At 47.7% G+C, this 576716-nt stretch overlaps 1 protein-coding gene, 2 long non-coding RNA genes and 1 pseudogene across 9 annotated transcripts; 3 read left to right on the forward strand and 1 right to left on the reverse strand.

Annotated features, from left to right (window-relative positions):
- Nucleotides 1-28141: 28141 nt before the first annotated feature.
- On the reverse strand, nt 28142-296904 carry LOC140421923 (homeobox protein Meis1). Of its 5 annotated transcripts, none has more exons than XM_072506913.1 (13): nt 296114-296887; nt 295612-295838; nt 294830-294971; nt 294188-294238; nt 293154-293204; nt 292028-292180; nt 256903-257011; nt 210083-210228; nt 140111-140187; nt 66203-66342; nt 32561-32650; nt 32142-32237; nt 29439-29598 (listed from the first exon to the last, which is right to left on the reverse strand). In XM_072506913.1, exons 1-12 carry the CDS (start codon nt 296123-296125, stop codon nt 32179-32181), a joined length of 1257 nt encoding a protein of 418 aa, XP_072363014.1. In that variant the 5' UTR covers nt 296126-296887; the 3' UTR covers nt 29439-29598; nt 32142-32178. The 5 variants fall into 5 exon arrangements, with proteins under 5 accessions (XP_072362997.1, XP_072363005.1, XP_072363020.1 ...); XM_072506928.1 differs by having other exon boundaries at nt 66284-66342; nt 296114-296873; XM_072506896.1 differs by lacking the exon at nt 32142-32237 and having other exon boundaries at nt 28142-29598; nt 296114-296885.
- Nucleotides 296905-297048: 144 nt separating this feature from the next.
- Nucleotides 297049-380739, forward strand: LOC140421945 (uncharacterized). Of its 3 annotated transcripts, XR_011947175.1 has the most exons (5): nt 297049-298555; nt 334117-334438; nt 346861-346933; nt 358265-358433; nt 379255-380739. It is a non-coding gene; the product is annotated as an uncharacterized lncRNA (long non-coding RNA). The 3 variants fall into 3 exon arrangements; XR_011947176.1 differs by lacking the exon at nt 358265-358433; XR_011947181.1 differs by lacking the exons at nt 334117-334438; nt 346861-346933; nt 358265-358433; nt 379255-380739 and adding an exon at nt 300460-304608.
- Nucleotides 380740-430878: 50139 nt separating this feature from the next.
- LOC140429815 (uncharacterized) lies at nt 430879-517686 on the forward strand. Its single transcript, XR_011949306.1, has 4 exons — nt 430879-430928; nt 440231-440348; nt 441304-441500; nt 517498-517686. It is a non-coding gene; the product is annotated as an uncharacterized lncRNA (long non-coding RNA).
- Nucleotides 436991-437661, forward strand: LOC140429268 (translationally-controlled tumor protein pseudogene; annotated as a pseudogene).
- Nucleotides 517687-576716: the final 59030 nt, after the last annotated feature.

The raw sequence follows: 576716 nt of genomic DNA on the forward strand, positions 1-576716 counted from the left end.
GAAATCTTTGGATCCTCGCTGTCTTCAGGGGATGTCCCGGAGGACTGGAGAATAGCCAATGTTGTTCCTCTGTTTAAGAAGGGTGGCAGGGATAATCCCGGGAACTACAGGCCGGTGAGCCTTACTTCAGTGGTAGGGAAATTACTGGAGAGAATTCTTCGAGACAGGATCTACTCCCATTTGGAAGCAAATGGACGTATTAGTGAGAGGCAGCACGGTTTTGTGAAGGGGAGGTCGTGTCTCACTAACTTGATAGAGTTTTTCGAGGAGGTCACTAAGATGATTGATGCAGGTAGGGCAGTAGATGTTGTCTATATGGACTTCAGTAAGGCCTTTGACAAGGTCCCTCATGGTAGACTAGTACAAAAGGTGAAGTCATACGGGATCAGGGGTGAACTGGCAAGGTGGATACAGAACTGGCTAGGCCATAGAAGGCAGAGGGTAGCAATGGAGGGATGCTTTTCTAATTGGAGGGCTGTGACCAGTGGTGTTCCACAGGGATCAGTGCTGGGACCTTTGCTCTTTGTAGTATATATAAATGATTTGGAGGAAAATGTAACTGGTCTGATTAGTAAGTTTGCAGACGACACAAAGGTTGGTGGAATTGCGGATAGCGATGAGGACTGTCTGAGGATACAGCAGGATTTAGAGTGTCTGGAGACTTGGGCGGAGAGATGGCAGATGGAGTTTAACCTGGACAAATGTGAGGTAATGCATTTTGGAAGGGCTAATGCAGGTAGGGAATATACAGTGAATGGTAGAACCCTCAAGAGTATTGAAAGTCAAAGAGATCTAGGAGTACAGGTCCACAGATCACTGAAAGGGGCTACACAGGTGGAGAAGGTAGTCAAGAAGGCATACGGCATGCTTGCCTTCATTGGCCGGGGCATTGAGTATAAGAATTGGCAAGTCATGTTGCAGCTGTATAGAACCTTAGTTAGGCCACACTTGGAGTATAGTGTTCAATTCTGGTCGCCACACTACCAGAAGGATGTGGAGGCTTTAGAGAGGGTGCAGAAGAGATTTACCAGAATGTTGCCTGGTATGGAGGGCATAAGCTATGAGGAGCGATTGAATAAACTCGGTTTGTTCTCACTGGAACGAAGGAGGTTGAGGGGCGACCTGATAGAGGTATACAAAATTATGAGGGGCATAGACAGAGTGGATAGTCAGAGGCTTTTCCCCAGGGTAGAGGGGTCAATTACTAGGGGGCATAGGTTTAAGGTGAGAGGGGCAAAGTTTAGAGTAGATGTACGAGGCAAGTTTTTTACGCAGAGGGTAGTGGGTGCCTGGAACTCACTACCGGAGGAGGTAGTGGAGGCAGGGACGATAGGGACATTTAAGGGGCATCTTGACAAATATATGAATAGGATGGGAATAGAAGGATACGGACCCAGGAAGTGTAGAAGATTGTAGTTTAGTCGGGCAGTATGGTCGGCACGGGCTTGGAGGGCCGAAGGGCCTGTTCCTGTGCTGTACATTTCTTTGTTCTTTGTTCTTTGTTCTTTGAACTCAAGCATCTCAGCGATGGCGGCGAACCCCGCTGCCCGGGCATCCTGGTGGGCTCGGTCCACATTGAAATAGATGTTTTGTGCCGACTGGGCATATCGGGCCTCCATGACGGTGCAGATGCACCTGTGAGTGGAGCTCTATGAGATCCCGGACTAGTCGGCACTCGGCACCTGGATGTAGCCCGTGGCGTAAAAGTTCAGGGCGACCGTCACCTTGTCGGCCACAGGAGCGGTGTCCTCCCACATTCCCTCGCAGTGCCGGGTGCGCCTTGTTCTGGCAGGTATGCCATACGGTCCCTCTGCTCAGCTGGAGTCTTCGACAGCATGCCCGGTCCAGCAAGTCCTCGAATGACAGGCATTGTCAGTACACAGGAGGCCTCTTGCTGTGCCTCCTTTGCACTTCCTCCTCCTCAGCCTGTTGGGCAGTCAGCTCTCCATCCTCAGAGGCTGCCTCCTGTTCCTCTGGGGCACGCTCCACTGCTGCAGCTTCCTCCTCCTTGAGTAGGTCCAGCTCGTACAGCCGCAGGGCATCCCCCAGAGCTGTGGCGACGAGGAAGAAGTTCACTATTGCTGGTTTTATTCCAACATCCATTGTCTGCAGGAGGTGAAAGGCCGACACGGTAGCATGGTGCGTACCCGCATGCCCAACCAGGTCCAACGGGCTGCACGGTGCTTCTGTTTGGTACTCTGGACTCAGCCCCGCATATCCCCCCCTCCTCCATCCCCACACCCCTGGCCCCGTCAGTGCCTAGCACCGTGGGTGCCTCTGGTCCTGGCGCCCGTCCCTGCTGCCAGGGGTACCATCGGCTAGCGCTACCCATGCCAGCGGTACACTCCGCAGCTCCCGTCCAGCTACCTCTTGTAGGGACTACTGTGGCCGTTGCCCTTGGACGGGCCGCGTGATGCCTCGCCTGTGGGTGGGGCAGGTTGGGGGGGGGTGATATGGAGGAGGGTGGCAGTGTGGTGCGCAGCAAAATAGCTGCCTTGCAGTCCGTGGCAATGGCGGTCCATGCATGGACACTGCCCCAGCCCCTGGGCCTGTCGAGACAGCAGAGAATTGCGATTTGGTGTAAAACTGGCGCCCGCCACGATTTGAGCGTTAAAACCGATTCTCCGTCCAATCGTGTTCCCGACTCCTCCGTCAACCGACAGAGAATCCCGCCGGGTTTTTGTGCCCTTTAGACTGGGATGGATATTAGTTATGTCAGTTTCTGCTCCATGGTGTCTGCACTGCCTTTTCCAATGGGATCCTGGGAGCCTCCTGTGATGCAAACATTGATGCTGCCTGGAGCCCATTGGACTGAATTTGAATAAGGAAAGTTAATACCTGTGACTTTTGCTCTCAACCCATGACTTAGGATTTTTGAACTTAAGAAATATCAAATGACTCCTTAAGCCTCCTCCATTAATTAAGATCATGGCTGATCTTGCACTTTTACCATACCTTCCCACCTTACCCCCATATCCAGTGATTCCCTTAGTCTTTATAGAGACTCCACCCTCTCTTATCTACTAGCTATTGGCACCAGGGCTACAAGCTGTGTTTTCATAGTCCCTGAATGCCACACCTCCAATGAAGCTGCCACACTCCATTGATGCTTGCAATGAGAAAATGCCTGCCCTTGTATGAGCAGAAAATAAGGGATGTTGTTTTCAGAACTGACAATTTTTTGGCATTGATGTAACATTCAAGGCAAGTACCTGTGAGGCTGGAAACATCTTTGCAATGGACAGACTGCTCCACTATACCCTCTCGCATGATGGTGTCTTTCCATTCGCTCTAGCCTCTTCCTTCTCTGTGAATCAACCATGCTGCATCCTTGCATATACTATCCACTTTTAATTGAGAGAAAATAAGACCATAAGACCATAAGACATAGGAGCGGAAGTAAGGCCATTCGGCCCATCGAGTCCACTCCGCCATTCAATCATGGCTGATTTCAACTCCATTTACCCGCTCTCTCTCCATAGCCCTTAATTCCTCAAGAAATCAAGAATTTATCAACTTCTGTCTTAAAGACACTCAACGTCCCGGCCTCCACCGCCCTCTGTGGCAATGAATTCCACAGATCCACCACTCTCTGGCTGAAGAAATTTCTCCTCATCTCTGTTCTAAAGTGACTCCCTTTTATTCTAAGGCTGTGCCCCCGGGTCCTAGTCTCCCCTGCTAATGGAAACAACTTCCCTACATCCACCCTATCTAAGCCATTCATTATCTTGTAAGTTTCTATTAGATCTCCCCTCAACCTCCTAAACTCCAATGAATATAATCCCAGGATCCTCAGACGTTCATCGTATGTTAGGCCTACCATTCCTGGGATCATCCGTGTGAATCTCCGCTGGACCCGCTCCAGTGCCAGTATGTCCTTCCTGAGGTGTGGGGCCCAAAATTGCTCACAGTATTCTAAATGGGGCCTAACTAATGCTTTATAAAGCTTCAGAAGTACATCCCTGCTTTTATATTCCAAGCCTCTTGACATGAATGACAACATTGCATTTGCTTTCTTAATTACGGACTCAACCTGCAAGTTTACCTTTAGAGAATCCTGGACTAGGACTCCCAAGTCCCTTTGCACTTCAGTATTATGAATTTTGTCACCGTTTAGAAAATAGTCCATGCCTCTATTCTTTTTTCCAAAGTGCAAGACCTCGCACTTGCCCACGTTGAATTTCATCAGCCATTTCTTGGACCACTCTCCTAAACTGTCTAAATCTTTCTGCAGCCTCCCCACCTCCTCCATGCTACCTGCCCCTCCACCTATCTTTGTATCATCGGCAAACTTAGCCAGAATGCCCCCAGTCCCGTCATCTAGATCGTTAATATATAAAGAGAACAGCTGTGGTCCCAACACTGAACCCTGCGGGACACCACTCGTCACCGGTTGCCATTCCGAAAAAGAACCTTTTATCCCAACAAAATGCCTGAACAGGGTTGTAAATGTGAGAATGCAAGTGCCCCAGGGGTTGACCTTGAGGGGTTTGAGCCAAAGGAATGTAAGGGCATGACTTGCTCCAAGAACTCTTGTGTTGCAGGATCTTCATGGCCCTCCTCCCCTTCTTTGTCATTCCATTTGGTACATGGGAACAGGATTAGACCATTCAGCCCCTCAAACCTGTTCTTCCATTCAATGAGATCAATGCTGACCAGTGACCTAATACCACACTTTCCCCTTGTCTATTAATACATTTGGTTAACAACAATGTATCAATTGCAGTTTTAAAATTAACAATTTACCTAGCATCAATTGCCATATGTGGGAGAGTTCCAAACTTTTACCCCCTTTTATGTGTAGAAGCATTTCTTAATTTCACTTCTGAAAGGTCTGGCTCGAAAATTTAAGTCTGTGCCCCCTAGTCTTGAATTTCTCAAACAGGAGAAATAGTTTGTCTCTGTCTATCTGATCTGTTATTCTTAATATCTGGAAAACTTTGCACAAATTATCTCTTAACCTTCCAAATTCAGGAAACTCAATCCTAGTTAGTGCAACCTCTCCTCCTGATTTTGTCCTTGGTGTCCAGGTGTCATTCTGGCAAACCTATGCTGTAACCAAGAGAGAGTAGCCATTCACAAATCGGATAGAATGTTGAACTACAAACCCCAGACTGCACAATATAAGTCAGGGAAGATAATGATCAAACTGTGTAGTGCTGTAGTCAGGCGACACCATGGACAATTCATCCAGTTATAGCCACCAAGAAATAGGTGAGGCATTGACAATTACCAGAGGTAGGTGCGAAGAGCCAAGAGGTCACTCTCAATATCAGTACTGTGAGATATAAAGGAAGTCTGGGGAGACATGGATCTCACATAGAGACCTCACCAGGGCACCATTTCATTCTGGTCCACTATTATGATTCCAGACCAGACCCCAACAGTGGCCAGGGTTCTGAACTGAAACCCGAATATTTTAGTTTATTTTAAGACTGCGCAGAAAGAATGATTCGCTGCTGGAGTAATTGCATGAAAAAACAGGGCTTTGGTATATCTAAAACAAAACTTTATAATGAATGCAATATTAAATATTTAACTTCACACCCAAAAAGGGCAGCTTACAATTATCCCTTAACTCAATGATATTATTTCCCATTAAACAACAAGAAAAAAAACCATGCAGTTCTTAATCCAGCTTAAAATTAGCAGAGCATAGAGTAATGCTTGCTTTGCAAAACTAATTTGGCTCCGGTTCGAGCCACTTCAGACTCTGGCTGACAATCTTCAAAAAACTGCTTAAACTAGGTTATTTCAGTCTCTTCCTTGTTTACAGACAAGACTGCTCTGCCTTACAATATTATTACTCTTTTTTTAACTATTCTTCTTGGAATGAGTTGTGGACTCAGAGTCAGGCAGGTCAGAACTCAGGTCCGCTCTCTCTTAAAGAACCTCCAAAACTGCCTCTCTCCACAGCTTCTCAAAATGTCTATCTGCTTTCTTTGGCTCCACCCAGCCATGACTTCATGTCCCCAAGCTAAAAATAAAATAACTTACCAGGAATTGAAAGCACATGAACTCTTCAGGGACTTCTTCAGGCAAACTACTATGCATTCCTGAAAAACACATTCCTGCATCAATTTAGCTGGCTGCTAAAACCACTCTGTAAAACAGGGTACTCAGGTAGCATTGCCAGGGTGCTAGGCTGGAATGTATAATAAGTGATAAACAAATGGCTGAGCAATTGAATACAAACTTTGGTTCTGCCTTCACAAAAAAGGGCACAAATCCAAATCATATACCAGAAATGTTGGAGAATGAAAGGTTTAGTGAGAGGGAAGAACTGAGGGAAATCAACATTAGTAGAGAAATGGTGTTGGGAAAATTGATCGGATTGAAGGCGGTTAAATCCCCAGGGCCTGGTAATCTGCAAATCCAATCTGCTGACTGGAGGGTAGCTCATGTAATTTCAATATTCAAAAAGGGAGGTAGAGAGAAAACAGGGAATTATAGACCAGTAAGCCTAACATCGGTAGTGGGGAAAATTCTTGAATCCATAATCAAGGGCTTTATAGCAGAACATTTAGGAAGCAGTGGCAGGATCATTCAGAGACAGCATGGATTTATGAAGGGGAAATCATGCTTGACAAATCTGTTGGAATTCTTTGAAGATGTAACTTGTACAGTTGACAAGGGGGAGCCAGTCGATGTGGTATATTTGGACTTTCAGAAGGTGTTTGACAAAGTCCCGCATAAGAGATTATTGTGCAAAATTAAAGTGCATGGGATTGGGGCAAGTGTATTGAGGTGGATACAAAACTGGTTGGCAGAGAGGAAACAAAGAGTAGGAATTAATGGGTCCTTTTCAAATTGGCAGGCAGTAACTAGTGGGGTGCCACAGGGATCGGTGCTGGGACCCCAGCTATTCACAATATATATTAATGATTTGGATGAGGCGAAATAGGATGGGGACTCTGGAGCAAAGCTCTGCATAGGGTCAACTCCACCTCCATGTGCGCAAGGCTCAGCCTGATGCAACTAAGAGTGGTACATAGAGCCCACTTAAGAAGAACTCGTATGAGTAGGTTCTTCCCAAAGGTGGAGGATAGATGTGAACAGTGCCAAGGAGGCCTGACCAACCACAACCACATGTTCTGGTCTTTCCCCAGACTTGCGGGGTACTGGACAGCCTTCTTCGAGGCAATGTCCAAAGTGGTGGGGATGAGGGTGGAGCCATGCCCGAAATTGGTGGTCTTCAGGCTATCAGACCAGCCAGATCTATTCCTGGGGAGGAGGGCGGACACCCTTGCCTTTGCCTCCCTGATCGCCTGCCGTAGAATCCTGTTCGGCTGGCGGTCAGCAGCACCACCCAAAGCTGCAGACTGGCTGTCCGACCTCTCAGAATCTCTCCAAATGGAGAAAATCAAATTCGCCATCCGAGGGTCAGATGACGGCTTCCACAGAACGTGGGAGCCATTCACCCAATTGTTCCGGGACCTGTTTGGGGCCAACGAACAAGCAGAAGAATAGCCAGGTAGCCAAGACTCAGGGGAAAGTAGCCGAGGCAGGAGAGGGAGGTATAGACCGGGGGGGGAGGGGGGGTAACAGGTAAACCTAAGAGAAAAGAAAGGCGAACCACAGGAGAAGGGGAGGGGGGAAGGGGGCATAAGGTGGGGAGGGACGGGGAAGAGGGAGGAGACAGGGAACAATAGAGGGGAACCAGAGAGGTGGGGGGGAGGCAAGGGAATGACAGCCGGAAGGAGGGTACGGGAAACGATAACAAACTTGCCATCTACAGGAGCAGAGAACAAGGAGAATACAGGCGAAAGACGGGACGAACGGCTGAAGCGGAGGTGAATGCGAGACGACAACGGCAGTGAAAACCGTTGGGGAGAAGCAAGCGACAACACCAACACCAGATCCATTCGCGTATTGCCCTCTGTAATTGTTCTGTAATTGTTTCTCCGGCACCCAAATGTATATGTACCCCCCAGTTTCCCCGCCCACCCACCCCCCCCCCCCCCCAAACAGATGCCTACGTATGTGTTAAAAATAATATTGCCAATTGTACAGAGTTGTTGTTGTTGAGCTAGTGCATAACACCCTACCAGTTATTTCATTCTATTTTTTTTGTGCATGTTCCCTTCTCTTCGATGTATATATATTTTATTCTGTGTACTTAACGGTAAATATACTTTGTTCAAAAACCCAATAAAAAACATTTATATTAAAAAAAAGATTTGGATGAGGGAACAAAATGTAACATCTCAAAGTTTGCAGATGATACCAAATTGGGTGGGAGGGTGAACTGTGACGAGGATGCAGAGATCCTACAGCAAGATCAGGACAGGATGGGCAAGTGGGCAAATCAATGACTGAAGCAGTATAATTTGGATAAGTGTGAGGTTATTCACTTTGGAAGCAAAAGCAGGAAGGCAGATTACTACCCGAATTGTTGTAAATTGGGAGAGGGGAGTGTGCAGTGTGACCTGGTGTCCTTGTGCCCCTGTCGCTGAAGGTGAGTATGCAGGTGCAGCAGGCGGTAAAGAAGGCTAATGGAATGTTGGCCTTCATTGCGAGAGGTTTCGAGTACAGGAGCCAGAATGTGTGGTTGCAATTATACAGGGCCTTGGTGAGGCCACATCTGGAGTATTGTGGGCAGTTTTGGTCTCCTTCTCTGAGGAAGGATGTTCTTGCTCTCAAGGGTGCGCAGTGAAAGTTTACCAGACTAATTCCGCGGATGGCAGGATTGTCATATGAGGAGAGATTGACTAGGTTAGGATTGTTCTCGCTGGAGTTCAGAAGAATGAGGGGGGATCTCATAGAGACTTATAAAATTCTAACAGGACTAGACACGGTGGATGCAGGGAAGATGTTCCCGATGGTGGGTGTGTTCAGAACCAGGGGTCACAGTCTGAGGATTCAGGGTAAACCATTGTGGACAGAGATGAGGAGACATTTCTTCACCCAAAGAGTGGTGAGCCTGTGGAATTCATTACCACAGGAAGTAGTTGATGCTAAAACATTTAGTGTATTCAAGAGGCGGCTGGATATAGCACTTGGAGAGAATGGGATCAAAGGTTATGGAGAGAAAGCAGGATTAGGTTATTGAGTTGGATGATCAGCCATGATTGTGATAAATGACGGAGCAGGCTCGAAGGGCCCAAAGGCCTCCTCCCGCTCCCATCTTATATATATCTATGTATCTATGTGTCCAGGTGTCAGGTTGCCCGTGCCAGGGATCTTGCCCATAAGAGGTGGCGTGAGGAGGGACTTGAGGGCCCTGGAAGAGGTGAGTTGGGTGCAGTGGGGGTCCAGAGGCTGCGGTGGGATCTCTGAAGGGGTTCAAAAGATTGCGGCAGCCTTTGAAATGGCACTCCAATCCACAAGCAGTCTTCCTGAACTGCCGAGCTGAGTTCGCCAGCACAGGAAATGACTAAAGTGCTGCCTCGAGAGGCATTCCCTGCCAAGGCCAAAAAAGCAGCAAAGTGCCATTGAATAGTTGAGTTCTTCTCGACACTTCAGCCGCCAAGGAACATCCCGTTAAACCCACCAAAACAGGACTGTGTTTTGTCCCGTCGAATCGGGCCCATGGAAAATGTTTTCCTAGAAAATTACTTTAAATTAAACTGCCAGATTAGAGCCAGATTTCACAGGTTCGAACGAGGGAAAGATAATTTCAACACTAATATAAAGAATGTTCATTAAGAGTGATGGCTGTTCCAGGGGAGAAAATTCTTTTAAGGCTCATAGAGTAGGGAAAACATATTGTAAGACCAGAGCTTGTGAAGCCTTAAATCACAGTCCAGGGGCTTCGGGTCCCTCCACATTAACAGGATCCGTCTCCGGGCTACCGGAGAGGCAAAGGCCAGAACGTCGGCCTCTTTCACTACCTGAACTCCCGGGTCTTCTGACACTCCAAAGATCGCTATCTCTGGACTTGGCACCACCCGCGTGTTAAGCACCTTGGACATTGCCTTGGCAAACCCCTGCCAGTATCCACCAAGCTTCGAGCATGCCCAAAACATATGGACATGGTTTGCTGGGCTTCCCGCACACCTCACACATCTATCTTCTACCCGACAAACTTGCTCATCCTCGCCGCCGTCATGTGTGCCCGGTACCGGTACCACCTTAAACTGTATTAGACTGAGCCTGCCACATGATGAGGAGGAATTAACCCGGCTTAGGGCGTCCGCCCACAGACCAGCCTCTAACTCCCCACCTAGCTCCTCCTCCCACTTGCCCTTCAGTTCCTCCACCGGGGTCTCCTCCGCCTCCAACAACTCCTGATAGATATCCGACACTTTCCCCTCCCCCACCCAGGTACCGGACACTACTCTGTCCTGTATCCACCGTGGCGGGATCAGCGGGAAAGCCAACACCTGTTTCCTCAGAAAGTCCCGCACTTGCAGATATCTGAAACCATTCCCCGGCGGCAGCTTGAACTTGTCCTCCAGTCTTTTCAGACTGGGAAAGCTCCTGTCTATGGATAGATCTCCCATCTGCCTAATTCCTGCTCTCTGCCAACTTCGGAACCCACCATCTATCCTGCCTGGCACAAACCTGTGGTTATTGAAAATCGGGGTCCAGACTGACGCACCCTCCACCATCTTATACCTCCTCCATTGCCCCCAGATCCTCAATGCCGCCACCACCACCGGGCTAGTGGAGTAACAGGCCGGTGAGAATGGCAGAGGTGCCGTTGCCAGTGCTGCCAAACAGGTGCCTTTGCATGACGCCGCCTCCATCCACTCCCATGCCGACCCCTCCCCCACTACCCACTTCCTAATCATCGCTATATTCGCCGCCCAGTAGTAGTTGCAGAGGTTCGGCAGCACCAACCCACCCTCCCCACGACTACGCTCCAACAACATTTTCTTCACCCGCGAAGTTTTATTTGCCCATACAAAGCCCAAAATAATCTTGTTCGCCCGCTTGAAAAAGGCCTTAGGGATGAAGATGGGGAGGCATTGGAAGACAAACAAAAATCTGGGGGGCACCATCATTTTCACGGTCTGCACCCTCCCCGCCAGCAAAAGCGGTAGCATATCCCATCTTTTAAAGTCCCCCTCCATTTGCTCCACCAGCCGGGTTAGGTTGAGCCTGTGTAATGCCTCCCATTTCCGAGCCACCTGTATTCCCAGGTAGCGAAAGCTCCTCTCTACCACCCTGAGCAGCAGCTCCTTCTGTCTCCTCTCCTGCTCCCTTGCCTGGATCATGAACAATTCACTTATTCCCATGTTCAATTTGTGCCCCGAGAACCTGCCAAATTCCCCCAAGATCTGCATAACCTCCCCCATCCCCTCCACCGTGTCCGAGATCTATAAGAGCAGATCGTCCGTGTACAGCGAAACCCGGTGCTCCACCCCACCCCGAACCAGCCCCTGCCACTTCTTTGATGCTCTCAGCGCCATGGCCAGCGGCTCTATAGCCAGAACAAACAGCAACGGGGAGAGGGGGCACCCCTGCCTCGTCCTTCGGTGTAGCTTAAAGTACCCCAACCACAGCCGGTTCGTGCACACACTCTCTACCGGCTCCTGGTAGAGCAATCGCACCCAGTCGATGAAGCCCTCACCAAACCCAAACCTTTCCAGCGTCTCCCGAAGATACTCCCACTCCACCCGATCAAAAGCCTTCTCCGCGTCCATCGCAACCACCACCTCCGCCTCCTCTCCATCTGAGGGCATCATAATGACATTCAAAAGCTTCCGAACTTTAGCATTGAGCTGTCTACCCTTGACAAATCCGGTTTGGTCCTCCCCTATCACCCCGGGACACAGTCTTCTATCCCAGTGGCCAACATCTTAGCCAGCTGCTTGGCATCTACATTCAAAAGCAAGATCGGCCTATATGACCCACATTGCTCCGGGTCATTTTCTCATTTAAGGATGAGCGAAATCGAGGCCTGCAACATCGTTGGGGGGAGGATTCCCCTCTCTTTAGCCTCATTAAAGGTCCTCATCAGCAGCGGGCACAACACCTCTGAGAACTTCTTGTAGAATTCTACCGGGTAACTGTCCGGCCCCGGAGCCTTGCCCGACTGTCTGCCCTCCAGTCCTTTAACAATTTCCTCTGCTTCAATCGGGACTCCCAGCCCCTCGATCAGGTTCTCCTCCACCCTTGGAAACCTCAACTGATCCAGGAACTGCCTCATTCCTTCTACACCAGGCGGGGGTTCCGACTCATATATATTGCTATTAAAAAAATTTAAAACGTCATTCACCCCACCCCCCCTGGGTCCAAGACCATGTTACCCTCCCTATTCCTTACTCCCTCAATTTCCCTGGCCGCTTCTTTCTTCCTAAGCTGGTGCGCCAGCATCCTGCTCGCCTTTCCCCCATATTCGTAGATCGCTCTTCAACTGCTCCACCGCCCACCCCATGGTCAACAACTCAAACTCTGCGTGTAGTTTCCGACACTCCCTCAAGAGCCCCGCGTCCGGGGCCTCCGCATATCTTCTATCCACTCGAAGTATCTCCTCCACTAATCTCTCCCTCTCTGCTCGTTCCACCTTTTCTCTGTGGGACCGAATCGAAATTAGTTCCCCTCTTACAACTGCCTTCAGAGCCTCCCAAATGGTCGCTGCTGATACCTCACCCGTATCATTTGTATCCAGGTAATTCTGAATGGACTTCAACCGCCCGCAGACCGCTTCGTCCGCTAACAACCCCACATCCAGTCTCCAGAGCGGGCGCTGCCCTCTCTCCTCACTCAACCGCAAATCCACCCAATGCGAGGCATGATCAGAGACTGCAATTGCCGAGTATTCAGTCCCCGCCACCTTCGGAATTAGCGCCCTGCATAGAACAAAAAAATCAATGCGGAAGTAAACTTTATGGACATGAGAAAAAAATGAAAACTCCTTCGCCCTCGGCCATTCGAATCTCCATGGGTCTACCCCCCCCCCCCCATCTGCTCCATAAAACCCCTCAACTCCTTCGCCGTGGCAGGCCTCCTTCCAGGCCTGGATTTTGACCGGTCCAGATCGGGATCAATGACCGTGTTGAAGTCTCCCCCATGATCAAGCCATGAGACTCTAGATCCGGGACCTTGCCTAACACCCGTCTCATAAATCCCACATCGTCCCAGTTCGGAGCGTATACGTTTACAAGCACCACCCGTAAACCCTCCAGCTTCCCACTCACCATAATATATCTACCCCCCCCTTATCTGCCACAATTCTTCCAGCCTCAAACGCCACCCGCTTGCTGATCAATATCGCTACCCCTCTGATCTTTGAGTCCAGCCCAGAGTGAAACACCTGACCAACCCACCCCTTTCTCAATCTCGTCTGATCAATAATCTTTAGATGTGTCTCCTGAAGCATTGCTACGTCTGCCCTCAGCACCTTTAAATGCACGAAAATGTGAGCCCTTTTGACCGGCCCATTCAAACCCCTCACATTCTGGGGCTGGTTTAGCACACTGGGCTAAATCGCTGGCTTTTAAATCAGATCAAGGCAGGCCAGCAGCACGGTTCGATTCCCGTACCAGCCTCCCCAAACAGGCGCCGGAATATGGCGACTAGGGGCTTTTCACAGTAACTTCATTGAAGCCTACTCGTGACAATACGCATTTTTCATTTTTTTTTCATTTCATTCCACGTAATCAGCCCAGACGGGGGCCGCCACCACCCCCCTGCCGACTAGCCATAACCTTTTTTTGGCCAGCCCACCAGCCCAGAGCCCGCACCCCCCGCTTCCCCGAGCTCCCCCACAATCAGCAACCGTCCCCGACCTCCCTTGTGTTCCCCGATAATAGTCCCTCCCCTGTCAGCGAAGCAGCCTCCCCCTTCCTCCCCCACCCCCCCACAACAGCCCCCGAAACCTAATCCCCCAGGTCAAGCACCATCTTAGCACATGTGCACCCCCAAGAGTCAGCTGACCCATGCTGACCCCGACAGCCCCCGCCCTTGGAGCCAAACAGTCTGGCTCCCTATTGTTCCAACCCCTCTCCCGACATGCATAAACCATTTAAAAACATTGCAGTCCCCAGTAAGTTAACAACCTCAAGTAAAAGAAATTAACATAAGCCAATGCAGAAACAATCGCTTGAAACCAGACCCAACCTCCCACAGAATCGGGGCCCCCATCCGCATCCAATCTTTGTAAAAACAAAGCAGCCTCAAACCACCACCCCAGCCCAATACTTAACCCAGAACCCGATACAAGCCTATTTGTACCGATACAAGAATTACAAAAATTACAAACCGCCACCACATAACTCCTTCAAGACTTAATTGTCCTTTAAGATGCTTCCAACTTCTTTTCCTTGAGAAAATAACATATATCAGCCGGTGCCTCAAAGTAAAAATGCCGGTCTTCGTGCGTAACCCACAACCATGCTGAATACAGCATCCTGAATTTCACCCCCTTCTCGAAGAGGATCGCCTTCACCCGGTTAAACTCAGCACATCTCTTGGCCAGCTCCGCTCCCAGGTCCTGGTAGATGGGCACCTCGCTGTTCTCCCATCTGCTGCTCCGCCCCTTCTTGGCCCACTACAAGACAAGTTCTTTGTCCAGAAAACGGTGGAAAGCCACCACCATGGCCCTCGGCGGGTCATTCGCCTGAGGCTTCCTTGCGAGGGCTCGATGCGCTCCGTCCACTTCCAGGGGCCGGGAAAATGCCCCGGGCCCCATCAGCGTCTCCAGCATACTCGCCACATATGCTCTCGCATTCGACCCCTCAATTCCTTCGGGAAGGCCAACGATCCTTAAGTTCTGCCTCCTGGACCTGTTCTCCACGTCCTCCAACTTCTCCTGCATTCTCTTGTGTCGCTCATCCAACACCTCCACCTCATGTTCCAGCACAGTTAGATAGTCCTGGCTGGACAACTTCAGCTCAATTTCTTGTATCGCTTTCCCTTGGGCCGCCTGATTCAAAACCATTTGATCGATCGCAGCCTTGATCGGGTCCAGCGTTTCCTTTTTCAGCTCAGCGAAACAGTCCTCAAAGAACATCATCTGCTGCTCCTTAGAGCACTGAGCCACCGCTCCCTGCTCCTGACCCTCCGCCCCCTGGTCCTGACCCTCCGCCCCCTGGTCCTGACCCTCCGCCCCCTGGTCCTGACCCTCCGCCCCCTGGTCCTGACCCTCCGCCCCCTGGTCCTGACCCTCCGCCCCCTGGTCCTGACCCTCCGCCCCCTGGTCCTGACCCTCCGCCCCCTGGTCCTGACCCTCCGCCATGCTGCGCCGCGGTCCCAGCTCCAACTGCTTCACTCTATCTGGGCTGAGTCTTTTCACACGGCCACTTCTAGTCCAATTAGGCATACATCGGAGGGGGAATCCTTCTTAATATTGTCCACTTCACCGACCTATCCCATAAAGTCCGAGAAAAGTCGGGGAATAAAAGTCCGAAAGTCCGTCGCAGGCGGGAGCTATCGAATGTGCGACCCACTCCTCCATGGTCGCCACCGGAAGTCCATCGCCACATCTGTTTTGTCATGCTTCTTTTTGTCCTATATCCAGTTTTAGATGAGAATAATTTTCCACCAATTAAATATTGGGAAGAATTAAGCCATTGTTTCCACAGCCTGCCACAATCTATGTTCACGAACCCTAATTCCATTTCTCTCCCCGCCCATTGTCTAAGGCTGAAGCAGACCATTTGCAAACTTGTCTCCTATTTCACCATGAACCGAGTTTCCAACTTCTCCATCACTGCTTGTTCCCAGCTCCAAATAATCATCCCACCACCCTCATCCCAACTCATCTGCTTCTTAAACCCTTATCCATGTCTTAGTTACCTCTTGATTTACCAATATTCCACTGCCCTCCATCTTCCACCCTCCATGAACTTACAAACATAAAAGGAAGGAAGTCTGCTCTGCCATTTAATAAGATCATGGTTCATCTAATACTAACCTCAAATCTGCATCCTGCCCATCAGTGCGGCACAGTTAGTACTGCTGCCTCACAGCTCCAGGGTCCCGGGTTCAACTACAGCCTCAGGTGATTGTGTAGAGTTTCCACTTTCTCCCCGTGTCTGTGTGGATTTCCTACGGTGTTTCGGTTACCACCCACAACCAAGAGGTGTGCAGGCTAGGTGGATTGGTCATGCTAAATTGCCCCAAAGGGTATGTAGGGTTACTGGGTTACAGGGATAAGGTGACTGCGTGAGCTTAAGCAGGGTACTATTTCCAAGGGCCGGTGCGGGCCCGATGGGCCGAATGGCCTTCTTCTGCACTGTAAATTCTGTGATTCTGTGATCTCCATTTTAATGAGCAACCTCTTAATTTTAAACAGTGGCCCCTAGCTCTAGATTCTCAACAACAGGATACATCCTCTTCACATCTACCTGTGAAATATCACAACTCCTGTGAAATGACGAGGGGTGTTGTACTACATTAAAAATACTATATAAATGCAAGTTGCCATTGCTTGCTGATCATGATATCACACATTGTCTTTTGTTGTAATCCTGTGGCTTTAATGTATGGTAAAAGCCAACATTCAGGGAGTACACTCCACAACACAGCCCAGTTGCATCACACTGTGTTTACTGGCAGCCACAATGGCCATTGCAGTGTAATTTATCCTTGACTAGCGAGTTTATGTTTTAGTCAGTACTCATGCATGGAAACCACAACAAAATAATAATAAAAGAACTGTGCAATGTTGCAGTGTTTTTTTTGATGACATGTAGCACACTTCAATATCCTACAGCAGGTAAATCATAAAGTCTTACACAAAACTGGAGACAATTGTAATAAATGCAAACTGTGTGTATTATTTTACATCTGAGTGCAAACATAATAAAGAAATGGGAGGACTGTAGGAAGTTCAGTTTATCCCGCTCATGTCTGGAAACTTAACTTTATAGACTCTTCATATATGGGCAAGCTGTGTATCCCACTGTTCTCTGTTATATATCCTCCATATCAGATAGCCATATAAAGGGATTTTACTGCACTATCTCCAAGAGATCTTCTGCAAATTTCACTCATTTCATTGAAGGCTGAACAAATATTTCTCTGGCAACAAAGGCAGGTTTGTAACTCGTCTGTTCTGACTTTCCTTATCTCTCTGGATATCTGACCATTACTAGCATTTTTTCCACTGATAATATAGCTTCCTCGTCAGCTGAAAATGTGATGCATTTACCTGGGCACAGAAATAAAGGGATTCTATGTTGTCCAGCTTGAGGTTGTTGGAACTGCAGTTAATGTCATTTCTATGTGCATTGTACAAAAGTTTTGGGGGTGGAAATGGGTGGACGAGAAGAGGAGGCAGAGTAAAAAAATCACATATATGTCAAAACAGATTACAGTCAGACTAAAAATAAAGCTATTCATTATTTTTTTTAAAATTACTACTTCCTTCAACTAATGAAAAAATATTTTGACCCAGAACATCTGTGTGACAAAAATGGATTAAATTATATTGGTCATTCTGAATTTTTAACCATAATATATGCCTGTATGGGAAATCTCCTGTGATGATGATTCAATTTGTGCTTGGATTAGTTGACACCTGGCTCCAGTTTTTAAACTGTAAAAATCCTGAATATCTGTCTGAACTGGGAAATCTCTAGTCTGAGAGACAGAAACAATCCCTTCATGAAACCTAAGTAAAAATGATCCATTGTATCAGAGTGTGTCACAACCAAGAAAGTATAATGTGTAGTCTGAATCTAAATTAAATCTTTAAGTTCCTGGTGTTTCTCATTTATTTGGACCATTATTCTGTAATATTGAAAAATTCAGGAAGTGATGCACACAAATCTTCACCAACAACAAAAGAAAATATTAAATAAATTATAAATAAATGAAAGCCGGTGCTTACATCACTTTTTATATATAAGCTTGTGTCCCTTCAGTAGACAAACAGGCTGATAAATGGGGCTGCTAGCCTTTCATGACAGTTGTTTGTTTAAGTGCAATGCAGGCAGAACATTCAGATCAAGATCCAGCAAAAAAAATATTTCTGTGTACATTCTCTCCTACCCAGCACTATTTGTTACCAGGCCTCTACTCGCCTAATCTTTGCCTCTCCCATAAAGTGTCCAGCTTCTTCACACACTGATTACGCTGCTGGAATTGTTGAGTGTGGCATGTATTATGTTTTCCCTGTTCTATTTGCATTTACCTGATAGAAACCTTAATTGCCCTCTGAGCTGGAGGAAATAAAACAAATATAGTATAGCCTGACCAATTCCGTGAGTAAAGTGATTTGGCCAAAGCGAAGCCGAAGAATTCTATTCCTCAGCCCATGTTTTGATATTATTTTGTAACGCTTGAATAATGTTAACTTCCAGAACTGAAAGACAAATTATGAACACTGAACGTCTGTCACCAGATCTTTACAATTTTTATAATAAATCTGCTTGTAAAAGTTACAATCAAGAGCCAAATTTCACATATTCCTGGTTCTACATTTAGTTTATTTTCTTTTGTTTAAAATTAAAAGATTAAATATTGAATGCACAGTGTTTTTTTAAAATGTCTTATCTGTTTGGCATTCGATTGCTTTTATCTACTTTACCCAAAGGATTCAGCTGTCACATACCATTTATTGCAGCATAAAAGACTTTCACAAAAATCGTTTGAGATGATAATTTATGTGTTTATGATAATCATGGAAACAGATATATTGTATTATCAGATAAATCTGCAGGATCTGAAAGGTACTGACATTGTGAGACACTAAACTGAATTGTTCTCAATGAAGTTCACCCCATAATCTCATCCTTCATATTAACCACAGATATAGAGGGTCCTGTTTCTTTCTTCACATTCTCTCTTGAATCAAAACTCACTGTCAGGTGCTCTTCCAGGACATACCTGGATCAAAGAAGGCCAGAACATAAGTGGCTATTGTTAGTCTGAAACACAATCTCCCAGCACAAGAGAATGAAGAGGGAAAGGACGGTTGTGCTTTTTTGACATTCTCTGGAACTGTTGGTATTACCGCAGAGAGCAGGTGGAGGCCGATAAGCTCTCGCAGGGCGCCTCATTAAAGGCTAACACAGTGACTATTATTGGATCAGATCTCATCAGGTGGAGTGGAGCTGAGCTGGCCTAGCATGTGCTGACACCTGAGGCAGCCTTGTCTGCTCTGACCTTGGCAATCAGCTGCCAAGGTCAATCTTAATTCCTTCTGCTGGCTGAAGAAGATCTCAGGACTCAGAGAAGAATGGGGGTTGGAGAGAGAGAGAGACAGACAGACAGAGACAGAAAGACAGAGAAGAATAGCTGAACAGGTACAATGCATATAGCCACATTTTCTTTCCCGGAATGTTGCCACACCTGATGCCACTCCGAACAGAATGTGTGACCTCAATCAAGTAATGAAAAACTTTCTCCCAACAATAGCTCATTTTATTATAAAAACACAAAACAAAAGCATACTGGTTGTTTTATGATTACAAGAATTGGCCATTTTAGAGCTAATGGTATTAGAATAGCTAGTGGCTGATAGGAAATAATCAGTGAATGGATTAAATTTGCAATGGCAATGAGACCAGTAAACTAAAAACTGAGGAGCAACATGAAACAATTAACATCCTCACTCCCGAGATCCAGTCGGCCAGAATACTGCAGTGATCAAAGTTGTTCATTTTTATCTTTGAATTATTTGGATGTTTTGTTCGAATTTTCAGCCAAATATTTTATCTCCCCCCCCCGAAAAAAAACGCGGGTCTCGTATTCTTTAAACGATGTAAGCATCGAATTAATTATGTCTGGGAGAGGCTTGTCCAAATCCTAAATCTAAATTTGCCTTGGTGAAAGGGTTAACAGTAGATGATCTCATTAAAATAAATAGAAGGGAAGCAAGAGACAAGAAACCGTGCAACTAAATCAGAGATGCTCCTAATTTGCACACACTTGAAAGAAGGAACGTTATAGGGCATGGTCCAGCGTGGCAATGGCACTGCTGCCCAGCAATCAAAGTGCAATCGCTTGATAAGGCCAGGGGCAACATTCACCCATCTTCAAACCCCCTGCTACTTTTCACACGAGTGCGGAGACAATAATTAAACAGAGTGCATCGCGGAAACTTCACCTTTGCCATATGTACTCTGATACAGTTTCATTTAGACAAGTTACTGTGGAAATGCTTGTCACATTTTTTTAATCCACCATGTTTGACAACAATAGCCAAGACATGTCATTTTACTGCTTGTAATTGCAGCTGTCCCACACTGATGTGCACAGATTAAATCATCCGGCAGCTCAGTAAATGAAGATGGGGTTTGATTGGCTGAATTAATGAGGAAATTCTGACCGAAGCTTATGCATCTGTCTTCCTTTAACCCTGTTGCAAGGAACGACTTCATTTTAGAACGTGATCTTGTGCGTGTATATATTTATACATATGTTTGTATTTCTGGGACTAAAATTAGCCAAACAAAAACTGCAGGAACCATGCAGCGATGTGCTGGGAAATTCTCTGCCATCTGCTTTAGTTCGAATGCTGACCTTTGCAGTGAGTTTACTGAGTTTAAACAGTTCGCCAGTAGGGGGAGGTCGGCCGCCCCTTCGCAAACCCAGCAAATATCCCAAATTCCCTGGAATCACTCCTCACTTCTTGTGTGACAAAAATCCCTGAATTTATTTTTCCTCCACGTGTACCCCCTTTTTCCTCCTTGCTTAACTTTGACGCATATCATCCCTCCCTCCTCTAATCTTTGCAAATGCATCACTGTTCACCACTCCTCTCATCATGAACCTCCCTCTGCCTACCGCCTCCCTCTCCCAAATCCTCTGCTCCAAATTTGCTGCGTTTCAGATCTTCGGGAAATTCGTGTCTTCCGCCCATCTCGCGCGACACACCTGGATCTCACTCTGATGTTTATATCTTTTTTTTTCAACATGACGGTCCCTGAATGGATTATATAGCATTTGAGGTTAGGGTTGGGGCTGATTTAAACACTCAACTGGAATGAGCACCGACTCGTTCTGAGGACATCCTGACAATTGCGATGCTTCCTATAGAACTAAGACTATAACTAAACAGAAATCTAATACACGTGTGTTAACATCCTTTTACAGAGCAACTGACCAAAGAATGTGAACGCGCAGAGAATCTCAGAATGGAAATATTGTCTTATTTATTGCAATGAAATATTTGAAATATGCCTCCTGTGTTCCTGGAAATCGATGTGTTTGTAATTGTTGGGTTTAGAATGTCTGCACGGTCGCCTTCCAGCACTTTGATTTAATCATCTGAATATTTACATCAACAATTTGTTGATAGGTGCCTTTCTGGAGTCGGAGTAGCGCAGTGTCCTGGGATGGAAATATTATTGGCTTGGTAATTTTTCAGCGCCAGTCAGGGATCATCACTTGCATTCGCTCCCTCTCCCGGCGATTGTTTTTTACTCTCCAACTGTTCCCTGAACGAACTCCTGGGAATTAGTCGAAACAATATATATTTTGTACGCGTTTGGGACCCTCGAACAATCTGTTAACAAAACCATCGACAGAATGTCTACGGCAGCGAGGGATGAATAAACCAGACAGACTTTGTCCTCCTCAATTTCGTTCTGAACTTTCGACTTTTCCAAAGTTCGGTTCTTCATTTTTAATCTCTGAACGAGATTAAATTTTCAGCCATTCCTTCGAGACGCAGTCCCCACTCCCCCCCCCCCCCCCCCCCCCACCCTTCCAACCCCCCATTTAAAAATCACTCGCTCGGAAAATGTGTTCCCTAATTCAAACCATTTATTGATGTTCTCGGCATTTGCCTGGAAAGGAAATAATTTCGATATGCTCCGATTAATGGCGACTCGGGGAGAGCTCAAACAATTATCAGTGACACAGACATGAGATTTAAAATGATCATTTGTTAAACAAACAAAATAAACGGTAAATTTCAAGCGGACGCTAGCCCTAGAGCCGAACAATTTAGAAAGCACCGCCCCCGGTGTTTTGCCTTTGAGATCATTTAAGTTTCTGATCAGGGTGACATGCAGGGTGAAATACTTTCACTTTGTTTTGTGTTAAACAACCTGTGTCACGGTGCAGCCTCTGCACTGAAATAACACATTTTCGTTCCAGCCGTTTCAAACCGGGGGAGGGTGGATTCGCGTTTCTCCCAGTAACGGTCCCGATGTGATGGTTAACATTCGATTACTTCTGACCTGCCTTCGTTCCCGCTGCTTTGGGGGACAGACAGCTTTTGGATTCTGGGGTAAATCAGATCTCTGTATCTAAACGCAAAGGTAGTAACATATCACCTGTTTACAAATAAAAAATAGCCAGAGAGAACAGCCCATACTAGCAGCTGAGGGATAGTGTGACACTCCCAAGTATGAGGCAGAGAATGTATTTACTGTACATCCCCGCGGGAACGATGCACGGGACTCAGAGAGGATTACAACCAAAAAAATAATCAAATGATCTGTCAGAAGGAATAAGCGATTTCTATATTTACTGAGAAGCTCGTTTGAAGGAATATTTTAACCAGCCCCAATCAAAGCAATTATGTATTCACACATGTTTCATTCTGGAGTGCATTTCTACGTAATATTGCAAAGTATATTAAAGCAGCGTTTGCCGCTGAATTGAGGGGTTGCGAGATTAAAGCGGCCGAAACCCGGGGAGCATTTACCTCAATGTGATTCTACTGAAGAGAGGGTTTCGGATGAAATACTCACTACTGTTCCAAATATATATTTTAAAGTATCAGACACACCCAGTGCAGCAAGGTGAACCAGTGTTATGTTGGTCACCGAATTGTTTGAGACAGAAATTGAAAGGAGAGGTGGGTGAAATTGAAAGGAGAGGTGGGTGAAATTGAAAGGAGAGGTGGGTGAAATTGAAAGGAGAGGTGGGTGAAATTGAAAGGAGACTTGGGTGAAATGAAAGGAGTTTTAATTAGGGGGCACAATCTCGGAGAGTGAAGGTAATATTTGGAGCAGCTTTTTTGCATTGCAGTTTTTGCATTTAACCCCGCTTGCAGTTTAGTTGCAGTGCGGGCGACAGTCGGTAAAGTCAAAACTTCAACAGCAACAAAAAGTTGCAACAACTGGGCGAGAACTGGTCGGTGTAACAGAAAGCGGCCGGTTAATATCTCCAACAGCACCAGCCGTCCGAATGTAGTCATCTTGGGAGTTTGAACAACCACCAAACAATTCAATGCATCTTTTTAACTAAACCCGTGAAGGAGAGCGGGGGGGGGGGGGGGGGGGATATTAGGACTGGCACAAATACATCTCACTTTATTTTTTGAATTTAAAAAGTCACATTTCGCGCTGAAAAGAGAGAGTAAAATAAATAAACTTGACATCAGTGCGAGGTCGTAACCTGTTCGCAAGGAACCAGTTGTGTCGAGGTGACTGTGTCTTAGCGACCTGACACTGCAAATGGTTGAAAGGTGGAAAAAGGGAGGGAGGGAGAACGCGAGTAAATTAAAATGCCTTTTACAGTGCGCCATTAATTTTTGAAGTGTTTTGCTTTCACCGCTTCATTAAACTGAAAAACCTGTGTGTGTGTCCCCGATTGGATCTTGTGAAAATGGTGCTTGGTGTTATATTCAGTTGAACTTTCAACATGTGAATTGTGCTGGTTGGGCGGTTGGTGATAGTAATTGTTGGCCAATATTGATAATGAACTTTTATTCTTTATTCATTGCGAGTGTAACTGCGACCCATTCGACTCCCTCTCTCCTTGCCTCTCCCTTGTTAAGAACTTAACCCTCTGCTGCCTTGTGCCTGGGGTGCTGGTCGCAATAACTGAAAAGAATGAGACGCTTTCGAAAGGCTATCTCTCCATTCTCGCGGCACGGACTGCAAGCTCCCTCCCAGACCAAAGCTCTTATTGATCGGCCCTTCCCCTTCCTTCGGAGATAACGCAATTACATACATCAATAAGAAGCTGAAACGGGAATCATTATCTCCTGACAGTGATAGATGAGGGCCCAGAAATAGAGTCTCTCTCCCTCTCTAACAATCTGGGAGCCCGGGGGTTTTGGGCTGTATTACTTGTCACCAAGGAAACCGATGACATCCAAAGCCATGGCAGCACGGGGGTGTGGGGGGGAATATTAACATGATCTCCTGCTCAACCCCTTCCTCCGTCCCGCCACCGCTTGACATGAAGACAACACACTCACCCACACAAACACACACTCACAATCACACACACAAACACACACTCACACTCACACACTCACAACCACACACACTCGCACACACAGACACACACTCACAATCACACACACAAACGCACACTCACAATCACACACTCACAATCACACACACACAGACACACACTCACAATCACACACACCATTACACACACTCACAATCACACACACAAACATACACACACACAATCACACTCACTCACAATCACACTCACAATCACATACACACACACACAATCACACACACGCAGACACACACTCACATACAAATGCACACCCTCACGCACACTCATAATCACACAGACACTCACAATCACACACACACAGACACTCACAATCACACACACTCATACACAGACACATTCATAATCACTCACAATCAAACACACACTCACAATCACACACACAGACACTCACAATCACGCACACACACACAATCACATACACACTCACAATCACACACACATTCAGAATCACATACACACACACACACATACTCGCAATCACACACACACTCATAATCACACACACACTTACAATCACATACACACTTACATAGACACACAATCGCACACTCAGCAACATGCATGCACTCATACACAGACTTGCAGACAGACACACTCATAATCACATACGCACATACATACACACTCAATCACATACATACACACTGAAACACACCCAATCACGTACATACACACACTCAAACACACACAAAATCACATACATAGACACACGCTCACACACAATCACATACACAGACACACACTCATGCACCCTCACAACGACATGCACAGACACACTCATACGCACTCAATCACGCACACAGACACATACACGTACTCACATACATGCACACATACACACACAGACACATACAAACACATGGGCACCCATGCACACATACACTCATACACATACATAGACACATACATACACTCACAATCACACAGACATACACACACTCATACATACTCATAATCATACACATACACACAGACACAACACTCATACACACAATCACAGACATAGACACACACACTCATACACACTCTCCATTACATACACACGCATATGTACACATGCTCATACACACTCTCCATCACATACACATGCACACTCATACACACTCTCCATCACATACACAGAGATACACACACGCACTCATACACACTCTCCATCACAAGCACACAGAGACACACACTCACAAACACCTAATTACATGCATTCACAAACACACAAACTTACTCACATACACAAACATACATACATTCACAAACTCACACATATATATATATACACAAACACACTCACAAACTCAAGATTCAACTCATACAAAAGCACATACAGAAACACATTCACACTCATACATACAAACATGTAAAAACAAAGTTGCCATAGTCCCAGATGACCATAGGCTGCTGTCTCCTGTGAGGGGGAGAGCTGACCGGTGATGATTTAACTTGGGGCTCACCACACCTCAAGCTGGGGGCAAGGTTGAAAAGGCTGGGCCTTCATGAATAACCTCAGCCGGTACAGGGACAGAACCACAGCCGGTACAGGGACAAACCAGCCGCCCAGCCAAGTGAGCAAATCCAGTCCACATAAACACGAATATACACACAAACACACGTACTCACGAACATACATTCACACTCACTCACATTTTCACACACGCTCCCGCACACAAACACTCCGGGCTATCCCCCAGCAAGCAGTTTCAAAAGGAGACTTCGTCCCTCAACCAACAGCTGGATGTATTTCCCCCTGACGCACACAATCCCGGTGAAGAATTGTCACCAGAGCTCCTCTTATTAAATTGTTCTGTTTTTCGTTTTGCGCCAAAATAAGAGCACTGCTGAAAATAATCATACCCCCCCCGCCGCCGCTCGAATGGCTGAGTGGAGCCACCGGGGGGGGGGGGGGGCTGAACACACAGCGCTGGGCATTTCGCAAGAATCATTCTTCGACCTTCCCAAGAGATGGCAGTCAAACCTGAGAAAGATTGCTGGCTGCCTGAAGGAGGGATGGAGTGGCTCTGGGATTATTCTGCAGGCACCACGCTAACAGAGCCTTTATACAGCGCAAACTTTCTCAGCGCATTCTTCTGGGGGTCTTTGTGGGGGTTTTTGTTTGGCGGGGGGGGGGGGGGGGGGGGGAGGGAATAGGCGGAGCGAGGCGCTCTTTAGCCCACCCTCCGGACAGTGAGGGGATTCAGCGGCCCCTGAATTATGGAGGGGAGAGGGTGCCCACTGCGACCTCGCTTGGGGTGGGATGGGCTGGAGGGGTGTGTGTGTGTGTGTGTGGAGGGGGGGGGGGGGGGTACTTTGGATCTGGTGTAGCTAGGAAACGGCAGGCAGCCCCGAGAATACGGTCTCTCCACCAACAAAATGTACTTAACGTGTCCATTCAGAGAGTGCAATAAGGCATGACTGGGAACTAATCTCTGTATTTAAATGTTTGTGGCAATTTTATCGAAATGAATTTTAATGCAAAAAGGAGCGACCCGTTTTCCACACGACTACGGTCTTCTGTATCCGTGCATTTAGTTTGGATGGGAAGGGGGAAGGAACATTTCTGACACTAACATTTATTTTCAGAAAGTATTTTTATTGTTACATTTCGGCCATTTGAGCTGATGTGAACATCCAGCAACACATGGACCCCTTTCTCTTGTTAATATTCTTTTATAAAGCATTCCGCTAGCACCTTCTGATTCCTGTGGTGGGCAAAATCCAGCAAGTTGAAGCAAACACTTTGCAAAAAAACAAAATATATAAATGCACGGTTTAAAACAAAACAGAAACAATAAAGGGACGGCAAAAATGCATCATTTTCCAAAGTTTATCAGGAGAAATTATCGATTGCACTTTTGGTAACTTCTTTCCAGGGTACGCGGTAAACCTCAAAGTGTAATGAAATGTCTGTGAGGAAGCACGGTGGCACAGTGGTTAGCATTGCTGCTCCAGGGAACCGGGTTCAATTCTGACCTCGGGTCACTGCCTGTGGAGTTTGCACTTTCTCCCCGTGTGTGCGTGGGTTTCCTCCAGGTGCTCCGGTTTCCTCCCACAGTCCAAAGATGTGCGGGTTAGGTGGATTGGCCACGCTAAATTGCCCTTAGTGTCCAGAAATATGTGTCATTTAGAGAATTAATCTAAAGGGGTTGGCGGGGTAGTGAGCTTGGGTGAAGTACACTTTCAGAGGGTAGGTGCAGACTTGATGGGCCAAATGGCCTCCTTCTGCACTGTAGGGATTCTATGAAAGGGGGGATTATTTGTTGTTGTTGTTGGGTGTGTCAACTCCACTTGGGTTACAGCTGAACAGCGAGCTGAGAGTTTGACAGTCTCATTATAGAAAAGTGGTTTCTCTTTTACAACCTCAGGCGCCCGGACAGATGTGAAGATGTCCTGGCGCTGCCGACATCTGAAATCAGCCTCCCAACATCGGGGGTCATCACTCTCCCAACCTCGGGGAACAGCCCTCCAACCTCGGGGAACAGCACCCCCCCTCAACCTCGGGAACAACCCCCCCCCCCCCCACATCAGCTCCCAACCTCGGGAGCCCACCCCCCAACAGCAGGAATGAGCCCCCCCCCACATCAGTAATCAGCCCTCCCCCGACACATCAGGAATCAACTCCCCCCACATTAGGAATCTGCTCCCCCACACACATCAAGAATCAGCACCCCCCCCCCCCCGCCCACCCCATAGACACACACATCAGGAATCAGCCCCTCCCCCCACACACATCAGGAATCAGCTCCCCCCACATCAGGAATCAACCCCCCACATCAGGAATCAGCCCTCCCCCCCACATCAGGAATCAGCCCCCCGACATCAGGAATCAACCCCCCACATCAGGAATTAGCCCGCCCCACATCAGGAATCACCCCCCCCCCCACATCAGGAATCAGCCCCCCCCCCCCCCCACATTAGGGATCAGCCCCACCCCACCCCAGCCCCTCCTCCTTTCCTAACATTTTACGAGCCGGATAAAGCGAGACTGCGATTGGCGTTGTCACTTGCGTCAGTCCAAAGGATTTGTTTGAACAAAAAAGAAAAGCACTGACATTGGTGGAAGTAAAGAATGGTATTCCCCAAACAAGAACAATCAGCATGACAAAAATAATTTTTATTTTATATTCAGATTTCATGACCGCACACAGTTAAGGAAAACTACAACAATTGACTCCGTTATGTTACAATCCAAACCGCTTCGATCAGAACTCTAAGACTCTGTGTGCGATTATTACCATTAACTTCTTGCTTTCTTGATAGAAAAAAATGCTATCCACAAGCATCTGTTTAGAACCACAATAATAGGCATTAGCTCATCCCATTTAGTAAATTTTATGCATGCCAACTCATACCAAACTGCTACTTTTACAAAAAAAAATTTGCAATAATACATTTAATTATTTCCAGTCCTTTTTTTTTGCACAAAAAAGAATTGTATCTATTTACAAGGTTTACACAAATTCTCCCCGGATTGATCACCGAAATGGAAATACGCTCAGACGATAACATGTTGGTGTTCTTTGTTGTTGTTGTTGAGAATAAAAGAATAGTGTAAACATACTTGTAAAGACAAAATGTCTTCAACCGGTCCATGGATGTTTTTAATTGCATCAATGAGAATGTGATACGTGTCCGCGTTGTTGTGCGGAGTCTCTGATGTGACAAGAGCACTCTCCTTAAGACACTGCCTGGAAACCGCTGATTAATCATTGTTGATGGCTGCAGTTTTCCCATCCTACCCGATTTCAGGCCAATTCAAATACGGTGAGTAAATGAATTAGACATGCAAATTCAAGCCGTAGGCTAGAGACTGCGTGACTGAAATCCTGCCTGGGCAGTCTTCTGCCCGACATACGTAGCGTCGTGTAAAAAAAGAAATCCTGATAATAACGGTTTTCAGTCATTTGCAGGGCAATATGTAAGGCTGCCTTCGCACTAAGGAGGATATTGCAGGAGGACTGGGGCCTTGGAAACAACACACATAGTGTGGAAGAAAGTTTACATAGTATTTTTTTAAATCTACAAGAAACAACATATTATAGGGACAGTACAATCCAATGTACAAGTTATAACCAGAGCAGTCTTCTCTCTCTTATCGTCGGAGTTGATTCTCACATGACGCTTCCTGATCTGAGGATCCCTGTGAAAGATGTCCTATTCCGGTTGGTCCACAGTAGATGTGAAGAACAGAGCTCCTATTTCACTGCTTTAGGAATCAGTGTCTGAAACTCAGGTCACCATTGTGGATGCAATTTCCCTTCAGCTACTGGGCATGGATGTCCATGACTTGTCCTCCCATTGTTGGGTCTCCTGGGTTAAGCATTGTGGGGCTAGATGCTGACATTGGCATTCCAGGGTGGGGTGGTGGTCCTCCATGCATCATCATCGCTGGGTGGTGAGGGTGTCCAGGAATGTAGGAATGCATGGGAGGTCCATGTCGTAATTGGGCAGGGTGAGGGGGCATCTGGGGAGGGGTGTAACTTGGCTGTCCCATGCTCATACCCATTGGACCACCCTGAGATACATAGTCCCCTGGCATACCTTGCAATCCTGCAAAAAAGCACATGGAACTCTTTAGCAAAACAAAAGAAGTGCTTCTGAACCTACTTAAAACTTTAACAACACATACAGTCAAAACAAAGAGGGAGTTAGGAAAGCTTTAACTGGTAAATAAAGATCTTGTTCAATGTATAACACAAACACATTTGGCTACACTGTGTTTCGCAAAAACAATGGGAAGTTTAGACCAACAATAAAATAATAGTCTAAAAAACTTTTAGAAGTTTAAGTCATTGTAAAGAAAAACATGATCATGCAAGAAGTAAATGTTGAGAGTAACATTCGAAATGTGTCCCACAGTTTGAAATGAGTCCCTCATTATTGTAGGAAAGGTTTAGTCCAAACTGGCCGTGGTGCAATTAAAAAGAAATTTCTAATTACACTGTCCCGCTGGCGAAAACTGGAACAACATACCCCCTATTGTTCAAAGACCACGGGGTCGCAGCAATTTAAGGGAAATCTTAATCAGCGATCATTTTTATTACGGAAAATGGAAAGATTTTGAGCAAAAGAAGGGGGAGAATCATGACCTTGTAAAAAGGTCAAAAAACTTCTGCCTGGTAATTGGAGGGTGGATTTCCTAACAAAGGCCTCCAAGGAAGCCAGGGTGGTGGGGGCTGGGGTCACTAAGCATGCTTACTAAGCCATACCTGTGAGGCTGCTTGGCACATGGGAGCAAATCAATAATGTTCATTAATTAAATCTTTCTCTGTGATCACTAATGTCTGAAAGGCAGAATTTGAATTCAGGCCACCCTTGGCTGAGTTTGGATGGAAACAAAAAGAAAAATGGGGGGCTAAAACAATGAGCCTCCCGCTTTCTGTGGGCCTCTACCTTCTGCATGGGTTGCCATGGTTGATGGGAACTGACAGGTGTATTGTTTCTAAGAGCTATAAGCTCTATAATCATCGGGGTTGGAAAGCATAGCGCTCTCACTAAGTAGGTTCAATTGGCTTTGCTTCTGAGTAATATGGCTCTGTGACTGCTACAAACACCTTGGATTCAGGTCTCAGGCTGTTCAGCAAACGGCTGCTTAATCTTGCCTAAAGGAACAATTGTGAACTAATGAAAATTGCTTATAAAATATACTGTACCCACAGCTCCATAATCAAATAAGCCGATAATATTTTTGTAATAACCTATTAATTTAATTGGTCATGAAGCATATAATACATCATTTAAATTTAATTGACCTAGAAACTAAGAAACAATATTTAAATTAGCCAAGCCAGAAATTTCCATGCTAAGGTAATAAGTCTGTTGCATTTCTCAGCTCAGTAGAATTTTTTCACAGCTAATTGTCAGACTGATCTTTGATTCCACGCAGAGCACATATCGAGAATTCACTTGGCCCGGAGATCTTAAAAAATGTGTACTGCCACATGAGAGAGGACAATCAGAAGAGAGTGCTTTCACGACTGGAAACAACCAGAAGGACGTCAATTAGTGCCAACCTTCGGAAAAATTGTAGTGGAAGGGAATGTGCCTTTTCTGTGTGTGCTGCTGTTGGTTGGTGCGGTTTGGTGTTTAAATGGAATGGAGCACTACAGGAATCTACAAAAAATGGTTTGTTTAATTAAAAAAAAGGAGGATAACGCTCATTTATCATCAAGGGCAAGGGCAGTAGAATGCAGCAAGCTCACAAGGCTTTGCTTTACCCGGACCAACCATTCAGGATTGCATTAATGATCTCTATTTTTGTATACTCCAAAAGTCAAATCCATTTGTCACACTGCACGTGATGGCATACTTAATTTGGATGTGCGCAATTAGTCTGAGCTGAACTCCACACACTGCTGCACCCTCCTCCATTTTGCCTGGCTTTTCAAAAAAAAAATTAATTTTCTGCAACCCCCCAAAAAATGCTTTCACGGATGGTTTGCTTAAAACAAAAAGATAAATCAGCACCCTAATTGAATATGTAGGGATTTGTCTCAATTCAAATTATATTCAATGCTCCTGTTTTCTTTTGCTGTTCGAACATTGTCCGATTGCCTTTTTGGTGTCTCCCAGGTTAGTGTATAAATGTAACTCATGCATCAACTGTGGCTAGACAGATTTATGACACTTTGGGGACATGCTCTTTCCTCTCCTTGCACTGCTGCAGACTGCTTACATTTTGCCAATCAGTCTGTTGCTATGGCGACACACTCCCCCCTCTGGCTGGTTCTTGTTTTTGTCATGTGGCTCTCACTCTGTGTTACTGCGCATAGTTCCCGATAACGGCATTAGGCACAAATGTTCCCTAAATATATATGTATATACATATATAAACACACACACATATATATAATATATATATATATATTACATACACGTGTGTGTTCTTTTAATAATCTTCATGTCACTGGTGGTGAATTCAAGCATTCATGAGTAGGAAAAAGAAAACAGAGAGCCCAAGAATAGTTTGGAAAAGAGTGAATGAAGCATGAAGTTATGGGCGGGAACAGCAAAAAAAAAAGAAAAAAAATGTATGAAGAAAAAAATATTCTCCAAGAACAAGATGTAAAAACAAAGACCCTATTTGTACTTACTTCCCCCTTGCTTTGCGATTGGTTAACTAGATGAAGATTACATGTAGTGCCACTGCCCTTCCATGCCCATATTCATGCCCATTCCACTCATAGGTCCTAGAAGGGAGATAAAAATCCAAGAAGATTCCAGAAAATGAGCAAAGTTAAAAAAAAAACAGATAGTGCCAAAAAAGACCCTCTTTTTTCTTAAACATCAGGATCTGAGGGTCAAGCGGAGTAATGGGTTTCTGCAACAAGAGAAACCAGTTTCCCCTTTTTAACATTAGGTGCATAGAAGACAGGCAAGGCAAGGCAGGCAGTTGAAGTGCAGCAAAAGATGAGGGTGATAATCCTGAAAAGCACTCTGAATTGTGTGAATGAAGATGTAAACACTAGTGAGCATGGATCATGAAAAATATACACACATATATAAGTCTTACCAGGAGGCCTGATTCCCATATGTTGCTGGCCATCCATCACAAAGCCTCCCATTGGTTGACCGTCTGGGTTATAGGGTGCACCTTGGCTCACTGAGGATTAAGAACAAGTCTGGATATCATTTTCTGTCGACAAAGCTCTGATCTGATTCAAACTCTGGAACACGCTGTCTGGAGAAGTTCAATAATACAAAGCATATGAACATAATTTCAACTCACTGACTCGCTTTTCACACAGCCATCTTTAAACAAATACTTGCCTGACTGATGTAATCTGGCCAAATGTATTCAACCTTATGAGCTCACTTTCACTTCAAATGCTAAACTGCTTATTATTAATTGTTGCTTGGTATAGGCCCAGGATATTTTTATCATTGTTACAGAGAAAGGCTACTGAACCAGTTTTGCTTTGGTTATTAATGGAGGTAGCTAGTTGGCACATCATGCATTTCCCTCTGTGTACACTGACTAATGGCACATCATGCATTTCCCTATGTGCTCTGAAGGTAACGCTGCTAAAATATATGGAAGGTTCAAGATGGTCTTTGTGGCATAGTACTTGTCAATTGATTTGCGATCGGTTACCACTGTTTCTCTAGTATCTTTTGCATAATACATTCTCTATCATTTCATCTTCAGGAGCTGTAAGGAAATCTTGTGTTCGCCAGGGCCCAGGAACTCTTTGCTTCCTCCACTTGGAAAATGTGACACAGAATATTACATCAGCCGTGGAAATTTCTCACTGCCGCTGATCAGTTCCCTTGTATTACAGTAAAATTAAAAATAAAGTGCCCTTTCTGTTCAGCAATGACTCCAGCAGTGGGTCCGTGGTTGTTTTGAAATTTTTCATTGAATCCCTGAATGATACAACACAGGTGGGAGGCCCACCCTCTGCTTTTGCCAGCTCTTAGAGAGATATTCAACTAATTCCATTTCCCTGCTCTGAACATTTTCCCTTCAAATATTTACCCAATTCTCTTTTGGAAGTTATTATTGAATCTGCTCCCACTGCCCTTTTAGGTAGCGCCTTCCAGATCACGGGTGGGATTCTCCGGTCCCCCAGCCGTATGTTTCCTGGCGGCACGCCGTTCGCTGGCAGGGGAATTCTCTGCACCCGCTGATTGTCAATGGGATTTCCCATTGAAGCCACCCCTTGCCGCCGGGGAACCATTGAGAGGCGTTGCGCTGCTGGCAGGAACACAGAATCCCTACGGCCCACAACAACCCGCTAATGTAAAATAAATACTTTCTTTGGGTGATCCCTTAAATCTGTTTCCTCTGGTTACTGACCCTCCTTATAATCAGTAATGGAATCAAGGTTTCTGGGGATAAGGCGGGAAAGTGGAGTTGAGGATTATCTTTTCAGATCAGTCATGAATGATGGAGAAGATGTGATGGGCTGAATGGTCTATTTCTGTTCCTACATCTTATTGCCTCCTGCCATTGGAAACAGTTCCTCTTCAATTATTCTCACCAACTCCCCATAATTTTGGAGCTGTCCCCTTAACCTTCTGTCTCTAAGGAGAATAATCCCAGCTTCTCCACATAACTGAAGTCCCTTATCTCTGGGACAATTTTAGTAAATTTCCTTTGTGCCCTCTATAAGGCCTTTCCATCCTTCCCAATGTGTGGTGCCTAGAACTGGGACACAACACTCTAGCTGAGGTCTAACTAGTGCTTTATCAGAGTTTTGCCTAATTTATTTGCTTTTGTGGCTATTTAAATGCAATCTTAAAGCAAGATCATTCTTCTTGGAGAGCAGTAGAACCTTTCCGGTTTGTTCTGTCTTCCCTGGTTATACCGGGTTATAGGACCAAAAAGGTAAAAAGTAGGTTGGGCAGAGACAATGAATAAACATGCCAACAATCGACAATAACAATGCTTTTAAAACACCATTGTACTTAATTACAAATTGTAAAAAAATTTAAAGGCTGGGGGAAGTATTTCACTGTGTAACAAAATCAGAAACACGGTTATAAAGAACATGATTATGTTTTAGTTACACACATCCTGTGGAGGAAGTCTGCACACATTCTGTCCACATTTCAAAATGTCCTACTATTAAAATCTTTCAGCTAGAGAATTCCACTCTACAGAATTCCAAGGCCTCAGGTTAAAATTAGTGCCATTTTAGACAGAGGGTGCTTGAATGGTTTCTCCATTAGATGGTTACAGTGGAGGTCACCGCCAGAGCTCAAGGCAAAATGACACAACGTCACCTCTTAAATATCACCACAGCCATATTGCTAATTCACAGTGGAGAGGGAGTAAGGCACAAAACAAAATTACCCCCGCAATGTGATTAAGTGTTCATAAATGTTATATTTAGCCTTTCTTTTTTACTGTTTAGAGTCTGGTTTCTTCTCCATGCTGGTCCTCTTTGACCATCTATCTTCTATGGATGAGAAGCTTGGCTAGCCCCTTGCTCACAATGCTTCATTGATATCACTCTTGCATTAGCTGCACAGAGATGTATGACAGTGGCTCAATGATGACTATCCTTGCACCTTCCTAATCCCACTTCGGAGAAGGCTCCACTCAGCCCAGCTACGTTACACTGCTTAGTACTTTATCATTCTATGTTTGTTTCAAAGCCACAATGATGTAAGAGGAGACATAAATGTTGCTTTGTTTCTTGTGTAGATTGAGAAAGGATAATGGACAGCCATTGGGTCACGAGCATGTTGATCACATTACAATTGTTCATGGTTTATTTGAAGTGTTAAACAAAATGAACAAAGGAAGTCTCCCAGAATTTGGGGTCTGCAGCCAATGTAGGGTCTTGGTGGAAGTAAGTTGTGGAAGCTGATATTTCCCTTCCCTAAATCATTCTGTTTGTCTCTCTTCCTTTATGACTTTCCTCGAAACCTACTTCTTTGACCTATTCTAATATCGCCTTTTGGTGGCTTGGTGTCAAATTTTGTTTGATAACTCTCTTGTGAAGTGTCTTGGGTGGTTTACTAGTTTAAAGAAGCTATATAAATACAAGATCCTGCTCTAAAAGAAAATAGAAAGACTTGCATTTCTTTAAAAAAAAAATTTAGAGTACCAAATTCTTTTTTTCCAATTAATGGGGCAATTTAGCGTGGCCAATCCACCTAACCTGCACATCTTTTTGGGTTGTGGGGGTGAGGTGCATGCAGACACGGGGAGAATTTGCAAACTCCACATGGACAGTGACCCAGGGCTGGGATCGACCCCGGGTCCATGGCGCCGTGAAGCAACAGTGCTAACTACTGCGCCACCGTGCCGCCCTAAGAATTTATGTAACACTCGTCACAACCACTGGATGCCACAAAGTGTTTTACACCCAATGAACTGCTTTTTAAGAGTAGTCACTGGTTTAATGTTGGAAACACAGAAGCCAACACATAACAAGATCCCAGACATAGCAATGTGATAAAGAGCAGATAATCTGTTTCTTGTAATGTCGCTTTGAAGGATAAATATTAGCCAGAACACCAGGATAAATCCCCTTCTCTTCTTCGAAATAGTGCCATGCGATTTTGTATGTCACTTGAGGTGACAGACAGAGCCTCGATTTATCACCTCACCCAAAGCAATACACCTGACTGCAGCACTACTTCAAAGCTGCAATACAGTGTCAACCTCGATCATTTTTGCTCAATTTTGGGTGTGGGGGTTTGAATCCGGAGCAATGTTAGAAGCAAGAGTGCTACTGACTAAGCCACAGGAATGCCACTTTTATAGAATCTACAGTGCAGAAGGAGGCCATTCGGTCCATCAAATCTTCACCGGCCCTTAGAAAGAGCATCCTAACTAAGCCCACGCTTCCACCCTATCCCCGTAACCCAGTAAGCTCACCTAGCCTTTTTTGGACACTAATAGACAATTTATCATGGCCAATCCACTTAACCTGCACATCTTTGGACTGTGGGAGGAAACCGGAGCACTCGGAGGAAACTCACACAGACACGGGGAGGAAGTCCACGCAGACAGTCACCCAAAGCTGGAATTGAACCTGGGACCCTGGAGCTGTGATGTAGCTGTGCTAGCCAATGTGCCGCTGTGCCGCCCCCGATTATAGCGACACTTCTGCTTGCCCATTGCATGATGATTGGTGAGCAGTGATCAGGGCTTCTTGCTCTGAATTTTGTGCCCGATTTATGACACGTTGACAGAAGAAGGGTCAGCAGATTAACTCACTGACAAGTGATTGGCTGTAACACAGCGATGCCCTGTCAAAAAGCCTAAAGGATTTCGCTTGGAAGGTTAACGGCAGGTTTACAGAAGATTCCAGTGGGTAACTTGTCACTATAATATTGACATGCAAAATGCACGAATTTCCAAAAATCTCAATTCATTAAATTGTTTTCTGCTCAGAAGCAGATTTACTTTTTGCTGGAAAATTCAATTACATTTACACGAATAAACAACCTACACAGAAAATGAACAACATTAAACACCTTTAGTGTTGGTGTAAATGAGCATTTTGGATCATCCATTTTGAATTTGTCAGACTAATAGCAAATGTTAAACATAAACAGATTTTTAAAAAAAATCAAAGATGCTGAAAATACCCAGCAGGTCAGACAGCATCTGTGATATTTTAAGTCAATGACTTTTCATCACAGACCTGGTGGAATTTTACTGCCCCTGCACAGTTTTGCTTTTCGTATGTAAACAAATTGTTATGTGCACAATAACACTAGTCTAAATTATACACTTCCTCTTTTAAATTTACTAATTAAAAAGGAACCCCACTGTTTCAGGTAAAGAGTGTAGAAGGATTGAATCTCATTTTCACTCACATGCAAACAATGCAGCGTTGGTTGCTCTTGTTATGAATTATGCTTTGCACAAAGCAGATGACACCTTTGTGTTAAATGTTGAGAAATATTGGAATGTTCTGACTGTGACTTACAAAGATGAAAATGCCCTTTTAATGAATTATGAAGTGCTAAATGACTCAACTGCACCCATTATCACACTGAGAACTGCATTAATGTTAAAGCAGAGAATAAAGCATATCAGATGTATTCCTTAACAAGAGAGTAAGAAATAATGGGGCCTGGTTGAGATACACTGTCCCCAAATCATAGAATAGTACAATACAGCACATGAGGAGCGCATTCGGCCCATCAATTCTGTACTGGCACTTACATAGATCATTCAAAATCTCCTGGAGGGTTCATTGTGATTCTTGATGGAAAACTACAGGGATTTCCCCATTGGAGGAAAGGTCCTTGCTGCTTCTAGGAGCTCTAAACCTGCCTTGCCAGAGGCAGGACCTCTGCCCATCCCTTACAAAGCCTACAATGCCAAAGGGGTGTGGCAGGGGCAACAGAGGGAAAAGAAATTACTTTGGGTTCAGCAGTTCCTAATTTCCTCACTTAGTCACAATCCAGGATATTGCTGGGAGACCACCTGCTGTGGGTTGGTCCCATCAACAACAATTTGACTTTACCACAGCAAAATATCCCCAGGTGCTTATCAAACAACATTCAACACCGGCCCACCCACACACAGGGAGATATTAGGGCACGTGCCCAAAAGCTTGGTCAAGCAGGTGTGTTTTAAGGAGTGTATTGAAGAGAGAGAGTGAGACAGAGAGGTTTAGGGAGGGAATTTCAAAGCTTTGGGCCCAGGCAGCTGAAGGCACAGCCACCAATGGTGGAGTGAGGGGCTCGAATTTGAGAAGGCAGCTTGTAGGACTGGAACTGTTGGGGAGGGGTGCATTCCATACAACCTTCCCTCTCTAGCTTTGATGAAGAGTCATCCAGACTTGAAACGTTAGCTCAGTTTCCTCTCCCCACAACTGCTGTCCGGCCCGCTGAGATTGACCAGCACGTTTCGTTTCAGATTCCAGCATCTGCAGTAATTTGCTTTTAACTTCACTTCCATCCCTCATCCCCAAATAATGCGTAGTGTCCGGAATATCTGACTGTAAAGGATCACACAGTTGTGTCTATGGTGATGCATGTGCCCATGAACACCATGTAGATTAGGCACCCTTCAGATCCTGCAAAATCCAGCATGGTTAGCACCGGAAAGGATTGGTGAGAGAAATATTGGCAATTATACTTGATCATCTCCCCTGGATTCCGAGGACCATTAGGCTCTGAACCCACCGTATCAGAACAAGGATCGGACCTGTGCTGTTGACACCAATCTGATCCACCCTGGCTGTCCAAATAACTGAACCAAATATTTCCCTTTGGGGTATGTGTGTGTGTGTGTGGGGGGAGAGCGTGGTGGCAGGGGTGGAAGAACCTTAAAATGAGGGCCAAGCCCTTTGTTCGGCAAGAGTAAAAGGGTGATGGAAACAAGGTGGTAGACCGAGTTAATATCCAGATTACCCATGATCTAACTGAATGCTGGAAATGTTCCTAGCATTTACCCAATTTCCCATACTGCAGAAAGCAGTGGACAGTGATCAAGAATGGATGCTTCCTCAACACAGGGACATTGAGATAGTTGTTGCTTGTATACCACTACTTGACCAAGACCAAAATATATTCACCACTGACTGGGGCATGGGCACGGTACCTGGTCTGTGTAACAATCTACTACCCTAGTCAACTGAACCATCAGAGGACGATAACTGGGATTTCCACATCGGATAACAAGAGCTAGGCTTGAATAGAGGCCTGGACCTGATAAAGCATCAGCTTTCCACAGGAAGAATCAAAGATAAATATTTTTGATATTATATACCACTGAAATTGTTCTTCTATTTTCACACTGGCCCCGTTCTCTATAAATACCCTCTAAATAATTTAACAATGATAATGCTCACTAGTTAATCTGCAAAAGACCATGCTTTCCTTTTTAATGTCCGCTGCCTCCATCTTAAAAATAAACGTTGGGCTGTGTCCTTAACAACTCAAACAATCAACTACGCAGCCTGAAATGTTTGCTGCTTTTAGCCCATGCATGTAAATACTGCTTTTAGCCCATGCATGTAAATACTGCTTTTAGCCCATGCATGTAAATACTGCTTTTAGCCCATCCATGTAAATACTGCTTTTAGCCCATGCATGTAAATACTGCTTTTAGTCCATGCATGTAAATACTGCTTTTAGTCCATGCATGTAAATACTGACGACCACCCAATTTCTGATTCTAGATTACAAATTTTTATCTGTTAAAAGTAGGCGGTGTACAAGATTGAAATTCATACAGACAGGAACTCTCGTGGACACAGCAATGTATTCACTTGTTCATGGTATTGCTCCTTAAAGCCATCGTTATGCTCCAATATATAGGCCAGATGGAGATTTATGTGCTGCTGCAAAGCTTGCTATTCGAGCAACGGTCTTACGTAGATTATTTTTCAAAGTAGAAGAATGTGGCAACATGTCTGGATTTTAAAATGGTTGCAACCCAATGCTCAGAGGTCAACCAAGCAAAAATGGAAATTCACCAAGTTCAAAAATTGCCTTTCCGAGAGATTGTTGGCAAGGCCCTGATTCTCACATCCTTCAAACGACTGAAAAGGAGAATTTCCCTTACTGTGATCAACCCAATTGCAATTCAGACTGGGACAAATCTGGTTTCCATCTAGTGTGAACCCAATTACCAACTTAAAACAAAACTCCTGTTCTCCCCTCCCCCATATCTGACCTGACCTGCCCGAGCACTAAAGATGTAGTGGCACAGCTTGCAGCCAGAGAAGTTAATGCAGGAGAACATGCCATACAACACCGCGTTTGGGCTCTGAATCATGCAGAATAGGCTCACAATTCTCGGTGAAAAGTAAAACTTTTGATCTATTAAGGTTTTCAGAAGGAAAGCTCTTAATTAAACACAAACAATAATATTATGAAAGATGAACAATTGTATTTATCCAGCATTTTCCATGACTTAAGGATGCTTCCCAGTCAATAAGGTACTTTTGAAGTGTAATTAGTCAACGTTGTAGTAGGGAAATTTGGCAGCCAATCTGTGCACAGCAAGCTCCCACAAACAGTAATGAAAGAAATGGCCAGATGATCTGTTTTAGTGATGTTGGTAGGGGGATCAATGTTGGTTAGGACAACTCCCTTCCTCTCCTTTGAATAGTGTCACAAGAGTTTTTATGTTCACCTGAAGGCGCCTTGTTTGAACAGACTCTTGTACAAATCAGTGCAGCGCACCGTCCCTGCTACACCTCTGTCTCGAAGGTGAGATTGCCAAGCCAAAGTTGACCCACGAGGAGGTTGGTTGATAGGCACCATTCACTGAGCTTTCTAAATATTTACACTCAGTCAGATTTATATAAGGGGGAATGGTGACACATTCCTATTTTGTATTCCTTGTCAACGTTCAGCGATATGCTGTTGGGAATCTCATTAGACTGCAGGCCACAGCTTACTAATTTGAATAGAATTTAAATACATTAAAAAAAAACACAGCTCCCTGTGGGATAATATCAATTTAGTGAATGGATGCAAGTTGGGCTCAATTGAGTTTGACATCATGCCCATTTATGTGTCACTAAGGGAAAACTTGCTTGGCCCAAGATGTTAGGAATTACGATTTATAAGCTTGGAATTTTACTGTCAAATTGGGAGTGCCACATGGGACTTTCTTTTGCTGTTTTTCACTTTTTTTGGGTGCTTATTTTCTGGCAAGGCCCTGAACCTCTCTAAGACTATCTTCCTTGGGCCATACATCAACTATCTGTTGTCAGAGTCATGTAGGACATAGGATTACATTAGATACATAGGATGCTAGCACAGAAACAGGCCACTCAGCCCAACCAGTTCATGCTGGTGTTTATGCTCTACTTGAGTCTCTTCCCACCTTTCTTCATCTAAATCTGCCATTGTAACCCTCTTATTTCCTTCTCCCTCAAATGCTTGTCTAGTTTCCCTTCCAAAGGACTGGCAGAAATTTGAAATTGTGGAATGATGTGACAAATTGAAACCAAGTAAGTCTTTTTTTTAAAGAACTGTGCACAGAATCAAAGGTCATATTTACAAAACAAAGACCGCAGGAGAAAATAGGGAATGCTTGAGATGCACATATTTTATGTAGAGTATTAAGTATGTGAAACAGATTAGCCGCATAGAAAGACGAATTTTGATGGGTTTCAAGAAGGACGGGGATTTGTTTTTCTTAATTAGCAAATGGGATTTTGGTTTGTTAGTGATGTAGCAATGGATTGGTCAGCTAGATGGACCGAACAGTTTGTTCTAATCTGAAGCAGTTACTATAGGCTTACATGGACTGATGCCCCGCCTGATATCCAACCCGAGGCGCCCGATTGGGCGTGGGCCTTCCCAATGATAATTGACTGCCCTCCTGCAATTCGCCACCTGACACTTAGTTAGCTGTATTGGGACGGCAGGGGCAGGAGTGAGCGCCCCCTCCTGGGGCGCACTTCCCATTCCACCTCCCGCGTGGAGGAATTTACCGTTCCAACTCCCTCACCCAGCCGGAAAGTGTTAAATCCAACCCGTGGCTGCTATGGTTGCACCAAACGGTTGGTTTCCCAAACTACAAGGGAGCACTGATTATTGTGACAGTAGGCTTTACTCATAGAATCTCTACAGTGCAGAAGGAGACCATTCGGCCCATCGAGTCTCCACCGACCCTTGGAAAGAGCACCCCCACCTAGGCCCACGGCCCCACCCTATCCCTGTAATCCAGTAACCTCACCTAATCTTTTGGACATTAAGGGGCAACTTAGCATGGCCATTCCACCCAACTTGCACATCTTTGGACTGTGGGAGGAAACCGGAGCACCCGGAGGAAACTCACACGGGGAGAAGGTGCAAACTCCACACAGACAATCACGCAAGGCCGGAATTGAACCCGGGTCCCTGAGGCAACAGTGCTAACCACTGTGCTGCCCCATTAATACATGCATTAACAATACTATGACATACCCCATCTGAATGGGATAGCGCCATAAAAACAGATAAATAATTTGTGACCCTCACTACAAAATGCAGTTGAGAGTGCATTCTGACAAAGATCACTGTAATTAGTCACTATAATAGGACATAAAACCCAATCACTTATCACACTGTATAATTTTGTATTGGACATGTATACTGACTGTTGCTTTAGGTTATGAATTACATACATACAATTGAATTATGTTCAAAAAATTATACTTCCTTTTCTGCACTAGAATATAACCAAAAAATATGTTTTTCTATTCTATCTTACTTACTTTCCTGACTGAGTCTGCAATGGGGTTTAGGTCACACTTACCATTGCAATTTGTGTAATTGTGTGTGCGGTTTACTCCTGATTGAGGAGTTAGCTGTGATGGTTGACCAATGAGTTAACTGGTGAGCTAGTTATCAATGATTCAAGAGGATTTCTACCCTCATCTACAAGTAACTTCGATATATCTTCATTAGTGCCTTGTATTGAAGATGCTGTGGGCAGGAATCCGAGGCAGTGCCAGAAGGCACTCATGTTGAGTTTGTGGAACAGCAGCTGATATTATCGTCAGTCAGCTGTTTTGTTGCTTCTCCGGGCAAACTACTGCTGAAAGCCATCATCTGCCAGTGCCCACTGATCTGAACATTGGGCCTCTGTGATAGCTGCTCGCTAAGCATTCTCCAAATGAGTTAAAGAGGGTTCTGATTGGTTCTTGGACTTTTGGATCAAAATCATTCATGGCAGCATTAACAGTTACTGTGACACTTGTGTCTATGATCTCCAGTAAGGTGATTACCACTGCAGTAGCCACTTAATTTTCATGTCTGTCCTTCAATTCCATCTTACTCCTGACCATTTTTGCACCAGAAATTCGTTAATTTCCCCGATTATTGCATGATTTTATTGGTATCTTTAACAACTCAGATGTAAATACAACACCCGTATAAGTCCCTCAACAGCTACTTGAATTTAAACAGATTTTAACACAGTGAAATGTCCAAAGGCACTGCACAGGAGCATAATCAAACGCAATTTGACACTGAGCCACAAAGGAGATATTAGCGCAGATGACCAAAGAATTAAACTTTAAGGCATGTCTTTTGGAAGGAAAGAGGGGGCAGGGGGGCTGCAGGGGGACGGTTTCAGGAGGGAATACCAAGTTTTGGGCTCCTACTACTTATGGTATTATGGCCCAAGCAGCTAAAGGCCCGGCCAACAATGGTAGAGGGTGACCAAAACTGGGAATGTGTAAGAGGTCAGAAGGGCAGAGCACAGAGGTCTTGGGAGAGTTGTAGGGCTGAGGGAGATTACAGAGATGGGGAAAGTGGTGGTTGCAAGGCCCCGGCAGGAACTGAAAACAAGGATGAGAGTTTTAACTGGGAGTCAATGGAAGTCAGCGAGCACAGGACCGATGAAAGATGGTTTAGGGTATGTTGCAGCAGAGATTTGATTTCGAGAGAGCAGAACTGGGCAGCACGGTAGCACAGTGGGCGGCACGGTAGCACAGTGGTTAGCACTGTTGCTTCACAGCGCCAGGGTCCCAGGTTCGATTCCCGCTTGGGTCACTGTCTGTGTGGAGTCTGCACGTTCTCCCTGTGTTTGTGTGGGTTTCCTCCGGGTGCTCCGGTTTCCTCCCACAAGTCCCGAAAGAAGGGGTGAATTGGACATCCTGAATTCTCCCTCTGTGTAGCCGAACAGGCACCGGAATATGGCGACTAGGGGATTTTCACAGTAACCTCATTGCAGTGTTAATGTAAGCCTACTTGTGAAAATAAAGATTATTATTATGATTACATGAGAGACCTACCAGGAGTGTATTGAAATGGTTAAGTCTAGAGGTAACAAACACTAGGATGAGGAATTCAGCATCAGATGGATTAGCCTTTAAGATATGGGTACAGCCAGGCAATATTACGGAGGTGGAATCAGGTGGTCTTAGTGAAAGAGTGGCAAGGTGGTGGGAATTTGATTTCAGGATTAAATATAACACCAAAGATAACTATCAAAATGAACGTGCTCCCGGGGTTTTTATTTTTCTCTCAGTGTCTCCCCAAATCCTTTTTATCAAGGTCAACATATTGATATCCTCTTTTATTTGGTCAGGGATGACTTCTAGAATCCGTGTTGTTCTGCTCCAAAGGGATCACCAGTCAGGGAGCTTGGCCTTCCCCAATTTGTTTTATTAGTGGACAGCTGACATTCAAAAAATGTTGTTGTGGTTTAGCGACCCTGGGTCCACTTGGGGACAAATGGAAGCTTATTCCTGCACTACGTCTACTCTTCGTGCAATAGTTACTGCACTGTTGCCCTTTTCCCCTGTTAGATTTTCCTCAAATCCAGTGGTGGTTTCCGCCCTTAGAATTTGGAAGCAGTTTAGACAGCATTTCAAGCTCCTTTTCCTGTCATTAGTAATAATCACCTTTTCCTACCTACTGATTTGGACTCAGCATTTAAATCTTGGGAAATGGGATTCTCCAACCTCCCGCCGGGTCGGAGAATCCCCGGGGGACGACGCGAAGCCTGCCCTGCCACCCCGACGCCGGCTGCCATATTCTCCAGCGCCATTTTTCGGGCCGTGGCGGGGTTGACGCCATGCCGGTTGGAGGCCGTTGGCAACGGCCACCCGGCAATTCTCCGGGCCCCGATGGACCGAGCGGCCGGCCGTTTTTGGCCAGTCCCTCCGGCGTGGGTTACGCATGGTCCCACACGGCGGGACCTGGCACGTAATCGGCGGCAGTGGTCCTCGGGGGGGGGTGGGGAGGGAGGTTGCTGGGGGATCCGACCCCGGGGGGGGGGCACGGTGGCCTGGCCCACGATCGGGGCCCACCGATCTACGGGCGGGCCTGTGCCGTGGGGGCACTCCTTCTTTCTGCACCATGGCCGGCACGGAGAAGAGAACCCCCAGCGCATGCGGCAAAACATGCCAGCGGTTCCGCACATGCATGGGATCACGCCGGCCCTGTGGCGCATGCGCGAACTTTCGCAGTCCCTTCGGCACCGGCTGGAGTGGCGTCAATCCCTCCAGCGTCCACCTAGCCAATTCTGCACTTTCAGAGGCTGTTGACGCCGGAGTGGTTGGTGCTGGTTCTCCCGCCAACGTGGGGACTTAGTCCCCAGAAGAGAGAATCCCGCTGTCTCTGAAGCGGTTTGGGGACCAGTTCATGGAGGAGAGGTTTGCCGGTTTTAGGGAGTTAGCTGATAATTTCCAGCTACCCAATTCCAGTCTTTTTAGGTGTTTCCAAGTCCATGATTTTTCGAGTAAAGCTTTTCCTTCCTTTCCTTTGGTGCCACCCTCTTCCCTGATGACGAAGGTTCTGTCTCTGGCTCGGCCTGGTGTGGTGTCTATTTCGGACCTATATGGTCATATCCTTTCAACGGATTCTGCTCCGTTGAGTGGTGTGAGGGTGAGTGTGAGGGCAGCACGGTAGCCTTGTGGATAGCACAATTGCTTCACAGCTCCAGGGTCCCAGGTCCCAGGTTCGATTCCGGCTTGGTTCACTGTCTGTGCGGAGTCTGCACATCCTCCCCGTGTGTGCGTGGGTTTCCTCCAGGTGCTCCGGTTTCCTCCCACAGTCCAAAGATGTGCAGGTTAGGTGGATTGGCTATGATAAATTGCCCTTAGTGTCCAAAATTGCCCTTAGCGTTGGGTGGGGTTACTGGGTTATGGGGATAGGGTGGCGGTGTTGGCCTTGGGTAGGGTGCTCTTTCCAAGAGCCGGTGCAGACTCGATGGGCCGAATGGCCTCCTTCTGCACTGTAAATTCTATGATTCTATGATAGAAATGGGAGGGTGAATTGGGTCCTTAATAGTGAGGTGTGGAGTGAGGCCCTTCATAGAGTCAAGTCCAGATCTTCATGTGCTCGGCTGCATTTGATTAAGCTTAAGGCATTGCATAGGACGCACTTGACCAGGGCTAGGATGAACAGATTGGGTTCTTCCCTGGTGTTGAGGGAGATGTGAGCGCTGTTCTCTTGGGCTGGATAACCATATGCATATGTTCTGGTCCTGCCCCAAACCTATAGGCCTCTGGGCTTAATTCTTTACACCATGTTGGAGATACTCCATGTAGATTTGGATCTGTGTCCGCTGGTGGCCACATTCAGGGTGTCGCTGGTGATACACTCTGGGGTAAAGGCGGATGTCCTTGCCTTTGCCCTGTGGGTAGACCAGAGGCCAATATTGCTTGGTTGGAGGTCTCCCTCTGCTTGGTTGGGTGACTTAATGTAATTTCTGCATTTGGAGAAGGTCAAGTTCATCATTTTGGGGGTTGGTGGAGAGGTTTTACCTTAGATGGCAACCATTTATTTCCTTTTTAAGGAGTTAGTCACGGTCAGTTGTTAGAAGGTTTAGGTTAGTTTTTGTCTTTAAATTGTGTGTATTGTTTTTCCTTTTTTTTGATTGTGATGTTTTTGCCCTTTTTTCCCCCTGTTTGATTGTTTCGGGTTGTATTGACTATTATGAAAACATTCTTAATAACATATTTTTTTAAAATAGCACCAATGATGTGAATTGGCTAGTTCAGCCTCGAACAGTTGGCAGGGATACGGTTGGAGTCAATGTCGAGAGAACAGAGTTTGTGGCAGCGGCTGAAGACAATGACGTGCCATCGGTCTTCCCAATATGTAGTTGGTAGAAATTTCTGCTCATCTAATGTGTATGTTGGATTAGCAATATAACAATTTTGAGACAGTGGAGGGGTTGAGAGGGCTCATGGTGAGGTAGACTTGGGTATCGTCAGAGTACATGTGGAAACTGACATAATAGTCACGATTGGCCAGTTTGCCTCTTATTTTCCCTATCTTGTTACACACAATCATCTCTCGCAAAATCATGTGCAACTTCCATTCTGCAAGGAAAGCAATTAACCACAAACAAAAAGGAAATCTGGCTTTTAAGGCTTATTATTCAATGGAAGTCATAATGCACTTGAGAACCCTTCCAATCGAGCAATGCTTTCCTGTGTTCAGTTTGGCAGCTACAATACAGTGGAGGGTGAAAGTCGACTGTTACACAGTCACTCCGGAGTTTTGTGGGTGACCACAGAAACTCACTTTGTTTTGTTTCTTTAATTTCTGAAAAAAACTCTTTGTAGCCTCGTACGTTTGCTTTCTAAGAGTCTCCAGAGGCTCCAGGCTGTTCCATATTTTAACCCCCAACCCCAGGGAGAATTGGGGAAAACTTGAGATGATATCAAATTGTTAACCATTTGGCCTGGAACGAGGCTGAAAGAAAATGTCAAATACAACATGCATTATAAAAATGAAATGAAATGGCAAACAGCCAAGAAAAATAATCAGGCAGCCCCTTTTGTTAGAATGCATCCTTGTATTAAATAACAAGGCGGATACACTTAAAACAATACTTGCTTACTTTAGCCCTCGTGTTTGAAATGTTTTCCTGAAAATATCACAAGACATTTAGGATGAGGAAACCCATTCAGCCCATTTTATTTCACCAAACCAGGATAATCCTAAAGTCCCCCCCACTTTAACAAACAACTGATTCAGATTAGATTCCAGGGAATCTGTTCCAAGTGCTAGTGCCAGAATTTCCTAATATCAGTGCTACGTTTTCCCTTTTATACCCGTAGGTCCTTGTCCAGTCCACACAATTTAATTTCTAATATTTTGGTGAATTTACGTTTTCTATACCAATTATTGTCTTCCTCGAAGAGATCACCTCTCAGACAAGGTTAAACCTTACTGATCCCTTCGCCTATTTTAAATCTCGAACATTAGGCATCAGTGTTCTTGCTTCTCTGCGCTCGTTCTCATGCTTTAATACCCTTGTGTCTCAGAGACTAGGAATGGACAAGCTAGTCCCAGTGTTCGGACCAAAGAACTATACAATTTAATTAAGCTTCCCGCTGACTTGAATTCCATTGCATTGGAACTATTGATCAAGGTTCCATTGGCTTTGTGGTTTTCTGCCCTGCATGGATAGAGTAGTTTTGAGTGTTGAGTTTTACTCATACTTTGAAATGTCTTTCAATGTCATTTTCAGTTCAATCAGTTCCTGGGGATGGGCTTTCAAAAGAAGGGGACCTGATGCTGGTGAAGTTAAGAATCAGAGGTCCAGGGGATCTTCTCAGGATCTTGACACCTTTCGGCATGTTTTTGAATTTTGAAAGTGCGTCCAAAAATGCCGTCTCCTTACAATTACAACTCCAAAGATTCACATGGATCTGTCTCCCTCTTAAACTGGTCAACACAAAGATGCCAGTTTTGTTTAGCAGTAATACCAAATTTGGTGAAGGATTAAACTCAGCCACACACCCAATATAGTTGCATAGCCTACTGACATTCCCTGTAACATGCAGACACATAGTAGTTATGAACATGTAAATATGTCCCACTGAGTTCACAAAGATAATTGCCTACTAAAAAGATCATTCAAGCAATAAGATCCATCCATGCACAGAAAGTGAATTTAACTGCCCCTTGAACAATTCCAGAGTTTTCTTTGCAACCACTACAGGAGCCCATTTCTAGTGATTGATCACCCTTTGTGTCAACCAGTTGCCAATTCTCCTGAACTGGCCTGGAGTTTCCAGATCTCACAGTCATATCCCTATGACACTGCTCTGAGCAACACCTCGGAGAATAACCATTGGGCTATTCAAAGGAAAATATGTACTTCTTAATTTTCTTTTATCATCTGTTTTTAAAAGTACTGGAGATAGGGCAAAAGGCTATTTGACTGTGCATCAGGCATCATCCAATGTGGTAACCAAGGGGAAGAATTTGCCCTTTTCATCAGGACCCTGACATCAGGGTAAAATGGGTGTCACAACCCCAATGTGTGTGTAACAGAACCCGGCAGTGGTTTTCCCCAAATCAGCCAATTTAGCGCCCAGGGGGTGAGCTCACCAACCTATTAAAGCTGGTGGTCAGACTTTTGAAGTTGGGGGGCCAATAGGGGCCGTTCAGGTAAGGGAGAGAGTGTGGGGTCGGGGTGGGGGGGGAGAGCCTAGAGACCACTCCCACTACAGGGAGCTGGCATTGTCCCTGATGTCTCATGGGGCCCGCAGGCCAATTGGAAAATTTCTGTCGGCTTCTGATAATAGGACCTGATAGGCCTTTAGCCGACTCAGTTTGCTACCTGTCAGCTGTGGATGGGTAGCCCTGCCGACCCCTGTTCCCCCATTGGGACAGGAACAGATTGATGCCAAAAAAAATGACTCGTAGGCCAGCAGTGCAAATTTCCACACCCGCCCCGAGACGGCCAAAACCCCTGCCCATTGATCAGTTTACCTTCCAATTGACTGTGGGAAGGAAGGGCACCATAAGGGTGGAATTCTGAACTGACCAATGGTGGGAGTGTAGTGGGGGTGGGGGAGAGGCTGTTGGAGACAGGTAATGTGATGAATTCTCCTAGAATACATTCAGAGTTGACAACCCACCGCGCTGCGTTACAAGCCACAAAGTGGCATTTACCAATTTCTACCTCCTGTCTCCCTTGTCCTATAATTTAACTTAAAAACATGCCACAGATTTCAGTAACCTATTTTGCTTAGTATGCATCCAAGTTTCCTTCATATTCACCTCCTTTCAAACCTAAAATGCACAAGGGTTCAAGTCCGGCCTTCCACTAGCTCTTTCATCTCTCCACAACTCAGTCCTCTGCCATTGGGTAGAAGCCTTGGCCCAGCTTCCAGTGCCTGAATGTAACCTACGTGGCTAAGTGATTAGAAACAAGCACACAATACTCAAGCTGCAGTCTTTATAAAATAACTTATAAGCACAAACTCCACACTTCGGATTTGTAATCCACTTGAACAAGCAATTATACAATGGCAAACTATCAATGACATTTATTCTTTAGGAGTAAATGCTTAATCTGCAAGATTTCAGAAGGATTAGATAAGACAATAATTCATCTTGTATTCGGACATTGTAGAATTCAATTATATCAAATTCATAAATGGAAATGTACATGGAAAATAGAAGCAGGAGGCGGCCATTCGGCCCTTTGAGCCTGCTCTATCATTCATTATGATCATGGCTGATCATCAAGTTCAATACCCTGATCCTGCCATCCCCCCATATCCCTTGATTCCTTTAGCCCCAAGAGCTATACCCAATTCCTTCTTGAAATTAGGCAACGTTTCAGCATCAACTACTTTCTGTGGTCGCAAATTCCACAGGTTCACCACTCTCTGGGTGAAGAAATGTCTCCTCACCTCAGTCCTAAAAGATTTACCCTTTATCCTCAAACTATGACTCCTAGTTCTGGACACCCCCACCATCGGGAACATTCTTTCTGAATCTACCCTGTCTCATCCTGTTCGAATTTTATAAGTTTCTATGAGATCCTCTCTCACTCTTCTGTGAATTATTCTGTTTTAAGGATTCATTTGGCCTCTTCTGTCTCTTTTAAAGATTACTTTATTTAAAGTTTCCTCCTGCCACATAAGCAGATATCAAGCGACAACTCTAGCCCAATAAGAAATGCATCTGCATTTATATAGCACTTTACACATTCTCAGAACACTCCAAAGAACATCACAGCTAGTGAAGTATTTTTAAAGTGGAGTCATTGTTAACACAATCCCAAGTCAGTTGGTGAAACCTGGAACTAAATGCAAGTACTTTTCCTGATAATATGGGGTGCGATTCTCCCAAAAGGGAACAAAGTCCCCTAGTGAGGGCGTTTAGCCGCCTGTTTCCCGGCGCTCGCAGTGCCTAGAAATACATGGCTATTCAACGCGACTCGGTATAAGGGGCCTGAACGGGGAATGCGTGGCCGAGGCTGCACATAGCCCTGCTTTGTACAGTGGGGAGTTCCGCTCGCCTGAACCTGCCGGTGTAGCAAGAGATTGGGATGCCATTAAATGGCGTCCTGACCTCTGAGGCCGCCAAAGCGATCCCCGACCTCACCCCCACAGCCCGGACGCACTATGGGAGGGTCCCCCCCCCCCACCCCCCACGCCCCCCCCCCCCCCCCCCCCGCCTAACACCCACAACTCTCTCTTTATAATGCTCCAGGTATTGAAGTAAACAATGCCCCTAACCTGTGTATCTTAATAATACAATTAACACATCATTAACAGTCACTGTTGCAATGTTGAAAGTGCAGCAGCCAATCTGGGTATAGCAAGGTCCCACCGAGAGTGATGCGATCACCTGCTTTGGTGTAGTTGGATGAAGGGAAAATATTGGCAGACATGGCCTCAGTTTCATGTCTGAGCTGATAGACAGTGATTTTGAAAGGGTAGTATTCCCTCAGTAATGCACTGAAGCAGAGTCTACATTTTGTGCTCAAAGCTCTGGGGTGGGACTTGAACTTCTGACACAGAAGCGATTGTGCTACTGCTGAGCAAGGACTGCCTGCAGGAAGACCTACAGAGAAGTAGTAGAATCCTATTTGTATGTCCCTGTGGACCATGGTTGGTGAGAAGGTTTCACTATTTCGGAAGCATTTTTTATCATTTAAATTATGACCTTTCATCTACAGTATTTTAAAAATATGCTGTTTTATAGACCACTGAGAACACTGAAAATAATACCTGTGAACGTGCTATGTTCCACATTAACAGTGCTCATGAAGGATTGTATGGACAACAGCATATATGGCACTGTTCACTGTGGACTTGTGTTGACACCAGAAAGGTGGGGCGGAATATCAAGTGCCGCGCAGGCACATATGTGGCCACCATTGGGCCTTTCCTGGAATTCAGGACCTCGGTGGTGGAAGCCCACTGGCCGAGAGCTGTGAACAGTCAGGGGCCGGCAACTATTCATTGGCCATCATTATAATAATAATAATAATAATCTTTATTGGTGTCATAAGTAGGTTGACATTAACACTGCAATGAAGTTACTGTGAAAATCCCCTAGTTGCCACACTCCGCTTGTTCGGGTACACGGAGGGAGAATTCAGAATGTTCTATTCACCTAACAAGCACGTCTTTCGGCACTTGTGGGAGGAAACCGGATCACCCGGAGGAAACCCACACAGACACAGGCAGAATGTACAGACTCTGCACAGAGAGTGACCCAAGCCGGGAATTGAACCCGTGTCCCTGGCGCTGTGAAGCAACAGTGCTAACCACTGTGCTACCGTGCCACCCACTAGCAGCACTGCCAGCTGCTAGTAATGCACCCTCCAGAGACCCATGGTCATCGTAGGAACCCAGGCTAAAGGTGAGTGAGGGCAAGATGCAACTGGGTGGAAGGAGTCGAGAAGAGATAGCGGTGATCGGAGACAAGGGCAGGGAGTAGCTTTGAATGTGTGTGTGTCCCCCCCCCCCCCCCCCCCCCGGGATGGCACCGGCAAACTTGACAGTGTTTGCTGGGTGCCTTTCGGGAGATGTGGGAATTCCACCATTAAATTACAGTGAGTTCAGGGATAATAGGTGAAAATTGGCACATTAATGAACCTCATTGACATCCTGCTATTGGCGGCCTGGAATCTCCCGTCAAGCTCTTCCACCCTCCAACTTAATCAGAACGTCTTCCCTAACAGCACCGTGGGCGTACCTACTCCACAAGGACTGCAGTGGTTCAAGTAGGCAGCTCACCACCACCTTCCCAAGGGAAATTAGGGATGGGCAATAAATGCTGGTCTAGCCAGCAACACCCATGTCCGGTGAATGAATAAAAAAAAAGTAAGAATTTGAAGTACTGGGTGAGGTTTTGCCACTTCAGGAAACTGAAGTGGGGCCTCGCCTATCATTAAATGGGCCCAGCACCATGGTTCCTGCCGCAATGGCCTACACCAAATTCCATCCTGAGTAAATTTTAGAACAAGTTGCTCTTAACTTTTAGTGTGAGGATGGTGTTGCTTCTTCCTTAGTGGGTTGCTCAAATATGAATGTTGTTTTGATATTCCAACACGAAGCAGAAAAATGTCAACCTGTGACCACGCACAAATTAAAGCATTAGTGCCTAGCTTTGGAAATGCTTGCACGCAGAAAGGGTAAAATAGGGATCATTATATTTCAATATAAAGATGGTGACTGATGTTGCGCTCGGTGGTGCCAAAGAGCTCTGATCTGCAAAAAGTGGATTATTGTGGCTGAAGTTACTAACAGGAGGCCTAGACACAGCAGAGGTTATCCCATATAGCAGCAAAAAGTAATTTGGCACGACTGCTTCAGAACACTGCAGTCAAACTGCTGTATTAAGGTCAAATCTCTAGGACGGAAAAATTGTTCATCTCCTTGATTAAGCAGGTTAAAGAGTATCAGCAATGTGATAATGTTTGATTGTGCTGTCATTATGCAACGTCTCATTCATTGTTGGAGAGACAATGGCATGTAACAATGCAACAGATGTGCAAAACATGCAAAATTGCATTCAGAAAACAATTCACTGAACGTCTGTCAGTTCAACCAACTATTCCAAAGCTGAATGAAATCTACCACAGCGTAAAAAATGCCTTTGAGGTAGTCTCTCCCAGTGGTATGTAGAAAGAAGTGGGTCTTTTTTAATAAACACATATCTCATTCTTCCATCATATTTGTTATGGGTACTGTGTTTGCTTATACCTGGCTTGCTACAAACTGAGGGGATAATCAACTTCAACACTTTCACAGTATAATTTAGTGATAGTGTTGCTCCAAAGATCATAAAGAGAGCCAGTTAGGTTCTACTACCAAACTATAAATGTATTTTTGTAGTTCAAAGAAATGTGTTTGCTAAGTGGATGATCATCATTCTCTGAATAAAGAATCGGAATCTTCTGGTCCCATCCATGGCGGATCCCCCAGCGCTGGGAAGGGCGAGCCGTAAAAAACGCCATAAACCTTGGCAGAACCGGAAGATCCCGCCAGCGACCAATGGTGAGCTTCCATCATTTGTGGAAAACACGCCACGGGGTAGGCCGGAAACTCCCGGTCAAGGTGTTCTTCAAACCATAAATTAGGTCCTGCAGTTGGCAAAGTACATTGGGGAAAGTATGTGCCTTCCTCTTTGCATTCGTATGAACAGGTGGGATTATCCAGCCCTGACACCGGCAGGAATCTTCGCAGATGGGATGGGAAAATTTGGACAGCTGTTAAAAGTCGACGGTGCTCCAAATTCTCCTTTCCAGCCCCACGATGATACCTACCAGCAATTCCCAGCCTGCATGCCAAAGACGGAGAGCGTTGCAAGTTGACCTGTGGATAACACCAGTTGGAGAACAAGATGGGCGCTATTCTTCCCCCCCCCCACGTGGGAGAATCGCCAGGGCGCGCGCGAATCGCGCCACGCCGCCCCGACCCCCACACGCGATTCTCCCATCCCCCGGAAACCAGCAGCGCGCGATTCGCACCGGGCCGCTCGGAGAACCGACGAGCGGCGATTCTCCGGCCAGATGGGCCGAGCGGCCGCTATGACACGAAAGGTTCCCGCCTGCGCCATCCATCCCTGGACGCTGCCGGCGGGAACACTGCGGGAACGCTGGGGGGGGGGGGGGGGTGAGCTCCATCACCGGGGTGGCCTCCGATGGGGTCTGGACCACGATCGGCGCCCACCGATCGGCGGGCCGGCCTCTCCCCCCCCGGGCTTACCTCCCTCCGCGCGCGGCCCCAGAACACCGGCTCCATGTTGGTGAGGGGCTGGCGTGCGTAAGACGTTCCCCGTGCATGCGCCGGATGGAGCGGCCCAACTGCGCATGTGCAGGATTGTGCTGCCCCAACTGCGCATGCGCGGGTTGGCGCGGCGCCCATTTGGCACCGCGTAAGAACGCTGGAGTGGAGTTAACCTCTCCAGCGCCATGCTGGCCCCCTGTGGGGGCCAGAATATGTCATGTCCGGGCCCTATTTGCGCCGTTGTGAAACGCGACGGCGTTCACGACGGCGCAAACACTTGGCCTCAATATCGGAGAATCGCCCCCCAGATTCTTGGCATAATATCAAATATTCCTTTCATCTTCCAATGTGTTCAATCCACAAATTGCTACCACTGCTGAAATGATAATAATCTTAGACCTCAACTCCAAGTGTAATCTATTAAAACTTTTCAAAATATCATCTCCATTTGGAGGTGCAAATTTGAAGCCAAGTGGTGGAATTTTCTTTTCATGGATGTGCACATTTGCGTTTATTGCCCATCCCTAATTGTCCTTGGGGAGGTGGTGGTGAGCCACCTTCTTGAACAGCTGCAGTTCGCATGATGTAGGTACACCCACAGTGCTGTCAGGAATGGAAATTATCCCAGTTGAGCTTTTTTATTCTTAGCCAGGTCCTTTAATCAAAATCATAGTAGTGACCCCTTATTGGCTTGACTTAAGTTGCAAACTGATCTCACATCGCATGGAAGAATGTCTTGTTTTTAAAAATTGGGATTTGAAGAAATGCTGAAATGCTTTTGTAGGTTTCACGAACTAGCTTTTTATATTTATCTCTCCTATTTCTTCATCACTCACATATCGCAGTCTGGAAGTGCCAATGGTTTGAGCTACAGGACTTTTCTCCACTTTACTCCATGAGTGCGGTTCGACACCATCCAGTACAAAGCAGCCCACTTGATCAGCACCCCATCTACCTCCTTCAACATTCACTCTCTCCACCATCAATGCACGTTGGCAGCAGTGTGTACCATCTACAAGATGCAGCAACTCACCAAGGCTTTTTCAACAACACCTTCCAAACCCGGGAATTTGATCACCTAGACAAACAAGGACAGTCGGCACACAGGAGCTCAACCAGTTGCAAATTCCCCTCCAAAGCTTTCCCTTGACACACCATCCTGACCAGCACATACATTGACGGTTTGTTCACTGTCAGAATCCTAGAATTTACTACCCCTCAAAAAGATGACAGAACCTGCAGTGGCTGGCTCACTACCATCTTCTCAAGGGCAACTAGCCATGTCAGTGACACCCATATCCCAAGAGCAAATAAATAAAAACAAAACAATTTTTCAACAGGTGTTGTCAGTTGTGTTTGATGCCCACCTAGTTTGAGAAGTTATTCAGCTTGCGCAAAATGATCTACATCAGTTGTTCCATCACCCTAAGACACGACTGTCTTCAAACCATGGTCCAGTTCAAAGTTCAGAAAATTCATCCAATTACAGCTGCAACTGGACTATCATTGAGTCATGTGACTCTAATTTGAGATCTTCCAGCTGGCAATCAAGGGATCATATTGACTCAGTAAAATATTGCCTCCTTATTTACTTGTTCAAAAGAAATAAAACTCCAACCGTGATCTCAAATTGATATGTTTCTTGAATCTGGGAAACAGCCATGACCATCTCCTCTGACAACCCTTTAGTGAGAAACCCAAGCTAATTGTAAAGACTTGCCTGCCTGCAAGTGTGAAGATGACAAAAGTTAATTATCCGCATCTGCCATTCGCTGCCACTAACCAGGACCATGGCTAGATCACAAGACTAGCATCCGCACGGACACTGTTACAATCAATTGTGAGAATTTCTCATCTTGCATTGAACCCCCACTCATGAATCCCTCCTATGAAGTTGAAAATTAAAATATACATACACCCCACTAAAAATTAGATACCGCCTTGGGAATCGGGCGGTACGGTGGTGCAGTGATTAGCACTGCTGCCTCAGGGCGCCGAGGACCCGGATTCGATCCTGGCCCCAGGTCACTGTCCGTGGGGAGTTTGCACAGACCCAAACCCGTGTCTGTTTGGGTCTCACCCTTACAATCCAAAGATGTGCAGGATAGCTGGATTGGCCATGCTAAATTGCCCCTAAACTGGGAAAAAAAATTAAAACTCTGATGGGAATCCCAGATTACCAGTAATAGCTTTTGAACTTGCGTTGTCTCCACCATACTGTTGACATAAGAAAGAGAACCTTTCCTGGTGCTATTGTAAGCAGCTCATAATGGGAGGTTCCTCGGAATCATGTTGATTAGGAGTGCCTCTTCTCTGTTGTCCCATGGACATCAACCCGAATAATTCAACAGCCAGTTCATCAAGCTAAAGATGGATAAGACAGGCCAGGGTTCCCTTTCTCCTGTGATCAGCCCTATTTTCTGCATAGTCATCACAATTAATTGGATCCTTCTCAGGTAGAATTTCAGGCTTGAGTATCGGAGCTGATTTGGTCAAGCAGCAAGCATTCTTTGCTGTAAACATTACCAAACCTCCCAAAAACAAAGCGTTATGGAAAGTGTTGACTGTGCATTAGAATAATGTCAAACTCATCAATGAACAGCTCTGCATCAATTATCATTGAGTCACTGAATGATACAGCACAGGGAGGTCACCATTTGGCACATTGTGCCTGTGCTGCCACATGGGAATATTGTTCATGTTTTGGGGAGAAGAAGATTAAGATAAGATATGAGAGAGGTTCGTAAAATCAAGTAAGGTTTAGATAGAAAGATCTACTGTTCCCAATGTCTGTTGGTTCAATAACAAGAAGATACAGATTTAAGTAATTTGGCAGAAGAGACAGTTAATACCTGAGTAAATAGGTTTAATGCAATGACTGATTAGGATTTGGAATGTAAGATTATAAAAAATAGGAGCAGGAGTGGGTCATTTGGGCCTGCTCCGGCACTCAATAAGATGATGGGGGATCTGATTGTGGCTTCAACTCCACTTTGGCATTTGTCCTCCATAACCCTAGACTCCCTGGTCTATCAGAAATCTGTCTAACTCAGCCTTGAATGTATTCAACAACCCACAACCTCTACTGCTCTCTGCGGAAGGGAAAGGCAAAGCATAATGACCCTCAGAGAGAAATAAATCCTCCTCATTTCTGTCTTAATTGGGAGACCCCTCATTTTGAAATTGTGCTCCACATTCTCGGTCCTCCATGAGGGGGAAACATCCTCTCAGCATCCTCCTTATCAAGCCCCCTCAGAATCGTATATGTATTAATAAGATCAACGTCCTACCTAATCGGATTTTAAAAATTCATTCATGGGAGGTGGGCATCGTTGGCTAGGCTAGCATTTATTGCCCATCCCTAGTTGCTTTTGAGAAGGTGGTGGTGGGCTGCCTTCTTGAACCGCTGCAGTCCTAGTGGTATAAGTACTTTCACAATGCTGGTAGGGAGGAAGTTCCAGAATTTTGACCCAGTGACAGTGAAGGAACGGCGATATATTTCCAAGTCAGGATGGTGAGTGGCTTGGAGGGGAACTTCCAGGTGGTGATGTTCCCATGTTTCTGCTACTCTTGTCCTTCCAGGTGGAAGTAGTCACGAGTTTGGAAGGTGCTGCCTAAGGCGACTTGCTAAGTTTTACCTGCAGTGCATCTTGTAGATGGTACACACTGCTGCTAATGTGTGTCAGTGGTGGAGGGACTGAATGTTCATGGAACGGCTGCCAATCAAGGGGGCTGCTTTGTCCTGGATTGTGCCAATCCTCTTGAGTGTTGTTGGAGCTGCACTCTTCCAAGCAATTACACTCCTTTGTAAATGGTGGGCAGGCTTTGGGGAGTCAGGAGGTGAGTGACTTGCCACAGGGTTCCGAACCTGTTCTTACAGCAACACGATTTACATGGCTAGTCCAGTTCAGTTCTTGGTCAATGGTGCTATATGAGAGTTGGTGAGTTGCTGCAATGTATTTAGTGGATGGGACACACTGGTACCACTGCATGCCATTGGTGGGGGGAGTGATTCTTTATGTGGGTCAAGTGGGCAGTTTTGTCCTGAATGTTGTCAAGCTTCTTGAGTGTTGTTGGAGCTGATTCGGGAGTTTTCTATCACACCTCTGACTTGGGCCTTATTGATGGTGTAAAGGTTTTGGGGAGTCAGGAATTCACAGCCTCTGATCTCCTTTTGCAGCAACATTATTTATGTGACTGGTGCAGTTCAGTTTCTGGTCAATGGAAACCTCCAGGATGTTGATAGTGGGGGATCCAGCAATGGTGATGTCATTGAATGTCATGGGTAAATGATTAGATTCTCTCTTATTGGAGATGATGACTGTCTGTCACTTGTGCAGTTCAAATATCAGTTGTCACTTATTACCCAAAGTCTGAATGTTGTCTAGCTCTTGATACATGTGGACACAGACTGCTTCAGTATCTGAGAAGTTGTGATGGTGCTGAACACAGTGAAATCATCAGCAAACATTCCCACTTCTGGCCTGATGATGGACTAAGGTCACTGATGATGCAACAGAAGAGGTTGTGCTTAGGACACTCCACTGAGGAACTACTGCAGTGATGTCCTGGGATTGAGTTGACTGGCCTCCAACAACTACAACCATCTTCCTCTGCGTGACTCCAACCAGCAGAGAGTTATCCTCTTTATTCCCATTGACTTCGGTTTTGCTGGGATCCTCGATGATACACTCGGTCAAACGCTGCCTTTGTACAAAGGACAATTACTCTCACCTCACGTCTGAAATTCAGCCCTTTTGGCCATGTTTCAACCAAGGCTGTAATGAGACTTAGACACTTGCCAATTCGAATTAGCCATTGCTCTCTCTCTCTGTTAGTCATCCTCCAAATGATAATCAACCACTAGGAAATGGGATGCCATTGAGGTATGGCATTATGTGAAATGTGTGGTCACCTCAAAGCTTAACACTGACGCCCTTAAAACTGGTAAGAACTTGGGGGGAGGGGGCACCTGTCAGCCTGCCAGCAAAAGTTATTAATGTCATAATGGAAAAGATCAAGCAAAAGAAACAGTAATCTCAGGGCCTTCACTCCCAGTTTCAAATTGTCAGAGTTGGCCACAGGAGGGGTGGTAAACAAACACACATCATTCCTATGGCAAATATCACCCCCTTTCACACCCAAAATGGACCAGATGTTTTCCAATCCTTTCAGCGCAGGTTATTTTGGTATTTAAAGGAGGGTGAGAAATATAATTTTAAATTTGGGCAGGTTCAAATTATGCTCTCAAAATGAAGCTATAAAATAGCTTGGCTTTACAACTTTGTTCACTTATTGCCAATTTTTGCTGTTAAAAACTGTGCGAACCCCTCTTAATTGTCAAATTGTGGGCATTTCCCAAGATGAGTAGCCTGGAAAAAGAAACTCAGATTTCAATATTGATGTTATAAAATATCTGTTTCAGGGCAGCACGGTGGCGCAGTGGGTAGCATTGCTGCCTCACGGCGCCGAGGTCCCAGGTTCGATCCCGGCTCTGGGTCACTGTCCGTCTGGAGTTTGCACATTCTCCCCGTGTCTGCGTGGGCTTCGCCCCCACAACCCAAAGATGTGCAGGGTAGATGGATTGGCCACGCTAAATTGCTCCTTAATTGGAAAAAATGAATTGGGTACTCTAAATTAAAAAAAATATATATATATCTGTTTTAAAAAATGACTAGTTCAGTGCAAAGGACTTGGCACATGAGATGGCGGAAGCTCCTTTCTATACACTGAACTCCAGACTTCAGTGGTGCTACACTGAGGAGATGTTTAGCCATACTCCACAAGGAAGGAAATAACTGATGGAATAACCCTGGGCAATAATCTTACACATCATAGCATCCGGTTTCATTAGTGGCCCAGTGGCCTGGGAGGACATTAGCAGCCTGCCTGTCCACTTGCTGATGTTTGCAAGGAATCCCAAGAACGGCAGTGGGCCTGATAAACTGCTGGGAAAAAAAATGCTAAAATCGCTTTTACTCTAAATTCTCTAATTCTTTTTATACTTGAGAATGTAATGTTATGTGTGAGCATCAGGAGGAATTGCAGGCTTCCTCTGATTCCTTATGACAACTGAAAATGCACAGAAACCTTTGAAAGATATGAAAACATTCCCTTTTGGCTTCCGTCCTCCCCACCCCCAACCTTGATGATAAAAGCAGTGAGTAATTAAGTCATACAGCAGGTACCAGATTGGATTACTGATCACCGTGGAGCTAGCTTGATGTGTGCTGGGGTGGTGGTAAGAGTTCCAGAAATGGTAACAGAGGCCTTGGGGTGAGGAAGAGAAAATCAGCAAGGGTTCCTGTTTTTGATTGCTATTCATTAACTTCTGTTTGGGCACAGGTTAGCTCAGGGTCAGTGCTGTGGCATCCGAAGCCTAATACAGCTCGGAGACTCTGTAAGGTAATGAGGTTGCACAAAGGGCCATAGGCACCTCTCTCCATCAGCGAGAAGATTGGTTTGAGAGGCACCACTCCACAAACAGGAGGCGAGGCAAGGCAAGGAGGCAGGCCTCCATGAACTTCCGTAGCTGGTACAGGAATTGAACCCATGCCATTGATGTCATTCTGAATCACCTGCAAGCCATCCAACCAACTGAGATTACCCAATATGTGCTGATTGGGCAATTTTGTTGAGGTAACTAAAAGGCAGCCCATACCTACAGGGTGCAACACCATCAAGGAGCCATTGAACACCAGCTCCAAACTGGAGCACACATGGTGGCTGGGGTGTTAGACACATTTATACAGCACCTTTACCAGAGTTAAACACCACAGAATCATTATCAAACCAAATCTGATGCAGGGCAACAACTGGAGACATTCGGATAGGTGACCAAATGCTTGGGCTAACGGATGTGTTTTAAGAAGCGTCTTCAAAAGAGATAGAGGGTAGAAAAGAGGCTCAGAGTGGGAATAACAGAGCTCAGAGCCTAATGTGTGTGTGTATATATGACAGGCAATCAGGGTGGGTTTAGCTTAGTTGGCTTGACAGCTGGTTTTGGGATGCAGAGCGAGGCCAGCAGCGTGGGTTCAAGTCTCGTACCAGCTGTGGTTCTTCACGAAGGCCCTGCCTTCTCAAGCTCGCACCTCGTCTGAGGTGTGGTGATCCTCAGGTTAAATCACCACCAGTCAGCTCTCCCCCTCAAAGGGGAAAGCAATCTGTGGTCATCTGGGACTGTGGCAACTTAACCTTCCTTATGACAATCAGGACCCAAGGGAGCAGAGGTAAACAAGAGGTGAGCTGTGATGGGCATGGCATTGTCAGGCCAGCAGAGGGCTTGAAAATGTGCGTGCAGCCTGAGTGGACATCCAGGGCAGGATTCCCTCAGCCTGGGGCCGGGCCGGAGAATCGGCGTGGCCGGCACGAATCGCGCCCAGGCGCCCCAACGTGATTCTTCAGAGAGCGGAGAATCGGCGCCATTGGCCCTGGCACGGCGCCGGTTGGGGGCCGCTCTATGGGCCCCCCCCGGTGATTCTCGGCCCGGGATGGGCCGAGCGGCCGTAACAAAAAGCCCGAGTCCCGCCGGCACTGTTCTAATCTGCTCTTAGCCGGCGGGTCCTCGGCGTGGAATAATCCGGGCGCAGCCTGTGGGGGGGTGGGGGTGGGGGGTCCGACCCCAGAGGGGGGGGGGTCCTCCGTTGTGGCCTGGCCCGCGGTCGGGGCCCACTGATCGGCGGGCCGGCCTCTCGGGCTGGGGGCCTCGTTTCTTCCGCCCTATGCCATGTTGCGTCGGGGCCAGCGCGGAGAAGGGAGCCACTGCGCATGTGCGCGTTGGCCCCAGTGCCACTGCACATGCGCGGACCCCGTGGCACCTAGTTGACGCAGGGATCAGCAGCTGGAGCGGCGTGAGCCCCTCCAGTGCTGAGCTGGCCCTGTGTAGGGACCAGAATTGCTGATCCTGAGGCCATGTTGACACCGTCGGGAAACGCGACGGTGTTTCCGACGGCGTCAACACTTATCCTCAGGATCAGAGTATCCACCTCCCCCCCGGTACTTTGTCTGTCGTGACTGGCTCTTGGGATGCAGGGGCTGTCCCATGAGGATAGGTTGAGTGGATTGGCTGATCCTTTCAATAAGTTCGAGGAATGAGAGGTGATCTCACTGTGTAGCATGGTGGCCTCACAGCGCCAGGGACCCGGGTTTAATTCTGGCCTCGGGTGACTGTGTTGACTTTGTACATTCTCCCTGTGCCTGCGTGGGTTTCGTCCGGGTGCTCCGGTTTCCTCCCACAGTCCAAAGATGTGCAGGTTAGGTGGATTGGCCACGCTAAATTGCCCCTTAGTGTCAAAAATGTTGGGGGAGTTACGGGGATAGGGTGGGGGTGTGGGCCTACGTAGGGTGTTCTTTTGGAGGGTCAGTGCAGACTTGATGGGTTGGATGGCCTCCTTCAGCACTGTAGGGATTCTATGATTCTATGAAACATATAAAAGTCTAAGGGTCTCCTACTGAGAGGCTATCTCCCCTGGCCGAAACATCGAGAAGGTGGGGGTCACGGTCTCAGGACAAAGGGTCTCCAATTCTGGACTGAGATGAGGAAATGTTCTTCACTCAGAGGATGAAGTGAATCAGGACAGTCACCTGCCCCATTTCCTGTTGTCGATGGAATGAGCAGCAGCTGCAAATCATCCCCCAGTTCCTTCCTGAAAAGTGGAGGAGGGAAAGGGGGAAAATACTGGCTAGAAAATCACCCTCACCAAAGACTATCCGTTCTTTCCTGCATGTTAAAAATCTCACATGTAAACTGCTCTTCTACTTTGTTTTAAAAAGCATACGAGGATTGTGTTATATCTTATGATTTTGAATTAAATCAAATTTGGGTAAAATATAATTCATCCTGAGAAAACAATTAGGGTTAAAATAAACCTTATTGTCTTCCCCTCCTTGTACCTTTTCTGCGAAAACTGCTAAGATGAAGAGACCTGCTAGCAAGATCTACCGGTCCCGCCATCGCCAACGGGATTTCCCATTGACAGCACCCCTCGTCGTTGGGAAACTCATGTGCCGATGTGGGATTGGAATTTCACGCCGACGTGAACAGCCGTTAAATTCCACCCATTGGCTGCAGAGCAGTTCGGGACATATGAAAGATGCTATGGGAATGCAAAATTTTTCATCTTTTCCACTGGTGTTGCAACAGGGACAGCACATTTGGCTTCATTCCCTTCAGGGTGGAGAGGGGAAAATCAGTTCAGCTTCCCATTCCTAAAAAGTAACGATAACCTTCCTTGGAAAGTCCACAGATATGTATGTAAAAAAAAAAAAGACTTGCAATTATATTGCACTTTTCATAACCACCAGCCACCTCAAAGCGTGTTACAGCCTATATTGCTGTAATATAGGAAACATGACAGAACACAACAAACGCCCCAAAACAGCAATGTGATAATGAGCACACCATCTGTGGCCCGAACGTTCGGGAGAACGGGACTTGTATCTTCTACATCCACCTGAGCAAGCGGGGGGGGGGGGGGGGGGGCCTCAGTTTAACATCTCATCTGAACGTCAGCACCTCTAAAAGTGCACCACTCCTTCAGCACTGCACTGGAGTGCCAGTAGACATCTTTGTGCCCAGAGCTTTGAATGCAGAATGCCGTACCGGCGCCGAGGAGTGGCGTGAACCATTCCGGCGTCGGCCCGCATGGAAGGTGTGGACCTTCAGAGGCTAGGCCGGTGCCGGTGGGGTTGGCAACGCGCCAGTTGGCATCAAAGGGCTTGGCGCTGCTCCAACCGGTGCTGAAGGGCCTCCGCCGGCCAGCGCGAGTTGGCACATGCGCGGGAGCGCCAGTGTGTGCTGGCATCATCCCAGCGGATGCGCAGGGGGGTTCTTCTCCGCGCCGACCATGGCGGACCATTACACCGGCCAGCGCGGATGGATAGAGTGCCCCCACAGCACCGGCCCGCCCGCAGATTGGTGGGCCTCGATCGCGTGGCAGGCCACCGTGGGGGCTCCCCCTGGGGCCAGATCTCCCCGTGCCCCCCCCCCCCCCCGATGACTCCACAGGCAGCCCACAGAGCCAGGTCCTGCCGGTACGGACCTGGTGTATTTTACGCCGGCGGGACCTGCTGAAAACGGGTGGCCACTTGGCCCATCGCGGGCCGGGGAATCGCCGGGGGGGGCGCGCTGTTCAAGTGGGGAAGCAAAGAGCCTCAAGATTCATGAATACCCTCATTCTGCTTGATTAATATTCTTTAAGCCAACACATCAAGAACCGTACGCATATCAGTTGGCTAATGCTGAATACTACCAGGCAGCAACATTCAGAGTGTTGGTGGTTATTTAAAACAATTCCCCTTTGGACAACAATTCAAATATAATTTGGAAGGGATTGCCAAAGATAAACAATCGACTTTTCAGTCCCCTTTAAAAGAAGTTTTCACAGGTCAGTATGCCACATGGCACTAGTTTACAAATGCTAACATGTTTCCCTGAGATTCCCATCTCCACTACTAAATAGTACAGGCGTTAACTGCTTGAAATAAATAGCTTCACACCTCCACTTAAACAGAAGAGAAAATAAATTCAGACAAAACATTATTATTCTTGCATGGTGCCCCATGGCATAATGTTAAGTGCCAAGATTTTGTTTGGCTCCAACTTAAAATTGTTATTTCTAAAACACGCAAGTTCATTTTTTAAACTATTTTCCTTAACCTGAAAGTTTAGAGACAAACATTGCCAAGATTGGACCATAGTAAAGCCAAACATATTCGAGCTGGAGAGAGAAGTAACCCAAGTTCTTTATTAACAAGACATAGTTTGTTAAAATAAAAATGACAGATGAAAAATATTGCAAAGGTGTTTAGTAATGAAAAGAGAAACTCATTTGTCCCGTCTCACCTGAACTCCAAGCCTCAACCAGTTAGTTAGACAAGCATCTATTAGTGACTTAGGCACATCGAGCGCTATCTTAAAAAGTAACTTCGAACCTTGCTGTATTCCCCAAGCAATCCCAACCTCTTGGCCCCTCTGACAGGTAATCAAAGTCTACAGCAAATCCACACCAAGCCATGCACCAGGAAATTGTCACAGGAGCAGAGAGTAAAGCTGGGAAGAAAAACTCTCTAATTCAATCAATCAATAAATATTAATGTCTAATTCATCTTTTACTATAAAATGCCCTTAAAGCTGGGCATCAGAACTACAGGTTATTAATAATAAAAAAAGTCTAAGAAGTTGGAAAATATCACGTAAGGTAAACTGATTAGTTTGGTTACAACAGGAAAGTCCTATTTTAATTTAGTGGTCAGTCACTCCCAGCATTCAGTGTCAATTTATTTACCAGGTAATGGCTCTCCCAGTGAATGGCTTGAGGATGATTTTCGCCTGCGCGACTTGAATACAGTTACTATTGGGGACTTGCCTGCTCGATTAGATTGGTCAATCATAGGCTGGACTATCCTTCTCCTGGCATTTATGAACCTGTGCAAAAGGAGGAAAAAGAGAAGTTACATTGACACAGTTGATCAAAAAAAAGCCAAAATGGTAATAATCTTCAACAGCGATGAATGGAATGGGTACATGCAGATTGTCTGAACAACACGTGAGCCTTCTTGGCCTGAAATTTGCTTCAACGTCCGCACTGGACCCCTGTAACCTCTGCTGACCTGCTGCGAGTGCAAGCTCAGGAGTGCGGTTTTTGATTTATGTCCTTCTGTTTTTTTGCCACAGCTGGGCATTTCCATTTCATCTTTTAGAGAGGGGGATAATTAGACATTCCCAGAACAATACCCAACACTGCTCTCTTTTCTCCTTTCAAGACAAAATAATTGCGGCTGATAAAGAAACGTGGCTCATATGAGCATCTGTTGCCTTACCTAATTAGTGAAGAATCTCCCCTTTGTTCCACTCGCTTACAGTCTTCAACCAACCCTCCCCATTCCTTCTAGGCTACTAACTCCATTTTAAGGCTTGTGTTAAGAAAACGACCTGTGGTGGTGGTATGCCATCAAAAAAAAAAAAGGAGAATGTCTGGAGTTTTTATCACCAGTAACTCATACTGCTGAGGGAGACCAGCGCGGAGCATTCCATTTAAAGCTTCTGTCTTTTCCTCCCCTACCCTTTATGTAAAGTTTAGGGTCAAACAGAGGTCACTGCTATACAACCACTGACCTTCCAACTCCAGTTTTCAGCAAAGGTTTACAGCCCAGGTCTACAAAAAAAAAATCCCCATAAAATCTTTCTGGGGAGCGCTTATGTGGTGAAGGGGCAGAAATAAAAAGGTTTTAAAAATGCAAATGAGTGAGCACATTTGGAGGAGCCTTTAGTGTATCAGCTGTCACAATAATCAGTGGAAAACCTGCTTTTCAACCTTATGTCAAACTCTATAGGAGCAGCAGTGGGCAAAATGCCTGGTCAAAGGAGCCAGAGTCCATGCAGGGAATTCAAATTGACTATGTTTGTGGAAGAAATTCAGCTTTTGAATAACCTTCTTGTTTTGCAATATTTGTCTTCATTCACTCACTCATTTTTCTTGACCTGGACTAGAGGAGAGCAAATGAACAATTCCACGTTGTCAGAACACTGTCCCAGCGCGCAAAGTGTTCAACATTGTTAAAGACATTCGACATCAGTGGGAACACTGTGGAATGGAACTCACAGCTAAGAAATCATTTAAAAGTAAGAACATGGAACATAAGAATAAAGAGCAGGAGTAGGTCATGCTGACCCTTGAACATGTTCTACCATTCGTCTCTGGATGAACTTTTACATTGACTCCAATTTCCCAGCTATACTCTGAGGAATATAAGAACTAGAGGAGGCCATTTAGCCCCTCCAGGCTGTTCAGCCATTCAATGGCACGATGAAAAGAAATCATTCAGTTCAGGGTAAGTGGATTTAATCTTCACTATTCACTAACTTTAATCCCGATTAATTGGCCTGGAATTTGCAGTTGTAATATTGACAAAGCTTTCAGATTTGACCATCATTGCAACTACGAAACCGACAGCAATGTCTGGATCCATACATATGCAATGAATCTCGAAAATCCAGGAGTTGCTGTTGATAATACCTTACTCCTCCACAGGGTGCGCCATTGAGATCCCACACATGTCAATCTTTAGAAAATCACTTGAACTGACAAGAACTCCTCCTTTTACAGTCCTCACCGTCAAACCTCTTGAAAAAGTCATGCCCTCTTGAATGAGATGTGACTGGATTTTTAACAGCATGTTACATAATTACTGTTTGGCCCTGAACTAATTTTGTATTTGTAAGATTTCAAATTTCTCCAGTATGATAAAAAAATCCCATACATTTTTAAAATAACAAAATATATATTTTAAAGTTTGTTCGGTACATTTCAGTTTCCACCATAACCCCATGTACATGTCCCAATCACTATTTAACTCTCTGTAAAATTATTAGAATGTATGGTATTTCCTGGTTTGCTGTCTGTGAGAATTCTTCAATGTGGTTGGCTGCTTAGCCTGTTTGATGGTATCCCTGCTGCTGGAATCCTGGAGGTCCCCTTGACGTGGTGCCAGCTTCAAACTGATGTTGGGGAAGGGGACCCACGTCCCAGGGATCGCCAGGTCTTTGTGGGCAGCTTTCTTCAGCGTCAGGTGTGAGCATTTTTGCTTCACCACTGACTGCAAAATGCACATCAATATATTTGAAAATGCTTCTGTCTGCAACAACTGTAACAGTTTTAAAATAATGCAGGCACTAATTCATTCAAATGCATTGACCTGTGCACTGGATCAGAGTAGCAGAGGAAATAAAACCCACAAACATTATTTACACAATTTCTCATAGAGGAATCTCTTTTGTAAAGGAAATGCCATGATGTATTACCTTCCCTTTCCAATTGTACAAACGTACTGTGCCTGGTGCTATACTAATGTGCTGCTTGTGGTGTTGCTTGCAAGACCAATCTACATGTCAGGGATTGGATTCTCACTTCATTGCATCTGTCTGCAAATAGAAAGAACCCACTTGTCTAAAGGGACAGTGGCAAACTAGGTTGAGCGAGTTTTGTCACCCGGGCACACCTTATCTGGTGAGGCAGCCTAACCAGCCCACTCGCTTATTCAACTGAATATACACCTTGTACAGGTGTGTGTGTGTGTGTTGGAATCTACAGAGGGAGCCATTTACAAAAAAATAAAAATAAAAAGGAGAAATTATGGGGAATGACTGATCAGAGCAACCACACCACATGGAAGAGTAGTTAGAGGAATGGTGCTACAATAAAGGGCACAGGCAGATCCCTTGTGGCACAACGTTCCACTTCTCAGTCACTAATAGTAGTGAAAGGGATCTTTTTATTTAACAATATGAATAAAACCTGTGCATGCAAGGCTTACTGGGGGTAATGGAAATCACAGGGTTGGCCATAATAAAATCTCAGCTCACATCTCCTAATCTTCCAGTAATAATAATAATCACTTATTGTCACAAGTAGGCTTCAATGAAGTTACTGTGAAAAGCCCCTAGTCGCCACATTCCGGCGCCTGTTCGGGGAGGCTGGAACGGGAATTGAACCCACGCTGCTGGTCTTGTTCTGCATTACAAGCCAGCTGTTTAGCACATTGTGCTAAACCAGCCCAACAGTGCACTGTAGTCTAACTTCTCCAATTGCATTTTTAAAAAAGTCAATATTCACTGCAGTCCCATAGCAACCCTTACTTTTGTTCCCTTGTCAACATGGCACAGTTACTCTACGCGAGTCAGAAATAGGGGACGAGACTCCCCTCAATATATAACATCAGTCATATTGAAGTAAAACATTCTGTGACTCTCCAGAAACAAACAGAGGAGTGATTAAGCCTCGACTGACCACTTCTTCTCTGGCTGCACCTAACTCGGTGGAACCATTAACTTCATAATACAATCAGTTGGAAAAAAAAGTCTTTCCAAGTATAATCCTTTTGGCAAAATGAATAATAACATTCAGTTAAAAATTTCACCTTGCTGGTATGTATAAAACTTAAAAGATCAGTCAGGAAAACCAGCTCAAGTGATTAATATATTTCAAGAGTTTTGACTGGTGAACAAACTGCTTTGAAATCAGACATACTTGGGAGCAACATTCCCTCTAAGTTGCACGATGGTGCGGCAACCTTAAAGGGGCCACTCAGCAATGTTAAAGGGGCCGTGCAGTACAAAAAATTGACTGCGCATACTAAAGGGATTTTGGAGGGAAAATCTTTGAGACGTTGTTACATATAGCTCCAAATGATACAGAAGGCAGCTCTTAAACTGTATTAGTCCCAAGATGTAAATTCGTAACAGTTTATCACAGAATTCCTGTAGGGCACAAGGAGGCCTTTCAGCCCATCGGATCTGCACCGACCCTCCGAAAGAGTACTCGCCCTATCCCGTAATCCTTTAACCTCACCTATCCTGCATATTCTTGCACAATAAGGGCAATTGAGCATGGCCAATTCACCTAACCTGCACATCTTTGGACTGTGGGAGGAAACCCATGCAGACCAGGGGAGAACCTTTAGTATTTTCTTTTTACACTAAAGTGTGATGTTTATCGCATCCGAGGCAGTGCAAGGTTGATTAGTTCGTTCCTGTTATTGAAAGGTACAGGTGTACAGCGTTCACTGTACAAGATCATTATTTATTTTAAAAAGCTGCTTCTTCATCAGCTCCCCTTGTTCCACAATGATTCAGCATTTAAAAAGAATAAACATCACAGGGAAGAATTAGCCGAGGATGGTGAAGGTTATCTCTTTTGCGTCTTTCGAAACGCATTTTTGTAATCAACGGAGCTAATGGCCTTTCATCTGTACAGACCTACAAGCTAACATTCCTCTTCCATGCCTACATACAGAGTCCTCCCCACCCCCTTCCATGACACACCGAGTCTTCAGAATTCCTATCCTAGCAGGAAGCCAGTGCAACTAAAGGTTTCCTGTGAACTTCTGAAACCAAAGCACAACTGTCACTATTTTCTATGGCATTCTCCTAACCCTTTTATCCCAGAAAATGCAATTACATTGTGGCTGAAAAGGACAATGCTCTTTAAAGGACGCGGCAGTACATTTGGTGTTGGAAAATTATGCTGAGCCCGACCTACTGGCAATCGCAGAAAGTTTGGCAAGAAGCAACAGGCTGGATGAACATCCAGCTCACATTTTTGCCAACATTTGTTAAATCAACAACTTATCGCAGTGCACTCAGTATTTATTTAGCAATAACCCATTGGGATCACTTCTACCTCCGCAATGTGTAGGCTACAGCAAAGACACAAAGAGACTTCCCGGCTGGTCCACGTAATAAAATGACAGAATGTCCTTGCTCCACCCACAAGGGTTATTCTTAGGTCAGCTTCTCATCCCGAGAATAAGTGTTTAAATAAATTGGTCCAGCTGTTTGTTTCTGCAGAGCCCATTAGTCTTCTGGTGCTCACTCTGCAGCCATGCCACAACATGCCTTGCACACGGCTGCAGTCACTTCAAATCCAGCCTTTGAAACAGGACGACCAGGTTAAGCTGTCCAGAATGTGACTGCTTCAAGTGTTGCAGCACATTTAAACTGATATGAAATGAGCAGCAGGAGGATGCAATCATGTGCCAGCAATGTTGCTGCAACAAAGTAAAACTGCACTATCATTCTGACAGGTTCTCCCACAATCTAACAAAAGTCAGGAGAAAACGATGAAATATCTTTCGGGCGCAGAAGAGCATTTTGATACCTTCCTAATAAAAACTGCATTCAGGCAGTATGATTTGGGAGCTTTCTTTCTTTGCAAATGGAGCACTCAAATTTATCCACGTATATAAATGAAAACATGTTACGCGTGTTTATTTTGTTTTGGATATCAAATAGAAAACATAAATCACAATGTTCTGTATGAAAGTTCTGAATCAACGCTGATAAAAGCAAAATACTGTGGATGCTGGAGACCTGTAGTAAAAGTAGAAAATCCTGGAAATCCAAAGTTTTGAAGAAGGGTTATGTTTATTGCTCTGTTTCTCTCTCCACAGATGCTGGCAGACCTGCTGAGTTTTCCCAGCACTTTCTGTTTCTCTTTTTCAAACAAGTTATTTTCCTTTATTGCCATCATCATAAATTTGAGCTCAACAATTTGTCAAGTTTGTGTTATAATGGGAATAACACTTGTATTTGAAGAATGCCCTTATCATATCAAAACAGCTCAGATATTTCACTTAATACGTTTTTTGCTTAAAAGTCGAATGAATTGGTGTGTTGGCCAAGCAGGACAGCCACTTCAATATTCAGCGAGGGCCACAAATGCCAATTCAGTGAATAACCTGTTTGTCTGTTTTCAGTGGCATTGATTAAGAGAGGGGTTTACTGGGAAAACTCTGCCATGGGATCTTTAACATCCACTTGTCCAGGCAAATGGGATCATTGTCCAAAGCCTAATGCAGTGAATTGCCTCCAAACATGGAGCAGTCAGTCCTTCAGCCCCACACAGCAGTCTAGATTTTCCATCCAGTGAAGTCAAGTGATCTGGCACTATCAGCACATGGGGATTTAGTAAATGTGGCCGTTTCCACTGATTGATTGAATGACATTTTGTGAAGTCTAAACAAAGCCACAGAGATCTAATAGACACACTACTAGAACAACAAGAGACCGCACAAATCCCAGTGTCAGCAACAGGATCTGTAGTTTCACAGTATGAGCTCTGCATTGAGGCAACAGTTGTAGCTACTTAGCAAAGCAAAGAATTTCCTTTTATGTCCTGCGATATTTCACAAAGATTACCTTTCTTAGTCAATAGTTTACATAAGGATTGCTGCTTCCAACAGGCATGTATTCCTCCACTTACAATGAAAGATTTGGGCAGGCTGACAGTTGGAAAACTTCCACCCTCATTTTACCAGGTGCAAGTTGCGTTTTAATCCAATTATCTGGCCAAACAATTTGTTTCTTCTTTGTTATTTATTTTTGTTTAAAATAAAATTTCAATTGTTTTTTTTCCAAAATGACATCAGAACAGAGGGTGTTTAATAATGGTGGGGTTTACCCTCTTTAAATATTGATTCAAGTGGGAGTATTTAACCACCAACAAAAATAAAACATTTACTTTAAATTGGCTCTTTAATCCGAAGTGGGCAAATGATGAAGCAAATTTGAGTTCCATGGTTAAAATAGCATTTTGCAAAATTGAAGAAGGACACTTGTTTAAAATGGGTTTCTGCCATTCCGTGTAGTCAAAAGTGCTTCTGAAACAATGGGCTGCAACAGCAACTCCCTAAAATCAGGTCAGGTGAGATGTTAAAGCTAGGAGCGCGATTCAGCTAAATGTGAACAAAGTCCCATAATGAGCACATTTAGCTGTGAGTTTCCCATCGCTCGCAGCGTTGAGAAACAATGGCAATAAAATGCCACGAGGGTTACATAAGGAGCCTCAGTGGCGAATGCGCGACATAGCCCTGATTTCTACACTGAGGAGCTCTGCTCGCTGGAACTCCTCAGTGTAGCCAGAAATCGGAATGCCATTTTTAAATGGCATCCCGATCTTTGAGGCCCCCCATCCGACCCTCCTAAGCCCCAGCACACTATGGGAGGATCCCCGGCCACCCCAACACCCGCGCAGGGTACCTCCGGCCCGATCGCCAGCACACAAAAAAATGCCAGTTTGGCACCTTGACTGTCACCTGTCAGTGTTAGCAAAACATCTTGGCAGTGTCAGGCTGGCACCCAGGTGGCACCAGCAGTGCCCGGATAGCACACTGTCCAAAGGGCATGCACGTGGGGGCCTTCAATCCCCTGGGAGACCCCCATAAGTGCTGTTCCGTGTGTTCCCCGTTTATGGGAACCAGTGCTGAGCGGCGCTTGCCCAAGGTCTCGGAGGTGAAGGGGATAGATCCCAAGTCTCAGGTACCTCGAGAAACTGCATATTTCAGTGAGAATAGTTGTCTCCCTCTAAAATGCAGATTTGCTAAAAAGTGATCCTGCCCACAATGGGCAGGATTTACATCGCAACGTCTCATAAGATCACGTTAGATCTCGCGAGGCATTCCGAGCGGGTAGGTCCCGAGAGCAGGGTCTCCCGGCTTCTGTTGCCCACGCTGCGGCACGGTGTGCTGCTTTATGGGCATAGCATGGCCGTTGGGTCGCACCCTAAAATCTCACACCCATTTTAAAAAATATCAATTTTGAGTACCCAATTATTTCTTTTTCCAATTAAGGGGCAACTTAGCGTGGCAAATCCACCTAATCTGCACATCTTTGGGTTGTGGGGGTGAAACCCACGCAGACACGGGGAGAATGTGCAAATTCCACATGGACACAGTGACCCAGGGCCGGGATTCGAACATGGGACCTCAACGCCACGGGATGCCCCCTCACACCCATTTTGCGGGAGGACAGGAGGATAGGGCCAATCTGCTCCTCGGAGGTAGGTTCACGTTTACATATTTTACTGAGACTACCAACCTCTGCTTTAGCCTGCTTTACATATAAAGCTGCACAGCTGGCTTTTGACTGGACAGTCCAATTATTGATTAGGATGCTGAGAAATGTATTAATAAAACAAATCTGACACCATGGGGTGAGTCTCCATCTCTACTGCTCGGATGGTAGTCTGGCAGATTAGGTCAACAAAATGGATTTCTGGCAAACAGTCAGAAAGCTCTCTCCCATGATGAAAATTTACCTCCTCAAAAGTCTGATTTTTAAAATGCCACTTGTACCAGGTTGGCCTTGGTTTCTAAGCTGCTGAGTTGTTTTAAAGTTACTTCCCAGCATGAGTGGAGAATCCCAGCCATGGTTCAAGTGTACCCAAGCCCGGGACACATCAAAGGGAACCGATCCTACAGGCCAACGATGGAATCTGCCCCTAGTTTCCATTCTTCAAAATAGCAAATACGGCAAAATCCCCAATACGTCTCCAATAATGGAGGTAGACCAACCAGATTATCCAGTACAACCTCAGTTTGTTGAAGATGCAGCTCAGTTGAACAGGACCCAACCTGCCAGTTTTCTTTTGCTTCCTTTCCTTGAGACCAAGTACTCTGTTACCATGCTGAGCCTCCACCTAGCAACGCAGAAAAGTGCTGCTATAACTTGTCCAAATGTTAATTAAGGCTGAAATCTGAACTCACGACCTTTAGGTGGGAGTCCCACGTGATGAAGCCTGGCTTACTAATCACCTGGAATGGATAAAACCTTTTAAAGCTTCGACATGACCTGCAGACACGTTCCACAATTACAGCAACAAAAAAAATATCTTTGCAAGGAATCACTTTTATTTATTGAGGTTGTGGCTGCCACTGTTTAATTGGCACAAACAAAAATCTTAAGATCAATCAAGCAATCCGTGATTTTGCCATTAACCTAAAACTGAATGGTGTTTATATTTGAATTAAGGCTAGCCTGTCACTTTCTTTACAATAAGTAATTGTGCAGTAGTATCAAAGACAAATCCTGAATGCAGCAGTGTTTATAACGCATATTCACAAGCAGTCCGCAAAGGGCCTTCAAACAGATGACACTCTTGTCTTTAACTCTTTGGCTACGCAAATGGGTAAACTGCTGCTACTGCCCCTCAACGAACAGCTGCTAAAGACCCTGAATTACGTTCTCTTTACGTCCTGCACTGAAGCTACAAGACATGTAAAAGTTGCTTCATACTGAAGCCAAGTTTCATGAAGTCATGCTTGGCAACACTTCTCAGTTCGTTACTCCTCCTCCTCTGCAAGAGTACAGCTGAGCTGTAAAATATCACTTGTGAGCCAGAGAGCAGGATGTGCATTGCAACTCACCCGCTTTAGAAGCACAATATGGAATATCCCCCGAAACTCAGCAAGGCCAAAAGAGAAAAGAACAGTTTTACTTCCGTTTTTTTGGGCGGTATTCTCCTGCTTTCCAGCCGCGTGTTTCCCGGCAGCGGGAAGCGATGTGCCGTTCGCTGGCAGTGGGATCCTCTGTTCCCACCGCTGTCAATGGGAATTCCCATTGAAGCCGGGAAACCTGTGTGAGGGGGTGCGCTGGCGGTGGAACAGAGCATCCTGGATCAGCTAACGGCTGGAGAATTCTGGCCTTGGAGTTTAGTGTTTATTTCTCATTTGTACAAAAATACTTTTAGTAGCTGCTGTTTAACTAGTGAGGATAGAAATAGCTTTGATTTTAAAATCTTAATCCTTTTTTCAAATCCCTCCATGGCCTCAACATTCCCTATCACTGTAACCCCTTCTCGCCCACAACCCTCCAAGATCTCTGCACTCCTCCAACTGTGACCTCTTACGTAACCCCAATTTTAATCGATCCACTATTGGTGGCCTTGCCTTCAGCTGCCTTGGACCAAATATCTGGAACTCCCTCCCTAAATCTCTCCGCCCCTCGACCTCTCCCACCTCCTTTAGGACAATCTTAAAACCTATCTCATTGACCAGGCATTCAGACTCCACTCTAATGTCTCCTTATAAGGCTCAATGTCAAATCATTGTTTGATAATCACGCTTGTGGTGTGTTACTGTGTTAAAGGCACGATATTAACATAAGTTGTTGTTGTAGCTATACAAACTGCACATGGAAAAACAGCTTGGATGGTAACCTTTGAATTTCCATGTTTCATTATGCGTTTGCATCTTACCTGAAGTTGCTGTGGCATTTACGCAGACGAAATAGCAATATAATTTGTACGCGGGCTGAATTAGAAGTTGGAGTGGGTGACTCTGGTAGAGTCATGGAGATGGCCGGTTGCGTAGGTGGGATGGGTAGAAAGCCTGCCTTCGAATGTGGGAATGTGTCCAAAATTTAAAAATAAAGATGAAAACTTATGACATCCCACCAGCCCTAACATCACACCTCACACCCAACTGCACATTCCCCATGCTTCATCCATGTCATCTTATGCCACCACCCACATCACATGGCCCTTCATACCCTCCATGCCAATCTATTTCTCGAAACCACCCCTTAGGTCCCTCATGCCCCCATGACAACATATGTCCCTCTACCCATCCTCCATTTTTAAATTAATATTTTTTGTAACACTCCAGACATTTTTTCAACCATTGAAAGGGCAGAACATTTAAATGCCTTGGCGGTTTGAAGCTCCCTTTGTCACATGTTTTTGACTGGCCCTCTTGACAGGTGCTTCTGATTGTTTTTGCAGTTGACTTTGACAGTTTGTTGACTGTTCCAATAAGTTTGACAGTAATGCACTTTCTGTGCACATTTATATTTACTTTTAACAGTTCCAAAGGGTTCCGTACCTCCCGAATGGTACCTGACCCACCCTAAAGGGTTGACCTTCCCTAAAGGTGTCCCAGGTCCAGATCCAAAGTGGGACCCTGGCTATCCAAATGAACCACCAAATTCAGACCTACTCTTAACAAGTATAATGTCCACACTTAGGGATTCACACCCATGGCTACCAAAATCCACTTCAATGAAGGCAGCTGATGATTTAAATGTCCAGCTGCCTCCATCAAAAGCACATGTCCAAAATGTGACTTGGCCCCATTCCCACCCCGGTGGAAATGGGAAATGCCATCTTACATGAGGGACTCATGGGGCAGAATTCTCCATTTCTGAGGCTAAGTGATGGTGAGAACGGAGAATCTGCGGGAGTTTGACGATGGGAAATTCGTCGTGAACCCCTCACCAATTCCTGTATCAGTGAGGGACTAGCACCGGCGCCGCGTGAAAGGTCCATGGGTTGCGCGTAAAATGGCCGCAGAATCACCAGGTCCCGGGCCGCGCATGTGCAGGGCTGATGGCCTGCACCGGTTTTGCCGGAAAACATGGCGCCGGCCATGCTGGAAGCCTAACCCACCCACCCCGACCCCACAGCCCACCCCCTGGCCACCCCCCACCACTCCCCCCAACCCTGGCAGAAGCCCCTCGGCCAGCGGCACAGGTCCCGGATGAGTGTGGCGCCGCTGGACACTGTCCGCAGCCGGCACACCAGGTTCCCGACCGTTGGGACCACACGTGGCCTGCGCCGTCGGGAACTCGGCCCATAGGGGGTGGAGCATTGCGGGTGGGCCGGCTGATAACGCTCCAACGACGTTGCAACTGTGCACGGCGCGCGTCCCGATGATGCCGATTTGGAGGGATGGAGCATCGTTGACTGGCGTCAAACCGGTGCCTGCCCCGGATCCAGCGTCGGAAGCCATTCACCGCTCGATCGCTGTTCCCGATTTTGTCGTCCAGCTACGGAGAATCCCGCCCAAGATTTTTGGACAGTTCCACTATTTTTACCACAGTGATGGGGCTGTCCGCCAGGGCAAAGACCTGAGTGCCAGCTGTGAATCTGTGGGCAGCACTCTCCCCTCTGACTCAACAGGATTCATATTCCACTCTAGAGAACTGAGCACAAGATCCAGTGTGACACTGAGAGAAAGTGTTGCATTGTTGGAGATGCTGTTTTTTGGGTGAGGTGTTAAACTGAGACCCATCTGTCCTCTCAGCTGCCTTGGAAAGATCTTCTGAACTATTTTGAAGAAGAGCAGTGGAATTATCCCTGCTGTTCTGGTCGATCTTAATCTTTCAATTGTTCGGCCTGTTATGCCCCCACTAGTTCTCTGGAGGAGCTATTCACCTAGCCCCATTCCCCTTTATAACCCTGCAAACGTTTTTCTCTTCCAATAGTTATCCAATTTTCTTTTGAAGTCTTCAATTGAATCTGTCTCCACCACACTCTCAGGCAATGTACTTCAGATCCCAACCACTTGCTGTGTCATTTGGTTCTCAAACTTTCCACCAATGATCAACATCATAAGAAGAACAGAAGAACTGGGAGCAGCAGTAGGCAATTCAACCCTCGAGTCCGCTTCGCTATTCAATATGATGATGGCTGATCTCCTGTCGGCCTCAACTCCACTTTCATGCCTGTTCTCCATAACCCTTCAACTCATCGCTCGTTAAAAATCTGTCAATCGCCTCCTTAACTTATCTCAATGTCCCGGCATCCACCACATTCTGGGGCAGTGAATTCCACAGATTCACGACCCTTTGAGAAAAGTAATTTCTCCTCATCTGTTTTAAATCTTATCCTGAGACTATAACCTCTCGTTCTAGATTGCACCACGAGAGGAAGCATCCGCTCTACGTCTACTTTGTCAATACCTTTTATCATCTTATATACCTCAATTAGATCTCTTCTCATTCTTCTAAAGTCTCGAGAATATAGGCCTAAACTGTTCAATCTCTCCTCATACGACAAACCCTCATCTCTGGAATCAATCCCGTGAACTTTCTCTGAACTGCCTCTAATGAACTACATCTGTCCTCAAATAAGGGGACCAAAACTGTACACAGCACTCCACGTGCAGTCTCACTATTGCTTTGTACAGTTGCAGCAACACTTCACTACTTTTATACTCTATTCCTTTAGCTATAAAGACCAAAATTAGATTTGCCTTCCTTATTACCTGCTGTACCTGCATACTAATTTTTGGCATTCGTGCACAAGGACACCCAGATCCCTCTTCACTGAAGCTTCTCTCCATTTAGGCAGTAAGTTGACTTTTTATTTTTCCAACCAGAAAACATATATTAACTGACCAGCATCACGTTGCTGTGTGTGGGATCTTACTGTGCGCAAATTTTCTGCCACGTTTTCAACATCACAATAAAGCCTACACTTCATTGATACCATTGGCTGGAAAGCAATTTTGGGGGGGGGGGGGGAGGGGGGGGGGGGGGGGGTCCTGAAGTGGTGTAAAGTGTTGTCAAAAGCAAGTCTTATTTATTATATCTGGTTGGCTTAGCCAAACATAAGAGACAGGAGCAAGAGTAGGCCATTCGACCCATCGAGTCTGCTCCGCCCATGAAATAACGTCATGGTGATCTGATTGTGGCTTAAAATCCATTTTCCTGCCTGTCCCCCATAACCTTTGAGACCCTTGTCAATCAAAAATCTGTCTGCCTCAGCCTTGGACATTCAGTGACCCAGCCTCCACTGCTCTCTGGGGGAGAGGATTCCATCACGAATGACTCTCTGAGAGAAGCTTTTGAGAAAACAAAGAATTACTTCACCAAAATTGACAATTCAAATATCAAGGTTGCCAGTGTTTAATTGCCACACTGTGACAATATAAAATGCTCATTGCCCTATAGGCCCTGATAGCCTAATTGTGTTGTAATGAAGACTGACGTCTCTAAGGACACAACTTTCAATTTGTTGCCTTTAATTTTGTACAGTTAATGCATCTTCCTGTTTTCACAGTTGTGTGTACAATACAGGTGCAAATCAGGCTTATGCATCATGACATACCAGAGAAGCAGATTGCATATAAATAGCGCTAAGAAAACTTTGATGTGAGTAAGCTATAATTCTCCAAAATCAGGCCCTGCAAATGCGGACAGCAGGACATAAATATCACAGCCACAGGTTTCTCTGGTGTAAAGGACTGTGCTGGTGACACAATAGCTCAAGTGGTTAGCCACCTGCTGCTGAAGACTTGAGCCACAGTCTCATTTATGATTACAGAGAACATACAGCGCAGAAACAGTCCTTTGGGCCTTATAGCCTGTGCTGCTGCTAATACTCCACATGAGTCTCCTCTCATTCCATCTACCTCATCTCAGCCTTTCAGCATATCTTTCTATTCCCTTTTCCCTCATGTTCATGTCTACTTTCCTTTTGAAAGTATCTAAGGTATTTGTCACAACCACTTCCTGTGGTGGCAAGTTACTAATTACTCTTTGAGTAAAGGAATTTCTCTTTATTTCCTGATTGGATTTATTAGTAACTTTCTTGCACTTATGGCCCCAGTTTTGTATTTACCCACAAGTGGAAACATTCTCCCCACATTTTACCCTGTCCAACCCATTCAGAATTTTAACGGTACCTCTCAGGTCACCCCTGAGTTCTCTGTTTTCTAAAGAAAAAAGCCCAAATCGTTCCTGATAGCTGTAATCTCTTGGTTGTGGCACCGCCCTCTCTCGGTCAGGGTTCTAGCTGGGCGACTTCAAAATGACTGCCATAGAAAAGCCCACTGTTGCCATGAGAAACCCGGAAATTAAACTCTCTGCCAACATTGAAAGTGACTGTGGAAACTTAGTCAGCCCAAACGTCCCAAACTCAGGCCGATTTGCACAGGGCAAGTGGCGTTCCAAACATTGAGAAACATACCTTGGCAAAGAGAGAGGGAAAAAGAAGAAATATGAGTTCAAAAACCAAAGGGATTATTGATGGATAGCAATCTTTAGATATTTAAGAAGGTAGCAGTTTGCCATCAAATTCCCTTTCAAATCCGTAAGATCAATGATACTCAAGAGCTATTCGTGCAATTCCACAAAATACTTCTCTCTTTGCCACGTACTAAAGGATATTTACAATTCCTTTTTGCCTTGATTTAACCAACTCGTGGATGACATAGCTGAGATCGAAACAAATGGTTATAAAAGAAAAGAAACAACAGCTGGAATAAGCAAAATCTCAAAGCTTGAAGCACTAAGGGCAGAGTTAGAAGGAATGTTTCATTTAAATAGGTATTGGGATAAGATGTAGGTTACCATGAGCAGTTGTTGAAGTTGAGTCCATCGTGGTATTTAAGGGAGAATTAAGCAACCGCTTGAAGAAGTAAAATGTTAGCTCTTATGAGGATCAAAGTTTGTACCTGCTGCGGGAGAGCTCACACAGGAGGGGTACTGTGGCTGAGATGGGTCTGCCCTGAAATATCTGGAGTCTGCTCATGAAGTTGAATTGCTGGGACCCAGCACAGTCAGAATAAAGTGAGAAAACAATTAACTCCTGATTCTGAGGGCAGCACGGTGGCGCAGTGGGTTAGTACTACAGCCTCACGGCGCCGAGGTCCCAGGTTCGATCCCAGCTCTGGGTCACTGTCCGTGTGGAGTTTGCACATTCTCCCCGTGTTTGCGTGGGTTTCGCCCCCACAACTCAAAGATGTGCAGGCTAGGTGGATTGGCCACGCTAAATTGCCCCTTAATTGGAAAAAATGAATTGGGTACACTAAATTTAAAAATAAAAAACTCCTGATTCTGTGAGATGTCACTGCACATATTCTTAATGTGAGAAGCTTTTGCTCCTTTTTGCTTTTGACACTGAATCCCAGTTCTGAAAAGAATGCACAGTTAAAAAGAATTGTTCCCTGAGTTACCACATAGACACCTTCATGCTGATATTTAAAATTACAGACCACCTTGTAAATGTTGAGGACTGTGTCCGCTTTGTCAGTCTATATGGATTTGAACGTTAAAACTACAGGAAATGAAATCCAGATAACATGCTTTACAAAAATACTGCAGCTTTCTCAAAAACGCCTCGTGCAGCTTCAGTGAAAATTCACTTCAGAAGAGCACTATTTTTTCCACAAGCTTGAAACGATGGTGTTGGATATCTGCAGTATTTTTATTAATAATCCAAAAATGTCTTCAATTGACTCTTACAGCTCCGGTTACTGTGTTTGCTGGAATAATCCCGTGGAGCATGTTTATTCAAGAGGGTAAGGGTTAATGCAATGAGCTTTAAGATTAAAATAAGTTTAAAATGGGTAATTATGAATAAAAGATCATTCTGCAGCTTGGCCAGTTCATTGAAACTATCACCACAGGACAGCTTTGTATTTTCAAATAATAGGAAATAAGAGTTTGATCTTGCAAACGTCAAAAAGCATTCGGTGATGAAAGTGTTACTGTACAAAATATTTCTTTCTCCGAACAGAGCTTTTTCTATTGGAAAACTAAAACTTTGCAGACAAGAAGAAACATACCTTAAAAAGCCTTGAAACTCACTGGCATGAAATTACCTGATGCTTGCTTGATTCAATGCCTTTTGTTTTGCTTTGTAGTGTTACCATGTCCAATGCTGGCACACGTCCAGGATTGACTGAGCCTCTGTGCACACCAGGGAGTTTAAACCAGTTCAGATTGATCTGACTCAGTTTCACTTTGTAGACGCTAAGGGCAGAAACCAGTTCGGGCAGACCTGTAGGACTTCATGGGATGTGGTTTATGGCTAACTCGATCAAGCTATTCTCTTTCCCTTAACTAATGTGTACAGAAGAGCACTTTGGCATATCTGTGTATTACTGTTTCAGGGAGTGATTAAAATTATCTTTACTTTGCATATTGAGGCCAAGAAAAACCTGCAGCCATTTTTCAAACTGCACTTGGGCAACAAATAAGTTGGATTCAAATTTCACTCCAACAGTCTAATGGAAACATTCACTGTGCGGCTGTATCGACACAGGACAAGCCTGGATCTGCACATAATAAAAAATCTATTAGCTATATTGATTCTTACTGGACATTTTATTGCACTTATGTAGTGAAAAACTAATAAAGTAAGTAAAAATTATATTCCAAATAATTCATGTTGCTGATATTAGCAGATGGATATTTAGGATGTTTATGTGGCATTCACTATTTTAACTGCCATTGGGGGATGTTGTGCGATATAGGTATTCGTCCGCCAACTATTGATCAATTCTTAATTGTAAATCTGAGATTGGTCGAGTTTTGTTAGCCAAAGGTATTAAGGGATATGGGGCAAAGGCGGGAATCTGGAGTTAGGTTACAGATCAGCCATAAGCTCACTGAATGGCTGAACAGGAGGTACTAAATGGCCTCCGCCTGTTCCTAAGTCACAGATAGGCTCTTGTGGAATGTTTTTCTTTCAATGTAACAGCGCAATGTAAAGTGGCATCATGCCACATCTGCAATTGATATTCCTGAACTAAATAAAAGAAGTATAAAAGGGCTCATGAAAATAATTCTGTTTCTTTGAAAATATTGAATGTGTTATGAATAAGGTAATCCTCTGCAGCTTGACCTATCCATTCATATTGTTGCCAAAGGATAGTATTATAGAATATGTGACAATTGGCAGTGTGAGATGTCAAATGGTTTTCCATTGAACCATTGTCCAATTTGTGATATCCCTTCATCTGTAATGGTGGTTAAGTTTATTTTGCCTTATCAATGTGACTGCAGCCCTACACATCGCGCTACAAGCAGATCTTAGTTCTAACAGAAAAACATCAGTGAACATCTACTGTTAACTTTGATGACTATGGTGCCAAGTGATTATGGCACTGGATTAAAACAAAATCTAAAGGTTGTCAGTTCAAATCCCTTTATAGCGAATTGAGAAATTAAATTCCTTAAATCCCACTTCCTTGCCAATGTGACTGATTCTCACCTACCCTTTGAAGTTGCCAGCAAGCCACTCAGTTGTATCAAACCAATATATCAGTTCAAATAGGCAGCCCACCACCAGCTTCTCAGGGCGACTAGCTTAGATAATAAATGCCGGTGTTGCCCATGTCCTGTTGGTTTGCAAAATGATCTGATGAATTGTTCTCCAGAAAATGACCATGAAATCTACTGGGTTGTCATAAAACTCTGGTACACTAATGCCCCTCAGGAAAGGGAACCTGCTTCCAGTGCCTACTTTGACCGACAGTCACACACTGAGGGCGAGATCTTCTGGCTGTTCATGCCGGCAGGGTCTTCTGGCCCTGCTGATGACGCTCCCCCGCCGCAGGTTTTCCAGTGGTGTGGGGTGGATTTAATGGGAAATCCCATTGACAGCAGTGGGACCATAAGATCCCATTGCTGGCCAATGGCATGCCGCCTTATACAGCTGAGAAATATGCCACGGGGAGGCCAGAGAACCTTGCCCTGAGTGTGTGACTGTTAATGTCCTTCAGGGTAACAGGGTAAATAGAAATGTTATAATTTTAACTTACTGTTTGAATAATGTGTCTCATGCTTACATATTTTATATTCTAAGGTTTATACTAAGAACATAAGAAATAGGAACAGTAGAAGGCCATTCAGCTCCTCGAGCCTACTCCACCGCTCAACAAAACCTTAGCTGATCTGTTTGTGTTGAGTTCCACATTCCCATCTCCCCGCAATAACCTTTCATCCCCTTGTCCAACAGGAGTCTCTCTACTTCCACCTTAAAAATATTCAGTGCCCCTGCTTCCACCGTTTTCTGAGACAATTGGCGGGATTCTCCACTCCCGCGCCGAAGTGGCCGCGCCGTCGTGAATTCCGTCGAGGTTCATGACGGCGCGAAACGGCCCCAATCCCGACCGATTCAGGCCCTGACAATGGACCAGAATTGGGGCCGCGTCATCTACACGCGCCAGGCCTTGTCGCCCGTGTAAAGGCGGTGCCGCATAGATGACGCGGCCGGCGCCACATCACGGGCGTCATCCGCGCATGCGCAGGTTGGCCGACGCCAACCCGCGCATGCGTGGTTGCCGTCCTCTCTAAGTCCGCCCCGCAAGAAGATGGCGGACGGATCTTGCGGGGCCGCGGAAGGAAGGAGGTCCTCCTTCAGAGAGGACGGCCCGACAATCGGTGGGCACCGATCGCGGCCCACCCCACATTTCAGGTACCCCCCGGTGCAGGATCCCCCCCCCCGCACGCCGCCCCCCCCAGCGTTCACGCACCGTTCCCGACGGCAGCGACCAGGGGCGTCATTCTCTGACCCCCCGCCGGGTTGGAGAATCACCGGGGGCTGCCGTGAATCCCGCCCCCGTCGGTTGCCGAAGTCTCCGGTACCGGATATTCGGCGGGGGCGGGAATCAGGCCGCGCCGGTTGGCGGGCCCCCCGCTGGATTCTCCGGCCCAGATGGGCCGAAGTCCCGCCGATAAATTGCCTGTCCCGCCGGCGTGGATTAAACCACCTTTTGAACGGCGGGACAAGGCGGCGTGGGCGGGCTCCGGGGTCCTGGGGGGGGGCGCGGGGCGATCTGACCCCGGGGGGTGCCCCCACGGTGGCCTGGCCCGCGATCGGGGCCCACCGATCCGCGGGAGGGCCTGTGCCGTGGGGGCACTCTTTCCCTTCCGCCTCCGCCACGGTCTCCACCATGGCGGAGGCGGAAGGGACTCCCTCCACTGCGCATGCGCGGGAAAAGTTCAGCGGCCGCTGACGCTCCCGCGCATGCGCCGCCCCGACATGTCATTTCCGCGCCAGCGGGCGGGGCAACAATGGCCGTTTCCGCCAGCTGGAGGGGCGGAAATTCCTCCGGCGTCGGCCTAGCCCATCAATGTTGGGGCTCGGCCCCCAAAGATGCGGAGCATTCCGCACCTTTGGGGCGGTGCGATGCCCGTCTGATTGGCGCCGTTTTGGGCGCCAGTCGGCGGACATCGTGCCGTTTCGGGAGAATTTCGCCCCAGGTGTGGACGGCGCCGGGGGGAACCCGCCGTTTTGGCCTGGCCGCTCGGCCCATCCGGGCCTGAGAATAGCGGGGGTGCCGGAGAATCGCCATTTTGGGTGTCTCCGGCGATTCTCCGGCCTGCGGAACTCGACCGAGCCGTTCCCGCCGCTTGGGAGAATCGCGGGAGGGCGTCAGACCGGCGTCCTGGGAAATTCTGGCGGCCCAGGCGATTCTCCCAACCGGCGCGGGAGTGGAGAATCTTGCCCAGAGAGTTTGAAAGTCTCAGAAGTTCAGAGAAAAATGTCTCTTTATCTGTGTCTTAAAAGGGCCACCCTTAATTTTAAACAGTGTCCCTCGTTCTGGACTCATCTACAAGAGGAAACATCCTTTCCATGTCCACCTTGTCAAGACCGTTCAGGATTTTGGACGAAATTCTCCGGAAACGAGGCGATGTCCGCCGACTGGCGCCCAAAACGGCGCAAATCAGACGGGCATCGCGCTGCCCAAAGGTGCGGAATGCTCCGCATCTTTGGGGGCCGAGCCCCAACCTTAAGGGGCTAGGCCGGCGCCGGACGAATTTCCACCCCGCCAGCTGGCGGAAAAGGCCTTTGGTGCCCCCCCAGCTGGCGCGGAAATGACATCTCCGGGCGGCGCATGCGCAGGAGCGTCAGCGGCCGCTGACGGCATTCCCGCGCATGCGCAGTGGAGGGAGTCTCTTCCGCCTCCGCCATGGTGGAGACCGTGGCGAAGGCGGAAGGGAAAGAGTGCCCCCACGGCACAGGCCCGCCCGCGGATCAGTGGGCCCCGATCGCGGGCCAGGCCACCGTGGGGGCACCCCCCGGGGCCAGATCGCCCCGCGCCCCCCCCCCCCCCCAGGACCCCGCCCGCGCCGCCTTGTCCCGCCGGTAAGGTAGGTGGTTTAATTCACGCCGGCGGGACAGGCATTTTAGCGGCGGGACTTCGGCCCATCCGGGCCAGAGAATCGAGCGGGGGGGACCCGCCAACCGGCGCGGCGCGATACCCGCCCCCGCCGAATCTCAGGTGCCGGAGACTTCGGCAACCAGCGGGGGCGGGATTCACGCTAGCCCCCGGCGATTCTCCGACCTAGCGGGGGGTCGGAGAATCTCACCCCTTATGTCCTTCAATCAAGTCACACTTCACTCTTCTAAACTCCAGTGTAAACAAGTCCAGTCTGTCCAACGTTTCCTCATAAGACAACCCACTCATTCCAGGTATACATAGTAAATCTCCTCTCAGCCACCTCCAATGTATATACATCCCTCCTTAAATAAGGAGGCCAAAACCGCACATTTGAGTTGTGGTCTCAGCTGTGCCCTGTATAACTTCAATATAACATCCTTACTTTTATCTTCAATTCCTCTGGTAATCAAGGATAGCATTCCATTAGTCTTCTCAATTGCTTGCTCCGCCGACATACTAACTTTGTGTGAGTCATGCACTAGAACACCTAGATCCTTCTGCACCTCGGAATTCTGCATCGTTCTCCATATAATTATCACTCTGCTTTTTTATTCTTCCTCCCAAAGCGAACAAATTCACATTTTCCCACATTATACTCCATCTGCCAGATTAATGCCCACTCAGCCAACCTTCCTATATTCATCTGCAACCTCCTTACGTCAATTCCACAACATACTTACCTATCTTTGAGTCATCTGCAAATTTAGCTGTCGTATCTTCACTCCCCTCATCTAAAGTCACTTATTCCACGAATTGTCAATAGTTGAGCCCCCAGCACAGACCCCTGCAGGACTCCACTCATCACATCCTGTTCCAGTGCAACAAAAGAAGTGAAAAGATTTTCTTTTTATTGACTTAGTATTAAGCATTTGGGCATGGTGCAATTTAATACTGGGCACAAGTCGACAGACACTGCCATAGATATGTTGTCCCTTAGGTTTCTGCTTGCTGCTCAGGGCTCTGTACATGCAACTCACACTGACAGGTTCATCAAAGCAGACTGCATGTCATGTAGCTAGCTTTCAGTTCAAAGCCCCCTATATCTGATAGTTTACAGTGCAACAAGACAGCACTGGAGCTTTTGTTCTGTTTATATTACAAGTTCCTTGTAAATGCACTTAACGAAAGGGTTCATTAAATATTTGTGAATGCGCTTGCTGATAGAGTGGATTAATACCACCAGCTCCAGGCACTCAGAAAAGGTCTCCAATATTCAGGGCTGATTTTAACTCCCGCCCCATCAGCCTCCTGCTCAATCCTGGCATTAGGAACGTTGTGGGACACAGGGAGATATCACCAGGTAACCTGAAGGAATTCTCCCCCGCACTGCCCAACACTCTGGTATGTGGCTGGAGGTGAAAGGGGAACACAGAGGCAGAAGAGATCCCAGGATTCTGTGTGGGGTCTGGAGACACCCAGAAAGAATCGTAAATAGAGAAAATGAATTGGCCTTTCTTGACCGCTTGTAACCCCCGTCTCCTCATGCTGCTAGCTTCACTTGGAGGAGGAGCCAGAATGGTTTTGTCACACAGGCCTTTGATGAAAATTGGATCAAGTCCCAATAACATCATCATTGGCTGATCTGCATATTGCCTCGTTCCTTGTGCTCACTGACTGGCTTTGGTTCACGGTCTGGCTGCACCTCGATTTTGAAATTCTCAGACAGATTTTCAAAACCCTCCATGGCTATGCCCCCTCCCTATTTCTGTAATCTCCCTCAGCTTAATGGAGGTCTCTACGCTCCTCCAATCCTGGCCTCTTGCACATCTGCTGATTTTTAAAAAAAATTCCCAATTAAGGGGCAATTAAGCATGGCCAATCCACTTACCTTACACCATCCTTGGGTTGTGGGGGTGAGACCGATACAGACACGGGGAGAATGTGCACACTCCACACGGGCAGTGACCCAAGGCCGGGATCAAACCTGGGTCCTCGGCGCCGTGAGGCAGCAGTGCCGGGATCAAACCTGGGTCCTCGGCGCCGTGAGGCAGCAGCGCCGGGATCACACCTGGGTCCTCGGCGTCATGAGGCAGCAGTGCCGGGATCACACCTGGGTCCTCGGCGCCATGAGGCAGCACTGCGCCACCATGCTGCCCTCGTCTGCTGATTTTAATTGCTCTGCAATTGTTGCATGTGCCTTTGGCTTCCTGGGCCCAAAGCTCTGGCATGTATTCCCTGAACCTCCCCACTTTTCTCTCCTTATTTCAGATGCTCCACCAACCCTATCTCTTTGGCCAAATCATTGCTTACATGTCCTAATATCCCTTTATGTGGCTCCGTGCCAAATTTTGTTTGTTTATGCGCCTGTTTCCTCCCGCAGTCCAAAGATGTGCAGGTTAGGCGGATTGGCCATGCTAAATTGTCCTTAGTGTCCAAAAGGGTTGGGTGAGGCTGCTGGGTTACAGGGATGGGATGGAGGTGTGGGCTTAGGTAGGATGCTCTTTGCAGGGACCGGTGCGGACTCGATGGGCTGGGTGGCCTCCTTCTGCACTGTAGATTCTATGATTCTATGAAGCCCCTTGGAACTTTCCCTAGTGAAATGTAAGTTGCTGTTAAGGGGGATTTACCTGCTGTCTGGTAGGTATTACGCCTGCCACTCGAAAGAGAATGTTAAGATTGGAGTGTGTAGAAGGGGAATGGGATGGATATAAATAAGTGTTGTCTTTACTTCAACTGCCCACCAATTTCCACAAGCAGCCAAGGTTAAATTAGTTTTTTTTAAACTGGCCGTAGCCACAAAATGATTTCCAGAAACTGTGATTAGCTGGCTAACACCTAATGAACATGTGAAAAAATAATCTAATGAATACATTCTGATCAACAAGTTACTTCCAGCTCAGCAGTGTTTTTACTGCTTTTAAGTTTTTATCTTCCCCACCTCCCCCACCCCCAACTCAAAACACCCTCCAGAACCCAGCAACATTATTGACTCTGCAACAATCAATTGTTATCCTTTACACGCCAAGATTACGGGGTAAAAGTGGAAAGTGGTCAATGTGTGAAATCTGATCATTTGCTATTGATCACAAATTACTGGAGATTACTTAAGAGAGAAAGGGTCATTTGAGAACTAGTTTGGCAGGTTCAGCAGTGGAAAATTGGATGCTATTGATGAGGGCACAGGGTGGGGGGGGAGTTGTCTAAATTCCAGTCCACATTCCCTGTCACAGTGAAGAGTCCATTAGCTTTTTTGTCGGTTAAAATGAGGGAGCATGCAGTATGAACTACAACAACTTGCATTTATATAAGCACCTTTAACATAGTAAAAAGACCCAAGGTGCTTCATAGGAATGTTTATGAGAACAAATTTAAGACAATGCCACATGAGGACATATCAGGAGAGGTGAACAAAAGCTGAGCAAGGAGTCAGGTTTTAAGAAACATCTTAAAGGAGAACAGAGAGGCTCTGGGCGGGAATTACAGAGCTCAGGTCCCAGGCAGCTGAAGGCACGTCTGCCGATGGTGGAGCCATTCAACCAGGGGATGTTCAAACGGCCGGAATTAGAGGAGTATAGCAGTCACTCAAAATAGTGCAAGGGGCTGTTCACAATCCTCTTATCAGATAATTACAAAGGAGCACCTGCTGTCAGTCATAAACAGAATAAAATCTTGCCCTCAACCCCAAAAGGACAAACTATGACACAAGTGGAGATCCAATGGGTTGTGTGAATTGAGTAATTGAAGATGACTTAAAGTGTCTAAAGCTAGCAAGACTAACAGCTGCCTCAGTGTTTGCCATCTTAATGATGTAATGATGTTGGGCATTGGCCAATTTACCTTTGCTTATGTAGTCTTTGTATGTACTGTCATAACAAGATGTCTCGCACAGAACAAGCACACATTTAACCCGCCGAGGAATAAAACTTGTTCAAAACAGCACGCCGATTCCTCTTCATAAACTGACTTCATCCGGCACACATGGCCTATATCTGACACAGCTCACATAAAAGCCCTCAGGACAGATTGTCAGATCTGCCTCTCAGGCCAGACTCTGTTGCCTGTCAAGTCATGATGGGTTGGCTCTGTGGATTTGACTTCTTAAATCGTGGGCAGAAAATAACGAACTGGGAGAAACTCTAAAATAAGCATCTTGAATTTATGGCTGTAGAACAGGTAAGGAAATAATACGGGAATAACTGCGACCAAAAGACAGCAATCATAATTTGTAACAAAACGATAAGAAGAGTAAAATAAGTGCACTTCAAATGGCAATTATGTTATGTTGGTGAGCTAGGATTAAATCTCACTTGTCAAATGCACCCTTTGTTGTAAAACTGCTTTAATGTTCCGGGAGGTATCTGGCTCTCAAGTCAGTAGATAGTTAAAGGCTGCCTTGTGGCATATTTTACAGAATTCAAAATGTTCCTTTGAAAATCGATGATTTGCCTTGCATTTAAAATTTAACAGGTTAAAATCCGATTTGGGAAGCAGTGGTTTCGGTAGTGCAGAGCGATGGGATTTCTAGTGACCCTTTCTCAAATAAGCAGAGGAGATTCACTAGGTTAATCCCAGAGCTGAAGGGGTTGGATTACGAGGAGAGGTTGAGTAGACTGGGACTGTACTCGTTGGAATTTAGAAGGATGAGGGGGGATCTTATAGAAACATATAAGATTATGAAGGGAATCGATAGGATAGATGCGGGCAGGTTGTTTCCACTGGTGGGTGAAAGCAGAACTAGGGGGCATAGCCTCAAAATAAGGGGAAGTAGATTTAGGACTGAGTTTAGGAGGAACTTCTTCACCCAAAGGGTTGTGAATCTATGGAATTCCTTGCCCAGTGAAGCAGTAGAGGCTCCTTCATTAAATGTTTTTAAGATAAAGATAGATAGTTTTTTGAAGAATAAAGGGATTAAGGGTTATGGCGTTCGGGCCGGAAAGTGGAGCTGAGTCCACAAAAGATCAGCCATGATCTCGTTGAATGGCGGAGCAGGCTCGAGGGGCCAGATGGCCTACTCCTGCTCCTAGTTCTTATGTTCTTATGTTCTTATAAGACAGTTCAAAAATATAAAGACTTGCATTTATATCACACTTTTCATGGCCACCAGACCTCTCAAAGCTCTGTACAGCCAATGAAGTATCTTTGAAGTGTAGTCACTGTTGTAATGTGGAAACAAAGCAGCCAATTTGTACACAGCTGGATCCCACACACAGCAACGTGACAATGACCTAAACATCTCTGTTTCTGTGATGTTGATTGAGGGGTAAATATTGATCAGAACACTGGGGGAAACTCCTCTGCTCTCGTTCGAAATAGTACCATGGCATTGTTCACATCCACATGAGAGGGCTGATTGGGCCTTAGTTAAACAACTCATCTCAAAGGCAGCACCTCTGACAGTGCAGCACCCCTTTCATACCACACTGGAGTGACAGCCTGGACCTTTGTTTTCACAGTAACTTCATTGAAGCCTACTCGTGACAATAAGCAATTTTATTTATTTTATTTATAAGTGTCAGAGTGGGAGCTGAACACGAAGTGAGAGTGCTCATAACTGAGCTACTGCTAACACTTATTATTGATGGGTCATTGAAATTAAAAGAGGAGGGATCCCGACCATTTACAGTGTTCCCGGGTGCACATGCACTGAATGGCAAGGGGAATCAGAAGATGAGGGGGATGATGAGTGGGTGGACACAAGGAAGGGGGTCATTAGGCTAGACGGGCTAACATGCCCATGGGTGAAATTTTAATAACAACCTCTTTGTCTTACTTTTACTGCTTTCCCAATGGCAATTGCGTGCTCTGAGATCAAATGTTGTTTGGAAATGGAACTGTGGGTTCTTCTCAAAATACTTTTATGGCACATACTCATGCATCAGGGGCCAGTTAGCTCAGTTGGTTCGAAGGCTAGTCTGTGTGGATCAGAATAATGTCAAGAGTATGGCTTCAATTGCTGCTTGGGCTGAGGGAGACTTGAGAACTGCCTGCTAGCCTGTCCCATGCTCGGTGCAGAGTGGTGCCCCTCAGGCTATACAACCAATTGTCTCTCTCTAATAAAAAGAGGTGTATACAATCCCTTGTGGACTATGGCTAATTTCCTACTCCTGCATTATTAAAGGCTGTTTGTTTTCCTTTGCTGTATTCTGGATGGAATTGTTCAGAAATGTCTGTAAGTCTTGCCTCTCTGATTGACTCTATTTCTGGAAGTTAAATCACATTATCTCCTGCCTTATGCTGCATCCTTCTGGACACACTGCTTCCTCCAGGCCAACTGGAAACTCTTGGAGTTGGATTTTATCTGATGTTCTGGTCTGACACCACCATTTTCTCGGTGCTCACAGAATTTAGACAGGTTCATTGACCCAATCGGAAGGCCAGCAGCTCCGGAGGTCTGGCAGTGCCACTGGGAGGTGCGGCTGAGGTAGGTTGATGACCACGAGGGCTTCTCATGGAGGCCCTGTCGGAAGTTTGCATTTAAGTTAGAATTATCAGGGGAAAGGTCATTTGGTTCCTTGAAGTAGAGGGGAGACCTGTCCCGGTGAATTTTACCGCAGGTGTGGTCTTTCTTGCTGGCAGCTAACCTTTTGATGGATGGAGCGTTCAACTCTAATGGACCCCTGTTCTGCCACAGGGAGGATCGAATCCACTACGATGTCAGCCTCTGAAGGAAGCGGGGAAGGGAAGGGAAGCGGTGACAAAATGCTAGCGTGACCACAAAGCTAGACTTAATTTCCTCATTTAGTCTGGATTTGACTGCATGCCTCCAGTCTCCCCACCACCACCATGGGAAACTTTCCCAGCAGTGGGAATGTGTCCGGGACACTTTAATTTCCCAGATGTCGCAGAAAATCATGCCCACTGTCCCTGCCTTCGGGTTAATACTGCTCACTTTTTAAAAGAGCGTTTCGCAGGATATTTGCAACAATTCAAACTATCCCTCGAGAGCATGAACTGTTCTTCAGAACATAAATGCCCTTCGAACCAGCTGCATCATTCAACAAGATCATGGCTGATCTTTCAGCTCAACTCCACCTCCCCACAGTATTCCTAGATTCCTTGATTCCCTTAGTGTCCAAAAATCCATCAACCTCTGTCTGAGCATCCAGAGCTCTCTGGGCTGGACAATTACAAAGACTCGCAACCCTTTGAGTGAAGAAACTTCTCCTCGTCTTAGTCCTAAATGTCATTATTCTGTGACTGTAATCTGCTTGTTCTAAACTCCCCAGCCAGCAGAAAACACCCTCCCAGCGTCTACCTCTCAAACCCCTTAAGCCTTTTATATGTTGCAGAGGGATCACCTCTCATTCTTCTAAAGCTCAGGGGATATAGGACTAGTCCACTCAACCTCTCCTCATAGGGCAATCCTCTTAGCCCAGTAACCAGTCTGGTAAACCTTCACTGCACTTCCGCTAGGAGAAGTATATCCGTTCTTAGATTCTTAGATATAGAGACCAAAACTGTACACAGGTTCATTTAGTCTGTTTGGAATGCGATTCCCAGTCTTTGAATGATGACTTGGTTATTTTATTTATTTTGGCTAAACTTCATGCAGCATCACATCTGCCTTGTGCACATTTTGTACAGAACATCAAATCCTTTATTATTGCTGACAAGAGACATGCTGCTGAAGCTTTTCCTCTTGCACTGATAGGACAAACGCAAAAATACCAAATTTCAAACAATCACATCTATTTATACCACAGACGAAAAAGACACTGGGTGGGATTTATCAACATGGCGGTGAGGGCGACACGCCATTGGCCGGGGGTGGGATCTTCTGGTCCGCCGTTGTCAACAGGGTTTCGCATTGAATTTTCCCCCAATATCTGAAATTTTCTGGCCGTTCCCGCTGGCGGGATCGCCTGGTCTCACCAACAGCACCCCCCCCCCCCCCCACCCCCCACCCCCTCCCCCCCTTGCCCCCCACCACCACCTCCCCCGACATGGACTTCCCAGCAGAGGGTGCAAATAACAGGGAAAGCCGCTGACAATGGCGGGACCGGAAGATCCTACCGCCTGCTGACCAATGGCGCGCTGCCACCGCACCGGTTGGTTAAGTCTGCGCTACAAAATCCTTTAATCGTGAAATTGCTGAACAATGTGGAGAAATCAAGGTCAATGATGTGCAAGATATCATTTTGAAATTATTGTTTTCAAACTTAAGGCTTGGTCTGTAGCAGTGAAATTGTCAGCAGAGCTTTTCTCCATGAGTGTCCTTCTCTTTTGTTTACACCAATGCAGCATTTTACTCTGGAACGATGAGTAGATGATAAGAAATGTGCTACAGGCTTCAAAGGTAATTTAGCACTAAAAGCACAATTTACGTTATATACTTATCAAGGGAGAATTTAAGGCTGCCTGCAATCAGGATGATTACTACTGTCCAATTATTTCTTTATGAGTGTTTGTTAATGTGAGCCTGATTGATGAATAATACTGAGGTAACAAGTCCAGAGCTGTCCCCAGCAGTAAATGGTTGAAGGATAGGACACAGCGTTTGTTTTGTTAGGGAAGGAGAGAAGATGAATGATTTTCTATTCATCCCAAAAACAACACACAAGCATAAAAATGTTCTTGCAGCGTGACATGTAGCTGTTTCTCTGCGTGCAAAAAAAAAAATGGATTAAGAATTTGAGGGGAGTGGGGAAGCTGTAGCTGAGGGGCCTTATGAAGTAGTGCTTGACAGGAGCTGGAATTCGCAGAGACAGAGAAAAAGGCAGCAGATCAAATGAGAATCTTGGTGATCTAAGAAATGCAAGATTAAACAAGCAAAAAGGATCGAAAGGAAAGTCGACAAGTTAAATAAAAAAAGAAAAAGGATCACAATCCAAGGAGAAACCCCTCGGGAGAAACACAGAATAATGGATCCCAAACCCCAACCTCACGATCAACACAAATATGCCGTTCCATCCAGAACTACAACAACAACCTCTATTTATTTGGTGCCTTTATTACAGCAAAACAACCCAAGCTGCTTCGCAAGAGTGTTATCAAATAACATTTGACCAAGCTTTTAAGACAGGTGACCAAAAACCTGGTCAGGGAGGTAGGTTTTAAAGATTGTCAGAAAGGGGGAGATGAAACTGCAGAGTCAGAGAGGTTTAGGGAGAGAATTCTAGAACTCGGGGCCAGGCTGCTGAAGGCATGGCTGCCAACGGTGGATTGATGAAAACTAGAAATGATCAAGAGATCAGAGTTGATTAGAATAACCTTACTATGAGATTACCCACTTTGGATCCAAGAAAGCCAATCAGAAAATGTTCTTAATGTCAAGACATTATAACACATTGTGGAAGAGCATTGGGATTTAATTGCCCATGTGGACAAATCAGCACAAGCCACTGGGGAGGAGGACAAAAGAAATCAGAAAGGCTGCTGGAATCTTCGCCTTCATCCCAAGGGCCGAGAATATAAAGAACAGGGATGAATCTTTCTGTTAAACAGAGATTTGGTCAGACCCCACATGGTTTAACTATGCTCAGAATTAGGCACCAAACCTGTGGAAGGATATACAATCCTCGGAAGGGACACGGATTCACCAGGAGCTTAAAGTATTGAATCATGAGGGCATGTTATTTGATATTAGATTTTATTCTTTTGGCTTTAAACGGTTGAGGTGTGATCTATGGTGATGTTCAACATGATAAATGGATTTGACAGAGCAGGCTGTTTCTGCTGGTGGGGAAATCCAGAATAATCTTAAAACTAGAGCTTTGTCATTCAGGAGTGAAATCAAGAAGCACTTTCTCAAAGGGTAGTAGAAATGAAAAATTCTCTCCCCAAAATGAGTATTGATTGCTGGTGATACAATTGAACTTCCAAGACTGACATTGTTCGCTTTTTATTAGGTAAGACTATTAGATAACACACAGAGGAGGACTTCCGGTGGCTGTCATGAAGTGAGTGGTCGCACACAGGGCAGCTCTGGCTCAAAGGCGTTGGTTTGGGCATTTTATACCCATTAGCTGGGTAGCTCCGGCACAAAAGTAGTGCGGAAGGTGTAGAAGATGAGGTTCTGCCCAAGATTGGCTTGTCTATTGGCTACCAGACCCGGCAGAAGACAGTTAAAGACCTGGCTAAGGAGTTGGAGGAGACCTATGGCGCAGCAACAATTGCGAGAACGGTGGAGGCGGAAGGTTTGCCGTCAGTGGGAAAGGCCCAGATGGAGCTGTTAAGGTCTTCATCGAGGAGGAATTTTGCCAACAAAAGAAGGAGATGCACTGGTTGAAGGCGATTGAGGGAGCAGTGGCACCTCTGCAGGGGTCGCTGGACCAGGTGGAGAAGAGGCGCAAGGGGCGACGATACGAGAGGGGGGGAAGGTGGTGTCTGACCAGAGCAATCGGATTGCGTCTTTGGAGGCAGAGGTGGGGATCCTGGGGGATTATGCAAGTTGCTGCAAGTGAAGGACGAGGAGCAGGACAACAGGCCCAGGCGGCAGAACTTGTGAATTTTGGGCCTGCCAGAGGGTGTGGAAGGAACGAGCGCCACAAAATATGTGTCGAGGATGCTGGCCAGGCTAGTGGAGGAGAGGGTGTTGGACAAGGCTCCAGAGGTGGACCGGGCTCACAGGTTCTTGAGGCAGAAGCCGAGAGCGGGGGAGCCGCCGCATAGGTGATTGTGTGGTTGCACAAGTTCATGGAGAAGGAGAAGACCCTATGGTGGGCCAGGGAGAAGCGAGACTGTGAATAGAAGGGAATCATGTCCGAATATATCAGTGCATTGGCGCAGAGCTAGCGAAGAGGCGTGCTGGATTTAACAGGGCCAAGGCGGTGTTATACAGAAGGAAAATTAGGTTTGGGGTGTTGTACCCGGTGAAACTGCGGGTCACATTCGAAGGCCGGGAGTACTATTTTGAGATGCCAGTAGAGGTCAATGACCTTATAAGGGACGTTAAACTGGGGGAGAACTGAGAGTTGATGTGAGATGGAGGGGCTATATCTGCAAAGGTTGGATGTCATGGCTGTTTTGCGTTGCCGGAAGGTGGGGGGGGGCGGTTCTGTGGGGGGTTGTAAGTTTGAAAGGGGGTGTTCACCCCCCCCCCCACCCCTCTGCCATTTGTGGGGGGGTTTCTTTGTAATTTTGGGTGTTTGTGTTACAGGTAAGGGATGTGGATGGTGGGGCCTGTTGGGTTGGGTTGCTAGCTGAGGGGTATTCAGGTGGGTAGGAGTTCCGTTTGCACAGGCTAAGGATGGACAGTTGGGTGAAGGGCCCACAGGTCTTTGAAGCAGAAGCCAAGAGCAGGGGAGCCACCGCGGGTGATGATTGTGCGGTTGCACAAGTTCGAGAATAAAGAGACGATTCTGAGGTGGGCCAGGGCGAGGCGAGACTGTGAATGGGAGGGGAATCATGTCCGGATATGTCAGGCCATTGGTGCGGAGCTGGCAAAGAGACGTGCTGGATTCAACAGGGCCAAGGCTGCGTTGTATCGATAGAAGATTCATTTCGGGGTGCTTACCCGGCGAGACTTTGCTTTACATTTGATGGCTGGGAGTACTAGTTTGAGATCCCAGAGGAGGTGTATAACTTTATAAGGGACCATAAACTGTGGGAGAACTGAGAGTTGGTGTGGAAGGAGGAGGTGATTTTTCTACAGGATACGCTTCTCCGGGTGAAGGATCAGGTTAGGTTGAGGAACGGATGGGTGGGACAAGTATTTCACGGGGGGTGACCATTTTGTTGAAAAAAAGTACGGAATTTGTGGGGGGGCAGGGAAGTGCGGGACCCGGGAGGAAAGTATGTGATGGTGAATGGGGTACTGGAGGGGACATGGTGGTGCTAGTCAACGTATATGCATTGTATTGGGATGATGCTGGATTTGTAAAGGGGTTATTGGGAGCGATCCTGGACTTGGATACGCACCAACTGATTATGGACGGAGATTTTAATTGTGTAATGGAGCTGAAGGTGCATAGGTCAATGCCCGAGGCGATGGGAATGTCAAGAGATGGGATGGCGAAGGAATTGGGAGGGTTTTGTAACATATGGGAATGGTCGATCAATGGAGGTTCAGGAACCCGGATCCCTGCTGCTGTGAAGCAATAGTGCTAACCACTGTGCTACCGAGTTGCCACATGTGACTCCAGACCCATAGCAATGTGGTTGACTCTTAACTGCCTCTGAAATGGCCTAGCGAGACACTCAGTTCAAGGGCAATTAGGGATGGGCAACAAATGCTGGCCTTGCCAATGACACCCACATCACATAAACGACTACGATTCTCCGATCGCGGGACAGAGTGTCCGCGCCGTCGTGAATGCCGTCACATTTCATGACGGCATGAAACGGACGCGGGCACTAGCGATTCTGGCCCCCACAGGGGCCCAGCACGGCGCTGGAGCGGTTCACGCCGCTCCAGCCTCACTTCCTGGCGTGCACTGGGGGCGGCGCCAACCCGCACATGTGCAGTGGCGACGCGCCAACCTGCGCATGCGCGGTGGCTTTACGGAACGCGCCGCTCCCAACGCAACATGGCGCGGGGTTCTGGGGCCGGACGCGCAACAAAGTAGGCCCGGAGGAGGAAAGACCAGTCCGCCGATCAGTGTGCCCCGATCACGGGCCAGAGCCCATCGGAGGCCCCCCCTCAGGGGTCGGAGACCACTCCCCCCCCCCCCCCCCCCCACAGGCCGCCCCCGACCCTTCGCGCCGTGTTCCCGCCGGCAGCAGCCAGTTGTGGACGGCGCCGGCGGAACTCCGCTTTTTCCGCGCGGCCGCTCGGCCCATCCGGGCCGGAGAATCGGGGGCCCGGTCTCGTACAGCAGCCCGCGACCAGCACCGCGCCAAAGCAAATGGCGCCGATTCTCTGCACCTCGGAGAATCTCGCGCCGGCGTCGGGGCGGCGTGGCGCAGTTTTGGCAATTCTTCGGCCCGGCACGGGGCTGGGAGAATCGTGCCCATTTTTAAAAAATGGATCAGATCAGTGCAGGTTAAAATGGTTGGACACAGAACTTAGGTTCGACAATTTTCTACTCATTAGTATTCATAACAGAAGACAGTGTAAAGTGTGCTGATCTCATGTCTGAATCCTTGACTGACACACCAACATGTGAGGCTCCAGGCAAGGAGATCTCCTTCATAAAATCCAGCCTCATGGTCTAATACAAGTCATCACCTTCCATGTAAACAAGGACTGAAACTGACTAGAATAACCAATTTAAAGGAAAAATTCCATCCATCAGAGGTTCACTGGTCATTGAAGCAAAGACCCAACTTCTCAATTTGTAAACTGCATAGCGATTGGGAGGGTTGTCGAGGTTGGAGGTGGTTACAGAAATATTGAAGGTTGTAGGGACTGGAGGACGTTACAGAAATAGGGAGGGCTGGAGGGACTGGATGAGATGTAGCGGTTGGAGGTGCTTACAGAGATATGGAGGGTTGTAGGGACTGGTTGAGGTACCAGAGATAGGAAGGGTTTAGAGGCTGCAGGAGGTTACAGAAATATGGAGGGTTGTTGGGGCTGGATACGGTTACAGAGAAAGGAAAGTTTTTTGAAGTTTGAGGTGACAGAGATAGGAAGGTTGTAGGAGCTGTAAGTGTTTACAGGGCTAGGGAGCGTTGTAGAGGCTGGAGGAGGTTACAGATATGGGGCGAGCTGTAGGGGCTGAAGGTGCTTGCAGAGCTTGGGAGTGTTGCAGGGGCTGGAGGAGGTTCCAGAGATAAGGAGGGCTGTAAGAGCTTGAAGTGGTTACACAGATAGGAAGGGTTTTAGGAGCTTGAGGAGGTTACAGGGATAAGGAGGGTTGTCGGAGTGGAGTAGGTTACAGCGACGGGAAGGGTGTAGAGGCTTGAGGAGGTTACAGATATAGGAAGGGTTGGAGGAGATTACAGCATTAGGGAGGTGTGTAGGGGCTTGAGAAGGTTACAGAGATAGGGAGGGGTATAGGAACTGGAGGAGGTTACAGAGATAGGGAGGATTGTAGGGGCTGGAGGAGGTTCCAGAGATAGGGAGGGTTGTAGGGGCTGGAGGAGGTTCCAGAGATAGGGAGGGTTGTAGGGGCTGGAGGAGGTTCCAGAGATAGAGAGGGTTGTAGGGGCTGGAGGAGGTTCCAGAGATAGGGAGGGTTGTTGGAGCTGGTGGAGGTTACAGAAGTGGGAAGAAATGGTTTCATGCCAAATCTGTGCTAACTTACTTAATGTCCAATTAGTGCAAGTGAAGAGGGAAGAGCTGTCTCTCTGTGAAAAGATTGACACCAGGATAACAAGGGGAAAGAGCATAGGTGTGGCGCTAATTACATATCTCTTTCAAAGTGCTGCCACAGGCTCGGTGGGCCGAATGGTCTTTTCCGTGCAATATGATTCTATATATGAAGTACAATCTGAGAAATTATCTGGTGGATGTGGCCATTCTATAAGTAATCTATGATTTCAGCCGTGATGCTATCACCCTGCTCGATCACTCAGGTTCTCAGCAACTGGTATATATTCTGTGCCTTTTCACACAATCATTCCTTTGTCTGCTTTTCCCTTCCCACCAGTCCCCACACACAATAAAAGTAGCAGGCCATCTCTTATTCCTGTCAACAACTTGCGTAGCATGTTCACAAATAAAAACATGTCTGTCCCAGAGACATTTCTCCCACTTTAACAGGATAGTAATGGGAAATAGAATGTTAAATTAACAATAATCAATCAGATGTTTTGAAAAATGGCTGAAGATTCTCTTTAGCAATAGCATGATCAGGTTTCCCTGTGGTTAAATAAATTGCAACAGGGTGCTGTGGTTCTGAGTCATTCAATTCTACAGAGTCACAACCGCAACAACAAATTGCATTTATATAGCACCTTTAATGTGTAAACCATCTCATAGAATCATTAATTCCTTTTAGTGAAGAAGGAGGCCATTCAGTCCATTGAGTCTGCATCGACCCTCTGAAAGAGCACCCTATCTAGGCCCACTCCCTCGCCCTATCCCAATAACAACACCATTTACCTTTGGACACGAAGGGGCAATTTATCACGGTCAATCCATCTAACCTGCATATCTTTGGACTGTGAGAGGAAATCAGAGCACTCGGAGGAAATCCATGCAGCACGGAGAGAAAGTGCAAACTCCACACAGTTTCGGGGCTGTTTCTAGAAAAAAGTCCAGAGTGATTCACGCCCGTTTTCCCGCGGGCGTGGGGGCATAGCCCCATTATCAGAGAATTCCGCCCCAGGAATCTGCACATTACAGTGAGACTAGCTATCTCTCTCTAATATGCAGATTTGCTAATAAGTGATCCCACCCACAATGGGCGGGTTTTACGTCGCAACGTCGCACAAGATCATGTTGGATCTCGCAAGGCATTGTGAGCCGGATAGATTCTGGGAGCTGGGTCTCTCGGCTTTTATCGGCCGCAGCAAGCTGCTTTTCAGCTGCGTGACCATTAAATCGTGCCAATAATGGCTGTATAGGATAATTGAAAGAGTTCTCCAATTACTCCCTCACCCCTGCTCTTGCCCCAATGAGCCACAAACCTTTCATTTTCAAGTATTTATTCAATTCATTTTTGATTGTTATTGTTGAATCTGTTTCCATTAGCCTATCAGACTGTTCATTCCAAATCCTAACAATCTGTTATACGAAGTATTTTTCTTCATGTCACCTCTGGTCCTTTTGCCAATTATCTTAAATCTGTGTTCTCTGGATAGAACGCAAGACCAGAGGATGGGGCACAGTGGCCCATTGATTAGCACTGCTGCCTCACGGCGCTGAGGACTCGGATTCGATCCCGGCCCCAGGTCACTGTCCATGTGGAGTTTGCACATTCTTCCCCTGCCTAGCAGGGTCTCACCCCCACAATCCAAAAGATGGGCAGTATAGGCAGATTGGTGACGCTAAATTGCCCCTTAATTAGAAAAAAAGAATTGGATACTCTAAATTTATTTTAAAAAGAAGGCAATACCATAAGGAATAGGGGCAGGAGATGACAATTCAGGCCCTCAAACCTACTGCCCCATTCAATAAGATCATGGCTGATCTGGGGCGAAATTCTCCCCAAACGGCGCGATGTCCGCCGATTGGCTCCCAAAACGGCGCCAATCAGACAGGTATCGCGCCGCTCCAAAGGTGCGGAATGCTCTGCATCTTTGGGGGCCGAGCCCCAACATTGAGGGGCTAGGCCGACGCCGGAGGGATATCCGCCCCGCCAGCTGGCGGAAACGACCTTTGTTGCCCCGCCAGCTGGCGCGGAAATGACATCCCCGGGCGGCGCGTGCGCGGGAGCGTCAGCGGCCGCTGACAGTTTCCCGCGCATGCGCAGTGGAGGAAGTCTCTTCCGCCTCCGCCATGGCGGAGACTGTGGTGGAGGCGGAAGGGAAAGAGTGCCCCCACGGCACAGGCCCGCCCGCGGATCGGTGGGCCCCGATCGCAGGCCAGGCCACCGTGGGGGCACCACCCGGGGCCAGATCGCCCCGCGCACCCCCCAGGACCCCGGAGCCCGCCCACGCCGCCTTGTCCCGCCGTTCAAAAGGTGGTTTAATCCACACCGGCGGGACAGGCAATTTATCGGCGGGACTTCGGCCCATCCGGGCCGGAGAATCCAGCGGGGGGGCCCGCCAACCGGTGCGGCCCGATTCCCACCCCCGCCGAATATCCAGTACCGGAGACTTCGGCAACTGGCGGGGGCGGGATTCACGGCAGCCCCCGGCGATTCTCCAACCCGGCGGGGGGTCGGAGAATGACGCCCCTGAACTCAACTTTTCTGCCTGTTCCCCGTAATTCCGACTCTCTTATCAATCAAGACTGTCTTTAACTCAGCTTTCAATAGATTTAATGGTCTCTGAGGAAGAGAGTTCCAAAGATTAACAACCCTCTGAGAGAGGAAATTCCTCCTCATCTCCTTCTTAAATGGGAGAAGCTGTATTCTTGAAACCGTGGCCCCCTAGTTCTAGTTTCCCCTACAAGGGGAAACATCCATGATGGGTTAGCACTATGGCTTCACAGTGCCAGGGTCCCAGGTTCGATTCCCGCTTGGGTCACTGCCTGTGCGGAGTCTGCACGTTCTCCCCGTGTCTGCGTGGGTTTTCTCCGGGTGCTCCTGTTTCCTCCCACAGTCCAAAGATGTGCAGGTTAGGTGGATTGGCCATGCTAAATTGCCCTTAGGTTAAATGGGGTTACTGGGTTACGGGGATGGGGTGGAGGTGTGGGCTTAAGTGGGGTGCTCCAAGAGTCGGTGCAGACTCGATGGGCCAAATGGCCTCCTTCTGCACTGCAAATTCTATGATCCACTCAGCATCCACCCTGTCAAGCTCCTTCAAAATAGAACATAGAACATACAGTGCAGAAGGAGGCCATTCAGCCCATTGAGTCTGCACCTGCCCACTTAAGCCCTCACTCCCACCCTATCCCTGTAACCCAGTAACCCCTCCTAAACGTTTTGGTCATGAAGGGCAATTTATAATGGCCAATCCACCTAACGTGCAAGTCTTTGGACTGTGGGAGGAAACCCTCGCAGACACGGGGAGAACGTGCAGTTTCCGCACAGACAGTCTTATATGTTTCAGTGAGATCACCTCTCATTCTTCTAAACTCCGATGAGTATAGATCCGATCTGCTTAATCTATTCTTGTAAAACAACCCCTTCATCCCAGGAATCAGCTGAGTGAAACTTCTCTGAATGCTTCCAATGCATATATATCCCTGCGCCAATGCTTCAGGTACCGTCTCACCAATAGCCTTTATAGTTGCAGTAAGATTTCCTGGGCGGAATTCTCTGTCCCGCCAGCCCCTTTTCCCGGCGCCAGCTGGATCCTCCATTCTGGCAGCCGGCCAATTGGGTTTCCCATTGTGGCCATCCCACACCAGCAGGAAACCCACGGGTGTGGGTGTGCTGCCGGCGAAACGGAGGATCCCACCGGCAGAGAATCCCACAGCCCTTCTCACTTGCAATAATAAAATCTTTATTATTGTCACAAGTAGGCTTATACTAACACGGCAATGAGGTTACTGTGAAAATCCCCTCGTCGCCACACTCCGGCGCCTGTTCAGGTACACTGAGGGAGAATTCAAAATGTCCAATTCATCTAACAAGTACGTCTTTCGGGACTTCTGCGAGGAAAACAGAGCACCCGGAGGAAACGCACACAAACACAGGGAGAACGTGCAAACTCCGCACAGACTATGACTCAAGCGGGAATCAAACTTGTAACCCTGGAGCTGTGAACCCAACATTCCATTTCCTTTCTAATGAGCTGCTGCACCTGCATGTTAACCTTTTTGTGTACCTATTCTTCTGCCAGTGAAAACAGTTTCTCCTTATTTACTCTATCAAATTCCATCTTGATGTTGAGCACTTCTATTAAGTCTGCTCTGGTCTAAGGATCGGGTGTGAAAAATTGCTAGGCTTGGCCCGCATCAGTGCCTACCGATCGTCGAGCGGGCTGGTTCCGAGGGGGCCTAATTTACTCCGTGACGGGCCCCTGTAGGGCTCCGCCATATTGCCCGGGGCCGGCGTGGAGATGGGAACCCCAGCGCATGCGCGGAAATACGGCGGCTGTTTTGTGCATGCGTGGACTTGCGCGGGCCGTTAGCCGCCGGCTGGGGCTGTGGGGACGACTCCGGCGGCAACCTAGCCCCCCAGAAAGGTGAGGATTCCTCATTTTAGGGGGCCGTTGACGCTGGAGTCGTTGGCGCCGGTTTTCACGCCGGCGTGGGGACATAGCCACATTTTTAGAGAAACCCGCCCAATATTCTTGGAACCCAACTAAGCACCATAAAGGCATTTGGCAAGGAGCTCCATATTCTCAATAGAAATGCCGCCAAGTGAGGCATATTACAAGTCTCTCTAGAACTTGATGAAGCAGTTGAATGAGAAAATAAGCCTTTAGATGTTGCTCGGAGATGTAATTTATAACCTATGTTGATTTCATAAAATGACCCGATCAATTTATATCAGAAATTATAATGCAATAAAATATTTTTATGTTTTGTGATAAGATCTTTATAATAAGTCTATGAAAAACTGGTTTCACTCTTTTACAGTGAGCCAAAGTTACTTGAAAAATTAAAAAATATTGATCGTATCAACGGTAGTTTTAAGTGCATTCATTCATAATGGGAACTGTGTGGGAAGATATAGTTTATCATAACTGTAATCAGTACCATTTTTCACATGAGGGAAGTCAAGAAGTGGGGGGAAAGATTAAACCAGCTCGTACCTTCATGTGAATGTAATGAGAGAGTTATCGCGAATGCAGACAAGGCTATTGAAAACACATGACACGGTACTGAAGCAGTGTATATTCTAAATGGCAAAGAGTGTACCAGATGCAAATGCAATCTTACATTATTTCACTCTGATCTGTCAAACCACCTTAAGAATTCTAGTGTATAAGGATTTTCTCATGAGGTAGCAAGGCACTGTCTGATGCATAAACATAGGGATAGATAACAGGCTGTAAAGAAAACATTATATCCGGGTGAAATTCTCTTGCACATCCATTGCAGACTCCATCTTTAGTTTTCAGAATAAATAAGTGTCAGTCTACTTTTCTGTTGGTTTATTTCTCCGGTCAGTTTTCTACACACTTATAGTGGTACAAGATGCCCATCTGATCATAGGAATGTGGCATAAAATATGCAGAGGTGGAGAGAGAATCAAACAGTCTCTCTGTTGTAACAGCGGGGAGAAATGAAGATGAAAAAGTACTAACTGGGCAATGTGCTTTTATTGGCAGTGAGTTTGCAAACAGTCCGTATGCTGGAGCACACATTTTTGAATTTTCACACCCCCTCCGTTACCAATGGGAGCCAGTGATGTGGTCACACAGGGAGGCACCACAATCATGAGAAGGTCAGCTTCACAATCTGGCACTGGTTTCCTGCACCAAAACCTTTGCGTTTGTGCAACACAAGATTGGGATAAGGAAAACTTTAACAATGTTCATGAGCATATTCCTGTGCGGTACTTAGGAACAGAGTCCATGAAAATATGGTTTCCCTCTCTTTTTAAACACTTATTCAGAAGCCAAAACATATTAGGGATATACAAAATACTTGAATACATTTCACTCAATAGCTTAGCTTAAACAAATGAAGTGGAGATGCCGGCGTTGGACTGGGGTGAGCACAGTACGAAGTCTTACAACACCAGGTTAAAGTCCAACAGGTTTGTTTCGATGTCACTAGCTTTCGGAGCGCTGCTCCTTCCTCACCTGAGGAAACAAACCTGTTGGACTTTAACCTGGTGTTGTAAGACTTCGTACTGTAAACAAATGAAAACAGTAACAGGGCTGTGAAACCTACCTAACCCATATGTTGGATATGACTGCTCGACCGAGCGAGTGCCTGCTTTTTCTTTTGTTTTGTTTATGACGCAGACCCAGAACTGTCTCTCACTGCTGTTTGTGTGATCACTTTCTGCTGTGAATACATCATGTTACATTGGGTTCACAGTGCAGAAACAGGTCATCGGGCCCAACAAATCTATGTCAATGTTAAAGCACCACATTCGCCTCATCCCATCTTGATCTCACCCTACCAGCACATCCTTCTATTAAGGGCGGCACGGTAGCACAGTGGTTAGCACAGTTGCATCGCAGCTCCAGGGTCCCAGGTTCGATTCCCGGCTTGGGTCACTGTCTGTGCGGAGTCTGCAAGTTCTCCCCGTGTCTGCGTGGGCTTCCTCCGGGTGCTCCGGTTTCCTCCCACAGTCCAAAGATCTGCAGGTTAGGTGGATTGGCCATGCTAAATTGCCCTTAAGTGTCCAAAAATTGCCCCTTAGTGTCCAGGGGCTGGTTTAGCACAGTGAGCTAAACAGCTGGCTTGTAATGCAGAACAAGGCAGCAGCGCGGGTTCAACCGGCCTCCCCGAACAGGTGCCGGAGTGTGGCGACTAGGGTCTTTTCACAGTAACTTAATTGAAGCCTACTTGTGACAATAAGCGATTATTATTATTATTAAAAGGTTGGGTGGGGTTACTGGGTTACGGGAATATGGTGGGAGTGTGTTTAGGTAGGTTGCTCTTTCCAAAAGGGCCGTTGCAGACTTGATGGGCTGAATGGCGCTGTAAATTCTACGATTCTATTCAATTCTTTCTCATGTGTTTATCCGGCTTCCCCTTAAATGCATCTACCACTCCCTAGGGTAACAAATTCCTCCTGCCCTGACTGACATATTTAATTTATTAGTGACTATCCTTTTGTTCCATTCTTTCCTGGGATATGGGCATATTGCCCATCCTTAATTTCCCCATGAACTGAGTTGATTTGCTAAGCCAGTTAAATTGACTTGCTAGGCCATTCAGAAACCAGTTAACAGTCAAACACATTGCTGTGGATCTGGAATCACATGTAAGCCAGGCTGGGTAAGGATGTCAAATTTAGTGAGCTGGATGGGGTTGTTCAATGACAATCATCAATGAAATTCAGATTCCACCAATTGCCATTGTGAGATTGAACCCATGTCCCCCCGGAGCCTGAGCCTCTGGATTACGAGTCCAGAGACATTACAACGATGCCACTGTCTCCCCATATATATTCATGGCTCCTAGTTTTGGTCTCCGCACAAGGGGAAGATCATTATTCATTATTTTAAAGACTCCTCAATAGTATGTCTTTTGGAGAAATGAGACCCAGCATTTTCAATCTTCCGGATGCGTATAACCTCTCAGTTCTGGTGTTCTCCTTGTGACTCTGTTTTACACCTTTCTCAGTGCCTCACTATTCACTTTATTTATGATCCAGGAAAACTTCACCCTCTCTGATGTTGTTAAGTGTTGCCAATAACTGATCAAGCACAAAGCTTCCCTGCTCCAGACTCTGACATCCAGGGCAAGTGTGCAAACCTGAAATATGGAGGGTCACTTAGGTTCCACACCTTGCATTCCAATATTCACACACATTCTGATCTCTTTACGGGCCACTATCAGCATCCTTTTTAGCCATGATCACTCCCATTTACATTCCCTTTGTCTTTCTGTCCATGACAATCTTTCTCAATCTCCACCTACCACTGGCCCTCTGTGCAGCACCATTGCTCCATGAGCCCCCCCACAACAGTATAAATCTGACCCTATTTCCGTTCCCTCCAGCTTTGACAAAGAATCAACCAGACTCAAAACGTTAGCTTCCTTTTCTCTCCAGATGCTGTCAGACCTGCTGAGATTGTCCAGTATTTTCTGTTTTGCTTCAGATTCCAGCATCCACAGTAATTTGCTTTTATCTTCACACACATTGGGTGCGATCTGCTGGCTGGTTTGTGCCTTAAAGGCGGCACTGTGCGGCCAGTAGATGCTGGGAAATCCCTCTTCCGGCATCCAACATGATCTTGCGAGACGTCGGGATCTAAATCCCACCCATTGTGGGTGGAATCACTAATCTGCAAATCTCTCCCATGATCTACCCGAGGCGTCGGGATCTAACCCCTTCACCTTGGAGACCTTGGGCGAATGCCATTCAGTGCTGGCCTTCACAAACAGTCAGATGGAATGGCCTTCGTGGGGTCTCCCAGGGAATTGGATGCCCCCAGGTGCTTGTCCTCTGGCAGAGTGGCACCATGGCACGGCTGGTGTCACCCAGGCACCTTGGCAGTGCCAGCCTGGCACCCTGGCAGTGCCACCTGGGTCTTAACCTGGAACTGCCAAAGTGCTCAGTTGACATTGCCAGCTGGCAGGGCACTGCCAGAGTATCAGGCTGGCAGTGCCAAGGTGCCAAGCTGGCATTTTTCCCACGATGGGGAACGGGCCCTGGGGGTGCCCTGCGCGGGTGCAGTGGGGTGAGGGAGTGCATTTGGAGGGCCGAGAGATCTGGCGTCCCGATCTCCTCCTGCACTGAGGAGCTCCGGCGAGCCCCAGCGGCGCATTCCCCGCTGAGGCCCCAAATAGAACCAGAGTGCCGGTAGATAGCATTGTGTTGCTCAACGCTGCGAGTGCTGGGAAACACCCGGCTAAATGCACTCTTATGGGGCTCAGTTGCCATTTGTTTACACCGCACCTTTTCTGCCCACACTTTATGCCCCATTGTTCAACTTTAAAAAGGCTAAAAAAAATCCTTTAGAAAGGGTCAGTGGACATCGCCATCCAACACCAGCCTTTAGTAAGGTTGAAGTTGAAGTATGGAAGGCAAAAATGGAAACCCAGAGAATAGGCATGAATCTACAGGTGAGTGCCAGAGCGATCCAGCTCTACTGGATGGCTGCTAAAGTGAGCAATGAATGAAGCAGGCGTGAAAGGGTACTGCTCCTCTGTGCCAATCCACTGTACTAACATTACTAATGGCATTATGACAGGCCTGGTAGGGGCTGGAGGCAGATTTGCAGGCACAGATAATGACTACAGTCATTGTTTGCACCAGCATTATACTATGTGATAACCTAAGGTGTCCTTGCTGTCGATGGGCACAGCATTCTGTCTGCCTGCTGAGACATACCATTGCAGGTAGCTGGGGCTGTCAAAACCATCTTGTCAGATGTGTCCCAACAAACAATACTGACTACAGATCACTCTGACATGTCTTCATTGAACTGTGCCGGAGTAGACATCACACACTGTGATTTACTTGGAAATTATAGCACAGAAACAGGCCACACAGCCCAACAGCCCATGCTGGTGTTTATCCTTCACACAAACCTTCTCCCACCTTTCTTCATCTCACTCTACCAATATAACCTTCTATTTCCTCCTAGCTCATGTGCTTATCTAACTTCCTCTTAAATGCATCAAGACTCACCGCAACTACTCCTGGTGGGAGCGAGTTTCACAATCTTATCAATCTCTGACTAAAGAGGTTTTTCCTGTGTGCCTGTCGGATTTATTAGTATTTTATATGGTTGGTCCCTAGTTGGGGTTTCCCCCACTAGAGGAAACATCTTCCCTGCATCGGCTCTATTAAACTCCTTCATCATGCTAAAGACCTCTATCAGGTCACTTCTTACTTTTCAATCTATTGTACAATTGTTGTTCAGAAATTGTTAAAGTATCCTTATGTTTATAATGCCGTGTCCTTAGCATGACCTCCTCCCTTACTGCCTATCACTCCAGGTACTCAATACAACAGATCCAATGCTTGCAAGATGGTGAGTGTCCTGTACCTCCAGAGTCATAGCGAAACTAAGCATCCGTCAATGCTTCAATCAACATTGGTCGTGCTCTCTACTAAAGCATCCTACAACAATATCAATATCAACTTGCATTTATATAACATCTTAAATGTGGCAAAATATCCCAAGGTGCTGCACTGGAACAGTATCAGACAAATATCATAATGGGCTGCACGGTAGCACAGTGGTTAGCACTGTGGCTTCATAGCTCCAGGGTCCCAGGTTCGATTCCCGGCTTGGGTCACTGTCTGTGCGGAGTCTGCACATTCTCCCCGTTTCTGCGTGGGTTTTCTCCGGGTGCTCCGGTTTCCTCCCACAGTTAATCTCCCTGCACAGATCTGCAGGCTAGGTGGATTGGCCATGCAAATTGCCCTTAGTGTCCAAAAAGGTTAGGTGGGGTTACTGGGTTATGAGGATAGGGTGGAGGTATGGGCTTAGGTAGGGTGCTCTTTCCAAAAGGGCCATTGCAGACTCGATGGGCCAAATGGCCTCCTTCTACACTGTAAATTCTATGAAAATTTAGCTTCGAGACACAGAAGGGGATATTGGGAGAGATGACCAAAAACTTTATTAAAGAGGCAGGTTTTAAGAGGTGTTTTAAAGGAAAAGAAAAGCAGAGAGGTTTAGGGAGGGAATTCCAAAGCTGTGAGCACAGAAGGCTGAAGGCACGGCCACCAACGATGGAATAATTGAAATTAGTAATGTGTAAGAGACTAGAATTGGAGCAGCACAGATATCTCAGACGGTTGCAGGGCTGCAGGATGTTACGGAGATAGGGAGAGAGCGAGGTCTTCGAGGGATTTGAAAACAAGGATGAGCACTTTAAAATCAAGGTCTTTCCAGACTGGAAGCCAATGTGGATCAGCGAGCATAAGGTGTCATGTTGAATGGGGCTTGGATTCAAGCAATGCAAACACACCACATTCCCACTAGGGAAGAACTTCTTTCCATATTCAGCCATCACACGGTGTTAGAAATGTGGGAAGTTAATGAGATTAACAGTGAATTTGAGAAGATACTAAAAAAACAGAAAACTAACAAGACTAGCAGACATCTAGAGGAATAATGAGATGCGATTTGCCCAGGAACAAGATTAGCAGGTGTCTAGTGACACTGAGGTGTGAGCAACCATATCAGAAACATTGTTAAGCAGATATCAGTGGAGTTATATAAATGATAACTTCTAACGTCAAAGATTTTGGGAGAGGTAGACAGCAGAATCCCGAGGCAAATATCAAAGAGACTGAACCAGTACAACTGCTAGCACCCTCATTGGGAAGTAGGCTAGTTCTCCATCCAACAGTCAGACAGGCCAGTTCCAGCTGTGATTTGAGCCATGGAGGCCTGTTCCAGCGAACATTTAGAGCCACAGCAATTTGCAGATATTCTCCTCTGAAAGACAGTTTTGTGCGATTGCTGAAGCACGAAGAGACGTCTTTCCAGACTTGGGGACCTAAGCGGTATTGTGTGGTAACTATTAGCTGGATTTGACCTATAGATTGGATGTTGCTTTGAAACTCAGTGAGTTTAGGGAACAGGAGGAAACTTCTGATAGTGCAGCATGTTTAGTTATTCATATACTTAAGTGGTTATATTGTATATTAGTCTTTTGTTGTGTGTATTTTTTGTTGTTTTCTTTTAATAAATATTCATTATTAATTGTTTACATAATGACAGGACTGGCTCTTCTCTGGATTGTACCTTGTTCCTCACATTATACCAAACCGATTTACACAACTAAGAACCAGTGTTTCAAGTTATCCTTCGGGGTTTTGACAAACTCTCGCAGATAACATCAGCAGGGTTCTTAACAAATGGATGACTACAGAGTAATGTTGTTGGGGACCTTCAGAATATTAAACAATGTCACTCTGTGCACTATTATTCAATCTTTCTGTCTGCCATAAGTTTCAACATGTGCATGCATATTCACCATTGGAATATTTCAGTTTGGGACCAAATATCCAAGATAACTGAAAACAACACCACACCATGTGAAGAAGTTATATTTAAAAAGACTCAAAGGAGAACTTTAGGACATAGGAAATAGGGGCACAAGAGGACCACTCGGCCCCTTAAGCCTGCTCCACCATTCAATATGATCATGACTGATCTTGGGTTTCAACTCCATTTTCTTGCCCATTTAGATTTCCCATAATTCCCTGAAACACTAAATATTTTCAATGATGGAGCATCCACAACCCAAAGATTCACAACCCTTGGAGTCAAGTAATTTCCCCTCAATGCAGGCAAATGGGGTTAGCTTAGGTGGGCTTTTTGGTTGGCATGGACCAGTTTGGGCTGAAGGGCCCGTCTCCATGCCGTAGATTCTATGATTCTATCTCAGTCTGAGATGATCGACCCCCTTGTCTCAAGACTGTTCCCCCGTGTTCTAGAGCTGCATTATAAATAAATGACGTGCTAAACTCTACAACTGAGCCGGCCAAATCTACCATATCCCTTAGTTGTTCAGACATTCCTTTGCGGCTGTTGGGAAAACTCTGCCTGTGTCAGTATGTAAAATATATTGAGACTAGTAAGAGGTTCAGTCTTGTAGAGCCAATCAGTCGTGCATATTAAAGAGCAAACATCGATAGGAACAAAAACTCAGCATTTTTCACCAGATCTTTAGACTAATAGTGCTCAATTAGCAATTCAATCATATATATATTATACAACAAAAATGCAGAGAGAGGGAATTATGAAAAATAAGATTTGGGTCAGGAAAGCAAGGAATAAGGAATGCCTTTTAAATTAACTCATTCCATGTAAAAAACATCCTATCTTGGATTCTATCCACCAAGCTAATCCCACGAGGGAAAGTGTTATTTAAATACTCCCTGGACCCCAAAGGTAATCAAGGAAAACTCCATAGTCTTCATTATTATTCTAATCCACACTATTAAACCCCAATCAGGAGCTTCCTATAGGAAACACTTGCCCTCATGCTCTCTGTGCAATACAGGGTTAAAGTAGGAGGGGGGGCAACTTTATTCCAAATAATATTAGTATACTGGCTATTTCTAGGAGAATGCAGATGATATCCGCACCCCTTTCCACCCTAACCTCCCTCCCCCAACACAATATACTGGAATCCAATTTCGATTTTTGGCATGGGTTTTAAAAAGTTGCATTAATTTGAATTTTCGTGACTCCCAGGGTTGGCTGTTAAGCTGGGACAGATGTAGATTGCATACAATAGGGAGCAGGAAATGGCAGAAATGAACATCATTTAAATTTAAAATTCCATCGAGCAGACTGCCCCAGTCAGCGTGTGACTTTGGAGATGTGTTAGTTGAACTCTCAAAATAATTTCATCCCCCTCCTCTTGTGGAAATGCTGCTGGTTCACCAGAGAGTAGAGAATGGCACACTAATTTACGGTGCACGTTTTCTTTGCTCAGTCTGAAACCTTCTCTCTACCAATGTTACACCTGGTTTCGACAGGCAAACAAAGTTCCTGCATAAAGGAATGTTGCAAGCCTTTGCAGTTTCTGAAATCCATTTACAAGGGGTGCATGGTCTGCTCTCTGCCTCCAGTGCCCTTTCATGACCTTAAAATATGCGCAAGAGTTAACTGGAGCAGGATGCACAATAGGCCTGCAATTAAAAGATTTGAAAATACCATATGGGGATAAAATTGGTCCAGTTTCAGGGACGGACCAACATCCTGCACCTGAAAGTCATGTGCATTGAAATTGGGTCATGCTTTTTCAGGCGTCCCTAGTGTTTTCCTCCTGATAGTCAGTTTGTGAAGGAAAAATCCAAAGCCAGTCTTTACTTAAAATACATTTATTCACAGAGTGAAACGTGACGAGTACATATCTCCTGACTCCTGTGTGAGTAAGTGTCTCTTTGTATGTACTCAGGTAACCATCCAATCAATGTCCTCTACCAGTGTGTACCTAATTCCAATTGTTACAATTAACACTCAGTAACCATTTAAAATTGTTGTTAGGACCCTTCTTATGCAAATGAGGGGCCCAAACTCCTCTTTTGGGCCTCCTAACAAAAACTGGTTTGCGATGCAATGGGGGGGAAGGGTATGGAGTGGCCAGCAAAAAGGCTTTTGTTTTTGAATTCCAAAACTGCTGTGCGGCCATGAGGAGCAGGTGTTCGCCCTTCAATGCCTCAGTACTTATAAACCATCAGTGCGATAAGCAGGCAAAACAGCGCGCTGCATGTGGAGTTATAACTCTTGCAAAAGCTTTCCCAAGTGAAGGAAGCAAGGCTCAGGATCTGGTGAGTCTCAGCTTTCCTAAATAAGTGCACATACTCTGAGCGTACTTTGGATTATAAATTTTAAAATGGACCACAATTAATTTAGACAACACCAGCCCCGCCTGCTACCGCGTCCCTCTGTCCCCAGCATGTATGTCCAAGTATTTTGTGATGGACACAGCAGGACACAGTTATATGCAGAACCGGGATCTTTTGCTTGTGTTTTTCATTTTGTTCAGAAGGAAATCCCCATATTGCCTCTGAGTAAATGCAAGCAAATTGAGTCATGTTCCAAAAGGGTTTTAAAATGATTGCCAGATGTACAGTTCCATATGAAGCAAGAAGCTGCGGACTTTAATTCCTGGTCAGTGCTGTGATGGCTCGTCTCATCCAGGCATTGAGTGCAAAAATGTACCTGGACTGTCAGTAACACTCTTGGATGAATTCTTGGCATGTTCCTCTGTGAGCTATCTTAACTTTTTCGATAAAGCAGTTAGATGCATTAAGTACACATTCATTAATGTTGCCAGCTCTAATTCCTAGTCTCATATCTTGCTATATTTTATATTCAAATGTAACTAAGGTAATTTGCCACAGTCCATGAAGTGCCATAGGTACATCTCTCTGTTAAAGAGAGAGAGACAAATGGTTATAGCTTGAGGTGTGTGGTGGTATGTATTAGGGGTATTACGGTACCCTGTGATGCCGAGAGGCTATTGGTGGATAGACGCTGGGCCCCGATTGGATCAGCCGCCTACTGGCTCCACCCAGTCAGGCGGAGTATAAGAGCCCGGGTTCTCCCAGCAGCCGCATTCTGTAACTGTGCTACTGGGGAACAAGTCTGCGTAATAATGCCATCGATTGACTCCATCGCTTCTCGTCTCGTGAGTGATTGATCGTGCTTCAATTTATTCCGCAGACTTAAAGGACATGGAGCTCCGAATCACTCCGGAGTGTCTGCGAATCAGCCCCCACGCGGCAAACTCAGCGGCCACTTTTAAACACTGGCTAGCGTGCTCGAAGGATGCCTCTGAATGGTCACCTGCGTGACTACAGAAGACCAGAAAATGCAAGTCCTGCATTCCAGGGTGAGTCCGGAAATCTATTTTCGGTCCGTCAACCAGGTCTACGCACGCCACCAGCTCGCGACGAGATGGCAGATCCCCGGGGAATCGCTGGACGAATTCTACAATGCACTGTTCATACTGGGGAGAAACTGCAACTGCCCATCGGCTTCGGCTAATGAACATACGGAACTACTAGTTCGGTATGCCTTCGTAGCAGGTATGCTTCCGTCCCAAATTCACCAGCAATTGCTGGAGAGAGATGCACTAGGCCTCAAGGAGGCACGGGCCCTCGCTGCCTCGCTTACGATGTGGCGTCACAGAACGCCCGTGCCTATGCCCCCGACCGCGCGGCTGCCCCTTGGGCACCGTGGACCCCCGCCACGAACGACCCCCCGGCACCCCCCACAGGCCTGTGCTGCCAGAGCGCCAGCCCACCCGGGGGGGCCCCGCTGCTACTTTTGCGGGCAAACGAAACACCCCCGGCTGCGCTGCCCAGCCCGCTCAGCACTTTGCAAAGGGTGCGGCAAAAAAGGGCACTTTGAGGCGGTGTGCCAGGCCCGGGGGGTCACCGCAATCTACCGGGGAGAACAAGGACCCCAAACTCAACCCCCCCAACAATCCATGTGCGGCCAACGGGCGCCGCCATTTTGGGTCCCGGACTCCATGCGAGAGGGAGGGGCGCCGCCATCTTGGGTCCCGGTCTCCATGCGGGAGGGAGGGGCGCGGCCATCTCGGGTCCCGGACTCCATGCTCGAAGGATGGGTGCCTCCATTTTGTGCTCCCCTGGCCACGTGCAATCAATGGGTGGCGCCATCTTGTCCATCCCCGACAGTGTGCGACCCGTGGACGCCGCCATCTTGGCTGACGTCCAAGGACCCCGGAATGGACGACTTCACGGGACCTGAAGAAAACGCCCTTATATAGCAACTGCGACTGGCTTTGGTGACCCTGGACCAGTCGCGGCCCCGAACGCTCCAAACGGCAACAACGACGGTACTCGTCAACGGGTACGGGACGCCCTGCCTGCTCGACTCTGGGGGCACGGAGAGTTATATACACCCCGATACAGTAAGACGCTGTTCTCTTCCGATCCACCTGAGTAATCAAAAAATTTTCCTGACAGCAGGATCCCATTCCGTAGAGATCAAAGGGTTCTGCATCGCGAACCTCACGGTGCAGGGGAGGGAGTTCGAGAACTACCGGCTTTACGTCCTTCCCCACCTCTGCGCTGCCACACTCGCTGGGGTTGGATTTTCAGTGCAACCTCCAGAGTTTAACGTTCCAATTCGGCGGCCCTATACCACCACTCACTATCTGCGGCCTCGCGACCCTCAAGGTCGACCCGCCTTCCCTGTTTGCGAACCTCACCCCGGTTTGCAAACCCGTCGCCACTAGGAGCAGACGGTACAGCGCCCAGGACCGAACCTTTATCCGGTCGGAAGTCCAGCGGCTGCTGCAGGAAGGCATAATCCAGGCCAGCAATAGTCCCTGGAGAGCTCAGGTGGTAGTTGTAAAGACCAGGGAAAAGCAGAGGATGGTCATAGACTATAGTCAAACCATCAATAGGTACACACAGCTGGATGCGTACCCTCTCCCCCGCATATCCGACATGGTCAATCGGATTGCACAGTACAAGGCCTTTTCCACGGTGGACCTTAAGTCCACATATCACCAGCTCCCCATCCGCCCGAGCGACCGCAAATACACTGCCTTTGAAACAGATGGGCGGCTCTATCATTTCTTAAGGGTTCCATTCGGCGTCACTAATGGAGTCTCGGTCTTCCAACGGGAGATGGACCGAATGGTTGACCGGTACGGTTTGCGGGCAACGTTCCCGTACGTCGATAACGTCACCATCTGCAACCACGATCAGCAGGACCACGACGCCAACCTTCGAATATTCCTCCAGACCGCAAACGCCCTGAATCTCACATATAACAGGGAAAAATGCGTGTTTAGCACCGACCGTCTAGCCATCCTAGGCTACGTAGTGCAAAATGGACTTATAGGCCCCGACCCTGAATGCATGCGCCCCCTTATGGAGTTCCCCCTCCCTCACTGTTCCAAGGCCCTGAAACGCTGTTTGGGCTTTTTCTCTTATTACACCCAGTGGGTCCCCCCTACACGGACAAGGCCCGTCCGCTAATCCAGTCCATGGTCTTTCCCCTGTCGACAGAGGCCTGCCAGGCCTTCAGCCGCATCAAAGCGGATATCGCAAAGGCCACGATGCACGCAATCGACGAGTCCCTTCCCTTCCAAGTCGAGAGCGACGCGTCTGACGTAGCTCTGGCGGCCACCCTCAACCAAGCGGGCAGACCCGTGGCCTTTTTTTCACGCACCCACCACGCTTCAGAAATCCGCCACTCCTCAGTGGAAAAGGAGGCCCAGGCCATAGTGGGAGCTGTGCGACATTGGAGGCATTACCTGGCCGGTAGGAGATTCACTCTCCTCACTGACCAACGGTCGGTTGCCTTCATGTTCGATAATGCACAGCGGGGCAAGATCAAGAACGACAAGATCTTGCGGTGGAGGATCGAACTTTCCACCTATAACTATGAGATCTTGTATCGTCACGGAAAGCTGACCGAGCCTTCCGATGCCCTATCCCGCGGCACATGTGCCAACGCACAAGTGGACGGTCTCTGAACCCTCCACGAGGACCTCTGCCACCCGGGGGTCACTCGATTCTATCACTTCGTAAAGACCCGCAACCTGCCCTACTCCATCGAGGAGGTCAGGACAGCTACCAGGAACTGCCAAATCTGCGCAGAGTGCAAGCCACACTTCTACAGGCCAGATAAAGCGCACCTGATAAAGGCTTCCTGTCCCTTTGAGCGCCTCAGTCTGGACTTCAAAGGCCCCCTCCCCTCCACCGACCGCAACACATACTTCCTGAACAAGATTGACGAGTACTCCCGGTTCCCTTTCGCCATCCCCTGCCCCGACATGACCGCGGCCACGGTCATTAAAGCCCCCGGCACCATCTTTACACTGTTCGGTTGCCCCGCCGACATACATAGCGATAGGGGGTCCTCCTTCATGAGCGATGAACTGCGTCAATTCCTGCTCAGCAAGGGCATCGCCTCGAGCAGGATGACCAGTTACAACCCCCGGGGGAACGGTCAGATAGAGAGGGAGAATGGAATGGTCTGGAAGACTGTCCTGCTGGCCCTACGGTCCAGAAGTCTTCCAGTTTCCCGCTGGCAGGACGTCCTCCACTCCATACGGTCGCTGCTTTGTACAACAATTAATCAAACACCTCACGAACGCCTCCTGGTCTTCCCTAGGAAGTCTTCCTCCGGAACGTCACTTCCGACCTGGCTGGCAGCCCCGGGACCCATCCTGCTCCGAAAACATGTGCGGATGCACAATTCGGACCCGTTGGTCGAGAGGGTTCATCTCCTCCACGCAAACCTTCAATACGCCTACGTGGCGTACCCCGAGGGCCGACAGGACACGGTCTCCCTGCGGGACCTGGGGCCCGCCGGAGCTCCACACACCCCCTCCCTTCCACCGACGCACCCCACAACCGCCCCGTCCGGAGCTCCACACACCCCCCCAACACCAATCATCCTCTCCCTCTCACCGGCGCACCACACAGCCGCCCCCATCCCTGGTGGATCGGTCCTCCCCCCATTCGCGATTAGGGGTAGTGGAGCAGGAAGAGGCGTCGCTACGCTCCCAGAGACGACGGTGCCTGGGCCAGCGCCTGCACCACCACCGGGGCTGAGACGATCGGCGAGGACGACCAGGGCACCCATTCGACTCATTGAATCCGTATAACAAAGCAAGAAATGCCTCTGTAAATAATTCAGTTGCCCAATAAAAGTGGCATTGTAAATAGTACTGGTAGTTTGATATCAGAGCATAGCCGCCGTGTTAGCGGCATCCTAGGTACCAACTCTGTAAACCCCTACCACCATACGGCCCACTACCCCCGCCGGGTTCTTTTTTAACAAGGGGTGAATGTGGTGGTATGTATTAGGGGTATTACGGTACGCTGTGATGCTGAGAGGCTATTGATGGATAGACGCTGGGTCCCGATTGGATCAGCCGCCTCCTGGCTCCACCCAGTAAGGCGGAGTATAAGAGCCCGGGTTCTCCCATCAGCCGCATTCTGTAACTGTGCTGCTGGGGAACAAGTCTGCGTAATAAAGCCATCGATTGACTCCATCTCTTCTCGTCGTGTGAGTGATTGATCATGCTACAAGGGGCATCACTCTGCACCAATCCTGGGGCAAGCTGAGGAGGCAGACCTCCATGAACCAGAACAGCTAGCCCGGGGATTGAACCTGAACTGTTAACTCCACCCTCAACTACACTCCAGTTGTCCAGCCAACTGAGCTAACTGACCCCAACAAATGTAACTAAATTTAACTGATAATTAGCTGATAAAGTTCCATGAAACTAGGTGCTAAGGTACAAGGGTCTAACCCCAAATGTATAAATAAAAAGATGGATTTGCATTTACCAAGCACCTTTCATTAATTCAAGATGCTTCAATGTGCTTTACAGCCAATGAAGTATATTTTCAAGTGTGGTCACAATTTTACTGCAGAAAAACGTGAGGCCCAGTGCAGCCCTCCTGCCCTTGCCTCAGTTGAGGCCTTGGGCCACTTCCCAGCCTCAATTTTATAGTCGGTGGGAGGGGTTCAGGTACCTGGGAAAGCTTGGCGGTTATGTCTACTCATGCCATGGGTGGAAAAGAGTGAGGGTGCCTCCATCACTGGCCCTCTTTTCTGATTGTGCCCCTCTACAACCTTCACCAACAACTACAGCTTCCCCCCCCCCTACTTGCCAGTGCTTCCGCCTCTATCCCTCAAACCACAACCCCACCACCCTCTAACCCTGACCCTAGCTCCCCACCACGGGATCCTTGGCTTACCTTGTCCTTTGCACTCTGGCACTTTAACTCTGGGGAAAGCCTGCATTCCTGCAGTCCCAACAGTGGTCACAGCTCCCAGTTGCATTGCTGGGACGACAGAGCTGCCAGCCAATCTGGAACCTCCGCCTGAAAGAAGGGCATAAGTCTTCCCTCCAGCCAATTAAGGTTCCTCGAGGTTTAAAATGACTGTGGGCAGTGTGATCTGCTGGGATGTGTTCCCCGCCCATTTCTCCAGGGTGGTGATGGGCAGCCCACCATCAGTAAAATTCTGCCCCTGCTTTTTGGCAGTCAGAGTGAAGTCTGAATTCATATGAAATATTGTGAAGTTTAAAAAGCTTGTGTAATCAATAACATATATGCAATTGACCTTAATCTGTATTTATATATTAAAATGTTGCATTAAAACTGTTTGACTCATAACTAGGAAGCAACATGCAGAAATGATTTTATTTGTCAGTAACACCGAAGTCACTCTCTTTGGCTTGTGCCTATAACTCATTCCTATTGTTTGATGTCCATCAAGCTCATGAATGCTACCTCAGGCTTGGCCGAGAGACACTGAGCCTTGGCTGCTTCCTCCGTCGTGAGCTGAACTGCTTTCCCGATCTTCAATTCTCCACTGAGACTGATTTGTTTCACCTCAAAACAAACTGGCTACCTTTTCACTCCCCCACCGCTGACAAGATTGTTTTTCCTGCCGTTACCCTCTTGAAGCTTGACTCCTGCAATAATTGACATGCAGCAGCCAGACTCCAAAAGTGACGGCTTATCAAGAATGAGACGTGCACAAAGACCTTCAGCAGCCCACCCATCATACCCACCATAACCAAACTCCGCTGGCTTACCATAACCCAATAAATTGATTACAAGATCATCAGATCATAGAATTGTAGAGTGCAGAAGAAGGCCATTCAGTTCATAGAGTCTGGGCGTGAGTCTGGTTTCAGGCAAGTTTCTCGGCCACGGCTGAGCTCAGCTCACTCGTGCAAGAAGACTACTCGTGGATCGGGGGTGCCATTTTTAAAGGCAGCTCCGATCTTTCAACGCCCTTCGGCCACCCTACCGTGGCCTACCTTGGCCAGGGTGCCAGTGCCAAGGTGCCTGGGTGCAACCAGGACTGCCAGGGTATCACCTTCCCTGTCCTCGACCACCTAGGGGTCTCTAATGGCCTGCCCCCCCCCCCCCCCCTCCGGGTGCGTTACGACTGGTCCACGTTTGTGGAAACCAGTGCTGAAAGGCGCCCAGGCGAGGTATCCCAGGCATGGTCTAATGGCTCTTTTAAATATGCATAACTGGGGACTTCCGGGTGCGGCGATGACCAACTGAGTCGCACATTTCAGCAGCTCCCGGTGGAACGGACTTTTGGGCTCTTAATAAGAGCCCCAACGGCAATTTTAACGGCTAAAAGTACTGTGCGGTGAACCAGAAGGGAATCCCCCCGGATACGGATGAAAAAAGGAGAGGAAGGTGGCCGGATTGCGGTGGATCCTTTAGAGCAGCGGCAAGGAAGGCAAGCAAAAACCAAGATGGCGTCGGAAGGTGGCAGTTTAATATGGGGCCCTGAACAACACGAGTTTTTGAAACGCTGCGTGGAAGAACTCAAAAAGGAAATGAAGAAGGAGCTGTTGGCCCCGATATTACAGGCGATCGAAGGGCGAAAGGAGGAGCAAAAGACCCAGGAGCGGGAGCTTCGGGTCGTGAAGGCAAAGGCTGCCGAGAATGAGGACGACATACAGGGCCTGGTGGTGAAGACGGAGATGCACGAGGCACACCATAAACGATGTGTAGAAAGGCTGGAGGCGCTGGAGAAACAACGCGAGGAGGAACAACCTAAGGATTCTTGGTCTTCCTGAAGGTGCGGAGGGAGCGGACGTCGGGGCATATGTGAGCACGATGCTGCACTCGTTAATGGGAGCGGAGGCCCCGGCGGGTCCGCTGGAGGTGGAGGGAGCATACCGAGTGATGGCGCGAGGACCGAGAGCAGGAGAAAGTCCTAGAGCCATAGTGGTGAGATTCCTCTGTTTTAAGGATAGAGAGATGGTCCTTAGATGGGCAAAGTAAACTCGGAGCAGTAAGTGGGAGAACGCGGTGATCCGCGTATACCAAGACTGGAGTGCGGAGGTGGCGAGAAGGAGGGCGAGCTTAAATCGGGCCAAGGCGGTGCTTCACAAAAAGAAGATAAAATTCGGAATGCTGCAACCGGCAAGACTGTGGGTCACATATCAAGGGAGGCACCACTACTTCGAGACGGCGGATGAGGCGTGGACTTTTATCGTGGAAGAAAAATTGCAATGAGCGGGTTATTAAAAAAAAGAACGTTTGAAACAAAGTGGTGGGGCGAGTATGGGGGGGCGAAGAGGGGGTAAAAAGGGGGGAAAGAGGAGTTTTATGTTATTAATCCTGCGATGTGGTAACTTTTCTCTCTTCCACAGGAGGTGGTGGGGGGAGGAAAGGAGGTGGAGGAGATGGGGCGTTGGCCATTGGGGGCGGGGCCAAGGGGGAAGCGCGGGCTCGGTTCCCGCGCTACGATAATCATGGTGGGAATAGGGAAGCAGGAAGGAGGGGGCGTCGCACGGTGCGAGCCGAGGTCACGGGGGGAAGCCGAGGTCGGCCAGAGTTTGCTGACTTCTGGGAGCAACATGGGGGGTGTAACTACGCTAGTGGGGGATCTAGCGGGGGGGGTGGGGGGTGGGAGGGGGGAATTATTGGGCTGCTGCTGCGGGGGAGAGGGGGGAGCTGGCATGGGGTGGGATGGGCGGGGGGGCACCGCCTGGGGGGGACACAGCTGCATGGGAACCAGGTGAGGAGCTGGAAAAAGGGGATGGCTAATCGACAAGGGGGGGGGGGGTAAAAAGCCCCCCAACCCGGTTGATCATGTGGAACGTGAGAGGGCTGAACGGGCCGATAAAGATGGCACGGGTACTCGCACACCTTAAGAAACTTAAGGCAGACGTGGTTATGTTACAGGAAACACACTTGAAACTGATAGACCAGGTGAGACTACGCAAAGGTTGGGTGGGGCAGGTGTTCCATTCGGGGCTAGATGCGAAAAACAGGGGGGTGGCTATATTAGTGGGGAAGCGGGTAATGTTTGAGGCAAAGACTATAGTGGCGGATAGCAGGGGCAGATACGTGATGGTGAGTGGCAAACTACAGGGGGAGACGGTGGTTTTGGTAAACGTATATGCCCCGAACTGGGATGATGCCAATTTTATGAGGCGTATGCTAGGACGCATCCCGGACCTAGAGGTGGGAAAGTTGGTAATGGGGGGAGATTTCAATACGGTGTTGGAACCAGGGCTGGACAGGTCGAGTTCCAGGACTGGAAGGAGGCCGGCAGCAGCCAAGGTGCTTAAAGATTTTATGGAGCAGATGGGAGGAGTAGACCCGTGGAGATTTAGCAGACCTAGGAGTAAGGAGTTTTCGTTTTTCTCCTATGTCCACAAAGTCTATTCGCGAATAGACTTTTTTGTTTTGGGAAGGGCGTTGATCCCGAAGGTGAGGGGAACGGAGTATACGGCTATAGCCATTTCGGATCACGCTCCACATTGGGTGGACTTGGAGATAGGGGAGGAAACAGAAGGGCGCCCACCCTGGAGAATGGACATGGGACTAATGGCAGATGAGGGGGTATGTCTAAGGGTGAGGGGGTGCATTGAAAAGTACTTGGAACTCAATGATAATGGGGAGGTCCAGGTGGGAGTGGTCTGGGAGGCGCTAAAGGCAGTGGTTAGAGGCGAGCTGATATCAATAAGGGCACATAAAGGAAAGCAGGAGAGTAGGGAACGGGAGCGGTTGCTGCAAGAACTTCTGAGGGTGGACAGGCAATATGCGGAGGCACCGGAGGAGGGACTGTACAGGGAAAGGCAAAGGCTACACGTAGAATTTGACTTGCTGACAACGGGTACTGCAGAGGCACAGTGGAGGAAGGCACAGGGTGTACAATACGAATATGGGGAGAAGGCGAGCAGGTTGCTGGCCCACCAATTGAGGAAAAGGGGAGCAGCGAGAGAAATAGGGGGAGTGAGGGATGAGGAAGGAGAGATGGAGCGAGGAGCGGAGAGAGTGAATGGAGTGTTCAAGGCATTTTATAAAAAATTATACGAAGCTCAACCCCCGGATGGGAGGGAGAGAATGATGGGCTTTCTGGACCGGCTGGAATTTCCCAAGGTGGAGGAGCAGGAAAGGGTGGGACTGGGAGCACAGATTGAAATAGAGGAAGTAGTGAAAGGAATTAGGAGCATGCAGGCGGGGAAGGCTCCGGGACCGGATGGATTCCCAGTTGAATTTTACAGGAAATATGTGGACTTGCTCGCCCCGCTACTGATGAGGACCTTTAATGAGGCAAAGGAAAGGGGACAGCTGCCCCCGACTATGTCTGAGGCAACGATATCGCTTCTCCTAAAGAAGGAAAAGGACCCGCTGCAATGCGGGTCCTATAGACCTATTTCCCTCCTAAATGTAGACGCTAAGATTCTGGCCAAGGTAATGGCAATGAGGATAGAGGATTGTGTCCCGAGGGTAGTCCATGAGGACCAAACTGGGTTTGTGAAGGGGAGACAGCTGAATACGAATATACGGAGGCTGCTAGGGGTAATGATGATGCCCCCACCAGAGGGGGAAGCGGAGATAGTGGTGGCGATGGATGCCGAGAAAGCATTTGATAGAGTGGAGTGGGATTATCTGTGGGAGGTGCTGAGGAGATTTGGTTTTGGAGATGAGTATGTTGGATGGGTGCAGCTGTTGTATAGGGCCCCAGTGGCGAGTGTGGTCATGAATGGACGGGGATCTGCATACTTTCGGCTCCATAGAGGGACAAGGCAGGGATGCCCTCTGTCCCCATTATTGTTTGCACTGGCGATTGAGCCCCTGGCAATAGCATTGAGGGGTTCCAAGAAGTGGAGGGGAGTACTTAGAGGAGGAGAAGAACACCGGGTATCTCTGTATGCGGATGATTTGTTGTTATATGTAGCGGACCCAGCGGAGGGGATGCCAGAGATAATGCGGACACTTCGGGAGTTTGGAGAATTCTCAGGATATAAACTGAACATGGGGAAAAGTGAGTTGTTTGTGGTGCATCCAGGGGAGCAGAGCAGAGAAATAGAGGACTTTCCGCTGAGGAAGGTAACAAGGGACTTTCGTTACTTGGGGATCCAGATAGCCAAGAATTGGGGTACATTGCATAGGTTAAATTTCACGCGATTGGTGGAACAAATGGAGGAGGACTTCAAGAGATGGGACATGGTATCCCTGTCACTGGCAGGGAGGGTGCAGGCGGTTAAAATGGTAGTCCTCCCGAGATTCCTCTTTGTGTTTCAGTGCCTCCCGGTGGCGATCACGAAGGCTTTTTTCAAAAGGATCGAAAAGAGTATCATGAGTTTTGTGTGGGCCGGGAAGACCCCGAGAGTGAGGAAGGGATTCTTACAGCGTAGTAGGGATCGGGGGGGGCTGGCACTACCGAGCCTAAGTGAGTACTACTGGGCCGCCAATATCTCAATGGTGAGTAAGTGGATGGGAGAAGAGGAGGGAGCGGCGTGGAAGAGATTGGAGAGGGCGTCCTGTAGGGGGACTAGCCTACAAGCTATGGTGACGGCCCCATTGCCGTTCTCACCGAAGAAATACACCACAAGCCCGGTGGTGGTGGCGACTTTGAAAATTTGGGGACAGTGGAGACGGCATAGGGGAAAGACGGGAGCCTTGGTGGGGTCCCCGATAAGAAATAACCATAGGTTTGCCCCGGGGAGAATGGATGGGGGTTTGGAATATGGCAAAGAGCAGGAGTAACGCAACTGTTTGTGGATGGGAAGTTCGCAAGTCTGGGAGCGCTGACCGAGAAATATGGGTTGCCTCAAGGGAATGCATTCCGGTATATGCAACTGAGGGCTTTTGCGAGGCAACATGTGAGGGAATTCCCGCAGCTCCCGACGCATGAGGTGCAGGACAGAGTGATCTCAAAGTAATGGGTGGGGGACGGTAAGGTGTCAGATATATATAGGGAAATGAGGGACGAGGGGGAGATTATGGTAGATGAGCTGAAAGGGAAATGGGAAGAAGAACTGGGGGAGGAGATTGAGGAGGGGCTGTGGGCGGATGCCCTAAGTAGGGTAAACTCATCGTCCTCGTGTGACAGGCTAAGCCTGATTCAATTTAAGGTATTACACAGGGTGCATATGACTGGAGCACGGCTCAGTAAATTTTTTGGGGTAGAGGATAGGTGTGCGAGATGCTCGAGAAGCCCAGCGAATCACACCCACATGTTCTGGTCATGTCCGGCACTACAGGGGTTCTGGGTGGGGGTGACAAAGGTGCTTTCGAAAGTAGTGGGGGTCCAGGTCGAACCAAGCTGGGGGGTTGGCTATATTTGGGGTTGTACAAGAGCCGGGAGTGCAGGAGGCGAGAGAGGCCGATGTTTTGGCCTTTGCGTCCCTAGTAGCCCGGCGCAGGATACTGTTGATGTGGAAGGAAGCCAAGCCCCCGGGGGTGGGGACCTGGATAGATGACATGGCAGGGTTTATAAAGCTGGAACGGATTAAGTTTGTCCTAAGGGGATCGGCTCAAGGGTTCACCAGGCGGTGGCAACCGTTCGTCGAATACCTCACAGAGAGATAGAGGGAATGGAAAAGAAGAAGACAGCAGCAGCAGCCCAGGGGGGGGGAGGGGGGGGGGGGGGGAGGAACCAGAAGGAATCTCAGGGTTGTTAATATATATGTATAATATGTATAGGTCGTTGCTATAAATAATTGTATATTGGACTGTTAAATCATATTTTTGGAGAGTGTTTATCTGAGACAAGGCAGTTGCCATTTACTTTTAGTTTTCATTTTTGTTATATATTATTTATTCTTTGTTTATAAAACAGGTCATTGTTATTTATACTGTTATATTATTGTGTAAAGGATACACAATGTACTGTGATGGTTGACCAAAAATTTTAAAAAATATTTAAAAAAATAAATAAATATGCATAACTGGATCAGGCCATTGAGGGCCAGATCCAGATAGCAAAGTCTCGCGAGGTTCAGCTGAAGCTCACGAGATGCCCTGAACATTGCGAATCCCGTCAGAGCACTCTCGCGACATTCAACCGCCTCATCGCGACACCAAGCCAGGCACGACGAGGCTGGTAATGAAAATGAAATGAAAATCGCTTACTGTCACAAGTAGGCTTCAAATGAAGTTACTGTGAAAAGTCCCTAGTCGCCATATTCCGGCACCTGTTTGGGGAGGCTGTTACGGGAATCGAACCGTGCTGCTGGCCTGCCTTGGTCTGCTTTCAAAGCCAGCGATTTAGCCCTGTGCTAAACAGCCCCTATTCACGCCCTGTGCATTGGCTCTTTTAGCGATAAATCCAATTAATTTCTCTCCCCAGCTCTTACCCCATATTCATGCAATAGTTGCTTCAAGCATTTATTTAATTCCCTTTTGAAGGCCACTACTGTATTGAATTTCTATCTAAGACCCTATCTGGTGGTGCGTTCCAAATCCTAACCACTTGTTGGCATAAAAAATATTTTCCTCATGTCTCTCTTGTCAACCACCTTCAAATCTGATTGTCAACGTTTCAGCCATTGGAAACAGTGGGCTGCATCTCTGATGCACCAGCCGCGTGTTTCTCAGCGGTGCACCGTTTGCTGGTGGCATGATCCTATCTTCTCGCTGCTTGTCAATGGGATTTCCCATTGAAACCACACCATGCCTCTGGGAAACCGATGGGCGGGGATGTGCTCCGGCGGCAAAAGTGAATTGCAATAGCCGGAGAATTCCGGCCAGCTTCTCTTTATTTAGTAAATCCATCAAGATGTTAAACACTTTTATCAAATCTCCTTCTAACCTTCTCTGTTCGAAGGAGAAAGTACTTCAGCTTCTCCAGTCTATCCTTGTAACTGTAAAGATCGCATCCTTGAAACCATTCTAGTAAATCTCTTCTGCATCCTCTCTGATGCCTTCATTTCCTTCCTGAATTGTGGTGCCCAGAATTGTACACAATGCTCCAGATGGGGCTGGATTTATAAAGGTTTAGTATAACTTCCTGACTTTTGTACTCCGTGCCCGTTTATAAAGCTCAGGATCATCATCCTGCTTTACAAATCACCCCTACCTGTGATCTACGCTAAGTCACCATAAGTACCTGCCATCCTTTGCTCCCTCTAGTTCATTATTAGTAGCTGTTCTTCGAGCCACCCAGCTTCACCTCTGTAGCTCCAGTAATAATCGTTTTGCCTCGTTATTCCCCCATTTGGTTTGAAAATTCTCCCCCAACAGCCTTCACCTTAACCAAACCATTTTTTCTTGCCCCAATGTTTGTATCCCTTTTCTGCCCAGACTGATGTCCAATGTTTTGTCCCTCCGGCCCTGTAAAGTGCTATGAGAAATGGTTTTCTGACTGGAAGTTACTCTAGAAAACTAACATGCCACCTTCCGTTGATCTTTTGTGATGTACTTAACCAAAATAGCATAAATGATTCTTGATAGAAATTGCTTATTCTAAACCTGATGCAATAATGTATTATTGTTTACTTCTGTGAGCAAAAGTTCAATTAACCTTGCACCATCTAAAAGCACATTAAAGAGGAGAATGGAAATAAATGCATCCTGAACTGTGACCAGTTCGGACCCTGTCTGGACATTTCCCATCTCTCTTTTGCAAGAGTGGGCACTCTCCTTCCCCCTAAAACCCATTTGTTGTGCACAGTATAAACAGCCAGTGTTCTACAAGACGAGCATTTATGTTAGTATTTGTATTTCATGTATTCCCGCATGCTGTGCCTCTGCCAATAATTTATGACTGATCTGTGCCCAACCTGCCCTTCAGCACTTTTATTTAATCTCTGCAACACAGATTTACAGCAACTTGTCATTAATAATTCGAAAATGTGCATGTGCCTTAACAAATTTCACAACATAATATGTGGTAATGCATTTTGGGCAATTGCACAGAGAATTTTTACCAATGTTCTCCAACACACTGACAATTATCTCAAGTGTTCATTTCCTTCCTTTTATTGACTTTTTAAAAATGTACTCCGCCTAGAAAACCTCAGAAGAAGCCTCCAAGTAAGTATTCCTTCCCACAGTTTCGAAATAGATAAGGTGAAAGTTGTACTTTCAAGTTCTGGATGGTCAGATTATACTGGTGAAAGATACTCTCCGACATAGATACATAGAATACTTACAGTGCAGAAGAAGGCCATTCGGTCCATCCAAGTCTACTCCGAACCCCTGAAGGCGTACTCTGCCTAAGCCCAATCCCCCACCCTATCCCCATAATCCCACATAATCTTTGAACACTACACAGCAATTTAGCATGGCCAATCTACCTAACCTGTACACCTTTTACACAAATGCTATGTTGTCAGCTAGTTTCACAAACATGCATATGAGCATCCGAATTAGGAGCAGGTACAGGCTATTTAATGGCCCCTTGAGCCTGCTCCGCCATTTGCCTCGACCATGGCTAATCTGATTGTGGTCTCTACTTCCCTGTCTACCCACTCTACCCTTGTCAATCAAGACTCTATCGAACTCAGCCTTGAACATGCGCAATGACCCAGCCTCCACTGCTCTCTGGGGAAAAGAATCTCACAGACTGACCACCCTCTGAGAGATAGACTTTCTTCTCTTCTCTGTCGTAAGTGGAGACCCCCTAATTTTAAACTGTGCCCCTTGTTGCAGTCTCTCCCATAAGGAGAAATACCCAGTCAGCATCCAACCTATCTGGTCCTCTTAGCATTAGATATGTTTTAGTCAAGGCACCTCTCATTCTTCTAGACTCCAATGAATACAGCCCCAACCCATTCCAGGAATCCGATTTGTGACAGAATTATCACAGCGAGGAGAATAATCGAAGCAGTCAATTACTCTAAAAGTTAACGGGAACATGGCTCCTCACTCAGGGTCAGCTGATTTTCATAAAACAGAAAAGAGAAACAGGTCTTTGATGACATATTATAAATGTAACAATTATACTTAGGTAAACGCGATGAAACAACATAGTTTCCTGTGAAATGTAACAGTAAATTGGTAGCTAGATTAAACACTTTTTTAATCTACAAAAGATAAGTTCAAAACAGAACTTAAAATGGTGTGACTCCTTCCCTTTAAATATAACCATATACTCCCTACGTTAATGAACATTCAAGGACACAAATACGTGTGCAGTCGAGACACTCTGGCCTCCCCCGTGGCGTGTTTCTCGGTGGCGGGAGGCAGCCCGCCATTGGCCAGTGGTGAATCCACCCAACGCCACTGGGAAACCTGTGGCGGGGTCACGCCGTTAGCACGATCAGAAGATCCCGCTGGCATGAACAGCCAGAAGATCTTGCCCGGTTAGATTTTCCAGGAAGGAGTTATATCACTTGGATCTTTCCAATGCCTCTGTGTAGGATTCAAGGTATTAGTTGTAACCAGAATGTTGCTGCATTTATTAGAATTCAGTCTGCTAATGTACCCCTGCCTCCAGTTTGGAAACTGTGGCCTGACAATATGTGTTCTGCTTGGACGATACATGCATTCAAACTGCAGTGGCCTGCAAAGAACCATGTGCAATCCTTCCCTATAGGCTGTGTGCAAAGTGCTATCCCATTATCCCCTACTGCTCCCCCCACCCCCTAGACAGTTAGAGAAATCGATTGTGCAGGGTTGCTGTTAGGTCAGAGAAATTGATAACCCTCACAAGCTCCAGTCATGTTAGTCGGCCTGTGTCTACCAGATAGTGCGCTTTGTAAATTAAACTTCTAAAGGCAAATATATTGTAAGTAGCTAGTTATCTCTCTGGTACTGAAATTGAACAATGCCAGGATTATGGTGACAGAAATTACATTTTCTGTAATGGGGTTTAATAAGATCACAAATCTCTCCTCTGGGCTTGCTCCCTCCCTTGTTAAGTGAACAGGGTTTGGTAACGCAGGCGATATCAACACGGAAGCCCAATTTAATCACTAAAATGGATTATGGTTGTAATCATAGCTGTAAAATATTAATCTTTGACACTTATTTGAAAGAACAAATATTTTTTATCTGCTAACTGGCAACCTCCAGAACATTGTGAACCAGTTCTTGCTATTTTCTGCTTTTACACATCAAAGAGAGTAGAATTTCCTACTACAAACATCCATCTAAAATATTTAGACAATTAATTAGATACAGTTAGTTTTAATGGCTATTGAATTTCGATCTCCAGCAGAATGTCATTGCTGCAACTATATGAAGTCTGATTTACAGTGTGCTGACATACAGCAACAAATCATGCCTTGTTACAAGGTTTTATCGCATGGCTCTACATTTTGAACTGAAAAGGGTTTGCTTTATCTGTTGGAGATGATTGGAAAAAATACGCCATTTTAAAGGATTGAACAGATGGCAGTCAACAGACTAAGTAACGACTGTAGCAAACACCTAATGTTAATCTGAAGTTAATGCAACCCGAACAACTCACATGGTACCAGAGCTGAGTTACATGGACAAGTTGGAGAGGTGTGGGTCATCAAACGCCCCCCCGATGTACTACACGCTTTCTGTTTCCATAAATACAAGTTCTTTACTTTTCTTCCTTCAAAGCGGCATCACATTTTCTTTCAATCGTCCTCCAAAACGAAGACAAGTTCCGCTCAATGATTCATTCCTCATAACCGGACTGTAGCTATAATGCCTCTTCCATATTGATACTTCATCAACTTCATCCACACAGGAATGTCAGTGTAACTCAGCAGACAGGTTCCAATCAGATTCCTAAATATGTTAAAGCTAACCTGGCATGTTACCACCTGGAGGACATAACTTCACATGCTTTCTTTGCCCTTGGCTCTTAGCTCGTTTCAAATTGGGTTTTCAAATTCAGAGTTGCACCCCCCAGTCACTCGATAAAGGGAGCATTGTTTTGTTTTAACAAGAAACGAGTTCTGCCAGTCAACTTGGTACAAACATTAAAACCATAACCATCACCCCGTGTTTGCGTGGCTTTCGCCCCCACAACCCACAAAGATATGCACGGTAGGTAGATTGGCCATGCTAAATTGCCCCTTTATTGGAAAAAATGAATTGGGTACTCTAAATTTAAAAAAAACATAGCCATCACAGTGCAGTTCTGGGTGTGTGCGTGGCATAACCCCCTAGACTGACAGGTGTTGAACCCCAGCTACAGCTAACCTCAGATGGCCTTCCACACTGTGCTTCATAATCTAGTGTAATTGCAACCTAAATAGGCCAGTGCAGAATAGCTCATTCACTGTGTCAAACACAGTGCCTCTACTCCATACATCCTGGAGGCGATTTGATGTTATTGACGACTTCCTGCACTCACAATTTTGGGATGACTAATCTATAATTTCCAGGTTCTTTTCTATTCTTCATGTCAGAACATCTTTTACATCCCATGTCAGTCATTTTCCAGGTCTTTCAGGTTGAAAATCACTGCCAAATTCTGGGCACTGTTTTGGGGATTTGATGTAAGATTGCCCAACTCACGTCAGTTTGAAATCATTAGAGAAAAGTGTGAATGGCCAAGTTCCAAATGAGAAAGAGCAGTGTTCTAATTCCTCCTAATCCCTTACTCCTGCTGTGCGTAATTTATTTAATACACTTATCATTCTATTTCCACTAAGTTAAACTTAATATCAATAATCTGGAATACTGGTATCATGAAGTAATAGAGCACGGAAGAAGGTAATTTGGCCCACCATCACTGTTCTGGCTTTTTGAAAGAGCTGTCCAATTAATCCCATCCACTCTTTTTTTTCCAGAGCCCTGAACAAATTTCTCCTTCAACTATTTGTCCAATTTCCTTTTAAATGTTGTTACTGAAACTACTTCCCTGTCAGGAAGTGCCTTATCGATCACAACTCATTCAATAAAAAAGTTTTCATTTTACCCGGAGTTCTTTTGCCAAACAGCTTTGTGCCCTTTGATTACTGAATCTCCTTCTTAATCTGTCGAAATCAAGTCTTCCACAATCTTGAACACCTCTGCCAAGTCTCCCTTTAACCTTCCCTAGTCTGTCTCTGCGTTGACTGAAGAAAAGTTATTCAGCATAATCCCGCTTTCTCGTTGCAACTGTAAGGAATCAAAATATATCGGGTCCAATTTTAACATGACTCACTATGTGTGTGTGGGAGGGGAGAGAGGGTGGGGGGGAAGAGGGGCGTCGGGATGGGGGGTGGTGAGGGGTGGTGAGAACACACAGGACCAAGTGAAATGCTGGTACTATAACCTGTCCAGTTATTGTCATTTTACCCCCCCCCCCCCGCCGTTAGGCAGCTGTTGGGATTGGTCCTAATACTGGTTTTTATACCGCACCCGATTGTACTCTCTATTAAAGTCAACAAATAATATTGGGTGAGTGTAAAACCGAAGTTCCACCTGATGCTGTGCGCTTTCCAATTGGCAAGTTACGATATAATTGTCCACTTTAAATCCATAATTCATCATATGACGGGAACAAAGATGGGTGGCATGGTGGCGCAGTGGTTAGCACTGCAGCCTCACGGGTTCGATCCCGGCCCCGGGTCACTGTCCGTGTGGAGTTTGCACATTCTCCCCCTGTCTGCGTTGGTCTCACCCCCACAACCCAAAGATGTTCAGGGTAGGTGGATTGGCCACACTAAATCACCCCTTAAGTGGAAAAAATGCATTGGGTACTCTAAATTGATTAAAAAAAAAAAAATAACTGGCACAAAGATAACTTAAAAGATATGGTGGAAATGGAATTAATGGCAAGGTTATTTTTTGCACTATAAAGTTGTGGTATTATAGGTATTACGGTACCTGAGAGGCTGAAGTACCATTGGTAGAACCTATATGCTTGCTATTGGCTAGAGAGTATAATAGCTCTGCCCTGATAGGCGGGGTATAAGAACCTGTGCCGTCCCAGCAGCCCTCATTCTGTACCTGAGCTGCTGGGGAAAACATCTAGCTTATTAAAGCCTTCAGTTGTACTACAACCTCGTTTTAGTGGTCATTGATCGTGCATCAATTTAATAAGCTAGATATTAAGAAGAAAGGCTGGAACTCCGAATCAAACCGGAGTGTCTGCAACTTAGCCCCCACGCGGCAAACTCAGCGGCGATCTTTAAGCACTGGCTGGCGTGTTTTAAAGGGTATCTTGAGACGGCAGAAAACGCACCCATGGGAGAGCAGAAACTGCACGTCCTGCACTCAAGGGTGAGCCCGGAAATCTACACCCTCATTGAGGAAGTGGAAGACTTTGATGCAGCAATCGAGCTGCTAAAAGGACACTATATTCGCCCGGTAAACCAGGTCTATGCCCGGCATCTGCTTGCAACAAGATGGCAAACCCCTGGGGAATCGTTGGAAGAATTCTGCCGCGCACTCCTGGTGCTGGGCAGAAGCTGCGGCTGCCCGTAAGTTTCGGCGAGGTAACACACGGAACTCTTAGTCGGGGGCGCTTTTGTGGCAGGTATGCTTTCATTTCAAATCCGCCAGCGCCTGTTAGAGAAGGACACCCTGGGTCTTAGGGAGGCACGGGCCCTTGCGGGGTCCCTGGACGTGGCCTCCAGGAACGCCCGCGCCTACATTTCCGACCGCGAGGCAGCGTGGAACCCCACAGCAGCCGACCCAGAGACTTCTCCCCTTCCCACGGAGGCCTGCGCTGCAACGCGGCCTGCCTCGAGGGGCCCCGCTGCTACTTTTGCGGGCAGGCCAAGCACCGCCGCCAGCGCTGCCATTCACCTGCAGAAGTTGCGGCAAAAAGGGCCATTTCGTGGGGAAAAGTCAGGCCCGAGCGGTGGCCGCGGTCTCCAGCGGCGAATCCGGACCGCCACCACAAGCGTCTCCACGGGCCCCGTGTGGCCAGCGGTCGCTGCCACCCCCATATCCCAGAGCCATGTGCGGACCCCGGGTGCAGCCATCTTGTTCCACGGACGCCACGCTTGAGGGATGGGCGCCGCCATTTTGTGCACCCCCGGCCATGTGCGACCAATGGGAGACGCCATCTTGGATGGGCCCCCAGGACCCCAGCTCGGCCGACCACACTCTGCCTGGACAGAATTCTCAACTACTGCGATTGGCCTCGGTGACTCTGGATCAATCTCGACCTTGAACACTCTCAACCACTACGACGACCGTTTTTATCAATGGGCACCAGACGTCCTGCTTAATTGACTCTGGGAGCACGGAGAGCTTCATACACCCCGACACGGTAAGGCACTGTTCCCTCCTCATCCACCCTGTTAATCAAAAGATCTCACTGGCCTCCGGTTCCCACTCAGTGGGGATAAAGGGGTTTTGTTTAGCAAACCTCACAGTCCAGGGAAGGGAGTTCAAAAATTTCCATCTCTACGTCCTTCCCCACCTCTGCACGGCTACACTCCTGGGTTTAGACTTCCAGTGTAACCTTCAAAGTCTGACCTTCCAATTCGGCGGCCCTATACCCCCCCTTACTGTCTGCGGCCTCGCAGCCCTTAAGGTCGACCCGCCTTCCCTGTTTGCAAACCTCACTCCGGATTGCAAACCCGTCGCCACCAGGAGCAGACGCAACAGTGCCCAGGACCGGATCTTTATTAGGTCAGAGGTCAAGAGGCTACTGAGGGAAGGGGTCATTGAAGCCAGTAACAGTCCCTGGAGAGCTCAAGTAGTGGTGGTAAAGACTGGGGAGAAGCATAAGATGGTCATCGACTACAGTCAGACCATCAACAGGTTTATGCAGCTGGACGCGTACCCCCTCCCCCGCATATCCAACCTGGTAAACAGGATCGCGCACGATAAGGTGTTCTCCACGGTGGATCTCAAGTCCGCCTACCACCAGCTCCCCATCCGCACTAGTGACCGCAAATACACTGCCTTCGAGGCAGACGGGCGGCTCTATCACTTCTTAAGGGTTCCCTTTGGTGTCACTAACGGGGTCTCGGTCTTCCAGCACGAGACAGACCGAATGGTTGACCGGTACGGTTTATGGGCAACATTCCCGTATCTCGATAATGTCACCATCTGCGGCCACGACCAGCAGGACCATGACACCAACCTCTGAAAATGTCTCCAGACCGCTAAAATCCTTAACCTAACATACAATAAGGATAAATGTGTGTTTAGCACCGACCGTCTCGCCATTCTCGACTACGGAGTGCAAAATTGAGTTATAGGCCCCGACCCTGAACGCATGCGCCCCCTTATGGATTTCCCCCTCCCTCACTGCTCTAAGGCCCTAAAACGCTGCCTAGGGTTTTTTAGCTACTACGCCCAGTAGGTCCCCAACTACGTGGACAAGACCCGTCCCCTGATCCAATCCACAGTTTTTCCCCTGTCGAAAGAGGCCCGCCAGGCCTTCAGCCGTATCAAAGCAGACATTGCTAAGGCCACGATGCACGCCATCGACGAGTCCCTCCCCTTCCAGGTCGAGAGCGACGTGTCCGACGTAGCTCTGGCGGCCACCCTCAACCAAGCGGGCAGACCCGTGGCCTTCTTCTCCCGTACCCTCCATGCTTCCGAAATCCGCCACTCCTCAGTCGAAAAGGAGGCCCAGGCCATAGTAGAAGCTGTGCGACATTGGAGGCATTACCTGGCCGGCAGGAGATTCACTCTCCTCACGGACCAACGGTCGGTGGCTTTCATGTTCGATAATGCACAGCGGGGCAAGATAAAAAACGACAAGATCTTGCGGTGGAGGATCGAACTCTCCACCTACAACTACGAGATCTTGTATCGTCCCAGGAAGCTAAATGAGCCTCCTGAAGCCCTGTCCCGCAGCACATGTGCCACCGCACAAGTGGACCTCCTCCGAGCCCTCCACGAGGACCTCTGCCACCCAGGGGTCACTCGTTTTTTCCATTTTGCCAAGACCCGCAACCTGCCCTACTCATCGAGGAGGTCAGGACAGCCACCAGGGACTGCCAAATCTGCGCGGAGTGCAAACCGCACTTCTACCGGCCAGAGAGAGCGCACCAGATAAAGGCTTCCCGTCCCTTTGAACGCCTCAGCATGGACTTCAAAGGCCCCCTCCCCTCTACCGACCACAACACGTACTTCCTGAATGTGATTGACGAGTACTCCCGGTTCCCATTCGCCATCCCCTGCCCCGACATGACCGCCTCCACCGTCATCAAGGCCCTCCATAGCATCTTTGCACTGTTCGGGTTCCCCACTTGCATACACAGTGATAGGGGGTCCTCCTTTATGAGCGACAAACTGCGTCAATTCCTGCTCAGCAAGGGCATCGCCTCGAGCAGGACGACCAGTTACAACCCCCGGGGTAACGGACAGGTAGAGAGGGAGAACAGAACGGTCTGGAAGACTGTCCTACTGGCCCTATGGTCCAAGAACCTCCCAGTCTCCCGCTGGCAAGAAGTTCTCCCGGATGCCCTCCACTCCATCTGGTCACTACTTTGTACAACCACCAATCAGACACCTCACGAACGTCTCCTTGTCTTCCCTAGGAAGTCCTCCGGGACCTCGCTCCCGACCTGGCTGGCAACAACCGGACCCATCCTGCTCCGAAAACATGTGTGGGTGCACAAGTCGGACCCGTTGGTCAAGAGGGTCCACCTGCTCCATGCTAACCCCCAGTACGCCTACGTGGCGTACCCCGATGGCTGACAAGATATGGTCTCCCTACGGGACCTGGCACCCGCTGGAACTCCACGCACATTCCAGCCACCAGTCCCACCCTCCACTGAACCGCAGCACCTTACAGGAGGATCAGTCCTTCCGCCGCCCCTGCCTAGGGCCCCCCACCCACCGACGCCCCCCCACAGGCGCTCCCTCCCCAGGTCAGCATTTTTCCCCACCAGCGCCGTCTAGGGATGCCGAAGCTGCCATGGAGATTGAAGCCACGCTCCCGGAGTCACAGACGCCCGAGCCTCCACCGGAGTCGCCACCGAGGCTCCGACGATCACAGAGGACAACCAGGGCCCCCGATCGACTGATTGCTTCATTTTAACCGTAATCTGTAAATATAAAACACCGAATGTACATAGCTATCAGAATTGTAAATAGTTACTAAACACTGTACGGAGGCATTACGGTACCCCCATAACTAATTATACCATGTTGTCATGTTTTGTAGTTGCTGGCCACCACTCCCGCCGGACCTTTTTTAACAGGGGGTGAATGTGGTATTATAGGTATTACGGTACCTGAGAGGCTAAAGTACCAATGGTAGAACCTATATGCTTGCTATTGGCTGGCGAGTATAATAGCTCCGCCCTGATAGGCGGGGTATAAGAACTTGTGCCGTCCCAGCAGCCCTCATTCTGTACCGGAGCTGCTGGGGGAAACATCTAGCTTATTAAAGCCTTCAGTTGGACTACAACCTCGCTTTAGTGGTCATTGATCGTGCATCAAAAGTGTTCTCCCACTTCTTTCTAATATAAGTTAATTCAACTGCTGCAACTGCTAAACCTTGTTAAACCGACACTTATAAAGTGTGACTGCAACACTTCAAATTTAAAGAGCCCATCGCATTTTAGTTTCTTTTAGATCCAGTGGCAAAGAGCTGAGAAGGAGGTCTATCTTTTTGTTATATTTTTGTTTGCATATCTCTGTTCCAAGGCAGTGTTGATGACATCATTTAGGAATTGGCCAGAAGCATCAGGGAGCTGAACTAACAAAGAGCTGAAATGACAAGAACACTAAAGCACTCTGGGTTAATGACCGTATCTACTGAAGGTAATTCCGTATCCTCACACATCTCAAGCTCAGCGCCAGAGACTGCTCCAAGCTATTTCCCTGATGATGCCTTTGCCAATCAGTATTTGAGCAGAATGATATATCTGGACAGTAATTCTATTGACCAACAATAGAAAAAAAAGTTGATAACACATTACCATTATTTGCCATTTTCCCAGCAGGAAGCCTCAGCCTAATTATTTCATTATAGATGTCTTTATAAAAATCTACTTCAATTCAACTTACGCACACATATTCAGAGGACAATAAAATCAAAGCATAAAATCAGAATAGTCACTGGATTATCTACAGGGAACACCTTTCCTCTTGAACTGTTCCAAGGGAGCACAAGGAGCAGAAAGGTGTGTTGTCTTCGAGCAGATCATTAGCTGTAATTTGCCAGAGGCTGTGGTGTTGTCTGTATGTAAACAAAATCAAACTACCTACCAGTTGTTCACTTGTAAAATTGTAAGCCCTGTATCCTGCGCCAGCTGTTTCTTCTGTTCTTCTGATGGATAAGGGTGCTGAAAGATGCCGAACCAAAGGGGCACAGTTAGGATAAGGCAAGCAGGTAAAAGAACTTAAAAGCACTGTGAAAATGTACCAAGTTGGAATATGTTCATTAATTAACGTTAGTAAGCTGAGGTACCGTAGTCTCCTAAGCATTAGTGGGATCTGAAATCATCTAATTAATGGGAAACCAATTATAAAGTTAACTGAAGTGTAGAAACAGCTATATTAATTAAGATGCTGGCTGTACCTGCTCACTCAAGTTTATTAGAGAACTAGACAGGCAATTTCACAGAAGACCATAAAAATTAATTAGTATCTGCTACCCATTTATCCTTCGGGTATGTGCTATTATAAAATTCAATTTTTTAATAAAACAACAACCTGGGAATCTCAGGTCCATTAATTGGAATTTTCTGATGACGCCATTCCAAAAGTTGGCAAATAATAACAAAATGGATCCTAATGCTATATAACAGAACCAAGGCAGATGACCAGAAACTGAACTGGACACAGCATATGAATACTGTGGCTACAGGAGCAGGTCAGAGACTAGGAATCCTGCAGCGAATAACTCACCTCCTGACTCCCAAAGCCTATCGACCACCTGCAAGGCACAGGTCAGGAGCGTGATGGAATACTCTCCATTTGCCTGGATGAGTGCACTCAGGAAGCTCAACACCATCCAAGATAAAGCAGTCTGCTTGATTGGCACCCTGTCCACCACCTTAAATATTCACTCCATCCATCTCCAGTGCACAGTGGCCACAGTATATACCGTCTGTAAGATGTACTGCAGCAACTCATCTAGATTTCTTTGACAGCACCTCTACCTTTGGAAGCAGATACATGGCTGCCTCCCCAAGCCACACATCATCCTGACTTGGAACTATATTGCCATTCATTCAGTGTCACTGGGTTAAAATCCTGGAACTCCCTCCCTAACAGCAGTGTGGGTGTGCCTACACGACATGGACTGCAGCGGTTCAGGAAGGGGGCTCACCACCACCTTCCTGAGGGCAATTAGGGATGTGCAATAACAGCTGGACTTGTCAGCAATGCTCACATCATATGAATGATTAACGAATGGCTTTGAATACTGCCTAATGCCATGCTGACAATTGGTTGTCATCAGAGTTAGTCACCTGGAAAGAATTGTATTTCATTCAAGGTGGGGAAAATTCTCTGCACTGTTCTATTATAAATCTAAAGAAAAAACAATAATGTTTTCTGTCTTCCTTCAGTAGGGGAATAAAAAGTAGTTCTTCAATAAAAACACATTAAATTCTCAATTCCCTAAAACAACATTCAAAAAAGCATTCCTGCTGTGCGTTTCTTACTTTGGCTTGAATAATTGATGACGTGATCTTTTTCATAGTTTCCCGAATTGGAGAACATAACATAGCTACCACATTGCACCTCCAGCCTGAAAATGGCAGGTGTAGAATGCATTGTAAATGCCAGACCAAAGTTATACTGTCAGCTGCACATTGCTGGTAGTGAGTTCACCAAGGCAGTGTATGGGGTGTATGTCTTTGGACATGCATCAATAACTGCTCCTTCCCTGATCAATTCTTTATCTTTTGAAAATGTGAACATGGGGCGTCATTCTCCGACCCCCCGCCGGGTTGGAGAATCGCCGGGGGCTGCCGTGAATCCCGCCCCCGCCGGTTGCCGAAGTCTCCGGTACCGGATATTTGGCGGGGGCGGGAATCGAGCCGCGCCGGTTGGCGGGCCCCCCCGCTCGATTCTCCGGCCCGGATGAGCCGAAGTCCCGCCGATAAATTGCCTGTCCCGCCGGCGTGGATTAAACCACCTTTTGAACGGCGGGACAAGGCGGCGTTGGCGGGCTCCGGGGTCCTGGGGGGGTGCGCGGGGCGATCTGGCCCCGGGGGGTGCCCCCACGGTGGCCTGGCCCGCGATCGGGGCCCACCGATCCGCGGGCGGGCCTGTGCCGTGGGGGCACTCTTTCCCTTCCGCCTCCGCCACGGTCTCCACCATGGCAGAGGCAGAAGAGACTCCCTCCACTGTGCATGCGTGGGAAACTGTCAGCGGCCGCTGACACTCCCGCGCATGCGCCGCCCGCGAGTGTCATTTCCGCGCCAGCTGGCGGGGCAACAAAGGCCGTTTTCGCCAGCTGGCGGGGCAGAAATTCCTCCGGCGTCGGCCTAGCCCCTCAATGTTGAGGCTCGGCCCCCAAAGATGCGGTGCATTCCGCACCTTTGGGGCGGCGCGCTGCCCGTCTGATTGGCGCCGTTTTGGGCGCCAGTCGGCGGACATCGCGCCGTTTCGGGAGAATTTCGCCCAAGAAGTCCATGCAAAAAAATTCTGCTCAATGGGCTACAGGGAAACTGTTCAAAAACAGTTTTGCACTGGGCTCAAGTCATACTGCGCTCTGTGCACTAGGAGTTGGAGCACCACTCCAACTCATCCATCATAATACCTAAACTTCCATTGATGTCGAGTGGAAATGGGCAGGTTACTGCAGCTTTAGGAGACAATGTATGCAATGTTATTAATCATGGAATTATCATGAGTAAAACACAGACTTATTTTGTTTTACCTTGCAAAACATTCACTACTTATCATGCCTTTCAGTTACTTGCAAATGCCACAAAGATACGAATATTAGACCTGCACTGTTGCTAAATTTCAAAGCTGGCGGCTCTCCCACATTCTACCCTCTGTAAACTTGAGGTCATCCAAAACTCTGCTGCCCGTGTCTTAACTTGCACTCATCACCTCCATGCTCGCTGATCTACATTGGCTCCCGTTAGACAAAGCCTCAATTTTAAAATTCTCATTCTTGTTTATTAAATTGCTTCATGGCTTCACCCCCTCCCTATCTCCAACAGCCACACAACCCTCCAAGATTTCCACAGTCCTCTAATTCTGGTCTCTTGAGCATCCATGATTTTAATCAATCCATCATTGGTACCCATGTCTTCATCTGCCTGGGCCCTAAGCTCTGGAATTCCCTCACTAAATCTCTCCTCCTTCCTTTTAAGTACTCTTTAAAATCTATCTATTGACCAAGCTTTTGTTAGCTGCCTTAGTATCACCTCATGTGGCTCCATATCAAATTTTGCTTAAGAGCACTCTTGTGAAAGAAGAGAATCGTGAGTCTCTGGAATTCCCTTCCTCAAAAGGCAGTGGAAACAGAGTCTTTGAATGATGTTAAGGCAAATCTAGATGTATTCTTGATTGACAAGGGGGTAAAGGATTGTTGGGGATAGGTGGGAGGTTACAATCAGATCAGGCATGAATATTGACTAGCAGTGCGGGCTCGAGGGCCTGAGTGGCCTACTTCTAACTTCTATATTTGTATGCATACAAGATTTTGTTGTTCAGTCAAATGGCAGGTAGGTTAGTGAATTCTTTATACTTCACCCATCTGAACTGCTCACTCAGCAACAGGATACTGGAAATCCAAAGTTCAGAAACACCAATTGTTCGGAATTTATTTGGGTAGACCCACCAACTCGCCATTTGACTGCTTGGTTGATGCAACAAATTGAGAAAGCATTGGCTCACTGCTACAGTGGCTGTGTGGTGTGGAAAAATGTAGCACGCGGTTACAAAGCCGCTTGATTTCCCTCTCTGTCGATCTCTTGCTCGTCAGTCCATTTCTCCATATCTCTCTCTCGGTTTCTGTTGGTCTTGCTCCCTCGTTCTCTCTTTATCAGTCTATTTCTCCTTCTCTCTCTCTGTCTCTTGATTTTCTTCCGTGGCTATTTATCTGGGTCTCTCTCGTTCCGTTTCCCTGGCCTCTCCTTTTGAAGCCATGCTTTTGAGCAAACCCAAGCATTCTCAGGGTGTAGTTTGTTTATTTTTAAACCCTCACCATGACATCTTAGAAAAGTTTAGGAAAATGTCAGGGTGATAAGCTAACAGAATTGGAAAAGGTGGAAAGCATAAAGAAACTAGATAAGGGTGCCTCAGTGAAAACATTGCGTGAGATGTATGGTGTGGGTGTCTCAATTGTTTATGGCATCAATGAGCAGCTTGAAAACATGGCAGATAGAGCATTTGGAGAAGTTAAACAATGTTTATGACTGCTTTATAATGTTTTACCATTCTTTCATGTTTCAGGTAAATACTTTTATCTATGGTGTTCATCGGCAGCAACCCGGTGGCACAGTGGGTTAGCCCTGCTGCCTCACGGCGCTGAGGTCCCAGGTTCGATCCCGACTCTGGGTCACTGTCCGTGTGAAGTTTGCACATTCTCCCCGTGTTTGCGTGGGTCTCACCCCCACAACCCAAAGATGTGCAGGGTAGGTGAATTGGCCATGCTAAATCGCCCCTTAATTGGAAAAAATGACTTGTGTACTGTAAAAAAAAAAAATTTTAATCTATGGTGTTCATATTTGTGGTTAGGCACTCTTATATCATTCTAATATCCCGAAATGACTTGATCCCATGCATTCTGGACTGGAGAGGCTACAGTGTGTAATAGATTTTGTCCTGTTTGAAAAAGTTAACTTTACAACACTAAAGCAAAATGCTGGTGGTTAAAGGCCTGTCAATGATGTTAGTAGTATATGAAACAATTTAAAGTCATGAGAATCACACAGAGTACTGGAATAACATTACAGAATACAAATTTGAGCCACAGATCGGTGGTAGTTTTATTTTGCTATTCCACAGACTTGAGCACTGAAAGACGTGCTATTAGGTGAATTGGAAATTCTCCCTCTGTGTACCCAAACAGGCGATCGTTTTACGTAACAACTCCATTGAGGTTCTGTTTTTTGCTATTTGCCAATTTGAATCTTGCTCTTCATGTTTTCTTTTTCAGTTCATTATTCCGCCATTCATGCTCACTTTAGACAAATCCCCCCCCCCCCCCCCTCCCCCCCCTCACAGCACGGAGTGCTTTTTGTCAGCGGAGGCGGCTTGCTATTGGCCACCAGTGGGGCTTTCCGATCCCTCTGATGTCCACGGTGTTTAGTGTTGTTTACCGATCATGCTGCTGGGGAACCCACCATCAGCGGGACCGGAAAATCCCATCGGCGGAATGGGCCAATAAATTCATCCCTTTGTTTCTTTACTACAACCATTATAACTCACTTTGCCTTTCATTCCAAGACATCTTTATCATTTAATGCTGCCAGACTTGCTGAGCATTTCCAGCACTTACTGTTGTTAAAGGAGTACCACCTGGCAGTGCCAGGATACCAGATTGGAGTGCCATCAGCAGTGCCAGGGTGCCACCCTGCCCAGACACCAGACACCCAGGGGCCTCCGATCGTCTGGGAGGCCCCCTCCCCCGCCCGCAAGTGCCGGTACTCCTGATCCCGTTTGTGGGAACCAGTACTAATTGGCGCCCAGCTGGAATCTCCTCAGCGAGGCCGGTAGGTCCTGGAAGCCAGTTGAATCTGGCGAAGGCAGAGTTAGGTGAGTTTTTAAAATCTCTTAACTCTGCGAGACTGGATCCAGTGGGCGGGATGATCTTGTGAGATATTGCGACCATCGGGAACCCGGGAGAGGGCTCTCGCGGGATCTACTGGCCACGTCCTGTCCCGATTCCGGCGGGACGCTGCTGGCAAATTGCGCCCATCATAGAATCAGATGAAAAATTCTGTGTTTATCACTTCCCCCCTTAACATACAAATCAAATAATAACTCTATCCGTTGCACGTCTCGTTATCGCCAGGCTCTGAAAAACTGCAGTATAAAGAAAATCTAGCATACTTTCTTAAGCTTTCTAGTTTCTTTAGCAAATGGTTAGATATGACAACTAATTCCAGCACTGTTTTTCCACATTTCCATTACCTCATGTAACTACAGATTGCAGGATTCTGAGAGTTTCCTGTTACTTGTAAGATTAACATTGTGTTTATTGCAACTCCATCAGGGTCTTTTCCAAGAAAGCTGAAGCGTACAAAATAGAACATTTTATATGTACCAAAGATTCCCTTCATAATCATTTTGAATTCTGGTCTAAATCGGCCAGATTGTAGGATCATCTTCTGAGTTCAAGAAAACCTCTTGTTTACGCTTTCTACAATTGTTGTTAAAGGATTCCAGATCAACACAGTAAACCATTTTATAGTGCCAACTGGCAAACTGAGTCTTCACTACACAGCTAAGCAGTCACCCCTTGCTGTGTTAGCAGAAACTGCCCTGTGGTCCAACACTGTAAAACCTATTACACTGCGAACATTATCACCATAATAGCAACATTAAAATTAAACTCTGTGTTGCGCCCAATTTGAACCGGTGCCTTAACAGTCCCAGCTATTTGACTTTACTAATTCCTGATTCATCCTTTGTAGCTCTCAAAGATGATTCTGAAGTAATCATTGTATCTCAAAAAGATGTGACTCAAACCTTTAATGTTCGAGCAGGTGACGTTATTTCTAAAGATATCTTTGGAGTCTGAGAACCTCTCAACGTCTTTCACGAAAACAACAGTTTTAAAAAAAAATCTTCAAAGTAGTACGATAAGCAGTTAATTATGGGCAGTTATGATCCATACCCATTCAATGGAACATTGAAAAAAATTGACAGGCCAAATCATAAATAGTCCTCTGCCCAAAATCTGCCTCTTTGTCTGTTCCAAAACTAATTTGCTGCCTCTCTTTCTCAAAAATAGATAAAACCTCCTTGTTTATTATTTGATAATTGTTCTCAAATCTGTTACTTGTCATGTGATTTGCTTTTTAGATAATTGCTATAAACCGAGTCTAATATGATGTGCTAAATCTTAATTGATACATTGCCTCCAGCTATTGGGTTTCAAGAATTCTGTCTCTGGTCTGAAATGGAAAGTTTTTGGTGGTTCCTTTCAAAAAGGCAGGATTGGTCGACAGTTAGAATTAAATTAAATGACAGAATAACATGCCCACACTAAAAATAACAACAAAAATGTCGGGAGACATCAATATGTGGGACTTCAAGCTCTCAAGATCAGCCGATTTCTTGTTTAATGTGGGGCCTGATGCCTGCCAGTATGACTTGTGGGATTTAGAAATGAATAATAATTCCTCCAATCACATGAAAACCATGACTTCACATAGTTACCCACTCCCCCCAAAGCAAAATAACAAAGAGAAAAGGAATACACATTTTAAAAATAAATTGATGCAGTATTAAAAGGACTCTGAAAGCGAAACTCTTGTCAAATTAGAAGAAGTGAATGACTTACTGTCCTTGATAGAAACCCATGACTTCACAATCAACCAACTTGCCACAGGCCAGGCTACTATACAAACATTCCATTTAATGTTGCCTTCCACCCACAAGCAGAGCAAATCCTGTACCATAGACCCAGGCAGACATCACATCATCATCCGGAGATAAGCAAAAGGACAGATTTCAAAGCTGCCAGTGTCGTTAGACAACAGGAGAATTCATTCTTAAATACGGAAGGTGAGGGCAGCACAGTGGCGTAATGGTTAGCCCTGCTGCCTCAAGGCGCCGAGGTCACAGGTTCGATCCCGGCCCTGGGTCACTGACCGTGTGGAGTTTGCACATTCTTCCCGTGCTTGCGTGGGTTTCACCCCTACAACCTAAAGATGTGCAGGGTAGGTGGATTGGCCACGCTAAATTACCCCTTCTTAATTCTAATTGCTTAATTCTAAAAAGTGAATTGGGTACTCTAAATTTATAAAAGAAATACGGAAGGTAGCTATCTCTTTAAACTCCTGCATTGTGGATCCAATGCATCGACTGACCTTTGAGCTTGACGCTTTATCCCCTTGCTCTTCCCACAGTCCCCAGCATGCAACCATTATTATCTAAATATTTGGCGAAAGATATTTGTAGTCAAATATAGTTTAATCATCAGGGTCAACTCATTCGGTCCAGGTGCATTTCGCATTGTACAATGTATTATGATCTGGATCTCTAATTTGCCATGCACATTTGTTTCAAACCACTATCCCTTAAAAGCTTAATTATTTGCAAACAATCAATTTGAATGGAAATTTGAGAATGGATATGCCATAGGCCGCTGGGAAAGCTGCAACACATTAGGAGTGCAAACAAAATTAACTTCAGATCTTACAATACAAATTAACGATTAGAGCAATGTAGAGATGGTGTTGTAATGTTGTGGCCCTGTAGGGAGTGCTTTCTATTTGATCTGCTTTAACACCTCAAGGTCCAGTGAAGAGCCATCAGGCAGCAACTACAGAGAAAAAGCCCCTGGGCGGAATTCTACCCCCCCCCCACGCCAGGTGGGTGAATCGCCCGGGTGCCGCGCGAGTCCCACCACGCCGTCCCAACGCCCGCACGCGATTCTCCCACCCCCCAAAACCGGCGCGGCGCAAATCACGGCTGGCCGCTCGGAGAAACGCCGCTTGCCGTTGGTAATGGGCGAGCGACGATTCTCCGGCCCGAATGAGCCGAGCGGCCTGCCCAACACGACAGGTTCCCGCCAGCGCCATCCACACCTGGTTGCTGCCGGCGGGAACAGCGCAGGAACGCTGGGGGGGGGGGGGGGGGCGGCCTGTGGGGGGGCGAGGGGGGTTCCTGCACCGGGGGGGGGGCTCAAAAGGGGTCTGGCCCGCGATCGGTGCCCACCGATCGGCGGGCCGGCCTCTCTGAAGGAGGACCTCCTTTCCTCCGCTGTCCCTCAAATCGATCCGCCATCTTCTTGCGGGGCGGCCGCAGGGAGGACGGCAACCGCGCATGCGCGGGTTGGCGCCAGCCAATCCGCGCATGCGTGGATGACGTATTTACGCGCCGCCGCTTTTACATGGCGCCAAGGCCCGGTGCGCGTAAATGACGCGGCGCCGGTCCTAGCCTCCCGGGAACAGGAGAATAGGGGGCTGGGAACGGCCTCCAACGCCGGAGTGGAACACTCCGGTTTTCACTCCGGCGTCGGGACTTAGTCTCCCGATGGGAGAATTGCGCCCCCTGTGTTACCTTTGCAGAATCAATCCACTCATTACTGGTGCGTCCCAATTAAACTGACCAACTTGGTTGCTTAATCAAGAGTCCTCCTTGCTCACCAAGGTGGGAAAATAACACATAAGAACAAAAGTAAAGTAAGGCACGTGTTTAACAAATCACATTGAGTGGGTGTGTGTTATTGGTGTAAAATTGATACATGCTTCAATGAAACTCATGTTAAAACACACATTTAGGGAAGTTTTGGGAGGGAATTCCAGAGTTTAGAGTCCTCGCAGCCGAAGGGACGATTGCCAATTGTGGAAATTCCAGTGTCATACAGCAGGAGTATCACACTGTCAGAGGTGCTGTCTTTTGGATGAGGCATTAAACATGTCTTTCCTCGGGTGCATGTACAAGTTCCCATTGCATTATTTTTGAGAAGAGCAGGGGAGTTTTCATTTGTGTTCTGAGCTCAAATTTATCTCTCAGTCAGCATCAGAACAACAGATTTTCTGCTTATTATAATATCGCTATTAATGGGAGCTAGCTGTGTGTGGATTGGCTGCCATTTCCTACAATAAGGTAGTGACTACTCATGAAAGGCATTTAATTGTGTGGAAGGCGCTTTGAGATGTTCCTCAGTCATGACAGGCAATACACAAGTATCAATCCTTCTTTCGTTCAATGAAAATTGGTGATTCACAAGAGGCTAGAATTAGAAGAGTGCAGCGATCTCTTGAGGTTGGAGAGTTAGACCAGCTTAACGAGATAGGGGGCGGGATTCTCTGATCCTGAGGCTAACTGTTGACGCCATCGTAAACGTCATCATCTGGCCCCTAGGATCAGCGATCCTGCGCCGCACAGGGGACCGGCACGGCACTGGAGAGCCTCACGCTGCTCCAGCTGCCGATACCGGCGACAGAACGGGCAGCGCGGGTTCGCGCATGCACACTACGGCCGGCGCAAGTTGCCTTCTCCGCGCCAGCCCTGATGCAACATAGCGGAGAGCTACAGGGGCCTGGCGCAGCGGAACATAGACCCCCACCAGAATAAGCCCGCCTGCCAATTGGTAGTCCCCGATCGCGGGCCAGGCCACCGTGGAGGCCCGGATCCATCCCCCACCACCATCAGGCCGCCCCCTGCAACATGAATGCCGAGGTCCTGCCGGGTAGGACCATACGAGAACAGCGCCGGCGGCACTCGGCCTAACTTGGCGGGCACTCGGCCCATCGTGCGGGGAGAATCGCCAAGGGGCCACTTTCAACAGCCCCAGACCGGCGCTGCACCGACCTCACCGGCACCAATGGCCCGGAGAATCGGCGGCGGAGCGGCGCCGCATGAATCGCAGCCCCCCTGGCAATTCTCCGACCGGACGGAACTGGAGGAACTTGAAAGCAAATTTTAACCAATGTTTTGTCAGACTGAGGGCGGTATTCTCCGTTGCGAGTCAGCCTTGCTATCACTGCCAGTGAGGACGGAGAATATGGCACTCAGACAAATCTCCATTCGCTGCAGCGGGAAAGGAGAATCCCGCCCGAGTGAAGGAACCGAGTATCAAAATCTGAGAGTCAATATAGGTCAGCGAGTACAGTGTTCGATGGGTGAACAGGACTTGGCGTGAGTTAGGGTAAAGTTTATGGAGGGTTTAAGACCAAAGCCTGTCAAAGTCTTTTCAATAGTGGGATCTAGAGGTAGCAGTGGTGAGGTTAATCAGGTATACTCGAACACTGTTGTGATGTGATGATATACACCGTTAAGGCGACATATGTTAAACTGCCATCAATCATTGCACACCTTGACAGGAGGTGGTGTATTGGTCCCATTACTTGTAGTCAGTTTGCAAGCAGCAGGGTACAGATTTGATATTCCATACTTAGCCTCACAGTGAACATTGTCCATAGTCTTCAAATGAAGAACGCACCTTATTGTTTTACCAATCCTGTTGTATGATTGGTATACTTATGCCTAACAAAAAGGTTGGATGTAATATGGTGGCAGGGTTGATAGTACGGTTTTTGAAGTTTTGAATCAAATATACAGGCCTCAACTCTTCACAAGCAAGGCCTCAATTCTTCCCAAGCAACAGAAGGAAAGAGCAGCGTGAAAGTGAAACAATTCATTGTGTGGAACGATTCCACAGTTCTGTAGAGATTCTACACATGTGGAGTGCAGGATTTACTGGCTGTTCACGGCAGAGGGAAATTCTGGTCGCTGGTGCACACGTTTCCCGGCGGCCAGGGGTGTAGTCAATGGGAAATCCTATTGACAATGGAGGGACTGGTAGACCCCACTGGTGGGCCGCCTCCGCTGCTGAAAAACACGTGGCGGGCTGGGGAGCACGGAGGCGAGCGGGTGGTGAAGATCAAGGAGAAATGGGAACCGGTGTTGGGAGTGGAGATCAATTGGGGTGTATGGAGTGAGGCACTGCGAAGGGTAAACGGGACATCCTCTTGTGCAAGGATGAGCCTGATACAGTTTAAGGTGGTGCAGGGTGCATATGACTTGGGCGAGATTGATTGGGTTCCTCTCGGGGGTAGTAGATGAGTGTGAGAGGTGTGGGCTGGGGCCAGCGAATCATGCGCACATGTTTTGAGGTTGTGAAAAATTGGGAAGATTCTGGGCAGTAGTGTTCGCGCGGTCTTAGCCAGGATAGTGGAGGAGGGAGTGGACCCGGACCTTTTGGTGGCGATATTTGGGGTTTCAGAGAAGCCGGACCTCATGGAGAGGAGGAAGGCCGATGTCTTGGCCTTCGCCTCTGATTGCACGGCGACGTGGCCGTCGGCATCGCCACCGGGGGCAGCAGCATGGTTGGGTGACCTGTACGACTTCCTGCGGTTAAAGAAGATAATGTATGAGTTAAGGGGCTCAGCGGGGGAGTTTGAGAAAAGGTCGGGGATGTTTGTGACCGTGTTTGAGGAGCTGTTCGTCATCGGGGGGGGGGGAACAGAAATTGAATAGCAAAATCTGGAGGGTCTCACTGTGACCAGAACATTTTGACTGGAGAGAGTCCATTATTGCTGCTACTGGGGGCGTGACATCCTCAGTCTGGGTTGGGAAGAGAAATCCAACGAGTATCAGCCAGAAAAAGCCAGTAAAATAGTTTTTTTCCCTGTTTACTTAAATTTTTAAAATCCGTTTGCTGTTTAAATCACTGCTTCCTTGGTGGAAGTTAGAGCGAAACCCAGAAAAAACAGAAAGAGCTCAACCTAGGCTAAGGCAGTGACCACTAAAGATGTATGTCAGAGCCAAATTAACTTTAAAAGAACTGGAGGAAACTTGCATTGCTGTCAAAAGCACCAGACAACATTATTAATCTGGCAAAAAGCTAAAAGATGACCACAAAATCATATCTCTTAATTGAATTTACTTTGTTCTGATAATGCAACAAGCTGTGTTTTCTGGATTTCATAATTTCCTAACCAGGTAAACAAGCCATTAAAGTTAAAATTGCTAAAGGCAAAACAGACTGAAAACATCAGACTTGTCCAACGGCCATCTTAAAAATCCGAACAAGACATGGCCAACACTCGCAGATCAATTGCCAGTGAAGCTCAATTTCCGATACACCGGGCACGATTTCACGGAAATGAAACAGAGTGCCGTGTCGGGCACGTTTATCATAGAATTTACAGTGCAGAAGGAGGCCATTCGGCCTATCGGGTCTGCACCTGCTCTTGGAAAGAGCACCCTACCCAAGGTCAACACCTCCACCCTATCCCCATAACCCAGCAACCCCACCCAACACTAAGGGCAATTTTGACACTAAGGGCAATTTATAATGGCCAATCCACCTAACCTGCACATCTTTGGACTGTGGGAGGAAACCGGAGCACCCAGAGGAAACCCACACACACACGGGGAGAACGTGCAGACTCCGCACAGAGAGTGACCCAAGCCGGGAATCGAACCTGGGACCCTGGAGCTGTGAAGCAATTGTGCTATCCAAAATGCTACCATGCTGCCCGTTTAGTCAGGTGTTTCCCAGCCCTGGCAGCACCGAGAACGATCCCACTATTAAACAGGACTCTGCTTCATTTATGGGCCTCGTGAGGAATGCCCCACTGAAGCCACATTTAGTCCCAGTTCCTGGGCTAACGAACTCCGCTTCCCAATGCAGGAAGAGATCGGGTCTCATTTTTAAATGGCAGCCCAATCTCAAGAACTCCCACCGCAGCCTCCTGACAATCCCCCCCATGCCCCAACTCACCAGGGTGGGCATCATCGAGCCCCCCTGCACCACACCTCATAAGGGCAGGGCATCCCCGGGCCTGATCCCCAGCACAGGCATGATGCCACCTTGGCACTGCCATCCTGGCATGGCCCATGTCAGCACACTGCCAGGTTGGCATTTGGGTGGCTCTGCCAGGGTGCTCATGTGGCACTGCCAGAATGCCAGATTGGCAGTCCCACCATGCCCATGTGACTTGGGGATGCCAGGATACTACCCTGCCCAGACCTGACCACCCAGGGTGCCCCGTATGTCTGGGAGACCTCTCCAAGTGCCGGTAGGCCTGGTCCAGATTTGTAGAGAACAATGCTAAATGGCCCCCGCTCGGGGTCTTTGAGGTGAGGCTGCTAGACCTCGAGCATGGGTAGATCTGGAGTAGGCGTAGGTGTATTCAAGTGAGACTAACTGCTCACTTGAATATGCAAATCTGGGTGCCGACCTCAATGGGCGGGATCCAGATCGCGAGATCTGATTAGATCTCGCAAGACTTGACGAGGCCGGTAAATCTCACGAGAGGCCTCTTGCGATATTTACCGGCCTCGTTGTGTCCAGAGTCTGGAGCAGCGAGGCCGAGAAATTGCGCTCACCGTTTGGAAATGATGTCCTTTTGGAAACAACCAACAGAGACCACTGACAGTAGTAAGCGGATTCAGGGACAAAGGATATAACTTCACAACATCTTCTGCACTGTAAATTCTATGATAATCTAATCATAGCAGCTGAGCTGGTTGACAGAATGATCGATCTCGTGATAGTATCTACCCAAATGGAAGCATTCCAGAAAGATCTCTTAGACCAACGCAAAGCTTACAGTATGGGAGCAGATTTACAAAGTGGGGGCAAATACAAAGCTATGCTTATGGGTAGACAGAGTCTACAGGTTTCATCCACCAATGACATGAAAACCAATGCAGGTAGTACAGCCTCATGCATACACCCCCTAGAAATTGTCTAGTTTAACCATGTATGCAGGGCATGTGGCACCAGGGGACATTGGAAGTGCCAATGCAGAAAGCAAAGTTTAAAATAAGTGGTTTAGCATCCTGTGAAAGCAGAAACAGAGACGGACAGGTATAGCATTCTAACCAACCAAGAGACTGCACTAAGCAGCGAAAGATGAGGCCCTCAAAATGTTTAGCCAGGATATAAGGTCAGATAATAAGGGTGCTCAGACCATCAACACAATAAGTGAGTCAACATTCAGTAGGTTGAACATCAAAAATGCATTGGTATAGTGGTACCAACGGAAGCCTTTGCCTCCAACCAGATTATATTGCAAATACTGAAGGGCCAGCAGAGTCCATATGCAAAACTGGATACAGGTGCAAACATCCTTCCACTTTGCACACTGAAATGTATGTGTCCACAAAAGTGGCAAGTGACGATTTAACCAATCAATGCCAAACTCACCATGTACAATGATTTGGAGATTCCCTCACTGAGATTTATTATACTCAAATGTCTCTGCAATAACTCACTCTGGTCACCCCAGATTTTTCTATTGTGGACTCCTGTGATCAGCAGCCTATCAGCCTGCAAGGACCTGTGCATAGTATGATACCATCCATGGTATCATAAAGACAGTGATGAGGAACAGAGACCATAAGAACTGCCATCAGAAATGTGCTTCGATTGGGAGATCATCTCAATCCGCAACACATATCATCAGCCGATAGACTACATGACACTATTTGAACTGAATACATATACCCATTCCGAACGTGTACACTTCATCCTAATGCAGACCTTATGGTTCAAACTGTAAAACCCCTCATCATGAAGTGTCAGGGGCTGGTTTAGCACACTGGGCTAAATAGCTGGCTTTTAAAGCAGACCAGGGCAGGTCAGCAGCACGGTTCAATTCTCGTACCAGCCTCCCCGAACAGGCGCCGGAATGTGGTGACTAGGGGCTTTTCACAGTAACTTCATTTGAAGCCTACTTGTGACAATAAGCGATTTTCATTTTCATGAAACAAAACACGATTTACATGAGACTGTATTGCATCTTAGAGTGATGCAGCTCAGTGTGACCGATCCCTCACCTGTGGGATTACAATTCGGCAGACAAGTGTGGACAACCATCACCCGTTATCACTTGCCGATACGCCCAGGATTGCGTGACGCGCCATTCGGAAAAACAGGAAGGTGAATGATGTCCACACCTGCCATGCAGTCTACGACTGACCCAACCTGGGCAGAAAGTTTGAGTACAATACCTGGCTGATGGCACCTGGAATCCAGCAGAAATCATCAGCGAGTGCCCAAAACCAAGACTATCACGTACAAGCACCAAATGGCATGACAGTACGATGAAACAAATGCCAAATCAGAACATAACCACAACCAGAAACACTGAGTAATCCTATTAAGAACAGATCACGGTCCAAGACACAACACAAACAAAGCCCACCTCACCAGCATTCTGAAAACATACAGGAGCCTCCAGCAAAGATCACCATAACTAAAGCTGGGTGAATAAACAATACACCGATACATTTCAGAGACTTGGACATGTTTGCTCTGTGTACTCCGGGTACTCCAGTTTCCTCCCACAATCCAAAGGTGTGCAGGATAGGTGGATTGGCCATGTTAAATTGTCCTTCGTGTCTAAAAAGATTGGGTGGGGTTACTGGGTTATGGGGATAGGGTGGAGGTGTTGACCTTGGGTAGGGTGCTCTTTCCAAGAGCAGGTGCAGACCCGATGGGCCGAATGGCCTCCTTCTGCACTGTAAATTCTATGACAGTTTATTGCCACTTTCAAGAATCTCAAAACAGAAAGGGACATTTCTAACGTCAGGAGAAGACAGGTGCCCAGCCTTGCTCTAACATTAAATACTTGTTACATTAGGAGAGAAGTGCTTTGTACGAGTCACAGCAAAGCCCAACTGTCGCTGTTTCTGACACCCACTCTGTTTGGATCAGCATGTCCTATAACAAAGATCTATCAACTCTCCAGCGAGATAACGAAGGATTTTCAGAAAGTGTTCTGATATGTAATAATGTTGTTTACATTATTTAAATTCTGAGTGTAAGTTGGAGAGGATCTATAAGACAGGAAATGTCTTCACTCTTTGGTGGACAGACATTGAAAATTAGAATGTAATGTTCAAAATTGTAGAGAGGACAAGGTTGTGGCAAGGTCCAAAGAGTGAAGGTGCTATAGTCCCCCAGCTTAATCAAGTGCTTTGTTTTTAATTGCTCAAAGGATTGACAGCAATTACATTTATTAGTGGAAGGGCGGCACGGTGGCGCAGTGGTTAGCACTGCTGCCTCATGGCGTGGAGGACACTGGCTCGATCCCGTCCCCGGGTCTCTGTCCATGTGGAATTTGCACATTCTCCCCGTGTCTGCGTGGGTCTCACCCCCACAACCCAAAAGATGTATAGGTTAGGTGGATTGGCCACGCTAAATTGCCCCTCAATTGGAAAACAAAAGAAGTGGGTACTCTAAAAAAAGTTTTTATAGTTTGTTAGTGGAGGAAACCCAAATATCATTCAGCCTATGTTTAACCTGCAACCGGGGTTGGCCATTGTTTAGCTTTTTGTGGCTCACCGAGTAGGATATTTCTTTAACCGCCTGAATAAACCATCCGTCTCCAAACTGTAACACAAACTCTCTGGCTGGAAAATTGAACAAAATACACAAGAGTTCAAACACAAACTACATATGAGAACCATAAAAAAGCTAAGAGGGACCACGTTAAAAATGTCTGGCCGGGCAGCACGGTGGCACAGTGGGTTAGCACTGTGGCCTCACGGCGCTGAGGTCCCAGGTTCGATCCCGGCTCTGGGTCACTGTCCGTGTGGAGTTTGCACATCCTCCCCGTGTTTGCGTGGGTTTCACCCCCACAACCCAAAAATGTGCAAGCTAGGTGAATTGGCCACGCTAAATTGCCCCTTAATTGGAAAAAATGATTGGGTACTCTAAAGTTTTTTTTTAAAAAGTCTGGCCTTCAGTGAAGGACCAACCTGTGTGTTATTTTAATCCTTACTTATTAACAAAACTATCCTTTTTTCTTTGCAGTTTGTATGCAATTGTTCAATGGAGTTTTTTTTTAAACTGTCAATGAAATGAGGGTCAACTTCAGAAATTAGCTTCTCATTGGGGAATGGGGAGCACATATTATTTTAACGGAATCTCCCAGATTCCTTCCTTCAGAGTCCTCATGATCCGGGGAGATCAACTCTTTGAGATCAAAATTAGGGGAGAAGAGAATATAGCATTACTTCTTGACACATCAACTAACTTGATGCTGGAAAACTGGCAGATGGAACATTACTTGTTAAAATGTGCACAAGACGGAATACAGGGCTGTATCATTGGCAACAGAGCTATTAACAGTTTGCACTCTCAAAGGACAGTCAAAGAGATCCGAGTAGTATTGTCAAATCAACAAATGCCAGCATAAATATATTCGCTCACAAAATTAATGTTTTTAAAACTCAAAGTGCTTTGGCTCGTGAAAGCTTCCTAAGATACATTGTCACGCTACACTGCTATTTTTGAAATGTCCTTTTGTGAATAATGAGAGACCAAGAACTTCCCCCAGACCAGTAATGATGGGAAACAAAGGCAGCTAAGTACTGATGGAAAATTTCCAGCCTTCCTATCTTAATGATACTCCTTGTTCAAATGTACTCCTTTCATCAAATTTTCCACCACAGTCTGCAAAATGTGGATGCCAGGACAGTGATATACACTCCATATCTTATCTTTTGCTTGTAAGCAAGTATCAATAACATTCCCTCCCTCGCAGCCTGCTCACTATGACAGCACAATGTAATGGTTGCAGAAAATTTGAAAATAATCCTGTGCAGAGCCAGCAGCTGTGATAATGGCAAGCCTGCGCTTCCCCGACTCAGGCCTACGGTCTATGATTTTACTTGCCATGGCCGCTTCTTACACTAATGCATGCTGAGTAACCGTAGCCAGGTGGCCCTGGGTGGAAACTACGTTCAAGGACTCGTTACAAAACGAAACGAGTACGAGTGAGAGCGAGAAAAAGTAGCTGAAAGAAAAAAAAACTGATGCTACAAAATGTTTTGGGAACAGGCACTCTGAGTGCTTGAGAAGTAGGAGGCAACATGGCAGCTCTCCAATGTAACCCTTATCAGGACAGCATTCTGTTGCTCAACTAAATATGTTGGAGAACAATTTCGGAAGTTCTTTTATCCTTTTTCCTCCAGCCCTCCTCCTCCACAACAGAGCCTGATGCACTAATATAGACTGACCTTGAGAAAACTCTGGAATATAATGGCGAGATAGATGCTTCACCTCACAAAAAGAAGAGTTTTACAGACTTTCATTGCTTTCAAAGAACCTGTTTAGTGCACAGCATGTGTTGGATTGTTAGGCAATGTTAAAAGTGACTTTTGTTTCTTTCCCCACTGAATGTGATCAAAGATTTACTCTGTGCCTTATATTTGCACTTTACAAGTAGTGAGAGTGAGGGGCTGTGATGTCCGGTAAAGGCACAGCTTGAGGTTATCGCAGAAGCCAAGGTGCTTGTTAGCATTTCCAAAGTTTCCTGCTGGAACCTTTTTTCTATTTAACCAGGGTGGGGGCGATGGATGGGGAGCTGGAGGGGGGAGCTGGAGGGGAGCGATGGATGGGGGAGCTGGAGGGGGGCAATGAATGGGGGAGCTGGAGTGGGGCAATGGAGGGGGGGGAGGAGTTGTGGTGGGTGAGGAGGGAGGGCGCCACTCCTTTTTCAATCGGTATATGAGAGTGCTGGCTTCCGACTCTCCTTGAGACAGTCGTGTTGATGTGAAGTTTTAGGGAAGGAAGGTTTTTGTTTTAAGATCATGTTATAAATGCAAATGAAAATATTCATTGTTAAAACCAGCAATCAACAACAGAGGTTGGTGACAAGTCACATGCTCTGACTACTCTAACATATTCAATTCAGTTTCTGCTGAGCAATCAGCTCAGAGTAAAGGTTTCATATAAGAGAATAGAATAGAGAGTTGGAGTTAACCAGAAAGTGAAGACATGATGAATTTCTATGGTATTCCTCTATTGAAATAGTGGAAGGATGTTATACATAAATATTGATTCACTGGAATTGCTTGCTGATAATTTCTAGTCTAGTGTTAGAACATAGGAACAGAAGGAGGCCATTCAGCCTGCCAAGCCTGTCCCCCCTTTCAATTAGACCATGGCAGATTTGCATCTGAAATCCATCCCAGCCACCGTGGCTCTATGAGCCTACATACCCTTGCCTAACAAAACTAAAATTCTCAACAAAGGAAAACATTTGCTGGGTTGAGTTCAGCTTTGGCATACATGTTCAGGTAGATGGAAATGTATTCCTGCGTCATAATATCAAATCTTTTTAATGCAATGTTTTACTGCTGTCATGAACATCAACGTGCTTGGACGTGTTATTGCCAATCTTTTGCCCTGGCGGTAGTGTCTTTTATTCAGTAAAGCTTTGATGTTCTCTTGGCAAAATCGTCACACCTCTGCCCAGCAGATTAAGCAGTTTTACACCCACCCCCTCCCACCACTACCTTTTTGTCACATTTGCCCCACCGCCCTCATCAAGAAAATACTAAGATTGCAGCAAATGGCACAGATTTCAACCTGGGGGCCTTGTCCCATCAGGGAGGGAGTGGGGGGGGGGGGGGGGGGGGGGGGATTGCAAAGTGGTTCATTTTCTGAGACTGGGAAGCAGTCACAGAATGCCACCAAGCACCAAGACACACTTATCAATGCTGTCCTGTGTAAAATTGAAAGAAATAATAAAATACATTGACTGGCACTTAACACATCGTGTTAATGGAGAGTTTTCTGTCCTCACCCTGCCCCCTCTCCAACAGGGAGTACAGGAGTCCTAAAGCTAATGTGGTTATTTTATCTGGACACCTTTAAATGCGTTTCTTTTTTAAAAATCACATATAAAACAAAACCATACCCTTGATCGACAAATGGTCTAAGATACTGACAGGACATTTTTATAAAAGTGTAAACCAAGGACAAAGTACAGGAACCTCAATTCAGGCTTTCTTAGCCTGAGGCCGTGACTAAGAATAGCAGCGGCTGTTGCTCAGAATTAGTAGAAATTATTGAAGTCATTATTGTGCGGATGCTGATGTTCGCATTAGGAACAGGGCAATGATTTCTTTAGGCTGAGGATCCTCTCCACTCGCACTGATTTAGAGTCCTTACGATGTAAATTCAAACGCTCATCTGTCAATTCTCTAGGCCCTGAAAGAAACACCACAGGTACACCCAAATGGCTGTGGGAAGAAAGAGAATCAACGTTTACTGAAGAGGAGAGGAGCCAGTGTACACAACTGGAGTTCCTTGGAGCTTTGAGCACATTTATCCATGTTAAGTTCTCCATTAAGTCACCACAGCGCTGGAGCTGCATTCCATTAGGGAGCACTGATGCTCCCCCTCCCCCTCTCACCCCACCTCCGGCCGCGCACACACATATAAACCCCCCACCCCTCTCGCGGATGCCTGTGTTTCAGGGGTGCTTGCTATTCCACACCTGCTGCTCAGGTTTCTGTGCACTAAGAACCACATGAGACCACTGGTTGGGACTTGCTGGACTGCAACTGATGAGCTTGGGCTAATTCAGGGGTGATTATGTAGTTTACTGGACCACTAAACCTCTTTAAGCTTGTAATTACTGCCTGTTTGAGTAAAGAACATTCAAAGCCAATTCACCACACCATGCTTGCCACAGCTGGAAGCAGGCTGCCAGGAGTCTGCAGAGACCTAATATCTGTAGGGATGTGGATAGAGGCACAGTTAGCAGGTAAAAAAATAGAATCAGCAAGGGTATTGAGCTTACAGACACTCGATCTCACTTTAAAAAAAAACAGACTGATAGCTAGGTATATGAAAGACTGCAACATACATAATGAAAGGCATTGTGGATTAAAACTAGCACCAAAGTGAAATGAAAACATATCTACAACCTTTGTAGCCTTCTTTACATTCTGTAATCATTAGGGAACCTATGCAGACACATCTTTCAAACCGCTTTCTTGAACGACATCAAAGCAGAAAGTACAACAGCCTTGGTGCAGCTTGATCATCTTTTGTAGCTAGTCTTCATATATTGGTCTTATTAAACCAAATCTCACAATTCAATGTGTATATTAAAATGAGAACTGCATCACTGGGAGACTTCAATACATCCCAGTTGTCTGATGATAGGAAAACAGACAAAGACTAATGCTACTAACATGCAAACCTTCTTTGCAGAACATCTTTTCCAAAGATTTTTCCATTCAAAAACAACTTGACCGGAATTCTCCGGCCATTGCGATTCACTTTTCCCACTGGCAACGCACCCCTGCCTACGGGCTACCCGCTGGTGTGGGGTGGCTTCAATGTGAAATCCCATTGACAAGTGGCGGGACGACAGAACACCGCTGCCAGCGAATGATGCGCTGTTGAGAAATACATGTCTGGAGAAACAGGGAATGAGAAACCAGCCCCTTGTATTTGCATGGCACCATTAAAATAGAAGAACATCCCAAGGCACGTCACTGGAGTGAATATGAAACCGAAGCACATGAGGAGATATTAGGTCTGGAGACTGAAAGCTAGGTCAAAGAGATATGTTTTAAAGAGTGTCATAAAAGGGGAGAAAGAGATAGAGAGGTGGAGAGGTTTAGAAATGAAACTCAGAACTTAGGCCTTAGGCAGCTGACATCATGATGGAATAATGAAAACCAGGAATGTGCAAGCTGATAGAACAAACATGCAGGCAATTTCTAAACAGGCACATTGCTGAAGTTAAAATATCGCTGTTGACTTCTGTACACAAAACATAAGATGGAAATCAAAGAAAACAAGATAAATTTCGAAGAGCAATTGGATGTATTGCATAAATAGAAGAGAAATACTACAGTAATCAAGAAGGCTAATGGAATGCTGGCATTTATATCTAGAGGAGTGGCGTATAAGGACAAAGAAGTTATGCTGCAGCTTTACAAAACTCTAGTTCGACCCAACTTGGAAGTACTGTGAGAGGATCTGTGCACCACACCTTTGGAAGGATATTTTGGCCTTGGAGGGAGTGTTATGTAGTTTTACAAGAATGATACCTGGGCTACAGGAGTTAAGTTATGAGGCGAGATGATACACATTAGGGCTGTTTTCTCTAGAATTTAGAAGGTTATGGGTGATCTGGGGCATCATTCTCCGACCCCCCCCGCCGGGTCAGAGAATGGCCGTTGGCCGCTGTGAATCCCGCCCCCGCCCCCGCCGAAGTCTCCGGTATCGGATATTCGGCGGGGGCGGGAATCGGGCTGCACCGGTTGGCGGGCCCCCCCGCTCAATTCTCCGGCCCGAATGGGCCGAAGTCCTGCCAAGAAATTGCCTGTCCCGCCGGCGTAAATTAAAGTAGGTATTTACCGGCGGGACAAGGCGGCGTGGGCGGGCTCCGGGGTCCTGGGGGGGGCGTGGGGTGATCTGACCCCGGGTGGTGCCCCCACGGTGGCCTGGCCCGCGATCGGGGCCCACCGGGGGAGAATTTCGCCCGTTGGGGGAGAATTTCGCCCCTGATCTCAGTTTTCAAGCTATTAATTGTCAGGGTAGAGAAAGATAAACTGTTTCCACTAGAAGGAGATTCTAGAACTAGATGGTATCGTTTAAAAATTAGGGCCAGGCGATGGCAGACGATTCATGAAAGATGTTAGGAAGCACTTCTACACACAGTCGAGTTTTGGAACTCTCTTCTAAGCAAAGACATTAAGAGATATGGGCCAAAGACAGGTATATGGAGTTAGGCCACAGATCAGCCATGATCTCATTGAATGGTGGAGCAGGTTAGAGGGGCTGAATGGCCTACTCCTGTCCCTATGGATGCTGACAATCTGAAATAAAAACAGGAAATGCTGGATAAACTCAGCAGGTGTGGCAGCAACTGTGGAGAGAAAAACAGTTAGCTTTTTTAGTCCATATGGCTCTTTTCCAGAGCTGTGCTTGGACTCATATGGACTTGAAACACTGGGCCGGATACCCCACTCCCCGTGGGATATTTGGCAGTGGCTGAGGAGACGTGCCACAGGAGGTGCGCCATAGGACAGTGGGGGGGATCTTCTAGTCCCGATGATGTCAACGGCTTTTTCTGTTGCTGGCCCCCTCTGCTGCCAGAGAACCCGGCATGGAGGGTCACCATCAGCGGAACCAGACATTCCCGCCAGTGACAATGACCAGAAAGTGTCCGCAGTTAACTCTGTGTTTCTCTCCACAGATGCTGCCAGGCCTGCTAAATTTATCCAACATGGATGTATTGCGTCTTTGTTGAGCTGGACCTAAATCGAGTTTTGTGGACATTAGCACTAGTGTGGGTTATTGCTCTGAATATAATTTCATATTCTGGGGCGCTTTTCCTTCCTGAGTTGTAGCTGATATTTTGTTTAAAGGCTTGAGTTATGCTTTACATTTGGTTTCTGTGCAGCAGGGGAGCTACGGGAATTTCAAAATGATTGAAAATTGTTTACCGTTTAACTTGGTCTTGCTGATGCAAAGACATCCAGCCCCTAGCTGTCAATCACCTGGCCTTTTTAGTAAAAACCCAAAGGAACAGGGCTTCTGTCAAAAGATCTCAAAACCATGTTAAAGGTATTCACATGTAAAATATATTAGGCATTTTGGCAGAGGTTTGCAAGCATTTCGGGCAAAAATTCTCAATCTTGACCAGCTGGAAGCAATAGTTATATTGATCAATAATTTAAATATTCACAAAGCACCATTAACATATGCAGTGCACACTGATAACAATAGTGAGTGATTGCTAAAGAACTCAATTGTTAACGATGATCCTGGATGTCTGTATAAACTTAGTTCCACTGTTATTTTGCACAGAAACAGATGCAGTATTTAGAATTTTTTATTAATGGGTCCATTCCTGGATTTCTACCAAAGGCTCAATAATCTTAGCCATACAGTGACTGAGACACATAATAGGGAGATCAGAGCCTTGATTTCCGCCTGAGCCCAGTTAGCCCTTTTTAAAAATGTATTCATTCCTGGAATGTGGCCATCAATAGGGAGGTCAGCATTCCTTGACCATTCCTAATATCTCTTGAGAAGGTGATGGTGAGGCACCTTCTGAAACGTCTGCCGTCCTTTTGCTGTTGGTGCACCCATGGTGTAGCTGGAAGGGGGTTCTAGGGTTTCCACCAAACCACAATGAAGGAATGGCAATATAGTTCCAAGACTGGAAAGTGAACTTGCAGCTAGTGGTGTTCCCATGCATCTGCTGCCCTTGTCCTTCTGGATGATAAGAGGTTGTAGGTTTGGAAGGTGTCGTTGAAGGAGCCTTGGTGAGTTGCTGCAGTGCACCTTGTAGATTATCATAGAATTTACAGTGCCGAAGGAGGCCATTTGGCCCATCGAGTCTGCACCGTCTCTTGGAAAGAGCACCCTTCCCAAGGTCAACACCTCCACCCTATCCCCATAACCCAGTAACCCCACCCAACACTAAGGGCAATTTTGGACACTAAGGGCAATTTAGCATGGCCAATCCACCTAACCTGCACATCTTTGGACTGTGGGAGGAAACCGGAGCACCCGGAGGAAACCCACGCACACACGGGGAGGATGTGCAGACTCCGCACAGACAGTGACCCAAGCCGGAATCAAACCTGGGACCGTGGAGCTGTGAAGCAATTGTGCTATCCACAATGCTACCGTGCTGCCCCTGGCAGATGGTACAGACTGCCACCATGCTGCATCAGTGATGGACAGAATGAATGTTTCAAGTGGTGGATGGGATGCCAGTCGTGTCTTTGTCAGGATTCTCACTGCTGGTTGCATCTACTGGATGTTTAATGAATAGGTGCTAAATCAAGCAGATCCTTTGACACACATGAAGGTGAACACTAACAATGTGGGTAAATTCCTGGAGGACAGTGAATGGAACCCCATTGAGAATATCATGGCTATAGAAAGAGCCGAGTAAAAGGGATGGGGGGGGGGGGGGGGGGGCTTGTTATAAGGAAACACAGTTTTACATTTGTGAGCCTTTTCTGATTCAAACCATTAAAACGCTCACACTTTAATTCAGGGATGAAGGAGTTATTGCAAATTTCCATCCTTATTACTCAGATGCATCACATTCACAGCTCAACACAAATGGATATTTCAAAAGCTGTTTAGCACCTAGTCAATTCTGCTATCTGTATAATATTAGATTAATACTATCTCATTATGCTTTTGGCACTGTACAGCTTCTGACACAGAAGCACAATCAATTCAATTATAGACTTTCAGCATCAAAAAACAAATGAGCAAGTACTGTTATAGGCAATTACCAAAATAAATGAATTACAGAATGCAGCATGTAGTGAGAATAATGGAGGGGCTGGATATGAATTAACGCTTTCTTTTCGATTTCTTGACTGAGACTCTGTAGATCATAAAGCCGACAATAATGTTAAACTATATTGACATAATGGGTGGGATGTTCCAGTCGTTCCTGCTGCAAGTTCCCCGGCGATGGAGGGTGCGGACAATGGCAAAGTCTGTTGATGTGGCGGGAACGGAAGATCCCGTTGCCAGTCAATGGCCGTCGCTGCAGCACAACATGCTGCAGGGCGAGGGGCGGGAAAATCCCACCCAATGTGTCCAAAAGCAAAATACTGCAGATGGTGGAAATCTGAAGTAAAACAAAAAGTGCTGGAAATACTCAGCAGGTCTGGCAGCATCTGTGGAGGGAGAAACACAGGACGTCATCGAACGGACTTTGTCGCGCCTGACTCAGAGACGGGATGAGGCCGTTAAAACTCTCGAGAGGCTTCTCGCGAGATTTGCGATGCTTGGAACGCCTCGTGAGATCTAGTGAGATCTCGCAAAATGTCATGATAAGGATCTCACCCTCATTGGGCGAGATCGCGATTTACATATTTAAGTGAGCAGTTAGGCTCAGTTCAGTATGCCGACGCCTGATGCTCCTGAGGCCTGGGAATCAATGCCCGTGCCTGGAAGACATTGCCATGGCGCCATTTAGTACTGGTCCACACAAGCATGGAACAGGCGTAACTGCACCTTGGGAAGGAGGGGTACCTTCGGCCATCGGGGATTCTTTACGGGGCCTCGGAAATCGGGACAAAAAGGTGCCCTGACCTCTCGCTACAATGGGCGGTTCCGGCGAGTAAAGCTCCACATTGTAAAAAACGGGGCTATGTGTGGCCTCGGCCGCACAGTCCCCATTCAGGTCCCTTATTCAAAGTGAGTCACGTTGAATAGCCATGTGTTGCTAGGCACTGCGAGTGCCGGGAAACACACAGCTAAACACATTCGCTCGGGGATTTTGTTCCATTTTGGGAAGATCACACCCTTGCATTTGTGCACGTTAAATTGCGCCCAGAGTTATTGCTTTGTGTTTGTGATCTGTCAGCCCTATGTGATGAAAGGTCACATACCTGAAATGTTAACTTTGACAAAATTATCTACTTCCGCGGCGAAGATATAATTTGTGAAATCAAATTGTTAATTTATTCTGACAGCTCATGGATAGACTGAGCAAAAGAAAGAGTTTTTAAAATCGCAATACAAGCAACAACCTTTTATTGGAAACATTGCTGTGTCTTTAAAATAAGTGGGGTGAAACTGTTACACACCAGCAATTCAAAACAGACCCGCAGGCAATTCCTCACCCATCTCAGCCGCCTTTCACGGAGGCTCACAGAACACTCGTTCAAACTCTCTTTGGGGACTCGGTTCCAACTTTGACCCCACTTTTACTTAGTTTGGAATTAAAAAACTTGTCAGGTTTTTCCAAGCCAATGGAAAATAAAAACTGGCATGGTGAAAAAATCAGCTGCTGATTCCCTCTGAGTGAGACTCACGATGCTGGCTTACACTAATTTCACAGCCAGGGCTAATTATTTATCTGAGGCAATACTGTTTTAGCTAGTTTATACAAGCAAGATATACTTGTGATAAATAACATCATGATTTCAGAGGTTAACAGTAATTTTGGTTTGGTTTGAAAAAATATGCAGCTTCTAAATGAGGTCACTTTAGATAATTCTGTTTGAGATTATGTCCCTTCCTCAGTTTCCGCATGTCTTGCTTTCATATCTCAATTTTCCAGGAATGCTGCAGTGTTTTGCCTCTCCACCATTTCGAGCTCTAATAAAATAAAAGTCCTCTGAAGGAGAATGCTTCGCAGTCACGTCTGGTATTTGCAGAGCACCAGACCACAGGAACATGCGAACGGTACATTTTTAGAAGATGTGTCAGGCCAAAGATGGCAGTTTGTGATTAATGGCTGCCTCATCCGCGGCATTGGCCATGAGCTGACAAGCATAGCTTTCGTCCATGGCCAATCAGCAGATGCAAGCTCATCGGCCCTGTCAGCTTGACATATCATCCAAACGACAATGTCAACGGGTATTAATGTTCAATTATCTGTCCTAAAAAAAACCCATGTTTTTTTTAATATTGTAGAACTGCGTGCTTTGCACTGCAGTGATGCCAGCAACTGGACAAATTCCCCCACAAACGCTAAATCGGAAGGAGCTGCCTGCAATGAGGATGGTGCCACATCTGATGAAGGAAGCAGATCAACATCACCGTGATGCAGAAAGCCATCCTGCATTCACTCGTCATCACCTTTTATGCATAATATCTTCTGTCACTGGGTTATCCGCACATAGTTCTCCTCACCGAACTATGGATTTGATTTGAATTCACAAATCTCTTTGCACCCCCCCCCCACCCCCCCCCCCCTTACCATTACAGTGCACTGTTCATTTCCCTCCAGATCAGGAATAATGCTGTTGCTGTCGGTCCAATAATGTCTGATTGAACCATTATATAAAGGTTATCAGTGCCTGCTAACTCTCCACATGCAGCTGCTAATGAGAGAGGGGCAATGATACGATAGCCAGCACTGGTTTATAGATAAGCCCTTTTTCTCATGTTTATTTGCACACCGCAACAGCAATGATTCTCAAAATCTATGCTTAAAACAATCAGTCGGGAGAGAGAAGCCAAGCCCTCAGTTCCAAAAACCATGTCATTTGGAAATATGCCAATAATCATGTTTCTGAATATTAATTACAGTGGCTGAACAGCTAATGTACAAGAAAATGAATTCCATGTAGTTGATGGGATCATTTATACTGTGGATAAATGTTAGAGTTTTATTACCTCAATAGTATATCCTCAAGTAGTTGGCAACACATGAAGTACTAAAAAGGAATCCATGTTAATTTTAAACAATTCTTTCTCTTTGCTGAATTTATTTTTATTGCCAGAGGCTTCTAATTGTTACTTGAAGGATTAAGTGGAGAAATACAAATGGGGTAGCTTTCGTTGGTATCTAAAATTTGCAATATGCATTTTAGCCATTCCTACTGGAGCTGCTTAATTGAAACCAGCCAGGAACACCTCGGCCCAGTTTCCCTTGATCAAATCATTTGTTGTCCATTTCTTTTCTAAATCAACCTTTGATAATTCGGCCCTACAGTTTATTCAATTGGCTTATGAGGGTGGAAGTGATGAATGTTGCTGTGTGCCAGCAGTTTTTGGTCTATGGTGAATAACCCCAGAGGAGCTCCTTATACAATGTCCCAGGGGCCTGTCAGTCTTGTAATTGATGATGTTTTCACTGTAAGGTATGGGATTGGGATGCACCAGGGCTCAACGGGGAGCTAAACTGCATGAATTGACTCAGCTGTGTCTTTTACTGGTGACTCCTGTAAGTATAAACTCATTAATTCCAACTGCTCTTTCATTTTTTCGAAAGGGGACGTATTAGCACTGTGCATATAGAATGTTGGTAAGTCTCAAACCAGTGGACTGGTAGAGTTTAGTGACTATTGCCATTTGAACTACTAAAAGCCTTTATTGAAAAACTTGTGACAAAACTTTGAACCAATGAATGTTATTAAAACCTGCTGGCAAAAACATTGAAGGTTTCTTATTTCCTTTGCCGTGAGATGAGTTTGTAACACATAATTTAAGGACTCATTACAGGGAACAGTCAGCCAATATTTCCAAAGCTACACTATTCTTTTATACTCCAAAACATTTTCTTCACATTTTACATTGGATTACATTAGGGTTTACGATCAATTGTTTTTTGCCCGGTAAAATTTAGGCTCAGCAGATGAACAAAGTAAGTCCAGGAACAGCTTCCTAATATGAAGGTGAACTGGTGGTGTAAGAAACTGGATCCCTGCCAAGTCAATGACAGCGTGCTTTGCCCAGGTTGCTATGGGTGACCAGTGCACTGACATCCTGGGGCTTTAGCAATAAACATCCAATGACTAATGACTTCAGGAGTCTGAGTGACCTTTGACTCTCAATGGCCTGGACAGTTTGACAAATGATTCAGTTCAAGAGGCAACAATGTCAAACGAGCAACTTGTCCGCCTGGCTCACAAAAAGAAGCATCTGTTGGCAGGCAACCATGGCAACAAGGGATCTTCTGCTCACAAAACGGTCATATCACAATTTAATACAGAGGTGTGATTTTAAATTAACGGCTTTGTAAATGGCAGTGAGATAAGTAAGCAAGAGTGACCAGGGAGGCAAGGACAATTAGGCTGGAACGCTCCCCACCTCACATATCACTCAAGACAATTTGGGGTAATGGTCAAGTGTAGGAGCCAATTTGAAGAATGTTTCAGAAATGCCCATCGACGAATAGAGTCCTAAACACATTTCAGAAGCAAATAGATCCGGAATAGCACTCTCATTAGATATCTGTCCTTTGCTCGTACAACGATCATCATTTCAAATAAACAGCAGCAAGGAGGTTTCCAATTACATTAAAAATACCATGCATGCTGTCCACCCCTTAATAATAACTTTCATCATGGTACATGGTCACCATAGCAATGGAAATGGATATGACTAACTGACAGGATTCTGACATCACTGTGCTCCAGGTTACATTGAACAGGCCTGGCAATCTCCCTATTTGTGCACACGCATCTTTTTTAAGTGCATCGTGATTGGCAAATTATTTTCTCGCGAGCTTGCTTGCCAGGAGTGGTCTGTTCTTCATTAGCATCGGTTTTGAAGAACTCTCATTGGCAATGTGACAACAGGTATACATCTAGCATTAAAAGATCTACCTGAGCAGCGTAATTCTCAATCACTGCTTCTCAAGTTAACCGGAGTGAGGTAATTGCCTATAAATCAATCTGGGAGTAAGGATGAGATAAATCTTTCAAAAACATGTCTAGTTTCTTACATAAAATTCACAACAGCATGCAAATGTGGTGTTTTTCATAAATGTTTGCCCCACCTATTAAATATTGAATTTTCACCTGTTGACCGTCAAATTGAAGGCAGCTGATGAAAATCCTGAAAGCCGCGATGCAGCACTGACTTTCACATGGATTAGCCTGTTGGCTGTCTCTTAGGTTCAGGCCAACTTGAGCGGCATGGTTCTGAAATAGTGTGACCAGATAACGTAGCTTGATCAAGTGAAAAAAAAAGATAAGAAATGAAACTAATGCGAGCCATGAATCATAAGGTTGAAATATGGAGACAGTTCCTACAGTGGTAATCCGACACTAAAGTCATGTGAATCCTGCCCATGGATGAATGAGAGTTAAAGATCATCATGGGATTCAATGGCTGGAGTCATTTGATGACGCTGCATGTGCATCTCTGTGTGGGGTTGGGCTACAATAAAACCTTCCCACTACAAAAAAACACCCAACACGAGATCCTACCAGCTAAGTTTTCAGGTTGCACTGTGCACTTTATTTGCAGTAGGTTAAGGCTTGAAGTTGGAAAATAAACTTACAATTATCATTATAATTCCTGATTATACAGCGTTTGCTGAAAGGTTGTCAAAACTTTTGCAAAAGAGAAATGTTTTTATTACTTATCTGCACTTAAAATTAGCTGTTTTCATTTTACACACTAAAACAAATTTAGAAAGGTAGTCACTCTGATTCAAAACTGAATTGGTTTAAGTTTTTCCCCCTTTTGTACATAGATGTCATGCATTTTTGATAGATGTATTATTTTCCTCCATTTTACTAACTTATATAATCAAACAAATTGCAGTTTAAACTGTGTTCAAATCTGATATTCTTGGTCAAATACATTTGCTGTATTGTCAGAGAGGAAACTCAACACATAGAATTTTCAAACTATCATGCCTTAAGTGTTTGTAACCCGGATGTCGTATTAGAGTTACTGGTGACATATCCATGCTGTCACCAAGATCGCCGAATTCCACCTCTGAAGGATCATTTGACTCAACATTGCCTCAGCTCAACTTCTCCTGAACCCCTCCGTAATCTCCTCCAGGCCCATAATCATGAAAGCTAACTGCACTCCTCCTCCAGCATCTTGTGCATTCCCAATTTTAATCGCTACACCATCGGTGACCGTGCATTCAGCTGCCTAGGCGCTAAGTTCTAGAATTCTCTCCACCTCTCTTAACTCCTTTAAGGCACTCCGTTAAACCTACCTCTCTGACCAAACATTTGGTAACTAGGCCTAATATCTTCTTTTGTGTCGCAGTCCCCAACACAACTTAAGAGGAGCAGATGGGCGAAGGTGGGGGGAGGGGATAGGGAGAGAAACATGGGACAGTCAGAGGCCCCAGGGTTTGCTTCTCGTATCCGGAGGAGCAATTCACTTGTTGTCGTCTAGCCTGCAATGCACCTCCTGGCAGGTTTTCCACCACTGCTTCCCCCAGCTCAGACTGGAGTTTAACACAGCAATCAGGCCCTCAATAATGTCACTGGAGTCTGATCTGCACATTTAAACAAGGAATCCACCCACTAACAGCAAATCTGATTGGACTGGCAACAGCATGGGGGAATTCTGTTCCATGGCCCACATTCACCCAGAAAAATTAAAGTCAAATGTCAAGGGTTCAAGATTCACTTCCTAATTTGATGTGGTCATAGATTTGGCCAAATAATCACTCAATCCCCTCATCACGAGGGCTGAAAGGTAGAAAACGAGGAGTCTTACTGCTTCTTATCCCCATCCAGGTATTACCTCCGCTTGAGGACAAGCCTGTGTTGTGAGGACAGAATTTAATTTGCTGATAATAACACACTGGAAAAGAGCCCATTGACACTCAGGCCTTGCGTTTCCTGTTGTTGGTGAGTTAACAGCAGGCTGGAACCCCTGTAAATTCAATTCAATTTCCTGAATCCAGACTCAGCAACATGGCTTCAAGGCACGGGGAGGGGATTGGTTGGATCCAACTGACCCTCAATGAGGAGAAGCAGCATTTTCGTAAGATTTAGCCTGCATGAAGGAGGGTGTTTGGTGCTTGTTTGGCAGTGTGGGAGGGGGTGGGGAGAGCTCACTGTTTGCCCCTTGAGGACATCACCACTTACTCTAGACATGACTACAAAATTTCTCCTGAGGATCTTTGGAGGTTGGTGGTGTCAATGACGGTAAGCAATAGAATGTGGTTGCTTGCTTGGCTCCACCTTCTGACTGACATTTGTAAAATTATCAAAAATTAGGAGCAGGAGTAGTCATTCGACACCTCAACGGTTCAGAGGCAGTAGATTTAAAACTGAGATGTGGAGGAACTACTTCTCGTGGTGTGCGGTGAATTTGTGGAACTCACTGCCCCATAGTATGGTGGTGTCTGAATCATTAAATAGTTTCAAGAAGGAGATAGATATATTTCGGATTTAAAAAGTGGGTTAAATGTATATGGGGGACACGCAGGGAGGTGGAGTTACGACCAGGAAGAGATCAACCATGATCTGATTGAATTGCAGAGCAGGTTCGAAAGGCTGAATTGCCTACTTCTGCTCCTAATTCCTATTTTCCTCTATTCCTTTGTCCCTATGTCCTATGTTCGAGCCTGCTTTGCCATTCAATAAATTAGATTATGACTGATATGATTGTGGCTTTTACTCCACTCTCCTGCCTGCACCTCCAAGGACACTCGACTCTCTTAGTGATCAAAACTTTCACTCAACCTTGAATATATTCAATGGCCCAGGCTCCACTACGTCCTGGGGAAGAGAACGCCACAGACAAAGGCACTTACCCTGAGAGAAGAAATTTATTTTCATCGCTGTCTTCAATGGGAGAATCCTTATTTTGAAACTGTGCCCCTTATGCTAGGCTCATCCATCCACGAGGAGCAATACTTACATAGAATAGGTGAAGAAGTCCGCTGCTATTGGCCATCTCAGGCATGGGTGAGAGTAGGGTTACCAACTCTGCTTGGACGTATTCCTGGACATATTACACCAACTGTTCCACTCCCATGCCATCCAGCCATTGCTTGTACAAAGAGACCAGCCTCACAGTGTATGACCAATCGAGCTGCAAACAGAATTTTTGCTACCCCATTGGACAGTTCTTGATTCTTAGTCAATGGTTGTTCTTTATGTTAATATGTAGTTAACATAAATGCCCAAAGAAAATGATCGGACACTGCATCTTTGACTTTGCGATGATTTTTCTCTCTGCCTTTGCTTGCAGTACCGTCTTCACTTCCTGGTGGATTGGCAAACTCAGTTAAGGGGGGGGGAATGGAGAGTGGGGGGGCGGGGGGGGGGGGGGGGGTGTACAGTGATAACAGGCCTCGTGGGGTGGTATTCACTAGTTTTTATCTAAAAATCCAGCACTTGCTGTTTATGGCCTTGCACAAAGTACAACATCCTGAGTGAGGTATTGGACGACAAACTTGTGAACCATGTTTCAGTGGCCTAGAAATTTGACCATACCCATAAAGAGGCTCAGCGGGGTTTCCAAAATGCAATCCCCACATCTGAACAGGTAAACTTGAGGCGGATGTGATATTGGGCCTCAGGCCTCACTATCATTGATGAGATGATCACTGGACACCAAAGCTTGGAGGGAAAGAGGACCCAAGTACTTGGACACTGAACATTGCAACATTTACCTGAGAAAAACTTCTGGCATGAAAATTGTCCCAATCACACTTAATGCTTCGATCTAATAATTGAAGCAAAGTAAATTCAAAAGCAAAACTGGCTACCAAATGGGTGAATTTTAGAATGAAGAGGATATGAACTTGGAAGTGCGTATTGTGTTGCAAAATGAAACGCAGCCTCCCAGTAGGTCAGGGATTTGGGGTTCCAGTCATCATAGAAGTGAGTTCCTACACTGGACTATTGAGATACCAAGCCGTGCTCAGGCCCGTTACCAGAAGAAGGGAACAATAAACAGCCGGCTAAGCTTCAGTGAGCCCTAATCGAGCATCTCCAAGTGAGCAGGTCAGTCAGAGCAGTGACTGTGGGATCCTGGCAAAGCAACACTCCACCCAGTCATGTGTTGGCTTCAGCCAGCGAGTAGGTTGGGCAAACTGAGGAAATGGAAGAAGATGTTTGGCCTCTAATTATTAAATTTTTAAAAATAGGACAGCTGGGGTGGGGAACTGAATATTTCATTAGCTTTAGTGAGGAGAAGGTACAGTTAGTCTCAGAAGAGCTGCGAACTGGATTATGTGAAAAATATTATGATTTTTCTCTTAACCTCTCAAGTCAATTTGTTAATTGCTGGCACATTAACTATTAAAATGCGTTGAGCTAAATGTTCAGAGTTGGAGCTCTTGCCACTGAGCTTCAGCTACCGGGAGAGCATGCCTGCCACTCCCATGATTTCCATTCATTAATTTTAATGGGTAGAAAATTGCAGTCGGTCTGAATTCTCCACACATACTCGATCTGTCTGGGAGCACTGAAAATAGGCACTTGCTCCCTGAACTTTCCTCCGTATTAAAATACAAACTGCTTCAGCCTTGCTATGTTTAAAGTTGAGCTGCTGGTTGCAATTGATGGGGATGATTGCTCCTGGTGTGTTACTGACATTAGATATAATTTCTACAATGCTGACAACTACCAGTTCTCTCAACACACTTTGCCTGTTTGTGCGCAGTGGATTGTAACAAAAAGTATTTGGTGCCGTTAACCACAGAAGCCAAATCAATTGTTTTGGTGAGCGAATGCACTTATTTTGCGAAGAAGAGAAAGTTTAGAGCTATAATACCTGCACCCTCAAAGTTAACAATTTGGCTTGGAATCCAAGTTCAAAGTATGCTCTGTGATATATTGATAGAGTGAGATGAATGAAAGTGAGTGGAAGCTACAAGGGCCGGCATAGACCTGTTGGGATGAATAGCCTGATTCTTTACTGGAAAAAGTATGTTGGGACAGAGCCACATCTGGGTTCTTGTAGAGAAGGCTCCAAAACTCTCAGCTCACTGCCTGGTTGCAGCTGAAAGGGCAAGTAGGAGGGGGACTTCCGGTGACGGCGGGCAGGAGGCAGCCGCACATTGGAGGGCTCCCATTCGGGAACGGCATTTTCGGGGAGTAACGCCCGGTCCCAGGGGCAGCGGAGGCGGCAAAAGCAGGGAGAAGGCACAGTAAAGGGGACTGTTGAAAATAAGTTTAAAAAACGGCCATGAAAAAAGCGGCTGAAAGTCCGTCGGGGAGTGGAAAGGTCACCGCGGGGACGGCAAGAAAAGTGGAGGCTGGGGCACCAGGGGAGGTCGCATTGCCCACGGCTGAAGAAATGACTAAGGTGATGGCCGTGGAACTCGAAAGGCAGTTCATAAAACACATGGAGGTGATGAGGGAGATGGCGGCGGTATTGAAAGAGCTGGTGGAGGAGGAGATTGCCCCGGAGTTTGCGAAGGCATAAGGACTGTGGCTGAATTGAGAAATGGTCATGTACTGATGTAGCCTCATGTAACTGTATTTTTTCACTGCGTGCTGGTGTATGTGCTAAATGAGCCAACATTGTATACATTTGGACAAGGGAAGAGATGGGATTTTCACTTGCAATGATGGTTCTTTGGGGCTTGGGTGTGTATGCGGGGTTTGTGTGCTAAAGGGGAAAGGCAAGAGGGAAAGAGACCCGGGCGGGGGCCTCCACGATGGCCGATTTAAGCCGGCCAGTGAAAGGGAGTGAGGTGGGGGGAGGGGCTGCGGCCATCGGAGCCTGGCAGAACAGGTTCCGATGAGCCTAGCTGTGGTGGAAAGTTGGGGGGAAGGAACAGAGGTTGGGGGGAGGAGTTTTATAAGAGGAAGTGGAGGGGAGGAGTCAGGGAGAGGGGGGGGGAGGAGTTACAATTCATGGGTGTCATTTACGGTACCCTTTCGGGGATTGGATGGCATTGAATGTTAGGGGGAGGGGCGGTGGACTCTACAGGTCAATGGTGACCATAGGCGATTCCGGATTCCTTTTTCTTTTTCTCCTTTGTTTTTCCCACCGTGGGAGGGTTTGTTTTATTTGATGCTTATATTGTCAAGTGGGGCGTTGTTTGGGGTGGTGGGAGGATGGGATCGTTGTTGTTGATATGGGGATTGACTTTGTATTTGTTACCGTTTACTGCTTGTTGGTGGGGTGTAAATTCTGAAGAAAATGTGAAAATGGAGAATAAAAATATTTTACAAAAAAAAGAAAGGGCAAGTAGGATACCAAAGCATATTAGCTGAAAGCTCCGAGGAAGGAAAAACGTACATTTCTGTAGCACCGTTCATGACCTTGTGACATGCAAAAGTGCTTTACAGCCAATTAATTATTCTTGCAGTGTCATCACTGGTGTAGTTCAGGAAACCGGGCAGTCAATTTGTGCACAGGAAGCTCCCATAAATAGCAATGTGATAATGACAAAATAAGATGTTTTCTCTGATGTTGATTGAAGTATAAAATTTGACCAGGAGACTGAGGAGAACTCCCTTCTCTCCTTTGAAATATTGCCATGGGATTTTGTACATCCACCTGAGAGGGCAGACAGGGCCTCAGTCTAATATCTCACCCAAATGATGTCACCTCGAACAGTACGGCACTCCCTCAGTACTGCACTAGGTGTGTCAGCCTAGGTTACTGTGCTCAGGTCTTTGGACTGAGGTTTGAACCTACAATCCCTGTCTCAGAGGTGAGAGTGCTACCCATTGGGCCTTGGGTGGCACATCGTGAGCACAATGTGGGAAATACTGGGGGGAATTTCCATCCTCGGTGGGTGTCCTGCACGCTGCCAGAAGAAGCTGTCAGTGACCATCCCCTTGCTACATGTCCTGGTGCTCAAATCAAGCATAGATTCATACAGACCTCCCCAACCCTCCAGCTGACAGGCGACCTGCCGTTTTTATCAGGCATGCAGGTCATATGTCAGCAGGTCCGCCTGGAGCTGGCAAGTGCAGTGGAGGTTGAAAGAGTTCCTTACATGATCCAACTGGAGACAGGTCGGGAAAGTCAAATATGGCCTTCCCACACAAAACATGCTTCCAGTGGGGGCGGGAAGGCATCGGGTATCAATGACAAAGTACCAAATTCTCAGGCTCACCCGCCTCCTTCTTCATCTCCTACCGGCACAGAAGATTCCGGCCACTGGTGCTGTTTGAGACATTAGCCAGATCTCATCTGGGTTCATGTTTCCATTTGCTGTTTGCGTTCAAACTGGGAATGTAGGTATAAAATAGAGGAAATCTTCTCCAAGTTATCTAATCATCGGTATATATGATTGTCGTTTAGAGGTGATAAGGCAGGCAATGCTGAGCGCCAGCAATCTAAATGATGAGGAAAGGTGAAGAAGTTGGGTTTAAATTCCGTGGGAAAAGTACAAATCTTCAAGATCACTTTCAAGAATCTAATTAAGGGGAAATGAGCATGCCGATCCAGACTATGGTGGAAAGTCAAAACATGGGAGTACTTAAAAGTAAGAAAGTTAGAGTAAAGAGATTCCTATTTTTTCAGGCCAAGAGTAATGGAGCTCTGGGAAATGTTATCCGGAAGGAAAATTGCAGCAGATGGAATCCATTGACGGAGATGGTATAAACGGGTACAAACGGCATTGAATAAATTTGTATAGAGAGAAGGAATTTGTGAGAAGGTGGGGCACTGGGGTTGGGATTTATCATAAAAGAATGGGTCGGATCTGCTTGAGGGCCTTTTGCTGCTCTTAAAACGTTCATCTGCTCTGACATGTTAGAGGCTACTTACCACAAGTCAAGAAGACAACGGGGGCTGAATAGGAATTGCTTTAGGAATGAGCTGAAACATGCACCTGGCAGCTGAAATTGGCAGCGACATTGAGGTCTGGTTATTATAACTAAAGGCTCATAAATGGGAAACTCCAAATATCAAAGCTGAACTTCCTGAATTCCCCAAAATATTCAAAAATAGATGAAAACCTGGCAACTCTATATAACTAATATATTCTAAAAGAAAATCCATTTAGCCTGTTATCTAAAACCTTTTTATTTGTAAATTCTAAAGTGCCTTAATTTGCAATACAAGGATTAATGAAATCATAATTTATATGAATTTTCTAACAACCTGTTAAATTACAACCTACCCACTGAGGATTCTCTGAAGTCTGTTTCCACGCTATCAATTTCGCATGCAAAATGAATATTTTGAAAAAAGCTTTTATTATTTGCTTCACACCTATGTCATAATACATAATAAATTACAGTCATTAGCAAATTAGTGCTTGAAATGGCCACAAAAGCCTCCGCCTTCACTCTGGAGAATGCCCAGTGTTGGCTGCAGTCAGCTCCTTCGCTCAGAGCATAGGAACTGTAAAACCAAATGTTGGTCAAGGAATACCAATTGCCGCAAAGCAGGAGTGCCAGAACCTGAACTTTTTTGGAATCCTATTCCCAGCTGGCATTTACACTTTTACACTAAGACTCTTATGTCTTAGAGTTCCCCTAAGACATAAGAATACAAAGACAGGAGGGGGCCATTTAACCCCTCAAGCCTGAACTGCTATTCAATGAGATGATGGCTGATCTGTGACCTAACCACGTGTGTCACCTTTGCCCAAATCCCTTAATATCTTTGATTAAAAAATACCTGTCAATCCCAGTTTTAATATGGCCAATTGATCTATTATCAGCTGCCACATGAGGAAGCGAGTTTCATATTTTGATCACACTTTGGGCGCGATTCTCCGGGAAGATTTCTAAGTGTGGTAGCGAGCGGGAAATGCCACGAGCTTCCCGGTGCTCATCTCGGCAAGACTGGCAACGCAATTTATTGTTAATTGGTCCACTTAACGAGGCCTCACAGGCATTTTGCTGCAAATGGAGGCTCGCCAGCTGATTTGCTGGGACCACACTCGCCAGCCTCCCCGCTAACAAGGTTGAGCAGCACTTAAACAGCCAACCCCAGCCAGCTTGCAACAATGGCGCCGAGACACCCAGCCCCAAGATTCGGGGATGCAGACATAGAGAGGCTCCTAGATGCGGTGTAGGTCAGGAGGGATGTCCTGTTCCCCTGAGGATCCCGGAGGGTGGGCCACGGGGCACCAGTGCTGCCAGGGTCGAGGTGGTGGTGGCCGTGAGCTCGGGGAATGTGACCAAGAGGATTGGCCTCCAGTGTGGTAAGAAGATCAATGACCTATACCGGGCAGCATGGGTAAATTGACACCAATGCCCCCGCCCGCCGAGATCATTCTGCCCCCACGCGAGAATTCACCCCCCCCAACCCTCCATGTGGCTCCCAATCCTCCCGTCACCCCCCTTTCCCTTAAACCCCCCAACCCTTCCTCCCTCCCCCCCCATTACTGTGAACCGCGTGTGCAGCTAACAATGCCATCTCTGTGTTTCCGCAGAAGACGTTCTCCCACAATTGTGGGGTGAGGGGTGTCAGACATGCAAATCCTCACCACCTTCGAGAAACGAGTCCTGAAGGTGACTGGGGTGGCCAAGGACAGAGCAGTCACCAATGTGGAGGTTGGCGGTCGTCGCAGAGGTGAGGATTCACCAGGCCCCACCCAGAGGACCTGTCAAGTGAGTTGTTATTGCCTTACTGACTGACTCATCCCTCCCAATGGCCGCATGTCCATTCTCCTGCAGGTCCTCCAGCCGACGGCGCTGGGTCACCAGCTGGGGGGTGGGTGGGGGGCAGGTGGGGTGAGAAGGTGGTGTAAGCAGGGGGTGGGGGGTGGTGGGAAGAGTGAGGCATTGTTAGATACCTGTGACACATTAAACACCCTTGACCACAGCAGTATGTCACCTCTGTCACTTGCCTCTGCAATGCAGCTCGACCTCCAAACCCTTGGCCCATCTCTCCAGGAATCCCCCCCTCTCTGTAACTCACTCACCATCTGGCTGTGGATATGTCCCCAGAGCTGTGTCCCATCCCTGGGAGTTCAGATGTTGGCTGCTGCTTGTGTGGTGTTACCTCCCTCAGCGTTCAAGCACAGTGTCCAGGCATCAAGGTGTGATTAGGATGCTAGGCAATGACCCTCACATGCTACATGGCCCACCCTCCCAAGGGCATCCATTTGGGTTGAATGAAGTGCTCACTTAACCACGATTGTCAATTCTCTTTTAGCAATAGCCTTCAGCTACACGGCCAGAGGCCTCGGCAGTCAGTGGGGGTTATGAGTGGTCAGTGGGGCAGACGGGCAGGGACAGGGGTTGCCCCAAGAACAGGTACACCCGATCCAGGGGTTGGCATGCTGGTGCCATGCGCGGTTGCCCCCCCAGGCGGCCGCCTCCCCCCTCCCCCCCCGCCTTTGCATGGCACCTTATGGAGGGTGCCCCACCTCAGCTGAGCACTGGGGCGGCAAGCCCTGCACCCTGGGCTCTTTGCCTGTGAGCAAAGATTGCTACTCACCTCCATGGCTCCCCGCAGAAGCCCTACCGCCAGGTTCACGTTTTTAAAAGGAATGCTAATTGACGCCAGCATGACCACTTGCTGGTGAGGCCAATGAATGATGGGAGGCTGTTGGATATGGGGTCGCTCCCGTTAATTGTGTGGAAATAGGGCTAAAGTGGTGATAATTGGTTTCTTGCCACGTTACGGCGAGATCCTGATTTTGCCTACGGGAGCGGGGCGGTTACATTGCAAACTGTTTGGCGACGGGCGTGGTTCTCATTTTCGGCCTCTCCCACTATTCACCGGCCTCATTCCGCTCGAGCGAGAGTGCAGTGAGGTCTGAGAATCACGCCCTTTGTGCGAACAAGTGTCTCCTAATAGCATTCCTAGGAGATTGGGCTCTAAATCTTAAACCTATTCCTAGACCCCCAACCAATAGTTTCTCTCTATTCAGATCATCCATTCTCCTAAACATCTTGAAAGCGTTGATCAAATCACCAATTAACCTTCAAAATTTCAATGACTACAAGCCTAGCCTTTGTAATCTCTTCCTGTAATTGAACCCAGATCTCATTCTGGGAAATTTCCACTGCACTTCCTCCAAGGTCAATATATGCTGCAAAGTGAGATTAGAGACAATGCCAGTTCCAGTTGGATTGTCTTGATGGAAATGGTCTCACGCTTCTCAGGGTTGGTCAAGGAGTCAGATTGGGGCATTAACAACCTTGGGGAGAGAGCTAACATGAGGGGTGAACAGGGCTGAAATGATTTGATGATTTCAAAAGGAACAAGGTTGGTTCAGTGATAATGGACTCAGGCTTTTCTTTATTCCTTCACAGGGTATGGACATCTCTGGCAAGGCCAGCAGTCATTCCTCATCCCCAATTACCCTTGAGAAGGCGGTAGGTGAGCTGCCTTCTTGAACCACTGTAGTCCATAGGGTGTAGGTACACCCATTGTGCTATTAGGGAGGAAGTTCCAGGATTTTGACCCAGCGACAGTGCAGGAACGATGACTATATTTACTTTTTTTAAATGTTTCCAATTAAGAGGCAATGTAGTGTGGCCAAAATACCTAACCTGCACATCTTTGGGTTGTGGGGGTGAAACCCACACAGACACGGGGAGAATGTGCAAACTCCACACAGACAGTGACCCGGGGCTGGGACCGAACCCGGGTCCTTGGCGGCATGAGGCAGCAGTGCTACCTACTGTGCCTCCGTGCCGCCCATCTATATTTACACGTCAGGATGGTGCGTGGCTTGGAGAGGAATTTTCAGGTGGTGGTGTTCCCATGCTGCCCTTGAGATGGAGGTTCCTGAGTTGGAAGGTGCTCTTGCAGGAGGCTTGGCAAGTTCCTGCAGTGCATCTTGTAGATGGTACACAAGGCTGCTACCATGCATCGGTGGTGAAGGGAGTGAACGTTTGTGGAAGGAGTGCCAATCAAGCGGGCTGCTTTGTCCTAGATGGTGTCAAGCTTCTTGAGTGTTGCTGGAACTGCACTCAACCAGGCGAGTGGAGAGTATGCCATCACACTCCTGACTTGTGCCTTGCAGATGATGGACAGACTTTGGGATGTCAGGAGTCATACATCCTGCAGATGGGGGGGGGGGGGGGGGGGGCATGAAGCTAGATATTCGTAGGGACTAGCATTTAAATCATTCTGTGAATTTCCACCTAGTTGGATGATGGGAGATACATCTCAAGCTTTACAGCGGCACCAATATTCAAGTGCAACATTTGATTTTCCAAATGCCATACAACCAGATCATTTTCTTTGGAAGGCTGCAATTTCCAACATGGCTGAACGGATGCAATTTTAAAACAATTCACAAAAAAGAGTGAATAAATCATTAAAACAACTTAGAAAAGTTGATATAGATTTATAAATGTCTATACGTAAATTGTCATATATTAAAATATTTATTTTGTTTTTAAATACACAAACAATCAGAATTTTGTGTTACAAGGAGACCTTTTTGATAATTACAATGAGTTTCAGTTTCAAGATTCTGTGAAGATTCTGTTCAATGTGTGCCTAGTACTACAAACATTAATTCTTAGCGAGGTCATATGCAGAACATCTGTCATTCTGTCTATACTCTGCGAGCCTCAACCAGGCCTCTGTATGGCTATTGATTTTTCTTGCATTTGCCATAATTTACTTAACCATCACAAAATCCATCAGTAAGTAAAGGGCAACTGTCCATTAACATCCCATTTACCGGCATTCTCATTTCTTTCTGCTGTGTCCTTTTGGTAAATATTTCTTTTAAACTGCTCTGTGTTTATAGTGAAGAAATGAATTAGGGATTCACACACCTGTTTCTGTTCAATAACTGCTTCACAGAGGTACATGTAATGTGCTTAAGGAGAAAATAAATATCTAGACGTTATTACATCTGTGTGCAAAGGGTGGTAAATTAGATCCTAATTATATTATAAGAGTCTTGCAGCTTTTTCAGCTCAGATTTTACATGTGCATTTTACAGATCTCAAAAGCTTTACTGTGACTAATTCATGAGGTAGTGTTTTGAGTGCTTTCATCTGTGGTTATCCTGCAGTCTTATTTACAAATAAACCAGGGGCCTTTCTGCAGCCTGTTAGCATACTGCTGCCGCATTTAAGATGCTTTCAATGTGCACGCATGGCAGCAATCAGAAAGCTCTGGCTTTGGCTAATTACTCTATCACATAATTTCACAAATTGCCGTTCTACTGGGGGGCTGTGTGCAAAAGAACCAGGCTCAAAGTGGGAAGTCAGGCAGAGGTTTATGTTTGCTATTCATTTCTCAATAAATTCAACGTGAAAACAGAAACCGGCATGGGGTTGAAGGGGGGCAGTGGTGGTTGGATGGGGGGGGGGGGGGGGGTGCAGGGGAATTGAGAGGGAAGACTTCTTGGAAAATGATTTCTGACCAAGAATAACCTCATGGCAACCCTGCTGTTATAAACACTAACTACGTAAAACAGAATGAGCTCATATTTCTAACATTCGCTTTCTGACTAGTGCAGTAGATTTCACACGTCGGGAGTTGTTATTAAGATAAAGAGGTGGTTATTGTCACAAATTTGCACCTGCAAGGGGCACACGGATCTTGCTTTAGCTGCTACAGGATATCTCAAAGGAGAAGCCTGCCAAGGCTTGTGGCATGGTTATCATTTCCAGCTACCTGCTTATTTGCTTTCACTCACAGTGAGGGCATTTAAGAAAATCCTGTGTAACAGGTTCTGTCTGGTGTAAACCACAACCACAAAAAATAGTTATCCAAAGGTTTCACCTTCCTTCTGGCAATTCCACGATAACTTGTTCTATTTTATTCCAAAAAAGCATCAACTAAATCTCCCTGTGATTTAAGAACTGTTTCATTAGCGATGCACTGAAAGTTATTTTTGTCACAGGGTTGAATGACTGAACCTTTCCAGTTTTCCTGCATGGCTGGTAAAAAATGCAGCCAACGGGATGAAAAATCACACAAAAGTTCTCTATCGTCTGACAAGATACCGTGATTTATAACCCAATATAGGAAATCCACAATCTCAATCAATATATTAACAAGCAAAAGCATGAGAATTAAAACATTCAGTTTACAAGTGGGCAACGAGTTTGTCCAGTAAAGGGTAATCGTGGTGAATAATTGGGCCTATTGTTTTAAACACAAAGCTTTCAGAACTCATTTTTGGAATTGGGTAGGCTTTAGTATGGCACCAGTCAATAAAATAATTGCTATTTTCAATTTTTCTGCATGTTTGTGCATGTGTGTTTTGTAAGAGCAACGGAGAGTCCACACCGAGTATGTCAGAACAAAAACTTAATTTATCTTACAATACTATTATTTATAGCTACAGTAGTCCCTTACAGGGTCTTCTCTAGTCGATGCCTTACCGGCCGACTTTATTTATACATAACCAGAGATTGCTAATAGTCACCCGCCCCCATATCGGAGGAGCTTGTATTCTGCAAGATCCACGGGGTAGTTAATCATCCCTACCCCGTAAAACCCGTGCAGGTCCTAACAGTTTTTGTGTGTGTGTGCGTACGTGTGTGTCTGTCCTGTCATGTCCTCCAAATGAATAATTATAGTAAACTGAAAGTAAAATGGCCTTCTCTGATTTAGAAGATCAAAAAAAAATTGGAACAGTTTCTACAGCATCAAATACGTCAATCAGGAGAGGATTGAAACACTGCAGATTAAACACCAATAGGTTCTTTATTGCACTGAAAATAATAAGCCCAATGGCATTGATCTATTTACAAATGAGCCACATATCTGCAATGGAGATTGCAAATACAGCTCTTTGTATCAGCAGATCTGTCAATTGCTGTTCCAGTAATGTTTGTAAGGAGGAGAGATTTGAGCAGCACTGACAGCAAACGTCATAGCCCATATACATTAACACTCACATCCACAGTCACAGCAATACAGGAGGCACTTCATTCTGGAGCTGACAATGGCTCAAACGTTGGTGCACCCATGAAATATAAGGCACAAAAACAACAGTTTCCAAACTAATTGAATGTCACCGTGAAACCTAAATTGTTATACCATCTTTTGATCAAGTATATTTCTTGATGCTTAAGCAATCTCTCACTCTCAGTCAAGCATGCAAATTCAACAAGTATAAAACCATCAGTTAATGCAGAGAATCTAAAAGCCACATTAACTCCTCTGTAAATATGCTGGAACAATGATCGCATTCCTATGTTATTCAGATTAGAGGGGAGATGAGTTGAAAGTTTTTCACCCAGAGGGTGCTCGAGGTCTAGAACAAACTGCCTAAATGGGTGTTGGAGGCAGAAACCCTGACTGCATTAAAAAAACACTTGTGGAGCCTGGCCTATAGGGATACAGATCAAGAGCTGGGTGACCAAGTATGCATTGCACGTTCATGCCCCAATGAGTAGCTATCCCACCTCGTGGAATGGTTGAGCCACAGATTTCTGAGGGCTCCTCAGAAACTAGGGTAAGTCAGCAGGGTGTGCTGCTCCCTGAATCCAGTGACCCCGACTGGAAATGGAAGTGATATCAGACTTGCGGTTGCCGTAATAAAATAGTGTGCTGAGGCTCATGGTATAGGATCAGACATGAACAATGCTCACCTAGGAAGACATCAGGGAGCTACTGCCGCTATTGTACCCCAGCACAAGCTGTCACAACAACAACAACTTTTATTTATATAGGGCGCTGTCTACCTGAGTGGGAACAGAGTCCCGTAATGAGCTCATTTAGCTGGTCGTCGAGAAACACCACGCTATCAAATGGGACAAGGAATGCACTGCCGAGGCCACATTTAGTCCCTTCTCCTGCACGGAGGCGCTCCGCTCGCCAAAACTCTTCAGTGCAGGAGGAGATCGGGACTCCATTTTTAAATGGTGTCCTGATCTCTTGACCCCTGAACCCCCCCAAAGCTCCAATTAATCTATAAGGGGGTGCTCAGACCATCCCCACACTCCACTGCACCGGGCACGCCCAGGCCTGATCCCCGTCACAGGAAAAATATCAACTTGGCACCTTGGAACTGAGAGCCTGGCAGTGCCCTTGGCAGCTGGCAGTGCCACCCAGGCACCTTAGCAGTGTCAGGCTGGCACCCAGGTGGCACTGCCAGGGTGCCACTCTGCCCTGACGGCAAGCACCTGGGAGCCTCCAATCTCCTAGGCGAGCCCCACAAGTCCCTGTTTGTGGAGACCAGCACTGAACAGCGCTCACCGAGATCGCCAAGGTGAAGGTGTTAGATCTCAACGACTCGGGGAGTTTGGGTGGGTGCATATTAGACTTGGACTCGCTGTCTCAGTGTAACATGCAGATATGCTAAAAAGTGATCCGTCCACAATGGGCAGGTTTCAGATGGCGACATCTTGCGAGATTGCTTTAGATCTTGGGATGCATGGCGAGCCGGGTAGATCCTGGAAGAGGGATCTCCTGGCAGCATCCGGCCATGCCGCTTCACCTGTCGGGTGCAACGTGGCCGGTGGATCACATCCATAATGCCTTTGTAAAACATCCCAAGGTGCCTCACCTGAGCATTATTAAAGCTTGCCATTCAGCCACATTAGGGGATATTAATACAGGTGACGAAAAACTTGGTCAGAGAGATGGATTTTAAGGAGTGTCTGAAAGATGCTTGGAGAGGTGTAGAGGTTTAGGGAGAGAATTAAAGAGCTTAAGGTACGGCTGCCAATTGTGGGGCAAGTAAAATCAGAAATGTGGAAGAGGCCGGAATTGGAGAAGGGCAGAGGTGTACAGCTGGAGAAGATTACAGCAAGAGGGAAGGATGAGGCCACTTGAAAACAAAAAGGTAAACGATAAAAATGAATGAGAAAAATAATAGCGGTAGTGGGATAGTGATTGCACATAAATTCCACTCTACTATGTATCTCTTTATTCATTGCCACCTTATTTTATCACTGCATACAATAACGATGAATAAAACAAATAGACCTCAGATCACAAAAATCAGATACATTGACCCATTTGGGTTCACCATCTCAGACTAAAGATTCACACAGAAGCGCACTAACTGGACAATAATTAGACAAAAGGAAATGTTGCAGGGATTCTCCAGCACAACAATAATCAATCAAAGTATTATTAATGATTTCATTGGATACAACAAGAATTGTATTCTCCAAGTTATTACAGACCTCTGTTATAATCATGTTTCTGTTAACACTATCTTTAGTAGCTGATATTTTTTTATGTCAAGCAATGGGTGGGGATGATTTTCTGTCTTTCGGGGATTGAAGGATTTTATTATAGTTATTTCTCTTTCAAAGCATTCAAAAGTCATTGGCTGTATGGAGAATGCACTGTTGAATTGAGCAAGTTTTCCTCTACGATTTTGCATCTGTGTTCACCGCAAGTGTAAACAACGAAGCAGGAGCAGTCTTGTGAGAGTCAGGAAACGAGATTCGTTCCAGAAAGATCTGGGGCTGGATTCTTCGATTCTGCGGCTATATTCACAGGATCCGTCTGGTCTTACAACCAGAAAGTCGGCGCCGCCCCCACACCAATCCTCCATCCGGTGGGGATGCTAGCAGCCGGGCAGCAAGGTTCCCGAATGGTGTGAGCACACGTGTCCCATGCCATCAGGGACTCGGCCCATCGGGGGCGGAGCCATTCAAAATGAAAAAAATGGCACTTTCCAGTTTTCCTGAAGCACGAATTTCTGGTCCCACGGCGGGCAGGATTGGAATATCCTGGCCCCAGTCTCAGATCCGAGCACTCTCAGATCAGTGATACCCCGGGCAAACTTCCCGAAACGCCTTCGAGAATGAACCTCACCTTTAAGCTGACGCGCCACCCATTAATGCAGCATCATGACATTTCCCATTTCATAATTATTTGGTCGTATATAGCATTGTGGGATTTTCCTGTGTCCAAAGTGGCTATGGTCTTTCCTGCATTACAATGACGGTTTTGCTCCAAGGTGTGAAGAGTTGAAACACCCTGACATTGCTGGACCATCCTCTCAATGTCCACATCCAGGCCCGGCCACCGACAGAGCTGTGCACCAACATCTTCATTTTAGACACCCCTAGATGTCCATTGTGGAGGTCCATCAGTATCAACTTCTAGTCTTTATCTGGAATGATGACATGCATACACAGTAGCAGGATACCGTCCTCCATACTAAATTCTGACAGTTTTGACAAAAATGCCCTTAACTCGCCTGGTAGCTGTCACTGCTGTCCTCCATATAACACAACGTGCTGAGCTTTTGTGAGGGTCGGGTCTGTCTGAGTCCATTCATGGATCTGAAACGCCGTGACCAGCAAAGAATCCACCCTGGGAGGTGATGTGAGGATAGTCGGTAAAGGCAAACAGCTCAGCGCTTCGGCATTCGCTATCTGTCTCCCCGGCTGCTGCTCGAACGAATATTCGTAGGTGGCCAACAGCAGGGCCAAGCATTGGATCGTAGCAGAGGCAATGGGGGGTCTCCTTGTCCTCTTTATAAAGACAGAATAAAGATTTATGGTCCGTAATAATGGTGAAGTGACGGCTGTAGATGTACTGGTGAAATATATTTACCACGTAGACCACCGCCAGACCCCCTTCTCAATCTGCGCATATTTTTGTTCTGCTGCAGCCAGTGGCCGAGAAGCCAAAGCAATCGGACATTCCCGCCATTTTCCATCCAGTGTGACAGCACAGCCCAATATCCTATGGCTACGCGTTACGTAGTGGGTCAGTAACCCGGAAGATGGTAACTGTTTCTTCACCTGCAGAAAAGCCACGGCCTGTGGCTTCCTCCATGCCCGTACTTGATTTTTCTTCACAAGGAGATGTAAGGAGGTCAACATGGTCGCAAGGTTCAGGATGAACTTGCTGGAATAGTTAACAAGTTCTAAGAATGAACAAAGCTCCGTGGCGTCCATTGGGGCGGGTGCCTGCTGGATAGTGCGCACATTTTCTGCGACGGGGTGTAAGCTTTCGATGTCCACCTGGTAACCGAGGTAGACCACCTCCCTTGCATGGAAGACATATTTCACCCGCCGGAAGCAGATACCAAACTCAGAGAACCGTTTCAGCACTGCCTCAAGGTTGTCCAGATGCTCTTGTTCGGTCACTCTCATGACCAGCACATCATCTAAGTAGACCGCCACGCACGGCAACCCCCTCAGGATGTTCTGCATTACTGGTTGAAATATAATACAGATGGAGGACACACCAAAAGGCAGCCGGGTGTATTAATAAAGTCCTCTGTGTGTATTGATTGTAACATTTTTCCGGGGGGCCTTGCCCAACTTGAGCTGTAAATACACATGGCTCATATCGAGTTTAGGGAATGATCGTCCACCCGCCAACTTTGCATTAAGATCTTCAACATGGGGCATGGGGGTAGTGATCCAACATTGAAGTTGTATTCACTGTCAGCTTATAGTCCCCGCATAACTGGACTGCCTTGTCCGGTTTTAACACCCAGACCACCAGCGCTGCCCAATCTGCAAAACATATGGGCCTCATGATACCCAGAGTCTCCAACCGACTGAGTTCAGTTTCCACTTTTTCCAGCAATGAATTGGAGACTGGGTGCACCCGGAAATACCGATGTTGGCCCCCTGAGCATGGTGGTACCTGCAATGTTCAATGGCTCACCGGTGTAGGTGGCCAACCTAGCCTTGGTACCTGTCAGGTCCAAATCCTTTATTCCCTGTTTAATGTGGCCAAACATACTCAGCCCCACAACAGAAACCACCGCGCCAGCGTCCAGTTCCATGTCCAGCAAATGCCCGCTCTCCTGCACTGTAATCCTTATGGGGTCACCTGGGTGCCACCATGCAATTTAACTGCATGTGGTCATCTTCTCCAGGCTCATCCAGGTGGAAGGTATGGGATCTAAGCTGATGCCCTCCTCTACCGGGGCACCTGGATCTCTGGTTGGTCTGCACTCTCGCCTGGGCTGGTGACCACATGCCCCGCAACGGCCTGACTCGCCCTCAGCGGATTCCCGTAAAGCCTCCCGTCGGGATAACTCAGCCTTCAGCCAATGGGCCTTTACAATGCTCGGTCCAGGGCAGGGTATCGGTCTGTGGAGGGGTCCCATGCCGGGAGGGGATGGACATCCCAAGGCATTCATTTCCATGCCTTGCATTTTTTGCACCCATCGTCCTGCACTTTCCTGGAACAGTGACATTTGTATTACCTGCTGTAGATTCAGGGACGGTTCAGCCAATAGTTTATTTTGGGTGGCTGTGTTGTTAATGCTGCAAACTAAACAACCTTGCAGCAGTTCTTGAAGGGAAGTACCATATTCACAGAACTCAGCAATCTTCCGCAACTTTGACAAATACTCAATGACGGACTCACCCAGGATCCTCTCTGTGGTATTAAAACGATACCACTGTACAATAACGGACGGAATTGGGTTAAAGTGTTGCCCCACTAGAATTACTAGTTTTGTCGAAGGTTTGCATGTCAGGTGTCACTGGGCAGGTAAGGCTTGTATCACTCCAAATGTGTGTGCCACAGGCATTCAGCAAGATGACTGGCGACCATTCTCTGTGATATTGTTTGTCCTGAAAAAGTAGTGCACTCTGATTCCAGTCTTCAAAGTTGGCGTCAGAGATATCTAACCGTCTGAACAAAGGCATGATGAAGAGAAAGTTCCGACCTTTATCCAGCAGGGTCTGGGAGGTGGCTTATCCGATGGTGTAGCAGCGTCGATTTCTATCCAGTTTGACCCTTGTCGCCAGTTTTATAAGGCCATGAAGGAGTTCACACTGAATAGTTCAAAGAACTTAGTTTATTTACAATAACTATTATGTACATCACATGGTAGACCCCAACTGGGTCTGCTTTGCCAGTGCCTAACTGGCTGGCTTTTTATTCCCTACAACTAAATATTGCTTAGAGGACCCTGCCTCCTTAACGGGGGAGCTCATATTCTGCAAGGTTCATGGGTAAGTTAATTGCTCCCACCTATAAGTCCCTTGTAGGTTATAATAGCATCTTATACTTAAACTGCGTTCACTGGTTCTAGACTCCCAACAAGGGAAACCAGCCCCCAGGTAACCCCCTGTCAAGTCACCTCAGGATCTTATATACCTCAATAAGGTCACCTCTCAATCTTCTAAACTCCAATGGGGGAAGGCCCAACCTGCTCAATTTTTCCTCATAAGATAAGACCTCACAGGAATGACTCAAGCGAGCCTTCTCTGAACTGCAGTTTTTAAAAACCTCTAAAGTCTTTCTGGATTTATCTCCCAGATTGTTAAAGTAAATGGCTCCACCTGTGAATCAGAATGGAGGGAATGATGATTAATATGATAGGTGCTACAGATATCGATGTGGGATGAGTTGTCACTTTACCAGGCAGTTATTGTGTGCATCACACTTGTTTCTTGTTTCGATTGGAAACAGAAATTGGGGGGAGTGTAAAATGAGTCACTAATCCACTTGACACCAGTTTTACATTAACTCTATGACCCCAAAGCTGAACAACACAGGATCATTGCTTCAACGTTGTATGTTGTTTGAAATAGGGATGGCTCTCTGGAGTTTTGGGTAACAGATTGTTCTGACCTTATATATGTACCAGGGCTCAGTCCTCAATACGGAGCTAACTCTGACTGGTGGAAATTAAGTGCTCATTTCCAAGAGCTTATAGTGATGAGAATCAATGGATTAGACATCAGCTTTGGCACTGATGTTAGGGAGTTTCAACTCTTCAGATTCAGATATATCCATCCAAAGGTAACGAGTAATCCAAAGTAACGCTTTGTGACATTTTGCACACTGTTGCTACACTCTGCACTTCCAGGCAGTTTGCGTGATCCTTTACTCTTCTCTCACATCCAATCTGAAGTCACCTCCATGTGCTTTCCCCTGTCAATGGCATAGATCTCAGAAGGAAAACTGCCATAGCTACAGAACAAGAGCTTCCAAGATATCTGTCATAGGCAGGCCCATTTAACCCTGTGGGGAGTGTGAGTCTGTGTGCATTTACACTGGTGCAAAGCAGCTTTCACCAAACTGACTCGAGAGCAAACCTAGAGTGAGACTTCCCAGAGAGGAGCGCATGGGGGCTGAAGGCAGGGAGGATTTGGCCCCAATGTATGCAATGGAGATGTAACTTCACACCATCAAACAAGCCACACCACACAAATAGAGCAAAACTGCACAAAGGCTAGCATTCATTTGATCCACTGATGACCTTAATTGGCAACTTGACATACTGGCTCCAAAAAAACTTTTTTCCTGTTTTAAATCTTAATTTAAACATGAGCTACCACCATCACTGTCTAACTAAACGATTTACACGTAGTGTTGCATTTTCTATACAGATAGAGTCATAGAATTTACAGTGCAGAAGGAGGCCATTTGGCCCATCGAGTCTGCACCGGCCCTTACAAAGAGCCCCCCACTGAAGCCCACTGGGCACACAGAAAATCACGTCAGTTCACAAGGTATTCGTAATAATAGGCATTGTAACACATAAGAACCCAGGGTAGCATGTATGATGAAATAAAATTGTTAATTTCTGGTCAACTATAACTATTACTGGGTTTCTTTTAGATTCTGCCACTTTGCTATTTGACTTTCCTCCTCATGTCTCATTGCTAAATGTGTTATAACATTGTGAATTTGCAGTGGTACAACTGAAGTTATTTGTTTCCTGCATTTTTGTTTGCCTAAAATTTGCCTAATATTGGCTGTACTCTGTGATCCACATCCAAATTATTCCAATTTTCCAACTGAGATTCCTGCTGCCATTTTTGATACTTCCTCACTTTGTTTTTCCAATTTGTAAATGGCACCGTACAGTGACGCCGAAATAATGTCCCATGTCCCATAAATCAAATGCATGTACCATGACCAGAAATGTAAGAGCACACAAGAAAGCTTGAGCAGGCAGGGTAGAAATTGAGAAGAACATGTGGTACCAAACCCTGTTGTTCCTGTTCGCGTACTGATTGTTCAGCTTGGCTGTACTGCCACAGGTGATAGGAATTGGAAAACTGTGACAGAAGGTTGTGGGCAGAGGGTCTGTCAAAGCATTCATGTGTTCGCGTCAGTTTTTGCACACATGTAGAATTCAATTGCCTCAGAGCGTCACAATGGGCCAGAATTTGTTGTCCCAATTGTTGCCTAAAACACCTTTACATGAACATGACCTTATAATCAATATTTATCTGACTTTGTTGATGTTTCTGAGGAAACATGAAGAGATGCGTGAATGTGTGTATGATCCAATGGCCACACTGTGCCTGAAAAGCAGCTCGCCACGGTGCAGCATGGCTGATAAAAGCCGAGAACGCGATCTCGCGAGAATGTAAATTCTTCCCATTGTGGGCGGGATCACTTTTTGCCAAATCTGCATATTAGAGTAAGACTCACTCTAATGTGTAGATCCCTGAGGTAACTGAGGCTTTGGGATTCATTTCCTTCGCCTCGGAGACCTTGGGCTAGTGCTATTCAGCACTAGTCCCCACAAATGGGGACCACTTGGAACTGTACTTATGGGGGTCTCCTGAGGGATTGGAGGCCCCCAGCTGCATGCCCTTTGGCAGTGGGCACCGAGGAACACGTGGCTAAATGCCCTTGCTATGGGACTATGTTCCGGTTTAGTTGAATTGAGCCCGAAGAGATTACTGAATGAATCTATGAATCAGAGTTGCTCCCTGGCAGTGTAGAGTATGGCAGCATGGTACAAAAAGAAACAGAACCTAGAAGACACAGAACCTGGACTTGAAATGTTAACCCTGTTTCTCTCTCCACAGATGCTGCCTGATATGCTAGGTCTTTCCAGAACTTTCTGGGGTTTTTTAAATTTCGAGTACCCAATTATTTTTTTTCCAAATTAGGGGCAATTTAGTATGGCCAATCCACTTAACCTGCACATCTTTGGGTTGTGGGGTGAAACACAAACAGGCACGGGGAGAATGTCCAAACTCCACATGGACAGTGACCCAGGGCCGGGATCAAACCCAGGTCCTCAGCGCAATAGGCAGCAATGCTAATCACTACGCCACTGAGCCTCCCCAGAACTTCCTGTTTTTACTTCAGATTTGCAGCATCTACAGTATTTTGCTTTTGTTCATTGATGCTTGAACTCTGTACCACGTTTGAAGTGACTTTCAAAAGATCTCTACCTTTATATGACTTTTTACCAACTTTTATCTGATTATTTGATGTTTCAAAGTAAGAGACTCTTGAGCAAGATGGAACAGACTTTTAAAGGGCATCCCAATCTCTGTTAGGCTGGCATCTTTGGGTCCCAGACATCACCTTCTCAGCAGGTTTGATGCCAGGCTCCAAACACATGACTATGTGTGGGAGAATTGTGATAGGAATCCCACCGGAAAAGCTGGCGGGATTTGAAACGGTTTTCCTGCCTGAAATGACACGCCTGAAATGACATATTTTTCAGGAGAACATCGCCCATTATCTGATGTTTTAAAATCCTGCTTTATATCAATGACATTATAAGATGACTTCAAACTAACTGAGCGCTACCCTCGGACTTTCACTGTGCCTAGATTTGGAAGAGCGCAAGAGTTCAACCATACATAAACTGAATCAACTTTTTTTTTTAAAATTTAGAGTACCCAATGTGGTAGTCACCACTGTTTTGTATATATGACGCATATGAGAAGTAATAAGGTAAGGCTCCTGTATTACAGGTACGGGGGTAGATCCCTGCCTGCTGGCTCCGCCCGGTAGGCAGAGTATAAATGTGTGTGCTCACTGAGCTGCAGCCTTTTCGGCAGCAACTGTAGGAGGCAACACATCTCTGCTTAATAAAGCCTTGATTGCTCCCTACTCTCGTCTCGTCGTAATTGATTGTGCATCACCCAATTCATTTTTTCTAATTAAGGGGCAATTTAGCGTGGTCAATCCACCCAGCCTGCACATCTTTGGATTTTGGGAGCGAAACCCACGCAAACATGGGGAGAATGTGCAAACTCCACACGGACAGTGACTCAGAGCCGGGATCGAACCTGGGACCTCGGCGCCGTGAGGCAACAGGGCTAACCCACTGCGCAACCGTGCTGCCCTAACTGAACCAACTTAACAGCGTGATATTTGCATGTTTCACTCAAAAATTTGGACTCCTATAGTTCAATTCAATACTAATAGGACCATTACAAAAATACTATACACTACACCACTGACTATAATGAACGACAAATAGCCCAGCGGTTACCATTCCCTCACCCCACATTTGAAGCCAATGCTACATACTTAAAATATTCACAAATTACTCGATGTACATGTGCAGCACGGCGATAATAAAAGTTTACTAACTGGATTACTATTTTGTCACTTTGCTTCATCGGTTAATCCATACATGAATTTTTAAAGAGCTTACATGGGGCCACAATGTTATCTCTTGAGCATTTCAAAACTTGGTAGTGGATGGAAGCAGTCAAAACACATGGTACAATAAACCCTTTTTTCCATTTTTACAAGGCTCCAAGGTCTACAGAGAAAGGCTGAGTGCACCATGTTGTTTTCCTTCACGTTCATGGGAAAACAGCGACACGTTTTGTGCGGCAGAGTTGGAGAGTAGCAGTCGGACGTAACTGCTTCTGGATGCTGGTGAGAGATCAATGAAAGAATTCTGCAATGGAATTTCTGCCTTCAAACGCCTTGCCATTCCGCGATTCTTGATTGTTTCATCCAAGCTATTCTTTCATAATTGACTTTCCCCAAACAGTCCATTCCGATCAAAAAAGAATGCCTTGTGCTTTGTTTTAAAGTTGACATCTGAAGATTTTCAGCCCGTTTTCACAAATTGTTGGGACAGCTATGAAGCTCTAGATGCACAGGGACTTGCCTGTACTTTGTGTGGAGGGGAAATACTAATAAATATTATTAGAGAAAGTAGTTGAGTCACCAGATAGTTCATTTTTCTTAAAAGAACCGTGAGCTGAAGTAACTGGTTAACCATAAACTTGAGCTGTTTTTTTCAGTCCCCCAGCCGTGTGTTTCTTGGTGGCTTGCCATTCGCTGGCAATGGAATTCTCTATTCCTGTTGCTTGTCAACGGGATTTCCCATCGAAGCCACCTCACGCTGCCGGGAAACCCGCGGGCGGGGATGCGCAACTGGTGGGAATAAGGGGCTGGATTCTTCGTTTTTGGGATTAAGTCTCCACGCCATTGTGAAAACTGTGGGGCTGGATTCCCCACTCACCGATGCCAAAATCGCGTTCGGTGACGGGGCGGAGAATCAGTTTTGGCGCCAAAATCAGGAGCGGCGACGATTTTTAAATTCTCTGCCCCCCGAAAATCAGCGTATTGCTGGAGTACGCCGTGCCGAGCATCCACCGCCTCAGGCCATTGCCTGAGGCCCGCCTTGCTATGCTCTGTCCCCGACCGGCTGAATTCCTGACGGCGTGGGTCTCTCATGGTCACACTGTCCGGGATCCATGGGTGGCGGCTGTGGACTCATCCGGGGCCATCACAGTCGGGGGAGGGTTGATCATTGGGTGGGGGGGGCTTCATTCGGGGCTGGGGGCAATGTGTGTATGCAGTCCGGGGCGTGCGAGTGGCCACGGTGGGTACTATTTTGTCGGTCCAGGTCCGCGGGCTGAGTCTGCCATGTATCATGGCGCGGCCTCTGGTGGCCACCGCTATGCGCATGCGCGGCCTCTGACCCGAAAGTGCAGGGTGCCATATCGGCTGCTAGAGCTGTGAGCTCCACAACGGCTCCCTGCTAGCCCTCAGCAAAACAGCGAATCCGCGGCCTTTTGATACCAGTTTTCCTGGCGTAAAAGACCACAATTTTCACGAGAGTGTGGGGACTTAGTCCCAAAAACGGAGAATCCGGGCAGCACAGTGGCGCAGTGGGTTAGCACTGCAGACTCACGGCGCTGAGGTCCCAGGTTCGATCCCGGCTCTGGGTCACTGTCCGTGGGGAGTTTGCACATTCTCCCCGTGTTTGCGTGCGATTCGCCCACACAACCCAAAAATGTGCAAGGTAGGTGGATTGAACACGTTAAATTGCCACTTAATTGGAAAAAATGAATTGGGTACTCTAAATTTATTTATTTTTAAACGGAGAATCCAGCCCGTGGATTCCTGCAGTGACCGCACCGTGCTCCATGGCGGACTCAGCCCGCGTACCTGGACCGGCAAAATTGTGCCCCACATCGGCCGCTCGTGCACCCCGGACTGCCCGCACACATTTCCCCCAGCTCCGAATGAAGCCCCGCCTGCCTGCCGATCGGCCCTCCCCCGACTGTGACGGTCCCGGACTGAGTCCACAGCTGCCATGCAAGGATCACGGCGCTGATACCAAGAGAGACCCACGGGAATTTGGCCAGTCGGGGACGGAACATCGCGGGGCGGGCCTCAGGCAATGGCCTGAGGCGGTGGAGTACGCCGATTGTTGGGGGCGGGGAATTTAAATACCGCCGCTGCTCCCAATTTCGGCGCCAAAACGGATTCTCCGCCCCGTCGCCGAACGCAATTTTGGCGTGGGGGAGCGGAGGATCCAGCCCAAGGATTTTCAGTGGCCAGAGAAATCCAGGCCCTTGTGATACAAGATAGTGCAATTCTCAGTTATTGTCACTTGCCTATTTCCCCAGCTACTGCCCAAAATGGGTCAGACAGGAACGACTTCCAAACAGAAAAACTGTTTTGCTTGATTTTCAAAAATGTTTTATTAATTGTTTCTCAACTAACTCCTTCTGTAACATAGAAATACACCCCCAGGATCTTCCCAGGAGCATCAGAATGCAACATTTGACATCCAGCAACATAATTGGGTCAGATGTCAAAAGGCTCGGTCAAAGAAGTAGGTTTTAAGAACCATCTTAAAAAAGAAGAGGTGAAGAGGTTTAGGGAGAGAGTTCCAAAGCTTAGGGCCTTGGCTGCTGAATGCACAGCCACCAACAATCAAATAGTCAAAAGCAGAGATGCTCAAGAGGCCAGAATTAGTTGAGTGCAGAGATCCTGAAAGATTGCAGGGCTGAAGGAGATTACAGAGATTGGGAGGGGCGAGGCCATGGAGAGCTGGTGGGCGAATGAGACTTGGTGTCAGTAAAAACACAGGCAACAGAGCTTTGGAAGATGTCAAGTTTACAGTATTGAACTTTTAATACTTTCTGCAACATCTTTGGAAGTTACTCTCCAGGCAGCAAGAATGGATGACCAGGCCTTGCTGACCGAGTTGACCCTTGGTCAAGATGTGGGCAGCACGGTAGCATTGTGGATAGCACAATTGCTTCATAGCTCCAGAGTCCCAGGTTCGATTCCAGCTTGGGTCACTGTCTGTGCGGAGTCTGCACATCCTCCCCGTGTGTGCGTGGGTTTCCACCGGGTGCTCCGGTTTCCTCCCACAGTCCAAAGATATGCAGGTTAGGTGGATTGGCCATGATAAATTACCCTTAGTGTCCAAAATTGGCCTTAGTGTCGGGTGGGGTTGCTGGGTTATTGGGATAGGGTGGAGGTGTTGACCTTGGGTAGGGAGCTCTTTCCAAGAGCCGGTGCAGACTCGATGGGCCGAATGGCCTCCTTCTGCACTGTAAATTCTATGATAATCTATGTTGAACAAATGAAGGCGTGAACAATTGGTCCTATGACCTTTGATTGGGAAATGGAAAATCAGCCAGGACTTTGACTTCTAGTTGCTATCGCAGGATTACAGGATAATTTGGGATAAAAAAGGCTGTTCATTTGTCCAGAATGTTTCAAAAGTCCAATCCCACTGCAGGATGCAACTTGGTTCTTCAATGATTCCAAGATTTTCATCTCTGTTACGCTATCTGGGAATCCATTCTATAGGTTGATCACTCTCTGTAGGTAGAGAAACCTCCTGATATCTGTCCGAATTTGCCTTTTAATAATTCAATTCGAGACCCTTTATCTTCATCTCGCAATTTACTTCAAAGTAAGCCATGTTGCGCTGATGATGGAAGAAATGGCTATTTAAGATGGTGGATAGAGTTCCAATCAAGTGCATTGCTTTGCCCTGGATGGCGTCGAGCTGCTTGAGTGTTGTTGGAGCTGCACACATCCAGGCAAGTGGAGAGTATTCCAACACACTCCTGTCTTGTGCCTTGTAGATGGCAGTCAGGCTTTGGAGAGTCAGGACGTGAGTCAATCACCACAGAGTTCCCAGCCTCTGACCTACTCTTGTACCCACAGTATTTAAAAGGCTGGTCCAGTTATATTTCTGTCAATGGTAACCTCCAGGATGTTGATAGTGGGGAATCTGATGATGGTAATGCAATTGAATTTTAAGGGGTGACAGTTAGACCCTCTGTTGTTGAAGATGGCCTTTGCCTGGCATTTGTGTGACACTAATGCTGCTTGCCACTTTCAGCCCAAGCCTGGATGTTGTCCAGGGATTGCTGACTGCGGGTACAGACTGCTTCAGCATCTGAGGAGTTGCAAATAGAATTGAATCTTGTGCAATCATTAGCAAACATTCTCATTTCTAACCTTACGAGAAAAGGACTTGATGAAGCAACTGATGATGTTTGGGGCTAGCACACTACCCTGAGGAACTCCTGCAGTCATTTTCCTGGAGCTGAGGTGATTGACCTCCAACAACCACAACCATCTTCCTTTGTGCTAGGTATAACTCAAACCAGTGGAGAGTTTCTCCCGATTCCCACTGACTTCAATTTTGCTAGGGCTCCTTGAAGCTACATTCAGTCAAATGCTCCTTACAATAAAAGGAAATTACTTTCTCCTCACCTTTAGAATTCAGCTCTTTTGTTCATGTTTGGACCAAGGTTGTAATGAGGGTTAGAACCAAGTGTTCCTGGCAGATCCCAAACCAAACACTGATAAGTCGATTATTGATGAACAATTATGTTCGATACAGATTGTGGTTGAATATAATTCTGCTGCTGTTTGCTGGTCCACAGATATCCAGTTTTGAGCTGCGAGATCGGTTCTGAATCTATCCTATTTAGATGGTGGTATTATGTAAGATGTTTTAATGTGAAGGCTGTTACATACGTCTTTAAGGCGATAGAAGCACATCACTTTTCACCTTTGCCTGTGAGCAGAGCACACACACACAATTCTGATGCCTTCAACGTTTCTACCTCTGTAAAAATGTTGCCATGAGCCTAGTCTCAATAAATGAACCCACAATGTGCGATTGGTGTCTTCATATCAGTGTAACAACAGGACATGGTGATCAGAGGTGGTCAAACAGCCTGGCAGCAAAATTAGGTACAGGTGCGACATGGTGAACAGCCTTAGATCGTGCTACATGGCACAGGTGATCCTTGACATTCTGGATGACCACAATGAAGTCACAACATCAGAGAGAGTACAGAATGGCGACTGTACAGAAACACTTTGATGAGATGATGCTGAGATAGAGCTGGTAAGCAGATGAATCCCTTGTGGTCAGATTGCATGTATGAAACGATTCTCACAGCTAGACAAAGCTTACAGGTCCTAAGTACTTAATGGAATATCCAAACCTAACAAGACATGTGGAAGGTGTGGCCTTCTGCATGGGTCAAGTAAATGCCCAACTTTCCAGCAATTCTGCAAAGCTTGTGACAGAAAGGGCCATGGTAGTGGCAGTGCATGAAAGCAAAGGCTGATGCAGATACAAAGAGCCGTGCACTGATCCAAACAGACCGTACACAAAACAGGTACCTTTCAGTAATAAGAGTGACCATTCAATATCATGTCAGAAATATACATACACAAGAGGTTATTGACAAACTAGAAAATGACAATGATCGCATGAATGGTGAACACATATTCACACCGTCAATCTCAGGGAAAACTGTCCAAAGTGTTTGTCAAGATCAAATTATCTGCCCTAGGAAAGTTGGTAACTATTCATTATTGGTCAAATTAGCAGAGGAACAAATGGCAACGTGCTAACCCTCCAAATTCTAAAAGACATATCCACAGATATGAAAGGCCATGGTGAAATCTATGACTGTGCAACCATTGGTATACAACGGTTCTGTAATTGCATGTGCAGGATCTATAGTCCTGGAGTCCATCTACAATCAATCCTCCTGCATGTCACAGATATTCTACATTGTGGAGACTAAAGGCCCAGCGATCACACGTCTACCGACATGTCATGATCTCACACTAGCAACAATTCATGAAATTAATCAGCCATCACATGACAGATAAACATCAGAAGGGATTCTTATCACTTCAGTTCACAACCTAAAACTGAAATATCCAGAATATTTCGACAAAATTGGCAGCTTCAAGAGAGCTGCAACATTCCACTTGCAGGTGAATGCTAGTCTGTCAATTGATCCATCGCATAAATGCAGCATACACATAGAAGACAAACTGAAGGTTGAACTAGACAAAACAGAGAAAAACGGAATCATTAGAGGAGTACAAAAGTGCACAGATTGGTGCAGATTGATCAAATCTGTCATAAAGGACGGATCATTGAGTCAATCTCAATGTTTAAACAAAGCTTTGAAAAGTTGTCCTTACAAAATACCCACATTGGCAGTGTTAAATTTGAGATTAAATGTGCAAAATTCTTCGCGAAGCTTGGTGCAATGCATGGCTATTGGTCAGTGCATCTCGCGAGAAGCCCTAAGAACTTACTATATTTATTTCACATCCCATGCAAATGATAATGTATTCAATTACTTCCTTTCAAGTTAACTGGTAGCCAGGATCTCTCTCAAGCTCACATGGACCGCACTACAGGCTCTGTACCAGAATGTACCTTTATCATCAATGCACTGCGGTTGTGGGAAGAATAAAGCAAGAACATGACCACTATCTGCACTTATTGAGGCAAGCGGCATGTAATGAAAGAATGATGTTCAATAGCCTGAAATGTGACATCAACATGCAGCAGGTCAATTTCTTTGGTTCTATTTATTACAGTGCTAACATATGTCCCAATCCAAGTAAGATAGTGGATATTAAACCATATCAACTCCTCAAGATAAGGATGACCTTTCGGGCAGCACGGTGGCGCAGTGGTTAGCACTGCTGCCTCACGGCGCCAAGGTACCAGGTTCGAACCCGGCTCTGGGTCACTGTCCATGTGGAGTTTGCCCATTCTCCCTGTGTTTGCGTGGGTTTCGCCCCCATAACCCAAAGATGTGCAGGGTAGGTGGATTGGCCACACTAAATTGTCCCTGAATTGGAAAAAATGAATTGGGCACTCTAAATTAAAAAAAAAAGATAAGGATGATCTTTGAAAATGTCTAGGTCTCTTTAATTTCTTGACCCCATACATTCCCAATTTCATTCAAAAGTCTAAATTGTTAAGGGAATGGCTGAGAAAGAATGTGCCTTTCCTGTGTAGTGAATCCCACCAATACTTCTCCGAAGTACTGAAATAGTCATTATCAGGACTATAAACATTGCAATTTTTTGATCCAGGGAGACAACTACACTGGAGATCGATGCCTCACAGAAAGGTGTGGAAGCATGTCTGCAACAAAAAGCAAACTTATTGCATTTGCTTCAAAACCTCTGCCCATAAAACAATCCGACTACTCCAATATCGAGCAGGAAACATTAGCTTTACTTTGTGGGATCATAGAGATTTCATACCTACTATTTGGTAAAAGATTTATGGTCGAGACCGACCACACGCCACTTGAGATGAGTTAGCGAAAACCATTGACTAGCTAGCGCATCACCAAGATTGCAACATCTCTTGATAAAGATTTAATGTTATGACTGTGAGATCAGGTACAAGCCAGGTAATTTAATGATCGCATTGGATACACTTAGCAGATTATCTAACCCAGTTAAAACAGAAAATTTACCCTTGGATTTACAAATTGACTACATTGATATCAAACTTGAAGATGTTCTCTAAATTAATCTTGTATATTTTGTCCAACGCAAATGCCAGCAGCTATAAGAAGAAAAAGCGAATGATTCCATATGGCAGGAGCTTTGGAAAACCATCATTAATGGATGGTCTGATTCAATTCAACACACGTGAGACCATTTTGGCCTTTTCAGGATGAGCTAGATATCTAGCAGGGAGTCAAAGACAGGCAGGTCATCCTATCAGTGTGTTTGTTACCTGATATTGTTAAATTCATCACTCACACAGGGGCACAGATTGGACAAGAAAACTTGCCAGAGACACAGGACGCAATTCCCCCATGGCCCTGCCAGTAGATTCAATGACAAGTAGGGGGGAGAATTTGGTGGGAGTGCAACAAATTTATTTCATGCCAGCGTGAATTTTCCAGAAGATCTTCTGCTGGTGCCCACCATGGCAGATCAGGAAACCCTGGTGGGCGGCGAGGAACTGGTTTGCATCCTGCTAATGGGATGCAGATGAATGCTCTACTGGAATCTTTCCCCATACCCAATTCTCCACCAAGCCAGCAGGAAACGGCAGCTCAGTGGTTAGCACAGCTGCCTCACAGGGCCAAGGACCGGGGTTCGATCCCATCCTGGGTCACTGTACGCATGGAGTTTGCACATTCACTTCATGCCTGCGTGGGTCTCACCCCCACAACCCAAAGGTGTATAGGGTAGGTGGATGGGCAATGCTAAATTGCCCCTTAGGTGGAAATTTAAAAAAGAAAAGTCCTGGAGCTGCCTCCAGAGTTTGGAATGGAGGCTATCAGCAATTCTAGACCTTGCCTATGGTGTTCATAGCAATGGTTGGAGCGAGCATCTACTGATGGATCTTCCAGATTCATCGTCATCGAGGCTGTCCATCTTCTGGTCTCAGAGTGCTTCCAGAGGTCCATCTTCTATTTCAGGAGGTCTACCTTCCTACTTCAATAATGGGTCAGTGACATTGGGCACCTTTTCAACATGGCGCATGGATACGAATGCAGACTATGTACCATCAGGCATAACCAGTCACAGAATACGGAGCAAAACCTCTGGTTGCATAATGATGAGGTCGGGGCCGGATGATATGGTTGTTTCCCTCCGACCTCCGCAGCAGAAAATAGCCCACATTCCCAGCACTGCTATGGGATTTAGTCACTAAATGGGAGAATTCCACCCACAGCTTTTTGGTCGGGTACAAATAATGACATTGACGTCTTCATCAAGAAATGCAAGGCATGTCAGGAGCATTTGCCAAGCCAGCACAAAGAACCACTCATAACACGTGACGTTTCTACCCATCCTTCGTCCAAAACCACGGGCGAAATTCTCCCCCAACGGCGGGATGTCCGCCGACTGGCGCCAAAGCCGGCGCCAATCAGACGGGCATCGCGCCGGCCCAAAGGTGCGGAATGCTCCGCATCTTTGGCGGCCTAGCCCCAACATTGAGGGGCTAGGCCGGCGGCGGAGGGATTTCCGCCCCGCCAGCTGGCAGAAATGGCGTTTGTTTCCCCGCCAGCTGGCGCGGAAATGCGGCGCATGCGCGAGAGCGTCAGCGGCTGCTGTTAGTTTCCCGGCGCATGCGCGGGAGCGTCAGCGGCCGCTGTCAGTTTCCCGCGCATGCGCAGTGGGGAGAGTCTCTTCCGCCTCCGCCATGGTGGAGGCCGTGGCGGAGGCGGAAGGGAAAGAGTGCCCCCACGGCACAGGCCCGCCCACGGATCGGTGGGCCCCGATCGCGGGCCAGGCCACCGTGGGGGCACTCCCCGGGGTCAGATCGCCCCGTGCCCTCCCCCAGGACCCCGGAGCCCGCCCACGCTGCCTGGTCCCGCCGGTAAATACCAGGTTTGATTTACGTCGGCGGGACAGGCAATTCCTGGGCGGGACTTCGGCCCATCCGGGCCGGAGAATCCAGCGGGGGGACCCGCCAACCGGCGCGGCCGGATTCCCGCTCCCGCCCAATCTCCGGGAGCGGAGACTTCGGCGGGGGCGGGGGCGGGATTCACGGCGGCCAACGGGCATTCTCTGACCCAGCGGGGGGTCGGAGAATGACGCCCCACATCTGAGTTCTTTCATGTCCATGACATTGACTTCATCGTTATCCTCAAATACTTTACCAAGTATCCCATTATTCAACAATTGCAAAATACATTAAGCTCAACTGTTGTGCACGCTCTTAAAGTGTTATTTTCAGTTTATTTGGTATGCCTAGCGAGGTCATTATGAATAATTTATTGGCGCGGCATTTCAGGAAACAAAGATTTGTTCAGAACAAAGGTCCTGTGAAGTCATGACACAGAAAGGCACAACAGTGAGACACAACCGAAGACAAATCAGATTCCATTCCAGCTCCTCAAAACCGTACAGTCCAATTGCATTGAGGATAAGATCCTGAATGAAACCAGGAACAACATCTAAGAATAACAATCCCACAGATCACTGTAAGCAATTAAAGAAAGCTCCTGACAAGGTTATCATTACAAGATCTGGGTGTACCAGCAGATTATCTTTACACTTTAGAGATTCATAACTTCACCAGTTCTGTACACTTATCAAATGGTAACTAAACATGAACATGTATCGTTAATAGTTATACTTCTTTGAAAGGGACAAAAGTATCTTTAAAAAGGGGGATATTGTAATATGCCTTCAAGGTATAGCAACATGATATTACTACAAGAGAAAAGTGTTACATGATCCAGTCTTAGTTTCACTTTTGCCTGTAAACAGAGCATATGCACAGCTCTGCTGCGGGATTCTCCGTTGGCGGGATCCTCCGCACCACCGGCTGCACACCCACGCCCACAGGTTTCCCGAGGGTGTGGGGTAGCCCACAATGGGAAGTCCCATTGGCCGGCTGCGGGAACAGAGAATCCCGCTGCACCTGATGGAAAATGGGGCTGGAGGGACGGAGAATTCTGCCCCTGATGTCTTCAGACTTTTGACCTTTGTATAATTGTTTTCATGTATCTAGTCTACATAAATGGAGCCACAATGTGTTTACACAATCCCTCATGAATGATTGGTGCTTTTATGTCAGTGTAATAACACAACCAAGACAGGACTCTATCTACAGAAGGACTCTATGGTGGTTGTTCCTAACAATAATGTCACAGACAGACACATCTGTGACTGGCAGATTGATGAGGACAAGGTCAAGTCGGTTCTTCCCTCTTCTTGGTTCATTCACCACCTCCTGCAGGCCCAGTCTAACACTTATGTCCTTCAAATCTCGGCCAACTTGGTCAGTAATGGTGCTGGTGAGTCACTCTTGGCGATGGGCATTACTCAAGAGTGCATTCTGCGTCCTTGCCACCCTCAGTGCTTCCTCTGAGTGGTGTTCAACACAGAGGAGTACTGATTCATCAGCTGAGGGAGCATGGTAGGTTGTAATCAAGGTCTCCTTGCCCATGTTTGACCTGATGCTGTAAGACTTCTTGTGTTCTGGAGTCCCAGCTCCACTCCCTCTCAACTGTATTCAACTGTGCTGCCACCTCTTGTGGGTCTGTGTTGCCAATCGGAAGGATATACCCAGGGTTGGTGATGGAGGTGTCTGAAACATTGGCTGTAAGGTATGATTCCATGAGTATGACTAAGTCAGACTGTTGCTTGACTAGTTGGTGAGACAGATCTCCAGGTTTTTGTGAGGAGGACTTTGCAGGGTCAGCTGGACTGCCTGTCTTTGTTGTGTTTGAATCCAGTGCCTGAATCAGTTCAAACCCATCCAGTTTTATTCCTATTGCTTTTGTAGTGGTTTTGATATGACTACGTGGCTTGTTAAGATGTTTCAGAGGGCAGGTAAGAGTCAACTAGGTTGCTGTTGGTTAGGATGCTGCAGGCCCAGGTAAGGATAGCAATTAATTGAGCCCAAACATCACCAGTCTTTTAGGGACAGAGTTACTGATTTCCCTTTGTGTGAACGAGTATTTCCTGATTTCACCTCTGTGGGGTTCAGCTCGAACTTTAGGATAAAACGGGCCCTCTTTTTCTAGGTCCCCCTATGAGAGGAAATAGTTTCTCTGCATCTCCTCTATCTTATCCATTCATCATTTTAAGAACCTGAATTAAGTCACTTTTCAACCTCCTAAACTCAATTTTGTGCAATTTGATCACACAATTTAACCCTTTAAGCTCCAGTCTCATTTGGTGATTTAACATTGTATCACCTCCCTCGACACCATGGGTGGGATTCTCCAATCCTGCGGCAGAGTGTCCACGCCGTTGCGTTTTACGACAGCGTGAACGGGCCGCTCCCACGTCTAATTCTGGTCCCTACAGGGGGCCAGTATGGCGCTGGAGCGGTTCGCACCGCTCCAGCTGCAGATCCTGGCGTGAACTGTGCGCCCCGGGATCCGCACATGCGCAGTTGCGCCGGCGCCAATGAGGACATGCGCAGTGGCCTCCTTCAACACGCCGGCCCCGGCGCAACGTGGCGCAGGGGGCGACGCGTAGGAAAGGAAGCCCCCAGCCACAGAGACCGGCCCGCCGATTGGTGGGTCCCGATTGCAGGCCAGGCCACATCGGAGACCCCCCCCCCCCACAGGCCGCCACCCGGCCCTGACACGCCGAGGTCCCGCCGGCCCAGAGCAGGTCAGAACAGCACCGGCGGGACTCGGCTCTTTTCCTACGGCCGCTCGGCCCATTCGGGCCGGAGAATCGGCGGGCCGGCCGCCACGACCGGCGCCGCGCCAAGCACGCTGGCGCCAATTCTCCGCAGTGCGGGCGTTGGGGCGGCGTGGCCTGTTCGCGGGATTCTCCGGTCCGGTGCAGGGCTGGGAGAATCCCGCCCCATATCCTCCTGAGGTTTGGAGCCCAGTACTGAACACCGTAGGTCAGATCAAGATTCTGTCCCTCTGAACCATTACTTTCTTCCCTTTGTATTGCAGCTTCTTTCAGGTAAAGGCCAACATTCAATTTATTAGACTTCTTGATTACTTTTGGTACATCTTCACTAGCTTCGAGTGATCTCTAGCATAGAATCCCGACGTGCATTCAGCCCATTGAGACTGCACCAACCCTCTGAAAGAGCACTCCACCTTGGCCCACTTCCTCCCCCCGTAACGCCACCCAACCTTTGGACACTAAGGAGCAATTTAGAATGGCCAATCCACCTTATCTTCACATCTTTGGACTGTGGGAGGAAACAGGAGCACCTGGAAGAATCCCATGCAGACATGGGGCGAAAGTGCAAACTTCACGCAGTCACCCAAGGTTGGAATAGAACCCAGGTCTCTGGCGCTGTGAGGCAGCAGTGCTAACCACTGTGCCACCTATATCCTCGGACTGTATATGCCCTTAATCCTTCAAAGCTTTTAGTCTCCCACCATTAAGAAAATAGTATGTTTTTTTGTATCTTGGATGCAAAGTCAATGATGTAACACTTGGCCATACTGAACTCCATGATTCCTGATGAACACTGCTTGTCACATCCCATCAAACAAAATACAGTCCCTTAATCATGGCCGTCTATCTCATCTCTCCCAGTTATTGGTCTGGGAGCCAATACCTATGCAAAAGGTGAATGGGATAATGGCAAGAAATTGTCAGGGTTAAAAAAAACATCAATTTTCACTCTTCCCACCTTCTTCGTAGGGGCAGCATGGTGATGCAGTGATTAGCACTGCTATCTCACAGCGCCAAGGTTCGATCCCGGCCCCGGGTCACTGTCCGTGTTTGTGTGGGTCTCACCCCCACAACCCAAAGATGTGCTGGGAAGGTGGATTGGCCATGCTAAATTTCCCCTTAATTGGGAAAAAAAGAATTGGGTACTCTTTTTATTTTTAATTCCCATCTTCTTCGCAAAAATATTCATTTATAATTTTTCATTTCCCTTATGTAATATTCTAACTTACTACACTTTTCATTCCAATTCATTAAATTTGGGATATGTTTTATTTTGATATGCTCCTTCCCAATTCTCGATTTTCCAGCTTTGACAAAGGGTCACTTGGACTCGCAACGTTAGCTCTTTTCTCTCCCTACAGATGCTGCCAGACCTGCTGAGATTTTCCAGCATTTTCTCTTTGGTCTCGATTTTCCTGAGCCTTTGAGATCCTGCAAATTTCAGTTCCAAAGTCATCTCCATTTTGTAACGTAGCTGTTTGTTGAAGATAGATCTGCCATGCTCCACCTTCCTTTGAAAATGAGCTCACCTCAAGACTTTGTTTTACTGAGCACTTCCCTCCTTTTTGAGGAAAATGTAATGAATCAGCCATGTATAGCGTATACATCAGATTAGATGGATATAGGACACAGAAACAGGCCATTGAGCCGAACTGGTCCAAGCTGGAGTTTGTGCTCCACCACAGCCTCCTCTCATCTTTTCTCATCTAAATCTATCATCATAACCATCTACTTGCTTCCCCTCATATGTTTTTCTAGTTCTGCTTCAATACATATCTATAATTTGCTTCAAACATTTCCTGTAGACGATAATTCCATGTTCTTACCACTCTTTAGTTGAAGAAGTTTGTGACTATCTATATAACCTTTAGTTATGGTCTTCCCCAGAGAATGAACGTTCTCCCTGTATCCTTATCAAAGCTTTTCATAATCTTAAAGATCTGTTAGGTCACCCCTCAGCCTTCTTTTTTCAAGAGAAAAGAGACCCAGCCTGTCAACCCTTCCCCGATATGTATTTCCACACATTTCTGGTGTTATTCTTGTACCAACTCCAGCACCTCCATGTCCTTTTTATAATAAGGCAATCAGAACTGCCAGAACTGTGTTCTAACCAAAGTTCAATACAGCTTGAGCATAACTTCCCTACTTTTCAATTCTGTCTCTCAAGGAATAAAGCCCAGTGTCAGGTTTGCTTTCTTATGGCCTTGCGAATCTGTCGCTCAACTTTTACTGATTGATGTAATTGTAGTCCGAGGAATATCAGCTGACAGGGAAAAGAGTCCACCCATTTTCTGTCAAGTTAAACTAATGAGCAGACAATTGGGTGGACTCCAAAGTAGGTGTGCCATCCTCCCCAGCCAAATTTGCTTCCATCTGTTACATCCTGGTGACCCTGTCCACCAAAGCGCGAGAAAAATCTGCCCCCTGTTATCTATAAATCCACCCACATCTCAAGGTGCATCAATTTATGTTTCACTTACTGTGAGGTGTTGGAACAACCATGCTCGCATGATGTTTGTGGCTACTTTTGGGAAGATCCCTCGTTTTTTCTGACGTTTTTTATCCTTGTCTGGATCATCATCATCTCCTGTGCTTGGTGAAGCTACACTGTTGTCCAAGCCATCACCTGTCAGTACATTAAAGATGCAGTTTTAAGGCAATCTTTTTGGTCATTTAAGACTTTTGTATTGCTTCTTTAGGTTGCACAACATCAGGAGAATGTTTTGTTCACTGTCAGTGTTTTCCAGGTGTTTAGGGTACAGGTAATTTAATCTCTTAGCGATAGTCTTTGATCTCTTAGCACAAACTACAAACTATTAGATACATCAAAATAAGTTGTCTTTAATATTCCAGCACAGGGGCAGTGGGGCAGTCCTCTTTGTAAAACCACACAGAATGACAGCTGGTTTGTACCTGAGCTCCTCCAATCCTTCAGTGCAGTGTTATGCTCCGTATGATGAGTACTGCTCCCCATGACACTTTACTGATTATCTTGAACTGGGGAAAAGGGTCACACAAGTGACCTCTTTCCAACAAATCTCCCCCCCCCCTGCTCGTCAGCCACCCTGGAAAACTAACCGTTCCTTTCTGTTCTTCATTATTTTTAATAAAATGAAGAGGCCGGTGTGCACTATCTGTGCCCTAGTCTTATTTAAACACAGGAAAATGGTTGTATCAAACAACTGGGTGGGAAACAGCTGGACAGACCGGTCATTCAGCTTGTCTTGGGCTTGTGCAATCCCCCTTGCTGCTTCAATCCCCCACTGCTAGACAGGGACTGAGAGGAAAATAACATTGCAGGCACAGATGCAAACCATCTGCCCATGCTTACACTGGGGTACATAACACACAGTTTGGTTGGCACTAATGGCTTTAATGCCCATGCCAAGATTAAGGAATTGGGACCAGTATTACTCTCACCTGGATTTCCAAACTGATCAGAATGCTGTACACAGCGCACAAACTGTACAGCCACACATATAAGGACAATTAACAATACAGTATTTGTAATTCTTACATAGCTGAGTGGCAAAAGATCCCACTTATAGAGTGGGAAACAAGTACAAGTCGTCAACGCTTTGTGGATTCTAAAGGACTTTGACACGGTCCCACATTCTCTTTTCAAACTCGGCAAATTAAAGTTATGTCAGGGAGATAGGCGTTTATTTTCAGTCTCGTACCAATTTATCAATGTAGCATTAAACTAATATTGTTAGCATTCTTCCTTACGCTATTCAAAGTTTACAGTGTTATTGAGCTGGGTGAGTTGGTTTTCAGATGAATGGGCTGAAAAGTGTCTGCTCTGCAGACAGTTATGAACCCTATTTAAATTTGAATCTGGACAATCGCGCAGGTTTGGCCTCTTATGGATAGAATTTCACAGCACAGGACTGACCCTAGCCTCAGTACAAATTGACATTAAATTGTGAAAACTAAAATAAGGACAGACAAGGAGGGGAAGTGAAAATCCTACACTGGTGCAGTAGGGGGTGCCATTTTGAGGCAAAGGTTAAGTCCCAGTGCAGAGGAACACACAATGAATCTGACCTATATTATTTCTGGCCTAAGCTTACTTGAGACTGGGTGGAAAGTGAACTATGTTTCATATCCCCAGCATTATTCTTAAGTCTTGGAGAAGACAGCCATTAAGACATGTGGCAAACACAAAATGCAAATGAGTTGCTAAGTAAATGCTGGCCTGAAAATGCTTAAATGTTATAGCCAGAATTACGTTTTCATTTAGCGGGAAGGACAAAAGAAAAATACACTCTGCTTCATTAATAACGCATAGTGCATGGAGCGCATGTTGTAGTACTGTCATTGAGTTTGAGGTGAATGCTGGGGGTTTCCTTTTGTAAGGCAAAGCAATTTATTCCATCCCATTACAATTTATTAAAGAAACTTGACGAGAAGAACACATCAACAGCTGTTTGAATCTGAATATAAATACTGCAAATATTAGATTATTCACCACAACTAAAAATTAAAGTTGGGGGGATAGTCACTGATTAAAAAATCTGTAACAGTTTCCAGTCTAATGATGCACCCTCCCCATCTTAATATCTCTGCATCAACCCTCCTCTTTACATATAACTTTCCATTTGTGCTAAAAAAGCCTTCAAATTCATTTACGAGTAATGCCCCACTGCTTCACTCGAGAAGAATTCATTGATAATTTATGGAAATATCTACTATAATCCAGAGATGACTTTTTCCAGCTTTGTGCATCAATAGAATAATCAAGGCTTTAAAACAGCCTTTGCTTCCCATTACCTCAGGCAAAAGAACCCCTGAAAGCATGCCTTCAGGGCACCTGAATTATACACACCATTAGGAGAAGGAAAGGCTTTCTGCATTCCATATAAAACAATCACCAGTACTTTTCCTGTTTTTCACATGTAGCAAAAGCACCCACACTAGAAACAGAAATTTTAAGCAAAGACTTATGTAGATACAATGACGAAAGCTTTTAAGTGAGGACCAAACCCCTCAATCAGTCTGGAGCGAGCAGCTTACCCCAAATAACAGGTTTCTGTTACATCATTAGCACCAGCCCAGAAAACATAGCCTCAGCTTTCATGTGCAGTTTGTTCTTCCTACTGTTTTTTAGGCAAATAGAGCAGCTTTACTTTCATCTGGGAGGGGCCATTGCACCGCTGGCTTGTAATCTAAGACAAGATTTTCATTCGAAGCAAATGCTTTCAATCCGCTGCAAAAATCAGGTCGCATTCGAGGATGCCTAAGAAAAAATAGAAGCTCTAACTTTGTTCTTCCTTGTGATTTGAAGAGACAGGTAAGAAGAACTGGAGATGCTGACCCACCGGATGCCAAGGGAAATAATTGTGCTCTCACGCACATTTCTTCTTTATTTCTTTATCTCTTTCCTTACACACATTTTTTTTCTGCCGGTTCTTTTCTAACTTTGCTGGCGTCCTGACCTCTGAGAGTCAAAACCTTGGAGAAAACTCGAGAGCATCAATTTTATTGGCATTCCCATTTTCGCTGTAATTTGATAGCATCTCTGTGAGGTCTGGGGCTAATTTCTTTTTCTCTCTCTCTCTTTTCAGACTCCAACGAGCTCACTCGCAGGGAGCCATATGGTAGCGGCTATGGGCCACATTTGCAAAATATCAGCACTGACTTCATTTCTAGCTTTGACTTCTCTGCTCCCAAAGCCAAGGGAAATTATGAAGGGAAAACTGAAAAGGTGGAAATAATCATAAAAATGATGCGAGTCCATAAACAAGCTTACAGCCTCATTAGTACAGCAGCAGGCTCCGCTGGGTGATTTATGCTCGTTTTGCTGATGCCACGAGGAAATGCCACAGGGCAACTTTTGCCAACTGCTAACAGTTTCTGACAGATTCTTAGCAACTAGTGTGAGCTGTGTTGTGGCTTTCGCTAGTGACAGGAACTGAAAATGTCATATCATCTGCCCATGTGTCACGGACTCCGTGTGGCAATTAAGCAGCAGACCAGTGAGTTAGGCGGCCAGAGGCGTTCTTCAATCGCCCCTGGCTATTTGGGAGGGGGGGGGGGGGGGGGGGGCAGAGCCTGCACACAGGCCTTGCAGTCACTCCACACATGTGCAACACACTTAGTCAGCCATCGTGTGTGCATTCCTACTGTCTTAGTTCTGATGAGTTTGATCCATTCAAATGGTCTGTAACTTCCCTTACCATCTCTCTAGGCATTGCATGACATTATCACATGAATTTAGGGTAATCTCTTCTGATGTAATTGTTTGAAATGCCACTTTAATTGCTGATACCTGACTTTATATGAATGGCATATTGCAAGTCGAGGTGCAAGCTGTCTTTGCGCCCATCAGAATTTAGTCAAAATACGATTTAAAATCAGTGGAACTGACATATTGCTGCTTTACAGCTGCAAGCACCAGAGGAAAGAAAAGCACAACAACCAGGCTGTTTTTAAGAATACCACTGGATCTGTGGCAAGCGTTGCTGAGACATGGTCCTGCAATTCAATTTTCTAGTAATGAAGAGCATGAACTGGAAGTCAAAACTGTCAAACCTTTCATCACAGTCGCTTGCCCTTTGAAATATTTTTTTTAGAATTGTTTTTACAAAATTTTATAGACCATGGTCTGGTGAAAGAGGCCAGTCAGTAGAGAAAGGAATTTGTATTTCAATTCAACCATGGGCAATTTCTTGTAAGGTCTGCGCCTATCCCCATGGAGGGCAGCAGGTGACCTGTGGCAGCTCTTAGTCTGTTGGATTGCTCAGATTTCAAACACCCACTCGGCTCAAACATTGCACAGTTGTCCATTTAAGCATGCCCAGGCATTTAGGCCTCTCTATCTTGTTTCTTTCAAGAAAAGATAAAGCAGCATTTATCTCATTCAGACCATTCACTGGGTCAGAATGGTTATGTCTGCAGGGGTTCCCCTTCACACAGGTCAAGGCAATCTTCCCTCCTCCTCTCGAAAATCTAGCTGCACTATAAAAATATTGTGTGTGTATTGTCTGTATCTCTGTGTGTGTGTATCTGTGGACATGGATGCGTGTGTGTGTGTATCTGTGTGTGTGCATTTGTGTGTATCTGTGTGTGTGCATTTGTGTGTATCTGTGTGTGTGTGAGCGTGTGTGTATCAGTATGTGTGTGATAAATCCCTACACTGCAGGAGCAGGCCATTCTTTCAGCCCATCGAATCTGCACCGGCCCTCTGAAAGAGCACATTACCGAGGCCCACTTCCCCGACCTATCCCCATAACCCCACCTAACCTTTTGACACGAAGGGGCAATTTGGCATGGTCAATCCACCTCACCTGCACATCTTTGGATTTGTGTGTACGGGGGTCAGTTAGCTCAGTTGGCTGGATGAGTGGGTTATGATGCAAAGCCACGCTAACTGTACGGGTTAAATTCCCATATCGGCTGAGGTTATCCATGAAGGCCCCACCTTCTCAGTCTTGCCCCTCACCTGAGTTGTGGTGACCTCAGGTTAAATCAGCTCTTTCAAAACAGAAGAGCAGTCTATGATCCTCAGGGGCTATGGCGATTTTCATTTTGAATGTGTGTGTGTGTCTACCTGTGTGTGTGTCTATGTCTGTGTGTGTGTATATTTGTGTATGTGTCTGTGTGTGTATCTCTGTGTGTGTGTCTATATGTGTGTGTGTATCTATCTGTGTGTGTGAGTTTATCTATCTGTGTGTGCGTGTCTTTCTGTGTGTGTGTATATCTGTGTATGTGTGTGTCTGTGTGTGTATCTGTGTGTGTGTCTATCTGTGTGTGTATATATCTCTGTGTGTGTCTGTATCTGTGGGTGTGTCTGTGTGTGTGTGTGTGTGTGTATCTGTGGGTGTGTTTATAGAATCATAGAATTCACAGTGCAGAAGGAGGCCATTTGGCCCATCGAGTCTGCACCGACTCTTAGAAAGAGCACCCGACCCAAGGTCAACACCTCCACCCTATCCCCATAACCCAGCAACCCCACCCAACACTAAGGGCAATTTTGGACACTAAGGGACAACTTAGCATGGCCAATCCACCTAACCTGCACATCTTTGGACTGTGGGAGGAAACTGGAGCACCCGGAGGAAACCCACGCACACATGGGGAGGATATGCAGACTCCGCACAGACAGTGACCCAAGCCGGAATTGAACCTGGGACCCTGGAGCTGTGAAGCAATTGTGCTATCCACAATGCTACCGTGCTGTATATGTGTGTGTGTGTCTATCTGTGTGTGTATATATCTGTGTATGTGTCTGTCTCTGTAGGTGTGTCATTCTGTGTGTGTCTGTATATCTGCGGGTGTATTTATCTGTTTGGGTGAGCGTGCATCTGTGGGTGTGTCTGTATCTGTGGGTGTGCCTTTCTGTCTGTGTGTGTGTGTATGTGTGTGTATCTGTAGGTGTGCCTTTCTGTGTCTGTGGGTGTGTGTATCTGTAGGTGTATTTTCTGCCTTACATTTTAGCCTTTCCTGACTATGCATCTGATGGTTTTAATATTAGCTTCAAAGCAGTTTAAGTTAATCCAAATAAGGATGCTGGTAATATTATTGATTTTTAAATTCTCTTTGACATTTTTAGTAACTTTTCCTTGCCTAAACTGCTAAGAAAAGCACTGTGAATAAAATATTGGTACTTTTGCAGACTGGTTCAAAAAAAACTGGGGGGGGTGGTGGGACCTCCAACATATCCAATCGCCCCTAAATTATCAGATTGCCTATTGGCAGTACTGTATCAGCCAATGAGTTGGAGAGGTGGGGGAAGGGACTTTGGCAGGGTTCAGGGCAAACAGTCTGTTTCACAGCAATCAAAGTCTGTTTAAGCAGCACACCGCATCAAACAATCTATGGAGTCTGTTTAAAAAGAGCCTCTATGAACTACAGCAACAGCGCTCATAACCAAAACTGCAGCAACCTCTCCCGATAAAAACAGTGTGATACAGGGAAGTGCGCAACTAACTGACTTTGTTAAAAGAATCGGGGCGGACTCAATGGGATGAATGGGATCCTTCTGTGCTGTACTATTCAATGAATTTTCCAGTAAAATGCAGCAAGTCGAGGTTAGTAACAAACACATGATGTGACTAAAATCAATCCCAGTCACGTACAGTAGCAATCCAGCTAGGAACAGTGGTGTAAGCAGCTCTGGCTCTCATTTATTTTACTGAACCCCTATTCCCCCTCTAATGTATAACATTGAGCCTTCTAGGGAATTCAGCATACATTAATGGCCAGTGACACAAAATTCAGGCACATGGCAAGCTGAACAAAACGCACACGCTTCTGTGGAGATCCACCTGCCCAGCACTCATGCATGGAAAAGCAATATTGTGGACATAGTTCCTGGCTCTAGCAACAGTATTCATTCGAAGGTTACTGGCAACAGAAGCAAAATCACCCTGGACATTCACTGTCTATGGGCCCACACTGCTCGTTTGTAAACAAGCTCTTTTTACGGTCAGTTTATTATAAAGGGATAATATCACAGTTTATATTGCACCCAAGATTCCAGATTGGCATTATATAGCTGATGTTCTGAGGAAACACACTGGAATGTCGTATTTAAGCTGCTTCAGATTTTACAAGTGATGTGCTGTTCAATGTGTCTCACATGTATTCAACCTTACCTGCAGTGATTTATTGAAAAAAATCAGTAGATTTAGAGCAATGTTCATACTTCAACCTGCCAAACCACCCCACAAAAAAACAATGTTATTTTTATTTAAATCACTGGATCTTTTCTTCAATGTTCTGGTCCTCTGTGAAATATGCATGTGATTTTTTTTTTCTCATGTTGATATTTATAAATTGTTGTCTTCTGGTAAATATAGCCTAAGTTACCCGTCAAATCTTTGCCAGTTGCAGTGGTCCCTCCCCGATCTGAATAATTCCACCATTGGCAGCCGTGCTTTCAACTGCCTGGGCCTTAAGCTCTGGAATTCCCTCCCTAAACCTCTCTATCTCTCTCTCCTCTTTTAAGGTAATCCTTTATTTGACTATCTGCCCTAATATCTCTTTACCAACTCCTGGGAAGTGTTTTGGAGTGTTGAACTATATTTGATCAAAACCAGGATGCTCAAGAGGCCAGAATTAGAGGAGCACTGATATCTCGGAGGGTTGTGAGGTTGAAGATAGGGAGGGGTAAGGCCATGGAGGAATTTGAAAACAAAGCTGAGGGATTCTCCATCCAACGACGCCAGAATCGTGAAGCGTATCTGGGCGGAGAATCGCGCATCAGCCAAAAATTGAGGCCGGCGCCGGGCATCGATCGAAATGCCATGTTCCGGTACCTCAACAGCGACGTGAATGCGTTTCACTCCGCACGCCGGCGTGAGCATGCATATTGTACAGTAAACGCCATTGGCATATCAGCAAGTTCCGCCTCCTCCAGGAGGAATTACCGACGATAAGTTTCACTTGTGGTATTTAAAATCGGGAAACAGGTAGCGTGGCTGCTGACAGGGGATACGAAAAATGTCCAACATCGCTACAGTGTGCTGACCATTGCGCTGCCGGTCGAGAGGCTTCTGCCAGGGTTGGGTGTAGTAGCGGGGGATGGGGCGGTCAGAGATGGGTCGTGGGGTCAGGGTGGACAGGCAGGGACCCCCATTGCCGCAGTCAGCAAGGCAGCATGTGGCTGCGCACGCTGCTGACTGCTCACTGTGATCTTAGCGTCACTGGTCATATGGGTGCCACCCCCAGGCCAACCCGCTCGGTACCGTCTAGCCCCAGCCGACCCAGCAACAGGATGGGCATGTTCCAGCGCAACCTGTGCCATCTTCTTGGCTGGGATGAGGGTGTATGGGGAGTGGAGTGACTATATGCAGCTCCTGCTTGTCAGGCTCTCGAATGCCAATCATGACTCCGGCGAATCACACACCAGCATTTGTTGGAATTGCACTAGTTCTGCCTGGCACCAGTGCTAGCCCATTAGGACGTCCCAAATAGCTCCGGGACCGGCACTGCTTTCGGGGCCGTAGAACACTCACGATTCAGTCACACCGTCAGCACTTAGCCTCCCAAACGGAGAATTCTGTCCGAGAATGTTTTCCCAATACTTCTTCATAAACCCCAATGGTGTCATAACATTAAACACTCGGAAAAACATTTCACTATGACTTTTTGACAGAAAACTATCATTTCTCAAGTGTCAGGTGGCAGTTACTTTTCCGGACTTATAGTCTAAAAAACTCAAGATTATTTGCTACTTCACTTCCAGAATTAGCAAGGAAAGATCTTCTGCGTGGTTCTGTGTAAAAAAGAATCACCATAATGAAAGAAAGCTTTTTATTCATAGAAACTTTTACACCAATTTCAACATTTTTTTGGTGCAAACGTTTTTCTTGGTTGAAAATTGAAGTGGTTTTTGGGGTTGAAAGATCTCCCTCTGCTGTTTAGATAGGCTTGCCTGTGGCTCAATGAGTTACTGCAAGTCTGGACCTCTCAGCTCAGCAGTTTTGTGTATTCAGAAGTTAGTATTCCTCTCTGGGGACCGGCTACATGCAGTGAAGCTCATTTCAGCTCCTAAGCGAGCCACAGGTAAATCAAACATTTCTTTTTTAACCATTTGACTTCTGCAGCTAACCATGATGAGCATTGCCTACATGAGATTGGAAAGCTAATGGGAAGCTGACAGGATCAGGTGCAACACTAGCTTCATAACCGCATCCCATTTTACAACAACAACTTGCATTTGTGCAGCACCTTCAATGTAGTGAAACGTCCCAAGATGTATTCACAGAATGGTTACTTCCTGGTAAAGCTAGCAGGGCTATCGTGCAGGCTGCAAATCCAGCATTTCGTACACCTCCATGGGGTTCCCGCTCTGTGAGTGAGGTTAAAGTTACCCCCAAAAAGACAAATGTTGCATTCCGTCTGTTCAGTAGTTTTCAGGAGTTCATGAAATAAGCCCATGCAATAGCTTTGGAAATGGAGAAACCATTCAGAAATTTTGGCGCAGCTCCTTACGTCATTGAATGGTGCACTTCTTGCATGGAGATGTGTAGCATGACATTTTGAGGATATTTTGTTTTTATAAATTTAGAGTACCCACTTACTTTATTTTTCCAATTAAGGGGCAATTTAGCGTGGCCAATCCACCTAACCTGCACATTTTTGGGTTGTGGGGTTAAAACCCACACAGACACGGGGAGAATGTGCAAACTCCACATGGACAGTGACCCAGGGCTGGCATTTGAACACGGGTCCTCGACGCCGTAGTCCCAGTGCTAACCACGGCACCACGTACCACCCTTTTTTGAGGACATTTTTAAAATCCTGTACTTGAAATTAAAAATCTTCACCTTTCATATCCTCGGCTGCACAGACCAGCATCGTTTCTGGATCAACCTCTGACTTTTTGTGAATGAGTTGATCTCAGTGGGGGCAACAAAGACGGCAGCGGAATTGGCTTCAACATCCCTGGGCGAAGCTCAGCTTTCACAGTTCCCCTGACTGAAGTTTGTTGCCCACCAAACTCTGCTGAAAGTTAGTGGAATCAGGGGCGAAATTCTCCTACCCGCCCCGCCATATTTCTGCCCCGACCGGCCGGCGGGAGTCTCCGTAACACCGGCCGGTCAATGGGGTTTCCCATTGTGGGGCAGCCCCACGCCGTCGGGAAACCCCCGGGCGCCGGCAAAACGGAGACTCCCGCCGGCGGAGAATGACACCCCAGGAATGGGGGGCGCGATTCTCCACTCCCACGCCGGTTGGGAGAATCGCCTGGGCCGCCAAAATTTCCGGGGACGCTGGTCCGACACCCTCCCGCGATTCTCCCAAGCGGCGGGAACGGCCCGGTCGAGTTTCGCGGGCCGCAGACCGGAGAACCGCCGGAGACACCCAAAATGCCGATTCTCCGGCACCCCCGCTATTCTGAGGCCTGGATGGGCCGAGCGGCCAGGCCAAAACGGCGGGTTTCCCCCTGGCGCCGTCCACACCTGGTCGCTGCAGTCGTGGGCGGTGCATGAACGCTGGGGGGGGCGGCCTGTGGGGGGGCGAGGGGGGAATCCTGCACTGGGCTTCACCTGGAATGTGGGGTGGCCCGCGATCGGTGCCCACCGATCGTCGGGCCGTCCTCTCTGAAGGAGGACCTCCTTCCTTCCACGGCCCCGCAAGATCCGTCCCCCATCTTCTTGCGGGGTGGATTTAGAGAGGACGACAACCATGCATGCGCGGATGACGCCAGTTATGCGGCGGCGCTTTTACGCGGGCGACAAGTCCTGGCGCGTGTAGATGACGCGGCCCCGATCCTGGCCCATTGTCAGGGCCTGAATCGGTCGGGACTGGGGCCGTTCCGCGCCGTCGTGAACCTCAACGGCGTTCACGACGGCGCGGCCACTTCGGCGTGGGAGTGGAGAATCCCGCCCGGGATCCTACCATTTCCTCTGTTTCTTTTTTTAAAATTGGCAGCAAAATTGTAAAGGAATGCAGTTATGTCACTGTTAGAAACAGCAACACTCTCCAACCAGAGTAGGACAGAACCAGGATCAACTGCGGTTCCTTCTGCAATCAAATAGTCATAGAACCATAGAACTCCGATAGTGCAGAAGGAGGCCATTCAGCCCTTCGAGTCTGCACTGACCTTCCGAAATATAACCCGACCTCAACCCACTTCCCATCCTGTCCCCATAACCCCGGAGCCCCACCTAACCTGTGCGTCTTTGGACTGTGGGTGAAACCGGAACACCCGGAGGAAACCCATGCAGACGCGGGGAGAATATGCAAACTCCACACAGCCAGTGAACCAAGGCTGGAATCGAGCCTGGTCACTGGTGCTGTGAGGCAGCAGTGCTAACCACTGTGTCACCATGCCATCCACGGCGATCACTCTTGCTAAGACTCCCGTCTGACTAGCAACTACTTCAGAAAAGCAGTCATTAGGTGCCTACAGAATGCCACCATCTTCAATTCCCCTCCAAACCACTCACCATCCTGACTTGGAAATATATCACCATTCCTTCACTGTTGCTGGGTCAAAATCCTGGAACTCCTTGCCTAACACTAGTGTGGATGCACCTACACCACATGGACACAGGGGACACTGTCTCACAAGAAGGGGTAGCAACTTTAGGAACTGAGACAAGGAGGAATTTCTTCACTCAGAGGTTGGTGAACATTTGGAATTCTCCACCGCCGAGGGTTGCAGAGGCTCAGTCAGTGAGTACGTTCAAGGCTGAAGTCGATAGATTGCTAAATGTCAAAGGCCTCAAGGTATATGGGGATAGTACAGGAAAATGGCATTGAAGTAGAAGGTCAGCCATGATCTAGTTGAATGGAAGATCAGACTCAAGGCTATTCACACGTGAGGTGTGAATAATACTAGTGACAACAGCATTTATTTCCCATCCCTAATTGTCCTTGAGAAGTTGGGGATGAGCCGACTTCTTGAATCGTTGCAGTTCCCTGTGGTGCAGGGACATCCACAGTGCTGTTAGGGAGGGAGTTCTAGGATTCTGACCCAGCCATATGAAGAAAGAAAGAAATATTTGCATTTATATAGCATCTTTCATGGCCTCAGCATGTCTTAAAATATTTTTCAACCTTTGAGGCACCTTTGAAGTGTAATCATCGTTGTAATGTCAGAAATGTAATGTACCAGCGATATATTTCCAAGTCAGGATGGTGAGTGGCTTAGAGGGGAACTTCAAGTGGGCGTTCCCCTGCCACTTTTTTGTTCTTCTTGGTGGTAGAGGTCACGGGTTTGGAAGGTGTTTTCGAAGGAGCCTTCGTGAGTTGCTGCAGTGCATGTTGTTGATAGTACACACGGCTGCTACTGTGCGTCGGTGGTGGAGGGAGTGAATGTTTAATGTAACAATCTCAAACAAATTTGGCAGTTTACTTCAAAAGCTATGACCATATCTTTAAAAGGTTCAACAAATTTACTGTACTATTTGCAAAAATGTTTTACAGGACTGATACTGTAATATAAAACACAATGTATTGACTTCACAAGAGGTTAAGATGCTGGAGCATTCGCCTCATTCAAGGGTAATTATCCCATCCAACAAAGCTAACACCATATTCAAAAAGCTCAATATTAGCCTATACGCTACAATGAAACTTGCCCTTATGGTCATCTCAATTAAACAGTCACCTCAACAAGTGTTAGAAATCTCCAATGGAAGTAAATAAGGACTGCCTCTCCAAAAAAACAGACATCAGTCCCCGGGGTGAACCCAGTTTCACAGTCCCACTGTTTACTAAAATCAATACTTATATGAATTGATACCATTTCATATTTTCCTCCCTCTCTCTCTAATCCATCACATCCACCATCCATCTCTGTTCATGCCATTAAAAATCACACCTCACTAACTGGTCCGCATCATTGATTGCTGATACTATACTTCCAACGAGTAGATGCGGTCCTGGTCAATGTGTCATTTAGAATGCAAACCATTTTGATTTATTATTTTAATGTGTAACTCTGATTGCAATGTTAGCATGGGTAATAAAGTCCTCTGTTCCTTTTCAGTCTCAAGAGTGAATGCGATTCAGAGACAAAAAATAAGAACACACAAGAAGGCCATTAGAAATTGCTGCTGATTGTATTCCAGGCCTTTTAACATGTTTCCAAATATTTCTTTATTCATTGTGTAAACCCAGCTCCGCAGTTTACCAAAATTAACTCTTTTTATTAACTATTGACATAGCGGATGAATAATTCTTACACAGCACTTATCTAAATGACAGAGGCTGGAGATAAGTAAGATTCATGTGTATGGTTTGTTTTCTAAATTCAAACAGCAATGATGGTACCCCACAAGGATTTAGTCTTACACCGAGGGTTCTTATAATTTCTTGACATTTTGGTTGAACTAAGGGTGTGGGGTGAGAGAAGACCAATTTCTTCCAACACATATTTAAAACAGATTTTTTAAATTGTCTCAGCAGTTGTCCTCAAAACAACACTGAAAAGATCACTCAAAAATGACGAGGAAAAGGTGGAATATATATTTCAGTTTATTGCATCAGGAATTTTTCCATCATCTTTTGTTAGAAAAAGGCAACTGAGTGATAATTAATGAGTATGTACTTGGCGTGGATTGTCGAACAGGCGGAGGTTTGCTTTGACACTGGGAAAGGTAAGGGCTAAGAAGAACCCGAAACCAAGTTATATTCTAAATTCATTATTGCCATTAGACTGCATGTATGCATGACACTTTTTAACAATTTAAGTGCAGTGGCTTTCTATACGTCTCTTAAACGCACAGCGTCAGCTCTGAGGCAGAATATAGCAGAACAATGAACGCGCCTGAGTTTAGTGGAGAATTTTACAATAATTGCCATTTTTTCCCTCAGATGAACGCTGCTCCAACAAACTGTTCTTCTGCCATTTTTAGAACTCCTTTCTGGCGAATTGTGTTGCCCATTAAGACGAAGCAGGCTAATGTTGGAAAATCTAAATTCTCTGACTTTTTCGAGTGGTTTGATTAAAACGCTCAAACATAAAACCTTAGGTCTACACTTTCCTATGCTTCAACCCATGTTGTGTTAAAGGGAGGGGGGGAAACTATTAGCAAAATTATTGTAAAATATTGACTAGAGAAAATGTGGCATTATGTGACTTGTAACAATTCAATTGCCTGATAAGCTGAAATGATAGGATAATTGTGCAGTGATTTTTCTATTCTGTCAATATGGTACAAATCACTACTTTTACTGTCAATAAAATTATTACCTCGCCTAAACCATGAAATCTTGCAAACATATTGGGCGGGATTCTCCACTCCCACGTCCAATTCTGGCCCCTACAGGGGACCAGCACGGTGCTGGAGCGGTTTGCGCCGCTCCAGCTGCAGATTCCGGTGCGAACTGTGCGCCGCGGGATCCGCGCATGCGCAGTTGCACCAGTGCCATCGAGGACATGCGCAGTGGCGCCGTCGCCAACACACGCAGTGGCCTCCTTCAACGTGCCGGCCCCGACGCAACATGGCACAGGGCTACAGGGGCTGGCGCCTGGGAAAGGAGGCCCCCAGCCACAGAGGCCGGCCTGCCGATCGGTGGGCCCTGGTCGCGGGCCAGGCCCCATCAGAGGCCTCCCCCACCCCCCACCCCACCCCCGGGTTCGGAGCCCCCTCCTCCCCCCCCCCCACAGGCCCCCCCCCCCCCCGACCCTGCGCGCAGAGTTCCCGCCGACTCCGACTAGGTGTGGACGGCGCCAGCGAGACTCTGCCTTTTTAGAGTGGCTGCTCGGCCCATCCGGGCCGGAGAATTGGCGGCCTGGCCACGTAGAGCGACCCGCGACGCGCCAAACACGCTGGCGCCAATGGCGCCGATTCTCCGCTCCGTGGAGAATTGTGTGCCGGCGACGGGGCGGCGTGGCGCGGTGCGGGGCTGGGAGAATACCGCCCATTCTCTTTTTTACCTTGAAACATACAAATAGTTAAAATTTAAGGACTCCTTTCTTAACTGAGATACCATGTAATATGTGCTTTTTTCTATTTTTCACATTTTACTTTCTCATTGCATCACATTAGAATTTAAGTCTTCAAAGCACACAGAATTCTTGAGGCTTTCAGGGTGAGAAAATTACTTGTCAAGATACAGAAATTGATGGCTCAGCCCTAGGGCATAGGACTGCTTCTCTGCAATACTAACTCCTAAGCAGTGGCCAGACATGCGGGGTTAGTGAGAGTACCTTTAGGTATGGTTAGCATAAAGCTTCAACCATCTGTGCCAATCTAGGGGCTGCAATATGTTTGTGTTTTGTGCTGGGGGAAAAAAAGTAATTCCATGCAGAAAAGTGAAGTGTGTAATTCTGAACTAATCTCATGTGGGTGACACCATATACTCCCAGTGAGTTTTCAATTCAGAGTGAATTATATTTGTGTTTTTCTCAGAATAACTTGGATTAACATCTCTCGCTGTCCCACATTTGCCAGGAAGACTTTGATTTTAAAAAAGGCATCCTTGTTTTCAAACCCCGTCAAGGTTTCACGCACTTCCCTATCTTTGTAATCTCCTCCAACTGCTACAACCTTCGAGATCGCTGCACTATTATAATTCAATCTGCACTCTTACACGTGCATCTCTGATTCCCATCGCACCACACTTGGCAACCATGCCTTTAGCATCTGGGCCCAAAGGATTTCCGCCCTAAACCTCTCTGCCTTGCTACCTCCCACTCTTCCTCGAAGGAACTCTTTAAAATCTACCTCATTGATCAATCTTTTGGCCACCTGTCCTAGAATTTCCTGAAAAGACCTGCGTCAAATTTTGTTTGAAAATATTCCCACTAAGCACTTACGTATATAAAAGCCGCTTATTCTATCTAGCACATTAATTAAAGTTTTTACAGAGAGAGAGACACTAAAATCTTGCTATGCTTCTTTTAAACCCCTCCTCCAACCACCTGCTCTGTGGCATCACCATTGGTCTTAGCTTAAGCATTGTGTCTACTTCTGTAGTCATTTAAGATGTTGCTTTATCTTCCCACCATTTATTCAATGGACTTAAGAATCCTGCTGAAAAAACTTGTGTTAAAAAGGCAAGCAACAGGAAGCTTTTACACGGGGAAATTGCAGCTTGTGCTCTTAGCAGCAAACAATAAGCTGGAGAGATAAAGATGCAATGGAAATGGTATGCACCGGCCTTCCCAGCTTCCTGCAGAAGTTGACTTGCGAGCATGTGTGCCACAATGATACGGGCCACTGCTGTTGTTTTGCTTTTATTTACTTGAATGTATTTGTTCCTGTGGAAAAGAGCCTGCAGAAACAAAGAGCAGGGACAGCAGAGAGAAGATTTGACATTGCTTCATGCCAGATCCCTTTTATTCAGCACTTATCAAACATATCCATCAATGGAGCCCTGCCTATTTTTTCACTTCGTGAGTTGCTGCAAGGATAAAATTACCTGTTTAAATATGTGCACTTCTTCATCCCGGAGATGCAACTTAGCAACAGAACTTCCCAACATTTTCCACCATCTTGTGTTAACTAAAGATCACGCCAACACCATACAACCCTCTCTCTGGTAGTATTTATTATCTTTCACCTTACAACAATTTAATTCCTCCAAGACAAACTTGGGAATACCTTTGTGTCAGGCATTTTGAGTCTAACTCCCCGGCAATCTGTGAGGGTCAGGTTATCTCTCTGCTTAAAACTCTCAATGGGTATCTATGTCAAAAGGAGTCTCTTCAGCTCTGCGTTTGTTTGGCCAGGGTCACCCACAGGTCAAGCTCTTTGCCAGTTGTGAACACAAAGCTTTTTACCCAATCCTCTAGCCCGACAAGGCTCACTCCATCTGCAGTGTCCACACTGGGGAGAGTTCTCAGCTTAGCAGGAACAAATAATTCCCGCCCTGTGAGTGCTCTCAGTTACAAATAAAAAGGTCAAACACTCTTTCGCTGTAACTGTAGGACTAAAATTCCCCAAACGTGGATCCGTCATCTCTTTGGAAAAACCGTGGCTTTGTTGGAATTTCATTCCAACCAAGAGATTTTAACCCATTCAAAATCCATCTACTTAAATGGGGTTAAAATCAAACCCTCTTCAGTGAGAGCCAGAGAGCCAGAGAGAGGGCTACACTTCTGGAAGCTCTTCACAACCTGGGCTCTTTGGGTTCAAAAGCAATTCAAACAAACTTGATCATTTTCTGGCCAAATAAATGCTGAATTAAACATATGTTTCAGCCCTTTCAAATAGGCTAATGCAGTGATGCAATGAGCTAATAGCATTACAGGCTCTAATGCTTGCTGCATGGGCTGAAACAGAACAAAACAGCAGCGTATATTTTGTACAACAGATTCAACAGGCATTCTGCATTAGAAAAATTATACTCTGACGTCTGAAAAGATAAAATGGAGTAACTGGGGTATTATTCAGAGTATTGCACAACACAGTATTATCACTGGTGTGGCATATGGAGCCTAGCAATAGTCAGTTTATCTTCATCCTCTTTTCAAGTTAAAATTAGCACAGCACTGCAGCATTAGGCCCTGACTTAGTTCAAGTCTGATATTCTGCATCTCAATAATGCTAGTAATAGCACCTAGCACACAGAGAGCTACACTTCAAACAACATTTCCATCATTACTCTGGCACTAAACAGAGAAAAAGTGGGCCATTAAACTTTTGACCAGAATACTCATCATAATCTCTGTGGCCGAACCACTTTTCTTTTTCAAAGATTGGAATTAGCTGCGCTGTTATCTTTAAATGATTTCATAAAATCCGAAATGGTTGGTAAGCATTCTGATGCATCATTTCGGACAAAGATGAAATAAAAGACATCTGCAGCAGGTCAAAGTTTCTGTTCAAACAGCACAGGCAGTAACTAGCTTGCTCCGTTATAGGATTTAATGCTAGTGAATGATAATACAGAACAATTGAATGAGGATCAAATAGATACAGCTCATTCAGTTGATAGTTACCCATCTAATCTCCAAATCAAACACTAAAAACAAACCCAGCAGGATTAGCTGTACAAAAATACAGAGACAGTTCAATTCTCTATCACATCACATCTAACACCATGAGATCTCCTCTCTCTCCTATCATGCTAGCCCAATCAGTTAGCGATATATGCAATGTCCACATGCTATCAGATCTTCCCTGAAAATGTGGCTAACGTGTATCAGATTGTGTCTCTCATCACCTCCATATGTTTTTGTTGCTGACAGACTAATTCCCATTCATTGCCACTCATTGCTTTATCACAAGATGCAATCCATCGTGACAAACAAAAAGTTGGCTTTGGGTGATTTCTAACACAAGAAGCCAACACAATGTGGTAGTTGGAGATCAAAGTGTAAATTGTTTCCGAAACAAACTGTGTTGGATTGACGTGCAGGACATACAGATTTTCTATCTCAGTATCTAATGAGCTAAAGTGTGGTGGGGCACAGGTTCTGCCCACCTGAAGTTGTGCTGCTTCGATGAGCCAAATACATTTCGTGACATCCTGAAGTAAGCCTAGCCTACATTAGGGTGTCTGTCGAGGATTCAGGGGGAGTTGAAAAAGAAGGTCCTTCAGGATTTGGGAACCTCGGGACCTGACTCGGAAATTTATCGTTCCTTCACTTTCACTGGAACAAAATTCATGAACTCCCTCCCTAACAGCACAGTGGGTGTACCTACACACATGGACTGCAGCAGTTCAAGAAGGCAACTCACTGCCACCTTATCAAGAGCAATTGGGAATGCTGGCACAGCCAGTAACACCCACATTGCATAAATGAATTAAAAAACAAAGAGGGTGTTAAGCTTAAGGTTTAAAATTCTCTCCATAGACTATTGCAAAGTTGGATTTAGTAAGATGCTCGAGTTATTCATGTTAATGATCAAACCATGACATGATATTTCTTCATTACCACCTTATTTACTTTCCCCATTCTTTTTTTTGGAGAATTCAACTGCAAACAGTGCCAAGAGATCTTTTGCATCTACCTCAATGGGAAACCAGGCCTCAATTGTAACCCCGTCATTGACAGTATAGCATTTCCTTACTGCTGTCCTGGAGTACCAGTCTAGATTGTGTGCTCAAGTCTCTGACTTCGCAGGAACGAGCACTACACAAAACCTTCTCTTAATCTGCATTCATCAGGAAACCAACAGAGGTAAACTCTACTTTTGAAATATCACATCGGTTAACACTTCAAAATGACCACTCAAGCAAACATTTTCCGTTTGGATTTTCTTTACCATAAACGATCACTGTGTGAAGAACGACAAAAGGTTTCCTCTGTGTGACAGATAGGGCAAAAATCATGAAACGATTATCTACAAACAGCTTTGCACCTTCACAGTAGAAGAAATGACCCCCGATATACTTTGTACCATTATTCCATCTTCTAAACTGAGCAAAATATAATCCATTTGGTGGGGAGAAGGGTTCTGTGTTCTATTATATATATTTTTGCCATTTTCAGCCATATATTTTTGGCCACACAATATCTGGGGTGCACGGTGCTTTCCATTTTTCTTTAATACAGAAGCAAAGATAGTTGCAAACAAGAACAATGTTTCATTGCTGGCCATTCAGTCTCTCAGGCTCAACTCTAAGGCAGTCGTAACCTTTCCTCTGTCTCGCCATTCAAATAAATGAAACAGTGTTTTTCTTTTAGAGAAAGCACTACTGTCCTAAACTTAATATGTACAGAGCTAAACTGTTTTCCTATTTATCAGCACTGCTAACCGTTGTATTATGGAATGCGGTGATGTCTCGACGATGAGGGTTTGAGACTTTATATTTAAGCATCAAGTTCTTAACTATGTACCATTCCAAGGTAAGGTCATGCATGGAGCTCCATGGACGTTGTCTGGTTTCCAGACAATTATCTCAAGTGTCGCGTAGCATGTGATTCTATACATCATACCATGGGCAGCACCATTCCCCAGTCCCAAAATAACCATTGCTCTGCCGGGCACCTTTACATTACAATGGCGTGAGGCACTTATCACAATACTAACTTCAAATGTTTTTGTACAGTTTAAAGCTTAAATCTTGAATCCTGATTATGTTTCATGAACAATTCATTCCAAATGAATAGGGGAGAATGTGAAAACTCCACACGGACAGTGGCCCAGAGCAGGTATCGAACCTGGCACCTCGGTGCCGTGTGGCAGCAATGCTAACCACTGTGCCACCGCGCCGCCCCAAGCAACTAAATTAAGAAACTTTCAGGAAAACTCAGTACTGTTGCACAGGAGCCGGTCAGAAACTTACTTGAATGATGTATCAATATTGGAAAAGGCAGCAGAACTGTTACACAATGAGCAAGCAATCAGTCTTTTTGCCCTTTTATGTCCAAAATGTTTATCCTCTAAAGCTTTGAAGTGACACCATAGTAATTTCAGACAAATGTAATTCAGCCTACAGATACTTAATGCATTTAAGATTCCTTTCCCAAAGTAAAGAGGAATTTCAGTTCTGTATCCGCCATTACAAACAGAAACATGGAATTCTCTCCCAAGGAAGCTTTTCAGGTTGGAGTTCAATTGAAAGTTTCAAAACTTGAGAAAGTTTATTTTTTTGTTGGACAGAAGGCATTATGGAGCCAGGTGGGTAGATGGAGTTAAGGTACTGACCAGCTATGATCAAATTGAATGGCAGAATAAGCTTGAGAGGCTGAATGGCCTCCTGCTGTATCTATGTAATAGGTTGGAAGACTGAATGGCCTCTTCCACGTAACAAGCTTGAGGGGCTGACAGTACTCTTCCTATTCCTGTGTAACACATTGAAGGGTTGATTGGTCTCCTTCTCTTCCGGAGTAACACTTTTGAGGATTGAATGGTCTCTTTCTGTTCCTGAGTAACACTTATTAGGGATGAATGGTCTCCCTCTGTTCCTGAGTAACATGTTTGAAGGTTGAATGCTCTTGTTCTGTTCCTGAGGAACAGTTTTGAGGGCTGAATGGTCTCCTTCTGTTCCTGAGTAACAGGTTGGAAGGTTGAATGCTCTTGTTCCGTTCCTGAGTAACAGGTTTGAGGACTGAATGGTCACCTTCTGTTCCTGAGTAATAGGTTTGAAGGTTGAATGCTCTCGTTCTGTTCCTGAGGGACAGTTTTGAGGCCTGAATGGTCTCCTTCTGTTCCTGAGTAACAGGTTTGAGGACTGAATGGTCACCTTCCGTTCCTGAGTAACAGGTTTGAGGACTGAATGGTCTCCTTCTGTTCCTGAGGAACAGTTTTGAGGGCTGAATGGTCTCCTTCTGTTCCTGAGTAACAGGTTTGAAGGTTGAATGCTCTTGTTCTGTTCCTGAGGAACAGTTTTGAGGGCTGAATGGTCTCCTGCTGTTCCTGTGTAACAGGAGTGAGGGCTAAATGGTCGCCTTCTGTTCCTGAATAACAGTTTTGAGGGCTGAATCGTCGCCTTCTGCTTCTGTGGGCCTTCCGGTTCCTAGCACATATTCCAAATGGCCAAATATTTCTCTTTAAACGTTATCTCTGTATTTTGCTGTAAACTATTAGTTTGTATGTAGGATGTTCAAAATATCGGGTTGCTTAGGTTTAAAGATTGTAGTTCTTTTACTGCAGAAACTTGGTCCACATTGGCTGAAACATCTTTGAACATGAAGCTCTGAAATAGTACCATCCTCCTTAGCCTAAATTTCCCACAGCTCAGGTGGATGTTGACTTTACTGCTTCAGCACGGAGACCAGTTCTCAGAGCTGGCCTGCATTTTTTTTCCTCTGGGAATTAAAACCTTTTTCCCTCATAGTGCAACATCTCAACTGTTATCAACTGAACAGCAATAAAGCCATCAACTCCAACAACTTGTAAAAACAAGCCAAGGTCAATAAGTACTTGCATTTTCGTTTATCTTTGGGTGCATTTGCTACTGATATTCAATTAGGTAATAAACAGTGTGGCTGACAATTGCTCACAACAAACAAATGATTTGAAAGCTATCACTGGAAAGAGGCAATTTTCAGGTAATCAAACAATCCTGTTCCAACAATTATAACTTGATGGCATCCATTTATGGAGACAATCACCTGCCAATCTTATCCAACCGTTGTCAACCCATCCCCACAAGCGGATCACTGAGAATTCACAGTCCAGCTACAAATCTGAGCACCAGACTTTCAAAAATATGTTGCAATGGACGATAATACAAACCGTACAAAGATTTTAAAATGGTGTTTAAATATAAAAGCTGTCCACCGTAATATGGCAAAGCTCTCTTACTCACTAACCACTCAGCATTTTCAATGAAGTGCGGCCTTTTTGGGACGTTTGTTGAACTCAGTTAAGTGCTAGTTACCTCTTGTGTTTGAAGGAAATCTGCTAATCAGGGAATTCTACTGAAACAACAACTTTAAGAGCATTGTGATAATATGCTAATAGGTTCTTGGAGGGTTCTCAAGCCATATGTTGTGTTCTTGCTTCACTGAAATCCTTAATTTTCTGTTGTTACTTGAATTCAGAGAAGGGAGCTGGTGGTTTAAAATCTGGAGCTGAATCACGTTATTGGATAATATTTTTAAAATAGATGACCTGATTTAGCTTGTACGTGTGGATTTCTACCATGATCTCGTCTGCAGGTCACAAGCATATGAAATATTAATCACTATTTTGCAAAATAAAGGATCTACATGAATGATAGAAACAGAGGGATAAGGCAGATGGAAAATGGGAAAGTAAAATCAGTGACTGAAACATCCAGACAATGGTCCTAGTTGGTCAAACCATGACAGCACAGAATCCTCATAAAAGGCCATAAGACATAGGTGTAGAGGTAGGCCATTCGGCCCTTCAAATCTGCTCCACCATTCAATAGGATCATGACTGATTTGATATGATAATTCTCATCTCCATTTTCCCACTTAGATCAATATTCCTTGATTCTCTTACTGATTAAAAATCTGTCTATTTGTCTTGAACATACTTAACGACCCGGCCTCTACAGCCCTCTGCGGTAAAGAATTCCACAGATTCACCACCTTCTGACAGAAGAAATTCCTCCTCATCTCTGTCTTAAATGGGCGACCCCTTACTCTGAAATTATGCCGTCTGGTCCTAGACGCTCCCACAACGAATGCAACCTCTCAGCATCTACCCTGTCAAGCCCCCTGAGAATCCTATATGTCTCTATAAATGTCACCTCTTGTTCATCTAAACTCTAATGAGTACAGGTCCAACCTACTGAACCTCTCCTCATACGAAAATCCCTCCATATCCGGGATAAACCGAGTGAACATTGGACTGCCTCCAATGCCAGTATATCTTTAGATATATATATATAAAATAAGGCAATAGTTCCTTCTGTCAAAGTGTCAGAGTGTTGATTTCAGGTGAGGAAGTAATTTCTCCATAGGTATCCTGTCTGTCAGATTCAGATCTGTCACAATCTAATTAAATAGCAGAATGGCTTTGAGGTGCTGAATGGCCTCCTTCTGTTCCTACCTACCTAATTGGGAATCCACCTGAGATCTTTGGCATCTCAGGAGAAGACAGACGAGAGTGGGAACAAACCTTCACAAACTTCCTGTAATGCATGGTGCTAAAATCCAGTGCGCTGCCCTTTGGTAGGTTTACTCTTGTGGTAAAACAATAAATACCTCAAGGTTCCTGGGAATCAATTTTCCATAATGCAGAGCAGCATTGTTTAGGCGTTTAGCAGAGAAATACTCATTTTCAGGCCCTCACATCCACTTTAGTGATTAAACTTGGTATTCAGCAGAATTTCTGCAGCTCAATGCTATTATTCACACCTGCAAAATCTCCATAAATGGGTTTTGTGGAAAATTTTCTGGAAAACACAATTTTACAGATCCATAAATGCGAACTGAATGGGGGTCTAGATATCTAAATTACAAGGTAGGGCACCATGAAAAATGAATTGGAACCATAAGCTGAAAATTTAGGAACTCATTTGAGGAATATTCATATTGCGGATTTGGATTTAATACTCTGCATATCAAATATCTTAACCCCTTGCTTGTAAAATCACACAGCATAACTTCATTTACCATAACCATAAATATAAAACAGAGCATAGAGCACTACCGTTATTTTATTAAAAATCACGCAAACACCATATTTTTAGTCTGTAATAACATGCTCCAGGCTGAGCTCTCAAAGCATCATTTGGAGAGAGTACAGATTACACGTGCGTGCAGAATTTAGTAGCTGCATTACATTTAAATATTTTGAATTTAAGCATTTGTATTGCCACCTCATTTCCATTAACAGCTGCTGCCAGGGAATTAGATAATGATGTAACGAAGGCACGCTCAATAACAAGCACTTAACTCAAGGAAACAAAGGTTGATCACTGAGATTGGGGACATTTCAATGGTCATGGCTCCGAGGGATAAATTGGCCCGTGATCATTTTCAGGCATGAATGGCTGCTGCATGCACCAGAGGAGGGACACCTGAAATTGGTCTTTGGAGCTCACTGTGGTCATCCAGGTGATCTGACACTATCTGCCATGCCCCCAGAGGCAGCTGCCCACTATGGTCCGTGAGCCCAAGTCAAGTCCTGAGGAGGCAGAAGCGGGCAGTGATCTACAATCATGATAAGTAGCAAGAGGAGCATTTTAGTTCCCCTTGGCTCCATTTGCAGGAAAGTAATTTATTTGCAAAAACATCCCTTTCTTCTGACTGTCTCCAGCAGTCTTTTTAGTGACGGTGTGGCCAGACCCAGACCAGGCAATCCTGAACTGACACTGATCTATTCTGGGCAAATGAATCTCCAGAATGGGTTTTACAACATGCTCAAAGGGCCGCGCATCTGCATTAGGCAGCCACCAGAGCTACCTGGATAGTGCCCAAACCAATTAGGAATCAAATGTATTTCCAACATTGTTTGGGAGTAGAAAGATTGGTGTCTGAAATTTGACCACCATGCTCTGGTTTTATACCCAGAAAAGGAGCACAACACCCAGTCCAATTTCAACTGCTCTATATGTTCACCAACCCCGAAGTTCTTCCTTTTGGGTATAACTCTTATCTTCATCACGCGATTAATGACTTTGACCGCAAACTTTCTTTTCCCACACGCAGCAAGTCTGAACAAAATGAAAACCTCATTCTCCTTTCAGACTGTTTGGGATCACACTTCTTTTTTTTTCTTCTTTTTTTTTTCTTTTTCTTTTTTTTTTAAATTTAGGATACCCAATTCATTTTTTTCCAATTATGGGGAAATTTAGCGTGGCCAATCCGCCCAGCCTGCACATCCTTGGGTTGTGGGGGCGAAACCCACACAAACAAGGGGAGAATGTGCAAACTCCACACGGATTTAGATCGTTTGGAGACTTGGGCGGAGAGATGGCAGATGAAGTTTAATCCGGACAAATGTGAGGTAATACATTTTGGAAGGTCTAATGCAGGTAGGGAATATACAGTGAATGGTAGAACCCTCAAGAGTATTGAAAGTCAGAGAGATCTAGGTGTACAGGTCCACAGGTCACTGAAAGGGGCAACACAGGTGGAGAAGGTAGTCAAGAAGACATACGGCATGCTTGCCTTCATTGGCCGGGGCATTGAGTTTAAGAATTGGCAAGTCATGTTGCAGCCGTATAGAACGTTAGTTAGGCCACACTTGGAGTATAGTGTTCAATTCTGGTCGCCACACTACCAGAAGGATGTGGAGGCTTTAGAGAGGGTGCAGAAGAGATTTACCAGAATGTTGCCTGGTATGGAGGGCATTAGCTATGAGGAGCGGTTGAATAAACTCGGTTTGTTCTCACTGGAACGACGGAGGTTGAGAGGCGAACTGATAGTGGTCTACAAACTTATGAGGGGCATAGACAGAGTGGATAGTCAGAGGCTTTTCCCCAGGGTAGAGGGGTCAATTACTAGGGGGCATAGGTTTAAGGTGTGAGGGGCAAGGTTTAGAGGAGATGTACGAGGCAAGTCTTTTACACAGAGGGTAGTGGGTGCCTGGAACTTGTTGCCGGAGGAGGTGGTGGAAGCAGGGACGATAGTGACATTTAAAGGGCATCTTGACAAATCCATGAATAGGATGGGAATAGAGGGATACGGACCCAGGAAGTGTAGAAGATTGTAATTTAGTCAGGCAGCATGGTCGGCATGGGCTTGGAGGGCTGAAGGGCCTGTTCCTGTGCTGTACTTTTCTTTGTTCTTTGTTTGTTCTTTGGACAGCAACCCAGAGCCAGGATCGAACCTCGGACCTCGGCACCGTGAGGCAGCAGGGCTAACCCACTGCGCCACCGTGCTGCCCGGGGATCACACTTCAGGTTTGTGCTACAATCCAGATTCAGGAACCTCGACTCGCTGCTTCGAGTTTCGTGGCTATTCTTAACGGCAGTCTCATCAACCAGAATGTAGGAGTGACGATGTTCTCATCTCTCTTGTCCTCCTGCCATTGGCTCACTTTCCCTGGATGCTTCCCCAGTTAAAACTACATTGTGATCCCATTGACATAACAGGACTTCAATTTGCACAAATGGACAAGCGTGCTTTAGGCTGTCACCTCTTGCATCTGCATAAACACTGCAGGTGGCTGTAGGAAATGACCGGGATGCTAAGTAAGTGCACTGCTGTGTTTTATATTACCCGGGCCGACCCTTTTGTCTGTCAACATGTGGTGCTCAGCAAAGAGTGGCAAAAATGCAAAACACTCCCATGAAAAGCCATCGGAAGCCAATTCAATTCATCAACTTAAATCTGAGATCAACAGAATTTTTGTTGGGCAATGGGATAGCAAGGTGTGGAGCTACGGCAGGTGGAAAAAGCTAAGATACAGATCAGCCATGACCTGTCTGAATGGTGGAACAGGCTTGAAGGACTGAATGGCCTCATTCTGTCCCCATATTCCTAGATGCGGCACATGTACAACAAGAGTTAATAGACATTTATGTGTACAATGGAACAGAAATAGATACTGGTTTTCCTCTTGATAGCGAAAGAGTTGATAATGCCACAAAGCAAAGATTTGTCAGAAGGTACCACAAGCACTATGATTCACTATTTACCTCTTATTATGTAGCCACAAAATATTTAGTGAAAACGGGGATGGTAAGGGCCAGCTGTATGGTGGGAAGCTGTGCCTTCCCTCAGAGCAGGGTCATATTGAGCTGAAACAATCCTGTGACAATAGCAGCAGTAAAGGTCAATCAAAGACAGGCTAAAGCATCCGCAGTCTGGATGACCTTCTAAGCTTGTGACAAATTGCCATCAGTCGATGCCTGCTAATGACAACTGCACTCACAGTGATCAATTGTTTTATTTAAAGTGGCCGAAAGACTGCTTACAGGTCAGCCTATTTCACCTCTGTACTTGCTCAATGTAAAAAGCTTATTTTCCTCAGTTTGCTGAGAGTACTAAATCATCAGTAAGTTCTTTCTCTTCCTTGTTCTTCCCCCCCACCACCCCCCCTACATAACCCTCCAGGCTTCTGCAGCAGCTCTAAAATACACAGCTTTATAGATACATACGGTGAAGCAAGGACTATTCCAGGCCTACTGATATCACAATACACATTACAGTATACAGCTTCAAACTAGTGAAAGAGTGCCAAGCACACGGATGGTTGCCCATCAATAGTCTTGTCGACACAATGATTTCTGTGATGTTTAAGTGGCATCTTTTGTCAGCTCTGTATCTCTATCGGAACCCTTCAGGATCACGGCCACGGGGATTTCCCTTTATCTGATACCTGCTTCTTCGCACCAGGAAACCACTCTCTTCCATTACTTTACGCCCACAGCCATGTACAATAATGCTCCGTCCTAGTTCATCCTGTGATTATCGAATGAGGCAAAGCACTGTGGGAAGTAACTTTAGCAGAGGCCCAGTGCACAGCCAGACCAGCCTGGGTACCCAAGTTCAACTCAGACTGCCCTACTTTTGTCGGTTGACCACCACCTCCCTCCTTCCCTCCCTCCATCCCTCTCCATCTTTCCCATCCATTGTGTCCGTCATATCTTCCTGTACGTTTTAGTACTTCAGTGTTAATTTGTCTGTCAAACGTCATTATGTGCGTCTCTTTGACAGAGAGGCTGAGCAGAAATCAAAGGGTTTGGTTTTCTGACCATTTAGTTCATAAAATTGCGACTTTGTGACTTTGTACAATGCCTCCTTCCTCACCTTTTAAACTGACCTCCAGGTTGGTTCATGACAAAATGGAAGTGGGTTGATTGCCAGTTTTCTTTTAGCAGGTGTGTCCTGGTCATGTACTCATGTAATATCGCCAGGACGCCATTTCTAATCTCTTTAGCTGAGCATATTCACAATATTAATACTGCACCACAAGGAATCATACGATGGCAAAAGACCAGTCAAACCATTTGTGTTGTGTTCCTGCTCCATACTGACCCCAAAACTAAGACCGATAAATATAGGACAGAGACGATTAAATCCAATTGGAAACGTGGAGAAATTTCTTCACTCAGAGAGTGCACAGAACGTGGAACTCGCTGTGTAGGTTAGATATTTTCAAAAGGAAACCAGATGAGTACATGAGAGGATTTGTTTAGGAAACGTCATGTTTGATAAAACTAATCAAACTTTTTGAGGAGGTAGCCAGGAGTGTTAATGAGGGTGATGCATTTGATATGGTCTCTATGGACTTTAGCTAGGCTTTTAATAACTACCTTCATGGCAGACTGGTCAAGAAAGTAAAGGCCCTTGGGATCCAAGGCAAAGTGGCACTTTGGATACAAAATAGGCCGAGACACACGGTGGCACAGTGGTTAGCACTGCTGCTTCACAGCGCCAGGGACCCGGGTTCAATTCCAGTCTTGGGTGACTATCTGTATGGAGGTTGCACATTCTCCCACAGTGCTAAGATGTACAGGTTAGGTGGATTGGCTATTCTCAATTGTCCCTTAATGTCCAAAAGATTAGATGGGGTTATTGAATTACATGGATAGGGAGGGGGAGTGGGCTTAGGTCGGGTGCTTTTTCAGTGGGTCAGTGGTGGGCTTGATGGTGGGCCGAATGGCCTCCTTCCGCACTGTTGGAATTCTATGGTTCTACCTACTGAGTATTGATCTACTGAGGCAGGAAGCAGGGGGTGATGTTCGAGGGATGTTTCTGTGACTGGATGTCTGTTTCCAGTGGGGTTCCACAGGCTCAGTGCTGGGGCCCTTGCAATTTGTGGTGTACATTAATGATGTGGACTTAAATGTAGGGGATATGATCAAGAAGTTTGTAGATGGGGTGGCACGGTGGCGCAGTGGTTAGCACTGCTGCCTCACAATGTCATGAATCCAGGTTCGATCCCGCCCCGGGTCACTCTCCGTGTGGAGTTTGCACATTCTCCCCGTGTCTGCGTGGATCTCACCCCTACAACCCAAAGATGTGCAGGGTAGGTGGATTGGCCATGCTAAATTGCCCTTAATTGGAAAAGAAAAAGAAGTTTGTAGATGACATGAAAATTTGTTGGGTGGTTAATAGTGAGGAGGGTAGCCGTAGACTGCAGGAGGATATCAATGGGCTGGTCAGGTGGGCTGAGCAGTGGCAAATGGGATTAAACTTGGAAAAGTGTAAGGTAATGCATTTGGGGAGGGTAACAAGGAAAAAGATTACACTATGGATGGTAGGACTCTGGAAAGTACTGAAGATCAGACGGACCTTGGAGTGCATAGCCACAGATCCCTGAAGGTGGCAAAGCAAGTATCTAAGATGGTTAAGAAGGCACATGGGATACTTGCCTTCATTATTTAAAATATAAATTTAGAGTACCCAATTATTTTTTTCCAATTAAGGGGCAATTTAGCATGGCCAATCCACCTACCCTGCACATCTTTGGGTTGTGGGGGCGAAACCCATACAAACATGGGGAGAATGTGCAAACTCCACACGGACAGTGACCCAGAGACACTTGCCTTTATTAGCCGAGGCATAGAATACAGGATGGTTGAGTCCCGTGCCAGCCTCCCCGAACAGGCGCCGGAATGGGGCGACTAGGGGCTTTTCACAGTAACTTCATTTCAAGCCTACTTGTGACAATAAGCGATTTTCATTTCATTCAAAAACTCTCATAACATTCAAGAAGTGTTTAGATATTCACATGCGCTGCCACAATCTCCAGGGTTATGGGCCAAGGACTGGAAAGTGGGATTAGTGTGGTCAGATATTTGTTGACTAGCGTGGACACGATGGGCCGAATGGTCTCCTTCTATGTTGTAAACATGTATCAATCGATGAAAAGGAATTGAAAGATACACTGAAGGGCTGAGATGAGAGAGATGGAATGGGAGGAGAATGATGTGATGTGTAAAGACCATTACAGACAGTGGGGTCGCCTGGCCTGTTTCTGCTGTATGTCCTATGTAATTGCACGAAAACATTTCTGGTGTTGAAACTGACAATACAGAAAAGTCTTTTCACTTTTGCAATTGCATTTTGCTTCTGATACAAGTACCTAATTGCTGAAAATTTATATTTTATAAGTATTACACACAGGCAAACTATCTGTATGACTTGCTTTCATAAGGTTTAACTTTGTGAAAATTGTGACACCAGTTTCAGATTTCACCCTGAAACTCAATTGCTAGTTTTGCAAATTAAAAGTCCTTGATGGCCTAATTTAAGCTGCTCACAAGTTCTCTATAAAGGGGAAAAACACAGAGTGGGATAGGGTGACCCTTTAGCCAAGTGATAATTGGAAGAATGTGAAAAATGAAGTGTCAGATTGGTCGATAAAGAGCAAAGGTCAAGGGGAGCTGCAGCCTGAACTCTGTATGAAATGTGCTCATTAAGACATCCAATCATAGTCTTCCTTTCCACCTATCCTATTAGTCATTAGACATCTGAGTGTTTCTGTGCTGGCCTTGTGCTGCTTCCTTCATGTAAAAAGCAAGCTGCTATCTTCAGTAAATCGCTGTTCACTCACCTGGAACATAATATGGACCCTTTTCCTCATCCAGATCTGTCTGTCAGTTTCCCAGGGCCTCAAACAACTGCCTTAATGTTCCTTTCAATAATAAATACAGTTGCTTTTTGCCTCTGGTTTACCGCGCACACCCCAATATCACACATGCCTCCCCACCCACCCACACACAAACACTCCACCCCACCACACACACACATTCCCCCCCACCACATACAGACACTTTCACCCTCACGCACATTCCACCACACACACACACAGCACCACAGTCACTACCTCTTCACATACACACACATTCCACTCCACCCCACCACACCGACACACTGTCACCTACCTCTTAAAAACACACACACAACACCCCACACCCACACCACCACACACACACCCACTCCACCACATTGTCACCTACCCCTTCAAGTACAGACACATTCCACCTCAATACCACACACAGAATCAGCCCCCCCCCAAACAGTCATCCACCCCCTCACACAGACACACTGTCACCCACCCCTCACACTGTCACCCACCCCTCACACATACACACACTAACTCCACCCCAATGCCACACACACTGTCACCCACTCACCTCCCCCTGACACACTCTCACACACACACACTAACTCCACCTAAATGCCACACACATAATGTGTCCCACCCACCTACCCCCTCACACACACATACTGTCACCAATCCCCCTCACACACACATATACACACACTCTACCCCAACCCACCACACACACATAAGGGGGCAGCACAGTGGTTAGCATTGCTGCCTCATGCTGCTGAGGACCCGGGTTCAATCCTGGCCTCGGGTCACTGTCCGTGTGGAGTTTGCACATTCTCCCCGAGTCTGCGTGGGTCTCACCCCCACAACCCAAAGATGTGCAGGGTAGGTGGATTGGCCACGTAAATTGCCCCTTAATTGGAAAAAAAAATTGGATACGCTAAATTTACTTTACACTGCAATACTATACACACACTCACACCGCACATACACTCACATTGTACGCACACTCACATTGTACGCACACGCACACTGCACACGCTTTCTGTATACTCACACAGCACACACAATCACAACAGCACTCACACTGCAACACTGTAAGCACACTCACACCACACACACACCTATATACACAGTCATCCATCCCCCCCCACACACACTCCACCCCAACACCACACATCCACTGTCATGCACCCACACACACTCTCCACTTCACCACACTGTCACCCACCCCCACACACACTCATACACACACACACCCTGTGGTGAATATATTGTGCTAATAATTCACCAGTGCATTTGTATCATGTTTTGCTGTTGTGTTATGTTGTTAATCCTGTGGGCTCCACCTATGGGCCATTGTGTGGCTTCACCTACAGGGGGATATGTTGGGGCATGTACGGGCTCAGCCCATGGCTCCTCCCCTTGAAAGGAAGTACAAAGAGCAGCTGACCTGCAGGCGGTTCCCAGTATTGTGCCAATCGCCGGCAGGCACTGTTCAAGCTGATTAAAACCACGGTTTACTTCTCCTCGTGTCTTTGAGTGAATTGATAGTCGTATCAATTTAATCAGCGTAAATACAACTATGGAATCAGCCCTCAAACCTGACAGACTGGAACTCGATCCGCAGGCCGTGGAGGCGAAATAATTTTTTTGCACTGGCTTCGATGCTTCAAGGCCTATCTCGCTGCTTCGTCCACGCCATCCGTCACTGATGAACAGAAGCTGAGCCTCCTCCACGCACGGGTGGGCCATCACATTTCTGTTCAGCTCGACGAGGCCGCCTCCTATGCAGATGCCCTCGCGATGCTCGAATGCCTCTACGTATGGTCTGTGAACGAGGTCTATGCGCGACACATCATCACTACTCGCCGCCAGCACCCCGGGGAGTCGCTAGATGACTACCTACGTGACCGCAAAGCCCACGTAACTGTAATTACCAGGCCGTTACGGCCACTCAGCACATGGAGCTCACCGTCCGAGACGTCTACGTGGCGGGAGTCCGGTCGAATTATGTGAGACAGCGCCTGCTCGAAAAAGGGGCCCAGGACCTGGACGACACGGTAAAGTTAGCCACCTCACTGGAGGTTGTTTTTCAGAGCCTTACTGCGTTCCCAGCCGACCACGCGACTCGCTTGTGGGCCCCCGACCAGAGACCACCCCAGGCCTGAGCCGCGCGGCCTCCTCCCCATCATGGGGGGCTACCCTGCTATTTCTGCGGCCAGTCTCAACACCCCCAACAGCACTGCCCGGCCCGCAACACGAACTGCAGCAGCTGCGGGCGAAAAGGACACTTCGCCAAGGTCTGCCTGGCCAGGTCTAAGAACTCTAACTCACAGACCCGATCCACAGACTCACAGGCCCGCAGACCCCGCAATGTGGCAGCGTGTCTGCTGACTCCGCCTCCTCACAGCACGTGCGACTCACAGGGGCCGCCATCTTGGCCATCCTCCCCCACGCGGCCGGCCACGTGCGATCCATGGGGGCTGCCATCTTGGACGCCATCTTCCTCACCGCCCGCCATGCTCGACCAACGAGGGCCGCCATCTTAACCGCCATCTGCTACGCCACTCGATGCGTACGTCCTACATGGACAGTCATCGCGGGGCCGCCCCAGCACCTCCAACCACGCCCCTGACTACCCGCAACTCAGCACAGTCACCCTGGACCAGTCGCGACCCAAGCACCTCCGGAGCTCCATGATGGCCGTCCGGGTTAAGGGGCACGAGATGCCTTGCATCTTCAACTCCGGGAGCACAGAGAGCTTCATTCACCCGGATATTGTAAGACTTTGCTCGCTCCCAATTTTCCCGACGCAACAAACCATCTCCCTCGCCTCTGGGTTGCACTTGGTGCAAACCCAAGGGTGCACTACTGCAACCCTCGCGATATAGGGGGCTGAGTACGCTAATTTTAAGCTATGTGTGCTCCCAGACCTCTGCGCTCCTCTCCTATTGGGACTCGACTTCCAATGTAACCTCAGGAGCCTAACTCTTAAATTCGTGGGGACCCTGCCCCCACTCACCATATGCAGCCTCGCGACCCTAAAAGTCGACCCTCCCCCTCTCTTTGCAAACCTCACCGCCGACTGCAAGCCAGTCGCCACCAGAAGCAGGCGGTATAGCATGCAGGACAGGACGTTCATTAGCGTCTCTTGTGGGAGGGAGTCATCGAGGCCAGCAATAGCCCCTGGAGAGCTCAGGTGGTGGTCGTCAAGACCGGGGAAAAGTTCTGGATGGTGGTTGATTACAGCCAAACCATTAACCGGTACACGCAACTCGATGAGTACCCCCTTCCCCGTATTGCAGACATGGTAAATCAGATCGCACACTACCGCGTGTTCTCCACGGTGGATGTGAAGTCTGCATACCACCAGCTCCCAATCCGCCAGGAGGACTGGCACTATGCGGCTTTTGAGGCAGACAGCCGCCTTTTCCATTTCCTCCGGGTCTCCTTTGGCATCACGAATGGAGTTTCGGTATTCCAACGAGCAATGGACCGAATGGTGGACCAGTACGGGCTGCGGGCCACATTTCCGTACTTGGACAATGTCACCATCTGCGGCCATGATCAGCAGGACCACGATGCCAACCTCCACCAATTTCTCCAAACCGGCCAAAAACTCAATCTCACCTACAACAAGGAGAAATGCGTTTTCCGCACAACCAGACTAGCCATCCTCGGCTATGTCGTGGAGAACGGGGTCCTAGGGCCCGACCCTGACCGTATGCGCCCCCTCTTGCAACTCCCTCTCCCTCACTGTCCCAAGGTCCTGAAGAGGTGTCTTGGGTTCTTCTCCTATTACGCCCAGTGGGTCCCCCAGTATGCGGATAAAGCCCGCCCACTAATCAGGGCCACCATTTTTCCACTGGCAACTGAGGCCTTCAGCTGCATCAAGGCGGACATCGCCAAAGCCGCGATGCGCGCAGTGGACGAGTACGTCCTCTTCCAGGTGGAGAGCGACACATCAGAGGTCGCTCTCGCCACCACCCTCAACCAAGCAGGCAGACTGGTAGCGTTTCTTTCACGCACCCTCACCACCTCTGAAATTCGACACTCCTCGGTCGAAAAAGAAGCCCAAGCCATCGTGGAAGCCGTGCGGCACTGGAGACACTACCTCGCTGGTAGGAGGTTTACCCTCGTCACCGACCAACGATCGGTAGCCTTCATGTTCGATAATACGCAGTGGGGCAAAATCAAAAACGATAAGATCTTGAGGTGGCGGATCGAACTCTCCACCTATAATTACGATATAGTATATCGCCCTGGGAAGCTCAACGAGCCCCCAGATGCCCTGTCTAGCAGCACATGCGCCAGCGCGCAAGATGACCGACTACGGGCTATCCACGATGACCACTGCCACCCGGGGGCCACCCGGCTCGCCCATTATATCAAGGCCCGCAACCTGATCTACTCCATCGAGGACGTCAAAGCTGTAACCAGGGACTGCCAAATCTGTGCGGAGTGTAAACCGCACTTCTATCGACCAGATAAGGCCTACCTGGTAAAGGCATCCGGGCACTTTGAACAGTTCAGTATCGATTTCAAAGGGCCCCTCCCCTCCAATAACCGCAATACATATTTCCTCAACATCATAGATGAGTTTTCCCGCTTCCCATTTGCCATCCCCTGCCCCGATATGACCACTCCCACTGTCATCAAAGCCCTGCATAGTGTCTTCACCCTGTTTGGTTTCCCCAGTTATGTCCACAGCGACAGGGGCTCGTCGTTCATGAGCGACGAACTGCGTCAGTACCTGCTCAGTAAGGGCATCGCCTCGAGCAGGACTACCACTTATAACCCCAGGGGAAACGGGCAGGTGGAGAGGGAGGACGCGACGGTATGGAAGACCGTCCTACTGACCCTACTGTCCAGGAATCTCCCAGTTTCTCACTGGCAGGAGGTCCTCCCCGATGTGCTCCACTCTATTAGGTCCCTCCTTTGCACGGCCACAAACCAGACTCCTCATGACCGCTTGTTTGTTTTCCCGAGGGGAGCTACCTCAGGGGCCTTGCTTCTGCCCTGGCTGATGACACCGGGTCCAGTCCTCCTCCGGAAACACGTTCGGAGCCAGAACACCGACCCCCTGGTAGAGAGGGTCCAGCTCCTACACTCCAACCCCCAATATGCTTATGTTGAACACCCCGATGGCCAACAAGATACCATCTCCCTCCGGGACCTGGCATCTGCAGGCTCCATCACCACCACCGCAGCCCCCACATATATCCCGTCCAACCTACCATGTCCAGCGCCCCCACCCCTATATGGCTCCCGCGCTCCCTCCCGCCCGCCCCACCGGTCCACAGGAATGAAGCTCCAGAGGAGACGCTCCCGGAGTCCACACCTGTGCCTGCACTGGGCCCACTTCCACAGCCACCCGGACCGGCTGCAACACCAGTGCTTCGGCGATCGCAGTGCTCGATCCGTGCGCCAGACCGGCTGAACTTATGAGCCCGTCACCCCCACCGGACTTCATTTTTTAACAGGGGGTGAATGTGGTGAATGTATAGTGCTAATAATTCACCAGTGCATTTGTATCACGTTCTACTGTCGTGTTATGTGTTTAACCCTGTGGGCTCCACCTATGGGCCATTGTGTGGCATCACCCACAGGGGGATATGTTGGGGCATGTACGGGCTCCGCCCATGGCTCCTCCCCTTGAAAGGAAGCATAAAGAGCAGCTGACCTGCAGACAGTTCCCAGTAATGTACCAGTCGCAGGCAGGCACTATTCTAAGCTGATTAAAACCACGGTTTACTTCTCCTCGTGTCTTGTGAATTGATGGTGGCATCACACCCCACCTCAACACCACACATACACACTGTCACCCACACATTCCACCCCACCACCATGCACAAACACACATTGTCACCCATACCTCCCTTACCCACACTTACAGTCACCCACACAACCTTTGCACGCACATACACACCACATATACAGACACAGGCACTTACCCACACACACTCATTGTCACCTAATCACTTATTCCACACACCCATATATATTTGTCACCAACCACACCCGAACACATCTCATCCTGCACACGTTCACACACACTCACACTGCACACACGCTCACACTTCATACACACTCACACTTCATACACACACTGTACACAAACTCACACAGTACACACACACTGTACGCACACTGACACATTACACACAATCACACTGCATGCACACTCACAGCACACTCACACTGTACACACAGCACACACTCTCACACTGAACGCATAATCACACAGCATACACTCACACTTACATACACTGCACATGCACTCACAATGCACACACTCACACTGCAGACTCAGACAGCACACACACTCACACAGCATACACTCACTCTGCACACACATTGCACACACACTCACACTGTACACACATACATGACACACACTGCACTCACTCACATTGTACGCACACTCACAATGCACACACGCTGTATGCACACTCACACAGCACACACAATCACACAGCACTCACACTGCAACACTGTATGCACACTCACACCACACACACACATACTGCACTCACACTGTGCACACTCACACTGCATGCACACATACTCACAGCACACATTGGACACACACTCACTACACACTGTGCACACACTCACACTAAACACATGTACTGTGCACACATACACACTGCACACACATACAGTGGACACAGACTCACACTGCGCACACACTCACACTGAACATACATACTATGCACACACAATGCTCGCACACACTGCACACACACATTCACATTGTACGCACACTCACAAAGCACACACTCTACACACACTGTATGTACACTCACACAGCATATACAATCACACTGTACACACACTGTGCACACACTCACACTGTATCTACACTAACACAGCACACACACACACACACTGTGCATACACACATACTACACAAATACTCCACACACACACACCGCACATACTCATGTAGCACACACACACACACTGAACATACACACCGTGTGCACATACACACTACACACACGCTGGATACACACACACACTACACATGCTGTGCACACACACACTGAACAAAAATGCTGAGCACACATACACACACACATTCACATTGTATGCACAGTCACGAAGCACACACACATACTATATACACACACACTGTATGTACACTCATACAGCACACACTCACACTCTGCACACACACTCTGCACACACTCACACTGTATGTACACTCACACAGCAAAAACACACATTGTGCACACTCAAACAGCACACACACTGCACACACGTATCGCACATACTCACACAGCATACACACACTCAAACAGCACACACACACTGCACACACACTCTACGCACACACACGTGCTGCACATACTCTGACAGCATACACACACACTGTACACACATTCACACAGCACACACACTCACACTGAACATACATATTGTGCACACACTCACACTGCACACACACATTCACGCTGTATGTACACTCACACAGCACATGTACACTGTACGCACACACAGCACACACATTCACACAGCACACACACACACTGCACCCAGACTCACACTGTGCACACTCACACTACATGTACACATGCACACTGCACACACATTGGGCACACATTCACTGTACACTGTGAACACACTCACACTGAACATATACACTACGCACACATTGGTCACAGACTCACTGCGCATTGCACACACACACTGAACACATATACACACTGACACACACACTGGACACACACTCACACTGAACACAAACACTGCACACACACTCGCACTGTGCACACTCACTGCATGCACACATTGCACAATACAATCACACTGTGCACACAGCCACACTGTGCACATATTCATAATGCACACACACTGCACACACACACTGTATGTGCACTCACAGCACACACACTCACGCTGTGCACACACACTCACGCTGTGCACACGCACACTGACATACACAGTCACATTGTACACACATTTACATTGCACAAAACCTCACACTTCACAACACACACTGCACGCACACCCTAACACCTTGCATACACTCACACTCCCCATACACAGTTATGCACACTGTAACACATCCCTCCCCCCCCCACACAATCACTTGTGCACTCCATACCCACATGTACAGGACACAGAATTGCACATCCACACACATACCCGCATACACAAAGACACACATGCACCTATCTACACAAACACAGCACAGAGGGCTGAATACTCCCACAAAAGCACTATGGACGAGCCGTGTACAATGGAGAACTCCATTGGCCTCGGGTGGGATTCTCCGATCACCGGGCGGACGCGGTCAGAGAATCAGAGAGTGGTCTCACACACACACAGAAGAAAGATTTCTCGGAAAAAGCAAATTTCCAGTGTAGTTTCTATCTGACACGGATAAGAAATCTTTTCCCACTATTGTTATTTCTGGCAGTAACACTTATTTAGTTCCTATTTTGTTGATTAAATTAGTCCTGAGAAAAATAATTTCCTCAGAAATCAAGCTCTGTGGTTAAACCTTCTAATGTAGAACATGTGGCTAATTTGAATTGTGAATAATTACATTTTGTAACATTGAAAATAAGAGGTTAAAACATTCTTCATGACCGTTCCAATTCACCAGCATTTTCATCCAAAAACATATTTTACCTGCTTTTTCCCACTAAGGGGTCATCAACGGTTGTATCAAACAGCACTTACTCAGCAATAACCTGCTCACTGATGCTCAGTTTGGGTTCCGTCAGGGTCACTCAGCTCCTGACCTCATTACTGTCTTGGTTCAAACATGGACAAAAGCGCAGAATGCCAGAGGGTGAGGTGAGAGTGACTGCCCTGGACATTAACACAGCATTTGACCGAGTGTGGTATCAAGGAGCCCTAGCTAAACTGGAGTCAATGGGAATTAGGGGAAAACTCTCCGCTGGTTGGAGTCATACTTGGCACAAAGGAAGATGGTTGTGTTTGGTGGAAGTCAGTCATCTCAGTTCCAGGACATCACTCCCAGAGTTCCTCATGGTAGTATCCTAGGCCCAATCATTTCAGCTTTTTCTTCAATTACTTTTCTTCCATCATAAGGTCAGAAGTGGGGATGTTTGCTGATGACTGCACAATGTTCAACACCATTCGCAACTCCTCAGATACTGAAGCATGTGCAAATACAGCAAGACCTGGACAATATCTAGGCTTGGGCTGAATCATGTTTTGGCAAATAACATTTGTGCCACAAAAGTGCCAGGCTTTGACCGCCTCCAAGAGGGAATCTAACCATCACCCCTTTACATTCAATGACAATGCCATTGCTGAATCTTCCACGATCAACATCCAAGCGGTTACCATTGACCAGAAACTGAACTAGGCCAGTCATATAAATACCGTGGCTACCAGAGCAGATCAGAGGCTAGGAATCCTGTGGTGAGTAACTCACCTCCTGACCCCTCCAAAGCCTGTCCACCATCTACAAGGCATAGGTCGGGAGTGTGATGGAATATGCTCCATTTACCTGGATGAGTGCAGCTCCAACAACGCTCAAGAAGCTCAACACCATCCAGGACAAAGCAGCCCACTTGTTGCTCCCCCTTTCACAAACATTCAAACCCTCCAACACCAACGCACAGTGGCAGGTGTGTGTACCATCGACAAGATTCACTACAGGAACTCACCAAGGATCCTTAGGCAGCACCTTCCAAATCCACGACCACTACCAGCTAGAAGGACAAGAACAGCAGGTACCTGGGAACCTCACCACCTGGAGGTTCCCCTCCAAGACACTCACCACCCTGACTTGGGAATATATCGTCGTTCCTTCACCGTCATTGAGTCAAAATCCTGGAATTCCTTCCCTAACAGCACTGTGAATGTACCTACACTTCAGGGACTACAGTGGTTCAAGAAAGCAACTCATTACCTTCTTATCATGGGCAGTTAGGGATGGGCAATAAAAGATGGCTTTAGCCAGCGACACCCACATCTATGAATTAAAAATATTACAATGCTCTGAAACCATCATTTGAAAATAGTCACAATCTGACCCCTTCCCTAACATTGTTTATTTGTCGAAGCATTAGCAGCTGCCATAGAAAGTTAAGTATTATATTGCAGAAATTTCTTCAAAGTTCAGTAGCATAAAAATAGATTTAAAAAGTGGTGACTGAAAGACATGAATCCTATAATCCAGACTAAGTTCACTCAAGCGGTATATGAACAATCTACATCATCGCACTTCATTAACAGGGCGGCACGGTGGCGCAGTTGTTAGCACTGCTGCCTCACGCCGCCAAGGACCCGGATTCAATCCAGGCACCGGGTCATTGCCCATGTGGAGTTTGCATTCTTTCTATGCCTGTGTGGGTCTCACCCCTACAACTCAAAGACATGCAGGGTAGGTGGATTGGCCATGATAAATTGCCCCTTAATTGGGGAAAAAAAATTGGGCACATTAAAAAATGTACAAAAAAAGAAAATGACATACTTCCTTAACAGTGCACTATTTGTCTACCTGTGTGTATGATGTCTGTGACTGCGTGTATGCTGCGTGTGGCTGTGCGTGTGTTTGTGTCTGTGAGTATGTTGCATGCGTCTGTGTGCATGTGTCTGTGAGTATGTTGCGTATGTCTCTACATGTGTGTCTATGTGGGTGTGTGTGTCAGTGTGTGTCTGTACGTGCATCTGTGTGTGCATGCCTGTGTGTGTCTGATGGGCAGAACAATGGCACAGTGGTTAGCACTGCTGCCTCACAGTTGCAAGGACCTGGGTTCAATTTCGGCCTTGGGTGACTGACTGTGTGGAGTTTGCACGTTCTCCCCGTGTCTGCGTGGGTTTCCTCCGGGTGCTCTGGTTTCCTCCCACAGTCCAAAGATGTGCAGGTTAGGTGGATTGACATGCTCAGTTGTCCCTTAGTGCCTAGGGTTAGGTTAGGTTAAGGTGTTATTGGGACAGGGTGAGGAAGTGGGTTTGGGTGGAATGCTCTTTCAGAGGGTCAGTGCAGGCTCGATGGGCCAAATGGTCTCTTTCTGCACTGTAGTGATTCTGTGTCTGTGTCGGCGTGTGGTTGCATGTGTCGGTGTGTGTCTGTATATGTGTCTGTGTGTGAGTGCCTGTATGGTGTCTTAGTGTGTGTGTCTGCATGTTTGTGTGTGTGTGGGTATGCTGTACATGTCTCAGTACAGTCTGGGTGTACTGCATCTAGTATTTAACTGATATAGGGATTACTACATTTCAGCTAAACAGTTACCACATTGTGAAGTGGTGGAAACTGTCACAAACAGGTGTGATATTGTATATTTCATTTTAATCAAAATTCATAGAAAACATATGCAATTACCACCCTTGCTCCATCCATAGAACCAGAGAATCTCTACAGTGCTGAAAGAGGCCCATCCAGTTTGCACTGACTCTCCGAAAGAGCATCTTACCTCGGCCTCCTCCCCCACCTTATCCTGGGAACCACATCCTTGGACACTAAGTGACATTGTATCATGGCCAATCCACCTAACTGCACATCTTTGAACTGTGGGACGAAACCGGAGCACCCGGAGGAAACCCAAGCAGACACAGGGAGAAAACTCCACACAGTCACCCAAGGCCGGAATCGAACCCGGGTCCCTGTCACTGTGAGGCAGCAGTGCTAACCTCTGTGCCACTGTGCCGCTTTTCCACAATAGATAAGTGTTGCACAGACAGAAACAGAGCATGAAGTCACCCAATTTGATTCTAATGTTATGTTACCTGGTCTCAGTAAGGATAATGTTGCAAACAACAAAAAAGGCTTGAGTATTCCACGGCTAGTCAAGGGGGAGAGCATAGTCAGCACTCACACTTAATTGTTTGTAACAGGCTTTGCCTTTCCCAGGGTCAAATTCCTCCCTCGCTTCCCTCACTCTCCTCCACACCACACCCTGCTCCTTTCCACTCCTCCCCTCCACTCTCTCTCCCCTCCACTCTCCCTCCCCTCCACTCTCCATCCCTTCCTCTCCCCCTCCACTCCTCCCATTCAATCCCCCTTCCCTCTCCTTCTCCTGCACTCTCCCTCCTTTTCAAATCCACTCCCATCCACCCTCCCCTCCACTCCCCTCAAATCCCACTCTTCCCCTCTCCCCCTCCCTTTCATTTTATCTCCTCCCCATTAGACTGCCTTCCCTCTCCTTCTCATAGAATCATACAATTTATAGTGCAGAAGGAGGCATTCAGCCCATCGAGTCTGCTAAGCTTTCCTCTCCACATTCCGTCCATTAAGAAAACAAAGATAGGGCAGCACGGCGGCAGTGGTTAGCACTGCTGCCTCACGGCACCGAGGTACCAGGTTCAAACCCGGCCCTGGGTCACTGCCCGTGTGGAGTTTGCACATTCTCCCCGTGTCTGCGTGGGTTTCGCCTCCACAACCCAATATGTGCAGGGTAGGTGGACTGGCCACACTAAATTGCCCCTTAATTGGAAAAAATGAATTCGGCACTCTAAATTTATTTAAAAAAAGAAAACAAAGATAGTTTTAAGGGAGTTATATTGGTATTGGTAAACATTAGAAATAAGGTATAGTTTATGTGGATTTAATTTAATGTTTCGGTGCCTGGAAGGGTAAAACCTACAGTTAGATTCATGCTGAACAAAGGTGTTTGTGGGACAGCACAGTGGCGCAGTGGTTAGCACTGCTCCTTCATGGCGCCAAGGACCCGGGTACAATCCCAGCCCCTGGTCACTGTCCGTGTGGAGTTTGCACATTCTCCCCGTATCCGCGTGGGTCACACCCCCACAACCCAAAAAGATGTGCAAGGTAGGTGAATTGGCCATGCTAAAGTGCCCCCTTAATTGGAAAAAAAGAATTGGATTCTTTTTTTTTAATGTGTGGTGGTTGGTTAAATTCCAACTGTGTTTCTATTGTGCTTGGAGAGAGCTATGGCGTGAAGAGTAAAAGGCATAAACACGTGGTCGTTGCTTCGCAACTGTGACCTTGAAAGGTAGAGGAGATTTTAAGTTTTAGTTTTAGCTGAATTTTTGGGAACTTGGAGACCTCAAGGAGTGCACATTTCTCAACTCTACCAGATGAAAGACTGAACAGGTTGGGAACTGCAAAGTGGCAGGCTTCCTAAAGTACAAGATACAGTCTAGATAACCTGGCAAATGGGCCAGAAAGAATCTTTAAGATGACTGAAGTTAAGAGAACAGAGATCAGGGTATAGTTCAGAAGAATCCAAGGAAAAGTAAACAAAGTGGGCGCAATTCTCCCATCGGAAGACTGGGCGGGATTCTCCACTCCCACGCCGAAGTGGCCGCGCCGTCGTGAACGCCGTCGAGCTTCACGAAGGCGTGGAACGGCCCCGGTCCCGACCGATTCAGGCCCTGACAATGGGCCAGGATCGGGGCCGCGTCATCTACACGCGCCAGGCCTTGTCACCCGCGCAAAAGCGGCGCCGCATAGATGACGCGGCCGGCGCTGTATAACGGGCGTCATCCGTGCATGCGCGGGTTGGCCGGCGCCAACTCGCGCATGCGTGGTTACCGTCCTCTCTAAGTCCGCCCCGCAAGAAGATGAGGGACAAATCTTGCGGGGCCGCGGAAGGAAGGAGGTCCTCCTTCAGAGAGGACGGCCCGACGATCGGTGGGCACCGATCGCGGGCCACCCCACATTCCAGGTAAAGCCCGGTGCAGGATCCCCCCTCGCCCCCCACAGGCTGCCCCCCCTGCGTTCATGCACCGCCCACGACTGCAGCGACCAGGTGTGGACGGCGCCGGGGGGAACCCGCCGTTCTGGCCTGGCCGCTCGGCCCATCCGGGCCTCAGAGTAGCGGGGGTGCCGGAGAATCGCCATTTTGGGTGTCTCCGGCGATTCTCCGGCCTGCGAAACTCGACCGGGCCGTTCCCGCCGCTTGGGAGAATCGCGGGAGGGCGTCGGACCAGCGTCCCCGGAAATTTTGGCTGCCCAGGCGATTCTCCCAACCTGTGTGGGAGTGGATAATCACGCCCACTATGTCCCGACGCCGGAGTGAAAACCGGAGTGTTTCACTCCGGCATCGGAGCCCGCTCCCAGCCCCCTATTCTCCCGCGCCCGGGGGGCTAGGAGCGCGCCGGACCTTGGCGACGCGTAAAAGCGGCGCTGTGTAAATGACACGGCCAGCGCCGTGTAAAGGACGTCACCTGCACATGCACGGGGTGGCCGGCGCCAACCCGCACATGCGTGGTTGCCGTCCTCCCAGAGGCCCCCCGCAAGAAAATGTCGGATGGATCTTGCGGGGCGGCAGAGGAAAGGAGGTCCTCCTTCAGAGAGGCCGGCCGCCAATCGGTGGGCACCGATCATGGGTCAGACCCGTTTTGAGGCCCCCTCCCGGTGCAGGACCCCCCCCACAGGCCGCCCCCCCCCAGCGTTCCCGCGCTGTTCCCGCCGGCAGCGACCAGATGTGGACAGCGCCGGTGGGAACCCGTCGTGTTGGGCAGGCCGCTTGGCCCATCGGGGCCAGAGAGTCGCCGCTCGGCCGTTGCAAACGGCGAGCGCGATTCTCCCAGCGGCCAGCCGTGATTCCTGCCGCGCAGTTTGGAGGGGGGTGGGACACACGCAGCGCCCCGGCGATTCGCCCGCCCGGCATGGGGAATCCCACCCAGTGTTCTGAGTTAAAGAGACAATTGCAGTAATTTGATTTAAAGACGAACAGCAGACTTCAGAGGCAGATGAAACATTGCGGGGGGCGATTCTCCGAGCCCCGTGCCAGGTCAGAGAATCGCCGCAACTGCGCCCCGACGCCGGCGTGCAATTCTCTGAGGTGCGGAGAGTCGCCTACGGCCCGGATGGGCTGAGTGGCCGCGCGGATCCGACAGAGTCCCGCCAGCGCCGTTAACCCTTGGTCGCTGCCGGCGGGAACTCTGTGCGAACGGTCGGGGGGGGGGGGGGGAGGGGCTCCTTCACCGGGGGGGGGGGGGCATCCGATGGGGCCTGGCCCACGACGCCATATTGAGTCGGGGCCGACGCGCTAAAGAAGTCCCCCGCGCATGCGCAGGTTGGCGCGGCCCAACTGAGCATGCTCGGGTTGGTGTGGCGCCCATTTGGCGCTGGGAAAGGAGGCTGGAACGGCATGAACCGCTCCAGCGCGTGCTGGCCCCCTGTGGGGGACAGAATCGGTCGTACCCGAGACCGGTTCGCGCTGTCGTGAAACGCGACGGCGTTCACGACGGTACGAACACTTGGGCTCCATATTGGAGAATCGCCCCCAGGATGTCATTTTAATACAGCCTGAGAATCAAGAGTTAAAGCCATTGTGAGCAGTTTGCACAGCAGTCAAGACAAAGAAATCATTAAAGGGGGTGGTGTAAAATCCTTGACTAGCTTCAGCGTTAAAAGCGGAGGGAAACTTGGGTTAAAAGAGTCAATTGTAAAACCTGGACTGGATTTTGGAATGCAAAGCGCCAAGGGAAAGCACTATTATGAGAGATGATTTTGATGTGCATTTTTAGGAGTGGTGTTTGGAACTTCTCATATGATTATCATCTGGGTGGGGGGGGGGGGGGGGAGGATTCTGATGAGAAATCTCATTCACTTGGGGTGCAGAATGGAGAGTGTATTTGCCCACAGCCATCTTGTGTGCTTAAAAGGAACTTTTTGTCTTAATGAGACTACAGTAGATGAATATGTACTTTGCAATCCCTGTTAATCTTTAAATCCATGTGTATTTGTTAAACTAAGGGGAGATTAAAGGGGTATTGTTTTATAATCCAAGTTTTCCATGTTTACTAATTTTTTTCCTTGTTATTAAACCAAATTAGCGGTCCTGTGACTCCCTTCCTCCATGTTTTATAAAAAAATAAAAGTTAAATCTTTCAGGCCAGGGTTCCATTCAGGGATCCAGTTATAACATCAACTGGGATTGTAACACCTCCTTCCTCTCCCACGCCTTTCCCCTTCATACTCTCTTCCCTCTGCTTCTGCCCACCTCCTTCCCTCTCACTTCCCCTCCACTCTAATTGAGACTTTAAACAGGCACATAATTACCACATGGCCTTTAGATTTTATGCCTCTGGTGATAACACTTAGAAGTCCATTACGTTGTTTTCAAAGCCTTTTCAAACTGAAGAGTTATCATTTTATCTCTTACCTGGTTCACTGCTGTTATCCCCACTGTGTGACGTGTGACCCCCGCTGGAGGGTCCCGGTGTCCCCCCTGAACGTGTTGATGCTGTATCATCATGATCTCTATTCCATGTCTGAAGGAGGGAATGACACAGATCAGGGAAACTGAATGCTGACAGTAATTTCACATCACACCTTATCACAGGCACAAAGTACGGGCAGAAAATGTCTCCAATTCCTGGGTTAGGACATCAAAGCGGCCTTTAAGCACGGAGCATTGTACACATCATTCTGTCTCTGTGAAGCTCCTGGTATCAGGTGGGTATCCGGCTTCTGCAGTGAATACAGCTTCGCCACACCAAAGGAATCATGGACTTCCTAGCAATTGGTTACAAGGAGCCCGGTACTGAATTAAATCTCCTATCTATCTTCTCAAGGAATTATAATAATGTTAAACAGGGACAGCTGACAGAGGGGACGTAGAACAAATAGAAAATAACCGCTATCCCTCAAATAAGACATGTTTTCATTAATAGAATATTACTTTTTACCTATTCATGTTAAGGCCTTTCATTACATGTACCATTTATACTCTCACTCACCCACTCCATGTGCCTTTGATTACTTTAATCATATATAACAATTGACCAAACTTCTGATCACATTTCCGACTATGTCTAGGTTCTTTTACGTGTCTCCATTTTCTGATTACACCTCTGCGAAGCACCTTGGCATTTTTTTTCCATACTAAAGGCACTACGTAATTCACCTCGCTGTTGTTGTGTTGCATGCTCAAATATGTATCTTCCACCCTACACCCCCCCCCCCACTGCCCATATTCTGCCACATGCAAAACTCAAACTTCATCCTTTGTGTAATCTGATCACTGAGGACCGACCCCTGCACTAACTTGTTCAGCATCGCAGAAGTGAAATCGTATCACCATGATTCTCTTTTGAGGTGGAGGTGAGGAATCTTTTTCTCCCTGAGAGGGTTGTTAGTCTGTGGAATCCTCTCCCACAGAAAGCAGAGGAGGCTGGGTCACTGAATTTATTCGAGACTGAGTTCGATAGATCTTTGAGTGAAAGGAGAGTTGGGGTTGTGGGGGACAGACAGGGAGCTGGAGTTGAGACCACAACCAGGTCAGACATGATCAAATTGAATAGCAGAGCAGGATCAAGGGGCTGAATGGCCTCCTCCTGATCCGAAGCCTTACCTTACGCAACATTTACTATGCAACAATTTCACATAACGCAAAAAACTTGCACTCTTTAAGTATTAGAAATGACGAACAAAGAACAACAAAAAAGAGAATTATTAGACTCTTTCTTTATATTTACATTACTGATGTGCATTTTCAAACTAATTCTGTACTTAATCAGCAAAATCATTGATGGATATGATTGAAGAGGCAACTTTTTATTTATTAATTTCATAGGGTGTCAGTGTTGCTGCCAAGGTCAACATTTATCGCCCATCTCTAAATAACTGAGCAACCTTTTAGGCTGTTTCAGAATGCAGCTAAGAGTCAACAGCAATGCTATTGATCTGTAGTCGTAGGTAGGCCAGACTAGGTAAGGACAGCAGATTTCCTTCCTTATAGGAACAAGTTAGATTTTTATGACAATCCGATCAATTCATGGTCGCGATTACTGACACAAGCTCTTTATTCCATTTCCCAGTCAATATATTGGGATTTTAACTTGTGTACCTAGACCATTATTCATAACTCTGGATTATTAAACGTAGTTAAAATAACTCGTAACAGTCAGGATACAAATAAGATGATTTAAAAACAATTATATGGATCAGTAAATTAAATCTTTTTATTTTATTAATTCCCCTCCCACCCCCACCCCCCACCCCCTCCTTAGATTCACTCGTATCAAATTATGATCCAAGTAGAGTTCTATTACACACATTCACCAGTGCTAACTTTGAACTGGCAGCTGGGAGATGTGCAGGGGTAGTGTAAGTGCAGTTGATCACCAGCTTTCCTGTGGGGAAGTGGCTTGTCATCATTTGCGACAACTCCCAGATGCGCTGGTTGAGATTAGGTACTCGCTTGGAGCTGGCTATTATTTTTCTCTTAACCCTGCCTACCCAGGAAAAATAATAAAGCACACTTTTCCGAAGTAGCAGATTACTTCTTTGCCCAGAAGGCAACAGTTGATCTTTTAGCTTTTTCAATAATTGATGCTAACAGTCGTCAACTAATTACATCTACAAGTTGATGTTTTACACAGTAGCATGTAGTGAAACTGTAAGGCCTTTAACATTTGAGCAGATATGTATGTAGTCCAACCACTATGACAGTAATGTTTAACCCATTAACTAGTCCAGTGATTTACTGCAAGTGGTTTTGGTCCTGTGGGTACTTTATGCTGGAGTGCTGTTTAAATGACATTCAAAGCTACATATAGGTTAATAGTATTCAGAGTGAATTTGTTCAATTTAGATACTTAAATGGTGATAGAGTGCCATGGATTGCAGATGTGTGGTTGTCCTACCACCAGTGGCAGTTTCTACTGCGAAACTGGGAATTTGGAATCGAATGTGTTGTTGGGCACTTGGGCAGTTGTATCTCTAACAGGCTGAAAATATGCAGGTTCTAACAATAACTAAAGGAACCAAGAGGACAACTCTAACCAGATGCTGCAGTCCTCCATTTGAATGACCCTTTTCCTGGAGCCACTATTTAAATATCAACTTTTTATTTTGTGTGAAATGACTGAGAACTGATTTTATACTTGCCTGCCAATTTGGAAAGAAACTAGTCCTATTGACCATGGTAAGTCATGTGTTGTCTTGCCCATGGGCTGGAGCAGGTCTGTCAGAAACCTGCCAAGAACCTACAGCTGGTCCTTGGATGAGGAGCCACTGTGGTTCCCTCGCCTGACCTATACACCACAAGAAGAACTGGAGCCTGGAGAGGATCACACAGGTGCCTGCATTATTTCTTCCCTTGGCTCCCTGTGGACACAGTTGGAGCAGAAAGATTCCTCTGCATCTCACAGTGAAACTCTAGTCCTGCATGTCCTGGGATTACATCTGTCCTCACCACAATGGCTTCCAGATCACCCTATCCTCCTCCCCCCACTCAAACACTTAGCTGAGTGTGAGGTACAGTTCTGAGATGCTTGTCTGCCTCGGGTCAGTCTGTCCTCCTGACCAGGCTCAGGTTGAAGATTAGAATCCACAGAATTCCTACAGTGCAGACGGAGGCCATTCAGTCCATCGAGTCTGCATCAACTCTCTGAAAGAGCACCCTACCTAGGCCCACTCCCCCGTCCTATCCCTGTAACCTTGAGCATTGATCATGGCCAATCCACCTAACCTGCACATCTTTGGATTGTGGGAGGAAGCCGCAGCACCCGGCAGAAACCCACGCAGACACGGGGAGAACGGGCAAACTCCACACAGTCATCCAAAGTTCGATCTGAACCTGGGGCCCTGGCGCTGTGAGGCAGCAGTGCTAACCACTGTGCCTCCGTGCCGCCCCAATGCTTAATGTTTCTCGGAAGGTGAAGCCACCCATAAGTTAAAATCTCCCAGGCTCACAGTGCAGAATTCTGGACAGTTTCTGCCCAGAGATAAAATCCAACCGTTAAAGTCCGCGCATCTCAGTTAGAACTCAGAGCAGTCTGAACAAACAACTGTTCGCTGTGCAGCCTAAAGGTTTATGTGGCTTCATGTATAAACCTTTGTTGGTTTTTGCACATTGTGAAACCAGCAATCTGGCTGAAAATATCCATCATGTTTCACACAAATTAAATATCAAGAAAAGATACCGAAGATTACCACATAAAGCTTCTGTCCGTGTTCACAAGCTAATTGGATATGATTCTTCTGACCTACCATTGGCTCAAAGGATTCATTAAAGCTTTTTTGCATATCATCGATTTTATGGATTAATGATTCCAGGGCTGAGGGGGTTAAATTACGAGGGCAGGGCTGCGTCAAATAACCTTGTATTTCCTCGAGTATAAAAGATTAAAGGGTGATCTCATTGCGGTGTTTAAGGTGAATGAGGGATTTGATAGGGTTGATAGAGAGAAACTATATCCTCTGGTGAGGGGAGTCCAGGACAAAGAGGCATAAGACAGGATCTTCCCACCCCCCCCCTTCAGCAGAAGCTCTGGTGGCAGAGGCATCTCGTCATTGGCTACAAAACCAAGCTGTGAATCAGCCGTGGTCTGATTGTATGACAAATAGTCACAAGTGACTGAATGGTCTCCCCATTCCAAAGATCCTTCCTGTAGATAAATTAATATTCAGAAGTGTATTTGCCTTATAAAGCACAACGAAATAAATAACATCAGGGAAACAACTTATCTGTGACAATAAGGCTGAACAAGCATGGTAAAGTTAAGTTGCAGTGCACATTCTTCCAGTGTCCCCACAACCCAAAAAGATGTGCAGGGTAGGTCAATTGGCCATGCTAAATTGCCCCTTAATTGGAAGAAAATGATTGGGTACTCTAAATTTATTTTAAAATAAGTTAAGCTACAGAAAGAATGAGAATCCTTTTCATTTTAAACATGTTGATTTAGCAAAAAAAATGTATGTTGCTCTTCGCAGCTATGTTGTCAAGAGTATTTTAAGAATCATTATGATATAAACTTGCATGGGCGAAACAGAAGAATGGATGGGAAAGAGATTTGAAATGTGCTGCATGATCAAGCCAGGTCACATGGATTCATCTGTTTGTTGATTGGTAAGTAGCAAAGGGGCCAGATAAGGGGTCCATGCTGCCCCATACCCAGCAACCTTGTGCTATTGGGCAGAAAAATGGACGTTCCTTCTTTAAGGTTTCAAAGAAATTGGCTGTAAATTACATTTTTGGAGGATAAATAAAAAACAATTATGTCGCTCTCCTCTCAAATCCGTACTCAGTGACCAGAACAAAAACATCTAATTAGCTTTCAGGACAAGCTTTTAAAATGTAACAAGAAGTAGCAGACCATTCTAGATAGGTTTTTGTATGCAAAAAGTAATTTCACACGCAATATCGTATCATGCAAGGTCAGCTTTAGGGAGAATAATTGAACTTTTTTTAAGAAACGCATAAAATATCTCAAATCTGCAACGCAGGAAGTATTTATTCTCTTTTAGAGTTCTCAGTCTCAATACACCTGGTAAGTCACTAAAGATTCATTGGCCAACAACATTGACAACATGCTAATAATGAAAGAAAGTTACTATCCTGTCTTAATCTAAATTTGTTGTAATTTTGGACAAACCTAAGTTATACTTCAAAATAAATGACAGTATCATTCAGTCTTTCACTGTTGCAGGTATATTTTAATACTTGAAAAAATATTCTTTTACAATATTCGAGAAGAGGATGAGTAACAAGTCAATAAAGCTCTTTTATCGAAAGGCCATGTTAATAAACTATTCTCATTAACAACTTGTATTAGGTAATACTTTATTTTAAATAACAGCGGATGGAATTGGAGTGCAAACAAATATTTGCTTTAAAGGAATGTTGAAATAACAACATACTTGTACGTACTGTATTACTTGCATCACCTGCATAGTTTAAGACGTCCCAGTGCCCAAACCCTCCCCCCATGCAAATGCATTAAGCAGCTGAGTGCAAACTGCTCCGATTTCCACTGATGTGAAATGTTAGGACTCTATATTTAAATTTTAAGCTAATGGAATGATAGTGCGCACATATGTGTGCTTAGCACCAATTTCCAGAACGCCCCACTGGAATTGAACCCAAATGCAATCCGTTCAAGTTAAGGGGCCTTTGTACACAATCAGGATTTTTCTTTTCAGAACTGTTGCTTATTTTCAGGATCTCAAACCTGAAGGGACCAGGAGTCACTTCTGTTTTACTGTTTATTGTTTTTTTTAAATTTAATATATACTAATACTAAAGCCTTTCAACAGAGAAAAACCATTCCAGGCAGATGTCTATCTGCCCACAAATCCAGAAATCTGTTTGAGGCCAACTCACAGAGAGAAAATATCTTGCCAGATATATGTTTTTTTTCTTCTGAGTGTATTTGCCAGTCGTCATAAACCCAGGCACTGGCTTCCTAACATCTGTGTTAGCCGGGGAGATACGTGGTTGAAAATATTGACCCAGGTTCACACATAGTCTTCTACTTGCCTTGGGGATTAACTCTATTTGTGCTACATGGAAAAAGGAGATAACAATAATGTTATATATATAATATATATATCAAATACTGTCGTCACAAAGGGGGAAGCTTTTATTTGCTGCTGCTGATTCAAGAATCTTATCGTTGTGCCTCATGGGATATTTGATCATTAAACACAATGCTCACATTTTATTTTACAGGTGGCCAACAAATGCTCCAACACTCTTTCTAATAAAACACTGCTAATCATAAAACAAAAAATTAACAGGTGGCAAAAATAGCACTGAACAATTAGACACCGAAAGCAATTGAAAATAAGCTGCTTGTTGTAATCTCAAATGTGTGCGGGGTTAAAGTATTTATTGTCAGCTTGCACCATCGCAGGTTTTAAAAGGGGGACTTGTTTATTCAGAGCTCTGTAGAAAGAATGGTACAGCACTCAGGGGACTGACAATACCAGACACAAAGCCCTGGTGCTTCAACATGTAAAAGGATGTTTTTTTATGTGCTACAAATCCCACTTGAAAATATAATTAGAAGGAGAAAATGGCAAACTATTGCATTAACTGTAATTGAACAAAAGACCAGCAAGGCATGTGGGAGGTTGTAGAGACCCAGGGGATTTCTAGGATACATCAGATCCTTTAAGTGACATCTCCAGGGCACTCTCATTCCATTTATTTTGTCCCTTACTACTCTTGTTGATTGGCAATACAACTTGTAATTAATAGGAAAGCTGTGTATAATATGAGAAAATATGGAGAAACAGACTGGTCTCAGCAGAAAAGCTTTTATTAACCAGATTAAGTGTATGACTTCAGAAAAGGTTGCTTAAAAGAACTGTGCAATGATTCACTGGCAACTACCCTCTGCCACACAACTGGGCTGACATAGTCACTGTCCCTTAATGAGCTGCTCCGATTTATTTGTCTCTTCCTACTCCTTTCCCCTCCCCCTCCTCCTTTTCTCTCTCTCCAACACTGGATGCAGGCTAATTCAATTCCTAATTGTTTGGTAAATTCAATTTTCCACGTTCTATTCTTCATAGCCTCTACTAAGGTTCTTAAACCATCCGCCACTGAGCTCCCGGTTCAGCGTTTGTGAAACTGGGCATACCTTTTTTCATCACTATTTTACTCTTCCAGCACTTAATTCACCATGAAAAGATTTTCCCTCGCTGGAAATCCGGATTCCGCTATGATCTGTGAGGCATTCCGATTCATTGCATTTTCATTGTGTTGGGTCTTAAATGCTGGGCACCCCCCCTTTTCACACAGCTATCTCCACATTATACAGGCGACCATGCAAGAAATGTTGGATTCCATCTCGGCTTATTACAATTTCTGCTACAGTCACTCTCTAATGTGATCTCAAAAATGGACAAAACGTTTGTATCTCTTTTAAATGCGAATGAAATGAGAGGTGGTTTGAAATGGAGCTTTCCCATAACTCACTGATTGCTGGATTGCCAAATTAAAACTCCAATCAATCTTTCATTGTCCAGTTTTTACTAAGTGTAATTATAGTCGAAAAAAAAATTAAACACAGCTTTCCACTCTACCCTTGACAACTGTTGTAGTCAAAGCAACTTTATTCATATAATTCTACTACAATGAAATCCCACTGAATCAATGGTATTAAAAACATTTGTAACGTTTCAGCAAACCTTCGTCTTTTGAATAGAGAAACAATGAGCCTCATTCTGACACCAGTATAAATGGAAAGGGAAGATTTGTACTGGGACCTATCAGCCTTCCCATCATTGAGAACACCGGAAAGCTAAAGGGGAGAGAGTACAAATCAGTTTTGAAACCTCTATATTTTCTCCTTGTTCACAGGACAAAAGCACAGGGCAGAGATACTGAAGGAAGTTGTTATCTTTGCACAAATAGAATTTTGTAGAAAAATTATGTACTTTTTTTTCAAGGAATCAAACTCCTGTTCAAAGTGACACAAGGGTTTTGGCCCTGCCAGGATTGCAAATTGGCAAAAGTAAAAACCTTTAAAAGATGCAATAGAGTTTAATGTTTTGGTCTAATTTCAACATTGCAGCATTAACGAGCACAAGTGCCCAATGAGCAAGAAAATGCATCAAACAAATGAGTTTCTATATCGACTACATACAAGTCTTTCCCAGCATCAACCAATATGTTTTCTTCCCATTAAATCAAATGATTTTGCTCTGTAAAGAAGTGAACAGTTTTGGTTTTGGAATGTTTTACCCCTAGATTCCTGCACCTCTCTTGCAGCGCGTGTCATTTGTAGCTTAACTTCCTACGTTAATATTACATATTCAACTAATTGTTTCATATTAAATGCTCATTTTCCCTACTTGTGATTTAAGGGCATTACTTGTGATTTATACTATTGGCTGGACTGCTGCTCTGTCGACTAGCGACTGAAGCAGAGTCTTGATTTGCAGTCACACTTAAGTTTCCCCCAGTGAATAGGCATTGAAGCACTTTAGGAGAAGCTAGATATGGGAGAAAGGATTAGCAGATGGGGAGGAGTTTGGTGTGCACTATAAACATCAACATGGACTAAGTGAACTGAGTGGCTTGATTCTGTGCTATACATTCCAAGTAACGGTTTGAGTTTAAGCAACATCATGTGATCTCCCTTCTCATAGCTTTGGAGATAGGCAAAATGAGCAGGGGAATTTTCTTGTTCTGAGACAAAAGGATGTTTGCAGATGAATCACCTCAGGATTTGCACCGATGATGTTCTTGGAAGTGAATGCTGGCTGAAAAGTCTAGCATTTAACATTGAAGAAGACAGTCTACACGTGATTACAAATTTGAAGGAATATTATCGGTCAGAAACAGGAAGAAAGATGCAAATTATAGACAAAAAATGTCAAATTCGCTGCCTCGCGGTGCTGAGGACCCGGGTTCAATCCCAGCCCCAGGTCACTGTCCGTGCGGAGTTTGCACATTCTCCCCGTGTCTGCATAGGTCTCTCCCCCCACAACCCAAAAAGATGTGCAGGGTAGGTGAACTGGTCATAGTAAATTGCCCCTTAATTGGAAAAAGAAATTGGGGTACTCTTAAGTTTATAATAAAAATAGGGCAAATACAACTCTGAAAAATTCACTTAAAAAACCATTAGAAAAATCGGCAGACTGGAATTAGAAGCCTAAATACAAATTAAAATAAAGTGCAATTAAATAGAGATTATAAATACAATTTATCTAAGCAATTAAGTGTTTAGCTCTTTCCAATACCGAAATTCAAATAACTTGATACTGAAAATGATACATTTTATTGCTATTAAATCTGTTAAAATATTCAGCACTTAAGCATATTCTTTTCTTACTTATTCGATCAGCCTGTAATTGTCACATTGTCCATTTCTCTTTTAACGATGGAAGTTACCATCATGGCAACTGTTTGAGTCTCAGCAGGCAAGGTAGTAAAATAACTAGGGATGAGAGTTTTCCCCTTTGAATAAAAACAGGAGAAATGCTTGTTTTGTAATATAATTTATTGCCCCCTTACAAAGTCCTGGGAAATGTGGTTTTGAAACATGCACTTCCCAAGAATATGATTTTACGACTGTTAGCAAAGTGGCAACTAATCAAGATGTATCTCCTATAATGACCCTTTAACACTTAACAAACAGCTACCTAGCCAACTAACCAATATACATGTCAGAATGGTTTGTTATTCCAGCTGTTTCAGTGTACAATTCTGCTGGAAAATGGCTAAAATCGTAAAACCCTTGATTTACTGACGAGGTCCTGCAAATGATGATACCCTCAGTTATTACAGAACGCAAGCAGAATTCTGGTGGGAGAGGACATCCTTCAGCTCCAAAACTGGGCATCTAGAGTCTTATGAAAGGAGTAACTATTTGGGAGGACTGTGTGAAGTTGCAGGATATGAAAAGACATGAACATTGCTGCAAAGTAGAAGCAGCAGAAGACATATATGAATGTGTAAGAAAGATGTAGGTGTTGAAGAAACGTGCAGCAAAAAATGTTGCCAAGGCACAAGAAAGAAGTATTGTCAAAATGAGATTAGGACAGGGGCTTGATGGTCGATGCAGACGCAATGGGGTGGGGGCTGGATTTTCCCTGCCACCCACTGCATGTTTTATTTGGCAGAGGCAACCACCATTGGCCAGTGGCACAATCTCTTGGTCCCACTGCTACCAATGACATTTCCCGTTTTATTCATCCCTGCCACCGGGAAACCCATGGCGGCCGTTCGGCACTGGTGGGACCAGAAGATCCCGCTTGCAGTAATGGTCAGAAACACCTGAACAATGGGCTGAAAGGCCTCTTTCTGTGCTGTCAAGCTCTATAACTCTTATGATTCTAAGAATGTAGAATGGAAACAGAAGTAAAAACAATGCTGTTATGCAAATCATATTATGCATGACAGGAGACGAGAAAAAAACTGCAGGAAAGAATTATCCTGGGTGAAATCTAAAGGCATTTCTATAGCACCTTTAGAAACCTCAAGAAATATTAAAGTGCTTTACAGCCAATGAAGTATTTTGAAGGTAGTTATTGCCATGTATGTAAGAAGTACAACAGCCAATCTTGCACACAGTAAGGTCCCACATGCAGCACTGTGATAATGACTAGATCATCTGTTTTTATGATTTTAGTTAATGCATAAATATTGACCTGCACGCATTAGAGAACTCCCCTGCTCTTCTTCCAAATAATGCCCAGGTTCATTGAAGGGTAGATGAGGCTTCAGTTGAAGCATCTCATCTACAAGACGACTCATCTAATTGTACAGCACTTCCTCAGTACTGTGCAGGAAGTATTGATCTGGGTGTCATATCCCGCACAGGACTTATGGGGTGGGAATGATTATCTTCCCTGTGGTTCTTGAGCACTACAAGCTCCCCCACTGTGGGGCTGGGGAACTCCACTCGACTATATATAAAAGGTCGGCCATAAGGCACCGACCATGGAGAGACGCGGTAGGGATCTACCGGGAGTTGTATATAACATAACTGTAAATAAACCAAGGTTCTGGGCAGTACGGTGGCGCAGTAGTTAGCATTGCTGCCTCACGGTGCCGAGGTATCAGGTTCGATCCCGACTCTGGGTCACTGTCCGTGTGGAGTTTGCACATTCTCCCCATGTTTGGGCGGGTTTCGCCCCCACAACCCAAAGATGTGCAGGGTAGGTGGATTGACCATGCTAAATTGCCCCTTAATTGGAAAAAAAAATGAATTGGGTACTCTAAAAATTTTCTTTAAAAAAATAAATAAAAAATAAACCAAAGTTCTTTATTCTTACTCGGTGAGGTCGCCCTGTGTCCTTATTAAACCGGGTTTAGTGCATAGGTCTCTGCAATGGGATCTGAACCCACAACCTTCATAATTCTGTGAGAATGTTATACACTGAGTTGCAGGCAATACCTAATGGCCACTGCTTTTATGCTGAATAATGAAACATACACAGGGAGTGGCGTTGAGTCAATCGTGGCACAGTTAGAAGCACTCTCACCTCAGACCCAAAGTCACAAGGTTCTGGGTTCAAGTCCACTTCCAGTGCTGACACTCCCGAGGGAGTACAGCACTGTCACAGTGACTGTCTTTTGGTTGAGATGTTAAACTGAAGGTCCATCTGCCTGCTCGTGTGGATTTGAAAGATCCCATTACATTATTTTGAAGAAGAGTAGCGGATTTCTTCCCAGCCCCCTGATCAATATTGAACCCACAATGGGGAGGCCATTCAGCCCATCGAGTCTGCACCAGCCCATGGTAAGAGCACATGACTTAAGCCCATATCTCCACCTTATCCCCGTAACCCAGTAACCCACCTAACCTTTTTGGACACTGAGGGCAATTTAGTATGGCCAATCCACCTAACCTCTACATCTTTGGACTGTGGGAGGAAACTGGAGCACCCGGAGGAAACACACGCAGACACGTGTAGACTCTGCACAGACAGTGACCCAAGCCGAGAATCGAACCTGGGACCCTGGACCTGTGAAGCAACAGTGCTAACCATTGAGATTCTCATACTGTGCGAGCTTGCTGTGTGAAAAATAGCTGCCCTGTTTCCTTCATTACAACATTTCAAAAGTGGACTTCCGGGTGCGGCGATGACCAGCTGAGTCGCACGTTTCGGCAGCTCCCGGTGAAACAGACTTTTGGGCTCTTGATAGGAGCCCCAACGGCAATTTTGACGGCTAAAAACACTGTGCGGTAAACCAGAAGGGAATCCCCCCTGGATACGGATGAAAAAAGGAGGAGAAAGTGGCCGGATTGCAGTGGATCCTTTAGAACAGCGGCAAGGAAGGCAAGCAAAAACCAAGATGGCGTCGGAAGGTGGCAGTTTAACATGGGGCCCTGAACAACAAGAGTTCTTGAAATGCTGTGTGGAAGAGCTCAAAAAGGAAATGAAGAAAGAGCTGTTGGCCCCGATACTACAGGCGATCGAAGGGCTAAAGGATGAGCAAAAGACCCAGGAGCGGGAGCTTCGGATCGTGAAGGCAAAGGCAGCCTAGAATGAGGATGACATACAGGGCCTGGTGGTGAAGACGGAGACGCATGAGGCACATCAGAAACGATGTATGGAAAGGTTGGAGGCACTGGAGAACAACGCAAGGAGTAACAACCTGAGGATTCTTGGTCTTCCTGAAGGTGCGGAGGGAGCGGACGTCGGGGCATATGTGAGCACGATGCTGCACTCGTTAATGGGAGCGGAGGCCCCGGCGGGTCCGTTGGAGGTGGAGGGAGCATACCGAGTGATGGCGCGAGGACCGAGAGCAGGAGAAATTCCCAGAGCCATAGTGGTGAGATTCCTCCGTTTTAAGGATAGAGAAATGGTCCTTAGATGGGCAAAGAAAACTCGGAGCAGTAAATGGGAGAACGCGGTGATCCGCGTTTATCAAGACTGGAGTGCGGAGGTGGCGAGAAGGAGGGCGAGCTTTAATCGGGCCAAGGCGGTGCTTCATAAAAAGAAGATAAAATTTGGAATGCTGCAACCGGCAAGACTGTGGGTCACATATCGAGGGAGGCACCACTACTTTGAGACGGCGGATGAAGCGTGGACTTTTATTGTGGAAGAAAAACTGGAATGGACATGGGACTAATGGCAGATGAGGGTGTGTGTCTAAGGGCGAATGTGGGGGGCGAAGAGGAAGGTTAAAAAGGGGGGAAAGAGGAGTTTTATGTACTAATCCTGCGATGTGGTAACTTTTCTCTCTTCCACAGGTGGTGATGGTGGGAGGAGGGGAGGTGGAGGAGATGGGGCGTTGGCCATTGGGGGCGGGGCCAAGGGAGAAGCGCGGGCTTGGTTCCTGCGCTATGATAATCATGGCGGGAATAGAGAAGCAGGAAGGAGGGGGCGTCGCACGGTGCAAGCCGAGGTCACGGGGGGAAGCCGAGGTCAGCCAGAGTTTGCTGACTTCTGGGAGCAACATGGGGGGAGTAATTACGCTAGCGGGGGATCTAGCGGGGGGGGGGGGGTGGGAGGGGGGAATTACTGGGTTGCTGCTGCTGGGGAGAGGGGGGAGCTGGTATGGGAGGGGATGGGCGGGGGGCACCGCCTGGGGGAGATACAGCTGCGTGGGAACCGGGTGAGGAGCTGGAAAAAGGGGATGGCTAATCGACAAGGGGGGGGGGGGGGTAGGAAGCCCCCCAACCCGGCTGATCACGTGGAACGTGAGAGGGCTGAACGGGCCGATAAATAGGGCACGGGTACTCGCACACCTTAAGAAACTTAAGGCAGATGTGGTTATGTGACAGGAAACGCACCTGAAACTGATAGACCAGGTTAGGCTACGCAAAGGATGGGTGGGGCAGGTGTTCCATTCGGGGCTAGATGCGAAAAACAGGGGGGTGGCTATATTAGTGGGGAAGCGGGTAATGTTTGAGGCAAAGACTATAGTGGCGGATAATGGGGGCAGATACGTGATGGTGAGTGGCAAACTACAGGGGGAGACGGTGGTTTTGGTAAACGTATATGCCCCGAACTGGGATGATGCCAATTTTATGAGGCGGATGCTGGGACGCATTCCGGACCTAGAGATGGGAAAGCTGATAATGGGGGGAGATTTTAATACGGTGTTGGAACCAGGGCTGGATAGGTCGAAGTCCAGGACTGGAAGGAGGCCGGCAGCAGCCAAGGTACTTAAAGATTTTATGGAGCAGATGGGAGGGGTGGACCCGTGGAGATTCAGTAGACCTAGGAGTAAGGAGTTCTTGTTTTTCTCCTATGTCCATAAAGTCTACTCGCGAATAGACTTTTTTGTGCTGGGAAGGGCGTTGATCCCGAAGGTAAGGGGAACGGAGTACACGGCTATAGCCATTTCGGATCACGCTCCACACTGGGTAGACTTGGAGATAGGGGAGGAAACAGGAGGGCGCCCACCCTGGAGAATGGACATGGGACTAATGGCAGATGAGGGGGGGTGTCTAAGGGTGAGGGGGTGCATTGAAAAGTACTTGGAACTCAATGATAATGGGGAGGTCCAGGTGGGAGTGGTCTGGGAGGCGCTGAAGGCGGTGGTTAGAGGGGAGCTGATATCAATAAGGGCACATAAAGGGAAGCAGGAGAGTAAGGAACGGGAGCGGTTGCTGCAAGAACTTTTGAGGGTGGACAGACAATATGCGGAAGCACCGGAGGAGGGACTGTACAGGGAAAGGCAAAGGCTACAAGTAGAATTTGACTTGCTGACTACGGGCACTGCAGAGGCACAATGGAGGAAGGCACAGGGTGTACAGTACGAATATGGGGAGAAGGCGAGCAGGTTGCTGGCACACCAATTGAGGAAAAGGGGAGCAGCGAGGGAAATAGGGGGAGTGAGGGATAAGGAAGGAGAGATGGAGCGGGGAGCGGAGAGAGTGAATGGAGTGTTCAAGACATTTTATAAAAAATTATATGAAGCTCAACCCCCGGATGGGAGGGAGAGAATGATGGGCTTCTTGGATCGGCTGGAATTTCCCAAGGTGGAAGAGCAGGAAAGGGTGGGACTGGGAGCACAGATCGAGGTAGAGGAAGTGGTGAAAGGAATTAGGAGCATGCAGGCGGGAAAGGCCCCGGGACCGGATGGATTCCCAGTCGAATTCTATAGAAAATATGTGGACTTGCTCGCCCCGGTATTGACGAGGACCTTTAATGAGGCAAAGGAAAGGGGACAACTGCCCCCGGCTATGTCTGAAGCAACGATATCGCTTCTCTTAAAGAACGAAAAGGACCCGCTACAATGCGGGTCCTATAGACCTATTTCCCTCCTAAATGTAGATGCCAAGATCCTGGCCAAGGTAATGGCAATGAGAATAGAGGAATGTGTCCCGGGGGTGGTCCACGAGGACCAAACTGGGTTTGTGAAGGGGAGACAGCTGAACACGAATATACGGAGTCTGTTAGGGGTAATGATGATGGCCCCACCAGAGGGGGAAACGGAGATAGTAGTGGCGATGGATGCCGAGAAAGCATTTGATAGAGTGGAGTGGGATTATTTGTGGGAGGTGTTGAGGAGATTTGGTTTTGGAGAGGGGTATGTTAGATGGGTGCAGCTGTTGTATAGGGCCCCGATGGCGAACGTGGTCACGAATGGACGGGGATCTGCATATTTTCGGCTCCATAGAGGGACAAGGCAGGGATGCCCTCTGTCCCCATTATTGTTTGCACTGGCGATTGAGCCCCTGGCGATAGCGTTGAGTGGTTCCAAGAAGTGGAGGGGAGTACTTAGAGGAGGAGAAGAACACCGGGTATCTTTGTATGCGGACGATTTGCTACTATACGTGGCAGACCCGGCGGAGGGGATGCCAGAAATAATGCGGATACTTGGGGAGTTTGGGGATTTTTCAGGGTATAAATTGAACATGGGGAAAAGTGAGTTGTTTGTGGTGCATCCAGGGGAGCAGAGTAGAGAAATAGAGGACCTACCGTTGAGGAAGGTAACAAGGGACTTTCGTTACCTGGGGATCCAGATAGCCAAGAATTGGGGCACATTGCATAGGTTAAATTTAACGCGGTTGGTGGAACAAATGGAGGAGGATTTCAAGAGATGGGATATGGTATCCCTGTCACTGGCAGGGAGGGTGCAGGCGGTTAAGATGGTGGTCCTCCCGAGATTCCTCTTTGTGTTTCAGTGCCTCCCGGTGGTGATCACGAAGGCTTTTTTTAAAAGGATTGAAAAGAGCATCATGGGTTTTGTGTGGGCCGGGAAGACCCCGAGAGTGAGGAAGGGATTCTTACAGCGTAGCAGGGATAGGGGGGGCTGGCACTACCGAGCCTAAGTGAGTATTATTGGGCCGCTAATATTTCAATGGTGAGTAAGTGGATGGGAGAGGAGGAGGGAGCGGCGTGGAAGAGATTAGAGAGGGCGTCCTGTAGGGGGACTAGCCTACAGGCTATGGTGACAGCCCCATTGCCGTTCTCACCGAGGAACTACACCACAAGCCCGGTGGTGGTGGCTACACTGAAGATTTGGGGACAGTGGAGACGGCATAGGGGAAAGACTGGAGCCTTGGGGGGGGGTCCCCGATAAGAAACAACCATAGGTTTGCCCAGGGGGGAATGGATGGGGGATATGGAATGTGGCAAAGAGCAGGAATAACGCAACTGAAAGATCTGTTTGTGGATGGGAAGTTCGCGAGTCTGGGAGCACTGACCGAGAAATATGGGTTGCCCCAAGGGAATGTATTCAGGTATATGCAACTGAGGGCTTTTGCGAGGCAACAGGTGAGGGAATTCCCGCAGCTCCCGACACAAGAGGTGCAGGACAGAGTGATCTCAAAGACATGGGTGGGGGATGGTAAGGTGTCAGATATATATAGGGAAATGAGGGACGAAGGGGAGACTATGGTAGATGAACTAAAAGGGAAATGGGAAGAAGAGCTGGGGGAGGAGATCGAGGAGGGGCTGTGGGCAGATGCCCTAAGCAGGGTAAACTCGTCGTCCTCGTGTGCCAGGCTAAGCCTGATTCAGTTTAAGGTATTACACAGGGCGCATATGACTGGAGCACGGCTCAGTAAATTTTTTGGGGTGGAGGATAGGTGTGCGAGGTGCTCGCGAAGCCCAGCGAATCATACCCATATGTTTTGGTCATGCCCGGCACTACAGGGGTTTTGGATGGGGGTGACAAAGGTGCTTTCAAAAGTAGTGGGGGTCCGGGTCGAACCAAGCTGGGGGTTGGCTATATTTGGGGTTGCACAAGAGCCGGGAGTGCAGGAGGCGAAAGAGGCCGATGTTTTGGCCTTTGCGTCCCTAGTAGCCCGGCGCAGGATATTGTTAATGTGGAAAGAAGCCAAGCCCCCGGGGGTGGAGACCTGGATAAATGACATGGCGGGGTTTATAAAGCTAGAGCGGATTAAGTTCGTTCTAAGGGGGTCGGCTCAAGGGTTCACCAGGCGGTGGCAACCGTTTGTCGAATACCTCGCAGAAAGATAGATGGAATGGAAAAAAGAAGGCAGCAGCAGCAGCCCAGGATCGAGGGGGGGGGGGAGGAGGAACCAGAAGGACTCTCAGGGTTGTTAATATATACTGTATAATATGTATAGGTCGTCGCGACAGATAATTATATATTGGACTGTTAAATTATATTTTTGGAGAGTGTTACTTGTGATAAGGCAGTTGCCAATTAGGGTTAGTTTTCATTTTTGTTATTTATTATTTATTCATTTTTTGTTTATAAAATAGGTCATTGTTATTTGTGTTGTTATAATATTGTGTAAAGGATGCACAATGTACTGTGTTGGTTGACCAAAAATTTCAATAAAATATTTATTTAAAAAAACACTTCAAAAGTACGTCATTGGTGGTAAAGTGCGTTGAGATGCCCAGTGGTTGTGAAAGGTGCTATAGAAATGCAAGGTTTTTACAGGTGCTGAGCCACGTGTGTGAAATGGCGTTCCACCACAGGAAAGGGTATTTGGGGCAAAGGGTCTGGAATGTGTTGGGAATGAGAATATTGAATAAGAGAGGAGAACCATTGGTGCATAACGCGTTAATCAAAATGATTTGCACACTCCCTTGTGTTAACATGTTCATGTATACAAATGCTACACAAGTCTATGAGTGCATGCAATAACAATATATGAATTATTGTGAATAAGTACAGAAAAAGCACAAGCTGCTCTGTGCAAGGATCAGGTACATCGCTCACCTGAGCAGCAACTATTACTATCCTCACTGAAGTGACACCACAGGTAACACACTATTGCAGAGCATGACGGTGAAGAGAAAGCATAGTAAAAGGCATTGAGCACTGATAGCACAGAACTGCCAAAGATAGAGGTTAATATGGGGTCAGTAGGTACATGCATGCCACTCCCTGGGTTATATGGGCCAGCTTCAATGAAGAGGTTATTTGTAGTATGCACATTGCATTGGACAATGAGATGCATGGGGAGGGTTCAACACATCCAACACTGGGTTACTGAATATATGGATTTCATTCTGACACTGAACTTGTGGCAACCCTCGTGGTATTTGCAGTTGTGACCTTAGTTATACAGGCCAAGCCACAGGATTGCATCCCTCATGAATGCTCACACTGTTGCTTTAGAGGTTTTTGTGGTTCAAAATTCCAAGATGAAATTCCAACATGGACTGCTTCCACCTTTGGTGGAGAACTGTTTTGGGTAACTATAAGAGATTCCAAGAGCAGTAGGCATCATGATGAAATGTCGTCTAGCACATCTGGAACAGTACTGGAACAGTTAGTGCAATCACCTTTGCCTGAGAGTCAGTGCAGAGCTCTGAGCAGTGAGTCCAAACAAACAACAGTCATGGTGAAAGTTAGCAGTGCTAATTACAGATGTAGATATGGGATCTGCCATGCTTACAACTGGCTAGTTAACTATGCACCAAAGGGCGACCTTTGTAGACCAAATGGATCATCAGCTCAAAGATTTAATGAGTTAGGCATTTATTTCACTGCCGCAGTGATAACTTCCTCCTCTTTAACAATGGGGCAATTTTAACCAAATCTATTAATGTTAATGGAGCATAAAATTGGGGTGCAATGAGGTGCAAATTGGGGTACCTCAACTCAACTATCCCATTCCAACTAGCCAGACTGGGCTAAATTTAACCCCATAAATCAAGTGGCACCTGGAATAAAATCTTTATTCTTCAATCGCTTGCAGCTAAAGAATATTCCGCAAATTCAGTGACCCTCGCAAGGTCATAACAAACAAAATAGATGTTTTTTATTCACTTTAAATTCATGTTTTTTGGTTGGAAACAAAATCAAAATCTCAGGAGTGCTAATCATGCATGAATGGTTCTTCGTACTTTCTACCAACATTGTTACACCTTGAACTAAAGGCTTCACCCAGAGTTTGTTTCCCCCCCTCTCCAGAAATGGGCAGTGTCACCGATGTTGACCACATTCCAAGTTACTCTTCATGTATGAACCAAGGACATGAGAAATGGAGCAGGAATAGGCCATTCTGCCCCTCAAGCTTGGCCCATCATTCAATAAGACCATGGCTGATCTTCAACATCAACTCCACTCTCCAGCCCAATGCCAATATTAATTTTCTTCATACCCAAATAGCTATCAATCTGCCTTGAATATACTCAGTGACTGAACATCCAGAGCTCTCTGGCCTGGATAATTCCAAAGATTCACAACCCTCTGAGTGAAGAAACCTCTCCCCATCCCAGTCCTAAATGGGTGAGCCCTTACCCTGAAACTGACTCTCCAGTCAGGAGAAACAGTCCCTGAGCACCTACAATGTCAATCCCTTTATGTTTCAATGAGTTCACTTCTCACTCTCCTAAACGCGAGAAAATGTAGGTCCATTCTGGTGATGCTTACCATGAAGAATAGTCAAATGTTCTTTGGAATTTGTCCAACTTCCCTCCATATCTCTAGGGGTAGGCGAATGACGTCTTCACCTTTTCCAAGCTGCTTTGCAAATCGTGGATCCCCTGACCAACCATTGTAAAACAAACGACAGACTGGGAGGGCAGCTAATGGGTAAGATCTCATCAGGCCAATGTGTTCTCACGTGGCTGGAAGGGAATCCCCAAAAGCCAATAGTATTCCATACCTGGGATGAATGTCGGCATTCAGCCACCATAAGAGACACTTAAATGTACTTTTATTTGATTTTGTAAATCAATCTCCTTGCACAGGGATCTGGAATGCGCTGCCTGGAAGTGTGGCGGAGGCAGGTTCAATTGAGGCATTCAGGAGAGCATTGGATGGTTACTGGAACAGAAACAATGTGCAGGGGTTATAGGGGGGAAGAGGCAGGGGAATGGCATTATGTCATGATGCTCATTTGGAGAGCCAGTGCATACATGATCAGCCAAATGATCATGTTACAGCACAGAAACAGGACATTCGGTCCAATTGGTCCATTTTTTAAAAAATTGTCTTGGGGCGGGGGCCGCAGGCTGTACCAGCATTTATTGCCTATCCCCAATTGCCATTGGAGGGGGCAGCTAAGGGTCAACCACATTGCTGTGGGTCTGGAGTCACGTGCAGGCCAGGCCAGGTAAGTACAGCAGATTTCCTTCCCTAAAAGGCATTAGTGAACCAGATGGGGTTTTAAGACAATCGACAATGGTTTCATGGTCATCATTAGACTTTTTATTCCAGATTTTTATTGGTTTCAAATTTCACCATCTGCAGTGGCAGGATTCGAACCCGAGTCCCCAGAGCTGTACTCTGGGTTTCTGGTTTACTAGTCCATGCTGGTATTTCGGCTCCAAACAAGCCTCCTCCCACTCGATTCATCCAAACCCATCAACATATCATCCTGTTCTTTCCTCCATCCCCAAATGTATTTATTCAGCCTCCCCTCAAATGCATCTATACTTTTCACCTCATTGGTCCTTATAATAAAGAGTTCCACATTCACGCACAACTTGGGAAAATAAGCTTTTCCTGAATTTCCTATTGAATGTATTACTATTTATTAGTGTCTACCTTATACTCATGGCATCTAATTTTGGTCTGCCCCACAAATGGAATCATATTCTCTACATCCACCCTATTAAATCCCTTTTATAATTTTGAAGGTCTCCACTTGGATAACCCCCCAATCTTCTCTTCTCCAGAGAGAAGAACCTCAGCTTTCTCAATTCTCCCTGTTAGCTAAAACTGTTGAGTTTTGGAATATCCTTTTTGCACCCTCTTCAGTACCTCTATGTATTCCTAAAATATGGAGACCAGAACAGTGGGCGGGATTCTCCGGTCCCCCGCCGGGCGGGCGGCGTGAATCCTACCCCGCCACCGGCTGCCAGATTCTCCGGCGCCGGTTTTTCGACGGGGGCGGGAATCGCGTCGCGCCTGTCCGGGGTGGGGCGTTGGCAGTGGCTCCCCCGGCGATTCTCCGCTCCGCGATGGGCCGAGTGGCTGCTCGTTTTCGGCCAGTCCCGCCAGCGTAAATCAAACAAGGTCCTTGCAGGACCTGGCTCTGGGGACGGCCTGCGGAGTCCTCGGGGGGGGGGGGGGGGGAGCTGGCTCCGGGGGGGCCCCCACAGTGGCCTGGCCCGCAATCGGGGCCCACCGATCTGTGGGCGGGCCTGTGCCGTGGGTGCACTCTTTCCCTCCGCGCCGGCCGCTGTAATGGTCTGCCATGGCCGGCGTGGAGAAGAACCCCACTTCGCGTGCGTTGGGAACACGCCAGAACACGCTGGCGCTCCCACGCATGCGCCAACTCGCGCCGGCCAATGGAGGCCCTTTGGCACCGGTTGGCACGGCGCCAACCCCGCCGGCGCCGGCCTAGCCCCTGAAGGAGGATTCCACACTTTCCGGGTGGCCAGACGCCAGAGTGGTTCACGCCACTCCTCGCCGCCAGATAGCGGAGAATCCCGGCCAGTATTTCAAATGTGGTCTAATAAGCTTCTGTACAAGCTAAACCTAATATTTTTAGTTTTGAATACCATCCTAGTGCACTGCTTGTTACTTTATAGCTTTTTCTGGCCTGCGGTGCAGAACGGTGGCACAGTGATTAGCACTGCTGCCTCACAGCGTCAGGAACCCAGGTTCAATTCCGGCCTTGGGCCACTGTCTGTGTGGAGTTTGTACGTTCTCCTGTGTCTATGTGGGTTTCCTCCCGGTTCTCCGGTTTCCTCCCGCAGGCCAAAGATGTGTGGGTTAGGTGGATTGGCCATGCTAAATTGCCACTTAGTGTCCATGGAAGTACAGGTTAGGTGGAGTTATGGGGATAGGGTGGGGTGGACAGCAGTAGAGTGCTCTTTCGAAGGGTCGGTACATACTCGATGGGCTGAATGGCCTCCTTCTGCACGGTGGGGTTTTTATGGTTTTATGATGTGTTGCTTACTTAGAGATCTGTGTACCTACACCACTTGTTCCCTTTGCTCTTTAACCCTAATTAGACCCTTACTTTCCAAGGAGTACATGACCTCCTTATCCCCTCTGCCACATGCTTATCTATATTAAAGTTAATTTGCCAATTATGTGCCCATTCTGCGAGTTTGGTGCTGTCTTCTCTATTTTGTCGCAGTTGTTTTCCATATTAACTGCACCCCCCCCCCCCCCCCACACACACACACAATTTGGTGCCATCTGCATCGTTGTATAATTTGAAATTAGTCCGTCCAAGTTCTTTAGGTAAATGGTAAACAGCAGTGGACCCGGTGTTGATCCTTGTGGAATGCCACTTCCCAACTTTTGCTAATCTGAATAACTGAGGATGTTGTTATGCTTATTTCTATAGTGTTATTAGTTATTAAAATTGCATGTATCTCACAAAAGCACAATAACCAGTTTCGCAAAGCACTTCAGAGAGGAGAAACGGATGCAAAACAGCTGGCACACAAAATTATACAGTACAGTAAGGAGGAAGCGTTAGACATGACAATAACAAACTTGGTCACAATACAGGGTTTCAATACAGAGTGCGAATTACTAAGAATTGGATACATGAAACAAGGAATAAGGTCGCTTGACACAACCAGTCTGAGCTCAGTGTTTTTTTTTTCTTGAGGAAGTATACTGATGGTTGGTTTGAAAATGATGGAAACAATTCCCATGCAGATGGAGCCAATAACAAGCTCAGCAAGCATAAAGGCAAGGATAAGCAGCTCAATGATCAGGAGTTGGATGGGGAGATGGTCAAGGGAGCAGAAATTGGGTCTCAGAGAGAAGATACAATAACATTTATTTGAACTGAACTGTATCAGGTTGTTAACTTAAAATATGCACAAATTGACCACAGATATAACATTAAGACTTTTATCACCCAATGACACTGGTTCCAAAATCATGTAACATAATAACCCCATATGTATCACACAAACACAAACTTCCCTACGGACGTTGTGTTAACCAAAGGGTAACGTGTTTTGACTGATAAATGCAATTCAATATTACACAGTTCAATTAAGGTTTATTATATGAAGCTAAAATAACATCCACGCCCTGTGAATCATCTACAGCCAATTCATGAACATGTCTATTAACCAGAGAAGTATTGAATCTACTGTATATAAGCTGATTTGATTTTGGTACTTACGCATTGATACATCTCATATTGCATTGGCTGTCCCTTTCAGTTATCACCAATAGACCATTGATTCTCCAAACCAAATCCCCATCATTAATCAACTATTCGACAAACCAAAGGAGAACCAGATAAAATTTTGCAAAACGAGATGATTAATTATGTTTATACTCGGAAAGTGAGTCCCAAGATTTAGTGATAAACAATATTGCTTTTATACGATACTATTCATGTTACTCTACCTGTTGCTGTATTTGGCTTGAATTGAATAAAGAATCAAGTGAGCTCTGTGATAATATGAACATGCGGTAGAAAATTCTTTATGGCTCTCTAAAATTTCCGGCAATTTATTTTGTTCTTGCTACATAATTTGTCTCACACTTTATATTTCATAGAAAGCATTTAATTCTCTAAGACCAGAGTATTAGTATATATCATATATAAATCATACTGCTGCATCTAACAAGCAAATTATAAACTAATAAAGACTCTGTGCTGAATTATCAGTTAAATAGCTGGATACCTTGGTTCTAATTCAAACTAAGGATCAAATATAATGAGTTGGGACTCATTCAAATTGACATATTGCTCTCGTGATCCCTTAGTCGGACAGAAAAACTGTAAAAATGACTCTCAACCTATTTTAATTGTTATTGTTTATCAGTTTACAATCACAGGGAAGAAATTACACAATAAAGTGTGTTTATTTTGTGATTAGATAATATCAGCAATCTTAGGACAGCATTTTAAAAATGCCATCGCTTTTATGTATAGGCAGGTAGAAAGCTATATGTTAGCTTGTCTGATTAAATTTGATTATTTCTACATATAGTCAATTCCCAAAGTCAAAGTAAGTTAAACAATCAAATGAATACAAACATCATTTTTTTTACTATAAGAAGAAATCAGTTTAACATTATAAATCTCCACACATCACTTTATATGGCCAAATACAATTGCCACAGCAATGCACAGAACTCCTTTCAAACAACTGTTCTCTATAAATAAATACCACTCTCCACTTTAACTTCAGTCGGTACAAATAAGGTCCATACAACTGTGTGGTTCCTGTTTCCTGGCCAACTTTAATTGTGTAATAGAATTCACATCCACCACCAACATGGTTAAAAATCAAAATCACTGTTCATTATGGCAGCATCACTGATTCATAACCTTTTTAATTTGTGCATTGTTAACTGTCACTATACAAAGCAAACAGAATTGCTGCCAAATAAAAGTAACCCATTGATGTCTAAGAGTTAAAAAATAGCATTTATGAAAGTGTTTCTATTCTGTAGGGAAAGCTCTGTCACATTGAGGTATGCAGTGCAGATAGGCACAAGCTATAGCCCCATTGATTAAGATCTTTAACTAGTAAGTGACTGGTGGTAATGATTCTATTGGGATGTTTGTTTAGCCACAGCAGTTACTATGATTTTGTCCAGCCGCAATGTGTAGTCAGCTCAGAAATGTGCTACAATGCCACTATTTGTATTTCTGTTACCAAATTAGACAAATGTTACACAAGCTTTCGAACACCATAAAGGATAAAAGCAAGATATTAAGCAAGGAGCTTTGGGTTATTGGAAGCAAGCCCTTTTAGATCTACGAAAGCTATATTCTGGGATGGTGTGCTCTCTAGGGCAGATTACTTTCCAAAAGGCAGCCTGAAGCTATTTTTCTTGTCATATGCTGCTATGTAAGCTTTACATATACAACATAAATTGTTTTTTCTCTTCTGTTGTTTTAATTATCGCCCAGTATTTTCAACATGTACCTGATAATAACCAGATGTGATCAGTGTACCATGAAGCATTGTGGTGTGTGCAACCTTCTGCACTGGAAACAAATGTTGAGCAAAACGTGGTCTTCTGGGCAATGAATCAGAGAATTAATTCTCCAGGACATAACCCAATTGTTTTATAGATAATTACACTTTAAGGGTTTTTCTATTTTACCTTCCATTCAAAAATACAATTCACTGATGCACCATTATCAAATTTAAGGCATTTTCAAACATTGTGTTTTGTTCCCTCAATATCTTTTGTACTGGAAGAGGTAGAATTTAGTGCAATGCAATTTAGATTAATTAACACACAATTATTCCATTCCTCTCTCCTCCTGGCTCAAACGAAGAACAATTTCTGAAAGCATTTGGTAAACTTTTAGGACACATGTTTACTATTTTTACATTCCACCTTGTTGCAACACATATGGAGACAAAGGTTCAAACTTTGACAGCCATTACTCAAACGCAGACAGCATCAGCAACCAAGCACATAGCAAAAGAGTATATAGAAAAATATAATGCAACAAAAGTGTCTGAGACTTTGGATGATTAATTTTCATTTAGTAAGATCTAGTTCCGTACTGTCAGTTTAAAAAGTGAGAATGTCTGAAATAAGAAATGACTATTTATCCCATATAGGTTGCTGTTTTTCAGACCACATAAAAATTGTACCAGGATAGACTCCTCCTAACTTGTTTAATTTCTTGGTGATGAGTAGTAACAGGGAGAAGTTCCATGGCCCACAATGACAATTGATAGAAAAAAATAAGTATCAGTCTAATAAGACACATACGTCATATAACACAAGCCAGGTACAGAGCTGTGGAGCAAGAGCAACAAGACAAAATTTGAATTTTGTTTTTTAAAGTAATATCAATCATAACAAATAAATTAAAAATTAAATACAAAATAATGTAAATTAGATGGGGGAAGTATCTCTTCTGCCAGAGCATTTTATTCACTCTATTTTGTTTCCCAGCTAGATTTCAAATTAAGAATTAATTGAATAGTAACTTTAATGTGACATGTCCAATTTTAAAAGATTGGTACAATCCATTTTTACTTGGGTTAGGACTACGTCTTTGAATTGTTGATTTTAAAAAGATATTGGGCTGGATTCTCTGTTCCTGCGGCTAAGTGCTGACGCCAACGGAGGATCCGTGGAGTTCCACATCAAAACATCGGTGCCAAACCTGCACCAATTCCACTACTGGTGAGGGGCTAGTGCCAACGGCGCGTGGAACATCAGCAGAAGACATGAAAAATGGTGCGGGAATCGCTGGGTCAGTGATGGACACGCGCAGGGCTGGCAAGCTGCAGCCGCGCGTACACTATACACACCCCAGACACACACCAATCGTGGATGGAAAAAAGGCACTGATTGTGCTGGACTGCGTCCCCATCCACCCTGACTCCACAGCCCACCTCTTGAACAACCCCCACTATTCACCCCCCCGGCCCTGGCAGAAGCCCCCAGCCAGCGACATGAATGTCAGGGAAGTATGGTGGTGCTGGGCACTGTCCGTCAACACTCTCTCTCCCCGCAGCCACCATGCCAGGTTCACAATGTTTGAGTGCACACGTGCACCGCGCCATCGGGAACTCGGCCCATCAGAAGAGGAGTATCGCGGGTGGGCTTGCTCATGAGATGTGAACATGGTTGCAACTACGCCGTTTCCGAGGAGGCGGAGCACCACTTATCAGCGCCAAACCAGTGCCTGTCGTGATTTCGGCATCTCGAGCTATTCTCCACTTGATCACACGCCCCGATTCCGGCGTCGGACAACGGAAAATCCCGCCCATTGTTTATCCTCCACAAACTGTCACAAAAATAATTGTGTTGACAGAGATTATTCATAAGAAACTGCAGCTTGAGATTTAAATTCTTTTTTTAGAGTAGCCAATTATTGTTTGCCCAATTAAGGGGCAATTTACTGTGGCAAATCCACCTAACCTGCACATCTTTGGGTTGTGGGGGTGAAACCCACGCAGACACGGGGAGGATGTGCAAACTCCACACGGAAAATGACCCAGGGCAGGGATTCGAACCTGGGTCCTCAGTGCCGCAGTCCCAGTGCTAACCACTGCGCCATGTGCCACCCGTGCAGCTTGAGATTTAACCTATTCAGGCAGTACAGACTGAACAGTTCTGTGGCGGTGACGGCAAAATGCTTTCAATTCAAAAAGTAGACCAAAAAGTAACTGCAAACTACACAGAAAGGAAGATCCCAAATTGCCTAATTATTTAATGCAGACTTTGTTTATAAATTTAATATTGAAATTGCTCACTTTTGTTACCAACACACAAAAGTTTAAGTAAATAAGCAAAGTGAATGGGTGATCTATCTCATCTTCCTCCTGGGGTCCTCATTAACACAAATGCCAGACTTCAGTTAATTTGATTCATTCCACGTGATATCAAGAAACTGCTGAAAGCACTGGATACTGTAAAAGTTACAGGCTCTGACAACATCCCATCTGCACTACTGATGACTCCTGCTCCAGAACTAGCCGCACCCTTAGACAAGCTGTTCCAGTACAGCGACAACACTGACATCTACCCGGCAATGTGGAAAATTGCCCAGGTATGTCCTGCGCACAAAAGCAGGACAAAACCAACCCAGCCAATTACCGCCCCATCAGTCAGCAAAATTATGTAAGGTGTTGTTGATAGTGCGCTCAAACAATAACCTGCTCACCAATGCTCTGTTTGGGTTCTGCCAGGAACACTTGGTTCCAGATTTCATTACAGCTTTGGTTCAAAATGGACAAAAGTTGAATTCCAGAGGTGAGGTGAGAACGCATGTCCTTGACATCAAGGCAGCATTTGATCAAATGTGGCATCAAGGAGCCCTAACAAAACTGGAGTCAATGGGAATCGAGGGCAAGCTGTCCACTGGCTGAAGTTATATCTATCACAAAGGAAAACAACTAAGCATCTCAGACCCAGGGTGTTGCTGCAAGGGTTCCTCAGGCAGTGTCCTAGGTCAAAGAATCCATCTATCATAAAGTAAGAAGTGGAGATTTTTGCTGATGCTATCAGTGTTCAGTTTCATTTGCGACACCTCAGATACTGAAGCAGTCCACACCTCATGCAGCAAGACCTACACAACATTCAGGCTTTAGGTTGAATCATGTTTAGGCAAGGAACATTCATGCCACCCAAGTGCAAGGCAATGACTATCTCCAATAAGAGAGAATCTAACCATCTCCCCCTGCCATTCAATGGCATTACCGTCACTAAATCCCCCGCTATCAAAATCCTGTGTGTTACTAGCCATAGAAATACAGTGCCTACAGGAGCAAGTCAGAGGTTGGAAAATCTGCCGCGAGCGGCAATCCTCCTGATTCTCCAAAGCCTGTCCACCATCGATAAAACACAAGTCAAGAGTGTGATGGAACATTCACCATTTAACTGAGTGAGTGCAGCTCCAACAACACTCAGGGAGCTCAAAGTCAACCAGGACAAAGCAGCCCAATTAATTTGCACCGCTTCCACTCATTCCAACAATGGCACTCCATGTCTGAAGTGTGGGACATCTACAAGATGCTTTGCAACAATTCACCAAAGTTCCTTTGAGAACACTTACCAAGCTGACAACTTCTACCATCTAGAGGGACAAGGGATGTTTGGGAACATTATCACCGACACGCTTCCCTCTAAGTCACACTATCCTGACTTAGAACGATATCATCTTTTTTCTCTGTCTCTTTTTTAAAATAAATTTAGACGACCCAATTCATTTTTTACCAATTAAGGGGCCATATAACGTGTTCAATCCACCTACCCTGCACGTCTTTGGGTTGTGGAAGTGAAACCCACGCAAACACGGGGAGAATGTGCAAACTCCACACGAACAGTGACCCAGAGCCGGGATCGAACCTGGGACCTCGGCGCCGTGAAGCAGCAGGGCTAACCCACTGCGCCACCATGCTGCCCTTCTTCTCTGTCTCTTGACAGAAATCCTCAAACTCTCTTCCTAATAATACTGTAGGTGTAGCCATACTATACAGGTGGCAGTGATTCAAGAGGCAGTTCAATGCCACCTGCTCACAGGTAATTACAGATGGGCACTAAATGCTAGCCTTGCCAACGACACCTACATCAATTGACTTAATGAGATATGTACATTCAACTCAGAACATTATCAGATCACAGGCCAGCAGCGTGGGTTCAATTCCCGTTCCAGCATCCCCAAACATGGGGCGGATTGTGGCGACTAGGGGCTTTTCACAGTAACTTCATTGAAGCCTACTTGTGACAATAAGCGATTATTATTATCGGTTTAACCATTTTGACATCAAATAAATTTTCCATTCTCAGGAACTGCGCCGTCCAACCAAGTAGTCATTTGCCTTTAGCACACTTCCACAAAGTCAGCGTCTCAATTAAACTGAGTAACACCACCACCCAACCCAGAAATTCCTGGACGTATTAAACTTTGGGAAATTTTGTTCAAACATATCATCAATGAAAAAAAAGCTCTCTGAAATATCCACGCATCAAGAGAACCCAATCCCCAGCTATCGAATACCAATTGAATCATTACATCCAAATGTATGTTTCCAAGACAAAGTGCAGGACTACAAAGTAGGCCCAGATTTTACTTCATTTACAATCATTTTTATCTTAAACGTTTGCCAACTAGCATCAGTTAGCCATTCCTCAAATAGAGTTATTAGGAGCACATCAAACAATGGAAGTACCAGATGTAACACCTGCACCCAGGTCCACTCACTGGTTACGTATGCTATCATACCAGGACCCATGTGCTATCCTCTCTCTGGAACACAAACATGTTTGCTAGAGTGACAGTTTTAAACACTTAACAAGTTGTCTATAAAATTGTTGCAATCTGAAAATACAGTTGACTAATTTTTCCCATCTGATATGTCATAACACTTTTAGGTCTCATTTCTCAACAGAATATCAAAAGTTACATTAAATGTTTTTTTTTAAACTCTAAAGCAACATATGAATAAAAGATTTTCTGCATTGAATAACTAATAGTCCAGTTCATGATCATCTCCTGTAAAAACTTTGCAAACTTTACAGCATAAGGACCGTAAAGATAGAGCAACAGATAACAAAACTGCAGACAGTTTGTGTAACTTTTAACTCTATGGGGAAATATGAATTTTGATTGTTTGAGCAACGTGCATTAACTTCAGAATTAACCTCCATATTAAAATAAAAATGTGTAGAGCAAGAAATTAACCTAGATCTCTTCTACCAAATATAATGGGCAAAGTCGCTTACAGTGGGAGATTTGCACAATTTCTTTTGGAACATGATTTAATTGCGAATTTAAAAAAATAATACTCTGGTAAAGAGCAGTCAAAAAAACGAAAGCATCTCACAATAAAGAAAGCACGGACAGCACGTGTTAATTCAGAATATGCTTAACACTGGAATGAAGATTGTACATCTCAGAGCCCATACAGCCCAAAACTGTTTGGAATTTGTTATTGAATATGAGATATTTTTAGGAGGACTAATTTGTGTTTTCCTTTGAAACATACAAAGGCTGCTGTAAACTTGGCTACATTGCGATATTTTGTAGCAATGTTTAACTCGAGACTTTTAAATGAAATCTAAAAGCTACAAAGGCACACTCTTTCTCTAACTGCGTTGGTGAAACAAATATTCATTGGACCCAAGCAAGTTGTGTGAATTTAACAGTGCCTTTAACAGTGAGTAGTTATCTCTGGACAAAGCTGAGAGTCCAATTCACAAGAAGCGGGGAAGAAACTTAGACTATGTTACAACTTCGAACAATCCTGGCTAATGCAAAGTAAAAATGAACTTAATTACTATTTGATATGATAACACTAAAGCTATCAATATACATTATAAAGATAAAATTCACAGTGACAGACGTTTAACGCCTCTTAGATTTTCCTAATTCCTGACATAATATCCAGTATCCTTACATTCCATTAGATAAGACACGTTAGCAAGATTCTGCTGTCAAGTTTAGTTAGTTCCCAGTTATCCAACACAATGGTATGAGTCACATAATTTCATACACCTTAAATTTCATGATTGTTGGAGCCTTTACCACCCTCTCCATTACATCACAACACACCTCCAGCATGTTCACTGCTTAAGAAAAAAAGCGAAGGAAACGGAAAACCCGAAAGATATATATATATAAATGTGAATTAAAGTTACAAATTCAGTTTCGTACTTTGCTGCCCTTGCTTTTTGCACGGGTGAATTTTATTCCCGTGTTTTATATTATGGGAATTGTTCGATTGAATTTTCCTCTGTTTACAATATTCAAATCAAACGTGTGTACAGCATCACAAAATAATGTTAATAATTATAACTTCTTTTAAGTTGACAGGACAATTAAACATATTCTGCTGGCTGGCTTTCCGATTATTTTCTCAGAAGTAAGTTAGAAACGGGAAATAAATTTGGCAGGTATTGTTCCATCCAACCTTGTAATCGGCAATCCGACAAACCACCAACTTTTATTGTAAAAATTATTGCCAAAGGACAAAGGCAGTAAACTCAGTGAGAAGTCACCCGCCGGCAGAGTTCGCTGCTTGGGTGTAAGTGTGAAATGATGTGGCGGGGAAACTGCAACAATCCCGGGAAAAGTATGAGCATTCAGCCGGAATCGGTCCTGGGGAAGCTGCAGAGGAGCCCAGGTGACAGAGGTGGGCAGCCAGGGAAGTGGGGGCTAAGCCCAGCCCCATTCGGGTTGCAGCCGGGGGCACATGACAATACCAGTCAATGTAACAGTGGGCATGTTGGGTCACGTGACAGTGCCAACGGAATCATGTGACGGTGCAAATTGAGTCATGTGGCAATGTAAATGGAACCATGGGATAGTGCCAATGGAGCCATGATGGTGTAAATGGAATCATGTGATACTGCCAATGGAGCCCTGATGCTGTAAATGGAATCATGAGATACTGCCAATGGAGTCATGTGACGGTGTAAATGGAATCATGTGATAGTGCCAATGGAGTCATGATGGTGTAAATGGAATCATGTGATAGTGCCAATGGAGCCATGTGACAGTGTCAGTCCATGCCACGATGGACACGGCTGAGCCATGTGGCAGTGCCAATGGGGTGATGTGACAATGCCAGCTAGTGTAATATTGGCCATGGTGTGATCCCTGTCCCCCACTGCTGCTTGAGAATCTCTGGGCAAAGTGGAGTGGTAGGACAAGAAAAGGAGAGAATAAAGGTTCAAAACGAAGGAGCATTTTTTCGCTCAGTGCCGGTTGTTGGAATCAGGGAGATGAAAAACTGAATAGGCTTCGAGCAATTTTGCCCTTCCAAGCGGAAAACATGATTGCAGCAAGCGCTCAGGAGATACATTAACGTACAAAGAAGCGCAGCGTCCATGGACAATGCAGTTAAAGACAAACTAGCCCCTGAGTGAGAGTTTCTGTTTGCATGCGATTCGTAACGAGCCACAAATGTTTGTTGGGGGATACTCGCCAAGGTAAACTGCGCCAACCACATTCAGGGCCAGTGCGGCCTCTCACTTTACCTACCAGCTACTGGAGCAGGGAGGAGTCCAGGCTCTACCCAGCCCAACAAAATGAAAGCCAGAACAAGACACAGTAAAGCAAGTCCCAAACTCGGACAAAACTGACAACCAGGCTTTCTAAAAGTAAAAAATGAGTATCGGCCGGGACCAGAACATAATCCCTTTTTTGACATAGCGGATAAATAACCAACTTTGTTTCCGTCCAATTAATTTGCTTATTTTTTTGCCCGCGGGCAGATATTAAAAATACATAGAGCATGGGAGAATCTAGATGTGGTTTCACCAATCACAATCTAAATGTAAACTAGAAAGCTTTTAAAGTAAAAAAAAAGACAAGATGAGAGGGGGTGGTGAATCACCTTTAAACTTTTCTCAAGGTAAACAGATTTTTTTTTAAAGTCAACTTTCCTTCACAAACAATTCTGAAATCAAAACCACCACAATTACAAAGAAGGCTGATTTCAGCCGTGGCTGCGGAATAGGAACATTAAATGAATAATGACTGACTGAAGAAGAAAGGTATAAATCTTCATTTTGGAGGGCAATTAACGTGTTGATTTCACTCATGCCCCGAAGCAATATGTGAATTTCTTTTTGCAAATAGCTCTTTCCACTCTGCGCCTGGCCAGCTTCTTTTTTTTAGCCAACAGAATTTTAGGCGAGTAAATGTGGGAATGAAAAATCGCACTCTTGCTCAAAACGGAATTCGCTGCAAAATGTGAAAGCATTCTTCTTCCACCAAAGCAATTGTTTCCCCCTCTCGTGTAGCACATTGAGGAAGCGGTGTCGGCGGGGTCCAGGGTTTAGGGATAGCGTCTATTTCCACACCATTCTGTCAATGCGAGAAAGCCGCGGAGAAAGTGAAACTTCCCTTGGACTCGGCTAAGAAGCGGCGCCAATTTTACTGAGCGAGAACTTTCAATGAAATGTCCCTCTGGTTAGACACGGTAGAAAATGATGATGTCTGAGCTTATTCTAACGATCCGATTATTCTGTCATGACTGTGCCGTCACCCTCGGGTTGTCTATCAAATACAGATGCCTACTTGACTTCATGTATATATATATATATATATACATTGCAGTGTGATTTTAACACACCCATTTTACCTGACTCGGCATATCCTCTTGTTAAAACAGAGCAGTGTATGGAAGTGTCGCGCCCACCACCCAACCCAGCCTTGCTGTGAAAAGTAAAAACATCTTCCCATGTCACTAGATGAGGGGGGGGGGGGGGGGGGGGGTGCAGTTTGTGTGGGTGTCCTGACTCCTGGAGGGGAGAATCCTGGTTGCAGCCTGATGAGAATGAGCTGTTGGTTCAGGTCCCGGCTGGGCTTACTGTGAAAGCAGCGAAGAAGCACAGAGCTGCCGCCAAAAGTGCTCATTTCCACTTTTGACAAAAGCCACAGTAATGAATGTAATTTATTCTCTCCCGCGGTCCCAGCCCCTCAGTCGCTGCCTTTTGTCCAATAGATAAAGCAAAGCCCAACCGGCGGGTGCACTTTCCCAACTGCCCTGTTCCCATGGGCACCGACTCCTTCTTCCAGAGTCTCCCCGAATCCGGGCCGCGCGGCCGGCAGACCCACCAATTGTCGGCCTCTCTTCCTCATCTTAAATGAAGCCGCCGAGGAAATCTCCAAGCGGACAGTCTTCGGTGAAGCTCAGAGCAAGTTCTTAATGAGTCGCCTCCCGAGTGATTACTTTTTAGCATGAAAAAAAAATGATGCCACCCATCGCCAAATTCCACCTTTTTTTTGGGGGGGGGGGATGTTTTTATTGGAGGGGGTGAACGGGCGGAGGACCAGGTCTCCCTAATCTGAAAGAGCAACGTGGCCCCAAACACCAGCCGGAATACATGGCTCAGTCGTATGGGTTATCGGTTAGGGGAAGGAAGCTACCAAACTAGGTTCATGGAGCATGGGACACGAGGCAGATTACACCATGAGACAGATTTCTCTCCCCTCTGCACACTCACACACTCTCTCTCTCACACACACACTTTGAACACTAGCCTCTCAGCGGCATGGAGTTACATTAAAAAAATAAGTTCCGTATCTCTCACCGACACCAATTTCCACCACATAAAATCCTCAAGGAAGCGAAGTGAAAAGCGACAAGAACCTGGTCAACTTTCTAACCACCGTTCCACAAAAGCTCCAATCTAAGAGCGATCTATAATGAGCACACAATAGGCACTTGTGTACAATATTCCTTTCGACTGAAATTCATCGAAAATATGTTGATAATATGCAAATAACCAGGAGGCGTATTGCCATAGCAAGCATTCCGAATTCAAATTCAAGCTAAGAGCTCCATACCTGATCCGTAATGTTAACAGATGATGATCTAGTGATATCCTCGCTGTCTGATTTTGAACCACCCTCTCTTTCATCAATAACCAGATCGATGGGCATTTTTCCTTTCAAGCAGCTTATATACCGATGGCAGAAATTGTCACATAATTCGTGTACCTACAATGGGAGCAAGTGAGAAAATAATAGTGGGAAAAATAAAACAGACCCCCCCCCCTCAAAAAAAAGACAGAAATTGAAGTGACATGTACAGGCCCGGCCTATGACATGCGGTTCAAAATAGTTGGAAGCACTTGGGAACATTACAATTATCCCCCAGAGACGCACGCATCAAGAATTTGGAATAACTTCTGCAAAATAGAGATATCGCCGAAAATTGACAGTGACAAGATGATTCACAGCTACAACATATTCAACACCCGTGTTAAATTCAGCTGCTCCCGGGGTTGTGACCATTACAGGAGTGACCTGCATGAGTGACATTTAAGGTAAACAGTTTAATTTCATCTAGTTATTTCATTATAACCTTTGAGGAGCCCTGAGCACACAGAGATGTGTAGAATTTGAATATGACACAGATGACTATCAATGCCGAGCCCTCAGATACACTGTCCATAGTCCTCACCAAGTCTATATATGTATATGTTGTAGCAGAATCTAAACATGGCCAAACGCGCTGCCCACAATTGCCGTCACCCGGCCGTGTTATCCCCTCTAAAAAGCACGGTTTCTCCTTTATATTTCATTAAAATATTCCCTGCGGACTAATAGGACAAAATATTATGATTTCCAGTCTAATTAGTCATAATCGGCAGATTGTTTACATCTTTAGACTGTTGGGAATGTTTAGTCTCAATGGGGGGAAAAAGAGAGATTGTGTTAAAAAGATGATCAAAATTAAATCCCACCGCGAGATTAAAATGAACAAAACGTTGGGGCGTTTGTGGTCAGGGTTTTAGTGGCAGAAATTGTAATTAAACAGTGAGATAAATGTGCTCCAAGATTGCCTTTGACACTAATTACAGGGGGGGGGGGGGGGGGGCAGAAAGCAAGACATTCGTGTAAATGTACTCGCAATGAGAACTACTGTATAAGACAATCTAAAAAAAAACACAGGAACATGAAAAATTACCTTCTCTAATTCCAAAAGGTGAAACCTTAATACTTGTATGGCTTGGATCATCTGTAAAGGAAGGTGTAAACATCTATTAGCACCCAGAACACACAAAAGGAATGTTCTTATTATGCTCCCTGCTCCTATTAGTTGCAATGGTTAAAAACCTTTAATATTCCTAACATCTGTGTGTGGCAGTGGGTGGGGGGCTGGCGGCGGTGGTGTTGGGAGGGGGGGGGGGTAGCTGGGGGAGGGGGCGCACAGCAGTTGGATGTGCTATAAAAGCAGTAAAATTTAATCAGTGCAGCTTCATTTTTTCCATGCTACCTATGTAGCGAAATCAACGTCAGAAGTTTGTCCTGGACATATAGAGGGGCTGGTAAGAGAACGCATTCATGTGTCTCCTCGACCAAGCAACACGCACTCCCTATCATTTGCAGCCTCCTACAAATGAAGCAAACTTTAGTTTTCATTTCTAAATGGTGGAATGAAATCATGTGGCGGGTGGTGGTGGGGGGGGGGGGGGGGGCTGGAGTTTTTTCTTTAAAAAAAAATCCACTCTTTAAATTCTTCAGGGTAGCCTCTACTCAAAGTGACAATTTGCATAACTCGGACTTGGGAGCCGGAAGGTGAAGGGGTGGCGGAGTGTGGTCGACAACAGTCGCCGAAACTCCCAGGTCTCAGGAGAAACAGTCATGCAACCGAAAGAACAAAAAATTAAATAAATAAAAATCACACATCATCTTAAGTGGATTGACAGCCATACAATAACTAAGCGCGATGGTTATCGTTGGTGACAGCTAAAGCTATCATAAAATCAAAAGCGCAGATTTGCAATGGATTGTGACGATCATTATCCTCGTTTAGTGACTCTCGAAACAGGGGAGTGTATTAAACTGCAAACATCGCCGTGTATGTCGGAATTAACTCAAGGACGCAGTGTGGATTTCGCTAATATGTATAATATATATATGTGTGTGTGTTTGGATTATTAAGAGCGCGTTCACAAGTTTTTCCGCATCTCCTTTCCTCTGAAAAGCTACCAGGCTTACCAAATTATCCAGCTCGGGATTTGAGGAAAAAAGAGGTTTCTCAGCTCGAATCTAAAGTGAGAAGATAATAAAATTGTGATTTCCCCCCGCTCCACACGGTCAGCATTAGACAGAATGCATTCAAACACATTCAAACTTTCAGAATTCCTGATGTACACACATTTCACACACATAAACGATCAGATTAGTTTACCTAAGCATTAAGATTAAAACATTAATTTGATTGAACAGAAAGTAAGTTACTATATTTCTCCGGGGCATTTTAAAGGTATCAGCAACTTCTTATAAAAACAGCGATTTCTTTACAATAAAGCCACATCGACTATGTTTCCTCTGGCGGGCAGTAACTTGACACGCAACAACCAAAAATAAATACTGCCCTGATTATGATCGGTTTGTACAATTGTACAATTTCACTCCCTGATTCGGGGCAAACATTCTGAAGACCCTACAATTCGCCATTGTTAATCCTTTAACATATTTCGCTGTTTTAGCCGAGCATCGGTTTGTGTTGCAAGTTTGCACACCAAACATGCTGCACGCCAGAGGAAAAGGTGGGTTTAGCCGCACAGATGATTGGTAGTTTATTTTATTTTTTAAAAAAAGGTTCTCAGATTGAAGTGGACATGTGTGATGGCTGACCTGCTTGGCGAACACAGCTATATCTTCATTGAAAGACTCGGAAGAACAGACATCACCGCCTGCTACCCCCGGTTCTCGAGGGGTACAAGTTGCTAATTCGCATTTCTCAAAGATCAGTGCTAAAAGGGGAAACAGCGGATGTCTGCAAGAAAGGATTGAATGTCAAAGACAATACAAAAAAGCAGAGAGAGAGAGAGATTCTGTTTTCTCTTCTAAGTGACTAGCAGAATAACCAAGTGAACTTCCCCGAAAAGTACTTGTTGATTTCTGGCTTTACATAAATTACAGTCATAAATTGTGTCAAAATGAGTTACTGGAGATAGACCGCGATGCTTTCTAATGACTGAAAATCTTAGCAGTGCTCCCTGAAAGTGGACCGCTCAAGACATGTAAAATAAGCGAGAATTTGGTAGTAAAATGGCCCAGAAGGGTAACCTTTAAAATCAGCCATGTTGGACGCCAATTTTTGTTTTGAAAGCTTATATAGCCCCCCAAAATTAAATTTACAAAAATATCCATCAAAACGATCAGAGATGGAGCCACTATGTTATTTACAATTGCAACTGAAATTAAACTGACACAGGTTATTCGAAAACCTCGAATCTAAATCTCATCCAAAAAATCTAAATATGAAAGTCTCTGTGATCCACATGTTAAATAAAAGTTTTGCTTTTAAAAAAAAAACATTAAATAAAATAAATCCAACATGTCAAGCGTGAGGTCTCTTGTCCCAGCTCGGAAATAATTTGAAGAACAATTGGTAAAATGTGCCAGCTACCCACCCGTAAATGGAATCTTTATCTCTCTTTAATGCATCGTTTACAGAAGACCCCATGCTCGGCGCCATGGCATTGGCGTGGTTTGTGTGCGGGTATTGGTGACTGTGTAACGGCGGCCCGTGATTGAGGTGGTGGACAGGCTGCAGAGACCTGGGGGCGTGAGGGTCGCCATACATTGTAGTCGGTATCCCTACTCCATCCATACCCCCGTAATGTGAGATTTCATCATACTGTATAAAAGGGAGAGAGGGAGAGAAGGAGAGATTGTTTAAAAAAAAACGTGAGGACGGGAAACCAGCATGTCAACAAAGTTAAAACGCACCGCACGACTTCACATTCAAAGTTATTGACAGAACAGGGGCGAGAGAGAGAAAGAGAAAAATAAGTGAAAAGTTTTCACAAGCGGTCAGCACCGCGCTGTCTGACTGAGACAGACCGTAGTCCACTTGTACCGTGCCTTTGGCAGGAACTACATCCAATATTAGGAGGGGGAAAACTCACTCACCCTCTGCGCCATCGGCCTGTCTCGAACCCTTCCCTCTGTATCAGCTTCTGCAGGAGTTTCTACAGGGCCAGTATCAAAAAGAAATCAACACGCCAGTCCAAAGGCAGCTCAAGGATCCCTGTAATTCCCCTTCTGCAGATGATCTCGCCCAAAGTCTTCAGCTTAAACTCGGATGCACTCGGGGCGGTGGGTCGTGGTGGTGGAGGGGAAATATCTCTGAGCGGCGAAACGATATATCTATATGTCGGTGTATAAATATTCTTTTTCACCAGCACAGCGCCTGGGAGCATGGAGAATCTCGTCCCCCCCCCAAAAGCCAGGAGAAGCGCCCCTCAATCGAAACTGCCGTGTCTCATGGCTTTCTGCCACTCGAGCTGTCAATCAAGGCAAGGTTGTCAAGGTAGTGAATAAATGATGATCCGTTCTGCACTTCCACTGGTCGGTCGGGGGTGGAGATGAGGAGTGGGGGGGGGGGGGGGGTGACACCTTAGCGATGGCAGCGAGATCTGCCCCGCAAGGACTGCAGCTCCCCGGCCGCCTGCTCTGCGCACCCGAGGCTGCGAGAAGCCCCCGGGAGAGTCGGTGCGGGGGACGGGAGGGGGAATGCCACTCTCTGCCGAGTTTGGAGCTCTCTGAAGGGCCCGATGCTGCTGCCCCAGTGTTGCGGAGCCAGAGGTGGATTTGGAGAGAATGCTGGAACCCGGAAGCAGTGGTGGCCATAACAGGTCGCGTCTTACACAAGGCGCACTGGACTACCTCATCTCACACACACAGGAGGGGTGGGGGAAGAGAGAGAGAGAGAGAGAGCTGCAAACAGGGACACACAGAGACGCATGCAATGCAAACCTCGTCAACCGGCAGGTACACATTCCTCACCCACGCCTCCAAGCTGCACGTTCGACATCCCCCCCGCCCCCCCCCCCCCCTCCCACCAAGTTAAAAAAAAATTGAAATCACTTCATTACTAATTTTCAGTGAAAACTCCTAGGGTACACAGGACGAAGTTGACTTTTCAACAATTGTGTGTCCTGTCCCGCCTCTGCTTACTTGCATCGATAACTTTATAAACAAAAAAAAATCAAAACAATCGCTTTGTCATTTGATCCAAGCATGATAATTGCTAGCAAATGCCGAAAGCAGTTTGTGTTGATGTCTTGACGCATCTTCCGAGTTAACTGGCCTGAATGTGGAAACTGCAAATGAAATGCTTTGATTTACCGAGCATAATGCAAATATTGTTTGGTAAATAAATGTGACCAGACTTGCTGGCTTTAAATTACATCTAACATTGCCATTCACGCTGTTTGGTTACATGCAGTTTCCTCTTCAATTATATGGGATTTAATATTTATACATTGTGATATTCTCTCCTGTGCTTTTTGCCAAATCTTCTGTGGCATTGTTCCCCGAGCTAATCTGCTGGGATTACTCCAGCCCTTAAAGATCGCCTGCCCATTTATCCAAATCTATTAATTTAATGAATGTTTCCCGCTATTGTCACTTCTCATTGCGAATTGTTACGCCTAGATTCAAAATGAAATCAACAATTCCGTGTCCATCCCGTCCCTGGTGTTGTTACGTGCTATACTTTGCTAAGGTGTTCCCTCAGATGGAGCAAGTTGTGGTCACTCATTGTTTGCATTAGTCGCTGTCTCTCTCTCTCTCTCTTGCCCACCCCCTGTTTTCCAGAGAGAATGAGCTAGCCCGGAGCTCTGTGGGCACTGAAGATGGAGCCAACGCCCAATCATAGCGCGCCGTGGGAAGACCACAATATGATTGGCTTTTCCAGTGATCAATTATCGGAGGATGCCTCAGTAGCCAAAGGGATTGGCTTAAACGGATGGACGGAGGCGGCTCCACAAAGCAGCACTGACTGACTGCCACCAGCTTCACTTCTGACCAAAAAAAATCCCTCTCCTGCTCTCTGAGTCAACCCCCTCCTCGCCATATCCATTTGATTAACTTTATTCTGTTAAAAGGGATGTTTCTTTTTTTCCCCTCTGAAAGTGTTACACCTAGTTCTTTCATTTTGAGTAATTTTTAAACATTGGCTTTTAAACTCTTGGTTGTGGATAGAGAGGGGTTAGAGGGAGCGGCGGGAGGAGGGAGCCCCCACATGAAATAAAACAATTTCATTGATCAAACTGAAGGGCCACAGTTAGAAGTTGCCGAGAAACTTGCGAGAGTTACATTGCCATAACAATTAGATCGAAATGCCCCCGCGTGTAAACAATTCGTCCCGAGACAATGAAATAGGCAAGGGGTCGCTTCTTTTGATTGAGAAGCAGAAAATCAGAAGCACTGAACATTTGAAAAACAATAATAATCAAATATCATCCCCGAGATAGCCACCCTCTAGACAGTTCTGATGGAGTCTGGCGCTCGATCGGAAAACCACGCAGCCCGAGTACCCACACGTATTAAAGACATCCAGTGTCTCAGGTAAGAAAATATTTTTCTTGCAATTCCTCCAGACTAACCCAATAAGATTGGAAATGAAAGATCCCAAAACGGCATCGCTAAAGTGCAAAAGTCATTACAAATCCCATTTGAATAGTGAGTGTGCCCATCCCCCCCCCCCCCCCCTCCGTCCCCCAGAAGTGAGCAATTGTCTACTTTTACAGGGCTAACGTTGAACGATATGAATTTATTTAGTCAAACCGCATGTGGATGCGATTTTAGCAGTTGCTGAGCAGCTCTTACAGTTAGGACACGGGGCGGAGAGCGGGTTCTGATCTCACCGGCAGCTACAATAGATTACTCATTAAATCATTACACGGGGAGGTAACTAACGTCGACTGAGGGGGGGAAAAAAAGCGAAATAAAATTTCTATTAGCAAGATGTACGATTTAAATGTCAAGGCGTTCTCAGAAGTTCTGTTACAGTCAAACCCAACCCGCCAGGTCAAATCCCGCAAAGTTCAGACGCTTCAATTGGAACACAACTTCTGTGAGCTCAATTCCTCCAAATTAAAGAGTAAATATGGGGGGGGGGGGGGGGGCAAGAGTTTAAAAATGGACAGCACCTCCTTTAAAAGACCCCTTAATATCTCCACGCAATAACGGAATATAGTCCACCGGATTAAACCATCATTAATTGGAATCTAAAGGAGCAAATTTCAATCTAATTCCTCTTTTCGATCTAATATACTTTTAGAATACCTGGATATTCTTAGTTAAGTTGTATTCTTTATAGCTGCAGAATGTTTACTTTTTCATGTACATTTAGAGCATTTACAACAATAATTTCAACAGTTAGCAGGTAATAATGGTTTGATTACATACATCTATCTGTCCCTACCAATTTACACATCTCATATTTTTATTAGCTCTATGTATATGTACACTATTTTTTCTTAACATGTGTGATTTTTTTTTTAAACCTGAGGCTTTTTAAAATCAAATTTTCTGCAGAGTGCATACATTTTAAAATGCCATCTTGGAATCATTCATTCAATTGCTGAAATAACTGCAATGTAAATCCAGGAATGACCATGAAAACCTGGGATTTATTTAGGAATCTTCCGTATTAATAATGGTCGCCACATGCTGTTTATTGACGGTTGAAGCCCACACACCGTATGGTTGAGTGTTCAGTTAGTGTTTCTCTATCTTCGGTGCATTGGAGTTTGGTTTTAGCTGATGTATTAAAGCTCAGCAGGGTTTCTGCTCACACTGGGGCAGTTGGGTTCTCACACCGAGGGAGCAGCACAGTCATTGCCCGGGAGGGCGAACGCCCCTTCGCCACTCGATACACTCGCCCCAGGGGCTGTGTGCTTTTCTTTTTTCCCGCTGAGAATCTCTGAACCCGGCCGAATCTGCCAACATTGGTGGCCATCGAGAGGAAGGGCAAAGCAAACAATGGGAAGGAAAGGGAGAGAGAGAGAGAAAGAGAGATGCGTGTGAAGTTGATCAAGGTCATTAGTTCAGACAGTAATGTGGCCACTGCTCTGGGCATTGCAGGAGATCTCACCCTGTTTTCCCTTCTGGCCAGAGAAAATGTTCCTAAAGATTTGCTCTGTTCCTGGTCGTGTTAAGACAGTGACCTAATTGTAACCTCAACTCACAGTTATCAAAAAACCCTCCTCTCCTCAGAACCTTGTCACAAAGTTAGAGTCACTGTCGATGTTCAGCTTAGTAACATGACAGTGACACGCCTCGCACATTGGTTGCTACGTATGTTTACACGCTCGCCGGTTCCTTTTCAGTGTGACAGCGATTTTAAATAAACTTTCTAATTTCTATTTAGAAGGCTTTAAATAGTGTGTAGGCTTTGAACCTGTTGACGACTTGAGGGAGGGTACGTGGGAGTGAGGAGGGTGGTGATGAAATGTTTCTTTAAACAGAGGACTGCCCTGTGTCCACTCCTGGTGTCATCTAGAGGTCAGCCTGGGTTACAAGGCAAGAGGACAGTTCCACAGCCTCAGTCTAAAATACTTTCAGGAATCCGACGACCGAAACTTCCCAAGGAATTCTGCGCACTCGCGCGATGCCGGGGGAAATCCAACGCTTGGACCCGCCGTTCTACGGTCTTGTCAATCTTTTTTTTAAATGAAAAACAAATCAAGACATCGCAATCAAGGAGCTAAAAGGGGGGAAACAATCTCTGCACCATAAAAAAAACCCAAGCCAGTTCACAATTTAACCAGGATTGCGTGTCCCAAGCTGTGAGTCGCTATCCAGAGCCAAGTTCTGCATTAATTTATTCTCAGAAAGTCACATAGTGATTGCAATTAATTGGCATCTAGGCGATGTTCATTGTATGTCCGTGAGCGCAGTCAGAATTTTATTATTGAAACATTGAAACGTCTGCTTTACTTTCAAAGTAACCATAAACGGTCCGGATAGAATTCGGAACCGCAGAACCGAAAGTCCTGTGTAGATGTGTTGGTGAGAATTGTTTAAGCGAGATAGTGAATTAGCAATAAAGCCAGCGCTGAGCAATCCGTGTCAAATATAGCACGCACTGTCACCTTTACAAACCTCCTGCACCACTCTCTATTGTAATATTTTAACTTGTGAACATGTTAACATTTTACCCATCTGAATGCGCCACTTATACCTCCCACCTTGGGGAACATTCCTGCAGACAATGATCATTTCACCCCGTTCAGGTAAGATTGCAGGCAAATGTCTCGTCCTATTTTTTTTCTCTCTCAATGGAAGATATTTTATTTATTTTTTTGCCTCACAGTGGCCGTGAGTAACTTGCTGTTTGGACCCCATTCCCGACAATGGAACGAATTAAATTGTGCCTAACTTGTTACTGCATCTGAATATTCAGTCTGACATTGAGGGGGAAAGGCATTGGAAGGATATCGAAAGAGGGGAGCCGGCGGTAAATTCTATAGAAAAGACTTAAGTTTTAATATGGTCAGAGAGAATGGAAGGGCTGCCCCGGTCTCCTGGTCTGACTCTGTCCCCCTCCTGATCCTGCCTGAGTGTTTATTCCCTCTTAGGGTGAAACTCTTGCGCCGTCTACAGGACATCGGCACAGCAGCACCGATCCCGACATACCCAAATATTTGAAAGGTGCCACTGATATATTTAAAAAAGAGAAACTGATAAGAGATTGTTACCGCACTTAATGTAGTGCCCTCCGCATTGTTTGACAAGTTTGATGTGATTGCCTGCGGTTTAAACCCAGGAATGTTGTATTGATAGAACCCCCAGGCCGAGCTGAGAACTTCCTTCATTAAACAGTCTTGGCCAAATTGTACACTCTGCTCCCGTTTTGCGACTCCCTTCACGACTGAATGAATTGAAGCAGGGGTGGACTCCGTTTATTTACTGAGGACACAGCGTCCTGGAGGAGCTGGACAACTTTAAGCTCTCCCATTGTCACAGGGTACACTTTCCAAATCCCTCTCTGCCCAGTTGCAATCGTTTAAAATCAAACGCCAAAAGGTGCGCAGAAACAAAACGACCGCTTCCCAAATGTGGTGTACTATACTAATTCTCAGTGCAAAAAAACTGGAGCCCAGGCAGTGGCGTTTGGAAATCCAAATGTTACAAAAGGTTCAAACTAAAACCTGATGCTGGTATCAAAAGGCTGACAGTTTAAATTAAATTTCCCTTTACGCTCCCAACTTCTGTTAAAATAACCTGTTTGCACCTATCGATATTAATGCGATTTATTTGCCATTAAGTGCATATTTTAATGCGTGTCCAATGCTTGAATTATAAATATATATTAGGACGTTTAATCATACATAAAGCTATCCTACATAAATTATGGAGGAGCGATGATCTTTTTGTTTCAATGGCTGCAATAAATATTGGTCCCTATATAATAAAGACATTATTATTCGCTGGACTCCTCGCTTTCACTTCTTTACTCCCGGGGTTCTCCGCTTTCATGCTTTGTACAGGTGTCACTGCCAGGCATAGATACATTGTAAATGGTGCATTAATCTGTAATCTTTTAAATTAATTAATTGACGCTTTTCTGAAGTATTATAGATCAAAGAATAATTGGAAGTCTGCATGAAGCAATGATTTACATGATTGACGTTAATTTAAAGTATTAGAGTTTGCGTTGCTGTAATAAATTCTTCGAACATAATAGCTGGTTTGCAAACAGTTATTAAGATGATTTTATCCTTCAAATACTTGGGGGTGTTTGTGGTAAATCATTGATAATGTTAATTAGTTTTTACATTTCGAAGTGTTTGTCCACTTTACCCTTCTTCCAGTATGTTACCAATGTGGTTAAATGTAAAATATCGGGTTTTTTTTTAGCTTCCCTTTGTGTTCAATTTACAGAATATATTCTAAGTCCCAGTTAGCGGAGGACAACAGGTTTCGGTGCTTTAGTGCAGATAGACAAGTAAAAATTCTTCCCTAGTTTTTGAAACTGTATCTGCACACTTTTCTGAAATCCAGCAGTCACTTTTATGGCGAAGAGAGGAATCCTACACAGCCCTCTGACTACACTTATTCATGGACTTGTAACCATCTCTTTCAGTCGAATATTAGTTAAACAGTCAAAAACTATTCGGTCGGTACAATCTGAAAAGATTGAGTAACAACTTAGTCAGCAGACGAGGCAATGGAGGACTCTCCAATATCTTCCTTCGACCCTTTCTCCTCGGAGACGTCTGTTCTGTCTGCCGCACACTAATACGTTTCCACCGAAGGTTGTAACTCTTATTCATACCATATCCAACTTTAGTAACGTTTTACGGACTAGGCAATTCTTTTCTGTAGCAATTATCTTTGCATGTGAATGTACTACAAGCGGGATCTATTTCAGTAAGGTAATCTAATCGCCCAATCTTTTTTTACATTTGTAAAAAGCATCCAGCGTCAGTTTCTCCAAATGAATTTATTCCTGTGAAATATTGTGAGGAACAAAAGGGGTTTATGCTCCAGGAAACACGAATGGGAAAAACTATTTTACAACAACTTAAACAGCACTTTTGTTCTGAAATGTACATTATATTCAGAAGCATTTTGTGAGGAGTCCTGTGGAATCTTTAATGATTAAAAACAATAAACAAATTGACCAAAATGTAAATTGTTGAGATGGTTTTTGTTTAATTATTTTAACTTCTGGGCGGAAAGGGAACAAGAACCCTGGAATATCACTGGCTGCTAAATGTTTAGTAGATTATATTCTCGCTTTGTGATACCAACGGCGCCTTCAACTCTATTAGGGTCGGTAATAAAGAAATCGGAGTCCAGTTATTACGGAATAGTGAATTTGTATAGTGTGAAGCTTTTGCATTTCCCATGTCTTCAGAGAATCATTGCATTTACATTAGCAACATATTATGTACTTAGTGTCATGTCAGTTCATTTGTATTTTGCAAAAATAATTGGCTTCAGAATGTGCAAAATTAGAAGCTTTCACAAATGAACAATTGTACACATATATTTACATACTTAAATACATTAATTTACACATACATCATTTGCATGTTAAATATTCACTTTCCTAAATTCATTTATCTCCCCCAATACCAAATAAAATCATTGAAACTGTCACAATTTAATTTAATCCTGAAGATGAGATATCTTTAGTTAAAATATTCAGATTGAGGTCATCTAAAACATTTATAAACAAAGATACATATTTACCAACATTTTCACACTCAAATCTGCCTACTTACATGCACAAAACATTTCAAATGCACATCAAGATGTAATAAGGAAACAGAGGAAATTCATTCCTTGGACTGTGCTGTCAATCAACCAACATGTTATATTGTCCTCACTGACATTTATAAGTATTAAAATGTAACATGAAGTTCAGAGTTTCAAAGTTTTTCCTTTGCACTGTTTTAAAGAAGAATTGGAAGTTTCATGAATGGTTAAACGTTTTATTTATACTAGAAGTGTTCAATTGATGGTTCATTTTTATCAAAACTGAAACACTGAATACTGACAAGATTAAAACATTTAGAACAAGCCTTGTAAAATACAAAATAAAATCACTGCCAATCTGAGTCACCATTACGCTGCATAGCAATAAAATCTGTTGTACAAACATATCTTGGGTTATTTTGTTTTGTGTTGATTAAAAAAAATAAATCCATGTAGTAACCAACAGCATAGAGATTCCAATCTTTCCTCAATTTTTAAAAATACATTTTAGAGACCTGTTTTGAGAAGGTGAAAATATTGGATGACATTTCTCCTTACACCCGAAAAGAAAATGTAATCCATTCAACGTGCATTTTTTACTCCAGGGAACAATTTCATGTTACAGCACCCAAAGAAATGGATAGTCCAAAAAATCTGATTTCAACTTCAACCTCTAACATGCAAAATATTAGCCATTCATACTGTGGAATCAGATATTGAATCAGTGGTGTTTAGTAGTGGTAAAAAAAAATCCTGCAAAGTACCTTTCTTATGTGATAATACAATAAGTTACATGTGAGTCTCACAATTGCTTGTGCAAATGCATAATCGACTTGCATTGAAAGTGAGATTATGCAGGAAATTAAAAATAAACATTTAAAGTGACAACCAAGCATAGAAATAAAAGTTTGAGATATTCATAGTTAAAAGTTATTTGCATTTTGTTATTATTCAGAATAATGGTTAGCAAGATATAACATTCAAACTATAGTATGATCAAGGAGGTTCAGATGATATAACAGAGTGAAGTTCAAGTCATTTATGACTGTCATCTGAAATTCAGGACTGAACCAGAGCTTTCAAATCGCACCCTCTTATTTATAATTCATGCTGCACATTTAATTTAAGTCACTGATGGTGTAAATATTGCTATTTTCAGCCAAGGTTCTTTATCTGGAGAGGACGTAAAGTAAGGAAGCTGTATGCAGCTGTCAGTAGCAGTTTTATTCTTAATGTTTAGCTATTGTACCACTGGTTGATGCAAATATTTCTCCGTTGCCATGAGCAGTGAGAAAAAGAAACTGGGACAAAGTTGTACTGAAACTGGAATACTCTTTTAAAGTATCAAGTTCTTTAAAGACCTCTTTGAGTTTCTACAGTAAATTAGCAGCTGAAAGTAGCTCACAATAGTATGATATTTATGGAAGAACATCAAAGGCATTTGTAATGTCATTATTGCAGGTTTACAGTGAGATAATCTACAAGTGATCACAGAGGACTCTGACATTCATTATATATTGTAACATGACCATGTGTCACGCACACATAACAATACAAACATTAAATGAGCCCAAAAGCAATTGTGATTCATATCTTACATTCAGTTAGCTTGCTTTGAGGGAGAGAATGATAAAACCTGCCTCTGCTGTTGAATGGAAATGACAAATCCATTAATAAAATATTTTAACTGGTCAAGACTGTTTAAAAAGTCCAAAGCAGTCAAAATTAAAAAAAGCACACTAGCGTATTAACACATGGCACTCTGTAGCTTAGGAGTGTGTCCATATGCGGCATGGTAGCACAGTGGTTAGCACTGTTGCTTCACCGCACCAGGGTCCCAGGTTTGATTCCTGCTTGGGTCACTGTCTGTGCGGAGTCTGCACCTTCTCCCCGTGAAGTGTGGGTTTCCTCTGGATGCTCCAGTTTCCTCCCACAAGTCCCGAAATATGTGCTTGTTAGGTGAATTGGACACTCTGAATTCTCCCTCAGTGTCCTCGAACAGGCGCCGGAGTGCAGCGACCAGGTGATTTTCACAGTAACTTCATTGCAGTGTCAATGGGATCCTACCATTGGAAACTAATAAAGATTATTATTAGTATTACCTGTACAACATTCACGTTTGGGCTGATAAGTGGCAAGTAACCTTTGTGCCAAACAAGTGCCAAGCAATGAGCAACTCCAAGAAGAGAGGATCTAACCATCTACCCTCAACATTCAATGGCACAACCATCACTGAATCCCCCACCATCAACTTCTTGGGGGGTTACCATTGACCAGAAACTGAGCTAGACTAGCCATATAAATACTGTGGCTACAAGAGTAGGTCAGAGGCTGTGAACTTTAAGGAGAGTAACTCACCTCTTAACTCTCAAAGCCTAATTACCACCTTCAGGGCACAAGTCGGGAGTGTAATGGAATACTCTCCACTTGTCTGGATGAGTGCGGATGCTGGAATCTGCAACAAAACCAGAAAATGCTGGACAATCTGGTGGCATTTGTGGAGAGAAAATGGAGCCTAATGTTTTGAGTCTGGATGACATTTTGTCAAAGCTAGACACAACTAGAAATAGGATGAGATTTCTACTGTTGTGCATGTGGGGGAGGGGGTGGGGGGGTGCATGGAACAGTGATAAAGGGCCAGCGATAGGTGGAGATTGACAAAGATGTTGTGGACAAAAAGACAAAGGGACAAAAAGTGCCAATAGTGGCACATTAAGAGACCAGAATGTATTAATGGCAGAATAGGGGTAAACAGTGTGTCAAAGGACAACTTAGAATAGGGAACAGATGGCCCTAGTGGGGTGGCGGAGACTAGGGTACAGAATTTGCGATGATGCTAAAGACAATAGTTCCTGTCTTCCCAAGTTTCAGCTCATCCAGGACTGGGGTAAGTAGTGCAACACATCAAATACAGTGGAAGTAGATTTAGGGAGGTGAAGGTGACGGGCTGGGTGTCATCAGCACATGTAAAACCAACATGGGAATACCATCACCACAGGAGTCCAGCAGTTCCAAAAAGGGCAACAAGGAGGTGGGCAATAAATGTAGCCTTGTCATCGCCACCTCTTGGCTGAAAATGAGAAGCAAAATCCAACATTGGATTTTGAATCACTGCTGTATAACAAAGGCTGACTTCCACTGGGCAAAATCCATCATCACCTCACAGCAGTAAGAAATAATTAGAGAGATTTCCTTCTATCCAAGGTTTTTTAAAAAAACTCTCGTGATGAGCTGCCACTTTCTGTGGAAACCATTACTGTGGTGAAAAATCATGCTTGCTTTCCCAAAACATTTATTTGCCACTTATCTTGATTGTAGGTGAAAGCTGCGAGTGAGAACAGTAAACAGCATTTACTTAATGTCTACGCTCTTCAATTATGTGAATGTATTTTGGAAAAGGAACAACTGTTTGACTTCAGTAGATATTTCCTCATTTCCTATGAAAACAATTTCAACGCTAGTTCCACAATTACAAGACAAAGCACAAGAATGTGACCAAAGTCAAGTGAATCTAGATATGGGTAACTGTTTTGAATAAATGTTATTAAAATGCTGCTCTTAATTATTATTATATGTATAAAAGGATAAGTCCATTTCCTCTTTTTAAGAAAATAATTATACTGGAGACATCAGTTGCCAGATGAGAAAACAAGCCTGGAGTCAAATGAACATGTGACCTACACTGCAATGATTTTGAAAAATAATTTTTTTTACCTTTCACTATTTCAGGACGTTCCAAAGCATTTGCCAGCCAATGAAGACATTTTTGAAGTGGAGTCACTGTAGGAATTACATCAAAGATCACTGTTGTAATAATATATCCCATAACTTAGGCTGCGGTGATATTAACATTTTATTGACTGCCTGCTACATGGAGCATAACTTGCATTTACTATCAGTGTCTATTAACCCACTTAAATGAGAAAAACACCTACGATACAAGCTTTTTAAAAACAAAATTACTTAACTGAAAGGGTGGAGTACATTTGCAGTTGTGCAGTGAGCAGTTCCGTGTGCCACACCTTAGGAAGGATGCACTGGCTTTGGCGACAGTGCAGTGTAGATTTAACAGAATGATACCTGTACTCCAAGGATTAAACTAGGAGGAGGGATTGCACACACCAAGGTTGTATTTCCTTGATTTTAGAAGGTTGAGAGGTAACTTGAACAAAGTCTTCAAGACATTATGGGGAACAGGCAGGATAGATAAAAATATATTATTTTCACTGGTTGGGGACTCTAGGATTAGGGGTCAGAATCTAAAAATTAAAGCCAGACTTTTTAGGAGTGAAGTTAGGATATACTTCTTCTACATTCATGGTCTTATGGTCAACGCATATCAGGTGAGACCCCTGTCATGAACATAAAATTTCACTGTGTGTGTGCAAAATTGTTTCATAATTTCATGAAAAGCCTGGTTCTAATTTTTAGACTATGTCCCCTGGACTCCCCAACTTGTAGACAGGCCCTGCTGGTATTAAGTGCTCAGGCACATAAGCGACCAATGTTGAGCCTTCCCTAGAATTAAGGTAACCTCCCCCCCTGCTGGGGGAGGGGGAATGGGTCAGAGGCTAGGGCAGGGGACTGGTCTACAGGGATGTCCCCCTTCCTGTTACTGGATCCCTCTATCAGGCATTGAGCATCATTGAATGAGGAACCCTTCCTATGATCCCAGAAATGAACACGACAGACAATAATTGCCCACTTAAGACCTTCAGTTGGGCCTTCCCGCCCCAGACTTAATTGGATGTAGGTGGGATGGCAGTGGGGACTTCACACCACATCTTCTTACCCACCTCCAAACTCACCTCCAAGGGTACTTTTGTGAGTCAAAGATATTAATGGATATGGGGCAAAGGCGGGGATATGAAGTTAGGTTACATGATCGTGCAGAATGGCAGACAGTCTCAAGTGACGAAATGGCCTTCTCCTGTCCCTAGGTTCATAGAATCATAGAATCCCTACAGTGAGGAAGGAGGCCATTTGGCCCATCAAGTCTGCACCAACCCTCCAAAAGTGCACTAGGCCCTCTCCCCTGCCCTATCCCCATAACCCCACCTAACCTTTGCACACTAAGGGGTAATTTAATGTGGCTAATCCACCTAACTTGCACCTCTTTGGACTGTGGGAGGAAACTGGAGCACCTGGAGGAAACACACACAGACACGGGGAGAACATGCAAACTCCACACAGTCACCCGAGGCCGGATTTGAACCCGGGTCCCTGGCATTTGAGGCAACAGTGCTAACCACTATGCCACCATCAGGGGGAGGGGATTTCCACCCCAGAATCCTTTATCCTGGAGAAGGCTCAACTTTGGTTTCTACAGACTGCAGAGGAAATCGCTACCATTTTACAAGAGATTTTAAACTATACACTCGCCTTGAACATAATTATTGTTGTTTAAAATACAATGTGCTGTTTTGAAGCAATGCATCCATGCAGGTAAACAGAATTATAGAATCACAGAATTATTGCAGCACAGAAGGAGGCCATTCAGTCCTTGGTGTGTGTGCCAGCCCTCTGCAAAAACAGCTCAACTGATCCATGCGCTCGCTTTTTTCCTTTAGCCTTGCAAATTCTTTTCTCTTCAGATAATTATCCAACTTACTTTTGAAATTCAGGATTGACCTTGCCTCCACCACAGTCTCAGGCAGTGCTTCTCAGATCCTAAAAACTCGCTGCATATACATTTTTTTCCTTATGCCCCCTTTGGCTCTTTTACCAATCACCTGAAATCTGTGTCCTCTCATTCTCAACCCTTCCACCACTCTCTATCTATTCTGTCCAGATTTCTTTTCTATAGAGAACAGCCAACTACATAACTGAAATCCCCCATTCCTAGAACTATTCTTGTAAATCTTACCTGTGCCTTATCTAATACTTTACCTCCATCCTACAATATGTTTCCCAGAAGTGGACACAGTGCTCCAGTTGTAGCCATACCAGTTTATATTAAGGGTTGTCATAACATCCTTGCTCTTGTACTGTATGCCTCTATTTATAAAATTCAGGATTCCCTTAATAACCATTTTCTCAACCCGCCCTGCCCCTTTCAATGATTTGTGTACATATACCTCAAGTTCCCTCTGCTTCTGCACCCCAGCGGAATTGTAAACTTTATTTCACAAAGAGTAATTCAATTGTGAAGTGACATCCATTTGCTTTTTTAAAAAGCCTTTTCGCTACAACCCTGTGACCATCTTATGTCAATTCCCACTTGCCTGCCGAAGACTCATAGAAGTTTGTGCAGTTCAACTGGAATTGAGAATTCATACTTTGCAAGGCGTGTTGAGACACCATTTTCTCTTATCTACATGGAAATCAAGAAGCGCGGAGCATTAACAATCCTCAAATAGAATAATAACAGAACAGACGAGGGGGGAAAAAGAGAGCATTTGCCACAGAAGCTATTATTTCAGGTGTGTTAATGGGATTAGAGTAGTGTGAAAAATCCAAGGATTAGTGTGATTCTATCTTTCAGGTACCAGCAGCATCTGTTGGCTGCGAAACATGAATGTAGCCTAGAGGTGAAAAATGAACCTAGCTATTGTAATGCATTGGGATCCATAGTTGCTAGGAGAGAGTGTCACATGCAGTCCAATTGTGAAGTGCAGGGATAAGTCTCACACCTCAGTACAAGTCTGTTAATTGATCATCACCTCGGAAGCAGAGAGAGAGTGGGAGAAGGGAGCATGTGTGTAGGTGTGAAGAAATGTATTTCCCACCAATATGAGAGAAAAGGGATCTAAGCAACTTGACATTGCACTGTGCCTTCCTTATTACAATGCAATTAAACTGAGTCACAGCAGATTTTGCATTTCCAGATTGCACTGAATTTAGCCTGTGAAAGGTCCACTATTAAATATGTAAGCCAAAATCAGGACTTTTACTTCACCCTCCACCAGCAATGTACACTTTTCTAAGACATCTCCTCTCACTGGCTAAAAAAATAATTTTATCTTAATTACAGAGTCTTGTTTACCTATATCTGTGCCCAGGTATTGTCTGCACAGGATTTGTTCTTTCAGTAGCTTTGCATATTCTTTCAATCACCAAGACCACCTGCTTCCACTTCTGTAATACCATGTGACTCTGCTGCTGAAACTCTCAGCTAATGCCTTTTGAACCTCCAAACTTAACTATTCCAATGATCTCCTCCCTGGCCTCCCATCCTGCATAAACTTCATCCAGAAACTCTGCTACCTGGGTCCTAATCACGTAAATGCCCACATGTCACCCATTCCTCCACCCCTCTGCTCATTGACCTGCACTGTCTCCATTTTAATACTCTAATCCTTGTTTTCAAATCCTTGCATATCCTCAGCCCTCCTAATCCCTGCTAGTCCAACATCCCTCTGAGCTATCTGTGCTCCTCCCATTCTGGCCTCTGGTGTCTCCCTGATGTGAATCGTTCCATGAGTGGAGACTGTGCCTTCAGCTGCCTGGGTTCTGGAATTCCTTCCCTAAACCTCTCTTTCTTCCTTTAAGATTCCCCGTCACACCCACCTCTGACTCAGCTTTTTGGACAACTGCTCCAACATCTTCCTATGTGGCCTGGTGTCAAATGTTGTCTGCTGACCCACTCGTGTGAAGCATTTTGGATGTTTCACCATGCTAAAAGTGCCATATAAATACCAGTTGTTGTTGCTCTTTGAGTGACCCAGTAACTATTTTTTACGCTGCCAAATTCTCTTTTTGAAAAAAGGCTTGGCATATTGAAATTGCTGACTTAGCACCAGTGCCTTGCAAACCCAGAGCAACTTGTAAATAAATCCTGCACACTTAGGTAAACCCTGCAGGCTGATGTACATACACCCTGTTCAAACTCTCTCCCCTAGGCACGTTTCTTCCCTCACACCAGATGAAATTCAGTTTGAATCTATGATCAGGCTGCAAGTTATTATGTGTCCTATTTACGGCACCTTCTTCCTCAAGGAGAACACAGCGAGCAGTAAATATCAGATTACTGCCCAGTGTACACTGCTGCACAAGGGGAGGGTGTGTGGAAACTAGTGAGGGTATATGAATCAGTTTCTTTCCACGAATTTGATTTAGATCACTATGATTTTCAGATTTTCTTGAAACTAGTAGCATCGAGGTGTTCCCTTTTTACTGCTGAAAGAGTAAACAAACTTGTGCCATTTACATGGTGCATTCTAATGAGGAACAGCTGCAAACTCAATACAAAAACTGAATTAGACACTGCTGTGTAAATGGGCTTTTAATACCCCTATTTAACTGATTAAGTGCTAACTTCCCTGAGGATATAATCTCACTTTAATAGTTGTGGGACATTCTTCCAGGTAACTGAATTTGTAGTGAAAAAAAATGATTTGGGAGAAAAATGTTTCCATTCATTCATCAATGGAACAAATGTTTTTGAATAAAAATAAATGTTTAAACTCCCCTCCCCCTTTAGAATTCAGCTACAAAGATTTGTTATTAACTTTTGTTTTCAGGCGCCGGAATGTGGCGACTAGGGACTTTTCACAGTAACTTAATTGCAGTGTTAGTGTGACAACCTACTTGTGACAACAGAAAGGTTATTATTTGCTTCAATCTCGCTGTTGAGGATTTGAATCATTTTGAGGCACTAAGTGAGTGCTGGAGATCTGGGAGCTGGCTGCGGAGGAGGTTAGTGAGCCTGAGAGTGTGGGGAGGGGATTATCATGACAGTGATACTACCATCAAGGAAGCATTGATATTCTGCGAGGCTGGTGCAACAATCAGAGATCCACATATTATTTTTATCACCTTGTGCAAGTTTTACGAGGATGCTTTCTTGACTCAGTGGCAACATTTCATGTGCAAGCATTTGCCGAACACTCTGTTAAAAATCACATTGCTTCTAAGTTAGAGATTTTCCCGTTTAATTTTCTCCATTTTCTTTTTGCAAAAGGTGTTGGCTCCCTCTGAGCAACAGCAACAATGTGCATTTATATAGCACCGGTAACATCCTAATGCATCCCAAGGTGCTTCAAAGGAGTAACTATCAAACAATATACAACACCGAGACACATACGGTTAGGGCAGATCAGCAAAAGCTTACTTGTCAATGAGGTAGGTTTTAACAATCCTCTGCATGGAAAAGGGAGAGACAGGGAGGTGGTTAGGTTTCCAAAGGTTTACCTTAGACAGCCTTCCAAATCCATGACCACTACCATCTAGAAGGAGACGAGAAGCAGATACCTGGGAACCCCACCACCTGGAGGTTCCCCTCCAAGTCACTCACCACCCTGACATGGAAATATATCACTGTTCCTTCACTGTCACTGGATCAAAATCCTGAAACTCCCTCCCTAACAGCACTGTGGGTGTATCTACACCTCAGCAACTGCAGCAGCTCAAGAAGGTGCCTCACCACCACCACCTCAAGGGTAACTAGGGATGGACAATAAATGCGAGCGATGCTCACATCCTATGAAAGTCTATGAAGGTATGAAAAGAAAAGGGGAATTCCAGAGCCAAGCGCTTTAGATGGTGACGTGTTAAAAACTGGGAATGTACTGGAGGTCAGAATTGGAGTGTTGCAGTTGCTCGGCACCTTCTTACTGAAGTAGCCATTTGTCATGTGTGAATCCGGATCTGCAGTGTTGGCAAGCTATTGAACTGCATAGAGCATCACGGTGGAGATTGGTCCTTTTTTCTCTGATGTCAAAACGTGCGTTTTCTCCAGTTAGCGTCATTGCACAGAAATCTGAATCAGGGATTCTGAGCTGAAATTTCTTCCCTTGCACAGTGGTACCGAGGTTTCATTGTCACCCGAGGCAAGCTCAGCTCAGTGAGTACAGACCAGCTGATGGTTTACTTGGTTGTACCACAAACCACTTTCACCAAGTGAGGTGCCAAAGAAGCAGCTCCATTTATTTCAAAGACTTTCTCTCCCTTGTAGTGACTCATCCAGTGCTGAGATTATCAGCAGTCATTAAACGTTTTGAAAATAAGTTTAGCGTACCCAATTCTTTTTTCCCAAATAAGGGGCAATTTTAGCGTAGCCAATCCACCTACCCTGCACATCTTTTAGGTTGTGGGTGTTGGACCCACGCAGACAAGGGGTGAATGTGCAAACTCCACACGGACAGTGTCCCGGGGCCGGGATTGAACCTGGGTCCTCGGCGCCTTGAGGCAGCAGTGCTAACGACTGCACCACCGTGCTGCCCCAGCAGTCACTAAATTCAAACAATTAAAACATAACCACGTTAAAAAAAAGTGCTATTGTTGGGGGAAGATTTCCATTGCTTGCTAATTTTGCAAAACTGCAAACACATTTGTCATACCTCTGTTTACCATTTCATAACAAATAGTCAAAAATGGAATCCTCCCTCGGAAGAGCTTTTTAACTTAATCCTTTTTAAAAGCAGTGCCAGTCTTGATATGTTTTAAGTTCCTTTACATTATATTTAAAAAGCTTTATTTAAGCACCCAATCTTGCTCTGTGCATAGATTTGCTTGTTGGTGCTTGAAAGATAAACTGTTGTTGAGACAACTAAAAAGATGTAGCAAAGTGATGACTACATTGCTGTGTTCCACCGAAGTTAAAGGTTAGATAAAAAAGTGTTCCTCAATATAAGGAAAGAAACAATCTTGACTGAACAATGCGTTGTCATGGATTTACATGATATATACACTACAGTCATCACCACACACATTCAGGGAAACAAAAAAGGGCAACTATATTTAGGAGACAAAATAGTAAATGAAGTGGCATGGCCTTGATTCCTGTGAGCAAGTTGATTTGGACTCCACAAAGAATGACCAAACTATTAAATTTTGCATCCTTATTTAATTGAGAACGAGAGTGCAACAAGGCCGTTAAACCGCGAGAGAAGCCAAAATCAAGAACCGATCTGTTTGCGATCTAACCGACCTGCTCCCATTGGCGAAATCAGGTTCCTGCTGAAGCGTGGCAATAAACCAATAATCACCACTTAAGCCCAATCTCCATACAATTAATGGGAGTGACCCCATATAACGGCCCCCTGTGATCTAATGGCCTCTCCAGGAAGTGGTCAGGCCGGCTGCTAACCGTACTCCTTTAAAAAAAAGTGAAGCTGGTGGAAGGGGACCCGAGGAGGTGAGAAACCACCTTCACTCACAGGCAAAGAGCTTGGGGGTACTGGCATTGTTGCCCCGGTCCTCGGGGGGAGCCACTGGGGGGCCAGTCTGGGGGTGGGGAGCCACTGGGGGCCAGCCTGGGTCGGGTGGCCCACCATCCGGGGGGGGGGCGGGGGGTGGATTTGCGGAGCGGGGGGCTGGGCTGGGCTGGTGGGGAGTGGAAATAGGTTTCCCAGTGCCTGTGGGTCCATGGACCATGTGGCCCCATTCCGGGAGCAACATCAGCCCCTGCCCGTCTGCCCCACTGACCACCCATAACCCGCACTGACCGTGGAGGTCTCTGGCTGTGCGGCTGATGGGTATTGCTAACAGGGAATTGGCAATCGTGGTTTAGTGAGCACTTCACACATCCCAAGTGGATCCCCGTGGGTGGGCAGGCCATGTAGCATGTGGGCCTTATTGGCTAGCATCCCAATCAGATGGTGCTGCCTGGACACTGTGCCTGAACACTGCAGGAGGCAGCATCTAGGACACAGCGGCCAACATCTGAACACCCAGGGACTGGGCCCCAGTAACGGGGACATGGTGGCGACCAGAGGGAGGGTATGTACACCATGGAGGGGAGAAGCACCTGGTCCAGGTAATGTTACACGTGGTTGTCTGGGGTAAAGGGTCTTGGGTCTGATGAGCAGGGCCCCCCTCTGTGACCCGGGGTGCATGGGCAGGGCGTGTCGGGTGTGGGGGGGGGACAATGGGGGTCTGGAGGGTCCCAGGGTGGAAGACACCACCAGCTGTCAGTCTGACAACCTCCCACAACTCCTTACAGATATTAAACAATATGGATGATGCTTTGGACCCGGGGGAAGCTGCCCTTGTGGTGCTGCTGGCAGACCGGGTTTCCAGACAACCGAGAAGGCGCCAGCAGCAGTGTTGGCAGAGGTTCGAGGTGGCAGCCCATGTGCAGGGCCCCACCCCACACCCAGACATGGAGGGCCAGAACGGCCCAAGGTGTACAGGCGTCGCTGGTCTTTCGAACAAATGACGGACAGCGCGTGCCGCAGGATGCTCTGCCTCAACAAGGATACGGTGCGACACCTGTGTAACGCCTCGCTGACTTAGCATCACATGGAGGATGAGGACACCTGCTCCCAATGGCTGCCAAGGTCACTGCAGCCCTGAACCTTTACGCCTCGGGATCATTCCAGGCTCGAGCGGGAACTTCCGTGTAGCACCTCACAAGCTACAGCCCACAAGTGCATCCGTGAAGTTACGGATGCCCTATTTGCCCAGGCAACAGATTACATAAACTTTCACAGGGAACAAGCCCAACAAGATGCCCTGGCAGCAGGATTCTCCACCATTGACGGGATGACCCAGGTCCAGGGGCTAATAGTTGGCAGGCATTTCGCCTTACGCTCACCGGGCCATTTGGGAGTGCTCTACATCGACAGGAAGGGGTTCCACTCTCTGAACATCCAATTTGTGTGTGATCACCATGTGAATTTCATGTGTGCATGTATCCCCGGGGGTGTGCACAGCAGCTACATCCTGGGGCAGTCGGTCATCCCCGGCCTCATTGAGGACCACCCCTGAATGGCCGGCTGGCTCTTGGGAGCTAAGGGATACTCGCTGAGGACTTGCCTAATGATGCCAGTGCGAAGGACAGTGTCCAAAGCAGAGACCCGGCACAACAAGGTCTATGCGGCCACCTAACTGTCAGTGAGTGGTGCATCAGACTCCTCAAGATGCAGTTCCGATGCTTCGACCATTCTAATGGTGCACTGCAGTACTCCCCCTAGAGGGTTGCTCGCTTTGTGTGGTCTGCTGTGTCCTCTACAACCTGGCACAGCAGTGGGGTGATGTGCTGGAGGTGGAGGGAGAGGAACGTGTGGTCACCTCTGAGGAGGAGGACAAGGAGGTGGCGGTCCTGGAGGTGCTGGAGGACAAGTCCGGGGAGGACCCTTAGGAGCAGCTGGAGGATGGAGGACGGGTGGAGTGGGGGGAAGAGGTGATGGAATGAGATGGGGCATGGAATTGGTGGGGATGACAGCTGTGATGCATTGACAGTGGCATTCCCTGCGACCTCCTGGGCCCATTCCTTGTAGAGGAGTGTGGACTATGATGTCTGGCATCCCGCTGCCCATCTGGACCCTCCCCTGTCTGCTGTGGGCCAACCTCTCCTGCGGGGACACAGAGGCGGCATCGTTAGCTGAATGCGTTCATCGCGGGGGTTGAGCGGGAGCCCACGTAGTGTGGGCATGCTCAGAGGAGGGGGGGTTAGGGAGATGGATCATGTTGGGGGTGTAGTTGGAGAGTTTGGGGGGGATGAGGACTGGGGGGGATGGGGGATATGTGGGGGGATGGGAGTCGGGGGGATGGGGGTTTGCGGGGGCAGCATGGGTGGGCAGGGGCACAGTACGGTACTGGGCGGGGGGGAGTGCCTGTGGGGTGGTGTCGAGGTTCCGGTACCAACCCACTTGTGGAGCCTGGTGGAGGTTATTGACCTTCTTATGGTACTGGGTGCTGGCCGCCCTGGTCAGCTCATGGCTGCTGCCACTTCCTCCCAGATGACATTGGCTGCCCTGTGGATGACCCTCTGAGACCCTTGAGGGAACACGGCATCCCGTCTGGCCTAGACTGCGTCCAACAATCTGGCCAGGTCAGCATCCCTGAATCGTGGGACTGGTTGACTTGGAGGCATGGTTGCGAGCTGTGTGGGATTGGCTGTGCAGGAACGGTTTAAGTGCTGCTCTGCATTGTTGGCGGGGGACTGGCAAGCGCGGTCCTGGCGAATCAGCCGGCAAGACCATCATTTGTGGTGAGAAACCCGTGGGGCCTCGTTAAATTGATCAATTAACGGGGCAGCACGTGGCCTAGTGGTTAGCACTGGGACTGCGGCGCTGAGGACCCGGGTTCGAATCCCGGCCCTGGGTCACTGTCCGTGTGGAGTTTGCACATTCTTCCCGTGTCTGTGTGTGTTTCACCCCCACAACCCAAAGGTGCGCAGGTTAGGTGGATTGGCCACGCTAAATTGCCCCTTAATTGGAAAAAAATAACTGGCTACTCTAAATTTTTTTTAAAAAATGAGATCAATTAACATTTTATAGCGGTGACGGCCTTGCCGGGCTGGGCATCAGGAAGCTCACGGCAGTACCTGCGCGCTACCACAATTAGTACTTGTTGTGAGGCCTGAGGAATTCTGATGATTAGGTGTTTGCCAATCCGGAGGAGGGGCAGGTACATCTGGTGGGCTATTTTTTTATTTTTTTTTAAATTAGTTTTTATTCAAAAATTTTCAATAATATTTACAAACCACTACAACAAGAAAACAACAAAAAGCATAGTAATAATTAAGAAAACAACGTAACAAATTAGCAAAACAAGGTGGGGTATCTGCCCTTTACAAATGAAATCTATCCCCCCCCCCCCCCCCCCCCCGCTCCCCCCCCCCCCTCTGGTTTGCTGCTGCTGCTGACCTCCACTTAACGTTCCGTGAAAAAGGTCAAGGAACGGTTGCCACCGCCTGGAGAACCCCTGCAAGGACCCTCGCAAGGCAAACTTTGTCCTCTCCAACCTGAGAAACCCCGCCATATCACTGACCCAAGCCTCTACAATTGGGGGTTTCGCGTCCCTCCACATTCACAAGAGCCGCCTCCGGCTATCAAGGAGGCAAAGGCCAGAACTCCGGCCTCTTTCGACTCCTGCACCCCCGGATCGTCTGACACCCCAAATATCGCTATCCACCAGCCCGGTTTTACCCGAGTGTCCAAGACCTTGGACATAGCCTTTGCAAAGCCTTTCCGAAATTCTGTAAGTGCTGGGCATGGCCAAAACATATGGACATGGTTTACTGGGCCCCCTGAACACCTCACACACCTGTCCTCCACCCCAAAGAACCTACTCATTCTCGCCACTGTCAGATGCACCCGGTGCACCACCTTAAATTGAATCAGGCTAAGCCTGGCGCAAGATGAGGAGGAATTGACCCTGTCCAGGGCGTCAGCCCACAGGCCCTCATCTAGCTCCTCACCCAGCTCCTCCTCCCACTTGCCCTTCAGCTCTTCCACCGAGGCCTCCTCCGCCTCCTGCGGCTCCTGGTATATGTCCGATACCTTGCCATCCCCAACCCACACGCCCGAGACCACCCTGTCCTGTATCCTCCGGGCAGGTAACAATGGAAATTCCCCCACCTGCTTTTTCACGAACGCCCAAACCTGCATGTACCTAAAGATATTCCCTGGGGGCAACCCAAATTTCTCCTCCAGCGCCCTCAGACTAGCAAAAGTCCCATCAATAAACAAGTTCCCCATCCTTTTAATACCCGCTCTGTGCCAGCTTAGGCCGGTGGGGTAATTTTACATAACAGTATTAAGTAACATCCCAGTTCCAAACTGTGACACTGAACATTTCCCAGGCATTTGCATATTTGAATGTGCAACTCCATTCATTAGTTATGAATTCATTGTGGAATATTAGATCTGCTCCAAAGTTACAGAATATCAGCTAAAACACAAGTCTCATTTGAAAATCCTGATTGACCTACAACATCATTTATCTCTGAGAGCTCCACCAGTGGTTCTGTACTAGACTGAAAACCATATTGTAGTTACAGACTTTCCATTATCCACTTGAATGTGGAAAATCTTTACCGCTTTTAAATTACCTTCTGAAAACAACGTTTGTTCCCATCCTTTCCAGAGACAAATAAAGCAAAAATGAGAGGAATATACAGAACCAATGATCACAAGTCTTTTTTAACATTTTCAAAATAGGCCCGACAATAGATACAGGGATAGAAATAATGCCAAATTCAAAACCAGCAACAGAAGGGAACATCCAACATTCCAAGCAGCAGAGGAAAATGAGAAAGATTAGGGGAACTGTTTTACTGTCAGAGGAGAAATTGGAAAACGTCACTCCCAATATCTGGCACTAATTGAATGTTTGCTGTGCAGGATCCCACTGGAAACGCATCAGTTGCCAAATTATAACATCAACAGAACTGACGCCATGCCCCGCAAACATCCTGATTTAATTCCTGGGAGTTACACTGGAATATCAGAATATACAAGAGGCCGGTCAGCCTCACAAACATGTGCCATCCAAGCTCTCCACACTAACTCCAGCTAGTTGCTGCGGTCAGAACAGAATGCTCCTAGTGGGGCCAGACAAACTCCTGTGCTGCAGGAGGCTCCTAACCAATTCAATGAGTTTTGGCAAACATTTTCCAAACACGGAGCGGTGATGTACTCCTTTGCTAAAATGCAGCAGCAGAAGGGCACAGTAACAACTATTTTGAATGATTGGAAGACTTTCACACCCTATGACTTACAGGCTGGTTTCAAGTGTTGAATATCCTTCATGTGAGACAGAAGTACCTGGCATTAGTCCTAATCATTTGTTTGTGGTCAGTTTGAATTTGTAGTTATTTGACCTCCTGATACCATTGAAATTTCAGCATATTCTGACTTTATTTGTTTGCAGTTATCCTGCCACTTTTACATTGCTGTTAAAGTTGTTCATGGTTTTCAGCGATGCAAAAAATTGAACATGTTACTTCAGAGGCAAGTCTGAATCTGACTCCAGAGAAAACCATTTCACACTACCAAGTACAACCCTAATACAGTTCCTTGCACAATTTAGCAAGTGCCCCATTGGACCTCCTGGTTACATTATAAATGGAAGTAATGCTTATTTAAATATTCTTAAGTGTACAGATGCTTCAGCACATTTAAAGTTTTATCAGCAGGGAGTGGAACTCTATGGGCACATGTAGAAACATGTGCAAAGAGCTCTCTCCTAGTCGGGAGTGTCGCTTTTGCATTCAAACAAGGTGCAGCCAGACTGGAATCAATACTGCAGCTACCACATTTTACCTTTCTAGCCCTCTACGGTGGTTAGCACTGCTGCCTCACGGCGCCGAGGTCCCAGGTTCGATCACTGTCCGTGTGGAGTTTGCACATTCTCCCCGTGTTTGCGTGGATTTCACCCCCACAACCCAAAGATGTGCAGGTTAGGTGGATTGACCATGCTTAATTGCCCCTTAATTGGAAAAAATGAATTGGGTACACTAAATTTATTTTATAAAAAAGAAAATCTTTCTAGCCCTCTATTTGAAAGGCTGAAAAACCTATGTTCTGCCCCCCACTGCTTCCTCATGGCTCAACAACCTGACATTATTTCCTGGAATATTTTCCAGGATGTTCTCCCGATTTGCTGTAACAGGGGTTCTGTCGATGTGCCACCGTGTTACAGCCATCGCTGCCGGGAGAAGTACTGAGAACATTTCAGCCTTCAGCCTCTGCCTTACACCTAACCTTGGACGTGTCCTTTGTGGCTCAGTGAACAAAACCGGACAGGGGAATGGTGATGAGCTTGAACAGGGCACTAGAAAGTTCAAGCATGACTTCCTCAGCTTTGTTCTGTACTGTCTTTGTCTTCTGTTTTGCTGATTGCTGCTTCTCAGTGATTGGACATGCAAAATGTAGAATCATCCAATACCACTAAACCTCTACCGTGTTCACCCTTTATTATCCAGGCATCGTTTACACACCACATATGAAGCCCAATTTATTCCTTCTGGGTATAATAGTCCATATTAAATAGTATCCAATCATAACACGATTATTTAAAAGATTATTCTCTTGAATTTTTCTTTCCCCGTTTTATCATAAAGATATAAAGGGATAGATTCCCATCTTGCTATCCCACTCAAAATCAGATGGGCCAGTGGTGGGAAAGGGAATGAAATATCATTCCACCTAAACTCTGCCAAGACCACAACTGGCTGCTCATTCTCCACCCGCCATTTGCAAAGGCCAGTGAGAGATAGTGACCGGAACCCCAGTCCATTTTCCTCCTTCTTTCCCTCTTTCCACTTCTCCTCAGAATGGCCACATATACAAAGGCTAATGACCTCTTCAGCCACTCCACCCTCCAACTCTCTCCCATGCTTCACATTCTGAAAGGACTTAGGCTCAAGCACAGCTTCTGATGGATGGCAGGGCCCAGAGGTCTTTACTTTCCTGTTGGCCAATCTTCCTTTTCCTCACTGTCACTGTCGGAAAACCCACAGGATTACATAATAACCCGTGAAGCAGGAAATAGGACCAAAGATGGTGGGTGCTGTCATGATATGTGGACACACACACAATGATATACAGACAAGCAGCTAATGGACACAGAGAACAGGACATGACCAATAAGCAGGCAGGACACTCAGGGGTGGGATCTGACTATAAAAGACACGAGGCACTCACACTCTGCCTCTTTCCACTGATGAAGATCTAGAGAGTCAGTCAAGGGTGTTGTTATAATCTCACACCCCCACCACGTGGCTAAGAGCTAGTCTGGTTCAGTCAGACAGAGTAACCACACTTAAGTTAGCAGAGAGTCAAACTCACAGAGAACTGTGCTAACTGTACTATTAGTTCAATAAACCTGATTGAACTAACTTCAAGGTCTGGAGTACCTTTCTGATCTACGCTGCATCCAGCTGCAACCAGTGTTATACCAATGTACCTATCACAACATGATACCAGGAGACTACTAATTTAAGGTGGCTTACCTCAGTCCGTTCCGTGACGACCAGCAAATGTATCCCGGCACCATGGAGAAGATTCTGGCTCCTCACCAGCTCAGGACCTCCGGCAATCTCAGTGCCAACTGGTGGATATTCAAGCAAAGTTTCTGCTGTACATCGAAGCCTCAGACCTCGAGGGTGCGTCTGATGCAAGGAAGATCGCGCTTCTCCTCTCAACAGCGGGTGATCAAGCCATCGAACTCTTCAACTCTTTTAACTTAATCGAATGCCAGGACAAGACAAGTTTCAGACCATCCTGGACAAGTTCGATATTCCCTGTGAAGTGGACACCAATGAAATCTTCGAGCGTTACATATTCAAACAACGTCTTCAAGGTAAAGATGAATCTTTCAGTGCTTTCTTAACTAGCCAATGCCTGCTAGCGCTGTCCTGCAACTTTGGTGATATTGCTGACTCCATCAGAGACAAAATCGTGTTTGGAGGTCACTCTGATCCTCTGAGAGAGCAGCTCTTAAAAATCAAGCATATGACCCTGCCAGTCGCGATTGAAACATGTACAGTGCATGAGCACGCAAAAAATCGGTATTCCCAATACAAATCGGCTGAAAATGAGAAACTTGCCTCCCACGAGGCAGAGAGTGTGCAGGCCATCTCCTGGATGCAGCGCCTCAACATTGAAGACAGCGACCATCTCGCGCGCTTTTCCCGGAGCCCCATGCATGCGCGATGTGAACGGAATAACGAAGCGGCCGACACCCACACTGCGCAGGTGCAGACGTCTGCCGACGGCACTGCGCATGTGCGACGACGTACACCGCATCACAACGCCAACGTCATGACGTGGCCAAACTGCAGCAACGCCCACTTAAAGGGACACTGCCCTGCAAGAGGCAGGCAATGTTTAAACTGCGGGAAGCCTGGTTACTATGCAGCCTTGTGCAGGTCTGCACCACCATTCAGAGGCCAGCATTCCCAATTCTGACGACTGCGCGTCCAGAATGTGCAACAACGATTACAGGATTCTGGCAGTACAACGGATCCAGAGGACGAGTGCCTGGAGTCGGCCTACTGAGTGGGCATCATTACTACACGTGAACGTGTCACACCTAACTCATCTCGCATTCAGTCCATCCTCGCTGCGGATTCGGAGGAAGAATGGCGTGCGGTGATGCAGGTCAACCGCTGCTCCATCCAGTTCAAGCTGGACATGGTGCATCTGCCAACCTCCTCTCACAGGCAGACTTCAAACGCATCAAGAAGCCCCCCAAGGTCCTTCCAGCAGCCTGCCAGCTCCTGGACTATAACGGTAATGCCATCACGGCACTGGAGTCCTGCCATCTACTCATCGCCAACCGGAGCACCCATGCACGGCTAAGGTTTGAAATTGTCAAGCCGGACAGGGCATCCCTACTGGGCGCGCATGCCTGCAAAAAGCTAAACCTGGTGCAGTGGGTTTATTCAACGACATCCTCCAATGTGACATTGACGACATCCTCGCTCAGTATCCAGATGTGTTTGACGGGATGGGCACTTTGCCATATCGGTACAAGATCCTACTGCGACCTGATGCCAAGCCAGTGGTCCATGCACCACGGCAGGTCCCGGCTCCACTGAAGGAGCGCCTGAAGGAACAGCTCAAGGAGCTGCAGCAGCAGGGGATCATTTCCAGGGTAACCGAACCGACTGACTGCGTCAGCTCGATGGTGGTGGTTAAAAAACCCTCTGGAGACCTGCGCATCTGCATTGATCCGAAGGATCTCAACCAGAATATAATGCGTGAACACTACCCCATCCCGAAGCGGGAGGAATTCACCAGTGAGATGGCACATGCAAGGTTTTTCACAAAGTTAGATGCGTCACATGGATTCTGGCAAATACAGCTGGAGGAGTCCAGCGGAAGGCTCTGCACCTTCAACACACCGTTTGGCAGGTACTGCTATAACCATATGCCGTTCGGCATCGTCTTGGCATCGGTGATATTTCATCACATCATGGAGCAGATGATGGAGGGCATCGAAGGAGTTCGTGTGTACGTGGACGACGTCATCATATGGTCCACGACCCCTGAGGAGCATGTTTCCCGTCTCCAGCAGGTATTCCGCCGTGTCCACGCCAATGGCCTGAAGCTGAACAGGGCCAAATGTTGCTTTGGCATGACGACACTCAAATTCCTCGGAGACCTGGGGCGAAATTCTCCCCCAACGGCGCGATGTCCGCCGACTGGCGCCAAACACGGCGCCAATCAGACGGGCATCGCGCCGGCCCAAAGGTGCGGAATGCTCCGCATCTTTGGCGGCCTAGCCCCAACATTGAGGGGCTAGGCCGACGCCGGAGGGATTTCCGCCACGCCAGTTGGCGGAAATGGCGTTTGTTGCCCCGCCAGCTGGCGCGGAAATGCGGCGCATGCGCGGGAGCGTCAGCGGCCGCTGTCAGTTTCCTGCGCATGCGCAGTGGGGAGAGTCTCTTCCGCCTCCGCCATGGTGGAGGCCGTAGCGGAGGCGGAAGGGAAAGAGTGCCCCCACGGCACAGGACTGCCCGCGGATCGGTGGGCCCCGATCGCGGGCCAGGCCACCGTGGGGGCACCCCCCGGGGTCAGATCACCCCACAACCCCCCCAGGACCCCGGAGCCCGCCCACGCCGCCTGGTCCCGCCGGTAAATACCAGGTTTGATTTACGACGGCGGGACAGGCAATTTCTGGGCGGGACTTCGGCCCATCCGGGCCGGAGAATCCAGCGGGGGGTCCCGCCAACCGGCGCGGCCCGATTCCCGCCCCCGCCCAATCTCCGGTACCGGAGACTTCGGCGGGGATGGGGGCGGGATTCACGGCGGCCAACGGTCGGGGGGTCGGAGAATGATGCCCCAGATCTCTCAGCAGGGCGTGCGCCCGGACACAGACAAGGTCAAGGCCATCGAAGCCATGAAGGTCCCGGTAGACAAGAAGGTGGAATTGCGCTTCCTGGGCATGGTCACTTTTCTGGGCAAGTTCATCCCAAACATGGCCTCACACACCACGGCCCTACGAAACCTAGTGAAGAAGTCCACTGCCTTCGAGTGGAAGGCGGCCCATCAGGCAGAGTGGTTGGAGCTGAAAGCCAAGCTCACCACTGCACCCGTCTTGGCATTTTTCGACCCAGACAGGGAAACGAAAATCTCGACAGATGCGAGTCAGGATGGCATCGGTGCGGTCCTGCTGCAACGCGATGACACTTCATCCTGGGCACCGGTTGCCTACGCATCAAGGGCAATGACGCCCACCGAACAAAGGTATGCACAAATCGAGAAGGAATGCCTGGGCCTTCTCACTGGCATTCTCAAGTTTCACGACTATGTCTACGGCCTGCTGACATTCACTGTCGAGACGGATCACAGGCCCCTGGTCCACATTATTCACAAGGACCTTAATGACATGACGCCTCGGTTGCAGCGCATCCTCCTCAAACTCAGTAGGTACGACTTTGACCTGGTCTACACGCCTGGCATGGAGCTCATCATTGCCGATACACTGTCCCGCTCCATCACCATGCCTAGTGAACCACTGAACGTCATCCGGCAAATTGAGTCGCAGGTTGAGTCACAAGTGCAGCTGTGTGCTAGCACCCTCCCGGCATCTGATGAGAAGGTGATTCATATCCATGAGGAGACAGCAAAGACCCCCTCTTGCAGCATGTTATGCAACACCTCGCCAATGGCTGGCAAAAAGGGCAATGCCCTCAATTTTTCAATGTAAAGGACGACCTGACGGTGGTTGATGGCATCCTCCTCAAACTGGACCGGATTGTAATTCCACACAGTCTCCAGAGCTTGGTGCTCTGTCAAATCCATGAGGGACACCTGGGCATCGAGAAGTGCAGACGCAGAGCCAGGGAGGCTGTCTACTGGCCCGGGATCAGCCAGGACATCGCGAACATGGCCCTTTACTGTGCAACCTGTCAATGCTTCCAGCCAGCGCAGAGTAAGGAAACACTCCAGCAGCATGAAATCGAAACCTCTCCGTGGTCCAAGGTTGGCATCGACCTCTTTCATGCAAATGGTCGTGATTACGTGTTAATCATTGATTGTTTTTCCAATTACCCTGAAGTCGTGAAGCTCTCAGACCTCACATCTCGGACCGTCATCAAGGCCTGTGAGTATCAACGTTGTCATGAGTGACAACGGCCCGTGCTTCTGCAGCCATGAATGGTCTCTGCTTGCCCAGTCGTATCAGTTCAAACACGTCACTTCCAGCCCACACTATCCGCAGTCCAACGGAAAAGTTGAGAAAGGGGTGCACATAGTGAAGCAGCTCATCTGCAAGGCCGCGGATTCTGCGTCTGACATTCACCTTGCGCTGCTTGCGTACAGGGCAACCCCACTGTCCACTGGCATGTCGCCGGCTCAACTCCTGATGAACAAGGACCTGCGGACGACACTTCCAGCCATACACCTGCCCAACCTGGATCACCTCCCGGTGCTGCAGAAGGTGCAGCAACTCCGAGACCGGCAAAAACAGGGCTATGATGCTCATGCCACCGATTTGCCCGTGTTATCCCCGTCAGACGCTGTTTGGGTCAAGATCCCTGATGGAGGCTGGTCAGTTCCAGCTGTCGTTTTTCGACAGGCTGCCCCCCCGCTCGTATGTTGTGCGTCTGGCTGATGGTTCTGTTGTGCGACGAAACAGACGGGCACTGTGCAAAGTTACCTGCCCGCAACCACATTCTTCTTCGTTTCCTTCTGTTGTTTTGCCACCTCCTGATACCTCGACTCATGAGGCCACCAGTCAGGCTTCAATCCCGCCCATCAAGGCGCTGTCGTCCCCACCACCACCTCTCCAGCGGTCGACCAGGATCAGACGCAAGCCACAGAGACTGGACTTATGAACATTTGTTCTGTTTGCTATATTTTGTGTTCTCGCATTAGACAGCTGTTTTCACATGTACATATGTTCACATCCACTGCATGTATATATGTTAATATTGGTCTATTCTTGTAAATACGTTCACATATGTCATCCAAACATAAAAAAAGGGGAGATGTCATGATATGCGGACACACACATAATGATATACAGACAAGCATCTAATGGACACAGGGAACAGGACATGACCAATAAGCAGGCAGGACAGTCAGGGGTGGGATCTGACTATAAAAGACACGAGGCACTCACACTCCGTCTCTTTCACTGATGAACATCTAGAGAGTCAGTCAAGGGTGTTGTTACAATCTCACACCCCCACCACGTGGCTAAGAGCTAGTCTGGTTCAGTCAGACAGAGTAACCACACTTAAGTTAGCAGAGAGTCGAACTCACAGAGAACTGTGCTAACTGTACTATTAGTTCAATAAACCTGATTGAACTAACTTCAAGGTCTGGAGTATCTTTCTGATCTACGCTGCATCCAGTTGCAGCCAGTGTTATACCAGTGTACCTAACATGACAGGTGCATGGTGGAGGTAAGAAAATCCACCCTACAGTGCTTCTCAGTGGCCCTCGTTTTGTGACCAAGCAGCGAGTAAATGGTGGTCTCCATTCTTTACACTTACACTAGGTTCCAGACAGTCTGTGGGTTGTTTGCTGGAACTTACAGTGATTAGAGACCCATAATAGTCCAGCAACCACTACACGGGATCTGGAACCTGCGTGAACAGGGCAAACAATGGAGCACCTCCTTAATCAATCAAATTGACAAATTCTTATCGAGCCATGCAGAGTCGGAACCAGGAAGTTTAAGTCAGGATATTTAATTCAATTCAAATGATCTACATAAAGTAAAAGAAAAAAAGGAAAAGAATGATGGGATTGGAGAGAGACAAAAAATGTATTTAAAAAGAACCTGCAATGATAATTAAAATCCTTTAAAAAATAAATGTAGAGTATTCAATTATTTCCTTTCCAATTAAGCAGCAATTTAGTGAGGCCAATCCACCTACCTACCCTGCACATCTTTTAGATTGTGGGGGAGCGACCAATGCAGACAAGGGGAGAATGTGCAAACTCCACAGTGACAGTGACCCAGGGCCGGGATCGAACCTTGGACCTCGGCACCGTGAGGCAGCAGTGCTAACCACTGCACCACCATGCCGCACTCCATAATTAAAATCTAAAGCAATGAGACACCACGGGTGGAAATCTCCATTGGCTGATGATGAAATCGGGAAACTTGATTGGGCGGAGAATCGGTTCGAATGCCGCAATTGTTGATTAGTCGCCAAATCGCAATTCTCTGTCACTTCGACAGTGGCATCAATGCGGTCCGGAACACATGTGAAGTAACCACCATTTGCATATCATTAGCGGACCTGACCTGGAATTCTCTGGGGCCTCCGCAATTCTCCGCCTCCAACGGGCTGAGTTCCCGATGGCGCGGTTCACTTGCGCTTTTAAAAATCGTGAAACCGGCGTAGTGGCTGATGAGGGAGAGAGAGGAGGTAGAGGCCTGACTGGGGGATGCTGGGCCGGACACTGGGCAGGCTGGCTGTGGTGCGGGACCCTGCCAGGACTGGGGGGGCAGTGGGTGGGGGTGACCAGGGGATAAGCCATGGGCCGGGGTTACCCAACCCCTGGGACTGGGGCGGTGACCAGCCATGGACCACCAATGCCATGACCAGCAAGGCAGTCATCTTGCTTGTCACCTCACTGACCACCGACCTTGACCCCTGGTTCTGCCGAGTGAAACAGGGGAAACATGCGGGACAGAGCCTGCAGTGCCAACCGGGGCCACCTTCTAGCCCGGTAGACCTGGGTGCGCAAGGAGGTATGCACCATGCTAACATGTCGGCATTTCACCTCCTGCAAACAATGGATATTAGAATTCAACCAGCAATTGTGGCCTTCCTCCTAGTCGCTGCAACCCTGGGAGATGCCCTGCGGATGTATGAACTGGAGCTGCTCGAGGAGGAGGAGGAAGCTGCAGCAGCAGAGCCTGCCCCAGGGGAACAGGAGGCAGCCGTCCAGGATGGAGATTCGGCCACTCAACAGGCAGAACAGGAGGTGCAAAGGAGGTGCCGCATGAGGCCTTGTGTGTACCGGCAGCGTCTGTAATTTGAGGCCTTGCCAGACCGGGCATGTTGTTGAAGACTCCGGCTCAGCAGGGAGACAGTGCCACATATCTACCAGATCATGGTGCACCTGGTACCGTGGGAATATGGGGTGGACATCTGCCCCCGGTGATCGTCAAGGTGATGGTCGACCTGACGAGATCCTTCCAGGTGCCGTGTCGGGACCTGTCAGGGATCTCACAGATCTCGGTGCACAGGTGCATCCGTGCCATCACGGAGGGCCTACATACCCAGGCAGCTCAATACATCCACTTCAACATCGATCGAGCCCACCAAGATGCCCGGGCAGCGGGGTTCACCGACATGGCCCAGGTCCTGGCGGTGAGCGATGGGATGCATGTCCCCCTATGAACACCTGCAGATGACAGTCCGCTCTACACCAACTGAAACGGATTCCACTCGATGAATGTGCAGCTGATATGTGACCATCAGATGCGCATTATGCGCATCTGCGACCGATACCTGGGCAGTGTGCACAATGCCTTCATCCTGGCATGCTCGACGATTTCTGACATTTTCGAGACGGCCCCCCGGCTGGGGGTTTGGCTCCTGGATGACAGGTGTTATCCACTGTGGTCTTGGCTGATGACAGCTATCCGGAGGCAGAGACCGACACAGAGACCCGCTACAATGACGCCCATGCAGCAACCAGGGGCGTGATCGAGCGGTGCTTTGGCCACCTGAAGATGCGGTTCAGGCGCCTGGACCGCTCTGGAGGGACCCTCCATTATGTTGTTGAGAGGATTGCCCTCATCGTGGTGGCATGCTACATCCTCCACAACATCGTGCAGCAGAGGGGCAACATGCTGGAGGAGGAGGTTGAACACCAGGCCTCATCCGACGAGGAGGATGCGGGGAAAGGGGAGTGTGGGCAGGTCATGGGGCCCAGGCAGGCATGGGAGTCAGCACGCCAGGTCCAATGTGCACGGGATGCTCTGATCGCCTCCGGGGGGGAACAGAAAATGACAGTGTTAGGCTTGGGTTGTCAGGTTACGGGTGTGTGGGATTGGGATTGGTGCCAGGGATACAATGTTGCCTACTCACCCTGGCCACCCTGAGGGAGTTGTGCACTTTCTTCCGGCACTGCTGGCTGGTCCGGACGGTGTTGCTCACCGTCTCTACCACCTGCGGCCAGGCACGGCGAACGGTAGCAGCTGGCAGCCTCCTTCCTGGGTCGGGGTACAGGGTAAACCGCCTCTCCTCCACCGCGTCGAGGAGGGACTCCAGCTCGGCGTCCGTGAAACAGAGTGCCGCTCTCCTCGCTGCCATCTTGTTGGCTGGGATAGTGTGTGTGGGGAGTGAAGTGTGTATATGCGGCTGCAGCTTGTCAGCCTCCTGAGTGTCAATCGCGGACCTGGTGAATCCGGCACCGTTTCTCATTGGAATCGATTGTGTTCCACATGGTGCCGGTTTTAGCCCCTTAATAGTAGTGGAATCGGTCCAGGTGCGGGGCCAGTTTTGCTGTCATGGATCTCCACCAATCCTGTGTCGGCGTCAACACTTAGTCTCTGGAACGTAGAACCCCGCCTCACATTTCTAAAATTGGATTTTCGGTGTCAAAGAGATTGGCAGAAATTAAGACTTTACATAGTTAAAAATTCATTAAAAAAATTTGTTCATGTGATGTGAGCATCAAAGCCAGTCAGTATGTATTGCCTAACCCAACTTTCCCTTGAGGAGGTTACGGTGAGATGTTAATTTTTTCTGGTGTGCTTTGGTGGGTAACTCGTGGATTAATGCCTTTAATGCATTTTAATGCTGAGTCTCTGAGTGAGATACCGTTATCGTGAAGAGCTGGACAACTCAGACAGCAGTTCTGTGTTGTCCTGAGCATGTGTGGTCACCAGAAATTACTGTTCAATTTACCTTTCAGTAATAGTAAGCAGTGTTAGCTTCATCATTACTTTTATCGCAAAATCTGGGTCAATAAGGTAGGAAGAGAGTGCCACTCTTGTCCATTCTCTCAGTGCATTTCTCTCGGTGTTTAAGTGGGAAAAGTAATCCTGTCCCATTCTGCAATAGGCATCACAAGACAGCGACTGAATCTTGTCTTAGATATAAAATCACTCAGCTAACTTATTTGGAACAGCTCCTTGTCCCTTACCATGGAGTATTTGATTTAAACCGCAAAAAATATATAGCCATGCAATCAAGTTAAGAATGATATCTGGGTAATGGATTGAAGCTACATTGTCCTTTTAAGAATATTTTTTAAATTTATGTAAGTTTCTTCATTTTGGTCCCTTCTTAATTCTAATTAATCTACTTTACGCTTTTACTGTCACCAGAATACCTCCTTTTACAACATTCAGCATTTTTGGTGACAATTATCCCAGTGGAGAAGACACAAGCTCATTCCATTAATATGGCATTGATTAAGCATCTTTGTCTCCCTATCCTTACTCTTATACACTGATCTATGAATCAGTCTGAGAACTAGTGGCTTAGACGGGGCAAAACCAACCAATTGAGTTAACTACTCATTTAACTCATTCAGTACTAGAACAGACAATTATTTTTTTCTCCACTCTTGTACCCTTCATTGCTTTAATGTGTTGGGATAGAATTCATCATGGGTCGGAGCACAAAGTGGACATTTTGTATTTGCCGTCAATGGCACAACATACCTGATAAATGACGACAAAAATCTTGATTAATAAGGGGATCAGGGGTTATGGGGAGAAGACAGGAGAATGTGGATGAGAAAATATCAGCCATGATTGAATGGCGGAGCAGACTCGATGGGCCGAGTGGCCTAATTCTGCTCCTATATCTTATGGTCTTATATTAAATTTCTATGGCCTCCATCGAGCTGAATAACAAGCGGGGCGTATAACAGGCAGCAGACACGATATCGCACGTTTTGTGTCCTCACCAAATTTCCACCCTGTTGTGTCATTCTGGGGTCCACACATATTGCCACTCCAATAGCTCCCAAACAGACAAACTTTATGTATGATCCTTTTTATCGAGTGTTTTTAGCACAGTCAACCATTGAGAGGATTCACAGGAAAAATCAACTCAGCTCCAATCTGATCCTTGACCTACCTGACATCCATCTGTGCACATTATTTTCTTCATTCATTCATGGAATGTGGCGGTCACTGGCAAGACCACCGTTTATTGCTCATCCCTTCATTGTCCTTGAGAAGGTGTTGGTGAGCTGCCTTCTTGTGTTGCAGTCCTGTTCTCATTGCAGTTTTCACAGGACCGGGTGGCTTGCTCGGCAATTTCAGAGGCCAGTTCATTACAATCAACCACATTGCTGCGGGTCTGGAGTCACACAAAGGCCAGACTGGCAGGTTTCCTTCCTGAAAGGACATTAATGAACCAGTTGGGTTTTTACGACAATCTGATAGTTTCACATTTTAGAGCAGGAAACATTAGACAGTAACCAGGATGTGAATTATGGCTACCTTTTTCACTCTCTGAATTGCTATCTTAGCTGAGATCAGTTGACAACACAGAATCCAACTGGGATCTTTCATTCTGAAATGAAAACAGAAAGTGCTGGAAGAACTCTGTGGTAGCACATGTGGAGAGAGAAACAGAGTTAATAAAAATAATAATCTTTATTGTCACAAGTAGGCTTACGTTAACACTGCAATTAAGTTACTGTGAAAAGCCCCTAGTCGTCACTTTCCGGCACCTGTTCGGGTGCACAGAGGGAGAATTCAGAATGTCCAAATAACCCATCAAGTTCAATGTGACTTGTTCAGAATTGGTTGAATTTTTCCAGCACTTTCCATTATTATTTCAGATCTCCAAAATCCACAATAGTTTGCTTTTATTTTGATGACCTTTTGTTCACCCCTGTTTAGTGCTCCACTAGGTGGTCACTTGTTGCAAGGCCTTTGGAAGAGCTAAGAAATGAATTGCCATAATTCCCAACGATGCTCTTGGCCGACAAAGATACAAGGTTATTACAGGGCATGTATGGGGTGGATGGAAATGATGGCATATAGCATCACAGTGACCACCGTAGTGACTGACTTAGATTATTCATTTCAGTTTGACTTGCAGCTTCAGTTCTACACATTTTCTCCACATGTTTGGTATTTGTGCAACTACATGTGTGCACCAGTTCAAAAAGAAATGCACAGTAGGAGTGTCACTAACTGAGAGTGAAAGAGATTAATGTTTCTCGTGAGACTCTTCATCCAAATTGGTTTGACTTTATTAGTTGTTACGCTTTCTTCTATTCTGATTTTGGTGACTTCTGCTTTCTATAGGACCTAACTGTGACAAAAATCATCAATTTGATTTAATTTTTTCATAGAATTTACAGTGCAGAAGGAGGACATTCAGCCCATCGAGTCTGCACCGGCTCTTGTAAAGAGTACCCTACCCAAGGTCAACACCTCTACCTATCCCCATTACCCAGTAACCCCACCCAACACTAAGGGCAATTTTGAACACTGAGGGCAACGTTATCATGGCCAATCCACCTAACCTGCACATCTTTGGACTGTGGGAGGAAACCGGAGCACCCGGAGGAAACCCACGCACACACGGGGAGGATGTGCAGACTCCGCACAGACAGTGACCCAAGCCGGAATCGAACCTGGGATCCAGGAGCTGTGAAGCAATTGTGCTATCCGGTAAACAGATTTATTTCACAGCCTGAACTATAACTTTATTATGGTCACAAGGCCTAATATAATGTATACAAGATTTCAACTCATCCCAGTTGGAATTACTTTTGACATCTTTTGAATGTAAGGTGGGTGACAGTGATGTTGGCAGAGATACGAAGTGAGTTGCCGGTTTTCTATCTCCCAGTTATAAGATCATGCAAGATCAAAATTTCCCCATCCAACCTACTGGGGCCCTAAGCTTTACATAGTTACATCTTGAAATGTAAGCAAAATGTGTTGTACAACTTTCAACTAAACCTAGTCCTCTGTTGTGTGAAAGCTGATAGGAGATGCTGAAAGCAATTGCAACACAGTCAGGGAATTCTAATCTACCAGGAGACTACCTTTTAAAGGTGGCCTCTTTTGAACCTGATCTAGACAGCGTCAGATATTCCATACGGCACTTTTGGGAGTGAGATTGCTGCTCTCAAAAGCATAGTATAACTCAAGTATTACTTTAAGAACACCCTTGAGTTTCTTTCTAACTTTGAATGATTTGCCAGACTATAATTTCCTGACAAACAATATATAGTTTTATCTTTACTTTTTATGCATAGAGTGGAAGAGATGTTGTTTCGGAATTTATGATGGACCTGGATGAAGATTTGATCATGCAGTGGTTTAAAGCAGATTCAACACAGTAATGCTTGCAATATTCAACATAAAGATAGTTTTACATCTGGGATATTGCTTTTCTTTGAATTGCATTGAAACATATAAAGTGAATATTTTAATCGTATAAATCAATATGGTTAATGCAACAACAATGATTCGAATTGATATAGCGCCTTTGTGTGTAAAAAGGCTGAAAAGTCCGAAACGGACCCCCCCCCCCCAACACTTTTGGGGGTTGTGGAGGCGGCCTACCATTGGCCCGTGGCAGGACCGGAAGATTCTGATGGCGGGAATGGCCAGAAAATCCCACCCAAAATTTCAGATGACCAAAAGGTAGGTGTGGAATTGTCCAATTTTGAGACTAAGTGCGGTGGCAGGCAGCTCTGGCAGTGCCTGTCCTGCCGACCAGAATGGCGGGATTCCACACTAGATTCTGCACTTGGAAGTTCATTAATGAAGCTCATTAATGATGCACAGACTACCTTTTAAAGGTAGTGTGTTCCCCACTGACTATCCTGGCGGGCTACAGCTGATTCGTCCACCCACCATCAGCTGTTGGGTTCAAAGGTCCCGCCGCCATATTTAAAACCAGTCTGGTACAATCATATCACTCTCTCCAGCCCACCTGTCTTCACCAGACTGTGCACGGCTTCAGCAAGCCAGAGGGAAAAGGCTAACAGTTTGTTCATCAATTCAACCACCCTACCCCTGAGCCCATCACCAGCAAGGCGACCATGTCCTACTTGGGCCTGTACCTACCCTCTGGAGTCCTTGTGCATCCCCCTTCCAATGAACCATGTGGTATCCCTTTGACCTCCTTTGTGAGCGTTTCATTCAGCCTTGTCGTGGTCCAGTAGACCTCCCCTCAGACTTCCTGCTGCTCTCCCTTGTTCATCTTCTTCATCCACCTCCTTGCCCCTCTGTGTGCCATGCCATTGTGAGCCCTCGCTCTTCTCCTCCACCCTTCCTGACACAGCTCTACCTTCTCCCGTGTCTTTGTTAGGCTACACCCCTCTCACTTCCCCGGCCTCATCCCCAGTTGAACTTCAGACCTTTGTTGCGGTGGCTGTATGAGTCCCATCGCGCAGTCCTGTCCAGATCGACATTGGTGTGTGGCACTGGGGAAACAAGAGCCCTGTACCCCCAATCCCAAGGCAGTACTGATCCGACTCGGTGACACAGGAAGGTCCATGGGTCCAACAGCATGGTACTGTCTAAGAGGACCAGCTCGGAGATGAAGGGCAGGAACCGGTCTGCCCCAACAGAATGATTAACAGTGCATCAGAAGCAGAGCAGTACTATGGCAGAAAGTTGTTGCACTCACCTCGAAGTCTCTAGCAAACTGAGGACTGCCTTGTGCACGCCATTCACTAGCAGTCGAGTTTGACGCCAAAGTGATTTCCTGTTGGCATGATGCAAGATTGAAAGCCCGGACAGGATACCACCTGGAGCTGTTTTAATGGGCTTTCATGAGATGTAAATGACTGCAAATAGCACTTATGCCACCTGCAAGTGGGACGAAGGACCCGCCATTAACCCGTTATTTAGAAAATTACAACATGATTTCACGCTGGTAGTTATTGACTTTTTTCCCTGCCAGATTCACCACACGAGCCCACCACCAAACTTGCTGTGAGCTGCTTGAGAGAATTCCGCCCACAGATTTTAAGGCAAGTCTTAAAGGAGGAGAGAGAGGCAGAGAGGTTTATGTAGGGGATTCCAGAGTAAAGGGCCCAGACAGCTGAAGACACGGCCACCAATGGTGAAGATGATTAAAAGCAAGAAACCAGAATTAGAGGAATACAAAGATCTCGGAAGGTTTTAGGCAAAGGTAGAGGGGGGTTGGGGGGGTGGGGGGGGGGGGGGGGGGCGGTTGGAAGAGTCCATGGAGGGATTTGAAAGCAAGGAAGAAAATGTTAAAATCGAGATGTTGCTTGACCAGGGACAATGTAGGTCAGCGAAGATAGTGGTGATGGGATACCAGGGGAGATATGATTCTGATAAACCCATCCATGCTAATTATATTATCCACTATTTAGGGAAGACACTCATCTGTTTGTTTAGTGGACAAAAGTACTTTTCATACAAGTGGTGGTCTCGCAAGGTAAGGGTTTGTGCCATGGTGTTCAACATTGGCGGGAGTTTTCCCACCACGCCTGCCGCCTGGATCTTTTGCTTCTGCTGAAAGTCACTGGACTTTTGGCTGGTTTGCCACATCCCCTGCAGCAGGTACCACCACGGCAAGGCCAGAAAATTCCAGCCTTTGTGTTAATCATCACCTGCTGTGGCTTAGGAGAGCCACTCTGGCATGACAGTTTCTGCCGCATTCACTGCAGAGGATGTTTGAGAAGGTGCAAAATTCACTGGCCTCTATTTCCTCTGGGCCTATCCTCAGCCAGCTGAGATTTCCATTTCTGCTCACCTCTTCCAATACCTTTCCAAACAGTCAGCCTCCAGAGGTGATGGGGATTCGTGACCATCTCCCTGTTGGCAGTGTTAATGTTCATCACATTCATATCTCACTTGCAGCTATCCCTGTATCAGAGGTATTGGAAGTGGTGACCCAGTGGCCAGTTCGCCTTACAGAAGGGCCACTTCCTCCTGTTAAATCGCGAATCCCGATCGGTTGGAGAATCCCACGTTAGCCCAACATCAGGATTATGAAAAGCGGCAGCCTGTCGCGAATGTCCGGACCACTCCCATTGGCCAAAATTAGCTTCCTGCGCAGAGTGGGTGGGAAGCTATAATTATGCAAAACTCCTCATTTTCATATAATTAGCGTGTTTGAACCTTGATGCTAAGCCCTCCCGCTATGCTCCAGCCCCCCACCCCCCCACCAGCGGGAAACTGGTGCAGGTCTAGACAGGTGCAGACATGGCACGGTGGGCCCCGAGGGGGTGTCAAGGAGGTAAGTTTAGTGCCCATGTGCTCCTCTGTCACTGCCAGGCTGCAGAAGGAGGGTTCCCCAAGGGTCCCTGGGTTAGGTGGGCTTGGATTTGGGTAAGGGATTGATATTGGGACTCTCCCCCAGGATGGGGGTCCTGTGGCTGGACTGCCCCTTCTAGGCCTGGGAAACCTGAAGATCACTCTTGGCATGGTGATTTTAGGCAACTCTCTGATAAAAAATCATCATCCTTGTCTGTATCTTGTGAAAACTTTGATGTGGCCTGCTCAGTTTGAACTGCTTTGCTTGACAATGGATGAGCAGATCATCAGTTCATTGAGGATACAAGCAAGGAAGCTTCAAGTGCTTTCCTTTTTCTCACAATTGCTCACTCAGCCCCATGCCTTTAACATTGCAGCTTCCCTAGAATGCTCATAACCTTTGAAAAGCTGTGAAATCCCCTGAGAGTCTTTGAAATGCTTTGTTTTCATTCAATTTCATGGGTCAGTACCTTTAACTAGCCTTTGATTGACAGCTTAATGGTTTATACACAGCAGGAGAGATCTTTGTTTATTTATCTTTCCCTTCACGGTTGAATGCATCTGAAGTACCCCACATTGATCCTAACCCAATGTTTATAAACACCCTAACACCACAGTTAGGAAAAAGCACTTAGCATTTTTGAAGTTGCCTGCAGTTGTCAATCAAAACAAGAATGTTTATAAACACTGCAGTTAGGAAGGAGGCGGGGTACTAAGGAGAGGGGTTGTGGGAGTCAGGTCACCCAAATGCCTGTGCTGTGTGGGGGGTTACCCATTACATTTGTGGTGGGGGAGAGGATGCCAATCTTTGTAGAGGGGTTGGAGGTGACCTCAGCCAGGGCGAGGGGGCTGTCACCATTTTTGTTGTGGGCAGGGGGTGGGGGGTGGGGGGGGGGGGGTGGGGGGTGGTGTGAGGAGAGCTTGTCTCTTGACGCTGGGATTGGAGTACCTGTAAAAAACGGCACCTCAAAATTGGTAAGTGCAGGCTGGCTGACGTGCTCCCTGCTATGAATATTTTAACACACTAAATCTGAAGGAATCCCACCTTGGAGACGCTCCTTGTGCCAGTGGGAACCACTCGGGTTTTCCTGCTGGCAGGAGGACTTCGTTTCAAAATGGGAGATTCCCATCCAATGTCTTTGGACATATGGTCATCAACAATCTGGTGAACTTGGCTGAGCCACTGCAGATGTCATTGGCTTTGCAATGGGTGTACGTAGATGGAAATAGCGCATTCCAGGGCCTCTGAGTTGGTGACCTTAGCCTGCCAGGAAATGCCAAAGAAAAGTCTGAGACAGTGAAGGTGGAAACTGTTTAGCCTTTTCTCCTGCTGAGTACCTGATATCCAGGTCTCATTACCGTAGAGGAGTGCACTGAGGTCACACACTTGGTAGAATCGCAGTTTGGTTTTCTCAGTCAGGTTTCTGTTGTTCCACACTCTCTTACTCAGCTCTTAAATTCTCACCTAGAACTAAATTTTCTTTACCTTGTTTGGCAATTAAAAGGAAGGGTTGACTGCACTGCTGGATGAACTATTTTCCATTTTAATAGCAAACCACTATTATTTTCCAGGCATCCCCTGTGAGCTGATTGTTATTTTTCTCCCCATGCTCCTGAGGGTGTTGATACATACTGGACTACAGGTATTAAGTTCTGCAACTCCCTGGGGCTGAGCCCAACTAACCATTCTCGGCGTCTGATCTGTATGGCCACAAGTTCACTTCCAGGAATCCCAGCATCAAAAACACCTGTGTTCAAAAGTGCAATTTTCAGTTTGTAACACAGCACATGCATCAACAATTAAAAAATATCTCAAACTTACTTTCATAAAAGCATAATCGTTTCTTTATCTCTAAAGAATAACACAATTACCTCACACGTGGCGAGGTTCAGCAGGTTCCTGACACTTGTAAAGTGGACAAATATAAGTGACCAAAAAAATGGGGAAGAATGATGCACCTGCGATAGGTAACAGCTTGAAAAAACACCGAAAGTCTATTGTACAATGTTGTCTCAGAATTCAAGCTGGTGTAGCCTCGATGGGCTGAATGGCCTCCTTCTGCACTATCGGGATTCTGTGGAGATTTGTGCGGCAGTGCAATGAAGATCAAAATATATGCAGAATTGACCAGAATTCTCCGGCCGTTGCGATTCACTTTTCCCACTGGCAGTGCACGCATGCCTGCAGGGTTCCCGGCGGCATGGGGTGGTTTCAATGGGAAACGCCATTGGCAAGTGGTGGATAGATAGAATCTCACCATCAGGGAATGGTGCGCTGCTGGGAAAAACACAAGTGCCATAATATCATCCCCCTCCATAAAACAACTCGCACAAAGAGAGGAGGATATGGTGCAAGGTTCGTGACACCCAACACTGTACTTAAACCAGTTTTCAATGGAGATTGTTAAACATTGCCTCTGCATCTTTTTTTTCAATGTTTTACCCTTTAATGTCTGGCACCATCACCTTACTCTTCATCCACGTCAGGGTGCAGCCCCAGCACCAACCAAAGCCCTCCAATATCTCAACCAAATGATCCATCTGTGTGTGAGAGTTCCTGCAGTGGGTATTGTCAGCCTATTTAACAATGCAAACTTTTACTAGCTAGGTCTTATGCACTGTCCTTACTTTCTTACCTCCAGCAGAGGTCACTGAGCTGTAATTAGGTGCCTGACCCTTATCAGATTGTTTTGCCTCCAAGTTGCAGGGTTTCTGAAGCCAATTTTAACACAGCCACTGTCATAGTGGCTGAGACCAGTTAGATGAGTGAAGTCCAGGCTTGCTCACAACAAATTTGGGATCTTCCTGGTTTGTATGGCACAGTGCCACACCATGGAGTTCATTTTCATACTGAGACATCAGGTTAGGGTGCTGTTTCTGCATCTTTATACGATTACTTCAGAACAATCTCGCCGTCATTTTCAACTTGCTGAAAGGCACTACATAATTCATAATTGCTTAACATATATTACGTAGTCAGTTTTCCAGAAGAGTTATAAAATTAACTTGAATCTCCTGACCTTACATATATTATTAATATTTACCAAAAAATGAAAAAGTCTTGGAACATTGTTTTACAAATGCCATTCAGTAAAGACACTGAAAATGTTCACCTTGTCACATTTAACTAGGCACAAATTATCTTTCATTAATTTCTCAACAGGATAATATATTCTTATGTTAAATTGTGCATTAGCTAAAAGCATTTCTATAAATCTTTTCTGCTCTTAAACTGCTTCATCACTTCATTAATTTATAGTACGCTGATAGTCACGAGTGACATCATTTTAAACATTATTGTATGATTAGTTTTTAAACTGCAGCAATCATGTAGCTACTTCAGGAATTTATTATAACAGATCTTCGACATGTTTAGTTATCTGCAACTTTAAAATATGAGACTTTGAGACTAGGAATCACTGTTTCAAATCTTATGCTTGAGTTTAAATGTTCAGCCCATTGGTAAAATATGTTTCCCCCTGTCCTTTGTTTAAAAGGACGCAGTAGCCCATTTATTTTAAGCTTTCCAATAAAATGGGGGAAGAAGGAGTGTCATATGAATGTCTTAAGGGGCTAATATGCAGAGTGTTAAGGAAGATAAGGAAGCAGACCATGCCTGCTCATAACAAGACATAGGTGACATTCAGACTTGGGTTGCTGACATTTACGGCAGGTAAGTGCCAATCATCGACCAACTCCAACAACAAAGAGTCCAACTAACTCAACATGGCATTTAATAGCATTACCATTGGGGAAATCCCCCACTATTAATATCTTGCAGTCACCATTGATCAGATACTTCACTGGACCAGCAACATAAATATGGTGACTGCAACAGCAGGTATTGGTATGAGGCCAGGTATTCTCCAGCAAGTAATTCATCTCCCGAATCTCTGAAGTCTCTCTGCAAAGTTTCAGGTTCGATGCCCGGCTTGGGTCACTGTCTGTGCGGAGTCTGCACATTCTCCCCGTGTGTGCGTGGGTTTCCTCCGGGTGCTCCGGTTTCCCCCCATAGTCCAAAGATGTGCGGGTTAGGTGGATTGGCCATGCTAAATTACTCATTCTTCCAACTTCTTCCATCGGGCAGGAGATACAGAAGTCTGAGAACACGCACGAACAGACTCAAAAACAGCTTCTTCCCCACTGTCACCAGACTCCTAAATGACCCTCTTATGGACTGACTTCATTCACACTACACCCTGTATGCTTCATGCGATGCCAGTGCTTATGTAGTTACATTGTATATGTTGTGTTGCCCTATTATGTATTTTCTTTTATTCCCTTTTCTTCTCATGTACTTAATGATCTGTTGAGCTGCTCGCAGAAAAATACTTTTCACTGTACCTCGGTACACGTGACAATAAACAAATCCAATCCAATCCAATCCATAGTGTCCAAAATTGCCCTTAGTGTTGGGTGGGGTTACTGATTTATGGGGATTAGGTGGGGTTATTGGGTTATGGGGATAGGGTGGAGGTGTGGACCTTGGGTAGGGTGATCTTTCCAAGAGCCGGTGCAGACTCGATGGGCCGAATGGCCTCCTTCTGCACTGTAAAACCTATGATAAAGTCAGGAATATGATGGAATACTCTCTCTCCATTTGCCGGGATGGGTTCAGCTCCAACAACATTTAAAATCTCATCATCAACCAGCATAAAGCAGCACACTTGATTGGCACCCCGTCCACCACCTTAAACTTTAATTCCCTCCACCATCAATGCACAGTGGCAGCCATGTTTACCATCTACAAGATACACTGCAGAAACTAACCCAGCTTCCTTCGAAAGCACCTTCCAAAACTATGACTTCTGCCACCTAGAAGAACAAGAACATGGGGACACCACCGCCTGCAAGTTCCCCTCGAGGTCACACACCATCCTGATTTGGAAATATATCGGCTGTTCCTTCAGATCCTGAAACTCCCTCACTAACAGCACTGTGGGTGTACCGGCACCACATGGACTGCAGCGGTTCAAGAAGGCAGCTCACCCACCACCACCTTCTCATTCCCTTTTCAACCCGTATCAGTGAGATGAATTACATCAAATTCACAAAGCTTACTTTGATATTTCAAACTTTTTTCAATCTAAACTATTAATACAATCAGGAGCGAAAAATATATTCAATGAATCAGCTGAACATCGGAACATTTGCAAATTAATTTCATCACAACAATCGAAATTGAATGCTTGATGGTTGACAATTTTTCCAAAGTTTTAGTTAAGAAGTGTAGAACATTATTACAGTTACAATGCATGCTCAGCGAGTTGATTATTCCATCTTTGTATGAAGTTTCTGTTCTCTGTTGAGAAACAGGAAACTGGGAAAACAAAGAAACAAATCGATCCAATACTTAACTCTATTTGTTCTCTTGAAGTTAGAAGCAGTTAATATTCAGCTAATTGTAAAGGGGTTTTAGCACAATTCATTTCTCTGATGTTTCCCTTTTGTACAGTATCACATAAACCAGAATCAACTGTCAAGGCAGCTATACTTACATATTTTATGGAATACTAGTTTTCCAGACTAACAGTGCCACATCAATCAAACTGCCTGTGAATGTTGTTTTGCTGAGAGGTGAAGTAAGGTATTGGGGAAAATTGGAAAGGCAAGCTATTATCCAACATTACCAACTTAAAACTGTATACAAGGTTTCACATTTTCCACAGCAGTGTGAAAGTTTGCTCATTCCAAAGGATTCATATGCGTTTGCCTCCGATTTTGCAATTTTAACAACTGACCTCGAAGATTGGCAGGTGTCAGTAAGTCATGAGGAAGGGAATTGATGATCACCTGATGCTCAGTTCTCAATCAAATGCAAATGATTGACACTGGCACCATATTGTGGATGCTTTCATCTACGACAAAATTTTCTTATTTATCTGCCACCTTTAAACTTGTCGCCAAAAGTGAAATAAAAATTGGGAAATTCACAGATCGGTCCTGATGACACTTTTTGGAACTAACAATTGTTCATGAAAAAATAAATCACCTTCGACAAGCGCATCATTTCCTGTCGTATGTTTGTTAATTTGTGAGATCATTGGGGGAGAGTAAACAGATTTAATTGGCAACACCACCTCATTTGCTTCAAGCATATTGTGGTACGGCAGCCCTTTTAAGGGGTGAACCCTCATGGTCCACATGATTGCCTTGGGGCCTATCACGTGGGAGCACACGAACACCGACCAATGGGGAAAAAGCACGGGCTCTGAGCAGAGTGATTTCATTTCATATAATTTACAGTGCAGAAGGAGGCCATTCAGCCCATCGAGTCAGCACCGGCTCTTGGAAAGAGCACCCTACCCAACCGCACACCTCCACCCTATCCCCATAACCCAGTAACCCCACCCAACACTAAGGGCAATTTTGGACACTAAGGGCAATTTAGCATGGCCAATCCACCTAACCTGCACATCTTTGGACTGTGGGAGGAAACCGGAGCACCCGGAGGAAACCCACGCACACACGGGGAGAACGTGCAGACTCCGCACAGACAGTGGCCCAAGTCGGGAATCGAACCTGGGACCCTGGAGCTGTGAAGCAATTGTGCTAACCACTGTGCTACCGTGCTGCCCTACCGTGCTGGAGCCGGAAGCCAGAGAATGAAGTCCTGTTTAGTGACTCTGAGCCCGTGTATAGTTTATCTTTTTAAAAAATAAATTTAGAGTACCCAATTCTTTTTTTTTCCAATTAAGGGGCAATTTAGCATGGCCAATTCATCTACCTTGCACATCTTTGGGTTGTGGGGTGAGACCCGCTCAAACACGGGGAGAATGTGCAAACTCCACACAGACAGTGACCCGGGGCTGGGATCAAACCTGGGTCCACAGCACTGTAAGACTGCAGTGTTTTTTTTCTTATAAATTTAGAGTAACCAATTATATTTTTCCAATTAAGGGGCAATTTAGCGTGGCCAATCCACCTAGCCTGCACATCTTTGGGTTGTGGGGGCGAAACCCACGCAAACACGGGGAGAATGTGCAAACTCCACACGGACAGTGACCCAGAGCCGGGATCGAACCTGGGACCTCGGCACCGTGAGGCAGCAGGGCTAACCCACTATGCCACCGTGCTGCCCTGAGACCGCAGTGCTAAGCACTGCGCCGCCATGCAGCCCTATAGTTTACCGTTACTTGTTACCAATAAACCCCTGCTCCGTTATACTGGAAGTCTCTCTAGTATTGTCTTGAACCACCACATATATTCAATCCAATAAATGTAAATCATATTTACTGATGACATTTAAATACTTTTGTTAAAAGAACTAAATTTTTTTTCATTAGTCTGGTTTGAGATATTTTCAGGGTCCTGATGTAGCAATGTTCGAAAGTACCAGAGATCTTTGGATGGGTATTAAATCAGAGGCAGGAAAGGAGTGGGTAAGGGTTAGGGGCTTTGCTTTGAGGTCCGAAAATCTTGGGGGAACATAATGGCAGGGCCTGTTTCGGACTTTCTATTTCCTTTACCCAACCACAGTAAATCACATTGAGAGACTGTCAAATGGGTGAATCTTTAGTTACAATCCCAGTTGATGTTATAACTGGATGGGGAGATCCCACTATGGAATCCTGCCTCAAAAGTCCGTAACCTTTAATGTTTTTTCAATAAAACATGGAGGAACAGAGTCACAGTACTACTAATTAGTTTGAACAAGAATAAAAACAATTGTTCAACCTGAAAAGTTAATTATTATACAATGTTCCTTTACTCCCCCTTTAGCTTAACAAATACACACAGATTATAAAGTACATCTGATGCTACAATGGCCTCAGTGTCACAACATCACTTTAAATACACAAGATGGCTGTGGCCAAATACATTCTCCATTCTGAGCCTCAAGTGAATGTCTATGGATTTCTCCTCAGAATCCTCCCAGATGATTGTCACATGAGAAAAAACAGCCCCAAAGAAGTCCCTGGCGAGCTTTCAAAGGAATGTACACACTGCACCGGGGAGGCTGCGGCAAGCTGGAGAAAGATGCAGAAAAGACTCTCAAAAACACATGCTTTAAAATCTTTGTTCGCAATAATGTTTTCCATGAGCAGTTTGCATTCTGAAATCCAGACCAGGTTTTACAAATGACTCCTTTAAACAAAGCTTCCACTCCATTTCTAACAGTGATTTCAGTCCAGGATATTTCACCAACCCTTTAGAATTTCTTTGTCTTTATTGCTGTACAAACTGTGCAGGATTTCTTTAACTCTCGATTCCCAGACTGTGTTAAAACGGCATAAAGCGTTTAATTTACCTCTGAAGTCTGCTGTTCCACTTTAAATCTAATGACTGTCATTGTCTCTTTAACTCAGAACACTTTGTCTACTCTTCCTTGAGTTCTTCTGTTAAATACCTTGGTCTCTGTTCTTTTAACTCCAGACATCTTTGACTTTCTTTTGTGTCCAAATTCCCTGGTTATCTGGACTGTAACTTGTTCTTTTGGAAGCTTGCACTTTGCACCTCCCTTGTCTTGTCTGTCTTCTCCTGGCAGAGTTGAGATAGGTTCACTCCCCAGTGTCCTTTCTCCAACTGCAATATATCCAGCTAAAACAAAAACTTAGAAGTATTTTATATCCTTACAAGGGCTTCCAGTTGATAAACAATCCCTGCTACTACTATTTATTCTTCACGCAGTAACCCTCTCTAAGCACAATAGAATCACAGTTGGAATTGAAACCAACCCTCACATGTACAAACAACTTTGTCCAGCATGAATCTAATTATAGAAGGCACAGAAACATTAAATTAAACACACTTAAAACAGCAGACTTATTTCTAATGTTTCCCAATACAAATATAAATCCCTTGAAGTTACCTTTGTTGTCCTAACACTTTGTTTCAACTTGCAGACAGGGAGAAGAGCAGAGCTGAGAAGAGCGGAGGACATTGGAATAGGAAAATCATTGTCTGGAGCTGGAGAAGGTAAAGGAAAATGGAGCAGGTGGTGACTGGGATACAGAGCAAGGCAATGTTGAGGAGGGTGAGGCCTGTAGTGTATGGGTCTGGCACAGCAGAGTTAATATGGGACTGAGTACAGTATTGCCTACACAGTGATGTTAGAAGACACATGACCCTGACCTAGGGTGAGTGTGGTGCTGCCAACGAGAGACAATAAATAAAATGGTACTGTACATATAATTGTGCAGACACTATAGACAGTGCAATGACAACAACAGTATGGAGAATGCTGATGTTTCATGATGATATGCTAATTTTGTCAGGATCAGGAGAATTTGAATGGGAATTTATGGTCACAAATGTTAGATGCTCAATGATACTGTCAGACTGCATTAAGCTCCTATAACCTCACTCCTACTCCATACTTAGTCCTTGTTGAGCAATAGTTGTGAAGCCCCACTTGTGTTTTTTTGCAGTAGTTCATCATCTCACATTGACAGAGCTCTTGTGCTGCAGTGGATCGCATCCCGGTCTTTAAGGCAGGCGCCCCGGGTTCAAGTCCCACCCCAGGACTTTATGGTCAAGGATGGTGCGTTCACCAGTTGGCCAAACAGGTGGAGTGTCAAACTGCACGTCTCTCTGACATATAACAAGGGCAGGTGATAAAAGGAGGAGAGATTCCTGGTCAGCCACACAATGGAAAGAAAGTGGGAACATCTACCTTCACTTTCCATAGCTGCAGATTATAATGTGCATGGTGGCACGCCAACATGGACTCCCTGCGTGAAATGCAACACACTACCATCACGTTATCTGATACTACTTTGTGATTATTAGAATTAAAGTTGCACTGTATGCCTCCAGGTGGCACTGTGAGGGTCATATTGGGTGAGATTTTGAATTCATTTTAAACCATTGTAACACTGACATGAAGTAAAAGTGAGCCCGTTGTCTCACCTAATGTCACTGTAACTCCTTTCTCAACTCACCATCACCATGCACTGATTGCTTGTCTTCGGAACTGTGTTCAACTGTAAAGCCTGCTGCCTTTTCAAATGGTTGTGAGCCAGATGAGAAACAGCAGAAGTGATTGAATATTCACCAGAGCAGTGGGAGGGCACTGTTTATCAATTACTCTTTCACAGGATGTGGGCGGCGCTCATCTAAGCCAGCATTTATTGCCCATCTCTAATTGCCCATCTTCCCAGTGGTCCTTGCAGAGTACTGTTGTTAACTTTTGGTTGGTTCAATTGGCTCTGTTTTATAACTTTTGCTCTAGAGTCGCCAGGTCTCTTTATGATACCGCCACGAGGTTCAAGTTCATGTAATGATCAATAACTCAACATACCAATTAGTAAGATTCAAATCAATACACATTTATTATACACAGTAAATCGCTACTCATGCATAAACTCTACTTTCTACGCTATTTCTATCGCTAACAGGCCTATATTTAGCTTCGGACTGGCCCACCAGGTCAGGGGAACAAATGGCCTTTCGTTCAGGTCCTGAGTCTGCGGAATTCAAAGCTGGTATGGACTGGTAGCTAGGAGCGCCTATCTCGTAGCGAGCGTTGACTTGAGACTTACTTGTTTGGAGGCCGCTGGACAGTTTACTCTCAGGGGTTGCTTCGCGTTGCTGAGTGACCCTGTCAAGAAGGACGATTTGAACTTGGGGGCTTTGCTTTATAGTCCCCAGGGGCTTCCCCCACTTCGGGGTGGACCCCGTACCTGGTTTCAAGTGATTGGACTTCGTTCCAATCCCTTGGTTCGATTTCTCCAATGCTGGAGCGGTTCCCTGATCATTGGGCATCTTTAAGTGTCCGTTAACCTCTTTTGTGTTGGCTCCTGCTGGCGCCGAGGAGTCTGGCTTGGCCCTGTTTACCTTAAAATGTTTCAATTGTTCCCGGGGATCGCTCATTAATATGTAGATGGCTGCTACATTACAATGCAGATGGCTGCTGGTTTCGATGCTGTCTGGGTGTTTTGCAGGTTCCAATATACATGATTTCTGTATTTGCTAGTCTTTGCCTGTGTTGGCTGAATTTCCCTTCAGCCTTTGCGGTTCTCCATTTTAAGTCGGGAAGTGGCCAACTCAGGTGGCTACAGTACGAGCTCCCCAGCTAGGGGTGGGGTATCTCAATTAACCTTTGTATGTCAGATCTGCCAGTCAGGCACCAACCAGAAAGGAACCCATTATGGATCGTGGTGGTGTATATATCGTTTGCGTAAATAAAACTTTATTCCTATTTCATTTGGTGTGGAGTCTCCACATCCTTATTAAAATGGTGAGCCGCCTTCTTGAGCCACGGCCACACAATGTGCACCATTGAAATGTTTGTTGAGGACAGCTGGGTGCTTAATCAATAGTGGGTCACTCGTTAATACTCTGAAAGATCTTATTGATTTGTTCTCTTGTTACTTACATAGTCATAGAATGAAATAGGGGCTGTTTAGCACAGGGCTAAATCGCTGGCTTTGAAAGCAGACCAAGGCAGGCCAGCAACATGGTTCAATTCCCATAACAGCCTTCCCGAACATGCGCCGGAATGTGGCGACTAGGGGCCTTTCACAGTAACTTCATTTGATGCCTACTTGTGACAATAAGCAATTTTCATTTCATTTTCAAATAGCAGTGGCGGCCATTCATCCCATTGTGCTGGTGTTTGCTCTTTGACAAACTTTTCAATTAGTCCCAGCCCCTTTCCCCATATCCCCGCAAACGTTTTCCCTCCGAGTATTTATCCAATTCCTTTTTGAAAGCTACTATTGAGTCTGCTTCCACCATTCCTTGAGGCAGCACATCCCAGATCACAGCAACTAGCTCCATAAAATACATTCTCCTGGTCTTGTCCTATTCATTCACCAATAAATTATTTGAAGTGGTATATATGTAACAATGTGTAACAAGGTGGAGAATGGAAAAGTCACAGTGGGAAATGAGAACAAGCAACATCCAACAGTCTTAACCACTGGAGTCCCACCAAAACGCCTGACTTTCCTGCACTGTCACTGGGGGTTCACATAATCAATCAAAGTTCCCCGTCAAATGTACATGAAAAATAGATCTAAAAAGACAAAGGAAATAAGCAAAACATCTGTCTTTTGGAACTTGGCAGTTCTACAAAAATCTCAGGAAGGTTTTTAACTTTACAGTTGGTGAGATGGAAACAGAGACTTGAGAGAAAATAAATAGTTGTTTGACAAAAGGAAAAGGGAGCCTTCTTAACCACATTTCTGGAGAAAGCCTGTGCCTTAGCCACCCCATATGATAACCACAGAACCAATAACATGCTGGCATTCAAATTATAGAGCATTTAACAAAGGACACTTGCCCCTCTACCCGCTGAAAAATAACTCAGGTCACTCTTCCCACTCAGTAAGTAATGCAGACCCCTCCTCCCACTCCAGCATTGGAGAGAACTCCAAAATCTCCCCAAAGCTGGGTGCAGCTCAGAACTCACCTTCCCTCACCTTCCCTCACTGTACAGCAACTCTGCCACTTTCAAAGACACAAGTTATTGTTCCCTTGATAGCATTGTCATCTCCCAGTTAGAAGGTTGAGGATTCAAGTTCCACTCCAGCACCTAAAAACAGAAATCTAGGCTGACATGTCCACTGCTCCTCTGGTCTTTCATATAAGGTGCTAAAGCTTTGCCCCATTTGCTCTCCCAGGAGGTTAGAAAAGATCTCAGGACACTATTTTGAAGAAGAGCAAGGGGGTTCTCCATCACAATAATAGATTATTTGATCATTATCAGGTCACTGTTTGCAGACGCGTGCTGTGCACGACTTGCATTACATTACAACAGCGGCTGAACTTCAGAAGTATTTCATTGACTGTAATATGAACTGAAACATCCTGTGATCAAGAAAGGAGTTACAGAAAGGCAAATCATTCTTTTAACATTAACATAGATACTTTCCTTGGCTAATGCACTCTACCAACCTTCAGTGAAAGAATGTCTTCTCCAACATTCCTCCCACTCTAACATTGAGATGTAATCTCTTCAAATTCCTTCCCCCTCCCCCAGAACTGAGAAGGCAACCAACCTTTCCCTCCCCCTGAGAACAACATTGATGCTGATACAGTTCCACTCATCCCTCCTCCTTCCTCCATTGTCCTCTCTCCCACATATGCCCCTCTCCTCTTCTTCTCCCTTCCTGTCTGCGTGTCCTATTGTGATGAAAATGCCCATTTCCGCCTCCCCTTCTTACCCGTCACTGCCCGCAGCTCCCCCTTGTAGCCCTCTTTTTCTTTTTTTTTTAAATAATATTTTATTGAAAATTTTTGGTCAACCAACACAGTACATTGTGCATCCTTTACACAACATTGTAACAATACAGATAATAATGACCTTTTTAAGTTTAAACAAAAACAACAACAAATAAATAAATATTAAATAACAAAAAAAATAAAAACTAGCCCTAATTGGCAACTGCCTTGTCTCAGGCCACCCCCGCCCCCCATCCCCCCCCCATCCCTCCCCCCCCCCCCCCCCCAAGTCCTGGGCCGCTGCTGCTGCCTTCTTTGTTCTCCCCTATCTATCTTTCCGCAAGATATTCGACGAACGGTTGCCACCGCCTAGTAAACCCTTGAGCCGACCCCCTTAGGACGAACTTAATCCGCTCTAACTTTATGAACCCCGCCATATCATTTATCCAGGTCTCCACCCCCGGGGGCTTGGCTTCTTTCCACATTAGCAATATTCTGCGCCGGGCTACTAGGGACGCAAAGGCCAAAACATCGGCCTCTTTCGCCTCCTGCACTCCCGGCTCTTGTGCAACCCCAAATATAGCCAACCCCCAGCTTGGTTCGACCCGGACTCCTACTACTTTCGAAAGCACCTTTGTCACCCCCATCCAAAACCCCTGTAGTGCCGGGCATGACCAAAACATATGGGTATGATTCGCTGGGCTTCTCGAGCACCTCGCACACCTATCCTCCACCCCAAAAAATTTACTGAGCCGTGTTCCAGTCATATGTGCCCTGTGTAATACCTTAAACTGAATCAGGCTTAGCCTGGCGCACGAGGACGACGAGTTTACCCTGTTTAGGGCATCTGCCCACATCCCCTCCTCAATCTCCTCCCCTAGCTCTTCTTTCCATTTCCCTTTTAGTTCGTCCATCATAGTCTCCCCTTCGTCTCTCATTTCCCTATATATATCCGACACCTTACCGTCCCCCACCCATTTCTTTGAGATGACTCTGTCCTGCACCTCTTGTGTCGGGAGCTGCGGGAATTCCCTCACCTGTTGCCTCGCAAAAGCCCTCAATTGCATGTACCTGAATGCATTCCCTTGGGGCAACCCATATTTCTCGGTCAGCGCTCCCAGACTCGCAAACTTCCCATCCACAAATAGATCTTTCAATTGCGTTATACCTGCTCTTTGCCACATTCCATATCCCCCATCCATTCCCCCCGGGGCAAACCTATGGTTGTTTCTTATCGGGGACCCCCCCAGTGCTCCGGTCTTTCCCCTATGTCGTCTCCACTGTCCCCAAATCTTCAGTGTAGCTACCACCACCGGACTCGTGGTATAGTTCCTTGGTGAGAACGGCAATGGGGCTGTCACCATAGCCTGCAGGTTGGTCCCCCTACAGGACGCCCTCTCTAATCTCTTCCACGCCGCTCCTTCCTCCTCTCCCATCCACTTACTCACCATTGAAATATTAGCGGCCCAATAATACTCACTTAGGCTCGGTAGTGCCAGCCCCCCCCTATCCCTACTACGCTGTAAGAATCCCTTCCTCACTCTCGGAGTCTTCCCGGCCCAAACAAAACCCATGATACTCTTTTCTATTCTTTTGAAAAAAGCCTTCGTGATCACCACCGGGAGACACTGAAACACAAAGAGGAATCTCGGGAGGACCACCATCTTAACCGCCTGCACCCTCCCTGCCATTGACAATGCTACCATATCCCATCTCTTGAAATCTTCCTCCATCTGTTCCACCAACCGCGTCAAATTTAGCCTGTGCAATGTGCCCCAATTCTTAGCTATCTGGATCCCCAGGTAACGAAAGTCTCTTGTTACCTTCCTCAACGGTAGGTCTTCTATTTCTCTACTCTGCTCCCCTGGATGCACCACAAACAGCTCACTCTTCCCCATGTTCAATTTATACCCTGAAAAATCCCCAAACTCCCCAAGTATCCGCATTATTTCTGGCATCCCCTCCGCTGGATCCGCCACATATAGTAGCAGATCATCCGCATATAAAGATACCCGGTGTTCTTCTCCTCCCCTAAGTATTCCCCTCCATCCCTTGGAACCTCTCAGCGCTATCGCCAGGGGCTCAATCGCCAGTGCAAACAGTAATGGGGACAGAGGACATCCCTGCCTTGTCCCTCTATGGAGCCGAAAATATGCCGATCCCCGTCCATTCGTGACCACACTCGCCACTGGGGCCCTATACAACAGCTGCACCCATCTAACATACCCCTCTCCGAACCCAAATCTCCTCAACACCTCCCACAGATAATCCCACTCCACTCTATCAAATGCTTTCTCGGCATCCATCGCCACTACTATCTCTGTTTCACCCTCTGGTGGGGCCATCATCATTACCCCTAACAACCTCCATATGTTCGTGTTCAGCTGTCTCCCCTTCACAAACCCAGTTTGGTCCTCATGAACCACCCCCGGGACACATTCCTCTATTCTCATTGCCATTACCTTGGCCAAGACCTTGGCATCTACATTGAGGAGGGAGATTGGTCTGTAGGACCCGCATTGTAGCGGATCCTTTTCCTTCTTTAAAAGAAGCGATATCGTTGCTTCTGACATAGTCGGGGGCAGTTGTCCCCTTTCCTTTGCCTCGTTAAAGGTCCTCGCCAGTAGCGGGGCGAGCAAGTCCAAATATTTTCTGTAAAATTCAACTGGGAATCCGTCCGGTCCCGGGGCCTTTCCCGTCTGCATGTTCCTAATTCCTTTCACCACTTCTTCTACCGTGATCTGTGCTCCCAATCCCATCCTTTCCTGCTCTTCCACCTTGGGAATTTCCAGCCGATCCAAAAACTCCATCATTCTCTCCCTCCCATCCGGGGGTTGAGCTTCATACAATTTTTTATAAAATGTCTTAAACACTTCATTCACTCTCTCCGCTCCCCGCTCCGTCTCTCCATCTTTGTCTCTCACCCCCCCTATTTCCCTCGCTGCTCCCCTTTTCCTCAATTGGTGTGCCAGCAATCTGCTCGCCTTCTCTCCATATTCATACTGTACACCCTGTGCCTTCCTCCATTGTGCCTCTGCAGTGCCTGTGGTCAGCAAGTCAAATTCCACATGCAGCCTTTGCCTTTCCCTATACAGTCCCTCCTCCGGTGCTTCCGCATACTGTCTGTCCACCCTCAAAAGTTCTTGCAACAACCGCTCCCGTTCCTTACTCTCCTGCTTCCCTTTATGTGTCCTTATTGATATCAGCTCCCCCCTAACCACCGCCTTCAACGCCTCCCAGACCACTCCCACCTGAACCTCCCCATTGTCATTGAGTTCCAAGTACTTTTCAATGCATCCCCTCACCCTTAAGCACACCCCCTCACCCGCCATTAGTCCCATGTCCATTCTCCAGGGTGGACGCCCTCTTGTTTCCTCCCCTATCTCCAAGTCTACCCAGTGTGGGGCATGATCCGAAATGACTATAGCCGTATATTCCGTTCCCCTCACCCTCGGGATCAATGCCCTACCCAACACAAAAAAGTCTATGCGTGAATAGACTTTATGGACATAGGAGAAAAACGAGAACTCCTTACTCCTAGGTCTACTGAATCTCCACGGGTCCACCCCTCCCATCTGCTCCATAAAATCCTTAAGCACCTTGGCTGCTGCCGGCCTCCTACCAGTCCTGGACTTCGACCTATCCAGCCTTGGTTCCAACACCGTGTTAAAGTCTCCCCCCATTATCAGCTTTCCGGTCTCTAGGTCTGGGATGCGTCCTAGCATTCGCCTCATAAAACTGGCATCGTCCTAATTCGGGGCATACACGTTTACCAACACCACCATCTCTCCCTGTAATTTGCCACTCACCATCACGTATCTGCCCCCGTTATCCGCCACTATAGTCTTTGCCTCGAACATTACCCGCTTCCCCACTAATATAGCCACCCCCCTGTTTTTCGCATCCAGCCCCGAATGGAACACCTGCCCTACCCATCCTTTGCGCAACCTAACCTGATCTATCAGTTTCAGGTGCGTTTCCTGTAACATGACCACATCTGCTTTAAGTTTCTTAAGGTGTGCGAGTACTCGTGCCCTCTTTATCGGCCCGTTAAGCCCCCTCACGTTCCACGTGATCAGCCGAGTTGGGGGGCTTCCCACCCCCCCCCTTGCCGGTTAGCCATCATCTTTTTCCAGCTTCTCGCTCAGTTCCCACGCAGCTGTATTTCTCCCAGACGGTGCCCCCCCGCCCATCCTTTCCCGTACCCACTCCCCCCTTTCCCCAGCAGCAGCAACCCAGTAATTCCCCCCTCCCCCCCCCCCCCCGCTAGACCCCCCGCTAGCGTAATTACTCCCCCCATGTTGCTCCCAGAAGTCAGCAAACTCTGGCTGACCTCGGCTTCCCCCCGTGATCACGGCTCGCACCGTGCGGCGCCCCCTCCTTCCTGCTTCTCTATTCCCGCCATAATTATCATAGCGCGGGAACCAAGCCCGCGCCTCTCCCTCGGCCCCGCCTCCCATGGCCAACGCCCCATCTCCTCTCCCTCCCCACCTCCCCCCATCACCACCTGTGGGAGAAAGAAAAGTTACCATACCGCAGGATTAATCATACAATCCCTCTTCGCCCCCCCCCCCCCCCCCCACTCGTCCCACCACTTTGTCCAAACGTTCATTTTCGTAGTCCAATCATTCCAATTTTTCTTCTACAATAAAAGTCCACGCTTCATCCGCCGTCTCAAAGTAGTGGTGCCTCCCTTGATATGTGACCCACAGTCTTGCCGGTTGCAGCATTCCAAACTTTATCTTTTTTTTGTGAAGTACCGCTTTGGCCCGATTAAAGCTCGCCCTCCTTCTCGCCACCTCCGCACTCCAATCTTGATAGACGCGGATCACCGCGTTCTCCCATTTACTACACCGAGTTTTCTTCGCCCATCTAAGGACCATTTCTCTATCCTTAAAACGGAGGAATCTCACCACTATGGCTCTGGGAGCTTCTCCTGCTCTCGATCCTCGCACCATAACTCGGTATGCTCCCTCCACCTCCAACGGACCCGTCGGGGCCTCCACTCCCATTAACGAGTGCAGCATCGTGCTCACATATGCCCCGACGTCCGCCCCCTCCACACCTTCAGGAAGGCCAAGAATCCTCAAGTTGTTCCTCCTTGCGTTATTTTCCAGTGCCTCCAACCTCTCCACAGATCGTTTCTGGTGTGCCTCCTGTATCTCCGACTTCACCACCAGGCCCTGTATATCGTTTTCATTCTCTGCTGCTTTCGCCTTCACGACCCGAAGCTCCTGCTCCTGGGTCTTTTGTTCCTCCTTTAGCCCTTCGATCGCCTGTAGTATCGGGGCCAACAACTCTTTCTTCATTTCCTTTTTTATCTCCTCCACGCAGCGTTTCAAAAACTCTTGTTGTTCAGGGCCCCATATGAAACTGCCACCTTCCGACGCCATCTTGGTTTCTGCTTGCCTTCCTTGCCGCTGCTCCAAAGGATCCGCTGCAATCCGGCCACTTTCCTCTCCTTTTTCCATCCGTGTCCAGGGGGAACACCCTTCTGGTTTACCGCACGGTGTTTTCAGCCGTAAAAATTGCCGTTGGGGCTCCTATCAAGAGCCCAAAAGTCCGTTTCACAGGGAGCTGCCGAAACGTGCGACTCAGCTGGTCATCGCCGCACCCGGAACGTATCCCTCTTTTTCATTTGTCTTCCCTGTCCTCGGCTTACTCTCTAGCTCCTCGCATACACGCTCTATCCTCTGCATTTCTATATTTCCTCCATTCCCCCACTCCCAACTCCAACCCTTCCCTGATCCATCTGGGCTTAGTTATTCCTCTATCTTCTAACTCATGCTCTTGACAGCTTGCACCCAATCTCGCAGGAGACTGAGTAGAGGTTATTTAATTTGAAGATTCCGGATGTGTCATCCAGGCTATTTCAGTAGTGATACTGGCTTCCGAACACATGAAAGACAATATTGGCGTCAACATTTCACATTTGCTTAGTAGCATTGTAATTGAGTTTTCTCTGTCCATTTTCTGTTCATTGTGGAGGTTGTATAGCAGTCCAACCTATGTGTGTTGCTCTGAATTCATCCTAGTTTGGCATAGTCACCATTACTGTAACATAGGCTGCCTGGTGAGAGTGTAGATGATTGAAATGCATAGTGGTAGTTTGTGTGAACCAGCATGGTTTCAAAATGAGAGGCCAGTGCCAGGAAGAAACAATAACATTTAAACGCAATCCTTTTGTTTCAGGACTTTATTGTTCTTAATGGTTCAATCATTATATTAGCAATTTCTATGGCTAGCAATAAGTTGGAGACAGGATCATCTCTTTCATATTGATTTTTCTTTAATGATGTTTGCAAAAACAATTCATAGGAAACAATGCTTGCTGAGAGCAATAAATATAGCAGAGCCTAACACAAACTTCTAGCATTGAAAGATATGAGAAATAGCTTGAAGCATCCGTTAGTCCACGGCTCATAAAATGAGCATTGGTCAACTTGAAATTGAGAATGCACTGAGTGTAAACAGTACAGGGGTAGATCTGGGCTTTCTGGGATGGTATAAATTGGGTTTTAGTAGGTCACTATCCTATTTCTTCACCTCTTACAAATTTCACTTCCATTTGAAGTCATTGAGATGCAAAGCAGGCTGTCGACTGATGTTTAACTTTGTTTAACGCTAACTCGCAAAATCAAGATCTCCCCACATGAGTTTGCTGCCAGCAGTGTGTAAAACGCATTCTGTCACGGCGGTGGGAATGTGTCAGCATATATTCACTGATGGATTGGCGCAATCATACACTACTGCCATTGGTCTGTTTCATCAACAACAATTTGCATTTATATAGCACCTTTCTTCCTCTATTATTCTCTTCCCGAACCTGCTGGCGCACTAAGGCAGACTTTAATCTGTTTCTATAGCTTGTTTTTACCTGGAACAGGTCGCTAGTCTGTTGCCAGGGGCATGTAGCTTGAGGGGCGCCACTCCACATCAAGCTCGGTTGACATGGAGTCTCTCCCACTCTTACCGCCTGCCATTGGTGTGTTGGAAGGATTTGCAGGTTGACGTTTAACCTGTTTGACCATGTAATGAATGCACTTTTATTGGCCCATCATGTCCTAGGGTGGGCCTCAAACCTATAGCTTCTGACTCAGAGGTAGGGATGCTACTCACTGATATCTCTTCTTCTTCAAGGTGATCACTCACTAACGAGTATGATTGTCCACCTAAGAAACTCCGTGTTACTGCTCATGGGTTCTGTGGGTCCTTGCATGGCTGAGCCCGATCCTAGAGCCGCATCTTCGACCGGACCCTTGGCAGGTGTTCCAAGAGGTGGGATCGTTCCTTGGATTCTAGATTGCAGGTATTCCTTTTTCAGGCTCCTTTTCCAGGCCTCTTCTTGCTGTTGGCCGTCCCCAAAGTTTTGTGTACTTCAATCATGAGGTTCCTTCAAGTAGATCCCTTCTGAGCAAGGGTCTCCCAGGCATTGACGTATTTGTTGCATTTCTTGAGGTAAACCTTCAGGGTGCCGGGCTCTCTCTCCATCGAGATCATTGGAAAAACCCTACCAAACGTGGAACATCTTCCATACCTGGGAGCCACCTCTCACCTAATGCCGACATTGATGCAGAGATCCAATATCGTATCCAATCTGCAAGCGCCTCTTTCGGACGCTTAAGCATGAGTGTCTTCGACGACTGCAACATCTGTGCTGATACTGAGATCCCGTGCACAAGGCAGACATCCTCCCAACTCTTCAATATGGCCCAGAAACCTGGACTACGTACAGATGCCACCTCAAGGCCCAGGCGTGGTACCATCAACGCTGTCTGAGGTGGATTCTCTGCATCAGTGGGAGGACAGACGTACTAAAACAGTGTCCTTGAAGGAGTCAAGAGCATCAGCATCGACTCCATGGTGATTCGGGGCCAACTCCACTAGGCCGGCTTTTAGAGTCCCAAAGGCCAAAGTAAATCTTCTTTGCCCAGTTCAAAGAAGGATCCTGAACAAGAGGAGGACAAAGGAAGTGCTTCAAAGACACCCTGAAATCTTACCTCAAGAAATACCCATTGATATTTGTGGGCAGCGCAGTGGCACAGTGGTTAGCACTGCTGCCTCACAGTGCCAGGACCCCGGGTCCAATTCTGACCTTGGGTCACTGGCTGTGTAGAGTTTGCTCTTTCTCCCCATGTCTGCGTAGGTTTCCTCCAGATGCTCTTGTTTTCTCCCACAGTCCAAAGATGTGCAGGTTATTTGGATTGGCCATGGTAAATTGCCCCTTAGGGTGGAGTTGCAGGAATAGGGTGGGGGATTGGGCCCAAGTTGGGTGGTGTTTTGAAGGGTTGGTGCAGACTCGATCGGCCGAATAGCGTCCTTGTGCACTGTAGGGATTCCATACAGCGCCTTTCGCATAGTAAAATTTCCCAAGGGGCTTCATATGAGCATTATCAAACAAAAGTTGATACCTGGCTACACATTGGGGAAGGTAGCCAAAGGTTTGGTGAAAGAAGTAGACTTTAGGGAGTGAGTTGAAGGAAGTGTTAAAGTTTAGGGAGGCTGTCCAAATGCTGAGGGCCTGGCCAACTAAATATACTACAGCCAATGGTGGAGCGATGAGAATCACGGCCGGGATTCTCCGGTGTCCGGCGGGGCGGGCCGTACCGGCGCCGAGGAGTGGCATGAACCACTCCGGCGTCGGGCCGCCCGGAAGGTGTGGAATCCCGGGGCTAGGCCGGTGCCGGTGGGATTGGCGGCATGCCGACCGGTGCCGTAGGGCCTCTGCCAGCCGGCGCAAGTTGGCGCATGCGCGGGAGCGCCAGGAGGATCCATTGTGATCCCAGCGCATGCACAGGGGGTTTCTTCCCCGCACCGGCCATGGCAGAGATTTACAGCGGCCGGCGCGGAGGGAAAGTGTGCCCCCACGGCACAGGCTCGACCGCAGATTGGTAGGCCCCGATCGCAGGCCAGGCCACTGTGCCCCCCCCCCCTCCTCCCCCCCCCCATGGGGCCAGATTCCCCCGTGCGTCCCCCCCGAGGACTCCACAGGCCGCCCGCAGAGCCAGTTCCCGCTGGTAAAAACCTTGTGTAATTTACGCCGGCGGGACAGGCCGAAGACGGGCGGCCGCTCGACTCATCGCGGAGCGGAGAATCGCCGGGGGGGCCACTGCCAACGGCCCCCGACCAGCCGATGCGATTCCCGGCACCACCAAAAAACTGGCGCCGAAGAAATCTGCAGCCAGCGTCCGGGCAGCGGAGCGGGATTCACGCTGCCCCCCGGCGATTCTCTGGCCCGGCGGTGTGTTGGAGAATACCGCCCTACGTCTGCACAAGGGACTAGAATTAGAGAAATGTCGAGGTCTCAGAAGGTTGCAGAAATGCAGGAGGGCTGAAGAAATAGGGTGCAGCAAGACCATGGAGGGATTTGAAAACTAAGGTGTGAATTTTGAAATTGAGGTATTACTGGACCAGGGCCCAGTGTCTATCAGTGAGCACAAGGCGATGATGGGTGAATGTCCATTGAACAGGTTGCTTGCTACAGGTCATTTGTATAAGGGAGATGGATGCACTAAGCCTGAAGCAAGTTTCAACATTGGCAGCAGGGTATTAGATGAATTGATGTTTATGGAGGATGGATGGTGGGAATCTGCCCAGAGGAATGGTGGGATATTTGAGTCAATGGGCAGCACGTGTTTCAGACCTTTGTCTGATAACACTCCTGTGAAGCCCTTTGGAGCATTTTGCCATGCTGATGACACTATGCAAATGCAAGCTACTGTTGTTCCCCTGGTTTTCATTCCTTCCTAAGGATTATCATGAATAGATTTTCATGAGCAAAACTCATGTGAAATACTTTTAAGAAGTATGTTATTGTTGTGTAATTTTAGACAGTCTGCCAGGAATGTCTGTTCTTAATGTTTCATGAAGCTTGCCCGTTGCGTGATTCAGCCACCGTGTTGCACCTGGCACGGAGCCGGGCGCAATGGATGAATCCCGTGAGAGCCTAAATCGGGTTCCTGGCTAGGTGCCTGGCCAATCGCGAGTCACCAAACACGCTCCGCCTGGCATGATCTGGATTACTTCCTCGGTGGGCGTGATCCAGATATTGGGATTTATATCAGGACGCCGCTTTCACCACCCATTTTTATGAGACCGCAAATGGGCACCGTTTAGCACTGGTTTCTACAAACATGGACCAGGCATATTGGCACCTCGGGGGGTCTTTCAGGCCCTTAGAGCCCCATGGGTGTTCAGTGTCAGGGCAGGGTAGTAATCCGGCACTCCCCCTGGCACCTGGGCACTTTGGCGCTGCCAGCTTGGTACCCTGGCAGTACCACCAGGTGCCAGGTTGACACTGCCAAGACTTGGGCCCTGGGGTGCCTTGCCCATGACAGTGCGCATGAGGGAGGTTTGAGGGACCAAAAACGGTTGGGGGGGAGTGAAGGGCTGGGTCCTGAAAGCCAGGAAGGGGGTAGGACTAAAAGGGGGGAACAGAAATCAGGGCAGCCGTTCAAAATGGCTCCTTTATCTGCTGCCGAGCCTGGCTCGACAGTGTTGGAAATTTGCCTGAGTGGGGAAAAACTCCCTGAGGCCCCAAAAAACGGTAAATAGCGGGATGAATCTCGGTGCTGCAGCCGCTGAGAAGCACCCCGCCAAACGCGCCAGACAGCAGACTAAGATTCTTTCCCGCTCAATCACACCCAATTTTTGACTGTTATTCATTAAGTTGTTATAATGCAGAAGCTGAATACTTATGCATGAATACAACACACTGCAATGCCAGCACAACGACAAATCTGTATTTACTCAAAATATTAGCACAATTCCTTGCAAATGAGTAGAAAAGTGGTGAATCAGCACTGTCCACTGACGAAGGTACATTGATCAGATGCATTATATGTCACAAGTAACACAGACAGAAGGCGTTTGAAAAGAAAAGGGTGGAAAGCTATGAAATGAAAGAGACCTTCAAAGACAGACGACTAATACATCAACAGGGTCTTCATCCATTGGCATTCTTCTCACCTTTCCCTCTGACCCGCAAAGGAAATTCACACATTTTTCAATTGCTAAAACTGCCTTCAAGAATCTCAGTTACCTCTTTTGTGTCAAACAGTTCTTTTCCCCGTAACAATTTTTAACCCGCTTCTGTCCAAATTTGGACACTACCCCCATATTTAGAAGACGTTTTAACAATTCTCTTGCATTCTTAGACAGATTCCATGAAAAAGCTGGTCATCTGATTGGTGATCATTCTTTCATCTCTAGACTCCTTTACCAGAACATAATAAGCTCCGTACCAGAGCAAACCATGGGACAGCTCAAGGTAGGAGATAACACTCATTCTTCACAAATATTTGTCAATATTGTTTTTGCAGAAGAATATCAAGGAGAAGTACGGTGGTGCAGTGTGTTAGCCCTGATGCCCCACGGCACCGAGGTCCCAGGTTCGATCCCAGCTCTGGGTCACTGTCCGTGTGGAGTTTGCACATTCTCCCCGTGTTTGCGTGGGTTTCGCCCCCACAACCCAAAGATGTGCAGGGTAGGTGGATTGGCCACGCTAAATTGCCCCTTAATTGGAAAAATGAATTGGGTACTCTAAATTTAAAAAAAAAAGAATATCAAGGAGAAATTAATGCCTCCACACAGATATGATGTGGAGATGCCGGCATTGGACTGGGGTGAGCACAGTAAGAAGTCTTACAACTCACCTGAGGAAGGAGCAGCGCTCCGAAAGCTAGTGACATCGAAACAAACCTGTTGGACTTTAACCTGGTGTTGTAAGACTTCTTACTGTCTACACAGATAGACTTTAACTAAAATTTATCACAAGGCTTAAAGCCTGGGAAATAATTACACACCATCTAATGTTAGCAGCACCAATGTGCTGCAAAGGAGCAATTATCAAAGAAAACTTGACATGGTGAGAATGTGCAAACTCCACACGGGCAGTGACTCAGAGCTGGGATCGAACCTGGGACCTCGGCGCCGTGAGGCCACAGTGCTAACCCACTGCGCCACTGTGCTGCCCAGATTTTTATTTTTATCTATCTTCCCACACAAGTTTTCTCCCCTAACCCCATCGCTTACAGGAGCAGTAACTCAGGGCATGAAGTATCATACACATGTCAGTACTTAACGTGTGAACCTGACACTGATACCTAACAGAGTGTTCAGCCTGATCCCAAACTCGTTTACCATCCACACTACCAGCTGAGCAGCAATTAGAAACTCTTCATTTACCCAAGAACATTAGGGTTAAATATCCTGCTTTGAGCTGCCTAACCTCCAAATTGACCACATGAAGCACTAAAGCCTGCGGTCTTACTGGGTGTGTGCGACTCCATGCTACAAGAACATGGTAATTAAATATTGGGAAGACTGAGGCCATTGTCTTTGGTCTCCACCACAAATATCTTCCTCTTGTTATCGACTTCATCCCTCATCCTGGTAACTGTCTGAGGTTGAACCAGACATATATGGCCCTGAGAAGAAGTACCGACCACATATCCACGCCATCACTAAGACCACATAACCACCTCCATTACCTCCCAACTCCACCACCTCCTCAGTTTATTTGCTGCTGAAACCATCATCTGTATCTTTGTTACCTCCAGACTTCACTATACTAATGCTCGCCTGACAGACCACCCACATTGCAGCTTCTGTAAACTTTAGGTCATTCAAAGTTCTGCTGCTCGTTCATTCCTGCCCTTGCCAACCTACACTGGCTTCTCGTTAAGCAAAATCTCAATTTTAAACTTCACAATCTCATTTACAAATCCCTCCATGACCCATCTCTTCCTAAATCTGCAACATTCTCCTTCTATACAACTCTCTGTGATATTTATGCTCGTCCAATTCTGGCCTCCTGGGCAGCGTGGTAGCATAGTGGTTAGAACTATGGCTTCACAGCGGCAGTGTCCCAGGTTCAATTCCCGGCTTGGGTCACTGCCTGTGCGGAATCTGCACATTCTCGAGGGGTCTGCGTGGGTTTCCTCCGAGTGCTCCGGTTTCCTCGCACAAATCCCGAAAGACGTGCTATTAGGTAATTTGAACATTCTGAATTCTCCCTCTGGGTACCCGAACAGGTGCCGGAATGTGGCAACTAGGGTCTTTTCACAGTAACTTCATTGCAGTGTTAATGTAAGCCTACTTGTGACGATAAAGGTTATTATTATAGTATTATTAGCTCTGCTGCCTCTCGGCACCGAGGACCGGGGTTCGATGCCGGCAGGCCCTGGGTCACTATCCATGTGGAAGTGCACATTCTCCCATGTCTGCGTGGGTCTCACCCCCACAGCCCAAAAAGATGTGCAGGGTAGGTGGATTGGCCACGTGAAATTGCACCTTAATCGAAAAAAAAGAATTGGATACTCTAAATGTATTAAAAAAAACTTTCTCCCTCTCCTCCTTAAAATCTACCCTTTGACCAAGTTTTTGGTAATCTACCTTGGTATCTTAGATGGATCAGTTTCATATGCTGCTCTATAATGTTCCTGTAAAGTGCTGAGGGACTTTTCATGATGTTAAAGGCGCTAAATAAATACACGTTCTTATCATTGTTTTACACATTGTTTTACCAAAACACATTGTTATTGATGCATTTAATGGCCGGGCGACTGGAGAGAGGCAGGTTATTTTTGTGGAAGGGCAGAAATTGGGCCTGAGAAGGATTCAGAGGTCTCAGGAATTGTATTTGGGAAGCGGAGCGCTTTGGGAAATTTTAGGAAGTGGAATGGCAGCTTTCAAGACAGGGAAAGTGGGCCAGGGATGGAAGTGGTCATCAGGAGGAAATGTATAGTCTTTTGATGGGATGTAACAGCCCATGGAGGGCAGCAGCATCCTTTCGGAAAGATGACAGCAGCAGTTTTGAGGAGGGACGATAAATATTGACTTGAAGCATGCTTTAGAAAATATGAGAATATGATTTAAATTTCCATATGATCAAAGTTTATCAGCATCATCACAGGAGACAATTGTATAGCCATCTATCAGATAACTGACTATCCTCTTTAGCCACTGGAGATTTTAGAAATGCAACAAATTAAGTTAGAATTGAATAAAGTTTTCAACTGATAGAGGTGTACTTGAATTAAACTCAAAGATATCCAATAATTTAAACCCCTGTAATTCAGAGTGACAGAAAGAAGGTCAATACAAACTATAAAAAGGTTCACTCTTATTTCTTCTATTTTGAAGAAGAAGAATTCTTCAGATCTCCCCTTAGCTTATGAGGCTCTGTCCATTTGAACAGAGCCTTTTCTTCTGCAAACTCTCTGTAATTAAAATCGAGGAGTGTCTTAATGACTGCAGGCTGCAGTGGTCTTGTTGCTGGGGTCTTGACAATTCTTTGCAAAGACCAATAAAATTACAATACATCTCCCTTCTTAGCACTAAACCGATTGAAATCCGTTCACCCTGTGTGAAGGGTGGAAAAGATTCATTAATGGCACTTCATTAGGAAGCTGAAATAGAGAGCAGTAAATGTGACTCTTCTACAGAAATGTCAGCCTGTCTATTAGGAAAGGAACAAAGACAGTTTAGGAAACTAAACTCTGTCTCCACTGCTGAGGATTAGGAAGGGTGATAGGATTAGTGTTTAATGACTAGAGGCAGGAGACAAAGGGAGTTACTGCAAAGAGGCTTAGATATGGAAGAATTAACACTGTCTATCCCAACCATATCTTTGATGCCTTCTAACATTCTCAGCTCCTTCCGAAATGAAAGTCCAAAGAGTAAACTACCTTGTTTTATAAAAAAGGAGCATAAAATCTTTGCTCTCCTTCATTATCACAGAAATGTTACTTTGCCTGAATTATCTGTCGGGGATAGGTATAACAAGGAAAGTTCGTGAGACACATTTTGTGTTAAAAACAGAGAGGAGAGCTGTTTACATTTTTTAGAAAATGAGAGATGAGCACAGTGTACAGTTATTCAAAACAAAACAATCTACTGTTCATTTAATGTGACTGGCAGTGCTCCATTGAACCTGTAATATGAGGTACTGACTGATTTGTGACAAAGTTAGCATTGCATTGGAGAGTGGGGCAGAGTGCAGGAACGACCCTTCAGTAATGTGACCCTCTTCCAAAAATTTCCATAATGTGTTTATGAACTGCCAGCCAAGCTAAATGCGTCGACTTTCTTTGCCCTTCAGAAAGAAAGAAAATCATGCTAATATTTATCTTATTAGCAAGCACAAACTGGTAAGAAGATCTGTTAGCCAGTGTGTGAGATGATCTCTGCGGGCATCCCAGGTCAATCAACCTTCAGACTTATTGCATGCTTGGGAAACCTGTTTGCGTTTTCACGGAGTAAGTGCCAAAAGTTATTGTACATATTTCTGAGAGAAACAAAGAGCAAAAAAGAATTGAAAGGAGTTCGCAAGTGTAAAGGAATTGATGATAAAATCACCACAAAAAGAAAATCTTGACGGAAGATTCTTTTGGGGAAGGTTTGACAAAAGAGTGATGATGGATTCATCCAAACATACTAAAAGGTAAAAGTGATGAATTGATAAAAAGCCGTAGAAATCTGAGGCAATTTTCCTTTTCCATTCTTCAACAGTATAGATATTACAGTCGTTGACTCCTACTTAGATTCCGACCCCGCGTATATCCTATTCTTTCTAGTATAAGTGTGAAAATAGCAGCCCCCTGCTGTAATCCTTTCAGGGACAATCCCATCAGCCAGTGTGAAATTAAATACATTACAGGGTTAGGGATTAAAGTGTTTTATAGGCAGTTGTTCAGCCACATCAAACTTTAGCTTTAAAAAAAAACCCTAACACTTGATCCTGAGACAGGAACCGTGGCTTGAAAATGGGATCGGCACATTCTGCACTGCCAGTGGGGCATGCACTGTCTTCAGCTCAAAGCACAGGTCTGCTGATGAGGAAATATGCACAAGTAATGAATCCAAGTTTTGGAGGATTACGCAAGCTGTGTTGTTAACAATCAGTATACCACAGACCAGCTCATTTAACCTACAACATCAAGACTATTTTACAAAGTCAGGACCGTTCCAATCACCATACCAGGAAGACATTGAATATTATATTGTGCAATGCATCATTGTCAAACCAAGTCTCTAATGTATCCCTTGTAGATGCTACTGATCCATGCAGAAAACAACAGGGGATTCTACAGTTTTTTGACTTTCATTCCCTCATTCAACATTTTAGACATCTTGAAACCTTACAGAGCTGAATTCCAATTTAACGTTCAATGGCCAGCTCAAGTGCTATCCTGTTCATTTTGAAATCTGCATTCATGCTGACCACCTCCTCAGTTTGTTTCCTAAGGCTGCTTCAAAGGTTAGGAGACTAATTAATTCAGGCTTCATGATTGAATTCCACCAAAATTTGCTTTGAAAAAATTGACAGTTCGTGTGGGATCATCAGGGGCGTGCGTTCCCCAAATAACCTAGGAAACACAAATCTATGGAACATCTTTTTATAGCAGAGGGAAATGAGTTCAGTGGATGGGATAAACAACTTGACCCCGAAAGAAATAAAGGTTGCAGAAGCATTATCATTCAACCACGGTAGAAAACAGGTCAATCAGACGAAAACAAGCAAAATATGCTACCATTTGTAAATGAAAAGGATACCTGACTATTTCCAAAGAAATCTATTTAGGTTTCAAATTTTGTTCCACCAATCATTCTTACTATGCCATTTAAAATCCATTTGGGTCTTGCTTTATGAATTACACAACAGAAATATCTTAGTATTAGCATCTGATCTGGGAGTTCTGACTACTCAAAAAGCGCAGAACTTGCTTCACACCGCAGTGATCTCAAAGATGAATAATGGCACTGGCAGATGCTCATATCCAAATATTCCGTGACTGAGTTTCATTTTATTTCTCAGTTGGTTGACTGACTCCAATGTCTAGAGAAGGCTCTCTGCCTTCCTCTGGGGGGAAAGAATAGGTTTCATTTTTATTAGATTGTAATGCCTGTGTCTTTTGTCTGGATGACATTTGGGATGAAGGGCCAAGGGATGAGATGGCCATGTGTGGAGGAACCAGCACTGGAGTAGGTGATGAAGTAAGACCTAGTATGGGATTAAGAAGGCATGATAAACATAGTAAAACATAGGCACAGGCAGGTAGAACTCAGCTCACAAACTAAAATTCAGCTACTCATGAATATGCCATACCAAAAGCTTACAAGCAAGTGTGCATATCCCTCAAGAATGTAAGCACTCCCTCAACTGTCAGGATTTAGATGCATGATTTCCTAACTACAGTTCACGTAAGTGTTAAGGCAAGGAAAGTGCACAGGCACCTGGCGATCTCCCATGGTATTGCAAACAATAAATTTCAAAATGTGCTCACTCTTAGTTATTTTGAATATCTTTGTGTTGCTAATTCTTTCCTCTTGTGCCCCCCTCTTAATAATAATCTTTATTAGTGTCACAAGTAGGCTTACGCGTGGGTTTCCTCCGGGTGCTCTGGTTTCCTACCACAAATCCCGAAAGACGTGCTGTTAGGTGAATTGGACATTCTGAATTCTCCCTCCGTGTACCCGAACAGGCGCTGGAATGTGGCGACTAGGGGCTTTTCACAGGAACTTCATTGCAGTGTTAATGTAAGCCTACTTGTGACAATAATAATTATTATTACATTAACACTGCAATGCAGTTACTGTGGAAATTCCCTAGTCGTCACACTCTGGCGACTGTTCGGGTACACGGAGGGACAATTCAGAATGTCCAATTCCTAACAAGCAGGTAGTGTAGCCATCTGGGATGGCCACTTCCAACGAAGTACAGAGCAACTCGCAAAGGCTGATGGGTAAAATGGATAATCCAAGAGTCAGGCAGGTTCAGAGCCTGAAATGCATATGTTGTCAGCAAAGTCCAGATGGTATCGAAACCCCGTCCCATTAACATGTTAATCAGGCCAATCAGCAGGTGATGGCCCATCTCCCCGAACACAAACGACTGGTACTCCAGCCACCAGGACAGTCCCAGACATTTCGGTGCCACTCCCTGTTCAAGGGAAACACAAACAATGGGGTCAGTGACCGCTTGGGACACGCCCAGCCATCCAGATCCCCGCCCACTTATTGGCTAAGGAATCGAACGGAATGATCAGGGATCACCCAATTAGTACGGCCCAAATCGAAGGACCGCCCAAAAGAGCGCGAAAGCCCCCCCGAGTATAAAGGAAGAGTTCGACATATAATCGCTCTCTTTTGGCCTTGGTACCCCGGTCATGGCCATTGCCAACTGCAGCAACACCAGAAGCAAGTTCGCGTTAATGCCCGCTACCAGATGGATGAGCTCAGCTGAGCAGCAGTTACTCCTTCGAACCCGAGAGATCCAGAATTGAACAGCGGCCACTGTTTCCTGACCTAAACCGGGTGCCCAAAGTTAAGTACAGGTTGTCTTAGTTGATAGGTGTAGTTAACTAGTAGCGTTTATGTTGCATGACTAATTGTGTGTAAATAAAGTACCCTTGACTTTGAACTAACTCACTGGTGTTTGGCTCTTTGATCGATAGCCGGTTGAAACTTGTGGTGGTATCATTTGATACCTGGCGACTCTAAGCATTCAGACATAGACAATATAGAAAGAAGGCAAATTCAGTGATTGCCCTAATTGGAACAGAGCCACAGAAAAGACCAAGTAGTAGAGATAAACGCACAACAGTCTTTCGGGACTTGTGGAAGGAAACCGGAGCACCCGGAGAAAACCTACGCAGACACAGGGAGAACACCAGAGGCTGGTTTAGCACAGGGCTAAATCACTGGCTTTTAAAAGCAGGCCAGCAGAGCGGTTCAATTCCCGTACCAGCCTCCCCAAACAGACGCCGGAATGTGGCGACTAGGGGCTTTTCACAGTAACTTCATTTGAAGCCTACTTGTGACAATAAGCGATTTTCATTTCATTTCACATGCAGACTCTGCAGAGACCAATGCAAACCAGGAATCGAACCTGGGACTCTGGCCCTGTGAAGCAACAGTGCCCACTGTGCTACAGTGATTGCCCCTCTCTCTATTGAATTGTTATTTTTGCTTTGCATTTTTTCTTTTCAGCTTATCTCTCCTTCCTTTTTGATGGGGCATGATGGGCTGCAATGCGCATGTTCAGCTCTCTAGATCATCAAAGGTTCCCGCATTGCCTTTGACAACTCTGAGATCTCTGTCATAATGTAACCCTCTCAGGCTGCTTTCTTTCACCCCTGTTGTTACACATTATCTCCCCACCCCCACCACAACCTTGCTGCCCCCTCCATCGGCATGCTGTCAACTGTAGTCTAGTAATCAGCCCTCTCTCTTTGAGTCAGACGTTGTGAGTTTAAGTCCCACTACAGGACTGAAACACAAACATCTATGCTGACATTCCAGTGCGTTACTGAATTCTCCGCTCTTGTAGGTGCTGTCTTTCAGGTGAGATTATTTAAGATAATAAGGGCCTTTCAACCCATCGTGCCTGCTCTGCCATTTAATAAGGCCATGGCTGATCGGATTTTGCTTTAACTCCACTTTTCCTGGTGGTCTTCCATAACTCTTCACACCCTTATGTTAATTAAAAATCTGCCTGACATCAGATTTTCCCACATACGTTCCCCCCATCAGTCAGTTCTTTGCCCAGTCACTTTTCCTATCTGTGCAGACTTTTCACATCCACCTCACAACTCGCTTTCCCACCTACCTTTGTAGCATCAGCAATACAGTCAGTCCCATTATCCAAGTCATTAATATAGAGCATAAATAGTTGAGGCCACAGCACTGAGCCCTGTGGCACTCCACTAGTTACAGTCGCCAATCTGAAAATGACCCATGTATCGCAATCCCTGCCTCCTGCTGGTTGGCCGGTCCTCTATCCATGCTAACATATCACTTCCAAGGGCCAGTCTGTCCTCTCAGATGGACAGGAAATATTCCGCGGCATTATTCCATCGAAGAGCATGGGAGTTCTCCACGGTGTTGTGGCCAATGTTTATCCTTCCATCAACATCACAAAAACAGATGATCTGGTCAAAGTACCTGTTTGTGGGAGCTTGCCGTGCAAAATGGCTGCAGCTTTTCCCATGTTACAACAACGACTGCACATCAAAAGCTCTTCATTGATTGTACAATGTTTTGGGATGTCCTGTAATTATGAAAGACACTATATAAATATGTATTTTTTCTCATGCTGAAAGAAATCCACCCACTGAGGACATCCGGTTGCAGCTATGCAGAGCTAAGTCGCACGTTCGGCAGCTCCCGCTAAAAACGGACTTTTGGGCTCTTTTTAGAGCCCGTAACGGGGCTTGCTCGACGTTTCCCGGTGTGGGAAGGAGACAGCAACATTCCCCCGATATTGTATGGCTTGGACCAGGAGCGGGGCGATCAAAAAAGTGGCAGTGAAGCAAAAGAAAGTGCGAGGGAGGAAGACCAAGATGGCGGTGGGTGGAGACCAGGCAGCATGGATGCAGTGGGCGCAGGAGCAGCAGGAGTTTCTTCAGCGCTGCTTTCGGGAGCTGAAACCGGATCTGCGTCAATCGATAAGCTGCTGGAGACCCAGATGGCCCAAGGGGCGGCGATCCGCGAGGTCCGGCAAAAGGTCTCTGAGAATGAAGATGAGACCCGAGGTGAAGGTGGAGGCGCATGAGGCGCTCCATAAAAAATGGCAAGAGAGGTTTGAGGAGATGGAGAACCGGTCGATGCGGAAGAATCTGCGGATCCTGGGCCTCCCGGAGGGATTGGAGGGGTCGGACGTGGGGGCCTACGTGGTCACCATGCTGAATTCGCGGATGGGAGCGAGGTCCTTCCAGGGGCCCCTGGAGCTGGAGGGGGGCCCACCGAGTGCTGGCGAGGAGGCCCAAGCCCAACGAGCCGCGGCGGGCGGTGCTGGTGCGGTTCCACCGGATTGCTGATCGGGAGTGCGTGCTAAGGTGGGCCAAGAAGGAACGGAGCAGCAGGTGGGAGAACGCGGAGGTCCAGATCTACCAAGATTGGAGCGCGGAGGTGGCAAAGAAGAGGGCCAGGTACAATCGGGCGAAGGCGGTGCTGCACAGGAGGGGGTGAAGTTCGGCATGCTGCAGCCGGCGCATCTGTGGCTCACCTATAAGGACCGACATCATTATTTTGTGTCCCGGAGGATGCGTGGGCCTTTGTCCAGGCTGAAAAACTTGGACTGAGGGTCAGGGGCGGGGGGGGGGGGGGGGGGGGGGCCGCGGTGAAGGGATGGTTGGGGGTTGTTGTGTTGTTTTTTGAGGGGGGGTTCTTTGTTCATTGTTGGTTCTTTGTTTTTCGGGGGTTGGTTGGGCACTGCTTTGGTTGGGCCCGCCGGGTGGGCTCGTGGAGGGGGGCAGGTAAACGGCTTGGGGGGTTGATGGCCAGCAGTGGGGATGGAGCCCCGCGGGGAAGGGAGGGGGGGGTGAGGCCTGAGTTGGGGGCAAGGGGACCAGGCCTGAAAAGGGAGTTGCACCAGAGGAGGCGGGGCCGGGCGAGTGGAAAGTGGGGGCTTTTTCCCACACTAAGGGTTGAAGGGGGCGGGGCCAGAGCTGGGAAGCAGGGGCTTTTTCCCGTGCTGGGAGTGGAAGGGGGAGGGGGAGAGCCTGCTGGTGGGCAATGGGGGGAGGGGAAGTTCCACACTGGGAAAGGTCGAGGGAGTGGCGGGAGTGGCCGGGGTCAGCAGGAGTCGGCTGACTTACGGGAGTGCAATGGGGGGAGCAATGCAGCTAGGGGGGGACCTAGCTGGGGGGAGGAGGGGGGGAAGGGGGGGGGGAACCGGGTTGCTGATGGAATGGCCAAGGGGGAGCTGGAGTCGGTAGAGGAGGTTGGGGCGGTGGTCTGCCGCTGTGGGGAACAGGCCGTGCAGGGGGCGCGGGCACGTGGCTGGCCTAGGAGGGGATATGGCTAGTCGGCGGTGAAGGGGGGTGGGTAGCCCCCTGATTCGGCTGATAACCTGGAACGTAAGGGGACTGAATGGGCCAGTCAAACGGCCCGGGTGTTCGCGCACCTGAAGGGGCTGAAGGCAGATTTGGCCATGCTTCAGGAGACCCACCCGAGGGTGGCAGATCAGGTAAAGTTGAGAAAGGGGTGGGTAGGCCAGGTGCTTCTTTCGGGGTTGGATGTAAAAACCGGGGGGTGGCGATCTTGGTGGGGAAGGGAGTGTCGTTCGGGGTGTCGAGCATCGTGGCAGACAATGGCAATAGGTATGTGATGGTAAGTGGCAAGCTGCAGGGGGAGCGGGTGGTGTTGGGCAATGTATATGCCCTGAATTGGGATGATGTGGGCTTCATGCGGCGTATGTTGGGCCAGATTCTGGACCTGGAGACAGGGGGCCTGATAATGGGGTGGGATTTCAATACGGTGCTGGACCCGGCACTAGATCGCTCCAGGTCTAGGACGGGTAGGAGGCCGGTGGCGGCCAAGGTGCTCAGGGGGTTCATGGACCAGATGGGAGGGGTGGACCCATGGAGGTTTGCGAGGCCAGGGAATTCCCATTCTTCTCCCATGTCTACAAGGCCTATTCTGGATTGACTTCTTGTTGTTATGAGTAGGGCGCTGATTCCGATACTGGAAGATACTGAGTACTTGGCGATAGCCATTTCCCATCACGCTCCGCATTGGGTATACCTCGTGCTGGGGGAGGAGAGGGACCAGCGCCCGCTGTGGCGCTTAGAGGTGGGGTTGCTGGCAGACGAGGAGGTGAGCGGGCAGGTTCGAGGGTGCATAGAGAGGTACCTGGAGGCTAATGACAATGGGGAGGTGCAAGTGGGGGTGGTCTGGGAGGCACTGAAGGCGGTGGTCAGCGGAGAGCTGATCTCCATTTGGGCCCATAAGGAGAGGAGGGGGAAGAGAGAGAGGGTGAAGCTGGTGGGGGAGATGGTGAGGGTGGACAGGAGGTACGCGGAGGTCCCGGAGGATGGATTGCTTTGGGAGCGGCGCAGCCTCCAGGCCGAATTCGATCTGTTGACCACCAGGAAGGCGGAGGCGCAGTGGAGGAAGGCGCAGGGGGCGGTATCTGAATATGGAGAAAAGGTGAGCCGGATGCTGGCGCACCAGCTTCGGAAGCGAGAGGCAGTTAGGGAGATCGGGGGAGTTAAGGATGGGGGAGGGAGCATGGTGCGAAGTGCGGTGGGTATCAATGGGGTCTTCAGGGACTTCTACGAGAAACTGTACCGGTCCGAGCCCCCACTGGAGGAGGGAGGGATGGGTCGCTTTCTGGACCGGTTGAGATTCCCGAGGGTGGAGGAGGGGCAGGTGATGGGGCTGGGGCGTTGGTTGGGTTGGAGGCGTTGGTCAAAGAGATAGGAAGCATGCAGGCACGGAAGGCACCAGGGCCAGATGGGTTCCCGGTCGAATTTTATAAGAATTATACGGACCTTTAACGAGGCAAGGGAAGGTGGGGCTTTGCCCCCGACGATGTCTCGGGCGCTGATCTCCTTGATCCTGAAGCGGGACAAGGATCCCCTACAATGTGGGTCATACAGGCCGATCTCACTTCTAAATGTAGATGCAAAGTTGTTGGCGAAGGTTTTAGCCACGAGGATAGAGGACTGTGTGCCGCGGGTCATTCACGAGGATCAGACGGGTTCATGAAAGGGAGACAGCTGAATACGAATGTACGGAGGCTCTTGAATGTTATAATGATGCCAGCGGTGGAAGGGGAGGCGGAGAAGGCCTTTGATCGGGTAGTGGGGGTACCTGTGGGAGGTGCTGAAAAGGTTCGGGTTTGGGGAGGGGTTTGTCAGGTGTGTTAAGTTGCTGTATGAGGCGCCGGTGGCGAGTGTGGCCATGGACAGAAGGAGGTCAGAGTATTTTCGGTTATACCGGGGGTCGAGGCTGCCCTGTCCCCCCTGCTCTTTGCGCTGGTGATTGAGCCCCTGGCCATGGCATTGAGGGAGTCAAGGAATTGGAGGGGGCTGGTGCGGGGTGGGGAGGAACATCGGGTGTCGCTCTATGCGGACGATTTGCTGTTATATGTGGCGGACCCGGTGGGGGGATGCCGGAGGTGATGAGGATCCTCAGGGAGTTTGGGGATTTCTCCGGGTATAAGCTCAATATGGGGAAGAGCGAGTTGTTCGTAGTGCACCCAGGGGACCAGGAGAGGAGGATTGGTGAGCTCCCACTAAAAAGGGCGGAGAGGAGTTTCAGGTACCTGGGGTTCCAGGTGGCTAGGAGTTGGGGAGCCCTGCATAAGTTTAACTTCACAAGACTGGTGGAGCAAATGGTGGAGGAGTTGAGTTTAAGAGGTGGGACGTGCTGCTACTCTCCCTGGCGGGTAGGGTGCAGTCAGTTAAAATGATGGTGCTCCCGAGATTTTTGTTCCTGTTCCAGTGCCTCTCCATCCCTGAGGCTGATCCCTAAGGCCTTCTTCAGGCGGGTTAATAGGAGCATTATGGGGTTACATGGGCGCAGAAGGCCCCGAGGGTGAGAAGGGTGTTCCTGGAGTGGTGCAGGGATGGGGGGGGTTGGCGCTGCCGAACCGCTGTGGGTATTACTGGGCTGCCAACGTGGCGATGGTGCGTAAGTGGGTGATGGAGGGGGAGGGGGGGCATAGAAGAGGCTGGAGATGGCGTCCTGTGTGGGCACGAGCCTGGAGGCGCTGGTGACGGCGCCGCTGCCGCTTCCTCCAACGAGGTATACCATAAGCCCAGTGGTGGCAGCTACCCTCAAAATGTGGGAGCAATGGAGACAGGGGGAAGGTGGGGGCCTCGGTGTGGTCTCCGATACAGGGGAACCACCGGTTTGTCCCGGGGAGGATGGACGGAGGTTCCTGAGCTGGCACAGGGCAGGTATTAGAAGGATGGGGGACCTGTTTGTGGACGGGAAGTTCGCGAGCCTGGGTGAGCTGGAGGAGAAGTTCGGGCTCCCCCCCGGGTAACACCTTCAGATATATGCAGGTAAGGGCGTTTGTTCGGCGGCAGGTGGTGGGGTTCCCACTGTTGCCGCCATGCGGGGTCCAGGACCGGGTGCTGTCGGGGGTGTGGGTTGGAGAGGGGAGGATCTCGGCAACGTATCAGGTGATGCAGGAGGAGGAGGAGGCCTCGGTGGAAGAGCTAAAGGGTAAGTGGGAGGAGGAGTTGGGTGAGAAGATTGATGAGGGGACATGGGCGGATGCCCTGGGGAGAGTGAATTCTTCCTCCTCTTGCGCGAGGCTCAGCCTCATTCAATTTAAGGTGCTGCATAGGGCTCACATGACCGGGGCAAGGATAAGCCGGTTCTTTGGGTGCGAGGACAGGTGTGTTAAGTGCTCAGGGAGCCCAGCAAATCACACCCATATGTTCTGGGCATGCCCAGCGCTGGAGGAATTTTGGAAGGGTGTAGCGAGGACGGTGTCGAGGGTGGTAGGATCCAGGGTCAAGCCGGGCCGGGGGCTCACAATATTTGGGGTGGCAGAGGAGACGGGAGTGCAGGAGGCGAAAGAGGCCGTGATTCTGGCCTTTGCGTCCCTGGTAGCCAGGCGAAGGATTCTTCTTCAGTGGAAGGATGCGAGGCCCCCAAGCATGGAATCCTGGATCAACGATATGGCGGGATTTATTAAATTGGAGAGGGTGAAATTTGCCTTAAGGGGATCGGTACAATGGTTCTTCAGGCTGTGGCAACCATTCCTAGACTTCCTGGCAGAACGTTAGAAGATGGTCAGCAGCAGCAGCAACCCCGGGGGGGGGGCGGGTTTGATTTGTTTTTCTTGAGTGGGCGTGTATTTCTGCCTTTGTGTTGATGAAGGTTGTTAATTTATTATTTATGTATATGGGGGTGGGGGGGGGGGGTTATTCTTTTCTTTCTGTATTTTGTTGATATTTTGTGAAAATTTGAATAAAAATTATTTTTTTAAAAAGAAATCCACCCACTCACTTCCTCAGCGTAGTAATCCAGGTGACACGAAGATAAAGGTTTAATTAGTTTTATTTTAAGTCAAACTCACGGCATACAACACAAGTGTCCCAGCCTGGTACTAACAGGAATAGACAGTCCGGGTCTGGGAAGATACCTAAAGGGCTTGATAATGAATCCCGGCTGGATGGCCCTCCGCCCATTACCATGGAAACCCATACTCCGCGGGCCCGATGGGGAGATCGATAAGTGATCCCTCATGGTCCCAGTGAGGGTTATCAAATCCAGCAACGCCATATAAAATACAGCCTCCACTTTCTCTGGCCTACCGACTGTGTTGGTATTGATTCATCCACCATTTCCTCCAATAACACCTTAATATTCATCTATAGTGCCATCATTCTATTAGATCTCAAATGATCTCTTGCCCAGTTGCATTCCAGGGTAACACTGTCACTTCCCTAACCTTAAGTTCACAGCCCTGACGGTGGCAAATAGAGGAACGTTCTCCATTCAAATGATAAGAAACACTGGGGGGAGGGTGGGGGGGAGTTCACCTTCAGCCTTCCTGCAGAGCTTCCTGCAGAGAGAATGGATGCAAATGAACACAGATCTATCGGTTAAGATAACTCCACAGGAAATCAGGTGCAGCTTCTTGCTAATGTTCCAGGTTGTGACCAAGGGATTAAGAATGAAAGGGGCTGGTTTTGCACAGTGGGCTAAACAGCTGGCTTGCAATGCAGAACAAGGTAGCAGCGCGGGTTCAATTCCCGTACCAGCCTCCCCGAACAGGCGCCGGAATGTGGCAACTAGGGGCTTTTCACAGTAACTTCATTGAAGCCTACTTGTGACAATAAGCGGTTATTATTATTATTACCCCACTCAGTATTTTTAACATCTATCTACGGGATACTTGACTGACACTTTCAATTTGGTAACTTCAAGCTTACTGTAAAGAATCACAGGATTGTTACAGCGCAAAAGGAGGCCCTCCGGCCCAACATGTCAGCACCGGCCCTCCGAATGAGCACTTCACTTAGTGTCATTCCCCTGCCTTCTCCCCATAACCCTGCACATTCTTCCTTTTCTGATAACAGTCTAATTGCTTTTTAAATACTTCCATTGAAGCTGCCTCCACCACACTATCGGGCAGTGAATTCTAGGCCCTAATTACTCACCTTAGTGAAAATGCTGTTCCTCATACTGTTTGTTTTTTTTGCCTATTATATTAAATCTGCGCCCTCTCATTCTCCATCCTCTCACAAGTGGGAACAGTTTCTCACTACACTGCTTTCAAATCTCCTCTCAGCCTTTCCTTCTGCTAAGAAAACAGTCCTAACGTCACTAATTTATCTTCACAGCTGAAGTTCCACTTCCCAGGAACCATCCTCGTGAATTTTTTCTGCGCTCTCTCCAATGCCTTCACATCCTTCCTAAAGTGCGGTGCCCAGAACGGCTCGCAATACTCCAGCTGAGGTCAAACTAGAGTCTGATATAAGTTCAACATCTCCTTCCTCGGGTACTCTATGCCACTATTAATAATGCTGAGGATGCCATTTGCTTTATTCACCACTCTCTCAGCCTGTCCTTTCACTTTCAGTGACTTAGGCACCTATACATTCATCCCCTCTACAATCCAACATGCAAAATTATCACTTCAGATGCTATTCTCAAGTAAAATACTTTATTGCAAAGCAAGTGAAAATCACTCGACACAGGCTGAAAGCTCCATCCTGAAAACTAGCACATTAAGGTAAAAGGCTGAAGAATGTGGAAGCAGGCTGGATTTTCACACTTGAGAGAGCATTAAGAAAACCACTTGTGCTTATTTTATAATTTAGGGCTGTAAACTGGTTGGGCATGAAGAGAAAGCAGAGTTAACATTTTGAGTCCTTTTGGCGCTTCACCAGAACTGAGGGGAATGTGTCAGATTTTAAAGTGTAGCTGTGAGAGACTGCAACAAAAAATAGCAACTTTAAGAACAAAAGACAGAGACGGCTTTGTGTGGGATGGGGAGGTTTGCATTGAGGCAATACAATCCAAAGCTGCTGAGCTCAATGTTGAGTCCTGCGAACTGCAATGTGCCCAACTGGAAGAGGAGACGCTGCTTCATCACCCTGTACTTGGCTTCACTGGAGCATTGCAGTCATGGGTTGCAATCTTAACTCCACACTTGTGGGCTTGTAGAATTGATGTGCAACAGGCTCCTTGGCTATTGGCTATGATCTGCCTTCAAATCATGAGAGCACGAATTGGCCATGAAAACCACTTTTGATGTAAAGCTGTTGCCATATATCCTCAAATGTAAAGCTCTGTTTATTTTCTAAATCAACAAATTGCATAGCTTCTGTCCTGAACAAGGTCAACAACTATTAACCCATCTTTTTCCTTTTCAGATGCTGCCTCCCTGATGTCTACATAGATCACACTTTTCTTCCATTTGAGAATTCTACCATTTGTACTTATCCCTCTCCTTATATTTGGATGTCTATTAAAATTTCAAATCAAAAATTATAAACACATGGTTAGAATTGCAGATTGAGTAATAAAATAAGTGAAAAATATGCAACATGCTTAATAAAAAAGTGTGAAAAGTCATAAAATGTGATAAAATGTACTGTGTAATGGACTGAATAACTTGGCCTCTCACTAAAAGCAAAACCTTGTAGTACCCTCCTATCAATCAGATCATTAATTCTAATTCTTGCTTTGGTCATGTCATAAAGGGGCAGGTATTGAGAGCACCAGGCATAAACACATCACAGACAGGTTTTTTGTAAGTGCATAATTTACTATCAGGCCATTAATGTTGAACTTCATTGCACTTTAACCCACCCTTGCAGTTGGATAAGAATATTAGTTGGAATTATTCAAATTTAACTCTGTATAAGTGGATATCAGCCTCTTCAATTAAAATCAGCATGGCTTAAAGGGCAAATTTTCCAACTGGATTTCTTTCCCACTGTATATCAGGACTTCACCATGAGCTGTACATATTTGAATTTCCGTGACTGTTCCCAGTATGTCACAAATTTCAGGTCAGTGGCAAATAATCTCCCATGTTCGGTGCAAGATGTGCCGTTTGGAAGTGGATCTCATGTCCCCTGTGGCTCAGTAGATAACATTACTGTTTCTGAGTGTGAAGTCTGCGGGTTCAAGCCCCTTCCAAAGACTGATAGTACAGTGTGTTACAGAGGCAGTGCTGCGCTGCTGGAGATACCGAGTTGGATTCCCCGGTCCCCGAGCTATATGTTTCTCAGCAGTGTGCCATTCTCTACTCGCGCCGCTTTTTTATAAGGATTTCCCATTGAAGCTGCGGGCGGGATTGTGCTTCCGGTGGGAACAGAGAATCCCAATGATCGGAGAATTCTGGCCTCTGTCTTTCAGCTGAAACATTAAATTGAGGCCATGGGCTAGATTTTCATCATAGACTCGGGAAGCATGGGTTGGACCATTTCTCAATGTCATGTTCCCGAGTTCTGAATGATAGACACGTTATTTTGCTCCTGGGAAGTTGGGGTTGGACTGGAGTTCAGACCCCACCACCTGAAGCAGATCAAAGGGGGGAATAGAGGCAGGTGGATGCCAAAGCTGACAGGTTGGTGTCATGATATCCACATTAGCATATCATGGTCCAATCACACACACACTGATGGACAGGTAGTTGGACCAACCAACACACACACAACATCGCAGCCAATCACCAGTGAGAGCACACGCACTATAAAACAGGGAACACCACAGTTCCCGCTCATTCTACCAGGAGATAGCTCAGAGCACAGAGCTCACAGCGTGCCACTAAGACATAGACCATGTGCTGAGTGCCTCACTAAGATAGTGATAGGGCTGGGTCCGCAGGTTAGCTGGTGAAGCATGAACATCAGCCAGCAGTTAGTAGTTGTTATTGTTTAAGACAATAAAACAGAGTTGTACCATCTACAGCCGTGTTGGATCATTTGTGCATCGGAACACCCAACACGACATGATACCAGTAGTGGAAGCTAACCAGCAACTGTGAGACCTACCTGCACCCTCTCAGAAATCCGCATCCTGCTCCATGGAAACCATCAGCCCGCCGCAGTCGCTCCGAATCGCTGGAAATCGTAGCGTCAACTGTAAGCTGTTTAAACAGCGCTTCCAGCTCTTCCTAGAAGCCACAGACAGGGAGAATGCATTGGACACCAGGAAGATCGCCCTCCTTCTCTCCACGGCGGGGCAACACGCCATCCACATCTATAACTCCCTGGCATTCGCGGAAGGCGACGACAAAACGAAATACAAGACGGTGCTTCTAAAATTCGAGGAACACTTCAGTGTGGAAGTCAATGAGAGCTTTGAGTCAATGAGTACCTCTTCAAGCAGCGCCTGCAGGGTAAGGATGAGCCTTTTCAATCTTACTTAACACACCTCCGTATCCTCGCGCAGTCCTGCGGCTATGAGGCCACCTCCGACGCCATGATACGGGATCAGATAGTTTTTGGCGTTATCTCGGACACCCTACGCCAGCAGCTCCTCAAAATTAAGCGCCTCACCCTAGCGACTGACATCAAGACCTGCATCCTCCACGAGAACGCGACCAGCCGGTACTCCCAAATCCAGGCGGCCGAAACGGCACGGCAGGGGTCCTACAAGGCGGAGCGGGTCCAGTCGATCGAGTTCCTCCTGGCCAGCGGCCCGAACGAGGGCGGCCATTTCGTACACTTTCCGAGGCCTCCCACGCTTGTACGCGCCAAAAGAGGGGGCGTTGACGCAGAGGGAGGGGATGCGCAGGCGCGCTCTACGCAGGACCGCACTGTGCATGCACGGTGGCGCAACAAATTCCATGATGTCGTGACGTGTGGCAACTGTGGCTCCGCCCACTTAAAGCGGCAATGTCCAACCAAAGCGCGACAATGCCTCCGCTGTGGCAGGATGGGCCACTACGCTGCCTGTTGTCGAGAAGCTCAACCTGCCAACTCCCAACAATTCCGCCAGCCTCGCACGGACGTGCGGCCTATTCAGCCCCCCTACACTGAGTCATATCCTGACAACGTACAGACCGGTGATACTGAAGACCGGGAACCCTTCCGCGTTGCGGTAATCCACAAGAACCGGATGTCCCCAAGTCAGAACCACCAGCCGCTGCCAGTGCACAGCATTGATCCGGGCGATGAGTGGTGTGCCATCCTAACGGTCAACCGATCACAGATCACATTTCGCTTGGACACTGGTGCCTCCGCCAATCTCCTCGCATGGTCAGCCTTCCAGACCTTGAAGGTTAAACCACCGATTCTCCCATCCCACTGTCAGCTGGTTGACTACAATGGAAACGTCATCCCGGCCACGGGGTCCTGCCAGCTCGAGGTTACACACAACTCACATAAAGCCACATTGTCTTTTGAAATAGTTGGATCCTCGAAGGACTCTCTGATAGGTGCACAGGCGTGCAAGATCCTCCACCTCGTTCAGCGGGTACACACTCTGTCTCCAGAAGGCACGTCCGATTTCCCGGATGCAGACTTTAGGGCGCAGCTCCACTCACTCCTTGCGCACAACCAGGAAGTTTTCGAGGGCATGGGCACACTGCCCTACACCTACAGAATACGGATCAAACCCGACCCCACCTCAGTCATTCACGCACCTCGTAGGGTCCCAGCACCACTCAAGGACCGCCTCAAACAGCAGCTGCAGGACCAAGGCGTGCTTTCCCGGGTGACGGAGCCAGCGCCATGGGTCAGCTCCATGGTGTGCGTCAAGAAGCCCTCCGGCGAGCACCAGATCTGTATCGACCCAAAAGATTTGAATAATAACATTATGAGGGAACACAACCCCATACCCAAACGAGAAGATATCACGAGTGAAATGGCTCGGGCAAAAATATTCACCAAGCTTGATGCCTGAAAGGGTTTTTGGCAGATTCAACTGGATCAGTCTAGCAGGAAGCTGTGCACTTTCAACACTCCATTTGGCAGATACTGCTACAGTAGGATGCCGTTCGGCATCATTCCGGCCTCCGAGGTGTTCCATCGCATCATGGAACAGATGATGGAGGGCATCGAAGGGGTACGCGCCTATGTAGACGACGTGATCATCTGGTCCACCACACCACAGGAGCACATCAGTCGTCTCCAGCGTGTTTTTGCATGGATACGAGATCAGGGCCTGCGCCTCAACCGAGCCAAGTGCTCTTTTGGCCAGACTGAGCTAAAGATTTTGGGGGACCACATCTCCCGGTCAGGGGTGCGGCCGGATGCCGACAAAGTGGCAGCCATCGCAGCCATGCAGCAGCCGGCAGACAAGAAGGCAGTGCTGTGCTTTCTCGGGATGGTCAACTTCCTGGGGAAGTTTATTCCTAACCTTGCCTCACACACGACGGCTCTTCGCCACCTGGTCAAAAAGACAACGGAATTCCAGTGGCTGCCCACACACCAGAGTGAATGGGAGGAGCTCAAGGTCAAGCTCACCACCGCCCCGGATCTGGCGTTTTTCGATACCACACGGGAAACAAAGATCTCGACTGACGTCAGCCAGTCCGGCATTGGGGCGGTACTCCTTGTAGCGCACAAAGACTCCGAGAGACGAATAGAGTGAAGTCGATGAGGCTTTATTAAGCGTGACTGTTCCCCTGCAGTTCAGTAGTAGACTGCCTGCGGGGGAGGACTCCTGGTACTTATACTCCGCCTTCAGGGCGGAGCTAGAGGTCACCGTCCAACCAGTACCCGGGATCTGTCAGCAATGACATCACGGCTTCACAGTCCCACATGACCCCTAATGCATACTACCACATTCACCCCTTGTTAAAAATGAACCCGGCAGGGTGATGCTTCGCATGGTGGTAAGGGTTTACAAGGCTGGTCCTGGGAGGAAAACTTTCGCATGTCATTACAGTATGTACAAGGTTTTTTTTTTGTTTCAAACTATTTACAGTAATCGTCAGGAAAAAAAAGACAAAATGTTCTCGTTAAAAGTCCACATATTGTAGTGTTAGATCGACGCCACGAGTCGGTCGGGCGGTCTGGTCGTCCGTGTCGATCGCCTCGGCCCCGGTGGTGGTGGTGGTGCTTGTTCCGGTGTTGTTGTCTCCGGGAGCCTTACGGTTTCAGCTTGGGCTTCACTCCTGGTCGGGCCTGGGAGGAGGACCGATCCTCCTGGGAAGGGGGCGGTCGCGGGGTGCGGCGGTGGCAGGAAGGGGGTGATTGGTGTCGGGGGGTGTGTGTGTTGCCGGCGGGCGCCAGATCTCGCAGGGAGACCGTGTCCTGTCGGCCGTCGGGGTACTCCACGTAAGCGTACTGCGGGTTCGCGTGAAGGAGGTGAACCCTTTCGACCAACGGGTCCGACTTGTGCGCCCGCACATGTTTTCGGAGCAAGATGGGTCCTGGGGCCGCCAGCCAGGTCGGCAGCGACGTTCCAGAGGAGGACTTCCTGGGGAAGACAAGGAGGCGCTCATGAGGCGTTTGGTTAGTGCTAGTACAGAGTAGTGACCGGATGGAGTGGAGGGCGTCCGGGAGGATGCGGGACTTAATAAAGTGGTAGAACCGAGTGACCCCCGGGTGGCAGAGGTCCTCGTGGAGGGTTTGGAGGCGGTTAATTTGTGCGTTGGCACATGTGCCGCGGGATAGGGCATCGGATGGCTCGTTCAGCTTTCCGGGACGATACAAGATCTCGTAGTTGAAGGTGGAGAGCTCGATCCTCCACCTTAAGATCTTGTCGTTTTTGATTTTGCCCCGCTGTGCATTATCAAACATGAAGGCTACCGACCGTTGGTCCGTGAGGAGAGTGAATCTCCTGCCGGCCAGGTAATGCCTCCAATGTCGCACCGCTTCCACTATGGCTTGGGCTTCCTTTTCCACTGAGGAGTGGCGGATTTCTGAAGCGTGGAGGGTTCGGGAGAAAAAGGCCACGGGTCTGCCCGCTTGGTTAAGGGTGGCCGCTAGAGCTACGTCGGAGGCGTCGCTCTCGACCTGGAAGGGGAGGGACTCGTCGATGGCGCGCATTGTGGCCTTTGCGATGTCCGCTTTGATGCGGCTGAAGGCCTGGCAAGCCTCTGTCGACAGAGGGAAGGTCGTGGTCTGTATTAGGGGGCGGGCCTTGTCTGCGTACTGGGGGACCCACTGGGCGTAGTATGAAAAAAAAACCCAGGCAGCGTTTTAGGGCTTTTGAGCAGTGCGGGAGGGGAAATTCCATGAGGGCGTGCATACGTTCGGGGTCGGGGCCTATTATCCCATTGCGCACTACGTAGCCCAGGATGGCTAGCCGGTTTGTGCTAAAAACGCACTTGTCCTCGTTGTACGTGAGGTTCAAAGCTTTAGCGGTCTGGAGGAATTTTTGGAGGTTGGCGTCGTGGTCCTGCTGATCGTGGCCGCAGATGGTTACATTGTCGAGATACGGGAATGTGGCCCGTAAACCGTGTTGATCAACCATTCGGTCCATCTCTCGTTGGAAGACCGAGACCCCGTTTGTGACGCCAAATGGGACCCTTAGGAAATGGTATAATCGCCCGTCTGCCTCGAAGGCTGTGTACTTGCGGTCACTTGGGCGTATGGGGAGCTGATGGTAGGCGGACTTGAGGTCCACGGTGGAGAAGACTTTATATTGGGCAATCCGATTGACCATGTCGGATATGCGGGGGAGAGGGTACGCGTCTAGTTGTGTGTACCTGTTGATGGTCTGGCTATAGTCTATGACCATTCTTTGCTTCTTCCCTGTCTTTACTACTACCACCTGTGCTCTCCAGGGACTATTGCTGGCCTGGATTATGCCTTCCTTTAGTAGCCGCTGGACTTCGGACCGAAAGAAGGTCTGGTCCTGGGCGCTGTATCGTCAGCTCCTAGTGGCGACGGGTTTGCAATCCGGGGTGAGGTTTGCAAACAAGGATGGGGGTTGCACCTTGAGGGTTGCAAGGCCGCAGATAGTGAGTGGGGGTATTGGGCCGCCGAATTTGAAGGTTAGGCTCTGTAGATTGCACTGGAAGTCTAATCCCAGTAATGTGGGGGCGCAGAGTTGGGGAAGGACGTAGAGCCTGTAGTTTTTGAACTCCCTCCCTTGCACCATTAGGGTAACTATGCAGAAGCGTAGGGGCAGCACGGTAGCATGGTGGTTAGCACAATTGCTTCACAGCTCCAGGGTCCCAGGTTCGATTCCCGGCTTGGGTCACTGTCTGTGTGGAGTCTGCACGTTCTCCCCGTGTGTGCGTGGGTTTCCTCCGGGTGCTCCGGTTTCCTCCCACAGTCCAAAGATGTGCAGGTTAGGTGGATTGGCCATGCTAAATTGCCCTTAGTGTCCAAAATTGCCCTTAGTGTTGGGTGGGGTTACTGGGTTATGGGGATAGGGTGGAGGTGTGGACTTAGGTAGGGTGCTCTTTCAAAGAGCCGGTGCAGACTCGATGGGCCGAATGGCCTCCTTCTGCACTATAAATTCTATGATAATCTAAGCCTTTGATCTGTACGGAGTGGGATCCTGCAGCTAGGGAAATCTTTTGTGCGCTGGGATGGATGGTCAAAGAACAGCGTCTTACCGTGTCGGGGTGGATAAAGCTCTCCGTGCTCCCGGAGTCGACCAGGCATGGTGTCTCGTGCCCGTTTATCAGCACCGTTGTCGTCGTCGTCTGGAGCGTCCGGGGCCGTGCTTGGTCCAGCGTCATTGAAGCCAGATGTGGTTGTAATGGTTGAGCGTCTTCTTCGAACCCCGTGGAGCCGTCGACACTGGGGTCCGTTGTTGCCGTCCAAGATGGCGTCGGGGGTGAACAAGATGGCTGCGCCCATGCATCGCACATGGCTGGGGGGTCACAAGATGGCGGCGGGGGTGGACAAAATGGCCGCCCCCATGCGTCGCACAGGTCTGGGGTGGTCCAAGATGGCGGCGCCCTTCCGCCCCTCGTGGTGGCCGGGACCCAAAATGGCGGCGCTTGCGGGTCGCACATGGGGCGCTGGGGGGGTTGGGGAGCGTTAGGAACGCGCAGGGCTCCCTCTTCTCTGGGGACAGCGGTGGCCGGGACCCAAAGTGGTAGCGCCGGCGGGTCATACATGGGGCGCGGGGGGGGTGGGTTGAGGAGCGTAAACGGCGTGCAGGGCTCCCTGTTCTCCGGGGAGAGCGGTGGTCGGGACCCAGAGTGGTAGCGCCGGCGGGTCATACATGGGGCGCTGGGGGGGTTGGGGAGCGTAAACAGCGTGCAGGGCTCCCTGTTCTCCTGGGACAGCGGCGACCTCGCGGGACCGGCACACAGCCGCGAAATGGCCCTTTTTCCCGCAGCTCTTACAGATCGCTGCGCGGGCCGGGCAGCGCTGCCGGGGGTGTTTCGCCTGGCCGCAGAAATAGCAGCGGGCTCCCCCGGTGCGACTTGGCGTTTGAACCGCGCAAGCCTGTGGGGTGTCCGGGGGGGGGCGGGTTTGTCGCGACGGGTGCGTACGGAGCCCAATGGGCTGCCGCGCGGTCGGGGCCGTAGGCGCGGGTATTTCGCGCGGCCACGTCTAGGAAGGCTGCTAGGGCCCGTGCCTTTGAGAGTCCTAGCGACTCTTTTTCTAGAAGTCTTTGGCGGATTTGGGAGGAGTTCATACCTGCCACAAAAGCATCGCGCATTAACATGTCCGTGTGTTCATTTGCGTTCACCGGCGGGCAGCTGCAGGCCTGTCCCAAAATTAGTAGCGTGGCGTAGAATTCATCTATCGATTCTCCGGGACTTTTCCGTCTCGTTGCGAGTTGATAGCGAGCATAGATCTGGTTAACTGGGCGAACATAGAGACTTTTTAGTGCTGCGAACACCGTCTGGAAATCCTCTGCATCTTCGATGAGGGAGAAAATCTCCATGCTTAACCTCGAGTGCAGGACCTGTAGTTTTTGGTCTTCTGTGACCCGGCCGGTGGCCGGTCTGAGGTAGGCCTCGAAACAAGTCTGCCAGTGCTTGAAAGCTGCTGCTGCGTTCACTGCGTGGGGGCTGATCCTCAGGCACTCCGGGATGATCCTGAGCTCCATAGTCCTTTAGTCACGCTTAATAAATTGTAGCGCACAAAGACTCCGAGAGACGAATAGAGTGAAGTCGATGAGGCTTTATTAAGCGTGACTGTTCCCCCGCAGTTCAGTAGTAGACTGCCTGCGGGGGAGGACTCCTGGTACTTATACTCCGCCTTCAGGGCGGAGCTAGAGGTCAACGTCCAACCAGGACCCGGGATCTGTCAGCCAATGACATCACGGCTTCACAGTCCCACATGACCCCTAATGCATACTACCACACTCCTGCAACGGGACGACACTGCATCATGGGCCCCGGTCGCCTATGCCTCGCGGGCCATGACCCTCACTGAACAGCGCTATGCGCAGATTGAGAAGGAGTGCCTGGGCCTGTTGACTGGCATCGACACGTTTCACGATTATGTATATGGTCTTCCGCAGTTCACTGTGGAGACCGACCATCGCCCCCTGGTCGGCATCATTCAGAAGGACCTCAACGATATGACTCCTTGCCTCCAGCGCATTCTGCTCAAGCTCCGGAGGTACGACTTCCAACTTCTCAACACCCCGGGGAAGGACCTCATAATCGCAGATGCTCTGTCCAGGGCGTTCAACACACCGCCCGACTCGGAGGGGTTCGTTTGTCAGGTCGACGCACAAGTAGCCTTCACATCAGCCAATCTGTCGGCCGCTGACGCACGTCTGGCCCACATTCGCTGTAAGACTGCGGCTGACCCCCTTCTACAGCGTGTAATGCGGCACATGACGGAAGGGTGGTTCAAGGGGCAGTGCCCACAATTTTACAATGTCTGGGACGACTTGGCCGTCATTGATGGTGTCCTCTTGAAGTTGGACCGGATTGTGATCCCACACAGCATGCACCGGCTTGTCCCTTGAACAACTGCACAAAGGCCATCTCGGAGTTGAAAAGTGCAGGCGGAGGGCCCGAGAGGCTGTGTACTGGCCGGGCATCAGCGACGACATCGGCAACATGGTGCTCAACTGCCCCACCTGCCAAAGGTTTCAGCCGGCGCAACCCCCTGAGACACTTCAGCCCCATGAGTTGGTCACGTCCCCCTGGGCGAACGTGGGCATGGACCTCTTTCATGCGCTCGGCAGGGACTACATTATTCTGATTGACTATTTCTCAAATTATCCGGAGGTCATATGCCTGCACGACATGACGTCATCAGCTGTCGTCCGGGCATGCAAAGAAACCTTCGCTCACCATGGAATTCCGCTCACCGTCATGTCTGACAACGGGCCTTGCTTTGCGAGCCAAGAATGGTCTTCCTTTGCCACTTCATACAACTTCACGCAGGTGACGTCCAGTCCCTTGCATCCTCAGTCGAATGGCAAGGAGGAAAAGGGCGTCCACATTGTGAAGCGGCTCCTCTGCAAGGCTGCTGATGCCGGATCTGACGTCTGTTTAGCCCTGCTGGCCTATCGCTCAGCTCCACTGTCCATGGGCCTCTTGCCAGCCGAGCTGTTGATGGGTCGCACCGTCAGGACCACTGTGCCGTCAATTCATGTTCCTTCGTCTGGTTCCGCTGTTGCTACGAGATCATGCACCGGTGCCACGCCCACCTGTTGTCCCTGGTGTCGACTTCGTTGAGCTTCCTCCCACTCTGCTTATTCCTCTCTCGCCCGTGGCCAGGCCCATTCCTCAGCCGGTGGATCCTGACCCACCCTTGAGGCGGTAAACCCGAATTCGTCGCCCACCTGAGAGACTTGACTTATGAGCCGGTTGGCACATTGGACTCACTGAATTGTTTTACAGTACTGCTAACGTGTTTCTTTCTTGTTGTTCCAGAAGTTCTCTCTTGTCGTTTGCTGATTGCATTTGTTTTGTTATTGGTACAACCTCGTTGTTCTGTTGCACCTAACACCTTCCTCTGTATATAGTTTAGCCTCATGTACATGTTGTAAATATTGCACACACATACTCAGATGCACTCAGTATACATTTCTATTTATTAGCATGTAGGCACATATCCTTGTGAAAGGGGGGGATGTCATGATATCCACATCAGCATATCATGGTGCAATCACACACACACTGATGGACAGGCAGTTGGACCAACCAACACACACACAACATCACAGCCAATCACCAGTGAGAGCACACGCACTATAAAACAGGGAACACCACAGTTCCCGCTCATTCTACCAGGAGATAGCTCAGATCATAGAGCTCACAGTGCACCACTCAGACATAGACCATGTGCTGAGTGCCTCACTAAGATAGTGATATGGCTGGGTCCACAGGTTAGCTGGTGAAGCACGAACCTCAGCCAGCAGTTAGTAGTTGTTATTGTTTAAAACAATAAAACAGAGTTGTACCATCTACAGCCGTGTTGGATCATTTGTGCATCGGAACACCCAACACGACAGTTGGAAGGCCCGCCTCTGACACTGGGGGATTGGCCCAGTTCTGTTCATGACTGTTATGCATCCTGCCCTTCCCCCCCCCCCGCCCCCCCCACCCCGCCTCCCACCATGCATTCTCCATATACACTTTCTCCATATACACTGACCCAGTATCCAGAATGGTCAGATCTCATGAGCCCTATTATAACACACAGAATTCTTTGAATGCTCATGAAATAAATAAACCATCATCTAGTGAAAGTCCACTTTGAATAAAGTTCCATTTAGAAGCTCATGAAGGTGTCAGTCAAACACACAGACATTCAAATTCCAGCGAAAAAACTCACTTTTTGTTTTCAAAAAATAATTTTATTTGTATGCTCTTAAAGAGTTTGCGTTATTTCTTTGCCATTCATTTAAAAAAAAAACAGCCATAGAGTCATACAGCATGGAAATAGGCTCTTTGGCCCAACTTGTCCATGCTGCCCAGTTTTTACCACTGAGCTAGTCCCAACTGCCCGCATTTGGCCCAAATCCCGCTATACCCATTTTACCCATCTAACTGTCTAAAAGCTCTTTAAAAGACAAAATGGTACCCGCCTCTATTACTGCCTCTGGCAGCTTGTTCCAGACACTCACCACCTTCTGTGAAAATATTGCCCGTCTGGAGCCTTTTGTATCTCTCCCCTCTCACCTTTAACCTATGCCCTCTAGTTTTAGACTCCATTACCTTTGGGAAGAGATGTTGACTATGCCCCTCATTATTTTATAGAACTCTTTAAGATCACCCCTCAGCCTCCTACCCTCCATGGAAAAAAGTCCTGATCTAACCAGCCTCTCCTTTTAGCATCCAAGTAAATCTTTTCTGCACTCTTTCTAGTTTAATAATACCCTTTCTATAATAGGGTGACCAGAACTGTACACAGTATTCCATGTGTGGCCGTACCAATGTCTTGTACAACTTCACCATGACATCCCAACTCCTGTATTCAATGTTCTGACCAATGAAACCAAGCATGCCGAATGCCTTCTTCACCGTCCTGTCTACCTGCAGCTCCAGTCCTGTGGAGCAAATGGACCAAATGGTTATTTGGCACAGGATTAATGCAAATCAAAGTAGAACATTCCTTGGTAAAGGGAAAGAAATATCACTCGTCCACCATGCAATCCCAAACTTGACCCGAGGGAGCAGATTTAAAACACTGTTGGCTCAAACTGCTGCCAACATTTAGTCAGCCCATCCAATATATTTGAGCCTCTCCATAGGGCTTATCCCATACATTTGTGCAGCACAGGTAAACATAACCTAATAATAATAATTATTATCTTTATAGTCACAAGTAGGCTTACATTAACACTGCAATGAAGTTACTGTGAAAATCCCCGAGTCGCCATATTCCAGCGCTTGTTCGGGTACACGGAGGAGAATTCAGAATGTCCAATTCACCTAACAGCATGTCTTTCAGGACTTGTGGGAGGAAACTGGAGCACCCGGATGAAACCCACGCAGACACAGGGAGAACGTGCAGACTCCACAAAGACAGTGACCCAAGCCGGGAATCGAACCTGGGACCCTGGCACTGTGACCCTGGGGAAGGTGAGGCCGCTCCATCCCTGTTCCATGCCCGAGTCTCAGTGTGCTGCTCCTCCCTCCTCCCCTAGCTCCTCTCGGTGACTTATCCTGGGAAATGAGGCTTCTGTGGGCCTGAGAGTTCATTTGCTGAGACAGACCCTGGTGTCTGAGCCCCCTCTCCCCCGCCCCCTGTTCAGGGTGAGACCCAGCCCCTGGTTCGTGTCTTGGTTTTGGGGGGTACTGGGCACCAGGTTTTAATTCTTGGATGCAGGCTGTATTTGGTAAAGCCCTGGGCCGCACTGAGTGCCGGCTCGGAATTGATGTGTTGGGTACTCTGCTACACAGACAAACCAACACGATTGCGAATGGTACAACTCAGTTTTATTGCAAACATTTATTTACAGTGGTAAACTGGTTACTGAGGTTCGATCAGAACCCTAGAATCTGTGGACCTATTCCTAATACTATCTTGTAGTGGCACTCAGCACATGGTGGATGTCTGAATGGCTTGATATGAGCTCTGTGCCCTGAGCTGTCTCCTGCTGGAATGCTCATGAGTGTCGTGTTCCCTGTTTTGTTCTGTGTATGCTCTTGCCTGTGATTGGCTGTGGTGTTGTGTGTGTGTTGATTGGTCCGTTGATCTGTCCATCAGTATGTATGTGCTATGATGTTTACCTGAATATCATGACAATCCCCTTTTGTACAGGAACATGTGCCTAGGTTAAAAATAGAGATGTGTACTGAGTGCAGCTGAATGTGTGTGTGTGCAATATCTACAGCATGTACATGGGGCTAAACTATGTATAAGGGGCGATGTCGGGTGCGACATAACAACGAGGTTGTACCATAAACAAAGAACGGGGAAATGTTGAACGACAAAAACAAACTCCTGTAACGACAAGGAAGAACAGAAACATATTAACACAGTGGTATTATGAGTTCAATGTACAAACAGGCTCATAAGTCTAGTCTAGTAGGTGGGCGACGACTTCGGGTTGACCGCCTCAAGGGTGGGTCTGGATCCACCGGCTGAGGAATGGGCCTGGCCACGGGCGACGACGGAAGGGGCATGGTGGCAGGAAGCTCCACGAAGTCAATATCAGGAACAACAGGAGGGCGCGGTGTCGGTGTAAGTTCCCGTAGCGAGTGTGGAACTAGGCGAAGAGCCCGGCGATTGCACCTACGAATGGAGCCATAAGGCATGCGAACCAGGAACGAGCAGGGAGCCAATCGTCGGAGAACTTCGGCAGGTGCTGACCAGCCACCTTCTGGTAGGTGGATGCGGACGTCGTTTCCAGGCGCCAGGGTGGGAAGATCAGTTGCCCGTGTGTCATATGCCATCTTCTGGCGAACGTGCTGCTGTTGCATTCTGTGTAGTACCGGAGCATGGTTGGTTGTGGGTACCAGAATGGATGGCACAGTGGTCCTGAGGGTGCAACCCATCAACAGCTGGGCTGGTGAGAGGCCAGTGGCTAGTGGGGCCGAGCGATAGGCCAGCAGGGTTAGGCAGAAATCCGATCCGCCAGCAGCAGCCTTGCAGAGGAGCCGCTTGACGATGTGAATGCCCTTCTCCGCCTTTCCATTGGACTGGGGATGCAGAGGGCTGGACGTCACGTGTGTGAAGCCATACGAAGCAGCAAAGGACGACCATTCCTGGCTGGCAAAACAGGGCCCATTGTCCGACATGACAGTAATCGGAATGCCGTGGCGAGCAAAGGTGTCTTTGCAGGCCCTTATGACAGCGGACGATGTTAAATCGTGCAGGCGTATGACCTCTGGATAGTTGGAAAAGTAATCAATGATGATTACATAGACCCTGCCAAGCACGTGAAAAAGGTCCACACCCACCTTCGCCCAGGGGGACGTCACCAGCTCATGGGGTTGAAGCGTCTCAGGAGGCTGCGCCGGTTGAAACCTTTGGCAGGTGGGGCAGTTGAGCACCATATTGGCAACGTCATCACTGATGCCCGGCTATACTGCCTCTCGGGCCCTCCATCTGCACTTCTCGACCCCCAGATGGCCTTCGTGTAGTTGGTCGAGGACCAGCTTGTGCATGCTGTGCGGAATCACAATCTGGTTCAGCTTTAGAAGGACACCATCAATGACGGCCAAGTCGTCTCGGACATTGTAGAACTGCGGGCACTGTCCTTTGAGCCACCCACCCGTCATGTGGCGCATCACCCGTTGTAGAAGGTGGTCAGCCGCAGTTTCCCGGCGAATACGGGCCAGACTGGAGTCGTCAGCTGGCAGATTTGCTGATGTGAAGGCCACCTGCGCTTCGACCTGACAGACGAACCCCTTTGAATCGGGCGGTGTGCTTCCTGCTCTGGATAGGGCATCCGCAATGATACGGTCCTTTCCCGGGGTGTAGACCAGTTGGAAGTCATACCTCCTGAGTTTAGGTAGGATGCGCTGGAGGCGAGGGGTCATCTCGTTCAGGTCCTTATTTATGATGCTGACCAGGGGGCGATAGTCAGTCTCAACGGTAAACTGGGGGAGACCATACACGTAGTCATGGAACTTGTCTATTCCGGTCAGCAAACCCAGGCACTCCTTTTCGATCTGCGCGTAGTGCTGTTCTGTGGGGGTCATAGATGCCGAGATGATGCCAAATGGCATTCTGTTATAGCAGAACCTGCCGAAAGGAGTATTGAACGTGCACAGATTTCGGCTGGACTGATCCAGTTGGATCTGCCAAAAACCCTTCGAGGCATCCAGTTTTGTGAAGATTTTAGCCCGGGCCATTTCGCTCGTGATCTCTTTCCGTTTGGGTATGGGGTAGTGTTCCCTCATTATGTTGTTGTTGAGGTCTTTTGGATCAATGCAGATCCGGAGCTCGCCGGAGGGCTTCTTAACACACACCATGGAGCTGACCCATGGCGTGGGCTCCGTGACCCGGGATAGCACCCTTGGTCCTGGAGATCCTGCAGCTGCTGCTTGAGGCAGCCTTTGAGTGGCGCTGGGACCCTGCGAGGTGCGTGAATGACCGGGGTGGTGTCCGGTTTGAGCCGAATTCTGTAGGTGTAGGGCAGTGTTTCCATGCCCTTGAATGCCTCCTGGTTGTGGGCGAGGAGCGATTGGAGCTGTGCCCTGAATTCTGCATCCGGGAAGTCAGATGTGCCTTCTGGAGACAGAGCGTGGACTCGTTGCTCGAGGTGGAGAACATTGCATGCCTGTGCGCCTAGCAGGGAGTCCTTTGATGATCCAACTATCTCGAATGAGAGTGCGGCCGTGTGTGTGTTGTGTGTCACCTGGAGCTGGCAGGATCCCATATCCGGGATAACGTTCCCATTGTAGTCGACCATCTTGCAACGGGATGGCCAAATTGGTGGTCTGACCTTCATGGCGTAGAAGGCTGACCATGCTATGAGGCTGGCGGAGGCGCCAGTGTCCAGACGGAATGTTATCGGTGATCGGTTGACCATTAGGGTGGCACTCCATTCATCACCCGGATTGACAGTGTTCATTTGCAACGGCTGGTGGGTCCTGACTGGAGACATCCGGTTCCCATCAATGACTGCACCACGGAATGCATCCCGGTCATCTGTGTCACTGGTCTGGATATCGTCTGGGCACGACTCGTAGTAAGGAGGCTGAATGGTCCGCACGTCCCTGCGAGGTTGTTGGAATTGGGGAACATTGGCAGGTTGAGCTGCTCGATAGCAGGCAGCGACGTGGCCCATCTTGCCACAGCGGAGGCATTGTCGGTTTCTTGCGGGACATTGCAGCTTTAAATGTGCGGCACTGCAGTTGCCGCACGTCGTGACACCATGGCGTTCGTTGCGCCACTGCACATGCGCAGTTTGGTCTTGCGTCGAGCGAGCCTGCGCATCACGTCCCTCTGTGTCGACGTCGTTTTTGGCGCGCAACAAACGCGGGAGGCCTCGAAAAGCGCGCAAAATGGCCATTCTCGTCCGGGCCGCGGGCCAGGAGGAACTCGATCGCCTGGACCCGTTCGGCCTCGTAGGACACCTGCCTCGCCGATCCGGCCGCGTAGGACACCTGCCTCGCCGATCCGGCCGCGTAGGACCCCTGCCGCGCCGATTCGGCCGCCTGAAATTGGGAGTAGCGGCTAGTCGTGTTTTCATGCAGGACACAGGCTTCGATTGCGGAGGCTAGGGTGAGGCCTTTTATTTTTAAGACCTGCTGGCGTACAGTGCCCGAGGTGACCCCAAAAACGATCTGGTCCCGAATCATGGAATCGGAGGTGGTGTCGTAACCGCAGGGCTGCGCGAGGATACGGAGGTGTGCGTAAGGAAGGATTGAAAGGGCTCATCCTTACCCTGCAGGCGCTGCTGGAAGAGATACCTCTCGAAACTCTCGTTGACCTTGACGTTGAAGTGTTGGTCGAGTTTGAGAAGAACCGTCTTGTACTTGGTCTTGTCCTCACCTTCCGCGAACACCAGGGAGTTGTAGACATGGATGGCGTGTTGACCTGCCGTGGAGAGGAGGATGGCGATCTTTCTGGTGTCCGAGTTGCTCTCTTTTTCGTTGGCTTCCAGGAAGAGCTGGAAGCGCTGTTTGAACAGCGTCCAATTAACGCCGAGGTTTCCAGCGACTTGTAGCGGCTGTGGTGAGCTGACGGTGTCCATGGCGCAGGATGGCAGATTCCGGAGGATCCGTAGGTAGGTCCCACAGTTACGCCTGGTACTATGATATGTTGGGTACTCAGCTACACAGACGAACCAACATGGTTGCGAATGGTACAACTCAGTTTTATTGCAAACATTTATTTACAGTGGTAAACTGGTTACTGAGGTTCGATCATAACCCTAGAATCTGTGGACCTATTCCTAATACTATCTTGTAGTGGCACTCAGCACATGGTGGATGTCTGAATGGCTTGCTGTGAGCTCTGTGCCCTGAGCTGTCTCCTGCTGGAATGCTCAGGAAGTGTCATGTTCCCTGTCTTGTACTGTGTATGCTCTTGCCTGTGATTGGCTGTGGTGTTGTGTGTGTGTTGATTGGTCCATTGATATGTCCATCAGTATGTGAGGATTGAGCTCTGCCAGGACAGGCGGGGGGGGGGGGGGGGGGGGGGGGGGGGGGGGGGCAATGACGGGGGGACGAACTTTGGGGCCGAATTGACCCCCCCACTGAACTGGGGTGGTGTCCAGGCACAGACCGCGATTGTTGCGACCTGCAAGGCAGCCATCTTGCTGCGCACCCCACTGATCACCCACCTTGGCCTCTTGTTCTGCAGCGTGCCTCTGGCCGTATGTGTGCCCCACCCGACCACCCCCGCATCCCAGACCTCACCTTCCCCCCATCACCTCCGCACCCCAGCCCCCATCATTCACCCCATTACCACCGCACACCAGCCCCCCACCCTCCACCCCACCCTCTGCTATACCATCCACCGCCCCCCCCACCAGCCGCGATCCACTGGTGGAGCATCACACAGCCCGCCCAAGGCAACGCCCGCAGTAACCCCTACAGGGCGGCACCAGATGGTGGCCGCGGAGCATACCCGCTGGCATGGACAGCACCAGCCGACAGTACCCCTGGCAACAGGGTCCGGTGCCAGGGCCAGAGGCCCCCAGGGTGCTGGGCACCGTTGGGGCCAAGGGTGGGGTGGGGGGTGTGGTGGTGGGGGGGTGGGACATGCGGGGGCAGGGTCTGCAGCGTCAACCGGGGTCAATGTGTAGCCTGGTGGATCTGGTTGGGCACAGCGGTACGCACCATGCGAACATGTCGGCCTTTCACCCCCTCCAGACAATGGATACTGGAATTCAACCAGCAATGGTCGCCTTCCTCCTAGCCACCACAGACCTGGGGGATGCCCTGCAACTATACGGGCTGGAGCTGCTCAAAGAGGAGGAAGAGGAAGCTGCAGCAGTGAATGTGCAGCAGTGGAGCGTGCCCCGGAGGAACAGGAGCCAGCTGGTGCGGATGGAGAGCGAGCTGCCCAACAGGCCGAGGAGGAGGATGTGCAAAGGAGGCGCCACATGAAGCCACGTGTGCACCGGCAGCACCTGTCATTCAAGGCTGTGCTGGACCGGGCTTGCTGTCGAACACACCGGCTGAGCAGGGGGACAGTGCGACATATCTGCCAGATCATGGTGCACATGGCACCATGGGGGTATAGGGGAGGACACCCCCTCCCGGTGTCATCAAGGTGACAGTCGCCCTGGAGCTTTACACCATGGGGTACATCCAGGTGCCGAGTGGGGATCTGTCTGGGATCTACAGAGCTCGGTGCACAGGTACATCCGCACCCTCGCAGAGGCCCTATATGCCCAGCCGGCACAATACATCCATTTACATGTGGACTGAACCCACCAGGATGCCCGGGCAGCGGGGTTCGCTGCCATTGCCAACATGCTCCGGGTCCAGGAAGTGATCGACAGGATCCATATTGCCCAACAAGTATCGCAAGATAACTGGCCGCTCTTCATAAACCAAAAGGGATTCCACTCGATGAACGTGAAACTGGTGTGACCATCAAATGTGCATCATGTACATGGGTGCCCGATACCCGGGCAGTGCGCACAACACCTTCATTCTGACACACTCAATGATTCCATATATATTGAGATACGTCCCCTCGCCCCTATCACTAAACTGTGCGCTGCACTCATGCCAACTTAACTGTTGCCTACTTTTTTGGCCTTGCGGGCCCTAACGCTACACCTAGGTGGTTCCCCAGACGGTACATCAGGAATGGAGGTGGCCTGTTATGATTCTCGCCCTGAGACCTGGGTCTCCATTGGCAGCCAGTGACCTGGGGCGACCGGGCCTGGATGGGCCCGGCTGCTGCTCGGGTGTCCCGGGTGTCGCCCTGTTCTGCCTGCTACCCACCAGATGCATCAGGGACAGGAGGGGGGGAGTCCGAGGTGCTTTGGTGTGCCGGCAGCTGCACTGCGGGAGTCACCGGCACGGACCCCTTCACCTGCTTCTCCCTTGGGGTGCCTGATGTGCCATGGCTACTCCATGGGACAGGGATGCGAGCAGTGCCATCCCCTGAGGCTGCCCCATCACCTGGCACTGCCAGTGCTGGAGGCCAGCTCTGGTCTCGACCAGGGTCTGCATGCTTGTGGCCATGGAGCACAGGGAGTGGACCATTGCTTTTTGGGACTGTGCCACATCATCCATTGACTGTGTCACCTCCTTGGGGTCTGTGTCACATCAGCCACTGACTACGCCTTCTCCCTCTGAGACTGGGCCACCTCCATTTGTGTCTGCGCCACGTCGGCCAGCACCTGGGCACTGCCGCCAATGTTCCCAGCCATGGGCTTCTGTGACTGGGCCATGCTCCAGAGCGCCGTTGCAATGTCCAGCTGGCTCTGGCACATGGCTGCCTGTGAGGCAGCTGTTATATTACCATGATTGGTAATATGTTGTATTCTTTGTCCTTTATTCCAGAATGACCCGATGTAGTGTTGACAAAGAATATACCAATCAAAAGATTGAAACAAAACTAATTTATTATTACACTACTAATTAAATGAAGTTTGCACACTCTACTGAGTTACAGATAATAATTAAGTGATATTGAATCTGTCTTACAGTACTCAATAATCTAGACTGGTCAGCACGGTAGCCTTGTGGATAGCACAATTGCTTCACAGCTCCAGGGTCCCAGGTTCGATTCCGGCTTGGGTCACTGTCTGTGCGGAGTCTGCACGTTCTCCCCGTGTGTGCGTGGGTTTCCTCCGGGTGCTCCGGTTTCCTCCCACAGTCCAAAGATGTGCAGGTTAGGTGGATTGGCCATGATAAATTGACCTTAGTGTCCAAAATTGCTCTTAGTGTTGGGTGGGGTTACTGGGTTATGGTGGCGGTGTTGACCTTGGGTAGGGTGCTCTTTCCAAGAGCCGGTGCAGACTCGATGGGCCAAATGGCCTCCTTCTGCACTGTAAATTCTATGATAGTCACCAACTACGCTATGATCTTACATCATGTTAACTCGATCTACTCTAATCTTCTTCTTATGCTTTCACCATGCTTTCTCCTTATGCTACTCCCAGAATTCCCTCAGAGTCTGACTTAAATACAGAGAAGTAGTAACGCCCTCTAATGTTTGATTTACACAGAGATGTAATTTATTAACCCTTCACTAATCTGGCTATATACATGACATTATATCCCCTTTTTTTTAGACATTTATTTTCTATTATCAAAAGAAAAAAAATACTTAGGGCAGCACGGTGGCGCAGTGGTAGCACTGCAGTCTCACGACACCGAGGTCCCAGGTTCGATCCCGGCTCTGGGCCACTGTCCGTGTGGAGTTTGAACATTCTCCCCATGTTTGCCCCCACAACCCAAAGATGTGCAGGGTAGGTGGATTGAACACACTAAATTGCCCCTTAATTGGAAAAAATGAATTGGGTACTCTAAATTTATTTTTAAAAAGAAAAAAGTACTTGTAACAACCTTGTATTGTGTTCTTCTCTTGTAGATGACCACGCGATTATATCATCCACATATACACATACACCTTCAATACCTTCAGTCGTCTGTTCCATCACTCGACGAAAAATCTCTGATGCTGAGATAATCCCAAATGGTATCCTGTTAAAACAGTATCTACCAAACATAAGGATATTGTTAAACTAGAAAGAGTGCAGAAGAGATTTACAAGGATGCTATCAAGACTTGAAGGTCTGAGCTATAAGGAGAGGCTGGCTAGGCTGGGACTTATTTTCTGGGAGCGTAGGGGGCTTAGGGGTGATCTTATAGAGGTCTATAAAATAATGAGGGGCATACATAAGGTAGACAGTCAACACCTTTTCCCAAAGATAGAGGATTCTGCAACTAGAGGGCATAGGTTTAAGGTGAGAGGGGGGAGATACAAAAGAGACCAGAGGGGACATTTCTTCACGCAGAGGGTGGTGACCATCTGGAACAAGCTGCCAGAGGCAGTGGTAGAGGCGGGTTCAATTTTTTCCTTTAAAAAACAGTCAGACAGTTATATGGGCAGGGTGGGTATAGAGGGGTATGGGCCAAATGCGGGCAAGTGGGACTAGTTTAGTGATAGAAACTGGGCGGCATGGACAAGCTGGGCCGAAGGGCCTGCTTCCATGCTGTAAACATCGCTGACTCTATGACTCTAAACGGTGTGTTGAAAGTACACAACTTCTTGCTTGTGTCTTCCAACTGCATTTGCCAAAATCCATTGCAGACATCCAGTTTGGAATTTTTTTTAGCATTTGCCATTTCGCTGGTGATTTCTTGACGCTTGGGTATTGGATAGTGCTCTCTCATAATATTTTTATTTAGATCTTTAGGATTGATGCATATCCTTAATTCCCCAGAAGGTTTCTTTACACACACCATGGAGCTGTCCCGGTCAGTTGGTGCTGTTATCTTGGACATTATGCCAAGACTTTGCATACATGCAAGTTCAAGTTTCAATCTCTCCCGAAGTGGTGAAGGAACTCTTCTCGGTGGGTGTACCACTGGTTTGGCATCTGGCAGTAACTGAATTTTATATTGATAGCGAAGAGTACCCATGCCATCAAAGATGTGCGGGAAGCGATCAAGAATTCCTTGGGTGTCGTCTTGGATAGGTGGATGAGATGAACTCGCACTATAAATTCTCTGAATTAGGTGAAGATCCTTACAGGCTTAAACACCTAAGAGTGAAGATCTGTTTGAATCAACAATCTCAAGTCTTAGAGATATGGCAGTGTCGTGATTGGTAACCAATAAATAGCAGGATCCCAATGAGGTGATGGCATTGCCATTATAGCCACGCAATTGACAATTTGATTTCTTGATTTTAGAAGTTTGCTTCAGTTGCGAAAGGTCATGCCAGTTGAGCAAGTTTGCAGAAGCTCCTGTGTCAAGTTTAAAATTGATTTCTGATCCATTAACTTGAAGTACTGTGTTCCATTCCGATTCCGTGTTGATAGAATGAGGAGATGAAACATCTGTGGTTGCATCACATTGTTCAATAATGCCTACGAAGAATGAACCTTCTAAACAGTAAGCATCAAGATCATTGGAAAAATTTTCTTTCTGAAAAGATTCTTCTTTCGTGTCTACATTTCTTACATTCATGTGCTGTTTATTTAAATTCACAGATTTCAATTTAAGAGTGGATCTGCGCTGTGCAGCAAAGTGGCTATGTTTGCCACATTGTGAGCAAATTTTTCCTCGTGCTGGGGGGGGGGGGGCATGTCCACAGCGTCCACACGTCATGATGTTCACGTCGTCACGCGTACAACCTCTTCGCGCATGCACAGATTGGTCTTCTTCCGCCTCGCATCTTTTTGCGAAGTGTGCAAATGTAGGACTAGAATGCGTGTGCGCAAGATGGCTGACGTCTGAAACGTGCACTTTCTGAGTTGCGCCACAGCTCCAATGTATCCTACCTCGAGACTTGTTTTTGCGCCCTTTTCTCGCTGCAGAATCTCAAAATATTGACTTTTGGATAATTGATATAAATGGCACATTTCAATCACGTTTTCAAGCTGGAGATCTTTCTGTCTTAGCAAACATTCCCTGAGCTTATCATCTATTATTCCAAATACAATTTGATCTCTAATCATTGAATCAGTTAGGACGGAGAAATTACATGTTTGAGCTAAGAGTTTGAGAACAGTCACAAACAATCAATCGATTCGCCATAATTTTGCATTCTTCTTTTGAAGACAAAACTCTCAAATGTTTCATTAATCTGGATCTTGCAGTGAAGATCAAATTTTGCTATGCCTACATCATATTTAGCCTTATCTTGATCCATAAATTAGTTATACAGTTCTATGGCTTGTTGACGAGCCATCGTTAGAAATAAAGCTAATTTCCGATCATTACTCGCATCATTTAAATCAGAAGCCAACAGATATAACTGAAACTATCGCTTGAACACTCGCCAGTTAACATCTAGTTTACCAGTGATCTGGAGTTGTCGTGGAGCATGAGCTTTCTCCATGAGTCCTGGATTCTTCGAAGTCTCGCAGTAACAGGTCTGTTCTTCAAAATTCAAGTTGTCAGTTTTTTTTGACTAGTTTCTTACTAAACTATCTACATAGCTTCAGCAGTCACCTGGTACCATGTCATATGACCATGATTGATAATATATTGTATTCTTTGTCCTTTCTTCCAGAATGACCTGATGTGTTGATAAAGAATATACCAATCAAAAGATTGAAACAAACTACTTTATTATTACACTACTAATTAAATGAAGTTTGATATTGCATCTGTCTTACAGTACTCAATAATCTAAACTAGTACCTAATTACACTATGATCTAACATTGTGTTAACTCTAGCTACTCTAATCTTCTTCTTATGCTTTCACCATGCTTTAAGACGATAAGACATAGGAGCGGAAGTAAGGCCATTTGGCCCATCGAGTCCACTCCACCATTCAATCATGGCTGATTTCAACTCCATTTACCCGCTCTCTCTCCATAGCCCTTAATTCCTCGAGAAATCAAGAATTTATCAACTTCTGTCTTAAAGACACTCAACGTCCCGGCCTCCACCGCCGTGGCAATGAATTCCACAGACCCACCACTCTCTGGCTGAAGAAATTTCTCCTCATCTCTGTTCTAAAGTGACTCCCTTTTATTCTAAGGCTGTGCCCCCCGGGTCCTAGTCTCCCCTGCTAATGGAAACAATTTCCCTACGTCCACCCTATCTAAGCCATTCATTATCTTGTAAGTTTCTATTAGATCTCCCCTCAACCTCTTAAACTCCAATGAATATAATCCCAGGATCCTCAGACGTTCATCGTATGTTAGGCCTACCATTCCTGGGATCATCCGTGTGAATCTCCGCTGGACCCGCTCCAGTGCCAGTATGTCCTTCCTGAGGTGTGGGGCCCAGAATTGCTCACAGTATTCTAAATGGGGCCTAACTAATGCTTTATAAAGCTTCAGAAGTACATCCCTGCTTTTATATTCCAAGCCTCTTGAGATAAATGACAACATTGCATTTGCTTTCTTAATTACGGACTCAACCTGCAAGTTTACCTTTAGAGAATCCTGGACTAGGACTCCCAAGTCCCTTTGCACTTCCGCATTATGAATTTTGTCACCGTTTAGAAAATAGTCCATGCCTCTATTCTTTTTTCCAAAGTGCAAGACCTCGCACTTGCCCACGTTGAATTTCATCAGCCATTTCTTGGACCACTCTCCTAAACTGTCTAAATCTTTCTGCAGCCTCTCCACCTCCTCCATACTACCTGCCCCATCACCTATCTTTGTATCATCGGCAAACTTAGCCAGAATGCCCCCAGTCCCGTCATCTAGATCGTTAATGTATAAAGAGAACAGCTGTGGCCCCAACACTGAACCCTGCGGGACACCACTCGTCACCGGTTGCCATTCCGAAAAAGAACCTTTTATCCCAACTCTCTGCCTTCTGCCTGACAGCCAATCGTCAATCCATGTCAGTACCTTGCCTCGAATACCATGGACCCTTATTTTACTCAGCAGTCTCCCATGAGGCACCTTATCAAAGGCCTTTTGGAAGTCAAGATAGATAACATCCATTGGCTCTCCTTGGTCTAACCTATTTGTTATCTCTTCAAAGAACTCTAACAGGTTTGTCAGGCACGACCTCCCCTTATTAAATCCATGCTGACTTGTCCTAATCCGACCCTGCACTTCCAAGAATTTAGAAATCTCATCCTTAACAATGGATTCTAGAATCTGCCAACAACCGAGGTCAGGCTAATTGGCCTATAATTTTCCATCTTTTTCCTTGTTCCCTTCTTGAACAGGGGGGTTACAACAGCGATTTTCCAATCCTCTGGGACTTTCCCTGACTCCAGTGACTTTTGAAAGATCATAACTAACGCCTCCACTATTTCTTCATATGCTTTCTCCTTATGCTACGCCCATCAGAGTCTGACTTAAATAAGTAGTAATGCCCTCTAGTGTTTGATTTACACAGAGATGTATTTATTAACCCTTCACTAACCTGACTATATACATATCATTACTGCGGCAACACTGTCCTGGGCCTAAGCCAGTGCTTACACAGAATGCCCCAGGCCTTGGACATGCTGATCCATTGCCACAGCCCTCGCCCCCAATGCCTCAGCTGCAGATGCCACTCTTTGTGATTCCTGCCCTGTGATCTGGGTACCCTTTGGTGGGCATCTTCTGGGCTACCGGGCCTGAATGGGCCTGGCTGCTCCTCGGTAGTCTCAGGTGATGTGATGCTGCCCAGTTCTGCCCTGCACACCAGGTACACAAGGGACAGAAGGGGGATGGCACAGACCCCACCACCTCCTCCTTCCTCGGGGTGCCCGATGGTCCTTGGGCTACTTCATGGGATGGGGTGTGAGTGGAACTATCCCCTGAGCTCCCCCACCACCTGTTGCTGCCAGTCATGGAGGCCTGCTGCTGTCTCGACCAGGGTCTGCAAGCTCGCGGCCATGGAGCACAGAGAGTGGACCACCTCCGCCTGGGATTGTGCCACATCAGCCAGTAACTACGCCATCTCCCTCTGGGACCGGGCTACCTCCCTCTGTGTCTGTGCCATGTCGGCCAGTGCGTGGGCAATGCTCGCCGATAACAGCTCATGTAGTCCCTGACTCTGCGATAGATGAGATTGTCCGTTCCAGAAGCCGAAACCCGTCTAGTCCCTGGGATTGCCCCGCCCTCAGATCACCCGCCCCCCCCCCCCCCTCGGGGGTTCCTACCTCCACCTGTTATACCGCATGTGTGTGGTGCGCACCAGCTAGAGTCCCAGGAGCCTCTTCAGTAAAGTATCCAACCGAGCTGAGTGTCTCTGGGATGGTGGAGGGTGTTGGAGATAACGGTCAGGGGAAATCTGTGTCATCATCGGACTGAAGCTCCAGGGTGTCCTGATCTCGGGTCTGTGGCTCGCGTCCGTGTGGGTGTTCCCATAGCTGCTCGGTACCTGGGGCTCTGGTTGTGGCTGTGGCTGGAGATGGGGGTCACCAGTCAGACCCACTCCTTCAGCACATCCTACAAGACAAGACAAGACGCATGAGTAGACAACAGGCAACAGGGGGGGAGTGGGGGTGGTGGGAGTGGGCGGGAGGATGGTGTGCGGGTGAGGATGGTGTGTGGGTGGGCGTGGGGGTGGTGTAGGGTTGAGGGTGGTGATGGGGGGGGTTGTCATGGGGAACCGCAACTTAGCGGGAGTCTCAGTTTCTCACCCGACGCCGATCTCCATCCTGGCGGCTGCCCTTTCCTCGGGCCCGCCGACCAGGTCCAGGGAGCGCTGCTCTGCCGCGGTGAGGGGCTGCAGGTCATTCGGGTCCCCTCCAATCTTATCCCCCTCCTGGTGGGATTCACCGGTCGGGGGCAAACGCGGCCAGAGAATCCCACTCTCAGTCTCACGAACGGAGAATTCCGAAAAATTGATTTTTAAAGCTGGATTGTGGTACCAGCTGAAACAATGCTCTTTACTCTTGGTCATGTTGTGTTCTCGGGTGCCTACTTGCCGAAACAAAATACTTATTGTGAAAAAAAAAGAGAATGACAGCCGCTGCCGCTTTTTAAATGAAAATAAATGAGGCTGTGTGAAGTTTTCCTGAAGAAAGCGGCAGCAGAGAGCAGGTCACGCGCCCTGCATGTACACTTGACGCCAAGTGCCCTCCAGGTATGTGCTTTTGGCGCCTAATCACGGAGCAGTGCTGCTTCCATTTTCCAGCTGTTGGCAAGCAAGGCAAGTGAACTGTGAAGATGAATGGTTTTCTTAAAAGTAAGAGACGGCCAGAGCCTCAAATAGGCAGTTTAGCGATTGGGCAGGATCTCACAACATGATCTGCTCAGACAGAGCTGCGCGGGAGAGTCCAGGACAGGATAGAGCAGTGCCAGTGTTCCCTCTGTACAGAGCTTTTGGTTTAAGCCTACAAAGAAGAAACTTAACTCTGGAACAAAGCAGTATAAAGATGATTTCTTGAAGTATGGTTTTGTCCTCCATGGGGACCTACATTGTAACGATGACCATGGCACAAAGGAACTGGCTGAAGTCTGCACCTGATTTGTACGTTCACCGCTTCCCTTTGCAACTGATTCAAGTGAGATTGTGAGGACCAAGCACGCTCCCCTTTCACATTAAAGGTAAGCAAACGTGGCGGTTGCCGCGAAGGTCGGCTGGTGTGGGTCCCGCCATTCGGCCAGTTGTTAAAAATGGGTCCCGGGAAAAAAAGTTTGAAAATCTCTGGTTTAGAAGAAAGAGAGGTGGGGCATCATTCTCCGACCCCCCAGAGGGTCGGAGAATGGCCGTTGGCCGCCGTGAATCCCGCCCCCACCGGTTGCCGAAGTCTCCGAAGGGAGAAAAGTCGGCGGGGCGTTAATGGCGCCACTGCCGTCGGAGAATGGCACGGGTCTGCGCAAGGCAGCCTATTTTTGGCCTGCCGATATTCTCCCTTGCGGATGGGCCGAAGTCCCGCCGACGTGATGACCGTTCACGTCGACGTAAATTAATCCTCCTTTTCATCAGCGTGACCCTGTGCTCCAGGGTCACGCCGAACAGCGTGGAGGTGAGTGATGGCCTGGGGGGTTGGCTCTGGGCAGGCGATGGCGTGGCCGCAGTCTGAATGTGTGGGGAGAGGTGTGTCTCGGGATGTGTGTGTGTGTGTGCGGCGGGGGGGGTGGTTAGAGTGGGCTGGGCTCCGGGGGAGTGCCGGGAGGGGGGTCCGTGCCGGGGAGGAGGTTGGGGGGTCCGTGCCGGGGAGGAGGTTGGGGGGTCCGTGCAGGGGAGGGGGATGGGGGGTCCGTGCCGGGGAGGGGGATGGGGGGTCCGTACCGGGGAGGAGGTTGGGGGGTCTGTGCCGGGGAGGGGGATGGGGGGTCCGTGCCGGGGAGAGGGATGGGAGTCCGTGCCGGGGAGGAGGTTGGGGGGTCCGTGCCGGGGAGGGGGATGGGGGGTCCATGCCGGGGAGGGGGATGGGGGGTCCGTGCCGGGGAGGAGGTTGGGGGGTCCGTGCTGGGGAGGAGGATGGGGGGTCCGTGCCGGGGAGAAGGTTGGGGGGTCCGTGCTGGGGAGGGGGATGGGGGGTCCGTGCCGGGGAGGGCGATGGGGGGTCCGTGCCAGGGAGGAGGTTGGGGGGTCCATGCCGGGGAGGAGGCTGGGGGGTCCGTGCCGGGGAGGGGGATGGGGGTCCGTGCTGGGGAGGAGGTTAGGGGGTCCGCGCCGGGGAGGGGGATGGGGGGTCCGTGCCGGGTAGGAGGTTGGGGGGTCTGTGCCGGGGAGGAGGATGGGGGGTCCGTGCCGGGGAGGAGGTTGGGGGGTCCGTGCCGGGGAGGGGGATGGGGGGTCCGTGCCGGGGAGAGGGATGGGGGGTCCATTCCGGGGTGGAGGTTGGAGGGTCCGTGCCGGGGAGGAGGTTGGGGGGGTCCGTGCCGGGGAGGGGGGTGGGGGGTCTGTGCCGGGGAGGAGGTTGGGGGGTCCGTGCCGGGGAGGAGGTTGGGGGGTCCGTGCCGGGAGGAGGTTGGGGGGTCCGTGCCGGGGAGGGGGATGGGGGGTCCGTGCCGGGGAGGAGGTTGGGGGGTCCGTGCCGGGGAGGAGGATGGGGGGTCCGTGCCGGGGAGGAGGTTGGGGGGTCCGTGCCGGGGAGGGGGATGGGGTCCGTGCCGGGGAGGGGGATGCGAGGGCAAGTGAGTTGGTCCACCTGGCCAGGTGCCAGCCTCCAACAATTGGACCCATGCGGTCCATACCACCTGGCTGGGGGGGAGGAGGGGATATGTGCAATGATGACATGTCGTCGTTCCCCTCCCCCCCACCAGGCCGTCATGTTTTCCGATCATCCAGCGATGTTGGCCGCCGTTGACGAATGTGATATAAAATAGTTACTTTAGAGATACTAGTTAATGTAATGTAGAAATAAGCCACTTTGATTCTGGCAGTTAGGGACAAAGGGGTTTGAGACCGCATGGAAAAAGCAGGAAGAGGTGTGTCTATGAGAGTGATGCTGCATTGATAGGGGCCAGAGAAAGGGATTGGAAGTGAGCCAATCAGAATAGATCAAACAGGTCAGGAGGGACATAGGCTGACCTATGTCCATCGAGTATGTGAAACTTGATACCATTTGAATTGATTTTACAGAGATCCCTTTGTCTCTTTGTTCAGTCGTTTTTCTGGAGCTTAAGAGGCTGGATGTCTCTTATGTTTCTGTAAGATGAATTAAGCTTGCAAGCTAAATAAAGAACTTCTTTTTACGTGCGAATCCATCTCAACTTTTATTGAGGCCAGACTGACAGAGAAAGAAATTTGGGGATCAACATTTGGTGCCGAAAACCGGGATTTCTCAGGGCGATCCTGATCCAACTGCGAAATCAGAATTAGACTGATTATGAACAGGAGGATGGGGAACAAAGGGCCCTCAATGTAGAACTGGAAAACGACCGCGCATTGATTGTTCCCCTCTTCTTATCGTCTGATTAGTCTGGTCACTCGCGGTTGGCACAGAAAGACTGCCTCGACGAAATCACAGGTCAGTCTGGGGATAAGCATTTTAATTGATGGGATTTCATAGTGTTAATTCGGCTGGGGTAGGCTGTACTGTCGATGTAACATTTAAAATATAAATGGTTCAACTTTATTTGTGAGTTAATTCGGCTGGGGTAGGCTGTACTGTTGATGTAACATTTAAAATATAAATGGTTCAACTTTATTTGTGAGTTAATTCGGTTGGGTTACGTTATGAGAGGTAGGTTGAAGAGAAAGAACTCCCCCTAGTGACAGGGAGAGACGTTGAAGTCTTGGAACAACCAGGGGAAATAGCTAGAGTGCCCCCTGGTGACATTCGGAGACAGTTACCGATTAGGAAGATGCGAAACCCCGATCCAGGGACTGCGGCAGCGAACCCCACAATAGACGTTTACTTCCCATGGACACCCAGTGAGATGATGGCTATTATGGCTACAATCCCAGATAGAAAAAAATCTCCTGCTGCCTTCGTGGATTCATTGAGAACTACCATCTCAATTTATCAAGCTGATTCAAGGGACCTCTGGGCCCTAGTCCAGCAGATTTTAACCCCAGCAGAGTACCGCAATTATCTTAACCACCTGAATTATGCTAGTCATGCCGCACTCCAGCAGGCCTATGCGTTAGACGACGATAGAAGGACACAGATCTTGAATGCGTTGAATAGCACATTTCAAAGGCCCATAAATCTTTCTGTTATCTTAGACCTAAAACCTAAGAAGACTGAAGAGCCAGAGGAATTTCTGGAGCGTTTTAATGAAATCTACCGGGGCAGTCAGGCGATTTGCTGTATCAAAATGGTCAGAATTCCCCTCAATACTGTGCTATGTTAATGCATTGCCTACCACCTTCTGTGGTTACTGCTGTGAAATGTAATAACATGAATTGGACAGAGAACGACCCTTCCCAGATGGCAAGGGCAGTCAGATTTTACTGGAAGGAGGGTGTAGGCCAAGAAGGAGGCTCAGTTACAAAGGTTAAGACTGAGTATGTAATGAAAAAGAATGATCTGCGACCCCAACAAGCGGCAGAAATGGTAGTTTACCAGCAGGAGCCCCAATATAGTGACTTTGGGTGGGTGGATCAGCGAAGAGGAGGATACCAAACCCACCCAAAGGGACCCTCACCCCATTTTTATGGCCCACCGAACGAATCAACAGCTCTACAACCGCAGCCCCCTCTGAGGGGCCATTGGTCTACTGGAAGACGAGGCCGGGGCAGAAATAGAGGGAGCAATGCATGTTTTAATTGCGGCCGTGTAGATCACTGGCAACAGGAATGCCCCTTTAAAAGACAGACAGTAGAAGGAGATTATTCGACCCAAAGGAGAGGGTACCCACCAAGGGGAGGACAGATGAGATACACTGACTTCTCCCAGGAAAACCCTTTCCCAACACAGGATTGACTAGCTAATTTAGCCATAAGGACTCTCCAATCCGACAGGGAACCTATTATCTCTCTGCAGATAGGAGATCAACATCACTCATTTGTAATCGACACAGGGGCAGCTATGTCTTCTGTGCAATCAACGCTTAAATTACCAATATCCGACCACACGCAGCAATTATCAGGGTTCCAAGGACAGGTGTGTGAGTATCCTATTTCTGAACCTGTGACAGTCACTTACGAGAATACGTCTGCAGAACATCAGTTTGTAGTGACTACTGGATTGGACTGTAACTTGTTGGCCCGGGATTTACTGTGTATCTTCCAGCTACAGCTAGAATGCGGAGATGAGGGGGTAACGGTTACATCATGGAGGATGAGACAACAGTGCTATATTTCTATCACCCCCCAGTGGTGGACGTTAGACGTTGAACAGTCACTGCATCACGTTACCCTGGCCTATGACAGAACTGGACGAAACAGGGAGTTGGAGGATAAATACCGGCCATTACTTGAGACCGAATGGCCAGTCAAGGTTACAGCCACAGTCATGGGAAAAGAAGGTACAGCCGATTTTGTTACAATATCACCACATTTATGGCCACAGTCAGCTTCGGTAAGCCCTCATATTACACGTCAGGTCCATGACCAGTACCATGCCAGGGATATGGGGCGAATGGTCAGGAGGGCAGTGGATCATTCAGATCCAACAGACTACGCACTTCAAGTCATGCCAGACGGCACTACCATAAAATATTTTGAGGTCCCTGAAACGATTAACACTCGACTGCAGCATCACAGGGGACATGATGTGTTGGAATATGTCAATCCACAGGTCTGGGCGGAATACCCATCACAAGTGGGAAAGACAAATGTTACACCTATCAAGGTAATGATTAAGGATCATGCAAAGCTACCTTCCATTCGGCAATACCCCCTGAAATCTCAAGCTGCTCCATCAATAGATAAATTAATTCAAGAACTGTTGAAACAGGGTATTTTGGTCCCTTGCCAATCAGAATGCAATACCCCAATACTTGCTGTGCCTAAACCAGCCAAACCAGACCAGTACCGATTAGTACAGGATTTACGTTCAATTAATGCCATCGCACAGCCGTTACATGCTCTCGTCCCTAACCCTGCCCACATACTGGCTCAAATTCCAGCTCAAGCCCGGGTCTTCGCCGTAATTGACCTTCAGCACGCCTTCTTTGCCCTCCCACTTGCGACTGAAAGTCAATATTTGTTTGCCTTCACTTACAATGGACAGCAGTATACCTGGACCCGACTGCCACAGTGGTTCGTCAATTCACCTACACTCTTCTCCAGATGTCTGCAGACCCAACTCCAGGCCTTGACATTGGAGCATGGTTCCACTCTGGTGCAGTATGTAGATGACATATTGGTGGCAAGTCCTGACGAGCCCAGTAATAGGGATGATGTGATCCAATTATTGAACCACCTATCCTCGTTGGGTTATGTTGTTTCACAAGCAAAGGTCTTGGTGGCTCAGAGAAAAGTTAAGTTCTTAGGAGTTTTACTTACAGCCACAGAAAGAAGTCTCGAACCCAGTAGGATTGAACCAATATGCCAATTCCCCGCCCCTACAATAGCCCAGGAGGTTTGTCATTGGCTGGGTATGGTGAATTATTGTCGGCAGTGGATACCAAACATCGCTGTCTATACAAAGCTGCTGACACCTTACACGAGTAAAGAGGGAAACTTTACTCTCACCACCGAGGCACTCGAGGCCTTCCGTTGCCTGAAGCAGGCCTTGCTACAAGCACCGGCCCTTGGTAGGCCCCTATACGACCGACCATTCCAGATATACTGTACTGTTCTGGAAGGATGTTCAACAGCGGTACTCACCCAGCAACATGGGGACAAGCACCGGCCCGTAGCATATTACTCTTCCAAACTCGACCCAGTGGCATTGGGCCACCCTGTTTGCACCCAGATCTTGGCAGCGATATACAATAGTTTGCAGGCTGCTGCCAACATCACTCTCCAACAGGATATTACGGTGTATAGCTCCCACTCGGTAATCGCACTATTGGGGCAACTGCAGACTCAGCATCTTACCGCAGCTCGTCAGAATAGGTATGAGATATACCTTTTGAACAATCCACGTCTGACATTTAAATATTGTACCACTATCAATCCAGCCTGTTTTCTTAGCGGTCCCCCTGTCCATGAGGATGCGCCTGGTCACGACTGTTTAGCCTTGATTCAGGAAACTACAACAATAAGGGACGATCTGAGTGATATTCCGTTAGAACAACCTGACATGATTATGTATGTTGATGGCAGTGCATTAGTAAGCCCCACTGGCCGGAGACTGTCCGGTTATGCAATCATAGATCAGGATGGTCTGATTTTAGAAGCGGCAGCTTTCCAGACCCCTTGCTCAGCACAACAAGCCGAACTTTTTGCCCTCACCCGTGCATGTATACTTGGGGGAGATCGCCGGGTAAATATCTACACTGACTCCCGATATGCTTTCGGGGTAGTTCATGACTTCGGACAACTCTGGAAGAATAGGGGATTCCTTACCTCGGCAGGCACAGAAATATCCAACCGGGGTTTAGTTAATGACCTACTGCAGGCCCTCCTTCTGCCAGCGCAGATTTCCGTTATTAAATGCGCTGCCCACACGAATGGTACAACCCCAGTTGACGTTGGTAATGAACGAGCAGATCGTGCAGCGCGCACAGCCGCACAAATTCAGCAAGTGATGGTGCCTAAAATGTTAAGTCAGACTAAACGATCTACTATAAATATGTCTGCTTCTGACAAGTCAATGCCAACCATCCAAGACGTCATAAGGTTACAGGAGGACGCTCCTGAGAGTGATAAACAAATGTGGAAACGGTTAGGTTGTACATATGATTCTGTTTCCTCTTTATGGACCACGCCTGCACATCAGACTTGTATGTCTGATGTGCTGGCTTTATGGGTCATTGAATGTGTACACTTTGCAACTCATTGTGGGGCTCGAGGGACTAGTGATTTGTTGCTGGACACTTGGTGGCACCCTAAAATGCAGGGGTTGGCCCAAAGTATCAGTAATCGGTGTTTGATTTGTCAGCAATATAACACCGGAAAAGGTATCCCTTGTGGGAAGGGGCAAACCCCGTTGCCCAGTGGTCCCTTTGAGACGCTCCAAATGGATTACATTGAGTTGGAAAGGTGTCAATGTTACAAATATGTTTTGGTCATTGTGGATGTGTTCAGCAGATGGGTCGAGGCGTATCCGACTATCGATAATAAAGCTGCTACTGTGGTTAAAGTCTTGATGAGGGAAATCATTCCCCGGTACGGTATACCAGCTCAGTTAAGTTCTGATAATGGGCCTCATTTTATTGGACAAATTAACAAGGAGTTTTGCTCCCAGTTGGGCATACGCCAGCAGTTACACTGTGCTTACAGACCGCAGGCGGCCGGGTTGGTTGAGAGACACAATCAGACCCTCAAAACTAAATTGGCTAAATTAAGAGCAGACACGGGACTGACATGGCTTAAGTTGCTCCCCGTTGCCCTCTTCCAGCTGCGGGTTACACCTGCGGGACCAGCCCGGCTCTCTCCCGCCGAGATTCTTTATGGCAGGCCTCTTAGAACTCCCTGGAGCCTGCAGGTTCCCAGACGGGTTCAGTTTCATCAGATGACTGAAGAAATGACCACCTATGTTCTAGCCCTTACGCAAGTGCTCAAGGAACTCCATGGCCAAGTCCGCGCGGCTCACCAGCCATTGCCCCCAGTACCTAGCTCACTTTCAGTCCAGCCCGGTAGTTATGTCATGGTCAAAAATTGGACTAGGAAGGGGTTGGAGCCGCGATGGGACGGGCCCTTCCAAGTTCTCCTTACCACCCCCACAGCAGTTAAAGTGGAGGGGCGAAGTGCTTGGGTCCACCTACATCACTGTAAATTGAGTCCATCTCCACTACTGTAAAAGGTCGGATACTAACCTGCCTCCCTTCTCCAGTGCTATTTTACAGGTGTGGAGCATGATGGAGTGGCTACGCATCGTCTGTCTGATATTTGGCCTCACTTCGCTTGGCGTGTTATTGGCGATGGACATGGAAAAGGGGAATATTATGTATCTGTGTAGCCCCAACCAATCTACAGGGATACATCACCTATGCAAAGGTGATGTTCTTCGCTGCCCCCATATACGAGAACATTATATGGACATTGCCTTGTTTTTGGAATACATGTAAAATTGATTTTGGATGTGTTAAAAGTGGTATAATAAAGGTAAAATCAGGCTGTCAGAAGAGTGTAGGAAGAGGCTATGAGAAAGAGAAAGGGACTAGAGAGAGGACGGGGCGTATGAGAAGGGAAGTACAGCTAGAACGTAGGTTACCGGGAGATACACTTAAGTTAATTAAAGGCCAAACTGAGGAAAACCCGGGTAGTATGAATCTCTTCTACCAGATTTACCACCGTCTGTATGGCCAGGGACGGGTTGTCTGCTACCCAAACCCCACAGCGGTGTCTAGGTTATTTTCTGTTTCACCGCTTTGGGGCACTCCCCAAATGGTGGTTCATTGTCAGCATTCCGAGCCATTGCCCGAGCAAGTCACTCTTCCTTACGATCCGGGTTCAGCACCACCGGCTATTTGCCTTCCCCTTCCTCGGGATAATTCCCATTCACAGTACGATAGGCTGCGACGGTGGAGGGCGTACATACCTAGCCACTTCACTCCCAATAGGGATTCCCGGTCGTACGAGAATTGCTTCAGCAGTGAAGGATATGGCTGTTTGCTGGTAGAGGTGGACACAAATATAACATGTCTGTTACCCACCTGTACGGACAGGAGGTGCCATATCACCCAGGCGTCTGGCCAGTGCATTTGTTACAACACCACTTGCGTTCCATTGAACGCCGGCCTCCAGCTCCTCTGTGGCTGGGCGAATGTCTCTCATATCACTGTTGGGACTAGGGCTTTCCGCATTGCTGGGCGGCCCGAATGGGCATTTCAAAGTTGGATAAACTGGGCTACTGGGGGGTCCTTACGCAACCGATATGCTGATTGTGATGCTAGTCTCCACACGGAACAAGGATACTACTTTTTATTTAATGGTACAGCGACCAACGTTTTGTCACCCCCATTTCCCCGCCGAATTGCTATAGGGACTCTAGTCCCTACCACAGTCCCCTGCCCTTCGGCGTGGAACCTGCATAATCAGTTAGCACGCCGGGCAGTCTCTGCTGAATTTTGCGAGAACTGGAAAAAACCTCAGGTTCTTGCACCCAACCGGGGCCACTCAGCCGGGTGGAGCATTCTGAGCGTATTGACACTGGGAGGTGTGGGGGGTTCCTTGGCTGTCAGTGATCGGAATTATTTTATTTGCGGCCTTACCACCTTGGGAAATGAAACCTTGGGAGCCCTCGGGGCAATAACTAAGGAGTTGTCTCAGCTACGGTTGTTTGCAATGCAGAACCGGTATGCTCTTGACTATCTTCTGGCCCGTGAGGGTGGGGTATGCGCCATAGTGCAGGCTAAGTGTATCATGGGAGTTCAGGACTTGACCGCTAACATCACTAAATTTATGGATCGCATACGGGATCACTTGGACGGGATGCAGGATCCTGGCTCTTGGGGTAACTGGGGATTTGGAGGATGGAAGGACTGGTTGATAAATATGGCCATGTATCTAGTGGTAGCTATCGGCTGCATCTTTGTGGGCCTGGCCATCCTTAAATGTGTGATGGGTAGAATGCGGGGTGCACTGGATCAGATCACCGCCCCAATCACCGAGAAAAAAAATTTAACTGTTAAAATCCATGAGGGTGAGGCAGATGAAGGGGGGGCTAAGACAGGAATTGGAAATGCAGCGACGGATCTTTTTAGATGAGGAACCGTAGCTATGGATTGGATAGTTCGGTTATCATGGAATGATAAAAGGAGGGAATGACGAATGTGATATAAAATAGTTACTTTAGAGATACTAGTTAATGTAATGTAGAAATAAGCCACTTTGATTCTGGCAGTTAGGGACAAAGGGGTTTGAGACCGCATGGAAAAAGCAGGAAGAGGTGTGTCTATGAGAGTGATGCTGCATTGATAGGGGCCAGAGAAAGGGATTGGAAGTGAGCCAATCAGAATAGATCAAACAGGTCAGGAGGGACATAGGCTGACCTATGTCCGTCGAGTATGTGAAATTTGATACCATTTGAATTGATTTTACAGAGATCCCTTTGTCTCTTTGTTCAGACGTTTTTCTGGAGCTTAAGAGGCTGGATGTCTCTTATGTTTCTGTAAGATGAATTAAGCTTGCAAGCTAAATAAAGAACTTCTTTTTACGTGCGAATCCATCTCAACTTTTATTGAGGCCAGACTGACAGAGAAAGAAATTTGGGGATCAACACCGTGGCGGCAGCCGCTAATGTCTATGTTGCCCTGGATGAGGAGGAGGAGAAGGAGGAGGAGGAGGAGGAGCGTGCCAGAGAGGCGGCGCAGGCTGCCGCAGAGGGACAGGCGGCAGCCGCCCAGGCTGGAGGGACACCTGACCGACAGGACGAGGAGGGGGAGGAGGACATCGCGGCCCCAAGGCAACGGAGGCACCCGAGGGCGCCCCGTGTGTACCGGCCCCGGCAGTCATAACAGGACCTCACGGACCGGGAATGCAGGAGGAGACTCCGGATGAGGCGGGAAACCGTGGCACACATCTGCCACCTGCTGGCACACCTGTCACCGCGTGGCACTGGCGGGGGACACCCTCTCCCCGTGTCCGTCAAGGTTACGGTGGCCCTGAACTTTGATGGAATAGGGTCATTCGAGGCACCGAGTGGGGACCTGTCCGGCATATCGCAGACATCGGTGCATCGGTGCATCTGGGCAGTGACAGATGCCCTATATGCCATGGCGCACCGCTACATCCGCTTCCCTGTGGACCGGGCCAGCCAAGATGCCCGGGCCGTGGGCTTCCTGCCGTGGCCGGGTTCCCCATGGTCCAGGGAGCGATCGATGGGATGCACGTCACCGTGCGGCCACCTGCAGATAACAGGGCCGTGTTCACCAATAGGAAGGGGACCTATTCGATGAACATACAGGTGGTCTGCGACCACCGCATGATGATCCTGCACGTCTGCGCCCGTTACCCAGGCAGTGTACACGACTCATACGTGTTGTCGCGGTCATCCATCCTCGGCATGTACGAGGGACGCCATCCACGGCTGAGGGGCTGGTTGCTGGGCGACAGGGGCTACCCATTGCGATCGTGGCTGATGACGCCTATACGGAGGCCACGCAATGAGGCGGAGAACCGCTACAATGATACCCATGTAGCGACAAGGGGAGTGATAGAGAGGTGCTTTGGCATGCTGAAGATGCGTTTCAGGTGCCTGGTCCTCTCTGGGGGCGCCCTCCAGTATCGGTCAGATAGGGTCGGCCGCATCATTGTGGTGTGCTGCGTCCTGCACAACATAGCCCAGCAGAGGGGCGATGTGCCGCAGGCAGAGGAGGGCGGAGTGGAGGAGCAGCAGGAAGAGGCGCAGTCCTCCCCAGATGAGGGGGATGGGGGTAATGGTCAGGGCAGACGGGGTAGACACAGGCGGGTGGCTGTCCACCATTACCGGCTGGCCCAGCGGGCACGGGACAGACTGATAGCCGCCCGCTTCACTGACTAGATGGGCGTGGGAATTGGGTAGTATGGCCACAGACCGCACACCATGGCAACAGCCGACCACCCACACCCCCCACCCATCCACCCACCCAGCACCCTCACCCCCCTCCCCAACCCCACCCACCCCACCCGCATGCACACCACCCCCCCCATTGCCGATCCACATGCGGCACAACGGGCCGGGCTCACGCAGTTGCGGGTGGACGCGTGTCTATTGCAGGCCATGGAGGATGATGACAACCCGCCCTGCGGTGAGCTCCTGGCTCCACATCGTTGGACTATGTCTGACCCATGGCCACAGTACCACCATCCACCCGGACCATCCCTGCATGCGGCTGTGACACTGCAGCGCACGGTCCCGTCCTCTGCCCGGGGGGATGTTGATGGCGGCCCAGGGGGAACGGGGCAGACTTAACTGGGGCTGAGGTTAGACCACCCCTCACACACACACTTGCGCTCAATGTACATGACACCCCCGCACGCTTTGGACAGAGCACAAAGGCAGCTTCTGTACGTGTAACATTGACTTTAATAACCAAACGAGTTCATGCACGTGCCCTAGCCCCTAAAACTCATCTGTGCCCTGCACCCATGCCAACTTACTCAGTGTCTAATTGTTTGGCCTTACGGGCCCTTTGACTACGTCTACGTGGTTCCCCAGACGGTACAGCAGAACTGGAGGTGGACTCCTGTGATTCCTGCCCACTGACACTGGATCCCTTTGGCGGCCGTTTCCTGGGGCGTCCTGGCCTAGATGGGCCAGGCTGCGGCCCGGGCGACTGGGATGGCGAGCTGCCAGCCTGTCCTGCCCGTTGCCCACCCGATGAACCTGGGACGGAAGGGGGGGGGGAGTCCGAGGTGTCGCGGTGTTCCCGGACCTCCCCTACAGGGGGACCCGGGACGGACCACACCACCTCGGGGTGCCCGATGGCCCCCAGGCCTCTACATGGGTGGGGGATGTGAACGGACTGGCCATCCGACGCCCCCCCGGCATCTGGCGCTGCCAGTCCTGGAGGCCCGTGCTGGTATCGACAGGGGTCTGCACGTTTGCAGCCATGGAGCCCAGGGGGTTGGCAAACCCTGTCTGTGACAGTGCGACGCCGGCTCGCACATGGCCACTGGCGCCGATGCCCTCAGCGATGGCCTGCAGAGACTGGGCCATGGCCTGCAGAGACTGGGCCATGGCCTGCTGAGACTGGGCTATGGCCTGCTGAGACTGGGCTATGGTGTTGAGCGCCTCTGCCATCTGGCGCTGGCACTGGCCCATGGCCTCCTGTGAGAGGGCAGCCATGTCCTGGGCCACAGACGCCGCCTGCACGGAAAGCCCCAGGCCTCGCAAACCGTTCCCCATGTCTGACACCGCCGCACCCATTGCCTCCACCGCGGACGCCACCCGTGCTGTGTCGGCCTGGGTGGCACGTATGACCGGCACCACTTCCAGCTCCTGGACGCGGGTGGACTCCTCCACCTGCGACTGCAGCCGCCGCAAGCCGGCCGTCACCCTCTTCGCTCGTCTCCGGGTCGGTGGTTGCATCGGATCTATGTGTGGGTGTGGTAACTCCAGGAACCCGGGATCCATCTGGGCGGCAGATGTTCGCTTGGGCTGGGCTGCCCTCCGACCGCCCGGCCCCTCTGCTGCTCCTACCTCCACCTGCTGTACCGGGACGGCTGTGTTGTGCGCACCAGTGAGTGTACCAGACGCCTCATCACTAAAGTGCCCAACCGAGGTGAGTGTTTCTGCGATGGTGGAGGGTGTTGGTGACAGCAGTGGCATTGTGTCGTGCTCTTCGTCCCACTCTGAGTCCATGGCACTTTGGGGTGGGGGTTCGTCTCCACCCATCCACTCTGAGTCACTGTCCGGTATTTCGTCTTCTGGGTAGTGCTGTCCCGGGGAGGGGTGTCGTGGGCAGTGCTGTCCCGGGTAGTGGTGTCCCGGGTAGTGGTGTCCCGGGTAGTGGTGTCCCGGGTAGTGGTGTCCCGGGTAGTGGTGTCCTGGGTAGTCGTGTCCTGGGTAGTGGTGTCCTGGGTCGTGGTGTCCTGGGTAGTGGTGTCCTGGCTCGGACGTGACGGGGGCCTGTGGCTGCCTCCCTCGTCGCTGGGTTGTCGCTCCCGCACGTGACGGGGGTGTCGTCTCCCTGTTGCTCCAGGTCTCTCCGTCTCCCGTGGTGTGTGAGGGGCATCCTGCGGGCGTCGCATGCTGGAGGGTGCGGGTCTCTCTGTCTCCCGTGGCCTCCGAGGGGCATCCTGCGGGCGTCGCATGCTGGAGGGTCCGGGTCTCTCCGTCTCCCGTGGTCTCCGAGGGGCATCCTGCGGGCGTCGCATGCTAGAGGGTCCGGGTCTCTCTGTCTCCCGTGGCCTCCGAGGGGCATCCTGCGGGTGGTCTGCATCTGCGGGGATGGGTGCCTGGACGTTTGGTCCTGCGATACACAATGAAGCATGCATGGTTAGGCACGCAGGCAGTGATCAGGTGATATGGGGGAGGGGGATATAGGGGAGGGGGGATATGGGGACGGGCTGTCGGTGGCTCAGTTGCGACTACGCCCCCGACCTCTGCATCAGCAACCTCCCGGTCGTCAGGTCCGCCAGCCAGTTCCAGGGCCCTTTCCTCGTGTTCGGTCAGTGGCCTCTCATCAGTGGGGCCTCCTCCAGTCCTCACATGCTCCCTATTGTTGTGTGCACGCTTATCCTGTGGGGGGGGGGGGGGGGGGTGGGTGGGGGTGGTGGCAGGGGTAAAAGGCAACAGTGTTAGGCAGGTATATGAATGCACGCCATCGGTTGCGCGTGCATTGCAGAGGTTAAGGTTAGGGCTGGATTCACTTGGGGATATGGGGGATATGGGGGAGGGGGGATATGGGGGAGGGGGGATATGGGGGAGGGGGGGATATGGGGAGGGGGATGGGGGAGGGGGGATATGGGGGAGGGGGGATATGGGGGAGGGGGGATATGGGGGAGGGGGGATATGGGGGATATGGGGGAGGTGGGATATGGGGGAGGGGGGATATGGGGGAGGGGGGATATGGGGGAGGCTCACCCTGCCTGCTCTGACGAGGTCGTTCACCTTCTTGTGGCACTGGGTGCCTGTCCGTGGTGTCAGGGCCACAGCGGTGACGGCCTCTGCCACTTCCCTCCACAGATGCCGGCTGTGGCGTGGGGCAACTCTGCGGCCGTGCCCGGGATACAGGGCGTCCCTCCTCTGCTCCACTGTGTCCAGGAGCGCCTCCACATCCCGTGACTCGAACCTCGGGGCTGAGCGGCGGCCAGCCATCCAGTCGGGTGTTCCGGTCGGGTGTTCCGGTCGGGTGGGGGGGAGCAGCGCGGCCTTATGAGCCGTCACGCCGTGCGGCGCGTATGACGCTGCACGGCGTGAACCACGTGCGCAAGCGCGGATCCCGTTACGTCGCTGCTAGCCCATTTCGGGCCGGAGACTTTCAACCCATTTTTCCAACGTGACGCAAGTCGGATTTGCGCCGTTTTTTGCGCCGATCGGCGGATTTTGCGCCGATAACGGAGAATTTCGCCCCTGATCTCATTGTAACATAGAAAACTCTGAAAGGGTCTGACAGGGTAATGCGGGGAAATGTCTCCCCCTGGCTGGGGAATCTAGAACATGGGGTTACTGTCTCAGGACAAGGAGTTGGTCAATTTGGACCGAGATGAGAAGGAATTTATTCACTCAGAGGATTGGGAATCGTTGTGATTTTCCACCCCAGAGAGCTCTGGATGGTATGGTCAGTCATTGAGATATAGAGTGAGATATATTGGGTGGCATGGTAGCACAGTGGTTAGCACTGTTGCTTCACAGCACCAGGGTCCCAAGTTCGATTCCCCCTTGGGCCACTGTCTTTGCGGAGTCTGCAAATTCTCCCCTTGTCTGCGTGAGTTTCCTCCGGGTGCTCCCACAAGTCCCAAAAGACGTGCTGTTAGGTGAATTGGACATTCTAAATTCTTCCTCTGTGCACCCGAACAGGCACCGGAATGTGGCGACTAGAGGCTTTTCACAGTAACTTCATTGCAGTGTTAATGTAAGCCTACTTGTGACAAGAACAGTATTACGGTGGCAGAAAGGACGTTTGATGAGGACTCGTCTACTGAGGTAGTATGGGCTGAGGTTAGAAACAGGAAAGGAGAGGTCACCCTGTTAGGGGTTTTCTATAGGCCTCCGAAAAGTTCCAGAGATGTAGAGGAAAGGATTGCAAAGATGATTCTGGATTGGAGCGAAAGCAACAGGGTAGTTATGGGGGACTTTAACTTTCCAAATATTGACTGGAAACGCTATAGTTCGAGTCCTTTAGATGGGTCCGTTTTTGTCCAATGTGTGCAGGAGGGTTTCCTGACACAGTATGTAGATAGGCCAACGAGAGGCGAGGCCATATTGGATTTAGTACTGGGTAATGAACCAGGACAGGTATTAGATTTGGAGGTAGGTGAGCACTTTGGTGATAGTGACCACAATTCGATTATGTTTACTTCAGTGATGGAAAGGGATAGATATATACCGCAGGGCAAGAGTTATATCTGGGGGAAAGGCAATTATGATGCGATGAGGCAAGACTTAGGATGCATCGGATGGAGAGGAAAACTGCAGGGGCTGGGCACAATGGAAATGTGGAGCTTGTTCAAAGAACAGCTACTGCGTGTCCTTGATAAGTATGTACCTGTCAGGCAGGGAGGAAGTGGTCGAGCAAGGGAGCCGTGGTTTACTAAAGCAGTCGAAACACTTGTTAAGAGGAAGAAGGAGGCTTATGTAAAGGTGAGACATGAAGGTTCAGTTAGGGCGCTCGAGAGTTACAAGTTAGCTCGGAAGGACCTAAAGAGAGAGCTAAGAAGAGCCAGGGGGGGACATGAGAAGTCGTTGGCAGGTAGGATCAAGGATAACTCTAAAGCTTTCTATAGATATGTCAGGAATAAAAGAATGACTAGGGTAAGAGTAGGGCCAGTCAAGGACAGTAGTGGGAAGTTGTGCGTGGAGTCCGAGGAGATAGGAGAGGTGCTAAATGAATATTTTTCGTCAGTATTCACACAGGAAAAAGACAATGTTGTCGAGGAGAATACTGAGATTCAGGCTACTAGACTAGAAGGGCTTGAGGTTCATAAGGAGGAGGTGTTAGCAATTCTGGAAAGTGTGAAAATAGATAAGTCCCCTGGGCCGGATGGGATTTATCCTAGGATTCTCTGGGAAGCTAGGGAGGAGATTGCTGAGCCTTTGGCATTGATCTTTAAGTCATCTTTGTTGACAGCAACAGTGCCAGAAGACTGGAGGATGGCAAATGTTGTCCCCTTGTTCAAGAAGGGGAGTTGAGACAACCCCGGTAACTATAGACCAGTGAGCTTTACTTCTGTTGTGGGCAAAATCTTGGAAAGGTTTATAAGAGATAGGATGTATGATCATCTGGAAAGGAATAATTTGATTAGAGATAGTCAACATGGTTTTGTGAAGGGTAGGTCATGCCTCACAAACCTTACTGAGTTCTTTGAGAAGGTGACCAAACAGGTGGATGAGGATAAAGCAGTTGATGTGGTGTATATGGATTTCAGTAAAGCATTTGATAAAGTTCCCCACGGTAGGCTACAGCAGAAAATACGGAGGCATGGGATTCAGGGTGATTTAGCAGTTTGGATCAGAAATTGGCTAGCTGGAAGAAGACAAAGGGTGGTGGTTGATGGGAAATGTTCAGACTGGAGTCCAGTTACTAGTGGTGTACCACAAGGATCTGTTTTGGCGCCACTGCTGTTTGTCATTTTTATAAATGACCTGGAGGAAGGCTTAGAAGGATGAGTGAGTAAATTTGCAGATGACACTAAAGCTGGTGGAGTTGTGGACAGTGCGGAAGGATGTTACAAGTTACAGAGGGACATAGATAAGCTGCAGCGCTGGGCTGAGAGGTGGCAAATGGTGTTTAATGCAGAAATGTGTGAGGTGATTCATTTTGGAAGGAGTAACAGGAAGACAGAGTACTGGGCTAATGGTAAGATTCTTGGCAGTGTGGATGAGCAGAGAGATCTCGGTGTCCATGTACATAGATCCCTGAAAGTTGCCACCCAGGTTGAGAGGGTTGTTAAGAAGGCGTACGGTGTGTTAGCTTTTATTGGTAGAGGGATTGAGTTTCGGAGCCATGAGGTCATGTTGCAGCTGTACAAAACTCTGGTGCGGCCGCATTTGGAGTATTGCGTGCAATTCTGGTCGCCGCATTATAGGAAGGATGTGGAAGCATTGGAAAGGGTGCAGAGGAGATTTACCAGAATGTTGCCTGGTATGGAGGGAAGATCTTATGAGGAAAGGCTGAGGGACTTGAGGCTGTTTTTGTTAGAGAGAAGAAGGTTAAGAGGTGACTTAATTGAGGCATACAAGATGATCAGAGGATTGGATAGGGTGGACAGTGAGAGCCTTTTTCCTTGGATGGTGATGTCTAGCACGAGGGGATATAGCTTTAAATTGAGGGGAGATAGTTATAGGACAGATGTCAGAGGTAGGTTCTTTACTCAGAGAGTAGTAAGGGCGTGGAATGCCCTGCCTGCAACAGTAGTGGACTCGCCAACACTAAGGGCATTCAAATGGTCATTGGATAGACATATGGACGATAAGGGAATAGTATAGATGGGCTTTAGAGTGGTTTCACAGGTCGGTGCAACATCGAGGGCCAAAGGGCCTGTACTGCTCTATGTTTTATGTTCTAATAATAATGATTATTGTATATTCAAGATTGAGATTGATGGATTTTTGGCTACAAAGGTTCTAGGTTCTAGGTTCGATCCCCGCTCTGGGTCACTGTCCGTGTGGCGTTTGCACATTCTCCCCGTGTCTGCGTGGGTTCCGCCCCCACAACCCAAAGATGTGCAGGCTATGTGGATTGGCCACGCTACATTGCCCCTTAATTGGAAAATATGAATTGGGCACTCTAAATTTAAAATAAATAAATAAACAAAAATAAAAGTAAGGGCACGATTCTCCCAAAGGAAGTCAGGGGCGGGATTCTCCGTTTGCTGATGCCGAAATCATGAAACGCGATTTGGCGCAGAATAGCTTCCGACGCCGAAATCGCGGTGAGCGCATGTTTGACGCCAGATCGAGATGCTCCAGCACCCCGAAAATGGCGTAAATACGTCGCTCGCCACGCGGGGTAAAAGTACAGTAGGCATATCGTTAGTGGGCCTGACACCCTATTCTCTGGGGCCTCCGATATTCACCGCCTCCGATGGGCCGAGTTCCCGATGGCGTGGTTCACTTGTGCTCTCAAAAGTCGTGAACCTGACGTTGTGGCTGCTGAGCGAGCAAGAGGAGGTAGGACATGGCGCGGAGTGACTGTGGGCTGCTGGCCCGGACACCGGCCACGCTGGCTGAAGCGGGGTGGGGTGATCAGGCTGGACAGCTGGGGTTCCGTCCATCACCCCCCCCCCCCCCCCCCCCCGCCCCCCGCCCCCACAGAAGGACGGAGAGGCGGAGAGACTTAAAGAGGGAGTCCCAGAGCTCGAGGGCCCAATACGCTGAAAGCATGGCCGTCAATGGTGGAACGGGACTGGGGCGGTGCCTGGGATTCGAACGCCATTACGGCGGCCACCTTGCTGCGCGCCCACTGACCACCCACCCCGTCCCCTGGTTCTACACAGTGACACCGACCATATGGGGTGTCCACCCCAGCACCCCTCCCCCCCGCCACAGTGCACCCCCCGCCACAGAACACCCCGCCCAACCAGCCACCACCCACCGGCAGACCACACAGGGAGACACTTACGGCAGCCCCCAGTGAGAGCAGTGCCAGCCAACTGTACCCTGGCAGCAAGGACGGGCGCCAGGACTGGGGGCCCCCAAGGTGCTGGACACCGGCGGGGCAGGGGTGCTTGGGTGGGGGAGGGACATGCTAGGGCGGGGCTCGCAGTGCCAACTGGGGCCACCCTGTGGCCCATGGAACCTGGCTGGGCACGGGAGTATGCGGCATGCTAACATGTTGGCCTTTCACCCCCTGTAGACAATGGCATTTGCCGTTCAACGTGCAATGCTGGCCGTTGTGGCGACAGTCGCAGCCCTCCGAGATGCCCTGCGGTCGCGTGATCAGGGGCTGCTCTGAGAGGAGGGGGAAGCTGTAGCAGCGGAGCGGGCAGCAGCGGAGCGGGCAGCAGCGGAGCGGGCAGCAGTGGAGCGGGCAGCAGCAGAACGGCCAGCAGTGGAACGACCTGCGGAAGACCGGGCTGCAGAGGCGCAGGTGACGGCCGCACAGGCTGGAGGGACGGCCGGACAACAGGCCGAGGAGGAGGAGGTGCCAAAGCACCGCCCCATGAGGCATCGTGTGTACCAGCACCGCCTGTGTTTTGAGGCCCTCTGGACCGGGCATGTCGTCGGTGACTCCGGATGAGCAGAGACAGTGCAACACATCTGCTAGATGATGGCACACCTGGCACCATGGGGGTATGGGCGAGGACACCCGCTCCCAGTGACCATCAAGGTCCTGAACCTCTGTGCCACGGGATCCATCCAGTCGCCGAGTGGAGACCTATCTGGATCTCACAGGCCTCGGTGCACAGCTGCATCCACGCCGCGGGATTTGCTACCATCACCGGGATGCCCTGGGTCTAGGGGGCATTAGACGGGATGCATGTTGCCCTACGGGCACTTACGGATAACAGGCCACTCTGCCCTAACCGAAAGAGGTAGCACTCAATGAACATCCAGCTGGTCTGTGACCAAGGGGCAGCACTGTAGCACAGTGGTTAGCACTGCGGCGTCGCAGCTCCAGGGTCCCAGGTTCGATTCCCAGCTTGGGTCACTGTCTGTGCGGAGTCTACATGTTCTCCCCGTGTCTTTGTGGTTTCCTCCGGGTGCTCCGGTTTCCTCCCACAAGTCCCGAAAGACGTGCTGTCGGGTGAATTGGATATTCTGAATTCTCGCTCAGTGTATCCGAACAGGTGCCGGAATGTGGCGTCTAGGGGATTTTCACAGTAACTTCATTGCAATGTTAATGTAAGCCAATTTGTGACAATCAAGATTATATTTTTTTTAAATCAGCTGCACATCGTGCACCTCTGCACCTGGGCGGTGTGCACGATTCCTTCATCCTGACACACTCGGTGATTCCTGATTCCTGACATGTTCGAGGGGCACCCCCCCCCCCGCGCCCCGCATCCCTCCCCCCCCCCGCCGGCTGAGGGCTGGCTCCTCTGTGACAGAGGTTACCTGCAGCGGCCGTGGCTGATGACACCTATCCTGAGGCCATAGACCGACGCGGAGACTTGCTATATTGATGCCCATACTGCGACCAGGGGTGTGGTCGAGAGGTGCTTCGGTATCCTCAAGATGCGCTTCAGGTGCAAGGACCGTTCTGGAGGGTCCCTCCAGTACCAGGCTGAGAAGGCCGTCCGCATCGTGGTGGCCTGCTGCATCCTCCACAACATCGCGCAGCAGAGGGGCGCAGTGGGTGAAAGGCCGACATGTTAGCATGGTGCTTACCCCCGTGCCAAAAAGGTCCAACAAGCTATATGGTGGCTCCTGTTGGCAATGCAGACACTGCCCCCGCATATCTCTCTCCACACCACCCCCCATCTCTGCAACCCTGGCCCCATTGGTACCAGGCACTGAGGGGGCCTCTGGCTTTGGCACCCATCCCTAACGCCAGGGGTACCATTGGCTGGTGCTGCCCCCGTCTGGGGCCCCTGTTAGGGGCTACTGTGACCGTGCCCTTGGGTTGACCGCGTGATGCCCCGCCAGTGGGCGGCGGCCGGTTGGGGTGGGTGGGTGGTAATGTGGATGGTGGGACGCGGGGCTGGTGGGGTGGAGGATGGGAGCTGGGGTGCAGGGCGTGGTGAGTTGGGGGCCACCCATATGGCCGGTGTCACTCTGGAGAATCAAGGGCCAAGGGGGGTGGTCAGTGGGGTACACAGCAAGATGGCTGCCTTGCATGCCTGGACACCCCGATCCCATGGAGAGTCACCCCGGCCCCAAGACTGCTTCCCGGACCTGGAATACCTGACTGTGAAGTGCTGCCCATACAACCTTCCACGGGAGTTCACTTCAGCCATTATCACAGTGGTCCACATCCCACTGCGGGCGGAAGTGAAGTTGGCGCTGGACGAATTGTACACAGCTATAAATAACAATGAAACAGAACACCCGGAGGCCTTGTTCATCGTGGCCGGGGACTTCAACCAGGACAATTTCAATAGTTTACAGCCAAAATTCCACCAACACATCTCCTGTCCCACCAGGGTCCCCAACATCCTCGACCACTGCTTCACAAAAATCAAGGGTGTCTACCGTTCCAACCCCCAACCGCATTTCGGAAAATCGGACCACAAGACGGTGCTCCTTCTCCCAGCATACAAGCAGAGACTTAAGCGGAGAATCCGGTTGAGAAGGTCATGCAGTGCTGGTCCGAGGCAACAGAAGAGCTCCTACGTGACTGCTTGGAGTCAGTGGACTGGTCCGTATTTAAGAACTCAGCGATCACCTTAAACGAGTATGCCACCACTGTCACAGACTTTAGCAGCAAATGTGTAGAAAACTGCATGCCAAAGAAAATAGCATGAAGGTTCCCCAACCGGAAACCATGGCTTCATTGGGTGATTGACTCCCTACTGAAGGCCAGGTCTGAGACGTTCAAGACAGGCGACCCTGACCTATACAAGAAATCCAGGTACGAGCTCCGTAAAGTCATCAGGGATGCCAAGAGACAATACCGGACACAGACTGATGTCATGGACTCTCGTCGGTTGTGGCAAGGCTTAAACAACATAATGGGCTACAAAGTGAAGCCGAGCAGAATCTCCGGCAGCAGCGCACCCATCCCCCCCCCCGATGAACGCAATGCTTTCTATGCTTGGATCGAGCAGGAAACCATCAAACTACTGCCGACTGCCCCAGCAGCCCCGGGTACATACAGACCCACTGTCACCACCTCCGAAGTCAGATCGGCCTCTTTGAAAGTGAACCCTCAGAAGGCGACGTGTCCTGACAGGGTCCCTGGTCGTGCACTCGGATCCTGCATGTACGAGCTGGCTGATGTGTTTGTGGACATCTTCAACCTCTCCCTACTCCGTTCCGAGGTACCCACCTGCTTGAAGAAGGCCACCATCATACTGGTGCCAAAGAAGAACCAGGCAGCGTGCCTGAATGACTACTGTCCGGTGGCCTGACATCGATCATAATGAAGTGCTTCAGGAGATCGGTCATGAGGCACATCAACTCCATACTCCCAGAATGCCTAGATCCACTGCAGTTCACAGACTGTCACAACAGGTCCACAGCACACGCCATCTCCCTGGCCCTCTGGCCCTACACTCATCCCTGGAGCATCTTGACAACAAGGACTCCTACATCAGACTCCTATTTATTGCCTACGGCTCCGCCTTCAACATCATCATCCCAGCCAAACTCATATCAAAGCTCGAAAACCTAGGATTTGGCTCCTCATTCTGCAACTGGATCCTTGACTTTCTGACCAACAGACCACAATCAGTAAGGATAAACAACAACACCAATTCAGGGAAAATTTAGCATGATCAATCCACCTACCCAGCACACCTTTTGGGTTGTGGGGGTGAAACCCACGCAAACACAGGGAGAATGTGTAAACTCCACATGGACAGTGACCCAGAGATGGGATCAAACCTAGGACCTCGGCGCCGTGAGGCAGCAATGGTAACCCCTGCACCACCGTGGTGCCCTGTAAAGCATAATTATCAGAGAAGATTTTAAAATGTGTTTTGGGGAATGGAGTTTGGAAACAGTCACATGACAATCATCTGGGGTAGTGGGGGGGAGCGATTCTGAGGAGAAATCTACAGATAATCACTTGGGGCTCAGAGTGAAGAGTGTAGTCACCCACAGTCATCTTGCGTGCTTAAAAGGGACTTTGTGTTAATGAGACCATTGTAGTTTAAAATGTAATCCATGTTAATCCTGAAACCTATCTGCAATTGTTAAGATAAGAGGACAGCAAAGCAGTATTGTATTATAGTCCAATTTTTTCATGTTCAATAAATGTTTTTCTCTTGTTAAAACTAATTAGCGGTCCTGGAACCCTGTTCCTCCATATTTTATAAAAGAAAAGTAAAATATACAGTATTTTGAGGCAGGGATTCTGGGATCTTCCTCTCCAATTATAACATCAATTGGGACTGTAACACCCATTAATAAAGATTGAAGAGGCTGGGTGAGAGAACTTAGGGTGGCCTGATAGGTTTCTTCAAAACTATGAAGAGGTTCATTGGATGGATGTGGAGAAGTTTCCACTGTGGGGGGAGACCAGAGACAGGGATTATAAATATACGATGGTCGCTAATAAATCCAATAGGAAATTCTCAGAGACAATTCCTTAACCAGAAAATGGGCCAAATGTGGAACTCATCAGGAAGTAATTGAGGTGAATCATGTAGCTGCAATTAAGGTGAGACTGGACAAATAAAGGAGGGAGCAAAGAATAGCAAGATCTGCTGTTAGGGTGAGATGAAAAAGGCTCACGTGAAGCATTAATATCAGCATGAACCAATTGGCCTGAATGGCCTATTTCTGCGTTTTATATTCTATGCAAACCTCACCAATGGTAATCTGGCCCCCAGTTAAAAACTGGCCAATTAGATCATGGCGATAACAGTGAAATTGACCTTGGTTCTACTTCTATATCGGCAGTATTTGTTGTAGATTTGTAGAAGTGTTGCTTAATGGGTCAATGGCGTAACAGGAGTTTTACTGCTGACACTGCAGAATGTTTCGGGTTAGTCATAATGAGGGAGTTGTCATGGTTACAACACAGTGTTGATGAGACAAAGCTCTTGTGTTTTATTTTAAACGTTGTTGGTTTCCAGGAAAGTGGTGCCGGCCGTATTGCTAACTCAAGTACGTGGAATAAATTTTGAATTCTGCCCATGTGGGCTAACAAGTATTTAAGACTGCTGTTCTGTACCACATACATACATTGAGCAATGTTTGCCATGTTTATGCTGTTGCTACATTGACAATGAAGATAGGTTAATGTAATAGGGATCTGGAGCGTAGGTTCTCCAACAAACAATGGCAGCGTAGAAGGGCTTTGTCTTATGACCTTGTTCAATTCGGAATCTTGTTAGTCGCACTTAGATAAAGGAAGTAGTGAAAATCACCAAAGGTGATCTACTCCAGGACTCAAGCACTTTATGGATGAAGAGATACTCATGCTACAATGGGTGGGAAACATCCAGTGTGTCCATTTTGTTTTCTTGAATGGGCTGGTCAAGAGGGCCTGTGTGTTTGCACACTTGAGGCAGCTGAAGGCAGACGTGACCATGTTGCAAGAGACACATTTGAAGCTGGGAGACCAAATTAGATTGAAGAAGGGATGGGTCGGGCAGGTGTTTCATAGAACATAATACATAGATATCGAGTCTGCACCCACCCACTTAAGCCCTCACTTCCACCCTATCCCCGTAACCCAATAACCCCTCCTAATCTTTTCGGTCACTAAGGGCAATTTTTATCATGGCCAATCCACCTAACCTGCACGCCTTTGGACTGTGGGAGGAAAACGGAGAACCCAGAGGAAACCCACGCAGACATGGGGAGAACGTGCAGACTCCGCACAGACTGTGACCCAGCGGGGAATCGAACCTGAGACCCTGGCGCTGTGAAGCGACAGTGCTATCCACTTGTGCTACCGTGCTGCCCGGAGTTGGACAGGTTTCATTCGGGACTGGACTTTAAAACAAAGGGGTGGAAATTCTGATTAACGAAAAGGTGGCATTCGAGGTGGGAAAGATAGAGGGTAGATTTATCATGGTTAGTGGGAAGCAGGAGGGAATGGCTGTGGTGTTGGTGAATATATGCACCCCAAACTGGGATGATGTCGCTTTTGTCAGAAGGGTGCTGGGAAACATTCCGGACCTGGGCTCTCACCGGCTGATTATGGGGGGAGATTTTAACACGGTTCTAGATCCGAGACTAGACCCGTCGAGTTCCAGTTTGGGAAAGGTGTCAGCAATGGCGAAAGAGCTGCGGGGGTTCATGGAGCGTATAGGAGGGGTGGATCCGTGGAGATTCGGGAGGCCTAGGAGCAAGGAGTACTCATTTTACACAAGGTGTATTCCAGGATAGACTTTTTCGTACTGGACAAAACGCTGTTAGGTGGGGTGCCGTATATTGAATATTCTGTGGTGTCGGATCACGCCCCACACTGGATAGACCGACGAGGGCACCCTGGAAAGTCTCAGCGTTCGCAATGGAGGTTAGATGGAGGGCTGCTAGCGGAGGATGAGATCTGTGAGTGGGTGAGGGAGGCCATCCGAGGGTACACGAAGAACAGCGACACGGGTGAGATGGTGGCAGGGGTGGTTCGGGAAGCACCGAAGGCAGTTATCAGAGGGGAAATCATCTCAATTCGGGCTCACAGAGAGAAGACTGAGCGGGTGAAGTTGGACAGGCTGGTAGGGGAAATGTTACAGGTAGACAGGAGATATGCGGAGTCTCCGGATGAGAAGCTCCTGAAGAAGCGTCAGAGACTTCAAATGAAATTTGGGCTCCTGTCCACAGGTAAGGCAGAGGGACAACTGAGGAGGGTAAAAGGGGCGGTGTACGAATATGGGGAGAAAGCTAGGAGGATGTTAACACATCAGATGAGGAAACAGGAGGCGGAGAGGGAAATTGGGAACGTAAAGGATATGAGGGAGAAGATGGTGGTGGACCCGGGGGCATAATAAATTATGTGTTTCGTGAATTCTATAGTCAACTTTATAAATCGGAACTCCCAGCCGGGGAGGAGGGTATGAAGCGATTTCTGGGGGGACTAAAGTTCCCAAAGGTAGATGAGGGGCTGGTGGAAGGCAGTTATCAGGGTTGGGCTCAATTGGGCCCAATTGGGCTCAGGGAGGTGATAGACAAATTGGGGGCGATGCTTTCGGGTAAGGCCCCTGGACCTTATGGATACCCGGTGGAGTTCTATAAAAAGTTTTCCGGGTTACTGGGTCCGCTCTTGGTTAAGGCTTTTAATGAGTCAAAAGAGTTGGGAGTCAAAGGAGTTGGGAGTGCTCCCCCCAACGTTATCACAAGCATCGATCTCTCTCATTTTGAAGCGGGTAAGGACCCAAAGAGCTGTGGATCATACGGGCCGATCTCTCTTTTGAACGTAGATGCTAAATTGCTGGCAAAGATCTTGGCCACTCGTATAGAGGACTGTATCCCGGAAGTAATCGGGGAGAGTCAGATGGGATTTGTGAAGGGTAGGCACCTGACGTCCAACATTAGACGGCTCTCAAATGTTATAATGATGCCAGCCGAGGGGAGCGAGGTTCAGGTGGTAGTAGCGATGGATGCAGAAAAGGCCTTTGACTGGGTGGAATGGAAGTATCTGTGGTATATTCTAGGCAGGTTTGAGTTTGGGCAGGGATTTGTGGATTGGGTCCAGTTGCTATACCAGGCTCCGGTGGCGAATGTAAGAACCAACCGGGTCCAGCCAGAATATTTTAGTCTTTGTAGGGGGACAAGACAAGGAAGTCCGCTCTCTCCACTGCTGTTTGCTCTGGCCATAGAGCCCTTGGCAATGACATAGAACATTCAGTGCAGAAGGAGGCCATTCGGCCCATCGAGTCTGCACCGACCCATTTAAGCCCTCACCTTATCCCCATAACCCAATATCCCCTCCCAACCATTTTGGTCTCTAAGGGCAATTTATCATGGCCAATCCACCTAACCTGCATGTCTTTGGAAGGAAACCGGAGCACCCGGAGGAAACCCACACAGTCACGGGGAGAACGTGCAGACTCCGCACAGACAGTGACCCAGCGGGGAATCGAACCTTGGACCCTGGCGCTGTGAAGCCACAGTGCTATCCACTTGTGCTACCGTGCTGCCCTTAGGTCATCGAATGTCTGGCGGGGGGATAGTGAGGGAGGGTGGGCGGGTGGAGCTTAGGGTCTCGCTCTACGCGGACAATTTACTCCTTCATATCACAGACCCTCTGGGGGGATGGCTGGAATTATGGAAGCACTGGAAGAATTTGGACGGTTTTCAGGCTACAAGCTCCATATGGGAAAGAGCGAGGTGTTTGCGATTCAGGCACGGGGGCAGGAAAGGAGATTGAGGGAGTTACCTTTTAAAGTGGTGGGGAGGAGTTTCAGGTATCTGGAGATTCAGGTGGCTAAGGATTGGGGGCAGCTTCACAAGTTAAATTTGAGTAGAGCGGTTGATCAGATGAAAAGGGATTTCCGCAGGTGGGACACGCTCCCGCTGACACTGGCGGGGAGGGTGCAGACGGTGAAAATGACAGTCCCCCCCGAGGCTGATGGTCTTCTTTCAATGTTTCCCGATTTTTGTCCAAAAGCACTTTTTTAGGAGAATGAATTCGGTGATCTTGGGTTTTGTGTGGGCTGGTAAAACCCCCGAGGGTGAAGAAGGCACTCCTGGAACGGGGTCGCGGGGAGGGGGCTTGGCCTTGCCGAGTTTTATTAACTATTACTGGGCAGCCAACATATCGATGGTCAGGAAGTGGGGAGTGGGCGAGGGGTCGGTTTGGGAATGAGTAGAAGCGGCATCTTGGAAGGGCACGATCTTGGAGGCTTTACTCACGGTGCCTCTGCAGTTCTCACCGGCCCGTTACTCCACAAGCCCGGTGATGATGGCAGCCCTGAGGGAGTGGGGGCAATGGAGACAGCACATGGCATTGGAGGGGGCATCAGTGTGGTCACCGATTTGTGATAATCACCGTTTTGCTTCAGGGGGGCTGGATGGGGCTTTAGGAGGTGGCAGCGGGCAGGGATTGAGAGATTTGGGGATCTCTTCATTGAGGAGGGTTTCCCGAGACTGGAGGCATTAGAAGAGTTTGAGTTGCCGGGTGGGAATGGATTTCGGTACCTGCAGGTACGGGGCTTTGTCTGGAGGCAGGTTCCAAGCTTTCTTTGCCTCCCCCTGAGGGGGCCACAGGATAAGGTAATGTCAAAAACGGGAGTTGGGGAGGGGGGGTCTCGGAGATATACAAGGAATTGATGAAGTGGGAAGGGGTCCCAATCGGGGAGGTGAAGAGGAAGTGGGAGGAAGAGTTGGAAGTCGGAATATGGGAAAAGGGCTTGAAGAGAGTTAATTCATCCTTGTCGTATGCCAGGCTTAGCCTGATTCAGTTCAAGGTGGTTCATAGGGCTCATGTGACTGTGGCCCGGATGAGTAGGTTTTTTGAGGAAGTGGAGGATAGGTGCGGACGCTGTGGGGGAAGCCCGGCGAATCATGTACATATGTTCTGAGCATGTTCGAAGTTGAGGGGATTCTGGCAGGGATTTGCGAACGTCATGTCAGAGGCCCTGGAAGGGAGGGTTACTCCGAGTCCAGAAATGGCAATATTTGGAGTATCGGAAGATCCGGGGGCCCAGGGGGGGGGGGGGGGGGGGTGGGAGGCCGATGTCCTGGCTTTCTCCTCCCTGGTGGCCCGGAGGCAGATTTTGCTGGGATGGAGCGACTCGGAGCCTCCAAAGTCAGGAGTGTGGATTAGCGACATAGCAGGGTTTTTCAGACTGGAAAAAAATTAAGTTCACTCTGAAAGGTTCGCATGGAGGTGGCAGCCGTTCATCGACTTCTTTTTAAAAAATAAATTTTGAGTACCCAATCATTTTTTCCAATTGAGGGGTAATTTAGAGTGGCCAATTCACCTACCCTGCACATCTTTTGTGTTGTGGGGGCAAAACATGGGGAGAATGTGCAAACTCCACACGGACAGTGACCCAGAGCCAGGATCAAACCTGGGACCTCGGCGCGTGAGGCAGCAGTGCTAACCATTGTGCCACCATGCTGCCCCGTTCAGCGACTTCTTTAAGGAAAATTGAACGTCAGCAGTAAGGGGGAGGAGGGGGAAAGTGGGGGGAGGAAAATGGGGTGCATGGTAGTGTAAGACAGGGACAGGGAATGTAATATACGGGTGATCAGGAGATAGGTGGGGAGGGGGTAGTCGGGTATGTTATTTTAATGTTGTTGCGTGTGTTGGCCCGCTCCGTTGTTTAAGAAATGTTAAATTGTTAAACTGTGAAAATTAAAAATGCTTCAATAAAATATTTTCTAAAAAAAAAGAAGTTACTTTGAAAAGCCCCTAGTCGCCACATTTCGGCACCTGTTCGGGTACACTGAGAGAGAATTCAAAATGTCCAAATTACCTCACAGCACATCTTTTGGGACTTGTGGGACGAAACCGGAGCATCCGGAGGAAACGCAGGCAGACACGGGGAGAACGTTCAGACTCCACACAGACAGTTACCCAAGCCAACAATCGAACCCGGGCACTGGGCGCTGTGAAGCAACAGTGCTAACCACTGTGCTACCGTGTCACCCATTGCCACCCTCTATTCTTTTTTTAAAAAAAACATTTTATTAAGGCATTTATAAATTTTTAACAAAATTTTCAAGAGGAAAAACAAAAAAATTAGTACCACCCACCCAACAAATAACCACACCCAGCCAACATCGCTTACACACACAGGTCCTGAAACCCCCTCCCCACTAATTAATCCCGCCTCCACCATCCCCCCTACATCCCTCCCTCCCTAACGACCCCCCCACCCCGACTTTTGTATCTGCTGGCAGCTTAATTTTCCCCAAAGAAGTCGATAAACGGCTGCCACCTCCGAGCGAACACTGGCATCGTTCCTCTCAGGGCGAACTTGATCTTCTCAAGCCTGAGAAATCCGGCCATGTCACTAACCCATACCCCCGATTTCGGGGGCTCCGAGTCCCTCCATGCCAATAAGATCAGTCTCCGGGCTACCAGGGAGGCAAAGGCCAACACATCTGCCTCCCTCGCCCCCTGGACTCCCGGGCCATCCGACACACCACAAATTGCCACCTCTAGCCTTGGAACCACCTGTACTTTCAATACCGTGGACATAACATCGGCAAATCCTTGCCAGAAACCCCTAAGCTTCGGACATGCTCAAAATATGTGAACATGCTTTTTTTTTTTCCTCTCCACTCTGCACGGCTGTTGTTCCTGCCGCTCGTCGCTGCCCACTTCGTAATGAGGCTTTACAAATGCATCATCTCCGGCGACAAGATGTTCTCCGACATCTACAAGATCAAGGAAGGCGCCAAAGGCATCACCTATGAGGTGGAGGGAAAGGTTATTTCCAGAACTGAAGGATCGATTGATGAGTCTTTAATCAGTGGCAATGCTTCCCAAGAATCTCCTAGTGAACAGGCTGAGTCTTCTACTGTCCGTGGTGTTGACATTATATTGAATCACAATCTGAAGGAAGTTAGCTTTGCAAAAACCACCTGCAGAACTTACATAAAGGAATATATGAAAGACCTGAAAAAAAGAATAGAGAAACAAAATCCAGAAGGAGTGACGACCTTCACTGGCAATGCCCAGGTAGTTATTACAAAGATTCTATCCAATTTTGTAAACAATCAGTTTTTCTTAGGCGAGAGTATGAACCACGATGGCATGGTTGGATTGTTAAACTATCGGGAAGATGGTATTACTCCAGACATGGTTTTCTTCAAGGATAGTTAGGAAATTGAAAAATGCGAAACCTTCTGCCTGCAGTTCATCATGTTGAATTCATCGACCCTAATGGCCTGCTGCTCACCATTTTACCTGCAATAAAGTTGGACTGGTATCATTGAGCTGATTCATGATCAGGGGCGTCATTCTCCGCCGGGGGGAGTCTCCGTTTTGCCAGCGCCCGGGGGTTTCCCGACGGCGTGGGGCTGCCCCACAGTGGGAAACCCCATTGACCGGCCGGTGTTACGGAGACTCCCGCCGGCCGGTCGGGGCAGAAATGTGGCTCGGCGGGATGGAGAATTTCGCTCCAGAAATGGAAGCATTGTCTTAACATTTAAGTTGTAATAAAGTGCATTAATGCCTAAAAAAAAAATGTGGACATGATTCGCGGGCCCTCCCGCACACCGCCCACACCTATCCTCCAGCCCTTCAAAGAACCTGCTCATACGGGTCACAGTCATATGTGCTCTGTGGACCACCTTGAATTGTATCAAGCTGAGCCGGCACATAACGAGGATGTGTTAACCCTACTCAAGGCATCCGCCCACAATCCCACCTCTAATTCCTTGCCCAACTCTTCCTCCCATTTTCACTTTACCTCTCCTATCGGGGTTCCCTCCCATTCCTTGAGCTCTTTATAAATTTCCGAGACCTTCCCCTTCCCCGCTCCCATGTTCGACACTACCTTGTCCTCTGTCCCCTGGGGCGGTAGGAGCGGAAAGATCAAAACCTGCCTCCGTGCAGATAGCTGAACCCATTCCCACCTACCTCAAACTCCTCCTCCAAGCACGGAAAGCTGCCGTCAATAAACAGGTCCCCTAACCACTCAATCCCAGCTCGCTGTGTTGCTCTTATTAGCCTTAGTTTTATTAGCTCTAATTCTGTCACCTTTGCTCATGAGTCGCCAGGTATCTTTCTGATACCGCCACGTGGTTCAAGCTTAATAAGACAGCACACCGCTTAGTAAGAGTAAAATCAACGGTCATTTATTATATACAGCAATAAATACTTATACAATAATCCTACTTTCTAGACTACTACCTACCACTACAGGCCAATACTTAACTTTGGGAATGGCCCACCAGGTCAGGGAAACTAATGACTTATTGAATTGGGTCTGGCCTGCGGGATTCAAAGGCTGATTCAGGTCAATGGCGAGGAGTCTCTATCGGGTAGCGATCGCTGGAGTCAAACTTACGGTTTCTTGTCGATGGTTCTTGCGAAGGTTGCGAGCAGGAGAAGAAGGGAGAGAGGGGTCGATCTGAACTTGGCCCCTATCTTTATAGTTCCCAGGGGCTTCCCGCCTCTCGGGGCGGACCTTGACCCTGGTCCCAAGTGATTGGACTTGGTCCCAATCACTGGGTTCGATATGCTCCAATAATGGGGTGATTCCTTGATCGGGGGGTGGTCGTTCACCTGTCTTCGTCTCGGCCACTGCTGGCGCCGAAAGGTCTGGATCGGCTTTCAATTGCTAATTTGTAGCAATTGTTCCCGGGGATAGCCGATTAAACTGCAGATGGCTGGGTTGATGTGCTGCTAATGGTTGCAGGTATCGATCTGGGCCGACTTCCCCAGAGCCGAATACACTGTTCTGTCTGCAGCTGTCCGTTTGTGCCCTGTTGGCTGATTTTCCCATCAGCCTTTTCAGTTAGCCATTTTACATCGGGTTTTGGCCCAATTTATCGGGAATCAGCCATTTTAGGTGGCTACAGCTGCCACCTCCGAAACCCCCCATCTAGCTCCCCTGGCGCAAACCAATCATTGCCACAAATTGGTGCCCATACCGACGCTCCCTCCACTCCCTCATGCTTCCGCCACTGTTTCCACACCCTCAAAGCCGCCACTACCACCTGGACTGTGGAGTGCCGAGCCGGCGAGAACGGCAGAGGTGCCATTACCAGTGCTCCTAAACTTGTGCCCCTACATGATGCCGCCTCCACCCGCTCCCACACAGACCCCTCCCCCACTACCCACTTCCTGATCACCCTCTATTCTTACCTGGTGTTTCCATGTCCTCCTTCCCCTAGCCAATACCATATTCTCCTCACCCATCTCTCTACAACCTCCTCCTCCCCACCTCTTCCTTGTCCCTCGTGTGCATCCCACAAAGATTGTGACCCTGTTCAGGAGAAAATGTCCAGGGCAACAGAACATTCTGCACATGGGTTTACCTCATTTTATCCTCCAAAGTTGCAACCCGCACAAAGCCCCATTCACCCATCACCTTTGGGTTGACTGACCTACACTGGCACCCTGTCAATCATTTAAAAATTCTCATTCATGTTATTAAACCCAGGCAGCACAGTGGCAAGTGGGTTAGCCCTGCTGCCTCACGGCACCGAGGTCCCAGGTTCGATCCTGGCTCTGGGTCACTGTCTGTGTGGAGTTTGCACATTATCCCCGTGTTTGCGTGGGTTTTGCCCCCACAACCCAAAAGATGTGCAGGTTAGGTGGATTGAACACGCTAAATTGCCCTTTATTTGGAAAAAAAAATTGGTGCACTAAATTTATTTAAAACAAATATTAAACCCATTTCACAGTGGTGTTGCCAACCCTCCAGGATTGTCCTGGAGTCTCCACGAGTTGAAGATCAATCTTCAGGCCACTGCTATGTGAAACCTTGAGAAAAATCACAGGAACATTGAAATCAAAATTCTCTTTGTCATTTACTTTGAACTTTTCTCTTCACTAGATATAGATGATGCGACCATCAATTCACTCGAAGACACGTGGAGAAGTAAACCGTGGTTTTAATCAGCTTAGAACTGAGCCTGCCTGTGACCGGCACAACACTGAAGGTGGCCCCGCAGGTCAGCAGCTCTTATACTTCCTGTAAAGGGGATGAAGCCATGGGCGGAGCCCATACACGCCCCAATGTATCCCCTGTGGGTGAAGCCACACAATGGCCCACAGGTAGAGCCCACATGGTTAATAACATAACACAGTGCACTGGTGAATTATCAGTAATTATACATTCACCACAATAGAAATATCGAACATGGGGGAAAAAAACGTCTGGCTGACAGTCCAGCATCATCCAATTGGGTAATGAGTCTTTTTGCTTTGCAATTGGTGTGGGAAGGCCGTATGTGACAAGAATGGATGTGATGCATGCATTGGGCAAATATTGGCCAAAACATGGATGGACTGAGGGATGAATCATCGTGTGATGATACTTCCAGGAATGCATTTAATCACACTTGGCAACCCTAATCCATGACCTCACCTCCTCCAGCATCCTTCCACCCACCCAACCTCCCATCTCTGTAATATCCTTCTCTGCTGTCCTCTAGTTCACATCTCTTGAGCACCCCACCTTTAATTGCCCCATCATTGACGACTGTGCCTCCAGCTGCCAACAGCCGACGCTCTGGAATTCCACATCTCCAAGCTCTCTAATCTTCCTTTTTCCCTTTTTGACGATCCTGGAAACTTATGGATTTGACCAAGCGGTTCCAAAATCTCCTTATTTCGTCTGCTAAAATCCTGAGAAGTGCGTTGGCACATTTCACTACATTAAAGGCTCTATATAAATGCAAGTTATTCTTGTTATGCACAAACTAGCTGTAGCAAAGAAGACGAGTGACTGTGTTCAAATTAATTTATTGTGCAGAAACACTTTGGGATATTTCTGAGATGTGATAAATGCTATATAAATAGAAGTTGATGTTCTTGTGCTCTATATGTGCAATATTCTCTTTTTTGATTTGTACAGTAATTTTATTTTAAGTAAGTAACTTTGAACTGTTCTCATTAACTTCTTAGTGACCTGTTCCATCGCAAAATACAACATTAATGGGCAGGAATAGACCAGGTGTTCCTTCAAGGCTGAAACTCACTCAGCTATTGTTACATTGGCCTTCACTATCGGTCAGATTCTAGGAGCCTGATGCTTGTGAATGTGTTCCCACTATTCATGTTATGGAATCCATAACTGGCTGGTAGCAGATTCCGTGACCCAGGTAAGACTGAGCCTGCAAATTGGCCACCAATTATTCAGGGAACAAATCTAAACAGCATGAGCACAATGGACTCAGAGACACCAAGAGGTTGATTTTCAAATCGTGGTTGGGAACCTGATCATCGGATAATACCTGTGCCACATCTGTGTTGTTTATGTAACACTATCTTTAAATTGAACCAGAGACGAGCTTGGTTCCTAATTAGTGACACCAAATATTACCATGAGGCAGAGGCAAGAGCTGCCTGTAGGCAGAACACAAGCATTAAAAGCAGATATCAGCCATGATGGAGCCTGTCGCTGTCTTGCAGAAGAGAGGAGGCAGAACATTGGAAGGTCAGCAGACTCACTGTGAACAAAAGTGGCAATGAGAGATAATGAAACAATCCAGTGTAAAATTCCCGCAGATCCTGAGATCATTCACCGATGTAGATTTTTAAAAATGTTCTTCTCACTTTGAACCTAACCAATGTGTTCTAATGTGCACCAGGCTGTTAGTGTTCACCGATCTTCAGACTCAAAATTGCATTCCCATTCTCCCTGGCCCATTAACAAGTTCCTCAAGGAGCTTAATGGGCCATTAATTGGAGGTGAGCAGGTTTCCCATTCCCTCTCCACCTCCCTACCATCACTTTGAAAATTGGAGCATGTCCTGGAGGCGTTGGGATCCTAAGATGCCGTCAGGGAACGGGACCTTCATTGCGCGGCCCCAAAGTGCTTTGAAAATCAAGTCCCATGTTTCCATCAGCACGGAGGAAGAGCGACATCCAAAATGCTCTCGACCAGAGTTTGTGAACAGGGACAATTCTCTTGGTCAAATAGTGCGCAGAATGCGGGGGAGGAGAGGGGAGGAGTGAGAAATAACTTAGAGTAGGTTTTTGAGATTATACTCCTAATTCTGGACACCCCACCACCCCCAAAAGAAAAAATACTTTCTACCCTATAAGCACAGTGGTTAGCACTGTTGCTTCACATCGCCAGGGTCCCAGGTTCGATTCCCGGCTTGGTTCACTGTCTGTGCAGAGTCTGCACGTTCTCCCTGTGTCTGTGTGGGTTTCCTCTGGGTGCTCCGGTTTCCTCCCACAAGTCCCGAACGACATGCTGTGAGGTAATTTGGACATTCTGAATTCTCCCTCCGTGTATCCGAACAGGCGCCGGAATGTGGCGACTAGGGGCTTTTCACGGTAACTTTAGTTCAGTGTTAATGTAAGCCTACTTGTGACAATAAAGATTATTAAAGAATTTTATCATGGCTCACCTTTAGAGATGTTTCAACAAGGCTGAAGAGGACCATTAAAAACACGTCACATTTCAACAATGATTTAAAACTTGAAGGTCTATCTAAATCTTTAAAAATTATTTTCAGAGGTCCACAGATTAAAACGAACAAATGAAACTATTATCAGGTAGAATAATGGCTTGTATACTAATTTAATAAATAATTTAGCAAAATATAATTAGCCACTTTTAAAACAATGATGTCTAATACATCATTCCGTGGAAGTTATGTACCTTTCGATGAAAAACTCGGTCATCAAAGTAAAGCATTTACATTTTATCATTACTCTTCTTGTATTGGGTCAATCCGAAATGCTCCTTACAGTTTGTTCACGTTGATTACATCATCCCCATTAAAGCTCATATTTTTTCAAGCTTGAGTTACCAACATTTCAATCAGAAATATGTTTTTGGTGTCAGGGCTCTTTATCCAGAAGTGAATCATGGCTTCTTGTAAACCTTCTTATGATCTGAACTCCAGTGGGAGAGAAGTTGTAAAAGGAAAGGGATTTACACTGGATTTACACGTATATAGTTTCAGCTAAGCAACCAAGGTCAACTTAGCAGCCCTGCTCTTTAAGGTCACAAATACGTTTCCCACCCAGCTTTAAAAGTCACACAGAGTGAGCCGGTTGGTGAATTTGTGGAGTGTCCATGTACTTCAGTAAGAAGGGCTAATTTACATTCCTTCACCCAGTCAGTGGGATTTGATTTAATGAGCTCTGTCGTGTTGTCAGAGAACCAACTCCTGTGGGTGTGGAAGGGAAATGAATGAAGCAGCTGCCTCCAAACTCCAGCAACTCTGCAGCTTTTATTCTTTCTTGTGGCCATCCTGACATCAGCCGGCATCAGCTGCCATCCTTCGTTTCTGAGACTCCTGGGTGACAGATAAAAAAGGGGGAAAATCGAATCGGTTAAGAAGGTAGCCCCATCGCATTTCTGTCTTCCAGCTCATTGAACAAGTCATTGAGGAATTGCCATTTATAGCGAGAAGGCAAAGGCAAAATCCTTAAAAGAACATTCGTAGGAAGGATTGGTTGCCTGTTCCTAAGAGCCATGAGTTATTATGGGAATGCCCAAAGATAACGAATCAGCGGTTGGAATATGTAAAAGCAATAACAGTCACCAACAGATAATTGTATGGGGCAGCACCACTTCCATCCAATAACTAAGAATATATAATCTTGGTGACTACTATAAGAAATTAGAATGTTATAATTAATTTTAACCATAAAATCATGATAACCATAAAGATAATTTACTGATTTGAATGAAATGAAATGAAAATCGCTTATTGTCACAAGTAGCTTCAATGAAGTTACTTTGAAAAGCCCCTAGTCGCCACATTCCGGTGCCTGTTCGGGGAGGCTGGTACAGGAATCGAACCGTGCTGCTGGCCTGCCTTGGTCTGCTTTAAAAGCCAGCGATTTAGCCGTTGTGTCTATATGTTCATATATATGGTGTAACCATAGAGCAACATAAATAAAAGTGTTCTGCTGTCATAATCTTGAAGAGGGTTTTATTACTTAGACGCCTTTTAAGTTTGTCTTCCTTTTTCCTGTGTGTTCTGATTCTTACTTCTTCATGAATTTGACCGACCAAGCCATTCTGTTTGGTCAAACTGTTATAAAGTGCCTTTCATGAAGAAAACCAAGACTGCACCCCTTCAAGGGAACTAGAGATAGGCAACAAATACCATGCTTGCCAGCGGTGCCCATGTCCTTTAAAAAATAACTTTAAAGTGTGTCAAGTTTCTGTGGGAAAATTGTCAGTGCTATTTTGGCACTGCGGCAAGGCAGAATTGGAGAGATTCAAACATAACGGGTGGGATTCTCCCATTCGGCGGCAGAGTGTCCACGCCGTCGGAAACGCCGCTCCAGCCTCCCATCCCGGCACAAACTGTACCGCGGGATCCGCGCATGCGCAGTGGCGCTGGCGCCAACCCGTGCATGCGTGGTGGCCTCCCTCAATGCGCTGGCCCCGACGCAACATGGCGCGGGAGTTCAGGGGCCGGCGCGGAAGAATATAGGCCCAGGGAGCGAAAGGCCGGCCCACCGATTGGTGGGCCCCGATCACGGGCCAGGCCTCAGCCCCCCCTCTGGGGTCGGAGCCCTCCTCACCCCACCACAGGCCGCCCCCCCCCCCCCGACCCTGCGCGCAGAGTTCCCGCCAGCTGCAACCAGGTGTGGACGGTGCCGGCAGGACTCTGCCATTTTAGAGCGGCCCCGATGGGCCGGCGAATCGGCGGACCGGTCGCGTACAGCGTCCCACGATCAGCGTTGCGCCAAACACGCCGGCGCCAATGGCGCCGAATCTCCGCTCTGCAGAGAATCGCGTGCCGGCGTCGGAGCAGCGTGGCCCGATTGCAGGGATTCTCCGGCCCGGTCCTGGGCTGGGAGAATCCCACCCAGCATGTGGGAAAGGTGGCACAGAGTTTGGAGACAACAGCACCTTCAGTGACTTTAGAGGGGAAAAAGAGGTCAAAACAAGTAATAATAGTTTACACAGACAGAGCGGTTGAGCTTATACGGAACGGGTGTTGACAGCAGTTTTGAAAGGAAGAGAGGGCCAGTACCTGAGGAAAGGGAACATAACATTATTTGACACCAATAACTAGCTCGCACTATAATTCCATGTTTACGCCAGCCAATAGCATACATACATACATGAAATATACATCTTGGAATTAACTCTGAAAAATGGGCAATGCTTATTTATTTTCCATCCAGAATTGTGGGATCAAATTGTTTAATAGCGGACATAACATCCCATCATTCATGAAAATGAATATTGAGAAAAATTGACTGGACAATGTTCCTAATGAAATTCCCTTCTCGGGCAGCACGGTGGCGCAGTGGGTTAGCCCTGTTGCCTCACGGCGCCGTGGTCCCAGGTTCGATCCCCGCTCTGGGTCACTGTCCATGTGGAGTTAGTACATTCTCCCCGTGATTGCGTGGGTTGTGCCCCCACAACCCAAAGATATGCACGGTAGGTAGATTGGCCACGCTAAATTGCCCCTTAATTGGAAAAAATGAATTGGGTACTCTAAATTTATTTAACAAAAATAAATTCCTTTCTCAAACTGAGAGTCAATGCATACCAGCAACAATTAACATTTCCCTGGTGCTTCTTGTGCCGAGGAAGATGTGTCAAAGAATTTTACAGAGCGGTGTGTAAAGGAAAATGGAGGAGCTCAGATAGAAGAAGCAAAACGTAGAGTTGAAGGAAGTAAATGACGGTGATTCTAGGAAAGGCTACTCTTGGTTCCTGTGTAGCATTAGGGTTGTAATCCAGGCTAATGAGAGATACAATGGTTCTGTAATTATATGACAGTGGCAGGTTGGGTGAACAGGAATATTTGTTCAATGAAACACTTTTTCACATCATCAAATACATGAGTCAGCAGGAGAGTGATAGACACCTTTTAAAAGTTGACAAAATCTATTGTGGCTGCGGTCTGCATGCGGGGCTAAATAGACTGCTCGAGGAGCTAAATAGACAATTGCTGCATTTGCTTTATGAAATATTAAGTTGTTCAGGGAATCTTTTCGCATCTCTGAAAACTTTGAGAGGGCAAGTGGTTTGGAGGCCCTTACTGCTGCTATTGCCTTGTGGCATATTCAGTTCTTTGTAACCAACCTAAATTAATTTCCATCTGCTTCCTTGTAATGACCTCAGATGAATATCATATAACCACTCAGCTTGCCTCCTTAGTCAGCTGATTGACACACTGATAACCAGGCTTGCATCCATCATTTAGCTTGAAACAATTTCATTTTTGTTTGTGGGATTGAACTTATACCATCTACATTGACCATTGTATCTGTCCATAGGTGCACTTGTATGTGTATGTGTTTGTGGTCATGCGCTTGTGTATACACATGTTTTTTTATTCTTTCACGGGTGTAGGCATTGCTGGCTATGCCACTATTTATAGTTCATTCTTATTTGCTCTTGAGAAGATGGTGGTGAACTGCCTTCTTGAACTTCTGCAGTCCATGCAGTGTAGGTCCAGCCACAGTGCTGTTAGGGGGGGAGTGCCAGGATTTTGACCCAGTGATAGTGAAGGAGCAGCGATAGAGTTCCAAGTCTGGGTGGTGAGCAGCTTGGAGGGGAGCCTATGGATGGTAGAGTTCCCATGTGTTTGTTGCCTTTGTCCTTCTAAGGGGTAGAGGTTATGGATTTGGAAGGTGCTGTCGAAGAAGCCTTGGTGAGTTGTTGAAGTGCATCTTGTAGTGGTACACACTGTTGCCAGTGTGTCTGTGGTGGAGAAAGTGGATGTTGAAGGCAGTGAATGGGGCGTCAATTAAGTGGGCTTTGTTCTCGATGAAGTCAAGCTTCTTAAGTGTTGTTGGAGTTGCACTCCTCCAGGCAAGTGGAGAGTGTTATTTTACATTCCTGACTTCTGCCTTCAAATGGTGGACAGGCTTTGGGGAGTCAGGATTTAACTGGCTAGTCCAGCTCCATTTCTGGTCAATAGTAACCCCCAGTATTTTGATATTGGGGAGTTCAGTAATGGTAATGCCAAGGAGAGATGGTTAGATTCTCCTTTGTAGCAGGTGGTCATTGCCTGGCACTTGTATGACACAAATGCTACTTTTCACTTGTCAGCCCAAACCTGGATGTTGTCCAGGTCTTGCTGCATTTTAACATGGACTGCTTCGTTATCTGACGAGTGGCAAATGTGCTGAACATTGTGCAGTAATCAGCGAACACCCCCACTTCTGACCTTATGATGGAAGGATGGTCATTGATGAAGTAGATGAAGATGGTTGGGCCTAGGACACTACCCTGAGGAACTGCAGTGATATGCTGAGACTGAGATGATTGACCTCCAACAACCACAACCATCTTCCATTGCACGAGGTATGTTGGCTGTAGAAGGGGATAGTTTATGAGAGAATGTTCTACAAAGTTGATTTCCCTGGCTGCTTTTTTATTCTCACGTAATGCAAATAATGATTCTTTGAAATAACCTCAAAGGTCATACAGCGAAGAGTCCTTTTCCAGGAAATAGTCCCGTATCAGAAATGTTCTACTGTCAGGCAACCAAAATCTCTCACAAGACAGACTCAGTCAATCTTCAATAACATTTCAGTCCAACATCAATTTAGTTCACATGAATCATATTTGACAGAAGTTATTGAGTCAAGATGTTGGGTGTTGAGTGTTGGGTGGGGTTGCTGGGTTATGGGGATAGGGTGGAGGTGTTGACCTTGGGTGGGGTGCTCTTTCCGGGAGCCGGTGCAGACTCGATGGACCGAATGGCCTCCTTCGGCACTGTAAATTCTATGATAATCTATGAAGATGTATCATTCCATTCAGTAAATGAGTGGCGGCACAGTGGCACAGTCGTTAGCACTGCTGCCTTACAGCACCAGGAACCCGGGTTCAGTTCCGGCCTCGGGTCACTGTCTGTGTGGAGTTTGCACATTCTTCCTGTGTCTGTGTGAGTTTCCTCCCGGTGCTCCGGTTTCTTCCCACAGTCCAAAGATGTGCATGTTAGGACATGCTAAATTGCCCCTTAGTGTCCAAAAGATTAAGTGGGGTTATGGGAATATGGTAGGGGTGTGGGACTAGATAGGGTGTTCTTTCCAAGGGTTGGTGCAGACTAGATGGGCCAAATGGCCTCCGTCTGCACTGTGGGAATTCTATGATTCTGTTCTCTGATTCTATGAATCTTGGGCGTTCACCCATACCAAGCACGCGGGTCACCGTAAGGCCTCCAGTACTTTGTATCCTGAATGAAGTGCCAGATTCAGTCCTTTCTCTCTCTCCTCATGCAGTCCATAAAGTGGGCAAATCACCATATTGGAACAAGTCAGAGGCCATCTGATGAACAATTTTTGTTGGGAGGTACGAACATCTCCCTACTTTTCAATGAATACTCTTTCACCATTGGCTTCTTTTAAAGTTGCTAACATGAACAAGAAAAGTTTTCAATGTTTGTGATGAGAATACCCCACGGCTCTGTTGAATGCGGGCAGAACCCAGTTGGTTAAGTCTGAACCTAAATCTTTCTTCTTCAAATGAGTTGATCATTTAAATTAAAATTGATATTGTACTGAGTTTGACAAATATTCTGGCTGGCATGATGGCTATCATTTTTATGCTACAGCAATACATTATATGATGTAGCTATTGTCTAAGGGTGTTATATCTGCCATGTGAGAGTGCCTTTAAGAAATGGATGTTTACGCAATGTACTTTAAGAAAATACAATGATGTCAGAGAATGGGTGGAGCTGGGCTTGAGATCAGCCATTTTGAAGTTTGAGTTTGAAAAAGCAGCTTGCGTGTGTCTGTGTGTTTCCAGGGAGCTGCAGTTTGGAGGAAAAGAGCTTGGGAGTGTCTGTGTTTGGCAGTGAGCTGGATCTCTGCCATGAAAGACTATCTCTGAATCATTTGGGTGATTTAAACCCATAATAGAAAAGCCTTTAACCTGATGTGATTCTGTTTAAAGGTGTTAAGTCTCTTGGAAGTTTGAAGGAACATTTTGAGGAATTATTTACTGTTGTAATATGTTCAGAGTTATCTTTGAAGTAAGGGGTGTTAAGAGATCCAATGTTTATTTAAGATGTTAAGTTGAGTTCATGGAATAAACATTGTTTTGTGTTTAAAAACCCACGTGTCCATAATTGTAATCCCACACCGAGGGAACAAGCCGTGTGCTAGGAAAAGTAACAAATACATTAAAGGGGGAGGTTGGTTAAACTCCATGATACATTTTGGGGTTCTGAAAACGCCTCGCCCATAACATACCTAATTAAGTAAGGCTGATACAACTGCCCCAAATCGAAGCCCCAGTCGTTCATGCTTGTCTCTACTTTCCCCACTTCATGAGTTGCAGGACCACTCATTGTGGTTTCATTTACACTTTAACCTTTGATGGATTGCAAAGATTGAAGAAGCGGTTTCACCAATATCTTCGAGTCAGAGTCTTTTTACAGCACAGAAGGAGGCCATTTGGCCCATCGAGCCTCTGACAGTTCATCTTGGAGCAATCAGTCCCATTCTTTCATTCTAAACCCATAATCCTGTAAATTTAGTTCCTTCAAGTGCCCATCCAATTTCCTTTTGAAATCATTATCATTTCTGCTTTCACCACCCTCATGGGCAGTGGGTTCATTACCACTCAGTGTGCAAATACATTTCTTCTTCTTGTCTCCCCCGCAACTCTTGGCCAAATCGATGTTCCTTAATCCTTGTATCTAGTCAATTGGAACAGTTTAGCATTGTTTATGTTATCCAAACCTGTCATAATCTTATTTATCTCCTTTGCTCCAAGGAGAACAACCCCAGCTTTGCTGAACAAACCTTGTAGCTCTGGAATCATTGTGGTAAATCCCCTTTGCATCCTCTTGAGGACCCTCACATCTTTTCCAAACGTGTGGTGACCAAAACTATACTCGATTATCTACTTGTACAGATTCTGCATACCTTACGTGCTTTTGTAGCACAGTGGTTCGCACTGCTGCCTCACAGCACCAGGGACCCGGGTTCAATTTCAACCTTGGGCCTGTGTGGAGTTTACACATTCTCCCCATGTCTGTGTGGGTTTCCTCCGGGTGCTCCGGAGTCCAAAGATGTGCAGGTTAGATGGTTTGGGGATGGCATAGTGGTGCAGTGGTTAGCACTGCTGCCTCACAGCACTGAGGACCCGGGCTCGATCCCAGCCCCAGGTCACTGTCTGTGTGGAGTTTGCACATTCTCCCTGAGTCTGTGTCAGGCTCCTCCACAACTCAAAAAACGTGCCTGGTAGGTAGAATTGGCCATGTTAAATTGCCCCTTAATTGGAAAGAAAAAGAATTTGGCACTCTAAATTTAAAAAAAGGTTAGGTGGATTGGCCATGCTAAGTTGTCCCTTAGTGTCCAAAGATATGCAGATTAGGTGGATTGGCCATGATCAATACATGGGTTACGGGGATAGGCTGCGGGAGTGGGCCTAGGTAGAATGCTCTTTTGGATGGTCGTTGCAGACTTGATGGGCTGAATGGCCTCCTTCTGCACTCTAGAGATTCTGTGTTCTATATTCTCGATGCCTCAATTTATGAAGCCACATGCTTTGCTAAGGAATCTCAATATGTTCTGCTACCGTTAAAGATCCAAGCACATGCACCCCAGGTTCCTCTGCTCCTGTATACTCTTTAGAATCATAGAATTTACAGTGCAGAAGGAGGCCATTCGGCCCATCGAGTCTGCACCAGCCCTTGGAAAGAGCACTCTACTCATGCCCATGCCTCCACCCTATCCCTGTAACCCAGTGACCCCACTTAACCTTTTTGGACATTAAGGGCAATTTAGCATTGCCAATCCACCGAACCTGCACATCTTTGGACTTATGTAGCCGCTTAAAATGGCTAACTCCCGATTAGAATGGCCAAATCCCGATTTAAAATGGCGAACGGAAGAGGCTGATGGGAAAATCAGCCAACAGGACTCAAACAGGCAGCTGCAGGCAAAACTGTGTATTCGCCTCTGGGAAGACCAGACAGAACCGATACCTGCAGCCATCAACATGACAACACACCAGCCATCTGCATATTAATTAGCAATCCCCAGGAATAATTGATACAAATTGGACACACAAAGCCAGCCCAGACTTTTCAGCGCCAGCAGGAGCTGACACAAAGAGAGGTGGATGACCACCCCTCGATCAAGGAATCGCTCCAGCATTGGAGAATATCGAACCAAGTGATTGGGACCAAGTCCAATCACTTGGAACCAGGTACAGGGTCCGCCACGAAAGGCGGGAAGCCTCTGGGGACTATAAGAATAGAGTCCAAGGTCAAATCGCTCTTTTCCCCTTCTTCTCCTCTCCGCACCCTTCGAGACCCTTCTGCTGACCCTCTACAACAGCCGCAAGAAACAGTAAGTCTTACTCCAACGCTCGCTACGAGATAGGCACTCCTGACTATCGACATGTACCCGCTTTGAATCCCGCAGGCTCAGAACCCATACGAAAGGCCATTCGTTTCCCTGACCTGGTGGGCCATTTCCAAAGTTAAGTATTGGCCTGTTAGTTGTAGGAAGTAGCTTAGAAGTAGATTTTATATGCATAAGTATTGATTACTGTATATAATAAATGTGCGTTGATTTAACTCTTACTAAGCGGTGTGTTGGATTATTGATCATTACTCGGACTTGAACCACGTGGCGGTATCAGAAAGATACCTGGTGACTCAAGAGCAAAGGTGATAGAAGAGCAATTAAACTAAGGCTAAAACGAGCAACACTTATATCTCTGATCTTCTCAGAGCAGCATAGAAATACAGAACAGTTGCTACATGGAAACTGACCACTCCGTCCCACCCGGTTCACATCACTGATGACCCACCATACCTACACATGTTTCCATTCTTTTGCAAGGTATGCATTTACCTTATGGTATGTGAGGGAATAAAATACACTTCATTGTGTTTCTGGGTATGTTTTTCTCAGTGTCTTACAGGAAAACAAAACTCCTCATGTTTTGTGAGGGTAATTTTACGAACGAGAGGGAATCACTAGCCCATGTTCCACCACTCACTTTGTTCTTTTGCATTGAATTCATATTTGTCATTTTAAACAAGTAGTGAAGGATATCAAAGACAATTGACTGGCAAGACGAGTCTGCAGTGTGGGATTAAACTGCCATTGTATGATCATCCATGGCTCTTACTATTTGATGAAAACATATGTGGAGGCATGTAACTTCATCCACAGCCAAGAGCTTCAGACATTTCCAATCCCTGCACAATGCTACACTCTGGTATAATATTTGATATTGCACAGGGAGATGGTGGTGTAGCGGTAATGTCACTGATATAGCAATCCAGAGGCCCAGTTTAATAGAACAAAGAAAAGGCCCTCCAAGCCTGCGCCGACCATGCTGCCCGTCTAAACTAACATCTTCTACATTTCCGGGGTCCGTAATGCTCTGGGAACACGGGTTGAAATCCCACCTCAGCAGCTGGTGTAATTTAAATTCAATGATTAAACCTGGCACAGGAATGATGTGGAGATGCCGGCGTTGGACTGGGGTGAGCACAGTAAGAGGTCTTACAACACCAGGTTAAAGTCCAACTGGTTTATTTCGAATCACGAGCTTTCGGATAACAGCTCCTGAAGTAAATCTGGAATATGAAGCTAGTCTATCATCGATTGTTGTTAAAAACCCATCTGGTTCATAAATGTCCTTTAGGAAAGGAAATCTGCCGTCTTTACCCGATCTGGCCTACATGTGACTCCAGATCAACAGTGCTGTGGTTGATTCTTAGCTGCCCTCTCTGAAAAAAACTAGCAGCTGTAGAGTTCGAGGGCATTCCACTTATCCTTTGTTTGTCACAATGCAAACCCCCCCCCCCCCCCCCCCCCCGCCCCCTGCCACCCCACAACCCCCGTCCAACCTCTGGGCCTCACTTATTGTTATGTTTTCCTACATCTTTGGTGCAATCACTCCCAGTTCCCACTGATCATGAAGATTCTACTCTGCTCCAGCTGTTCCACACCCTCTTATCGAGTACAAAATCCAACACATTTCTCCCACTCGTAATTCTGAAGGACAGTGAAACGGACTCAAAACATTAACCCTGCTCGCTCTCCCTACAGATGCTGCCAGACCTGCTGAATTTTTGCAGAATTCTCTGTTTTTGCTTCTTGAGTCCCTTGGTTGCCGCCCCATCATCCATCCTCGACTAACTTCACTTTATCCAAAACTCTACTGTCTGCGCCTTAACCAGCACCTAGTCCCATTCACCCATCGCCGACTGAGCTTGCTGATCTACATTACTCGGGTTCAGGAATGCTTCAATTTACAAAATTCTCATCCAAGTTTTAAAATCTTATGTCCTGGCCGTCTTTTATAATCTCCTTCAGACCTACAACCCACTGAAATCTCTTAACTTCCCCCAATGCTCGCCTCTTAATCTATTAACTTTAATCACTCCACCACTGGCAGTTGCGTCTTGTGCTGCTGGGCCCGAAACTCTGGAAGTCCCTCTCTAAACCTGTCTGCCTCTCTCTCTCCTCATTAAAAGCTGCCTTCCTCTTTCACCAAGCTTTTGGTTATCTGTCTTAAAATCCCCTCATGTAGCTTGGTGACAAGTGTTTTGATTGATAATTGTTCCTGTCTCATGCCTCAGGGCATTTTAATGCGAGTCACAAACGTAAGTTATTGTTGACACATCGTGTCAAAAATGAGCATTTTTATCTTGAATTGATTCAGTGTGTTATTAATTCCAAACGCTTTTACCAAATCTTCTCATGATCAGCCAGGTTGTAATTTTACTGAATTGTTTCATTTGACTTCAGAACGGAGTCAATTGCCTGTGTCATCTGGGACAGTCACACTTCATTTGTGCTCATTCGAGAGCCACCAACTGTAATACCAAGGATGGATCGAGGGGATTTACACCTTCATTCGCTCCTTTTTTCTCGATTGAATTGTATTTCTTTCCAAGAATTTCTTTAGCCCATTGGAGATTTGTTTAGTTCTCATATTTTCCTTCTCCATTTCACTGTTATTGTCATTTAGTAAATGTAGGAAAATTCTTGGCTTGTTCGTGGCTTCTCACTTGCAACTGTGATCTAAATGCCAGGAATTTTAGAATTCCCTAGTTGGTTCTTAGAAGCTGTCATGAAGTAACCATTAGCTTGAGTCAGAGGAATTTCAGACTTGGTCTGCAGTGCAGGTGCAGAGTGACTGTTTCATCTGAAGCTACAGATTTCGTCCCACAGCGAAAACCAGTGATTGTCCTCGGGGCTGCCTTTCATCCCCTCAGTGAGGTGCCAACTATAGACTGATTTACTGTAAATACCTTATAGTTACGCCCAGCCAATTATCTCCATGTTCACAGTCATTGAATTGATACATTTCTTTTTTTTTTTAAATATTTTTTATTCTCCTCCCTTTTCACATTGCCTCCCAAATTTACACCCAACAATAAACAATCAGCAACAAATGCAATGTCAATCCCCATATCAATAACAACGATCCCATCCTCCCACCAAACCCCAGACATTAGCCCGCATGTTAACATAAACAAATGACAAAAAGGAATCAGGAATCACCCATAGTCATCATTAACACAAATAGACCCCCCCCCCCAACCCTCCCAAATCCCCACCCTAATATTCTATGTAATCCAATTCTCGAAAGTGCAGAATGAATAACGCCCATTATTTGTAGAACCCCTCCATCCTTCGCCTCAATTCAAATTTGACCTTTTCAAGAGTCAAGAATTCCAGCAGGTCCCCCCCCCCCCCGCCACGCCAGGGCACAGGGTGGAGAGGTTGCTCTCCATCCCATCAGGATCCGCATTCAGGCGATCAACAAGGCGAAGGGTACAACATCTGCCTCCGCGCCCGTTTTCAACCCTGGCTGGTCCGACACCCCGGATGTGGCCTCCCAGGGGCCCGGGTCCAGTTTCACGTGCACAACTTTAGAGATTACCCTAAAAACCTCCTTCCAGTGATCCTCCAGCTTTGGACAGGACCAAAACATGTGAACGTGGTTTGCGGGCCCCTCCCCGCAATGTTCACACACATTTTCTACCCCCTCAAAGTGCCGGCTCATCCTCGCCCTTGTAAGGTGCGCTCTATACACCACCTTCAGGGTGGTGGCAGCACCTTAGCCTTGTGGATAGCACAATTGCTTCACAGCTCCAGGGTCCCAGGTTCGTTTCCGGCTTGGGTCACTGTCTGTGCGGAGTCTGCGCATCCTCCCCGTGTCTGCGTGGGTTTCCTCCGGGTGCTCCGGTTTCCTCCCACAGTCCAAAGATGTGCAGGTTAGGTAAATTGCCCTTAGTGTTCAAAATTGCCCTTAGTGTTGGGTGGGGTTACTGGGTTATGGGGATAGGGTGGAGGTGTTGACCTTGGATAGGGTGCTCTTTCCAAGAGCCGGTGCAGACTCGATGGGCCGAATGGCCTCCTTCTGCACTGTAAATTCTATGAAATTCAGCTGTATCAGCCCCAACCTCGCACACGAGGTGGAGGCATTCACCCTCCAGAGCACCTCACACCAGAACCCCTCCTCCATACCCTCTCCCAACTCTTCCTCCCACTTTGCCTTGATCCCTTCCAACAGCGCCTTCTCCTCCTCCAAAATAGCCCGTAAACCACCAAAAATTGATACATTTCTGATGGCAAACAGTTCAGCTATCCAGTTTTGAAGGTCAGAAATAACCACAAGTCCCAATAATGCAAAGGCCTAATCTTTGTAATTGTTCACTGATTGCGAAAGGAGAGTCGATCAGAAAATAATGTATTCGAAAAAAACAAACCCACGGGACCCCAAATGATTGAAAAGGTAGTGAAAGTTATGTTAGATGGGGGACAGGATCTGAAATGTCTCAATGCCCACAGAATCGCCATCGCCTGCTGGGTGGCAGCCCTAGGACTGGTGTTTTTCTTCATCCATTAAAGACGCTGAGACTGAGATGACACTGATACTAGTATCTAGTTCTGAGTTATGTGGTGGGTCTCATACGTCTAGCGATTTTCTACAGGGGAAGATTCTGCACCTCCCGGGCGGCCCGACGCCGGAGTGGTTCATGCCACTCCTCGGCGCCGGTACAGCCCGCCCCGCCAGATAGCGGAGAATCCCCGCCATGCTGTTAGGTGAATTGGACATTCTGAATTCTCCCTCACTGTACCCGAACAGGCGCCAGAATGTGGCGACTAGGGGATTTTCACAGTAACTTCATTGCAGTGTTAATGTAAGCCTACTTGTGACAATATAGATTATTATTATTAGCTGCAGATGTCAGGATGGTGTTGACAGGATGGTGAAATGGGCAGAAGCATGGCAGCTGGAGGTCAATGCGGAGAGGTGTGAAGTGATGCACTTTGGGAGTGCAGTTATGCAATGACAGAATAACTAAAATGATAAAAAATTTGAAAAGTGGAGCTGAGCAGAGGGAGACGTTGGTGTCCATGTAAACAAATCCTTAAAATTGGCAGGAGATGTTGATAAGGTGGTTAAAATGCAGATGGGTTATTTGAATTTATAAATAGAGAAATAAAACAAAAAAGCAAAGAGATCGTGCTGGAAGTTTATAAATCACTGGTGAGGCCTCAGCTAGTGTGCTGTGGACAATTTTAAGCTTCAGGCTTCAGGAAAGATGTCACCAAGAAGGAGGGAGTTTGGTTACGAGGGGAGGTGAGAAATGTTTGGATTGCTCTCCTTGGAACAGAGAAGGTTGAGAGGTGTCTGTACAGTGATTTTGAAGATGATGACGGTAAATGGAGAAAAATGATGAGCGGGATTTTCCGTGAATCGGCGCGATGGCCCGAACCCGGTGCCAAAAACGTAGCGAATCACTCCGGCGTCGGGCCTCGAGAAACGTCGCGAATTCTCCGGCCGGGAATGGGCTAGTAGCGGCGTGACGCCGTTCGTGACGGCGTCACCCATCACGGACGGGCGCACCGTCAGTGTTGCCGCATGACGTCACTGCACAAAAGACGCTCCCCCGGAGGTCCTGCAAAATGGCCGCCCGCCACGCAGCGCCAAGTTAGACCCCCTCTGCCTGCCCCCCTTTCCCCATCCCCCTTCCCCGATAACCCCCTTCCCCCATATCCCACCTTCCCCCATCTCCCCCCTTCCCATATATCCCCCTTCCCCCAGATCCCCCCTTCTCCCATATCCCCCATATCCCAGTTCCCCCATATCCCCCCTTCCCCCATATCCCCCTTCCCTCATATCCCCCCTTCCTCGTTAGCCCCGTTCTCCCATAGCCCCCTTCCCCCATATCCTCCCTTCACCCACATCCCCCTTCTCCCATATCCCCCCTTCCCCCATATCCCCCTTTCCCCCATATATACCCATATCCCTCCTTCCCCCATAACCCCCTTCCCCCATATCCCCCTTCCTCCATAACCCCCATATCCCCCCTTCCCCCATCTCTCCCTCCCCCCATATCCCCCCATATCCCCATTCCCCCATATCCCCCATCCCCTATTTCCTCCATACCCCCCTCCCCCCATATCCCCCTTCCCCATATCCCCCTTCCCCTATCCCCCCACACATCCCCCTTTCCCCCATATCCACCCATATCCCTCCTTCCCCCATGACCCCCTTCCCCCATAATCCCCTTCCTCCATATCCCCCATATCCCCCCTACCCCCATATCTCCCTTCCCCATATCCCCATCCCCATATCCCCTTCCGCTATTTCCCCCATACCCCCCTCCCCCATATCCCCCATATCCCCCTTCCCCATATCCCCCTTCCCCTATCCTACCTTCCCACATATCTCCCCTTCCCCATATCCCCTTCCCCCATATCCCCCGTGGAGGGGGGATATGGGGAGGGGGGATATGGATGAAGGGGCACAGACCCGGCCCATCAGGCATACAACCCCCCCAGAGGATGTTCCAGGGAGACCACGAGCCAGTGACAGACCCGGAGCACCAGGCGGACGCCGCCCACATCTAGTGCGAGTGCGGCGACGCATGCGGGTCACACCCAGCGACGAGGAGGGCAGCCACTGTAACAGGCCCCCGTCGCAGACGACCCAACACACTGACGCACAGGACACTGACGCACAGGACACTGATACACAGGACACTGTCACAAAGGACACTGACGCACAGGACACTGACGCCCAGGACACTGACGCACAGGACACTGTCGCACAGGACACTGACGCACAGGACACTGACGCACAGGACACTGATACACAGGACACTGTCACACAGGACACTGACGCACAGGACACTGACGGCCAGGACACTGACGCACAGGACACTGTCGCACAGGACACTGACGCACAGGACACTAGCGCACAGGACATTGACGCACAGGACAATGATACACAGGACACTGACGCACAGGACACTGACGCACAGGACACTGACGCACAGGACAATGATACACAGGACACTGACGCACAGGACACTGAAACACAGGACACTGACACACAGGACACTGACGCACAGGACACTGACGCCAGGACACTGACACACAGGACACTGACACACAGGACACTGATACACAGGACACTGACACACAGGACACTGACGCACAGGACACTGACACACAGGACACTGATGCACAGGACACTGACGCATAGGACACTGATGCCCAGGACACTGACGCACAGGATACTGACGCACAGGACACTGATACACAGGACACTGACGCACAGGACACTGACGCACAGGACACTGACACACAGGACACTGACACACAGGACACTGACGCACAGGACACTGCGCACAGGACACTGACGCACAGGACACTGACGCACAGGACACTGATGCCCAGGACACTGACGCACAGGACACTGTCACACATGACACTGACACACAGGACACTGACGCCCAGGACACTGACGCACAGGACACTGTCACACAGCACACTGACGCACATGACACTGACGGCCAGGACACTGACGCACAGGACACTGTCGCACAGGACACTGACGCACAGGACACTGACGCACAGGACACTGATGCACAGGACAATGATACACAGGACACTGACGCACAGGACACTGACACACAGGACACTGACACACAGGACACTGACGCACAGGACACTGACGCCAGGACACTGACACACAGGACACTGACACACAGGACACTGATACACAGGACACTGACACACAGGACACTGACGCACAGGACACTGACACACAGGACACTGATGCACAGGACACTGACGCACAGGACACTGACGCCCAGGACACTGACGCACAGGACACTGACGCACAGGACACTGATACACAGGACACGGACGCACAGGACACTGACGCACAGGACAATGACACACAGGACACTGACACACAGGACACTGACGCACAGGACACTGACGCACAGGACACTGACGCACAGGACACTGATGCCCAGGGCACTGACGCACAGGACACTGTCACACAGGACACTGACACACAGGACACTGACGCCCAGGACACTGACGCACAGGACACTGAAACACAGGACACTGACGCACAGGACACCGATGCACAGGACACCGACACACAGGACACTGACACACAGGACACTGACGCACAGGACACTGACGCACAGGACACTGATACACAGGACACTGACACACAGGACACTGACACACAGGACACTGACGCCCAGGACACTGACACACAGGACACTGCGCACAGGACACTGTCACACAGGACACTGACGCACAGGACACTGGCGCACAGGACACTGCGCACAGGACACTGACACACAGGACACTGACGCCCAGGACACTGACACACAGGACACTGCGCACAGGACACTGTCACACAGGACACTGACGCACAGGACACTGACGCACAGGACATTGACGCACAGGACACTGATACACAGGACACTGACGCACAGGACACTGACGCCCAGGACACTGACGCACAGGACACTGACGCACAGGACACTGACGCCCAGGACACTGACACACAAGACACTGCGCACAGGACTCTGTCGCACAGGAAACTGACGCACAAGACACTGACGCACAGGACACTGATGCACAGGACACTGACGCCCAGGACACTGACGCACAGGACACTGCGCCCAGGACACTGACGCACAGAACACTGACGCACAGGACACTGTCACACAGGACACTGACGCATAGGACACTGTCACACAGGATACTGACGCACAGGACACTGCGCACAGGACACTGACACACAGGACACTGACGCACAGGACACTGACGCACAGCACACTGATGCCCAGGACACTGACGCACAGGACACTGTCACACAGGACACTGACACACAGGACACTGACGCCCAGGACACTGACGCACAGGACACTGATACAAGGACACTGACGCACAGGACACCGACGCGCAGGACACCGACACACAGGACACTGACACACAGGACACTGACACACAGGACACTGACGCCCAGGACACTGACGCACAGGACACTGATACACAGGACACTGACACACAGGACACTGACACACAGGACACTGACGCCCAGGTCACTGACACACAGGACACTGCGCACCGGACACTGTCACACAGGACACTGACGCACAGGACACTGGCGCACAGGACACTGCGCACAGGACACTGACACACAGGACACTGACGCCCAGGACACTGACACACAGGACACTGCGCACAGGACACTGTCACACAGGACACTGACGCACAGGACACTGACACACAGGACACTGACACACAGGACACTGACGCACAGGACACTGACGCCAGGACACTGACACACAGGACACTGATACACAGGACACTGACACACAGGACACTGATGCACAGGACACTGACACACAGGACACTGATGCACAGGACACTGACGCACAGGACACTGACGCCCAGGACACTGACGCACAGGACACTGACGCACAGGACACTGATACACAGGACACTGACGCACAGGACACTGACGCACAGGACACTGACACACAGGACACTGACACACAGGACACTGCGCACAGGACACTGACGCACAGGACACTGACGCACAGGACACTGAAGCACAGGACACTGATGCCCAGGACACTGACGCACAGGACACTGTCACACAGGACACTGACACACAGGACACTGACGCCCAGGACACTGATGCACAGGACACTGATACACAGGACACTGACGCACAGGACACCGACGCACAGGACACCGACACACAGGACACTGACACACAGGACACTGACATACAGGACACTGACGCCCAGGACACTGACGCACAGGACACTGATACACAGGACACTGACACACAGGCCACTGCCACACAGGACACTGACGCCCAGGACACTGACACACAGGACACTGCGCACAGGACACTGTCACACAGGACACTGACGCACAGGACACTGGCGCACAGGACACTGCGCACAGGACACTGACACGCAGGACACTGACGCCCAGGACACTGACACACAGGACACTGCGCACAGGACACTGTCACACAGGACACTGACGCACAGGACACTGACGCACAGGACACTGACGCACAGGACGCTGATACACAGGACACTGACGCACAGGACACTGACGCCCAGGACACTGACACACAGGACACTGACGCACAGGACACTGACGCCCAGGACACTGACACACAGGACACTGCGCACAGGACACTGTCGCACAGGACACTGACGCACAGGACACTGACGCACAGGACACTGACACACAGGACACTGCGCACAGGACACTGACGCACAGAACACTGACACACAGGACACTGTCACACAGGACACTGACGCACAGGACACTGTCACACAGGACACTGACGCACAGGACACTGCGCACAGGACACTGACACACAGGACACTGACGCACAGGACACTGACGCACAGGACACTGATGCCCAGGACACCGATGCACAGGACACTGTCACACAGGACACTGACACACAGGACACTGACGCCCAGGACACTGACACACAGGACACTGATACACAGGACACTGACGCACAGGACACCGACGCGCAGGACACCGACACACAGGACACTGACACACAGGACACTGACACACAGGACACTGATACACAGGACACTGACACACAGGACACTGACACACAGGACACTGACGCCCAGGACACTGACACACAGGACATTGCGCACAGGACACTGTCACACAGGACACTGACGCACAGGGCACTGTCGCACAGGACACTGCGCACAGGACTCTGACACACAGGACACTGACGCCCAGGACACTGACACACAGGACACTGCGCACAGGACACTGTCACACAGGACACTGACGCACAGGACACTGACGCACAGGACACTGACGCACAGGACACTGACGCACAGGACACTGATACACAGGACACTGATGCACAGGACACTGACGCCCAGGACACTGACACATAGGACACTGACGCACAGGACACTGTCACACAGGACACTGACACACAGGACACTGCGCACAGGACACTGTCACACAGGACACTGACGCCCAGGACACTGACACACAGGACACTGATGCACAGGACACTGACGCACAGGACACTGACGCACAGGACACTGACGCACAGGACTCTGACGCACAGGACACTGACGCACAGGACACTGCGCACAGGACACTGTCACACAGGACACTGACGCACAGGACACTGACGCACAGGACACTGATGCACAGGACACTGACGCACAGGACACTGACGCACAGGACACTGACGCACAGGACTCTGACGCACAGGACACTGACGCACAGGACACTGACGCACAGGACACTGACGCCCAGGACACTGACACACAGGACACTGACACACAGGACACTGACGCACAGGACACTGACGCATAGGACACTGACGCCCAGGACACTGACGCACAGGACACTGACACACAGGACACTGATACACAGGACACTGACGCACAGGACACTGACACACAGGACACTGACGCACAGGACACTGACGCATAGGACACTGACGCCCAGGACACTGACGCACAGGACACTGACGCACAGCACAGGACACTGCGCACAGGACACTGACACACAGGACACTGACGCACAGGACACTGACGCACAGGACACTGATGCCCAGGACACTGACGCACAGGACACTGTCACACAGGACACTGACACACAGGACACTGACGCCCGGGACACTGACGCACAGGACACTGATACACAGGACACTGACGCACAGGACACTGACACACGGGACACTGACGCACAGGACACTGACGCACAGGACACTGATACACAAGACACTGACACACAGGACACTGACACACAGGACACTGACGCCCAGGACACACACACAGGACACTGCGCACTGGACACTGTCACACAGGACACTGATGCACAGGACACTGGCGCACAGGACACTGCGCACAGGACACTGACACACAGGACACTGACGCCCAGGACACTGACACACAGGACACTGACGCACAGGACACTGATGCACAGGACACTGACGCCCAGGACACTGTCACACAGGACACTGACGCACAGGACACTGTCACACAGGACACTGTCACACAGGACTCTGACGCACAGGACACTGTCACACAGGACACTGATGCACAGGACACTGTCACACATGACACTGACGCACAGGACACTGACGCACAGGACACTGACGTCCAGGACACTGTCACACAGGACACTGCGCACAGGACACTGACGCACAGGACACTGATACACAGGACACTGTCACACAGGACACTGACACACAGGACACTGACGCACAGGACACTGACCCACAGGACCCTAACATACAGGATTCTAACACGCAGGATCCTAACACGCAGGACACTGACACACAGGACACCGACACACAGGACACCGACACACAGCGCCCTAACACACAGGACCCTAACACACAGGACCCTATCACACAGGACACTGACACCCAAGACAACGACGTACACGACACCCACACACAGGGGACGGGTAGACAGGAATCACCACTCCAGGGAACCCCGGACTTCGTGTCGGATGAGGAGCACGACGTTACGCCACTGCTGTCTCCTACACCCTCCACCATCGCAGAGACACTCACCTCGTTTGGGCACTTTAGCAATGAGGCATCTGGGACTCTAACTGGTGCGCACAACGCAGCCGTCCCGGGACAGCAGGTGGAGGTAGGAGCAGCCGAGGGGCCGGGCGGTCGGAGGGCAGCCCGGCGCAGGCAACCATCTGCCGCCCTGACGGGTCCCGGGTTCCTGGAGTTACCACACCCACTCAGAGACCCGATGCAGTCACGGACCAAGGGACGACCGAAGGGGGTGACGGCCGGCTTGCGGCAGCTGCAGACGAAGGTGGAGGAGTCCACCCGCGTGCAGGAGAAGGTAGTGGTGCCTGTCATGCGTGCCACCCAGGCTGACACCGCACGGATGGCGTCCACGGTGGAGGCAATGGGTGCAACGGTGTCAGACATGGGTCGCAGTATGCAAGGTGTGGGGCTTTCCGTGCAGGTGGCATCCGTTGCCCAGGACATGGCTGCCTTCTCACAGGCAGCCATGAGCCAGAACCAGCAGCAGATCGCAGAGGCACTCAACGCCGTGGCCCAGTCTCTGCAGCCCATTGCTGAAGGCAGCGGCGCCATTGCCCAGGTGCTGGCCGGCGTCGCCCAGACACAGACAGATGGCCAGCTCCCTGAGCTCCATGGCTGTAAACCTGCAGACCCTTGTTGATCCAGGGTGGGCCTCCAGGACTTGCAGTGCCAGGTGTCGGGGGAGCGTCGGGTGCTCGGTCCGTTCGCATCCCCGACCCATGTAGCGTCCCGGGGGCCATTGGGCACCCTGGGGGAGGAGAAGGTGCTGGGGCCCGTTCCGGGTGCCCCTGTTGGTGAGGTCCCGGAACACCACGACACCTCGGACTCCCCCCCTTCCATCCCAGGTGCATCTGGTGGGCAACGGGCAGGACAGGCTGGCAGCTCACCATCCCAGTCGCCCGGGCTGCAGCCTGGCCCAACTAGGCAGGGCCGCCCCAGGAAACGGCTGCTAAAGGGGTCCCTAGTCACAGGGCAGGAATCACAGGAGTCCACCTCCAGTTCTGCTGTATCGTCTGGGGAACCACCTAGGCGTAGTCATAGGGCCCCTACGGCCAAAAAATTTGACATTGAGCAAGTTGGCACGGGTGCAGGGCACAGATTAGTTCTGGGGCTAGTGCACGTGTATGAACTGTTTGTTATTAAAATCACTTTCACATCTACAGAAGCTGCCTTTGTGCTTTGTCCGATGCATGCGGGAGTATGGTGTGAGGTGAGTGCCAGTGTGCGTGTGAGGGGTGATAGAACGTTGGCCTCAGGTGAGTGTGCCCCCCCCTCCCCGGGTCGCCCTCGCCATCCCCCTGGGCAGGCGACGGGACCGTGCACTGTAGTGTCACGGACGCATGCAGAGACGGTCTGGGTGGAGGGTGGTACTGTGGCCATGGGTCAGACATTGTCCAACGATGTGGAGCCCAGAGCTCATCGCAGGGCGGGTTTTCATCATCCTCCATGGCCTGCAATAGACATGCTTCCACCGACGACCGTGTGAGCCCTGCCCGTGTGCCGCAGGTGGATGTGCAATGGAGGGGTGGTGTGCATGCGGGTGGGGCGAGGGTGGTTGGTGTTGGGTGGGTGGGGTGAGGGTGGTAGGCTGGTGCCGTAGTGTGCAGTCTGTGCCCGTACTCAACGATTTCCACGCCCCCTAGCCCGTGAACCGGGCGGCTATCAGCCTGTCACGTGTCCGCTGGCCCAGCCGGTAACGGTGGGCAGCCTCCCGTCCATGTCCAGCCAGTTTGTCCAGACCATTGACCCCCATCCTCCTCATCTAGGGAGGACTGTGCCTCTTCCTGCTGCTCCTCCCCTTCCCCCTCCTCTGCCTCCAGCACATCGCCCCTCTGCTGGGCTACGTTGTGCAGGACGTAGCAGACCACAATGATGCGGCCGACCCTATCTGACGGGTACTGGAGGGCCCCTCCAGAGCGGTCCAGGCACCTGAAGCACATCTTCAGCAGCCCAATGCACCTCTCTATCACACCCCTGGTCGCTGCATGTGCATCGTTGTAGCGGTTCTCCGCGTCAGTCTGTGGCCTCCGTACAGGCGTCATCAGCCACGACCGCAACGGGTAACCCTTGTCACCCAGCAACCAGCCCCTCAGCTGTGGGGGAGGGCATCCCTCGAACATGGTGGGGATAATAGATTGCGCCAATACGGATGAGTCATGTACACTGCCCGGGTACTGGGCGCAGACGTGCAGGATCCTCATGTGGTGGTCACAGACCACCTGCACGTTCATGGAATAGGTCCCCTTCCTATTCGGGAACACGGCCCTGTTATCCACAGGTGGCCGCACGGTGATGTGCATCCCATCAATCGCCCCCTGGACCATGGTATCCTGGCCACGGCAGCGAAGCCCGCTGCCCGGGCATCCTGGTTGGCCCGCTCCACAGGGAACTGGATGTAGCGGTTCGCAATGGCATATAGGGCATCTGTCACTGCACGGATGCACCGGAGCACCGATGCCTACGAGATGCCGTTCAGGTCCCCACTCGGCGCCTGGAATGACCCCGTAGCATAAAAGTTCAGGGTCACCGTAACCTTGACGGCCACGGGGAGAGGGTGTCCTCCCCCCAGTGCCACGCGGTGCCAGGTGTGCCATCAGGTGGCAGATATGGACGACGGTTTCCCGGCTCATCCTGAGTCCCCTCCTGCATGCCCGGTCCGTGAGGTCGTAGTACGACGAGCGGGGCCGATACACACGGGGCCTCATCAGGAATCTCCGTCGCCGTGGCACCACCACCACCTCCTCCTCATTCTACTCGTCCTGTCATGCAGGCGGCCCTCCAGCCTGGGCGGCTGCCACCTGCCTCCCTGCGGCACGCTCCTCTGCGGCAGCCTCCGCCGCCTCCCTGGCACGCTCCTGCTCCAGCTCCCCCAGGGCAACTGTAGAAGTGCGGCTCCCGCCACGGCGGCCAACATCGCTGGGTGATCACCAAACATAACGGCCTGCAGGGGGTGGGGGGTTGGGGTGGGGGGGGATAGACGACATGTCATCATTGGCCATACCCGTGCCGTCACTTCTCCGGCAGCCGCCCCATGCCGACCCCTACCTCCGTGCTGGCCGGCGTCAACCAGCACGACTGGTTGACGCCGTTAAATAGGTGGTTGGATTTACTGCGGCGTGATCCGTGATCACGTCGGCGGGACTTCGGCCCATCCGGCCCGGAGAATTGGGGCGGCCCCGGGGCCCGTTGCGTCGTGCCGGTCCGACATTCTCTGAGGCGTGTGACGCGATTCACGTCGACGGGACTTTTGGGGGGCCGGAGAATAGCACGGGGCGGCCGGGCGGGATTTACACTTTCCCCTGGCAATTCTCCGACCCTATTTCTTCTGGTGAGTGAGTTAATGACAAAAGATCATGGGCGGGATTCTCCAATCCCGCGGCAGAGTGTCCACGCAGTGAACGGGCCGCTCCCACGTCTAATTCTGGCCCCTACAGGGGGCCAGCACGGCGCTGGAGCGGTTCGCGCCGCTCCAGCTGCTGATCCCGGCGTGAACTGGGCACCACGGGATCCGCGCATGCGCAGTTGCACCAACGAGGACATGCGCAGTGGCTCCGGTGCCAATGCGTGCATGGGCAGTGCCCTCCTTCAGTGCACCGGCCCCGATGCAACATGGCGCAGGGCTACAGGGGCCGGCACATAGGAAAGGAGGCCCCCAGCCAGAGAGGCCGGCTCGCCGATCGGTGGGCCCCGATCGCGGGCCAGGCCACATCGGAGGCCACCCCCCGGGGTCGGACCCACCTTCCCCCCCCCACAGGCCGCCACCCGGCCCTGACACGCCGAGGTCCCGCCAGCCCAGAGCAGGTTAGAACGGCGCCGGCGGGACTCGGCTCCTTTCCTATGGCCGCTCAGCCCATCCGGGCCGGAGAATCGGTGGGCCGGCCGCGTAGAGCGGCCCGCGACTGGCGCCGCGCCAACCACGCCAGCGCCAATGGCGCCCATTCTCCGCACTGCAGAGAATCGCGTGCCAGCATCGGGGCGGCGTGGCCCGTTTGCAGGGATTCTGTGGCCCTGCGCGGGGCTGGGAAAATCCTGCCCCATAGATCTAAAATCACTGGTAAAAGATCTCGAGGGGAGATGAGGAGAATTGTTTTGACTCAGAGTTGGCAGCATTTGAAACGCGCGACCCAAAAATGTGATGGAAGTTAATGCCATAAATAATTTTAGAAAGGGAGTTGGACGGGTTCTTGAGGATGAGGAATTTACAGGATTATGGCCAAAAAGCAGAGAAGTGGGACTAAGTGTAAGGGGTCGGATGGTCTCCTTCTGTGCCTTAAATTTGGAGGAATTGATAAACATTCTATCCCAAAGGCCAACCTGGCAGCTGTGTGAGAGTATCCCTGAGGGACAGTGCTGCTGTGTGCAGGACGTCAGTCACTGAAGGCTCTGTGAAAAGCGGCCATGATTGACAACAGTTATGATAAGTGAGCAGTGCATAACAGAATAGATCTGGAAAATGGGCCATTAAATGGGGTTTCAGGTGGGGAGGAGGAAAAATGTCTTCTCTCATCAGCCCATTAGTCTTTAAAATTCTCTCTCAGACATCAGTGGAGTCTGGACCATTGAATATATTCAAGGCTGAGTTAGACAGGATTTTGATTGACAAGTCAGAGAAGAAAGTGTCACTGAGGCCACAATTAGATCATCCATGATCGTATTGACTGACTGAGCAAGTTTGGTGGGCTGAATGACCTACTCCTATTTCTCAGCATCTCATGCTCGTTTACCGCTTTTTCATCTTTTAATCAGCGTTTGCCCAATTTAAAGACGCATAAAAGGACCCTGCACCAGTTCCATGGCCCTGGTCATGACAAACTAGACAAGGGGCGAGATTCTCCGACCCCCCGCCGGGTCGGCGAATCGCCGGGGGCTGGCGTTAATCCCGCCCCCGCTGGTTGCCGAATTCTCCGGCACCGGATATTCGGCGGGGGCGGGCATCGCGCCGCGCCGGTTGGCGGCCCCCCCCCCCGCGATTCTCCGGGTCGGATGGGCCGAAGTCCCGCTGCTAAAATGCCTGTCCCACCGGTGTAGACTAAACCACCTACCTTACCGGCGGGACAAGGCGGCGCGGGCGGGCTCCGGGGTCCTGGGGGGGGGGCGCGGGGCGATCTGGCCCCGGGGGGTGCCCCCACGGTGGCCTGGCCCGCGATCGGGGCCCACCGATCCGCGGGCGGGCCTGTGCCGTGGGGGCACTCTTTCCCTTCCGCCTTCGCCATGGTCTCCACCATGGCGGAGGCAGAAGAGACTCCCTCCACTGCGCATGCGCGGGAATGCCGTCAGCGGCCGCTAACGCTCCCGCGCATGCGCCGCCCATAGATGTCATTTCCGCGCAAGCTGGCGGGGCACCAAAGGCCTTTTCCTCCAGCTGGTGGGGCGGAAATTCGTCCGGCACGGGCCTAGCCCCTTAAGGTTGGGGCTCAGCCCCCCCAAGATGCGGAGCATTCCGCACCTTTGGGGCGGCGCGATGCCCGACTGATTTGCGCCATTTTGGGCGCCAGTCAGCGGACATCGCGCCGATACCAGAGAATTTCGCCCCAGGTTTGTACTGTGCCTGCTTTGTCAAAGTGTTTCTGCTACTACACGGACCTAACCAGTTGTGTTTAAAGGAGCCATGAGGAAATGGCAGAAAGTGAGGTGAAAGCCAGAGTGCCTGTCCAAAACCTTCGCTGCCAGACAACACGCATCCCTTGCTCCTTCCCCGCAGATTGCCCCTACCTTGGGGGTTGAGGCCTAAAATAAGGCCCAATTTTGTGTGATTGCGACTGGCAGGGTCATGTTTTTAATTTTGTGGAGCTGTTCCCGCAAGGCGTCGGAGTGGACCCCAAACACGATCTGATCCCTGATGATGGAATCAGTGGTGTCACCATAGTTGCAGGACTGCGCTAATATACAGAGGCGAGTTATAAAGGGTTGGAAAGGTTCATCCTTACCCTGAAGGCGTTGCTGGAAGACATAGCGCTCAAAGCTCTCGTTCGTTTTGACTTCACAGTGACTGTCGAATTTAGCTAAAACGGTCTTGAATTTGGTCTTGTCCTCGCCGTCGGCAAAAGTGAGCGAGTTGAAAATTTGGATGGCTCGGTCCCCCGCAGTTGATAGGAGCAGCGCGATTTTTCTGGCATAGGACACATCCTCGAGGCCTCAATGTAGAGACTGAACCTCTACTTGAAGGCCCGCCAGTTGGCACTGGGATTGCCGGAGATCTGTAGCTGTGGAGGAGCCTGGAACTTCTCCATGCCGCTGGAAGGCACTTGCTGGTCATCACTGAATCACTCGAGGTAATTCACTTAGATAAAGTAGACTACTGGTACCATGTTGTGTTATTCACCCTGGGGTAACAGCTCGATGGTCTGTGTGAAGAAGCCCTCAGGAGAGTTGCGGATATGCATAGATCCCAAAGATTTTAGCCGGAACATAATGCGGGAACACTACCCGATCCCGAAGCAGGAGGAAGTGACCAGTGAGATGGCACATGCCAAATTCTTCACGAAGCTAGATGCATCGCGTGGTTTCTGGCAGATATAACTGGACGTGTCCAGCAGGACGCTCTGCACGTTCAACACACCTTTGGGAAGGTACTGTTATAACCGCATGCCATTCAGCATTGTTTCAGCCTCTGAAATCTTCCACAGGATCATGGAGCAGATGATGGAGGGAATTGAGGCTGTGCGTGTCTACGTAGATGATGTAATCATATTGTCCACGACTCCCGAGGAACACATATCCCGTCTCAAACAAGTCTTTCGACGTGTCCATGCAAACGGCCTCAAGCTGAACAAGGCCAAGTGCTCGTTTGGCATGTCATCCATCAAGTTCTTGGGCGATCAGATATCCCAGCAGGGTGTGCTACCAGATTTGGACAAGGTCAAAGCCATTAACGCCATGAATACTCCGGAAGACAAAAAGGCGGTACTATGCTTCCTCGGTATGGTAAACTTCTTGGGAACGTTCATTCCCAACCTGTCATCACACACCACGGCTCTCAGGCATCTGGTGAAGAAGTCCACTGCCTTTCAGTGGCTACCCACACATCAAACAGAGTGGCTCGAGCTAAAGGCAACACTCACCACTGCTCCGGTACCAGCGTTTTTTGACCCGTACAGGGAGACAGAAATATCCATGGACGCAAGCCAGAACGGCAGTGCTCCTCCAGAAGGATGATTCCTCGTCCTGGGCTCCAATGGCTTATGCGTCAAGGGCCATGACTCCTACTGAATAGAGGTATGCCCAGATAGAGAAAGAGTGCCTGGGCCTCCTAACCGGCATTGTAAAGTTCCATGACTACGTCTATGGTCTACCAACCTTCACAGTGGAGACTGACCACAGACCCTTGGTCCATATCATTCATAAGGACTTGAATGACATGACGCCCAGGCTTCAGCCCATTCTCCTTCGACTCCACAGGTACGATTTTGAGTTAGTATACATACCAGGGAAGGAGCTAATAATTGCGGATGCCCTGTCACGCTCCATCACCTCGCCCTGTGAACACATTGACTTCATCTGCCAAATTGAGGCACAGGTGCAACTGTGTGCCAGCAACCTCCCGGCCTCAGATGAAAGAGTGATCAACATTCGTGAAGAGACCGCCAAGGACCCTCTTCTGCAGCGTGTAATGCACCACCTCGCAAATGGTTGGCAAAAAGGGCAATGCCCTCAGTTCTTTAATGTCAAGGACGACCTGACAGTCGTCGAGGGGATCCTTCTCAAGCTAGATCGTATTGTTATGCCTCACAGCCTGCAGAGCTTAATGCTCAAATAAATCCACAAGGGACACCTCGGCGCCGAAAAGTGTAGGCGCAGGGCCGGGCAGGCTGTCTATTGGCCTGGAATCAACCAGGACATATCCAACATGGTCCTCAATTGTGCGACTTGCCAGGGCTTCCAGCCTGCTCAGGCGAAGGAAACACTCCAGCAACACGAGAGCGTGACCTCTCCGTTGTCCAAGGTGGGAATCAAACTATTTCACGCCAATGGGCGTGACTATGTGCTCATCATAGATTACTTCTCAAGTTACTTGGAAGTTGTGAGGGTGTCAGACCTCACATCAAGGACAGTCATCAAAACCTGCAAGGAGACATTTTTTTCATTCATGTTAAGAGATCGCATTGCCTCCCTTCGACTTGAGGGTATTGGAAAATCCTCAAGGAAAGTGATTTGCGCTTCGCCAAACTCACTTTCGGCTAGGTTCATCACCAAACCCGTCACCTGAAGTCAATCGAAGATCTCCATACAATGTTTTAAATGTTCTTTCCATGTCTAGAAGTTGGAAATAAAAGCAGATTGTCCCAATTTCTCAATGCAATCCCTCAAACGTGGGATAGGACAAGAGTCCATTCTTGTAACTGCATTCACCTATCGATAGTCCACACACAACCGTTGGGTACCGTCTGGTTTAGGTACCATCACTATGGGTGAGCTCCATTGGCTGCAACCCACTTCAATTATGCCATTTTTAAGCATACTTTCAATCTCTTTGTTAACCTGTGCCAATTTTAAAGGATTAAGTCTATATGGATGTTGTTGATAGGAACAGCATTTCCAACATCTACATCATGTATAGCCACTTTAGTACTTCCCAATTTATCTCTACAAACTTGCCCATGTGATATCAATAACTCTTTCAGGTCAGTTTGTTTTTCCTCAGGAAGGTAACTTAACGATTTATCCCAATTTTTAAGAACATCCTCATTTTCCAATTTAATTTGAGATGTCAAATTCACAGTCATCTGGATTTGGTTTGTCACTTAGAGTTAGAATTATTAAAACCTCCTTTTTCTCTCCTTCCCTTTCAAAGTACCTTTTAAGCATATTCACTTGACACACTCGGTAAGTCTTCCTTCCATCTGGTGTTTTTACCACATAATTCACCTCACTTAATTTCCTTTCAATCTGATACGGTCCACAAAACCTAGCTTTTAAAGGCTCACTGACCACTGGTAACAACACTAAAACTTTATCCCCACTGGCAAAACTACGAACTTTGGATTTCTTGTCCGCTACCCGTTTCATCACATTTTGTGCAACTTTCAAATGTTGTCTAGCCAATTCACCTGCTCTATTTAATCGTTCCCTAAAATTTGACACATAATCCAATAGTGTAATTTCCGATTTCTCACCCACCAATTTTTCCTTAATTAATTTAAGTGGTCCTCTTACCTCATGACCAAAAATTAGTTCAGAAGGACTAAATTTGGTAGACTTGTTAGGAGCATCACTAACTGCAAACAATACGAATGGAAATCCTTTATCCCAATCCTCTGGATAACCTTGACAATACGCCCTCAACATTGTCTTTAATGTCTGATGCCACCTTTCTAACGCTCCCTGCGATTCTGGATGGTACACAGTTGATTTAAATTGTTTTATTCCTAAGCTATCCATAACTTCTTTGAATAACTTTGAAGTAAAATTTGTTCCTTGATCCGATTGAATTTCTGTGGGTAGTCCATATCTAGTAAAGAATTTAAATATCTCCTCCACAATCCTTTTAGCTGTAATATTACGTACTGGAATGGCCTCTGGAAACCTAGTAGACACATCCATTACAGTCAAAAGATATTGATTCCCACTTTTTGTTTTAGGAATAGGTCCTACACAATCGATTAGGACCCTTGTAAAAGGTTCCTCAAATGCTGGAATGGGTATTAAGGACACTGGTTTTATCACTGCTTGAGGTTTCCCTATCACTTGACATGTGTGACATGATTGACAAAATTTAACTACATTTTTATGTAGTCCAGACCAATAAAAATGTTACTGGAATTTAGCTTGAGTTTTCCTTATTCCCAAGTGACCTCCCACTGGTACCTCATGTGCAACTCGCAACACCTCCTGTCTATATCCTACCGGCAATACTACTTGATGAACTTCTGCCCACTTTTCATATGCATAGGTCTCCATTTTCTCATCAAGACATCATTTTTACGGTAATAACTCTGGTATACTCTCCGATTCCTCTTCCGTATATGCTTTCTGATATATCCGTTTTATTTCCACATCTTTCTGTTGTAACTCTGCCAATTTTCCTGAACTAAAAATATGCGCCTCATCTTCCACCTGTTCTTGTTCTTTTTCAACCATCTGATCAAAAATCGTTTCTGATAATTGCACTTCAACTTCATCTTCACTCTTTGATTTCTCCTCTTGTCTTAACCTGTGACTTTGCGACCTTGTTACTACACAATCCAGAAAAATCCCAGGATATTCGTCCTTCAACACTTCAGTTGACTGATTTTCCACTGGCTTATCAACCACAGTAGGCATCACTCCCACCTGCGATCCAGCTATATCATTACCCAAGATAAACTGTATTCCTGGACAAGATAGTTTATCTATTACTCCTACTACCACTTCACCACTCTTCACTGGACTTTCCAACCTTACCTTATTTAATGGAACGCTACTCCTCTCACCCTGAATTCCACATATCACCACCTTTTCTGGCAACATTCTTCCCAAACTACATAATTCCTTATCTCTCACCATTAAATATTGACTGGCCCCTGTTTCTCTTAAAATTGTGACTTATTTACCTGCTCCTCCTGATACACATGAGTAAACTTTACCCACACAAGTAAATTCTTTAAAGACATCTGGCAGCTTCTTAACAATTACTTCTTGAACAGGCTGTACAGGCTGCACCTCCTTCGCTTCCCTTGGGCTTTCCTTTACCACTCTAACAAACCACACTGTCTTATCCTGTTTTACCACATCAGCCTTCCCAGTGCTTTTCTTCAACCACCAACACTATGACTTTACATGGCCTAGTTTATTACAGTGAAAACATCTGAAACTTTTCATTTCTTTTCCACCCTCCTGGATTTCTTTTTTAATCTGAGGTACACTCTCTTTATTGTCTCCCATCAGATCACCTTTTCCTTTACCACTTGAGTATTTCTCATGTCCCCAGTTTCTATCCCTCACCGGCTGAAACTGATGTCGGAAACCAATCTTTGATTTATGAACTAATTCATAACCATCTGCCATTTCCGCTGCTAATCTCGCAGTTTTAACCCTCTGTTCTTCCACACGAGCTCTCACGACATCAGGAATTGAATTTTTAAACTCCTCCAAAAGTATAATTTCTCTGAGAGCTTCATACGTTTGGTCTAGTTTCAAAGCCCTTATCCACCTATCAAAATTACTCTGTTTGAGCCTTTCAAACTTCATGTATGTTTGACCAAACTCTTTCCTTAAATTTCTAAACCTTTGTCTGTAAGCTTCAGGCCCTAGCTCATATGCACTTAAGATGGATTTCTTCACCTCCTCATACGTTCCAGATACCACCTCCGGTAGTGATTCAAACACTTCACTAGCTCTACCTACCAGCTTTGTTTGAATCATTAACACCCAAATGTCCTGTGCCATTTCATTTATTTAGCTACCTTCTCAAATGAAATGAAAAAGGATTCTACCTCCTTCTCGTCAAAAGTTGGCAATGCTTGGACATATTTAAATAGATTCCCACCAAGCTTTCGACTATGACGCTCTTTCTCACTATCCTCATCACTATCATCCAACTGTACATTTTCCTTTACGTCTGCCAATTTTAACTGATTGTTATGTTTCATGGCCATTTTCTGAAGTTCAAACTCCCTTTCTTTATCTTTTCCCCTGATCTGTATCTCCCTTTCTTTTTCTTTTGTTCTGCTAGGGCTATTCTTTCTTTTCTCCTTTCTACTCTCTCCTTTTCTTTTTCCTCTCTCTCTCTTTCTCTTTCTTTTTCCTCTCTCTCACGTTCTCTTTCTTTTTCCTCCCTCTCACTCTAGTATTCAAGCCCCTTTAATTCTTTCTCATGTTTCATTTATTTAATTTGCAACTGAATTTTTGCCATTTCCAATGAGTCAAACTCTATCTCAGGCAACTTTAAATGCTTAACCACCACCATAATTACCTAATCTTTTCCCATTTTGTCAGGTAATGTTAACTGCAATGTTCTTGCCAAATCAGACAGTCTGCTTTTCGTTTCTGTCCGTAAAGTACTACGTGTGACATTCTCCACCCTCAAAAACTTCTGAGCCTCTGAAAGAGCCATTGTTCACAACACTCTCCCCACTTAAACTAAAATACCACACCGGAAAAGCAACAATCCTTCACTGTCTTTAAGTTCACAAAAGCCAATTCAATTGATCGACTTTTATCTCCCACGAGCCCCCAATTGTTCTGGGCGAGGTGTTTTCAGAACCCCAAAATGTATCATGGAGTTCAACCAACCTCCCCCTTTAATGTATTTGTACATTTTACTAGCACATGGCTTGTTCCCTTGGAGTGGGATTACAATTATGGACACGTGGGTTTTTAAACACAAAACAATGTTTATTCCGTGAACTCAACTTAACATCTTAAATAAACATTAGATCTCTTAACACCCCTTACTTCAAAGATAACTCAGAAAATATTGCAACAGTAAATAATTCCTCAAAATGTTCCTTCAAACTTCCAAGAGACTTAACACCTTTAAACAGAATCACATCAGGTTAAAGGCTTTACTATTCTGAGTTTAAATCACCCAAGTGATCCAGAGATAGTCTTTCATGGCAGAGATCCAGCTCACTGCAAACACAGACACTCCCAAGCTCTTTTCAAACTGCAAAACTAAACTGCAAAATGGCTGATCTAAAGCCCAGCTCCACCCACTCTCTGACATCACTGTTTTCTTAAAGGTACATTGCTTAAACATCCATATCTTAAAGGTACTCTCACATGACAGCATCAAGCTATCTGATGGAAGCTGGTCAGCCCTAGCTGTTGTTGTTCGACAGACTGCTCCCAGGTCGTTTGTGGTTTGTATGGCTGATGGCTCCATTGTCAGATGCAACAGAAGGGCACTACGCAACCTTGCCTGCCCACCACCAAATCTCACCTTTCCAGCTGTTGTTCTGCCTCCTCCGGATACCTCGCACCACAAGGGCACCAGTCTGGCTGCAACTCCGCCTGTCAAGGTGCCGTCGTCCCCACCTCCACCTCTCAGGCGGTCGACAAGGATCAGACACCAGCCCCAAAGATTGGACTTATAGACATTAATCTTGTACATATTGTTCTGTATCTGCACGCTAGACACCTTTCATTTACATATTCATTCACTTGCCATTTACTGTAAATAGTTATATCTGTACATACAGTCGCATATGCTCTGGCAACTGACAAAATTATTTTTAAAAAGGGAGGATGTCATGATATGCACTCATGCACATAATGAGATACAGACAGGCAGTGACAGACACCCAGTACAGCCAATCAACACACAGGACAGAACACAACCAATCACCAGACAGAACACTAGAGGGGGTTTCTCACTGTAAAACACACGAGGCATCAGCACTCTGCTTCTTTCCACTGGTGACAACTAGTGACAGTCGGTGTATATATCAGTTAGCACCTTCTACACGTAGCTCAGAGCTAGTCTGGTCTAGTTAGTTCTAGTTAGCACACTTAGATTAGTAGAGCGTCAACCCACAGCAAGCTGTGTGCACTGCTACAGAAGTTCAATAAAACGTATTGAACTAACGTCTAAGTTTTGTGTCTACTTTCCAGTACAACTGCATCCAGTTCAGTCCATGTTACCCCAGGGTGGCTAACACAACAAGTGGCAGGTATAAAAGGGAAGGTCTGTGATAGGATTGAAGGCAGGACAGATTGCGATCGGCCAGATAAAGAAACAAAACTTGGGTCGAGAGGAAGTGCAAATAGCTTCAGCAGAATCATTACGAGTACCAAATATGTGAAACAAATGGAAACCACCCTGCCGGGTTGGAGAATATCCGGGGGCTGGCGTGAAACCCGCCCCTGCCGTGTCCCGAATTCTCCACCGCCAGAGATTCGGCGGGGGCGGGAATCGCGTCGCGCCGGTCGACCGCCCCCCCCCCCCCCCCAACCCCGGCGATTCTCCACCCCGCGATGGGCCGAAGTCCCGCCGCTGTCAACCCTCTCTCGCCGGCGTGGGTTAAACCACCTACCTTACCGGCCGGAGCAGGCGGCACTGGCGGGCTCCGGCGTCCTGGGGAGGCGCAGGGCGATCTGGCCCCGGGGGGTTCCCCCACGGTGACCTGGCCCGCGATCAGGGCCCACCGATCGGCGGGCGGGCCTGCACCGTGGGGGCACCCTTTTTCTTCTGCCTTTGCCATGGTCTTCATCATGGCGGAGGCGGAAGAGACCCCCTCCCCTGCGCATGCGCGGGGATGACGTCAGCAGCCACGGACGCTCCCGCCCATGCGCGGACTTCCGCACCTTTGGGTGGCCCGACACCAGAGTGGTTCCGGCCACTCCATCACACCGGGACCCCCCGTCCCGCCGGGTCGGGGAGAATCTCGTATCATGTTTCTGATCTGAACTTATTGAACTTAATGTTGAGCTCAAGAAGCCGAAGAGCCGAATGAAAAGACGCTTTTGTGTGTCTTATCGACATGTGTTTTTTACATCTTTATGCAGCATTAATATTGACAGACAGCAATGCATTAATAGCCTTCTGGCTTCAGAAGCATGTGTGTTGATTCTTATTTGAACTTAGGGCCATGTGGGAAATGGGTGTTTAAGTTTTAGATAACACAAGATTGGTGTGCTGGATAACATTTTCTAACGGAGGTTTAACACTGCGGTAAATATTTAATGCCACTGGTTTAAAAACCATTAAATCTGTCAGTTTTCAGGCACACTGACTTCTGAAATATTGCAAGAAATGTGCAGAATTCATTCAATCTAGCGGTTATATACAATGTAGCTAAAGATGAAAAACGTCCTTTAACCCATTTGATCTCATCCTGCTTGAACATCAATTCCGTCTAGTGCAACTTATTAAACATTCAACTTCCTATGGTCAGATGCAACCTCTTTTTGTACATTAATAATTTATTTGTGCATTTGCCTGATGCCATTCAGTATTTGGATTCTAATCACAGAGCAGTTAATTAAACAGTTACATTGAAACTTATAGGCCGGGATTCTCCCCTACCCGGCGGGGTGGGCCGTACCGGCGCCGAGGAGTGGCATGAACCACTCCGGCGTCGGGCCGCCCAGAAGGTGCGGAATCCTCCGCACCTTCGGGGGCTAGGCCGGCGCTGGAGTGGTTGGCGCCGCACCATCCGGCGCCGAAGGGCCTCCGCCAGCTGGCACAAGTTGGTGCATGCGCAGGAGCGCCAGCGTGTTCTGGCGCATACGCAGAACCGCTGGCCTGATCCCTGCGCATCCACAGGGGGTTTCTTCTCCACGCTGGCCATGGCGGAGCTTTACAGCGGCTGGCGCGGAGGGAAAGAGTGCCCCCCACGGCACAGGACTGCCCGCAGATTGGTGGGCCCCGATTGCGGGCCAGGCCACCGTGGGGCCCCCCTTGGTGCCGAATCCCCATGCGCCCCCCCCGAGGGCTCCGCAGGCCGCCCTCAGAGCCAGGTCCCGCCGGTATGGACCTGGTCTAATCCACGCCGGCGGGATAGGCCGAAAAAGGGCGGCTGCTCGGCCCATCAGGGACCGGAGAATCGCCGGGGGGGGCACTGCCAATGGCCCCCGACTGGCACGGCGCGATCCCCACCCCCGCCAAAAAACCAGCGCCGAGAATTCGGCAGCTGCCGGCAGAGCGGCGGGGCAGGATTCACGGCACCTCCCGGCCATTCTCCGACCTGGCGGGGAGTCAGAGAATCCCGCCGAAAAGCTCTCAATCTATTAAGAAGCATGGAAAAGAATCATAAAATACCGACAGTGCAGAAGGAGGCCATTTGGCCCATCGAGTCTGCACCAACCCTCTGAAAGAGCATCCTACCCAGGCCCTTTCCCCGCTCATCCCTGTAACCCCACCTAACCTTTGAACACTAAGGGGCATTTTAGCATAGCCAATCCACCTAACCTGCTCCTCTTTGGACTGTGGGAGGAAACCAGAGCACCTAGAGGAAACCCCGCAGACAGGGGGAGAATGTGCAGACACCGCATAGACAGTCGCTCAAAATCAAAGTCAAATCTGGGTCCTTGGTGCTGTGAGGCAGCAGTGCTAACCACTGTGCCACCATGCTGCCCATTTAAACCATTTATTATTGCTTCACCGGAATCAGTTACTTTCCCTACAAATAAAAATTCCAACTAAAGTACAGGCAATGATAAAATCACTGAAGACTTAAGAAATTGAGTTGGTGAAAAAATAACGTGAAGTAGAGTTTCCATAAGACTCTGATCATATTAAGACCTACTTGAGATCAATTATTTGTGACTACGTTTGTGACCACTGGAAGCAGTACAGTGAGGAAGATTTATAATTTCTGTAAAATATCTAGGGAATCGATAAGCGTTAAAAAAAATGTTTGAAAAGGATTTTTAAGTGTTTGCATCAATGGTGAAGATATCAGTTGTCATTTTCTTGGATAAAAGAAATACTTGTCCATGTGACCCTTTACCTGGAAGTACTACCAGCAGGAAGGAAGTTAAGATATGGATGTTGTGTAGCTGGAAGACAGCAAGGAGAGCTATAAGTAGGAGAGCTGAGGGGTGAATGTGGATGCAGACACAAAAAGAGGAATACAGAGAAGTGCAGAAGCAAAATCGCCCTCATGAAGACGTTGTCCAAAAAGGAGACAAAAGTTCTTGGGAGCACTGTTGGAGCTGGCTAAAAAAAAGTCTAAAATCTGGAAAGCATTGTGAATAGATCAGAAATGTTAATGAGCTGAGGGGTTTTACCAGACGTGGCCAAACTGTGAACTGGGTGTTATTAGCTGTTTGCTTGAAAAGGAAATCTGGAAAGCTGCACCATCAGGACTATCATGGCTGCAAGAAAAGAGGGTTCATAGAAGTGGGCCTTGCTAATGATAATCATCCTTCCAAACTCAGTGGTGAAAGCTGGTGTCTGATTAGACTCCTGCCCTACCCTGTAAGAATAATGAACAGCACATTGTGCCACATAATGCCACATTGTGGGTGTGTAAGATGTATCTTTATTGTATTGACTATTTAAAGTGAAATTTAGCTTTTCACTTGAAGTGTAATTTGTCTGTTAATTCATGTTGGTCCAATTCATTTCAAAGTAAACGTTACAAAAAGTTAAATATTTTGGTAAGTTCTTCATTGGGGGTCATTTGGTAAATATTGATTGTTTTTGTTTACCATTCCCTATCGGGAACATATTTCTAAGTGTAAGATCATTGCTGATCTCTGTTGTGGCTATTGTATTGTCAACAAAGGGATACGAGAAATAATTCATGGACTAAGATTGGAATGAGGTCACACAAGCTCAAAGATAAGTAGCTTACATGCTTTTAAGGTCAGTAACTGACCTAATTTCCTGTTGTATCTCTCCCATCCAACCTATCCCATGTGCACATTTCCGCACAGGTTGTGCCATCAAATATGTACCTATTCGCGTTCTAAAATAAATTATTTAAATTGTACTACTAGAAATGGAGCTGAAACATTCTTCATACCACTACATTATCAGCATAATTTCTATCTGTAAAATCATGTGCAAATAATGCTGAGCCTTTTAAACCATTGAACTGTAATTGAGGGTTTTTATCAATATTTATTTGTATTTACTCTTTTGTGTAATGTGGGTATCATTGGCAATGCCAGCATTTGTTGCCCATCCGTAATTAATTGTGGGCCAATCATATTGCTGTGGTTCTGAAGTCACATTTACACCAGACCAGATGGCAGATTTTGTTTCCTAAAGGACATTAGTGAACCAGATGAGTTTGTACAACCATCAATGATGGTTTCATGGTCACTAGCTTTCATTAGTTGAATTTAAATTCCAACAGCGTAGTGGCACCGGTGGCAATGCACGCCTGCGCATTGAACTCATAGCACCCCAGAGCATTACACTGGGTCTGATTACTAGTCCAGTGACATTCCTACACTGCTATCTCCCACTATGGCCCAGGGAGTGAAATTGATCCATGCCTACAGCAGAAAATGTAGCAGATTGGAAACCCATTTTTCACTGTGTCTCACCCTTTAGCCACTAAGCTCACAGAACCACATTTCAAACTCTTTTTGAAGACTGGGGGCGGGATTCTCTCAGCCCTGGGCCGGGCCGGAGAATCCCCGTGACCGGCGCGAATCGTGCCATGCTGCCCCGACGCAGAGCGGAGAATCACATTGGCGCCATTGGCACCAGCGTGGTTGGCGTGGCGCTGGTCCGGGGGCGCTCTACGCGGCCGCCCAGTCGATGCTTGGCCCGAGAGGCCGTTGTAAAAAGCCTGCTCTCAGCTGCCGGGAACCTGACGTGGAAGGGTCGGTGGGGGGGGGGCTGTGGGGCGGGGGGGGGGTCCAACCCGGGGGGGGGGGTCCTCCGATGTGGCCTGGCCCGCGATCGGGGCCTACCAATCGGCAGGCCGGCCTTTCTGGCCGGGGGCCTCCTTTCTTCCGCACTGGCCCCTGTAGCCCTACACCATGTTGCGTCGAGGCCGGCGTGTTGAGGCCGGTGCCACTGCACATGTGTGGACCGCGCGGCGCCCAGTTGACGCCGGGATCAGCAGCTGGAGTGGCGTGAACCACTTCACCTGGTACTGGGTGGCGTGAACCATTCCAGTGCCATGCTGGCCCCATATAGGGGACAGAATTGCTGATTCTGAGGCCGTGTTGACGCCTTGAGAAACGCGACGGCGTTTCCGACGGCATCAACACTTCGCCTCAGGATCACAGAATCCTGCCCTGGTTTCCTAGCCTCTCAGTAACTGTTACTGGGTTTGAAATTAAGCATTTTGGCAATATTTTCCAGGTCAATTTTGCATAGCTCTGTACTGCATGGCATTCTGAACAGATAACTTCTGTTACAGGATGGACTTTAACAATGAGACAAAATGTGGATTCATGTATAGAATATACTTGGGGCTTTCTATGGTAGTCTGTATTAGGGGTATTACGGTACCTAGGTTGAGGCTGTAAGATCATTGGTGTGGGAGGTACCTGAGACAGGAAGATCATTGGTGAAGCCTGCCTGCTGGTTCCGCCCAGTAAGGCGGAGTATAAGAGTCTGTGTCTCCCTAGCAGCCACATTCTGTATCTGCGCTGCTGGGGGAAACATCTAGTCCAATAAAGCCTTCAATTGTCATCCAATCTCGCTTCTGGAGTTATTGATCGAGCATCAATTCATTGGACTATATTTTAAAGAATGGAGCTCCGAATCAAGCTGAGTGCCTGCAACTCAGCCCCACGCGGCAAACTCAGTGGCAACCTTCAAACACTGGCTGGCGTGCTTCACAGGGTACCTCAGGACGGCCACGACTGCACCCACGGAGGACCAGAAACTGCAAGTTCTCCACTCGGGGGTGAGCCCAGAGATCTACACCCTCATAGAGGATGCAGACGATTTTGAGGCCGCGATGGCCCTGTTGAAAGGACACTACATTCGCCCAGTGAACCAGGTTTATGCACGACATCTGCTAGCGACAAGCCGACAAATCCCGGGGGAATCACTGGATGAATTCTACTGTGCGCTCCTGGTACTGGGTAGGAACTGTGACTGCCCGCAAATTTCAGCCAGCGACCACAGAGAACTTTTAATCTGGGTGGCATTCGTTGCAGGTATGCTGTCCTCCTAAATCCGTCAGCGGCTGCTGGAGAAAGAGACACTAGGCCTCAAGGAGGCACGGGCTAGCTCCCTGGATGTGGCCTCTCGAAACGCATGTGAATACGTCCCCGACCACGTGGCAGCCCCTTGGGCAGCATGGAACCCACCCGCGGCTGACCCCGATTCATCCCCCATCCTATTCCCCATCTTCCCACAAACTTGCAACAGGCAACCCAGGAGGGCCCTGCTGTTACTTTTGCGGGCAAGCTTAGCACCCCCAGCAGCGTTGCCCAGCCCGCTCCTCCACCTGCAAAGGTTGTGGCAAAAAGGGCCATTTTGTGGCGGTATGCCAGGCCGGGCGGTCGCCGCTGTCTCCAGGGGCGAACCAAGACCGCCACCACAACTCTCTCCACGGGCCATGTGCGGGCTTCGGATGCCGCCATCTTAATTTCCCCCAGCTATGAGCGGGCCCCGGGCGCCGCCATCTTGTTCCCCAGGGACCACGTGCGATGCGTGGGCACCGCCATCTTGCCCACCGCCAGACATGTGCACCCCGTGGGCGCCGCCATCTTTGCTGGAGTCTCAGGACCCCGATTTGGATGACCACACACCGCCCGAGGAAAATTTTTAACTTTTACCACGACTTGCCTCGGTGATCCTGGACCAGTCTCGGCCCCGAACGCTCTCGACCGCGACGACGACCGTGCTCATCATCGGGCGCAAAACATCCTGCTTGATCAACTCCGAGAGCACAGAGAGCTTCATACACCCCAACACGGTAAGGCGCTGTTCTCTTCCTATACACCCAGTTAACCAAAGAATCTCCCTGGCCTCCAGATCTCACTCTGTAGAGATCAAGGGGTTCTGCGTAGCGAACCTCACGGTCCAGGGAAGAGAATTTAAAAAGTTCCGACTCTACGTGCTCCCTCACCTCTGCGCTGCCACCTCCTGGGATTGGACTTCCAATGCAACCTCCAGAGCTTAACCTTTAAATTCGGCGGCCCTGTACCCCCCCTCACTGTCTACAGCCTCGCGACCCTCAAGGTCGACCCGCTTTCCCTTTTTGCGAACCTCACCCCGGATTGCAAACCCGTCGCCACCCGGAGCAGACGGTACAGTGCCCAGGACCGGACCTTCATTAGGTCGGAAGTCCAGCGGCAACTGAAGGAAGGTCTTATCAAGGCTAGCAACAGCCCCTGGGGAGCTCAAGTAATGGTTGTAAAGACCTGGGGGAGCACAGGATGGTCATCGATTAGTCAGGCCATCAACAGGTATACGCAGCTCGACGCGTACCCTCTCCCCCGCATATCTGATTTGGTCAATCAGATTGCACAATACAAGATCTTTTCCACGGTGGACCTCAAATCCGCCTACCAGCAGCTCCCCATCCGCCCGGGCGACCGCAAGTACACTGCATTTGAAGCAGATTAGCGGCTCTACCTCTTACTAAAGGTTCCCTTCGGTGTCACAAATGGAGTCTCGGTCTTCCAACGGGAGATGGATCGAATGGTTGACCTGTACGGTTTGCGGGTTACGTTTTCGTACCGCGACAACGTCACTATCTGCGGCCACGACCAGCAGGACCACGATACCAACCTCCGCAAATTCCTCCATACCGCAAAAACCCTTAACTTAACCTACAACAAGGACAAATGCATGTTCAGCACCGACCGTCTAGCCATCCTCGGCTACGTAGTGCATGATGGAGTCATAGGCCCAGATCCCGAACGCATGCGCCCCCTCTTGGGTTTCCCCTCCCCCACTGCTCGAAGGCCCTGAAACGCTGCCTGGGATTTTTTTCATATTACGCCCAGTGGGTCCCCAATTATGCGGACAAGGCCCGCCTACTAATCCAATCCTCAGTTTTCCCCCTGTCGGCAGAGGCCTGCCAGGCCTTCAGCCGCATAAAGGCGGACATCACAAAGGCCACGATGCACGCAATCGATGAACCCCTTCCCTTCCAAGTCGAGAGCGACGCGTCCTACGTAGCTCTGGCGGCCACCCTCAATCAAGCGGGCAGGCCCGTGGCCTTCTTCTCACGCACCCTCCATGCTTCAGAAATCCATCATTCCTCCATTGAAAAGGAGGCCCAGGCCATATTAGAAGCTGTGGGGCACTGTAGGCATTACTTGGCCGGCAGGAGCTTCACACTCCTCACTGACCAACGGTCGATAGCTTTCATGTTCGATAATGCACAGCGGGGCAAGATAAAGAACGATAAGATCTTATGGTGGAGGATCGAGCTCTCCACCTACAACTATGAGATCTTGTATCGTCCCGGAAAGCTAAACGAGCCTCCTGATGCCCTATTCCGCGGCACATGTGCCAACGCACAAGTGGACTGACTCCGGGCCCTCCATGAGGACCTCTGCCACCCGGGGGTCACTCGATTCTTCCATTTTATTAAGACCCGCAACCTGCCCTACTCCCTTGAGGAGGTCAGGACCCGCACCAGGAACTGCCGAATCTGCGCGCAAGCCGCACTTCTACAGGCCAGAGAAAGTGCACATGATAAGGCTTCCCTTCCCTTTGAACGCCTCAGTATGGACTTCAAAGGGCCCCTCCCCTCCACCGACCACAACACGTACTTCCTGAACGTGATTGACGAGTACTCCCGGTTCCCATTCGCCATCCCCTGCCCCGACATGACCGCAGCCACCATCATAAAAGCCCTCCACATATCTTTACCATGTTCGGTTTCCCCGCCTACATTCACAGCGATAGGGAGTCCTCCTTCATAAGCGACGAACTGCATCAATTCCTGCTCAGCAAGGGCATCGCCTCGAGTTGGACGACCAGTTATAACCCCCGGGGAAACGGACAGGGAGAGAGGGAGAATGGAACGGTCTGGAAGACCGTCCTACTGGCCCTACGGTCCAGGAATCTCCCAGTCTCCCGCTGGCAGGAGGTTCTTCCCGATGCACTCCACTCCATCCAATCACTGCTGTGTACCACGACAAACGAAACACCTCATGAATGTCTCCTTGTCTTCCCTAGGAAGTCCTCCTCCGGGACCTCGCTCCCAACCTGGCTGGCAGTTCCTGGACCCATTCTGCTCTGCAAACACATGTGGGCGCACAAGTCGGACCCATTGGTAGATAGGGTCCACCTCCTTCACGCTAACCCTCAGTATGCCTACGTGGCGTACCCCGACGGCCGGCAGGATACGGTCTCCCTACGGGACCTGGCGCCCGCTGGATCCCCCCCCCCCCCCCCAACACCACCCTCCCTCCCACCGGTGCACCCCATGGCTGCCCCCTTCCCACGTGGATCGGTTCTTCCACTGGTCCCACCCGGAGTGATGAAGCTACCGAAGAAGCCAAAGTCACGCTCCCGGAGTCACCAATGCCCGAGCCAGCGCCTGCATCACCGACGATCACAGAGGTCGACCAGGGCCCCCGATCGACTAATTACTTCATTCTGATATGTACATGAATACTGTAAATAGTTGTGACATGTAATAAGGCAAAACACTGTACCACCGACGGGTACCACCATAACCTCTACCACTGTATGACGCGAGACCACCACCCCCGCCGGACACTATTTTTTAATAGGTGGTGAATGTGGTAGTCTGTATTAGGGGTATTACGGTACCTAGGTTGAGGCTGTAAAATTATTGGTGTGGGAGGTACCTGAGACAGGAAGATTATTGGTGAAGCCTGCCTGCTGGTTCCACCCAGTAAGGCGGAGTATAAGAGTCTGTGTCTCCCGAGCAGCTGCATTCTGTACCTGCACTGCTGGGGGAAACATCTAGTCCAATAAAGCCTTCAATTGTCATCCAATCTCGCTTCTGGAGTCATTCATCGAGCATCAGTTTCCACCTTCTTGCCAAAGGGATCTTCTGGTCCCACCGATGAGGCATCCCTGTCACATGTTTCCTCCCGGCGGGGGGATCGATTCAATGCAAAATCCCATTGACAACGGCAGGACCAGAAGATTCTGCCACCAGCCAACAGTGGGCCGCACCCTACCACGAGAAACATGCCATGGGGGACACAAAAAATACCTCTCCCAAATTCCAGTCAGTATTTCCAGTATATAACAATATGTATTCCAGAGTGCGTTGCTGAAAATCAGCAAGGCACATGAACACCAAATTCTATTTAAGACTAATTATTCTATTGATAAAGGGAAATGAACTGGTAGAGGCCTCCTTAGCTACAGGGCCACATTAAAAGTTAGTTTGGTCATGGGTCACAAGGTTCTGGATTGGAACACAAATTCACTTTGGGGCTGGGTTCATTAGAAGTTAATCTAAAATGGATTCTGTTTTGTAAGTGTGCAGGTAAAGCTTATGCTGAGCATCTGAAAACTCTCTAGAGTGCAGAGACCCCAAGATGCGATAACAAGCATGTTGACAGAATATGACACTTATAATCTGCTCCCTGCTGAGTAAAAGTGCACACACGGATTCCATTACCACATTCATTAGACTGCAGTGCACTTCAACTTAAAAGGGCTTATTGGCTTTAATTGTGTGCAAATCATTGGCTTGTAACAACCAACCCAGTCACTAATTTACTCATTGCTTAAACTTGCGCGGTGACAATATATAACTTAGTACAGATAGCTGGCTGAAATATAAAGAGGCACAGGAACAGATGGGATTTAATTTTTGGCACCAAAGAATGATTGATTTATTGGTCGATTTGGCTCACATCATCCATAGTCATGCGAAATGTAAACTTCAGTGGTAAGGTAGAAGTTAATCTGCAATGCACTCATTTTGCAGGTACATACATACTCCGTGAAAACCTTGACTTCAAAATTCTCATCCTTAATTTCAAATCTCTCCATCTCTTCACCCCTCCCCCCCCCCCATCTCTGCAACCCGCTACAACCTACAACGGAAATCTCTGCACTTTTCTAATTCTGGCATTTGAGCACCGCCAGAATTTGCTTGCACCACCGCTGACTGTCAGACCTTAGCGATGCCTAGGCTGTAAGCTCTCGAATTCTCTCCCTGACCCTGTCTATCTCTCCACCTCTCTGTCCTCCATTGCAACTCTCTTAAAACCTATCCCTTTGACGACGTTTTGGGTCACATGTCCCAATATCTCCTTAAGTAGCCCATAATAAAAGTTTGCTTGATAATCACTCCTGTGATGCACCTTGGACAAGATTTTCTATGGTGAGGTTCCGCTGTCCTGTCACCTGAAGAGATGATGGAAGAAATGGGACAATAAACTTGTCTTTCTTTGGTGGCAAAAATGAAAGCTCCAAGGAGCATCAATTGATTGGAGAGAGGACATTCCTCCCCCCCCCCCGGGATTGGCCGGCAGCACTGTAGACCTGACAGCAATGGCCGGGTTTGGCATGGCAGACAGTCCTAGATTCCAAGTCCCGGAAATTAGGATCAAGTAAGTTTGGGGAAGGGGCTTCCGGCCGCGATCGCGAACGGAGCAGCCGCAACAAAGACGCTCCCGCACAGCCACAAAATCATGGGGGGGGTTTTCCCAGGGAATTTTCAAAAACAAAAAAATTCTTTAGGCCCCGCGAATTCGGCCCTGCCCAGGCGCTAAAGCTCCGAGCCACGGAGCTGGAGAGGGAGAGAAAAAAAAAGAGAGACTGGTCCCGGTGAGCTGCACGTGGAGGAGGAGTGGGGATCGCTCAGAAACGGCCTGAAAGTCGGAGCATGGAGAGGATCACAAGAACAAAATAAGAATTTTTAAATTCAGCCTTCCTTGTTCCTCTCCTGCAAATTTTTTTTTAAAAAAAGAAAAACTTTTTAAAGGGAAAAAAAACTTTATAAAAAAAAAAATCCCTTTTTATTAAAAAAAATTGTTTTTACAAGGAGAAAAAAAAAACCTTGGCGTTTATTTTTTCTTTGGGGGGGAACAAAAAAAAAAGAATTTATTTTTCGCACCAAAATCCAGGAAAAAAAGAGAAAGGCACAGACAGAAATATGCCTCCAAATAATAAATTGGGGGGACGGCGAGATGTAAGAAGGAACAGCAGCGAAGGCGAAGGAATAAAAGCAGGAGCTGCCGCCGCGCAGGCAGGCGACCCCACGGGGCGAGGCGGAGGTTCAGGCGAATCAGGAAGCGGAAAAGCGGGCGAGCCGAGCAGCGGAGCAGGAACAGGACGCGACGACCACCCCCTGCAACCCCCCCCCCCCCGCACAGGGGGAGGAATGGACAAGTGTGCTGAAAACGGAAATAAATGCCATAAAGGAGGAGATAAAAACGAAGATAAACGCCATGAGGGAGGCACTCAGGACAGAGTTCCACACAATATGATTTTTTAAAAAAAATTTAGAGTACCCAATTAATTTTTTCCAATTAAGGGGCAATTTAACGTGGCCAATCCACCTACTCTGCACATCTTTGGGTTGTGGGGGCGAAACTCACGCAAACACAGGGAGAATGTGCAAACTTCACATGGACAGTGACCCAGAGCCGGGATCAAACCTGGGACCTCGGCGCCATGAGGCAGCAAGGCTAACCCACTGCACCATCGTGCTGCCCTTGCTCCACACAATGATGAAGGAGATGCTGGCGGAGACAACAGAAAAAATGCAGCGAACCATCAACGGCCTGGAAAGGAAGGTGGAGGTGCAGGAGAAAACTATTCAGGAGTTGGAGAGGGCCACCTCGGACCAGAGCGACAGGATGGTAACTCAGGAAACCGAGGTGAAAAGGCTGGTAACGACCCAGGGGAGCCTAAGAGGGAAAATGGAAGACCAGGAAAATGGGTCCAGACGTCAGAATGTTAAAATAGTGGGTCTGCCAGAGGGGATGGAGGGCAGAGATCCAATAGGCTACGTCACCCAAATGCTGGGCAAGCTTGTGGGAAGGGAGAAGTTTCCAAACCCCCCCAGAAATCGACAGGGCGCACAGGTCGCTCTGAGCCAGGGCCAAAGCCGGGGAGCAGCCCAGAGCGATTATCGTGAAGCTGCACAGGTTCCAAGACAGGGAAAAAATCCGAAAGTGGGCCCAGCAGACGAAAGCGAGCACGTGGGAAGGGAAGACCATAAGGGTGGACCAGGACATTGGGGCGGACCTGGCCAAAAGAAGGGCTGAATTCAACAGGGCCAAATCAGCATTCTACAAAAGTAATGTGAAATTTGGGATGTTATTCCCGGCCAAACTCTGGGTAACATTTGAGGGGCAGGAGCTGTTTTTTAACACCCCAGCGGCAGCGGAGGAGTTCGTTAGAGCAAACAAACTGGGGGAGGGACAGCCATAACGGCCATCATGAAAGCGACGGGGATGGAAAAGAAAGGAAGAATCGGAACAAAGAGCAGCGGGCAGACCGCAAACAGAGACAATACGATCACGGACTGTACACACGTGTTTGGTACACTGTGCAGGACTGTGCTGACTCGTTCCCGGGCTTGTTCCACCTCTCAATGCAATGGGGGGAGCGAAGCAAGGTGAATGAGGGTGAAAAAGGCGGACAGGAGGGAGAGACAAGGGCTAGCAAAAGGAAGGTAAAACAGGACCAGAGCAGAACAAGTGCTGGGAGGGGGGCCACCGTGCTAGCGAGGAGGGCTAACACGGGAGGGCAGGAAGAAAGGAGGGCCGCGGTGCGCTTCTCAGGGGAGAGGGAGCACCTGACACAAAGAGAAGGGGGGGCAAGGCAGAAGGGGGGAAGAACACGGGGGGGGGGGGGGACAGAGGAACAGGGACTAAGGGGGGGGAGAGGAGTCAGGTGGAGAGCGCAGAACAAAAGAGAAGCAAAGGGAAGGGTGAGGTAGATAAGCAGCACGAACACAGGCCTCGGCAGACATGGAGCAGGGCGAGGAACCGAGATGGTGCCACAAACAGCCACTCGGGAGGGCTTCAGGACGAAGGGAGACCCTGGAGTGCAGGGCGCAGCCGCATGGCGTACACACAGCTGGCGGCTATGTTGGTGCCCCCTGGACAAAACAAAACCCTGGAGCCCTGGGGCCCGACCTCATGGGGAGAGCAGTGATCGCAGCCATTTTGGACGGCCCCCTAACGAAGGGAAACCCCGGAGGGCAGGGGCACATCCACCAGGTAAGTATGGGTGACCCCACAGTACCGGGGGGGTCAATAAACCCCCACCAGGTTTGTTACCTGGAATGTAAGGGGACTCAACGGCCTGGTCAAAAGATCCAGAGTCTTCACCCACCTAAGAAGCCTGAAAGCAGACATAATCTACCTACAAGAGATGCACCTGAGGGAGAAGGGCCAACAGCTGGTAAGGAAGGGCTGGGTGGGACAGACATACCACTCATGCTACGGGACGAGGGCTAGGGAAGGAGCAATATTAATTAGTAAGAGGACGAGGTTTACGGAAACCAAGACAGTTACGGACCCAGGGGACGGTACGTCATGGTCAGCGGTGTCCTGGAAGGGGCACCGGTCGTACTGGTAAATGTGTACGTTCCCAACTTGGACGACACAGAATTCAATAAGAAGACCATGGCGGAAATCCCCGACCTTGACACACACCGACTGATCATGGGGGGGCCGACTTCAACTGCGTGCAGGATCCATTGACCGCCCGATCAAACCCCAGAGCAGGGAAAAAGTCTGGCATGGCTAGGGAACTAGGAGCATTTATGGAGCAGATGGGGGCAGTGGACCCATGGAGGTTCCTGCACCCGGGAGAGAAGGAATTTTCATACTTCTCACAAGTACACAAGGTGTACACCTGTATCGACTTCTTTGCAGTGGGGAAATCGGTGCTTCCAGGGATCACGGGAACGGAGTACTCCGTGATCGTTCTCTCTGACCACGCTCCACACTATATGGATGTGAGGTTGGAGACAGGCAGTGCCCAGCGCCCCACATGGAGACTGGACACTGACCTCCTGGCCGACAAGGCCTTCTGTCAGAAAACATCGCGGACCATAGACGACTACGTGAGTAACAACCAAAATGGGGAGGTCTCACCCTCCACATTCTGGGAGGCACTGAAGGCCGTGATTAGAGGAGAGATCATAGCCTACAAGGCAAGCAGAGATAGGGAAGGGAGGGTGGCCAGGCAACAACTGGTGGACTCCATCCTGGAAGTCGACAGAAAATACTCCGCGGCCCCGACCATAGGGCTGCTGGCGGAGAGGAAAAAGCTGCAAATGGACTTTAACCTGCTATCCACTAGGAAAGCAGTGTACCAACTCCGCCAGACACGGGGGACCTTCTACGAACACGGAGACAAGGCTGGCCGCCTATTGGCTCACCAGCTGAGAAAGCAGGCAGTCACAAGGGAAATAGCGCAGGTAAAGGATAGCAGAGGCAGACTGGTGACAGAACCAAAGGAGGTCAATCGGGCATTTGAGAACTTCTACCGAGGACTGTACGCCTCCAAGCCCCCCAACGGGGACGCGGGGATGAAACTGTTCCTAGACGGACAGGAACTACCAGTTGTGGGGGAAGACAGATGGGGGGGAGCTGGAAGCACCAATAGACCTGGGAGAAATCATGGAGAGCATCAGCTCCATGCAGGCGGGAAAGGCACCGGGTCCCGACGGGTTCCCGGCGGACTTCTACAAAAAATTCGCACCAGTCCTGGCCCCACACCTAAGGGACATGTTCGTGGACTCACTGGCAAGGGGCACCCTGATCCCAACGCGAGTGCAGGCCACAATTTCACTGATACCCAAAAAAGATAAAGACCTGACGGAATGTGGATCATACAGACCCATTTCACTGCTGGACGTGGCTGTGAAAATACTCACAAAGGCCCTGGCCAAAAGGCTGGAGGGCTGCGTACCAGAGGTAGTCGCAGAGGACCAAACCGGCTTTGTCAAGGGTAGGCAGCTCACAGCAAACATCAGGCGGCTGCTGAACGTAATAATGATGTCCTCTGGGGAGAGAACGCCAGAGGTGATCGTCTCCCTGGACGCAGAAAAGGCCTTCGAAAGAGTCGAATGGAACTACCTCCTCGAGGTACTGGGACGGTTTGGGCTAGGAGCGGGACTCACCGCCTCTGTGAGGCTCCTGTACAACGCTCCCAAAGCGAGCGTCCGAACTAACACCACCAGCTCTAAATACTTCCAGCTGCAGAGAGGAACAAGACAGGGCTGCCCCCTGTCCCCACTCTTGTTCACGCTAGCCATCAAACCCCTGGCGCTAGCCCTGCGGGACACGGAAAGCTGGAAGAGAATCCGGAGAGGAGACAGAGAGCACAGAGTCTCACACTATGCAGGTGACTGTCGTGTTGGGTGCTCTGCTACACAGACGAACCAACACGGTTGCGGATGGTACAACCCGACCTGCCGTGGAGAGGAGGAGGGCGATTTTTCTGGTGTCCGAAGCGCTCTCCCTTTCGGTGCCTTCCAGGAAGAACTGGAAGCGCTGTTTGAACAGCTTCCAATTAACGCCGAGGTTTCCAGCGACTTGTAGCGGCTGCGGCGGGCTGATGGTGTCCATGGCGCAGGATGGCGGATTCCTGAGGATTCGTAGGTAGGTCCCACAGTTACCGGATTCCAATCCTGGATTTATGATGTGTTGGGTACTCTGCTACACAGACGAACCAACACGGTTGCGGATGGTACAACTCAGTTTTATTACTAACAATATTTACAATGGTAAACTGGCTACTGTGGTTCGTTCATTACCCTTGAATCTGTGGACCTATCCCTAACACTATCTTGGAGTGGCATTCAGCACATGGTGGATGTCTGAATGGCTTGCTGTGAGCTCTGTGCCCTAAGCTGTCTGCTGCTGGAATGAGCGGGAGGTGTCGTGTTCCCCGTTTTATAGTGTGTATGCTCTTGCCTGTGATTGGCTGTGGTGTTGTGTGTGTATTGATTGGTCCATTGATCTGTCCATCAGTATGTATGTATGTTTGCACCATGATGTTTACCTGAATGTCATGACATCCCCCTTTTTTTTACAAGAACATGCGCCTATGTGGTTATAAATAGAGATGTGTACTGAGTGCAGATGAATGTGTGTGTGCAATATCTACAACATGTACATGAGGCTAAACTATATACAAGGGGCGATGTCGGGTGCGACATAGCAACGAGGTTGTACCATAAACAAAACACATGGAAATGTTAAACGTCAAAACGAACTCCTGTAACGACAAGGAAAAAGAGAAACATATTAACACAGTGGTATGATACATCAGTGAGTTCAATGTTCAAACAGGCTCAAAAGTCCAGCCTAGTAGGTGGGCGACGAATTCGGGTTGACTGCCTCAAGGGTGGGTCAGGATTCACCGGCTGAGGAATGGGCCTGGCCACGGGCAACGATGGAATGGACATGGTGGCAGGAATCTCCACAAAGTCGACATCAGGAACAACAGAGGGCATGGCACCGGTGTAAGTTCCCGTAGCGAGCGTGGAAGCAGGCAAAGAGCCCGGCGGTTGCGCCTGCTAATGGCACCATCCGGCATGCGAACTAGGAACGAGCGGGGAGCCACGCATCGGAGAACTTCGGCAGGTGCTGACCAGCCACCTTCTGGTAGGTGGATGCGGACGTCGTCCCCAGGCGCCAGGGCGGGAAAATCAGTTGCCCGTGTGTCATGTGCCACCTTCTGGCGAACGCGCTGCTGTTGCATCCTGTGCAATACTGGAGCATGGTTGGTTGTGGGGACCAGAATGGATGGCACAGTGGTCCTGAGGGCGCGACCCATCAACAGCTGGGCTGGTGAGAGGCCAGTGGCTAGTGGGGCCGAGCGATAGGCTAGCAGGGCTAAGCAGAAATCCGATCCGGCAGCAGCAGCCTTGCAGAGGAGCCGCTTGACGATGTGAACGCCCTTCTCTGCCTTTCCATTGGACTGGGGATGCAGAGGGCTGGACGTCACGTATGTGAAGTCATACGAAGCAGCAAAGGACGACCATTCCTGGCTGGCAAAACAGGGCCCATTGTCCGACATGACAGTAATCAGAATGCCTTGGCGGACGAAGGTGTCTTTGCAGGCCCTTATGTCAGCGGACGATGTCAAATCGTGCAGGCGTATGAACATAAGAACATAAGAACATAAGAACTAGGAGCAGGAGTAGGTCATCTGGCCCCTCGAGCCTGCTCCGCCATTCAATGAGATCATGGCTGATCTCATGACCTCTAGATAGTTTGAAAAGTAATCTATGACGATTACATAGTCCCTGCCGAGTGCGTGAAAAAGGTCCACGTCCACCTTCGCCCAGGGGGACGTCACCAGCTCAAGGAACTGAAGCGTCTCAGGAGGTTGCGCCGGCTGAAACCTTTGGCAGGTGGGGCAGTTGAGCACCATATTGGCACTGTCATCACTGATGCCCGGCTATACTGCCTCTTGGGCCCTCCGTCTGCACTTCTCGACCCCCAGATGGCCTTCGTGGAGTTGGTCGAGGACCAGCTTGTGCATGCTGTGTGGAATCACAATCCGGTCCAGCTTTAGAAGGACACCATCAATGACGGCCAAGTCGTCTCGGACATTGTAAAACTGCGGGCACTGCCCTTTGAGCCACCCTCCCGTCATGTGGCGCATCACCCGTTGTAGAAGGGGGTCAACCGCAGTCTCCCGGCGAATACGGGCCAGACTGGAGTCATCGGCTGGCAGATTTGCCGATGTGAAGGCCACCTGCGCTTCGACCTGACAGACGAACCCCTCCGAATCGGGCGGTGTGCTCACTGCTCGAGATAGGGCATCCGCAATGACAAAGTCCTTTCCCGGGGTGTAGACCAGTTGGAAGTCGTACCTCCTGAGTTTGAGTAGGATGCGCTGGAGGTGAGGGGTCATCTCGTTCAGGCCCTTATGTATGATGCTGACCAGGGGGCGATGGTCAGTCTCAACGGTAAACTGGGGGAGACCATACACGTAGTCATGGAACTTGTCTATTCCGGTTAGCAAATCCAGGAACACCTTTTCGACCTGCGTGTAGCGCTGTTCTGTGGAGGTCATGGCCCGTGAGGCATAGGCGACCGGGGCCCATGACGCAGTGTCATCCCGCTGTAGGAGTACCGCCCCAATGCCGGACTGGCTAGCATCAGTCGAAATTTTAATGGCACGAGATGTGTCGAAGAACGCCAATACCGGGGCTGTGGTGAGCTTAATTCTGAGCTCCTCCCATTCCTTCTGGTGTGCGCGCAGCCACTGGAACTCCATGGACTTCTTGACTAGGTGGCGAAGAGCTGTCGTGTGGGAGGCAAGGTTGGGAATGAACTTCCCCAGGAAGTTGACCATGCCGAGAAAGCGTAGCACTGCTTTCTTGTCTGCCGGCTGCGGCATGGCTGCAATGGCGCTCACCTTGTCTGCATCCGGACGGACCCCTGACCGGGATATGTGGTCCCCCAGAAACTTCAGCTCGGTTTGGCCGAAAGAACACTTGGCTCAGTTGAGGCGCAGGCCATTTTCCCGTATCCGCGCAAAGATGCGCTGGAGACGATTGATGTGCTCCTGTGGTGTGGTGGACCAGATGATGGCATCATCAACGTAGACGCGCAACCCTTCCATGATCCTGTGAAAGACCTTGGATGCCGAGATGATGCCAAATTGCATTCTGTTATAGCAGAACCTGCCGAAAGGAGTGTTGAAGGTGCACAGCTTCCTGCTGGACTGATCCAGTTGGATCTGCCAAAAACCCTTCGAGGCATCCAGCTTTGTAAAGATTTTAGCCCAGGCCATTTCGCTCGTGATCTCTTCCCGTTTGGGTATGGGGTAGTGTTCCCTCATTATGTTGTTGTTCAGGTCTTTTGGGTCAATGCAGATCCGGAGTTCGCCAGAGCGCTTTTTTACGCACACCATGGAGCTGACCCATACGGTGGGCTCCGTGACCCGGGATAGGACCCCTTGGTCCTGGAGATCCTGCAGCTGCTGCTTGAGGCGGTCTTTGAGTGGCGCTGGGACCCTGCGAGGTGCGTGAATGACCGGGGTGGCGTCCAGTTTGAGTCATATTCTGTAGGTATAGGGCAGTGTGCCCATGCCCTTGACTGCCTCCTGGTTGTGGGCGAGGAGTGAGTGGAGCTGTGCCCTAAATTCTGCATCCGGGAAGTCGGATGTGCCTTCTGGAGACAGTGTGTGTACCCGCTGAACGAGGTGGAGAACCTTGCACGCCTGTGCGCCTAACAGGGAGTCCTTCGATGATCCAACTATCTCAAAGGACAGTGTGGCTGTGTATGCATTGTGTGTGACCTCGAGCTGGCAGGATCCCATGGCCGGGATAACATTTCCATTGTAGTCGACCATCTTGCAACGGGATGGCCGAATTGGTGGTCTGACCTTCAAAGCGTAGAAGGCTGACCATGCTATTAGGTTGGCGGAGGCACCAGTGTCCAGACGGAATGTTATCGGTGATCGGTTGACCGTTAGGGTGGCACACCATTCATCACCCGGATTGATGCTGTTCACTGGCATTGGCTGGTGGGTCCTGCCTGGAGACATCCGGTTCCTATCAATGACTGCAACACGGAAGGCGTCCCAGTTGTCTGTGTCACTGGTTTGGATGTCATCTGGGCATGACTCGTAATACGGAGGCTGAATGGTCCGCACGTCCCTGGAGGTTGTCGGAATTGGGGAGCATTGGCAGGTTGAGCTGCTCGACAGCAGGCAGCGTAGTGGCCCATCTTGCCACAGCGGAGGCATTGTCGGTTCTTTGCCGGACATTGCTGCTTTAAATGTGTGGCTCCGCAGTTGCCGCACGTCGTGACGTCATGGCATTTGTTGCGCCACCGCGCATGCGCAGTTCGGTCTTGCGTCGAGCGCGCCTGCGTATCACGTCCCTCTGCGTCGACGTCTTTTTTGGCGCGCACAAACGCAGGAGGCCGCGGAAAGCGGGCGAAATGGCCGCCCTCGTCCGGGCCGCGGGCCGGGTGGAACTCGATCGCCTGGACCCGTTCGGCCTCGTAGGACCCGTGCCGTGCCGATTCGGCCTCTTGTAGTTGGGAGTAGCGCCTGGTCGCGTTTTCATGAAGGACACAGGTTTCGATTGCGGAGGTTAGGGTGAGGCTTTAATTTTGAGGAGCTGCTGGCGTAGGGCACCCGATGTGACCCCAAAAGCAATCTGGTCCCGAATCATTGAATCGGAGGTGGTGTCGTAACCGCAGGACTGTGCGAGGATACGGAGATGCGTAAGGAAGGATTGAAAGGGCTCATCCTTACCCTGCAGGCGCTGCTGGAAGAGATACCTCTCGAAACTCTCGTTGACCTCGACGTTGAAGTGTTGGTCGAGTTTGAGAAGGACCGTCTTGTACTTGGTCTTGTCCTCACCTTCCGCGAAAACCAGGGAGTTGTAGACATTCCTGCCGTGGAGAGGAGGAGGGCGATTTTTCTGGTGTCCGAAGTGCTCTCCCTTTCGGTGGCTTCCAGGAAGAGCTGGAAGCGCTGTTTGAACAGCTTCCAATTAACGCCGAGGTTTCCAGCAACTTGTAGCGGCTGCGGCGTACTGACGGTGTCCATGGCGCAGGATGGCAGATTCCTGAGGATTCGTAGGTAGGTCCCACAGTTACCGGGTTCCAATCCTGGTACTATGATGTGTTGGGTGCTCTGCTACACAGACGAACCAACACGGTTGCGGATGGTACAACTCAGTTTTATTACTAACAATATTTACAATGGTAAACTGGCTACTGTGGTTCGTTCATTACCCTTGAATCTGTGGACCTATCCCTAACACTATCTTGGAGTGGCACTCAGCACATGTTGGATGTCTGAGTGGCTTGCTGTGAGCTCTGTGCCCTGAGCTGTCTCCTGCTGGAATGAGCGGGAAGTGTCGTGTTCCCCGTTTTATTGTGTGTATGCTCTTGCCTGTGATTGGCTGTGGTGTTGTGTGTGTATTGATTGGTCCGTTGATCTGTCCATCAGTATGTATGTATGTTTGCACCATGATGTTTACCTGAATATCATGACAGTGACCTGCTCCTCTATGTCTCGAAGCCACAGGAGGGACTGAAAGCAATACTGCAAATTCTGAAAGAGTTTAGAACCTTCTCGGGCTACAAACTTAACCTGGGCAAAAGCGAGGCATTCCAAGTGAACCCAAACGGGGAGGGAGAGAGCTGGAGGGGCTCCCATTCAAAACAGCCCAGATCAGATTCCGCTACCTGGGGATCCAGGTAGCTAGAGGCTGGACACGGATCCACAAGTGGAACCTGACCAGCCTGGTGGAGGAAATAAGAAGAGACCTTCAAAGGTGGGGCTCACTCCCACTCCCTGGCGGGAAGAGTGCAGACGATTAAGATGAACGTACTGCCAAGGTTCCTAAGACCATAAGACCATAAGACATAGGCGTGGAAGTAAGGCCATTCGGCCCATCGAGTCCACTCCACCATTCAATCATGGCTGATTTCAACTCCATTTACCCGCTCTCTCTCCATAGCCCTTAATTCCTCGAGAAATCAACAATTTATCAACTTCTGTCTTAAAGACACTCAACGTCCTGGCCTCCACCGCCCTCTGTGGCAATGAATTCCACAGACCCACCACTCTCTGGCTGAAGAAATTTCTCCTCATCTCTGTTCTAAAGTGACTCCCTTTTATTCTAAGGCTGTGCCCCTGGGTCCTAATCTCCCCTGCTAATGGAAGGAACTACCCTACGTCCACCCTATCTAAGCCATTCATTATCTTGTAAGTTTCTATTAGATCTCCCCTCAACCTCCTAAACTCCAATGAATATAATCCCAGGATCCTCAGACGTTCATCGTATGTTAGGCCTACCATTCCTGGGATCACCCGTGTTAATCTCCGCTGGACCCGCTCCAGTGCCAGTATGTCCTTCCTGAGGTGTGGGGCCCAAAATTGCGCACAGTATTCTAAATGGGGCCTAACTAATGCTTTATAAAGCTTCAGAAGTACATCCCTGCTTTTGTATTCCAAGCCTCTTGAGATAAATGACAACATTGCATTTGCTTTCTTAATTACGGACTCAACCTGCAAGTTTACCTTTAGAGAATCCTGGACTAGGACTCCCAAGTCCCTTTGCACTTCAGCATTATGAATTTTGTCACCGTTTAGAAAATAGTCCATGGCTCTATTCTTTTTTCCAAAGTGCAAGACCTCGCACTTGCCCACGTTGAATTTCATCAGCCATTTCTTGGACCACTCTCCTAAACTGTCTAAATCTTTCTGCAGCCTCCCCACCTCCTCCATGCTACCTGCCCCTCCACCTATCTTTGTATCATCGGCAAACTTAGCCAGAATGCCCCCAGTCCCGTCATCTAGATCGTTAATATATAAAGAGAACAGCTGTGGTCCCAACACTGAAACCTGCGGGACACCACTCGTCACCGGTTGCCATTCCGAAAAAGAACCTTTTATCCCAACTCTCTGCCTTCTGCCTGGCATCCAATCGTCAATCCATGTTAGTACCTTGCCTCGAATACCATGGGCCCTTACTTTACTCAGCAGTCTCCCGTGAGGCACCTTATCAAAGGCCTTTTGGAAGTCAAGATAGATAACATCCATTGGCTCTCCTTGGTCTAACCTATTTGTTATCTCTTCAAAGAACTCTTAACAGGTTTGTCAGGCACGACCTCCCCTTACTAAATCCATGCTGACTTGTCCTAATCCGACCCTGCACTTCAAAGAATTTAGAAATCTCATCCTTAACAATGGATTCTAGAATCTTGCCAACAACCGAGGTCAGGCTAATTGGCCTATAATTTTCCATCTTTTTCCTTGTTCCCGTCTTGAACAGTGGGGTTACAACAGCGATTTTCCAATCCTCTGGTACTTTCCCTGACTCCAGTGACTGTTGAAACATCATCACCAACGCCTCCACTATTTCTTCAGCTATCTCCTTTAGAACTCTAGGATGTAGCCCATCTGGGCCCGGAGATTTGTCAATTTTTAGACCTCTTAGTTTCTCTAGCACTTTCTCCTTTGTGATGGCTACCATATTCAACTCTGTCCCCTGACTCTCCGGAATTGTTGTGATATTACTCATGTCTTCCACTGTGAAGACTGACGCAAAGTACTTATTCAGTTCCTCGGCTATTTCCATGTCTCCCATCACAAAATTACCAGCGTCATTTTGGAGCGGCCCAATGTCAACTTTTGCCTCCCGTTTGTTTTTAATGTATTTAAAGAAACTTTGACTATCATTCCTAATGTTACTGGCTAGCCTACCTTCAAATTTGATCCTCTCTTTCCTTATCTCTCTCTTTGTTATCCTCTGTTTTTGTAGCCTTCCCAATCTTCTGACTTCCCACTGCTCTTTGCCACATTATAGGCTTTCTCTTTTGCTTTGATGCATTCCCTAACTCCTTTGTCAGCCATGGCTGCCTAATCCCCCCTCTGATAACCTTTCTTTTCTTTGGGATGAACCTCTGTACTGTGTCCTCAATTACACCCAGAAACTCCTGCCATTGCTGTTCTACTGTCTTTCCCACTAGGGTCTGCTCCCAGTCGATTTTCGTCAGTTCCTCCCTCATGCCCCTGTAGTTACCTTTATTTAACTGTAACACCTTTACATCTGATTCTACCTTCTTTCTTTCAAATTGGAGATTGAATTCGACCATATTATGATCACTGCCTCCTAAGTGCTCCCTTACTTTAAGATCTTTAATCAAGTCTGGCTCATTACATAACACTAAGTCCAGAATGGCCTGTTCCCTCGTGGGCTCCATCACAAGCTGTTCCAAAAAGCCCTCCTGTAAACATTCAATGAATTCCCTTTCCTTGGGTCCACTGGCAGCATTATTTACCCAGTCCACCTGCATATTAAAGTCCCCCATGATCACTGTGACCTTGCCTTTCTGACATGCACTTTCTATTTCGTGGTGCATCTTGTGCCCCTGGTCCTGACCACTGTTAGGAGGCCTGTACATAACTCCCATTATGGTTTTTTTGCCTTTGTGGTTCCTCAACTCTACCCACACAGACTCCACATCATCTGACCCCATGTCGTTTAGTGCTATTGATTTAATTTCATTCCTAATTAACAAGGCAACCCCGCCCCCTCTGCCCACCTCTCTGTCTTTTCGATAGGTTGTGAATCCCTGGATGTTTAAATGCCAGTCATGAACCCCCTGCAACCATGTCTCTGTGATGCCTACCACATCATACCTGCCTGTCACAATCTGGGCCACAAGCTCATCTACCTTGTTCCGTACACTGCGCGCATTTAAATATAGCACCTTTAATTCTCTATTGACCGTACCTTTTTGTTTTCTTAGTGTGGTGGACCTTGGTTTACTGAGCCTTTCCATGCACTGTGTCATATTTTGTGGGATGGGGACTATTGTAACCTCTCCTGAGTTCTGTCTTTTCATGCTTTTTTGTATTCCTAAGCAGCTACGCTTCCCACTGATTACTTCACCTCTTGGTTCCCTGACTTTCCCTTCCCCCCCAATCTTTAGTTTAAAGTCCTATTGACCACCCTATTTACTCTTTTCGCCTGAACACTGGTCCCAGCTCGGTTCAGGTGGAGACCATCCCAACGGTATAGGTCCCCCCTGTCCCAAAACTGATGTCTCCTCCTGTTTAGATCCATTCCGATCTTCATCCCTAAGGCCTTTTTCCAAAACGTAGACAGGCTAATCATGGTGTTTGTGTGGGGAGGGTAAGAACCTGAGAATTCCCAAACAGACACTGCAAAGAAGGAAAATCAAAGGGGGCTTGGCCTTACCAAACCTACAATACTACCACTGGGCAGCAACGGCAGAAAGAGTGAGGGGATGGGTACAGGAACCTGACACAGATTGGGTTCAAATGGAGGAGGCATCCTGTAAAGGAACGACCCTCCGGGCCCTGGCTACAGCAGCACTCCCATCCCCCTCAACAAGATACACAACAAGCCCAGTGGTAGCGGCCACGCTGAGAACATGGACACAGCTCAGACAACACTTCGGGATCCCATGGCCCCCATCTGCGGCAATCACAGATTTCCCCCCCAGCCATGCTAGATACCACCTTCAAAAGATGGAGGCGGGACGGGGGCACATTGACGGTCGGGGACTTCTACGTAGGGCACAGACTGCCGACACTGGACGAACTGAAAAGGAAGTGGAGGCTAGCAAAAGGACAGGAAATGAGACACCTCCAAATAAAACACTTCCTCCCCAAAGAGACAGTGGGGTATCCTGGGGCCCGAGAAACCACACGACTAGAGGACCTGATAGGCACAAGCAGCGAGAAGGGGGGGCTATGTGGGAAAATATACGGACAGCTACTGGACAGAGCCCGGACTCCACTGGACGAGACCAGACAAAAATGGGAGGACGAACTGGGGACAGAGGTAGGATGGGGACTCTGGAGCGAAGCACTGAGCAGGGTGAGCTCCACCTCCTCCTGCGCAAGGCTCAGCCTAATGCAGCTCAAAGCGATGCACAGAGCGCACCTGACCAGAACCCGAATGAGCAGGTTCTTCCCGGAGGTGGAGGACAAATGTGAACGGTGCCAGAGGGGCCCGGCCAACCACACCCACATGTTTTGGGCTTGCCCCAAGCTTGCTGGGTTCGGGACTTCTCCGAGGCAATGTCCAAGGTTGTGGGGGTGAGGGTGAAGCCATGCCCAATCGTGGCAATCTTCGTGGTATCGGAGCAGCCAGAGCTACACATGGGGAAGGGGGCCAACGCCCTTGCTTTCGCTTCCCTAATCGCACGCCGGAGAATCCTGCTCGACTGGCGATCGGCAGCACCACCCACAGCTGCAGACTGGCTCGCTGACCTCTCGGAATTTCTCCACCTGGAGAAGATTATGTACGCCACCCGAGGGTCACAGGAAGGCTTCCTGGATACTTGGGGGCAGTTCGTCGGTCTGTTCCAAAACCTGTTTGACAAAAGAAAAGCACAGCTGAAGCCAGGGGGGTGGAGGAACCATAGACCGATCCAGAGGGCAATGAAAGGCACGTAGGGTCAGTTAAACGAAGGACCAACTAAACCTCTGTATAATAAAGGAAATTAGTGCAGGCGAGAAAAATGTGATGTGTCTATATACAACTGTTTATAAATATGAGAAATGCCAATAAAAAGATTTTTGTGAAAAGTAAGTTTAGGGAATGGGGGTCTCATGGCAGGGATGGGGTGGTACGCCCAGGCGTGTGGGGGTATTGCTGGATAGACTGGGGGGGGTGGCAAGGGAAGGGAGCACCCATAGCTGGCAGAACTTTGGGGGGACGCCCTAAAAGTGTGGGTAGTGGAAAGGCCCCACCCGAAAACCCCCTACCCGAAGCCCAATGAAAGTGTCTGCAAACTCCTGCCCCATCTAATGTTTTACTATGTTAAAGACACTATATAATAAATACTAGTTGTTGCTGTTGTTGCCGTTTAGACAGTCTTAAACATTGCCTAGGCGGAACACAGGAAGGATAATCTGGCATGGAGCTTTGCACGCCAGTTACAGAAGCAGCTGAGATTTCTTTCCATTAATTTCAAAGGATGGAACATTCAACAATGTTTCTTGCCAAAGTTCCCTTTCTGTACTTTTCCCAGGCAATGTTTAATGCCCAGAATATAAAGACCCAAATCTACTCAAATGTATAATCTTCATAATTGTCATTAGCATGAGGTAAAATCATACTAAAATATATTTACAGTACCTTGCTCATGGTCTGACTTTGTCTCTGCTTCATTCAATAGCTGTCCTGTGATTAATGTGAACAGTAATCCAGCGCTGGCAATGCGGTTTTTATTTATATACAAACTTATGAAATAGGAGCAGTAGCATGCCATTCGGCCCCTCGAGCCTGCTCCACCATTCAAGAAGATCACAGCTGATCTGTTTGTGTTCAAATTCCACATTCCCATTTTGCACAATAACCTTTGACTCCTTTGCCTAACAAGAACCTATCTACGTCCGCCTTAAAAATATTCAATGACCCCAGCCCCACTCCTTCTGATGCAGCAAGTTTCAAAGTCGCACAACCCACGGCAGCACAATGGTTAGCCATGTTTCTTCACAGCGCCAGGGTCCCGGGTTCGATTCCCGCTTGGGTCATTGTCTAAGTGGAGTCTGCACGTTTTCCCCGTGTCTGTGTGGGGTTTCCTCCCACAAGTCCCGAAAGACGTACTTGTTAGGTGAATTGGACATTCTGAATTCTCCCTCAGGTGCCGGAGTGTGGCGACCAGGGGATTTTCACAGTCATTTCATTGCAGTGTTAATGTAAGTCTACTTGTGACAAAGATTATGAAAAAAAAATGTTTCTTCATCTCTGTCCGAAAAAGGCGACACCTAATTTAAAACAGTGTCCCCTCGTTCTGGAATCACCCACAAGAGGAAACATCCTTTCCATATCCATCTTGTCGTTACCATTGAGGATCTTATATCGTTCAATCAAGTCACTGCTCACTCTTCTAAACTTCAGTGTAAACGTGCCCAGTCTGTCCAACCTTTCCTCATAAGGCAATCCGCTCATTCCAGATATTAATCTGGTAAATCTAATCTCAACTGCCTCCAATGTAATTACGTAGGCGTAATGCGGGTTGGCATGAAGTAGCTGTACCCTCTCAACCAACGGGTCCGCCTTGTGGAGTCAGATGTGTCTACGGAGGAGAATGGGTCCTGGAGCTGCCAGCCATGTCGGGAGCGAAACCCCGGAGCTGGACTTCCTAGGGAAGGCAAAGAGACGTTCATGGGGGGTTTCGTTAGTCGCGGTGCATAGGAGCGACCGAATGGAGTGAATGCGTCGGGGAGGACCTCCTGCCAGCGGGAGGTTGGGAGATTTCTGGACCGTAGGGCCAGCTGGACGGCCCTCCAGACCGTCCCATTCTCCCTCTCCACCTGCCCGTTTCCCCTGGGGTTGTAGCTGGTCGTCCTGCTCGAGGCAATGCCCCTGTTGAGCAGGTACTGGCTCAGCTCATTGCTCATGGATGAGGATCCCCAGTCGCTGCGGACGTAGGTGGGGGAAGCCAAACAGAGCAAAGATGGTGTTGAGGGCTTTGATGACGGTGGTAGACGGCAAAGGGGAATCGGGAATATTCATTGACCACACTGAGAAAGTACGTGTTGCGGTCGAAGGGAGGGGTCCTTTGAAGTCCACGCTGAGGCGTCCAAAGGGGCAGGATGCCTTCACCAGGCGCGCACGGCCTGGCCGGTAGAAGTGCGGTTTACACTCCGCGCAGACCTGGCAGTCTCTGGTGATCGCCCTGACTTCCTCGATGGAGTAGGACTGGTTGCGGGCCTTGATGAAATGGTAAAAACGTGTGACCCCAGGTGACAGAGGTTGTCGTGCAGGGTCCGGAGTCAGTCCACTTGTGCGGGCATCGGGGGGCTCGTTGACCTTATCGGGGCAATACAAAATCTCGTAATTGAAGGTGAAGAGCTCAATCCTCCACCTCAAGATTTTATCGTTTTTGATCTTGCCCCGCTGTGTGTTATTAAACATGAAGGCAACCGATCGTTGGTCAGTGAGGAGAGTGAATCTCCTGTCGGCCAGGTAATGCCTCCAATGCCGCACAGCTTCAACAATGGCTTGGGCCTCTATTTCGATGGAGGAGTGCCAAATTTCGGAGGCATGGAGAGGGCGGGAAAAGAATGCCACGGGCCTGCCTGCCTGGTTGAGGGTGGCGGCCAGAGTGATGTCTGATGCATCGCTCTCGACTTGGAAGGGGAGCGTCTCGTCGACCGCATGCATCGCGGCCTTGGCGATGTCGGCCTTGATACGGTTAAAGACCTGGTGAGACTCGGCCATCAGAGGAAAAACAGTGGATTGAATGAGTGGGTGAGCCTTGTCCGCATAGTTTGGGACCCACTGGGCGTAATACAAAAAGAACCCCAGGCAGCGTTTGAGGGCCTTGGGGCAGTGGGGGAGGGGGAGTTCCATGAGGGCGCGCATGCGATCGGGGTCGGGCCCCAGAACTCCGTTCTGGACCACATAGCCGAGGATGGCTAAGCGGTTCGTGCTGAACACGCACCTCTCCTTGCGTGAGGTTGAGGAGAGTGGCGGTGTGGAGAAATTTGGCAAGGATGGCGTCATGGTCCTGCTGATCGTGGCCACAGATGGTGACATTGTTCAGGTACGGTAAAGTGGCCCGCAGCCCGTACCGGTCAGCCATTCGGTCCATCTCCTGTTGGAAGACCGAAACCCCGTTGGCGATGCCGAAGGGAGCCCTAAGAAAGTGGTAAAGGCGGCCGTCTGCCTCGAACGCAGTGTGTGGGCGGTCCGCCTTGCGAATGGGGAGCTGGTGGTAGGCAGATTTCAGGTCTACTGTCGAGAAGACCCGGTACTGTACAATCTGATTGACCATATCAGATATGCGTGGGAGGGGGTACGCCTCGAGCTGCATGTACCTATTGATGGTCTGACTGTAGTCAATGACCATCCTGTTTTTCTCCCCAGTTTTGACCACTACCACTTGGGCTCTCCAGGGGCTGTTGCTGGCCTCGATGATGCCTTCCCGAAGCAGCCATTGGACTGAGCACTGTACCATCAGCTCCTGGTGGCGACGGGTTTGCAATCCGGGGTTAGGTTTGCAAAAAGGGAAGGTGGGTCGACCTTCAGGGTCGCGAGGCCGCACACAGTATGGGGTGGTAGGGGCCTGCCGAATTTCAGGGTTAGGCTCTGGAGGTTGCATTGGAATTCCAGTCCGAGTAGCAAGGCAGAGCAGATGTTGGGGAGGACGTAGAGGCGGAAGCCGCTGAATTCCATGCCCTGGACAGTGAGAGTGGCGATGCAGTACTCCCGGATCACCATGGAGGGACCCGGAGGCCAGGGAGATTCTCTGGTTAGCTGGGTGTACCGTGAGGGAGCAACGCCTTACCGTATCGGGGTGAATGAAGCTCTCAGTGCTCCCGGAGTCCAGCAGGCAGGAGATCTCGTGCCCGTTGACTTTCACTTTAGTTGAAGCAGTCGCGAGGTTGTGTGGTCGAGACTGGTCAAACATGACCGAGATGAGACGCGGCTGGTTGTTGGCGGTTGCAGGCGATGAGCGGCTGGATGAGGTGCCCGATGGGCATGGGTCCTGAGTCAGGTAAGATGGCGGTGCCCACGGGCCGCACATGTCGCAGGGTAAGAAAGATGGCACCATCCACTGGCCGCACGTGGTCCTAGGAGGGGAAGATGGCGGCGCCCACTGGCTGCACGTGGGGGGTGCCGGGACAATAGCGGCGATTGAGCGGGCCTGGCACACTGCAGCGAAATGTCCCTTCTTACCACAGGCCTTGCAGAGGGCACTCCTCGCCGGGCAGTGCCGTCAGGGGTGTTTTGACTGCCCACAGAGGTAGCATTTGGGCCCCCCCAGGGTTGGTTGGCTGCCGCGCGGCACAGGTGTGGGATTGGCTGAGTGCGGTCGCTGATGGGGTCCATGATGGGGCGGCTGTCTGCCGAGTCCACGATGCACAGGGGGGGTGGGCCACGCAGTCGGGGGTATAAGCCTGAATGTTGCGTGATGAGACCGTAAGTGAAAGCGCTAGTTTTTTGGTCACCGCGAGGTCCAGCGTGGCCCCTCTAAGAGGCTGGTGGATGTAGTCAGACCCTACGCCCATAACAAATGCGTCTCTAATTCGCAAATACGTGTGTTCCGCGGCTGAAACAGCCTGACAGTCACAGTCTCTAACTAGGGGGAGCAGGGCATGCCAGAAATCTTCCACCGACTCACAGGGATGTTGACGCCGCGTGGAGAGGAGGTGCCTGGCGTAGAGTGTGTTAGTCCGCTGAGCGTAGTTTTCCTTCAGTAGTGCCAGGGCCTCTGTGTAGGTCGGCAGACCTGGGCAAGTGGAAAGACGTTGGAGCTCAGCCGCGTGTAAAGGATCTGGAGCTTCTGTGCTTCTGGAATTTCGTCTGCCGCAGACCCGATGTACGCTTCAAAACAGGCTAGCCAATGTTCAAAGTCCTTTTTGGCGTTGTCTGATTGCGGATGCAGCTGCAGGCGATCCGGCTTGATGCGGAGGTCCATCTTCTGAAAAACTCAGTGTAATAAATTGATGCACTATCAATTACACAATGACGAGAGTAGGATGTAATCGAGGCTTTATTACACTGAGATGTGTGGCCTCCTACAGCAGCTCACGAAATGGCTGCTGTACTGGGAGCACACATATTTATACTCCGCCTACTGGGCGGAACCAGCAGGCAGGGATCTACCCACGTACCTCTAGTACAGCGGCCTTACCATAAAGCGTATCAACATCCTATATATACAATATATACATCAGTGGTGACTACCACACACCGGCAACCCCACCTCCTCGTTAACAAATCTTACACCCCCCCCCCCCCCAAATAAATGGGACCTCCTACTAGGTCCCACCCCTGGCACTGCACATTGACAGTGCCAACCTGGTAGTGCCAACATGTGCTGGGTCAGTGCCAGGGTACATAGATCATAGCTGGGAACTTTTTGTTCAACCAGGATCACATTGTACAAGTGATTATGCTTATAATAATGATCTTTATTGTCACAAATAGGCTGACATTAACACTGGAATGAAGTTATTGTGAAAATCTCTTAGTTGCCACACTCCGGCGCCTGTTTGGGTACGGTGAGGGAGAATTCAGAATGTCTAATTCACCTAACAAGCACATCTTTCGGGACTTGTGGGAAGAAACCGGAGCACCCGGAGGAAATGCACACAGACACGGGGAGAAAATACAGACTCTGCACGGACAATGATCCAAGCTGGGAATCGAACCTGGGACCCTGGCACTATGAAGCAACAGTACTAACCACTGTGCTACCATGCCACCCTGAATAGTTTGTCTCCACACAGTTGTGCACCCAGATGACTAACTGGCCGCTTTGCTAATGGGATAGGATATGCCCCCCCCCCATCCTCTTTCAAGGCCATTCTTCCTGGTGTGGGTTTTCCAAACAGATTATCTGCATTTCAATGGTTTTGGAATGTAGAAGGTACAGTAATGCAAATGTGACTTCCGGGTGCGGCGATGACCAGCTGAGTCGCACGTTTCGGCAGCTCCCTGTGAAACGGACTTTTGGGCTCTTGATAGGAGCCCCAACGGCAATTTTAACGGCTGAAAACACCGCGCGGTAAACCAGAAGGGTGTTCCCCCTGGACACGGATGGAAAAAGGAGAGGAAAGTGGCCGGATTGCAGCGGATCCTTTGGAACAACGGCAAGGAAGGCAAGCAGAAACCAAGATGGCGTCGGAAGGTGGCAGTTTCATATGGGGCCCTGAACAACAAGAGTTTTTGAAACGCTGCGTGGAGGAGATAAAAAAGGAAATGAAGAAAGAGTTGTTGGCCCCGATATTACAGGCGATTGAAGGGCTGAAAGAGGAACAAAAGACCCAGGAGCAGGAGCTTCGGGTCGTGAAGGCGAAAGCAGCAGAGAATGAAAACGACATACAGGGCCTGGTGGTGAAGTCGGAGATACAGGAGGCACACCAGAAACGATCTGTGGAGAGGTTGGAGGCACTGGAAAATAACGCAAGGAGGAACAACTTGAGGATTCTTGGCCTTCCTGAAGGTGTGGAGGGGGCGGACGTCGGGGCATATGTGAGCACGATGCTGCACTTGTTAATGGGAGTGGAGGCCCCGACGGGTCCGTTGGAGGTGGAGGGAGCATACCGAGTTATGGTGCGAGGACCGAGAGCAGGAGAAGCTCCCAGAGCCATAGTGGTGAGATTTCTCCGTTTTAAGGATAGAGAAATGGTCCTTAGATGGGCGAAGAAAACTCGGTGTAGTAAATGGGAGAACGCGGTGATCCGCGTCTATCAAGATTGGAGTGCGGAGGTGGCGAGAAGGAGGGCGAGCTTTAATCGGGCCAAAGCGGTACTTCACAAAAAAAAGATAAAGTTTGGAATGTTGCAACCGGCAAGACTGTGGGTCACATATCAAGGGAGGCACCACTACTTTGAGACGGCGGATGAAGCGTGGACTTTTATTGTAGAAGAAAAATTGGAATGATTGGACTACGAAAATGAACGTTTGGACAAAGTGGTGGGACGAGTGGGGGGGGGGGGGGGGGGGGGGGGGGCGAAGAGGGATTGTATGATTAATCCTGCGGTATGGTAACTTTTCTTTCTCCCACAGGTGGTGATGGGGGGAGGTGGGGAGGGAGAGGAGATGGGGCGTTGGCCATGGGAGGCGGGGCCGAGGGAGAGGCGCGGGCTTGGTTCCCGCGCTATGATAATTATGGCGGGAATAGAGAAGCAGGAAGGAGGGGGCGCCGCACGGGGCGAGCCGTGATCACGGGGGGAAGCCGAGGTCAGCCAGAGTTTGCTGACTTCTGGGAGCAACATGGGGGGAGTAATTACGCTAGCGGGGGGTCTAGCGGGGGGGGGGGAGGGGGGAATTACTGGGTTGCTGCTGCTGGGGAAAGGGGGGAGTGGGTGCGGGAAAGGATGGGCGGGGGGGGCACCATCTGGGAGAAATACAGCCGCGTGGGAACTGGGCGAGAAGCTGGAAAAAGATGATGGCTAACCGGCAAGGGGGGGGGTGGGAAGCCCCCCAACTCGGCTGATCACGTGGAACGTGAGGGGGCTTAACGGGCCGATAAAGAGGGCACGAGTACTCGCACACCTTAAGAAACTTAAAGCAGATGTGGTCATGTTACAGGAAACGCACCTGAAACTGATAGATCAGGTTAGGTTGCGCAAAGGATGGGTAGGGCAGGTGTTCCATACGGGGCTGGATGCGAAAAACAGGGGGGTGGCTATATTAGTGGGGAAGCGGGTAATGTTCGAGGCAAAGACTATAGTGGCGGATAACGGGGGCAGATACGTGATGGTGAGTGGCAAATTACAGGGAGAGATGGTGGTGTTGGTAAACGTGTATGCCCCGAATTGGGACGATGCCAATTTTATGAGGCGAATGCTAGGACGCATCCCAGACCTAGAGACCGGAAAGCTGATAATGGGGGGAGACTTTAACACGGTGTTGGAACCAAGGCTGGATAGGTCGAAGTCCAGGACTGGTAGGAGACCGGCAGCAGCCAAGGTGCTTAAGGATTTTATGGAGCAGATGGGAGGGGTGGACCCGTGGAGATTCAGTAGACCTAGGAGTAAGGAGTTCTCGTTTTTCTCCTATGTCCATAAAGTCTATTCACGCATAGACTTTTTTGTGTTGGGTAGGACATTGATCCCGAGGGTGAGGGGAACGGAATATACGGCTATAGCCATTTCGGATCATGCCCCACACTGGGTAGACTTGGAGATAGGGGAGGAAACAAGAGGGCGTCCACCCTGGAGAATGGATATGGGACTAATGGCGGATGAGGGGGTGTGCTTAAGGGTGAGGGGATGCATTGAAAAGTACTTGGAACTCAATGACAATGGGGAGGTTCAGGTGGGAGTGGTCTGGGAGGCGTTGAAGGCGGTGGTTAGGGGGGAGCTGATATCAATAAGGACACATAAAGGGAAGCAGGAGAGTAAGGAACGGGAGCGGTTGTTGCAAGAACTTTTGAGGGTGGACAGACAGTATGCGGAAGCACCGGAGGAGGGACTGTATAGGGAAAGGCAAAGGCTGCATGTGGAATTTGACTTGCTGACCACAGGCACTGCAGAGGCACAATGGAGGAAGGCGCAGGGTGTACAGTATGAATATGGAGAGAAGGCGAGCAGATTGCTGGCACACCAATTGAGGAAAAGGGGAGCAGCGAGGGAAATAGGGGGGGTGAGAGACGAAGATGGAGAGACGGAGCGGGGAGCGGAGAGAGTGAATGAAGTGTTTAAGGCATTTTATAAAAAATTGTATGAAGCTCAACCCCCGGATGGGAGGGAGAGAATGATGGAGTTTTTGGATCGGCTGGAAATTCCCAAGGTGGAAGAGCAGGAAAGGATGGGATTGGGAGCACAGATCACGGTAGAAGAAGTGATGAAAGGAATTAGGAACATGCAGACGGGAAAGGCCCCGGGACCGGACGGATTCCCAGTTGAATTTTACAGAAAATATTTGGACTTGCTCGCCCCGCTACTGACGAGGACCTTCAACGAGGCAAAGGAAAGGGGACAACTGCCCCCGACTATGTCAGAAGCAACGATATCGCTTCTTTTAAAGAAGGAAAAGGATCCGCTACAATGCGGGTCCTACAGACCAATCTCCCTCCTCAATGTAGATGCCAAGGTCTTGGCCAAGGTAATGGCAATGAGAATAGAGGAATGTGTCCCGGGGGTGGTTCATGAGGACCAAACTGGGTTTGTGAAGGGGAGACAGCTGAACACGATCATACGGAGGTTGTTAGGGGTAATGATGATGGCCCCACCAGAGGGTGAAACGGAGATAGTAGTGGCGATGGATGCCGAGAAAGCATTTGATAGAGTGGAGTGGGATTATCTGTGGGAGGTGTTGAGGAGATTTGGGTTCGGAGAGGGGTATGTTAGATGGGTGCAGCTGTTGTATAGGGCCCCAGTGGCGAGTGTGGTCATGAATGGACGGGGATCGGCATATTTTCGGCTCCATAGAGGGACAAGGCAGGGATGTCTTCTGTCCCCGTTACTGTTTGCACTGGCGATTGAGCCCCTGGCGATAGCGCTGAGAGGTTCCAAGGGATGGAGGGGAATACTTAGGGGAGGAGAAGAACACCGGGTATCTTTATATGCGGATGATCTGCTACTATATGTGGCGGATCCAGCGGAGGGGATGCCAGAAATAATGCGGATACTTGGGGAGTTTGGGGATTTTTCAGGGTATAAATTGAACATGGGAAAGAGTGAGCTGTTTGTGGTGCATCCAGGGGAGCAGAGTAGAGAAATAGAAGACCTACCGTTGAGGAAGGTAACAAGAGACTTTCGTTATCTGGGGATCCAGATAGCTAAGAATTGGGGCACATTGCACAGGCTAAATTTGACGCGGTTGGTGGAACAGATGGAGGAAGATTTCAAGAGATGGGATATGGTAGCATTGTCAATGGCAGGGAGGGTGCAGGCAGTTAAGATGGTGGTCCTCCCGAGATTCCTTTTTGTGTTTCAGTGTCTCCCGGTGGTGATCACGAAGGCTTTTTTCAAAAGGATAGAAAAGAGTATCATGGGTTTTGTTTGGGCCGGGAAGACTCCGAGAGTGAGGAAGGGATTCTTACAGCGTAGTAGGGATAGGGGGGGGCTGGCACTACCGAGCCTAAGTGAGTATTATTGGGCCGCTAATATTTCAATGGTGAGTAAGTGGATGGGAGAGGAGGAAGGAGCGGCGTGGAAGAGATTAGAGAGGGCGTCCTGTAGGGGGACCAGCCTGCAGGCTATGGTGACAGCCCCATTGCCGTTCTCACCAAGGAACTATACCACGAGTCCGGTGGTGGTAGCTACACTGAAGATTTGGGGACAGTGGAGACGACATAGGGGAACGACCGGAGCACTGGGGGGGTCCCCGATAAGAAACAACCATAGGTTTGCCCTGGGGGGAATGGATGGGGGATATGGAATGTGGCAAAGAGCAGGTATAACGCAATTGAAAGATCTATTTGTGGATGGGAAGTTTGCGAGTCTGGGAGCGCTGACCGAGAAATATGGGTTGCCCCAAGGGAATGCATTCAGGTACATGCAATTGAGGGCTTTTGCGAGGCAGCAGGTGAGGGAAATACCGCAGCTCCCGACACAAGAGGTGCAGGACAGAGTCATCTCAAAGAAATGGGTGGGGGACGGTAAGGTGTCGGATATATATAGGGAAATGAGAGACAAAGGGGAGACTATGATGGACGAACTAAAAGGGAAATGGGAAGAAGAGCTAGGGGAGGAGATTGAGGAGGGGATGTGGGCAGATGCCCTAAACAGGGTAAACTCGTCGTCCTCGTGCGCCAGGCTAAGCCTGATTCAGTTTAAGGTATTACACAGGGCACATATGACTGGAACACGGCTCAGTAAATTTTTTGGGGTGGAGGATAGGTGTGCGAGGTGCTCGAGAAGCCCAGCGAATCATACCCATATGTTTTGGTCATGCCCGGCACTACAGGGGTTTTGGATGGGGGTGACAAAGGTGCTTTCGAAAGTAGTAGGAGTCCGGGTCGAACCAAGCTGGGGGTTGGCTATATTTGGGGTTGCACAAGAGCCGGGAGTGCAGGAGGCGAAAGAGGCCGATGTTTTGGCCTTTGCGTCCCTAGTAGCCCGGCGCAGAATATTGCTAATGTGGAAAGAAGCCAAGCCCCCGGGGGTGGAGACCTGGATAAATGATATGGCGGGGTTCATAAAGTTAGAGCGGATTAAGTTCGTCCTAAGGGGGTCGGCTCAAGGGTTTACTAGGCGGTGGCAACCGTTCGTCGAATATCTTGCGGAAAGATAGATAGGGGAGAACAAAGAAGGCAGCAGCAGCGGCCCAGGACTTGGGGGGGGGGGGGGGGGGGATGGAGGGGGATGGGGGGGGGGGGTGTGGCCTGAGACAAGGCAGTTGCCAATTAGGGCTAGTTTTTATTTTTTGTTATTTAATATTTATTTATTTGTTGTTGTTTTTGTTTAAATTTAAAAAAGGTCATTATTATCTGTATTGTTACAATGTTGTGTAAAGGCTGCACAATGTACTGTGTTGGTTGACCAAAAATTTTCAATAAAATATTTAAAAAAAAAAAAAAGTAATGCAAATGTACATTCATCTTTGTCTGTGATACCAAGGCACTGGAATGTGGCATTTGTCTTTTTAAAGTAAATGAGGAGTTTCCAGAATGTAAATTCAAAAATTGTTTTTGATATATCTCTTGGGGCGGGATTCTCCCGCAACTGGCCGGATGGCCTGACGCCGGTGCCAAGAGCGGCACGAACCCTCCGCACTTCCGGGGGCTAGGCCAGCGACGGAGGGGTTGGCTCCGCGCCAACCGGCGCCGAAGGGCTGCCGCGAGTTGGCGCATGCGCAGAACCGCCGCCATGGTTCCGCGCATGCGCAGACTGGCCGGCATGTTCCTGCACATGTGCAGGGGGGTTCTTCTCCGCGCCGGCCATGGCGGAGCCCTACAGAGGCCAGCGCGGAGGGAAAGAGTGCCCCCACGGTACAGGCCCGCCGCAGATCGGTGTCCCCACCCCCCGGGGCCGGATCCGCTGCACCCCCCTCGAGGACCCCGCTAGACGGCCGACAAGCCAGATCCTGCCGTGATGGACCATGTGCATTTCACGTCGGTGGGACTGGACAGGAAATGACGGCCGCTCGGCCCATCGGGGCCTGGAGAATTGCCAGGGGGGCCGCTGCCAACGGCCCCCGACCGGCACGGAGTAAACCCCGCCCGCAAATTGACGCTGGAGAATATGGCAGCCGGCGTCGGAGCGGCGGGGCGGGATTCACGCCGCCCCCCGGGGATTCTCCGACCCGGCGGGGGGGTTGGAGAATCTCGCCCCCGGTTTCGCAACAATAGTTACTAATAAATCCAATAGGGAAATTCGGACAAATCTCTTCACTCAGAGAGTGGTTGGGATGTGGAACTTGCTACCACAGGAAATGTCTGAGGTAAATAGCTTCGGTATTTTCAAAAGGAAACTAGATGAGTGCATGAGAGAAAAGGAAAGAGAAATATACGTTTAAAGACTGAGATGCAGTAAAGAGATTGGGAAGAAGCTGATGTGGAGTACAGATGCCAGTACAGGCTAGTTGCTGATTCTGGACTGTAGATTCATTGTAATTCTCTGCAATTTATTTATTCAGGAGCAGTTGTACATCACAATACTACCTATTCTCTGTGGGACTGTGTAACATACAGTACAAAAACTGTATATCATTCCTTTAAATCATTCATTGTCTCTGACTTAAATCTTTTTTGACATCCTAGGCAGAAAGCAAGCATTTCTTGGGCTTACAAGCAAGGTTGACTGAAGGGAGGAAACACATGTTCACTGCTGGACTGAGCCTCTTAAGCACGGAATGACAACCTTTCAACCCTTTCCCTAGTCAATGTGTCAAATGCTCCTTTTATTCAATTTCTTCACAACTGTTTCAAAGAGATAATTTGACATATTTGGTATCATAAAGCACTTATTCCTTCAGAATTGAAATGCAGCATTTGATTTAGAGAATATAGCACTTGATTGTGGCTAAATTGACAAGTGTTGAGGCTACTGTCAATATATTTCATCTGTCAAGTGATTTTAGAAGCAGTAAGGTTGATAGCTAAGCTTTCTGGCCGCGATCTAGCAATTGCACTGTAATGAAGCTGATCATGTCTGTCCTTTTCTATTTTGACAGATGACAAACTCTCCTGCAGAGCATACTGTAGCAGATGGAATAAGACCATTCAGCATCTGACCAGTGGATGGAATACATACCTGTCGCTGAAGGAAAACCAACACTCCAAATGTAAATTATTTGTGTTTTCCTTGAATAACAGGCAATTATTGAGTTGGGCCCTAACTGGAAATTACATTTGTTCATCTACAGTATGTGATTCGTGCTTCAGTGTAAAATTATATGCACCCCCCCACCCCCCGGGCCACTGCGCGCAAGCACGATGGATATTAACACCACATTGACAAACAGCAAATATTCTGCCCTTTTATTGCACATTGGGCCATTGGGAAATGTTGGTATCTGATTCTGGCCCTTACCTAATTACAGTGAGGCTTCTTGTACCTCTGCTCACCAAGTGTAACTTCATTATGAGATTATCCTTCATGAAAGGATAAAAAATATCAGCTTGAGGTGGTCAGGCAGTACAGAATGCGACAGAGTCAGTTTGTTTTGAGCAGTGTGGACATTTTGTGGGATAGGTACAGAACATAGCTGCATGGCGCAGAGTATTACAATGCGCAGCAGGCGGAACACTGCATTGGTGCACACAACTGTGACCTTTAAATTGACACCATGATATACAGTACCAATTAAGTGTGGATTTGATCTCAGAACTTTGCAGTTGAATCCAGTCAATTATGCCACAAAGGCCATTGTTTTCATCTGCAGAATTCTATATTTTCTTTGGTTTAAATGTGAAATGTTAATTTCATGTCTACAAATACAGCTTAGTTTGGCTGCCAGTTCCAGGAATTTATGCAGCTCATTGGTAACTGTTGCACTTGACTTATCATTTCTTAGTTTAGTTTTGCACAATTTGAATAAATATATTGGCATAAATTGCTCCAGGTGTGTGATGTTTGCTTTCAAGACAAACAAAGCTGCCTGAATATGGTGCCGTAAATATAGAATAAGCAAAACGCATATTAAAAATAAAACTGAGCCAGTATTTTTTTCACCACAGAGCGTGTTAACATGTGACAGCAATGTAATCATAGCTGAAAACAATGATAAAAGATGCAAAAACAGAAGTCTGGGAGTCAAATGAGCATACCATGGTGACTCAAATTGCAATGATGTTGAAAACAGAGACTGCATTTCTATAGCACCTTTCACGGTCCTATGCCGTCCCAAAGCACTTTACAGCCAATGAAGTGATTTTTGAAGTGCAGTCACTACTGGTAATGTAGGAAATACATTAGTGATCACCGTGTAATAATATATCCCTTGACTATCCTCTTCATGTCTTGAGTACCTTACCAGTATCTCTGACAGCTGACTATTACGGAAATGATCATCATTCCAATCTTTTAAAATGCAAGGATGAATGCATTTGAAACCAGTGTTGTAGCTATCATTGTGCAGCTATGTGGACTTTGCAGTAGGCCGTGCATTATTTATGAATCATGTTTTGCAGGATTAAGATAATCGCCCATCTTTCCCTCATGGTCAAAGTAATAGTGAGGTATGATTGTTGCCAGGAATGCACAATCAATATGCTTTTGGTTATTAGTACCGGATTAATAATTTAAAGTCCCAAATAATACCATCCTCCCTCGCTGATATCCTGTAAATTCTTACAATAATTTTGGCCTTTGTTTTGCAAACTCAACAGTTTGAAATTGATCTTCAACTTCACAATGTCAATGTTATTACAAACGGGAGTCACTTGCTAACACTCTTTAGGAAAGAAGAAATGAAAACAACTAACTCACTATTCAAATAGAGGAGAGCTCTACTCTTTCTACATAATTCACTTAGCAAGCTGCAAATTATTTACAGACGCAGCCATAAAGACATCTGCTGATGATACCAGAGAACTCGCAGCCCATTTGTCCACATTTGTAGCGACCTCATCTTCGTGACAATTGAAGGAACGTTTTCTTGGCGTTGTGTTTCGATGGCTATGAAATGTAATCTGTTTATATCGGCCAACAAAAGGCAGCCAGGAAAGAAAGGCAGTTTTGCCCCTAATACATTGGGGGAAGTTTGGTGTAGGTGTCATCTGAGAGTACCTTTTAGAAATGGGTGTTTATAAATGGGTGTGTATATAAATATCTGTAGTGAGAGTACCTTTAAGAAATGGGTGTTTATTACTGCAGTGATGTCAGAGAGTGGGTGAAGCTGGGCTATCTGTCAGCTTTTTATTTTCATTTTAGGCTGTTTGCTGCAGGGTGTATTTTAGTTTCGTTTTCAGTGTGAGAGCTGAAGCCAGACAGAACAGCTCTCCTGTTGATCTCTCTGCCATGAAAAGACTATCTCTTGATCATTTGGTGAATTCAGAATTATAAATGTTTTCAGTAGTGACTTTAACCTGATGTGCTTCTGTTAAAAGGTGTTTCTTTTGTAAGTCTTCTGGATGTTAAAAGGACAGCGTAAGCATTACTTAGTGTTGTATTCTTTGGGGGTTGTATTTGAATTAATGGTTGCTAAGGTGTTCACTGTATGGTTTAAAAAGGTTAACTTGAGTTCATAGAATAAACATTGTTTTGCTTTTAAAACATACTTTTCCATTTCTGCTGTACCACACCTGTAGAGTGGGCCGTGTGTTCCCCATACTACAATCTATCAAAAGTTGTGGGTCAGGTGAACTCCATGATACACTTTGGGATTCTCTAAATCCTGGCCCATAACATAGGGGAGTATGTTGCACCCAGATTCTCTCAGTCAACTGTCTGTGACAAATGTCATTGATTGTCCCAGTCTGATTACATTAAAATCATCAAGCCGATCCCCAGTGTAAACATATATTCAGGTTAGACAAAGTCAATTTGTAACGGCAATATGGCTATTTTCTTTACACTTTAAGTTCAGTTACACAGCACGCCTGTAATATCATCAAGGTCTTGAAAATACAGAGGGGGGCGGGATTCTGACTTACAAAAACTGTAAATAAATAACTTGCATTTATTACGCATTGGTTGTGGGCATCACTGGCTGAGTCAGTATTTATTACCCATCCCTAATTGCCCTCGTACTGAGTGGCCATTTCAGAATCACATGTAGGCCAGACCAGGTAAGGATGACAAATTTCCTCCCCTAAAAGTCATTAGTGAACCAGATGGATTTTTACAACAATCGTTTCACGGTCACCATGAGATTTTTCATTCCAGATTTCTATTGAGTTCAAATTTCACCATCTGTCGTGGCGAGATTATTAGTCCAGCGACATTACACTACACCACAGCCTCTACTTGACATGACCCCGCCAGTACTCAGCACCCAAGGTACACCCCAGCTCCATCTTCAATGGAGAAATAGATCCGGCATGAGAAGCACATCCACCTGCCTTGGAGGATGAGGTCCTCTGAAAGCTGGGTGCAGCAAGTCCCAGAATGGAGGAGGTGGTGGGATGGGTGGGGGAAGGGGGGGTGGGTGGAGGAAGTGGGAGACAAATTGGGGAAACACCTACAATCTCTCTGGGGTGGGTGGAGGCTCCTCATAGCAATTGGAGCATAAAATGGAGATGCAGCCTATCTGGGCCCTGGTATAGAATTCCAGCCCTCCGATTGGATCCATGAAGTAATAGCGAGAGTATGTTGGACCTCAGTGATAGTTTGAGTGTGCCTCCAGATATGCAGCGAGACAATAATTGCTGGCACCCTCCAACTGTACATCATGATTAAATTGAGCATAATAACATAATCTGAGCCTGTAAACTCTCTTGCAGTGCTTGCAATTCTAGTTCAACATGAGGATGATAGATAGCTTAAAGATTTTTTTTTCACTTTTAAGACGATACCGCAGCATTTCAAATGTTGTGGCTGCTGAAGATATTAATTTTGCTGAGTCAAACAATTATTTTTAAATAGCAGAAGACATTGTGATTCAGATTACACAGAAAACACTTTTTTCCCCTCTAAAAAGCAATTGACGACTCTTCACATTGATCAAAGGCATACATTATATAACTTGATACCACTGCCCAGAAACATGTGGACACAGCTGCAGTGTCATGTGTCACAGCTGCAGTTGCTGCCAGCTGGCAAGGACATAAAGGAAGACCAAGCCAAACAATTACTGTAATTCATAACACCAACTATGCATTCAGAACACAGTACAGGCTTTATGCAATAACTCCCCATTAAAACATATCCAACGATGTAGAAATGTTTTAATCACCTGTCAATCTCACCCATGTGACTGTGCCAAAAAAATCACTGCACTTTACTATCCATTGTCCTGCTGAGAGACTGTCACATTTGCAAACGGATGCTTCTTGCTTTAAGTGCCACAGAGGCATGATGTTATGTCTCACAGAACTGTCAGACATTTTTGTTTAAGTTACAGTAAAACTTGTTTTGGCAGGGTTTAAATCAAAATGTGTCATCTGGGCAAAAATAAAAAGAATTCACTTAACAGAAGTTTACTTCTGCAAACAGAACGTTAACAGGATGACTACAAATGGGGTGGACAGAAACGGCTTGGATTTTTTTGAAGCTGTATTTATATAGCAGAAATATTCACTTGTCGGATATTTACTTAAGTGAGACAGGCCACACTATTGGTGTTGGATTGGTAAACATGGCAGATGTAAGTGCTACAGAAGTACAAAAAACAGTCTGAATTAAGTAATTGGAAGGATCTGATCTAAATGAGAGCACTGTAAAAGCCCATCGCTATTTGTATGTTGAATGGAGCAAGCATTTTAGCCCTACTTACAATTCATATTAAATTGGATAACGTTTCGAGTCAGTTGTTGGCCGCTGTGATGTTAGTTCTGGTTTAACAGGCGGCACGGTAGCACAGCGATTAGCACTGTTGCATCTCAGCGCCAGGGTCCCGGGTTCGATTCCCGGCTTGGGTCACTGTCTGTGCGGAGTCTGCACGTTCTCCCCGTGTCTGCTTGGGTTTCCTCCGGGTGCTCCGGTTTCCTCCCACAAGTCCCGAAAGACGTGCTGTCAGGTAATTTGGACATTCTGAATTCTCCCTCAGTGTACCCGAACATGCGCCGGAGTGTGGCAACTGGGGGATTTTAACAGTAACTTCATTGCAGTGTTAATGGAAGCCTACTTATGACAATAATAAAGATTATTATTGTTTAATGTGGGATGGGATTCTGGGCACGCATCGGAGATGTCGCTAAGACCCTCTATTTCCACCTCTGCAACATTGTCCAGCTTCACCCCTGCCTCAGACCATCTTCTCCCAAACCCCGCATCCATCCCTATGTTACCGCTACTCGACCGTTCCAATGCTCTCCTGGCTGCTCTCCCCTTTCTACCCACCATAAACCTGAGGTCATCCAAACCTCTGCTGCCCATGACCTTTACCGTACCAAACCCTGTTCATTTGCTCGTTGACCTGCATTGGCACCCTGAGCAACACTTTGATTTTAAAATTCCCATCCTTGTTTTGAAATTCCTCCATGGCTTCACTCCTCCCTATCTGTGTCATTTTCTCAAGTCCCACAATCCTTTTAGGTATTTGCGCTTGTCCTTTTCTGTCCCCTTGAACGTCCTTGTTTTTAATTGTTCCACCATCGGTGACCGTTGCTCCGGTAGTCTCAGCTCCTAGCTATGCAATTCCCTCTGTAAACCTCTCCACCTTGCTACCTCATTTTACTCTTTTAAGACACTCCTTAAAATTACCACCTAACCAAACTTTTGGGCATCTGCCTAAATCTCTTTCTGTGGATTGGTGTCAAATATTTGCTTTGTAATGCTCCTGCAAAGTGCTTTGGAATTTTCTATTACATTAAAAGCACAATACAAACATAAATGGTTGTTGTTTTCAGAACAAAAGATTTCATGAGCGACCTACACTGCAGATAAGGATCAGAAAGAATATCAATATTCAGCAGTGGGATAAGGGAGCTGGGCTTTTCTGTGTAGTAACTGATAGCTAGCTGGCAAATAATCTCCTCTTGAAGGCCAAACCAAAAGAGCATCCAATCATAAATGCAAATTTCACACTAAAAATGGGAGGGCCAGTCTTCCACAAAGAGTCACAAAGCGGGCGGAAATTGTAGAGAAGACCCTCACATTGTTGATTTCAACACTGTAGGGATCCAAGGATCTTACGATCAAGATGCATGAGCTGGAGAGGATTGGTCTGGATCAAACTGAAACTAAAATCCCAAACTTAAACCATGCCGTCGAACCACTGTATTACCTTGTCATGTTCCACTATAAAATGTATTTTGAGAAACCCAAGAACATTTTTGCCTCTAACAGAGCAAAAGGAATACAAATCACTCCTATTAACTTTGGCATCTGAGGTTTTCCGTCAGACACAAGCTGAAAATACGAGGGATATATACACACTTGCCAAAAATTCTTGTTAAAGTTCCGCTATCGAGGAATCACTAAATATGTAACAATAACAGGATTTTTAAAAATTAATTTCCATTAATCTTGCATCTTTTCATTTAGTTTTTGCATCTAATTAGAGACTGTCCAAACATTGGTTGGCCACAGCAGATATCCATGAGTTAATTATGCAGAATCTGTACCAGAAACTGTAAGATATGTCCTTGAGAGATGGGGGTGTTATTCTGGTGGAGTAGAAACAGGTTAAATGGGTGTTACCCCAATAATACATGGGGGTGATTCTCCAGTCTAGTTGTGCCCCCACCCGAGCGAAACGAGGCCGGTGAATAGCAGGAGAGGCCGAAAACAGGAACTGCGCCTGGTGCCAAACCGCCTGCAATGCAATCGGCCCGCACCCATACACAAAATCGGGGGGTGGGACCTTCCGCAGGGTGGGCCGCCATGGGAGGGTTGGGGGGGAGGCCTGTCATGCCTGGGGGGGGATCCAGAAGGGGAGGACCATGACGGGCCAGGGTGCACAGGCATCACTGATCCTTTGAACAGATGATAGACAGCGCCTGCCACAGGAGGCTCAGCCTCAAGAAGGAGACGGTGCGGCACTTGTACCATGACCTCGTGGACCTGACATCACATGGAGGAGGAGGACACCCGCTCCTGGTGGCCATCAAGGTCACCACAGCCCATAACTTTTACGTTTCGGGATTATTCAAGGGCTCAAGAGGGGACCTGTGTGGCATCTCGCAGGCCACAGCCCACAGGTGCATCCAGCAGGTCACGGATGCCATGTTTGCCCGGGCGGAAAATTACATCAACTCTGACATGGACAAAGCCCAACAAGGTGCCCGGACAGCAGGATTCCCTGCCATCGCCGGGACGCCACAGGTCCAGGGACTGATAGGCTGCATGCATGTTGCCCTGCACTCATCGGGCCATCTGTGAATGCCCTACAGGAAGGGGTTCCACTCCCTGAACACCACCTCATGGAGATCATGCACATGTATGCAGGCTTCCCAGGGAGTGTGCACCACAGCTACATTCTGGGGCAGTCGGTCATCCCTGGTCTCTTCGAGGACCATCCCAGGATGGGCGAAAAGCAAATTACTGCGGATGCTGGAATCTGAAACGAAAGAGAAAATGCTGGAAAATCTCAGCAGGTCTGGCAGCGTCTGTAGGGAGAGAAAAGAGCTAACGTTTCGAGTCTGATGACTCTTTGTCAAAGCTGACAGTCATCGGACTCGAAACGTTAGCTCTTTTCTCTCCCTACAGATGCTGCCAGACCTGTTGAGATTTTCCAGCATTTTCTCTTTCATCCCAGGATGGGCGGCTAGCTCTTGGGGGATTAGGGGTATCTGCTGAGGATGTGGCTAATGACGGCAGTACGGAGGCCCGAGACCGAAGCGGAGACCCATTACAACGAGGCCTATGTGGGCTGTCATTGAGCGATGCATCGTTCTGCTCAAAATGCAGCTCCGATGCCTCGACCACTTTGGGGGTGCCCTTCAGTGCATGCCCCCGGAGGGATGCCCACTTTGTGTTGGTCTGCTGTGTCCTCCACTACTTGACACAGCAGTGGGGCGATGTGCTGGAGGTTGGGGTTGAGGAACATGTGGCCACCTTCGATGAGGAGCAGGAGGAGCACGAGATTGATGAGGTGGCACCGGTCCAGCCGAGGCTGGAGGACGATCCCAGGGAAGACCCACAGGAGCAGCCAGAGGCTGCAGGACAGGCGGCAGCGGTAAGGGTCTGGCAAGCCCGGAGGGCCAGAGAGGCCCTCATACTCGCCAGCTTCCCATAGAACGTGGCTCGGTCTGTCATCACTACCTTACCCGCCCCCCACCCCATCTCCCACCCTCCTAGGGTATGTGCCACATCACTTCAGGGTGCTGGGACTGTGTCGGCACCATCAGCGGGTCACTGTCGAGGGCAGGGGGCGTTGATGATAAGCCGCAGAGAGCTAAGTGCCAGTGCTCCTCAATCTGTGCCATAGTCTGACCCCTGCCTGTCTGCTGAGCGCTCGCTCACACCCATCACATGTACGCAGTGTGCCCGGGGAGGAGGGAGGTATCTGGTGAGATGGGCTAGGGGTTCGGAGGTCAGCCCTCTTTGCGGACGAAAGCGACAGAGGCGTCATACTGGTTGTGCTCAAGGGTTTTTAATGTGTCACAGGTGTCATACAATTCCCCACTCTCCAGATGTTGCAGCCCCATTCTCCCCACCATCCCCTCAGCCCCCCCCTCACCCCCTACATACACCCCCCCCCACCTTCTCCCCCTCCCCCGGTGCCCTCAATGATCCTTGATGTGCTTTGCCTTCCTAGCTCTACCGCTACATCTAGGTGTGTCCGCAGGTTGCACAAATGAGGTGGAGGCAACCAGCTGCTTGCCTCATCCCGTGGCCTTCGATGCCTATGGCAGGCTTCAATGAACTTGTCGACAGCACATGCACAGCCGTGCTGCCCTGTCCCGTGTGCTGCCCTCGAGAGGGGTGTGTCATAATATACATCAGTACATTATGGTGCAATCACATGCACACACTGATGGACATGCAGTGGGACCAACCAGCATACATAACACCGCAGCCAATCACCAGTGAGAGCACAAGCACTATAAAGACAGGGGACAGGAGAGTTCCCGCTCATTCTAGCAGCAGCCAGCTCAGAGCACAGAGCTCACAGCCTGCAACCCAGACATTCACCATGTGCTGAGTGCCTCACCATAGCTAGTGATAGGAAAGGGTCCACAGTTAAGCTGGTATTGCTTATACCCACGTTTACAGTATGTTAGCATAGTTGAAAAGTTAATAAAATAGCGTTACACCACTTCCAGCATTGTTGGCTTGTTTGGGAACCAGAACACCCAACATGACAGGGTGGAACTCGGGGGAGTTTGTGGCCACCTTCGCCACTCCATGGGAAGGGTCCGAATTGGCACCCAGCACCCCCTCTTCCCGGTCGGTGCCCATAGGGCCTTGGGGTTCACCTCGTGAGCCCTGGCTGCCCCTGCATCATCTGGCTCGGCCAGCCCTGGTGGCTCTCTGATGTCTGTGCCAAAGTGTTGACTTTCTCAGCGATGCTCCTCAGTGACTGGGACTAGCTCCGCAGCGCCTCGGCCATTCCCATCAGAGAGCGGGATATGTCCCGCAGAACCTCATCAAGGTCAGCCTGGTACTGGGTCACATCCCCCAGCGAGTCGGACATTCTGCCGAGATCCTCAGCCATGGCCGTCACCGACTGCACGGTGCCTCGGACACCTTCACTCATGGTGCCGATGTCGTGCACCAGGCTCTCCACTGCGGTGCTCACTCTAGCAGTGTTGGCTTTGGTGACACGGATTGCCAATGACATCTCATGCGCCCGTTGCCTCTGGGCCCCTGGGACTCCTCCAATTGACTAGGGACCTGCTGGAGTGTTGCTGACAGCTCCCTCTGAATGTTCTGACTGTCGTGTCCGGTACACTGGTCTAACACTGGCTGCAACTGGATGCAGCTTAGATCAGAAAGATACTCCAGACCTTGAAGTTAGTTCAATCAGGTTTATTGAACTAATAGTACAGTTAGCACAGTTCTCTGTGAGTTTGACTCTCTGCTAACTTAAGTGTGGTTACTCTGTCTGACTGAACCAGACTAGTTCTTAGCCACGTGGTGGGGGTGTAAGATTATAACAACACCCTTGACTGACTCTCTAGATGTTCTTCAGTGGAAAGAGGCGGAGTGTGAGTGTCTCGTGCCTTTTATAGTCAGATCCCACCCGAGTGTCCTGCCTGCTTATTGGTCATGTCCTGTTCTCTGTGTCCATTAGCTGCTTGTCTGTATATCATTCTGTGTGTGTCTGCGTATCATGACACTGACTGCTTCCTATCGTCTCCATCAGCACCGGGTAACCCTGCTGTCTCGCCTGGGGGTTCCTGCCTCCATCTGTATAGAACATTAGTTAGACCACACGTGGAGTATAGTGTTCAATTTTGGTCGCCACACTACCAGAAGGATGTGGAGGCTTTAGAGAGGGTGCAGAAGAGATTTACCAGGATGTTGCCTGGTATGGAGTGCATTTGCTGTGAGGAGAGGTTGAATAAACTCGGTTTGTTCTCACTGGAACAACGGAGGTTGAGGGGCGACCTGATAGAGGTCTATAAAATTATGAGGGGCATAGACAGAGAGGATAGTTAGAGACTTTTTCCCAGGGTAGAGGGGTCAATTACTAGGGGGCATAGGTTTAAGTTGCGAGGGACAAGGTTTAGAGTAGATGTACAAGGCAAGTTTTTTACACAAAGGTTAGTGGGTGCCTGAAACTCGCTGCCGGAGGAGGTGGTGGAAGCAGGGACGATAGTGACATTTAAGGGGCATCTTGACAAATACATGAATAGGATGGTAATGAAGGGATACGGACCGCGGAAGTGTAGAAGATTTTAGTTTAGACGGGCAGCATGGTCGGCACAGGCTTGGAGGGCCGAAGGGCCTGTTCCTGTGCTGTACTTTTCTTTGTTCTTTGTTCTTTGATGTGCATCAGCAGCTGTGTGGTGCTCACCAGATTGTGCCCCAGAAACCTGACAAAAGTTTCCCACCGATGTACGTGTATCTGCGTTGGTGGAGGGTGGGGATGACAGCTGTGATGCATCTATCGTGTCTTTCTCGGAGCTCCCCTCTGAGGTGTTCTCTTGGGAGGCTGGGCCACCTGGGATGGGCCTGCGGGAGAATGGACATGTGGTCAGTGGGAGGGATGGGTCAGTCAGTAAGGCAATAATAACACACGTTTGACAGGACCTCCTGGTGGGGCGCGGTGGTTCCTCACCTTTGTAGCTTTCGCCAACCTCCACGTTGGTGACCGCTCTGTCCTCGGCCATCGCTGTCACCTCCTGGGCCCATTCCTTGAAGGTGGTGAAGATTCTTAAATCCAGCACCCTGCCGCCAGTTTGGGCCCTCTCCTCCCATTCCTCCTGGAAGGGGGAACCCTAGTAAGATACTGGTGGCCAATCATTCCATTTTTTCTGGAGACTCCTAGAGGTGTACAAGAATAACACAGCACCTTTTGGGTCAGGTCCCCAGGGAAATACAGGATAACATGTTGATAGAATGTGGTTTATATCTTGACACAATCCCAAAGTGTTTCAACATTACTCTTCAATCCTTCTCTAAGTACTGCTCAAAACCTTAAACTTGACATTTCTCGCTGGTCACTGTTCGGAGATGGTGTTGGGTCAAGTGCTATCCATCAAGATGCTGTGTGGTGTCATCAATTGGCACAAGCAGGCAACTGAAGTGTCAATCAGCCCCTTAACCGTCATCCAGCTGAGTGTTCTGGGTGCAAGGATCAAGTCTTTACCAATGCGGTGATTGAGCAAAATACTGAACCAACGTTTCAGCTTAAGACCCAATTTTTATCACTTCAGAGGCATTTACCACCATCTGGAGAAAATTGACTCCAGAAACCTGTAAGTATCGCCTCCAATTTTCCCTTTCTTAGGCCTCTCTATTCATGTTTACTCGATCTGTTTGAGGGGTAAATGAGATGATCTTCCTTCCTCGGATATGTACTTAAGGTTCTGTGTCCTACAGGGCTGCGGACCATGAACTGGAAAGTGGGATTAGAATGCAGAGCTCTTTGTGACCAGTGCCGATATGATGGGCCACCTGACCTCCTTCTGTGCTGCAAACCTTTGTTGTTTCCATGTTTCTGTGAGAGGATATGGTGGCAATGCTCCGGGTTAGAGAGGAAATCCTGGGAAGGTGATCCCAGGGAGGGGGCTGGTGGAAGGGCTGAGTGAGAGGAGCAAGGGGAGGCAAGTGGGGACTGTAAAAGGGAGGAGGGAATTCTGGGGAACAGGTGTAATTAATAGCAGTAATCAGGAGAATCACTTCCTTTCCCCCATTCTGAAGAACTTGGAGGCTGCCTAGCATCTAGGCGCTACATGGTCCAGTTCCAACAGGCCAACATGATTCTGCCCATTGATAAGACTGGTGGTTCTGAATTCTGAAAACATGTGGTCTGAGGGAAGTTGATAAATGTGAGGTGGATGGATGATGAGCAGAAGAGATCATTGATCTCGGTAAGTGATAGAGAGAACTGGGTTCTACAGAACCCATTATTTAATTATAAATGAGTCACCCAACAAGTTCATTGGGCAGCAAGGTAGCACAGTGGTTAGCACTGCTGCCTCACAGCATAAGGGACCCTGGTTCAATTTCAGCCTTGGATGACTGTGGTGTTTGCACTTTCTCCACACATCTGCGTGAGTTTCCCTCGGGTGCTCTGGTTTCCTCCCACAATCAAAAGATGTGCAGATTAGGTGGATTGACACCTTAGTGCCCAAAAGGTAAGATGGGGTTACGGGGATAGGGTGCCCTTTCGTAAGTTCGGTGCAGACATGATGGGCCGAATGGCCTCCTTCTGCACTGTAGGATTCTATGATCTCTTCTGTATTGAATATTCACTTAACTAGAACACTGATAGAACAATCTGACTGATACCTTGATAGATATGGGTATGGTATTAGTGAAAGGCCATGTGGTGGGAACTTGATTGAAGGTGGACAGTGCGAGAGCATGGCTTCTGAGGTAGAATGAAATAATCAGGTTGGGTTGGAAGATTCACTGACATCTAGCCTGGCTTTCCATTTGAAAAATTTGTCCTAATGATGAACCATTGATTTTAAATTATCCTTAGACAAGTTATGCTGTTATGAACACAGGTTGCTAATGAGACAACTAATCCCATGGCAGCCTTTCCTGGATGGACGTACTAAAATACATGAAAGGTAAGCCCCATCACATGTATAATGTGATTAGATCAATAATTAAAGTTCGGAAACTCAATTGGTTGAAACAAACCAGACTTTGGAGCTGGTTTTCAGCCAGTCATTGGGTAAGTCTCTTTGCAAAGTTGGCCACACATCCATGAGATATAGTAGATCTTGTTTAGTGAACTGTTTAAATGACGTTCTTTCAAAGAAAAGCGGACTTGAAATCGATAGGACATGGCAAATCTGTACTCAAATTGAATAAAAGTAATGAAAATAATTGCATTAGAATGAAGACAATGATGAGGACACGGGGAAAAGGGAAAAGCTACGATAAGCAGAAGTCGTCTTCCAAGGTTTTATTTCTATTTGAAATTGTATTTCATTTTGTTTAATGAATGAAGGAATAGTAATGTTCCTTTGGTTATTGAGTAGATTTTTTAATGTAATGTCAATCTTCCTTATGCTGCTGTTCTCCATGAGCTAAAAACATTAAAGCAAATAACTGGCCCAGAGAGATTCCTAAAACCTCTCAGTAGTCAGATTAAAGGAGATAACTCCCGCTTTCAAGCAGGGCCAGGCAGTCATCCTCAGCAAAGTGGGACTTTTACCATGTTTCAAACAATATTTGAGAGATGGGAGGGAAGAGAAACAATAAGATCCCCTCCTCTCTGCTGATCCTTCTTTGATGTCCTGTGTTTCCTCCCAAATTTCCCAATTGACATTTTAGGTTTCCTGAACGGATGTTCTGAGTTGTCATACCAGTGTGCACAAGTTCTGTCTTTGTTGTTTGTTTTATGTTTTCCTCTAATTTTTTTTTTGTCTTTTTATGTCTCCTTTCGTGAAATCACAGCATGAAGGCAACAAGCCACAAATGCTGACTGTTCTCCAGTGGCTGTTCATCTCCCTGTCAGTGTGGATAGAGTACACTCAGAGGATAGTCAATGAATGAGTCTTCTTCTTCTTCAGTGATCACTTGCTAACGAGTATGATTGTCCACCTAAGAAACTCCACGCTACTGATCATGGCTTTTGTGGGTCCTTGCATGGCTGAGCCTGATCCGAGAGCCATATCTTCAACCGGACACTTGTCAGGTGTTTCCGGGAGGTGGGGTCAGTCTTTGGACTCTAGATCACTGGTATTCCTTTCTCAGGCTCCTTTTACTGGCCTCCTCTTGCCGCAGGGTGTCCTCGAAGAATTGTGTCCCTTCAATCAGGAGGTTCCTCCAAGTAAGTATCTTTTGAGCAAGGGTCTCCCAGAAGCTCAATTCTATGTTGCATTTCTTGAGATAAACCTTCAGAGTGCCTTTGAAGTGGTTCCTTTATCCTTCTCTTGTTCGGGAGCCTTCCATGAGCTGAGCAAAGAAGATTTGCTTTGGCAGTCGGGACTCAAATCCTAAACACATGGCCGGCCCAGTGGAGTTGGTTTTGGATGACCATGGCCTCGGCGCTGGTGCTCTTGGCTCCTTCCAGGACACTGATGTTAGTATGCCCGTCCACCCAGTTGATGCGGAGAATCCATCTCATACAGCATTGATGGTACTATGTTATTCTCAAAGTCTGAATAAAGATTGTAGACTTCCAGTTAACACAAATACTTTATTCAATGGGTTTGTTCTGTTTCCAGAGCTTAACTAGATATAATACAGTCAAGAGGTATGACCAGTGAAGCCAAGGTAAACTGCCTATGCTGAGCTGTCTCTGTCTGCTGCTGCTCACTAGCCCTGTGCTTCTGAAAGAGGCAGATCCTCCCTTGGGCTTGACCCTTTATAATCGTCTCTGATGCTGCCCTCTAGTGATGCTTTGGCTGTTACATCTGTCTGTAGTCCCTGGTGAATGCGCAGATGTATGCACAGATGTACAGATCACTACACCCCCCCCCCTTTTTATTGGACATGTTTTCTAGACTGGCCTCAAGAAAACTGTACATAACAAGTGGTGAGAATAAGCAAATCTGCACACTTTGAAAATGATAAAGTAATACAGAAACAATTAACTGTGATGTGAGTCCATCGTGAGAAATGTCCATATTCGTCTTGTGGGTGTGTTGAAGTGTCGTTACAAATCTAGCCGGTCGGGTGCCTTACGGCTTCTGCTGGAGTGTCTTAACGGCGGTAGTAGGGATGATGGTTTGATGTCACCAAGAGTGCTGTCTGGCGTTGTGTGGCGAGGAACGTCCTGTGGACAAATGGACTCAGTCAAGTCCACTGTAGGAAATACTGCCGTTGTAGGTCAAATCTCTAACAGATCCTGGCGGTTACGGCGCAAAATTACTCCCGCAGACGATTTGACAATGTAGGACCGTGGTGCATCCTGCCTGATCACCGTGGCTGACTCAGACCATCCGCCTTCTGGGTCCCTGATTCTGATGGTGTCACCTATTGTCAGTGACTTGAGTGGGATCGCATGTTGATCGTAGTATAATTTTTGTTTGGAGCATAGTGCCCGCATGTCATCGAGAACCGGTGCATTGCTCGGGTCACGGAATTGCTTTGCCGGTAGGGTTGTCCGGATGTTTCTGCCGAAGAGCATTTGCGCTGGCGACAGTCCTGAGCTCAATGGGGTTGCTCGGTACGATAACAGAGCTAGGTTGATGTCGGAACGTGACTCGGCTGCCTTGCTGATGAGTCGTGGACGCCTTTTTCCCTTGTTCCATTTGATTATGGGTAGCGATTCTGTGTCACACTGTTGTCTGACCTCGACTTTTCCCTGTGTTTGTGGTATTGAGCCTGTATGTGTTCATTCATGAAAGCGGTATTGCTTGTTTGTTCTGGAGCATATGCGAATTTGTGAGATTCTTTATCATGCCATGGTATGTTTGTAGTCTTGTCATTGTTTCGCAGTGTGCTGTGGCATTGTCCTTCACGTGCAGAGTTGTACCATGTTGTACAGGTCGTTGTTTCATTGTTACTGTTTCTGTCATTTCTGTCTTTGTTGTTTTCATTGTCGTTCTTGTTGTTTTTGTTGTTTCTGTCTTGGTTGTTTTCGTTGGTGTTCTTGTTGTTGTCGTTCTTGTTGTTCTTTGTGTCGCGCTTGTTGATTCTGTTTCTGCTGTGCTTCTTGTGGTTTTTGGTGGTTCTTGTTGCGCTCAATGAGTGTGCCATGTAGATTATTTGAGTCACTGTCACAGTTATTGGTGTCAGTGTCCTTTGTGGTATCTGCTACGTTGAGCGTTTCTTCTTGAGAATTGTGAGAATGATCTGATGTTGCATTGATGGTGGTGACATCAGTCATTTGTGGTGGATTCGATTCCTCTTCTTTGCTTCCTTGGTACTCCTCTTCCAGAGTCATTTCTGGTTCACTTGAATCATCATTGATTTCTAGGTACTCCTCTTTTGGAGTCATTTCAGGGTCACTTGAATTATCATTGATTTCTTGGTGCTCGTCTTTTGGAGTCATTTCAGGTTCATTTGAATCATCTGTGATCTCTTTGTGCTCCTTTTCTGGAGTCAAAATCTTCACGATTTCATTTTGTTGTGGCCCGTGGTGCTCCTCTTCTGAAGTCAAAATCTTCAGGATTTCTATTGACGTGGTCTCTCTGGACTCTTGGTGCTCCTCTTCTGGAGTCAAATCTTCAAGATTTCAATTGACGTGGTCTCTCTGGACTCATGGGTGGCCGTCCTCTGATTATTGAGTGCTTCTGTGCAGATGAGCTGAGATACGTCAGTCTCGCTGTGATCCTGCACATCCTGTATGGGAATTGTGATTTCTTCGTCACTTGTCTCACATACAGTGGGTAAACATTCAGTGTCTTCTTCTGGTGGCTCAAATAAGCTTGATAGATCTTCATGGCCTTGTACACGCATGTTGTTCACTATGGAGTGTTTGCTTGCTGCCATTTTTGAGTCTGTCACCGAGTTGTCTGTGGAGGCTTGCGTCACTCTCTTTGTGGAGGCTTGTGTCGCTCTCTTTGTGGAGTCCATCATTGCTCTCTCTGTGGAGTCCTTCATCGCTCTCTCGGTGTACTCTGTCATCGCTCTCTTTGTGGAGTCCTTTGTCGCTCTCTCTGTAGAGTTTGTCATCGCTCTCTCTGTGGAGTCTGTCATCGCTCTCTTTGTGGAGTCGTGCAGTTTTCTCACTGTAGAGTCCATCTGTGGTCTCTCAATGGAGTCGTTCTGTGCTCCCTGTGTGGCGTTGTCTTCGTCTTGGATATTGCTGTCATCCCATGTATCGACGATCTGCCATGGCATCATGGTAATTGGATTCATCTACCATGAGAAGAGTCGTATTGAGCTTTTCAATCGTGTTGCTGATACTGTGATCAGGATCTCGGAATAACTCAGCCATGTCTGAGCAGTATTGTGTGTATTGTTCGATAGACAAATCATCACTTTTTGTTTCGGAGTTGTGATCGTTCCCTTCATGTTCAATGGACAAATCATCTTCTTGTGTGGAGGCTGGGACCCTTCGTGGTGCGTGGACCACTCTCTGTTTCTTGGCGTCAGGCCGCGGCATAATCCTGCACTCACGAGTCGGGATGTCATATATGCTGGGCTGAAGATTCCCCAATCCGAAGAACTGATCGTCGGGGTCTTCACGGTACAACACCTCTAGCTGCGGTTCGGATTTGGTACTGGGGTAGCTATCTCCCAAGATGAAATCTTAATCTGAGTCGTAGTCTACAAGGACCACATCATCTTCGAGGGCGGTGCTAACTGCTTGTTCCAGGGTGTTGTGAAGGTTATTTTCAACTTCTGGTGTAAGTTCGGGCATTGTTCTGTCTTTTGAGGCAAGAAAATTGGGTTTTGCAGCTTTAAATGTCTTTTTGTTCATTTTCATGCATTTCTCTTTTAAGTAGGCATTTTCCTGGTCCTCTGGCGTCATGACGCTCATGATGTCATGCGTAGGACTCGATTGCCCATGCGCACTCTGAGTTTCCTGTACTGTGCGCTCTTTTCGCAACTGCGCATGTGCGGTTCCTTTCTCAAGGTGGCTGCCGCTCAGAACCTCCGTCTTCCTCCGATTCAACCCTGCCTCCGCCTCGTGGTGAGTGTTCGTGCCATTTTTCCCAATTTTGTTTTCTAAATGATGATTCTGTGTTTGTGGAGACTCAAAGTATTGATTTTGATTTTGTTCATAAGCAAGGCATTTTTGTACAGCGATTTCTAGAGTTAGATACTTATTTTGTGAAAGTCCTTCCCTCAAATTTTTATCAGATAGTCCAGAAATTAATTGATGCATTATCACAGTGTCTCTGAAATCAGCATAATCACAGACTTGTGGAATTAGCTTAAGATTTGTAATAAAATCAGAGATGGGCCCTCCGTTTCTCTGACAAGAGTTAAATCTTTCCAGCATCTCACCAGAGTGACTCTTACAGTGTTCATCAAATCTTTTGAGTACAACTTCTAATTTGGTGTTGTCCTCACCTTCTAAGTAATTAAAGTAATTATAGATTTCTCTAGCTTCATGCCCTCCTGTTGAGAATAGTAGGGCTATTTTTGTTGCATCAGAGGCAGTACTTAAATCATTAGCTGTAATAAATATTTGGAACAGCTGTTCAAACATTTTTCAGTTATAACTTAAATTACCGGCTGTTTCCAGCCGCCATGGAGTTCCAACAAGTTCCATCGAATCAGTTAGTCGCCGAGGATCCATTTGCTGCAAAGTCTTCCACAGTCAAATATCCGGTTTAAGTTTTTCTTCTCTTGCTGGTGTCTAGCTAGCTTTCTGAAATCTCTCCTGGTATCATATGTTATTCTCTAAGTCTGAATAAAGATTGTAGACTTCCAGTTAACACAAATACTTTATTCAATGGGTTTGTTCTGTTTCCAGAGCTTAACTAGATATAATACAGTGAAGATGTATGACCAGTGAAGCTAAGGTAAACTACTTATGCTGAGCTGTCTCTGTGTGCTGCTGCTCACTAGCCCTGTGCTTCCGAAAGAGGCGGATCCTCCCTTGAGCTGGGCCCTTTGTACCCGTCTCTGATGCCCTCTAGTGATGCTGTGGCTGTTACATCTGTCTGTAGTCCCTGGTGTATGTGCAGATGTATGTACAGATGTACAGATCACTACAGGTACCTCTCCAGGGCCTTGAGGTGACATCTGCACGTAGTTCAAGTTTCTGAGCCATATAGAAGAGCTGGGAGGATGACCGCCTTGTACACAAGGATCTTGGTATCAGCACGGATGTCGCAGTTGTCAAAGACCCTCGCCCTTAGGTGTCTGAAAGAGGTACTTGTGGATTGGACACAATGGACGAGATTCTCCATCCCCCAGCCACATGTTTTTCTCAGCGGCGGAATTCGATGACGGTGGAATTCTATCTTCCCGCCTCTTGTCACTGGGATTGCCCAATGTAATGACTCCACCCCGCTGCCAGGAAACGGGCTGGTGAGAATGCGCTACCAGTGGGAACATTGAATCGCAATGACTGGAGAATTCCAGCCAATGTCGTCACATCAATGTCAGCCTTAGAGGAGAGGTGACTCCCCAGGTATGGAAAATATACCATGTTTGGTAGGGTTTCTCCATTGATCTTGATGGAGGGAAAGACCGGATCTTGCCCTGGGGTGGGTTGGTAAAGGACTTGAATCTTCTTGAGGTTGAGACTGAGACCGATTCTTTGGTATGCTTCCGTGATTTCAACCGGGTGATGTTGAAAGGTTTTCCGTCCATAATGTAGACGACGTCTATTCCACTGGGATGCGTGCTCTTGACAAAATGAACGATGACGATGGAGAAACGTGTGAGGGCGATGACATATCTCTGTTTGATTCCAGTCTTGGCTGCAAAGATTCCGGTCTTATTTTTGTCAGTGAGGAATGTCACCGATATCTTGTCGTGGAGAAGTTGGAGGATGTTGATGAATTTCCCTGGACAGCCGGCCTTTGACAGGGTCTTCCATAGCACTTTCCGATTGGCAAAGCCTTGGTCAGATTGATGAAGTCCATGTGGAGTGATGGATGTTGCTTCTGACATTTCTCTTGAAGTTGCTGAGCAGTTTTGTCTCAGTTTTTTTTTGTCTTTTTATGTCTCCTTCCATGAAAGCACAGCATAAAGGCACAAAGCCACAAATACTGACTGCTCTCTCGTGGCTGGCATTTCTCTGTCAGTTGCATAAAGTACACTCATAGGCTATTGAACGGTAGAGTAATTCACCCCTGTCAAATTCCATCCTGCTCATACACACATGTCAATCCAAAAGGGGCCTTGGATTGCAACCAAGAGCAGGAAACCTGTTGGAAATTTCCTTTCCTGGTTTCAGAGAGGAGGTAACATGGAGCAACTCAAATGCTGTCTCACTTGAGATTGACTAAGGCCAAGCCAAAAATATGACTTGGAGTCTCCTGATCTGGTGCTGTACCAGGAGACACTATTATGCACATTTCCTTCCAAGGAGTCTACTCCTCATTTTGCTTTCCTCGGAACATATGACAGAATATTTCAGATAACATATCATCCAAATATCGCCATTAATGATTAACAATTTAATTATTCCTTTTCTTAATTCTTTTTTATCATCCCAAATATGTATGCTCTACTTATATTTAGTATGTGATTTTTTTTTATATAAATGAGCCTCACTGTAAATGCTGAGCTTACACAGCAGATTGAATATTAATCTTGTTTCACTTGTTTCCTGACACAATTCCCAGTTTCATTAGTTTTAGCAAAGCATTGATATAGTAGCCAATTTAAAGGCCACAAAGGAAAAATGAAATATAAAATAATTTCTATAAAATTCCTGGATTGGGATCCAAATTAGTTTTATATACACGATTTCAAGACTATGGATATTATTTCAAGACAAGCACAGCAGTAATGAAATCTAATTTTCACTGCAATCCACATAACATTGCAAAAGACTTACTCTACACATTTGGGCTCAATCCACAAGGTTTGGGAGCCATTTTATGGACATATGGCCCCACGATTCCAGGCTAAATTATTGAAGAGACAACATCAGGAATTTTCTACTCACTTCTTTGTGAAGACCCCAGACACAGAACAATCAATTGAACCTGCTGATATAATTCTTAATCAACAATGATATGCCACCTATCAACAGACAGGCTGCAGGGGCATTGTATGATATTTTTAAGTGTATCAAGGGCAGAAAGTATATGTCCTTTAGCATCCTGAGGTTCATTTCAAATTGATTGAGGGGCCTCCGGGTTTCAGCAGGGGCTCTACATTCTGTGAATGAGCATTAGGACATGTCATTCACAAAATTCCCATCTGATTTAAATATGAATGGGCTGTGGTAGATCAAATTGGAATTGTGTCCTCGGCTCTGAGAATTTGTTTAGCATTTGACTGTGGCTAGATCATCATTGTAACGGGAGATCTCCAAAAGGAATAAAGTACAAGCAAAAACCAACACCATTAACTAAGAAAGCAAGCATTGCTAGCACTAATCTCAAACAAGAGCCATGAAGACAAATTGAATCAAGTTTTAAATTTGTTAACTATGACATTGAATCAAAGGTTTATGAAATAGACAAAAGTAAAACTCCGTGAACAGAAAATGAGATTTATATAGAATCATGCAAAATTGATTTTTGAAAGTCAAATTCAAATGTTCTTTAGACAAATGACTAATAGCACAGGATACATAATAATTTCAGTGAAACGTCATTAAAGGTAGAAAACAGAGCAGCGACACAATCTTGTGATACAAATGACAATGCTTTACATATTTCTGCTCCATATTGAACACAAGTGTTGCCTGGAACTTTGCCCCGTGTGAGCAAAATTTCAAAGCATCTTTGTCACCTATTGAACCACCCATCAGGGAGGCTCTGGGTCTGGGACCAGAAAACGAGGAAAGAATATGAAAAGGGGCAGAAGCAAGGCACATGGGAAAACATCACCATTCCCAAATGTTGGTACTGTAGTAGAGTAAGACGTCTTACAACACCAGGTTAAATCCAACAGGTTTGTTTCAAATCACTAGCTTTCGCAGCACTGCACCTTCCTCAGGAGAATTCACCTGCATTCACCTGAGGAAGGAGCAGTGCTCCGAACGCTAGTGTTTGAAACAAACCTGTTGGACTTTAACCTGGTGTTGTAAGACTTCTTAGTGTGCTCACCCCAGTCCAACGCCGGCATCTCCGCATCATTGGTACTGTAGAGAAGAGTGGAGCCAGGAGGGCCACCCTCTGGAGCACCACAGGACATCAACAATGATACTTGGCCAGATTGTTTTCACACATAACGCTGATCATACTGAGGAAGTGCCCAACAACAGGGGGTGGTGGGTCAATGTCTTTTGCTGGCACAGGCATGATGGGCCAAAGGGCCTCTTTTTGTGCTGTAAAACTTCATGACTCCCTTATCTTAGTGCACAGCCAGCCCATTGAGATACCCATTCATAAATCAAAGGGCATACTGGCTCAAGTGACCATCGCATCAATCCTCAGCATGCCCATAGGTACGGGGCCTAAAATGGACATAACACTGAGAAATTGGTTGGCAAAATCCACTTGGTAACTGCTTGTAGGTACTGGACTATATCTTAATGCCTCTCACTACAGTTTTCAAAACATTGCATGAGACCTTTTCTAAAGGTGACAATCTGAAATAAATACATTAAACGAACAAGTGAATAATCTAGCTGTGATATAAAAGTAAAGTTGCCATAGTCCCAGATGATGATTGGCTGCTTTCCTCTTTGACGGGGCGAGCTGACTGGTGGTGATTTAATCTGAGGGCCACCACATCTCAGGCAAGGGTCAAGATTGAAAAGGCAGGAACTTCATGAATAACCTCAGCCGGTACGAGAACTGAATTTGCAGTGTTGGCCTCGCTCTGCATCACGAACCAGCTGACCAAACAATTAAGCGAAACCAAACCCTGGTGATATATCTTTATATAATCCGTTAAAAATTGTTCATCTAACTCAATTGAGCAAAATAATAAAAACATTGCAACTCCAAAAACTAATCTATTATTGGTCCCTTCCAATCTTATTATTTTATGGGATGTGGGCTTCGCTGGCTAGGCCAGAACTTGTTGCCCATCCCGAGTTGCCCTCGAGGAGGTAGTAGTGAGTTGTCTTTTTGAACCGTTGCAGACCATGTGGTGTAGGTACAGCCAAAGTGCTATTAGGGCCGGCGCTCCAGGATTTTGACCCAGCGACAGTGAAGGGGCGGACAGTGGATTTGCAAGTCAGGATGGTGAGTGTCTTGGAAGGGTGGTGGTGCTTCCTGCTGCCTATTGCCTTTGTCATTCTAACTGTTTGAGGTTATGTGTTTGTGAATCCTTGGAGAAATGCTACATTGAATCTTGTAGATATATACGGTAGGATTTTTCCTTCTTTCAGAAATATTGACTTTTGCCTTTTGAGATTTTCAAACAGCCTCTTAGCTTCTTTGAGCAATTGTGTGCTGTTTTTTCAAAGAAGTCTCCAGTGCATTTTGTTGATAAGAAACATTCTTTTCAAATTCTGGAGAATGAGTTGCTGGGACATCCTGAATCTTGAACATCTTACCCCTCAGAAGCACCATTCAAAATACAAGCTGACCCAATCACACAGTCTGGATATATTTGAAAAGTCTGACTTAGGCTTCATCTTAACCCAAGAGATTTAACACGGAAGCTATAACAACAGACCTTGCTGAGTATTATATGCTGCCTTTGCTGTCTGCGAAATGCCTGAACAATGATAACTGAGTTTTAAAGAGATAGTTACTAAATCAAAATTAAGGCAAAGATCGATTATTTTATCAAAGTTATGCAAGTAATATTCATTGAACATTTGATAGGATTTGTGCTCATGATTCAACTGAACACGTTTTCTTGGGATCCTTCATATATGTTAAAAATGTCAAAACTCAGATAGATTCTTGTTGGGCTGAAATATTATGGAACCAAAGTGACTGCAGTTAAGATACAGACAGCAAATTAGGCTCAAGGGATTGAAAGGCTTACTCCAGTTCCTGCATACATATGGAATTATAAAAGAGAATCTGCATGGACAACTATTCCTGTATTCATCAAAGATAAATCCAAGGGAGTTTAGATTATGCTATTCATTGCTTTGCACAATGCTATATATATGGAGAGTGAGCAGGAAGTAGGAACATGTGAGCAAAATCTCCCACTCAGACTTGATGGGTCACAGGGCTTGTCTTTTGGGCTGTGTCATGATTTCCTTTATGAACCATTGGATGCTAATGAGAACGTGGCTCGCAATGTGTTTCTTTGTCGTTGAAATTTTATACATAATCAGTTAGATTTAAGGCTAGCCAGTTAGAGGGTCACTGCACAGAGAGGAGGTGTGTTCTAACAGATTGGGACAGAAAATCAAACTGCCAATTGCCTTATACATGTTGTAACAGCAGAGACTGGGGAACAAGCTGACCCGCTCCTGTCTCAAATGAGGATGGATTGATGGAGCCAGAGGAATCTGAAGAGTGTGAGATAAAATTACCAAACTGCAGTATTTGTAATGGGAGAATAGAAGATGATCTCATTATTGATGGTCAGCTTTGCTAATGAAGGGAATATTACAAGTAATTTAGGAAATACTTGTTTGAACTTATTAGTTTTTTATATAAGAAAATGGTCAGGACAGTGCGTAAGAGTTTAAAGAAAACTCTACAGTATTGGCTGTTCTGAAGAGTATGGAATAGAGTGTGAAACTTTTGGTGATGGGAGCTGGCTGTCATTGATAGTCAAGATGCTGGACAGATGGGTTTTATCTATGTTTCTGGAAAAAAAAAACAAGGCAATTAATTGCAACAACATTATGAATAGCTTTTGGGCCAATGGAATCTCAAATAAACATGTTTAACACCATTCACCCTCATTAACCTTGGAAGTAATTTTTATTAACTGTGCAGTATTGCCCTCACCCTCATTCAACATGAGCTGAATCTGCTTTCGCATGATTGGAATAAAAGGCACTCTGGTTACAGAGAAGAAAGAATCAAATGAAATATGTATATTCCACTTTTGAGCTGTGATTAAAGGGGGGAAAAAACGTAAAAATTCAAATCAACATAAAAACTGTTTTACTTTAAAAACCTAAAGGAGGGATTCAGCAAATTCCATTATTTTCACCCACTGTCAGTCTGAATAATTTAGGAAAGCAAACTAAATTATAGATAAAGTGTACAGTTGGAAAGAAAAGTTCATGCACAGCCTTAGGCAATAACCATCCCCTAATGACATCCACACTCAATGGAAAGAACATGTTTGGTTAAGGATAATTTGCAAACGGCTCCGACAACACTTCTAAAAGCTACACTGCTTTGAAACTACAGAAGGAAAACTATGGAATGCATATACCGAAAATAAATTTAGAAGAAGCATAATGCAGTGGGTTGAATTAAATCTTTTTATATAAGCTTAAGATTAGCATACAGTGATGAGTTGATATTCCAAATCTTGTTAGTGCAATAGATCTGCAAGTATCTGATATCTCCACTGAATACATCTTTCATCTTTGTGCTTGCAGCTTTTATACAAACTAAACTGCATCAACATCTTTGTGTTTTTATAGATCTGTCCATCAAATCTATAAACTGTCATTGAGTACATTCATCTGTACCGAACTCTGGAAAGTTTGGCATTACTAACCACTTGTTCAGAAATCAAAATCAGGTTGATTTTAGGAATGTTTATGTTTGAAGAGGGAAGGGAGGCGTCATCAGGGTGAACTCACACCAGTGGTTTCTGACAATGTGGAGCAGCTGATTTTGCCTGCCTGGCTGCTGAAGTATTGCACAGTCGGTGTTGGTATCCCCAGTGCATTTCATTTTAAAAGTTTTGCAGCAATTTAATATATAGACTATGGATGCTGTCTTGTACATATGTTAAGGGCAGCACTGAACAGAATAACAATAATAATCTTTATTAGTGTCACAAGTAGGCTTACATTAACACTGCAATGAAGTTACTGTGAAAATCCCCTATTCGCCACACACTGGCGCTTGTTCGGGTACACAGAGGGAGAACTCAGAATATCCAATTCACCTAACTTTCGGGACATTTGTAGAAGGAAACCGGAGCACCCGGAGGAAACCCACGCAACCATGGGGAGTACGTGCAGACCCCGCACAGACAGCGACCCAAGCCGGGAATTGAACCCGGGTCCCTGTTGTGAAGCAATAGTGCTAACCACTGTGCTATCGTGCTGCCCTTAACATATGTACAGGGCAGCAACCACAGTCTCCAACAATGTTTTAGTTATGCAAACATAACTATAGAAATGTTCAAAATCAAACAGCATTTTAATTCACCTTGTTTTTCCAACTTTGATGACATTGACCTCACAGGTTGTAGGAAATATAAAGAAGAAACTTTGTGACATCATTATTTTGACAACAGGAATCTATTCAATATGGTATTAGCATCATTTTGCTCCAAAAGTTATCTATTTTGATAATATTTATTTGGAAATAGTGACACAAAATAAGGCTTGTTATTATTTAAATTTAGCAATTGTGCTTGCTCATTCCATTATTTTCCAAATAAAGCGCTTTGGGAGAGGCTGGGGATATGGAGGGTTGCGGATAAATTTGGTCCAGGATCGAGTGCAGGCAATATTGCACCGGGTGCCCATTTACCTCATTCCAATGTTCAATTCTGACCAATTGGCAACAAATGTGATATTTCCTGTTGAGTCCAAGTCGAATTTCATTCCTTTTCATTTCTCTGCATCCTTGCGGCACAACACTGAGGGAAAGGGGCAGCAGATATCTCTGACGTATTCACATCTCTGCATTTCCATGGTCCCGCTGGCCAGAAGCACATGTGCTGGGCAATCATCTTCCAAGAGCTCCCCAGGCACTGCACTCAGTCAATGGGTTTCACAAAGATTGAATTGAAACAAGGAATTCATTCAGAGCACTTACCTCCACTAAAAGCACATGAACAAGATCATACCTGCTACCAAAGAGCAAAATCCACTTTCAGACAATGAATTAATGGAGTACGGTTGATTTGATTCGACTAAACCAGAGATTCTCCGATCCCCCCGCCGGGTCGGAGAATCGCCGGTAGGCGGTGTGAATCGCGCCCCTGCCAGCTGCCGAATTCTCCGGCGCCGGGGTTTTGGCGGGGGCGGGAATCGCAGCACATCGGTTGGCGGCTGCTGGCAGCGGACCCCCCCCCCGGCTATTCTCCGGCCCGTGATGGGCCGAAGGCCGCCCGTATTCAGCGGGTCCCGCCGGCATAAATCACAACAGGCCCTTACCGGCGGGACCTGGCTGCGTGGATGGACTGTAGAGTCCACGGGGGGACACGGGGGGATCTGGCCCTGGGGGGTGCCCCACGGTGGCCTGGCCCGCGATTGAGGCCCACCGATCCGCGGGCGGGCCTGTGTGGTGTGGGCACTCTTTCCCTCTGCACCGGCTGCTGTCAACCTCCTCGATGGCCGGTGTGGAGAAGAAACCCCCTGCGCATGCGCTTGGATGACGCCAGCACATGCTGGTGTTCCCGCGCATGCGCCAACTCACACTGGCTGGCGGAGGACCTTCGGCACCGGTTGGCGTGGCGCCAAGCCCCTTCCGCGCCAGCCAGCGCGGGGCAAACCACTCCGGCGCCGGCCTAGCCCCTGAAGGTGTGGAGGATTCTGCACCTTCGGGGCGGCCTGACGCCGGAGTGGCTCACGCCACTCCTCGGCACCAGAGTTGCCCGCCCTGCCGATTCGTGGAGAATCGCTTTCCCACTTTAAAAAGACAAAAAGAAACAAACTATTGTAAATGCTGGAAACCTGAAATTAAAATAGAATATGTAAATATGCAGCAAACTCATTAATAACTAAAAAGAAAAGACAGGATGATGGATGTGATAAATTCTAATAATCAGGAAGTAGATAGATCATAGAATAGAATAGAATTTACAGTGCAGAAGGAGGCCATTCAGCCCATCGAGTCTACACCAGCCCCTGAAAAAGCACCCTACCTATGTCTATACCTCCACCCTATCTCCGTAACCCAGCAACCCCACCTAACGTTTGGACACTATGGGACAATTTAACATGACCAATCCACCTAACCTGCACATCTTTGGACTGTGAGAGAAAACCGGAGCATCCAGAGAAAACCCAGGCAGACACAGGGAGAATGTACAGAGTCCGGACAGACAGTGACCCAAGCCGGGAATCGAACCTGGGACCCTGGAGCTGTGGAGCAACAGTGCTAACCACTGTGCTACTGTGCCACTCTTCTTTAGTTCTGAAAAAGAGCTAGACCCTAAAGATCAGCCATGATCTCATTAAATGGCGGAGCAGGCTCGAGGGGCCAGATGGCCTACTCCTGTTCCTAGTTCTTATGTTCTTATGTTCTAATTAATGTTCTTTTTTGTTTTCCAGATGCTGATGCCTTTTCCTCCCCCCACACTTTCCTCCCCCTCTTTCTGTTTTTAATTCCAATATTGCACTGTTTGCTAAAAATAACAGGAAATGAAAGCATTTGTCAGAGTTTGAAGCACAGATTCAGTAAAAGACACTTCAAGATACTTATCCATTGAACTGATTTCAATTGCAACTCTCTGTTGGATTTTCCCTTGTTCAGGAACTGGACCTTGAGAAGAAACACAGAAACGTAGATATTAGAAGCAGGAGTAGGCCATTTGGCCCTTCGAACCTGCTATATCGTTCAATCTGGTCAAAGCTGATCCTTTATCTCAATGCCATTGTCCCCACACTCTCCCCATACCCCTTGATGTCTTTAGAGCCTAGAAATCTATTTCCTTCTTAAACATATACAGTGACCTGGCCTCCACAGCCTTCTGTGGTAGAGGATTCCACAGGTTCATCACCCTCTGAGGTAAAGAAAGCTCTCCTAATCTCAGTCTTGAATGGCCTACCCAGTAACCTTGTGGTGAATGTATTATGCTAATAATCCACCATTGTATTTGTATCTGTGCTGTTGCCCTTGCATTTGTATCTGTGCTATGCTGTTGACCTTGTGGGCTCCTCCTATGGGCAATTGTTTGGCATTATCCATAGGGAAACATGTTGGGGCCTGTATGGGCTCTGCCCATGGCTCCTCCCCTTGAAGGGAGGTATAAAAAGCAGTTGACCTGTAGGTGGTTCTCAGTATTGGATCAGTCACAGGCAGACAGTGTTCTAAGTTGATTAAAGCCACAGTTTACTTCTACTCCCGTCTCGAGTGAATTGATGGTTGCATCAATTTAATCAACATAAACGCAACTATGGAATCGGCCCTCAAACCTGACCGACTGGAACTCGATCCGCAGGCCGCGGAGGTGAAAGACATTTTTTCGCACTGGCTCCGCTGCTTCAAGGCCTATCTCACAGCCTCCTCCACGCCTTCCGTCACTGACGAACAGAAGCTGAGCCTCCTCCACGCACGGGTGAGCCATCGAATCTCTGTTCAACTCGACGAGGCCTCCCCCTACGCAGACACCCTCGCGATGCACGAACGCCTCTATGTACAGCCCGTGAACGAGGTCTATGCGCGACACATCCTCACCACTCGCCGCCAGCGTCTCGGGGAATCACTGGAAGTCTACCTACGTGACCTCAAAGCCCTCACACGCAGCTGCAACTACCAGGCCGTTGAGGTCACTCAACATATGGAACTCGCCGTCCGAGATGTCTACGCGGCTGGAGTCCGGTCCAATTACGCGAGATAGCGCCTACTCGAAAAGGAGGCCCTGGACCTGGATGAGACGGTAAAGTTAGCCTCCTCTCTGGAAGTAGCGTTCCAGAGCCTTAACGCATTCCCGGCTGACCACGCGACCCCCTCGTGGACCCTCGAGCAAAGACCACCCCAGGCCTGTGCCGTGTGGCCGCCCGCCCACCATGGGGGGCTACCCTGCTATTTCTGCGGCCAGTCCCAACACCCCCGGCAGCACTGCCAGACCCGTACGCGAACTGCAGCAGCTGCGGGAGAAAAGGACATTTTGCCAAAGTTTGCCTGGCCAGGTCCAAGAACTCTAACTCACAGGCCCGATCCTCAGACTCACAAGCCCGCAGACCACGCTGTGTGGCAGCGTGTCTGCCGACTCCGTCCCCTGTAGACGCGTCATCAGCCTCGTGCTATCCGTGGGGGCAGCCATCTTCCAGCCCTCACAGCACGTGCAACTCACAGGGGCCGCCATCTTGACCATTCTCCCCCACACGGCTGGCCACGTGCGATCCATGGGGGCCGCCATCTTGTACGCCATCTTCCTCACCGCCCGCCACGCTCGATCAACGGGGGCCACCATCTTGGTCGCCATCTGCTACGCCGCTCAACGCGTATGATCAACAAGGGCAGCCATCGCGGACCGCCCCCCGCACCTCCGCCCACGCCGGCTACCCGCAACTCAGAGCGGTCACCCTGGACCAGTTGCGACCCAAGCACCTCCGGAGCTCCATGATGACCGTCTGGATAAAGGGCACAAGGCGCCTTGCCTTTTCGTCTCCGGGAGCACAAGGAGCTTCATTCACCCGGACATGGTAAGACTTTGCTCGCCCCCAATTTTCCCGGCGCACCAAACCATCTCCCTCTCCTTTGGGTCGCACTCAGTGCAAATCTGAGGGTGCACTACCGCAACAGCAACCCTAGTAATACAGGGCGCCGAGTACGCCAATTTTAAATTATACGTGTTCCGAGACCTCTGCGCTCCTCTCCTATTGGGACTAGATTTCCAATGCAACCTCAGGAGCCTAACCGTGAAGTTCGTGGGCCCCTACCCCCACTCACCATATGCAGCCTCGCGACCCTAAAAGCCGACCCTCCCCCACTCTTCGCAAACCTCACCGCCGACTGCAAACCAGTCGCCACCAGAAGCAGGCGGTATAGCATGCAGGACAGGACTTTTATCAGGTCCGAGGTCCAGCGACTCTTGCGGGAGGGAGTCATCGAGGCCAGCAATAGCCCCTGGAGAGCTCAAGTGGTGGTCGTCAAGTCCGGGGGAAAGAACTGGATGGTTGTAGATTACAGCCAAACCATAAACCGGTACACGCAACTCGATGCGTACCCCCTTCCCCGGATTGCAGACATGGTAAACCAGATCGCACACTACCGGGTGCTCTCCACGGTGGATCTGAAGTGTGCATACCACCAGCTCCCAATCTGCCTGGAGGACCGCCACTACATGGCTTTTGAGGCAGACGGCCACCTTTTCCACTTCCTCCGGGTCCCCTTTGGCGTCACGAACAGGGTTTTGGTGTTCCAAAGAACAATGGACCGAATGGTGGACCGGTACAGGCTGCGGACCACATTTCCGTACTTGGACAATGTCACCATCTGCGGCCATGATCAGCAGGACCACGACGCCCACCTCCACAGATTTCTGCAAACCGCCCAAACCCTAAACCTCACGTACAACAAGGAGAAATGCGTTTTCCGCACAACAGACTAGCCATCCTAGGCTACGTCGTGGAAAATGGGGTTCTAGGACCCGACACTGACTGTATGCGCCCCCTCCTGCAACTCCCCCTCCCCCACTGGCCCAAGGCCCTGAAGAGGTGCCTCGGGTTCTTTTCATATTATGCCCAGTGGGTCCCCAACTATGCAGACAAAGCCCGCCCACTAATCAAGGCCACCATCTTCCCATTGGCGACTGAGGTCTGCCAGGCCTTCAGCTGCATCAAGGCGGACATCGCAAAAGCCGCGATGCGCGCGGTGGATGAGTCCGTCCCCTTCCAGGTGGAGTGCGATGCATCAGAGGTCGCTCTCGCCGCTACCCTCAATCAAGCAGGCAGACCGTGTAGCGTTTTTTTCGCGCACCCTCACCACCTCCAAAGTTCGGCATTCCTCAGTCGAAAAAGTGGCCCAAGCCATCGTGGAAGCTGTACGGCACTGGAGGCACTACCTCACTGGTAGGAGGTTTACCCTCGTCACCGACCAACGATCGGTAGCCTTCATGTTCGATAATACGCAGCGGGGCAAAATCAAGAACGATAAGATCTTGAGATGGAGGAGCGAACTCTCCCCCTATAATCACGATATAGTATATCGTCCTGGGAAGCTCAACGAACCCCCAGATGCCCTGTCCCGCGGCACATGCGCCAGCGCGCAAGATGACCGACTACGGGCTATCCACGATGACCTCTGCCACCCAGGGGTCACCCGGCTTATCCACTATATCAAGGCTCACAACCTGCCCTACTCCACCGAGGAGGTCAGAGCTATGACCAGGGACTGCCAGATCTGTGCGGAGTGTAAACCGCACTTCTATCGACCAGATAAGGCCCACCTGGTGAAGGCATCCCGGCCCTTTGAGCGCCTCAGTATCAGTTTCAAAGGGCCCCTCCCCTCCAATAACCGCAATACATATTTCCTCAACATTATTGATGAATTCTCCCGCTTCCCCTTTGCAATCCCTTGCCCCGACATGACCACGTCCACCGTCATTAAAGCCCTACATAGTGTCTTCACCCTGTTTGGTTTCCCCAATTATGTCCACAGTGACCGGGGCTCGAAATGAGCGACGAACTGCGTCAATACCTGCTCAATAGGTGCATCGCCTCGAGCAGGACTACCAGTTATAACCCCAGGGGAAATGGGCAGGTGAAGAGGGAGAACGCGACGGTCTGGAAGACCGTCCTACTGACCCTGCGGTCCAGGAATCTCCCAGTTTCTCACTGGCAGGAGGTCCTCCCCGATGCGCTCCACTCTATTAGGTCCCCACTTTGCACGGCCACAAACGAGAGCCCTCATGACCGCCTATTTGTTTTCCCAGGGATTTCCACCTCAGGGGCCTCGCTTCCATCCTGGCTGAAGACACCGGGGCCAGTCCTACTCAGAAAACACGTCAGGAGCAATAAGTCCGACCCTCTGGTAGAGCGGGTCCAGCTCGTACACTCCAACCCCCAGTACGCTTATATCGAACACCTCGATGGCCGACAGGATACGGTCTCCCTCCGGGACCTGGCACCCGCCGGTTCCACCACCACCCCACCATATCCCGCCCAACCTACCATGACCAGCGTCCCCACGCCTATAGGGCTCCCGCGCTCCCTCCCGCCCGCCATCCCCCCTTCACCGATTCACAGGAATGAAGCTCCAGAAGAAACGCTCCCGGAGTCCACGTCTGTACCCGCACCGGCGCCCTCATTACCGATGCCAGCACGGATGAGCTCGACACCCGGGCCAGCAACAACGCCAGAGCTTCGGCTATCACAGCGCACAATCCGTGAGCCGGAATGGCTGAACCGCCGGACTTCATTTTTTTAACAGGGGGTGAATGTGGTGAATGCATTATGCCAATAATCCACCATTGTATTTGTATCTGTGCTGTTGCCCTTGTATTTGTATCTGTGCTATGCTGTTGCCCTTGTGGGCTCCTCCTATGGGCCATTGTTTGGCATTATCCATAGGGGAACATGTTGGGGCCTGTATGGGCTCCGCTCATGGCTCCTCCCCTTGAAGGGAGGTACAAAGAGCAGTCGACCTGTAGGTGGTTCTCAGTATTGTTTTAGTCACAGGCAGGCATTGTTCTAAGTTGATTAAAGCCACAGTTTACTTCTACTCCCGTCTCGAGTGAATTGATGGTCGCATCAATCCTGAGACTGTGACCGTTGTTCTAGACCAGCACACACCCCCCTCACACACACCCCCCCCCCCACTCCTCGCCAGAAGAAACAACATCCCTGCATCCAGTCTGCCCAGCTCTGTCAGAATTTTATACATTTTGATGAGGTCCCCTCTCATTCTTCTAAGTTACAGAGAATGCAAGCCGAGTCAACCCAATCTCTCCTCATATGAAATCCTGCAATCCCAAGAATCAGTCTGGTGAACCATCACTGCCCTCCCTCCATGGCCAGTATACCCTTTCTTAGATAAGGAGACCAAAACTGCACACAATACTCCAAGTGCGGTCTCACCAAGTACCTGTACAGCTGTAGTAAGGCATTGTTGCTCCTGTACTCAGGTGTTCCTGCAATTTAACCATCTAGGCTCTATATTAATGATAGATAAGTGTGCCCCCTTTAAAGATGCTCTCTAAAACCTCCCTTGTTCCAATATCTCTTTGTATGTCCTGATGTCAAACTTTGATAATTATTCCTTTTGAAAGGGTTAAACATTATACAAGCTAAAAATCACACAAGCTGCTAAATCCTCAAAAAACAGAAAATTAGTGATGGGAAAACAGTTGTTTCAGCTCAGGCAGATAACAGTCAAGGACCACATTATAGAGAACACATTAATTACACAATTCACATACAAGGATTCAATTGAACACACTGCAGCTGTTGTTCATGTGTGTCCACTATCACAAGGAACAATGAGGAAGGGAGTTGATACCTCACTGGTCAAAATATATTCTTATCACACCTATGCCTGGAAGTTATTGGATAAACAGTGAAAAAAAAACATTCTTTTTGATATTATAATTAAGTAGATGTACCCAAATTACACTTGGATGATGATACTCATATGTTATATGTTATGCAATCCTAATTATTAGTTGATAATAGACAGAGATAATATTGAAAAAAATGTTCACCTCGGATTGATATATGCTAATTTCTTGTAACTGAGCCCAAAAGTCTAACTGTTTATAGAACACAGAACATAGAACATTACAGCGCAGTACAGGCCCTTCGGCCCTCGATGTTGCGCCGACCTGTGAAACCAATCTAAAGCCCACCTACACTATTCCATTATCATCCATATGTTTATCCAATTACCATTTAAATGCCCTTAATGTAGGCGAGTCCACTACTGTTGCAGGCCGGGCATTCCACGCCCCTACCACTCTCTGAGTAAAGAACCTACCTCTGACATCTGTCCTACATCTATCTCCCCTCAATTTAAAGCTATGTCCTCTCGTGCTAGCCATCACCATCCGAGGAAAAAGGCTCTCACTGTCCACCCTATCTAATCTTCTGATCATCTTGTATGCCTCTATTAAGTCACCTCTTAACATTCTTCTCTCTAACTAAAAAAGCCTCAAGTCCCTCAGCCTTTCCTCATAAGATCTTCACTCCATACCAGGCAACATCCTGGGAAATTTCCTCTGCACCCTTTCCAATGCTTCCACATCCTTCCTATAATGCGGCGACCAGAACTGCACGCTATACTCCAAATGCGACCGCACTAGAGTTTTGTACAGCTGCAACATGACCTCATAGCTCTGAAACTCATTCCCTCTACCAATAAAAGTTAACAGACCATACGCCTTCTTAACAACCCTATCAACCTGGGTGGCAACTTTCAGGGATCTATGTACATGGACACCGAGATCTCTCTGCTCATCCACACTACCAAGAATCTTACCATTAGCCCAGTACTCTGTATTCCTGTTACTTCTTCCAAACTGAATCACCTCACACTTTTCTGCATTAAACTCCGTTTGCCACTTCTCAACCCAGCTCTGCAGCTTATCTATGTCCCCCTGTAACCTGCAACATCCTTCCTCACTGTCCACAACTCCACCAGCTTTAGTGTCCTCCACAAATTTACTCACCCATCCTTCTACGCCCTCCTCCAGGTCATTTATAAAAATGACAAACAACAGTGGCCCCAAAACAGATCATTGTGGTACACCACTAGTAACTGAAATCCAGGCTGAACATTTCTCATCAACCACCACCCCCTGTCTTCTTACAGCTAGCCAATTTCTGATCCAAACCACTTAATCACCCTCAATCCCATGCCTCATATTTTCTGCAATAGCCTACTGTGGGGAACCTTATCAAACGCTTTACTGAAATCCATATGCACCACATCAACTACTTTACCCTCGTCCACCTTTTTGGTCACCTTCTCAAGGAACTCAATAAGGTTTGTGAGGCACGACCTACACTTCACAAAACCGTGTTGACTATCCCTAATCAAATTATTCCTTTCTTGATGATTATAAATCCTATCTCTTATAATCCTTTCCAAGACTTTGCCCACAACAGAAGTAAGGCTCACTGGTCTATAGTTACCAGGGTTGTCTCTACTTCCCTTCTTGAACAAGGGAACAACATTTGCTATCCTCCAGTCTTCTGGCACTATTCCTGTAGACAATGATGACATAAAGATCAAAGCCAAAGGCTCTGTAATCTCCTCCCTAGCTTCCCAGAGAATCCTAGGATAAATCCCATCCGGCCCAGGGAACCTATCTATTTTCACACTTTCCAGAATTGCTAACACCTCCTCCTTATGAAGCTCAATCCCATCTAGTCTAATAGCCTGTATCTCAGTATTCTCCTCGACAACATTGTCTTTTTCCTGTGTGAATACTGACGAAAAATATTCATTTAGCACCTCTCCTATCTCCTCGGACACCACGCACAACTCCCCACTACTGTCCTTGACTGGCCCTACTCTTACCCTAGTCATTCTTTTATTCCTGACATACCTATAGAAAGCTTTAGGATTTTCCTTGATCCTACCTGCCAAAGACTTCTCATGTCCCTCTTGGCTCTTCTTAGCTCTCTCTTTAGGTCCTTCCTGGCAAACTTGTAACTCTCAAGTGCCCTAACTGAACCTTCACGTCTCATCTTTACATAAGCCTCCTTCTTCCTCTTGATAAGTGATTCAACTACTTTAGTAAACCACGGTTCCCTCGCTCGACCACTTCCTCCCTGCCTGACAGGTACATACTTATCAAGGACACACAGTAGCTGTTCCTTGAACAAGCTCCACATTTCAATTGTGCCCATCCCCTGCAGTTTCCTTCCCCATCCTATGCATTCTAAGTCTTGCCTAATCGCATCATAATTGCCTTTCCCCCAGCTATAACTCTTGCCCTGCGGTATGTACCTATCCCTTTCTATCGCTAAAGTAAACGTAACCGAATTGTGGTCACTATCACTAAAGTGCTCACCTACCTCCAAATCTGACACCTAGCCTGGTTCATTACCCAGTACCAAATCCAATGTGGCCTCGCCTCTTGTTGGCCTATCTACATACTGTGTCAGGAAACCTTCCTGTACACATTGGACAAAAACGGACCCATCTAAAGTACTCAAACTATAGCGTTTCCAGTCAATATTTGGAAAGTTAAATTCCCCCATAACAACTACCCTGTTACTTTCGCTCCTATCCGGAATCATCTTTGCAATCCTTTCCTCTACATCTCTGGAACTTTTCAGAACCATATAGAAAACTCCCAACAGGGTGACCTCTCCTTTCCTGTTTCTAACCCCTCAGCCCATACTACCACAGTAGACGAGTCCTCATCAAACGTCCTTTCTGCCACTGTAATACTGTCCTTGACTAACAATGCCACACCTCCCCCTCTTTTCCCACCTTCCCTGAGCTTACTGAAACATCTAAACCCCGGAACCTGCAACAACCATTCCTGTCGCTGCTCTATCCATGTCTCCAAAATGGCCACAACATCGAAGTCCCAGGTACCAACCCATGCCGCAAGTTCGCCCACCTTATTCCGGATGCTCCTGGCGTTGAAGTAGACACACTTCAAACCACCTTCCTGCCTGCCGGTACACTCCTGCGACCTTGAAAGCTTACTCATGACCTCACTACTCTCAACCTCCTGTACACTGGAGGTACAATTCAGGTTCCCATCCCCCTGCTGAAATAGTTTAAACCCTCCCGAAGAGCATTAGCAAATTTCCCCCTCAGGATATTGGTACCCCTCTGGTTCAGGTGTAGACCATCCCGTTTGTAGAGGTCCCACCTACCCCAGAATGAGCCCCAATTATCCAGGTATCTGAATCCCTACCTCCTGCACCATCCCTGTAGCCACGTGATCAGCTGTTTTCTCTCCCTATTCCTCGTCTCGCTAGCACATGTAACCATTGGATCAGGCCCCACTAGCATACCACTAGTTGGAGCACTGGAGCCCTTGCTCCTTGCTTGTAATAAATGCCCTTGTTTTAAAACTGCAAGAATCTCTGTCTGGTCACTCGTGAGTGAGAGAGTGAAGCGCACTGTAGCCAAATATCTGTATTCTCTCCCACAACAAATGGGGATGGGGATAGTACATGACCAGGGTGTTGGTGAAGGCAGGACTATGTTTTGGTGAGTTTTTTGATTATAATAATAATAACAATAATAATCTTTTATTGTCACAAGCATGAAGTTACTGTGAAAAGCCCCTATTCGCCACATTCCGGCACCTGTTCGGGGAGGCCGGTACGGGAATTGAACCCGTGCTGCTGGCCTTGTTCTGCATTACAAACCAGATGTCTAGCCCACTGAGCTAAACCGGCAGTACCCAGAAGGGAGTGTCATAGACCAGCAGCCGATGTAAAAGGGCAGTGAGTGGACCAGGCGAAGGGAGTGTAGTGCGAGGTACAAGTGCATGGTTTCGCACAAACGGTTTAGAGACCGCAAAATAAATAAGAAATGTTGAACCCGAAAAGGGAAAAGCCGAAAAGGCGGCGCTGGAGTTCATTGGCGAATGGGGAGGGGAAGGAATGATATCTCTTTCCCTCGCCCAGAAGCACCTCAAACTAATTGATAACATGCCAAACACAGGGATGGATTCCAACAGACACTCCTCTATGCAGCAAAAAGTGCTGGAGAGCTCAAACAATCGCTTTTGGAAGTGTATGGGTTGCAGCGCTCCTAGCTGAGGTGCAGGTCACCACAGATGACAGAGGAACAATTAGAGGTAATGAGTAAATAGGACATGATTGTGATTATTGAGTCAGTTCAAGTTAAAATGTAACAAATGAGTTTCTGTCCAAAAGAAATTTGGACGGTTTCAGAATTCGCAGGGTTGAGTTTGAGTTTGAAATTAAGCTGTTCCAAGTCATCAAGTTTAGCCTTCTCAATCCAGAGATAAACTTGGCAGCAATCCAATTTGATCTTTTCAAAACACTTGAGTAAAAAAAATTAACTGTGAAGAATTCTTTCAGACTTGGTTGAGTAGAAAACATTGGTTATTGAAATTGGTTGAAATGAAAAACAAAGAGGATAGAGAAAAGAAGTTGGAGCAAAATTGAAGAAAATAGAGTGAAAAATGTTTTAAAACTACATAGAGTGAAACAATTGTGTGTTTGAATTGATTGATTGATTTATTGTCACTTGTACCGAAGTACTGTGAGAAGTATTTTTCTGCGGCCAAGGGAACGTACACAGTACGTACATAGTAGACAAAAAAGAATAATCGACAAAGTACAACGACAAATGGTACATCATGAAACAGTGATTGGTTACGGTGCGGAGCAAGGACCAAACAAAGCAAATACATGAGCAAGAGCAGCATGGGGCATCGTGAATAGTGTTCTTACAGGGAACATATCAGTCCGGGAGAGAGAGTCGCTGAGGAGTCTAGTAGCTGTGGGGAAGAAGCTGTTCCAGTGTCTGGATGTGCGGGTCTTCAGACTTCTGCATCTTCTGCCTGATGGGAGGGGTCTCTGACAATGTTGTCTGCTTTTCTGAGGCAGCGGGAGATATAGACAGAATCAATGTGGGGGTGGCAAGCTTGTGTGATGTGTTGGGCTGAGCTCACCACACTCTGCAGTTTCTTGCGATCTTGGACCGAGCAGTTGCCATACCAGGCTGTGATGCAGCCGGATAGGATGCTCTCTATGACACATCTGTAGAAGTTTGTGAGAGCCGGTGCAGACATATGGAATTTCCGAAGTTCTCTCGGTCCACTCCCTGCACCTTTAGGTTCTGTAGAATAGTTAACCATTTCAGAATTCAGTTGACTTGTTTTTAAAATGCCCAGAACTTGTGTGCCTATGATTATGTATGTGGCTAAATTACTTGATATAAAGTTTAATTATTGATTTATGGAAACTCAATGACACCAGTTAAATGTGGAAATTTTAAGCATCGTCTGGGGGAATTTGGAATAAATGTGATAGTTTTATTGCGTTCTCATATTACACCACCAATAGAGAACACAGGGAGGATTCCTCATCATTTTGGAGCAGTGGGCACGGGACCTGGTTGGTGGGCCGGAAAGAGGGCAATCACTGAGGCAAAGGTTGACATTGGGGAACCAAGTGTGCACCTGGTAGGTTGCGGTGTCCCTACGGTACCGTTGGCACAACCTCCACACCATCCCACCACCCCCACACCATCCCACCAACCCACCTCATCACACCCCCACACCACCCCACCTCCACCACACCATCCCACCACCCCAACTCCAGCACCCCACTTCCTCCACACCATCCCTACACCACCCCATCTCCCCCCCCCCACACACAACCCACCTCCCCCACACCAATCCACCGCTCCATCTCCCCCACGCCACCCCTCCACCACTGAAAATGAAAATGAAAATCGCTTATTGTCACAAGTAGGCTTCAAATGAAGTTACTGTGAAAAGCCCCTAGTCGCCACATTCCGGTGCCTGTTCGGCGAGAACCTGTGATCCAACCCGAGATCCAACCATTCATGTCTAGTGTCTTGCAGGATCACCTGGAGCTGAGGTGGGCCCTTCTAGTGTCCCCTGCCCCCAGCCCCAGGACAGCACGGTAGCATTGTGGATAGCACAATTGCTTCACAGCTCCAGGGTCCCAGGTTCGATTCCGGCTTGGGTCACTGTCTGTGCGGAGTCTGCATGTTCTCCCAGTGTGTGCGTGGGTTTCCTCCGGGTGCTCCGGTTTCCTCCCACAGTCCAAAGATGTGCAGGTTAGGTGGATTGGCCATGATAAATTGCCCTGAGTGTCCAAAATTGCCCTTAGTGTTGGGTGGGGTTACTGGGTTATGGAGATAGGGTGGAGGTGTTGACCTTGGGTAGGGTGCTCTTTCCAAGAGCCGGTGCAGACTCGATGGGCCGAATGGCCTCCTTCTGCACTGTAAATTCTATGATAATCTATGATGGCGAGTGACGAGGCGGCACCGGACAATGGACAAAGTCCCCTAATACCAACCTGCCACATCCCAGACTCCAGTCTGGGGATGACACCAAATTTCTGTGCTGCGGTACATCAGGTGGAGGTAGAAACCCCCAAGGGAATGGACAGTCGGAGGGACCCGACCCCAGGGACTAGCTGCCGCACAGACTGGTCTGGGACTTCTAGAAAGGACGGTCCCATCGATAATGGAGATGCAGACGACGGGCTCTACATGAAGGGATGTCCAGTGCCTTTAGGTGCAGTTGGAGGAATCCAACTGCCTGCAGGGGCAGGAGGCAATGCCGACCATGCGTGCCACCCAGGCCAACACCACATGGGTGGTGTCCGCAGGTGGAAGCCTTGGGGCTGAATTATCAGCCATGGGTCAGGATGTCCAAGGTCTGGGGCACTCTGTGCAGGTGGTGACGGAGATACAGGACTATCACAGGCAGTTATGTACCAGGGCCACCTGGATAATGTGGCAGTGCTCCAGAGCTTGGCTCAGTCACAAAGATTCATGGCTGCGAGCGTCGACGGCATTGCCCGGGTACTGGCTGACCTGAGGCAGTCACAGAGGAATGTGACACCATCCCAAAGGGTCTGCCCTGGTATCATGGCGAGTCCACGAATGGTGTGAGCACACGTAACCCACGCTGCTGGGAACTCGGCCGGTCGGGGGTGGAGCATCATGGAGAGGGCCTCAGGCAATGACTTGAGGCGGTGGATGAGCATTAAGAGTATGCCGCTTTTCAGGGGGGGGTGAATTCCAAAACCGGCACTGCTCACGATTTTGGCGCCAAAATGGATTCTCCTCCCAGTCGCCGAACCCAATTTCGGCGTCAGGGAGCGGAGAATCCAGCCCCACATCTCAGAATTGTTCCAAATTTAGTCAGAGAATCGCCAGGGGGGCGGCGTAAATCCCGCCCGGCAGCCCGCGATATTCTCCGGCCCCCCAAAACTCCCGTCGACGTGAATCGCGCCGCGCGCCTCGGAGAATGTTGAGGACTGGCACGCGCAACGAGCCCCGGGGCTGCCCCAATTCTCCGGGCCGGATGGGCCGAAGTCCGCCGACGTGACTACGGGTCACGCCGGCGTAAATCAAACCACCTATTTAACGGCGTCAACCAAGAGGTAGGGGTCGGCGTGGGGCGGCTGCCGGAGAAGTGACGGCACGGCCGCAGGTGGTGGGGGGGGGGGGGTGTCGCAGGAGCTGTTGGACCGTGCGTGCCGGAGGGGGGGGGGGGGGGGGTGGCTGCGGGGGTTGGGGAGGGTGCCCGTCGGGGAGGAGGGCTGGGGGTTTGGGGAGGGTGCATGCCGGGGGTGGGGTCCGCCTGGCCATGTGCCAGCTGGCAACAGTCGTGACCATGCAGCCCATGGCACCTGGCTGCGGGGGGGTGGGGTATGGGCAATGGTGACATGTTGTCTATCCCCCCCACCCCCACCCCCCACCCCCTGCAGGCCGTTATGTTTGGTCATCACTCAGCGATGTTGGCCGCCGTGGCGCGAGCCACACTTCTACATGTTACCCTGGGGGATCTGGTGCAGGAGCGTGCCAGGGAGGCGGCGGAGGCTGCCACAGAGGAGCGTGCCGCAGGGAGGCATGTGGCAGCCGCCCAGGCTGGATGGCTGCCCGCACGACAGGATGAGGAGGAGGAGGAGGTGTTGGTGGTGCCACGGCAACGGAGACGCCTGATGAGGCCCCATGTGTACCTGCCCCACTCATCGTACCTTGACCTCACGGACCGGGCATGCAGGAGGAGGCTCCGCATGAGCCGGGTAACGTGGCACACATCTGCCACCTGACGGCACACCTGGCACCGCGTGGCACTGGGGGAGGACACCCTTTCCCCATGGCCGTCAAGGTTACGGTGGCCCTGAACATCTATGCCATGGGATCATTCCAGGCACCGAGTGGGGACCTGTCCGGCATCTCACAGGCATCGGTGCATCCGTGCAGTGACAGATGCCCTATATGCCATTGCGGGCCGCTACATCCAGTTCGCTGTGACCGAGCCATCCAGGATGCCCGTGCAGCGGGCTTCACTGCCGTGGCCAGGATGCCCATGGACCAGGGGGTGATCGATGGGATGCACGTCGCCGTGAGGCCTCCTGCGGCTAACAGGGCCGTGTTCACGAATAGGAAGGGGACCTATTCCATGAACGTGCAGGTGGTCTGTGACCACCGCATGAGGATCCTGCACATCTGCGCCCGGTACCCAAGCAGTGTACACGACTCATTAGTATTGCAGCAACCTTTCATCCCCACCATGATCGAGAGCCCCCCCCCCCCACCCCGGCTGAGGGGCTGGTTGCTGGGCGACAGGGGTTACCCTTTGCGGCCGTGGCTGATGACGCCTATACGGAGGCCACAGACTGAAACGGAGAACTGCTACAACGATGCCCATGCAGCGAACAGGGGTGTGATAGCGAGATGCATTGGGCTGCTGAAAATGCGCTTAAGGTGCCTGGACCGCTCTGGAGGGGCCCTCCAGTACCCATCGGAGAGGGTCGGCCGTATCGTTGTGGTCTGCTGTGTCCTGTGTGTTAGGGTCCTGTGTGTTAGGGCCCTGTGTGATGGTGTCCTGTGTGTCAGTGTCCTGTGTGTTAGGGTCCTGTGTGTTAGGGCGCTGTGTGTCAGTGTCCTGTGCGTCAGTGTCCTGTGCGTCAGTGTCCTGGGTCAGCTGCGATGGGGGCCTGTTACAGTGGCTGCCCTCCTCGTCGCTGGGTGTGGCCCGTCGGCGTCGCCGCACTCGCACTAGATGTGGGCGGCATCCGCCTGGTGTTCTTGGTCTGTCCCTGGTTTGTGGCCGCCCTGGAATATCCTGGTAAAGGGGAAATGGGGAAAGGGGGGATATGGGGGAAGGGGGATAAGGGGGAAGGGGGATATGGGGGGATAAGTGGGAAGGGGGGATATGGTGGTGGGGGATATGGGATAAGGTGGATATGGGGGAAGGGGGGATATGGGGGGATATTGGGAAGGAGGGATATGGGGGAAGATGTATATGGGGGTATGGGGAAGGGGGGATATGGTGTAAGGGGGATATGGGGGAAGGGGGGATATGGGGGATATGGGGGAAGGCGGATATGGGGAAGAGGGGATATGGGGAAGGGGGATATTGGGGAAGGGGCATATGGGGAAGGGGGGATATGGGGGAAGGATGAATATGGGGCAGGGGATATGGGGGAAGGGGGATATGGGGAAGGCGGATATGATGAAGAGGGAATATGGGGAAGGGGGATATGGGGGCGGGTGGATGTTGTAGAAGGATGGATATGGGGAAAGGGGGGATATGGGGGAAGGGGGTATATGGGGGAAGGAGGGATATGGGGGAAGGGAGGATATGGGGAAAGGGGAATAAGGGGGAAGGGGGGATTTGGGGGGATAAGTGGGAAGGGGGATATGGGGAGGGGGCTATGGGGTAAAGGGAATATGGGGGAAGGGGGGATATGGGAGATATGGGGAAGGTGGATATGGGGAATGGGGGATATGGGGTAAGGGGGATAAGGGGGATATGGGGGAAGGTGGATATGGGGAAGGGGATATGGGGAAGGGGATATTGGGGAAGGGGGGATATGGTGGTGGGGATATGGGGTAAGGTGGATATGGGGGAAGGGGGGATATGGGGGGATATTGGGAAGGAGGGATATGGGGGATATGGGGGAAAACGTATATGGGGGTATGGGGAAGGGGGGATATGGTGTAAGGGGGATATGGGGGAAGGGGGGATATGGGGGATATGGGGGAAGGTGGATATGGGGAAGAGGGGATATGGGGAAGGGGGATATTGGGGAAGGGGCATATGGGGGAAGGGGGGATATGGGGGAAGGATGAATATGGGGCAGGGGATATGGGGGAAGGGGGATATGGGGAAGGCGGATATGAAGAATAGGGAATATGGGGAAGGGGGATATGGGGGCGGGTGGATGTTGTAGAAGGATGGATATGGGGAAAGGGGGGATATGGGGGAAGGGGGTATATGGGGGAAGGAGGGATATGGGGGAAGGGAGGATATGGGGAAAGGGGAATAAGGGGGAAGGGGGGATTTGGGGGGATAAGTGGGAAGGGAGATATGGGAAGGGGGCTATGTGGTAAAGGGGATATGGGGGAAGGGGGGATATGGGAGATATGGGGAAGGTGGATATGGGGGGATATGGGGAATGGGGGATATGGGGTAAGGGGGATAAGGGGGATATGGGGATATGGGGGAAGGTGGATATGGGGAAGGGGATATGGGGAAGGGGGATATTGGGGAAGGGGGATATGGGGGAAGGGGGGATATGGGGGAAGGGGGGATATGGGGGAAGGGGGGATTGGGGGATATGGGGAAGGGGGCATATGGGGATATGGGGGAAGGCGGGACATGGGGGGATATGGGGGAAGGGGGATATGGGAGAAGGGGGGATATGTGCGATGGAGGGATATGGGGGAAGGGGGATATGGGGGAAGGGGATATTGGGGAAGGGGGATATGGGGAAGGGAGGATGGGTGAAGGGGAAAGGGGGGCAGGCAGCAGGGTTCTCACTTGGGGCTGCGCAGCGGGTGGCCATTTTACCGGGTCTCCTGGGGGGTTGTGGGGGGTGGGTGGGCGTCTATTGTGCAGTGATGCCGCGTGGCGTCACTGAAGGCGCGTCCGTCCATGACGGGTGATGCCGTCGCGAATGGCGTCACACCGCTACTAGCCAATTCCCGGCTGGAGAATTCGCGACGTTTCGGGGGGCCCGTCGCCAGTGTGATTCGCACCGTTTTTGGCGCCGTGTTCAGGCCATCGCGCCGATTCACCGAGAATGCCGCCCGTTGGCTTCAGATTTACATCAATGTCGAGTTCATCTGTTCTTTAAAAGAAACTTTGGGCGGGATTCTCCACTCCCCCGCCGGGTCGGAGAATCGCTGGGGGGGGGGGGGGGGGTGGGGGGGGGGTGGGGGGCAGCGTGAATCCCACCCCGCCGCTCCGATGCTGACTGCCAAATTCTCCGGCGCCGGTTTTCGTGCGGGGGCGAGGATCACGCCGTGCCGGTCGGGGGCCGTTGGCAGCGGTCCCCCTGGCAAATCTCCATGCCCCGATGGGCCGAGCGGCCACCCGTGTTCGGCCAGTCCAACCGGCGTGAAATGGACATGGACCATCGCGGCGGGACCTGGCTAGGAGGCAGTCTACCGTCGCCATCGGGGGGGGGGGCACATGAGGCACTGGCATTGAGGGGGGGGGGCCCCCATGGTGGCCTGGCCCATGATCAGGGCCCACCGATCGACGGGTGGGCCTGTGCCATGGGGGCACTCTTTCCCTCCACGCTGGCCTCTGTAGAGCTCCGCCATGGCCGGCGTGGAGAAGAAACCCCCTGCTCATGCGCAGGACACATGCCGACGGTTCTGCCCATGCACCAAAACACGGCGGCCGTTCTGCGCATGCGCCAACACGCGCCAGCCCTTCGGTGCCGGTTGGCGCGGTGCCAACCCCTCCTGCGCTGGCCTGGCCCCAGGATGTGTGCAGGATTCCGCAACTTCTGGACGGCCCGACGCCGGAGTGGTTCGCGCCGCTCTTGGCACCGGCGTCGGGCCATCCGGCCAGTTGCGGGAGAATCCTGCCCTATGTTCTTATGCCCATAGAAACCACCTAAAGTGTGTATGTTTGTGTTTTATTGTCTTCTTAAAATCCCTTTTAAGTGTCAGGTATTTTTTTCATCATCGTTGTTCTTGTTACCCACCAAATAAATTTCACTTTGAAATACACCTCGCCTTGTAAAACTATCACCCATCCTGTTTTTGGCTCTCCATTCACTCCGCCTTAACCTGTCGACAAACAGTGTCACCTCGGTCTCCTCTACAAGTTCTTCTCTTACCCTATTCACTTCCTCATCTCCCATCAGCACATCACATTCATGCTCCTTTTCCTCAATATTCATGTGAAAGTGCTTTTGGTGATGCTTGTGTCCTTGCCTATGTTATTTTTAAGAGAACAAAATTTGATACTTTGGCCACCATCCAAGACATCTGGACCATAAGCGGAGTGATAAACAATAACTTTGAGATCTTTTGATAAGATCACAAAGAGTACAAGAATGTGTGGCATGACATTTGGGGCACTGCATAAGTGTGCAGATGAGTTACGTGTGAAGTAACTAATATGCAGGAAACCAGTTCAAAATAAATCCATTCAAGCATTTGGAAGTACTTGAAATTATGCATTGAAGAGCAGGTCTCAAGCATACGCACGACTTGTCAAAACATATGGCATCAAATGGTTCATGGTGCCAATAGAGTGAAACAATACCATTAAATGATCAAGGCACTGACTCCATAGATAAACCAATTTTAAAACAATTGGGATAGAATCAAACACACTAATGCCTGTCAAAATGATTAAAGTGCAAGGGTAAATAATTTGGATTGGAACAATGAAGGATCTGGTAGCAAGGAAGCCTGGTGAGGAGACTCCACAAGATGGATACAGATGAATGGAGAGATGTTATTTTGAATGATATTGAATACAGTGATCTGCTAGATGGGGGGTGTCAGAGAGAACGGAGCATCAATCTAATTATTCAGAGATCACATTCAAGTTACAATAGATTATGGAGTATAATGGAATTTAACACGAATTATGTGAAGGGGACACACAAAAAAAGGTAGATTTCCGTTTTGCACAGATCCCCCCACTCAAGGGTTAGAGAAAAGAACCATCTTTGATTTTGTAAGTTTAGAATTAATTTCTGTAATTATATTTTGTAGTTCTTCAAATTAGTTGAATGTACTGAATGTATAGTGTTATATTTAGCAGACCAATCACCTTCAAACATTGATTGGCATTTTATACAGACTTTGTGTAATTTTGACGATAAAGTAACTCATTCCAAGTGTGCACAGAGAGGAAGAATAGCAACCTTCAAATAACCTGTCCAAAAGTTGCTGACAAGGGTCTGATTTCATACCAATTAAATGGGATTTTGAGACGATGGGCTCAAGCCAAGATATCAATGATGTGGCACAACAACATATTTTCCCCAGGCTGAACAAATGAGCAAGGGAGATATCAAAACGTTATTTTACATTGGCACAAAGTAACAGAAACAAATGTTAATGAGAGGGTTTATCGCACAAGTATTTGTTATCTTAGAGGGCCAGTTAACGGACCATGAGATCCCTGAGTTTATTTGGTTTAGTTTATATTTGGTTTTGCAAGAAATAGGAGACTATGGGAAATTATATCAAGAGATGACCATCACCTTGGAGAGACAAATTAGACCAATCACAGGTTGATCACCCACCCCTTAAGCCAATTAAGAATTAGTCTAACCTCATTTTGGCCAATCAGAATGCAATAACGTAATTGATTACACTGTGGGATGTGGCATGCAATTAGTTACTAAGCAGCAGTTTTCACTGACAAAGTTGCACATTGAGGATGGAACTGATGTTTTGTCTACAATGCCTGCTGTTCAGAATGAAGAGGTTCTGGGAGAGGAAATTTCAACATAAAAGTGGCCTGTTTGGGCAAACCAAACGCCAAGAGGGGAATTGAAAGGGTTAAAAATTATACAAGCTAAAAATCACACAAGCTGCTAAATCCTCAAAGACAGAAAATTAGTGATGAGAAAACAATTGTTTCAGCTCAGATTGTCCACAAATAACATTCAAGGATCAAATTATAGAGAACGCTTTATTTACAGAATGCGCAGAATGTGTGTCCACTACAACAAGGAACAGTGAGGAAAGAAATTGATACATTACTGGTCAAAATATATTCTTATCATATCTAGGTCTGAAAGTTATTAGAGAAGCAGAGTAAAATATGTGCTTGATGATACAATTAAGTAGATGTATCTAAATTGCAATTGGATGACGATGCTCATATAGTATACATTATGAAATCCTATTTTTTAGTTGTGAATAGACATAGATAATTTTGAAACAAATGCACATCTTTGATTGGTATATGCTAATTTCTTGTAAATCCTTGGATTAGGGCTCTGTAGTATGCCACTAATTTGAATGCAGGAGCTCTTGCTATAGCACGTAATAAAGGCCTTGTTTTTTTTTAATATTTAAAAAACAATTTTCAATTAAGGGGCAATTTAACATGGTCAATCCACCTATCCAGAAAATCTTTGGGTTGTGGGGGTGCGACCCACGCAGACATGGGGAGAACATGCAAACTCCACATGGACAGTGACCCGGGACCAGGATCAAATCAGGGTCCTCTGTGCCGTGAGGCAGCAGTGCGAACCACTGCGCCATAGTGCTGCCCTATAACGGTCTTGTTTTAAAGCTCCAAGAATCTCTGTCTGGTCACTAGTGAGTGAGAGTAAAGTGCACTAGCCGAATAGCTGCATTCTCTCCCACAACACTTTGAAGAACTTTGGGGTGTAGTGTCACAGCAGCACGGTGGTTAGCACAGTTGCTTCACAACTCCAGGCTCCCAGGTTCGATTCCCAGCTGGGGCCACTGTCTGTGCGGAGTCTGCACGTTCTCCCCGTGTCTGCGTGGGTTTCCTCCGGGTGCTCCGGTTTCCTCCCACAGTCCAAAGATGTGCAGGTTTGGTGGATTGGCCATGATAAATTGCCCTTAGTGTCCAAAACGTTTGGGTGGGGTTACAGGGATAGGGTGGAGGTGTGGCCTTAGGTAGGGTGCTCTTTCCAAGGGCTGGTGCTGACTCAATGGGCTGAATGGTCTCCTTCTGCACTGTAAATTCTATCATTATGTTAAAGTTGCGGCATGAATGAAAATCACTGTTGTGGTTGATAAAGCCATTATGTTTTTAGGGCATTTTAGCTATTGAAAGTATGTGTATTTTCCTGATTCTAGCTACCCATTGCCATTCGTCATTCAGTCAATCCCCTATGAAGAGGTGGGATAGTCTGAGCCACAACATCTGCCAAGTGCAGACATCCTAACAAAATTGGAAAGTATATCATGTTCCAAGAAAGCAGGCTAGTAAGTGTCTGAATATTTTATGACTGAAACGTACTTCCACATCCAGTATGTAATTTGGCACGAAGAATATGATGCCAGAATCTCTGAGTTCCATGTCACTGCAGGAAGCCTATTATCTGGTAAAAGTGCTTGAAGAAATTGAGCCTTTATTTTCTCCCAGCAAGGTTTCTAATGAGTGTCATTAAATAGTTAATGAGTGGAATTGTGCCATGTACATTATTTGTGTAGTTTACTTGTGGTGAAAATATCTGTTGTGTTATGGACAGTGGCCGAAGATGCAAGTTTAGGAATTTAGCATTGACATTTCCTCATTGTTAGAATGCTATAAATGTCAGGCCAGTCCCTGCTAGATTTGAGTGAAGCAGGTTGTCATCCAACACTCGAATAAAAATAACTCTACAGAATTGACAGAGAGAAGAAAATACTATACTGAGCAGATTTTGTATCATGTTTCAAAGCACTCAAAGATTTGCTCCTTCAAAGTAAACTTCTCCATCTTTTAAATAAAGTTCAGTCTCTCTATCATGGAGTAGCAGCAGTTGCACAATTAAACTGGAAACCTTACTTTCAGTTCCTGTAGCTCTGCACAACGGAAAAGACAGTTTGGGGTAGGTAGTGTATATGAGGTAGAGTTCGAAAGCAACAATCAACCTCAAAATATTGACAAGCTCTATTAGATCACCAGAAGTCTAGAGTCTTATCAGGCAGAATCAGAAACCCTAATGGAAACTCAGAAACCTGTTCGTTTTGGAGAATGCTAGAATATAGATTATTATAAAGCAAGATTCAAACCAAGTCTCCGTGAGGGCAACACGGTGGCACAGTGGTTAGCACCGCTGCCTCACAGAATCAGGGACTCGGGTTCAATTCCGGCTTCGGGTTACTATCTGTGGGGAGTCTACACATTCTCCCAGTGTCTGTGCAGGTTTCGTCCCACAGTCCAAAGATGTGCAGGTGAGGTGGATTGGCCATGCTAAATTGCCCCTCTGTGTTCAAAAATATGTGTAGGTTAGATTAAGGGTTTAATGGGATAGAGTGGGGAGTGAGCTTGGGTGAAGTATTCTTTCAGAGGGTCGGTGGGGACTTGATGGGATGAATGGCACTGTAGTGATTCTATGATCATAATTTTTCATGGAATTAAGAATTGATTGCATTTCTGATGCACAGAAACGTAATCAAAGCATTTTTTTTATTTACAAAGAGAACATTTTTACATTTTTACCTGTTTATTTTGCACAGGGTCAGATTATATATTTAGGTTCTGTTTTATGTAGAACATGCTAAATGAATCATTTCCATATTTTACGAAATGCAGAGTTTATCTAGATTTAATTGCAACATCGCTAGTTGGGACCATGACCACACGTGCAACTCTTGATTCAACATCTTGGTATGTTATTTTTTTTATTCGTTCATGGGACAAAGGTGTCACAGGCTGTGCCAGCATTTATTGCCCATTTCTAATTGCCCTTGAGTTAAGTGTCAACCACATTGCTGTGGGTCTGGAGTTACATGTAGGCATTAGTGAACCAGATAACAACAATCGGCAATGGTTTCATTAGTCTTCTAATTGTAGATTTTTATTGAATTCAAATTTCACCATCTGCAATAGCGGGATTTGAATCTGGGTCCCCAGAGCATTACTCAGGTCTCTGGTTTACTGGCCCAGCAACAATACCACTACGCCACTGCCTTCCCCTAACTCTCAACTTGGTATTCGGGCCTTTACACATTCTAAACATTGGCGATCTGATACATTTCAGCACCGTACTGTCCCAAACGGGCTGTGTGCATTCACTAATATGTTAATACAATTGAACGAACCTTGCTTTTTACGAGATGGATTATTAATGATGCCATTATCACATTACTGAAGTATTTTCAACGATAAGTGGTAAAATCTCAAGGCTCCTACACACTGTCAAATTAAGTCACTTTCAACAATTTAAACCTAACTTAAATCTGACAGCTTGTTTGAGTCAAAATTGAATTCGACAAATGTAACCAAAAGGTGGATAGGGCCTGATACTCTGTGATTCATCTGAAATCCAGGTAAGCATATTCTGGCTTAATTCCAATGCCCCACTAGGTGTAATTTTGGAGTATTGAAAAGAGTAGCAGGAGTATTGAAAATAGTCAACTTACGCTCCATCACTGCATGGTTAGTGCCAGTTAACAGAGCTGAGTGTTTAGGCATTTTTGGATTCAAAGGCTGGGTCTTCCAGTGCCCATAGAAAACATGGTAGATTTCTGTCTGCCTGAATGCATTTCCTTTGGAAAACCTGAGGGGAGAATCACACCGCCACATGGTTGTTCTCTGTTGCTGTGAGGGAGGGGAACCTAGTACAGTAGCAGTCATTAAAAGGTCTGTGCCTGATAACTGTCTGGCAGCTCCGTAGTGTTCTTTCCTGCATCGGAATCCATCATGACACTTGACTTTCTCAACCACGGTTCAGTGGGCAGCACTGTCGCCTGTAATTCAGAAAGTTGTGGGTTCAGGTCCCACTCCAGGCACAAAAATCATTGACACTCCAGTGGGGTACTGAGGGAGTGCTGCACTGCTGGAGGTTCTGCCTTTTGGATTCCTACATTACAACAGTTATATCCATTTCCTTGGCAGGAAAGTGCTATGGCCATCCTGAGGTTGCGAAAGATGCTATATAAATGCAGGTCTTTTTTTTTCTTTACTCAAGCACCTCACCAGATATTTCCACAAACAGGAGCATGAAACTAGTGAAATGGAGGGTGTGTTGGAGGCTGTAGGAGGAACTGGGTGTGGGTGACAAAGATCCAAACATCTCTGTCTGGAGGGAGGGGGAGAGAGCAAATAATCACCTCGACTGAGGAACTAAAGAACACAGAACTCATGGAACCAATCTTCAAAAACATAGGGAGGGTGTTTCCATTTGTGAATGTGCTCAGGAAATGAAAAATAGCGTTGGCGGGTGAACACAGTATTACTTTTACTGCTGCAAAAATAATTTGTATTCGAGACGCAAAGGCATCGCTGAAACTTCCTTTTATCCTTCATGTGAGCCAAACTTGAGAATTTGAGAATAAACTTGAAACAAGCCAAGTGAGAGCACTTTGAGATTCAGTTCAGCCAGGTAGCTGACTGTTGCACAGATTACCAACTGTAAGGGAAATCCCAGGGAGGGGGAAAAAAAGTATTCAAAACTGTTGAGCTTGAATTACAGACAGAAAGTTGGCATGAACTGCATTTCTAGCAATGAAAAAGTCTTCATATGATTGTGATGAAAGAGGCTAGAACTCAGCAGCTTTATGTGAACACCCTGGGAAATAATGGAATCAATTATCAGGGAAAGAAAAACATGATTTATATGCATGATTCTGACCCAGTAAACGACAACCAATGAGGATTCATAGCAACACCACCGTTCGTGAGCAATCTCCTTGAATTTTTCCAACATGTGACATCCCATTGGACTACGGAATACTCAGTGACACTGTCTGCCGAGACTTCCAAAAGGGTCTAACAAAGTTCCTCATCGCAGAAATCTAGTTAAGTAGCAGGAACTTAGAATGAAACTTGAGAATGAGGAAGAAATTGTTAAGCGGGTGGAATGGTTTGGATACTGGTTTGGAGCAATTGTGCCGGGGTGAAGGAATCTGTGGAATGGAATAGCCTGAGAATGGGCGTTCCTACAGTTTCTAATTGACAATAACAATTTGGATTCAGAAACTCAAAGAAAATTGACCCAGTTTACAGCTAGTCCCAACCTGCAGGGGGCAGTTAACCTGACACCAGAGGAGGGGGCAATTGATACCGAGGACACAGTTCAGGAACTACAAACAGAGTTGGATAAAATGTGTAAGTGGAGGAGGGGAAAGAAAAACAGGTGGATTTTAATGTGGAGCTTTGTGGAATTTTGCTGATTGGAATGAAAATGGCTAATAGAAGTTTTCCATGGGCTGGGCATGGGTGCCCAGCCAGCCTCCTTCCCACCTGTTTCATTTTGGGTTCAGGGTTCAGGTGGGGTTTTGTTATAATAATCTTTATTGCCACAGGTAGGCTTACATAATCACTGCAATGAAGTTACTGTGACAATCACCCAGTCGCTATATTCCGCCGCCTGTTTGGGTACACAGAGGGAGAATTCAGAATGTTCAAATTACCTAACAGCACGTCTTTCGGAACTCGAGGGAGGAAACCGGAGCACCCGGAGGAAACCCACGCAGACACGGGAAGAATGTGTAGACTCCACACAGACAGTGACCCAAGCTGGGAATCGAACCTGGGACCCTGGCGCTGAGAAACAACAGTGCTGACCACTGCGTTACCATGCTGTCCACTAAGGGTTTGCTTGTTACACTAACAATGCGGCGATAGACTGGTATTCATTAGCCTTGGGCAGGATTCTCCGAAATCCCAGCCAAGTGTTGATGCCGGCGTCAAAACCGGCGCGAGCGACGCCAGCGTCAACGGGCCTCCAGGTATTCATCCCTTCCTAGTGAGCTAGTATAGCAACAGAGTGCTGTGCGTTCGAAAGCCGGCGCGACATGGCCGGTGCGGGTCTGCGCATGCACGTGGGTTGCCGTCTCCGCGTCGGCCCCTGGGAAATATGGCGGAGCCCTACAGAGGCCGGCGTGGAGGAACATAGCCCCCCCCCCGGAATTAGCCCACCCGCCGATTGGTAGGCCCCGATCGTGGGCCTGGCCACTGTGGAGGCCCCCCCTCCCCGGGGTCGGATAGCTCCGCCCTCCCACCAGGACAGTCCCTGCAGCCATAAATCCGAGGTCCCGCCGGGTAGGACCATACGTAACCCACGCTGGCGGGACTCGGTGTCAGATTCCTTGCCTCCACCTGGATCTAAATAGTATGTTCAAGATCCCATTGGTTTCCTTCCCAATCATATTGAGGCTCTTCGGATTCTTCCCATATTTCACTGATCTATTTCAATTCTATTAGATATTGGCAGTGGAGCTGATCGATGGTTGTGAGCTATTTTCTAATTTCAAAGTATTAGAAGGTATTAGATTGCTCGGAGTATAACCTGCTCCGGCAATACTTGTTCATTTTGATACACTCTTTATCCTGCTGTTGTTTGCTGTGCTTGTGCTGCTGTGCAGAAACATGGACAATGTACAGCAGGCACCTCAAATCCTTGGAGAGGCATCACCAATGCTTCCTCCGTAAAATCCTTCAAACTCACTGGCAGAATAAGTCATTGATTTATTGATCATTGATTTGATGTCTTTAGGTACTGACTGAGTGCATAGCTAGAGAATGGAATTATTCAAAAGACTGTAAAAAGATAGTCATTGTTTCAGATAATGAATAAACTATTGAACTTTAGGGTCACGTCTGCAGAAATTCAGAAATCCAGTGCATTTAGTAATAAGAATGTATGAAATAATTAGTTACAGCAAGGTTGATGGCTAGCCATGGCGTGAGAATTCCATCCTCGTAAGATGTCACACATTGACACTGAATTAACTTTGATGGACATCAGTAAATCTTAAGTAATGGCCAATGTTTAATTAATAAATCATCCTCTAAGTAACAGACATCTATTTGAACAAATCAGGAGGTCTCAGCTGAGAATTAGAAACCAATGAGAGTAAATGAAGGATTAGACCATCGATAAAGATTCCCTTAAAAGTAAGACCTCATAGTCAAGGGTTTGTTCTGAATTTATGCCTTCCTGAATTTATTTTTTTAAATTTAGAGTATCCAATTATTTTTTTTCCAATTAAGAGGCAATTTAGCGTGGCCAATCCACCTAAACTGCACATCTTTGGGTTGTGGGGGTGAAACCCACGCAGATATGGGGAGAATGTGCAAACTCCACAAGAACAGCAACCCAGGGCTGGGATTCGAACCTGGGTCCTCAGCGCCGTTGTCCCAGTGCTATCCACTGTGCCACATGCCACCCTGCCTTCCTAAATTCTTGAACCATCTATCAATTTACTTTTATTTAAAAGTTATTCCTTTATATTTTTCTAACGCTTTTATGTTTAACGCTTTTCACTATGTTCTGACTCATTTGTGTTTTATTTGATCTACATTTTGATTTAGTTCTTATACAAGTGTATAATTAGCATTAAAGTTGTATTTTGGACACCTCCAATCAACTGGACAATCGACTCTTATTAGAAGATAGAAGAAAGATCCTACAATGTGGCGAGTCAGCCAGGAGGGCAACGGAGAATATATCAAGCACCATACGAGGCATCGGCAGCAGATCAGCAGAACGAGGTAAGACACCCTCAAATCTGCAACCGTATGGAGACAGATGACTTCCAACGCCCTCCTTACGATCATGACCAGGATGAAATTGGCTCGAGTCCCAGTAACAGGCAGGCATCTGACAATGGTACATATGTATTCTACAGCATTATGAATATATATATATTGCGATCCTTTCAACTAAAAGAATAGTCTACGACTTGAGGCCCGGGGTTAGAAATACTGTTTCTCTTTGTTAACCTGTGCCAATTATAAAGGATTAAGTCTATATGGATGTTGTTTGATTGGAACTGCATTTCCCACATCTACATCATGTCTAGCCATTTTAGTACTTCCCAATTTATCTCCACAAATTTGCCCATGTGATATCAATAACTCTTTCAGGTCAGTTCGTTTTTCCTCTGGAAGGTAACTCAACAATTTATCCCAATTTTTAAGAACATCCTCATTTTCCAATTTAATTTGAGGTATGTCAAATTCACAGTCATCTGGATTTGGTTCGTCACTTAGAGTTGGAATCATTAAAACCTCCTTTTTCTCTCCTTCCGTTTCAAAGTACCTTTTAAGCATATTCACATGACACACTCAGTGAGTCTTCCTTCTATTTGGTGTTTTTACCACATAATTCACCTCACTTAATTTCCTTTCAATCTGATAAGGTCCACAAAACCTAGCTTTTAAAGGCTCCCTGACCACTGGTAGCAACACTAAAACTTTATCTCCACTGGCAAAACTAAGAACTTTGGATTTTTTGTCCGCTACCCGTTTCATCACATTTTGTGCATTTTCAAATGTTGTCTAGCCAATTCACCTGCTCTATTTAATCGTTCCCTAAAATTTGACACGTAATCCAATAGTGTAATTTCCGATTTCTCCCCCCCCCCCCCCCAATTTTTCCTTAATCAATTTAAGTGGTCCTCTTACCTCATGACCAAAAATTAGTTCAAAAGGACTAAATTTGGTTGACTCATTAGGTGCATCCCTAATTGCAAACAGTACGAATGGAATTCCTTTATCCCAATCCTCTGGATAATCTTGACAATAAGCCCTTAACATTGCCTTTAATGTCTGATGCCACCTTTCTAATGCTCCCTGCGATTCTGGATGGTACGCAGGTGATTTAAATTGTTTTATTCATAAGCTGTCCATTACTTCTTTGAATAACTTTGAGGTAAAATTTGAGACTTGATCCGATTATATTTCTGTAGGTAGTCCATATCTCGTAAAGAATTGAAGTAACTCCTCCACAATCTTTTTAGCTGTAATATTACGTACTGGAATGGCCTATGGAAACCTAGTAGACACATCCATTATAGTCAAAAGATATTGATTCCCACTTTTTGTTTTAGAAAGCGGCCCAAGCAATCAATTAGGACCCTTGTAAACGTTTCCTCAAATGCTGGAATGGGTATTAAGGGCGCTGGTTTTATCACTGCTTGAGGTTTCCCTATCACTTGACATGTGTGACATGATTGACAAAATTTAACTATATCTTTATGTAGTCCCGGTCAATAAAACTGTTTCTGGATTTTAGCTTGAGTTTTCCTTATCCCCAAATGACATCCCACTGGTACCTCATGTGGAACTTGCAACACCTCCTTTCTATACCGTACCGGCAATACTACTTGATGAACTTCTGCCCACTTTTCATCCACCTGCATATGTAAAGGTCTCCATTTTCTCATCAAGACATCACTTTTACGGTAATAACACTCTGGTATACACTCAGATTCCTCTTCCGTGTATGCTTTCTGATACATCCGTTTTATTTTTATATCTTTCTGTTGTAACTCTGCCAAGGGAAGCGAAGGAGGTGCAAAAGATTGTACAGCCTGTTCAAGAGGTGATTGATAAGAAGGTGCCAGATATCTTGAAAGAATTTACTTGTGTGGGTAAAGTTTACTCATGTGTATCAGGAGGAGCAGGTAAAGAAGTCACAATTTTAAGAGGGTAGTTTCTCTATAACTCTGCCAATTTTCCTGAACTAAAAATATCCGCCTCATCCTCCACCTGTTCTTGTTATTTTTCAACCATCTGCTCAAAAAACGTTTCTGATAATTGTACTTCAACGTCATCTTCACTCTTTGATTTCTACTCTTATCTTAACCTGTGACTTTGCGACCTTGGTACTACACAATCCGGAAAACTCCCAGGATATTCGTCCTTCAACACTTCAGTTGTCTGATTTTCCACTGGCTTATCAATCACAGTAGGCATCACCCCCACTTGCGATCCAGCTATATCATTACCCAAGATAAACTGTATTCCTGGACAAGATAGTTTCTCTATTACTCCTACTACCACTTCACCACTCTTCACTGGACTTTCCAACCTTACCTTATATAATGGAACGCTACTCCTCTCACCCTGAATTCCACATATTATCACCTTTTCTGGCAACATTCTTCCCAAACTACATAACTCCTTATCTCTTACCATTAAAGATTGACTAGCTCCCCTCTTAAAATTGTGACTTCTTTACCTGCTCCTCCTGATACACATGAGTAAACTTTACCCACACAAGTAAATTCTTTAAAGACATCTGGCACCTTCTTATCAATCACCTCTTGAACAGGCTGTACAATCTTTTGCACCTCCTTCGCTTCCCTTGGGCTTTCCTTTACCACTCTAACAAACCCCACTGTCTTATCCTGTTTTACCACATCAGCCTTCCCAGTGCTTTTCTTCAACCACTAACACTGTGACTTTACATGGCCTTGTTTATTACAGTGAAAACATTTGAAACTTTTCATTTCTTTTCCACCCTCCTGGATTTCTTTTTTAATTTGAGGCACACTCTCCTTATTATCTCCCATCAGATCACCTTTACCTTTACCACTTGAGTATTTCTCATGTCCTTAGTTCTATCCCTCACAGGCTGAAACTGATGTCGGAAACCAAACGTTTATTGATGAACTAATTCATAATCATCTGCCATTTCTGCAGCTAATCTCGCAGTTTTAACCCTCTGTTCTTCCACATGAATTCTCACTACATCAGGAATTGAATTTTTAAGCGCCTCCAAAAGTATAATTTCTCTGAGAGCTTCATAAGTTTGGTCTATTTTCAAAGCCCTTATCCACCTATCAAAATTACTCTGTTTGATCCTTTCAAACTCCATGGGCGCGATTCTCTGCTCCCGCGCCATTTCAGAGAATCGCCTGGGTCGCCAAATTTTCCCGCGACGCCGGTCCGACGCCCTCCCGCGGTTCACGGAAGCGTCCAGATCTGCACAAACGCGTTTTGCGCGGCGCGGTCCAGTGTATCGCCCGAGACGGCCAAAATGGCGATTCACCGGTACCCCCGCGATTCTCAGTGCCGGATGGGCTGAGCGGCCTGCCCAAAACGGAGGATTTCCCCCGGCGCTGTCCGCACCTGGTCGCTGCCGGCGGGAACAGCGCGGGAATGCTGGGGAGGCGGCCT

The sequence above is a fragment of the Scyliorhinus torazame genome, chromosome 1 (assembly GCF_047496885.1).
Source record: "Scyliorhinus torazame isolate Kashiwa2021f chromosome 1, sScyTor2.1, whole genome shotgun sequence".
Lineage (NCBI taxonomy): Eukaryota > Metazoa > Chordata > Chondrichthyes > Carcharhiniformes > Scyliorhinidae > Scyliorhinus > Scyliorhinus torazame.

Excerpts from the sequence above, each read along its gene's own strand:
- LOC140421923 (XM_072506896.1), bottom strand. Across the intron at positions 292,181-293,153 it reads ACCTTTTGGAATTAGAGAAG|GTACACGAATTATGTGACAA; the intron begins GTAATTTTTCAT and ends CTCCCATTGTAG. Across the intron at positions 257,012-292,027 it reads CTGTTAACATTACGGATCAG|ACATGGAATAGAGATCATGA; the intron begins GTATGGAGCTCT and ends TCCCTCCTTCAG.